General features: G+C 39.7%; 6 protein-coding genes, 4 long non-coding RNA genes, 1 other non-coding gene and 2 pseudogenes across 52 annotated transcripts, besides 26 other annotated features; 8 read left to right on the top strand and 5 right to left on the bottom strand.

The window, feature by feature from the left end:
- Positions 1-689: part of an enhancer, noted in NCBI's record as "P300/CBP strongly-dependent group 1 enhancer chr2:18228711-18229910 (GRCh37/hg19 assembly coordinates)", that runs on past the window's edge. NCBI's record gives its function as "activates an origin of replication core promoter dependent on BRD2, BRD4, P300/CBP, MED14 and CDK7 cofactors, with strong dependence on P300/CBP, by STARR-seq in HCT116 cells {active_cell/tissue: HCT116}" and the evidence as "EXISTENCE:reporter gene assay evidence [ECO:0000049][PMID:35650434]".
- On the top strand, positions 7,401-7,528 carry LOC124900534 (small nucleolar RNA SNORA40). Its single transcript, XR_007088727.1, has one exon. It is a non-coding gene; the product is annotated as a small nucleolar RNA SNORA40 (small nucleolar RNA).
- Positions 30,370-31,019: an enhancer, noted in NCBI's record as "H3K27ac-H3K4me1 hESC enhancer chr2:18198381-18199030 (GRCh37/hg19 assembly coordinates)". NCBI's record gives its function as "activates a minimal SCP1, AML or CMV promoter by ChIP-STARR-seq in naive and primed H9 embryonic stem cells {active_cell/tissue: H9 hESC(naive and primed)}" and the evidence as "EXISTENCE:reporter gene assay evidence [ECO:0000049][PMID:30033119]".
- KCNS3 (potassium voltage-gated channel modifier subfamily S member 3) lies at positions 115,176-170,287 on the bottom strand. 4 transcript variants are annotated; one of them, XM_011532825.2, is made up of 4 exons: positions 169,328-169,467; positions 130,263-130,454; positions 118,477-118,847; positions 115,176-117,184 (listed from the first exon to the last, which is right to left on the bottom strand). In XM_011532825.2, exon 4 carries the CDS (start codon positions 117,123-117,125, stop codon positions 115,650-115,652), a length of 1,476 nt encoding a protein of 491 aa, XP_011531127.1. In that variant the 5' UTR covers positions 117,126-117,184; positions 118,477-118,847; positions 130,263-130,454; positions 169,328-169,467; the 3' UTR covers positions 115,176-115,649. The 4 variants fall into 4 exon arrangements, with proteins under 4 accessions (XP_011531127.1, NP_001269357.1, NP_002243.3 ...); NM_001282428.2 differs by lacking the exons at positions 118,477-118,847; positions 169,328-169,467 and adding an exon at positions 170,088-170,287; NM_002252.5 differs by lacking the exon at positions 118,477-118,847.
- Positions 169,347-169,396: a silencer, noted in NCBI's record as "silent region_11194". NCBI's record gives its function as "represses an Ori minimal core promoter by ATAC-STARR-seq in GM12878 lymphoblastoid cells {active_cell/tissue: GM12878}" and the evidence as "EXISTENCE:reporter gene assay evidence [ECO:0000049][PMID:35858748]".
- Positions 169,487-169,686: a silencer, noted in NCBI's record as "silent region_11193". NCBI's record gives its function as "represses an Ori minimal core promoter by ATAC-STARR-seq in GM12878 lymphoblastoid cells {active_cell/tissue: GM12878}" and the evidence as "EXISTENCE:reporter gene assay evidence [ECO:0000049][PMID:35858748]".
- Positions 169,697-169,856: a silencer, noted in NCBI's record as "silent region_11192". NCBI's record gives its function as "represses an Ori minimal core promoter by ATAC-STARR-seq in GM12878 lymphoblastoid cells {active_cell/tissue: GM12878}" and the evidence as "EXISTENCE:reporter gene assay evidence [ECO:0000049][PMID:35858748]".
- Positions 171,572-180,542, top strand: LOC124907737 (uncharacterized). Its single transcript, XR_007086226.1, has 2 exons — positions 171,572-172,769; positions 179,393-180,542. It is a non-coding gene; the product is annotated as an uncharacterized LOC124907737 (long non-coding RNA).
- Positions 180,543-198,650: 18,108 nt separating this feature from the next.
- LOC112267888 (uncharacterized) lies at positions 198,651-213,441 on the top strand. Its single transcript, XR_939764.2, has 4 exons — positions 198,651-198,858; positions 199,308-199,419; positions 200,314-200,440; positions 213,247-213,441. It is a non-coding gene; the product is annotated as an uncharacterized LOC112267888 (long non-coding RNA).
- ZPAXP (zona pellucida glycoprotein AX, pseudogene) lies at positions 200,340-206,351 on the top strand (annotated as a pseudogene).
- Positions 217,546-217,675: a silencer, noted in NCBI's record as "silent region_11191". NCBI's record gives its function as "represses an Ori minimal core promoter by ATAC-STARR-seq in GM12878 lymphoblastoid cells {active_cell/tissue: GM12878}" and the evidence as "EXISTENCE:reporter gene assay evidence [ECO:0000049][PMID:35858748]".
- Positions 217,673-218,173: an enhancer, noted in NCBI's record as "H3K4me1 hESC enhancer chr2:18011228-18011728 (GRCh37/hg19 assembly coordinates)". NCBI's record gives its function as "activates a minimal SCP1, AML or CMV promoter by ChIP-STARR-seq in primed H9 embryonic stem cells {active_cell/tissue: H9 hESC(primed)}" and the evidence as "EXISTENCE:reporter gene assay evidence [ECO:0000049][PMID:30033119]".
- Positions 220,327-221,024: an enhancer, noted in NCBI's record as "OCT4-NANOG hESC enhancer chr2:18008377-18009074 (GRCh37/hg19 assembly coordinates)". NCBI's record gives its function as "activates a minimal SCP1, AML or CMV promoter by ChIP-STARR-seq in naive H9 embryonic stem cells {active_cell/tissue: H9 hESC(naive)}" and the evidence as "EXISTENCE:reporter gene assay evidence [ECO:0000049][PMID:30033119]".
- Positions 225,744-225,793: an enhancer, noted in NCBI's record as "active region_15356". NCBI's record gives its function as "activates an Ori minimal core promoter by ATAC-STARR-seq in GM12878 lymphoblastoid cells {active_cell/tissue: GM12878}" and the evidence as "EXISTENCE:reporter gene assay evidence [ECO:0000049][PMID:35858748]".
- Positions 225,844-225,893: an enhancer, noted in NCBI's record as "active region_15355". NCBI's record gives its function as "activates an Ori minimal core promoter by ATAC-STARR-seq in GM12878 lymphoblastoid cells {active_cell/tissue: GM12878}" and the evidence as "EXISTENCE:reporter gene assay evidence [ECO:0000049][PMID:35858748]".
- Positions 225,964-226,013: an enhancer, noted in NCBI's record as "active region_15354". NCBI's record gives its function as "activates an Ori minimal core promoter by ATAC-STARR-seq in GM12878 lymphoblastoid cells {active_cell/tissue: GM12878}" and the evidence as "EXISTENCE:reporter gene assay evidence [ECO:0000049][PMID:35858748]".
- Positions 230,336-231,674, bottom strand: MSGN1 (mesogenin 1). The gene has a single exon (NM_001105569.3). The coding sequence runs from the start codon at positions 231,613-231,615 to the stop codon at positions 231,034-231,036; it is 582 nt and encodes a 193-aa protein (NP_001099039.1). The 5' UTR covers positions 231,616-231,674; the 3' UTR covers positions 230,336-231,033.
- Positions 232,217-232,346: an enhancer, noted in NCBI's record as "active region_15353". NCBI's record gives its function as "activates an Ori minimal core promoter by ATAC-STARR-seq in GM12878 lymphoblastoid cells {active_cell/tissue: GM12878}" and the evidence as "EXISTENCE:reporter gene assay evidence [ECO:0000049][PMID:35858748]".
- LOC105373449 (uncharacterized) lies at positions 247,820-283,677 on the top strand. 3 transcript variants are annotated; one of them, XR_939762.3, is made up of 4 exons: positions 247,820-248,030; positions 248,374-248,495; positions 248,909-248,983; positions 283,487-283,677. It is a non-coding gene; the product is annotated as an uncharacterized LOC105373449 (long non-coding RNA). The 3 variants fall into 3 exon arrangements; XR_939761.3 differs by lacking the exon at positions 283,487-283,677 and adding an exon at positions 250,236-250,562 and having other exon boundaries at positions 248,410-248,495; XR_939760.3 differs by lacking the exon at positions 283,487-283,677 and adding an exon at positions 250,236-250,459.
- Positions 256,278-256,572: a silencer, noted in NCBI's record as "tiled region #14936; HepG2 Repressive non-DNase unmatched - State 22:ReprW, and K562 Repressive non-DNase unmatched - State 22:ReprW". NCBI's record gives its function as "represses a minimal TATA promoter and a strong SV40 promoter by Sharpr-MPRA in HepG2 and K562 cells {active_cell/tissue: HepG2 | K562}" and the evidence as "EXISTENCE:reporter gene assay evidence [ECO:0000049][PMID:27701403]".
- GEN1 (GEN1 Holliday junction 5' flap endonuclease) lies at positions 259,188-294,856 on the bottom strand. Of its 13 annotated transcripts, none has more exons than XM_011532822.3 (14): positions 294,365-294,856; positions 288,030-288,205; positions 286,552-286,738; positions 283,061-283,237; positions 281,445-281,555; positions 279,323-279,396; positions 276,847-276,938; positions 275,350-275,500; positions 275,002-275,038; positions 274,835-274,915; positions 273,733-273,863; positions 270,071-270,132; positions 268,013-268,156; positions 259,188-267,513 (listed from the first exon to the last, which is right to left on the bottom strand). In XM_011532822.3, exons 2-14 carry the CDS (start codon positions 288,188-288,190, stop codon positions 266,195-266,197), a joined length of 2,727 nt encoding a protein of 908 aa, XP_011531124.1. In that variant the 5' UTR covers positions 288,191-288,205; positions 294,365-294,856; the 3' UTR covers positions 259,188-266,194. The 13 variants fall into 13 exon arrangements, with proteins under 13 accessions (XP_011531124.1, XP_011531122.1, NP_872431.5 ...); XM_011532820.3 differs by lacking the exon at positions 294,365-294,856 and adding an exon at positions 294,167-294,265 and having other exon boundaries at positions 288,030-288,222; NM_182625.5 differs by lacking the exon at positions 294,365-294,856 and adding an exon at positions 294,167-294,265.
- Positions 294,209-294,348: a silencer, noted in NCBI's record as "silent region_11190". NCBI's record gives its function as "represses an Ori minimal core promoter by ATAC-STARR-seq in GM12878 lymphoblastoid cells {active_cell/tissue: GM12878}" and the evidence as "EXISTENCE:reporter gene assay evidence [ECO:0000049][PMID:35858748]".
- Positions 294,324-384,322, top strand: SMC6 (structural maintenance of chromosomes 6). Of its 16 annotated transcripts, XM_017004914.2 has the most exons (29): positions 294,324-294,508; positions 295,070-295,156; positions 302,183-302,307; positions 306,405-306,522; positions 309,808-309,913; positions 316,257-316,393; positions 316,995-317,056; positions 321,665-321,745; positions 322,776-322,877; positions 326,873-326,992; positions 327,096-327,194; positions 329,911-330,057; positions 330,958-331,046; positions 331,229-331,393; positions 331,870-332,048; positions 333,069-333,273; positions 339,381-339,495; positions 340,755-340,915; positions 344,842-344,977; positions 346,225-346,305; positions 347,756-347,926; positions 351,708-351,845; positions 352,837-352,982; positions 364,371-364,496; positions 366,035-366,091; positions 369,170-369,275; positions 377,559-377,711; positions 381,617-381,714; positions 382,521-384,322. In XM_017004914.2, exons 3-29 carry the CDS (start codon positions 302,188-302,190, stop codon positions 382,633-382,635), a joined length of 3,333 nt encoding a protein of 1,110 aa, XP_016860403.1. In that variant the 5' UTR covers positions 294,324-294,508; positions 295,070-295,156; positions 302,183-302,187; the 3' UTR covers positions 382,636-384,322. The 16 variants fall into 16 exon arrangements, with proteins under 16 accessions (XP_016860403.1, XP_016860402.1, XP_047301790.1 ...); XM_017004913.3 differs by lacking the exon at positions 295,070-295,156; XM_047445834.1 differs by lacking the exon at positions 321,665-321,745.
- Positions 294,489-294,848: a silencer, noted in NCBI's record as "silent region_11189". NCBI's record gives its function as "represses an Ori minimal core promoter by ATAC-STARR-seq in GM12878 lymphoblastoid cells {active_cell/tissue: GM12878}" and the evidence as "EXISTENCE:reporter gene assay evidence [ECO:0000049][PMID:35858748]".
- Positions 299,566-300,249: an enhancer, noted in NCBI's record as "OCT4-NANOG-H3K27ac hESC enhancer chr2:17929152-17929835 (GRCh37/hg19 assembly coordinates)". NCBI's record gives its function as "activates a minimal SCP1, AML or CMV promoter by ChIP-STARR-seq in primed H9 embryonic stem cells {active_cell/tissue: H9 hESC(primed)}" and the evidence as "EXISTENCE:reporter gene assay evidence [ECO:0000049][PMID:30033119]".
- Positions 389,792-389,881: an enhancer, noted in NCBI's record as "active region_15352". NCBI's record gives its function as "activates an Ori minimal core promoter by ATAC-STARR-seq in GM12878 lymphoblastoid cells {active_cell/tissue: GM12878}" and the evidence as "EXISTENCE:reporter gene assay evidence [ECO:0000049][PMID:35858748]".
- Positions 391,116-508,162, bottom strand: VSNL1 (visinin like 1). 5 transcript variants are annotated; one of them, NM_001366804.2, is made up of 5 exons: positions 507,216-507,438; positions 455,898-456,064; positions 398,509-398,724; positions 398,124-398,353; positions 391,116-392,937 (listed from the first exon to the last, which is right to left on the bottom strand). In NM_001366804.2, the coding sequence occupies exons 2-5, from the start codon at positions 456,057-456,059 to the stop codon at positions 392,919-392,921; spliced, it is 627 nt and encodes a 208-aa protein (NP_001353733.1). In that variant the 5' UTR covers positions 456,060-456,064; positions 507,216-507,438; the 3' UTR covers positions 391,116-392,918. The 5 variants fall into 5 exon arrangements, with proteins under 5 accessions (NP_001353733.1, NP_001353732.1, NP_003376.2 ...); NM_001366803.2 differs by lacking the exons at positions 398,124-398,353; positions 507,216-507,438 and adding an exon at positions 507,952-508,162; NM_003385.5 differs by lacking the exon at positions 398,124-398,353.
- LOC124908054 (uncharacterized) lies at positions 398,664-420,685 on the top strand. The gene is made up of 2 exons (XR_007088658.1): positions 398,664-405,045; positions 420,462-420,685. It is a non-coding gene; the product is annotated as an uncharacterized LOC124908054 (long non-coding RNA).
- Positions 403,150-403,937: an enhancer, noted in NCBI's record as "H3K27ac-H3K4me1 hESC enhancer chr2:17825464-17826251 (GRCh37/hg19 assembly coordinates)". NCBI's record gives its function as "activates a minimal SCP1, AML or CMV promoter by ChIP-STARR-seq in naive H9 embryonic stem cells {active_cell/tissue: H9 hESC(naive)}" and the evidence as "EXISTENCE:reporter gene assay evidence [ECO:0000049][PMID:30033119]".
- Positions 457,340-458,277: an enhancer, noted in NCBI's record as "OCT4-NANOG hESC enhancer chr2:17771124-17772061 (GRCh37/hg19 assembly coordinates)". NCBI's record gives its function as "activates a minimal SCP1, AML or CMV promoter by ChIP-STARR-seq in primed H9 embryonic stem cells {active_cell/tissue: H9 hESC(primed)}" and the evidence as "EXISTENCE:reporter gene assay evidence [ECO:0000049][PMID:30033119]".
- Positions 467,789-468,558: an enhancer, noted in NCBI's record as "OCT4-NANOG-H3K4me1 hESC enhancer chr2:17760843-17761612 (GRCh37/hg19 assembly coordinates)". NCBI's record gives its function as "activates a minimal SCP1, AML or CMV promoter by ChIP-STARR-seq in naive H9 embryonic stem cells {active_cell/tissue: H9 hESC(naive)}" and the evidence as "EXISTENCE:reporter gene assay evidence [ECO:0000049][PMID:30033119]".
- Positions 503,689-504,200: an enhancer, noted in NCBI's record as "OCT4-NANOG-H3K27ac hESC enhancer chr2:17725201-17725712 (GRCh37/hg19 assembly coordinates)". NCBI's record gives its function as "activates a minimal SCP1, AML or CMV promoter by ChIP-STARR-seq in primed H9 embryonic stem cells {active_cell/tissue: H9 hESC(primed)}" and the evidence as "EXISTENCE:reporter gene assay evidence [ECO:0000049][PMID:30033119]".
- Positions 504,201-504,712: an enhancer, noted in NCBI's record as "NANOG-H3K27ac hESC enhancer chr2:17724689-17725200 (GRCh37/hg19 assembly coordinates)". NCBI's record gives its function as "activates a minimal SCP1, AML or CMV promoter by ChIP-STARR-seq in primed H9 embryonic stem cells {active_cell/tissue: H9 hESC(primed)}" and the evidence as "EXISTENCE:reporter gene assay evidence [ECO:0000049][PMID:30033119]".
- Positions 509,014-509,133: an enhancer, noted in NCBI's record as "active region_15351". NCBI's record gives its function as "activates an Ori minimal core promoter by ATAC-STARR-seq in GM12878 lymphoblastoid cells {active_cell/tissue: GM12878}" and the evidence as "EXISTENCE:reporter gene assay evidence [ECO:0000049][PMID:35858748]".
- On the top strand, positions 510,275-537,555 carry RAD51AP2 (RAD51 associated protein 2). Of its 6 annotated transcripts, none has more exons than XM_024453116.2 (8): positions 510,275-510,511; positions 517,720-517,859; positions 527,554-527,635; positions 529,210-529,290; positions 529,392-529,485; positions 529,734-532,965; positions 534,042-534,122; positions 537,179-537,555. In XM_024453116.2, the coding sequence occupies exons 6-8, from the start codon at positions 529,746-529,748 to the stop codon at positions 537,328-537,330; spliced, it is 3,453 nt and encodes a 1,150-aa protein (XP_024308884.1). In that variant the 5' UTR covers positions 510,275-510,511; positions 517,720-517,859; positions 527,554-527,635; positions 529,210-529,290; positions 529,392-529,485; positions 529,734-529,745; the 3' UTR covers positions 537,331-537,555. The 6 variants fall into 6 exon arrangements, with proteins under 6 accessions (XP_024308884.1, XP_024308885.1, XP_047301686.1 ...); XM_024453117.2 differs by lacking the exon at positions 510,275-510,511 and adding an exon at positions 511,087-511,322; NM_001321233.1 differs by lacking the exon at positions 510,275-510,511 and having other exon boundaries at positions 537,179-537,550.
- Positions 528,967-530,166: an enhancer, noted in NCBI's record as "BRD4-independent group 4 enhancer chr2:17699235-17700434 (GRCh37/hg19 assembly coordinates)". NCBI's record gives its function as "activates an origin of replication core promoter dependent on BRD2, P300/CBP, MED14 and CDK7 cofactors, and independent of BRD4, by STARR-seq in HCT116 cells {active_cell/tissue: HCT116}" and the evidence as "EXISTENCE:reporter gene assay evidence [ECO:0000049][PMID:35650434]".
- Positions 529,422-529,671: a silencer, noted in NCBI's record as "silent region_11188". NCBI's record gives its function as "represses an Ori minimal core promoter by ATAC-STARR-seq in GM12878 lymphoblastoid cells {active_cell/tissue: GM12878}" and the evidence as "EXISTENCE:reporter gene assay evidence [ECO:0000049][PMID:35858748]".
- Positions 529,433-529,982: an enhancer, noted in NCBI's record as "OCT4-NANOG-H3K27ac hESC enhancer chr2:17699419-17699968 (GRCh37/hg19 assembly coordinates)". NCBI's record gives its function as "activates a minimal SCP1, AML or CMV promoter by ChIP-STARR-seq in naive H9 embryonic stem cells {active_cell/tissue: H9 hESC(naive)}" and the evidence as "EXISTENCE:reporter gene assay evidence [ECO:0000049][PMID:30033119]".
- On the bottom strand, positions 533,114-533,816 carry LOC101928149 (nascent polypeptide associated complex subunit alpha pseudogene; annotated as a pseudogene).
- Positions 537,556-576,716: the final 39,161 nt, after the last annotated feature.

Raw genomic sequence — 576,716 nt, 5'->3', positions numbered from 1 at the left:
AGTCTCAGAGAGGCCTGGCAGTCTGGGGGCAGGGAGTGGCTGGAATGTGCCCTGAGGCACATGACTTAATCTTGAGCCATAGTTTCCTCCGTTATGAAACAGTTCATAATCTCACCTGTCACACAAGGCTTTTGAGATGATCAAATGATGTAAATCCCCTGTGAACAAATCATTAGACTGTGAGTACAGTAGTCCCCCCTTATTCATGGGGGATATGTGTCAAGACCCCCGGTGGATATCTGAAACCACATAGAGTATGAGATCCTATATATACTATGTACAAATTTCTTTTTCCATCTTCACAATTTCTCAAATAGATTTGTTCTCACTGCAGTTCTTCACAACCTCAGCATATGATTTTGTTTCTTTATTAAGTTGAGAACTTTCACCTTTCACTTAAAGAAAGCACTTTATGGCTTCTCTTTGGCATATTCAAATTGCCAGCATCACTGCTTTTGCACCTTGGGCCATTATTAAATAAAATAAAGGTAACTTGAACACAAGCATTGCCATACTGTGACAGCTGATCTGACAACCTAGAGGGCTACAAAGTGACAGGTGGGGAGGGTAGAGAGCATGGAGACACTGGACAAAGAGAGGATTCATGTCCCCGGCAAGACAGAGCAGGATTACATGAGATTTCATCATGCTATTCACAATGGCAGACAATTTAAAACTTATGAATCGTTTATTTCTGGAATTTTCCACTTAAAATTTTCAGACTGCCATTGACCATGGGTAACTGAAACCTCAGAAAGCAAAACCAGAATGCGTTAACAGAGTAGGTCTATGTTAGGCACAGCTGCAAGCACAGCTGACTCCTTGGGCCACCATGAGGACAATCAGTTAATTAGCCCTGGGAATGACCTAACATAATATGACCTAATTTAGCCCTCTGTGTCGCCAAATGAAATCAGCTGCTTGCTTTTTGCTTTTATAAAACTGCTTGAAGCACTTTGAAATTATTTAGGATAAAGAAGGAAACAAGCTCTGAGTGGGCTTGCATTTGATAGAATTTCTCCTCCGGTTTAAAGCAGGATGGTCAAGTGATGCTCAGGCAAGAGACAACCCAGTGCTGTCAGCATTCCAGAGACACATGGACGTGCACACACACAGTGGCATTCACTCCCAGGCAGGATTACCTCCTCAGCTCCACCCCATCGCCTGGGCCACCCCAAAACTGCAGGTAAAAGGCAGAGTTGTTTGAAAGATAGAGCAGTGAGCCCAGGATAAGGGCCCAGTCCAGGGAGGGCAAGGAGAGCTCTTGTGAGAGCTCAAACCAGGAATCCAGAAGAGGCAGCCACCAGACCACTGAGCATCTGCACTTCTTGGAAGCAGCTCCCATTCTGCTCAGAAGGCTTAGCCAAGAGTGTAATTAACTTGCCAAGTGACCTTGAGTGAATCACTTCCCCTTCTTGGTCTCCTTTGTGGTGACAGAGGGCTACAACCCAGCCTCAGAATATCAGGACTTCCCACTCCATTGGTAGCTGTCCCTTGAGCCATATTCTATCTCCTCTGGGATTCCAGCCCTGGCCTCTGTATAAGGGACAAGCTCTGGTTTATTTTTCCCACAAACGTTATTTAAAGTTTCTAAGACATGGCCATGGCATGCCAGTCCAACCCATTCTGTCAATTTGACACTGAAAATGCCTCTCCATCTGTCTCTTCCTCTCCATCCCCCATACCCACTGCCACTTCCACGGGCTGGATAGCATTATCTCTCTCCTAGACTGTGGCCTCAACTCCCGAATGGCTTTTCTGCCTCCAAGCTCGCTCTCTCCGATCAATTCTCTGCATAAGCATCCAGAGGGATATTTCTGAAACAGAAATTTAATGCTATAATTTTCCTGCCTAAAAGTACCATATGAATAACTATTAACTACAGGATCAAGTCCAAGCATGTCATCCATAACCCTCCAAATTTTGCATAATTCTCCAGCCTTCCCTTCTATGTTGTACTCACTGCATCTTAGGCTCTGCCCAACTTCAACTTTTCACCATTTTCATACAAGAATAGGACTTATCTACTGATCCCTTTGACTCCAGTGAACCAATAAACAACGTTTTATTTGTTAAGCAGAGTAAACTTCCATTTTTCTGTACTCATTAGTTCCAGAATTTTAATGGCAAAGGCCATCTTACTGATGTTATCAAGACGGTCACCAGTCTGGGTCAATGGTTTGTCCCACTGCAGCACAAGACACATAATCAGAAGTTAATGAGCCCATCACTTCCTCATTAATTAATCACAGTACATGGTATAAATGCAGTTATATCAAAGTCCATTGTTTTGGGGCTCTTCTTTTGTGCATATATGAAATTTAATCTTTAGAGAACAAATCTGTAAGATTCAAAGTCCAAATGTTTCTTAATACCAGCTCTATATATTCAAAGAAAGGGAAGTCAGACCTCTTGCAATGAATTCTCACAATGTACAACTTGAATATCAAATTCCTCCTTGCACACCCCATAAATAATCTCCTTTCAAACCACCTTTTATTTAACAGACTTATCTTGAGATTTACTATGCAAAAGATTCCATCTTCAGTACAGTCTTTGTCTTGTATTATTCTTAGGAAGAGCAGTGAGCAATTGCAGAGATTGCACTTAACCTCTGTGAGATGCTGATCCGTGGGAGTGTCTGTCACATGGAAAGAAAAGCATTTGCCTCATTTTCAAGGAAATCATTTCCAATGAACTCCAGTGCCAATTTTGCCATCTTGTCCAAAGTCCCCTCAGCAAAGTGTCAGAGCAATGCAGACAAAGTTATGCAATCAGGCTGTCTTGAAGCCAAGCCACAGAGGCCAGGCCCTGAGCTTCAGAGAAAGATGGCAGAGCCTCACTGAGGCAAGAGGCCATCTCACCACAGGCTGCAGTGCAGATCTCCAGGAAGCCCAGACTGAAGCATCTCCAGCCAGACACAAGATTTGATGTAACACAGCTTACCTGGTACATAAATCACCAGTGTGTGAGAGGGTCTCAGGAAAGCAGACAACTTCAAGCTACATTCACAGAAAGACAAGCCTTTGAACCCAATTTACCTTTAATTTGGGGCCACTTAATGCCTTTCATCAACTCCCATTGTCTTAGTTTAACAAATGGAATCATAAATTATGCAATCAACAGCAATTGCACTTATTTGCAATTAGAATTTGTCAGTGCTCTGCCTATGAATAATTAATACTAGGATAACCTTGATGGAGCGAGTGCACTTTGGAGGGGTGTACTGAATATTTAGGAAGTCTCCATTTGTGATCTCCGTTTTGGGTTGAAATGATCAACTGGTAAATCTCTCCAAATAGCATTCAATCCAGCAAGTCTACAGTGTCTTGAGCTAGAAACAAGAGCCAAGGCACAAATAATTCCAAAAATTTGTGGCTGGAAAGATTGTCAATGGAACTATCGTGTTCTTGTGCATACCCACCGAATAAAACTCCCTATTTGATTCTGAACCAAGTTGAGGGAACTGTCTTTGGGAATCACATCTTCTTTCATCTGTAAAGTGAGAATGAAGAAATTTGTGACTCTTAAGTTCCATTCTGGATTTTAAATTTTTGAGACACCCAACTTTTTTTTTTTTTTTTTTTTTTTTTGAGACAGAGTCTCACTCTGTCACCAGGCTGGAGTGCAGTAGCGCAATCTCAGCTCACTGCAACCTCCGCCTCCCAGGTTCAAGCGATTCTCCTGCCTCAGCCTCCCAAGTAGCTGGGACTACAGGCATGCACCACCACACCCAGCTGATTTTTGTATTTTCACTAGAGATACGGTTTCACCACGTTGGCCAGGATGGTCTCAATCTCTTGACTTCGTGATCCTCCCACCTTGGCCTCCCAAAGTGCTGGGATTACAGGCATGAGCCACCACGCCTGGCAGAGACACCCAACATTTTTAACTGTAGTCCATGAGTCCCCAGTAGATCTATATATAGAACTATATTTCAATATAATTATTCTTGTTCAGCCTAATGTTTTATTTTATGTATTTATGTATTTAAAAACAGTATTCTGTGAAAGGACTGATCACCTTCACCAGAGTACCAAACAGACCCATGGTGCCAAAAAAGGTTGAGTCTTAGACAGGATGACAGATATATGCACATATGCAACAAACACATGAAATTTAATCTTAGTCCAACCAAAGAGAAAATGTGGGAGACAAATGATAAATCTACAAATAGCAGTGCTGGGAAGGACCTTTTCAATTGTCCATCCCAGGCCCCTAACCTCCTCATCTCCAGAGCGAGAATTCCTCTACAGCCCACCTGGCAGACCAAAAAGTCCATTCCCAACCACCTCACGTAATTCATCTGACAATCCTGTAAGGTGGGTGCATCACTATCCCAATTCTACCAGTGAAACTGACCCTTGGAGAGGGTAATTGACTTGCTCAAAGCCTAGAGTCAGCCTTCTGACTTCAAATATTTGCTATATTACTTTGCCATGTTAGTCACCAGACTTGGATACATTAAATAAAACTTTATCAACAAAATCCAGGAATGTGATTTATAATTATAGAAAAATTAAACTCAAATCTAAATATCTTATAGTGGGGGAAGTGGTGAATTCTTTCCTTCATAGGAAAATAACCAAAAATACCCATTTTCCAGGCAGATGACAGAAATTGCCAAAACCATTCCTATGTCCCCATCTGAGGTAAGAATGCATTGTCTGAGATCCTGGGGCCACAACAACAAAAGGTAGTGTAACAACTGAGTCACCATCTTCTATAGATGCAAAGAAATGCTTTAATTCTCAGCATTTCTGTGATACGTTTCTAAAATGAAGTCTTGGTCAGAAGTTCTAACTTATGAGAAAATGAATTTTAAACACTTGTTTCTTGCTGAACTCCGCCTGTGATACAAAGGGCTGACCTCTAAGGACTGAGGGGATCTTAGCCTCAGAATATTCCAACTCAAGCACACAGAAGAGTTCAATTCAACAACTTAGTGGCTGCCTACTACCGAACAGCAAGAATATGCCAAGCACTGAGCTCCGCACCCTGAAAGGGTAGTGAATAAGATATAAATTCATAGGCCAGGAAAGAAAGAAACACATAAAAAAATAATTGCAATACAAGACAGGATGTGCCGAGGCTAATGCAGGAACACACCAAGGAAAGAGAGATTCATTTTGACTGGTAAAATAGATGAAGGATTCATGGATTGGGGACCTAGGAAATAGCCCTCAAATATATCCCCTTCCCTCCATTTCCACCACCAAGTGAGGTATAACAAGACGGTAAAGGATACACTGCAAACATGCAGAGATGTCCTAGGGAAGAGGGGAGGTACAAAGTCAGGGAGGGAGTTGCAGGCAGGCCTAAACAGATGACCTCACTGTCACAAAGGACCAGATACAGCAAGAGAAGTTCACACCATACCTCATTGCTGACGAGGAACCAAATGACATTTTAAATAGAAGATTGACATTTTAAATAGAAGATTCACAAAATCTGATTTTTTAGAAAAGTCACTCTTGGGGATGAGTATTTGGGAAGGATGGTGGGGCTGAGGAATTAGAAGCATAGGGGCCACTTAGGAATGAAGACAGTTAGGAATGGACTTGCTAAGAGCCTGACATTCAGCAGCAGCTGGGAGACCGTTGCAGATTTATTATATTGAATCCAAAGCTGCCTCCAGGTAACTTTAATGAAGGTATTGTTCTGAAATTTTATTCAGCAAAAGAGAAGCTAATGTTTTATTGAGTTACACTTGATACTTCTTGGACAGGTCCTTAATATAGAAGAAAAATGCAAACCATAAAGTAGATACTTATGTTAATCATCTGGAAAGTTCAGCTCTCCAAATGTTTTTAACAATATGGCTGTTTCATGTGGAAAAATGGACTTTAGCGTGAAGTACCCATGGCATGTCTTAAAACTCAGTGAAGCCAATCCTGGGTCATTATTTTGTGGAAATACCTAACTTCAGTCATGCTACTCAGTCTTTAATTTCACACTGTACAAAACATGAAAGAGAGGGAGAGAGTGGGGGAATGGGAATGGAGGAGGAGAAGAAAAAAGAAGATAAAGAGGAAAAAAGAGGAGGAAAGAAAGAAACTAAGGGATAGAGACAGAGAGAGAGAAAGAGGGAGTGAGGAAGACAGAGAATGGACCGATGGACCAGGGAGCTAATATGAGAACAGAAGGCTTAGAAGAGCAAGGCAGAAGGTGAGGGTTTATGGGCTTGACATCAATGGCCATCTGAACACTTAAAAGTTTCCAATTGCTCAAATCGTCATCCAGCACATGCTACAGACTTGCCTGAAGAAGAAAAAGCTGATAAAGTGAGATTGTTTACCATGTTACTTGCCCTACTTCAGAGGATTTTATGTATGGCACAGTGTGGGGTCGGTGGCAATATGAACAGGTAAGATACCTTTACTCCACTACATAGAGTAAATTATTCTATTTTCCCCCCTTTCCATTCATACAGTAAGTACCCTACTGAGACATTTGTTACATTCCAGGGATAGTAGCAGTCTCTAGGAATAAAAATGAATGAATAAGGAAATGAAATAATGAATGAAGGAGCAAAAGAATGAATAAAATTACCCATTTTGCATGCCTCGCATTTGTTTTGCTTTGGTTCCATATCATTAGAAATGGAGTAAATCTCTGAAGAATCAGAATAGAACGAACTGACTGATCTTTGATTGTATGGCCTTATATAAGTAACCTAATGCCTTAGACTCTGCATTTTCTCATCTGTGAAATAGAGATAAGGAAACTTCCCTGCTCACCCCATAAGGTTATTGGGAAGACAAAAGGAGCCCATATGTAAGAAAATACTTTGTAATCACTAAAACACAGCATACGATACTATTATAATAAGGGAAACATCTCAAAGTTTAATTTGTGACCACTAAATGTAATTTAAATTAGAGGCTTGAAGTTCACCTTCTATTCTTTGAAGTGTCACTTTATTAAATTAATAATGTAAACAAGATGAGGGAGGGGAAGCAGGCATTTAAGCCACTTTACTTTTAACCACAATTGGTGTGCTAATTATGGATCTAATTTGGCTATTCACCAAAGCAAGGTCTTTAAGGACAATGCTATTCATCTTGTCCTAGGTAATTTGCATATTTGAAAGAAATGAAAATAAATTTCTTTTAAAAATAGACCAATTCAGATTTCTTTTATTTTAAGTTATCTTATTCACCAAAGATCCCTCATCCTCCACCCCCACCGGGGTAGCCTCATGAGGTTTGATAGGTAGGACTTCAGAAACAAAGATGGATGACCAGCAGTTCATTGACTCTACAATGAGAATTATCTGAGCACAGGAAGTTCAAGCGGGAAGTCTGGGGCATGAATCTTTGAGCAAGAATTCCCCTTGGGAGTAGAACAAGATGGCAAGGGTAAGAAAGCTGGCTCTCCTCTTAAGAAGACAGGGAGATTAGACTTGTGCATGTTTTTGCTTAACTTGTGGATAAAGTCTTACAGACAGGTGCAAAAAATAAATCCTCTTTTGCAACCCAGAACTCATTGTTCAGTATGAGTTTTGATACATATAAGAAAGGACATTTTCATACCTGAGACAGTTAACTAAGTGACGGGAGTTCTGATAACCATAAAGGTTGGTTCCAGGCCAGGCATAGTGGTTCACGCAAGCAATCCCCACACTTTGGGACACCAAGGTGGGAGGATTGCTTGAAGCTAGGAGTTCAAGACCAGCTTGGGCAAGAAAGCAACACCCCATCTCCATTAAAACTTAAAAATTAGGTGGGTGAATATTTTTCTTTATATATAAAATTTAAAAAATAAAATTTTAAGAAAAGAAGACAGGGAGAGAAAAAAACAGCATCTGGGGACCCATCACTGTGTACTCCCAGCATGAGAATGGTGACTAACTTTCTCCCACCAAGCCCACTTTCTAAGTGCTGTAACCCTGATACCCAGCCCTGGGGCCTGGCTGAAATTGCAGCCAGCAAGGCAGAAACAGCACAACCATGGGGCTGCAGATCTACCTGCTATGCCCCTTCCTGGACTGCTGGGTGCACTGGCTAATTCCATGTGAGTGGCATTTTCTAGGCTGTGAACCACTTGCCCTACATTATCTCATTTGATTCTTATCACAAGCCTCTTCTTCCTTGATGCACACATTGAACTTTGGTTAGAGTTGAAAGGAGATGTCTCAATTATGTAAGGGGAAGGATTTCTAGAGACCCTGTGTTCTTTCATTTTCTCTTATTGGGAGAGACATTTTATGAGAAACAGAGTGGTAGCATGGAAAAGGTCAAGAACCAAAAGTTGACTTGGGTTCTAGTAAAGCTGACCTCCAACTGACAGGCTTGAAAGCTTAGTTTCCCATTCTTCAAGACATTGATAAGAATGTATGACAGAGATATTTTAAGGGTTAAATGTGTATAAACCATGCAGAACAATTCCTAACAGAAAATCAACATTTAATAAAGGGGAGTTATGTCCCCTTTCTGTCTATCTTCAGGGAAAGTTTAAGGATCAAATAGTCATTCAACAAATGTTTATTGAATGCTTGCTGTCTGGCACACACTGCTCCAGGATTGGGGGATATAGCAGGAAAAATGCTTGAATCCCTATAGAAGTACCACATAAATGTGAGTCGTGTAATTAAGAGGAATCAATACTACGTGACTCTATCTGTCCCAAGAGCTGGTTAAGGTTAGGATCCAGAGGAAGTCCAGAATGAAATTGAAGAATGGTCTTATGGAAATGAAAAATTGTTCTGTTCAATCACATGGAAGTTATTATGGGAAATATCATCCTTAGAATTTCTCTATACTATGGTAACTGCTGAAATTGTCAGGCATGATAAATAGGGAATTTTTTTTAATCACACAACCCTACTGTGTCGTTTATGATGTAGGAAGCCACAAGTTTTTCTCTCACTCTAACAAACGAAACAAACCAGATAAGCTGCATCACTTTTTTTTCAAATATACCAGTTCAAGACATAAAGAAACAAAAATTAACTAAATTCCAGAAAAGGACAAGTGCTTTATAAGAGAGAAGAGACCTTAGCTGATCACATCCCTGGAAGAGTTCTGAGAGGACTTAAAAACAAAAACAAGAAAAAAACAAAGAAAAACACACCATAATTTTGGATAGGAAGAATCCAGCTGAAATTAAAAACATAAATAAGAGTATATATGGACTGGCAGATTAATATTCTGAAGAACCCCAGGTACAGAGTGAGATTGAATCCACCTGCCAAATCTTTCTAAGGGTCTTCACTGAGTGCTCAGAGATAGTGTGCCAACAGCTTGGGACAGGTCAGGAAGATCACCCATGAGGTATATGGTACCTCCTCAAGTTACAAAGCAGCCCACCTCCAGAGGTAAGGAGCATGACAAGAGAGCTAAAAGATATTCATCAGAGGCACCAAAGGTCAGAAGAAATGCCAGATATCTTGCACACATCTTAAAATATAAGTCATTTCAAGGCTTCAAAGAATAAAGTTGCCCTCAGAAGGCTTGGGCAGGCCAGCAGGGTTAAAAAAAACTCCTAAGCCATGAAAACTCAGGAGCTGTGCTGAAGAGCAAAGACAACCCTCTAGCAACTTATAAATCTGGCAGGCAGGCTAGAAAGCAGAGAGTTTTCACACAGTTTGGAAAGCCGTCAACTCTATTGAAATTCATAAAAAGATCTCCACAATATTGGCAATTCCAGAGCATAAATCCTGCAAAAAGGAGAATCCCAAACAATCCTGAAAATAACTAAAGCCTGCAGTAAGTGAAACAAACTAAAGCTGCAACAAAGCCCAGACCCAGTTCAATAACTGATCAGATTAATTTTGACCTTCATCTTAAAAAACTGATAGAAGAAAAGGGGTGCTTTTTCCTAGAAGTAATTATTGTTTGCCTCAGTCTTTACTATTCTTTTATACAAAATGTCTATGCTATGACCAAAAATTACAAGATACATATAGAAGCAAGAAAATGTGACTCACAGACAAGAGAAGAAACAGTTATTAAAAGCAGAACCGGAGATAGCCCAGATGATGAAATATCAGACTGGGTCTTGAAGGTATTTAGGATAAAAATGCTAAAGGATCCTGTGGAAAATGTATACAACATGCTTTAAGACAGAGACCAGTACTGGTATGTGGCCTGTTAGGAACCAGGCCACACAATAGGAGGTGAGTGGTAGGCAAGTGAACATTACTTCCTGAGCTCCACCTCCTGCCAGATCCACAGCATCATTAGATTCTCATAGAAGCACGAATCTTATTATGAACTGTGCATGCAAGGGATCTAGGCTGTATGTTCCTTGTGAGAATCTAATGCCTGATGATCTGAAGTGGAACAGTTTCATCCTGAAACAATCCCCTCCACCCCCATCCATGGAAAAATTGTCTTCCATGAAACCATTCCCTGATGTCAAAAAAGGTTTGGGACTGCTGCTTTAGGAGCTAAGTGATTACAGCAGGAAAATACACTATTTCTTAAACCAAATGAAAACACTAGAAATTAGAAACACTACATCAAAATAAAGAATCCAAGAGAAGACCTTAAATGCAAAATGCACACAGCAGAGGAAAGGACCAATGAACTTGAAGACGATCAATATAAAGTAACAAAAATGAAACTCAAAGACAAGAATTATTAAAAACAAAAAAAGCGAGCACCTGTGGCACAAGATGAAAAGCTGTAAGACAATATGGAAAGTTCCAAAACACATGTAATCAGAGTCCTAGGAGTAGAAGAAAAAGAATAGTGCAGAAGAAATATTTAAAAACAAAATAGCTGCAAACTTTTCAAAATTGATGAAGGACATTGACCCACAGATTAAAAACTCAACCCCAAGAAGTACAAATACAAAGAAAACTGTACCTAACACAAGTGTGAAAACATGCAAAGTCAAAGACAAAGAGAAAATCCTAAATGGAGCTAAAGCAACAAAAAGAACAACAATAACAGTTGTCTTCTCATCAGAAACAGTAGAGACCAAAATTAACAGAATAACAATACTGAAGAGTCGGAAAGAAGGCAGTCAACACATAATTCCATATACAATGAAAATATCCTTCAGAAATGAAGACTAAATAGGCTTTTTTATTCACACATATGGACTACCTTTTGTTCTGCTTTTATTAACTGTTTCTTTTCTTGTCTGTATGAGTCACATTTTCTTGCTTCTATATGTATCTTGTAATTTTTGGTCATAGCATAGACATTTTGTATAAAAGAATAGTAAAGACTGAGACAAACAATAATTACTTCTAGGAAAAAGCACATCTTTTCTTCTATTAGTTTTCTAGAATTAGTCTTGAAAAACTAATCTCAATTTAAAAAATAGTTGCCTACGACTGATGGAAAGTTAAACCAGATGAAATTCTAGAACTATAGGAAAGAATAATGAACCAAAAAGGGTAAATATCTAAGCAAATATAAAAGCGTTTTTTGTTAGCTTCTTGAAATGTTTTAATGGCTATTAACAGTTTAAAATATAAACAATAAAAATATAACTGGTGCACAGCACATGCAGAGAAAATATATAAGACAATAAGAGGATAAAAAGCAGAGGAGTGAATAGAAATATATAGTTTTAAGTTTCTTAAACATTTGTTTAAAAGTATAATTTTATTTGAAGGTTAACTGTGATAACTTAAATATCTATGTTGTGATATCTAAAACAACCAGTAAAATAAGTCAAAAAAGACACGTTTCTAAAAGATCAATACAGACTTGTGCTCCTGGCCAAAATTGGGCAATGAGATAGAATTTCCCTTCCCATCTGAAGTAGTAAAAAAAAGTGGGGGACAAAATATGTGGAATAAAAGTTCTCAGGCAATGCAGGAAAGCTATCACTGTGCCCAACAAAAAAAACAATGGAGCTCTACTATTGCTAAGCTTGAGATCTGGAGAGAATTTCTAGGCTGCTGTGCAGGAAAATGATCTGTAGAGGAGCTTGTCTCCAGAAGACAAAATAGAGGAGGGAGTCTGGAGAGATTTTTGTAACTGGAGTTCACAGGGCAGGCCTCCAAAGGGGAAAGATCTGCACAGATTGCTCTGGAGAACTACAGAAAAGAGAAATGATTTAAATATGTGTGTAAGGAAACTATAAGAGGAAGAATGATCTAGAAGAGCAGAAGGAAGAATCATAAGAAAGAGAGCTTACATAGGACTAGAAAAATTCATTTTTCCACCAAAGTAAAAAAACCTCAGTATTTCCAGAGCACTGGGTAAAATGCTTAGATGGGTATATCTTAGTAGTGGAACAAAATTGGCCCTAAACTGAAGGCTGCCCTGGCCCAGACTAATGAAACTTAAAAGCATGACTTGAAGGATTAAATGTTGCCAAATAACAAGTACATTACAGAACAAAATGCAAGATTATTCTTTAAACTAATGAATGCCCAGCACCCAACAAGGTCAAATTCACCATGTTTGACATTCAATATAAAATTGCTAGACATTCAAAGAAGCAAGACACTACAATCCATAAAGGTGGGAAAAGTCAATCAATTGAAAAATACCTTGAAATAACATATGTAATAGAATTAGTTGACAAGAACATTTTAAAAGCTAGTGTAGAAACAATGACCCAATTACAAAATGAGTTAAGGATTTGAATAGACATCTCTCCAAAGGAGATTTACAAATGTCCAATAAGCACATGAAAAAAGACGTTCAACATCATTAGTCATTAAGGAAATGCATATCAAAACTACAATCGGAACCACTTTACACCCACTAAAATGATTATAATAAATGAGGGAGGAAGGAAGGCAAATAACAATCAGAGGTGTAGAGAAACTGGAACCTTCATGCAAAAATACTGAAAACCATTGAATTTTATACTTTAAGAAGGTAAATTTTCTAGTAAGTGAAATTTGTCTCAAGTTTTTTTAAAAAATCATTCCCAATTTGAGTTCTTGAACCATGTGGCTTTTCAAGCGAGTTGCCTTCCTTCTAGAATTCACATTAGACTGGAAGATGAATCACTTACAAATAGCTTGAAAAAAGCATTGCATTATTAATATACCGAGCCAGAATTAGTTAAAATTGCCAATCATAATTCTGAAAATCAGAATCCCAAATGCCATAATCCAAATGTTGAAATCCCAAAAGATCAAAAGTCATCCATAAAGATCAAAATCCCTAAAGTCTAAAATACATAACGTCTAACTGAATCCCCAAACCATAATGACAGATTTGGAACTGAGTGTGATCAAGACCTCTAAAATAAATTTCAAGGTGTTACTAACAAAATTTGTTTTATCCATTCAGTCCAATGCATTTGACAGAAAATTCAGATGAGTGGATTGGCCATGCAATAGAGCAATAACAAAAACTTCAAGTTTAAAAATGTGTCATTTTTCTGCACTGGCATTCCTTCTAGCTGATGATATTCTAGGAGCTTTTGGTGAATTAAAGCCACATTTGCCTGGAGAAGCCAAGGCAGTTACTGACTAGTTCAAAAATGGTTACATGCATGGTAAAGTAAGAAGACACTAAATGGTGTTGCTGTTCCATCACCAGTATTGTTTCCTCTAAATTTACGGTTTGTATTTTAGTGCATGTGAAATGGATTTTTGCATAAGTAAAACAACATGAAAACAAGGCAGAGAAGATGCAAAATTTTGATAGGGAATGTTCATGTCACAATATATTAAATCATAGCAGAATTTCAAAAAGATCAACACCACATAGAAAATGAGTGTGAACATATTCCCTGAGGAAAGCCATGCCCTAAAAGAAAAAAAAACAACAACACAGCTATTCATTACTATGCAAGATGTCAAAATATAGTAAATGATCATGAAAGTTGGCCAGCTCTTATGGACTATCTCCATACGGTTGTCCATAATCTATCCCTGTAATACATCTTTTATTCATGTATCAAATTTTCTTTTAGGTTTTTCTTTTAGTTTTATTTTCCCCACTGTTTTAAATTGTCAGCATTATTTTTTACAATTTGCTATGTGTTGTATTTTATCTTTATATCATTTCCAATACTGGAGGTACAGATAAATTTAAGACTTTTAGAGAATTCTAATTTGTTTTATGCATTCTTTGCAAATTTGACTCCATAAAAATACATTATCACAATACTGACTTTGTGTGCAAGCATTATACATATACATAAAAATGTTGAAGCTTCCTCAATAAATGAAGAGATATCCTTTTTGTATCTCTACATATATGAAAGATAAAATTTCTCCAGGTCTCAGCTCTTCAGGTAACTGAATATGTGATAGTGACCCATTGCAGTTTTTTATCAGTCTCATCAAAACATTTAGGTTGTCCTTTATAGTATTTCAGATCACTGCAGGTACAAAGCTGGATGCACACAATTACCAATGATAGTGATATATGCCTATACATTTCCCATTTTGACCCATTTCTTTATCAATAAGTTTTATGTTCAAAACTGTGTGACTGTTGTTAGTATACTGGAGTGCCTATGCTTGCAAAAATGTGTAATTATTATCTATTTAATTGTGTAAAGTGTCCTATGAAGTATTCTGCCATGTTTTATATGTTTGTCAAATAAATCCCCTTTAAAAGTGTAAACGAATGTTTTTCAAAGTATTTTTTAAATTAGTCTTTTTCAGAATTATATTTTAGGGATATTGATTTTTCAAGATTATGATTTTTAGATTTTAGACATTAGGAATTTGGATCTTTCAGGAGTTCAACATTCATGATTATAGCATTAGGAATTGAATCTTTTAGGACTATGGCCCAAACCCAATTAAATCACCCATAGTTAATACTCAGATGTGAAAATGGCAAGACAAATAAGATTCAGTATTATAAACTGCAGACCAATTTCACATCTGTAATGTGGCTAGTCAAATGTTATGGTCATTGATACTTAGACTAATAAATAAATTTCAAGCATGCATTCAATTTTTAACCCAACTCTGGAAGTGTTAAGAGTATAGTAACACAGTCACTGCTAAATATGAATTAGAAGCACAGGGCACAGGGTTGGAGAATGTAGAAGAAAGACAGAAAAGCTGGGGACGCCAGATACCTTGGAGTAGAACTTCCAAGCCAGATCCCAATTTTTCTTCTCTAAATTAAGAAGGTGACAGTATTATAGTACTAATAAATATTTGTGTGATTAGCTCTAAAAAGGTAATTATAAATGTATTCCATATTTATAGAAAGTAGAGGAAACATTAGCATGTAGAGCAAAAACAAGCAAGTAGAGACATGAGAGAATGTTTTTAAGACACAAACGACGAGAGATGAAAAATAAAATAGCTGAAATGAAAAATACATTGACCAGAATTAACAGCAGAATAGACCTTGTAGAAGAAGAAAGCATGATCAAAGTTGAAGACAGCAGTAGAAATTATGCATATAAATCAGAGAGAAAACATTCAAAACAAAAAAAGAACGGGTCATCAGTGAGTTGTGAGACAATTTTAAGTAGCTGAATATACTTGTAATTGAAGTCCTCTAGAGTGGTAAGAGCAGATAAAAACAGTGGCACATATACACCATGGAATACTATGCAGCAATAGAAAAAGATGAGTTCATGTCCTTTGTAGGGACATGGATGAAGCTGGAAACCATCATTCTCAGCAAACTATCGCAAGGACAAAAAATCTAACACTGAATGTTCTCACTCATAGGTGGGAATTGAACAATGAGAACACTTGGACACAGGAAGGGGAACATCACACACCAGGGCCTGTTGTGGGGTGGGGGAAGGGGGGAGGGATAGCATTAGGAGATATACCTAATGTAAATGACGAGTTAATGGGTGCGGCCCACCAACATGGCACATGTATACATATGTAACAAACCTGCAAGTTGCACACGTGTACCCTAGAACTTAAAGTATAATAAAAAAAGACAAAGTTGTATCCAAACTTCATGAAAACTATAAAGTCATAGACCCAAGAAGCTCAATGAATACTAAGCAAAAGAAATATGAAAAAACACTACACCAAGGCATATAAAAATCAAATTACTTAGAACCAGTGATAAGTCTTGAAAGCTGCCAAAGACAAAAGACACACTAGGTACAGAGAACGAAAAATAAAATTGATGCAGACTTCTCATTAGGAACAATGTAATACAGAAGATAGTGAACCAACTCTAAAATACTAAAAAAAAAAAAAAACCTATCAACTATTAATTCTATATCAAGTAAAAGTACATTTTAAAATGAAAGCAAACTAGGGCTGTTTTTAGAAATACAAATAGTTAAGAGCTCATCAGTAGCAAATCTAAAGTACAGAAAGAAGAAAAATAATACCAAATAGAAATCTACACCCATACAAAGAAATGAAGGGTACTAGAAATGCCCAAAATGTGAGTAAATGCAAAATTTTTTGTAATTTCTGTAACTCTGTTAAACATAGCTGAATATTAAAAGTAATCACTATGTAGAGTGAGATTTATCTAAAATTAAAATGAATAACAACAATAACACGACGATCAGGAGGAAGGGATGAAAAGACATCTTTGTAAGGATCTTGTGCTATACCCAAAGAGGTATGACATCTGATAATGGTACAAGATATATGAGTCCCAAAGAAAAGAAAAGAAAGAGAGAGAGAGGGGTGGCAAGGGGAGGGAGAGAGGAGAAGGAAAAGAAAGAAAGGAAAAAAAAGAAAGGAAGGAAGGAAAAAGTGCAGAGAGGGAGAGAGGGAGGAGGGAGGGAGGGACAGAAAAAGAAAGACAAAGAAAAAGAGAAAAGAGGGAAGGGAAGGAGGAAAGAAAGGGACAAACCATAGCAAATAGCACAACAAGGAAAATTAAAATGGAATCATAGAGTATGTTCAATTATCCCAAAGATAGAAAAACAGGAAAGGTAAACAAGTAACAGAGGGAATAGATGTTTTGAAAAACAGATAGACTGATGATAAATTTAACTCCAATCATATCAATAATCACCTTTCATCTTTATGTGCTAAATGCCCTTAATTAATTGGCAGATTAAATAAAAAGGCAAGACCTAAGTATATGCTGCTAACAAGAAACACATTCTAAATATAATGACTCACATTTAAATATTTAATCCAAATTGAGTTGATTTTATATATGGTAAAAGGTAAAGACCAAGTTTCATTCTCCTGCATAAGAACATCCAATTTACCCAGCACCATTTACTGAAGAGTGTGTCCTTTCTCCCTGTGTATGTTCTTAGTGCCTTTGTCAAAAATCAGTTGACAGTAAATACATGGATTTATTTCTCAGTTCTCTATTATATTCCTTTGGTCTATATGCCTATTTTTATACCAATACCATGCTGTTTGGTTTACTATAGCCTTATAATATATTTTGAAGTCAAGTAGTGTAATGCTTCCTGCTTTATTCTTTTTGTTCATGATTGGGCTATTAGGATGCTTTCATGTTTCCATGTAAGTTTTAGAATTTTTTTTATTTTTCTGAAAAATGATATTTGTATTTTGATAGGGATTGCACTGAATCTGTATATTGTTTTGGGCAGTATAATCTTTTTTTCTTTTCTTTTTTTTTTTTTTTCTGAGACAGAGTCTTGCTCTGTCGCCCAGGCTGTGGTGCAGTGGCACGATCTCTGCTCATTGCAACCTGTGCCTCCTGGGTTCAAGCAATTCCCTGCCTCAGCCTTCCGAGTAGCTGGGATTACAGGTGCCCGCCACCATGCTCAGCTAATTTTTATATTTTTAGTAGAGACGGGGTTTCACCATCTTGGCCAGGCTGATCTTGAACTCCCAACCTCATGATCCACCCGCTTTGACCTCCCAAAGTGTTGGGATTACAGGCGTGAGCCACTGTGCCCAGGCAGTACAATCATTTTAACAGTAGAATCTTTAGGTTTTTCTAGATATAAGATCATATCATCTGCAGAGGGATAATTTCATAGTAGTCTCTGATGATCTTTTGTATTTCTGTCCTATCGTAATATCTTCTTTCTCATTTCTGATTTTGTTTATTTGGGTCTTCTCTTTTTTTCTTGGTTAGTGTAGCTAATAGTTTTCAATTTTGTTTATCTTATTTAAAAAAAACTTTTTGTTTTGTTGTTCTTTATAAAATTTTTTAGTCTCTATTTTGTTTAGTTCTGCTCTGAACTTCATCATTTTTTCCCTCTGGGGAAACACTTTAGGACATTGGTCTTGGCAAAGATTTTATGGCTAAGACCTCAAAAGCACAGGCAAGAAAAACAAAAATAGACAAAAGGAACCATATTAAAGTTAAAAGCTTCTGCATAGTAAAGGAAGCGATCGACAGAATGAAGAGACCACCTGTTAAATGGGAGAAAATATAGGCAGTCTATTTATCCAACAAGTGACTAATATTCAGACTATACAAGGAACTCAAATAACTCAAGAGTAAAAAAAGTAATAATAATCTCACTATAAAGTAGGCAAAGGACATGAATAGACATTTCTCAAAAGAAGACATACAAATGGCCAACAGGTATATGAAAAAAATCACTAATCAATCATCATGGAAATGCAAATCAAAACCACAATGAGATATCATCTTACCCCAGCTAGAAAGGCTATTATTAAAAAGACAACAGACTGGTCCCAGTGGCTCACTCCTGTAATCCCAGCACTATGGGAGGCCAAGGCAGGCACATTCCTCAAGCCCAGGAGTTTGAGGTCAGCCTGGGCAACATAGTGAAACCCTGTCTCTACAAAAAAAAAAAAAAAAAAAAAAAAAAAATTGCCAGGTGTGGTGACAGGCACCTGTAGCCCCAGCTGCTTGGGAAGCTGAGGCAGCAGGATTGTTTAAGTCCAGGGAGGTCAAGGCAACAGTGAGCCATGATCACACCACTGCACTCCAGCCTGAGGGACAGAGTGAGACTCTGTCTCAAAAAAAAAAAAAAAAAAAAAAAAAAAAAATAGTACAACCACTATGGAAAACAGTATGGAGATTTCTCAAAAACCTAAAAATAGAACTATCATGTAATCCAGCAATCCCCCACTGAATAGTTACTCAAAGGAAAAGAAATAAGTATATCAAAGTGATACCCGCACTTTCATATTTATTGCAGCACTATTCACAATTAAAGAAGATATAGATTCAACCCAAGTGTCCATCAACAAATGAATTAATAAAGAAAATGTGGTATATATACATGATGAAATACTATTCAGGCATAAAAAAGAATGAAATTATGTCATTTACAGAAACGAGGATGGAACTGGAAGTCATTCTATTAAGCGAAAAAAGCTAGGCACAGAAAGACAAATATCACATGTCCTCACTCATCTATAAAAGCTAAAAAGGTAATCTCATGGAAGTACAGAGTAGAATGATGGATACCAGAGATTGAGAAGGGTGTGTGGGTGGGGAAAGGGGGGTGATAAAAAGAGGTTGGTTAATGGGTACACACATACAGTTAGATAGAAGGAATAAGTTCTAATGTTTGATGGCAGAGTAAGGTGGCTATAGTTAACAACAATATATTGTATACTTCAAATGGCAAGAAGAGAGGACTCAAAATGTTCCCAAGACATAAAAATGATAAATACTTAAAATAATGAAGACCACAAATAGCCAGCCATAATCATTACATTGTCTATGTATCTAATAAAATATCATATGCAACTCACAGATATGTACAAATGTTATGTATCCATTTAAAAAACAAATAATGACTAAAATATTTAAAAAATGAAATGTTGAACAAATAAACCCTACAAATACTAATCAAAAGAAGGCTGAAGTGGCTATACTAAAATCAGTTAAAGGATATTTTGAAGCAGAAAACAATATATTTAAATTGTTAATTCTCCCTAACTAACCTTAGATTTAATTAAGTCCCAACTAAAATTCAAGGAGGCTTTTCTATAGAAAGTGACAAGCTGATTCTAAAATTCATATGGAAATTCAAAAGACATAGAATAGTCAAAATATTGGCAAAAGAACACAACAGGAAGGCTAAGACTACCTAATTTCATGACTTATTATAAACCTATAGTGATCAAGAGTAATTCACTGGCTTAAAGATAGACAAGCAGATCAGTAGAACAGAATAGGCTTCAGTAGTTAACCCACACATATATAGACAGCTGATTTCTGACGAAGACCCAAAGGCAATTAAGTGAAGAAAGGGTACACTTTTCAAAAAATGGGTGTTGAAAATATTGGCTTTCCATACATACACAAATAAAGGTCTTTGATCTATACCCCACACTATATGCAAAAATTAATTCAAACATGGATCTAAGAACAAAATTAGAACCCAAAACTAATAAACATCAAGAAAAGCATGGGATAAAAATCTTGTTACCTTTATGTACTTGTATAATCTCACTTATATGTGGAATCTAAAAGGGATGATCTCACAGAAACCGAATAGAAAAGTGGTTACCAACTCTACTACAAAGACATATGCACATGTATGTTTATGGCAGCACAATTTACAACAACAAAGACTTGGAACCAACCCAAATGCCCATAAATGATAGAGTGGATAAAGAAAATGTGGCATATATACACATGGGATACTAGGCAGCAATAAAAAAGAATGAGTTCATGTCCTTTGCAGGGACATGGATGAAGCTGGAAGCCATCATTCTCGGCAAACTAACACAGGAACAGAAAATCAAACACCACATGTTCTCACTCATAAGTGGGAGTTGAACAACTAGAACACATGGAAACAGGGAGGGGAACATCACACACCAGGGCCTGTCGGCGGGAGGGGGTGGGGCATGGGAAGGGAGAGCATTAGGACAAATACCTAATGCATGAGAGACTTAAAACCTAGATGACAGGTTGATAGGTGCAGCAAACCACCATGGCACATGTATACCTATGTAACAAACCTGCATGTTCTGCATGTGTATCCCAGAACTTAAAGTAAAATTTAAAAAAAAGAAAATTTAAAAATAATAACAATAATAATAATGGTTTATGCTCTTGGGTTGCAGATAATCCTCACAGAAACCAGACACAGGAAGTAAAAGTATGGCACAGAGATCAATATTAATTTAATGCAGTAAGATGGTAATTAAAAGCATTCCTTTATGGTCTTCCCCACTTCTGAGTCCATGATCCTTCAGTCTCTGATGGTTTTCTCCTTTAACCCAAACAGTTAGCCTTCAATGTCCACTTCTAAGCATAACATGACACAGAGGCTCAGATATAAACTTGCAGAGCAAGGCTTTCCTGCCCTTAGACTGAATAAAAGATACCACAACCATCTAGAAAGGAGTAGAGTAAGGACAAGAGGTCTCCATCCACCACAGGCACAAGCAGCAAATCAGTGTCCAGTTGCCCTTCTCTCTATGGTCCAGTGAGCAGCCTGTTTGTTGCCTTGAATTGTCAGCAGGAATGACAGTCATCTCTCCATCAACACATTGCTTAGCACCCCCATCTGACCCCCTCATGGAGGCAATCTCTCCATTCACCAGCCCTGAACATGAGGTGAAGGGGGGGTCCTGGAAACCTGGCTGGGAGTTGTAGCCTGGAAGGGAGACCCACCCCTCACACATCTGATCATGGTGAAGCTAGACAGAACCAGATGTCCTACCTCATCTGAATAGCCATGGAACCCCACTCCTGTTACATTAATGTAATAACTTAGACACTCTATGTAAGTATCTAACTGATGGGGTTCAAAAACATACTACCAAAAACATTGAAACTTGATATATTAAATATTTTAAACTGAAGGTATTTGAAAAACAGCCTGTGCAGGAAGGTTTCTCTGACCTTCTCCCCACCATCTATCCAAAAGAAGGTCAGTAAACAACAACAATAAAAAAAAAAAGAAAGAAAGAAAGGTGGTTACCAGAGGCTGGAGGGGAAGGGAAGGAGTGGAAAAAGGGGAAATGTTGATCAAAGGGTACTAACTTTCAGTTAAATCGGAGAAGTAAGTTTGGATTATTTATTTTACTGTATTTTGACCACAGTTAGTAATAATGTATTGTATATTTCAAAATTGCTAAAAGAATAGATTTTTAATGTCCTCACCACAAAAAAACTTGGTGAAGTAACAGATATGTTAATTAGATTGATTGAATCTTTCTACAATGTATATGTAGATCAAAACATCACAATGTACCCCATAAATATACACAATTATTGTTTGTCAATTAAATGTAAATCAATAAAAAATATAAAAACTATCAAAGACATGAAAAACAAGGAAAGACTGAGAAAGCATCACAGATTAGAGAGGATTGAAAAGCAAAACAATTAAATGTAGGTAGTATTCTACATTGATTCCTGGAACAGAAAAAAAAAAGACATTAATACAAAAATTGAATGTCATCTGAAATGTCAGAAGTCATCTGGTGACATCTGAATGTCTTTAATTAATAGTATCATACCAATGTTAATTTCCTAATTTCGAGAAATGTACTATGGTCATATATAAAAGTTTTTAAAAAGTAATAAAGAAACAAATAATCTTATGCAAATAAATTCAGTAACTTAGATAAAAGGGAAAATCCTTGACAATATATTTTTATTAAATCACAAAAATAAAAACATAAAATAACATATCTATTAACAAAATTAATAAGTAAATTTAGAAAAGTTACAGGTTAAAAAGCCTAAACACTAAACAACTGGAAATCAAAACTAAAAAATACAATTAACAACAGGTTGTAAAAACTTCAAAAACTTGAACTAAAACTAACTAAAAATATACAAGCACTTTTTACTGAAAACTACAATATATTGCTGAGAAAAACAAAAGAAGACTGAAATAAATGAATAATGTTTATCAATTAAAAGACTCAATATTGTTAAGATATGCAGTCTCTGTAAACTGGGCTACATGTTCAATGCAATCCCTATCAAAATTCTGCAGGCCTTTTTGGAGAAATTGATGATTTGATTAAATAATTTATATGAAACAAAAAAACCAAAACAGGTAACACAACTCTGAAATAAAAAGAACACAGAGAATTTATAGTTCTTGGTTTTAAGACCTGTAAAACTAAAATAATCAGGAAAATAGGGAGGGAGACAAGATGGTCAACTAGAAGTAGCCAAGAACTCCTCCCACCAGGACAAGCCAGAATATCAAGTAGACTGCCATACTCCAAACAGATCATCTGAGAGAATGCAATGAGAATGGCTAAAGAGATAACCCAGATGCTAGGGCTTAACCAAGAGGAAGCTAGGAAACCTGCACAGAGTTGTCAAGTGCTAGGACATGCTCTAGGCCCTAAATGACTGCTAAGAAAAAGGGGAGTAGTGAAATAAATGTGGAGCTGCCCACTCTTGCCACTGACCTCTGGGATTATAGCTGCAGGAAGCCCCAAAACCACATGGACATCTTAGTGGGCAGGGCGAACTGCCTGGAGAGTAGTCAGAGACAACCTGAATCTGCATAAAGCCTAGGTGGGCTGTGTGGGGATGGCTGCAGAGGAGCACAGCAGGTCCCCTGCATGTACTGTCTTGCCTGCCGCCATGTAAGATGTGCCTTTGCTCCTCCTTTGCCTTCCACCATGATTGTGAGGCCTCCCCAGCCATGTGGAACTGAGTCCATTAAGCCTCTTTTTCTTTATAAATTACCCAGTATTGGATGTTTCTTCATAGCTCATGAAAATGGACTAATACAGTAAATTGGTACCAGTAGAGTGGAGTACTGCTATTAAGATACCTGAAAATGTGGAAGCAGCTTTGGAACTGGGTAACAAGCAAAGATGGGAACCATTTGGAGGGCTCAGAAGAAGGTAACAAAATGTGGAAAAGTTTGGAACTTCCTAGAGACTTGGAGAGCTCAGAACACAGAAAAATGTGGGGAAGTTTGGAACTTCCTAGAGACTTATTGAATGGCTTTGACTAAAATGCTGATAGTGATATGGACAATGAAATGCAGGCTGAGGTGGTCTCAGAAGAAGATGAGGGACTCATTGGGAACTGAAGCAAAGGTGATTCTTGTTATGCTTTAGCAAAGAGACTGGTGGCATTTTGCTCCTGCCCTAGAGATCTGTGAAACTTTTAACTTGAGAGAGATGATTTAGGGTATCTGGCAGAAGAAATTTCTAAGCGGCAAAGCATTCAAGAGAAAGGAGAGCATAAAGGTTTGAAAAATTTGCAGCCTGACGATGCAATAGAAAATAAAAACCCGTTTTCTGGGGGAGAAATTCAAGCCTGCTGCAGAAATTTGCATAAGTAACAAGGAGCCAATTGTTAATCACAAAAACAATGGAAAAAATGTCTCCAGGCCATGTCAGAGATCTCACAGCAGCCCCTCCCATCACAGGCCTGGAGGCCAAGGAGGGAAAATTGTTTCCTGGGCCAGATCCAGGGTCCCCTGCTGTGTGCAGCCTAGGGACTTGGTGCCCTGCCTCTGAGCCACTCCAGCCATGGCTAAAAGGGACCAAGGTACAGCTTGGGCCATGGCTTCAAAGGGTGAAAGCCCTAGGCCTTGGTAGCTTCCACTTGCACAGAAGGTCAAGAATTGAGGTTTGGAAACCTCCGTATAGATTTCAGAGTATATATGGAAATGCCTGGATGTCCAGGCAGAAGTTTGCTTCAGGGGTGGGGCCCTCATAGCAAACCTCTGCTGGGGAAATGGAGAAAGGAAATGTAGGGTTGGGACCCCCACGCAGAATCCTCACTGGGGCACTGCCTTTGTGGAGCTGTGAGAAGAGGGCCATCATGCTCCAGACCCCAGAATGGTAGATTTCCTGACATCTTGCACCATGCCCGTGAAAAAGCTGCAGACACTCAATTTCAGCCCATGAGAGCTGCCAGGAAGGGGGCTCTACCCTGCAAAGCCACAGGGCCAGAGCTTCTCAAAGCCATGGGAGCCCATCTTTTGCATCAGCATGACCTAGACGCAAGATGTGGTGCCAAAGGCAATCATTTTAGAGCTTTAAGATTTGACTGCCCTGCTGGATTTTGGACTTGCATGGGGCCTGTAGCTTCTTCATTTTTGCCAATTTTCCCCATTTGGAATGGGTGTATTTACCCAATGCCTGTACCCCATTGTACCTTGGAAGTAACTAACTTGCTTTTAATTTTACAAGCTTATAGGTGAAAGGGATTTGCCTTGTCTCAGATAAGACTTTGGACTGTGGACTTTTCAGTTAATGCTGAAACGAGTTAAGATTTTGGGGGACTGTTGGGAAGGCAGGATTGGTTTTGAAGTGTGAGGATATGAGATTTGGGAGGGACCGGGGTGGAATAATACGGCTTGGCTGTGTCCCCACCCAAATCTCATCTTGAATTGTAGCTCCCATAATCCCCATGTGTCATGGGAGGGACCTGGTGGGAGGGAATTGAATCATGGGGATGGGTTTTTCCCATGCTGTTCTCATGATAGTGAAGAAGTCTTATGAGATCTGATGGTTTTATAAAAAGCAGTTCTCCTGCACATGGTTTCTTGCCTGCTGCCATGTAAGACATATTTTGCCCCTCCTTCATCTTCTGCCATGACTGTGAGGCCTCACCAGTCATATGGAACTCTGAGTCCATTAAACCTCTTTTTCTTCAAACATTACCCAGTTTCTGGTATTTCTTCATAGCAGTATGAAAATGGACTAATACACTACCAGAGTGTTCCCTACACACAGCACCCAAGCTGCCCATACCACAGCACTTCCTGCTGTGGAGCCCCTGCTGACCCTGCCAGAGCACTTTTGCTACCACCTTCTGCCAGAGCACATTTGCTTGAGACACTGCCATTGCCCCCTTGGGAAAGTGTTTCCCCATTGCACCCCCACTAGAGTGCTTCCCACCCTTAGCACGCCCACTGCCCCTACCACCACCAACAGAGTACTGTTTTCAGTGGTCTAGAAGTATACCTTGGCTCCTCCAGCCCAACCAAGGCTCAATTTTGAGAGACAAGAGGACAAAGCTATGGGCCCAGTCCCAGCCACCCAGGGTTAGAGCACATAGCCCAGAAGTGGAGTACTGAGCCTTAGCCATATGAAAGTATCCAGAAACAAAGCCATTCAACTATACCCAATTTGCACCACATTGAAACCTTCAAGGGCAATATAGAACATAGAAACAAAAAGCCCCATCCAAAGGACAGCAACTAAAAAGGATAAAAGAACATCAGCCCTCATGGATAGAAAGAACCAGCTCAAGAATTCTGGCAACTCTAAAAGTCAAAGTGTCTTCTTAACTTTAAAGGTAGTAGTGTGATCTTTAAAGATCACACTAGCTCCCCATCTATAGTTCTTAGCCAGATTTAAATGGCTGAAATGTCAGACATGGAATTCAGAATCTGGATGTCAAGGAAGCTCATTGCAATACAAGAGAAAGTTAAAATCCAATTCAAGGAAATAGTAAAACTATCTAGAGAAGACATTCCATTTTAAGATGAGACTAAACTGAACTTCTGAAAATGAAAAGTTCACTATGTAATTTCAAAATACAACTGGAATCATTAACAACAAAATAAGCTGAGGAAAGTATCTCAGAGCTTGAGTTCTGTTCCTTTGAAGCAATATAGGCATATAAAAGTAAAGAAAAAAGAATTTTAAAAAATTAGCAAAATCTCTGAGAAATAATGGATTATGTAAAGAGACCAAACCTACAACTCATTGGCATTCCTACAAGAGGAGAGAGATCAGGCAACTTAGAAAACGTATCTGAGCATACAATCCACTAAAATTTTCCCAATCCCACTAGCAATGTCAACATGCAAATTTAAGAAATTCAGAGAATCCTAGGAGTTACTATGCAAGACAACCATCCCCTAGACACACAGGTGTCAGATTCTCCAAGGCCAATGTGAAAGAAAAAATGTTAAAGGCAGCTAGTGAGAAGAGGCAGGTCATTTACAAAGGGAACTCCATAAGGCTAACTGTGGACCTTTCAGCTGAAATTCCACAAGCCAGAAGAGATTGTGGGCCTATTTTCAACAGCCTTAAAGAAAATAAATTCCAACCAAGAATTTCATATCCTGCCAAACTAAGTTTTATAAGTGAAGAAGAAATGAAATTATTTTCAGACAAGAAAATGCTAAGGGAATTTCTTACCACTGGGCCTGCCTTAAGAAGGTCCTAAAGTGAGTGCTAAACATGGAAATGAAAGAACAATACTTGCCACCACAAAAACACACTTAAGTACATAGCCCTTTGACACTATAAAGAAACTATACAATCAAGTTTACATAACAACCAGCTAACAGCATGATTACAGGATTGAGTCCCCACATATGAATATTGACCCTGAATGTAAATGGGCTAAATACCCCACTTAAAAGGAATATAGTAGAAAGTTGGATAAAGAATCAAGACCCAGCTGTCTGCTGTCTTCAAGAGACCTGTCTCACAAGTAATAACACACATAGACTCAAAATAAAGAAATGGAGAAAGAGCTATCAGGCAAACAGAAAACAAAACCAAAAAAAGAGCAGCAGTTGCTATTCTAACATCAGATAAAATAGACTTTAAACAAACAATGATCAAAAAAGACAAAGAAGGGCATTACATAATGATTTAAGCTTCAACAAGAAGACTTAGCTATCCTAAAGAAATATGCACCCAACATTGGAGCACCCAGATTCATAAAACCAGTTCTTACAGATCTATGAAGAGATTTAGACAACCACACAATAATGGTAGGGGACTTTAACACTCCACTGACAGCATTAGACATATCACTGAGGCAGAAAACTAACGAAGTATTGTGGACTTAACCTCAACACTATACCAATTGGACCTAATAGAGGTCTACAGAACACTACACTCAACAACAACAAAACATACATTCTTCTTATCTGCACATGGCACATACTCTAAGACTGACTGCATGCTCATCCATAAAGCAAGTCTCAACAGATTTTAAAAAGTCAAAATCATACCAAGCACACTCTCAGACCACAGCACAATAAAAATAGAAATCAATATCAAGAAGATCTATCAAAATGATAAAATTACATGGAAGTTAAACAACCTGCTCCTGAATGACTTTTGGGTAAAGAACAAAATTAAGGCAGAAATCAAAAACTTCTTTTAAACTAATGAAAACAAAGGTAAAACATGTAAGAATTTTTAGGATACAGCTAAAGCAGTGTTAAGAGTAAAGTTTATACTGCTAAACACGTACATCAAGAAGGTAGAAAGATCTCAAATTAACAACCTAATGTTACACCTAGAAAAACAAGAGCAAACCAACCCCAAAGCTAGTAGAAGAAAAGAGACAACCAAAATCAAAGCTGAACTGAATGAAATTGAGATGCAAATATTCATACAAAAGATCAACAAAACCAAAAGTTGGCTCTTTAAAAGATTAAATAAGATTGATAGACTGCTGTTAATCTAGACTGCTATCTAGAATAATAAATTTAAAAAGAGAGATGATCCTAATAAACACAATAAGAAACGACAATGGCAACATTACAACCAATCCCACAGAAATACAAAACAAAAACAAAAACAAAAGAAACAAAAAACAAAGTTCTCAGAGACTATTACAAACACCTCTATGCACACAAACTAGAAAATCTGGAAGAAATGAATAAATTCCTGGAAACATACAGCCTCCCAAGATTGAGAAAATTGAAATCCTGAGCAGATCAATAATGAGTTTCAAAATTGAATCAGTGATAAAAAGCCTACCAATCAAAAAAAGCCCTGGACCAGACAGATTCACAGTTGAATTCCACCAGATGTAAAGAAGAGCTAGTGCCAATCGTACTGAATTTATTCCAAAAAAAATCAAGGAGGAGGGACTCCTTCCTAACTCATTCCATGAAGCCAGCATCATTCTGATACTGAAATCTGGCAGAGACACAACAACAAAAGAAAACATCAACAAGTCAACAATAACAAATAATGGGGAAAGACTCCCTGTTCAATAAATTATGCTGGGATAACTGACTAGCCATATGCAGAAGATTGAAACTGGACTCCTTTCTTTCACCACATACAAAAATTAACTTAAGATGGATTAAAGACTTAAATGTAAAACCTAAAACTAAAAACTCTAGAAGAAAACCTAGGAAATACCATTCTGGACATCAGCCTTGGCAAAGAATTTATGACTAAGTCCTCAAAAGCAACTGCAACAAAAATAAAAATTGACACATGGGACCTAACTAAACTAAAGAACTTCTGCACAGCAAAAGCAACTTTCAGTAGAGTGAACAGACAATCTACAGAATGAGCAAAAATACAAGCTATGCATCTGAAAAAGATCTAATACTGAGAATCTATAAGTCACTTAAACAAATTAACAAGAAAAAAACCCATTTAAGGAACTGGGCAACAGATATGAACAGACTATTCTCAAAAGAAGATATATGTGCAGCCAGCAAATACATGAAAAAAAGTTCATCATCACAAATCATTAGTAAAATGAAATCAAAACCACAATGCAATACTATTTCATAAAAGTCAGAATGGCTATTATTTAAAAGTCAAAAAACAACAGATATTGGTGACCCTGCAGAGAAAATTTAACAGTTCTACACTGCTAGTGGGAATGTAAATTAATTCAGCCACTGTGGAAAGCAGTGTGGACATTTCTTAAAGAACTTAAAACATAGCTGCCATTTGACCCAGCAATCCCACTACTGGGTATATACTCAAAGGAAAATAAGTTGTTATACTGAAAAGTCACATGCGTTTACTTGTTTCTTACAGCACTATTCACAATAGAAAAGACAGAATCAACTATTATGCTCATTAACAGTGGACTAGATAAATAAAAATGTTCATCAATGGTGGACTGGTATACATATACACCATGGAATACTATGCAGCCATAAAAAGAATGAAATCATGCCCTTCGCAGCAACAGGGATGCAGCTGGAGGCCCTCATTTTAAGTGAACTAATATAGGAACAGAAAACCAAATACCGCACATTCTCACTTATAAGTAACAGCTAAATATCGAATACACATGGACACAAAGATAAGAACAATAGACACTGGGGACTGCTTGAGGAGGGAGGGTGGGAGGCGGATTTGTGGGTTGGAAGGCTACCTATCAGGTGCTATGCTCACTGCCTGGGTAATGGGATCATTTGTACACCAAGCCTCAGTGACACGCAATTTACCTATGTAACAAACCTGCATATATATCCCCAAACGTAAAATAAAAACAGATAAGAAAAATAATGTCATTTTGTTAAAAAATAAGAAAAAGAAAACAGATCTTCTGATTTTAACTATCCTTGATGAAAACTTTGCCATTGTCAAAAGAAAAGCATAAACGAACATTTTCTAGATGAAATCATTATGGATAACTACCTTGAGAGCCTTTCCCCACTTGCAAAAGGGTAGCAGTAAGGGAGAGCTGGGGGAGGAGCCAAGATGGCCGAATAGGAACAGCTCCGGTCTACAGCTCCCAGCGTGAGCAAAGCAGAAGACGGGTGATTTCTGCATTTCCATCTGAGGTACCGGGTTCATCTCACTAGGGAGTGCCAGACAGTGGGCGCAGGTCAGTGAGTGCGCGCACTGTGCGCGAGCCGAAGCAGGGCGAGGCATTGCCTCACTTGGGAAGCACAAGGGGTCAGGGAGTTCCCTTTCCGAGTCAAAGAAAGGGGTGACGGACGCACCTGGAAAATCAGGTCACTCCCTCCCGAATATTGCGCTTTTCTGACCGGCTTAAAAAACGGCGCACCACGAGATTATATCCTGCACCTGGCTCAGAGGGTCCTACGCCCACGGAGTCTCGCAGATTGCTAGCACAGCAGTCTGAGATCAAACTGCAAGGTGGCAGCGAGGCTGGGGGAGGGGCGCCCGCCATTGCCCGGGCTTGCTTAGGTAAACAAAGCAGCAGGGAAGCTCGAACTGGGTGGAGCCCACCACAGCTCAAGGAGGCCTGCCTGCCTCTGTAGGCTCCACCTCTGGGGGCAGGGCACAGGCCAACAAAAAGACAGCAGTAACCTCTGCAGACTTAAATGTCCCTGTCTGACAGCTTTGAAGAGAGCAGTGGTTCTCCCAGCACACAGCTGGAGATCTGAGAACGGGCAGACTGCCTCCTCAGGTGGGTCCCTGACCCCTGACCCCCGAGCAGCCTAACTGGGAGGCACCCCCCAGCAGGGGCACACTGACACCTCACACGGCAGGGTATTCCAACAGACCTGCAGCTGAGGGTCCTGTCTGTTAGAAGGAAAACTAACAAACAGAAAGGACATCCACACCAAAAACCCATCTGTACATCACCATCATCAAAGACCAAAAGTAGATAAAACCACAAAGATGGGGAAAAAACAGAGCAGAAAAACTGGAAACTCTAAAACGCAGAGTGCCTCTCCTCCTCCAAAGGAACGCAGTTCCTCACCAGCAACGGAACAAAGCTGGATGGAGAATGACTTTGACGAGCTGAGAGAAGAAGGCTTCAGACGATCAAATTACTCTGAGCTAAGGGACGACATTCAAATCAAAGGCAAAGAAGTTGAAAACTTTGGAAAAAATTTAGAAGAATGTATAACTAGAATAACCAATATAGAGAAGTGCTTAAAGGAGCTGATGGAGCTGAAAACCAAGGCTCGAGAACTAAGTGAAGAATGCAGAAGCCTCAGGAGCCGATGCGATCAACTGGAAGAAAGGGTATCAGCAATGGAAGATGAAGTGAATGAAATGAAGCGAGAAGGGAAGTTTAGAGAAAAAAGAATAAAAAGAAATGAGCAAAGCCTCCAAGAAGTATGGGACTATGTGAAAAGACCAAATCTACGTCTCATTGGTGTACCTGAAAGTGATGGGGAGAATGGAACCAAGTTGGAAAACACTCTGCAGGATATTATCCAGGAGAACTTCCCCAATCTAGCAAGGCAGCCCAACGTTCAGATTCAGGAAATACAGAGAACGCCACAAAGATACTCCTCAAGAAGAGCAACTCCAAGACACATAATTGTCAGATTCACCAAAGTTGAAATGAAGGAAAAAATGTTAAGGGCAGCCAGAGAGAAAGGTCGGGTTACCCTCAAAGGGAAGCCCATCAAACAGCGGATCTCTCGGCAGAAACCCTACAAGCCAGAAGAGAGTGGGGGCCAATATTCAACATTCTTAAATAAGAGAATTTTCAACCCAGAATTTCATATCCAGCCAAACTAAGCTTCATAAGTGAAGGAGAAATAAAATACTTTACAGACAAGCAAATGCTGAGAGATTTTGTCACCACCAGGCCTGCCCTAAAAGAGCTCCTGAAGGAAGCGCTAAACATGGAAAGGAACAACCGGTACCAGCCGCTGCAAAATCATGCCAAAATGTAAAGACCATCGAGACTAGGAAAAAACTGCATCAACTAACGAGCAAAATAACCAGCTAACATCATAATGACAGGATCAAATTCACACATAACAATATTAACTTTAAATGTAAATGGACTAAATGCTCCAATTAAAAGACACAGACTGGCAAATTGGATAAAGAGTCAAGACCCATCAGTGTGCTGTATTCAGGAAACCCATCTCACGTGCAGAGACACACATAGGCTCAAAATAAAAGGATGGAGGAAGATCTACCAAGCAAATGGAAAACAAAAAAAGGCAGGGGTTGCAATCCTAGCCTCTGATAAAACAGACTTTAAACCAACAAAGATCAAAAGAGACAAAGAAGGCCATTACATAATGGTAAAGGGATCAATTCAACAAGAAGAGCTAACTATCCTAAATATATATGCACCCAATACAGGAGCACCCAGATTCATAAAGCAAGTCCTGAGTGACCTACAAAGAGACTTAGACTCCCACACATTAATAATGGGAGACTTTAACACCCCACTGTCAACATTAGACAGATCAACGAGACAGAAAGTCGACAAGAATACCCAGGAATTGAACTCAGCTCTGCACCAAGCGGACCTAATTGACATCTACAGAACTCTCCACCCCAAATCAACAGAATATACATTTTTTTCAGCACCACACCACACCTATTCCAAAATTGACCACATACTTGGAAGTAAAGCTCTCCTCAGCAAATGTAAAAGAACAGAAATTATAACAAACTGTCTCTCAGACCACAGTGCAATCAAACTAGAACTCAGGATTAAGAATCTCACTCAAAACCGCTCAACTACATGGAAACTGCTCCTGAATGACTACTGGGTACATAACGAAATGAAGGCAGAAATAAAGATGTTCTTTGAAACCAACGAGAACAAAGACACAACATACCAGAATCTCTGGGATGCATTCAAAGCAGTGTGTAGAGGGAAATTTATAGCACTAAATGCCCACAAGGGAAAGCAGGAAAGATCCAAAACTGACACCCTAACATCACAATTAAAAGAACTAGAAAAGCAAGAGCAAACACATTCAAAAGCTAGCAGAAGGCAAGAAATAACTAAAATCAGAGCAGAACTGAAGGAAATAGAGACACAAAAAACCCTTCAAAAAATTAATGAATCCAGGAGCTGGTTTTTTGAAAGGATCAACAAAATAGACTGCTAGCAAGACTAATAAAGAAAAAAAGAGAGAAGAATCAAATAGACACAATAAAAAATGATAAAGGGGATATCACCACCCATCCCACAGAAATACAAACTACCATCAGAGAATACTACAAACACCTCTACGCAAATAAACTAGAAAATCTAGAAGAAATGGATAAATTCCTCGACACATACACTCTCCCAAGACTAAACCAGGAAGAAGTTGAATCTCTGAATAGACCAATAACAGGAGCTGAAATTGTGGCGATAATCAATAGTTTACCAACCAAAAAGAGTCCAGGACCAGATGGATTCACAGCCGAATTCTATCAGAGGTACAAGGAGGAACTGGTACCATTCCTTCTGAAACTATTCCAATCAATAGAAAAAGAGGGAATCCTCCCTAACTCATTTTATGAAGCCAGAATCATCCTGACACCAAAGCCTGGCAGAGACACAACAAAAATTGGTCTAAAAGAGAATTTTAGACCAATATCCCTAATGAACATCAATGAAAAAATCCTCAATAAAATACTGGCAAACCGAATCCAGCAGCACATCAAAACGCTTATCCACCATGATCAAGTGGGCTTCATCCCTGGGATGCAAGGCTGGTTCAACATACGCAAATCAATAAACGCAATCCAGCATATAAACAGAACCAAAGACAAAAACCACATGATTATCTCAATAGATACAGAAAAGGCCTTTGACAAAATTCAACAACCTTCATGCTAAAAACTCTCAATAAATTAGGTATTGATGGGACATATCTATGACAAACCCACAGCCAATATCATACTGAATGGGCAAAAACTGGAAGCATTCCCTTTGAAAACTGGCACAAGACAGGGATGCCCTTTCTCACCACTCCTATTCAACATAGTGTTGGAAGTTCTGGCCAGGGCAATCAGGCAGGAGAAGGAAATAAAGGGTATTCAATTAGGAAAAGAGGAAGTCAAATTGTCCCTGTTTGCAGATGACATGATTGCATATTTAGAAAACCCCATCATCTCAGCCCAAAATCTCCTTAAGCTGATAAGCAACTTCAGCAAAGTCTCAGGATACAAAATCAATGTGCAAAAATCACAAGCATTCTTATACAACAATAACAGACAAACAGAGAGCCAAATCATGAGTGAACTCCCATTCACAATTGCTTCAAAGAGAATAAAATACCTAGGAACCCAACTTACAAGGGATGTGAAGGACCTCTTCAAGGAGAACTACAAACCACTGCTCAAGGAAATAAAAGAGGATACAAACAAATGGAAGAACATTCCATGCTCATGGGTAGGAAGAATCAATATCGTGAAAATGGCCATACTGCCCAAGGTAATTTATAGATTCAATGCCATCCCCATCAAGCTACCAATGACTTTCTTCACAGAATTGGAAAAAACTACTTTAAAGTTCATATGGAATCAAAAAAGAGCCCACATTGCCAAGTCAATTCTAAGCCCGAAGAACAAAGCTGGAGGCATCACGCTACCTGACTTCAAACTATACTATAGGGCTACAGTAACCAAAACAGCATGGTACTGGTACCAAAACAGAGATATAGATCAATGGAACAGAACAGAGCCCTCAGAAATAATGCCACATATCTACAACTATCTGATCTTTGACAAACCTGAGAAAAACAAGCAATGGGGAAAGGATTCCCTATTTAATAAATGGTGCTGGGAAAACTGGCTAGCCATATGTAGAAAGCTGATCTGCATCAGGATCCCTTCCTTACACCTTATACAAAAATTAATTCAAGATGGATTAAAGACTTAAATGTTAGACCTAAAACCATAAAAACCCTAGAAGAAAACCTAGGCATTACCATTCAGGACATAGGCATGGGCAAGGACTTCCTGTCTAAAACACCAAAAGCAATGGCAACAAAAGCCAAAATTGACAAATGGGATCTAATTAAACTAAAGAGCTTCTGCACAGCAAAAGAAACTACCATCAGAGTGAACAGGCAACCTACAAAATGGGAGAAAATTTTCGCAACCTACTCATCTGACAAAGGGCTAATATCCAGAATCTACAATGAACTCAAACAGATTTACAAGAAAAAAACAAACAACCCCATCAAAAAGTGGGCGAAGGACATGAACAAACACTTCTCAAAAGAAGACATTTATGCAGCCAAAAAACACATGAAAAAATGCTCATCATCACTGGCCATCAGAGAAATGCAAATCAAAACCACAAGGAGATACCATCTCACACCAGTTAGAATGGCAATCATTAAAAAGTCAGGAAACAACAGGTGCTGGAGAGGATGTGGAGAAATAGGAACACTTTTACACTGTTGGTGGGACTGTAAACTAGTTCAACCATTGTGGAAGTCAGTGTGGCGATTCCTCAGGGATCTAGAACTAGAAATACCATTTGACCCAGCCATCCCATTACTGGGTATATGCCCAAAGGACTATAAATCATGCTGCTATAAAGACACATGCACACGTATGTTTATTGCGGCATTATTCACAATAGCAAAGACTTGGAACCAACCCAAATGTCCAACAATGATAGACTGGATTAAGAAAATGTGGCACATATACACCATGGAATACTATGCAGCCATAAAAAATGATGAGTTCATGTCCTTTTTAGGGACATGGATGAAATTGGAAATCATCATTCTCAGTAAACTATCGCAAGAACAAAAAACCAAACACCGCATATTCTCACTCATAGGTGGGAACTGAACAATGAGATCACATGGACCCAGGAAGGGGAATATCACACTCTGGGGACTGTGGTGGGGTGGGGGGAGGGGGGAGGGGTAGCATTGGGAGATATACCTAATGCTAGATGACGAGTTAGTGGGTGCAGCGCACCAGCATGGCACATGTATACATATGTAACTAACCTGCACAATGTGCACATATACCCTAAAACTTAAAGTATAATTAAAAAAAAAAAAAAAGGGAGAGCTGTGATGGAGGTAAGCACTAGATAGTCCCAAGATGCTAACTTTCTAGTTCATTCATTTAGAAAACCTTTATTGTATGCCTTTACTGAAAGATAGCCTTTTATATAAGACAAAATACAAGAAAGAGGAGGAGAATACTGGGGAATAATAAATAAATTAGGCATGTGGTTTCTTGTCCTGTATAAGACATTGTATACATATCATATGAAATATTACCATCCCCATTTCACAGAAGAGGATCCTGTAGTTTAGAGAGCTTAGGTAACTTAAAGCTACATAGGTAGTCATGTGAAATGGTAGAAATCAAATCTAGGTCTAATCTGACTTCTAAATTCTGTCTTTTTTCCCCCACACTACATTGCCTTCCAGGACAATATAGCAGGAGAGGTGGATAACAAGAAAATACAATGCAATGTGATGAGTGCTATAACCAAGATAAGTCTTACTGGAATTAACTCTCCCTGAAGGAGCTTTGGAAGTCTCAAGAAAGAGGTGACATTTGAGTTAGGTTTTATTAATGATTAGGGACTCACCAGGTGAAGCCCAGAAAAGGCATGCTTGGAAGCCTGTGAAATGGACTTGAGATTGTACAGAGTATGACAAGGAGTTAGGGTAGGCTGGAATACAGAATTGGTAGGGTTGTTCAATTTCCAGAGATAAAGGTGAACAGTGCATTTTGAGTCTAGATTGAGTAATGCTGTATACGTCAAACAAAGGAGTTTATATTTAATTTTACAGGCAATGGGGAGTCACTGGAATGCTTGAACAACGTTACTTTAAGATGATTTTGACAATGCGTGGAGACTAGATCAAAGGAAAGAGATGGTAAGTGGGAAGATCTGATAGACATATGGCAGTAGCCCACTTGAGAACTAGATTTCCAGAATTGGAAGAGCATCAGTAGAAATGCACTGATGCAATGGAGTGAATACAATGTAGGGCACGAACTTGGCAGGTCATAGTAAATATATGGATAAATATGAAGATGGAAGAACTTCTCTCAATGTGAGGCTTAGGTGACTGTGTGAATGTGAGACAATGTAGAAGAAAAAAGTTGCAGTGGGAGGACACTAATTAGGAAAGTCAGTCTTCCTCTTCTGTTTACTCACCATGGAATGCTCACACATTTTCTCAGTGTTCCATTTTCAGCTTGTAGCACCAAAAGAACAAAAAATTATCTCTGAATTGCAATAAGGGCACAGTTTTATTTTGGATGTCTCCCCTCAGCTCATCAGGCAGGAAATCTTACTTCCTAGTGCCACATCTGTGATATATTCCACCCAACAGAGGATCACATTTGCTTTCGACATCCACCTTCAATACTATGTAGTTTTTCTCTGCTTGTAGGTAAATCTAAATGTGGCAGACACTGGCTAGCTAGTCATCAAATTTGTTTTCCTTTCTTCCATGCCCACAGCTGGGCCATACTTCCTAGACTCCCTTGCTGTTAGATGCAGTGATATGACCAGATTCTAGCCAATAAAAACTGGAAAGACATGAGAGATGCTGTTGCCAGGCCTGACTGTGAAAACTTACTGCACAGTCCTCCACTCTTATTTTCCTCTGTGCCAGCTGGATGTCAGTGTCCAAAGTGTCCTTGGAAGCCACATGTTGAAGACACCAAAGCTTCTGAAAGCCTGAACGGCTGCATGGTGTGGATTCTTCTCTCCCCAGCCCCATCTCCCCAACACTGCTGCTGTTAGACTTAACAAAAGCTAGAAATAAACTTCTACTGAGTTAATACTCTGAGATTTCAGGTTTTATCTTTTAGCCACAGAGATTCCAGAGTTTATCTGCTAACTAAAAGACGAATGCTGCAACTCAGCTGATAATGGACTCTATCCCACTTGCGATACAAATCTGGGTTTCTAGCCAACAGCAGCTCTTAAATTCCATTTATTTGGAGACTATAAAATTGATTCACACACCAAACACCTGTTTAGCTTCCTACATAGGGAATCTATGTCCACAAGTGACTCATACTACAGAGTTTCAACATGCAGTCTCTTCTCAGGCTGAGTTTTAGACTGAGGCCAGTGTTCATGGGGACCCACCTTGGGCGTAGAAAGCCATGGAGGCCTGAACAGCTAACCAGATGGTTAGAAACATCACTCTGACTAAACCTTACATACTGTGCCCTCACACATATGTCTTCTCATTCTACTGGGGATGAGGGCCACCAAGGGCCCTCATAGCCACATAGGAAAGTTACCCAGCATAAGAAAATGACAGAACCAGGACTGAAGGCTGAACTCTCAGCAGCTGAAAGAGACGGAGAGCAGTGATCCATGTTCTTTACTTATCTTTGTAACTTTTATTGACATATATATTGAGAAAAGTCCACAGCTCTCTAGTGTGCCATACAAGGAATTTTCCCAAACTGAACACCATCACGTAAATCAGCATCCAGATTGAGAAAAAGAACATTACCAGTATCCCCGAAGCTCTCAGGGTTCCTTCCCATCACACTTCCCCAAGGGTATTCTCTCTCCTGACTTTTCACAACACAGCTTCATTCTGCCTGCTTTTGAACTTTATACAAGCGGAAGTATTCAGTCTATATTCTGTATCTGGCTTCTGGCTTTTTTTTAACCTTATGTTTGTAGGGTTCACTCATGGTGTTCCACATGGTTTGTTCATTATTAATGATGAATGGCATTTTATTGTATGAATAAGCCACAATGATGTACCCATTCTACAGTCTAGAGACACCTTGGATCATTTCCAGTTGGGAGGTATAACAAATAGTGTGGTATAAACATTCTTGTACATCTCTTCTGGTGAATATATGTAAGCAATTCTGTTGGCTATTTTGGGGTCATGTCCTGTGCATTCATTCAGCTTTAGTAGAAATGATTGAACAGCTTTCTAAAATGGTTGTACCAACTCCTTGTTCTTTGAGGTAGACACCCTACAAATAACCAAAGTACCAGGAAAATGATGAGTTAATTTGGGGAGATACTGAATCTGAGATGACTGTGGAACAGCCAAGGAGAATTAAGAGAAAATTATTGGCTCCAGGGATCTGAGGCTCAGGAGGAGGATCTAGGCTGGAACCTTCTATTGGATCCTCCTCCAATAGAAGGAGCCCAAGGAAAGACGTGGTCATCAGCAAAAAGATGACAGAGGAAGTCAGGTCAGATGGAATGCCCAAGTATAGTATGAGGCATAAGAAGGGAAGAGGACCTGGTATTCAAGAGGAAAGCAGGGGCAGAGAAACTGGAGTAGGAGGGAGGCTAACAAGCACCTTTCCCACTAACAGAGAGCGGGGTGTCATATGGGAGAATTGGGTTCACTCTGTGCTCTTTGGAAACTGACAGAGTATTTAAGGAAATTGATTATGTTACATTCTCTGAAATTTAGATTGAACAAAACTTTCTCCAGACTGTGCATTTACTCTGGCTTCATTACTAATTCCCCTGGTTCTTTCCTGTACATTTGGTATAGGAAAGCACAATCCACAGAGAAGAAATAGCTTCTGGCATTCTTCCTTTTAACAATAATTCAAACACCTCATTAGATTGGAGTTGGCTTTAGATAGTGTTCCCTGTGACAGCTTGACTTACTGCAATGGGGTTCAGCATCTTTATTATACAGGCAGCTCTGAAACCTACCACCCCAACATTTCAGGCTGGTTTCTTTCTAACCTTGGTAAATTTCTCTATCAGGTTGCTGATGGAATCCATTTGTTCAGGCACTTAAATGGTGCATATCCTTCTACCTCAAAAGGCAGGGTGGCTGCCACCCATAAGATTGTTGTCTTCTGCAGGCTGCAATAATCAGATACATTTTAAAGAAAACAGATGTGTAATTACTGGGGCTGGCTTTTAGGCACCATGATGAAATTCAGTTCGTTTGAAGATCGAAGATTAATGAAATATGGTCCCTTCTTTCATGGGCTTGACAACTGAATGTGAGCAAGAGGACAAACACAATTAGCTCTAGTACAATGCAGAATGGTATAAATACTAAAGCAGAGTACAAGCAGCATGTTGTGAAGGGAAACAAGAGTCAGTGCTCCCTCTTTAATACTGACTGAGTGATTAGTACGAGCTTCCTAAGAAAGTAAAATTAGTTTTAAAAATGAGAGGAATTCTACCAATAGAAGGAGCCCAAGGAAGGAGGAAAGAGCATCAGAAAAATGCTAAGATGAAAAAGTAGACACTAGATATATTCCAAAAGAACCAGCATTTGGTGTTGTTAGAGCAATGGTTCTCAATCTCTCTCCCTTTTTTTTTTTTTTTTTGATGGAGTCTCACTGTGTTGCTCAGTCTGGAGTGCAGTGGCATGATCTCGGCTCACTTCAGCCTCCACCTCCCCAGTTCAAGCAATTCTCCTGACTCAGCCTCCCGAGTAGCTGGGATTACAGGCGAGCGCCACAACATTCAGCTAATTTTTTGTATTTTTAGTAGAGACAGTTTTTCACCATGTTGGCCAGGCTGGTCTCGAACTTCTGACCTCAGGTGATCCCCCCGGCCTCGACCTCCCAAAGTGCTGGGATTACAGGTGTGAGCCACTGCGCCTGGCCAACAGTGGTTCTTAAAAGTGTAGTCCCTAGATAAGCAACATCAGTGTCAACTGGGAACTTATTAGAAATGCAAAATTTCAAGGCTCCCTCTTAGACTCACAGAATCAGAAATGCTGGGCATAACGCCCAGAAACATGTGTTTCAACAAGACATCCAGGTGACTCTGAAGCACACTTAGATTTGAGAACCCCTGAAATAGAGGGTAATGTGCATGCAGTGATATGATGTGAGATGAGGCTGGAAAGACATGGTGAATCTGAATCATGGTGAGCTTAGAATGCAAGCACAGGGGTGGAATTTTGTTGTGTAAGCAACAGGGAGCCAATGTAGAATTTTGAGCAGAGGAGTAGCATGATCAGAACTGTGCTTTAGAAAGAAAACTCCAACAGCAGGTGGATAATGCATTGGCAAAAGGGGTAATGGGGCATAGGGAAATGACACTTAGAAGCCTATACTTGTGAAATACTTGTCAAAGAAAACATATACTCCAGTCCAAGGTGGCAAACATAAGAGTCATCATTATCTTTATGAGAGAATAATTCTTTAGTTAAGCAAATATTCACAATTTGGCTAATAGAAGATCCCAGATCATTGTACTTTTATACTAGCAAGAAAACAAATTGACGTTCAAGAATTTACTCAGTATCATATATTAAGTGTCATATATATTAACTCATATAATGTATGCATCAACCTTAATCTAAAAGGATTAGACACTTTCCAACACCATCCAGATAGGAAATAAGAAAGGGAGACCACAGGGAGCTAATAATCGAGTTGGACAGAAAAATATCCAACCCAGGACTATCATAAAACATTTTTTTTCTGGTACACCATGCTGCTAACATTGAGCCTGGCTTCAATTTTACTAGAGCCCATATCTATGAGAGTATGGAGACATGGAAAAATAGATCCAGTTCTCAGCTGCAATTTCCTCAGAACTCTTCCACTTATCTGCCACCCAGTTTACCACGCTCCCTTCAAAAAGAATCATGAACACTCCTTCTCTATTATGCCAGCCACACAGCTTTCTCGGCCTGTTCGTCTATTAAACCTTAACATATTGTACTCTTCCCACATTGAAATTGCCTATGCAAAGTTTCCTTTTTTAGTCATCTGGTGGTACTTTGGTGGCAGAGACATATAGGAATTGGAGATCATGCGGTTCAATCCCACCACCCTCTTTTTACATACATACAGGATAGAGACCAGCGAGGACAAGAAGTTACCCAAGGCATTTATAGAACTAAAATCAGTTATTTTTTGTTCAGAGCTCTTTCTACCTCACCACAATCTCTTTCGTGAAAATCTTCTTGCATCATCATTCAGCAGTAAGCTTCTGAAACAGCGGCTAACACATAGTAGGTAATCAATAAATATTTTCTTATTGAATGAAGTCTGAGTCGATGAATTCTAGTAAGTACTCTCCAGTGATATACTTCATCCATCCTCAACTCTTCCTTTTTTCCCAGTCTTCAAAGCTTAACTGATTCCTCCTCCTTGCAGCACACAAAAAGACAGTCATATCACCTACCCTTTAACTGATGTGACACCAAAAAGGACATAATTTCATTCTTTAAATTGAAAAATCACATGCAATTATTTCTATATAAAAAAACTATCTTTGCTTTGAATAACTATGGAGAATGTGAAGGGATTTCTATTATTTTTTTAAAAAGCAATTTTATTATTTATAAATGCCTATAGCAAAATACAACATGCTGTGATAAACAAGTGCCCTGGGATGTACATTGAGAAATACTGTGTATATCAATTTGATTATTTGTAAATAGATGTTTCCGAAGGGACTAAAAATGAAGTTTCCTTCAGGGAGATTAAACTTCTTTGTTGGCAGCAGCTTAAACAAATGTTTACACAGCTGCATTATTTGACCTACCAACATTCATTACATTAATCCATTAACTGGAATGTGCAGAAATAGTCTCAGTTATTCTCTTTTCTGGGGAAAAAAAGTGAGTTCTTCTCTAAGTCTCTTCTACTTAGAAAGCCTGGAAATGAGTTTGGATATTTCAGTGTGATTAGCATCTAATAAACAATAAGTTAAATGAGTTTTTCTTCGATGATTCAGGACTTTGTGGGACCACCACATCTTAATTTTGAATATATCTTGGCGTTTTCCAACTTTGTTTCCTTCTGGTCGTTCAATCAAACAATATTCCTGAGCCAGTGCTATGTGCCAGACCCTGGGCTGGAGACTGGAGAGCCAGCTGTGCTTCCTCCACCTCCTACACCCATGCATTGATTAGGTTCCTGATGGTCAGGATTTTCAATATAGAGCAAATGGGAGGTTGCTACTCTGACCACACCCTAAACAAAAACCAGTAGGAAGCTGGACTTGTTGGGGTGTCCTCTATTTGAAAAGCACTCATTTTAGATCAGCTTGGTTCACATTTACTGAAGATCTGTTAGGTTCTAGACCCAAGGCTAAACCCTGAAGACACAGAATACTAGACTTGTCCTCAAGGGGTTTAGTGAGGGATACAGATGAGTAAGTAGATGATTAACCCTGAGAGTGATAGGCAGAGAAGATATTAGGTCCCAAGGAGGTGCACCTAATCTAGATCAGAGAAGTCTGCAGACTTCCAGTCTGGGAGAAGGTCAGAGAAAGCTTCCTGGATGATATGGCAGGGAGGAGTGAGTTAGCTAGGCGCAAAGGGGAAAGGATGCATTCAGACAAAGCAAACTGCACAAAGACCTGAAATCTATTAAAGTAATTCTCCTTGGCCTTGCAAAAATGATGTTAAGGGGAGCAGCAGCAAGAATGAAGGCATCTCAGGTGTTCCCAGTACGGAAGACCTCCTTGCCATCCTAGAATTGGTCTATGCCAGCACAGCAGAAAGGGAGGAGGGCACCCTCTCCCAGGGTGTCAACAGTACTCAGGCTATTTTTTGCCTTTTGAAAAGCATACAGCTGGGACTACAATAGGAACTCGCTTTTTATTTTATGAATTTTAATGCAGATTTTCTCAAAGTGTAGTTTGAGACCCACATGCACCAGAATCTCATAGGCTACTTTTTAAAAACTTTAAAAAGTGATTTCCAACTTTTAAAGTGGCTTTAAGGTTTAAAAACTTTAAATAGTGGTTTCCACGGGCCACTGTACACCTGCTCAGTCAAAGCTCTAGGAGGGGGTACAATAGTTTAAATTTTCTACACGCATCCAGATAAGCACTGGCACATGAGCATTGGGAATCACTTTTAATGAGATTAAAGCAGGAATTCTCAACCTTAGATGAACATTAGAATAACCTGGGGAGCTTCTAAAACAAAGGAATTCCCAGGGCCCAATCCCAGATTTTCTACCACATGTGGTCTTGGTTAGGGGTGAACATTGGCATTTTTTTTCAAGCACCACAGGTAATTCTAATGTTTGGCTAAAGGTGCTCTGATGACCATTTGAGAGTAACATCGGAGATACCACACATCAAAATGTGTGGAACTTACTAAAAGCAGAGCTTTGGAGGAAAGTTTTGACAATAAACGCTTATACTAAAAATGAAAAAGCGTTTCAAATTAGTAATCTAAAATTTTATCTTAAAAAACTAGGAAAGTAAGCAAGACAAATCCGAAACAAGCAGATGAAGGGAAATAATAAATAGGAGAAATGAAGCAGAAAATAGAGACAACAGACAAAAATAGTGAAACCAATAAATGGTGGTTTGGCAAAGCCAGCCAGCAAAATTGATAGACCTATAGCCAGACTGCCCAAGGGAAAGAGAAAAAAAAGAAAAATTTCAAATTTTAGGAATGAAAGAGAAAACATCATTACAGACTGTACAAACCATTAAAATATAAAAGAATACTACAAACAATTCTATACCTTAATCTCAAAATTTTTGATGATATAGACAAATCCCTTAAAAGACGCAAATTGCCAAAAATTCATGAGAGAAAGGAAAGAAAGAGGGAGAGGGTCTATTTAGTACTTATTCTTTTTTTAAATTATACTTTAAGTTCTGGGGTACATGTGCAGAACGGGTAGATTTGTTACATACATATACATGTGCCATGGTGGTTTGCTGCACCCATCAACTTGTCACCTACATTAGGTATTTCTCCTAATGCCATCTCTCCCCTAGCCCCCCATCCCCCAACAGGCCCCAGTGTGTGATGTTCACCTCCCTGTGTCCAAGTGTTCTCATTGTTCAACTCCCACTTATGAGAGAGAACCTGCAGTGTTTGGTTTTCTGTTCCTGTATTAGTGTGCTGAGAATGATGGTTTCCAGCTTCATCCATGTCCCTGCAAATGACATGAACTCATCCTTTTTTATCGCTGCATAGTATACCACGTGTATATGTGCCACGTTGTCTTCATCTATTCTATCATTGAAGGGCATTTGGGTTGGTTCCATGTCTTTGCTATTGTGAACAGTGCTGCAATAAACATATGCCTGCACGTGTCTTTATAGTAGAATGATTTATAATCCTGTGAGTGTATACCCAGTAATGGGATTGCTGGGTCAAATGGTATTTCTAGTTCTAGATCCTTGAGGAATTGCCACACTGTCTTCCACAATGGTTGAACTAATTTACACTCCTAACAACAGTGTAAAAGCGTTCCTATTTTTCCACATCCTCTCCAGCATCTGTTGTTTCCTGACTTTTTAATGATTGCTGTTCTAACTGGTGTGAGATGGTATCTCATTGTGGTTTTTTATTTGCATTTATCTAATGACCAGTGATGATGAGCTTTTTTTAATATGTTTGTTGGCCACATAAATGTCTTCTTTTAGGAAGTGTCTGTTCATATCCTTTGCCCAATTTTTGATGGGGTTGTTTTTTTCTTGTAAATTTGTTTAAGTTCCTTGTAGATTCTGGATATTAGCCCTTTGTCAGATGGATAGATTGCAAAAAATTTCTCCCATTCTGTAGGTTGCCTGTTCACTCTAATGATAGCTTTTTTTGCTGTAGCATTTATTCTTAAAGAAAATAAATTATAATTTAAAAAAACAAAACAAATAAACAAAAGCCTCCTGGCTCAGGGGGCTTTACTTGTAAATTCTGCCAAGTATTTAAATAAGAAATACTTCCAATTCTATACAACCTCTCCTAGAATTACAATAAGAGACAATACTTCTGAACACATTTAATTGATGCAGGATTTTGTACTCCTTAGCTCAGCTAGATCTGGATTCTTGTCTCACAACCAGGAAAAATTAGGCACACAGACATAAAAGGGTGAGTGGAGTAGAATTTATGAAGCGAAAGGAAAGTTCTCAGCAAAGAGCAGGGTCCTGAAAGCAGGTTCCTGGTTGCCCCCTTCACAGTTGAATACAAAGGCTTTTATATAAAAGCTGATGGGGCTGGGTTCCCTATTTGTATAAGGTGCAAATTCCTGTTGGCTCCACCCCCTCCCCCCAGGGCGCACATGGGCCCTTAGTCTGCTGTGGGCACATTCAGGCAAGACCAATGTGCAAGTTGCCTTTTCTGCAAAAGACATCTGGTGTAAGCACTTGTGGGACTGGTCAGGAGATTCTCTGGGGACCCGCCCTTATCTGCCTGGGAGAGTTCTCTGCCTCCTGCCTCTATCATTTCCCGAGGTGCCTTTAACAGCCATTAGAATAGAGAGGAAGGCCAGTCTTAACTACTTCCTGCTGACAGGGGGCGCTGTTTTGGGAAAACGGCAATTAGGACTCCCTCAGAGGCCTATCTAAGGGTCCCTGGTAAAAAGGAGCCATCATTTGAGGCTCCAGTTACATAACTGTTTGGAGTTTGACAGCCTGAAGGTGAGAAAAGAAAAACTGGGTTATTAGAAGACATGCATCAAAACAAAACAAGTGGGGCTAAGGACAGATCAAAAATCCCAAGGCTGCCAACATACCCAGATAACTGGTGGCTATAGTTATGCCTGCTAAGATTTGGGTGCCTGGGGCTTGGCTTTGATTAGCTCCCTTGGTCTTATTTTCCCAAACAAAGAAACCTCCAGGTTATGGGCACCCTATTTACTCCCATCACCCAGCAGGATTTGCAGGATAATTACTCAGCATTAAAATATTGATCCAGATTTTTACAATACTCAACCCTTTTGTTTCTTCTGAGATGCAGCCAGAGATCACTGGTAAGTTCACAGGAATAAGCAGGGTTAGTCTAAAATGTAGGCAAAAACTTAAAAACAATGAATGAGATTAGAATTTAATGACAAATGTATGATAAGTTTTGAAACATAATTTTTCTCTCTCCAGTCCTCATTTTTGTCAAAAACAAATTATGATAGGACTGAGTTGTTTGCAAAATAAACTTTAGTCTCTTGGTTTGATTATTTGCATAAAGTGCAGCAAGAATTATTTTTCACATTGGCTTTTCAGTTGGCTTTGATGGAACTCTGTTCCACAAGGAATCCCAGATAAGACCTGTTAAAGCTGAGCCCAGCCAGGGGTTTGTACCCTCAAATACCTATGAGTTGTGTAAATTCCTCTCTTCTTGAGGTCCCAAGAATATGGGGCTCCTGGGCCTGTTAGTGACATTTTTTATTCATGACAGGTTAGGAACCCTGTGCAGGGACTGTGTAGACAAGGTATGAGGCCAGTTTTCCCAAAGGGCTCTTATTGGCTCTGCAGGTCAAGCTTGATTCCTTAAAGGGAAGCACAACCTTCCATTCAAAGCCCGAGTGAAATAATCAGTTTCTCCAATTGTGTCCTGTTGCAACAGAAAATGGATTCTTATTGCACTGATGAAAATAACTCTATTGCCATAAGTTAAGAATATTCACAAGCAAATGATTTCCAAATTCTGGAGAAGCCAGGCAGAGAAAAACAAATACGTTCCAAATTTTATTCACAGGAGTATATCTTAATCAATTGTTAAAGACTGTTTTCCTTGACTCTGAAAAACAAAACAAGGATCAGCAACACTTTAGGCAAAAAGGTTAAAAAGATTACTTCAGTTTTCTGTCAGTTCAGTCCATTCTGTTAACTGTTGTTCTGCTTAATATTCATGAACATTTCAGTTCTTCATGAGTCTTATATGTTTTTCCTTTATTCCAGTGTCAAAATCTCCAAAGTTATCAGAAACCTGCATTGAGAGCACATGTCAAAGTCCTATAGCTGATTATAAACCATCTTTTGAAAAAGGGTCAAAGCAAGACAACAATTGTCTGTGAAGGACAAAATATCCAGGGTAGTTACAGTCAAAACACAATTGACAATGAAATTTGCTTATTTCTGTGGTTTACAATAGTTTAACATAATAACCTTAATTATGATTGATAGCATATACTCAGACATTAGAATTTTAGACATCCCATAGAATTTTGGGACATAATATTATTTACTAAAATATAACCTAAAGAGATTGAATGTCACTTTGACAATCCCACATAACTAAACACATCAAATAATTCTGTTTACCTCTCTTTTTGAATATTCCAGGGGCCCTCTGTAGCATCCACAAGGTGAGGGTCAGAAAAGACAATTTTTGAAGCTGAAGTTTGATTTGGGGAAGCCTATTAAATATGTTAGAGGTTCAAAGCACTTGATATTATGAAATAAAATTCCAAATTACCATAATTTATTTTAGCCAAAATAGTGACTCAAAAATTTTTTAAAAGGCAAAAACCTTTCATTATTGTTTACTATTACATGAAAATATTGTTCCAGGGAGAAAAAGCCAGATTTTATGCTTGTATTAGTCTATTAATGTCAACCTCAATTTTTTTATGGATCAATAATTTTTTTATTTATTTTTATTTTTATTTTTTAAAATTTTACTTTAAGTTCCAAGATATATGTGTAGAATGTTCAGGTTTGTTACATAGATATACATGTGCCATGGTGGTCTGCTACACCTATTGACCTGTCCTCTAAGTTCCCTCCCCTCACCTCCACCCCCCAACAGGCCCCAGTGTGTGATGTTCTCCTCCCTGTGTCCATGTGTTCTCATTGTTCAACTCCCACTTATTAGTGAGAACATGTGGTATTTGGTTTTCTGTTGCTGTGTTAGTTTGCTAAGGATGACAGCTTCCAGCTTCATCCATGTCCCTGCAAAGGACATGATCTCATTCCTTTTTATGGCTGCATAGTATTCCATGGTGTATATGTGCCACATTTTCTGTATCCAGTCTGTTGTTGATGGGCATTTGGGTTGGCCATGTCTTTGCTATTGGAAACAGCGCTGCAGTAAACATATGTGTGTATGTATCTTTATAGTAAAATGATTTATATTTCTTTGAGTATATACCCAGTAATGAGATTGCTGGGTCACATGGTATTTCTGCTTCTAGATCCTTGAGGAATCACCATACCATTTTCCACAATGGTTGAACTAATTTACATTCCCACCAACAGTGTAAAAGCATTCCTATTTTTCCACAACCTCACCAACATCTACTGTTTCTTTACTTTTTAATAATTGCTATTCTGACTGGCATCAGATGGTGTCTCATTGTACTTTTGATTTGCATTTCTCTAATGATCAGTGACATTGAGCTTTTTTTCATATGTTCATTGGCCATGTAAATGTCTTCTTTTGAGAAGTGTCTGTTCATATCTTTTGCCCACTTTTTGATGGGGTCAACCCCAATTTTTTTAATGAAACATTATAGATAATTCTATCCAATCTTAATCATTTGACCATGAGGTAAGATTTTTATTAAACCTTTTATAACCCTTTATAAATTTCGGTTAATATGTTCACACACAGAGTTTCTTTTACAAGATTATTTTTACAAACCTTCCACCATTTGTTTAAACCTCTAGCTTTATCGTATCTAATTCAAAACAATCCTTTAATCATTGGGAGAAATTTACATTCCCATGCTTTCTAATAATCTTTTACTAAAAATGCATTTTACTTTCCTTACACATTTTGCATATAAAATCTATTTCCAGTAGTCTCAATTACATGTATAATGGCAACTCTTAGCAATTTTTAATTTTAGTGTAAAACCTGGTAAGTTATATTTTAATTATGTACTATGCACAGATAAGGTGTGACTCTTTCGAGCATAGTTAAGGGTGTGGTTAATTCCATATGTCCCCAGGCTTTACCAGTTGTGAAGCAGGCAAGTCAAACAGTTCTCAAAAGCCAAAGAAGTAGTTTATAACCTTAAAACATTTAGCAAACCTAGTATCTGACCCACATAATTTAGACCACATATTTACATTTTGAAGACATTTGTATTTTACCAACTATCTTCAAAACTGTTTTTATTCCTTAAAGTCACATTTAACTAAAAGGCATTACAGCTTTTATTTTTCATTCAAAAAAATTTTTATCTAAGCACTTATTTTTCTTCAGGCCAATCAATTAGAGTTATTTTTTATAACCATCTGCACATAATACATACATGATGATTACACAGACAAACAGAGAAGACCCCGTAGTTGTGAGACTTTTCATTTGCCAATCTCCTAATTGGATTAGGGTGGAACCTTTTATTTTTCCTTCAAAAAAATTTGATCTAAGCACTTATTTTTCTTCAGGCCAATCAATTAGAGCTCTTTTTTATACAACCATCCACACATAATACATATATGATGATTACACAGACAGACAGAAGAAGACCCCATAGTTGTAAGATTTTTCATTTGCCAATCTCCTAATTGGATTATTGGCATCAGGGTGGAGCCTTCCAAGAAACAGGGCTAGGAAAGTATGTGGTCTAACAGAGCCTAATAAGCAGAAACAGCTGGAAGACAGAAACAGATTCTGAGAGGGATCTATCCACTTTTAATTCCTGGGGTTCCTTGAGGAAAACAGAGGGTTTTTTACCAAAATGGGGTTTGTGGCTCCTTCTCTGCTTTTTCCCAGAAGTCTCAGGCTATCAGAAGTTATCTTAGGGCCTCTCATGCATGCACTAAGAGTGGCAAGACAAAACGGAGAAAAATAATTCAGTTGGCTGAGAAAAAAACACGAAAAGTTCTTTCTTTTTCCAGAAAAACAAGATCCAAGGAGAGAAAAACGTAAAGGCCTTTTTAAAATACCTATAGCTTAGCTATCCACTTTTAATTAAGCTAAGTGCTCTTTAAGAAAATCTTTTCAAATCCCTTATTACTTGACTTTAGCCATGCCAAGTGGCCAATATTTCTGGCCTTTGAACTTTACCAAAGTAACCTCACAAGAAGCCTCAACTAAAGTTACGGCTTAACTGCAAGTATACGAGGTATTTTCAAAGAGGTGGTAAGCAGTTTTTACAAAATCTAGAATCTTTAAAGGTGGTTCAGAGAAAGGAATATTTAATAAAGGAAGCTAGAAGTTGTTCATGGAGTGAAAGAGAATCAGCAAATGGTAAAAGTCACACAGATATTAACCAGAAAGTACTCGTTCTCTATGCCAAGATTGAAACCAGGCCACCATTGTTAAATAGCAGAGACCAAAACCAAGTGGTGGTTATAGGTTGCCACGTGGTTACAGGTCACACTCCCAAAGACATAAAACAAGATGGAGACCTGCAACAAAGTTTGTTACTGACCAGTTTGCTGGGCTGGCTTTGAACACTGGGCTTATAGAGTCCTAGGTCTGCATTCTATCCTAATGTATGCTTTATGACAAAATCATACACAAAGACCCAAAGCACACCAGATTGGGTACACCTTAAGACTAGCCTCACAAGTCCTTTTTCCATTAATGAACACCTTACAGAGGATATAAACAGTGATTTTATCATTCATTCAACCAGTTTGCACAGGGAGAGGGAGGCCAGAAGTCTGACTGGTAAAAACTTTTACCCTTTGGCTTGCATGTCAGGCTTCTGGGTTCCCTTCCACGAAGCTCAATTTTAAGCCTAGCAGTTTAAGGTTTGGGGAAGTCAACTTGCTCCAGTTTGGGGAATGCATCCGAGGGGAGTATCCTGTGGTATGAGAACACCACCACATATTCTGTGGTGTGAGGACAGAGGAGGAAAAAGGAAAAAGAGGGCATTTTTTTCAAAGGCGTCCCAGTGATTCAGGAGGCATTCAAGAGAAGCAGAGATTGAACATGATTGTTTACCCATCTAGAAAGAGGGGAACAGGCATCTGTAGTTCCTTTTCCTTCCTAGTAAATACCTGGGGTATGTAAGGGAGAGAAAGAAGAGGCATCCCTCTCTCCTTCTTCCATCCTTACATGCCTAAGTTCTGGCAACCTTGACAGGGTGCCACCTCTGGGTGTCAATGCAACTTTCACCCATGTTAACAGGGGGCCTCAGGGATGGGAATTACCCACCCTTACCCTTGCGTAGCTTGTCCCCCTGTTGTTAGTAAACTTTGAGTTCCCCAGACCTTGTCTATCCCATGGATGCTAGCATGACCTCTATCCATGAAACAGGAAATGGACGAATCCACAGGAATTAGTCATGCTAAGGTGAAGCTGTGGAGCTGGGTCCTCCTTGAACAAGGGAGTGAAAAGATGTCTTGTGAATTGGGGTCCTGGCCTAATGCCTTTCAAAAGTGAAAAAAAAAAAAAGTCTCTCATAGAAGTTAACACTTGACAGGATAGAGACTAGGAAAAAAAAAAAAAAAACCAGCTTAAGCGCGTGGGTGGGGAAGATGCCTAGGGAAAAAACTTCTTATGCAAATGGGTTCCTCCAACTGGGAGAGAACCTTTTAATTGCTGTTTCCTCCCTCCTGGCTTGGCCAAGCCAGGAGGGAGGAAACACTCCAATGGGCACGTGACAGGAGGGGACAGTGAGCGGGAAATGCTGGCTAGCTGGCCATGTGGGGCCCTTGGTCCCTGAGACTGCCCTGAGGCCTGGGCCTGGGCAGTGGTCATGGCTCATTCCCACCCCACGTGGCCATTGCATGTAGCACACACATGTGGCAGACATATGGCCATGCACCCTAGCCGGGAGGGGATAGAGGCAGGCAGCTGCTGCTCACCCGTCCATCCCCTGAACCAACCTGTGGCCACTGAAGTGGGAGTAGGGGACATGCTTCTAACAACAGATGGAAATTACATTATTCTAAATTGCACATCTGATGGCTGGGGCAAGGGCTCATTCTACCCAGTAACAGTTTGCATCAGCCTTCCTAACATTGTAAAAGAGGAGATAGGTGCCATGACCATCCCAAAAGAAGAAGAAATATGCCACAGAAAAGACTAGACTGGAACAAAGTCGACATTCCCAACTCCTGAGAGCAATAGGTGTGGAGAGGAGCCTCCTCTGTAGCTGTGCCACCATTCATTCTTAATTGGCTAATCAGAGGTTCAGTTTTTCCTCTACCTTCAGAAAAAGTCTGAGGACAAGAAGGCTGTGAAATGAAAGTAAAAGAGGTTTTGGGGGTCTGCATTTTACTCACCCTTCTTCAGGTGCCCATATGGGCCACCAAAATGATGCAGGATTTTTTTACTCCTTAGCTCAGCTAGATCAGGTTCTTGTCTCACAACCAGCAAAAATTAAGCATGCAGACATTGAAGGGTGAGTGGAGTAGAATTTATTAAGCAAAAGGAAAGCTCTCAGCAAAGAGCAGGGTCCTGAAAGCAGGTTCCCAGTTGCCCCCTTCACAGCTAAATTCAAGGGCTGTTATATAAAGGTTGATGGGGCTGGGTTCCCTATTTGTATAAGGCACAAATTCCTGGTGGCTCCACTCCCTCCCCACAGTGCACATGTGGGCCCTTAGTCTGCTGCAGGCACATTCAGGTAAGCCCCCTGTGCAAGTTCTACACAAAATCATCTGGTGTAAGCACTTGTGAGGTAGATTGGAGATTCTCCAGGGACCCTCCCCTATCTGTCTAGGAGAGTTCTCTGCCTCCTGCCTCTATCACTATGAGGCAAGCATTAACCTGATACCAAAACCATACAAAGACATTACAAGAAAACAGGACTACAGAAAAATATCCCACAGAAACATAGACACAAATATCCTCCACAAACTTTAGCAAATTGAAACTAATATATACAAAAAGGATAATATGTCATAATCAAGTAGGATACATGCCAGGTATTCAACTGACTCAACTTTCAAAAACCAATCAATATAATTCACCATAGGAATAGATTAAAGAGGGAAAAGCATATCATCATCTCAATAGATGCAGAAAAAGCCTTTGACTAAATTCAATATTCATTCATAATAAAAATTCTCAGGAAATTAGGAATAGAAAGGAACTTCAATCTGATAAAAGGCATTGTATTAGTCCATTTTCATACTGTTATGAAGATACTACCTGAGACTTGGTAATTTATAAACAAAAGAGGTTTAATTGACTCAGTTATGCATGGCTGGGGAGGCCTCAGAATACTTCCAATCATGGCAGAAGGGGAAGCAGGAACCTTCTTCACAGGGCGGCAGGAGAGAGTGAAGTGAGAGCACAGGAAAACATTGCCACTTTTTAAAACCATCAGATCTTGTGAGAACTCACTCACTATCATGAGAACAGCATGAGGGAAACTACTCCCATGATCCAATCACCTTCCTCCCTAGACAGGTGGGGATTACAGGTCCCTGCCTCAACCCATGAGAATTACAATTCAAGATGAGATTTGGGTGGGGACACAGAGCTAAATCATATCATTCTGCCCCTGGCCCCTCCCAAATCTCATGTCTTTTTTACATTTCAAAACAAATCATGCCTTTCCAACAGTCCCCCAAAGTCAAAAGTCCAACTCCAAAGTCTCATCTGAGTCAAGGCAAGTCCTTTCTGTCTAAAGCCTGTAAAATCAAAAGGAAGTTAGTTACTTCCAAGACACAATGGGGGTACAGGCATTGGATATATGTTCCCATTCCAAATGGGAGACATTAGCCAAAACAAAGGAGCTACAGGTGCTATGCAAGTTCAAGATCCAGTGGTGGCAGTCATTAAATCTTAAAGTTCTGAAATGATCTCTTTTGACTCTATGTCTCATATCTGTGTCATGCTTATGCAAGAGGTGGGCTCCCATGATCTCAGGCAGCTCCACTCCTGTGGCTTTGCAGGGTACAGCCCCCCTAACACCCTCTCCCTGGCTGCTTTCATGGGCTGGCATTAAGTGTCTGCAGCTTTTCCAGGCACATTGTGCAAGCTGTTGGTGGATCTGCCATTCTGGGCACTGGAGGATTGTGGCCCTTGTCTCACTGATTTACTAGGCAGTGCCCCAGTGGGGACTCTGTATGGGAGCTTCAACCCCACATTTCCCCTTTGCACTGCCCTAGCAGAGTTTCTCCATGAGGGTTTCACCCCTGCAGTAGACATCTGCCTGGACAGCTAGGCATTTCCATACATCCTCTGAAATCTAGAGAAAGGTTCCCACACCTCAATTCTTGACTTCTGTGCACCCACAGGCCCAACACCACATGGAAGCTGCCAAGGCTTGGGGCTTCCACTCTCTGAAGCAATGGCCCATGCTGTACCTTGGCCCCTTTTAGCCATGGCTGGAGCTAGAGCAGCTAGGACACGGCACCAAGTCCCAAGGCTGAACAGAGCAGGGGAGCCCTGAGCCTGGCCCAGGAAACCATTTTTCCTCCTAGGCCCCTGGGCCTGTAATGGGAGTGGCTGCTATGAAGATCTCTGACATGCCCTGAAGACATTTCCCCATTGTCTTGGCTATTAACATTCGGCTCCTTATTACTTATGCAAATTTATGCAGCCAGCTTGAATTTCTCCCCAGAAAATGGTTTTTCTCTTTTCTACCACATGGTCAGGAGTTCCACATGGCTGGGGAGGCCTTAGGAAACATGCAATCATGGAGGAAGGGGAAGCAGGCATGAGAAAGCATGTGAACACTTATAAAACCATCAGATCTTGTGATAATTCAGTCACTATCATGGGAACAGCATGGGGGAACCACCCCCATGATCCAATCACCTCCTTCCCTTGACATGTGGCTATTACAGGTCCCTTCCTCAACAGGTGGGAATTACAATTCAGGATGAGATTTGGGTGGGGATACACAGCCAAACCGTATCAGGCATCCACATAAAACATACGCTAACATCACACTTAATTTTGAAAAACTGAATCTTGCTGCTAAGATTGGGAACAAGACCAGGATATATGCTCTCATGAATCCTATTCATCACCATCTTCAAGGTTGTAGTAGTATAACAAGGCAATAGCAGAAAAAAAAATGTTTGGACAAGAACAAATAAAACTGTTTTAATCACAGACAACAAAGAAACCCCTACAAACCCACACACAAAGAAAGCTACTACAATTAGTAAGGCCATGGGATATAAAGTAATATATAAAATCAGTTGTATCCCTACACACTGCAATGAAAATTAGAAATTGTGTTGTTTTTGAAAGTTTCATTTACATTACTACTAAAAGCATAAAATGTTTAGTTACAAATCTAACAGAATATTGCAAGATATACAGGCTGAAAACTACAAAGCATGAATGAAACCAAGTGAATCTAATTAAATAGAGTGATATACCATGCACATACATTGAAAGAGTCAATATTATTAAGATGTCAACTCCCCAAAATCAATCTCTAGATTCAGTGGAATGTCAATCAAAATCCCAGCAGGATTTCATGGACATGCTGATTCTAAAATTTGTATGGAAAGATGAGGCAACTAAAATAATCAAAACACTTTAAAAAACAATAAAGAACTAAGTTGGAGTTCTCACCATACCTGGTTTCCAGAATTACTATAAAGCACAGTAATCAAAATAGTGAGGTACCTGCACAAAGATGGACATATAGGTAAACAGAACAGAATAGTCAGTCCCGCATAAACCTGCACATATATGATCAACTGATTTTTGACAAAGGCGTAAAAGGTTATTCAATGGAGAAAGGATTGTATTTTCACCAAACACCACTGGAACAATTAGATACCCACTTGCAAATATATATATATATATATATATATATATATATATATATATATATATATATAGTTTCTGATGACTTTGACAGGTAGTAATAGAGGATATATATATTTATATATTATATATAAGTAATTATATATTCATATATTATAATTTTTGTATAGGTTTTTTGAGGTAGGAATAAAGGACATATATATATGCACATATATATATACACATATATATGAGGTAGGGATAGAGGACATACATATATGTGTATATGTATCCAGTAAGGGCAGTCATTAAATCTTAAAACTCCAAAATGATCTCCTTTGACTCCATGTCTCACATCTGGGTCACACTGATACAAGAGATGGGCTCCCACAGTTTTGGGCAGCTATGCCTCTGTGGCTTTGCAGAGTACAGCCCCCAGCCTCCACCCCCTGCACCCTGGCTGCTTTCACAGGCTGGCATTAAGTGTCTCATATATATGTATATGTGTGTGTGTGTGTGTATCCTCTCTTTCTACCTTACAAAACCTATACAAAAATTAACTCAATATGAATCATATACCTAAATGTAAAACCTAAATTATAAAACTTCTAGGAGAAAATCTTTTTGACTTTGGATTAGGTAAAGAGTCCTTAGATACACCATCGAAAGCACAATCCATAAAAGAAAAATTGATAAATTAGACTTCATAAAAATTAAGAATTTATACTCTTCAAAAGACTGTTAAGAGAATGAAAAAGTAAACCACCGATTGTGAGAAAAAGTTTCAAGCTGTATATAAAACAAATATATATTCAAAATATATTTTCCAAATTCTGTCGAACTTCAAGAAAACCAGCAACCCAATTAGAAAACCAGTAATGAGCAAAAGATGAGCAGAAACTTTACTGAGAAGATATAGTATTAATTATATACAATTACTAATAAAAATAAAATAAAATAAACTTACCATATCAAGTGCTACTGAGGATATAGAGCAAACAAAACATTCATACATTGTTGGAGGGGATGCAAAATGATATAACCATTTTGGAAAGCAGTTTTTCAGGATTTTTTAACTGATAAATTTTATTTTTTAGAATGGTTTTAGGTTTACAGGGAAACCGAGCAGATAGTAGAGAGTTCTATCTATCCCTGCAGTTAATTTCCCCTATTATTAATATATTACATTAGTAAGGTACAGTTGCTACAATTAATCAACCAACACTGACAGGTTATTATCAACTAAAGTCTATAGCTTATTCAGATTTGCTTATTTTGTACCTACTGATCTTTTCTGTCTCAAGATCCCATCTAGGATACCACGTAATGTAAAGCCATCATGTCTCCTTAAGCTCGTCTTGGCTAGGTCAGTTTCTCAGGCTTCCCTTGTTTCTGATGCTTGACAGCTTTGATGAGTACAGATTAGATATTTTGTAGGATATCTCTCTATTGCAGTTTGCCTCTTTGTTGGAGATGATTTGGTTATGGGTTTTTGCAGGGAAGATCAAAGAGGTAAAAGTGCCATTTTCATCACATCATATCAAGAGTACATATAATCAACATGATTTTTGGCTGTTGATGTTGACCTTGATCACCTGCCTATGGTAGTGTTTGTCAGATTTCTCACCTTTAAAGTTAATCTTCTGTCCACTTCCCACCCCTTTCCATACTGTACACTTTAGAAGGAAGTCACTATGTTAAACCTATACTGAAGGAGTGGGGAATTACGCTCCCCCTTTTTTGTGGTGAAATACTTAAATAATTTATTTGGAATTCCTATGCATGGGAGATTCATCTCTTCTTCACCATTCGTTAATTTATTCAATCATGTATTTATGTCAGTATGGACACATGGATAGCTCTTTTGTAATTCGGGTTACAATCCAATACCGCTTTCTTTTCTTTGTTTCTCAAATTGTTCCTGCTTTGGCCATTAGGAAGTCTTTCAGTGGCCCTTGTGGCCCTTTGATATGTCCCCATCAATGGGCTTTTTTGTTTTTATTTAATTTTTGATACTGCAAGATGCTCCAAGTTCATTTTATATATTTCCTGCCCTAGTCCTAGAATCAGCCATTTCTCCAAAAATCCCTGTTTCCTTTTATTGGAGAATGAGGTATTAGAAACTAAGATTTGAGCACTAGGTAGTAAGGTTTTGTATAAAGTTAAATACACATTTACCATACAACACAGCAATCCACTCTTGGGCATTTACCCGAGTGAAATGAATCAAATGTTCATATGAAAACGTGTACGTAAATGTTTACAGCAGCTTTTTTTGTAATTGTCCAAATATGATCAGATTTATACAAAACCCAAATCAAATGTACCTCATCTAGGGAATAAATATAGTTCATTTATACAATGGGATACTACTTAGCAATAACAATGAATAAACTGGTTATACACAGAACAACATGTATCAATCATAAATGCAATAGTGTAAGAAGCCAGAACCAAAAGTCTGCGTACTGTATGTATTAATCCATTCTCACACTGCTATAAAGAAATACATGAGACTGGGTAAATATCAAAGAAAAGAGGTTTAATTGGTTCACAGTTCTGCAGGCTGTGCAGGAATCACAATGCTGCCATCTGCTCAGCTTCTAGGGAGGCCTCAGGAAACTTACAATTATGACAGAAAGTGAAGGGAGAGCAGGCAAATCACATGGCCAGAGCAGGAGTAAGAGAGAGACAGAGGGAGGTGCCACACACTCTTAAACAACCAGATCTCAAGATGGCCGATTAGGAACATTTCCAGTCTACAGCTCTCAGCATGAGCCACGCAGAAGATGAATGATTTCTGCATTTCCAACTGAGGTACCGGGTTATTCTCATGGGGGAGTGCCAGATAGTGGATGCAGGACAGTGGGTGCAGTGCACTGAGCATGAGCCGAAGCAGGGTGAGGCATCGCCTCACCTGGGAAGAACAAGGGGTCAGGGAATTCCCCTTCCTAGCCAAAGAAAAGGGTGACGGACGGCACCTGGAAAAATCGGGCCATTGCTGAGGCTTGAGTAGGTAAACAAAGCAACCGGGAAGCTCGAACTGGGTGGAGCCCACCACAGCTCAAGGAGGCCTGCCTGCCTCTGTAGACTCCACCTCTGGGGGCAGGGCATAACCAAACAAAAGGCAGTAGAAACCTCTGCAGACTTAAATGTCCCTGTCTGACAGCTTTGAAGAGAGTAGTGGTTCTCCCAGCACGCAGCTTAAGGTCTGACAACGGACAGACTGCCTCCTCAGGTGGGTCTCTGATCCCTGAGTAGCCCAACTGGGAGGCACCCGCCAGTAGGGGCAGACTGACACCTCACACGGCCGGGTACTCCTCTGAGACAAAACTTCCAGAGGAATGATCAGGCAGCCACATTTGCTGTTCACCAACATTCACTGTTCTGCAGCCTTCGCTGCTGATACCCAGGCAAACAGGGTCTGGAGTGGACCTCTGGCAAACTCCAACAGACCTGCAGCTGAGGGTCCTGACTGTTAGATGGAAAACTAACAAACAGAAAGGACATCCACACCAAAACCCCATCTGTACGTCACCATCATCAAAGACCAAAGGTAGATAAAACCACAAAGATGGGGAAAAAACAGAGCAGAAAAACTGAAAATTCTAAAAATCAGAGCGCCTCTCCTCCTCCAAAGGAACGCAGCTCCTCACCAGCAACAGAACAAAGCAGGACAGAGAATGACTTTGATGACTTGAGAGAAGAAGGCTTCAAACAACCAAACTTCTCCAAGCTAAAGGAGGAAGTTTGAACCCATGGCGAAGAAGTAAGAAACCTTGAAAAAAGATTAGACGAATGGCTAACTAGAATAACCAATGCAGAGAAGTCCTCAAAGGACCTGATGGAGCTGAAAACCATGGCATGAGATCTACGTAATGAATGCACAAGCCTCAGTAGCCAATTTCATCAACGGGAAGAAAGGGTATAAGTGATGGAAGATCAAATGAATGAAGTGAGAAGAGAAGTTTAGAGAAAAAAGAATGAAAAGAAATGAACAAAGCCTCCAAGAAATATGGGACTATGTGAAAAGACCAAATCTACATCTGATTGGTGTACCTGAAAGTGACGGGGAGAATGGAACCAACTTGGAAACCACTCTGCGGGATATTATCCAGGAGAACTTCCCCAATCTAGCAAGGCAGGCCAACATTCAAATTCAGGAAATACAGACAATGCCACAAAGATACTCCTCAAGAAGAGCAACTCCAAGACACATAATTGTCAGATTCACCAAAATTTAAATGAAGGAAAAAATGTTAAGGGCAGCCAGAGAGAAAGGTTGAGTTACCTACAAAGGGAAGCCCATCAGACTAACAGCTGATCTCTCGGCAGAAACTCTACAAGCCAGAAGAGAATGGGGGCCAATATTCAACATTCTTAAACAAAAGAATTTTCAACCCAGAATTTCGTATCCAGCCAAACTAAGCTTCATAAGTGAAGGAGAGAAAAAAATCCTTTACAGACAAGCAAATGCTGAGAGATTTTGTCACCACCAGGCCTGCCCTACAAGAGCTCCTGAAGGAAGCACTAAACATGGAAAGGAACAACTAGTACCAGCCACTGCAAAAACATGCCAAATTGTAAAGACCATCAATTCTAGGAAGAAACTGCATCAACTAATGAGCAAAATAACCAGCTAACATCATAATGACAGGATCAAATTCACATATAACAATATTAACCTTAAATATAAATGGGCTAAATGCTCCAATTAAAAGACACAGACCGGCAAATCGGATAAAGAGTCAAGACCCATCAGTGTGCTGTATTCAGGAAACCCACCTCATGTGCAGAGACACACATAGGCTCAAAATAAAGGGATGGAGGAAGATCTACCAAGAAAATGGAAAACAAAAAAACACAGGGGTTGCAATCCTAGTCTCTGATAAAACAGACTTTAAAACAACAAAGATCAAAAGAGACAAAGAAGGCCATTAAATCATGGTAAAGGGATCAATTCAACAAGAAGAGCTAACTATCTTAAATATATATGCACCCAATACAGGAGCACCCATATTCATAAAGCAAGTCCTTGGAGACCTACAAAGAGACTTAGACTCCCACACAATAATAATGGGAGACTTTAACACCCCACTGTCAACATTAGACAGATCAACGACACAGAAAGTTAACAAGGATATCCAGGAATTGAACTCAGATCTGCACCAAGCGGACCTAATAGACATCTACAGAACTCGCCACCCCAAATCAACAGAATATACATTCTTCTCAGCACCACACCTCTTACAAAATTGACCACATAGTTGGAAGAAAAGCACTCCTCAGCAAATGTAAAAGAACAGAAATTATAACAAACTGTCTCTCAGACCACAGTGCAATCAAACTAGAACTCAGGATTAAGAAATTCACTCAAAACCACTCAACTACATGAAACTGAACAACCTGCTCCTGAATGACTACTGGGTACATAACGAAATGAAGGCAGAAATAAAGATGTTCTTTGAAACCAATGAGAACAAAGACAAAACATACCGGAATCTCTGGGACACATTTAAAGCAGTGTGTAGAGGGAAATTTACAGCACTAAATGCCCACAAGAGAAAGCAGGAAACATCTAAAACTGACATCCTAACATCACAATTAAAAGAACTAGAGAAGCAAAAGCAAACACATTCAAAAGCTAGCAGAAGGCAAGAAATAACTAAGATCAGAGAAGAACTGAAGGAGATAGAGACACAAAAAAAACCCTTCAAAAAATCAATGAATCCAGGAGCTGGTTTTTTGAAAAGATCAACAAAATTGATAGAAAGCTAGCAAGACTAATAAAGAAGAAAAGAGAGAAGAATCAAATAGACACAATAAAAAATGACAAAGGGGATATCACCACCCATCCCACAGAAATACAAACTACCATCAGAGAATACTATAAACACCTCTACGCAAATAAACTAGAAAATCTAGAAGAAATGCATAAATTCCCGGACACATACACCCTCCCAGGACTAAACCAAGAAGAAGCTGAATCCCTGAATAGACCAATAACAGGCTCTGAAATTGAGGCAATAATTAATAGCCTACCAACCAAAAAAAGTCCAGGACCAGATGGATTCACAGCCGAATTCTACCAGAGGTACAAAGAGGAGCTGGTACCGTTCCTTCTGAAACTATTCCAATCAATAGAAAAAGAGGGAATCCTCCCTAACTCATTTTATGAAGCCAGAATCATCCTGACACCAAAGCCTGGCAGAGACACAACAAAAATTGGTCTAAAAGAGAATTTTAGACCAATATCCCTAATGAACATCAATGAAAAAATCCTCAATAAAATACTGGCAAACCGAATCCAGCAGCACATCAAAAAGCTTATCCACCATGATCAAGTGGGCTTCATCCCTGGGATGCAAGGCTGGTTCAACATACGCAAATCAATAAACGCAATCCAGCATATAAACAGAACCAAAGACAAAAACCACATGATTATCTCAATAGATACAGAAAAGGCCTTTGACAAAATTCAACAACCTTCATGCTAAAAACTCTCAATAAATTAGGTATTGATGGGACATATCTATGACAAACCCACAGCCAATATCATACTGAATGGGCAAAAACTGGAAGCATTCCCTTTGAAAACTGGCACAAGACAGGGATGCCCTTTCTCACCACTCCTATTCAACATAGTGTTGGAAGTTCTGGCCAGGGCAATCAGGCAGGAGAAGGAAATAAAGGGTATTCAATTAGGAAAAGAGGAAGTCAAATTGTCCCTGTTTGCAGATGACATGATTGCATATTTAGAAAACCCCATCATCTCAGCCCAAAATCTCCTTAAGCTGATAAGCAACTTCAGCAAAGTCTCAGGATACAAAATCAATGTGCAAAAATCACAAGCATTCTTATACAACAATAACAGACAAACAGAGAGCCAAATCATGAGTGAACTCCCATTCACAATTGCTTCAAAGAGAATAAAATACCTAGGAACCCAACTTACAAGGGATGTGAAGGACCTCTTCAAGGAGAACTACAAACCACTGCTCAAGGAAATAAAAGAGGATACAAACAAATGGAAGAACATTCCATGCTCATGGGTAGGAAGAATCAATATCGTGAAAATGCCATACTGCCCAAGGTAATTTATAGATTCAATGCCATCCCCATCAAGCTACCAATGACTTTCTTCACAGAATTGGAAAAAACTACTTTAAAGTTCATATGGAATCAAAAAAGAGCCCACATTGCCAAGTCAATTCTAAGCCCGAAGAACAAAGCTGGAGGCATCACGCTACCTGACTTCAAACTATACTATAGGGCTACAGTAACCAAAACAGCATGGTACTGGTACCAAAACAGAGATATAGATCAATGGAACAGAACAGAGCCCTCAGAAATAATGCCACATATCTACAACTATCTGATCTTTGACAAACCTGAGAAAAACAAGCAATGGGGAAAGGATTCCCTATTTAATAAATGGTGCTGGGAAAACTGGCTAGCCATATGTAGAAAGCTGATCTGCATCAGGATCCCTTCCTTACACCTTATACAAAAATTAATTCAAGATGGATTAAAGACTTAAATGTTAGACCTAAAACCATAAAAACCCTAGAAGAAAACCTAGGCATTACCATTCAGGACATAGGCATGGGCAAGGACTTCCTGTCTAAAACACCAAAAGCAATGGCAACAAAAGCCAAAATTGACAAATGGGATCTAATTAAACTAAAGAGCTTCTGCACAGCAAAAGAAACTACCATCAGAGTGAACAGGCAACCTACAGAATGGGAGAACATTTTTGCAACCTACTCATCTGACAAAGGGCTAATATCTAGAATCTACAATGAACTCAAACAGATTTACAAGAAAAAAACAAACAACCCCATCAACAAGTGGGTGAAGGATATGAACAGACACTTCTCAAAAGAAGACATTTATGCAGCCAAAAGACACATGAAAAAATGCTCATCATCCCTGGCCATCAGAGAAATACAAATCAAAACCACAATGAGATACCATCTCACACCAGTTACAATGGCAATCATTAAAAAGTTCAGGAAACCATAGGTGCTGGAGACAATGTGGAGAAATAGGAACACTTTTACACTGTTGGTGGGACTGTAAACTAGTTCAACCATTGTGGAAGTCAGTGTGGTGATTCCTCAGGGATCTAGATCTAGAAATACCATTTGACCCAGCCATCCTATTACTGGGTATATACCCAAAGGACTAGAAGTCATGCTGCTATAAAGACACATGCACATGTATGTTTATTGCGGCACTATTCACAATAGCAAAGACTTGGAAACAACCCAAATGTCCAACAATGATAGACTGGATTAAGAAAATGTGGCACATATACACCATGGAATACTATGCAGCCATAAAAAGTGATGAGTTCATGTCCTTTGTAGGGACATGGATGAAGCTGGAAACCATCATTCTCAGCAAACTATCGCAAGGACAAAAAACCAAACAACACATGTTCTCACTCATAGGTGGGAATTGAACAATGAGAACACGTGGACACAGGAAGGGGAACATCACACGCCAGGGCCTGTTGTGGGGTTGGGGGAGGGGGGAGGGATAGCATTAGGAGATATACCTAATGTTAAATGACGAGTTAATGGGTGCAGCACATCAACATGGCACATGTATACATATGTAACAAACCCACACGTTGTGCACACGTACCCTAAAACTTAAAGTATAATTAAAAAGAAAAAAACAAAACAGATCTCAGGAGAACTCACTCAGTATCATGAGGACAGCACCAAGGGGGATGGTGCTAAACCATTCATGAGAAATCCTCCCCCATGAAAACAATCACCTCCTACCAAGTCCCACATGCAACATTGGGGATTAGGAGTGAACATGAGATTGGGTGGGGACACAGATCCAAACCACATCACTGTATAATTCCATTTATATGAAATTCTTGCAAAAACAAAACTTTAGGAACAGCCAACAGATCAGCAGTTTCCAGAATCTGGGATTTGAGGATGGTTGAATACAGAGGGCCGCAGGGGAGTTTGAGAGGATGATGAAATTGTTCTATATCTTGACCGTGGCAGAGGTTACTTGACTGTATACATTCGTCAAACTCATATTCATGAATCTCACAACCTTTTGTATACTGAAAAGGAGTGAATTTTACTGTATGTAAATTACATCTTAATTTAAAAGTGTAATAAAAACTGTAAAGCAACTATATATTAACATATAATGCTTGTGATACAAAGGCAAGTGGGGGAAAACATATAGTATGTTCCCAACTACTGAAATGTATAAAGGCACAGATGAAGGGGAAAAATTTTAACACAATTTTAACAATTATCTTTTTGTATAGAAATATGGATACAATTATTTCTTGTTATTAGCATTTTTCATATAATTTTATAAAGATAAAAGCTATCTTGCTTAAAGGAAAACTATAAAGTTGTATATAAATGTTAGGAACTTTTTTAAGTGACCATCTCTTTTCTTGTGGCTCCTTGTGTCTAATTCACCTGTGTGCCTCATGCCTTTCATACGCCATGCAGCATAGAGCAGACGTGTAGAAAGCAGTAAAAAGCCCTTATAATACAGGCAGTTTCACTCAGGAATGCCTGTCAGCTGAAAATCTCTTCATTGGGCTGAAACTGATGCTCTTCCCTTTCATTCTGTCCCTGACCTTCAGTGATCTTTCCTCTTCTGACTGGGCATACACCCATCTTCATTTAGCCACTGATGAAATCGGGCTATCTCCTGGTTGTGACCACAAGCATGGGGCAGCAGATGGAAGAGTGTGGTGTCCTCTTTTACAGCTTATTCATTAAATCATGGGAAACTGGCCCAAGCTTAATATTTCACCAGTAGAGATTAGTTGAGTATGAATTTGCATTTCTTCCTTGGGGATCAGTGTTTAATAGTACATGTATATATATATATATATATTTGAGATAAAGTCTTGCTCTGTCACCTAGGCTGGAGTGCAGCAGTGCCATCTTGGCTCACTGCAACCTCCACCTTCCAGGCTTAAGAGATTCTCCTGTCTCAGCCTCCCAAGTAGCTGGGACTACAGGTGCCCACCACCACTGCCGGCTAATTTTTGTATTTTTAGTAGAGACAGGGTTTCACCATGTTGGCCAGGCTGGTTTCGAACTCCTGACCTCAAGTGATTCCCCCCCACCTTCGCCTCCCAAAGTGCTGGGATTACAGGCATAAGCCACTGTGCCCAGTCTTCATAGTATATTTTAATATCCAACCTTGAGGTGATCCATATGTATCTGTTAAATGGAACTAAAAGAGAACTCATTTATTCTCATCACCCCCAGGCAGGTCCTGGTGGGAGCTTCTGAATGGGAGATCTGTATATTTCCTGATACATCACCAACCCCGGGCACCTTCTGCTCTACTCTACTTTTCCATTATTCACTGCCAGCAAATATGTGTTAGACATCTACTAGGAGAAGAAATAGGACTGGGTCCTAAGGAAGCTACAGAATGAATAAAGTAGTTGCTGGCCACCGAAGCTCATGGTTTGGTAGGGATATAGACACACAGCTATACACATATACACAAACACAAAATTAGCAACAAAATGTGTTGTATGGATGAGAACCACAGATAAATGCTATAGAAGTGCTGAGGGGTGGTAACCCCAAAGTTGGGCACTCAGAGTAGGAACTTATTAATAGGTCAAGGCACAGGAGAATGGAATTTGGAAAGCCTTAATGTGAGGCTAAGAAGTTCTGACTTGTCTTTTGGACTTAGAAAGGCACTGGAAATTTTTGAGCAGGCTCATGAGCAGAGTTATAATTTAGAAATGCTATTTCAGCAGCCAGGGCTGAATGGATTAGATAGATATAGAAATGAACATTTCAGTAGAAGGACTAAAAGATGAAATTGAAGAAATCTCTCAGAAAATAATACTTTAAAATTAAAAAAAAAAACAAAGGAGAGTGAGATCATAGCATGAAGAGAGAACTTCAGTAGCAAAGGGGAGACAAGATTCTGCCATTTTTTGGGAATTGCATGTACTCTGTGTTAGGCTGTTCTTCCATTGCTATAAGAAAACACTGGAGGTTGGGTAATTTATAAATAAAAGTCATTTAATTGGCTCACAGTTCTGCAGGCTGTACAAGCAGCACGGTGCTGGCATATGCTCGGCTTCTCAGGAGGCCTCAGGAAGCTTACAATCATGGTGGAATGTGAAGAGGGAGCAGACGTCTCACGTGGCAAGAGCGGGAGCAAGAGAGAGTGAAGGGGGTGGTGCTATATACTTTTAAACAACCAGATCTCACAAGAACTCATTCACTATTGCAAGTACAGCACCAAGGGGATGGTTCTAAACCATTCATAAGAAATCTGCCCCCGTGATTGAATCACCTTCCAGCAGGCCCCACCTCCAACCTTGAGGATTACGTTTCAACATGATATTTGAAGTGGACAACATCCTAACCACATCACACTCCTATATGGCTAGAGGGCAGAGTAAATTCAGGAGATATGGGACATAAGACCTGCTAAGTATTTGGAGGCTGGTTACAAAGGAATTCAGGTATCGCAAAAATAAATTTGGACAATTCAGTGAGTTAATAGGGAGCTATTAGAGGCTTTAGGGCCAGGACAGGGGTGGGCCACAGCTGGAACTGAGCTTTAGGAAGGTCAATTCTAAGCAGATGCAAGATGAACAGGAACATGACTGTGAACTTCTCACAACCTGGCAGATATTGTCATAGCCCTGAGAAGGATGATGGGCCTCCTGCATTTTCAGCCTGGCCCTAAGACTTTCTGCTTTCTGTAGTTGCCCATAAATCATGTTTGACTGGCAAAGCCAGCCCTCATCCCACATGCATATAGTCTGGCTCTTTATGAGACAGGGAGTCATATCTGACAACCATCAAGCTGGAAGGAGCTCATGGGCTCAGCAAAGCCCAATAATCTACCCATGGTGATCAAATCCAGCCTCTCTCCTCCCAGAGGCTGACTCTGCCTGACTCAGACTACTGAATTGAAAGAATGCAATTTTTTGCCTATGATGAACCCAAACAAATCCCCTTAAAAATAATTCATTGAGGAGTAAGGAAAATAGAATGCAGTCATCCTTTACTTTCTAAAGTCTTTGGGTTTGAGGAGAATGGCTAAAGGATGCAAATTCTCTTAATCACAGCAGGCATTCATTTGCCAGCAGTGTTTTGAGTACCTACTCTGCAATATATTCTTCCCAATGAAGGATTTGGGTGTATATAAGCTTTCGGTTGAATCCATCTAAAAAGCAAAGAATCTTCTCCCAATTTCTCTGTTTCCTAAGTTTGAGTTTTTGCATGTTCAAGTGTTAATTTTAAGTGACAAAATATGTGCAAGGCCTGCCTAATGTAAACTATAAAACATTACTGAGAGAATAAAAGGTGACCTAGATAAATGGAGAGATACACTGTGTTCCTGGATCAGAAGACTCAATATTATTAAGATGTCAACTCTCTCCATATTGACCTATAGGTTAAATGCAATCCCAATCAAAATCCCAACGAGGTTTTGTTTGTCAAAATTGACAAGCTGATTCTAAATGTATAGGATAATATAAAAGTTGTACATAGTCATATCAACCTTGAAAAAAAGAACAAAGTTGTGGCACTTATCCTATCTGCTTTCAAGAATTACTATAAAGCTACAGTTATTCAGACAGTAATAGTATCTTAAATAAAGTGTGATATTGGCATAAATACAGCCATATTTAGCAATAGAACAGAATAAAGGGTCCAAAAACAGAGCCACAAATGACACAGGCAAAGTCAAATAAGATACAGTTTCTACTTTCAAGAGGTTCAGAGTCTACATGGAGATTCTCAGCAAGTTAAAAATTACAATTCAGTGTGACACATACTACTAGAGCCCAGATACAGGGTCTCCAGCCCACCTGAGGAGATGGATCTACAAAGTTTCCCTAGGGGAGGTATTGTCTGGGCTGAATGCTGAAAGATTAATCAGAGTTTGCACGATGAAGAGGTGAGAGTCATTGGTAGAAACATATGGGGAGGAGCAGAGACACAGATGAGCATGAGACAGCCTGGTCTCCACACAGACCTGGAGAACGGTGCATGCCGGAGTGTGGAGAGGCAGGAGAACGGAGAGGAAAACCAGCAGCCACATTGTGACAAGCTTTATGTACTAAGACAAAGGGTTGGAATTCATTCCACAGGTGATCAAAAGCCATTGAAAACTTATACACAGGGCTGTGACATGGTCATTTTTGTGTTCTGAAATGTCATTCCACTAGAAGGATAAAAAAAACAACAAAGGTAAATTAGGATTGGAGGTAGCAAGACCAGTCAGGATGCTATTGAAATATTCCAGTTGGGACATAGTGGAGCCTTAACCTACCCTAAACCTTAACCTAAGTGAGCATATGATATATTAGAGGGATGTGTGAAAGGCATAATCAGGAGGAATTGATAACTTATTAGATGTGTGGTGGAGAAAACATAGGAAATGACTTACAGGGTTTTATTTTCTTGCCTCTTTTTTTCTATCATATGTAACCTAAATTATCTGGTTTACATTTAAAAGTGAAAACAAAGCCCTCTTTGAGTAGGTGACCCCATACAAGCACAGAAGCTAGTAAATCTACAGGGTACTACGCTCACCACCACCTGGGTGACTGATTGACTGATTCAATCATACTCCAAACCTCGACATCACTCAACATACCCATGTAACACATCTGTACATGTACCCTCTGATTCTAAAAGTTGAAAGAAAATAAAAGAATCTGGAACTGAGATTTAGGAAGGTCAATTCTAAGCAGATGCAAGATGAACAGTAACATGACTGTGAACTTCTCACAACCTGGCAGGTATTGGCACAGCCCTGAGAAAAACGTCGTGGTGCACTTCACTCACAGCACTGCAATATCTCCTACTGTGTCCAGTTCATATTCATTTGCCTGCAGGGAATTCTTAGATCCTGCCCACCAAGTGTGTAACGGAGTATTTACCCAGCAAAGGCGCAGAATGTGATTCTGGAATTGTGCTTGGCCTCAATGGGGGTTAAAATGAAAACACTCTGAGCCAGTAAAAGGAGACATCAGCACACCTCAATCCAAGCTTCCATTTTTTCCTTTCCTAGTAAAGCTGTAAGGCCCTTACTGGTCTGCAAATGATTTATCTGTTTCAAGTCCTGCCAAACTTTGGACCAGCTCTCTCCAGACACTAGACTATAAATGGCTGAAGAAATAACAGGAAAGAAGCAGAGTTGAAAGGCCAGTGGGCAACTGGTTTTCTTTAGCTCTGTCTGAACTGAATAATCAGCCAACTGGGGTCAGCCCAGTCATGTGAATCCCACCTTTTGTTACTCAGGGAGACAACTCATGTGACCTCATCTCAGAGCAGTCACTGGGACTGGCAACGTTCTCAAGAGTCTTAAGCCCCACCGCATATATTCCTAAGAGCCACCAAGACTACTGTTTATTTCTTCATAAGCCACAAAGAACATTCCACTGTACAAAGTCAGCTTATTACAAGTTTTTTTAAGAAAGGAAAAAAAAAGGAGGAAAACCTGGATAATCTCTCATTGGCCTGATCCCATTCTGTTGCAGAAGGAGGAAGGAATGCAGTGTGTGGCTGCTCAAGTGACCCCTGAGAAGCTGGATCCTGGCTGCTCCAGAGGAGGAGCCATCTGTTTATAGGACTGGGTGGTGCCATGGGTAGGGTCAGGCGACAAAACAAACAGCTACAGTAGTTTCTTTCCAAAATCACTGCCTCGCCTACTTTTTGCTATCTGATACTACTGAGATGCCTATTTTCGGAATCAAAAGCACAGACAGCCTTTCTGGAAGCACCTGTTTACCTACTCAAAATAGAACAGAAATAGCCTCAAAACCCCTCCTCTTGCTGTCCTGAAGGAACATGTGAGTCAGACAGAGTTGGGTTGGGACCAGTTCCCAGTGGGGACTGTGGGGAAGAGGCTCTATCGCAGTCATCTGGGCTTTTTCAAACTATACCTCCTATCCCAATTAAAGGGCTATGGCTACTTCCCTCACCACCTTTTGAGAACTCCTGCTGTTGTAAGCCACCAGTTGATGTTGGCATAACCTTCATGTATGCATAGTGGGTGAAGGGGCTCCGAATAGCACTCACTGGCAGGGCAGCAGTTGGAGAAGGCTGCCTGTAGGCTGAAGTCTGATACCCATCTTCTGTGGTCTGAATATAGTTTGTTTGCCCCTACCAAGACTCATGGTGAAGTCTGATCCCCAGTGTTAGAGATAGGGCTTGGTAGGAGGTGTTTGGGTCATGAGGATGGATCCCTCATGAATGGCTTGGTGCCATCCTCACAGTAGTCAATGAGTTCTTGCTCTATTAGTTTCCATAAGAACTGGTTGTTGAAAAGAGCAGGTAATGCCTACTTCTTTTTGCCTTCCCCCATGAGTGGAAGCTTCCTGAGGCCCTCACCAGAAACAGATGCTTATGCCATGACAGGCTGCAGAGCCACGAGCCAAATAAATCTCTATTATTTATGAATTACCCAGCCTCAGATATTCATTAATAGCAGAACAAATGAACTAAGATCCCATCCCTGAAAGAGGTGAGGCAAAATTATAAACCCGATGCGGAATACAAAGCAGAAAATTAAATCAGGACTCAGCAGGCTGTTGGCAAGTAAGAGCTCCAATCACCAAATTAAAACAGAGCAAGAACCAATTACAAAGCCCTATGTTGTTGTGTTAGTCAGTTTGGGCTGCTATTACAAAAATGGGTGGATTAAACAACAGAAATGTATTTCTCAAAGTTCTAGAGGCTGGGAAGTCCAAGATCAGGTGCCAGCATGGTCAGTTCTGGTGAGGGCCCTCTTCCTGGTTTGCAGATGGCCATCTTTTTGCTGAGTCCTCACATGGCAGAGAGCAGAGAGAGAAGCAGCAACCTTTCTCCTATCTCTTCTTATAAGGTCACTAATACTATTGTGAGGACTCCACCCTTATAACCTAATCACCTCCCAAAGGCTCCATCTCCTAATATCATCCCACTAGGGGTTAGGCCTTAAACATACAAATTTGAAAGGGACATAAACATGCAGTCCAAACAGTTACATAGTATACCAGAGATATTTATTGCTTAACAAAATCTATGTGCTTTCTTAAATTTCCAAAACCCCTTGCAGTTAGCAAAGGCCACGTAAACTAGTTCTAGCCAATGGGGAGTGAGCAGAAATGATGTGTGTCATTTCCAAGTGAAAGCACTTAAGAGATGAGGCTCACCCTCCAGCTCACTCTCCCTCTGCTAGGTAACCTGAAAGCCCACATGCTGTGGCTACAGGATGCACGAAACTGAGCTCTTTAAGTTACTGCTTGAAAGAAAATTATCCTACAGTGCTGCCAGACTCATGAGTGAGAAATAAACTTTATGTGTTAAGCCACTGATATTTGAGGGTTGGTTTGTTACTGCACTAAATCCTAGATTAGCCTGACTAACAGAGATAACAAGCAAGAAGTCAAGGCAGAGACTTAGGCCTGGAATTGTCACAAAATAGCTTCTGTCACTGAATCAAGGTAAAGCAAGAATCCAGCAAGAAACAGAGTGAGGTCAGAGCAGTACTGAAGCCAGCTTGCCTGAGAACAGAACCCCTGAGCCCCTCACTTTGCTTCCACCTTGGGACTGGGCTGCTCTGAGACCCTAGGACAGGTATGAGCTGGGGATGGGGCTGAGTGGCCTCTAGGACTATAAAATTAAAAATTTGGATTTGGTGAGCTCTAAAACACTTTACAGGTTAGACTATCTTGTATAGGACTTGTGTGAGAGCATAGGAAGAACCTGCAAGACCACTGAACAGACAGAATCTGCACTAGAAATAATATATGAGAAGTCTGAATACTCAAGTCAGAGAGTTTCCAAAAATTTTGACTGTGCTTATTTATCCAGTTATCAAAAGCGCAATAACACCACCGGTTCTTCAAAGGTATTATATACTCAAAATATTTCTCCCTTTTTATCTCTGGGTAAGATGTAGAAAATTCACCTGATAAGCTGGCCAACTTTGAAAACAATCATTCTTAACACATACTCAAAGGAAGACACCTTGAGGAAGCATGAGCTCTTATTATATCAGATAATTGGCTTCAGATATCAGCTTATCTGCACTGAATGAGAATTATGTCTCCAAGAGTTTCTATACTTATCAACTACTAAGCTCGTCTTCAGAGATGCTTAACTATAAAATATATCACCTCTGTAAACTATTATGCACTATTGATTTTTTTCTGCCTATGTAAAAGTTTCCCATTTCCCTGTCACTTGCTGATCATCCTGTTCGTTTTTATATACCTAATATCTGAGTAGTTCAAAGGCCTCACATTGAATTTGGTTTATGTTCCTCAAAAGGAACATTCTGCCTTTTATTAAAGGAGATTGCCTGTGAAAATATAGCAAGGATGGCTCTTCTAAATGATCTACTACCAAATTCAATTCACATTCTACCTTGTACCTTATCACTCTTTAAAATCATTGTACAATGCAGGATAGTGAAAAGAACGTGGGTTTTGTTTCAGACAAATCTAGTTATTAATTCTCAGCTCAGAAATTCCTTGGCTATATGAACCTCAACGTGATATTTAAGCACTTTCAGCCTCCAGAAAAATGGCATGCCAATGTCTTACAGAATTTTAATAAAAATTATGTGCCTACCATACATAAGGTGCTCAAAATAGTATTTATTATTATAGAATGTTAGAGCTGAAAGCACCTTAGAGCTTATCTAGTCTGACTCCTTATCTTACAGAGGTAGAAATAGGGACTTGCTTAGATTACTTGAGGGTTTAAGGATCTCTTCGAATTTCACTACAGTGTTGCAGTTGCCCCTTCTACTCCTCTGCCCCAGTTTTCATCAAAGACATCCTAATTTATAATTCCAGTGGAGGTGTTTTCCTTGATATTTTGCTAGACCTCGCTGCTGCATTCATTGGCTGAGTATTTCTAAAAACTCTGCTCTCAGGGCTCTCAGGACCTCTCACTTTATTGAAATGCCAGGTCTATCTGATAACATCTTTGTCTCCTTAATTCTGGTGTGCTACAGGGTTTTATCCTGGGCCACTGTCTTTCATACTCCTGTATAGTTACACTCCTGTTTTCTATAACTCCTATGATAATAACTGGCAAATTTGGACCTCCATCCCAGAGCTCTTACCCCAAGCTCTGGACAGTCAGCTCTGACTAGCTGCTCAACCATCTACCTGGAGCTCCCTCAGCCCCTTCATGTTCAACAGCACTGAAAGTTAATTCATTAGACTACCCCCAGGTCCATGTATTTTTCCTCTTATAGGCTCTTCTTCAGTAAAAGGCACCTCCAACCATCCAAACACTCAATCAAGAAACTTAGGACTCATTTTTTAATTCTCTCTTTCCATGCCCTGCTCCTGTACTAAGTATTTCCAAAATCCATTCCCTTTTGTGCACCAACACTACCCTTGCTCTAGTTTAGGTCTTCATTGTCTCTCCTTGGAATTGCTTCTGCATCCATCTTAAGTGGTCTCCCTGCTTCTGAATATATACCCCTCATACCCATCATCCACAGCAAGCAGAATAAATTGTCTAAAACAATGCTACTTAAAGTATGGGCGTTAGACAAGTGGATAGTTTCCAGACATAACAAAATAAGAAGCTTCTGCCAGAATGAAAAACCACATCACTTATCTTGCTCTTTAAGTTTAGTAGACTTTTGTTTTTTAATCTCAAGATTTACTCAAGGAAAGACGCAGAGCGTTGATTTACATTCTGGCACAAGCTTCTTACATCATCACACATCAGCATGTGGAATGGGACCCAACTCAAAAAGTCCAGGTCCCCAGCATGGCATTGTAAGACCCTCTGTCATCTGCCACCTGCCTCCCTCTCCAGCCCCTTCTGTACCCACGATCAACCTTATCCCTTCTGTTCCAGCCACACCAACCTTCTTATTGCCCTCTCCTTCTCCCTACCCACAACCACTTTCCCGCAGCCAAGCCCACATTTGCAAGAAACAGAAAATGATGCATTTCTCCAGGAAGCCTGTCACCATTAGCATCCCTTTCTTACTGCCTGCTCTACTTGCATTGCACATTATACATTTCATTTGCTATATTGATCATATTGTTTTATAATCATTTATTTAAATGTTTCTCTCACACAAAATAGTAACTCCTTAAAGACAGGATCTGTATCTTATTCATCTCTATTAGTCAGAGTACATAATGTAGTTGCTGAAGTCACAAATAAGTCCTGAAATCTCAGTAGCTTAACAAAATTAAAGCTCACTTCCTCATCACACAAAGTCCCATCCAGAAGTATCTCAGAAGATAGTTATCCCAGATGGCTCACTGCCATGTGAGAATTCAGGAGCCCAACTGTTTGATCTAATGATGGTGCTAACACGTAAGGCCTGAAACTCCTTTTCTGGATCTACTGCTTTCAGCTGGCCATGATGAACGAGGAAGAAAAGTTAAGGTCATGCAAGGAGTCAGACCTGAAAATGGCCCTTATTACAACTGCTCAAATCCATTAGCCAGAACCTAGTCTCATGGTCTCATCTGACTGCAGGTGAGCTAAGAAATATAGTTTAGCCATGTGCCCGAGAGGAAAAGGAAACTTCCATATGAGCAGCCAGCTGTGCCTAAGCCACATCATGCCTGAATTTCCAGCATTTATCACAGTATCAGACATAATGCTGCAGGTTCTCAATACATAACTTCTTTGGTGAATAAATGGCTGTGTTCTCACTTTTAGGCAAGTCTTTATTCCTCAATAGACTAGGTCCAGAATGGAAGATGGGTATTGATTGAATGAAGGAAAGAAGAAGTTTGGGAGAATGGGAGCTATGAGAGCCAGTGACAGGCAGAAAAGTGGAGAATGGCAAGTGAAACATCTTGAGGAGGGACTTCAGGAAGCCATGCTTGGTCTCAAGAGGCCTCCGCTCCACTTTCTTTGCCATTACAGGCAACAACTCAACTGCTTGATAAAGAACTTTCAAAATCCCTCCCTCATTAATCTTTCTATTTACATTTTTCATTTCTAGCAGCTTAAACTTGAAAAGTAAAGAGTCTTGCATTCCATTTCTAATGACCCCACATTTTTTTCTGTGTGCTTCAGTTCTCTGGGAAAATCTTTAAAGGTTACTCTTAAACTAAAGTAACTTTCCCACTTTTTCACTTAAACCATTCCCTCAAAATCTCTGGATCTCAACTTTATATGGCGCTCTTTAAACAAAACATAAATTCAGGGCTTGAACAGCTTAACAAGCGTCCCTTTAAAGGAGTAGCATTTAATAGTAAGAGCCATTTAAAAAAAATAGTAAGGGCCATTAAATAATCAATCCAAAGTTCAGGATGGTATTAATAGAACACGATGTGAGATGGATCAAAAACACCTCACACTCTTGGGGTATGAAACAACCCACTTTAAACACTTACATGGAAATACTCAAGTCCTGTTCTCAGAAGGTGGATCAAAGTGTTTCATTCAGCCTGACCCCTCTTTGAAGGGAATTATGACTTTAAGCTCTTTGTAACCTAATGAATGTAACATAATGAAACATCCAACCAAATAATGCCCATTAGATAGTTTTGTAGAAGCAGAGACATTTTAATTAAAAAACTCCTAGTTTTGTGGAAATCCAGGCTGTTAAAGCTACAGGGCATAGAATCTACTCTCTAGTTACAAAGTTCACCAGAGTTAAGCTAGTCCAGCCAGCCACCCCACACGCAAATCCCTATTCTTTCCCTAACCACTTTCACACTTCGGCTTCAGGCTTAGAGGACAGATCTTCATCTTTAACACTACATCTTGTCTGACTTTTTATTTCATCAGAGGCTTAGGAAACAAAGACTTGGACTACAATGTTTGCCTCCAGCCCATATGGCTCAGCCTACATGGCGCATCAGGGTGAGATCTCTCATGACACCTGAGGTCTGCTCTGCTCTCTGAGAGGCAACATTAAATAGTCATTTCTGCACACAATTCATTAATACATTGGCTTCTTTGGAAATTAGTTGAATACTGATTACGTGCAGGGGCACTGGCTAGCATCCCTGATTATTGCTAAAAAGCAGAAGGCACACGTTAATGAGCTTAGGATCTAATAAGTATAAAAGGCATAGACACCAATAATTGAATTTCAAAAATATTTACTGGACACCTGTTCATACCAAATAATGTACTAAGCCTTTGCAATGAAAGTTACATGAGAAAGAGTCAGGTTCACACAAATAATAATAACTGTGTGAATGAAATCTGTATAAATAAAAGCACTAGGGAGGTATATATGATGGTAATGGTAGTGGTAGTAATAAATGATAACAAAAATAATAAAAATTAACACTTACTGAGTTATTGTGTGCTTAAAGGAAACTTTCTTGATTACTTTATTGTCATAGTAAATAAGTATTCATATTATTATTATCTCTATTATACAACTGAGGGAATTAAAGCAGAGAGATTAAGTGACTTGCCCAAGTTTTCAGCATTAAGTGGTGGAGACAGGATCCACACTTGGCATTCTGACTCCAGAACTGTGTTATGAATGTTTGAGATGTAACTGGAAATGGAATCAGTGACATCTCCATGGGGGAGATGACATTTCATTAACTCTCAAAGATAAGTATAGAAAAATGAAAGAAGAAGAAAGTCAAGTTTCTCAGGGAGGGAAACAGTGTGTGCAAAGACACAGAGACATAAAAGAACATGTCACGTTCAGGCACTGGCCAGTTAGAGCTCCCTGGAGCACAGAGATAGGGTACCTGCAAGGGAAAAATGTAGAAAGATTAAGTGGAAGAAGAGGTGGGTAGAATTCCACGTGCTGCCATGTTTAGGAGCATGAACGTCACCTTGCAGGCAATGAGAAGGTTTGCCGATTATGGGGCCCGGGAAGGGATCTCTATCAGAAGCACTGGCCTCCCTGCCAAGCTTTTGCAGTCCCTTTCTCACTCCTGCCCAGCTGCTGATCATATTTGATTCAGCATTTGATCAGTTCCCTCCTCTCTGTACCATGGGACTCAACTCTCATTCTTTAAGAGTTTGTGGGAAACAGTCACCATCTCAAATATCTGCTCCTTTTAAGCAAGTTGAAAAAGTTTACTTTTAACTGAAATTCACCAGAATAATGAAAACAACTGCACTTGAAAAATTACTGTATAAAGCACCTTTAAAATAAAACAAATTCAGGGCCTAAGCTATCTGACTGAGCCTCTTGAAAGGAATGATATTTATCTTTTAAAAAAGGAAATAGTATTTAATGACTACAAGTACTTAGAAACACAATCCAAATTTCAGAATGTGAATACTACATATGCCAGGCAAAGTTAAAGTCCCACCTGCAGCTGATGAACAATTCATTGCCAGCTTTTTCCTGTCATGGGTGTCATGTTTTTCTGGACCCAGTATGCCATCTCCAGAGCCCAAGATATGGAATCACTCCACTGTTCTTACCATATGTGGATCTACAGTGCCTGGTTTCAGAGACTCTCATCAGTCCCTGCTGCCTCTGTATCGTGATTTTTACAGATCTGGGAGGCTGCCACTCAAATGGTCATCAGGCATTTCCATATCAGTCAGATCAAGCATGGGATACAATTGTTCTTCAATCTCTAGGAAAACAAGTGGGAGGGAGTGGCCGCTGTGTCATCGCCTGGTAAACTAAGGGGATGAAGAGGGGCAGTTTGCCACAGGGGAGCAGTCTGCCCCTGGTGCTAACAATATGGGGGTCCTTTGTTGTACAGAATTTAAAAACAATAATAAAATCAAGTATTCTCCTATGCTGCAAATTCTGAACAAAGACAGTGATGAAACCAGGCTCCCCATCAAAGTGGGCCACATGCACCGCTGGCCCTGATCCTTGGTGTGTCACAAATTCCTCCAGTGACTGGCTGGATTTCCCGTGGGACAAGGCTGCTGCTTTGGCCACTTTAGGTGGCATTCCATGTGGACTGAAGGCAGAGATTATCAAAGCATCCAGGAGAACATCCCTGTTCTCCACCTTCTCCTGAGAAATCTTCCCCTTAACTCCTCAAGTGAGAGTCAGTGTCCTTCACTGCATTACGAAAGAATGTAACAAAGTACTTCGGATGGGGAGTGGGGAGGTGTCATCTCATCATTCAGATGGGCAAATGGCCCAGACCCATTAGCCTGTGCATGTGTGTCAGACTCGAATAAAGGGGGGACGTGGTCCCTATCATTCCACAGGGTTTTAAACAAGGAAGTAGCATGATCACATTTGTGTTTCGCAGAAGTTGTTCTGCTGGTTGGTAGTAGAGGGTGCACTGAGCAAGAATCTGTAGGGATGTGATGCAAAATAAGATGAGATTATTTGGCTGGATAGACAAAAAAAATCACGTAAAATATTCCACGATGCTCTTCATCTGTAATCCCATTAAAGCTGTGAGCCACAAGGTCCAGTCCATGAAGAATGCTACCTGGAGGTCAACCTCCAAAAGACATTTTTAAAATAATTCCATTTGGTGTTTATGTCCTAACTCCCAAACTTTATTCTCTTCACAACTTTTTCATACTCTTCTCTCTCTAATGCTTTTCATTTGCAAATAGCCCCTAGAAAAATCTCCTCTTGCACCCCATTTATACTCTGCTCCAATTCCTGCCTCCACTCCTCATCCTCTGCCACAGATTTTTAGTGTGAAGAAAAACTTTTAGGAAGCAGACTGGTAGGCGGGTGGAACATTTGACTGCCAATTACAGATTCTCTTTAGCAGAGGAAAAGTCTGAACACTCCCAGGTTGATGATTTTTATTCTATCACACATCCTTAATTAAGTGCTGGCTAGCAGAAAAAGTAAGTGTCATAGGAATTCTGAGAAGTATCAATGCAAATGAAAATACTTAGCAACTTGCTCTTATTTCTACTTTAAGGAAATTCTTCTGAGCTAGAAACACTTCGTATTTATATTACACACACAATATAGAGTCACTTTATTTCTGCTGGTCTGAATGCTCAAATATTAAATAATTTCTTATTTTCTGTGCTAGACTATAATCATAAAAATGTCAAATTGTCTTAATAACAGCAAAAACAAATACAGTATTAAGACTAAATAAAAATATATTTGTATAATTTTGTCATACATTATTTTGTTTATTACAGAAGGTGACTGGAATCGTTCTTATTTACAGATAAAGAAAGTGAGGTATTAAGAAACTGGGTTAAGGTCACTGGACTGGAAAAGTGATAGAGCTGGAATAGCAACATAGGTCTTCAAAGCCAAATTTTCAGCTCTATGGACTCAGAGAACTTTACAGATGTGGTTTCCTATATGCCATTCATCTGGTCTTGATTCACACACTAGGAAAACGTTCATTAAGTACTGACCGCAAGACATCAGCAACAGCAGAGGGTTTCAATGGATGCTCTTTTCATTAAGGGGCCCAGATACCTAATCACGAGACTGGCTTCAGGTTGTTAATCCACTGTCATCCTTTACTCATCTTTTTGTCTTCTGTCTTGATGACACAAAAGGCCTTTGCAAATGTAAGTTTTTCTATGAAGAATAGAAAAAGGGGGCTATACAGCCTTCCTAAAACTTTACAAGGGAATTCCTGAGAAAAACAGAAAAATAAGCAATACTTAAACTGGCTACTCCTCTGAGGATTTACCGATAAATGATCCTACTGGCTCGAACACCCAGATGCAGCCCAGAACCACTAATGTCTATTCTTTAACTCAACACTTACAAAAGCTTGAGTAGTTTAAATAAAGAACAAAACATGCTGCATTTAAAACCTCACTTCAGGGGATGCAGAATGGAGAACAGGCTGCTTTAAATCTTTAGAACTGAGCTGGGACACAAAACCCACAACAAGAAGTTTGTCAGGTGCATCCTCATTTGTCTGTGGCAAGAAGCAGCCAACTGAGAACAGGAAGTAATTTTCAATTAGCCAGCCACACAAAACATGCCCGAGCCTTCTTAGCAATAATCACTCAAAAGTAAATACTATTTGCCTTAATGGGCAAGATGTCTTCAGAGCTTATTTGGAATCAAAGCTATTGTATAGCAATGCGACCACATCCCCATGGGTGAAAGTGCCCCTCACCCACCGGAGCACTCAGCTGCTGAGATCCAGGACCCTTGTGGCCTTGGTTCAGAAGAGTAAGGGCTTCAGTAGCTCACTGGCAGAGAAGATGCCAGGGTAAGCGAGGGAGAGATTAAGGGCAGGCAGAAATGGAAAGAAAGCAAATACATTCATTCCAAGAAAACCCCATTCCCCAGGCAACACTCAATAATGGATTAAAGGGGGCAAAGGAGTTACAGAGAGTTAGAAAGTCAACTCCAAATAGATCAAATATCAACACCATGCTCCCTCGGAGCTCCTCCTCTGCCTCAATCCCCAGAGCAAAGTAAACCATCATTCAAACCATCATCTGCCTCTGCTCACTGACTTCATCAGAGTATGTCTAAGCAGAACCACCTTTAAAAAGAAAAAATATATATAAACTCCCTGCAGGGTTGCCATGCCAAAACCAACAACTCCACGGTGAACATGGCTGGTCACACCACTGCAGGGTGTCAAATTGAGCAAAGTACTGCTTATGGACAAAACGAAGCAGCAGTTTCTTTCCTCTTGTCCCTTTTGAATCTCATCTCTGATTTCTGTTTCAGGAATATAGCTTGGCACTCTAAAAGAGGTGCTACTGTTGGAGCCTAGTCAGAATTCAAATAATTCGGGGAAAACTGTTCATCTTTATATGGTAACGTTACGGAGTTGATGTCATTGCTTTCATTCCACGACCTTAACATAAAGTTCTGTGTTTTATCTGGTCAATTTGGAATTGTTAAAAGTACATGTATTAGTTGATTTTCATGCTGCTGATAAAGACATACCCGAGACCGGGTGATTTACTTGAAAAAAAAGGAGGTTTAAGGGACTCAGAGTTCCACGTGGCTGGGGAGGCCTCACAATCATGGCATCATGGCTGAAGGCAAAGGCACGTCTTACATGGCAGCAGATAAGAGAGAATGTGGCCAGGCACAGTGGCTCACGCCTGTAATTCCAGCACTTTGGGAGGCAGAGGTGGTCAGATAACTCGAGGTCAGGAGTTCGAGACAAGCCTGACCAACATGGTGAAATGTTTTCTCTACTAAAAATACAAAAAATTAGCTGGGCGTGCTGGCACACGCCTCTAATCCCAGCTGCTCAGGAAGCTGAGACAGGAGAACTGCTTGAACCCAGGAGGCAGAGGTTGCAGTGAGCTGAGATCACACCATTGCACCCCAGACTGGGCGACAGAGAGAGACTCCATCTCAAAAAAAAAAAAAGAAGAACAAATAGAGAGAGAATGAGATGCAAGTGAAAGGATGTGCGCGCACACACACACACATATATACACACCCTCTACAGTCACCCCTCTGGGATGCACACACATACACACACACTCCCTCTGCAGTCAGCTCTCCTGGATGTACACACACATACAAACACACACACATGCCCTTTGTAGTCATCTCTCCTGGATGCACACACATGCACACATACACACACACACACACACACACACACACGTTGTAAAAACATCATGTCTTGTGAGACTTATTCACTACCACAAAAGCAGTATAGGGGAAACTGCCCATGATTCAATTATCTCCCACTGGGTCCCTCCCACAACACTTGGGAATTATAGGAGCTACAATTCAAAATGAGATTTGGGTAGGGACATAGCCAAACCCTATCAGTGCAATAGAGCAAAAGAAAACAGGGTAAGGAGACCAGAGCAGTCCCCTGCCCCATGTGACTCAGAGGCTGGCACTTTCCATTCCTAGCCAAATATATTTGAGATCAAACTTCTAAACAATATGCTTATCATGAATTCCTGATTATTTGTCATTTTTAGACATTATCTATTGAGTTTTTATAGAGAATGAAAACTTGATCTTAAACCAGACCAATACCAGATGGTCATTCATGTGCTCACACATGTGCACACGTGCACACACACTTTCCCCATCTTTTTAATGTTCGATCACATTTTCAGTTAAATTAACTACTGCCATTATTAGGACTATGAGAATGTTCTTTACAGCAGAGACATGGAGACACCATGGTCACATTCCTTTCTCACAGAAATGTACATATTTTCTGGAAATAATAACGGGTTTAATTTTTTAAATGCACCTATCATACAACTTTCCCCCAAGTGCTCCAACCATGAGGTAATATTTCTCTCAATGTCATATGCATCAGGTAGTCTATCAGTTTCCTTTCACACAAGCATGCACACACACACACACCCTCTGCAGTCATCTCTCCTGGATGCACACACACATGCACACACACACACCCTCTGCAGTCATCTCTCCTGGATGCACACACACACACACCCTCTGCAGTCATCTCTCCTGGATGCACGCACACACGCACACACACACACCCTCTGCAGTCATCTCTCTTGGATGCACACACACACACACACACACCCTCTGCAGTCATCTCTCCTGGATGCACACACACACGCACACACACACACCCTCTGCAGTCATCTCTCCTGGATGCACACACACACGCACACACACACACCCTCTGCAGTCATCTCTCCTGGATGCGCATGCACACACACACACCCACACCCTCTGCAGTCATCTCTCCTGGATGCGCATGCACACACACACACACACACCCTCTGCAGTCATCTCTCCTGGATGCGCATGCACACGCACACACACACACCCTCTGCAGTCATCTCTCCTGGATGCACACACACACACACACACACACCCTCTGCAGTCATCTCTCCTGGATGCACACACACACACACACACACACCCTCTGCAGTCATCTCTCCTGGATGCACACACACACACACACACACACCCTCTGCAGTCATCTCTCCTGGATGCACACACACACACCCTCTGCAGTCATCTCTCCTGGATGCACACACACACGCACACACACACACCCTCTGCAGTCATCTCTCCTGGATGCACACACACACACACACACACACCCTCTGCAGTCATCTCTCCTGGATGCACACACACACGCACACACACACACCCTCTGCAGTCATCTCTCCTGGATGCACACACACACGCACACACACACACCCTCTGCAGTCATCTCTCCTGGACGCGCGCGCGCGCGCACACACACACACACACACCCTCTGCAGTCATCTCTCCTGGATGCGCGTGCACACACACACACACACCCTCTGCAATCATCTCTCCTGGATGCGCGCGCACACACACACACACACACACCCTCTGCAGTCATCTCTCCTGGATGCACGCACACACGCACACACACACACCCTCTGCAGTCATCTCTCCTGGATGCACACACACACACACACACACCCCCTCTGCAGTCATCTCTCCTGGATGCGCACACACACACACACACACACACACACACACCCTCTGCAGTCATCTCTCCTGGATGTGCGCGCGCACACACACACACACACACACACACCCTCTGCAGTCATCTCTCCTGGATGCACACACACACATGCACACACACACACACCCTCTGCAGTCATCTCTCCTGGATGCACACACACACACCCACACCCTCTGCAGTCATCTCTCCTGGATGCACACACACACACGCACACACACACCCCCTCTGCAGTCATCTCTCCTGGATGTACACACACACCTTTCACAGTCATCTCTCCTGGTTGGTAACATACACACTCACACACACACCCTCTGCAATCATCTCTCCTGGTTGGTAACATACACACTCACACACACACCCTCTGCAGTCATCTCTGCTGGATGCCTATCTCCTGCTCCATTCGGGGCTGGCTGCTCTCTTGCCTGAATTGCAGCCTGGGATTTTACTACATCAGCACTCTGGGAATTCCCTTCCCCTTTCTTCCGGTAGAATCCTGTTTCCTGGATCCTGTGTCTTTCTGTCTCTTTTGTGGTTTACTCCCTCCTTTTTATGAGGCAGTAGGTTGGTGCAATTATGGCAAAAACCACAATTATCTTTGCACTAATGTATCTGTTAGTAGCTTCCTAATAAAGAGTGCACCAGAAAATTAAAGTTTAAGACATTTCATGTTTAAAATTATCTTTATTTTTATTTCGTACTTAATTGACATTTGGCTGGATATAGAATTATGGACTGGAAATTCTTTTTTCTCAAAATTTTGAAGTCATTACCATATCATCTTCCGGTTTCCCATTACTATTGAAGAAGTAACAGTCTTGATTCTTGTTTTGTATGTAAATTACTTTTTTATTTTTTGAAAACTTTTTAGATGTTTCCTTTATCCACAGTGCGGATAATAATTTGGCCTTATATGAGTCTTTTTAAATTCATCAGGCTAGGTGTTACGTGGTCTTTTCAATATGGAAACATGTCTTTCATTTTTTTAATCTATTTTCTTAAAATTTTTTCTGTAGTAATGTCTTCCTCTCTATTTTATCCTCTATTCTTTCTTTTTGGAAAGGCTACATTTTCAGTGTCAGAGATCATAGACTGGTCCCCTATTAGCTTTTCTCTTTTATTTTCCAACCTGTTGTTCTATTTCCCAGGACATTTCCTTGAGTTAATCTCCCAGACTTGCCACTGAATTGTTAAGAATTTGTCCACCACATTTTAAATTTCTTTTATCAGAAGACATTACATAAAATGCCTGAAAATTCTACCTAAGAGCTACAACTAAAAGCAATTGCCAAATTTTTGCTTTCAACTGAGAAAATGAATTATAAAGTTGTGTACTAAAATGTAAGGAGTGTTTCCAGTAGTAATTGATTAATCTATCATCATCAGAGAAGGTTTTAATGCAATAATTGATATTTCTAGATAATAACTAACTTTAAAAACCAACATAAAAGAAAGGACACAAATGTTGACCTAAAATGTATTTATTCAAAAAACAGTCATTTCTAAATGAAAGGTATTACGCAAGGTTTCATGAAGACAATAGACATGGCAACGAATTTACTTATATAAAGCACTTATATGAAGTGCCTTAGTAAATATGGAAATTAATACATGGTCTTTTCCTCACAGGAACTGAGAGTCCCTATTGATATAAGGGAACCATATTGTTTTTATTCTTGCTTAAACATACATCTGCTATGCCTGTCATTTCTCTAAATTTCCATTAGTTGTAGGAACGCTCCTATTTTTTTAGTACATCAAATCAGCCAGTCAGTCTGGTAAACAAACCTTTGTGTGCCAGGTTTGGCCAGGCTGTAAAAAATATAAAGTTGAGTAACAAGTGGAGGCTGCTTCTGGGGCTCTTGTGTCTTTTAGAGAGTAACAGGTTAGTGTAAAAAGAAAAAGAAAGATACATGCAGTTGCACACAAAGCCCCTAGGTTTAACCATGGACAAGGGGAGATTTAAGACAGAGGAAGCTTCACTTTATCTAGCCCATGCTCAAACTCTACCTAATTCAAAGTTTCTGTCATTTTGTTTATTTGTGTAGCCAGAGGTGGAAGAAGAGGTAGATAGCACTGCTATTTGAAAAGGCACCGTAAAGGGGCCAGGCGCCATGGCTCACGCCTGTAATCCCAACACTTTGGGAGGCCAAGGCAGGTGGATCACTTGAGCCTACGAGTTTGAGACCAGCCCGGTCAACATGGTGAAACCCCGTCTCTACTAAACTTACAAAAAATTAGCCAGGCATGGTGGCATGCGACTGTAATCCCAGCTGCTCAGGAGGCTGAGGCAGGAGAATCACTTGAACCCAGGAGACGGAAGTTGCAGTGAGCCAAGATCACGCCACTGTACTCCAGCCTGGGCAGAAGACCAAAACTCACTCTAAAAGAAGGTGGTGGGGGTGGTGCACTGTAAGGGACCTCCCACTTCTTAGGCACAGGGAAAAAAAAAAAAAGCAAAAAGCTTCCTGTGGGTGAACTTAAAAGCAGCAGGATGGGAAGAAAAAATATTGCAAATTATATCACCTTTAGGAAAACAGTTCTCATCCTTGACCTAGAGTTAGTTTGAACTGCCTGCAAATATCCGTGCATGTGCTTGGGGCAGGTGTGCGCGTGTCTGCATCCAGATATGGCTCTGCGTCAATGAGTTGTCCTCAGGTGGCTGGCAGGCCGCAGGAAGAGCACGCCCCAACTTCGTCTCGCACTAGTAAGGACCTCAAAGCAGAGTCAGTGAGCCAAGACCTTTTCCCCATCACACAACCACATTTGGACAATGAACTGTTAAAAAACATTTTGTCCATGGCTGGCCTGTGTCAGAGGAGCTCGCAAGGACAGATGCTTGGACAAAACCAACTTATATGAGCAAAGAAGGGTGGTTTCCTTCAAGGTGGTAGAGATTTATACTGTGAAGGATAGAAGAAAAGGCTTTCTCTAGGAGACAGAAAAAATAAGGCAACATCTGGGGTGCACCCATGAGGGGGTCTCTGTGAAAATATTAACCTTTCTCTTTTTCCTGTGGATAGAAGTGCAATATTTAAACTCCAGCTTCAATATTACAGTCTTGTTATCCTAAGTGTTTAGTAAAACCTATTACATTTTAGCTTTATGTTGGTGGTGTTGTGGGAAATACAAGGACAGGACAATAAAGAGAAGAGTGTCTTACCCATTGGGGCCATTAGGCCCAGCAAGGTATTCGGGAAGAAAAGTGATCCAAGAGGTCCTACAGGAGAAGCAAAAGGCTGACCACATGGAAGCATCTGGGAAACGCTCCCTGGAGTTGTGGACAACTGAGCTGTGTTTTGAAGGATGAATAAGAGTTAACCAGAAGAAGAATAAGGTAGGGCAGATGGTTTCTGTCATCCCAGGCAACCGACAGGTATTTATAGACTGATCATTTCTCCTTCATCATCAGTCACAGGCCCCTCTCAGTGACTCTAGAACAGATATGCCCTGACGTCGATCCGATGCATTTACCACCTGGCGCCATGTGGGAACTGAATTCTCTCAGTTATTCTCTGTTTGAGTAACTGTGCCAAAACATTACTGAAAACATTACTGGACCCTTGTTTGCATTCATTCATAACTCTGCCTCACATGAGGGCACTGAAATTTGGGAGCAAGCAACTCAGAATATCCTTTCATTAATTGTTTTAGATCATCAGAAATTAAACAATATCTTGTTTAATCTCATTTTATTGTTGCATAAGAGCTATAAGCTTAAAAATTTACAACAATTTTCATGTTTTATGTATTCAAGTAACTAAAATAAAAACAATGTAAGTGTCCTAGAGATCCTCAAGAATGATTTTTTTCTTTAAAAGTGGCTTGTACACTGCTGAAATTGAGAAACACCATGCAAACTGCTTTGGATATTGAAAAGTGATCTCTGCATTGTTCAAGAACTAAAGACTTCCGCAGAAGGCAGGAGCCTCCCTCCCACGACCCAGCTCCTCCCACTGTAGAGCCTCTGGGTCGGGATCATCTTCTCTTCTTCTGTCTCAGCTTACACTCCATGATTGTTAGTTCTGTGTGGTTCCACACAGAAGAAGAAGAAGAAAAAGAATGGCAGAGGAGGAAATGCAGAGGGCCCTGCCACACCCCCTGAGACTTTTACTGTCTGTGATGATGGAGGCTGAATCCCTAGAATGTACCCAGTTATCATCATTGTGCCAAATCCCCAGAGTAAAAACCTTAGGCTTTGGTGATTTACACAGTATTACATGACTGCCTAAAAAAAAAAAAAAAGAGCATCACTAATCCAAACTTGGATAATTATATTGTACCATAATAGGCATATAAATCTAGAGGGAAGATGAGTATTTTTAGAGTTGGGTGCCATGAATTCAACTCCAGACTCTGCCTTTTACCAGCTGTGTGTTTGGGACTTCTGAATCTCAGTTTCCTCATCTATAAGGTAGGATAATAACATTGGCCATATCTGTTTTCAAGGATTTTTAAGAGAGTTACATGAGACAAAAAGTGTAAAAAAAATGCTTGGCAGGTTGTCAAGTGCTCCACGCATTTGCATGTATAGGTAACAAAAGGCAGATCTAGGAGAGTGGCCAGGGCACTCAAGCTAGGTACCTCCTCAGGCCTGACCCACATCCTCTCACCATCCCCAGTACCCTGGCTGGGCAACACTGGGCTGATGCTGCTGACTCCTCGGTGTAACTCATCTGCACGTCTCAGTAGACTAGGATGATGCAGGAGCAGCTGAAGCATTTTCAAATGCACATCCCTCCTCAAATCCAATCTGAACTGGCCACCTAATTCTTTTGTTGTCTTTCAGCTTGGAGCACACTAGGAATGGCAATTATGAAATTTTAGAAGATTCTTTGGCATCATTAGAATGAAATTCATCTTCTGAACAAATAAGACTTGCTAGCTTTTGCATACAAATAAAACCCACACAAAAGCCTGGGATAACTTCCATTTTCCTCCTTGGCAGAGTTTCTGTCCTCTAGAAATAAAAGTGATTCTAAAAGGCAGCATGTTTTGCAACTCTGTTCTTCTTCGTTAGAAATAGACTGAGCCCTATAGAGGGGATATATGGGGAAAATGTTATGTTGAGAATTAGCAGTGCTTGTCAAAATAATAACAGCCACTTATTCAATGCCTACTACATGCTAGATGCTGTTTCTGTTATGTCATTAAATCCTCACAATAGTTCTAAGAAAGGTACGGCCATCCCCGCTTTCTTTATTAAAAAAAAAAAAACGCGGTATGAAGAGGTGAATCCTCTTATCCACAGAGACTCAGCAGTGAGACTGAATACACACTCTGGTGTGACTCCAAGACCGTGCTCTTTTCAAAACACAAATTGAAACTTCCCTCAAAAAAAAAAAGCGGGGAGGAAAATACTTGGCATTTCCCACCCTCAGGGTCATGGGGTTCTTAGTTGGAAAGGTGAGGAGGCTGGGTTTGCTGTGAGGCTACCTGCAGAGACCAAGCTTATAAGAGCTGGCAGATGAGGCTTTTTTTTTTTTTTTTTTTTTGAGACAGAGTCTCGCTCTGTCCCCCAGGCTAGAGTGCAGTGGCGCGATCTCGGCTCACTGCAACCTCTGCCTCCCGGGTTCACTCCATTCTCCTGCCTCAGCCTCCCTTGCAGCTGGAACTACAGGTGCCCGCCACTACGCCTGGCTATTTTTTTTGTATATTTTTAGTAGAGATGGGGTTTCACTGTGTTAGCCAGGATGGTCTCGATCTCCTGACCTCATGATCCGCTCGCCTCGGCCTCCCAAAGTGCTGGGATTTTACAGGCATGAGCCACTGCGCCCGGCTAGATGAGGTTTCTTTCACAATGATTTCTATGCATAGGAAAGCACTGTAGAGCTTGAGAGGGAATGACGGAAAGCAGCTCCAGCTTTTAGAGATGAGGTGCATGCACTGACAGAAAGGAGGGCACCTGCTATTGTCACCCCAAGCATAGGCAGAGCCCGGCCTCAGCAAAGTGTCAGAGTTGGCCGAAGTAGTCTCTCTCACCTGGGTAGTGTGCTCAGTAAAAGGTACTCTGGACTTGGAGCAAGGCAGACTCAAACTCCAGCTCCACTATTTATTAGCTTTGTGACTTGGGAAAGACACTGCATGTCTCTGAGCCTTAACAGGGTTACTGGGGCAATTAAGTGAATTATCAGCCTTATCATGGACTCCATCTCACGCAGGTGTTCGAGGCAGATGCACCACCACACTGCAAGGAGGAACTCCTTGACTGAACCCACCCTGCCCCTGAGTTGACCCCAGGAAGCTGTCAGTAGAGTGCACAGGACACTGCATGGTTAAAACATTCCCCAAACACCCATTAATTCATTCTATCTCCACTGGATCAAGGGTTTCATATTTTGGTGAGGTATCACTGAAACCCATGCTCTGGTAAAATAATTTAGAATGGCAAATAACAAGCAGCTAATCTGTGTTTTCCTATAAAGTGTAAATTAGAAACGATAAAACTGTTAGGAGACACCTAAGTCATTTTGACTAAGGACACTCTGATGCATTTGTCAACTTTACAATCTTTTAAAAATGGGAAACTTGCAATTTTGAGCAAGTCGTTTAGGAGACAGAACTGATTCCTCATCTTAAGCATTTCATAGCTTTTCTATTTGTAGAATTGAAAATACCACATAAAGAGAAAGGTCACATAGTTCAAGGTGTTTGAATATACAATCCAAATAACCAGTGATTTGGGAAAAGACAGTAAATCTCTCACACACATGAAATGAAACTTTAAAGTAATGGAACGGTTTCCAAGGACATCCTTCATAGACCCAATTTGAACAGTGGACACCAGCTGTCTGGACAAGTTTTCACATACAAGAATGCACTGCTCAGTGAAGTAAGGATGTAGCTGTGACTATCTGTACCCCTCCACTCCCTTTTCCCGTGGCTGAGATTTCTGACAATCCAGTGTTGGCCAGCCCTACCCCATTCTCCAGAATATGCTAGACCAAAGAGGACAGACTTGGGCAGTTGTGACCATTCACTGTTAATCCAGCCCAGTCTTCATGCCCCACATCAGGTGATGAGAAAATAGCTTTGTTAATTATGTCATTGTTTTTGTTTGAACTCTTAGCTCAACATAATTTAAACTTACAGAAAAGTGGTAAAATTCTACAAAATAGTACATTTTGCCCAGCTTGCGCTAATGTTAACATCTTACATAACCATATTAAAATTATAAACCCAGGAAATCAATGTTGCTACAATGCTGTTAACTGGACTACAGACTAATATTTTGCAATTGCAAACAATGTTGCAGTGAAGAAACTGGTGCATATGCATTTTCCTAATATTGAAATAGCTCAGGGTAGATTCCTAGAAGTGAGACTGCTGGATCAAAAGGTAACTGCATAGATAGTCTGAAGGGTTTATTGCCAGATTCTCCTCCAGATGAGTGAAACCAGTTTGTGCGCCCACTAGCAACTGTGTGATAGCACCTGTTTCTATACAGTCTTGCTAACAGGTTGTATTATTAGACTTTTAATCTTTGCTAATCTGATAGGTGAGAAATGGTATCTTGTGGTATTTTAATTTCCATTTCTCTCATGATGAGTGATCTTGAACATTTTCCATTTGTTTGAGGCCCATCCAATTTGCTTTATTAGCTATCCCAAGGAAAGGCACAAAAGACAACCTTGGTCAAAATGTCCATCCACTCAGCTAGGTGCAGGCAGAGAATGAAGGTCACAGAGTCTCTGGTACAAAGGCTACAGACATAGGCAGCCACTGTCCCTCTGCTGGCTCTTTCTCAGTGCCCTGGCAACATCCCACTCTGCTCACAGACACCAGGGGCTGTTCTCTACCCAGAAAACTGAACCTGTAGAAAGAGCATGGGCTGAAAATCAGATGAACCTGGTACTATTTCCTAGCTATATCTTTTTGGGCTAATTACTTCAACTCTCTGAGTCTCAGTTTCCTTATTTTTCAAATGGGCATAGATAAAATCTATTTCACAGACCCGTCATAATGATTAAATGAGTCAATGGACACAAAGCTTCTCCTTAGTGACTGACAAGCAAGAGATCCTCAGTAAATGTTAATTCTCCTGAGTTCCCTTCTCCTCTCACACAGCCATGGAATTGCCCTGCTTTCTGTAGTGTCCCTCACCTACAAATACCCGTATCTGGTGCAAAGGGTGCTCATCAAAGAGGCCCAAACCCAGACATTTCTCCTTTGACCCATGAAGCTGGCAAACAGGATGGCTCTTAGAGACTACAATTTAGATACCATGTCTGGATCAGAAAAACAACTGGAGTGGATAGAGGATATGGTTGCCAGATTCAGCAAATCAAAATACAGAAAGCCCAGTTAAATCTGAATTTTAGACTCTATGTATAAAAAATTACTCAGGGAAGATGCTCTCCTAAATTTAGGAACCTCACAATACTATTTTAAGTGCATTCTTAAAATATGGTTATTTGATGAGCCTAAATTAGATGAATAAATACAAGACACTTAAATTAGAATTTCAGATAAGCAATAAATTTTTTGGTATACATATGTCCCACATATTACATAGGACATAAAAATTATACTAAAATATTTTTAGTTATCTGAAATTCAACTTTAACTGGGAATTCTGTATTTTGTCTGGTGACCATGTTAGGAGACTTCCTCATCTCTCTGAAAATCACCTGCTTACTTCCCCCACATGCAAAGGAGGTATCCATTGTCCACTCTCTGCAGACCGCAGGACTAGCTGGTGTCAAAGGATACAGAAGTAAATTACACAGGTGATCAAACCAAATAAAGAGAAATTTTCATGGATAAAATGACTAGAAGTTATATCTCTCAGGACACTTTCAATTGCAAATGACAGAAACCCACCTCATGCTAGTGTATACAAAAGATGGAATGTATTTCCCACATAGCTGAAAATGCAAGGGATACAGCTGACTTACGTGTGTCAAGATGAAAGGGTTCAATGATGGCATTAAGAAAATCCCTATTCTCCACCTCTCAGCTTCGCTTTTCTGTCTTGATTTATTCTCAGGCACACTTTCCCCACATGGTGGCAACCAGCAATTTCAGCTTATGTCATCGTTACAACCAATGATCCTAGGAAGAAAAAGAACTCTGCCTCTCTCCTGTTTGTCTTTGCAAAAGGCTCGGAAAAGACTCTATCTTAGTCAATTTTCTGTTGCTGTAACAGCATACCACTGACTGGGTGATTTATTTAAAATATATGTATATATATTTTACAGCCCCGAAGACTAGGTAGGATATCCAAGGTCAAGGGGTCACATCTGGTGAGGGTCTTCTGACTGCATCTTAATATGGCAGAAGGCAACACATGGCGAGGGAGTAAGAGCATGTCAGCTCAAGTCTCTCTTCCTCTTCTTATAAAGCCACCAATCCCCATCATGGGGGCCTACCCTGATGACTTTATCTAATCCTAATTACCTCTCCAAAATCCCACCTCCATACACCATCAACATATGAATTTGGCGATTAAGTTTCCAACACATGAAACTGGGGGGACACATTCAAATCGTAGCAGACTCAAGAGCCTTGATCATTGCAGTCTCCTGTGACTGACAAGTGGAAGTATTAGCCCCAGCAGAGCCTATGAATTGGTTTTCCAAAAGAAAGATAAAAGAGACATGGTCTTGTCCACCAAAAGAACTGGCGAAAAGAAAACATGCATGGGGATGCAAAATCTACAATGACTGTATTGCTCAATAAAGTTTGTTAGTCAGTCAAATATTCAATAACAAAAGAGATTCTTACTGTTACTCAATCATGAATAGTAGAAGGAAGAAATCAAAGGAAGGATGTAATGGATGACTAACATGTGGCCTACAATTATCTAAATAAAATACTTAGTAAGTGTACGTATGGGGGCAAGGAAATAATGAAATAAAGTAACATTTACCACCCTTTATCAGTCTATCTGATATAGGGATAAAATTGACAGGGGAAACATCTCCAAAACTTATTGGGCATTAGTAGAAAACAAAGTAATCTCAAAGTTCCACCAAGGCTACTAACGATAACTAAACACATATAACTGTCAAACAGAATGAGGGGGCTGAAGTCAGATTCCTCACCAAGTGAGAAAGCATTTATATGCCTGTCTAAACTTTTTCATAAGATGGCCTGACTCCCACAAATGCATGGCTTTATAGATGTCAGCTTTTCTAAAGCTGCCTTCTCCTGATCTAATAGTTGTATCCTAGGGAGATTTTTCTGAATGGAAGAATTCAATAATTATTAAATGTTGCAAGCTTGAAATTACTTGCTTTAATGGAAACAACATTTCCGGTGACCAGTCAGCCCTGAAATCAAACAAATAGTTCAAAATGATGGCTAGACATGGAGGCCAGGAAGCTAGTGAAGGGAATCTTTTGTATCTCAAAGGACATACTAATGGGAATTCATGGTAGAATCCAGGTAAGTGATTGCCAAGGTTTGATCCACAGATACCTCTTTCAAAAGAGCAGAGAAAATGCCTTGTGGCTTTTGTGAAGGGAGCATTGCACAGAGAGAACATGTGGTGCAGAAGGCAGCAGTTAAGGGCACAGAAAAATGTGGGAACCCCGGGGTTCATTCCAGTTCTGTATCCTAAATCCTTCTCCCAAGTCTTACAGGGTTTCTCTGCCAATGAGAATAGATTTCCTTTAGTAGCATTTGGTATATGTGATCTCAAATACCAGGCCAACAGTAAGGAAATGTTTCTCAAGCTAACTGCTTATAAAAATACAGTACAGAAAATATTATACTTTATAATTAGAAGAAATAGTCATGTGTTTATAACACGGAATATAGGAAAAAACTGAGTGAAATCACATTTCAAGGTATCTCAGCATATTATTCAAGGAAACATTTTTCCCCCTTGTGAAACTTGAATTCCTATATAAAGAACAAAATTGCCTTCCTCTTGTTTGTATTTCTCTGAAGATCTCATTTCACTTTTCCTGGGTCCTAGAGAAGGATGACATTTTAGACATAAAATCACAAACTACCCTCACTCTTTTGTTTTGGGTTTTTGGTTTGTTTGTTTGTTTTGAGGCGGAGTCTTGCTCTGTCACCCAGGCTAGAGTACAGTGGCACAATCTCGGCTCACTGCAGCCTCCACCTCCAGGGTCCAAGCAATTCTTGAGCCTCAGCCTCATGAGTAGCTGGGAGGCACCACCACACCCAGCTAATTTTTGCCTTTTTTTAGTAGAGATGGGGTTTCACCATGGTGGCCAGGCTGGTCTTGAACTCCTGACCTCAAGCAATCTGCTCACCTCAGCCTCCCAAACTGCTGGGATTATAGGAATGAGCCACTGCACCCAGTCACAAACTACCTTCACTCTAAATCTAAGAGCAAAAACAAGAAACAACCAACAAAACTCAAACTAAGGAAATGTTGATCAAAGACAGGTAACCAAAGAATCAACATTGAACTTCAATAATCCCTGGAGAACCTCACGTGGACCAGCCTCTGCATGGAGTCACAGTCAAAGGAAATGTAAAGTGGATCACAGTGGCATTAAGGAAAAATGCAGGTCTTTAAGAGGGGAGAAGAGCATCTTCTTTACACATCTGAGCACCCACAAAACTTCCCAAAAATAGCTTCAGATACTGTTTCCTCTTCCCCCACCCCACATGCATGCAGGTCCCACACCCCAACACTCCCCTCTCCTAGTCCCTTCTTTCTTCATATGTATACAGCAAGTCATTCTGATGCCCAGCCCATGCACATTCCTGGGCCTGCCTTTCCTAACAATTGGTCACGTTTCTCCAATCCAAGAGAGCTGAAGGAGCCAGAAGTTTCATACCTCCCTTATCTACCTTGACTCCCCCACTCAGAAGCCACTAGGGCCTCCTTTGCTGAGTAGTTCTTCTGTTGCTCTGACTGTTTTCCTTATGAGAGAATCTTAGGCAGCTTTTCCCTTCATTACACACTCAGGATCCCGCTCGATTCCCCCAGAAGTGAACAAGGGGGAGAAAGTCGAGAAGCAAAACTCTGGGAAACAATTCACAGACTCCCCTTGAAAAAAATGGTGGTGAGTTGCAGGAAATGGGATAAACAGTGCAGGTGAAACTACATGGAATGTCCCTGTGGAACAGAAACTCCTCTGGTCCCTCTGGATGGAAATCTGTAGGGAAATCTACCATGATGTTGCTCCCTAGATGCAAGAAAGGTAGGGGTGAGCCCAGGAGATATGACTTAACGCAAAAAAATTACACTGTTGGCATGTACACTCATGTGAATAGCAGCATTATTCATAATAGCCAAAAATCAGAGGCAACCCAAGTCCATCGACAGATGATGGATAAACAAAATACGGCACATCCACACAACGGAATATTAGTGAGCCTTAAAAGAGAAGGAATTCATGACACATGCCATAACATATGCATCAACCTTGAAGACATTATGCTAAGTGAAAGAAGCCAATCACTAAAAGATAAATACTGTAGTCATTATTCCATTCCTATGAGGTACTGAGAGTAATCAAAATTAGAGAATGGAATGGTGATTGTCTGGAGCTGAAGGCAGAAGGAATTGGGAGTTGTTGAATGGTCACAGTTTCAGCTTCACAAGATGGAAACAGTTCTGGAGATTGGTTGCACAACAATGTGAATAGAGAAGTCCTCGCTTAACCTCATCAATAGGTTCTTGGGAACTGCAACTTTAAGGGAAACTATGTATAACAAAGCCATTTTTTCCTTATCCCTGTTTTAAGGATGTTGAAGGAAACGACATTATTTGAGGACCTTCTGTATGTCTTTTGCTTAAAGTCGCAGTGTCTAAGAGCCTGTCTTTTACTAAAGTCAGTTTCCAAGAACCTACCAAGGACATTAAGTAAGGACTTACTATATGCTCAACATCACTAAACTTATAACACTTAAAAATGATTAAGATGGCAAATGTTATGTTATCTCTATTTTACCACAATTAAAGTGTTTTTTTTTTAATTCTCACTTTAAAAAAACCCAACATGATCAGGAAGACATAAAGGATATGACAGTATTAACAATTGCATTGACTGGGGAGAAGCCAGAGGCAGATAGACAAATTATGAAGCTAATGTAGAAGTTCAGTGGAGAGTCTGTTTTTACACACTATATAAATATCAAAATATCACATGTAGCCCCAAAATATTTATATCTGTTAGGTATCAATAAAAAATTTAAAAAATATATTAAAAAGTTCAGGGGAATCATAGCAGAGGCACAGCCCCCAAGATGAAAGTGGGAAGGACTCCGTGCTGCACTGCCTGCCTCCTCTGTGGCCCAGCACCTGCAGGGAGGATCCAGCTGAGAAGCTTCTGTCCCTCTGAAGGGCTGATAGGTCGAGTGTAGACACACTGCACACTCGATCACACCTGCTGGCCCAACTGATCACAGAGACCAGAAAATCGACATCGTCCCCAGGTGTAAATTGTCGTCCTGCTGAGCAAGCAAGGAGTGAGCAAAACTCAGGTCAGAGAACTAGCAAGTCCCTCAGCCACTTGGATGAGAGCCTGAGTACTAGTTCCTTAACTCCCTTAGCATCAGTGGGCCTGCAGTTTAACCACTAAATTGACCAGAGTGCCCCTTTCACATAACCAATTTCAGAAATTTATTTCTCATAGTTCTGATCATTCCACCCACACCCATACTGCAGGCTGTGGGTGGATTCCTACTGATCATTCCACCCACAGCCTGCAATATCAGTGAAGCTCAGTGCCAATCCCAAAATCCCACCAGAAACACAGAGCAGTGAGGCAGTCCAGACACTGCCAATTATTTGTAAACTGAAATGTCTGGGTTCCCTTGAGGCTGCCTCTGCCCCTCCACTCATGTAATAAAGACACAAATCTAATCACAAGGACCTTGAAGAACAATGTAGGATTATAGTAGGCTTTTGAAGGAACTTAAAGAGAAATTACTCCCATAGGACCCATGGCAAGATTTCTTGAAAGTCTTTTTTGAAGATATCCCTTTTCCCCAAGAAGTCCAAGAACATGGTGCAGCACATTCTGTTCCTGATGAGAGCTTTCTTCCTTGTTACAGATGGCCACCTTCTCTCTGAGTCCTCTCACGGCACAGAGAAAGAAAGAGAATGCTCTCGGAAGTCTCTCTTCTTGTGAAGACACTAATGCGGTCATGAGGATCCCACCTTCGTGACCTTATTTAACCCTAATTCCCTCCCAAAGGCCTCATCTCCAACTACCATTGTATTGAGGGTTAGAGCTCCAACATATGAATTTTGGTGGGACACAAACATTTAGTCCATAAAGTTCTTAATATATTTAATCCACAAAGTGGCAAAAACTATCTTTGTCATCAAAAAAGTTCTGTTTTGAACAGATAAGAATCATTGTAGCATTTTCGATTCTTTAAAATGCTTCCAGTTGAAGATTTTAAAAAGGAGAAAAAACTATTTTTAAAGAACTGCATGATTACTATGAGTCCAAAAACCCAGCCACTGAAGGCAATCAGTGGGTGTACCCTGAGGAAAAGACCTCAACGTCTGCCTTGTCCTGTCCTCCCACAGCTTGGTGTTCTGCACTTCCTTGGATCTGTGAGTCTCTCCTGTGTTTTCTACTAAATCTTCCCTTTTTTTTAAGTTAGCTAGAAGCAGTTTTTGTTGTTTGCAACCAAAAGAGTCTTAACAGACACAGAGTTTCTTGTTCAACTCCATTAAGGCTATTAAACCGAAGTTGTGTGATATTATTAACATTCCATTGTGATCTCAACTTCTTCGTCTGTAAAATGCTAAGTGATTTCCAAGATGCCTTCCAATTCTGACAACCTATGATTTTTTGAGAGCTCAGAATGAGCCAATGTATATATTTGTTTAAAGTCACTCCACTGATCAATATTGATGAAGCTCAGTGCCAATCCCAAAATCCCACCAGAAACACAGAGCAGTGAGGCAGTCCAGACACTTCCAATTATTTGTAAACTGAAATGTCTGGGTTTCCTTGAGGCTGCCTCTGCCTCTTGATTCATGTAATAAAGACACAAATCTAACTCCAAGGACCTTGAAGGCCAATATAGAACTATAGTAGGTTTTTGAAGGAACTTAAAGAGAAGTTATTCCCATAGGACTCATGGCAAAATTTCTTGAAAGTCTTTTTTGGACATATCCCTTTTCCCCAAAATTTGATAAGATAAAGCAGCTATTCCACCTCTCACTCTCCATGCAGTGTCTTCATTGCCAAATACTCTCCAATTTTCTTCCCTTCTCTGTGTGATGCACCCCCCTTGCCCATGCACCCAAGCCATTTCCTCCAAATCCTTACATGTGATTAGGATTTTCCCCAGCATGCCCTAAGTCCATTGGTCATCTACTTGCTGCTCTGATTTTAGTGCAAAATGCAGCTTCCTAGAATTGTGGCAAATAGATTGCATAGTCGTTCAACAAATATTTACTGAGCTCTTACCATATCCCTATAACTGGGAGGAAGAGGGTGCCACTGGGAAAATGCAAGATGCATATCCCATTCCAATTCCAGCCTCATTCCATATTTTATTTCTAAAGCTTAATGAGTAGAAATACATACACACATACATATACACATACACTACTCCAGTTGGCAGTTAAAATGTCCTCATTTAACGTAAGCTGCACATGACCCCAGTGGGATGCTGGTGTCACAGCCTCAGCACAAATGCGACAGCTGTGTCATGCTAGACCAAAGAGGGAAAGGGCCACCACCATTTGCGTGTTGCTGGTGCTATCTGGAGTGCCTTCCTTGGCTGCCTGGAGGGAGATGCTGCTGTAACTTTTTCTAAACAGAGCTCTGGGGCACTGCTGATAGGTGACTTCAGCCTCCTGGCTTATGCAGTGCAACTGACCCATGTTTTGTTGGAAGAATAACTACAGAAATGGCCTTATGGGGCAGCAAAGACACTTCTTCAGGAGGACTCAAGTTAAATTATTTAATGAAATCTCTTGCACTTAGGAAGGAACAGAGCTCACATAATTGAACCTCAAGTCTGAACACTTACATTATTCTCCTCCGAGAGGCAAATTGAGTTATTCTAAATGAAACTGATAGACTTTTTGTAAAGTGACCTCTAGTTTTCTATCCTTGGCAGCCATACTAATAAGCCACCATCATCTCATGCCTCTTAACTAGCACCTACACAGCCATGCGTTCTCCCCTCTTCTCCATTCTCCACATTTTAAGACAAAATTAAAATTGATCATATCATCTTTATGCTTATAACCCTTGAACAACTGCCCTTATACATGTAGGATATAGACAAGAACTTGTCACGTGACCCACCAGTGCCTGCATAGTCTGCCTAGTCATCTCCCAGCCTCACTCAGGCCCCACTGTTGCCTGTAGAGCTACTCCAGCCTTGTCTCTGTTCCGTCAGTGCCCCAGCTTCCTCTTCCCAGGGCTTTTGGATGTGTTATTTCCTCTGCTGAGAACATACCATCATCTGTCCTTTAACTAGTTAACTCATATTCTTCCTTCAATCTCAATTTGAATCTCAGTTCCTATGGGAAGAATTCTTATTGCATATTCTTATACCAACCCTGATCATAAATAAAATGTTCCATTTATTTTTGCAGTTCTTTGATCAAAGTCAGTCTTTCCCATTACAGTATAAATTGATAAGAGCAAAGGCTGGGACTTTGTTTTATTACTTACTTTTATTTTCCCACTAACTGGTACAAGACAAGAGAAAGGAAGGGGAGGGAAGGGAAGGGAAGGGAAGGGAAGGGAAGGGAAGGGAAGGGAAGGGAAGGAGAGAGGGAAGGAGAGGGAGAGAGGGAGGGAAGGAAAGAGAGGGAGAGAGGGAGGGAAGGAAGGAGAGGGAGGGAGGAGGAAGGGAGGGAGGGAGGAAGGAAGGAAGGAAGGAAGGAAGGAAGGAAGGAAGGGAGGGAGGGAGGGAGGGAGGGAGGGAGGAAGGGAGGGAGGGAGGGAGGGAGGGAGGGAGGGAGGAAGGGAGGGAGGGAGGGAGGGAGGGAGGGAGGGAGGGAGGGAGGAAGGGAGGGAGGGAGGGAGGGAGGGAGGGAGGGAGGGAGGAAGGAAGGAAGGAAGGGAGGGAGGGAGGGAGGAAGGAAGGAAGGAAGGAAGGAAGGGAGGGAGGGAGGGAGGGAGGGAGGGAGGGAGGGAGGAAGGGAGGAAGGAAGGGAGGGAGGGGGAGGGAAGGGGGAAGGGGAGAGGAAGGGAGGGGAGGGGAGGGGAGAGGGGAAGGGGAGGGAAAGGGAAGGAAGGGAAGCAAGGGAAGGAAAACCCTGACTTGAGAAGTGGCTTCTGGGCATCTGACTGGAGTGACAGGGTGGATGTGCTGCCATCCCCTGAAACAGACAAGACCATAGGATCACCATCTCGGGAAGATGATGAGCTCAGTTTACGACTTGTTGTGGAACATCCCAGTGGTGGGGTTCCACAGGACTTTTTTGTCTATCTGAAGCTCAGGGGAACAGGCAAAAACTGAAATATAAATGCCCGTCTGCCACTGTTACATGAGTGGATACAATTGCACAATAACAACAAAAAAAAGAGCAGAGAAAGAAAAGCAGTAGACCAGAGGGAAGCTTGCAAAGAGCCCATACTTCCGTTCTGGGTGAAGACTGAACAAGCCTTTAGGAAGACAGAGACAGAATGTTCAGGATTACAAAGGTCCAGAGAATAAGGTCAAAGACACCAAGGAATCACTTCCAGAAGGAGGAAAGGGTCAATACTGTCCAAGGTGGCTGAGAGGCCCAGGATGGTGTGGATGCAGATGTGTTCAATGGAGTGACTTTGGTAAGGGCAGTTTCAGACTATGGGGATTGAGAGTGAATGTGCAGACAGGAAGGGGAAGCTGTAATTATAGGGAATTCTTTGGAAGCTTGGCTTAGAAGAGCAGAAGGAAGGTGATAAGAAGAAGGGAGTGGAAGAGGATGGAAATGATTTCGGCATTTTTATAGGCTGAGTTGGAACAAACCAGCAAAAGAGGGAGTGGGTACAAGTGACAGGAAAGGGGATGGTAGACACAAGGAAGATCTGAAGATGGTGGAAAGATTGGCATGAAAGGACAAACCACTGTTAATTTCCAGAGCCTGGCACTGCATCTGGCACCCAGGAGATGATCAATAAATATTGAGTGAATGAATGACAAATGAATAAACAATGGATAGAAATAAGTGATGAGGCTGGCTTTGAGAAAGACTTTCTTTTCCCAGGCTAGAAACAACGCAAAATAGGTGATGGTATAAGTAAATTGCTACGGATTATGACTAGTGTTGCAGCAAAAGCTTCCATTTTATTTGTTTTTTAATGCCATGCTCACGAGTTTAATCAGCTGTTTTGTTTTTGTTTTTCAGAACAAAGCTGATAGACTTACAAATGACTTTGTTAAGTGAATTGGTGGTGGTATGGGGTGATAACTAAGATTAAACAATTTGTTTACAAAAAGCTTCCATTTTGAATAAGGACTTACCTCATTAGCTATTTGGAGGTGAAAAGTGTTGAGAGATTGAGGTGTTTGTCACATGGTGACCCCAAATGAGATCCCCCTGATTTTTCCTGGCAGCTGTCCCTTGGCCATCATGGATGCCACTGAATAAACCAGAGGTAGCAGTGTGGGGAAATCTGGTCTTTGAAGTCAGGAAGACTCAGGTTTAATCCTACTTAACTTACTCATTTGACTTGGGGAAAATCACCTAAACTCTCTGTATCTGAATCTATTCTCTATAGAATGGTGCTAAAAATTGTTCTTTACTCATGGGATTTTTTGAGAATGAGCAAAGTGTCTACCACGGGAATGCTCAAAACTTGAAGATGATATGGTCGCTGTTATTGCTTGTGCCATTGATGTTGTTGTTATTTTACAGCTGAGAAGTAAACCCTCCTGCATTTAAATATTTTATTTATCAGAAAACTGAGACTATTTTATAAAATGACTGTCCCTGGGTGTGCTAGCACAGTGTCCTATCAACAAATTAAGAAGCCAGCTGGCAACTTCTTGAAACCATCAAACACGCATAAAGTAGTCCGATACACAGTCAGAGAAGACATGAAGGACAGAAAGCCCAGGCTCCACATTGACAGGTAGCCAATTGGGTGAAAAAGACACTTATGCAAAAGAAACAACCGAGCAAAGTAGTCAACTGCTGTGGGTGTGGGGCCAACAATTGGTGCAGTGTGTCCCATTAACCCAGACAGTACCTGTCCATATGGGGATTTGGGTTCCATGCACACAGGTTGTGGCAGTCAGGAAAAGCGCTAGAGCAGCCCTGAGCCAACATCCTGAGAAACGCTTTGCTGAGGTCACCATGGGAGGACAGTGTCCAATGCAGAAACCACAGCGCAGGAGCAGAACTAAAAAGAGGAGTCAAAGTTGAGAGTCAGGGCAGAGGCAGAAGAGGACCTGCTCATAAGCAAAGTAGGCAAAGCTGGGGTGATTGCAGAAGACTGTGCTCGGGTGTTTCAAGTTTGCCCTCAGTTTTCATGCATGTGAGACAAAGGGTCAAGACAGATCCCAGGATAGATCCTAAGGCCAGTCACTGTGCATGGAAACCACACATTTAGAATTTGGGGCTCTATCCAGTTTTTCTTCTGTGAATTCCTTTTTGGTTTTTTTGTTTGTTTGTTTGTTTGTTTTACTATTAATTTCCTGCCATTTGTTTTTCAATTCCTAAGTTTAACAAAGTCCTTTGGGGAAGCAGTCAGCACAAAAATGCCTATATTCCAGTTATTTTCATTTTGTCATGTTAGATGGACATATCTTTGAAATTACTTTAAAAACCCTCCTAAAACAAGTCAGAGCACAAGTAGTTAAATAATATATATTTTGAAATGGATAGCTATGCATATTTTCCAACTTATTTCACATTTGCCACATTTTTTCTCATCTTTTTTTTTTTTTTTTTTTTTTTTTTGAGATAGAGTCTCACTCTGTCACAAAGGCTGGAGTGCAGTGATGCAATCTCCAGCTCACTGCACCCTTCACCTCTCGAGTTCAAGTGATTCTTCCACCCCAGCCTCCTGAGTAGCTGGGATTACAGGCACGTGCCACCATTCCAAGCTAATTTTTGCTTTTTTGGTAGAGATGGGGTTTCACCATTTTGGTGAGGCTGGTCTCAAACTCCTGATCTCAAGTGATCCACCCGCCTTGGCCTCCCGAAGTGCTGGGATTACAGGCATGAGCTACCCTGCCCAGCCCTAATTCATTCTTATCTTCTTGTTTCTGTCACCTCTATTCCAGAGAGTCCTGATCAATTCTGTAACCACGCCAAATTTCTTTTGGAATGAGCTGGAAACTGAGGCTCAGAGAACAAGCATCAATGCCAATACTCTGGTTACTGCTGTTGCTGTAATGAAGTGCCTGTTGTTTATTACAACCCAGAAACCATGTGCCTTTCCCAGCTTCCATGAATCTGTAGCAGACTAACTTGCAACCATACAAGTAGGGAAAACTTCAGATCTTTCACAGTTCTTGACAAGATCATGTTTAATAATAATTCCCCACTCTTCTCACCAGTAGCCAAGAAAGTTCTTACCACAAAGCAGGGTCTCAGTAATAACAGGAATGTCAAGAAATAATGAGTAATCAATTCTCAGCTTACAAATTTGGGGCCATACTACTGGTAAACATCAAAAACTCAGCCTCTTGAGATAATCAAAATCTTTTCAATTGAATCTCTAAATGACCATTAGTCAATGACTTACATTAGTATTGAATATTCAATTATTATTTGTCAATTAAAAATAAAATAAAACTAGTTTTTAAAAAACTAGTATTGAGTTTGTATACTGTAGTACAGGTTGACAGCATGAATTCTGAGCTCAAACTGCCTGGGTTCAATTCCTAGCTCCCCAGTTCCTAGCTGCATGACTTTGGGCACGTTTTATAACCCCCTTGGTTCTTCAGTCTCCTTGTTGGGGGATGGTTTATAAACCCCTTGGTTCTTCAGTCTCCTTGGTAAAATGAGGACAATAACAGCACTTACCTCATGGTCTTGTTGCAAGAATTAAATAATTTAGATAAAGCACTTACAACAATGTCAAGCATATATGTAATATTATTATTGCACAGTGTCTATTCCAATGGGTCCAAACTACTTTTAAAACTCCAGCTTTATTAGATCTGCTGATTGCAGGCAGTTTCTTGAGATGGATTGAAACATTTAACCATCAGAAATGATGGGTGCTTGTCCGAGGACAAACCTGTGCAATTGCATTGTAGACATCTGGTGCTCAGTGAAGAAGGGAAACCCCTGCCAAAACTTTCATGGAATATGGTGATCACTTCAGCATTAAAATACTTGTTTGTGAGGCAGTTATTTGGGGCCTACATTGTTTTTAGAATCCTTCATTGTTTGATAAGGCAATATTAACTCATAAATGTCAGCAAGTCTGTAACTGCTCAAGGAAGCTTCCAAGGCTCAGGGGTCTCTTCCTGACTCATGACACACAGATCATGAGGGGAAGAGGGAAAAGGTCTAAACAAGCAACCTGTCAAGGATAGAGGATGCTCTTGACCTCAGAGCAGCAGTGGAACTTAATATCATACTGATATGCCAATATGAGTTTATCAGCAACGAATGAGAGGGGAGCAAGTGATTGTAAATCTGAATCATCAGCTATCTACTCTATTCAGATTCACTAAACTAATGTCAAGGTTTCAATTCATTTTATGTAATAAAACCTTAGCCAAGAATGCAATATTAGTCAACAAAAAAAGGAGGAGAGTAACCTTTTTTGAGCACCTACAATGTGTCCTTAATGTGCGTTATCTCAACCTCGTAAAATGGGCCTTAGTCCCCTTTGTACAGTTGAGAAAATGGAGGCTTCAGAGAGGTTAAGTAACTTGACCGTGGTCACAGAGCAAGTAAGTGGTGAAGCCAGACTCTGAACCAAGGTCTGACCTCCAAGGCCTGTGCTCCTTTTCTGCTACCCTTAAGCACCCCAGCCCTGGAGGTCCATCCCATCAGACTATGAGCATCTTATAAGCAAGAGCTGTTTTTTTTTTCACCACTATATCAGAGCATAAATTTATAATATAATGGAACCATAACATAGAGTAGCCTTTAATATATTTTTATTGAACAAATGAAATTGGATATGAGACAAAACCATAATAAATAATCTGATCCTCAAGGGCAATCAATCACTCACAATAAAAGCTATAGGGTCCTTCCCTATTCCTCTGGGAAGCTATCACAAATAACCATACGACTCTACAAAGTCCCTTATGGACAAACTACCAGAAGCCACTGGGGCTGGCTGATTAAAAGAGGGGCAATTATACTGGAGGTTACAGGAATATGCAAGTGAAACATGGTCCATTTAAAATCCTATTATATATCATGCAGTATTTTTATGTGGAAATGACCCCAAGCTTCCAGTGGGAGTTGATAACTCTTACTAAGAAACTTGGAATGGAGTCTGATCAGGCCTGTGTCAGTCACCTGAGGTCATGAACTCCAACAGCCTGAAACATCCAGGTCTCTCTGCGGGGCTTTCAAGAAGTTGGACTAAACCTCAGCTAGCTGAGGCTTAGGCATGTCCTTGAGGCTGTCTTGGGGTAGGCTTACATGAAAATGCTCTAAAATGCAGAAACACATAGACGGAGGGTATGAATGGTAACTGGGGTAATGAACAGAGAGATGATTTGCCAAGATGCAGAGGCAGATGGTGGATAAAAACCAAAGCTGAGAGTCAAGAACCAGATTACACCTGATCCAACGGAAGCAGAAAGGGCCAATGAAGAGAGCCTGGGTATACTGCTGTGAACCCTGTGGAGGGTTACGGCTCACTTCTATGGGCTGCTAGGCTGTCTGACTGGCCCGGAGACAAAGGTTGTAAGGAAGCATGAACCATTCCTGTACCCATCCCCAGCAAAGCCAACAGCAGAAGCCTGGAAAGGATTCTAAAGTTTTGGCTTGTGCAGACCCCAGAAATGGAGCAAGATGGTGTCTGCAATGGTTCTGAAATCTTTCTCTTGCTAGGCAGTGAAGGATGATGCTGAGGATTCTGAGTATGCTGACTTCCCATGTTTCATCTCCTCTATGACACCATGCACCTTGCACCATGACTCTTCCTTTGCATCTGTAATCTGTTGGAGTTGGCTCAGAAAAGAATGGGCTAAGTGTCTGACCCAGGGCCTTACAATGTATTCAGTCCATCATTAAAACTGCACGTGCTGGAGTCAACATCATCTATAGAGAGAATCCCTTGCAGCAGTAGATTTGCTGACAGAATTTATAAATCCATCATTAGCTCTTGAGGACAATGAGGCTATTTCTTGCCAGCACTCAGGGATGAATGCATGTGCTGTGCATGCTGACAAACAGCTTTTACAGTTTATAAATACCATAGCACGTGCTCCCTACTCCAATGGGAATATAGCTGGCTTGTCTGCTGCAACAAGGCACAATTTCATCAGATAATTGCTACTGGAAAAATAGCTCTGTGTGTGCTTCATACAGCTGGCCTTACAGCACCATGGAACTTTGCAGTAAAATGTATACCCATGCTGGTATCTGGCAGGATTCATTTGGAAAGAAAGCTATCTTCAAATAAAGCTACACAATGCTTCAAGAAACAAATGTTCTGCTCACTGATTTTTTTAATGATGTAATAAAGTCCATCGTGGACACACATGTAATTGCTTCTCCTCTTTATCTTTCTTATCAGGGACGAGGGACCCCTGATGGCTCCTTACTATGAAGTGTTTATGGGATATACTTGAATAATTTTTACATACTTACAGCCATGATCTTGTTCTTTCCTTTTCATACATTAAGACACTGAAGCTTAGAAAGCTAAAGTAAGTAGTTTCCCCAAGCCCATCTAGAGAGAAATAAACAGATCTGGAACACAAACAGGTATTCTCGGCTGGGTCCAGTGGCTCACATCTGTAATCTCAGCACTTTGGGAGGCTGAGGCAGGCAGATCACTTGAGGCCAGGAGTTCAAGACCAGCTTGGCCAACATGGTGAAACCCCATCTCTACTAAAAATACAAAAATTAGCCAGTGTGGTGGTGTGCACCTGTAATCTCAGCTACTTTGGGAGGCTGAGGCACAAGAATCACTTGAACCTGGGAGGCAGAGGTTGCAGTGAGCTGACATGGCGCCACTGCACTCCAGCCTAGGTGACAGAGCAAGACTCTGTCTCAAAGTATTCTGACTCCAGACCCAGTGCTCCATCTCATCTTCAAATCCCTTGCCAATCAGTGACATTTTTTGTTTTGCAAAAATCTTTACAAATTTCACTTAAAAGTTGCTCCAATATGTTCTGTGATTCTATTTTAGATTTTTATTTCTTAATTCAAAATGATCATCTTTGTCTTTTCACACAATAATACTTCATAAATTACCCTTCTATTGACTACTGTAAATGTCTTCACATCAAATTGTTTTTGGTTTCATTAATATATTGCAAACAGAAAATACCTGGTTCTGCATGGGTACCACATAAGATAAGCCAAAGGATTATCTTTATACCCATATGCATTATAATATCCATATGCATTATATCCATATGCATTATAATATGGGAGCTCATTTATGGAATGTGCACTATATGCCAGGCACTGCACCAGATACTTTATAGAGATTAGCCAATTTCATCCTTACACTAGCCTATGAGAAGGTTGATATCCCCATACACAGATGAGAAGACTGAGGCTCAGAGAGGTTAAAGTGCTTGCCCATGATCACAGACAAAACTAGGATTAGAACTTAAGTTTGATGCAAAACGGCATGTTTTTGTCCACTATCCCTTTTTCCCAAAGAGTAAGTTGTAATATATTAGTACACCATTAACATTAAACCTTGTAGTTGTGTAACTTTGGTGCAGTAGGCTGAATAATGGCCCCTGAAAACATCCATGTTGTAATCCCTGGAAACTGTGAATATTATATCAACAAAGGACTGTGAGGATGTGATTAAATTGAGGATCTTAATGTGGGAAGAGTACCCTGGATTATCCAGGTGGGCCTAAATGTAATCACAAGTGCCCTTATAAAAGAGGTGGAGGGAGGTGTGACACAGAAGAGAAGGAAATGAGACTGTGGAGGCAGAGATTGGAATGATGTGGCCACAAGCCAAGGAGTGCCAGCAGCCATGAGAAGCTAGCAGAGGCAAGGTCCAGATTCTATCCCCAATGCCTCCAGCCAGAACCAGCCCTGCCAACTCCTTAGGTTTAACCCCTAAGATTCAGTTCAAACTTCTGGCCTCCAGACTGGAAGAAGGTAAATTATTCATCCTTTCAGCCACCAAGTTTGTGATAACTTGTCACAGCAGCCATCTGAAACTAAGACTTTTGGGAAAGTCATTTAAGCTCTCTACTAAAACGCCTGTCACACTTGGATGTTGATTAAATTGGGTAGCACCTAAAAAATATTTTCTCTTTCTTCTCCTACTTTCCTGGAAAAAAAAATGAGTAAAAGTTTAAAAACAGGGATTCTTTACAGCAGAAGAAGGGAGCTCTAAATGGAAACCGAATAACTTGAAGAACTCAGACATTCATTATTCAGAGGGCAGTTAGTAGCTGGTTCTACCTTCAGCGAGTGTGAAATAAGGACAAGTGGACTTGCAACTGCCGTTAGCAACATTTAAGTCAAATGTCAGTGGTAAGGTGTGTTCTCTTGGCCTCTGGAGGTCTTGAAAAACTGAGAATAATTGAGACTCTAAGCAGACATCATTTCAATTACTTTTTGAGGCTCACTACATTCCTGTGACTCTTTAGCATAACATTTGTAGAAATTCTTACTCAAACCAGGTGTTCAGAAATGCCAAGTAACTAGAAAGTGATGGTTATGCAATACTAAGGCTGGCTATTTCATAGCATTAAGGAGTCATCATTAATTTTTAGTTTTACTAATGGCATTGTAATCATGTTTAGAAAAAGATTGCTCTTTTAAAGATACTTTCTGAAATATTTATGGATTAAATGATAGGATTGAGACTTGCTTCAAAATAAACTGGGGAGAAGAGGAAGTGAGTCAGAGAGATGAAACAAGTTTCTCAGGAGTTGGTAAAACGTTGAAGCTGGTGATGGTCACAGGGAAGTATATGATACTATTCTTGCAACTTCTGTATATATTTACACTCTTATAATAAAAGGAAGGAGGGGAGGGAGGGAGAAAGGAAAGGAGGGTATCAAGGAGGAGGGGAGCCAAGGGGAGGTGGGGAGGAAGGGGAGGGGAGGACAGGGAGAGAAGGAGGAAGGAAGGGATGGAGAGTGGGGAAGGCAAAAGGGAGGGGATAAGAAGGAGGCAGGGAGGGAGGAAGGGAGGGTGTTGTGTCTATTCTAGTCTGGATTTGGTCTCTGTTGCTATATGGCATACTGTATTAGGCCGTTCTTGCACTGCTATGAAGAAACGCCTGAGACTGGGTAATTTATAAAGAAAGGATGTTTAATTAGCTCATGGTTCTGCAGGCCTTACAGGAAGCATGGTCCTGGCATCTGCTTGGCTTCTAGGGAGGCCTCAGGAAGCTTACAGTCATGGCAGAAAGCAAAGCAGGAATAGACACGTCACATGGCAAAGGCAGGAGCAAGCAAGGCAGTGCAGGGGGTGGTGCCACACACTTTTAAATGACCAGATCTTGCAAGAACTATCACAAAGGCAGCACCAAGGCATGTGAGATCCAACCCCATGATCCAAACACCTCCCTCCAGGCCCTGCCTCCAGCATTGGGGATTACAATTAAACATGAGATTTGAGTGGAGACACAGATCCAAACTATATCACATGCCTTACTCAGGTAAGTCATTCCTTTTCCTCATCTATAAAATGGGAATGGGGCCAGACTGTCACATTCCATGGCTTTAAGCAGTGCTTAGCCATCAAGGACCTGTGAGTTTTCTCTCTCTCAGCTCACCCCTCCTCTTTTTCCTGTGTTCTTAAATGCTTTGGCATTCTTCCTCGGAAGGGCAAAGCAGCAGATGCTGAAAATGAACAAAGTTTAAGCCACCAGGTGATTTTAAAGCAAACCAAAATCATGCACTTTTTGAAGTTCAAGAGGTCTTTCACCCAATATCATTCCAGCATTTTAGGGGCCTTCACTCCTCACCACCAGACATAGGGAAGAAATAAATGATCCTTTGTAAATGTTTTTAATAACCTAAGTTTTAAGGTAGTCAATCCCTTGGGCCCTCAACAACAGGAAATAAAACCTCATTGGTTAGGATTCTACTGAGAAGATAAGAAAAATCAGAGAGTAGTTTAAAATCGGTTTTTGCTATGCACATTTATAATGTAAGCAAAGTTAGAAGGGAACTAGCCATTTTGCAGTAACAAAGCAAATTATACAAGTGTCAGGGATACAAAGAATTCCAGCAATTAATGTATTCATCTCAAATCTAAGAAAACAAGCTCAGAGAGGTTCTCCCCCATCTCCTACTCACCCAGCCAGCAAGCCTGGTGCTAGTCCTAAATCCCCAGGCATCCTGGTGCTCACTTCTTCCTTAAACCAGACATGTAGTAGGTAGGACCTGCCACAAGCTTGTCTAAGAACTTGAGAAATACCTTTGTGCTAACATGAGGCAAACCTTTAACAATAAATTGAACCATATTGAAACTGCTGTTATTCTCAATCAAAAAGTGACAGATATTGGCAGTTCCATATGGTACAAAATACCCATTTCTGAACATTAGTTACAGCTTCTCCGGTAACATTAATCAGCCTCTATAAAATAGAACAGCGGTCTCACAGCATAGAAGCCACAAGACAATGGCCCACCATAACCATCTAGACAGAAACAATAGCAAGTGCCCCTAAAACTCCGAGTTAAACATAAAATAAACGCTTGAGGAAGATTTCAGGCATGTACACAAGCAATTGAGAGACCAAAAGCAAACAATAAAAAAAAAAAACAGGAAGAGCAAGTAAAGTCACCAAGTTACCTATATCAGCATATTTAAACCTCCACAGGAAAAAATAAAATGAGATATCAGCATATCTAAAGGTGAAAGATCTTTTAACTAAAGTAGGGTGGTCAGCAAAATGGGAGAAAAGAGAAGCCACAGAGGCAGAGATTAGCAGTGTATATGGCTGGAAAGTGGGATCTGGGAGGCAACAGACTCCAACTGCTCAGTATCAGTGAAGGTTTTATCCCTAACATCAAACCGAACTCACCAGACTCAGAGACTGGAGCCCTGAACAGCTCAGGTGTCGCCTCCTCCAGGAAGCCTCTTCTCTCTTTGCTCTCTCTCTCCACACAGAGAGATAAAGAGGTGAGCCAATTGACCCCTGTTTCCTGTTGGCCTGAAGGCCCCCAGAGGATAAGGATGGAGTCTCAGTCTGCTATTCCCGGAGGCTGCCCTGAACATATATCAGAGCAAGCACTCAGGAAATGCTGAATGAAAACAAGCGGAAGTTGAATACAATCTCCAGGGCAGAGGGGATGGGAAAGAGAAAATCGACTCAGGTGGCACAGGTGCTTGGAGAGTCAATGGCCTTCCAAACCGCCATAAAGTACTGCTGTGGACGAAAACAAATCTGAGGAACTGGGAGGAGAAAAAGCAGTCACAGGACAAGAAGAAAGAACTGGAAAGAATTACAGGATAAAACTCCCTGAAGTGGTCGGGTCTCCCACAAATGAACCCTGATGCCCAGGACCAATCAACACAGAAACAGGCAGTGCCTCAGTCCCTGGCCAGCATCCCTGAGAGTGCGTGTTCAGCCACTGACTCAAGTCTTGGAGAAAGAAGGAACCCAGCATGTCACCATGTGGGAATGAGGAAGAGGAGCCCTGTGTGGATGGTGGGGAAGCTCAGAGAGGCTAAAATAAACACAAGGCACTGCAACTTGTGGCATGGAGGCCTAGGGATGTGGCAGGGATTCTAACTGAAGAGTATGGCAGGGACCGGGCTGAGAAGGGGCTGGGGGAAGGGTTTGCAGCCGGCCAAGCCCAGAGGGAAGCCACCACCACCACTCATGCCACACAGCAAGCCGCTCTCCAGCAATTAATATGAGACACAGGCAGAAACTCAGTTCCTACACAGGTCCAACTGTCAAAGCTCCCCTTACTCTACTTGGTCTCACCAGTGAAGGCATTTCTAGGCTCTTACAGAGCCACAGTTTCTGCTGTGTCTGCCATGCAGTGTCCTCAGGGACAGACCCTCAGAGCCTATTCCAGCTTCGAGGGGCATTCTAGAAAACTGTCTCTGTAAATAAGTGTATCTGATGTCTGGATTAGGAAAGGGAAGATACATAAGCCAGCATTTTCCCCTTTCAGCTCACATCCTTAAAAAGTCAAAGTCTGACAGTGTTTGTGGCTCTTTGTCCCTTCAGATGCACTGTGTTCTGATGTTTCCTTAAATCCACTCCCTAACACGGCAGAGCAGGGGCCAGTGAAAAGCACAGGCCCTGGAGTCAGCCTCCTGGGTCCAGAGCCCAACCCCACTACTGACTCTTGAACTTCCGCAAGCCACCTTCCCTGCAAACCTTAGTTTCCTCATCTTAAAATGGGAATAGTATCAAACTTTTGCTTCAAGGGATGTTGTAATAAATAAATGCAATTACACAGTTAGCGTATTATCATATGATTATTGCTGTTCTTGTTACTATTACTACTACTGTTACTATTATTACATAAGGAGTCTTCAGTTACTTCACCACTAATTAGAAAATCTTTGATAAAACAAGATCCCAAATTCTATTGCTGTGCCTCAAAACTATACTTATTCCAATATCAAAAATGCATTTTGGAGAAAAGATTTTTTTTTAATGAGCAGGGGGTAACACACATGCATGTAATAAACCTCCAGATTTAAAAGTGGCCATAAACCCTGTTTAGTTATATCCATCTCCGAAGCCATAGAAACATTAAGAGGAGTGATGAGTCAAAGAGTTACCTATATCTGATAATGCCCTTCTTTCAATGAAATGCATCTACAAACATAACAAATCCATGTGGCTCTTCCACTGGAAAGACTTCAGGTAAAGAATCCATAACCAGCCCCTGGTGGCGTGCGTGACAGTCTCCACACATCTCCAAAATTAACACTTTAGCTAAATTCTCTCCACATGGGATAGAATTGCTCTGCCACTGTCTGAAAATGCGTATGTATGTCTTCTTTCTTTGTGAGAAGTTTCTACATGAGATGCAGAAATTACCATCTCTACGGCTATTGGAAAATGTTGGCTCATTTTATAGCTGCTGGCATAGATTTTTCCAGAGATTTAAGTTTCACTCCTCCGGTCATAATGAATCACATCTGTGTATTTGTACAACATTTCTCCCTTCTTCCATTCACTGAAAGTATCCCTGCCTGTGAATGTGTAGGTTTACTCTGCTCTGCAATATTTTTTAGGTAGTGAGATTTTGTCCTAGCAGTATAAATTAGTATAAAATTCAAAAGATATACTGAAGAAATATTTGTAAGAGTACACGCTTCATTCATATATGCCAATTTTGAGTGTGTCCCAAACACCTACATGTTTAATCAGTTTATGCTGGACAGCGCAATTTAGTCATGGACATGTTCTTCTATCTGCCAACTACCATCAAGTCTACTGAAAAAAGAGCTAGCACATGCTTGGTACATACCTAAAATTCAAAAGCATAAAGAAAGGAAGGGCTCTTGGTACTCCAAAAAGAACATTTTTCTTCCAAACCAATCCTGAACATGCTAAAATGTAGTTACTCAACATAAAAACATACAACCAAGACATTCTCCATACTGAATTAGGAAGTTTATTAGGCTCCTAGTTTCCATGTTTAGAACATGAGCATGGATTTACATGCATTGTCTCATTTTGTGGATCTTACATGCATGTCGTCTCAGTCAGCTGCACCTTTGATTCTACTTGTCAGTAATTTAAAGTTAGCTCAATGTGAGTAAATGACAAACACAGAATGATGCATAAGCTGTAGCCACAAACCCCACCCAATACCATTTATCTTATATTCCAAACTATATCACAACTCTCTCTTGTAAAAAATAAATTTCAGAACAAGGCATTTAATTGACCTCACAGAGAAAAATAAAGACAATTCTATCATTTCAGAATTCAGCAATGAATGTCCAACTATGGCTGAAAGGTACACCCTGAGAATTAAATGATTTTAACGAACCCACTGAGGTTTATAAAGCTGTGTTAACCTAATGTCGGGAAAGGATAAGAGAAACAGGCACAAACACCCCCGCTCATTTTGCTGTGCAATTCTCCAAGGAGGTGGTGTTACAAATGTCCTCATTGTCTTCAATGCTTGAAGCATCTGTGGAGTCAGGATCGCTCACCACAATGCCTACAGAAGAGAGACTGGTAATGAAGGTGTGCATCCGCTGTGCATATATATCCCTAATGTTAAAGTAAGGTAGCTCATGACACTTCTCTGGTGCATCCTCACTGCACTGGTCCACATCAATGTCCTTTTGCTTCTGGTAGTACTTGGAAAACTTGTTGAAGATGATGGTGATGGGAAGGGCCACCACCAAGATGCCACAGATGATGCATGTGCTGGCGATGAGCTTTCCCGCCAAGGTGACCGGGTGGGTGTCTCCATAGCCCACAGTTGTCATGCTGATGGTGGCCCACCACCAGCAGATGGGGATGCTGGTGAGGCTGGATGTGTGGTCATCTTTCTCCACGGAGTAGATAAGCACAGAGAAAATGGAAATGCCCACAGAGAGGAAGAGAAGCAGAAGCCCAACTTCATGGTAGCTGTGTCTCAGTGTGGCACCTAGAGACCGAAGTCCTACCGAGTGCCGGGCAAGCTTTAGAATTCGGAAAATCCTCATAAGCCGTAGGATCTGGACCACCTTGCCCATGTTCTCAATATCCTCACTCTCTTCCTCCTTGGTGTCTACAGCCAACGTGGCATAGAAGGGAATAATAGAGACAAAGTCAATGATGTTCAGAGGGTTTTTCCAGAATTTCTTTTGACAAGGAGCGGCAGCCAGCCGGACGGCAAGCTCCCCGGTGAACCAGGCAATGCACGCGATCTCCACTCCTTCCAGCACCGGATCATCCACTTCTCCATCCTCATTCTGGAACTCCGACATGCTGTGAACGCACATGGCCACGATGGAGGCCAGCACCACGCTCAAGGAGGAGATAGCGATAAGCTTAGCGGACAGGCAGTACGCTGGATTCTCCATTCTAATCCAGATTTTCTTCCGGAGCTGACCAAATCGCAGTGTGTCAAACTTCTCCAGCTCTTTCTCAAACAGAGACGACTCTTCAAACGAGGAGTCGGTACTCACATCATGGCTTTTCTGGTCCCAGTCCTTCTCGTGGTTTTCCTCCTTGCGTTCCTGGTAGCGATTGCTGCAGCAAGAATCAATGAAGAGCTCGTTGATGCCCCAGTACTCGATCTCCTGGCAGAATGAGAATACGCACAGCTCCTCCATGACATGCAGCTTCCCCGTGTAATAAAAATTCAAAACATATCTGAACAAGGAGGGATTCCGATCAAAGTAGTACTCCTTATCGGCCACACTGTAATCATCACACAGCTCCAGAATGGCCTCTTCAGAATGGCAAGTAAGCAGCTTCCCCAGTCTGGTGTGAGGAAACCGCAGGAGGGTGCTTTGGTCAACAGACTGCTTAAAGCCCCCCACATTCAGGTTGACAAGTTCCTCGTCTTGTCCAGGGCGATGGAAAAACTCACCAAACACCATGGTGGATACAGAAGGCAGAGTGCTGGCTGGCAAGGGAGAAGAGGAAGATCAGGCTGCACCTGGAAAGAGCACAAGATGATATTAGCACTCTGTCCTGCCGTGCCCAGCCAAGCTTATTTTTAATCTGCCCTTTCCAGGAGGATGGGCTACATTAAAAGCAAAGCAGGAAATGCAATAAAAATGAATACATTATTATGCATTTTGTTCAGAAGAAAATCAACACAAAACAGATTTTTCCCAAAAAAACTTAGGATTTTGGGAACCCATTTTCTTTAGGAAAGAGGAAAGATGGCAATATAATTTGTATGAACCCTAATTGCCATTTCTCTGTGTGTTAAGCATTCAAACTGTACCTCCCAACCTTGCCCCCAAAAATACAATGCAATTTAGATCACTTACATAATACAAGCGTCTCCAGAGATTCAAGCACAAGCTCTTCATGTTTGGGAAAACTCAATTCAGACATGACAGGCTAGTTGCTGCCAGGCTTGAAGCTCATCCCTTCCAATCCCTAGGGCTTGGTCATGCCCCCAACACACTCATCACAGGGGGCTCAGCTCAGCTCTTACAAAGGATGTGAGTTTCCCTTTGCGTACCAATGTTTTACTCCTTTAAGAGAAAGCCCTACTCCCTGTGTTTGGATGTGGACAATCAAGAGGATATAATTATCTCCCTGTGCTTAAGTACCTTATATCTTAAAGATATCATTACACTTCATGGGATGGTGTTTCAGGAACATCCACATGAAAAGAACCTGACTTGGGAAAACCTCTTTATGGTAATTGCACTATCAGTTTCCTGACACAAACCCGCTCCACTCCCACCTCCTCCTTCCCATCACAGACAGTCCCCACGTGGCCCTAATCTATAATTATCTTTCCATAGATTGTCTATACTGGCTGAGCACGTGGCCTGTTTTTAGTTCTGACACTAATCAGGATACACCAGGTCGCTTTCTCAGAGAGAAAATAACAGCTTTTGATCCTCACCCAATGCAATGACGTTTCCTCAGAACAGATGATACAAATAAAAGGAGACTGTCATATACTGAGTCCCCACCTGATACTACTGGAGGCCTTTACACATTATGTCATTCAGTCCTTCCAACACTATATGGTAGCTGGATAGAAAAATGGGTACTGCTCTCAGCCTCTCTAGGTACATAATAGGTAAATGATGGAGCCAAGATTTAAACCCAGGTTGAATTAATTCCAAAGTCCATGTTCTCTCCACTACATAGACTTCCCCCACCTTCTTCCTTTTTATAATCTAATAATCCAATGTGAAGCATGCTATGCGAGAGGTCAGTCAAGCATCTTTGGGATTACTGAGAAAAAAGCAGTGACCTTACCTGGAGAAGCTTCATAGCAGAGGTTATATGCAGCTCAAAGGTTCAAGTGGAGTCCACCTAATATGGTTTGGCTCTGTGTCCCCACCTAAATCTCATGTTGAATTGTGATCCTGCGTGTTGCAGGTGGAGCCTGGTGGGAGGTGATTGGATCATGGGGGTGGTTTCTAATGGCTTAGCATCATCCCCCAAGCACTGTCTCGTGACAGAGTTCTCATGAGATCTGGCTCTTTCAAAGCGTGTAGCATCTCCCCCTTCACTCTCTCTCTCTCCTGCTCTGCCATGTAAGACATGCTGGCTTCCCTTTCACCTGCTGCCAGGACTGTAAATTTCCTGAGGCCTCCCCAGCCATGCCTCCTGTACAGCCTGCAGAACTGTAAGTCAATTAAATCTTTATAAATTACCCAGTCTCAGGTAGTTCTTTATAGCAGTGTGAGAACAGACTAACACACCACCAAACTGAAAGGAAAAGGACATTCCCACCAGAGGCATCGAAGGGTAGACAGAAGCCAGATTGTGGAGGACCCTGTATATCAGTCCAAAGAATCTGTCAGCAAGACCACTAAAGGGTCTTAATCAACAAGTAGACATAGCTAGGTTTGTGACTGTGACTTAGAAAGCCGCCAATGACAGCAGCGTGAAAGCTGCACGGGGCAAAAGCTGGGACCAAGAAGACAGGGCTGCAACAGAACAGGTTAGGGGTGGCAAGGACATGGACACACACAGTGGCAGTGCATATAAAGAGGAAGTGATAAACTCAGAAGAAGTTTATAAGACAGAATCTACAGGATTTGGTAACTGATTGGGAAAAAAAAAGGGACAAGGAAGCAGAAAGGCCAAAAGAGGATGTGTTTTCTAGTCTGTAAAAGTGGGCAGACAGTAACACCATTAAAGGGAGCAGAAAGGTCAGAAAGGAATCTCTTTCCCCTTATGTTTATGGAAAGGCAAGGTTGTCTGCAAGAGAACAAATTCCTCCTCTGAAAAAAAAAAAGGAAATAATAAAGATTAACATGCAAATAAACAAATGGAGAATAAAATTTAAAAAAAATTCAACAAAGCCATTGGTCATTTAAAACAATCAACGAAATTGACAAATCTTCAACTAGGCTAATCAAGAAAAAATGAAAGTACTTTGGGAGGCCAAGACAGATGGATCATTTGAGGCCAGGAGTTCAAGACCAGCCTGGTGAACATGGCAAAACCCCATCTCTACAAAAAATACAAAAATTAGCTGGGCATGGTGTCATGCACATCTAGTCTCAGCTACTCGAGAGGCTGAGGCATGAGAATCACTTGAACCCAGGAGGGGGAGGCTGCAGTGAGCCGAGATCGCACTACTGCACTCCATCCTCGGTGACAGAGTCAGACTCTGTCTCAAAACTTAAACAAAACAAAGGAAAATTAAAAAATGAGAGAAGATTCAAATTAGCAAAATCAGCAATGAAAGAACAATACCACTATTGACCTTACATAATGAAAAGAACTATAAAGGAATACTATGATCAATCATATGTCCACAAATTAGATAACCTAGATGAAGTGTACAAATTGCTAGTGTCAACAAAAAGGGTCAAACTCTAAAATATTTAAAGAGATTTATTTTGAGCCAAATATGAGTGACCAATGGCCTGTGACATAGCCCTCAGCATATCCTGAGAACATGTACTCAAGGTTGTTGGCCTACAACTTGGCTATATACATTTTAGGGAGACACAAGAAATCAATCAATATATGTAAAATGTACATTGGTTCTGTCCAGAAAGCCCAGAAAACTGGCAGCTGAGGTGGGGGGCTTCCAGGCCATAGGCAGATTCAAAGATTTTCTGATTGGCAATTGGTTGAAAGAGTTAAGTTATTATTGTCTGATATGGTTGGGCTTTGTATCTCCACCCAAATCTCATCTCCAATTGTGATGCCCAAGTGTCAAGAAAGAGAACTGGTGGGAGGTGATTGGATCATGGGGGTGGTTTCCCCATGCTGTTCTTGTAATAGTGAATGAGTTCTCACAAGATTTGATGGTTTTATTAGGGGCTCTTCCCCCTTTGCTCATCTCTCATCTGCCACCATGTAAGACATGCCTGTTCCCCTTCTATCAGGATTGTAAGTTTCCTGAGGCTTCCTCAGCTCTGCAGAACTGTGAGTCAATTAAACATATTTTCTTTATAAATTACACAGTCTTGTGTATGTCTTTATAGCAGTATGGAAATTGACTAATACTATAAATTGGCACCACAGAGAGTGGGGTACTGCTATAAAGATACCCCAAAATGTGGAAGCAACTTTGGAACTGGGTAACAGGCAGAGGCTGGAACAGTTTGGAGGATTCCAAAGAAGACAGGAAGATGTGGAAAAGTTTGGAACTTCCCAGAGACTTGTTGAGTGGTTTTGGCCAAAATGCTGGTAGTGATATGGACAATGAGCCCAGGCTGAAGTGGTCTCAGATGGAGATGAAAAACTGATTGGGACCTGGAACAAACACTCATTCTTGCTATGCTTTAGCAAAGAGACTGGTGGCATTTTCCCCCTGCTGTAGAGATCTGTAGAACTTTGAACTTGAGAGAGATGATTTAGGGTATCTGGTGGAAGAAATTTCTAAGCAACAAAGTGTCCAAGATGTGACCTAGGTGCTCTTAAAAGCATTCTGTTTTATGCATTCACAAAAGATCGTTTGAAATTGGAATTTTTGTTTAAAAGGGAAGCAGAGCATAAAGGTTTGGGAAATTTGGAGCCCGATGATGTGATAGAAAAGAAAAACCCATTTTCTGAGGAGAAATTCAAGCTGGCTGCAGAAATTTGCATAAGTAACCAGGAGCTGAATGTTAACTGCCAAGACAATGGGGAAAATTTCTCCAGGGCATATCAGAGGTCTTGGCAGCAGCCCCTTTCACCACAGGCCTAGAAGCCTGGAGGAAAAAAGTTTTTATGGGCTAGGCCTAGGGCCCCGCTGCTCTGTGCAGCCTTGCAACATGGCACCCAGCATCCCAGACATTTCAGCTCCAGTCATGGCTATAAGGGGCCATGGTACAGCTTGGGCCATGGCTTCAGATGGCGCAAGCCCCAATCCTTGATGACTTCCATGTGGTCTTGGGCCTGCAAGTGGACAGAAGAACTGAGGTTTGGGAACCTCTACCTAGATTTCAGAGGATGTATGGAAATGCCTGGAAGTCCAGGCAGAAGTTTGCTACAGGGGCAGAGCCCTCATGGAGAACCTCTGCTAGGGCAGTGCAGAAAGGAAATGTGGGGTTAGAATCCCACGCAGAGTCCCCATTGGGGCACTGCCAAGTGGAGCTGTGAGAAGAGACACCCACTGTCCTCCTGACCCCAGAATGGTAGATCCACTGACAGCTTGCACTGAGCACCTGGAAAAGCCACAGACACTCAACACCAGTCCATGAAAGCAGCTGGGAGGAGGGCTGTACCTTGCAAAGCCATAGGGGTGGAGCTGCCCAAGACCATGGGAGCCCACTTCTTGCATCACTGTGACCTGGATGTGAGGCATGGAGTAAAAGGAGATCATTTAGGAGCTTTAAGACTTAATGGCTCCCCTGATGGGTTTCAGACTTGCCCCTTTGGGGCCAATTTGTTTGGGGGCCAAAACAATCCTTTGCTTTGGCCTATTTCTCCCATTTGGAATGGAAGCATTTATCCAATGCCTGTACCCCCATTGTATCTTGGTAGTAACTAATTTGCTTTTGATTTTAGAGGCTCCTAGGTAGAAGGGACTTGCCTTGTCTCGGATGAAACTTTGGACTTGGACTTTTGAATTAATGTTGAAATGAGTTAAGACTTTGGGTGACTGTTGGGAAGGCATGATTGGTTTTAAAACATGAGGACATGAGATTTGGGAGGGGCCAGAGGTAGAATGATATGGTCTGGCTTTGTGTCCCCACCCAAATCTCATGTTGAATTGTAATCCCCACGTGTCAAGGGAGCGACCTGGTAAGAGGTAACTGGATCATGGGGGCAGTTTCCCCCACGCTGTTCTCATGATAGTGAGTGAGTTCTCACAAGGTCTGATGGTTGATAAAAAGCTCTTTTCCCTTCTCTCGCCACTCTCTCTTGCCTGCCACCATGTAAGACGTGCCTCTTCCCCTTCCACCATGATTGTAAGTTTCCTGAGACCCCCTAGCCCTGCGGAACTGTGAGTCAATTAAATCTCTTTTCTTTCTAAATTACCCAGTCGGGTATGTCTTTATAGCAGCGTGAAAACAGATTAATACATTGTCTAAAGACTTAGAATCAATAGGAATGTCTGGGTTAAGATAAGCAGTTGTGAAGACCAAGGTTTTATCATGCAGATGAAGCCTCCAGATAGCAACTTCAGAGAGAATAGACAGTAAATGTTTCTTATCAGAATTAAAGAGACTGCACTATCAGTCCTAAGGTTCATGTTGATGTTGACGCTGGTAAGCTTTTCCTGAATTCCAAAAAAGAGGAGGGTATAATGAAGCATGTCTTACCTCTCCTTCTCATCATGGTCTGAACTCATTTTTCAGGTTAATTTGGGAATGACGTTGGCCTAGAGGAGGGGTCCATTCAGATAGTCAAGAGGGCTTAGAATTTTATTTTTAGTTTACACTAGAAAGAGATGATCTACACAAACTAACTCAAGAAGAAAAAGGAAATCTGAATAAACCTATTTATTAACAAGTAAAGATACAGAATTTGCAATTTTAAAAATTTTCATATGGAAAGCTCATGTACAGATAGCTTTGCTGGTGAATTTTACCACAATCACCACCAATCTTCCACAAACCCTCCCAAAAATTAGAAGAGAAAGGCATACTTCCCAGCTCCTTCTATGAAGCTAGTATTCTCCTAATACCAAAACTAGAAAAAGACATCACAAGAAAACTACAGGGAGCATCCCTTATGAATACAGATGAATAAATCCTCAACAAAACATCAGCAAACCAAATCCAGCAACATATAAAAAGAATTATATTACCATGAGTAGTGGGATTTATCTCAGGAATTTAAGGTTAACTTAACGTGTAAATCAATCAAGGTAATATAAATACTAAAGAAATAATGAAAATGACATTATCATCTCAAAAGATGCAGAAAAAGCATTTGAAAAATCTAGCACTCTTTCATGATTAAAAACAAAAACTCAAAAACTAAGAATAGAACAGAATTTCTCCAATTTGATAAAGAGCATCTATGAAAAACCCACAGCTAAAAACATATTTAATGAAAAAAGACTAAAAGCATTTCTCTTAAGATCAGGAACAAAACATGAATGTCCAATCCCACCACTTTTATTCAACATTGTACTGGAAGTTCTAGTCAGGGAAATTAGGCAAAGAAAAGAAAGAAAATGCATCCAGACTGAAAAGGAAAAGTTAACCTACTTCTATTTGCAGATGACATGATCTTGTATATAGAAAATCCTATGGAATAGATATACAAAAAAATTAGAACTAATAAATAAGTTCAGCAATTTTGCAGGATACTAGATTGATATACAAAAAAACTGTATCTCTATATACTAGCAATAATACAAATATGAAATTAAGAAAACAATTATATTTTCAATAGCATCCAGAAAAATAAAATATTTAGAAATAAATTTAACAAAAGTGGCATAAACCTGTAAAATGAAAACTACACAATGTTGTTGAAAAAATTATGGAAGAAATAAATGAATAGAAAGACACCCAATGTTCACGGATTGAAAGATTTATTATTGTTAAATGGCAATACCCTCCAAATTAATTCATAGATTAAATACAATTCCTATAAAAATCCTAGCTGCCTTTTTTCAGAAATTGACAAATTGATTCCAAAATTCTAAAACTTCAGAAATTGACAAATTGATTCTTGACACACTTGTCAAAAATCAATCAATAAACTGAAAAATAAGCCCATATGGGCTTTTTGATTGATTTTTGACAAGTGTGTCAAGACAATTCAACAGGGGTAAGAAGAGTCTTTTCGATAAATAGTATTGGAACAGCTGGATAGCCACATGCAAAAAAATCTAAATTGGATATGTATCCCACACTATATACAAAAATTAACTTTAAATACATCAAAGGCCTGAATGTAGGTGTTAAAATTATAAAACTCTTAGAAAAAAAATTAACATAAATTTTCATGACCTTGAGTTAGGGAATGGCTTCTTAGCTATAACACTAAAATTACAGAAAAATAAAGAAAAAATAGTTAAATTGACTTTATCAAAATGTAAAATGCACTTCAAAGGACACTATCAATTCAAAGGACAAGTATCAAGAAAATGAAGACAACTCACAAAATAGAAGAAAATATTTGCAAATCATATATCTGATAAGGATATAGTATCCAGAATAAAGAACTCTTACAACTCAATAATAAAAAGACAAATAAACTCCTTTAAAATGGGCAAATAATTTTGATAGACATTTCTATGAAAACATATAAATGGCCAAAAGGTACTTGAAAAGATGCTCAACATCATTAGACATTAGGAAAATGCAAATCAAAATTACAATGAGACACCACTTCATACCAGTATGATGGCTATAGTCAAAAAGTAATAATAATGCAAATGTTGTATTATGATACATCAGGTGTTGGCAGGGATGTGGAGAAAGTGGAACCCTTGTGTGTCATTGTAAGCAATGTAAAATAGTACAGCCACTTGAGAAAGCAGTTTAAGCCCATTCCTCAAAAAGTTAAACAGGTTTACCATATGACCCAGCAATTCCATTCCTAGGTATAGTCCCAAGAGAACTGAAAACATATGTTCAAACAAAAACTGTATGTAATGTTCGTAGCAGCATTATTCATAATAGCGAAAAAGGGGAGATAATCTAAATGTCCATCAAGGAATGAAGTTCTGACAGACTACAACCTGGATCAACTTTGAAAACTTATGCTAATGAAAAAGGTCTACTTAAAAAAAGACAATAAAAGATCATATATTGTATTATTCCATTTATATGAAATATCCATAATAGTCAAAACTATAGAAACAGAAAGTAGATTAGTGGTTGCTGGGGGCTGGGGGGAGGGGAGATGGGTACTATTAATGGATTTGGGTTTCCTTTGAGGATGATAAATATGTCTTGGAATTAGAAAGTTGTACAGTCATGAATATACCAAGAACCACTGCATTAAACCCATTTTTAAAAAGGTAGATTTTGCTGTATTCAAAGCATATCTCAATAATACTGTCATTTAAAAAGGGATTCCATCCCAGCACTTTGGGTGGCCAAGGCAGGAGGATCACTTGAGCCCAGGAGTTTGAGACCAGCCTTGACAACACAGTGAGACTCTATTTCTATTTATCATTTTTTAAAATTATAATAAAAATAAGTGAATAAATAGGGATTCCAGCTAATAAGTAAAAAAAGAAATAATAGAACTCAAATCTCATAATAAAATAATAGATCTAGGCAATGATAATCAATGGCTGATAAAATCCGGATAAAAAGCTGATGGGGAATTTCATAACAGAGATCAGAGTTACAATATTTGAACCCACTAATCAAGCCTAATATAATAAAATAACTAGATTTTACTGAACAAAATAAATATTTTAGAGGAATATGGTCAATAACACCACAGGGGTGCAATCAGCAAAATCAAGACTGGGAAACCATACAGGACAAATGACACAGATCAAATAAGAGGCATATCAAACAAAGCCAGTGTACAGACTTTGTACAGATCCTGATTCTAACCAGCCAAATGCTTAATATATGTATATGTATTTATATATATATATATATATATATATATATATATATATATATATACACACACACACACATATATATGAAAATCAGGGACATTTGAAAACTGATATGGTCTGGCTCTGTGTCCCCACCCAAATCTCACGTCAAATTGTAATCCCCAAGTGTCAGGGGAGGGGCCTGGTGGGAGGTGATTGAATCATGGGGGCAGACTTCCCCTTGCTTTTTTCATGATTGTTAGTGAGCTCTCACAAGATCTGGTTGTTTGAAAATGTGTAGCATCTCCCACTTCACTCTCTCTCGCTCTCCTGCTTCACTATGGTAAGATGTGCTTGCTTCCCCTTTGCCTTCTGCCATGATTTTAAGTTTCCTGAGGCTTTCCCAGCCATGCGGAACTCTTAATCAATTAAACCTCTTTCCCTTATAAATTATTCAGTCTCACGTAGTTCTTTATAGCAATGTGAGAATGAACTAGTACAAAAACCAACTAGATACTTGATATTATAAAAAAAATCATTGTTAATTTTTCAGTGTCCCAATAGTAATATAATTATGTTCTTAAAAGAAAACCCTTATCTTTTGGAAATACATACTAAAATATTTATTGATAAAATTACACAACATTGGGGATTGATTTCATAATAATACATGGAAAGGCAGGAGCTCTGATCATACAAGATGGCTATGAGTTAATCACTGTTGCAGCGGGTCATGGATAGGCACAAAAGAGTTTAATGTATTATTTTATTTTTGTACATGTTAAAATTCTCCATTAAAAATGTTTTAAGAAAAATGTGCTAAGCATCTTTTTTCAGGCTATGCACTGTGGTAAGTGCTTTCATATACACTATTATTCACTCTTTTATTCTCAACAACTGGTGCAGTACATAGGCACTAGCAGGCAATGAGTACATGTAACTGAATGAATGAATCATTGTCTTTAATTCTCTAACAGCCCTAAGTCATAGACCTTAGACTCCCGTGTTGCAAATGGGGACATCTGAGGCTCAGAATTTGCCCAACGTTGTCCACCTTTTATGCGGCAGACTCTTTCCACAATGCCTCAAATATGAGTATTTAAAGTTTATTTTTTTAAGTGGGAGGAGGTAGAGACTGGCTGATGTTCTCATTTGCATATTATGTCAGCCATACTGTAAGGAGATTGACATTCACATGCTGAAGACACATGGGGTCTAAAATCAGGCACATCTGAGGGTACAGTGGCATTGGCCACAAAGTAGAAGACCCAACTGCTATTTTCATTCTCTTCTTAAAGCTAAACTTAGCTTCACTGTATTGATTCTCCTCCCTACTATCAACCCACATCACTCATGGTGAGAACACTATATATACAGTATTTGACCACCTTGTCCCTCTTGGTGTTTATAAGATTGAAAAGAAGAAGAATATGTCAAAAATCCAAGAAACTCCCTGGCAGCGTAAAATGAAAACTACCATTGATTCAGTTGTCTCCAACTGGCACCCTGTAAAGCTTTTTCAAAGCCATTAACCTTTTATTCGCCTCCTCTTGGTCCACTTCCTGCTCTTGTTGCTTCATGCTCTCAAACTCACCTAAGAAAATATTCTCAAAATTGTGTCTTTTCAAGGCTGACTCATACACATATACACAAGCTCATGGCTGTCTCTGATAATGCACCTGCTTTGCTCAGAAAAGTAATGAAAGTATTATAATACAAGCCAATTTGTCTTACTGGACAGAACTGCTTTTTGGTATCAATTTCATAAAAGTAAATAAAAACCCAGATTTGTTTTTCCTTCTTGTTTTGTAGATGTCCAAAAATCTACATTAATCCTTTTTCATCAAAGAAAAAAATACACCATTTTCAGCATTTAACACTGCCTTCTTTTTGGAACATTCTTCTAAGAGTTTTCTTTTATTCTATTAAATTTAAAAAGAAAGCTCATTTTGATTTTTTTAAAGAGTAGGTCATGCTAAATTCAATTTCTGGTCATGCCATGTGGGGATATACAAAATGGAAAAACCAAGCAAACGTAAACAGAATTGGAAACCTAAACTCAATCCATACCCATGTCTCCTCCTTACCAACCTCCTACCAGGTGCCTCCCTGGTAAGAGTCTTCTCTTACAGCATTGTCTGAGCATGGCGAGGATCCTACATGGAGCCAACACCTCCAGTAGCTTTCCAAGTGGTGCAGCCCAGTCCACTGAGGAAGGCTTGCTGTAAAGCGTGAATCCCACCGGCCAAACAGTCAGGCAAGAAAACTCCCTGCCAGGTCTGTTCTGCGCTGGACATGTTCTGACAGCATGGGCCACAGTTGGACAACACATGAATGACACAGGTCCATACAATTTGCAGGGTCCCAGGGTGCTCTATTCCAGAGCATTCATAAACTGAATGCAACGTTTCAATGTTGAACTTAACAAAACAAAAACAGCATGTCCTCTTATTCATGCTGAATTATCAGCATCAACTAGCAAAAAAGAGGGAAAGACTAGGATTCTGAAAACTTGTGTCTGAGCTGCCTCTTCTTATCTGCATGACCTTGGGCAGGTGAAGTCTTCATCTATAGAAGGAGTTTATAAACCCACCTTGAGGATAAAATAACAAATGTAAAAGTCTTTTGAAAACATAAAGCACAAGCCACATGTAAAACTGTGTTCCAAAAATAAAAGACTGATATAATGGTATTTCTACCTTCCCCCACTTCCTTCCCCTATTCCCTTCCCTTCTCTTACTCCCACCAACTAGTACAATCACATTAAAGTTGTACTCACTCCCTCTGGATCTGTATTTAGTGTGACTGCTACTCTCTGGAAACTCCAGGGATCTCTGTAATTCACACAGCTCATCTCCAAGCAGAGAGCTGCTCAGAAGGCTGAGTGATTTAGTGAGCCAAACAACCAGAAAGCTGTCCTCTTTGTAAAAAGCAAAGAATCGTAGATGATAGCTTTTCAAACAGAAACAGGAAAAACCTGGACTTTACCACAAGAGGGGCCCCTAGCCCTGCTGTAAATACTCCATCACATCTCCAGCTGAGCCAGGTTGCTTGGAATCAAGCACATACAGAGGTCTGTCATGGGAAAGCTCTGCTGCCCAGGGGAGGGAGTTTTGGAGAATTTGGGCCCAGGCCAAATTAATGGTTCTCTCTTCTCTACCCTCTCCCATAGCCCATTTGTGTACACCTTGATTTTAGCACATATCACAAGGCATTATGATGTTATCTACAATTCTCCTTATTCCCCACAAGTCTGATTGTTGCTCACTCTAGACTCCAAGCTTCGCTGTGGAAGGGACCATGTATTATCCTCTTACAGCTATAGCCCCTTATGCTAAGTGCTGCCCACAATCTAGTAAAAGATACTTGCTTTTATCTGGAGGAATTAACAAAGGCTATTACTACTTTTGTCAAAGAGCTAGCAGAATGATCTAGAACAGGCATGGCAAAATTAAATACCTCCGGTGACCAAACAAGTCAAACAAATGAGATGGTTGGGGATGGTGGTGAACTGTCCCCACTTGTCTAAGAGGCAGAGGCTACTCAGCACTAGAATCCTTTTTAGGAACAGAGGCCCAGTATAGACATATCATTCCGTCTTCCCAGGAGAACCTGGAAACCCTGATCCTTATGTGGAATATCTCAAGTTTAGTTAGAATTGATCCAACATGTTTGAAGCATGATGTGGCTCAAACAAAGATGTGCCTCTGGCCCAGGTACATCTGATGAGCTACCCAGTCTGTGACCTGAGCCAGACTCTGACCAATTCCAGTCCACAACACACATTTTAAGCCAGACTGGCTAACATGAACACAAATGGAACCTAGTTACAATAACAGTAGTGTCATTCTCTCAAGTCTGAACTATAAATGTCAAAAAAGGGAGAGGGAGAAAATGTGAACCACAGCATTTTCTAAAGTTGGCCAGTGGTGTCCCTTAATATAACTCCAATCTAATCCTTTGAGACCAACACTTTTCTTCCCATAGTCATCTGTCCCAACTGCCCAGTGGATTTGACCATCAGAAGTGTCTAACTTTCATCTTTCTCACTACACTGTAACGCTCATTCTCATCCTCCTTTGATAAATAATGGGTGCTTGAGAAAATAAGATAGAATGGCAACTCTTACCCTTGAGGTGGAGATGCCACACGCTCTGCCTTCATCCTGCCCGGTGGGACGTCCATCATCATCCAAGAAGCTCTGCCCTTCTCAGCACACTGGAATGTGTGGTGCACATAGGCATTTGGTGGCCAAAAAGAAGGGAAGAATCCTGTTCTCTGGTTGTACAGGCCAAAGCAATCACTGGAAAATCACTCTCACCTGCAGAAAAAACCATCAGCCAAGCTGTAACTGCAAGGAAGAAATACACCCAAGACATTCTACCTCAGGATCAACACTCTGGGCACTTTGCTGATGAGACTCAAATCTGAAAGCCCCACCTAATTCTCAGCAAGTGGGGGGTGGTCTCTTCCCCCTGTGGAACCATCACTGCCATTGGACATGTGCTAGGTTTAAGGATCCTCAGAACTCAACAGTAGTGAAAGTCTTAGGATTCCTCTACTGACAGAGGCCACTAAAACATCTAAAGATAAAACCAGGCACTAGAATTAGGGCTGCAGTTACCTACTCCCACATGGTTTCTTATAGAAGTGTTATTCTCCCAGCTAATTCATCGAGATATACTTGTAAGCTTCTAAATGAACGCATTCTAATCCATTTCAAAATCTACCTTCTGGGTATTACTGCTATAATAGAATTAACACTGCTGCTCTAATTTGAAATCAATAGATTTCAAAGGCTGGCCAAATTCAATTTTGCTTTATTTGCCCATTATTATATTTCACAGATCAGAAATGACACAGGTGCAATCACAGTTTATGTGTGTGGTTATGTATATGAAGTGTGTGTTGGGGGGATGTTTTAAGTTTCTGTCACAACAAATAAAAAGCCAAATTTCAGTTTCTCTCTCTGAATAAATTTTAAAAGGCAAAAAAAATCCAGTTTCCACCCAGGTAAGCCTTGCCTCATGCTGATGCATTCCCATACATTGGTACTAGCTTCTAAGCATCCATCCATTGATTTTCATGTTTTTCAATCCACACCAGGTCCAAAAGGGGGAGGGAAAAAAAAGAAGAAGAAGAAAATATTGATTCTGATAAAAAAAAAAAAAAGTGCCTCTGGCTAGGCCAGTGATTAAACAAACATTCACTGTGGTTTATGATCTGCTGGGCATTATCTTAGGCACTGGGATTATAAACCAGATGCAGTGCCTGCCCCCAGTCCCTCAAGAGCTCTCAGGCCCAAAACCAAATAAACAAGTGAATAGCATCCTAACAACATCAAGGGGCAATGGAGGGGGAATGAAGCAGGAACACAGTTTCCAAGTTGTCCCAGCAACAGCAGAGCAATCCTTCAGCACATCTGGACTTTGCAGAGGGGTAAATTCCCACCTCCAACAGAGATTATACTGAAGAAAGATCCAGAAGCCAAATGCAGCTCCACCCAAACTGAACTTATAAGATGGAACACTTAGCAGAGGAGGTAGAGAAATCTCAACAGGGTAAGTAAAATCAATTCAGGTGCTAAACTCCTCCTCCTTCCTCCTCCATGCTTTCCTCCTCCTCCCCTTCCTCCTCCTCCTTCTTTCTCCCTCTTCCTCCTTCATGGCCTCTCAGTGGCATGTCCTTGGGTCAGCCTCAGTTCTCTGCATTCCAATGAAACACAGAACTGCTGCTGCACCTTGGTAAAAGGATATAGCACACACATAGTTTTCCTTTCCCTATCAGATGCCTTTCCAACTGTAGCACACTTTAAGGGAAGGTAGGATTAATCTGGCTGAGAGGTAATTAATAAATCACTATATTAATTACTAAAGAAAAAATAACCAAATATTTAGGCTATGCAGCATTTCTAAGTATCCCCAAGCACCGCCTAAAGTTCATTGCACTGGCTTACCACAGAAAGGTCAGGGCTGGTCCACAGACAGACTGAGAGGTTAGCCAAGTGTATCCTTTTTATAGCACTGGTATGTAATGGGCCTTTAGTCTATGTCTAATGAATAAATGACATCCCAGGCTGTCCCTTTCTCTCTCCCTCCCCACAAAACTCAGAATTCCTGTGCCTTGCCCCATTTTCCATCACCATGATTCCTATCCAAAAAAACTGGATTTTCAGACAAGATGTAATACCAGACAATATCTCTTGTTATGAATTTATGTAAATTAGCACCTCTCTAAGAGCATTCACATTCTAAGTGTGACTTCTCAACATAAAATTATAACTAGCATCTTCTGAGACCCACAAGAAGCTAAGCACCTTTTTAGGATTTTTACACACATCTCCTCTGCCCTCAGCCATTATAAGTGGTATTATCCCCATTTTATATGGGGGACATTGAGGCTCAGAGAAGTGATTTGTCCAAAGTCCTACACCTAAGGTGCACCACAGCCAGGAGTTAAACTCAGGTAGATCTGCCTGAGTTCAATTAGTGTGGAAAATCAAGATCCCTCTTAGTTGTTGGGGAAGGTCAAGCAGGGATTGGGGGGAGTGAGCAGAACATGACCCAAGCCAGTAGGCTTTGGGGAAGAAAAATGTGTCCATTCAACATATCCTCCCATTCTCCCATTCCTGCCTAACAATCCCATCCAGCGTTTCCATTTCTCTATGTTCCTACCAGCCCGATCAGTGTTGGCCTGTTCAAAAGAAGAGAGCATTGTTTGTGACTTAGCACTTAACAGGTTTCTGACTTTGCTGAGTGATTCAGCCCGATCCTGGAAAACACATCAAGCTCACTCAAATATTGCCACCCTCTGCAGAATTCCCTCCTTTCTTCACAAAACTCTCTGCATCATCCTTTTACTTCCCTCCAGGCTGGCTGCATTTCCTGGTGGGTTGACTACAGCATTCAAAAGTGAACAAATGACTGCCTCCATTATTGAGAGGGAAAAGGTAATGACTAAGTGGCATATTGGACTCTTTCATCTTCCAGACTCCTGACACCCAATCTTGGAACAGAACCCAAGGAAAAGCAAATGGACAGCAGACAGTCCACATGAGTGAGAATGACTCCCTGCACCATTCTCCCAGGTCTCAGAATCATAGGAGTAAGGTTGCCCTCCAAAAACTACAAAATCAGTGCCTGATAGATCAAAGCAGACACTCCAAGTGACAGTGCACCGTAGGTCTGTGTCCTCTGTGCTTGCACAGAATCCTGTGTGGCCCCATCACTGTCCTGCCCACAATCTTCTGAAATGTTGTCACATCAGTGCCACCCTCTAGACTGAGAAAGCCTCCAGTTAGGGACAGTGTCCTAATATCAATCTTCATATTAATTATCGCTGTCACAGGGTAGTGCATGACACATTTTTTGAACCAATTCCTCTTCCCTGAGCCAACAAGACTAAAGAGTAAATTAATGAAAAGAATAAATGTGGATAATGAAAGGCAGCTGGTAAGTAGTAGCAGCAGAGAAGGAAAGTGTGAAAGACTGAGGCTGGTTCCCACGACCAATCCCAGCAGTGGTGAAAACAGAAGAGTCTTAACCTGAAGACTCAGCATGTCCAACCCAAATGGTGGGACATCTCAAGAGTGGGGTTTTGAATGTCAAGACCTCGGAGTTTCAGGTATCTGTATAATCCCCAAAGACTTCCCTTTGTTCTGACTCCAGGCTCCCTGAGGTGCCTCCTGCTGATCTGGGTTCCCACACACCTTGCTATGAGGAGCAAACGAGCTATGCGGCCAACACAAGTGTCTACTCTGTCTGCTAGTTCTGTCTATGACTGTAATGGAACTTAGTAAGACAGGAAGAGGTGTATTTATGCAATTTCCTGTGAGTTTCAATGCAAGTCAACCTCCTACAGTTTGATCAGCTCTGGGACACCTGAGGTGAAATTCTGTAGTTGCAAGGCTAAGAGATAGCTGACTCCGACCCAACCTGTGATAATCTTACCTGGGAAATGGGACCTGTGAGTACCCTCCTGGCAGCAGCTAGCTTATCTGGAGATATCCTAACCTTGAAAACTTCTACGGCAAGATGTCTCAGCCTCGGCACTATTGACATTGTGGGGTCAGGTAATTCTTTCTTGTGGAGGCTGTCCCATTCACAGTAGAGTGTTTAGCAGCACCCCTAGCCTTCATCTACTAGATGCCACTTGTACACCACCCACCCATCACAATACTGTGACAACCAAAAATGTCTCCAGATACTGCCAATATCCCTTGGAGATCAAAATCATCCCCACTTAAGAACCAATGCTCTATAAGTACAGGAAAAGAACCTCAGGCACCTGTTTGGGAGCTGGAAGGTCAGAAGACTGGGAATGACAAATTGTACTAATACTTCATCTGCTGACAGGGGCTGGGGATACCCTCCCAACACTTGTTCTTTTAGAATTCAGTCATGGCATTTACAGTGTCATACAACCAAAACTTTAAAAATGAAGAAAGATAAAAGCAAGTTTAACCTTTTGTGGAAACTCAAACCATGCTTCATGCAATTTGAGTCTAAAGGTTAGTGAGTCTGTCTTAAGTTTTCTAACATTTTAGTGCCAGAATGATATACTGTGCATATGCACTAATCTAGTTTCAGATCTATAGCCTGCTGCAGCTTTCTGCAGGTAGGCTATTCAGCCTGCTGAATACGCCCACTCCTGACCGAAGTTCCAACCTTGTGGAGACTAATTGGTGTCCCTGGAAAAAATGCAAATTCATGTCAGTTTTGTAGTCTTGCTACCATACATCAACGACAGACCTACTTTTAATAAAATCTGAGAGCAATAAAATTATATGAATAATAACAAAAGGTGAAATCCAACCCTACCTCTATCTGGCTTAACTATTGAAAACTGTCACCCAGTGTTTAATTAAATAAAATTAAAATATCATAATCATACTGCCATAATTGGATTTAGTGTGCTAGAAAAAAAATGTACTGATATTTAAATCCTATAATCCAAAGCAATCAGAATCAAACATCTTCCAGTTGATTCAGACAGGGCATGACTAAGAATATCCCTCCACTACTAACTCTGTCCAAATTTAACTGTCAAATTTCAAGAAGTACCTTAAGTTAATATGGCAAATCCTTGAATTAACATGATTTTTAAAAATCTGTCCCTAAAAGAAAATGAAAACTTCTCAGGGTCTAATATATTCAGGGACAAACCAGTAAGTGCTTTCTAAAGCAAAGTCTCTAAATTATTTTTGAAAGGTTAGTATAAATTATATTTTTCTTGGTCATTCAGAGTGAGTAAATGCCATACCAACTGCAGGAATCCCAAGACTTGATGCATGGGTAACTAAATACCACCTTCCTTTCCTCCTGCTCTATGTTTCTAGACAACCTCCCCCTGGGGAATGGAGGGGAGGCAGCAGGGACGCAGCTGTGTTGCCTTGGCAAGAAAATCTAGAGAAAGGAAAGGAGAGACAGGCAGACCAGGCGCTTCCCTGCGGAAGGGTGTGCACCTCATAGAAGGAAGTACAACACAGTCACTGAGTGTTGACAGGGCTCTAGGGTCACTCTGAGTGGTCCATGCAACTGCTCCTGGCCACAGAAAGGAACTGCACTGGCTCCATCCACCTTGTAGTCATCTCCCTACCGCATGGCTAGCTGGAGACAGAGGCTAGGGCTGTCCCATTTGAATGCATCAAACAACTGCACTAACACAGGCCGATAAAGAGGAACTGAAAGCAAGCAGCTTTGGAGTGAGCAGGAAAGTATCATACAATGATAGCAGTGAAAACTTCTTAAAGAAACCTTTCTGGAGGACATCATAGCAATGTGTATCACAAAATCCCAGGGTTTCACATTTTGGCATGTGTCCTGAAGAAATAAATCAGACAAGCGTTGAAAGATGCATGTACAAGGTTGTTCACTGCATCATTATTTGTAAGAGTGAAATGTCAAAGACAGCCTGCACGTCCATCAATAGAGGAATGATTAAATAGACTGGGGGTAGCCATGCAATGAATACTCTGTAGCCATTAAAAATGCTGAAATAATAAAAGTTACAGAAGTTACAGCTTCCTTATACTAAGTCTGGCCCTGTGCTTTTTACATGTCTAAATCCATTTAATCCTTGCAGCACTCAGACAAGTGGTGTTTTTATTGCATTCGTTTTGCAGATGGAGAAACTGGTAAATAGAGAAGTTAACTGATTTTAGGGAGTCAACAGCTATTAAGTGACAACTCCATGATTCGAATCCAAACAATAATTCTTCAAAGCCATTCTCTTAGCTACTACAGCTCTACTGCATGTAAAACCATTAAAAAGTCACAATATGCTAAGTACAAAAGAGAAATAATTATGACGCAATATATAGCATGATCCTATCTTTGTAAAATATGTCTTTTTAGAGTAAATGAGAATATATACCAAAATGTTAAATTCATTGTCTCTGGATAATGGAATTTGGAGTGATTTTGCTTTCTACTCTCTACATCTCAACATTGTGTACATTTCTTACTTTAAATAAATAGGTATTATAAAATATTTATGAAAATAGTTATTTCTACATAGAAAAATAAAAGGTCATAAGCAGCTCCAGTCAGCATCTGGGCAGAGGAAAAGGGGAATGAGATAGATATCAAATGAACTTATAGATTCACATGAGAAAGGATCCCCAGCCCCCAGCCAAAGCCCTCCACTATCCTGAGCTAATGCTATTCATTCATGGCTGCTTTATGACAGGCAGTATCCTGGGAACTACCAAGGACAAAAGATAACATGGATCTTGCCCTCAAAGCTTACAGGAGCTGAGAAGAACAAAAAGGAGGGTAAATGGGTAAATAAATAACGGCAATACAAGGTCCAGTAGTATGTCAGGCATGGGAAAAGGTACAGAGACGGTATTGAGGAAGTTCAGAAGAGGTAGAGTCCCTCGAGATAAGGAAGCGGGGACAGCTACATGAATAGGTAGTATTTGGAGATAATCCTTGAAGAGCGAGTCAGGTATGAACAAGTAAAGGAGCCAGGTAAGGGTAAGAAGGCTCTTCTCCAAGGAGAGAAAAGAACACATACAAAAGCATGGTGGCAGGAAAGCTCGTGGTATGGACAGAGAGCAGAAAATGGTAGACTTGGGCTATAGGAAGTAGCCTATGACCTAGAGCTATTTATACAGATTATTTCTTTTAAAATATGAAGAATTCTGCCTGTACTATCCACATCTTTGTGAATTAGGAATACCAAAGTAAGAGATGTCTATGGGAGAGGAGAATGGATTGATTGCCTGTGGCCACACAGAGAATCTGCGGCTACAAAAGGACCACACCTCGGGCCTCCTGAAAGATTTAGCCACAAGGAACCAATCAGAGACTATAAAGACCTCTTGGAGTTACTGCTCTTCCTAGAACATTTAAAAAAAAAAAAAGTAGACACTTCCACTGGGTGTGCCAATCCACCAAGAATCCCAGTGATCTGAAATGGCAAGCAGTGAATTCCAGTAGTGCCAACTGATATGCTGACAACAACAGAAACAGCAACATTTCATTACTTCATCCCTCTCCTCTTTTGTATTCCATTTAAACTGTTCACCTAAGAGTTAGAGTAGGGGGTCTGTGTTGAAATTCAGGAGGTCCTTGAATTTAGACAGAAAAAAATATTTATTTTCACCAATCTCTAACTAAAATTTTAGCAATTCCTTCCATTAAAAATGCAGGCATTGGCCCAGGGTAGTGTGTATTAGCAGTGCCAATGACTTCACACCAATAGAAGTATGAATAGCTTCATATCCTATCAGAGTTATTGAAGAGATCTCAAAATATCATTTATACTCATTATTACTTTGGAATCACAGTAGTTATAGACCTACTGCTAGATTTTATTTAAAGAATTAATAAGCAAATATATTGCTAACTCATAAATTGCTTTTACTATTTTGGTAATTGCATTTCAACATAACTGGATTCCTTTACATCCTGTAGGTTTCATCTTTTGTGTTTAAACACGCTATTCTGAAAAGGGGTCCATAGGGTTTCTCAGACTCCCAAAGGGGTTCATGGCAAAAGGAAGGATTAAGAATCCTTTAGCTAGAGATCCTGTTAAAATGTGCATCACATCATGTCCCTCCTATGTTCAACCCTCCAGTGGCTTCCATCCTACTCAGAGTCAAAGTGCCCACCATCCACCCTCCCCTAACTTCATTTGTCTGATCTTACCTCCTACTCCTCTCACCCTCTATCATTCCCATCTGTCATCCTGGTCTCCTTGCTAATGCTTATCATGCCAAGTGAGCCATATCCTAATTCAGGGCCTCTGCAGTGGCTGAACCCTCTGCCTGGAATGCTCTTTCTTCTGCATGGCTTGCCCTCTCACTTCCCTCAAGTCTTCACTCAAATGATATCTTCTCAACAAGAACATCCTCAGTTAGCCTATCTAAAATGTCAATAACCCGAGGTGGGGCAGTTCCAAGATGGCTGAATAGGAACAGCTCCGGTCTACAGCTCCCAGCATGAGCAACGCAGAAGACGAGTGATTTCTGCATTTCCAACTGAGGTACCGGGTTCATCTCACTGGGGCTCGTCAGACAGTGGGGGCAGGACAGTGGGTGCAGCCTACCGAGTGTGAGCCGAAGCAGGGCAAGGCATTGCCTCACCTGGGAAGAACAAAGGGTCAGGGAATTCCCTTTCCTAGCTAAGGTAAGGGGTGACAGATGGCACCTGGAAAATCAGGTCACTCCCACCCTAATACCGCACTTTTCCAACGGTCTTAGCAAACAGCACACCAGGAGATTATATCCCATGCATGGCTTGGAGGGTCCCACGCCCACGGAGCCTCACTCATTGCTAGCACAGCAGTCTGAGATAGAACTGCAAGGTGGCAGCGAGGCTGGGGGAGGGGCGCCCGCCATTGCTGAGGCTTGAGTAGGTAAACAAAGCAGCCCAGAAGCTCGAACTGGGTGGAGCCCACTGCAGCTCAAGGAGGCCTGCCTGCCTCTGTAGACTCCACCTCTGGGGCGGGCATAGCCAAACAAAAGGCAGCAGAAACCTCTGCAGACTTAAATGTCCCTGTCTGACAGCTTTGAAGGGAGTAGTGGTTCTCCCAGTACAGAGTTTGAGATCTGAGAATGGACAGACTGCCTCCTCAAGTGAGTCCCTGACCCCCGAGCAGCCTATCTGGGAGGCACCCCCCAGTAGGGGCAGACTGACACTTCACACGGCCGGGTACCCCTCTGAGACAAAGCTTCCAGAGGAACGATCAGGCAGCAACATTTGCTGTTCAGCAATATTCGCTGTTCTGCAGCCTCCACGGCTGATACCCAGGCAAATAGGGTCTGGAGTGGACCTCTAGCAAACTCCAACAGACCTGCAGCTGAGGGTCCTGACTGCTAGACGGAAAACTAACAAACAGAAAGGACATCCACACCAAAACCCCATCTGTACGTCACCATTATCAAAGACCAAAGGTAGATAAAACCACAAAGATGGGGAAAAAACAGAGCAGAAAAACTGAAAATTCTAAAAATCAGAGTACCTCTCCCCCTCCATAGGGATGCAGCTCCACGCCAGCAACGGAACAAAGCTGGATGGAGAATGTCTTTGACGAGTTGAGAAAAGAAGGCTTCAGACGATCAAACTTCTCCGAGCTAAAGGAGGAAGTTCGAACCCATGGCAAAGAAGCTAAAAACCTTGAAAAAAGATTAGAAGAATGGCTAACGAGAATAATCGGGGTAGAGAAGTCCTTAAATGACCTGACGGAGCTGAAAACCATGGCACGAGAACTACATGACGAATGCACAAGCTTCAGTAGCCGATTCAATCAACTGGAAGAAAGGGTATCAGTGATTGAAGATTAAATGAATGAAATGAAGTGAGAAGAGAAGTTTAGAGAAAAAAGAGTAAAGAGAAATGAACAAAGCCTCCAAGAAATATGGGACTATGTGAAAAGACCAAATCTACGTCTGATTGGTGTACCTAAAAGTGACGGGGAGAATGGAACCAAGTTCGAAAACACTCTGCAGGATATTATCCAGGAGAACATCCCCAACCCAGAAAGGTAGGCCAACATTCAAATTCAGGAAATACAGAGAATGCCACAAAGATACTCCTCGAGAAGAGCAACTCCAAGACACACAATTGTCAGATCCACCAAAGTTGAAATGAAGGAAAAAATGTTAAGGGCAGCCAGAGAGAAAGGTCGGGTTGCCCACAAAGGGAAACCCATCAGACTAACAGCGGATCTCTTAGCAGAAACTCTACAACCCAGAAGAGAGTGGGGGCCAATATTCAACATTCTTAAGGAAAAGAATTTTCAACCCAGAATTTCATATCCAGCCAAACTAAGCTTCTTAAGCGAAGGAGAAATAAAATCCTTTACAGACAAGCAAATGCTGAGAGATTTTGTCACCACCAGGCCTGCCTTACAAGAGCTCCTGAAGGAAGCACTAAACATGGAAAGGAACAACCAGTACCAGCCACTGCAAAAACATGACAAATTGTAAAGATCATCGATGCTAGGAATAAACTGCATCAACTAACGAGCAAAATAACCAGCTAACATCATAAGGAGTGGATCAAATTCACACATAACAATATTAACCTTAAATGTAAATGGGCTAAATGTTCCAATTAAAAGACACAGACTGGCAAATTGGACAAAGAGTCAAGACCCATCAGTGCGCTGTATTCAGGAGACCCATCTCACGTGCAGAGACACACATAGGCTCAAAATAAAGGGATGGAGGAAGATCTACCAAGCAAATGGAAAGCAAAAGAAACCAGTGGTTGCAATCCTAGTCTCTGATAAAACAGACTTTAAACCAACAAAGATCAAAAGAGACAAAGAAGGCCATTACATAATGGTAAAAGGATCAATTCAACAAGAAGAGCTAACTATCTTAAATATATATGCACCCAATATAGGAGCACCCAGATTCATAAAGCAAGTCCTTAGAGATCTACAAAGAGACTTAGACTCCCACACACTAATAATGGGAGACTTTAACACCCCACTGTCAACATTAGACAGATCAACGAGACAGAAAGTTAACAAGGATATCCAGGAATTGAACTCAGCTCTGCACCAAGCAGACCCAATAGACATCTACAGCACTCTACACCACATATCAACAGAACATACATTCTTCGCAGCACCACATCACACTTATTCCAAAATTGACCACATAGTTGGAAGTAAAGGACTCCTCAGCAAATGTAAGAGAACAGAAATTATAACAAACAGTCTCTCAGACCACAGTGCAATCAAACTAGAACTCAGGATTAAGAAACTCACTCAAAACCACTCAACTACATGGAAACTGAACAACCTGCTCCTGAATGACTACTGGGTACATAATGAAATGAAGGCAGAAATAAAGATGTTCTTTGAAACCAATGAGAACAACGACACAACATACCAGAATCTCTGGGACATTTAAAGCAGTGTGTAGAGGGAAATTTACAGCACTAAATGCCCACAAGAGAAAGCAGGAAACATCTAAAACTGACAACCTAACATCACAATTAAAAGAACTAGAGAAGCAAGAGCAAACACATTCAAAAGCTAGCAGAAGGCAAGAAATAACTAAGATCACAGAAGAACTGAAGGAGATAGAGACACAAAAAACCCTTCAAAAAATCAATGAATCCAGGAGCTGGTTTTTTGAAAAGATCAACAAAATAGATAGACCGCTAGCAAGACTAATAAAGAAGAAAAGAGAGAAGAATCAAATAGACACAATAAAAAGTGACAAAGGGGATATCACCACCGATCCCACAGAAATACAAACTAGTATCAGAGAATACTATAAACATCTCTATGCAAATAAACTAGAAAATCTAGAAGAAATGGATAAATTCCTGGACACATACACCCTCCCAAGATTAAACCACGAAGAAGTTGAATCCCTGAATAGACCAATAACAGGCTCTGAAATTGAGGCAATAATTAATAGCCTACCAACCAAAAAAAGTCCAGGACCAGACGGATTCACAGCCGAATTCATCAGAGGTACAAGGAGGAGCTGGTACCATTCCTTCTGAAACTATTCCAATCAATAGAAAAAGAGGGAATCCTCCCTAACTCATCTTATCAGGCCAGCATCATCATGATACCAAAGCCTGGCAGAGACACAACAAAAAAAGAGAATTTTAGACCAATATCCTTGATGAACATCGATGCAAAAATCCTCAATAAAATACGGGCAAACCAAATCCAGCAGCACATCAAAAAGCTTACCCACCATGATCAAGTGGGCTTCATCCCTGGGATGCAAGACTGGTTCAACATATGCAAATCAATAAACGTAATCCAGCATATAAACAGAACCAAAGACAAAAGCCACATGATTATCTCAATAGATGCAGAAAAGGCCTTTGACAAAATTCAACAGCCCTTCATGCTAAAAACTCTCAATAAATTAGGCATTGATGAGATGTATCTCAAAATAATAAGAGCTATTTATGACAAACCCACAGCCAATATCATACTGAATGGGCAAAAACTGGAAGCATTCCCTTTGAAAACTGGCACAAGACAGGGATGCCCTCTCTCACCACTCCTATTCAACATAGTGTTGGAAATTCTGGCCAGGGCAATCAGGCAGGAGAAAGAAATAAAGGGTATTCAATTAGGAAAAGAGGAAGTCAAATTGTCCCTGTTTGCAGATGACATGATTGTATATTTAGAAAACCCCATCATCTCAGCCCAAAATCTCCTTAAGCTGATAAGCAACTTCAGCAAAGTCTCAGGATACAAAATCAATGTGCAAAAATCGCAAGCATTCTTATACACCAATAACAGACAAACAGAGAGCCAAATCATGAGTGAAGTCCCATTCGCACTTGCTTCAAAGAGAATAAAATACCTAGGAATCCAACTTACAAGGGATGTGAAGGACCTCTTCAAGGAGAACTACAAACTACTGCTCAATGAAATAAAAGAGGATACAAACAAATGGAAGAACATTCCATGCTCATGGATAGGAAGAATCATTATTGTGAAAATGGCCACACTGCCCAAGGTAATTTATAGATTCAATGCCATCCCCATCAAGCTACCAATGACTTTCTTCACAGAATTGGAAAAAACTACTTTAAAGTTCATATGGAACCAAAAAAGAGCCCGCATTACCAAGACAATCCTAAGCCCAAAGAACAAAGCTGGAGGCATCACGCTACCTGACTTCAAACTATACTACAAGGCTACAGTAACCAAAACAGCATGGTACTGGTACCAAAACAGAGATATAGACCAATGGAACAGAACAGAGCCCTCAGAAATAATACCACACATCTACGACCATCTGATCTTTGACAAACCTGACAAAAAGAAGAAATGCGGAAAGGATTCCCTATTTAATAAATGGTGCTGGGAAAACTGGCTAGCCATATGTAGAAAGCTGGAACTGGATCCCTTCCTTACATCTTATACAAAAATTAATTCAAGATGGATTAAAGACTTAAATGTTAGACCTAAAACCATAAAAACCCTAGAGGAAAACCTAGGCAATACCATTCAGGACATAGGCATGGGCAAGGACTTCATGTCTAAAACACCAAAAGCAATGGCAACAAAAGCCAAAATTGACAAATGGGATCTAATTAAACTAAAGAGCTTCTGCACAGCAAAAGAAACTACCATCAGAGTGAACAGGCAACCTACAGAATGGGAGAACATTTTTGCAATCTACTCATCTGACAAAGGGCTAATATCCAGAATATACAAAGAACTCCAACAAATTTACAAGAAAAAAACAAACAACCCCATCAACAAGTGGGCGAAGGATATGAACAGACACTTCTCAAAAGAAGACATTTATGCAGCCAAAAGACACATGAAAAAATGCTCATCATCCCTGGCTATCAGAGAAATACAAATCAAAACCACAATGAGATACCATCTCACACCAGTTACAATGGCAATCATTAAAAAGTTCAGGAAACCACAGGTGCTGGAGAGGATGTGGAGAAATAGGAACACTTTTACACTGTTGGTGGGACTGTAAACTAGTTCAACCATTGTGGAAGTCAGTGTGGCGACTCCTCAGGGATCTAGAACTAGAAATACCATTTGACCCAGCCATCCCATTACTGGGTATATACCCAAAGGATTATAAATCATGCTGCTATAAAGGCACATGCACGCGTATGTTTATTGCAGCACTATTCACAATAGTAAAGACTTGGAACCAACCCAAATGTCCATCAATGATAGACTGGATTAAGAAAATGTGGCACATATACACCATGGAATACTATGCAGCCATAAAAAAGGATGAGTTCATGTCCTTTGTAGGGACATGGATGAAGCTGGAAACCATCATTCTCAGCAAAGTGTCACAAGGACAAAAAACCAAACACCGCATGTTCTCACTCATAGGTGGGAACTGAACAATGAGAACACTTGGACATAGGAAGGGGAACATCACACACTGGGGCCTGTTGTGGGGTGGGGGGAAGGGGGAAGGAAAGCATTAGGAGATATACCTAATGTTAAATGACAAGTTAATAGGTGCAGCACACCAACATGGCACATGTATACATATGTAACAAACCTGCACACTGTGCACATGTACCCTAGAACTTAAAGTATAATAAAAAATAAAATAAAATAAAATGTCAATAACCCCCTAAAACTTCAACCCCCTTCCTTGCTTTATTTTTAATCCACAGCATTTATCACTCTCAAAAATATACTTAGACATATACTTTTTAATTTCATTGTCTTATTTACTGTTTGCTTCTCCACTCCAATATGAGCTCCCTGAGTGCAGGGATTTGTGTCTGTCTTACATATCACTGCATTCCAGTCCCTAGAACTTCATGTGACACATGGTAAATTCTTAACAATTTATTTGCTGAATTAATGAATTAATGAGTTGGTTGACATTTGCCAATAGCTTAGCTACTGGCTGCTTCCATTCTGTATGAAATTTTAAAGTCTCTCTTGCCCACTGCATTAACTGGGAAAAAAGAAAAATCACAACAAACGTGCTTTTGAAATGGTGGTCACCACAGAAGACAAGTAGCTTATTTATCAACCACTGCAGATGGCAGGTACATGTTTTTCCTTAATTAGGAGAGTTTTTATTAAAGACAAGATAGATAAGTTCTAATATACATACACCTACAAGTTATTGGCTGGATCAAATTATATCATAAAACAAATACCAAAAAGTACATGGAAAAATTGGGGATGTGGCATAAAATCAATAAAAGCACACTAACCCAGATTGTAATAGAAGTGATGCTGGCTGATAAGATCATCATACAGATTCCACCTGGCTAATACTAAAAGGAAATGGACAATGCACACACTCATGAGTAAGTGTACGTGGCAAATCACCACATTAACACTGCTTGACTTAACCTACAGTTGTTAAAATGTAAAATTACCCATCTTAAGGCATGGCTGCTTACATATTAAACTAGTAAAAAATGCATTTAACACTAGTAAAGATCTAAAGGGGCAGGGCTGTCTTCGCATAGATGTATAAAAAGCACTTTATCCCATCCTATAAGCTGGAGGGCTTTGTTTTCATAAAAACCACCAGTTTTAGAATAATCTGTCAATCAAAGCTAAGACTAGACCTTTTGTAATTCTTATCAAATGTAAGTCAAGGACAAATAAAGTACTATTTTATGTCAAATACATCTTTATATAGACATACTCAAGTCACTCACATTAAAACACACACACACACACACACACACACACACACACACACACAGTCTCCCAACCTCAAATTCCTCTCTGTAACACAGCTTCTTGAAATTATTTTCTACATTCACCCTTCCTTTTATTCTACAATTCTTGACCTAATACCCCATTTTTAAGCGTTTTTGCTAAGGGCATCTCCAGGTGACCAAACCGAAAGGACACTTCCCAATCTGCATATCTGCATCTGTCCATAGCATTTGTCCTACTGACCTCCTCTGCTTCTGCAATTCACTAACACCATTTGCTGTGTTCTCTCCCACTTGTCTGACTACTCATGTTTAGTTTTCTGTGAAACTCTGTGTCCTCTTCCCAAATCTTAAATCTGGGGTCACAAAATATTAATAAAATGTCTGCAGGAGCAAGGCAGGGACCCAAAATGAGAGGAGGAGGACACCTGGCCACTGTAACTACTAGGGAACACCGGTCTTGCTGAAGGAGGGCACTGGCCAACTGTTGTCCCTTATCTGTGGGTATCACGTGGCCAGATCACCTAGTTTGTCAAGAACACCAACAAATTTTATTTTTATAAAAAACTTCCCCAATTTTTTAAATGTTGGCAACTATGGTTCTTCCTGTTTTAATATCATCAACCAAGCTGAAGACATCTGCAGCCTGGACACAATCTGCAGGCCTCCAGCTTTGTGTCATCTCCCCACCCAGCCTCACCCACCACCATGGCCTCCTCCTTGTGCCTCTGCTCTTCTCATCAGCCAATGTCATCTGACAGTGGAGCCCAGATGTGCATCTCCAGCCCAGTCTCCCTCTTGCATTCCAGACTCACAGAGCTGCCTACCAGATGTGTCCTTCTGAATGTCCCACTGGGGGCTTACAATAAGCACATCCACATTTTCCCTTCATCCTCTATTCCCTTCATACCCGCTTACTCAGGCCAGACACCTGGAGATCATCCTAGGCTCCTCCTTTTCCCTCGCCACGGAGGCCTGTTGGCAGCCAGCCAGCACTGAGGGCAAGCAAATACACATCCCCATTGCCTCTCAACTCGATTTTTTTTTCTATCCCTCCTGCATCTGCCTTAATCCAGATACTCGGTATTTTTCCACTGGTTCACCACAACAGACACCTAACTGTCCCCCATGCCTTAGGCCTATTTCCATTCCCTACCCTCAATTTCTTCCTTCACACTAAGCTGAAGTTACCCTTAACATGCACATTGGATTAAATTATACCCTACTCACCATACTTAAAGTCCCCACATGGCTCTTTCGGCCTTTAGGGTAAACTCTGGATCCAGAATGCTTGAGTTGGTATCCTGGATTCGGCACTCACTAGCTGTGTGACCTTGGGTCAGTCATTTAGGTTCTTTGAGCTTCAGTTTCCCTATTTATAAAGCATGGATACTAAATATCAGATACCACAGAGAAGTTATGAGGATTAAAAATGAGATAATACAAATAAAACACTCTGTGCTTGGGATATAAAAATGTTCAATTAAATGTTAGCTATTATAATTGTTATTATTATTATTCCTTATCCACTAGCCTTGCCTGTCACAAACCAACTGAAACTCTAGAACAATAAAGAATTAGTGAAAAACAGCCAGACGCGGTGGTTCATGCCTGTAATCCCAGCACTTTAGGAGGCCGAGACAGGCAGATCACCTGAAGTCAGGAGTTCGAAACCAGCCTGGCCAACATGGTGAAACCCTGTCTCTACTAAAAATACAAAAATTAGCCGGGTATGGTGGCACACGCCTGTAGTCCCAGCTATTCAGGAGGCTAAGGCAGGAAAATTGCTTGAACCTGGGAGGCAGAGGTTGCAGTGAGCCAAAATCACGTCACTGCACTCCAGCCTGGGCGACACAGCGAGACTCCATCCCCCACCAAAAATAAAATTAATGAAAATCTCCGAAAATGCTCCAACTTCTCACAACTCCAGGTCTCTGCACTTGTTTGGTCTGCTCAGAATGTCCTTCAAGACTCAGCTCTATCATATTCTCCAGAACCAACCCCAGACCCCAGACCTCTCCCTACCTCAAAACCAGGCTCCCTTCCACTGCATCCCACCTACCAGTACCTGCCTCCATCAGAGTACTTAACTTGCTGAAATGCAGTAGAACAGTTTACTCATTGTCTCCACACTGCACCGTGAGCTCTGCAAAGGTAGGCCTATTTTTTCTTAATTTTTGTATCCTTAATGCCCAGCCAAAAGTAATGAATAAGCAAACAATCTTTTTTAATCCCAAGATCAATGCAGAGAACCAGGCATTAAGATGATTCCCCACTTATGAATGAGGAAATTGAGGTTTCAAATAGTTAAATGGAAAGCAGAGGTGGCAGCCACAGAGACCACGCCCGCTCTCCAATGAGCCCCATACTGGGGAGGCACATCGTACTCTTTGCTTCTGTAGGGGGTGGTTGTTGTCTGTCCTGACACAGCAGGCTCATGCCCTTAAATTCAACTGTATTTTGGCTTTATCTCCCTAAATGAGTGTTTAAACAATACCAATTACTTATATCACCTCATGCCCTTTCTGTGAAGAGCTACAAAACATCTACAAAGCACTGGGATAAATAGAAGAGTCACAGTTTGTTATGGGCTTATCTCTATAAAGTATGTATGTTCAGTCTTCTTTGTAATGTCCATTACAAAATAACTTTTCTGGAAAACCTTTATATAGTGCTTACTTTGTGCCAGGCACTATTTGAAGCATTTTACTTTATGCTACCTAATGCTAGATAAATAGATACTATTATTAGTCCCACTCTGCAAACGAGGATACTGAGGCCTCAGGGGTTAAATAACTTGCCCAGCCAAAAAGAAGTGGAGCTAAGATTTGAATCCAGGAGTGAAAGCACAGATTCTGTAACTACCACTTTCTGTTTGTATAATGTAGCTAAATTATTAGAATTGTTCATTGAGGTTTCTTCATCTGTTGATAAATAGATGATAGATAGATAGATGACTGACAGCAAAAGATAGATGTAATATAATAATAATATAATAAGATAATAGTACCTACATCAAAATTTGATTATAAGAAATAAATGGGTTAATATGTGGATCACATTTATAACAGTGTCTCGCACATTATGTAAGTGCTATATCAATATTTACTATTGTGGTTTTTTTGTTTTGTTTTGTTTTGTCTTTTGTATTTTTGAGACAGAGTCTCACTCTGTCGCCAGGCTGGAGTGCAGTGGTGGGATCTCGGCTCACTGAAACCTCCACCTCCCGGGTTCAAGCGATGCTCCTGCCTCAGCCTCCTGAGCAGCTGGGAATACAGGTGTGCTCCATCACACCCAGCTAATTCTTGTATTTTTAGTGGTGACGGGGTTTCACCATGTTGGCCGGGATGGTCTCGATCTCTTGACCTTGTGATCCACCGGCCTCAGACTCCCAAAGTGCTGGGATTACAGGCCTCAGCCACCGCACCCAGTCTATTGTTATTTTTTCACTAAGTATTGCCAGAGCCCTGAGTGCCATCTGAGAAAGAACTGGAATTGAAAGTACACAGGAAATGCTGCCACCTATTTGATGCTAATTTGACCCACTCTAGGTAGACCTTGGAGCAAGACCAGCCTGCAGCAATACTGGGATGCCAGCAAAGTTGGTCTGCAGGGATTTAGTTTCCTCTGCCCCTTTGAGAACATCCTTGCTCCCTCTCTGAAAATAATGTCCTCGTGTTCTCTCCTTGCGCCCCTTTCAAACCAGTAGGAAAGGCTAGGAGATTAGTCTTTAAACTCTGGTGTGAAGTAAGACCTCTGGATGTTTCCTACATCTATTAGGGTTCTTTGGACACAAGCAGCAGCAACTGGTTGCAGCTAACTCAAACAAATGTAATTTTTTCAGATGGCTATGTGAAGCTCCTAGAACCAAAGAGAAGCCTGAAAAGCCACACCTGGAAACAGGCAGGAGTCAGGGCCCTTCTGAGGAACCTGAAAGTTGAAATTACAGGAATAATCAATATCATTAAAATGGTCATACAACTCAAAGCAATCTACAGATAGATTCAATGCTATTCCTATCAAACTATTAATGTCATTTTTAAAGAATTAGACAAAACTACTTTGAAATTCATATGGAACCAAAAAAAGAGCCTGAATAGCCAAAGCAATCTTAAGCAAAAAAAAAAAAAAAAACCTAGAGGCATCACATTACTGACTTTAAGCTATACTACAAGGCTACAGTAACTAAAACAGCATGGTACTGGTATAAAAACAGACACACAGACCAATGGAAGAGAACAGAGAACCCAGAATTGAAGCCACATACCCACAACCATCTGATCTTCAACAAAGTCAACAAAAATAAGCCATAGGGAAAGGACTCCCTAATCAATAAATGGTGCTGAGATAACTGGCTAACCATATGCAGAAGAACAAATTTGAACCCCTACTTATAACCATGTACAAAAATTAACTCAAGATGGATTAAAGTCTTAAATGTAAGACCTCAAACCATAAAAATCCTAGAAGAAAACCTGGGTTTTCTTTCTAGAAGTCATTTATTAAAGGAAATACCTTTCTCAACATCAGCCTTGGCAAAGAATTTGTGGCTAAGTCCTCAGAAGTAATTTTAACAAAAATAATTGACTAGTGGGACCTAATTAAACTAAGGAGATTCTGCACAGTAAAAGAAACAATCAAAGAGTAAACAGACAGCCTATAGAATGGGAGAAAAAAATTGCAAATTATGCATCTGACAGAAGACTAACATCCAGAATCTATAAGAAATTTAAATTGACAACAAAGAACAAATAACCCCATTAACAGACACTTCTCAAAAGAGGACATACAAGTGGCCAACAAACATATGAAAAAATGCTCATCATCACCGATGATCAGAGAAATGCTGGCAAGGTTGCTGAGTACACACTGTTGCTGGGAATTTAAGTTAGTTCAGCCATTGTGGAAAGCAGATTGGAGATTTCTCAAAGAACTTAAAACAGAACTACCATTCAACTCAGCAGTCTCATTACCGGTATATCCAAAGAAAATAAACATTCTACCAAAAAGACGCATGCATTTGTATGTTCTTCATGGTCTAATCACAATAGCAAAGACATGGAATCAACCTAGTTGCCCATCAACAGTGGATTGGATAAAGGAAATGTGCTACATATACACCATGGAATATTACACAACTGTAAAAAAGAACAAAATCATGTCCTTTGCAGCAACATGAATGCAGCTAAAGGCCATTATCCTAAGAGAATTAACACAGAAATAGAAAATCAAATACCACATGTTCTCACTTATGTGAGTGGGAGCTAAATATTGGGTAAAGATGGACATAAAGATGGGAACAATAAACAATGTGGACTACTGATGGGGGAGGTAGCAAGGGGGGCAAGGGTTGAAAAACTACCTATTTGGTATTATGCTCACTACCTGGGTAACTGGTCCCATCATACCCCAAACCTCAGCATCAAGCAATATACCCAGGTAAACAAACCTGCACACATACTCCCTGAACCTGAAATAAAAGTTGAAAAAATGAAAAAAAGAAACTATAGGAATAATTTATAGAGGAAGAGATCTCTTCAGAGAGCCAGCATAGGAAAGAACTCACTCTAGAGGTCTCTTCCATTCTCAAGTCACTCAACTGACAGTATCAGACTGGCTGAGCCCATACCACCTGTCCACCCAGTGGCTATACTGGGGCAGGGAGAAGAAGCTGGCAGAAGGAACCTCTTGGGAGATCTTCACAGTTACTTACAAAGTCAATATTCAACAGTGCAGTATAATTACCCAAAGGGAATTAGGGGGACCTCAGGAAGATGAAACAGACATGTGGCCAAAAATTCCACTCAATCTTCCCAGAATTCTCAATTCCAAAAAAAAAAAAGAGTCTAAGGAATTTCAGCCATCAAGGAACAAAACCAATTAACTATCTGGGTGACAGAGGCCCGTCTCCAATGCCCCCAAAGTCACACCAGTACATAAGCCAGTGACATCATTTTGCTTCTACTTGTAATGCCCTTTGCCCCTCCGTGGATGGCTAGAGGGACTTTTCTAAACTATAAGTCACAGGCCAGGCACAGTGGCTCACAACTGTAATCCCAGCACTTTAGGGGGGCTGAAGCAGAAGAATCATTGCTTGAGTCCAGGAGTTCAAGACCAGTCTGGGCAACACAGCAAGATCCCACCTCTACAAAAAAATAAAAATAAAAAATGAGTCAGATGTGGTGGTACCAGCCTATAGTCCCAGCTATTCAAGAGGCTGAGGTGGGAGGATCGCCTGAGCCCAGGAGTTGAAGGCTGTAGTGAACTATGATTGTGCCACTGCACTCCACTGGGCAACAGAGTGAGCCCATCTCTAAAAAATAAAAAGAAATAAACAAAAGAAATAAAAACATAGGTCAGAATATGCCAATACTCTATGTAAATCTTCAATAGCTTCCCAGCATCTTCAGGATGGAGTCTAAACTCTATCCTGTCTGTTTGGCCTCAGCATCCACCAATATACCTCATACCTCTGCCTTACTCCATCAAATTATTTACCATCCCCAGCTGCACCACACACTCTCCCTTCCAAACCTCATCGAAGCTGTTCTCTCTGATTGAAGTGTCCTTTTCCCTTCTTTTCCAGTTAACTCCAGTTCTGTCTTCAAGAAATCAGTCCAAATGTCGCCTCTTCCAGGAAACTTTCCCAGTGTACTCCCTTCCTTCCCTCATACACGCACCTAATGCTACACAAGCACCTCACCTTTGTGCCTGCAGAATGGTATTTCTTGGCAATATCACTGACATATGGTGGCATCAGTGCCTGCTACACAGTAAACACGTGGGAGATGTCCAGTGAAAGTTTACTAAATGAACATTCCACTTAAAGGAAAAAACAAGGGTTTTCCTGCTCAAAATGTTGTGGAGAGGGCTGCTTGGGAGGTACCTTCTCACCATATTGGCTTTCTTAGGGACTCCAGGACATGGTGATTCAATGTCTGACTAAGCTGTTGTTTTTCTATACCCCATCTGAGCACCTGACATGTTGTAGAATTTCCAAAGGATTTTAGAAAAGTGTTTATTGCTGCTAGAAGAAAACAGAGTGGTTTTTGCCAAGCTATATAAATCTTCAGCATATTTACAGCAAAACTCTCAGAGGGCGAAGTGTCTATTGCTGTAGTATGTTGCCAGAGTGACTATTTACTTCATGAGGTTAAAAAAAAAGCTTTACTTAACTTTTTAAAAGATATAATAAATATGATGGTTTATATAGCATCTAGACCATTCTTTGGAAGGTAGTGAAAATGTGTTTATGCTTCACAAACATCCGTATCCAGTCCCTGAAAACTATCCTGGGAGGATTTTTTAAACGCTTTGCCCAGAACTATCAATTATAACTAATCCTACACTTCATCAATATAAAAAAATTATAAAATAATGAGATCCCCAGGCAATGCAAGTCAAAAAAGTTTTAAATTTGACTTATTAAAATGAATTCTCACACCTATCCTTTCTCCAGCCCATTTTCTAAATTCACCCAGCTCTCTGAGTTTCCAAGTTCTCCATACAAGAAAGAACAAGGTAGAATTGAGCTGAGGAAGCAAAGGAGGTCTTTGGAAGAACACCCACACCCTCCAACAAGCCCAGCAGTGATGTTAGCCGGCTCAGGGCCAAGCCTCAGGAGATGGCTGTAGGCACCATCTCTGAACAGGTGCAGGCTTTCCTTCTGCCATGCAGAAAGTTCTCACTCCACAGCAAATACAAATGCACACTTGGGAAAAACAAACCCCAGGCAATCTGGAGTAAAACGTGGCTTTCTCTACCTGATGTTCACAATCAAAGTTTCTGTGAGTTTCCTACTGAAGTCAGTTTAACAAGGGAAATTTGAAATAGTTCCACACTCAATCTATTTGGTGGTATCTGAAGAAGGTCACAGTAGAATGGCCTGAACAGGGTTTGTGGAGGACTGTTATTGTCTGTTACACAAAAAAATATAATATGCTCTTTTGTGGTTTGTCTACTTACATCAAATTAGCTAAGCAGTCCACATTAGTGAGCACTGCCCCATCTAGGGTGTGTGTTTGCATGGATGGGTGTGTGGTGCAAGTGTGTGGCCCCCTTCCTAGGAGAGAAAACTCATCTCCTCCCTTCTACATCATATAGTGCTCCGGTCCTGGTACTCAAAACCATGTCACTGTGCACTCATTAGGGCTTATATCTGCTTTGGTGGGGCAGTCTGAAACCTAATCCTAGTGTCTAATGATGTCTGCATGGAAATTGTTTCTGAGTTGCTCACATAACATAAATGAAGGACTGTAAAACAGGGCTTGCTTATGTATTCTTAACTCCATTGATGTGGGTTATAGGGATGACTGGTAAAAAGCAACTAAAAGCAAATCTACTGGAATTCAGGGCCACATTAAACTGTCCATCCTGTACTCTTTACTTCAAACCCCCATACATAGATATATTAAAAAAAAAAAAAAAAAAAAAAAAAACTGGCTCCTGGGATCATGGCAGAGGGGAGGAAGGACTAGATTGCAGCTCCGGCATGTGGAGGCTCGCATTGTGAATTTTAGCTTCAGATTGGCTGCAAGAACAAATCAGAAATACTGAGAGGACCACAGACCCTCTGAAGGAAGCGGACTGCTCCTGCAGGACCCAGGAGACCCACAAATACTGTGAGTGCCCCAACTGCGGAAGTGGGAAAGGTAGACCCTCCTCCCCCAAACACACACCCCCAGTGGAGAAGCTGAAGGTCTGTTTGCAGGAGAAGTTTCCAACTTTACCTGGAGCTGAGTCAAGTTAGAGAGCCGAGCGAAATACAGAGGAAGCAGCAGAAAAGCCCTGGGAGCTCACTGGGTCCCCAAGCAGTCCATTCCTGCCTGGCACCACGGGGATCCATCATGAGGGTGCCCAGAGATGCAGGGGGTAAAATTCAACAAGGAGAAGGAATTCTCTAGGCAAACTCTGTAACAATTTGAACGGGGCGAGAAGCCCCCTGGCCAGAACTCAGGAGAGGTTGCGAATCCTAATCCGGCATGCAGACTTCACAGGCCAGGAAGAATTAAAGCCCTTTCTTTCTCAGCTGGGAGGCAGATGGCCTCGGGCAAGTTTTCAAGACCCTCTCACTCTCCACCTGGAAACAGACTCCAGGCTGTAGGAGGGGACAGGGTGGGAGTGGGACCGGCCCTTCAGTTTGCATGGGAACTGGGTGAGGCCAGTGACTGCCAGCTTTCCCCCACTTAACTGAAAACCTGCATGACTCAGCAGAGGCAGCCATAGGTACACAACTCCAGTGACCTGGGAATCTCACCTCCATCCCCCACAGCAGCCACAGCAAGACCCACCCAAGGAGAGTCTGAGCTCAGACACATGTGCCTGGCCCTACCCCCACCTGATGGTCCTTTCCTATCCACCTTGGTAATGGAAGACAAAGGGCATATAATCTTGAGAGTTCTAGGGCCCCACCCACTGCTGGTTCCTCCCCATACTAGCACAGCTGAAAGTGCCGCCTCCTGGCAGGCGGCCAACCAGTAAAAAAATAGAGCATTAAACCACCAAAGCTAAGGATCCTCATGGAGTCCATTGCACCCTCCGCTACCTCCACTGCAACAGGCACTGGTATCCACGGCTGAGAGACCCATAGACAGTTCATATCACAGAACTCTGTGCAGGCAACCCCCAGGACCAGCCCAGAGCTGGGCAGACTCGCTGGGTGGCTAGACCCAGAAAAGAGACAACAATCACTGCAGTTCAGCTCACAGGAAGCCACATTCATAGGAAAAGGGGGAGAGTACTACATCAAGGGAACACCCAGTGGGACAAAAGAATCTGAACAACAGCCTTCAGCCCTAGACCTTCCCTCTGACAGAGCCTACCCAAAGGAGAAGGAACCAGAAAATCAACTCTGGTACTATAACAAAACAAGGCTCTTCAACACCCCCCAAAAAATCACACTAGTTCACCAGCAATGGGTCCAAACCAAGACAAAATCCCTGAGTTACCTGAAAAAGAATTTGGGAAGTTAGTTATTAAGCTAAACAGGGAGGGACCAGAGAAAGGTGAGGCCCAATGCAAGGAGATCCAAAAAACAAATGATACAAGAAGTGAAGGAAGAAATATTCAAGGAAATAGATAGCTTAAAAAAAAAACAATAAAAATTTCAGGAAACTTCAGACCCACTTTTAGAAATGTGAAATGCTCTGGAAATTCTCAGCAATAGAATTGAACAAGCAGAAGAAAGAAATTCAGAGCTCGAAGACAAGGTCTTCGAATTAACCCAATCCAACAAAGACAAAGAAAAAAGAATAAGAAAATGTGAACAAAGCCTCTAAGAAGTATGGGATTATGTTACATGACCAAACCTAAGAATAATTAATGTTCCTGAGGAAGAAGAGAATTCTAAAAGCTTGGAAAACATATTTGGGGGAACAATAAAGGAAAACCTCCCCGGCCATGCTAGAGACCTAGACATCCAAATCCAAGAAGCACAAAGAACACCTGGAAAATTCATCATAAAAAGATCTTCACCTAGGTACACTGTCAACAGGTTACCCAAAGCTGAGACAAAGGAAATAATTTTAAGAGCTGTGAGACAGAAGCACCAGGTAACCTATAAAAGAAAATCTATCAGATTAACAGCAGATTTCTCAGCAGAAACCCTGCAAGCTAAAAGGGACTAGGGCCATATCCTCAGTCTCCTCAAACAAAACAATTATCAGCCAAGAATTTTGTATCCAGCAAAACTAAGCATCATATATAAAGAAAAGATAGTCTTTTTGAGACAAACAAATGCTGAGAGAATTCGCCATTACCAAGCCACCACTATAAGAACTGCTAAAAGGAGCTCTAAATCTTGAAACAAATCCTGGAAACACATCAAAACAGAACCTCTTTAAAGCAAAAATCACACAGGACCTGCAAAACAAAAATACAAGTTAAAAAGCAAAAACAAACAAACAAACAAAAAAACTACACAGGCAACAAAGAGCACGATGAATGCAATGGTACCTCACATTTCAATACTAACATTGAATGTAAATGACCTAAATGCTCCACTTAAAAGATACAGAACTGCAAACTGAATAAGAATTCACCAACTATCTGCTGCTTTCAGGAGACTCACCTAACACATAAGGAATCACAGAAACTTAAAGTAAAGGGGTGGAAAAAGACATTTCATGCAAATGGACACCAAAAGTGAGCAGGTGTAGCTATTCTTATATCAGACAAAACAAACTTTAACAGCAGTTAAAAGAGACAAAGAGGGACATTATAAAAGGCCTTGCCCCACAGGAAAATATCACAATCCTAAACATATATGCACCAAACACTGAAGCTCCCAAATTTATAAAACAATTACTAACAGATCTAAGAAGTGAGCTAGACAGCAACAATATCAGGGGACATCGATACTCTACTGACAACACTAGACAGGTCATCAAGACAGAAAGTCAACAAAGAAACAACGGATTTAAACTATACCTTGGAACAAATGGACTTAACAGATATATACAGAACATTTCATCCAACAACCACAGAATACACGTTCTATTCAATGCATGGAACTTTCTCCAAGATAGACCATATGATGGGCCATAAAATGAGCCTCAATAAGTTTAAGAAAATTAAAATTATGTGAAGCACTCTCTCAAACCACAGTGGAATTAAACTGGAAATCAACTCCAAAAGGAAACTTCAAAACCATGCAAATACATGGAAATTAAATAACCTGCTCCTAAATGAGCATTGGGTCAAAAATGAAATCAAGATGGAAATTTAAAAATTCTTCAAACTGAATGACAATGATGACACAAACTATCAAAACCTCTGGGATACAGCAAAGGCAGTGTTAAGAGGAAAGTTCATAGCCCTAAGTGCCTACCTCAAAAAGTCTGAAAGAGCACAAACAGACAATCTAAAGTCACACCTCAAAGAACTAGAGAATCTAGAACAAACCAAACCCAACCCCCGCAGAAGAAGGAAATAACCAAGATCAGAGTAGAACTAAATGAAATTGAAACAAAAAAAAAAAAATACAAAAGATAAATGAAACAAAAAGCTGGTTCTTTGAAAAGATAAATAAAATTGGTAGACCATTAGCAAGATTAACCTAGAAAAGAAGAGAGAAAATCCAAATAACCTCACTAAGAAACGAAGCAGGAAATATTACAACTGACACCACTGAAATACAAAAGATCATTCAGGGCTACTATGAACACCTTTACTCACATAAACTAGAAGACATAGAAGAGATGGATAAATTCCTGGAAAAATACAACATTCCTAGCTTAAATCAGGAAGAATTAGCTACCCTGAACAGACTAATAACAAGCAGTGAGATTGAAATGGTAATTTTTAAATTGCCAAAAAAACAGTCCAGGACCAGATGGATTCACAGCAGAATTCTACCAGACATTCAAAGAAGAATTGATACCAATCCTTTTGACACTATTCCACAAGATAGAGAAAGAAGGAATCCTCCCTAATTCATTCTATGAAGCAAGGATCACCCTAATACCAAAACCAGGAAAGGATATAACCAAAAAAGAAAACTACAGACCGATATCCTTGAAGAACATAGATGCTAAAATCCTTAACAAAATACAGCTACCTGAATCCAACAACATAAAAAAGATAATCCACCATGATCAACTGGATTTCATACCAGGGATGCCAGGATGGTTTAACATATGCAAGTCAATACATGAGATATACCACATAAACAGAATTAAAAAACAAAAATCACATGATCATCTCAATAGATGCAAAAAAAGCATTAGACAAAATCCAGCATCGTTTATGATTAAAACTCTCAGCAAAATCGGCATACAAGGGACATACCTTAATGTAATAAAAGCCATCTATGACAAACCCACAGCCAACATAATACTGAATGGGGAAAAGTTGAAAGCATTCTCTCTGAGAACGGGAACAAGACAAGGATGCCCACTCACACCACTCCTCTTCAACATAGTAGTGGAAGTCCTAGCCAGAGCAATCAGACAAGAGAAGGAAATAAAGGGCATCCAAATTGCTAAGAAAGAAGTCAAACTGTCACTGTTTGCTGGTGATATGATCGTTTACCTTGAAAATTCTAAGGACTCCTCCAGAAAGCTCCTAGAGCTGATAAAAGAATTCAGCAAAGTTTCTGGATACAAGATTAATGTACACAAATCAGTAGCTCTTCTATACACCAACAGCGACCAAGCGGAGAATCAAATCAAGAACTCAACCCCTTTTACAATAGCTGCAAAAAAAATAAAATACTTAGGAATATACCTAACAAAGGAGTCAAAAGACTTCTACAAGGAAAACTACAAAACACCGCTAAAAGGAATCATAGACAAGACAAACAAATGGAAACACATCCCATGCTCATGGATGGGTAGAATCAACATTCTGAAAATGACCATACTGCCAAAGGCAATCTACAAATTCAATGCAATCCCCATCAAAATACCACCATCATTCTTCACAGACTTAGAAAAAACAATTCTAAAATCCATATGGAACCAAAAAAGAGCCCATATAACCAAAGCAAGACTAAGCAAAAAGAACAAATCTGGAGGCATCACACTACCTGATTTCAAACTATACTATAAGGCCATAGTCACCAAACAGCATGGTACCGGTATAAAAACAGGCACATGGACCAATGGAACAGAATAGAGAACCCAGAAATAAACCCAAATACTTACAGCCAACTCATCTTTAACAAAGCAAACAAAAACATAAAGTGGGGAAAGAACACCCTTTTCTTTATATATATATATATATATATATATATATATATATATATATATACATTTTTTTTATTATACTTTAAGTTCTAGGGTACATGTGCACAACGTGCAGGTTTGTTACATATGTATACATGTGCCATGTTGGTGTGCTGCACCCATTAACTCATCATTTACATTAGGTATATCTCCTAATGCTATCCCTCCCCTCTCCCCCCACTCCACACCCTTTTCAATAAATGGTGCTGGGATAATTGGGTAGCCACCTGTAGGAGAATGAAATTGGATCCTCATCTCTCATCTTATACGAAAATCAACAAGATGTATTAAGGACTTAAACCTAAGACCTGAAATTATAAAAATTCTAGAAGATAGCATTGGAACAATAACAAAAATTCTAGAAGATAACAATGGAAAAACTCTTCTAGATATTGGCTTAGGCAAGGATTTCATGACCAAGAACCCAAAAGCAAATGCAATAAAAACAAAGATAAATAGCTGGGACCTAATTAAACTAAAGAGCTTTCACATGGCAAAAGGAACAGTCAGCAGAGTAAACAGACAACCCACAGAGTGGGAGAAAATCTTCACAATCTATATATCTGACAAAGGACTAATATCCAGAATCTACGACAAAAACAAACTCAAACAAATCAGCACAAAAAAAACAAAAAATCCCATCAAAAAGTGGGCTAAGGACATAAATAGACAATTCTCAAAAGAAGATATACAAATGGCCAACAAACATATGAAAAAATGCACAACATCGCTAATGATCAGGGAAATGAAATAAAAACCACAATGTGATACCACTTTACTCCTGCAAGAATGGCCATAATAAAAAAATCAAAAAACAGTAGATGTTGAAGTGGATGTGGTGAACAGGGGACACTTCTACACTGCTGGTGGGAATGTAAACTAGTACAACCACTATGGTAAACAGTGTGGAGATTCCTTAAAGAACTAAAAGTAGAACTACCATTTGATCCAGCAATCTCACTACTGGGTATCTACCCAGAGGAAAAGAAGTCATTATTCAAAAAAGATACTTGCACACATGTTTATAGCAGCACAATTCACAATTGCAAAATCGTGGAACCAACCCAAATGCCCATCAATCAATGAGTGGATAAAGAAACTGTGATATATATATAGATACAGAGATAGATAGATAGATAGATAGATAGATAGATAGATAGATAGATAGATCATATGATAGAATACAACGCAGCCATAAAAAGGAATGAATTAACAGTATTTAAAGTGACCTGAATGAGATTGGAGACTATCATTCTAAGTGAAGTAACTCAGGAATGGAAAAATCAAACATCGTATGTTCTCACTGATATGTGGGAGCTAAGCTATGAGGATGCAAAGGCATAAGAATGATACAATGGACTTTGGGGACTCAGGGGGAAGAGTGGGAGTGGGGGAGGGATTAAAAGAGTACAAATATTGTGCAGTGTATACTGTTCAGGTGATATGTGCACCAAAATCTCACGAATCACCACTAAAGAACTTACTCATGTAACCAAATACCACCTGCACCCAAATAACTTATGGAAAAATAAAAACAATAATAATAATAGAAGAGAAAAAATAATAAAATAAAAATTACATGAGAAAGCAACGTGTGCTGCTTTAAGTCTAGAGAGGCTGGGAGAAGAAAATTCGGTTCTCATCACCAAAAAGATGCACCATGCTGACATTCAATTTCTAATTACATCAACAAGTCTGGGGAACCTGCTTAAAAAACAAAGTTCTCAGGTTTTGCATAAACTTTCACAAGACTCCTATGTTCACATCTTAAAAGAGCCTACTTTGTAGGAATTGTGATTTAAGGAGAAGATGAGAGGGCATGGGGACCCTGATACCTTTTTACACTGTGGCAAAGGTGGGTAGGTGGGTGGGTGGATGGATGGATGGATGGATGGATGGATGGATGGATGGACATTTAAATGGGTGGTGGAAGAATGGGATGGATGGATGGATGGATGGATGGATGGATGGACGGACGGATGGATGGGGACACCCAGATGAACACTGCCATACATGGTACTTTCCTTTCTTTTTACCCTTTCATCCCAGAGGAGACAAGCTCTGTCATGGAAGCTCAAGCCTGAGCCTCAGGGCTGAATCTCATCTTCGTAACATCTGAGCACCAAGGGAAGACTGGGGTCTTACATCAGTGGCCTCACGAAGGTACCATACTTAGAAAACTCAGATCTTAAAAACCCACAAAAAAAATACTTCCAAGAAGTGTTTTGTCTGAACTCAAAGACAAGAATAATGAAATGCCTTTGCTACAACATCTCCACTCAATCCAAATCTACAAACAACAGTATTCAACCATGAAGTTCTCCCATCTCTTTGGCCAGTTACATTTTTATCTCAAGTAAATCATAGGAAATGCTTTTCGGTTCACCATGGCATGTCCATCAGGACTTAGGAAAGCCAATCCAGTGCATAGCAGAATAAAAGTAAAAAATATATAAGCATGTTGAAGCCCCAAATTTAGTCTGCTGGCATTCTTTTATCTCTATACACTAATTATTTGTCAGGATTTAAGCCAGCATTCCTAAAGTCCAGAGGCAGCAAATGACTTGACTGATTTTTGGAATAACTTTCCGTTCTATGGCCCTGTTTGTTTGTTTGTATTTGTTTTTTTGACATGGAGTCTCGCTCTGTTGCCCAGGCTCTATGGCCCTATTTATACTCTCATTCCCTACAACTACAAATTGATCACTGGATACTCTATCCTTCTTTAATGCCCCATCAGGTTATCTGTGACGGTCATTATTGATGTTTAGGCCAGTATATTCTGTTAAATGTGATGTGATGGCTAATTTTATGTGTTAACTTGGCTGGGTCACAGGGTGCCCAGACATTTGGTCAAACATTATTCTCAGTGTTTCTGTGAGGGTATTTTGGAAGAGACTGGCATATAAATTGGTAGACTTTGAGTAAAGCAGACTGCCCTCTATAATGCTGGTGGGCTTCATTAAATCAGCTGAAAGCCTGAACAGAACAAAAAGCCTGGACCCCCTCAAACAGGAAAGAATTTTCTAGCAGCCTGCCTTTGGACTTCATTGTAACATCAGCTCTTCCAGGCTGTATAGCAACTGCCTCCAAACTTGAAGTGGAGTGTTGGCTCTCCTGGGTTTCCAGCCTGCTGGCCCATCCGGCAAATTTTGGACTTGCCAGTCTCCATAATTGCGTGAACCAATTTCTTAGAATAAATCTCTTTCTACACATATGCACAGCCTATTGGTTCTGTTTGTCTAGAAAACTCTAACACAAATGGGTTCTCAGAAAACAGACCAGATGTACCTCTCTTATCATCTTTTTAACAGATATCCATGCGTACAGAGGAAGCGTCTCATGCAATGAAGAAGACCAGGTAAGGAGGAGTCCCACTGAAACACAAAAAGTGGCTCATAACCATGCCCAGGACTCTCCATCAGTCCTTATCCCATCTACATTGGAAGGGTTACTGTCTCCTCACCACTAGACTTTATTATTAGTGTCTCTCTATTTAAGCTAATTTGAAAGCAGCTTATCCATGATCAACAATGAGCAAATGCTTAGAATCCTACCACAAATGTTCCTACATCCCCATTCATAGTTCTGCTAATTCAATTTATAAAAAATAACCCACATTAACACATATAAATAATGCTATTAAAGAACATTGCAGGAAGACTGCATTTTTAAAAAAATTATAAAATCACCAGGCAGTGAGGAAAAAAAAAAAAAAAAAACAACAGGGAAGGACAAGCAATATGCTCAGTTACCCAGATTTGGCGACAGAACCAAAGCTAGGATTCAAATGTCTAATCTTCTAGAAGTACTCAAAGTGATATGCTTAAAGTTACCTAGATTTTGAGATAAAGCCAGAGATAGGATTCAAATGTCTAATGTTCTAGAAGTGCTATAACTCTATACACAGAGGTATATATCTGTTAATTTACCAACGAGCTGGACTCACATCCCTAACCTCAGCCAAGGTTGCCTTCCACATAGACACAAACCTGCCCCTACACCCATCCTGTCTCTCTGCTCCCTTTCACAACCAAGCTTTATGTGTATGGTCTGCACTTCCTCACCTCCATTCATCTTTCAACCCAGGCCAATCTCACTTTAGGTTCCACTTCTGCAACACACAACACACCTCCAAACGAGGCTTCTGCTTCCCATGCTTGTACCTCTTCAGTCTATTCTTCTATCTGTTCTTCACAGCCTTCCCAGGCAATCTTGTATAAATTTAAATTGGCTTGTGACACTCACCTTCTGCAAATCCATTTTTCACAGCCCTCAGAATAAACCATAAGACCTTGAACTTGACCTAAAGGGCACAGCTTGATCTGACCCCAGCCCTCTTCTTTTTAAATATATATATATATATATATATATATATATATATATTTTTTTTTTTTTAATTATACTTTAAGTTCTAGGGTACATGTGCACAACGTGCAGGTTTGTTACATATGTATACATGTGCCATGTTGGTGTGCTGCACCCACTAACTCGTTATTTACATTAGGTATATCTCCTAATGCTATCCCTCCCCCCTCCCCCCACCCCACAACAGGCCCTGGTGTGTGATGTTCCCCTTCCTGTGTCCAAGTGTTCTCATTGTTCAATTCCCACCTATGAGTGAGAACATGCAGTGTTTGGTTTTTTGTCCTTGCGATAGTTTGCTGAGAATGATGGTTTCCAGCTTCATCTATGTCCCTACAAAGGACATAAACTCATCCTTTTTTATGGCTGCATAGTATTCCACGGTGTATACGTGCCACATTTTCTTAATCCAGTCTATCATTGTTGGACATTTGGGTTGTTTCCAAGTCTTTGCTATTGTGAATAGTGCCGCAATAAACATACGTGTGCAGGTGTCTTTATAGCAGCATGATTTATAATCCTTTGGGTATATACCCAGTAATGGGATGACCCCAGCCCTCTTCTACAACCTCCTCCCAGCTGTTCCCACCCTTGTTCTCTTGAAGTTCCTGCATAGAACAAAAAGAGGCTCAATGCTCATTCCTGCCTTAGAATCCTCAGCCTGGAATTATCTTTCTCCCACTCTTCACTTAATGGACTCCTTTTATCACTCAAAATGAAATGTCTCTTCCTCAGAAAGGTCTTCTCTGACCCTCTCATCTAAACTAGTGCCTCCCTACCCTTGTTACTCTCTCCCATGAAGTCCTTTAGAGAACTTACCACTACTTAAATTTTGCATTGGTTTGTTTAATGCCTGTCTCCCTCCCACTTCTCACCCCACCCCACCCCACCCCAACCCCCCACCGTTTCCTTTACCACAGTATACCCAGCACCTAGCATAGTACATAACATCATGTAAGTACTCAAATACTTGTTGAATGAATGTATGCACGGATTTGAATATATAATGAGAATACATATATGTGACTATATAAGTTAATCATTATGTCACCTTTGGTGAGCATCTGGTAAGTCCTCGGATGGCTGATTAGTAGAATACTCAGCAAGATACTTCATTCATTTGGCACTTCACCAAACTCACTGAGGCTGGCTGCTGCCAACATTAACTGCTTAACTGTAACATTATTGGCTAAAAGCAGATCTTATGCCTTTATCGTTCAATACTTGTGCAACTGAAGACAATATTTATACAGTATCTCCTCAAAGCAAATCGTAGTGCAAGGCTGTGCAGGATTCCAAAGAGAATGAGACCTCTTGCCCACAAGAAAAATACCACAACCTAGCCTAGTAACTATTTTAGCTTATTAAAGAGTTTACTTTTATAATGTGTAGATTTTGATCCTCTTAACAACTGTGAAAAAAAAGTATAATGTGCAGATATGCTAAAAAGTTTCAAAAGATGATCTAGAGAAATGATAAAGAAAAACAGGGATGAAAATTCTAAATCAGTTTCTACATTTTGTTGTACATTTTAAGCCTTGTTATTATGTTCATGATAATTGAGTATTCACTCCAGGCTTCACAAAACAGCAGGCCCCTGAAACAATAAAACAACAACACTCTTCTCCTCTTTCTCCTCCTCCCCAGCTTGTACTTACTCCCCATCCCCTGCCTCCAATAAGCACCCACAGTAGTCAAGACCAGCAAGCAAAGGCCAGGTCCAGGATGAAATTCAAACTCAGTTCCCCACTCCCCAAGGACTCTCGATAGCTCACTCCCTCCTGTTCTGCTCTCTAGCTCCAGAGAGAAGTGAGGCAGAAAGATGCTGGACTTAAAGTCAGAAGACCCCTGACTGTGTCCAAGTTCAAGGCTCAGTTTGCCTTAATTTCTTCATCAGCAATATGGGCTTCCTAACTTCTGTCCCACCTATAGCTTATAACTCTCAGTTGCTCTGAGGACTGGAATGAGATATCCCATGTGAAAGTTCCTACAAACCACAATAGGTTATACAAATGTGACCGAGTCATTGTGATTTTTATCAGGACTTAAACATTTAGCATCTTGTATTGTTCTATCTTGTCTCACTGATCTGGAGTCTCCAGATCCACTATAAGTTCAAGCTCAGAGACCATGTCATAGATTCTGCCTACCTTCATTGCCTGTAGTACTGGGCACTTAGCACCCATACAATAAGCACTTGTGAATTGGTCACTGGTTGATTTACTTGACAAATTTGCGTCGGAGTACAAAGTGTTCTGTGGTTTTTCTGAATTTCTTATATTGATAAACACATTTTCTGAAACTCACCATAATGTTTCCCTGGCCCATGATCTTTATGGTTTATCTTCCTTTTTTCCTAACCAGCTGGGCAGAATTTCACCGAAAAGCAGACCATTTTGTCAAAGGCAAAAATAATATTTTGCTAACGCAGTCTTTGAGATTCCTTTTAAGGCTGAGACATGGGACCCAAAAGTCACTTGGTAACTGTAAGCCCCCTCTGTCACTGTTCAACAAATGTAGTCCGAGATCCCACTAAGCACAGGGAACAGTGTTGGAACTGTAGGAATAAATGAGGAAAACTGAATCTCACAGTGGCTCTGCAGTCAGACTGCAAGGGATAGAATCCTAGCTTCACCTTTTCCGGGCTGGGTGACCTTGTACAAGTTACTCAGTTTGTCTCTCTTTCCTCCTGTAAAATACGGTGATAATAGAACCTACCATCCTAAGATTGTCATCAGGATGAAGTGAGTTCATACATGTAAAAGCTTTTAGCTTTTAGTGCCTAGTACAGCGTAACAACAAATATTAGAGATCTAGGTCAGTGCAGCTAAACAGACCAAGACCCAGATTAGCAAAATGACATGTCAAGTCAAGGAGCCATAAAGAAATAGATATCACAGCTGGAAACTGGGTCCCCACATCCTATTCTCTTCTCTATGATGTTTCTTTGTGGGTATTTCACACAGGTGGCACTCTGGAAGATGCACTTTCCTGACACCTGATAAGCAGAGTCAATAAACACACCCACCTTCTCTGCTTCAACATACCCTGCAGAGTCGTCCTTCCTCCTAGTGAGACCTCAGGCCCACCATTTCCCACTGGCCTCCCATCTGACTCAACATGCACCTGGGGGGTTCCATCTACTGCTGGCTCCCACAGCAATACTGCAGTGAAGAAAGCAAGCATCACATCCTCATGCAGTTGTTATGGGAATTAAATGAGATAATGCCTGGAAAAGTGCCTAGCAGAGTATCTGATATATAGTATGCAGCTAATAAATGTTATCTATTAAAAAATAGAAGGAAAAGGAGGAGGAAAACCCTGTGGTGCCTACTCTCTCAAAGCTGACACACATTCCAATGGCAAATGCCAGACACAGGGCAGATTGAGATGGGTGGTAGAACAGAGGGATGCACGTCTGTGAAGAATTACAGTGAAGGGCAAAACCCACTGAAGACAGGAGGGAGCTGCAGTTCCCACTCTCCCCCTTCCTTCTTAAAAGAAGATGATGATACTCAGTTGGTGCTTTGCTGGCAAACTCAAGCTCCAGAGCTTTGGATTTTTAATATTATAATATTTCAGAACAGAACAAAGACTGCTTCTGACCTCCCAATTTGCCCTCATACACTTGACCAGCAAAACCTTAGCGTAGCTGCATTCATCAATGGCTCTATTCAGGCAATTATGGGTCAGACAAAAGATTCAATTAATACTGATCCCGCAAGTCTCCTTAGTATATTCACAACATGCTTTGGATTCAGAGTTCTATGGCACCTTCATATGACCTTCTCCGGATCCCAATATTGACAATTCCTAGTTCAGAAACGACAAACATAATATTAGAACAAGAGAAGAAGGGAAGCTGGTGAGAAAGAAAGAACAGACTAGACTGGGTGCAGAAATTATATCATCCATTTGCTGTCTGTCCCCGAGTGCATCCTGGGGCCTGGCCCATGGCGGGCTGGTTGGAAATGCATACTGAACGAGTCAATCTCCTCAAGAAGGTCACCACCCAGGTAAGAAGTGGAGCCTGCACATTACACCAAGTTCAGCTAGAGAATCAAAGCCACCTCTTCGGCTCCAGATATGCAGGGAAGACAAAGCACGAGGGCATATGCCTTCAGCTAAGAGATAGGTGCGTGCTTCCTGTTTACCTGGGCAGGTATTTGCAAATAGTCTAAGAAGGGGGGCAACTAGGAGTGACTTACACAGTTCCAAGTGAATGGTTACGCAAATCGCTTGAGTAAATACAGGGAAAGAAACAGGAAAGGCTTCTGAACTGTTTGTACTCATCTGCTCCAGTATTTTCAGAGGGTAGGGTGAAAGACAAAAAACCCGAACGAAGGCTCCGGGCCAACCACAAAGCTACTCTCCGGCAGGAACGTAAGGAACACCTACCGCCCCTCCCCCCACTTCACGCCTTGGCACCAAACCAGGGCCCCTGGGTCATTTTGGCAGGTGGAGGTAGCTCTTTGCTGTCCTCTGCCCCTGCTGCGGGCCACCCGAGTGAAGCTTTCGGCTCGGTCTCCCCAGACAAAACCGGGGGGAGACATCAAGAATGCAAAAGGTGCTCCTTTCTCCAAATGAACGAGAAGGGACAGAGCGGGGTTGGGGGTGCAGGACAAGCCCTGCAATGCGAAAGGCGCCCAGCCAGGCTCGCCGCGGCCCCTGCCGGCAAGACTGGCTCGCTTGCTAGCCAAGGTGCCTCAGGAGGTCGGGCAGCCACCCAGAAAGGCGCGAAAAAAAAAAGAGGAGTTCCTGACCCCGGGGTGACCCTTCCCCACCACTGCCACTGATCCAAACGCAGAGTCCGCAAGTGACTCCACACCTGCGCTGCAAGCCTCACGCCGTCCCCACCCAGGGCGCAGCGCTGCACGAGAGCAAGGGCCCTGGGTTCGCTCTTCCCTGCAACTGTCGCGGGGCGCCTAGCACAGCTGCAGGGCAAAGGGGAGGGGAGGAATGACAAAGAAGGCGGAGCAGACGGCCCGGGAAGCATTTACAAGCGCCAGGAAAGCGCCTCCTCTCGAGGAAGGGAAGGAACGGCTTCCCGGCCAAGGAAACGCCCCGGGGATGCCCCTACGCGAGGTGCCGCCTTTCTTCGGCTCATCGATTCTCCCGCCTCCAGGTGGTCCTCCCCCTGACCATAGCCCACCCCACTCCCCGAAAGCTGATCCTAAATACCTTCCCCGAGGCTTTCAAATCAACCCAGCCACCGCTTCAACAGCCCGCAGTTCACGCAACAGGCGGAGCCTTAGGGCTCCAGCGACGGCGGGCTCTGGGGACCAGAGGATGCGGGCGCCGCGGGCCAGACGCCCAGAAGGACGGAAAGTGCTCTGCGGCCGTAGACCCTCGGGGTCGTGCACCCGCGACCTGGACCACAGGAGACTGGGGCAGCAAAAGGTGGGGGAAGGCGCGGTAAAGTTGCAGGGTCGCCCGGAGAAGTCTCCGGAGCGCGCAGGGAGGTGGGGACGCCAGCCAGGTACCTGCAGGAGTCCGGACGCATCCAGCTAGCTCCGCTCTGCGACGCCGCCTGCCCGCGCTGCAGGGATCAGGCCTCGCGGCGCGGCCCCGCGCCTGCCGCCGCGGCGGCGAGGAGAGCGGGGTGGCCCGCGTCGGCCGGTCTGTCCGTCGGTCCCGCCCCGCTAGAGCGAGGCTCCCGGGAGCTGCGGGCGGGGCGGGGCCGGACGGGACGGGGCGGGGCCCGCCGCTCGGCCGCCGCCCCATTGGTCGCAGCTCCGCCAGCCCCTCGCTTCGGGCCCGCAGCCGGGCGCCCCGGGCCGAGGGCGCGGGCGGCTGAGGACTGCGGGGCTCCGACCGCCAGACAGGCGGACAGACCCATAGACCTAGATGCTGCCCTGCCGGCCGCGCGCCCCCGCCCAGGCCCAAGTGCAGAGTCACCCCGGAGCGGCAGGCGCTGTCCGGGTGGGACCAGGAGCGCGCCCCGCGCCTCCCACCTGCGCGCCCTCCTGGGCCGGAAGCGCCGTGGCCCTGCGGGAAAAAGATGACCTCCCCCGCGGCCCCGGCGGCTGGGGCAACCGCCTTTCTAAAGTCGCGGCCCAAGCGACACTTTGCTAATTTGCCTGGATTTCCTCAGGAAATCGCGAGGCCCAAACTTGTTTTAAAACAAAGTGCGAAGGAGAGTACATATAGCTCCAGTTCCTGCCAATGTTTGCCATCGGTCCCGCTGCCTGAAGACTCAGGCACAGTGCAGAACAAGATGCTTTGTCTTATTCCTCCACTCACCGAGTCAGAAGAGGTGCTTGGACATTTGCACCAAGCAGATGCGCCTCATATGTAGAAGAGGAACCAGTCGGGTCCCCTTTCGGAAGGACGAATGGAAGAGGAAGTCAGGGGACGATGCCTTCAGCCGACGTTGAGGAACAAACCAGGACCTCGGCGAGGACAGCGTGTGGTCCAGAAGGCATCGCTGGCCTCGCTGCACTGAGCGAGAGCGCTCAGTTAACAGCCAGGAGGAGAAATGGGACGCTTCGGGACCCACCCCCGCGCTCCCCCTCCCGCCCCCAAACTGCAGATTTTTAAGTTGTGCAGACGTGGAACAATTCCTCGGAGCCAGCTGCTCCAAGCTAAGGCGCCCAGTGTTCCCTGGGTTCCTACCCGCAGCATACGCCCTGCCAGCTGCCCCCAAGCCAGCACCCGCTGACCACTCACCTCAGGCAAGCACCTAGGAAGACGATGCAGATTCAAGCTCCAGACCTTGAGCCAAGCGCTGGGGAGGGAATGGGGGCAAAGAGATGGTGGAAAACACTTTCCTGAACTTACTGAATACCCTATGTTATGTGTGGGTTTTCTAATTGTTCTTTGCTTAATGAAAAACCCACGTTGGAAATCAGAAAAAGGCAGTAATCCTCACCGTATCTTGTGGGCTTCAAAGAGGAGGTTTTCCCCTTAAAGGGAGTTTTGGTCCAGAGGAGAGGCTAACAGCAGGCAGGAAGGGCAGAGGAAAAGATAAAGCCTAGGGTGGTCTTCCCCCTGAGGCCTGGAGCCCACCAAGCTCCAACAGTTTCATTTGGCTTCTGGGAAGCAAAGTACAGATGCATGTGTCTGCAGAGCACTGTTCTGAGCCATTTGTCCCTAATTCCATGGTTCTTTGGTTCCTCCAATCTTGTCTCCTCTCCTGTGGAAGAGGATCCAAAGCATTGGTCCACACTGCTATTTACAAGTGGCTGAAGAAGGTAACTTTCTTACATAGTTCATCTTTAGCATAAGCTCTAAGATTGTTCTAAAAATATATTTACATTTTATCAACACCTTAGAAGAATGCTTCCAGATCTCTCCCAGCAGTTACCTATTTAATCATTTTAAAATCACTAAGTTTATCCAAAAAGTCCAGCATGGTTTACTTGAGAAGGAAATATGTTCAGAATCTCTAAGCACTGCAGAAGGCACCTGCAGTGCAGAAGAGTTGGCAGTGAGGTCTTTCTCCTGGGGTCTGGGCGGAACATGTGAGCAGTCGGGAAGGCACACACAGTGGGAGCCAGTAAGGGCCCCTGTGCATCTGCAGGAGCTGAGGACAGAAGGGGTGGGCCTCCACGGTGGGCATGTAGGAGTGGGCACAGAGAAGGGCCACAGATCTGAGACAGAGACAGACAGGACTTCTTACCCTGCTGAGCCCTGCAGGGAGCCACTTCGTCTTTCAGCCCTGATTTTGTCATCTGTAAGGAAATTTCCTCTCTCCCAGGGTAATCATGTGAAGCCAATGAAATAATAAAAAGGACCACATCGGATGACCCCTGAGGCAGGTCTGCTCCCCAAAAGTTTACTCTTGAATGTTGACCAAGGTTGAGCTAGGCAAAGTGGTAAATTCACACACACGGTATGTAGCCCCTTCCCCAACCCCAGTCTCCATTACCGGGGGCATGCTGTGAACTAACTGCCTCCTTTTCCCCACACACCCACTTCCTGCCCAGTCTTTATGCCTCCCGATATGACATCCCGTTCCCTCTTAATTAACTGTGCCTATAGAGAAACATCTAGATAAACCATGCATTTAATCTGTGAGGGGTCAATCATTTAATCATCGTTGACAATAATGCTCACTCCTCTGTGGTTTCAGAGGACTCCTGGAGTGGATGGAGACACATGCCACTAATGTGGGATGCATTTCAGTCTGTCTTCCAGGCCTCGTTTGGAGGTCTCCCTCTCTTACCCACCTATCACACATCCATGTCTTCCCTTCCCTCCCCAGAGCCAAACCTGTCCCCGACTTTTTATTCTCACTAAAGTTCAAATGACAGAAATCAGCTAGATTAGTACTTGCCTTAGTCCTGAAGGAAAGGGAAGTGCTCATTAGCTTCTTAAATTGGAACAGGTCTGCAGGTGAAAATGAAGATGTGCTCATCTCTGGCAGGAAGGTTGGGAGTGAGGGGTATAGTCATAATGAGCAGCGTTTATTTGGTGTGTGCCTCTCACTTGCCACTTTCTACCCAGCTGCCTGAATATCACTCCAGTTAGTCTGAGCACATGAAACACCTGCAACTCCCCAGACCCACCATGCTTTTTCTTGACTCTCTGAATGCACAGCAGTGCCTCCTCAGCTAAGAACACAGTTCCCCATCACCAAGCTTTGCTTTGCCCAACAGACCCCTTCTCCCTTAGGATGAGATTCAGTGGATAATCACATCATAATCACGACCCTCTGGGAAGCCGCCTCTCTCATCCTGGGTTGTGTGTTGTGTGTTTCCTTTCCACACTCCCTCAGCAGCCTTTGCCTCCCACTTTCATAGAATCTACCATATGGGATTTTAACTGTTTGTCTTCCACTAGACAATAAGCTCCTTGAAGACTGAATTTCCAGGAACTTCTGTTGGATCTGCATGTTTGTGAAGTGAATTACTGAAGGCTGCCCAGTTTCATCTGATCCTAGTCAAAACCTAAATCCCTTATTTCTACGCTACCTTTTGCCAGGTAAAAATAAAACATGTAAACCATCATATCGCTGTCTTTGCTTGGCTGCCAGGAAGCTCAGAACTAAATTTACATTAAATTAAATTTAGTTCTCAATCAGCTAGAATGTTTTTATTTCAGATTATTGCTACAATGATCATGCTCTTTTCACAAAATTATTGTATGCTTACTCTAACTGCCCTGTGGTATTATTTTTATATCAAAAGTTTCTTAAGGCCGGGTGCAGTGGCTCACATCTGTAATCCTAGCACTTTGGAAGGCCAAGGCGGGTAGATTGCTTGAGTCCAGGAGTTCAAGACCAGCCTTGGCAATATGGCAAAACCCTGCCTATATAACAAATACAAAAATTATCCAGGCATGGTGGTGCATGCCTGTAGTCCCAGCTAGTTGGGAGGCTGAGGCAGGAGGATTATTTGAACCTGGGATGTGGAGGTTGCAGTGAGCAGAGATGGTGCCATTGCCCTCCAGCCTGGGTGACAGAGAGAGACCCTGTCTAAAAAAAAAAGAAAAAGAAAAGAAAAAGAAAAATTCCTTAAATCTTTATGATCTTCAAGTACAAAGACTTGAATTCTGATTCAGCTCTGTCCCTGATTACCTCAGTGATATTTCCTCTTGGGCCCTACATTTGGGTTGGGACTATATCATCTTTAAGGCCCTTGCCAGGTCTAAAAGCTTTATGTTTCTATAGATAAAAGGAGACACTTTATAAATTATTAAAGAAAGAAAAAACCCTGTGACAGGCTATGTCTCCAGGCACAAAGGAATGCTGTCCTCAGGTACTCAGAATCACCCTCTGAAGGCCCTTGAGTATTGCCCAAGGTGAGTGCCACAGAACACCTGTGCCTGACCCTAGGCACGGAAAGGAAGGTGTTTACTCCATCACACTGGCAGGTCCTCATAACACTCTAGTATAGGAAAGGCTCTGTCTGAGAAGTTAGCCCATGAAAATATTTCCAGGGATGGCCTTCCAGATTGCTCATACTCTGGTCACAACTTGATTTTTTACCACATTTCAAGCTCTTCACACCTTTCTCTCTGCCTTACTCATTCATCACCACCTCCCCTCCCCTCTCCTCTGCACTTTCCTCACATTCCAGCCCGACAGAAGTGGCCCATCTCTCCTCTATGCTCACTGCATGCCATCTGAGTCTTGCCTTTCTGGTGCCTCGTTCCTATAGTGTTTCCTTCTCCACCGGAAAATGCCTGCTTAATCTCCAGGATCCAGTATATGTCACCCATTCTCTGAGGCTTTCTCTGACTCGCAAAGCAAATTTAGTTGCTTGCTCTACTGGGTCCCATTATACTTTGTACAAAGCTCCGATTACAGTTAGACTCCTGTACTATCATTCATTGTCTATATGGATGGATTAAACTGTGAGTTCCTTGAGGGCAGGAACTAAGTGGTGTTGTTCATCTCAATATCTTAAGAGCACATTATAGATGCTCAACAAATACTTTAAGAATGAAAAGTGGCCAGGTGTGCTGGTTCATGCCTGTAATCCCAGCACTTTGGGAGGCCAAGGTGGGTGGATCACTTGAGGTCAGGAGTTCGAGACTAGCCTGGCCAACATGGTGAAACCCCATCTTTCTAAAAATACAAAAATTAGCCAGGCATGGTGGCGGGTGCCTATAGTCCCAGCTACTCGGGGGCCTGAGGCCTGAGAATCGCTTGAACCTTGGAGGCGGAGGTTGCAGTGAGCCAAGATTGCACCACTGCACTCCAGCCTGAGTGACAGAGTAACACTCTATCTCAAAAAAAAAAAAATGAATGAAAAGGGAGATGATTGGATGCCTGCATAGATAACTGGATGGATGGATGAACAAAGACAACAGGGGAAGGTATAGGAAAGCAAACCAAGAGGGAGCAAAGACCAGATATGTCATCCTCATGGTTGTTCCTCTGGGGGCATTTCGCACCTCTTTAGTAGCCCTTCATTTGTGGGGTGGAACTTAAGGCACAGCCTTCATTTCCAACTAGACAAATGAAGAGTATCCCCATGACAAAGAATCCTGGGCATACCCTCATGATCATTTCTGCTTTCTCAGTAATAATATCTCCAAGTATTACTGGGTACTAGAGTGACCAGCTCTTCCCAGTTTGTCTGAAACTGCCCCAGTTTTAAAATTCAAAGTCCAGCATTTCAGGAACCACTACATTCCAGGGCAAACCAGGACAGTTGGCCATCCTCCTAGCGATATTGCTGCCTAGGATAAAATCTACACATCCTAGCAGTGAGAGGACAGCATGTACCTGACTTATTTCCTATGGGACGTCAGTGGAAGTGGCACATTCAGCTTCTGGGCAGTGTCCTCACAGGAAGAGGGGAGTGCCCTTCCCCTTCCCTCTTTTGCCTTCATGCTCTCTGGAGCACAGAGAAGATCACTGGATCTGGATAGACATTTGAACCCACAGGTACAAGCCACATAATAAGGATGGTCAGATGAGTAGCTAGAAGGGGCCTAGGTCCTCTTAACAGCACTGGACTGCCCTCATTTATATGAAAGAAAGAAACTAGCATCTCATTTCAGCTGTTGTTATTTGTGGTTTCTGTCACTCACATCCATCTTCAAGGGTAGAGTTTCTGCCTGCTGAAAAGTGGGGATTCGGATGTCGCCCTCACACCTGGGTGCTGGCATCTGAAGATCCCTCTTTTTCATGTTCCCCAGTCCCTTGTATTATGAAAATACCCTATGTTGAAGGCGAGAGTAGCCCACACCTTCTGGCCCAGGTACCAGGTCCTAGTCTGTGTGTCTGGTGAGGTGACAATGGCAGTCAGTTCACTCCCTCCCACCTCCCATGTGCAGGCCACTGAGAGCTCCCAACTCTAAGCCAGAGGAGGTTCTGATAAGTGCTAGGCACAGCTGAAGTTTTATTCTAAAGCATGAGCAAACTGGGGGATTGTGTCAGAAGTATTCAACCTGTTGATGAGTTTCAGTGTGTTACAGTTTTGGCATAGCACTCTTGAGTCTTCATGATGGTTTTCATTAGTTCTTATAAGTTAAAATATTTATAAATGAGATTCAAATAAAATGTTTAAGGAATCCCACGAAGAATGGAAAGAAAGGAAGAAAGGAGGGAGGAAGGGAGAGAGAGAGAGACAGAAAGAGAGGAGTAGGCAAGAGAGGGAAGGAGGGAGAGAGGGAGAGAGAGGAAGGGAGGGAGGGAGGGAAGGAAGGAAGGAAGGAAGGAAGGAAGGAAGGAAGGAAAAGAAAGAAAGAAAGAAAGAAAGAAAGAAAGAAAGAAAGAAAGAAAGAAAGAAAGAAAGACCCTATGTTACCAGAATCAAGGCTGCTAGGACAGAGCCTTCCTTCAGCCCTGTGGGAAATAACTGGCAAACTCACTACCCGGCTCTTAGTGATATAAAGAGGAATGACAGGTCTAGTGTGACCCAGGGTTGGGGAAGGGAAGGAAATAGGAGTGTCCATCATCGTGAGACAAAGGGTTCTCTAAGTGCTCAAGTGGAAACCCATCACCCCACAACACAGGCACCCAGGTTCTCCCATGTGTTCCAGAAAGCCTGTGTTAAACTAAATATCATACACAAGAGGGCCACACGTGGCATCACTAGGCTGCATCTGTGAGGAAGTTGCCCCCTATCCTCTGAAAGAAAAGGGGCCTGGAGTCAGCTGTAACCACCCTGAATGTGCTCCTCAAGTGGAGGTGGGAGACGAGGTCAGGGCCTGAGGCCCGCCTGGGGCAAGGAAGGGAGCCCAAGGCCAGGCATCCAGGCACAGGCTCAGCCAGGAGCCTGGGGACTAGAATACTCATTCTTAGGGTTTAAAAAAAGAAAATGTGTGTTTAGACACTATTTTTCTGAATGTCTTTCTGTTCTACATATTTTGTCTTGTTTCATTTTCCATTAAAATTTCTTTTGAAAAAAAATCACCATTTCTTTTCACAATAATGAGAAGGAAATTCTTCCATTTCAAAATATGGTGGTGAGAAGGGTTCAAAAAGTCTTTCTGGATGAGCACAGTGGGCAGTGAACGCCCCACTCTCTGTAAGCAGTAACTCACAGGTCATTTCATCTTGAATGCACCTCACTCTTCCTCTTTATGAACAGCTGGAAATATTGAGGAGTGTTGGTCAGCTGCACTGACTTATTCATCTTTCTTTCCTTCTTTTATTTCCCTTGGATGCAGAGGGTTAACTTGACCATACTCTTCAGTTACGGCATATTGTCATCATTAGCATGTACAAGGCCTCTCTCCTGGTTTGTTTGTTAGTTTGTTTGTTCGTTTTGCTTATTCCCTCTTCCACACTTGCATGGCCAACCCACTATCCATAGGCAGCCATTTTTTTTTTTTTTTCCGTAGACGGAGTCTTGCTCTGTCACCCAGACTGGAGTGCAGTGGTACAATTTCGGCTCACTCCAACGTCCACCTCCCAGGTTCAAGCAATTCTCATACCTCAGCCTCCCAATTAACTGGGATTACAGCCGCCCACCACCACACCTGGCTAATTTTTTGTATTTTTAGTAGAGATGGGGTTTCACCATGTTGCCCAGGCTGTTCTCAAACTCCTGACCATCAGTGATCCACCTGCCTTGGCCTCCCAAAGTGCTGGGATTACAGGCGTGAGCCACCATGCCCAGCCATATAGGCAGCCATTCTAACATGCTTATTGATAGTCTCTTTTTCCATGTGTCCCTATAAAATGTATATGACTGTTTTGAATGCATACTGTTTTAATTTATGTAAATGGTAATTTGTCCTTTATCTCAGTCTTTTCTTGTGTTCCACTCCACACGGTGGGGTGTTTTTAGCTCCATCACTCTTGCTCTGGGTGCATCTGGCCTGTTTCTCATTATTATCATGTTATCCACATGCTGCCCAACACTCCCCAGGGACAGATGCCCAAACTACCCCAAATGCCCCCCAATACAAACAACACTGGGATGAACATCCTTGCATGTGCCACTTTATGCACATGGGGAGAATGTGAGGGGGATATATACACAGTGCAGGATTGCTGGTTAGAATACGAACAGAGCTGATATGAGAATATTGAAATGCTTCTGCATTGGCTGGTAAATAGCCACGCCCCCAAGCCCCATGAACATCCTTCCTGTTGCCCCAGCCCTGTCCCAGGGACACTTCAGATTTTCCACGCTCTCAAAAACTACAGAGTTAATGTCTGGGGCAGCTAGAACTGACAGTCTTTCTAGCAGTTGCTAAATATTTCAGTATCATCCCTGGATACAGTAAGATTGTCTCAATCCTTATTTCTCTACAGAACAGCTAAAAACAAAAACTTACCAGTCCAATCTCCAGTTCAACCTTTAAGAAATAGTAAACTGCAGGAACCCTGCTGATATTTCAGTCGGCATTACCAAAGTCACGTTCTACTCTGCCTGCCCAGAGATGTGGAAGCCAGCAGGCTGTGACTAGTCTTCTGGTGTCAGGACCAATGCAGCCAGAGGCAGTTGTCCCAGCAGGTGAAGAGCACTAGACTCCACACCTCGAGTTTTAACTTAACCCCGTCCCTCTCTAGCTGAGTGACTTTGAGCACATCATTTCTTTCTCTGATCCTCGGCCTCCTCATTTACAAGATGATTTGATACAGAGCAATAGAGAGGAAAGGAAAAGCTATATGGTGTCAGGCTCAGCATTATACTAGCTAAGTCACCTTGGCCCACCTGTGCCTCAGTTCCTCTCATGCAAAATGAGGATAATGATACTGTATTGTAAAGTCTGAAATTCCACGTGCCACTGACATCTTTGAGCCTCACAGTTCTCCAGAGGCTTAGCCATGAGTTCCCATGCTCTCGCTAGATATGCCCCCACACAGTGGTAAAGGCTCCCTGCCTGGCTATATCCCCTATCAGCTGGACCAGCTGCATCCCCTAACCCTAACTCAACCTAGTGGATTTTACCTCCCTGCCAGCCCATGAAACTACTCATAAAGCCAATCACATCCTCTCAAGGAAACCAAGAGGCACCTGACGCTGTTGTCATTACAAAGCCTGCCTCCCACAGTCCCTGTTGGTTCATTCTGCTCCTGAGTGCCACCCCATGTGGCCCTGCATAGCAGGCAGCATCCTCCACCCCAGGGCTGCGAGTATATGTGACTAATACACTGCCGTCAGAACCACGTGTCAAGTGTCACGTGTCCTGTGTGCAGTCATCCCATGCTATTTAGGGCAAAGGAGGCCTCCTTTACCAATGGAATGACTAGGAGGTGATCAGAACAAATGCCTATCTTAAAGAGTTGAGAAATTGAAGGGAATGATATACATAAAGCACCTAGCACCTTGCCTAGGTCTGGTAGAAGCTCATGCAAACAAAAATAAAAGCAAACAAGAACATAGCCAGGACAGGATGTTGGTAACAGCCAGAGGTTGAGGCACTGCCGGAACCTGGGTGGGAATCAAGCAGAATCTCTCTTATGTGCTTTTGAAAAGACCCTACCTTGTGCTGACTGACTTCATGTTTCATTGCCAAAAATGAAAAAACACATTAAAAAAAATACACTCCTAGGAACATGTTCTTTTTTGTAGGACAATGAGAAATGTCATTCAGAATTAAAATGGTGACTGCTTGGACAGGCTATATTTTTGCATTTCCAGGACCTGAAAGATAAGATTGTAATATAAGACTGCTTTCTTCTCCAAATCCCCCAGCACCTGAAAATGATGCCAGGTTTCTGGAATCCACGGCAGCAATGGGTGATAAGTCTCCAGCATCTGGGTGACAGCAGACTGACTCTGCTCTCAAGTCTCATTAATCCACATTGTAAGTCACACTATGTCCCTTTGGCTCCATTTTCTTACCTGTAAAATGGGGATTTTGAACTTACTAATATGCCAGACACAAAGCTAAAGAAAGGAGCTGAAGAGACAGGATAAAAAAGACGAATAATAGGTTCCTCCCTGTAAGAGCTCACAATTCAGTGGGCTGACATCATCGGCCTTATCCACCAGATAGAGTGTTAGAATAACAGGATAGCAGGATAGAGAGTTGAGAGATAAAAGCACCATATAATGTGACAGGAACTGCCACTTGTCACTCAATTTCCATTCTGCCCTGCTATCTTAGTAACAGAACTCCTGTTTTTATGGGGCAGACATGTCCCCAACTAAACACATTATATTTCCCAGCCTCTCTTGCAACTAGTGTAGAGAAACCAACTTTTAGAACCAGATGTAAGCCTATACATTCTCTTATGTTTCCAGGGAGTCTTTTTAAAAAGGGGAGCCATGCCCTTTTCCCTTTTGTCTTCCAACCTCCTCCCTAGAATGTGGATGAGGTGACTGGAGTTCTTGCAGCCATTTGGGGCCATGAGAACAATGGGTACACCTTAGGGATGGCAAAGAGTGAGCTAATTGGAATATGGGGCCCTCACCTCTTTGCAGGGCTATTTTATCCATGTTGTATACTGCAAATCACTGTACTTCTCTCACCTGAGAAACAAACAGCTAACTTGTGTATAGATGTGTGTGTATGTGTGTATTAATGCAACTGATTCCACTCTCAACTGATGAACGAAAATATTTAATATTAATAAGTATTACACATAATCCCTACTTTATTTAGCTCCTAAAGATCTCATGAGATTTATTTTAAAACTAACATGCTTCAAGAATTTTTTTAACTTCTGGAATATCAAGTGATATGGTGGTGCTGAGCAATGCAGGTATTTTCACAACTATCTTTAGGAGATTCAAATCAATGCTTGGGCTCAGGTCACTTTATGACTGAGAAGTCTGGAAAATTGTATTTTCTTTTGAAGTAGCAGGTGAACTTGTAGGACAATAAATCAGCTAGACATGACTTGAGCCCTCATGTACCCTCATTCACAAGCATATGCACACGCTTACCTGCATGGATGGACATGTACTTTCAGGAAGCCACACTATGCATCACACGCATGCATAGCCACACACAGGTACACTTTCACATCCATACTCAATAGCAGGCTCCAGTGGATTTCCTGCAATTTTGAAGGCCCTGGATTTTCCCTTCACCAGAACACTACGTTATTATGAGTTATTATTTTCAAGGACTTGGTTATACAAGGCTGGAAGTGGTGTGATGAGTCATAAAGAGCAAGAGCAAGAAAGCTTAGTAGTCAGTCCTTGATGGTGAAGGTGGATTCATGGAAAAGCAGAGAAAGGCAGATTCCCTACTACACATAAGTTCCAGGGTCAGAAGGAGAATCCTGATGAGCCAGGGGCAGTCTGAACATCCAGAGGCCTCACCTTCATGGAGGATACTGCATGAGAGTGTGAGTTAAGCTCCTCCCTGAGCTCCTGTCCTCCCCGCTCCAGGCCTGCTCCTCTAGACAAGCAATTTTCAATTGATTCGATCACTGCTTGTATATTTTGCTATCTCTTTGAGCTCAGCCTCTAGCTCTGATCCCAGTCCTTTGAGAACCTCCTCAGTGCTGTACACTATGCTCAGGATTTAAGAAAACACAAAGATGAAGAAGACACAGTCTCTGCTCTCAAGAAGTGACATTCTATCAAATAATTGAGAAATAAATATTGATAGCCAACTCCATAAAAATAGATAGATAATTACAGGAGTTGATACAAATCGTAGAACCTTGGCAAATTCTCAGTTGTCTCATCTGCAACTGAAGAATAATAACTTCTGCCATCAGCAACTTGTGAGCTTAGAGAAACTACCCTCATAAATTATTTAGGGATTCCCTCTGCTACTCAACAAACCTTTTACTCAACTCTAGTTTATTCAACATTTCCCAGAAAACCCCATCCAAGTCTTCCCCACTCTAAACCCTGGAAATCTTCATACCAATTCAATCCCCAGGTCTCATTCACAGCAGAGAATTTGTCTACCTACTTACTAAGAAAAAAGGCCAGAAGCAGTGGCTCACGCCTGTAATCCCAGCACTTTGGGAGGCTGAGGTGGGCAGATCATGAGGTCAGGAGTTTGAGACCAGCCTGGCCAATATGGTGAAACCCTATCTCTACTAAAACTACAAAAATTAGCCAGGCATGGTGGCACATGCCTGTAGTCCCAGCTACTCGGGAGGCTGAGGCAGAAGAATCACTTGAACCCAGGAGGCAGAGGTTGCAGTGAGCCAAGATAACACCACTGCACTCCAGCCTGGGTGACAGAGAGGGACTCGATCTCAAAAAAAAAAAAAAAAAAAAAGAAAGAAAGAAAGAAAGAAAATAGAGGCCACAGGAGTTATGGCCGCTCAGTTTCCATCTTGTCTATCTTGAAGTCTCCCTTTATCTCCTGCCTTGAAGAAAGATGCTTATATCCAAGTACTTTGGAGAGTCAAAACAATAATGACCAAGAAATCCAAGACCATAAAAAAATAGAGTTTTAGGCCGGGCGCGGTGGCTCACGCCTGTAATCCCAGCACTTTGGGAGGCTGAGGCAGGCGGATCACGAGGTCAGGAGATCGAGATCATCCTGGCTAACACGGTGAAACCCCGTCTCTGCTAAAAATACAAAAAATTAACCGGGCTTGGTGGCCGGCGCCTGTAGTCCCAGCTACTCCAGAGGCTGAGGCAGGAGAATGGCGTGAACCCGGGAGGCAGAGCTTGCAGTGAGCCGAGATCGCGCCACTGCACTCCAGCCTGGGCGACAGACAGAGACTCCGTCTCAAAAAAAAAAAAAAAAAAAAAAAATAGAGTTTTAACAAACAATCGCTGGTCTGAATGTGTTTCCCAAAATTCATGTGTTGAAACTTAATGGCCAATGTCACAGTATTAAGAGATGGGGCCTTTAGGAGGAGATCCCTCATGGATGGGATTAGAGCCCTTATAAAAGGGCTTAGGGGAGTGATTTTACTCTCCTCCTCTTCCACCATGTGAGGGGATAACGTACAAGGGCCTTCTTGGAAGCAAAGACCAAACCTACTGGTACCTTGATCTTGGATTTCCCAGCCTGAAAAACTATGAAAAATAAATTTATGTTATTTATAGTTTGCCCAGTCTCAGGTATTTTGTCATAGCAGCACAAATGGACTGAAACAATCACCAAGAAGCTAATTTACAACTGTAGCGTGAGCTTCACAGCCTCGTGGAAAGATACAGGCTTCCGAGTTGTTGCAGGACCACTTACGGCCTGCATAGCCTTGAGCATGTAGCTCAACTTTTATTCGTTAATTTATTCAACCAACATTTTAAGTTCTATTGAGTGCCAAGTGCACTAACCAAAGATACAATTTAATCATTCTAAAACGAGGATAATACTAACATTTACTTACAAGTTTGTCTTGAGGTTTCAGTGCCCCACCACGCACAATAGAGAATAATAAATGTGAATTATCTTTCACTGTTCTTCCTGGCCCTTAGTACCTATACTCCTTTTCTGTATATAAAGAGAAATTTCTCATAAACAAAATAAATTCCTAGTTGGATAATGAAGAGCATCAATATAAATCCTGAATAAACTTCAAGGCATACCCTTCCATTCTCACAATGAAGTACTGGGCTGTAAGTAATCTGGTTGAACTAAATTCTTGTTATATGTAAACTATCCGAGGGCAGAGTCAGCAAATACTGTCATATGATGACAAGCAGAATCCCTTAGGGTAAAGGGCTAGAAACATGGCTTCCAAATATGGTCTTCCTGGCAGTCAGAAGAGCTATGTTTCCATTCACTCTTTCCACCAGTCAACAAATGTTTTCTTAACATTCACATTGTACCAGGCTGGGTACAAAGAACTGATATTTTATTAAATGTGAATTTCAAGGGCACAGATTTAGAGGTACAAATTCTTAATTGTCTTTATTTCTCTATTGCTGAATTTATGGCAGCAGAAAACAATTTTAGCAATTCCAGGTAAATCTGGTAATTCCTAGAGTTAAATTCTGTTAATTCAGGCTCTTTCTCTGCCCCCTTCCTTCCCTTATCCCTTCAAGTATCTGTGATCAGGGAGGGCTGTGTACCACCCAGCAACAAGGTAAGTGGAGTAAAGTATCCACAGTGGGCCTCTGCCCACACTGGCCTCTGGTGGGATGGGCTCCCCACTGCTTGATGCTCATCCTATAACCATGACTCATCACTGATGTCCTCCTGCTCACTGGTCCCTCAGTTGCTTGTTGAATGCATTCTGTTCCCTCATGGCCCTGACCCCAGTGCTTCTGGTCCATCACTTACAGCATTTCCAAAGTACCTTTGCAGGGTTCAGAAACTCAGCCCCTTTCCTTTCACTCAAGGCACCTGTAAGGCACTTGGCCTCTCAATTCCAGATAGCTCACTCAGCTGTCACTACTCTGGTTCCATCGCCATGCTGGAAGCAGATATTGCTTGTGAAAGTGGCATTGGTATCCTTTGCCATGGGATTTTTCCAAATGTGCCTGGGATTTCCAGCTTTCTCCCCTTCATAGGGCCTCTACCAACTCTCTCAAGGCTAAATCCCAAAGGATTTCCCACCATCTCATGGCGAGCTCTGTGTAGAAAACTGGTTCTTCAACTATTGTCTTTTCCGTCTGTCGTTTGTGCCAGGATTTGACTCTTGAACTTCAATAATTAATCCTTTTCTCTCAAAGTCATTGTTTTGGGCTTCAAGAGCCTATTTTGCAAGTCCAAAGTGAAACTCTAACATTTCTTTCTTTTTGCGGATTCAACGGTAATCCTCCCTGAAGCAACAGTATGCCTCTGACTAAATAGAAGATTATGTACAAAAATCGTGGAAGGGGAAGCACTCTGGTTAATATTTTAAAACATTGTCTCACTACGTATTAACCACACACAGTCCCTGCCTTGAGAAGCTGACAGTCAGTGAGAAATTTTCACCAAGTGGTTAGTTAGGCCAATTGACCAGATCTGTAATTAGCAAAAGCTGATTTGTAAAGCAACCCATAGATTCAGCTCTATTCCAAACATTTGTGGGGCCATAACCAGAGCTCAGATAAAGGTCCCCAGCCCTTGAACCAACACTCTTGCTTTTCCATCTGGTTCCTTCCAATAGCCACAGGGAGCCCCACACTCATCCTGAAGGACACTTCAACCCACACAGCCAAGATGTCCATAAAGCATGGTTTCAGAATATGTTGTACTAGAAGGTTTTCATTTTCTCATATGTGTTACCATCTAGAGATCAAGTTTAAGCTAATATCTTGGCTTGGTAGTTCTGTGGACCATAAGAACTAGTATAAATACAAACCCCAAACCTGACCGTGAGAGTAGAAAAAAATTATTACATCCAGAATCCAAACTGGAATGGGCAAGGTTTCTTGTCAACTCCTTTCCCCTCAGTATTGTGTCCAGGCTTTATGTAAGGCTAGTAATTACTGTCCATATTCATTGAATTTAAAAGATTGATCAGAGCAAAAGATGGATGGGTCTTGAAGAATGGCAAGTCATTACTTTTTCTCAGGAAAAGGGAGCAATTTAACCTCCTAGAACCTGAGATCCACATTTGGCCAATTAGCCATTCCCTCCCATGGCTTTGTATAAAAACAGATGATGCAAACCTGGGGCACATGGTGGGCATGGTTTGTCAGAGTGGTGGTGGCAGTGCCTGTAGCAGCAGGTTTGATCAATTGGCAATGTTTCTGCTTTTTGCTTCTTAACCATCCAGACTGCATTTGATTCTTGACAATTCCCAATTATGATCTTCTCAACTCTCATGAACTCTGTGAATTCCCAAGAAATTACCCTTTGCTTAAATTTGTCGGTCATTTTTCAGTTACTTGCAACCGGAAATGTAATCAAATTTGCCACCAGAAAGGCCCGTTTCTTTCCCTCCACTGCTGTCTGCACTTCTGAATCTTATGAGCTCTTTGCCAAGCATTCTTTCTTCCCTATCTTGGGAAGATTTGAATGACATTATTTGTGAGTTCTGTGAGTCAGCCTCCTGCCTCAATGATCTCCCCAGGCCATCAGCCACACCAGCTTCTTTAGGAGACCAGATCCTTGGTCATTCCAGATGACCCATGGCCTCTCATTGCAGACCCATGGTCTCTCATTTTTTTGCTCATGCCAATGGTCTGAGGGTGGAACTAGGACAGAAGACCCACATCTCTGTACCTTTACACTGATTAATGGTAATGTTAAAACTAATGTTTACTAGAGCTGGAACCCGGGGCACATCACCTACACCTTTATTGCTTATAGTTCCACATTATAAATAGGATATTGGACCTTGCCTTTAGATGGATCCTACAAATTCCACAATTACTACAAATGTTTTTCCTCTTTTCTCCTGAGAGAACACCACCGCCAAGCCTTTGAAACAGGTGTTAGTACATCATATGAAAGGCTCATTAAGGTCAGCAAACACTGATGTGGAACCCTCGTCTAGCCATTTCATCAGAGTTCAGACTGCTTTTCACAGGCCTCAGTTTATCTCTCTCTAGAGCAAGTTCAGAGACTAATATTCCCATCCATCCATCCATCCATCTATCCATCCTTCCCTTCACCCATCCATCCATCCATCCGTCTATCCTTCCATCCACCTATCCATTCATTTCTTCATCCATTCATTCATCCATCCATGCATCCGTCCACCCATTCATCCATCCATCTCAGCCCTGCATGCACCTGACAGTCTGTTACCTGGTGAGAAACTTGTAATCCTAGTTTTCTAACTGTCCAAATTATCCTCTAAACACCTCTCCCAATTTATCCACCTCTCTTGATTGGTGATCCTCATTCACTCAAGGGAGGAAACCTTTCTAGATCAGGACTTACTCCTGGTGGGAAAAGTGTCTGCCACTTATTTCTCAGAGATGCCAGAGAATTCTCACTTGTCAGGGAAGTGATATTCCTATCTTCTTGGGGCAGACTAGCACTCAGAGAATCATGTCTAATAGCCCTCCAATTCCTTCTATAGAAAATAAAATGTACAGGCACCACCAAACCATTCATATTCCCAAGCATTCTCTCAACCAGCAGCTGGAAAAAGGCTGGCATGTTGGAGAGGACCAAAATGATAAAAGTCATCATCATCATCATCATCCTGAAAAAATTAAGCCTGTTTCTTTATTTTCTTCCTCAGCCATGGATTTATGTAGTAACACTCACAACTAAAATCAAATCTGAAAACCACTGGCCAACTACTAAACAGATTAAGGTATTCCAAATCTGGGACCACTGTTAATTCATTTAATTAGTGTCCCATAATTCACACATATTTTAATTTTTTCTGATTTTTTTATCTCAATACAAGTGGGAATACTTATGAATTTTAAAACTCACACATGTCATTTACTTAATATGCTCCCTAAATCATTGCTTTGACAGAACTATTTTTTCAAAAGATCTTACAAATGTTGCATTGGACACATTTATACAAAAAAATTCTGACTGTGTACCATATGTATACACACAAGCAGATATATATATATATTTCTAAACCTGGCAACCTGTCTCTTACTTGTGCTTCTCCTGCATGCCCCCTGCCGCACCCCACCCCCACATATGTACACAAATCCACAGCCTCAGGTAACCTGTAGCATCCAATACTGCTGTCCTGGAACCTGTCTAGGCTCCCTACATGACCACTGATTCTATTGGCTACTCATGTCCTCCCACCAATTCTGTCACATTGCTAATGATCTCTGCTCTCCCCTGAAGAAATCCAACTTTCTCAAAAAAGCCCATGTTGGAAGACACACATTTATAAAATTCTCTGCCTAGGTCACTTTCCCCTACAGGCGATTCCATGCAGGTAACGACCTGATAAATTCATGCAGGAAAGCAAAAAGTTTCAGGCTTCTGATTGAAAAGTTCATTCTCAACAAGGTGCCAGTGCTCAGACACAGAACCCTCTCCAGGTGAGCCCCTTACTTCTCAGACTCCTGGGCACCATTCTGCTCAGAGCTAAGATGCTACAATGAGACCTTCCTTAGCTCAGTTCTATGGAATGCTTTGATTCAGGGATGGCAGGATACTGCCTGCATTTCAACAATTACTAAGAAGCTTCTGTAATGTATACTCTTAGCTCTGGAAAGGTGGGGCAGTCCAATTCAGTAGAAAAAAAAATGCTTTCAATAAATCCAAGCGGCAGGATAGAGGGGAAGAGAGGGAGGAAACGGGAATACAAGCTAGATTCAGTACAGTTTCTATCCTTGGTGTGCTCTTGGTGAAGTAAGGAAACACATATTTTTAACGAGCAAGATGATTGACTTCCTTCTTCCTGAGTTCCCTTTTTTTGGATACCTTCTCTTTGGGTCAGGTCAGGCACATGTTAAGTTAGGATAACTGAAAGAAGCCTTTGTAATAATAACTAACTTTTTTCTTTTTTTTTTTTTTTTAAATGGAGTCTCACTCTGTAGCCCAGGCTGGAGTGCAGTGGCATGATCTTGGCTCACTGCAACCTCCGCCTCCCAGGTCCAAGCGATTCTCCTGCCTCAGCCTTCTGAGTAGCTGCGATTACAGGTGCCCACCACCACCCCTGGCTAATTTTTTTTATTTTTAGTAGAAACAGAGTTTCACCATGTTGGCCAGGCTGGTCTCAAACTCCTGACTTCAAGTGATCTGCCTGCCTCGGCCTTGAAAAGTGCTGGAATTACAGGCGTGAGCCACCGTGCCTGGCCAACCACCCCGCCAAGTGTCTGGTATCATACAGGGGGTTAGGATTTCAACAGATGAATTTTGGAGGGACACACAAACATTCAGACCATAGCGGGGCTGAGCTGCCTGTGATCCTGTGATTTGTTGTCAGGGGTGTGTGACTCCCCATAGGTCAAGTAGACGCCACGGGACATAGCTCAGGTTGGGCCACCTTGCAGGCACCTCACATGGGAGGACTGCCCATCTGGCACAAGGACCCTACCAACAAGAGGCCCTGCCTGGGCACTGGTGGCAGGAACTGAGGGGAAGTGGAAGAGTTGGGTCTCCCAAATGCAGAGACTAAGCAGGGGTGTTCTACGGTGAGCAGGTCTGTGCAAACACTCCACCAAAGGCCAAAGAAAGAGGCTGACAAATCCAGTTTCTCAGAAAGAAATCTTTATTAAGGATTTATGAACAGAAGCCATGTACCAGGTGCCACGAGATGGGATGGCAAGATGGGATGGTGGATCCCTGCACCATTATCTTTTAGACCCAGGGCTTCCGTACCATAAGGAAGGAATGTGTAGGACAATTGTAGTGGACCCCTCAGGGAAAGGCAAGAATGCTATGGAATCTGTCTAAAGGCAGGATTTACAGTAACAGTAGATAAAATAGAAATCTTAGAGGCATCCCCAGAACTGGGATTAATCGGAAGTCAACATGGCAGGTTAGCATCCAAGATGGAGTTGCTTTATCCTTCACAAAAAGGGAGGCCCTGGAAGCCCACTAAGGAGCTAGCCCACAGAGAACATCAAGAGCCCATTATTTAAAGAAAATGTGGTACATATATACCATAGAATTACTATACACCCATAAGAAAGAACAAAATCATGTCCTTTGCAGCAATATGGATGCAGCTAGAGGCCATTATCCTAAGTGAATTAACAAAAGAACAGAAAATAAAATTCCACATATTCTCACTTATAAGTGGTAGCTAAACATTGTGTATTCATGGACATAAAGAAGGCAATAAACTATAGGGGCTACTAGAGGAGGTAGTGGGTGGAAGTGTTGCAAACTAAGTATTGAGTACTATGCTCAGTACCTGGGTGATAGGATCAATTGTACCCCAAACCTAAGCATCACACAATATACCAAAGTAACAAATCTGCACATACTCCCCTGAATCTAAAATAAAAGTTGAAACTGTTTTTAAAGAAAAAGACATGAAAGAAAAAAAATGCATCCCCATCAGCCAGAGTAGCAGTGACAATCAGCAGAGAGAGGATTACCTGTGCTGACTTAGCTAGAGACTGACCTTTTGTCCCTCATCCAGCAGTGAGTTCACACCAGCACACACCAACTCATACCAACCTGTAAGAGTGTGTTATGCATATCTGTTCCCAATTCCATGTTCAGTAACACCACGCTGGGAGCTTGAAATCAGCTGTGATGGGACATTTACCCCACAGAAACCTGTAAACACTACAAATTAGGGCATTTTTCCAGAGAACCTGTTGTCAACCATTTACCAGAACACCACTGCCTCTCTGCCCCCACCTGTGCTCCCACCCATTACTGGAGTGACAGCTGACTAAGGGAGGAGGCAGGGGAGGAGAAAAAAGAAGGAAGAAAAGCAGACCATGCTCCAGTGGTCTCTCCAAGCCCTTGGAGCATGGAAATGGCTTAGGATAAGCAAGAACGGTTTTGAATGACATATGAGGTTGGCATTTTAAACTAGACTCAAATGATTTTAATAAATAAACAAACCAAAACCTATGAAATCTCCCCAAGAAGTGGGAGGGAGGAGTTGGTTGTATGCCAATTGAGGATAGTGATTATAAGAAATAGTCTGTGCCAGGCACAGTGGCTCACACCTGTAATCCTAACACTTTGGGAGGCTAAGTCAGGAGGATTGCTTGAGCCCAGGAGTTCAAGACCAGTCTGGGCAACGTAGGGAAATCCTATCTTTACAAAAAATAAAAAATTAGCTGGATGTGGTGGTGAGTGCCTGTGGTCCCAGCTACCTGAGAGGCTGAGGTGGGAGGATCTCTTGAGCACAGGGGGTCTAGGTTGTAGTGAGCCATGATTCTGCCACTGCACTCCAGTCTAGACAACAGAGTGAGAACCTAAGAAAAGAAAAGAAAAGAAAAGAAAAGAAGGAAAGAAGAAAGGATGGAAGGAAGGAAGGAGGAAAAGAAAGAAAGAGAAAGAGAAAGAAAGAAAAGAAGGAAGGAAGGAAGGAAAAGGAAAGGAAAGGAAGAAAGAAGGAAAGAAGGAAAAGAAAAGAAAGAAAAAGAGAAAGAGAAAGAAAGGAGGGAGGGAAGGAAGAGAGGGAGGGAGGGAGGGGGGAGGGGAAAAACGGAGGACAGAAGGAAAAGAGTCTGTGTTTACACTGAGTGATGTGTCCTCAGAAAGCCCTTCCATCTGTCTCCCTGCAGCACCTAAGGTGTTGAACCACAAATGGCTCTTAAACACGCACATTCTGAATACACACATAATTACACCCTACCCCTTGCCTGGCCACTGAGCTGCTGCATGGTCTTGGGTTAATTGCTTTCCTCTTGGAGCTCCCTCCTTCTCCTGGGGAAAGAGACATTTGGAGGAGATGAGCTCTCTCCTCCAACATGCAAAACCTCCTCCGTGAATTCTACACACACATACTCTGCAGGACACCACGTTAGTCATCACTGAGACTGACAGTCACTTTCCTCTGCGAATTTCATAACCAAGAGAGAAGAGGAGGAACAAAGCTGAGCTGGCCTGCCTAGGTGGGGGATGTGCAGCAGGAAAGCCCATGGATTTTGGCATTTGAGTCTGCAGTGAGCTAGAACATCCTCTGCAGTCTGCTTTCCCACATGCATGGTCTTTAAGATAAACTGTTTGCAGGGAGCACCCAAGGCTATATTTATTGATCAACATAATCTAGAACATAATCTAGGAAACAATCAAGAACAGGAGTTTATAAGCCACAGCCACAAGCTAAGAAAGGTTGAAAAAATCTAAAGAATATTGCTTTATAACCGTCATTATATGAAAAAACACTTGCACACACATTTATAGCAGCACAATTCACAACTGCAGAAATATGGAACCAGCCTAAATGTCAATCAACCAACGAATGCATAAAGAAAATGTGGTATATATACACCATGGAATACTACTCAGCCATAAAAAGGAATGAAATAATGTCACTCACAGCAACCTAGATAGAGTTAGAGACCATTATTCTAAGTGAAGCAACTCAGGAATGGAAAACCAAATATTGTATGTTCTCACTTATAAGTGGGAGCTAAACTATGGAGATGCAAAGGCGTAAGAAGGATATAATGGACTTTGGGGCTTGAGGGGAAGGGCAGGAGGGAGGTGAGGGATAAAAGACTACACACTGGGTACAGTGTACACTGTTTGGTTGACAGGTGCACCAAAATCTCTGAAATTACTGCTAAAGAACTTATCCATGTATGTTAGTCCATTCTCATGGTGTTATAAGGACATACCCAAGACTGGATAATTTATAAAGGAAAGAGGTTTAATTGACTCACAATTTTGCAGGGCTGGAGAGGCCCCAGGAAACTTACAATCATGGCAGAAAGGGAGGCAAACATGTCCTTCTTCACATGGCAGCAGCAAGAAGTGCTGAGCAAAAGAGAGAAAAGCCCCTTATAAAACCATGAGATCTCGTGAGAACTTACTCACTATCATGAGAACAGCATGAGGGTAACCAGCCCCATGATTGAATTACCTCCCACTGTGTCCCTCCCACCACACGTAGGGATTATGGGAACTATTAAGTTGGTGCAAAAGTAATATAATTCAAGATGAGATTTGGGTGGGGATACAGCCAAACCATATCACCATGAAACCAAAAGCTACCTGTTCCCCAAAAACTATTGAAATAAAAATTATGTATTACTTCATAACATATAAAAATTATATTGAATTCCAATGTTACTGTCATTAAATAAAGCTTTACTTGAAACATGGCCACACCCTTCCATGTGCATATTATCTATGTCTGCCTTATCAGCCACACTGGCAGAGTACGGTATTTGCAACAAAGACTGCGTGGCCCACAAAGCCTGAAATTTTTACTTTCTGTTTTTTATGGAAGTTTGGCCAACTCTCACTCTAAGACCACGGAAACCTTATTCTTCCATGACCTGCATCCTGTTTCTTCTCTGGTTAACTGAGGAACTACCTCTTCTGATCCCTCAAAGCCCAGATCAACAACACTGAAACATTATGGCTTCAAGTGCTCCTCAATGCTGGAGGAGTAAGGAAGAGCAGGACACTAAGATAGCAGGGCCTCATGCCATAAAGAAGAATGAAATCATGTCCTTTAGAGCCACAAGGATGCAACTGGCAGCCATTATCCTAAGCGAGTTACTCCAAGAACGAAAAACAAATATCATAAGTTTTCACTTATAAATGGAAGCTAAACATTGGTACTTGGGGACATATAAATGAGAACAATAGACACTGGCGACAACTAGAGGGGAGAAGAAAAGAGGGAGACAATAGTTGACAAACTAACTATTGGGTACTATGCTCACTACCTGGGTGATGAAATCATTTGCATCCCAAACCTCAGCATCACACAATATACCCATATAACAGACCTGCACACGTATCTCTGAATCTAAAATAATTGTTTAGTAAAACCCCAAACTTTAAGAATCCCAGAAGAAAACTTAGGAAACACCAATCTAGATATCAACCTTAGGAAATAATTTATGACTAGGTCCTCAAAAGCAATTGCAACAAAAACAAAAATTGACAAATGGGACCTAGTTAGACTAAGGAGCTTCTGCACAGCAAAAGAATCTATCAACAAAGTAAACAGACAACCTAAGAATGGGAGAAAATACAAACTATGCATCTGACAAAGGTCTAATACCCAAAATCTATCAGGAACTTAATTCAGCAAGCAAACAACAACCCCATTTTGAAAAGCGGTCAAAAGACATGAACAGACACTTCTAAAAAGAACACATACATGCGGCCAAGAAATATATGAAAAAGTGCCCAATATCACTAATAATTAGAGAAATACAAATCAAAACTGCAATGAGATACCATCTCACACCAGTCAGAATGATTATCATCAAAAAGTCAAAAAACAAGATGTTGACAAGGTTGCAGAGAAAAGGGGAATGCTTATACACCGTTGGTGGGAATGTGAGATAGTCCAGCCACTGTGGAAAGCAGTTTGGAGATTTTTTAAGGAACTTAAAACAGAACTGCCATTCAACCCAGAAATCTCATTACTGGATATATACCCAAAGGAAAATGAATCAATTTCCAAAAAGACACATGCATGCATATATTCATGGCAGCACTATTCACAATAGCAGAGACGTGGAATCAACCTAAGTGCCCATCAGTGGTGGATTGGATAAGGAAAATGTGGTACATATATACCATGGAATACTACATATCCATAAAAAAAGAACAAAATCATGTCCTTTGCAGCAACACAGATGTAGCTAGAGGTCATTATCCTTAAGTGAATTAACACAGAGAAAATCAAACACTGCATGATCTCACTTATAAGTGGGAGCTAAACACTGAGCACACATGGACATAAAGATGGCAACAGTGGACACTGGAGGCTACTAGAGGAGGAATCGTGGGAAGGGAGCAAGGCTTGAAAAACTACCTATCGGGTGGTCTTCTCACTACCTCAATGATGGGATCATTTGTACTCCAATCCTCAGCAATGCGCAATTTACCCATGTAACAAACCTACATATGCACCCTTGAAACTAAAATAAAGCGGGAAAAAAAACCAAAAACATAATAAAAGTTGAAATTACCTTAAAAAAAGAAAAAAAAACAGAAACGGGGATAGGGGCCTGGCTCAGCCTGGTAGCCCTCACCTCTGACTGCTCTGAGCCAGGTCCTTGCAACCCTCCGCCTCCCCTCCCCTCAGCAGTCTGCCCCTGTTGGAGGAGCGCTGACCAGCACTGCTTGCTTACTAAAGAGGAGAAAATTGAGATCCAGAGGGGCTTGTTAATCAGTCTTAATCTAAGAATAAACTAGGAACAGGATTGTTTTTCCAATCACTGACTTCACTGACTGTGAAATGGCTTTTTTTGTTCCTTAGTGATACACTGAGCAGATTAAACAACCTTTCAGGTCGTTTTGGTTGTTAAAAGTCCAGTTTGGTTTAAAATAAAATTTTATGTTGACAGTGATCTCCCAGCGGTCCACAACTGTCACTTGCCCCGTCACTTGCTGGTCTGTGGCTAAAGAAACCTAGCATGGGGGACAGGGGTGGTGTGTGGCCAAGGGGACCTGGAGAGGAGGACAGGTGTGGTCTGTGGCCGAGAAGACTTGGAGTGAAACACAGGTATGGTCTGTGTCTGAGGAAACCTAGAGTAGGGCATGGGTGTGGTCTGTGCCTGAGGAAACCTGGAGTGGGGGACAGGTGTGGTCTGCGACTGATGGGACCTGGATTGGGGTACAGGTGTGGTCTGTGGCTGAGGGGACCTGGATTGGGGGACAGGTGTGGTCTGTGACTGATGGGACCTGGAGTGGGGGACAGGTGTGGTCTGTGGCTGAGGGGACCTGCAGTGGGGGACAGGTGTGGTCTGTGACTGATGGGACCTGGAGTGGGGGACAGGTGTGGTCTGTGGCTGAGGGGACCTGGAGTGGGGGACAGGTGTGGTCTGTGACTGATGGGACCTGGAGTGGAGGACAGGTATGGTCTGTGGCTGAGGGGACGTGGAGTGGGGGACAGGTGTGGTCTGTGGCTGAGGGGACGTGGAGTGGGGGACAGGTGTGGTCTGTGGCTGAGGGGACCTGGAGTGGGGGACAGGTGTGGTCTGTGGCTGAGGGGACCTGGAGTGGGGGACAGGTGTGGTCTGTGGCTGAGGGGACGTGGAGTGGGGGACAGGTGTGGTCTGTAGCTGAGGGGACCTGGAGTGGGGGACAGATGTGGTCTAGGCCTCCCCTTGCTGCACATTGCTGTGGAGGGGACTTGTTCTTCCCCAGCCCCCTGCCCTTTCCTTCTTTAGGGTGAAGACCTCCAGGATATTGAGGCAGGAAGAAGGGACAGAGAGGAACAAGCCTTTTATGGTATGTGGGGGTGGGTATGTGTTATTTGGGGGCTGCTTCTTTGTTTTAACTGTATCAGCTACTGCTGTGGTCTTCTGTTAGCACTCGCGCCTTCTCTAGTTTCCACAAATGGCCCTCAATGTCATTGCATGGCAGGTGTATGCTGGGCTTGCTTTTGTTGGTGACATGAGGGGAACAAGCTCATGCTGGGACTCACCTCGGAGACCTGACAGCGCCTTCTCCCTGCCTTCCACTGAGCTTGGAGATTCTCTGTCTCCCACTTTCTCTTGCTCTCAGTGGTCTCCCCTTACAGAGGCTTTCTTAAGGGCAAACCTGCACTCCTGAGGGATCCAGCAGGGCCCGGGGAAAGTCACTATTCTGGCCACACCAAAGGGTAGGAGCAGAGCAGCGTCACTGCCTTCCTCCCCCCTGCCTTCCCTCCCAGTCCTCTTGCTTGCTGGGGTTGGCTGGGGCAGGTCTGCAAGACCCATGCTGGGCAGGTGTCCACGCAGGGAACCACACACTCACCTTCCTGCAATGTCCTGTGTTCATCTCCTGGAGCCTCCTACTCCTGGGCTTGTGGTGGGCACCTTTCCTCTGCTGAGCCATTCTGCCCTTTCGCTTATGCATGTCCCTAGTGATCCCTACTGGGCAAAGGAAAAGCCCCACTCAACCCAATAGCTAACCCAATAAAGCAGGTGAGATGGGCCTTGTCCCTGCCACTGAGCCACACTGCTAAGTGGAGGAAAATGTGACCTCCTTCAGGCCTGAGAATATCATTTGCCTTCTGCAAATAGGACCAGCTAATGTTATCAAGGAGGGCTTAGGGCAGGTTTTATTTCAGTAGGGGGCCTTTTCAGGGACTGGGACTAAAACAGGATCCCCTGAGCGCCGAAGCTGGGCACCAGTGGATTCCTGAGCGCCTCCCAAAAGCCATTAGAGGGCAACAGGCTCCCCTGTGTGGGCATCTTCTGCTATTGCATCTGCACAAAATCGCAGTGTCTGAAAATTAAAATGACTCATAATCCCACATGCAGAAATAATCCTGTTACCATGCTGTTGCATTTACTTCCAGGAGGCTTTTCATGAGCACGGTAAGTATGTGAGTCTACATCCCTCTTTGTTCACTTAATTGCCCAAGACAACTCAATTTTGCCACTCAGCCATTTTTAAAATATAAAGTAAATGTTGCACAAAACAGTGAAATCATTGCTGGAATACTGAGGAACGGTCACTTATTTTATACTCAATAGTTTCTCTTTCTCCTCTCCCTCTCACATGCACACACAATTTTTAGGGAATCTTTATTCTTCCAGGTAGGAGTTGGAGGTGGGAGGAGAGCAGGGAGTTTCCTCCATGCCCTCTTCAGTGTGTGCCCCAAATTTGCCAGATGCTTTTTACATGAGAAACTTGTGACGTAGAAACCTGCTAGGCCAGGCACAGTGGCTCACACCTGTAATCCGAGCACTTTGGGAGGCTGAGGCAAGCGGATCGCTTGAGCCCAGGAGTTCAAGACCAGCCTGGGTAACACAGTGAGACCCCTGTCTCTACACAAAATCCAAAAAATTAGCCAGGTGTGGTGGCATATGCCTGTAGTCCCAGCTACCCAGAAGGCTGAGGAGGGAAGATCACCTGAGCCTAGGAGTTCGAGGCTGCAGTGAGCCACGATAGCGCCACTGCACTCCAGCCTGGGTGACAGAGTGAGACCCTGTTTCAAAAAAAAAAAAAAGAAAGAAACTTGCTACTTTACAGATAAATAACCTCAGTTCAGAAGAATGAAATGACTTTCCAAGGTCACACAGCTAATGGTGTTAAGACCAAGAATTAAGCACAGTCTTTGATGACCCCAAAGCCGTTATCTCTGAGATACTAGACCTACAAGATAGAGCTCCCTCCCACCCCTGGAAATGGTGTCATCAACTGACATCAGTTGGGACAGTTTCCAAAGTTATTTTTGATCAATTTTACACATTCAGCCAGAATGGCTCCAGCTCACCCCCAGTTGTCTCCAGATAGGCACTCACATTGCCCTCTAAGAAATCACTCCTGGGGCCCCAGTTGGTGAAGGATGTTCTAGATCCTGGAAATTCTCCCCGCAGTTGTACTTTAGCACCTGTAACAAGAGATATGATGCTGTGTTGCCAGGAAGTCCCAAGCTGAGAGGAGATACCCCTCTGTGCCTCCTGTAGTCACCAACCCTGGCTCCAGCCAGACCCTCCCAGGCCTCTGCAAAAGCTGCAGCTCAGCGACCACAGCCCTTGTAGGAGGAAGATTTCTTTAACAAAAAAAGCATGGAGCACCCAGGCTAGCATGGCCCTCGGAGATCGTCCAGGCCAACACAGAAGCCCAGCCCAAAGAGGAGAGCACTCAGCAGGCTACAGACACAGGCCGCTCTGCAATGTTCGTGGTGGCTCCTTAAGAGAGCCTCTGGTACGTGAAATGGAGGAAGAAAACCTTCCAGCGTTTGGCCCATCACTGGCAGCAAATGAAAAACCAGACTCTGTGACACATTAATCATGGAGCCAGCTGCTCCTTCCTCATCCTTGTCAGGGCTGTGCTAAGTGCCCATCAGCCATAAGCTGCTTCATGAGCCTTCTCTGAGCACAGGTTACCCAACCAGGATTGGTGGCTGAGAATAAATAAATAAATAAATAAATAAGTAAATAAACAGACAGAGTTCCAATCAGCATGAATTTCCTGAATGCCTCTCATGCTGGGACTGGGGGCTGGAGTTACCGGGTGTGTAAGACACCGATTTGCGGACCCCAAACAGGCAAGGCATTCACTGTTTTATTCACTCATACAACACTAGTTGTATTTACAGTCCTTTGTAAATAGCAGGTCCTCTTTAAAAGTTTTTAAATAAATAACATATTCCTGCAATGGAAAAATTCCCATTCTAGTAAGAGAGAGATGATTTAATGTACACACATACATTCAGGTTTACTCACTCCCTAGCTGATTTTTAGTCTTGGCTGAACATTTTACAGGCCTTTTCCTGTTACCATTTAATTTGCACAGCTGATAAAAAGTGGTCAAAAAACATATTCTAATTGGAAATATATACATATATGTATGTATACATATATTCTTACTCATCGTAAGTTTTTCTTTTCTGCTTAGCAAAACCAGTAGAGTTGCCAAACTGAACAAATAAAAATACAAGATGTCAATTCAATTTGAATTCCAGATAAACAATGGGTATTTTTTAGTGTGTATGTTCCAACTATTGCATATATTCCAAAGATTGCAATACTCCAAGTATTATCTGAAATTCAAATTGAAGTGGGCAGCCTGTATTTGCACCAGGCAACTCTCTTTGGGACTCTACTCGAATGTTATGGAACATTCTGAGTGGGCTGGAAAGGGAAGCGTTCAGAAGTAATCAGCAGATGGCCAGGACCTCCTTGCAGGGCAGCTGTGTCCTGGATCCTGCTTTGCTTCTGGGTGAAGGAGAAGCAGCTGTAATAGATTCTCCTGAGGATCACAAATCCTATTGAGGCCAGTTCCATGCCGCTAGGCCAAGCAGAAAGCAGAGCTTCTCTGCAGAGATAAAAGGCAGAGAAGTGTCTTGCTGTGCCATGGCTCCGCATCGTACTGTGAGGTAAGTAATTCTGTGTGGCTCTTACTGTAGGCCTGGAGCTGAGCAGACCACAGGGCCTCAAGGATTCTGGCATTTTAGGCAATAGAGGTCAGGGAATTAGTCAGCGTCTCTGTCCGTATCTCTGTTCACCTGCCTCCCTGTCTTTCTCCCTGTCTCTGTATCTGTGCGCAGCCACCTCTCTCTCTTTCTCCTGTCTCTCTCTCTTTCTGAATGTTTGGTGAACTTCTTATACCTCTCAAAGCAGGAAGGAAAAAGGTATCCCTGTAGAGTCTTGACAGTACAGTTTGCTCTTTTATCAGATTAATTATTGTAGGAGCTTTTGGCTTTCAGACATGGGCCCCTGATGCAGGTTGGTGATAAGCTTTTTCTTGTCCACCTGGCAAGGAGGAGCTAGGAAAAGTGGCACCCAGAGGCTCACTGCCTCCTTCTGTTTGCTTCTGCACACACAGATGCAGACTTCATTATCCTTGAAAGTGTGGGGAGCCTCATGCAAATGAGCCTGGGGAGACAAGTATGTCTTTGCCCATGTCAGAGACAAGTATCTTGACTTTCATGTAGTTGGTGAGTACCACAGATTTTGCAGGTACAGTCTTAAACTGCTCTCAGTTCTCATGGGGTGTTGTGGTCACATGATCTCTTCTTAGTCTGGGTCACTTCCAAGGATTCCATCTTGTGTAGGGAGAGCTCCAAAGGGCCTCATGTTTCCCATAAATCTTTGGTAGCTTCTAGCTTTCATAGCATTAACACAGCCCCATGTGCCATCTGAAGAGTATTTTGCTGGGACCTAGAACTCTGGCGATGGCATAATTGGTGAATTTCACATTTTGGTGGATGTATGTATCTAAAGAATTGACTACCATGAAGAAACAGCTGTTTGGGTGGCTAATTCTTCAATAAGTCACCATGCATTTTCTAGAAACCACAAATGATTATGGAGAGAGCTTTGGACTTAGGCTTAACACCATATCATCTCTGTTCCTCAATAGCTGTGTGCCCCTGAAGCGCACTTAGCCTTTCTGACCCTCTGTTTTCCCATAAGTTGGGGACAATGCCATGTATTTTTGCAGAGGGCAGTGAGATGCATGGATGAAATGATAGTTGTCAAGTGCCCAGCATAGCCCCTGCCACATAGTATTATAGTAACTTATTTTTTAACAGACACCAGTTGAGCACCTTTGGGGTGCCAGGCACTTCCTGGAGGCTTAGGGGCATGGGTCAATAAGATGGGCACCAAAATTTCTGCTTTTATTAAAAATAACCTGAAACCCCAAAAAAGGGGTTGAGCATGCAGGCTCTGGGTCAGTTGCCTGGGTTTGCACCCTGGCTGCAGCTCTTCTCAGCTGTGTGAACTTAAAGTATTTTTTCTCCTCTATAAAGTAGGGGCTGGTGGATTAGCACCTGGAGGCTAAACAGGAAGAAGGGCATTTGGTAAGAAGCTGTCTGGGGCTCTTTCAGATCAGTTTGGCTCAGGAAGAAAGACAGATGAGGCCCTGGCTGCCCAGAGTGGCTACACCAACCTCTCTGACCACTGGGGAAACGTAGGCTCCAGGCATCTCTCCTCAGCTGCTACACCTATATACAGGTGAGTGTCCCATGCCCTCTGAATAGGACTTGTTTGGTTGTGTTAAAAGAAAAACTTCAGCCAAATCAAATTTGAAAAAGTTTAATTGAACAATGAAAAATTTGCGAATTGGGCAGCACCCAGAATCACAGCAGATTCAGAGGAACTCCAGTGCAGCCATGTAGTGGAAGAAGATTTGTAGACAAAAAAGGAAGTGACATACAGAAATCAGAAATGAGGCACAGAAACAACTTGGATGGGTTACAGCCCAGTGTTTGCTTTATTTGAACACAGTTTGAACACAAGAGTGTATGTATGAGTGGTTGAAGTATGGCTGCTGGGACTGGCCAAGACACAGTCACTGTTACAGACACATGCTCCCAAGTTAGGTTTTCAATCTTGTCTACCTATTAAGTTAGGTTGCAGTTCTTCCACAAGGACACAAATATAGAAGTGCACAGTCCTGTCTGGGCTCGGTGGCTCAGGCCTGTAATCCCAACACTTTGGGAGGCCAAGTCAGGCAGATCACGAAGTCAGGAGTTCAAGACCAGCCTGACCAACATGGTGAAACCCCATCTCTACTAAAAATACAAAAATTAGCCGGGCATGGTGGCGTGCACCTGTAATCCCAGCTATTCAGGAGGCTGAGGCAGGAGAATCACTTGAACCCAGGAGCCGGAGGTTGCAGTGAGCCAAGATTGAACCACTGCACTCCAGCCTTTGTGAGAGAGCGAGAGTCCAGCTCAAAAAAAAAAGAAGTACACAGTCTTTCACAGGCCATATTTAGTTTGCTTTAACAGTTGGTACACAGTCTGCCTTAAAAGAAGTGATAAGCTTGGAGTTTTGGATCTTCTCTGGGTTACTGATTATATTAAGACTCTTACTCTTGGCTTCCTCAAGCGCTTAGGAAAAGAAAAAAAGGCTGAGCTGAACACAAACACATCTCTCTTAAGGCTGGAGTAAAACCCCTATCCAAGGGATTCTCTGCAGCAAGTCCAATCCCATGGCTCATGAGGAGTGAGGTTGTATTCTCTTGCACTGCATCTTAGCAATGAGTATCACTTATTATAAGTGCACCACAGCATGGACAACCAACTTGTTGGGGGAGTGGTTCTCTTCACAATAGTATTCATGGAGAAGTGAGCTATGTGGTTTGGTTTGAATAAATGAAGTTAGTTTTATTGTATGAATGCTAACGTTTGGCATCTATCCAAGGATTTCCAAGCTAATTTGTTGCATTTATTTTTCTGAGATGTGCTGGCCCCTTCCAGAAGTCCCAAAGGCCCCATCAGTTTTAAGGCCTACAAAGTAAGTTACTTTCAAAACACCCAAATGTGGCTTCACAAGGAGGTCCCTAGAAAGAGTGGAATTTGGAGCTTATATAAGCAGGTTAAGGCCATATGGTAAGGTTTGTTTTGTTTCATGTGTTCAAATTGTGCTTGTTTTGCATCAGGTGCTGTCTTGGGTGCTGGCATTGAGCAGCTTATGTTCACAGGCTGCCTCTCATGTGGAGAGGGAAAAGCATTGCATACAATGAGACCATGTGACACAGAGCTCATCACATTTGGTTCAGTTGAAACTTCCACATGAGCTGTAGGTCCTCATGTGGAAAACAAGTATCCCATTCTGATAAGGTCAGAATTCTCTTCCCTGCAGAGAGATGTCGACTTTATCATAACTGTGCAACTTGATGTTGCCACGGATCCTGCCAGAGCTGACATTGCTTCTTATCAGAAAAGCGTGGGCTGCCCCTATACCTCATGGTTTTCCAGAGAGATCACGTGAGACAAACTACATGGAAGTAAGAGGAAGACTCGCTCCTGGCCCGGTAAAGAAGGCACCACAGTGCTCTGTGTCGGAAAGTGATCCAAGCTTAGTGTGGCTCTTGCTATTTCCACCCATTTCCTTTTGCCATCCAAAAGAGTCAATTAACTTCATAGACCCATAAACTAGTTATGTTGCCATATCAATGTCCATGTCAACCTTTTAGCTATTACCACATTAGTCCATGTCAGTAATAGAGAACTTTAAAATTTTCCAACAAGTAGATGACTTGTTAGACCAAGCATGAGGTGCTCAGGGAGGTTGTGAAAGTCAGTAAGACTTGTCTTCAAGGTACTTGGGCTAGTGGGGAGAAATTCAGGTATGCATTTACCAGCAGATTTTTCTAGTGTTTCACAGTTTTTCTAAGTGTAAAATTCAGCAATGGGGCTGTCTGTCTCCTGGAGCTCTTCATTTCGCACTGGAGTTCTACACTGTTATCCTCATGTGGCCAGTATGATACTCAGTCCCAGCAAATGGAGGAAATCAATAAGAGCTACCATCTACTGAGCCTTTAATACGTGCCCTGCACTGTAAGAACATCACAGGCATGAACCCAATCTCCCAATAGCCCTGTGAGGTGTCTTGCCCTTTTTGCAAATGAGGGAACTGAGCTTAGGAGCTAAGTAAATAAAATCTTACACAGAAAGCAGTAGAAGTAGGATTAAAGGCAATATCTTTCAGAGAGGACAGGCCCTTATCTTTAAACCTAATATTCTGCAGGTGCCAGAGAAAAGCATGGACATGTGGCTTTACTACCCTCCATTCTTACAAGAGAGAATTACTGTTATTATATATTTTGGCCAGTAAAAAAAATTCTAGAAGCCAGAAGTCAGCTCACGATTTATAAAGTTGAAGTAAATGCATTGTAGTTTCATGTTTTCTCTTAATTCTGCACAAAACTAGCTAAAAATCCTTTAAATCAGTTACCAGAGGCAATACCTGGGTTAATGTAAGCACTCAAAAGTTATGTAGAGTAGCTGTCTCTGAGTCACTTTTTTCTACTCTCATTGGCTTCACCAATGCTTCCACTGGATCAAGAAAGACTAGCTACCTCTTACTGGGTATCAGCTGCATGCCAGCTCTCTGCTAGTTATCTTATGCAGTCTATCCTCTTAAATGAATTCAAGGTACTCTAGAATTACCCTTGGCTTTCTTTGTAGGAGTTATGACATTGAAGATGCAGAAGCTCAGTCACCTATTAGATGATAGCTTCTAGGTAACTGACTGTGTATAGGAATGAGATCATAACCACATTGATTTGAAGTTAAAAGAAGATCAAATCTACCAAGACTAGGGAGCCTAAAGTGTTTTTAAATTTATAGGGTTAAGCAAATCTTCTTCCCAAAGATCTCTGTTAAGAAGGAAGTTCCATTAATCCCCGTGGACCTGCTCTAGGACAAGCCAGAGGACTGGGTGGCGGCGGCCTTCTCTGAGGCAAGTGTGTGGTAGGAAAGCCCAGGAGATTCTTCCATTGAGCCGCTGAATCTCACCTTTAACTAGGATGGGAACTTGAGGTCCCATTAAAAAGCATGGTCAGATGGAGTTTGGGAGTTCTCACTATGAAGTTTCAAGTGTCCTCACACCTGTGATTTTTAGCTCAGGTGACTTCAGGGGTGGCTTCCATCTGGCAGACGGTCTTTTATGCACCAGTCATGTGGTGTTTGATGCTGGTGCAGGATGCCCACAGGGCTGGCTACAGAATCAATGTGACTGACACGAGGATCCTGCTGCAAGCTGGCTTTAAAGTCTATCTCTATAGTAGTTAAGCTATACTTACCAATATAGCTTTAAAACAAATTGCCAGGATTCCAATCACTTGTGATTCCTGTCATATTCAAGGTATTACTTTTACTGCTGTAAGATCAAGTACTTTCTACAAGTAGTGCTGGATGATTCTGATGGTGGACACAGCTATGGCTTGCCCTGTGGGTAAAAGACATGGAGTTGAATTTTGGTAGCACTTACTTGAGAATATCTGGCTTTTTAACTTGTTGTACAAGGTAAGAACTATTCCTGCATTAGGGCTCTTAGTTGGAATCAACAGATCCCCAGTTCTAATCAGGTAAACAAAAGTTCTTCATCTAGAAAACTGAAAATTCCAGGGTTAGAGTTGACACAAGGCATGGCTACATTGGTTTTTCCTTCATCTTTATTCTCAGAAAGACCCTCTCTGTTGTAGCAAAGATAAACCTAGAACAGTTTGAGTCCATCTTTATTGCGAAAGATTTTGGGGCAAATGCTTCAGTCCCAACGGTTGAAGCAAAAGTACCCTATGGATCCCTTTCTAGCCCAGCCTCTATCACCTAACCATCCTTGAAACAACCATTATGGCCAAGTCTACCCTTCAAACTCCCATGGCAGTGTCTACAGTCATGTTATATCCCTGGCAAGCACAGCAGGGAAGGGGCAATTCAGAGACAACAGAAGTAGGAAACAGATGCCTACCCAGATACCCAAGTGAATAGGGTGAAAAATCTAAATGGGAGGCCTTTCACAATCTAGGGCTCCCCTCTCCCGTCTTCTTCTCATGCTTCCCCTCCATGTATCTTCCATGCTGGCTGATCTGTCACCTTACCTCTGCTGCACTTACTCCTATCTGTCAGAGTTTCCCATCCCTTTCTATCCTTAACACAATAAAATACAAAGTACTTTACCAACTCTATTTTTGGTAGTCCATTAGTTTCCTAAGTTTTTCCTTCAAGGCCTGGTCAATGTCCCTACTTATTCTAGGAAACAGTTCAGATCGTAGCTTTCTCATTGTGTCATAACCACATAAATGAGTTAGGACCTCATTTTTCTAGTTGTTTTAGTCTGTCTCTCAAATAATCCTCCTTCCCAATGTCCACACCCCATTGCTTGACACATTCTTTTTTTTTTCTTTGAGACCAGATCTCACTCTGTCACCCAGGCCAGAGTGCATTGATGCAATTATTGTTCACTATAGCCTCAACCTCCTGGGCTCAAGTGATCCTCCTACCTCAGTCTCCCACGTAGCTGGGACCACAGGCCTGTGCCACCACGCCCAGCTAATTTTTTTTTATTTTTTATTTTTTGTAGAGATGAGGTCTCACTTTGTTGTCCAGACTGATCTCAAACTCCTGGGCTCAAGTAATCCTCCCACTTCAGCCTCCCTATGTACTGGGATTACATGCTTGAGCCACCACGCTCAGCCCCTTTCTTCTTTCTACAACAACCAAATTCTGTTAACTTAAGTCTAATGTTCGTGTACAAAAAGTAGGGTACAATGTATCTTTAAGATAGCATGTATTACTCCACGGACACCATTACTTTGACCATCCCCAAGAACATCAGCCCCCTTCTCAATGGGGCTGGCCACTTCAAGGACCTCTCTAAAGAGATGGGAGTGAGTCTTCACAAACTGTCCACAGCTGACATTGTTTCTAGGCACTATGAATTGAAGAGTGATGGCAAGACAATTTCTATCAAGATTCCTCTTGGTGCAGAAGGTGGTTATTACAAGGTTGGTAACTTAATTGAAACTTAAAGATAGATATCAACCTATATATAGAAACATGTAGGTGAGATATAGATGGACTCCCATATGCTGGTACACCATCTAACATGGCCTGCCATAGCACAAGGATCAGTGGAATACCTACCTTTCATGGACTACTTATCTAAGAAAGTATAGTTAATGGTAGCATGAGACTTTATTACAACATGGACCCCAAGTATAGGATTTGAGATTCTAATCAGCAAAATATGAGTGTTTAGCAGCTTTCTAAAAGGAATTAGGTGTTTGTAGCACCACAGAAGAAAAACTTGGGTATTTCCTTGCATTATTACAGAAGTTAAGGACATGAAGGATACTTGGAATTTGTACAAAGTTGATAACTTGGTGGCAATTAACACTAGTGTCTATTTCCATGTTACTGACGAGTTTATCACCAATTTCAAAAATCACTGCCTAGTGAGGTAGAAATTGAGATTCTCATAAAGAACTGTGCCTTAGCATTGCAGTTATCTTGTCTCCACTGTTTCCTTTGAGACTCATGTGGGAGACAGGCACTACGGGGCCACCGATAGTATTAACTTGCTTCTGGAACATCAGTGGGAGGACGACAGCTGGGGCATAACAAAGCACACCGTGACCAGCTTCCCTAGATTTAGCTTCTATTTCTCTGATTTCCTTCTATTAAGTTCAATAATGAGTTTTAATCTCTAGAACGATTTGGCTTTTTCATATATGCCTCTTCTCATTTGATAATACTTTAGACTTATGTTTGATACTATTTATATAAATTTCTGAGATTACTGACTTCGTAAATTCTTACCGTTCTATTTGAAATTTCAATCCTATTTACTGATTTACACTCAAAGATTTCTTCGTGTGTTTTGTTACTTTGTATTTTGAACCTATCTTGAGTAGAGCTTTGCACATAGTCTGTGTGGCCTGGTTTGAAAAATGTGTTTCCATAGAAGCTTTGTTTTTCTGCAAGGTACCCCAAGTTATTCATAACTGGAAGACATTCTTGAAAATGGGTTTGGTTTTCTACATTACACTGATTGAGAAACCTAAAACCCTGAATTAAATTGTAAGGGCAGGCTTAGTGTTATAAATTCTAGGGAAACTATCCTCTTACTTTCCAGCCATAAGACCTCAATTGTAGATGGGGAAACTTATCTTTTCTTATGGCTATGTGGAAGCAAAAGGTTTCTAGGTTACCCTTTCAGTGGGAATATAATACCTAGAGCATCTAGACTTCCTGCAAGGGTCCTATTTTTAATTCAAGCCTCTTACAGGCTTGAGATGCTTCTGTCACTCTACAGGTACTAAAATACAAGTCCTTGGCTACTGGGATTGACACCATCTCTAACCCCCATTACCGTTCTAGCAGCTGCAGTGTCAGATCATCATTTATTGTTCCAGGTTTGGTTATTTCTTTCATGGTCTAAGATTTCCTTTATGGTCTTTGGAATCTCAACCTTGATCTTAAGTGTATTATATCTTAACATGTCTAGTTGTCATGCAGTGGTCATTTTCATGTTTCTCTGTTCACACTATTTCTGGACCTGAGTCTCTTCACCTATCTAAATGTCTGCCAGACTGCAAGTCCAAGGGCTCTGTGGTAGTTACTGCAATGAAGCTGAAAGGAGCGTCAGGCCTGGATCCACAGGAATTCACTTTAAGGGACAAATCTGCAGTTGTTACTAAAACAAGTGCAACATTTTTGTTCAGTGTGAATACTCGTAGAAAAGTAAGATTATTTTTTTACCACACCTATGTGTCTTCTCCACTTCCAGTGAGAACGATGCTATGTTCATAATTATCTTCACTGAACTAGTTTGAAAATGACATTTTAACTAATGAAAATGACGTCCTTTACTTCCAACCTGGAGCAACTGATCCTATGTACCAGTAAGATGGTGTGAAGGGAAGGGAGGATCAAAGCAGAAAAGGGATTTCTCCAGAAGTTTTAATTTTTGGTCCTGTTTGTTAGGCAGGAGACTTAAATACTTCCCTCCTTTTCTTCACCACCCGGAGTTTGTAGAAGGCAGCAGAAGTGGGTGGAAGTGGGGTAACTCCATTATAAGCTTTGCAGCTGGTGATGCCTGATGATTCAAGAACTGTTGTGTCTTTTCTAAGGGGATGCTGTTGTATTTTCCTCAGATTAAGATGTGCCTGCTGGTATCTTCTCCATGATGCAGTCACATTTCATTACCAACCAAAGAACAACCTGGTACCCAGTGTTGAGCCAGGACTTGGTCTTATCGCCCTGACCATGAAGGTGTCCAAAAATAGATTCTTCTTGGCAGTATGGGAAGGCAATTCAGTTCAAGGCAACAATAACAAAATAATTTGGCCTCATATAACACTTCCTATCAGTCTTACTTGTGTCTGTTGTCTCATTTATTCCTCAGCTACCTTAAGAGACAGGCAAGAACCGCTGTAGTTTCATCAATTAGAAAACTGAGGCTCAGTTCAATGAATATTACAACAAAGTACAAGAGGCAAATATCCTACATGAACAGATCTTATGAGTGAAAACTTACTAATATCAAATAGATATTAGTAATTGATATATAAAACTCACCGAAAAACACAGACTTTCTATATATTAAAAAGTCTATCACTAGAAACTGGAAATACAAATTAAAAATGAATTATAATTTCTTATCAAATTAAAATACTTGGCAACGTCTATTTTATGTCAGCAAGTGTGTGGTAAACAGCTGTCGCACTGCTGATGGTGAAAAAATTTGGTAGCATCTTTACAGAATGCAACTTGATACTGTGCTATAAACTATGCATGAGTTTATATTCCTTCTTCTAGAAATATGAGGAAATAAAATGTATTCAGACTTATAGACAAATGCTGTCACCTAGTATCTGTAAGAGCAAATATATATTTAACATAAATACATAGTATGTTCCCTGTATAGATAACTCTTAGAGGTTTAGGCTTTTCAGATTTATGGCACATCAGGTCATAGAAAGTTTTAGCTATTAAGTTAATTCAGATAATATCTTAATGACTAGTCAGTCATCAAAGTGGGGAAGCAGTGAGGAGATAATAGTATAAAATAAAATTGTAGGCAATAATAACAGAAAAGTTTAGAAAAACAATGTTCTCTGGTTGGTGTTAGGATTTCTCATCTGTGCATACATATTTAGAAAGAATCCTCAAACCTAAGTTTATCTCCTTTTTTTTTTTTTTTTTTTTTTTTTTTTTAAGACAAAGTCTTGCTCTGTCCCCCGGTCTGGATTGCAGCAGCACAATTTCGGCTCACTGCAACCTCTGCATCCAGGTTCAAACGATTCTTGTGCCTCAGCCTCCCAAGTAGCTGGGACTATAGGCCCACCACACCATGCCTGGCTAATTTTTTTATTTTTAGTGGAGAATGGGTTTCACCATGTTGGCCACACTGGTCTCAAACTCCTGACCTCAAGTGATCCTCCTGCCTCAGCCTCCCAAAGTGCTAGGATTACAGGCATGAGCCACTGTGCCCAGCCCTAAATATATTTCTAACTTAATTTTTATTATATCACAGTTACTATTTTTAAAGCTAAAACTTTCTATTAAATCTGTGAAGAAAAGAATTCCAAATAAGAACATTATTTGACTCATTGTATTCAGAATTCTACAAGAATGTAAAATACCCTGTCATAAAATATTTAAAAGAAGCAGTTTTCTTCAAAATTGAGCTTCTGTATTCTGAAGATCCACAACTAGAGTTATCTCTAGAGGATTGCTGATCTACCCTAGGCCTAGATCCCAAGAGCATCCCACAGTGAAACATTATTAACAGGCACTTCAAACTGATAACAGGTGTGTTTGTGTGATGTTTACAAGCGAGGAAATTGAGCCCTCAACTCATTAGAATGCTTAGGGTATAAGTCCTAATTTATTTTCTTAAACTACTTCTACATATTCTCTTTGTATTTAGCCTTTTTCTTCCCTCAAAGCTTATAGAAACTGAATCTGAAAAGTTTCATTTCTTTCTCATAGAGGGTGGTGAATAATATAAGTTGAGATTTTTTTGAGTCCAGTCTGAATAGATTTATTTTCAATGGAAGGTATCTTAGAGGTAAGAATGTATTCACTCAAAATCATTGAGCGCAGCATACCAAGTACCAGTCTACATATCAGGAAGACAGCAGTGAACAAGAGAGTTTCTGCTCTAAGCCTATATTTACTGGGGAAGATAAGCACAGACATATTATGCTCTGAAGAACATGAAGCTTTTTAAAAGGTTGCAGTGACTGGTGAGTCCCATGGTTGGAATAGTTACACTCTCTGTAACTATTTAGTGAAGAGTGAGGCATTATCACAAATCATCTATGCTATCTCAAATTCCTAGGAAATTAGTAAAAATATTCTAAGTGTTAACTTTTCTGCCTCAAATTCAGAAATGTGGCCACCTTAACTCATTGCCTATGGCTAATTTACTCTGAGAGTAAATTACGTTGTGTCCTTGGCTCATAATGAGAATCAATGTGAAACCATCACATCTCTGAATCTTCAAGGAAACTACTGCTGAAGATGGAGGAATAAAATGGACTGGCCCTTATTGTATCAGTTCTTTTTGATGCTTAATGCCAGGAACGTTTTCTTCTGTACTTTGTCTTCAGGAAATGAATCCCATGACACTGTCTCCTTTCCTGCCTTGGCTGATAGGAGGCTCAGAAATGAACATTTTATCTACCTGGGATTAAACTTTTCTCTCAGTAGCTTTCACTTTTCTATGTCAACAGTCTTTTTATCTATCTTTTCTCATCAATCATTGAAATGCAAATTTTTTAATTCTGCATAAAGACAGTACATAAAAGTCAACTTTCACAGAAGAATTAAGAGGTTTATATTATTCTGTTCCTATAGCATGCAAATGACCTAATATCTGGATAGTGAGGTATATTTTTGGAAAACTTCAAGCAAGAAGAAACATTAAGGCTGTGCTCTTCAGATTAAAATCTAGTCTTGCTACAAATGTTAACAGATGCCCTCTAGCACTGAATTCATAAAAATCTACACCTTTTTTTCACCCTTTTTGCTTCACTTTTTTTTTTTAGTGTACCTTAATTGACCTAAAAGGCTTCACTATGAGACGCATTCTCCATGTAGTTTCTTTTTCTTCCCATGTAATTTCTTAAACATTTGCCAAGCCTTGTGATACAAACATTAGAAGACCTTTAAGTTATTACAAAAGGCCTACAAATCAATATACTTATCAAATATATGAAGTAGAAATTCAAGATGCTGTCAATAATCATAGTAAATTGTCCTAACTTCCCTTTTGCTAAGGGAAAAAAAAAATAAGTAGATCCCAAAACTTCTAGGCTGGGCACAGTGGCTCATGTCTGTAATCCCAACATTTGGAAGGCTGAGGCAGGAAGATTTCTTGAAGCCAGGAGTTCTAGACCTGGAGGAGCAACACAGACCCCATCTCTACAAAAAATGCAAAAATTAGCAGGGTGTGGTGGCATGCACCTGTGGTCTCAGCTACTTGGGAGACTGAGTTGGGAGGATCTACTGAGCCTGGGAGGTTGAGGCTGCAGTCAGCCAGAATTGCACCACTGCACTCCAGCCTGGGTGACAAAGCAAGACCCTATCTGAAAAAAATTATTAAATGACTGAAATGTTTAGAAAATTATTACTCTCAAGTTGTAATGGATCTCTATAAAAAGTGGAAAACATGAACTTTTCAACAATCAGATAATAGCAATGGTAATACATCCAAATGAATTATTTTTGTTTTACTTATTCCTTGTCTTATTTCATGCCTAAAGTTATAAAAATGAAGAAACTGGCCAAACTATATACAAGTTTTATCTAGTAAATTATAGATGGTTTGTTACAAGTAGTTATTAATTTCATTACTAATTTAATCAGTCAGATGTGGTGGCTCATGCCCATAATCCCAGCACTTAGGGAGACAGAGGCGGGAGGATAGCTTGAGCTTAGGAGCTCAAGGCCTGCCTGGGCAATATAGCAAGACCCTGTTCTCCACAAAAAAGGAAAGAAAAGATAAAGGGTAACTAGTTTGATTTAAAAAATAGCTTGCATTTGCATGTTACATCTTTAATCTTTATTTTGCACACTTTAATGGCACTAGATTTTAACAAACTCTCTTAGATGCAGTTAATCTGTAAAATGGGAGTACTAATATTTATCAGATTGATATGGAGCTTAATGAAAATTGCTTAGTAGTAGGTGTTCGTAAATGTTTCTTCCTTCTTAATCTTTACAACTACTAAGCAAAAAACATATATTATCTCTTCCAAGTCAGACAAGTGAAATACCTGGGTTCCAGGCCTTCCTCACTGTGTTAACATGGACAAGACTCTTGTCCTGTCTTGTCCATGTTAACACAGTGAGGAAGGCCTGGAACCCAGGTATTCTATCCCTATTCCAATGTATTCACTCATTTCCATCCATATACTATAGATTCTGGCAATACAATACAGTAATAAACAAAGTTCCTGCTCTCATGAGGCTTCTGTTTTAATGGGAAGCAAATGTCATGTGGTAGTAAAATAAAATAAAACAGTTAAAGAGATGAAAGTCAATGTGAGTGAGTGAGAGATATTTTATGCAGGATCACAGGGGCAAGCCTCTGCAATGAAGTCACATTTGAGCAGACATCTGAAGGCAGGAAGGCATGCTGGTATATGGAACATTATTCCAAGCATGATCAGTATGTTCTAGAAACAGCAAGGGGGCCAATGGGTCTGGAATAGAATGAGGTGGGAAGATGAGATCAGATCCTGTACTGCCCCCTGGTTCCTTGTTCTTACCACACTGCTGTCCTGCTCCTCAGAGAATCTGTAGTTTTACTTTGTACTCCAGGAACTCTTTTCTAGTATTCTTCTCTTTTACCCTACCACTAACTCGTAGGCTTTGTCAGCGCTCCAATAATAATCTACAATGTGAGTTTACAATAGTCCTCCATTATATATTCTTGTCCACTGTCATAGTGAAGGTGTTGTCAGTAACATCTCATAGGCAAGGGCACAGAGGCACTAAAGCACTGCCTGGCTTGTCCAGACCCAGTACACGAGAAAGCAATAGTTTTTGTTTGTTTGTTTGTTTGTTTTTGTTTTTGTTTTTTTTTTTTGAGATAGACCCTCACTCTTGTCACCCAGGCTGGATGGAGTGCGGTGGCGTCATCTCGGCTCACCAAGCTTCGCCTCCTGGGTTCACGCCATTCTCCTGCCTCAGCCTCCCGAGTAGCTGGGAGTACAGGCGCCTGCCAACATGCCCGGCTAATTTTTTGTATTTTTAGTAGAGACAGGGTCTCGCCATGTTAGCCAGGACGGTCTCGATCTCCTGACCTCGTGACCCACCCGCCTCGGCCTCCCAAAGTGATGGGATTACAGGCGTGAGCCACCACGCCTGGCCAGTTTTAAAATTCCAATCTCATTGCACCCTGCAGCCTCTACTCAACCATCCTACCTCTTAATATATTCTTTGAATAAAAGCTCTATTTAGAGTCTCCTGTGACAGTGAGACTTAGTTCTTTTCTGGTGTTTTTTTTTAAAGCTATGCAAATGATGAGATTCCATGAAACTGTCTTCTACCCCGTGGATATAATTTCTTCATGGATGTGAGTTTCCTTCCCATGTGAAGAGATTTGAACTTAAAATGTTTACCTTCATGGAGAAAGAAAATGCATTATTGGAAGATGTGAGTAGGTTCTTCATCTATGACTGTGTTGACACTTGCTCAAATATGCCAATGGACAGGTTAAAGACCAAGTGAAAGCAATTTAATTTTAAAAAGTCAGATTTGTCTAGTTGTGGATATTTAGACAAGAGAAAAACTAGAATGAATTAGCAAATCTTAATTGAAAATGGCTGTAACACTCTTTCATAAAATGGCCTAGTCTAAAAAGCCATTGTCATTCATTCCAGCGATGAGATAGATAACAGTCATTCTATTTTAACTTATAATCTTTTTACTTCACATTTTTCATGATAGGTCTATCATACATATAGCACATAAAGTCTGTTATTTACAACTCCATATATATATATATATATATATATATATATTTGTATAGTGTGTGTGTGTGTGTGTGTGTGTGTGAGACAGGGTCTCACTCTATCGCCCACGCTGGAGTGCAGTGGCACCATCTCAGCTCACTGCATCCTCCGTCTCCCAGGTTCAAGCAATTCTCATGCCTCAGCCTCCTGAGTAGCTGGAACTACAAGTGTACATCACCATGTCCAGCTAATTTTTATATTTTCAGTAGAGACAGGTTTCACCATGTTGGCCAGGCTGGTCTCAAACTCCTCGCCTCACGTGATTCACCCACCTCAGGATCCCAAAGTGCTGGGACTACAGGCATGAGACATTGTGCCTGGCCTATAACTCCCTATATTTTAGAAGTACAATACAAACATTTGCATATTAAGCTATATAACCATTATATAAAACTGTTACCATATTCTAAAACTTTAGAATCACCAGACCTATAAATCAAATGAAATCACAAGAGATTGAAGAATTCAGACTCTTGACCTTGATCTATTTAGCTAATATTACCTAGGAATAGATCTAAGTTAATGAGCCCATACTATAGAGCAGGTTAAAATGGCAGCCTCTAGTTGAATATGGTTAGACCAAGCAAATTTAATTGGAAATGTTGGCCTACCAGGATAGTGCTTATAACCCTGGCCAACTTCACTAACAAATGCCTCTTAATTCCTGCAGCTGTACGTCCACTGCAGTATGGCAATATGTGATGCAAAGAAACCCATGTCAGACCTGCTATGCAAAACAAGTACATTTCTGGCAAGCAGAAACTTGGTGTGTTGCTTCATGATATTTCTCTATAACCAGATTTAGTACGACAGTCAAAAGTAGTTGGCCTATCTGACCAAAAGATCTAATACAGATAACTCTCTTTCCTGAGAAATTACAACAGATGATAAGTATAAAATAAGTTGGCCAGGTGCAGTGGCGTACACCTGTAATCATAGTGCTTTGGGAGGCTGAGGTGGGAGAATTGCTTGAGACTTGAAGTTTGAGACCAGCCTGAGCAAGAGTGAAAATGCATCTCCACAAAAAGTTAAAAAATTAGCCACACGTAGTGGCATGTACCTGTAATCCTAACTACTTGGGAGGCTGAGGCAGGAGGATCTTTGAGCCCAGGAGCTCATGACTGCATGAGCTATGATTGTACCACTGCACTTCAGCTTGAGCTCAGAGGGAGACCCTGACTCTAAAAAAAAATGTTATTGCTCAAGACAGGACATCAGATCTCCTACTTTCTTTTGGTTTAAAAGCTAGTTTCAAGGAAGGATCTGACTTTAGAAGGAGCAAGAAATTTAGGGATCTGAAAATGAATATTAAACTGTTTTTATAGAAAATTTTAAAATAGCAAATCCTGAAGCTAAGGTCCATAAAACTGAAGCAGTGTTTCCAAAGGTAGACTCTTTTTGTTAAACAGGCACCAGAACTTTAGCCAAAGACTAGGGTAGTTTGAGAAGAATTTCCCTGGAATGATAGGAATATTTCTTCCTCTGTTTATCTGCAGAAAAAAGTACTGGCTTACACCACTTAAGAGAACAAATTTCTTCCACAGCCATATCTTGGCCTCTTCAAATACAAGCTGAGCAACGTTTTACCCAGAAGACAGTGACAGTACTGTTAATTTAGTAATCTGAAAAAAAATTTAAATACTCATTTTAATTTTAGTTGTTATGATTTTAAAGCAAGAGTCATAATTATTTTCTGTCCTACTTCGGAGATAGTATCCACAGTCCTCTGTCTTCTGCGGCTGTTGACATCTGTCATTCCTTTGTAGAGTGTTATTCTTCCTGGTTATTAAGATCATCCTTTTTCCTTGATTTTATACCTTCTCTAGAATGTGTCTTCACTGTTTAACAGCTCTGAAAATTCATTTTCATCTGTTCTGAATGTTCTCCCCCATTATATTTGAATATTGCACCTTCTTTATTTTCTCAAGTCTCTCTTTATGGAAATCCATTAGATATGTTAAACATTTTTATTCTCCCTGCCTCTTAACCTCTCTTTCCTATTTCTTATCCTAAATCCCTTTGTGTTGAATTCTGGGTAAATTTCTCATATCTGTCATCCAGTTTCTCTCTCTTCAGTTGTAACCAACCTGAGGTTTAACCCATTTGTTGCCTTTTTAAAAGTGTCCATGACTATATTTTTCACAATTAATAGTTCTAATAGGTTTTTCAGATTTGTTCTATCACGTATTTCTTCTTAGTCTTCATTTTTTTAAACTAACTTTATGCTATGGAATAGGTTGTTCAGTTATTGAAATCTGAAGAGTTGTAATCCTATCTTCTAATTCTGTTGGTTGTGTTTGCTCTTTCTTGTTCATAGTGTGTGTGTTAATTTGTATTATTCTCTCCTCTTAAGACACTTGGAAGACCCGGATTGAAGCTTGTCTCTTTGTCAAGTTTATATCTGCTTCTGCCAAGCACCTAAGGGATATTAATTTTAATGGCCATTTCTACGCTTGGGTTTCCCCAGGCCATGCAGGTAGTATACATTCATACTCTAAACCTATACATGGTGCAGACTCATTGATACACTGCTTCCATAAGGTTCCAAATACACTATTTAGTTCTGCTATAACTAAGAATTCACAGTGCAAAAATTACTGAATAATATTGTAAATGCTGTTTATCAGTTTTCAGTTTTTAGACTTGACTGATAAATGTACAGAAAAAAGTGAATTGTAATTAGATTTATAATTTTTTCCAATGTAAAAATTAGGAATACTTAGGAGAAAGAAATTGACATTTATCCTTTTCAAACATTCTTTCTTTCATATATATCACTTTAAATCGTAAGGTAATCTCTGAAAGGAACCACAGTAGTTGTCTAGGCAAGGAGGAAAGCTAACTTCACTTTGCATTTTCAGTTCTTTCATATTCTTTGAACTTTATTTTTTGCTGTGTAGGTAATTGAAACATGTTTATAATAATTCTGTGATCTCTAGATTGGACTAAAGGCAACAGCTTCTTTAAGTGAGCTTGAGTCTTTGTCTCCAGGATGGACCCTTTATAGGACCGCAGTCTGTGACATCTTGACACACTCCTACCTGCCATAGTGGAAGGAAGAAGTTCATGTACTGCAAACTCTCCTCAGCTAAGCTTCCGACCTTTTTGAGGGGGGAAAAAAATTACCAGAAATCCTTAACTTGAGGGGAAGGAAACAGCATTGACTCCATCAGTCACTGCGGGGAGTTTAATTATCATCTAATCATCACATCTGGCCTGTGACACAAGCTTTTGTACCCCGATTTTGCAGATAAGGACACTTATCTGGCGTTTACGAACCATGTGATTTTGCTAAGTAACTACACAGATGAGCCCTTTTCACCAAAGCACCCGAGTTTCTCACTGTCCCTTTATGAAATTAGAGTCATCAAGCTGTTCCTCTCGCCTTGGTACCAGATCTGTTCAAAGCCGGGCTCAGAGGAAGGCACCTGTCCTTCCCTCCCAGCCCTCAGCAGAGTCCAGGAGCACCAGACTCCGAGGCTCAGCCTGGGCATCCTCGGCGTAACCCATCCGCTCTGCTCTTCCTTATCCACAGCCCAGTACTAGGTCTGCAGAGCGCCGCGTGCTGGCCTGGAAATAAAGTGCTCTGAAGGGATTCCTGGAGTTTTCCAAGCACTGGGGGCCTCCCTGCGAGCGCGATCGTTTGCAGTTAGCACGGAATCCTGGAGGGGGCGCCCGAGGCCTCCCACGAGCCAAGCGCGGACTGCGGGAGCGCCCGCACCACCCCGCGCACTTGAACACCCGAGGGTTGCGGGATCTGCAGCCAGTGACTGAACGCCTGGTGGCTGGGGAAACTTACAGGCAACTCCTCACAGAATATATAGCCTCTGTTCTCAAATAGGATGAGCAGGGGCTTCAAAAAGTTGGGGAACTAGCGTCTGCTTCGGGTACCTGTGTCCTCTGCAGGTGGGAGCAGAGACCTCGCGCTGCCCAATTGCTAAGGGTCCTCGAGTTTGTTAGACCAGCCCCCGCCTCAGAAGTGGAAGCTCAATTATTCCTTCCCAGTAATTAAAATGCACAACCAACAAACAAAAACAAGGCCCTAGTGTTTCTCTGGCACCTTTTGCCTCTTTTAACTAGAGCCCTTTATGACCCAGCCTCTGGCCCTCTGGCCCCCAGGGGCGCACTTTGGCGCCTCCAGCCTCATTAAAGGGTGAAAAGTGGGCTCCAGGAGGCCTCAGACGCTCACCTGCTAGGAGAGGGCTTGGCAGGGGAGCACCGGAGTAGGAAGGACTCAAAGGGCCTCTTTTGCAGTGGCTAAACTCCACAGAGGTAACTAGAGCATATTATTGGATATAAAATTGCTTTTATATCCATATTTGAACCTCTGGGATCTTTGAAAAGTTATTCCCCTATATGAGAAAACCAATCAAAATGCAGAGGCATCTGCACTGCCATACGTCCATTAGCCGTGAATGGGGAAATGAGTCTGTCTCTTCCCTCCCACTGGTGGAGTATATAATCTTTAAGTGTTAATCACAGATAGTACCTGTGCTCAAAAGCCTCCCAAGGAATCATTCCTCGTATGTACATCCTCCTTCTGTACCTTCTATGTTCGGGGTCTTTACCTGAATGAGGGCAGTGCCTCTGAGGGGTCTCGGAGAAGCTCTGAAACCAAATAGCCCTTTACTAGGCAGGAGCCCTGGGAAATTCACCTCACTTCTCTGTGCATCGTTGTTCCATCTGTAAAATGGAGATGGTGATGTCTACCTCGCAGCCTTGCTGGAGGTGTTAGGCTGTGCCGGTTATGCACTGAAGTGAACCTTCCAGAACAGAATGCTCGGGGGCTGATCAGAATCTGGAAATGCTGTCTTTTGCACTGGCTCTTCAAGAGCTTTTGAAGCAGGACCCAGCTTGCTTTCTCACGGCTTCTCCTGCCCTTTCACCCTACTCTATAGTTCCATTAGGAATTCCCTACCTTCTCTCTTCCCACCCTTCTAGCCTCAGTTTCTTTTGTAACCCCTAAATCCCTCCTTCTGCACTTCCAATCCCTGAGAACATTCCTCCATTCCCAAACTTTGGAGTGAACTCACTGTTGAAACCATACTCCTCTCTAATCAATTATAGAACTGAATCCTTCCATGCCTGTAGTATAAACCTCCAGAGGGCAGGGACCCTATATCTCTCTCAGGAACCAAGCACAGGCTAAGAAACATGCTATCAGTTTGTGAATTCCCATTCAGTGAATAAATTTGTCCTTCTCACAGAAGGAGCCGAACACAAAGATATTTGCTAAATTCATCCCCTTAGCTTCATGTTCCAGCCCTTGAGAATCTGTACCCAAACTCATTCTTCCCCTCTATGTCTCATTGCTCATCCCTACAGCATTGATATGGTTTGGCTGTGTCCCCACCCAAATCTCATTTTGAATTGTAGTTCCTATAATCCCCATGTGTGGTGGGAGGCACCAGGTGGAGATAATTGAATCATGGGGGTGGTTTCCCCCATCTTGTTCTCATGATAGATAGTTCTCATGAGATCTAATGGTTTTATAAGGGGCTTCCCCCTTTGCCAGGCTCTCATTCTTCTCTCTCCGGCTGCCATGTGAAGAGGGACATGTTTGCTTCCCCTTCTGCCGTGATTGTAAGTTTCCTGAGGCCTCCCCAGCCATGCTGAACTGTGAGTCAATTAAACCTCTCTCCTTTATAAATTACCCACTCTTTGGCATGAGAACAGACTAATATAAGCAGATTCCTGGCTTGTTCCTTTACTCTTGCTGCTCTGTAACTTGAAATGCCCCGTTCCTGTGTCAGGATCCGAGTTATCTATCTAGGTTCAGGTTCAATACCAGCTCCTCCCCAAAGCCAGGTGCCCCACTAAACAGAAAGCCTCTCTCCATCTGTCTTAGTTCATTCCTGCTGCAATAGAAAATACCTTAGACTGGGTAATTTATAAATAGCATAAATGTATTGCTCGTAGTTACAGAGGCTGAGAAGTCTAAGATCAAGGCACCAGCAGGTTCAGTGCCTGGGGAGGACCTCACCGCTGCTTCCAAGATGATACCTTAAATGTTATCCCCTTCACATGGTGGGAAGGACAAAAAAAGGCAAACAGCTCCCTTGAACCTCTTTGGTAAGGTCACAAATCCTATTCATGAGTGCCCCATTGTTATGATTTAATCACCTGCTAAAGGTCCCCACCTTTTAATACTATCACATTGGAGATTAAGGTTTAACATATGAATTTTGGAAGGACATATCCATACAAATCATAGAACCATCCCTGATTCCTAATGCATTTTAGATACCTTTTAAAAATTATTATTCCTTCTCTTTGTGCCTGTATTTTGATCATTATGTATAGGCCTAGCTCCCTCAACTACATTTTAAGCTTTTTGAGAACAGAAGCTGCACTTTGCCATCACAAGGTTATTAAGAGGATTAAACACAATCACATGGGTTAAAAAAGAAAACAATGCTGCTTGTGTTTAAATCTGCAGCATTGAAAAAGAAACAAAAACATAAAAAAAATAAATGGGCGGCATTGCTGGGCACAGTGGCTCATGCCTGTAATCTCAGCACTTTGGAAGGCTGAGGTGGGAGGATCGCTTGAGAGCAGGAGTTTGAGGATAGCCTGGGCAACAAAGTGAAACTCCTGTCTCTACAAAATAAAAATTTAAAAATTAACCAGACATGGTGGCATGTGTCTGTAGTCCCAGCTACTCAGGAGGCTGAGGCAGGAGAATCACTAGAGCCCAGGTGTCTGAGGCTGCAGTATGCTAAGATTGCACCACTGGACTGAAGTCTGGGTGATAGAGAAAGACCTTGTCTCTAAATAAAGAAATCTGCAGCATCTTAGTCACCCTCTGCCCCTTTGTTACTCCAAGGCCTAGCACTGAGCTAGCTACTCATATGGTTAATAATCTGCAATGTCTAGGTAATTAAAAGAACAAAAGGGCTCTTAAACGCATGCCGAGGCAGCACAGAGCTGCCGTGCTCCCAGCAAGCGTGATAGAATGGACATTGTTTGAGTAAACCTAGCCGACAAAAGAGAATTCTGGTTTTGTCTGCTTAGTTCCTCCACCTTCCCTCCCTCAAGGAGAGCTGTAGTCCTGGGCAGGTGCTATGGCCTGAATGTGTCCTCGAAAATTTATATGTTGAAACACAGTCACCAATATGATAGATGGGACATTTAGGAGATGATTAAGCCAGAGGACTCTGCCCTAGTGAATGGGATTAATGTCTTATAAAAGAGGTTCACACACCATTCATCCCTTTTTTACTTTCTGCCTTCCACCATGTAAGGACACAGCAAAAACACCCTCATCAGACACTGGATGTTAGTGTCTTAATCTTGGACTTCCCAGCCTCCAGAACTGTGAGAAATAAATGTCTATTATTTATAAAATTACCCAGTCATGGGTATTTTGTTGCAGCAGCAGGAAGGGCCTGAGACACCAGGTGTGGTGCAGAACAGGGCCAATGGGGTGCAGGTACCTAAGGAAAGGTGACGGGTGAATAATGAGAGTCATGAAGATAGAATGGGGAGAAATTGTTTGCAGAGCTCAGAAAAGAAGACATGAAGAAAAGGCTACTGCTAAAGACAGGGTTTCCTTTTATGAACATATAAAGAAGCACAGTGTAAAAAGTAAAACAAAAACTTGAGACAGGCACAGTGGCTCACACCTGTAATCCCAGCACTTTGGAAGGCCAAGGCAGATTACTTGGGGTCAGGAGTTTGAGACCAGCCTGGCCAACATGGTGAAAGCCTGTCTCTGCAAAAAATACAAAAATTAGCTGGGCTTGGTGGTGAGTGCCTATAATCTCAGCTGCTTGGGAGGCTGAGGCAGGAGAATCACTTGAATCCAGGAGGCAGAGGTTGTAGTGAACCAAGATTGAGTGATTGCACTCCAGCCTGGGCAATAGAGCAAGACTCTCTAAAAAAAAAAATTAGAAAGGAAAAACTTGAGTATTAATTGAGCCATGTGGATCACAATCTTAATTGCTCATTGCATGCATGTTATTTCCTACAGCAGGTGTGTTGATGGGGACCCAGACTGAGAAGCACCTGAGTTAGCCAGTGAGCGAGGGGCTTCTCTCAGGTTGAGAGTCAGCTTCTCCCCAGCTTGAAGGCTATTCAAGCCCCCAGCTTCACACTCCTCTTGCTCATAACCCTCCTTTCCCTGCTCCTCCAAACTCACTCTGTGCCAGCCAAACCAGCCCATGTGATGCCCCAAGCCCTGGAACCTTTTTGGACCTGCACACTCTTGCAAGTGCAGTTTCCTCAGCTGAGGATGCCTTTGGCTCCCTCAGGTGCCCAGAGGTCAACTTCGAGAGCCTCCTTCTGTGTGAGGCTTTCCCTGAGTCCTGCAGGGAGCATTGGTTCCTGTCATGTCTTTACCTGTGTCTCCCTCATTTGGCTGTGAGCATCTCATCTCTGCAACTCTTTATCCAGCACAGCACCATGCCAGGCCCACTGGAAGAGTCAAGGCTGAGATGTGACTCAATTTTCTTCCCTGTCCCCCTTTTCTGGTCTTGCAGCTCCTACCATCATCATGTTTCTTTATTCTTTGTTGCAGTGATTGGGTCCTCAGCCCACTGCCTGTCTCTCAGCACTCCACAGAACATATCAGGTCTTTTGATGTTGGCTAATATCCTTGGAACTTAAATTATTTAAATAGTATCACTTTCTCTTTTAGGAAGTAAATTAAACATGCAGTAAAAGTAGAGATAGGGGTCTCTTGGGGGATGCAAATTCTTGAATTGTGAAGGGGAATAAAATTCTGTTCAAGGGGTTTCTATTTCCACTACACTACACTACATGAAGACGTTGATTATTTAACCTGTGCATACTAACTAGATTCAAAATTCAGGAAGGTTCAATGCAAAGTCCTCCCTGAAGAACAGGCCCACGCTTGTAATCACAGCACTTTGTGAGGCTGAAGTGGGAGGACTGCTTGAGCCCAGGAGTTCAAGACCAGCCTGAGCAACATAGTGGGACCCCATCTCTACAAAAATACAATTAAAAAATTGGCTAGGCACAGTGGCTCATGCCTGTAATCCCAGCTCTTTGGGATGCCAAGGCAGGCAGATCCCTTGAGCCCAGGAGTTCGAGACCAGTCTAGGCAACATGGTAAAACCTCATCTCTACAAAAAATACAAAAATTAGCCAGGCATGGTGGCACTCACCTGTAGTCCCAGCTACTTGGGAGGCTGAGGTAGGAAGATCACTTGAGCCTGGGAAGTCAAGGCTGCAGTGAGCTGTGATCATGCCACTGCACTCCAGCATGGGCAACAGAGTGAGAACTTGTCTTGTGAGAAACAAAGTCACCTGTCCAAACCCAAAGAATGGACTTAGAGACCTGGAGAACAGCGAAAGTGAGACTTTTAATGATGGTCTTGCAAGATCAGGTGTCTGATGAGCAGGCACACCCAGCACAATTTCAACAAGCAATTTATCCCCTACTGCACAGGTCCCTCCCCTGGTTCCTCATAGGCTGAGTACTATGGGGTCACGATCTTCCCAGATGTCACCTATTGATTGTTGCATAGTGGCTTTAGGCGTGTTTGTTTGTTTGTTTGTTTGTTTTTAGGGTTGTCTTGCTGCATTTTGTTGCAGCCCACAATGCATTGCAATTCTAGTTAGCTTAGGGGCTTTTCAAGTATTTGACTTATGACCTAAGTAGCTGGGCAGGCTGATAGGAACAGACAAAATTAGCTATTTTGCAGGCTAGTAAACTTTTAAACTAAACTTTTTTTGGTTTGGGTAAGGGCAACTAATGGGGAGCAGAGAGGGGAAGAAGGGGAAAGCCAACAAGTAGGCATCGACTATCCAAGCAGGGGCCTTGTATATCCTGTTTCTTCTGTAGTTTGCTGACCTAAGCCGATTCAAGGCACTTTGTCTTGGAGATGGACCACTGTATACATTATTTCCTTCAGTCTCAAAAAGAAAGTAAAAAAAAATATATCTTTTAAATAAAAAAATTAACCAGGCGTGTTGGTGCACCTGTAGTCCCAGCTACTCAGGAGGCTGAGGTGGGAGGACCTCTTGAACCCAGGAGACCAAGGCTGCAGTGAGCCTTGATCGCATCACTGCATTCCAGTCGGAGACAGAGCGAGACCCTGTGTATTAGTCTTTTCTCACATTGCTAATAAAAACACACTCGAGGCCGGGCGCAGTGGCTCACGCCTGTAATCCCAGCACTTTGGGAGGCCAAGGTGGGCGGATCACGAGGTCAGGAGATCGAGACTATCCTGGCTAACAAGGTGAAACCCCATTTCTACTAAAAAATACAAAAAATTAGCCAGGCATGGTGGCAGGCGCCTTTAGTCCCAGCTGCTCAGGAGGCTGAGGCAGGAGAATGGCGTGAACCCAGGAGGCAGAGCTTGCAGTGAGCTGAGATCGCGCCACTGAACTCCAGCCTGGGTGACAGAGCAAGCCTCTGTCTCAGAAAAAAAAAAAAAAAAACACTGGAGACTGGGTAGTTTATAAAAGAAAGAGGTTTAATTGACTCACAGTTCCACATGGCTGGGGAGGCCTCACAATCATGGCAGAAGGTGAAGGGAAAGAAAGCAAGATATGTCTTACATGGCAGCAGGCAAGAGGGCACGTGCAGGGGAATTCCTCTTTATGAAACCATCAGAATTTGTGAGACTTATTCACTATCATAAGAACAGCACAGGAAAAACCCGCCCTTATGATTCAATTACCTCCCACCAGGTCCCTCCCAGGACATGTGGGAATTATGGGAGCTACAATTCAAGATGAGATTTAGGTGGGGACACAGCCAAGCCATATCACCCTGTCTTGAAAGAAAGAAAAAGAAATGTACCATGGAGCACATTTTGAGGATCCCTTTGGGGGCAGAGTTTAGAGCATTTTTACGTTTTCCCAGGAAAATCTTGGGAACCTGATTAGAAGTTTAAAAACTTGGATTCTGGTGCCAGCTCTAATAGTTATGATATTAGGTCATGCTAAACCTTAATCTCATTTGTAAAATGGTCATAGCAATCTCCATTTAACCTCATATATAGTGAAGTATAGGTAAGAATTAAATAGGATAACATATGGGAAATACTTTGTAATCTCTAAACCAACATAAAGACAGACCCAGTATAGACAGAGCCAGAGAGAATGAAAGAATATTCATGTTCCATACCATGTGGGAAGAAAGTGTAAAGGGTATCACAATGTAAAATATGCTCTCATTTATAGAAATCCTAATAAGATGTTTGGACACCAAATACAAAGCTTCTTCAGATGAGAGCATAGACGGGGGAAAGACAAACGTAGAAACTTTTCTGTTGTTTGTTCACCGCTGCATTTCTGTTCCATAGACTTAGTATTGTTAAAGAAATGGGTCAGGCATTATTCGAGCATGTTGGCATGTGCCTGTAGTCCCAGTTATTCAGGGGACTGAAGCAGGAGGATTGCTTGAGCCCAAAAGTTTGAGGCTGCAGTGAGCTTTGATTGTACCACTGCACTCCAGCCTGAGCAACAGAGTGAAACCCCATCTCAAAAAAAAAAAAAAAAAAGGCAGACCTGGGCTCTGGGCTCTGGGCTCTGGGCTCTGGGCTCTGCACCCAATTATGTGACCCTGGGCACATAATTACTTTTTTTCTTTCAGCCTATTTATTTATAAAATGGGCTAATATTAGCTATTGTGTAGCATTAGCTATCAAGATTAAAGCAGAAAACACATATAGAGGCCTTGGCACTGAGCCTTGACACCTCAGATGACAGTTCCACACTGCTGTTTACTGGACTGGAAACAGCCCATGGCTGTGCTTTCTAAATATACTTCTATCTCATCAGCGACCTGACCTCCAGCCCTGCCAGGCTTCCCCACTTAATTTAATGAAAAGAAACACGAGTCAGTAGCATTCATGTGGAGAAGAACGTAACTAATGGAGAGAAGGTCAATAGTTGGCAAACTCAAGAGACAAACAAATAATTGTCTTTTTTCTCCAGCCTTCTCAGAAGTTTTTCTGCTTTCTTCTTCCTCGGAATTCAAGGGTCTCTCTGGGACCAAAATATCAAGACCTTCCAGGCTGCTCTAAGAAGGACACTGCTTCAGCTTCACTGTTTTACTGGCAAGAGAGAGACTGTCTCAGGTTCCTAGCAGGAGGGCGAAAGGAGTGAACCAGGCTCTGGTTCCTGTCTGGCCAGCGTGGGCTGAGCCCACAGAGTCAAGGCTCCTCCTGCAGCCTGGAGTGTGTAGGAATTGTCAGAGGAATCTAATGACACCCTGGTGTAGGCACCTAGCATACTGAGCCATTGTAATAACCTTAGAAGCCCAAGTGCATTTGCTTACCCATCTTATTTTGCTGTTGCTTAAAAAAAGCAACGGTTTTAATGTAAGGGTAATTCTGTGGACTTGACAATTTGCAGAGAATCCCTCCACCCCTGATTTGGCCTCTCTCCCTTGCCTCTCTCCCAATTAGCTAATGTGGCAGAAACTACAAGCAGAACAAAAAAACCTCAGCCCGGTGTGAATTGTGGAACACTTTACTGAACACAAATGAACAGAAGACAGATTTCCTCTGCAGATTAAGAAAGACTCTAGGCGCCAGCAGAGGAAGTGAAGAGAATTTCTAAGAAAATATTCAGGGTGGAGGCAGGAGTTCAAAGGGAAATAATTTAAAGGTCAAGACAAATAGTCCCTTCTGAAATGCTTCAGATGGTGAAAGATGAGGGCCCAGAGGTAGGGAAGCAGAGAAAAAGTGGAGAGGCTCCAAGAGTGAGCATTTGTTTAGAATGCTCTCCCACTGCCAAGCCCTTTGCCTAGGCCATCATCAGAGTGAGCTAGAAAAGAAGGCGACATGACTGAGGGAAGTAACCTGAAGTTTGGAGTTAGAGCTGAACTCACTAGCTAACTAATTAGACATGTGCCCCTACCTGACCAAGTGGCTTTGCATAGCTTAACTGGCCTAAACTTATTTCCTGGTCCTCAAAATACAAATAATGCCCATCTCCTAGGGTTGTTAGGAGAGTTACATGAAATAATAAATGTAGAAGTACTGACCAGAGTAGGCATATGTGAACTGTGGTTCTGCAACCCTTTCCCTGTCCAAGCACCAGAAATAACTTATTCCTAATCTTGAGCTTTGCCCAGGCCAGATGCTTTGAAACACTCCCTGGAGGATTGAGGGACCTATTCCAGCTATCCTCCCGATAAGGGAGGCGACTCCACTGGGGACTGGCAGGAGTCAAACACTCATATACAGCTGCCTATCGTGTACAGCAGTTGTGGTTGCAGCCTGGCAATCTGGGAAGGACTCAGTGGGAAAAGAGAGTAGAATGATAGATAACAGAGGCTAGGAAGGGGGTGTGGGTGAGACAAGGCTCTGGGCCACAGGACCCCTCCCAGGAAGCTGCCATCTTCTCCTGGTTTTGCAGACACCTACCCTCTAGTGGGTCCCTTAGAAGTCCTGAGGGCATACCCAGCTAATAGGTGAGTCTGTGACATTAAGGGATATTTTGAAACTGAGGACAGGAAATACCTCCTAATTCATTCACAGTATTTGGTGCCCAGGACAACCAAAATTGCCCAAGCTATTTATAAACCATTGTTAATACTTGAGCTTGAAAAATCAAAGCCAAGAGCATTTGAGTCCCACTCATTTAAAAACGGTGAGGAAAATAGCATTTGAACCGAAAGTTGATTTTTAGAACAGCTGGTTCTCCCTTACCCCAATACCCTCCTCCTTCTCCAACACAAAAAACACAACCCACACATACACATGCATGAACACATACATAGGTGAACAAATACGTATATATGTGCACACACATACGCTCTCACATGAACACCTGTACATGTATGTGATAAAGTTCCTTGGAGAAAGTCTTCATATTGTTCAATGTTTTCTAGCTTTTTCTCTAAAACACCAAATATATGAGAAGCTGATGAAAGTTTATATACATAGAATGACATCTTAGCAACTGTGCCTCACCACCACCCACCAATCCTTGATGACAAGCTACACAGAAATAAAATTAGATTCCTTCCACACACTATAGACAAAAATGAATTAAAGGTATTTTGAAGACCCATAAATAAATAATAAAACTGTAAGAGTATTTACAAAACATCAAGAGAACACTTGGACAACCTTGGAACTGGGGAAAATTAAGCAAGGGAGAAAAACACATAAGCCATGAAACAAAAACCAAATTTGATCATATAAAAATGAAAAGCTTCAAAAAAAATGATGCCATAATCAAGATCATAAGACATCATCACCGGGCGCAGTGGCTCACGCCTGTAATCCCAGCACTTTGGGAAGCCAAGGTGGGCAGATCGCCTGAGGTCAGGAGTTGGAGACCAGCCTGACCAACAGGATGAAACCATCTCTACTAAAAATACAAAATTAGTTGGGCGTGATGGCACATCCCTGTAATCCCAGCTACTTGGGAGGCTGAGGCAGAAGAATTGCTTGAACCTGGGAAGCGGAGGTTGCAGTGAGCCAAGATCACGCCATTGCACTCCAGACTGGGCACCAAGAGTGAAACTCCGTCTCAGAAAAAAAGAAAAAAAGACATCATCAAAACAAATATGCTGGAGGTCAATATGTTAAGTAAAATAAGCCAGGCACAGAAGGATAAATATTGCACGTTCTCACTCATATGTGAGAGCTAAAAAAACTTGATCTTATGGAGGTAGAGAGTAGAATGATAGCCTGGGCAACATGCTCTACAAAAAATACAAAAATCAGCCAGGCATGGGGGCACATACCTATAGTTCCAGCTACTCAGGAGGCTGAGGCAAGAGGATCGCTTAAGCCCAGGAATTTGAGGCTGCAGTGAGCTATCATCGCACCACTGCACTTCAGCCTGGGCAACAGAGTGAAAAAAAGAAAGGAAAAAGAGAGTAGAATGATAGGAAACAGAGGCTGGGAAGGGAGTGTGGGTGGCGGGAGGGGTGGGTAGGGGATAAAGAGAGGTTGGTTAATGGATATAAGCATAGAGTTAGATAGATAAATAAATTCTAGTGTTAGATAGCAGAGTAGCGTGACTATAATTAACAACAATGAATTGTATATTTCAAAATAGCTAGAAGCAAGGACTTGAAATAGTCCTGAAATGATAAATATTCAAGGTGATGAATACCTAAATACCCTGACTAGATCATTACACCATTACACATTCTATGCATGTAACAAAATATCAAATGTACCCTATAAATATGAATAAATATTATGCATCAATAAAAAAGAAAAAAGAATACAATATAAAAAGATTGGAAGGAAATATTCCAGTACATAATATACAAAGAACTCTCTCAAATTAACAAGAAGATAAAGCAATAGAAAAATGGCAAATTTATAAACTAGCAAGTTTTAGAAGAGGAACCAAAATGAACAATGGTCACATAAAATAAAGACGCTCCACCTCAAATGACAGACAGGGAAGTTAAAATTAACACAACAATGAACAATTTTTATCCATTAAAAATTCATAAAATTGATAGTATCCAATGAAAATGTGGGGCAACTGGTTCTGTCACATAATACTAGGAGGAGTATACATAACTACAAACTTTTATAGAAGTGACATAACATTATTTATTAAAATTTAAAATGTGCATACTCTGATCCAATAATCCCATTTCTGGGAATTTTTCAAGCTAATGAACACATCAGTAGATAAAGCTAGTTGTCTATAACCTTTGTTATAGCATTTTTGTCATAAAAAACCTGAAAATAACTTAAAAATCATTGAAAAGGTGACTCGCTTAAGAAATTTTGCAGAATCTGTTCTATGGAACCTTGCTAGAACCTCTGTTTTCTGTTATACTTTTTGCATGTGTGACTCAGCAAGTCATGCATCTGTTTCCCCATCTATAAAATGAAGGTAATAATGGTATTTACACCACAGATTTATTTGTGCTAACTTGGAAGAACTTGTACTGTATATTGTTAAGTTAAAAAAGGAATTTTCAGGTTTTTTTCTTTAACATTTATGTATGCTTACATTTATTTGTATACGTTTGTATCAGCAAAAAAAATGGACAAGTTATATATATTTGTATATGTTTGTATCAGCAAAAAAAAAATGGAGAAGTAGAGAACACATCTACTGCTTTTGTAATTTATGTCACTAAAAAGAAAACAAAATCACCAATAGAAAAAAGATGATAGGAGACATGTACAACAAATACTAATGGTTAATAACCATAGGGAGAAAAATTCAGCCTTAAAAAATCTCACTAGTTTTCAGAACCTCCTTAATTCAAAGCCCCCTTTTCAATGTCCTGTGCCATTCAAATGAGCTAAACTGTGGGTGCTACAGATACCCACCCTAAGACAAGGCACCATGAAGAGTGGGTGTGTGTGTGATGGGTGCATGTGGGGGATCTGGAGTTGGGGGGAGGCAGATGGATAGGAGGGGAAGATGAAGAAGTAAATGCCTTTGGAGGGGTCAGAGATTGTTCAGTTCTAACACTGACCCTTTTAGTTATTCTTTATGGGATTCGAATCACTTTTTTTTTTTTTTTTTTCTGAGACTGTCTTTTTATTTGACAAACGGGTAAGTGAAAGGACTAAATAAGGTCCTGTTCATACCAGGCCCAGAACAAAGGACAGGGAGACCCTGCCCACCCAGCCTTGCTTCAGGTCCACCCTGAGGTGCTGTCTCCTCCTCCTCCTCCCCGTACCCTCCTTCCCTGTCACACAAGCTGTTTGCCTGTGAAGAGGAGGCTCTGGCTTTTGGAATCTTCACTGTCTTAACTTAGCCTGTCTGCCTGTGACTTTCCATTTATCATGACACCAGTGCCTTCCGCATTTAAGTGATTTTGGTCCCTGCAACAGCATGATTTCAGTCAAACACAAACACACACACATATACACACGAAATGAAAACAGGAGCACTAAAGCCCTTTACTTGGCACAAATCTTTCTAAATAAGAATCCAGATATCACACTGGATCCTATACAAAATACAGGTTTTGTTAGCAACAGAAGAAAAGGTCTCAACGCCAAAATGGCAAGAGATTAACACTTTTACATTATTGAAAAAAATGCATTTAAAATCACTGACCCTTTAAAATACCTTGAACAGACAGAGAAGGGCAAAATAATCTGTCTGTTTGCAAAGGATGAGCCTCCCAGATGGGTGGAAAAAACTGGAGGTGAAAGTCTCTGCTCATCTGGCAGGTAAGTGTTCTGGTGGGTCCAACAGGTTACATGTGAATTCCCTTAGGGTTTTTCAGATCACAAGATTATCAGGCTTACTACATAAAAATCACTCTACGCCGATCATTGTTCAATAAGATATCCAGGTCTTCAAAACTCCTCTACTCCTGCTCAGGAGGCTGGAACCGGTCAGTTTCCCCGGATGGAGCTCACGCGCTCTGGGCTCTGGGCTCTCTGCCGCGGTTAAGGAGGTCTGTGAGTTCCCCGATGTACTTGATGGTGTACTTGAGTGTCTGGATCTTGGTGAGAGGCTGGCCTCTCTGGCTGTAGACAGGTGGCAGGTAATTCCGGAGGGTGTGCAGGGCATCTGCCAAGGTCCTCATCCTGAGCTTCTCCCTCTCGCTGGCTTTCCGCCTCCGCTGGACAGACATCCTGACTTTGGTGCCCTTCTGGGCCTTGGGGCCACCACCGCCCTGAAGGTGGGTGGGCTGGAAAGCTAACATATTGTAGTCCACCTCTACCAGGCCACTGGCCCCACCGACACTGCAGCCTTCGCTGCCCCCACTGCTGGCCCCGCCGTGCTCACAGGGCAGCCCAGCCACAGCTGGACAGGGAGAAGAAGAATAGGATTCCAGCGATGGAGCCGGGGAAAGGCTCTGAGAGGGGGAGGCCTGATTCAGCTCAAAGGGCCCTGCCCTGTCCTTCCAGTCCCAGGAAGACAGCAGGCCAGGGCTGTCAGAGGAGCCCAAGCCATCCTCGAGGCTGAGGAAAGTCTCGCGCAGGTTGTCCATGCCTGCGAGACAGCTGCAGAAGGAATGGCTCCCTGGCAAGTGAGAAAGAAAATTCTGCCGCCTGGCCAGGGAAGAGCTCTCTTTTATGACGGTGGGGGAGAAGTGATGAAGTGGGAAAGAGGGCCGTGTAAAGAGAGTTCAAAGGAAAAACCAAAGACCAAGATGGAAAATGAACTCTTCAGGTGTCATTTTCTCCTCATTGATAATTAGCATCTTCCAGCTAAAATGTCTTTAAACAGAAAGGCCTCCAAGAGAAGAAAAAAGGAATTATCTTGTTGTAACTAAACCAATTAAGGCTGCATAACTAGACTTAGCATTGTGCTGTGGAACTCATTAATGAGGGAGCCAAAGAAAACAAACCTGGGGCATCCGCAGCAAGGAGGGGGTGGCCGAGGGCCCTGGTGGAGAGTAGCAAAGTGACCCGAGAGGGCCTCCATCCCCTCCACCAGGACCTGCTAGATATTTCAGCACAGTTGGGCTGTATTGTTGGAGAAGCAGCATGGTCTAGGGACAAGGTAACCCCTCTGGGCTTTGATTCCCTAATGTGTCCAACACAGAAAACAACAGCTCTTATTTCCTAGGGTTGCTGGGGGTGCCACACACATGAGGTACCCAGTGGATGCCACCTTAGTAAATTTCCCTGGGTCGTATAGAGTGCAGACATGCCCGGAACATGCCTACACTCAGAACGACAAAGGCCAGCAACTCCAGTAAGCCTAGAGCCTTAAAGAGCAGGAAACATCCTACCAGAGGCATAAAACCCTTGCTGTTACCGAGCAGATTTGGATTCCGCACAGCAAACAGATACTAGGAAACAGAAAACTCCCTTAAGCCAGGGACTTTGCAGAATACCTGGCATTTAGCCTAAGGAAAGTCTTTTTTAACAAACCCAGCTGCACCTTGTTTTTTGAAATGAGTCACACCTTGCTTTTTGAAATGTATGGAGGAAGTGTGAAATTAACTAGGGAGCCTCTTTTCCCCACCACAGCTCCAAATGCCACTGAATGTGTTAAGTTGGATGGTTGTGCTAGTTTGCTTCACTTCCTATATGCTCTGCTAGACCCTGGGTTTTGGAAAAGGGATCTCAGATTCCCCATTTGTCCCATGAACTTAATTTATTTTCCATGTAACTAATTCTACAAATTAGTATTAACATCAAGTCGCAGTGAGTTAAAGTGTAGAGTAATATTAACATGTCCTTTAACAGGTTATTTAAGTCCCCTTGCAATTATTGAAAATAAATGTCAATGGCCTAGTTAGAACATTTATGATATTTTTTAATTAGCAAGGCTCAAGGAAGAAAAATCTCAAGTAGGTAATCTGTAGAAGAATGCTCTTAATTTTACCATTTACTGAAGAACCCCAAGCCGGATTTTGAAAAATAATAATATTAATGACTGTAATAAATGTAACAAATGACTCTTGCTCCTTTTTCCTCTCTCTTCTCTCTTCCAATTCTTGTTGAGAAGCCCAGAATCTGCTGATACTATGCAAGGAATTTTATATATTTTTTAATTTTTCTTATTTCAATAGCTTTTGGGGTAAAATGTTTTTTTGTTACATGGGTGGGTTGTATAGTGGTGAAATCTGAGATTTTAGTGCTCATGTCAACTGAGTAGTGTACATTGTACCCAATATGTAGTTTTTTATATCCCTCACTCTCCTCCCACCCTCCCCCTTCTGAGTCTCCAAAATCCATTATACCACTCTGCATGCCTTTGCATGCCCATAGCTTAGCTCTCATTTATAAGTAAGAACATATGGTATTTGATTTTTCCATTCCAGAGTAACTTCACTTAGAATAATGGCCTCCAGCTTCATCCAAGTTGCTGTAAAAGACATTATTTCATTGGCTTTTTTTTATGGCTGAGTAGTATTCCATGGTGTATATATATCACATTTTCTTTATCCACTCGTTGGTTGATGGGCACTTAGTTGGTTCCGTATCTTTGCAATTGTGAATTGTGTTGAAGTAAACATATGCGTGTAGGTGTCTTTTTGATAGAATGACTTCTTTTCCTTTGGGTAGATACCCAGTAGTGGGATTGCTGGATCAAATAGTAGGTCTACTTTTAGTTCTTTAAGAAATCCCCATCCTGTTTTCCATAGAGGTTGTGCTACTTTTCATTCCCACCAGCAGTATGTAAGTGTTCCCTTTTTACCACATCCATGCCAACATTTGGGTTTTTTTTTTTACTTTGTTTATTACAAACCTATTCTGGCTGGGGCAAGGCAGTATCTCGTTGTGGTTTCAATTTGCATTTCCCTGATAACTAGTGAGGTTGAGCATTTTTTCATGTTTGTTGGACATTTGGATATCTTCTTTTGAGAAATGTCTATTCATGTCATGTGCCCACTTTTTGATGAAATTATTTGTTTGTTTCTTGCTGATTTGTGTGAGTTCAAGGAACTTATATGATTAAGCTTCTTTTTAAAAAAGACAAAAAACAAAAAGACCAACATGTTATGGATGAAAATACTGAGACTCTCAGATGTGAAGAAACTCAGTTAAGATTTCCCGGGTAGGAAGTGGTAGAGTCACTAGGGAGTGGTAGAGCAAAGATTCCTTGTCAGACCCCAAAGCTCACTTTCTTTTTTTAAAATCTATTTTCACTCTTTCATGGGTTGTGGTAGAGGCAGATGGCCTGAGTGTGACTCAGAGAGGGAACTCCCAGGGGACACAAGGCAGCTGTGGGGGCCGCTGCCATGGCAGACTCTCGATCCTTGTGTTCTAACTTCACAGTTTTCCACGTAACACTGCTTCTGCTCTCAGACTCCATAACTCTTTTTTCCCTTTCCCACAGCTTCTTTCTAAAACTGCTAATTTCTTGAACTTCCATTTTTAGAAATTTCGTTTCCTAAATGAGACAATATCTGTCAAATCCTTAGTGCACTGTAGACACTTAATAAATGTAGTTCTTGTCATTATTGTTATTGACTGAGTGTTGTCAAACCCACCAGCAACAGAATGACTTACCGAGCTGTGACTCTTCTGCTCCTGACCCCAGTTTCCCAGCCTTCTTGGCCCCTGAAACTATTCTTGGAGAAAGGAAGCTGCCTGGTTTTCATGTTTCTTGATGTGCACTCTCTCTTTGGTAAGAAATAAAGCAGAACCAGACTTGCATCTATCTGAGAAGCATTCTGTGCTCAATCTGAGGGAAATAAAAGTCAAGGACAATGTAACACTGCAGTACAGACATTCGAAGGCTATAGTTAGGCAGACACTAGCTGGTGCTTTTCTGTCTCCAGTTTGAACAAAGCAACAGAACACTGGATAAGGCTAGACCAGACAGGCAAAATTTACACTGGACCCAGTAAAATCTGGCTGAGAGCATGGTGTTGTGGAAGGATGAGACAGAACTTGCCTCCTTTAGAGCAAGTGACTCACCCCTCACAGCCTAAGTATTTTAGTGCGTAAAAGGAGGTAATAACACTTTTCCTGTGTTCTTCTTCTTCTTCTTTTTTTTTTTTTTTTTTGACGCAGGGCCCAGGCTGTAGTGAAGTGGCACCATCTAGGCTCACTGCAACCTCTGCCTCCTAGATTCAAGTGGTTCTCATGCCTCAGTCTCCCAAGTAGCTGGAACTACAGGTGTGTGCCACCATGCTCAGCTAACTTTTGTATTTTTAGTAGAGACAAGGTTTCACCACGTTGGCCAGGCTGGTCCTAAACTCATGGCCTCAAGTAATCCACCCGCCTCCACCTCCCAAAGTGCTGGGATTATAGTAAGCCATCGTGCCCAGCCTGCTCTGTCTTCTTTATCAAGAGCATTCATTACATGAGGAGGGTGTACCAAGGGATCATTAAACTCCCGTCTAGCTACAAAATGCCATGAAACATGTTACTACCATGTGAATATGCTTGGTTAAAAGAGCACTGTACCAGCATGAAGGCATTTGGGGATATCATTGAGTCCATCATTTCTTTAAATCTGCATTCTACACATGGTGAATGACTTGCTCAATGTCATACCCAAAGGCTGTGGCAGAGATGGAAAGAGAAAAGCCAAAGTTGCCTGCCTCCCATATCTGTCCTTTTTCTTCCTTTGAAACTAATAGGACTAATTGCAAAGTATTCACATCAGGCAGACTACGTATTTCCCACATTACTGATTTATTGGGATAAATATTTTACTTCAAATGTCATTCAAGCAACAGATATTTATAAGCTATTGTGACTATGACTGTGACAGATTGAAAAGAGGCCCCCAACCTTGAGGCCCACTCTCAAGAGACCTTGAAAAATGTTCAGGTCCTATTTTCCAAAGTATAAGACAAAGGTACAGGTTGTTTCATCTCTCAAATCCCAGGCCTTCATATTGACCTTTTTATTGTAGCTACACTCACTAAGGAGGATCCCAGATTTGCCATACATATTAATAAGTGGTCTGTGTCTAATTTTCAGAATGATGAGCTTCTGAGGGAATGCTGGTCATGTTCCTGACAACAGTCAGGACAACTGGGCATTTCACACTGGCCTCAGAGGATTGTAAACTCTACATTTAAGAGCCAGGAAGCTTTCTTGAGGCAGAGCCACTTCCAGGAAATTGGCAAATAGTGCTCAAAGGATAGACAGAAAACAGAAATCAAGAGGCTGATGGAATTCCTTAAGCTGTGGCCACCGGTGGTTCCATGCCATTACCAGCCCATACGGCTCCTTTGTGCAAATTACAAAACAACCAAGCTAAGGCTTATTTCAGCCCTGCTTGCCTCTTCAGCCCAGCACCTTTGTGCAGGGTGCACCCTCCTCAAGCAGTGGCCCTGGGAGCCCCTGTGATGTGCCTCCTCTGCAATGTTAGCATTTTTAGTACTTTGGTGGCTGTTTGAACATCGGTGAACAGATAGAACATGGGGGTAGTGGCAAGAGTGCAGGAATAGGAGCCAGGTCAAACCTGTCACATCTTACATTTCCTCCTCTGTTATTGTGACCTGGGACACATGAATCAATCTTTCTCAGCTTCAGCTTCATCTTCATCTGTGCAATTGAAATACTAATACTTGCCTTATAGAGTACACGCTTTTAGCAGGTTTACACATTGTAAACTGTAAGTGTGGTAACTAATGTTGCTGTAATTATTAATCTTGTGCTGGGGCAGGGTGCTGTAGCTCATGCTTGTAATCCCAGCACTTTGGGAGGCCAAGGTGGGTGGATCACGAGGTCAGGAGATCGAGAGCATCCTGGCCAACATGGTGAAACCCCGTCTCTACTAAAAATACAAAATTAGCTCGGTGTGGTGGCATGTGCCTGTAATCCCAGCTACTTGGGAGGCTGAGGCAGGAGAATCACTTGAACCTGGGAGGCGGAGATTGCAGTGAGCCGAGATCGTGCCACTGTACTCCAGCCTGGTGACAGAGCAAGACTCCATCTCAAAAAAACAAACAAACAAAAATCTTGTGCTGGGTACATTCTTGGTTCCTTGAGTCAAGAGAAGTTAGAGCCACAATACAAGTAGCCACAAATATATCACTCCCACTTTCTCTTGGCCTCAAGTCCCCCCTGCTTAGAAACCAAAATCCCTCCATTCAAATGTAATCTTTCTTTTTTAATGGAACCAGAGTAGTGGCGTACCCTGGATGGGTGGTGAGAACCTTCAGCCTCTGGTGTAGGCAATAAAGGGAGGTATTGTCTACATATAATTTTAAAACAGTGATAATGCTTGGCTAAAAGTTGGTCTTTATCTTATTATAACCATGTAGTGGCAATTCTAAACAATGACAATAATAAAATGACTCCTCTTTAGGGAAGCCCACTCCCACCAACACCCCCATCCTTGGTACACCACTGCCAAAGAGAACTTGGAATTCAGTCTAGAAATGTGGAACTGTCACTCAAGGCACCCAAATCCTCTACTTTACTATGGAAATTTGAGTGAGTCATTCAACCTTTGCGGACCTCAGTTTCCTTGTGTGAAAATTAGGAATCTTATATATTGTGTTGCTATGACATTTTTAAAAATTAAAAAATTGAGACTTGACTTTGGAAAGTATGAAAGAGTATAGGGATATGTTTTGATATTACCAAGATTAACAAAAATACTTTCACCAATGCAATTATCTGCTCCAAACCCAGCCATTTGCCATGATACATGACACCAGGTAAATCAGCATGGAAGGTGGTTCATGCTCCTTTAAAAGCCTGTCTCATGAGAAATAGGACCGTCTCAGACCTTTGAGAAGCATCAAGGTTGAGGGTCTATTTCTCTTGTGATCTCCTGGATCCCTGTTCTACATGAGGTAGTTTGTATGGGCCATTTGTTCGAGTCAGAGGGAGGACTCCAGTGAATTCCAACTCCTAATAATGCTTCAGAAAAGCCTTCCATAGATAAGAATTTGGTCAATAAACTAAGAAATCTAACCCTGGAGTCTAATTAAAATGAGGGTGAACCTTTATTGCATTCCTGCCATGTGCTGAGAACCAGACTTTTCTCTTTCAGGTTCATTAGTTAATCTTAATTTTCGCAGCAATTTTGAAAGATAGAGGTTCTAATCCACAACCTAAAGATGAAGAAATTTGTGTTCAGAAAGAGACCCAGCAGACACAGCAAGAGGATGGGAAAAGTAGAATGCGATCTAAGTCTGTGTGAATTCCAAATCCCCCCGTACTACATAATTATAATTTCAAATTCTACTCTACTACACTATTTCCCAAAAACAGCTTCATACATGTAATGTAATCACTGGGAATAGGTACAAGATGCAAGGCTTGGTTCCAATCTTGCCTCTTCCATGAAGCTTTCCCTGCCTGCCTCAGCCCTTGGAATTTCCCACTTTTCTGATCAGTAGCACTTAGATTTGGCACCATTCATTTGCCATTAATATTTACCACCTGATATTCTGGTTCTCTGTTCACATGGATATGACTTATTCCCATCAGCTACATTGAAACGTCTTTAAAGATATAGATGATGGCTTTTCTATCTCTTAGCATGGTGCCAGGAGCTCAGAAGATGACTAGTCCTTTGGTCTTTGGGCTTTTACTTGGCGCATGCTGGGTGCCAAATACTGTACTGGGTGCTGAGGACAGAAAGTCAAATTAAAAAGCGTTTGTCTTCAAGTTGCTCAGGGTATTGAAGGTGGTAATAGAGAAATAAACTACTTATGAAACAATGTCAAAAATGCTTTGATAAATTTAACCATAGGGCACAATCTGCACAACTGTATGTGACAGCCTTGGGAGCCCTCTGTAACTAACTTGTCTCTTTTACAATGTTAGCACTTTAGTACTTCACTTGTTGTCCAGACATTGGTGGATGGATAAAAAGTGATATTGGTGACAAGAGGACAACCTTGGGGGCAGACAAAACCTGGGTCAAATCTTACAAATATTTAACATACAAACCAGGCACTCAGTGGAAGGCCACAAAAGTAAATCTGGAAGGCTTTCTGAAAGACATGACTCCTACAGGCTTGTTTGTTTGTTTGTTTGTTTTGAGACAGAGTCTCGTTCTGTCACCCAGGCTAGAGTGCAGTGCAGTGGCATGCAGTGGCGTGATCACGAGTCACTGCAGCCTCAACCTCCTGGGCTCAAGTGATTTTCCCACCTCAGCCTCCTTATAGCTGGGACTACAGGTGCACACCACCATGCCTGGCTAACTTTTGTATTTTTTGTAGGGATGGAGTTTTGCCATGTTGCCCAGGCTGATCTTGAACTCCTTGGCTCAAGCAATTCTCTTGCCTCAGCCTCCCAAAGTGTTGGTATTACAGGTTGTTATAGACCTGTTTTTAAATTAACACTCCTATTTGTTCTTAAAGATGCTCCTTAAAAAGCAGGGCTTTTTTTTTTTCTAGGTGAAAGGTGGAGAGAACATTCTAGGCATTACTTGAAGGCTTGATAGAGCATGCACGATTTGTGCAAGAAATTGAGAGCTGTTCCATGTTCCACAAGGTCAAGTGAAGGCAAAGAGCAGACATTGGAGGTAAAGCTGAAAAGCAGAGCCTCGTCTGCAATGATAAGACACTTGGACTTTATCTTGGAGATGACAAGGAGCTTCTGGTGGGAGTTCGCAAGGGTGAGATTTGGTCAGCAGTGCACTGGAGCCTCACTCTGCTTGTTTGTGGGGAAGGTGTTTGAGTGTTCTATTGGTTCTCCAGGGTTCACAGGGAAACAGAACCAATAGGATGGATGGATGGATGGATGGATGGATGGATGGATGGATGGATGAATAGAGGTGAAGTCCCACAGTCTGCTGTCTGCAAGCTGTATACCCAGGAAAGTCTGTGGTATTGTTCAAAGGCCTGAGAGCCAGAGAGGCAACAGATGGTGTAGATTCCAGTCAAGATCTGAAGGCCGGAGAACTAGGAGCACTGAAAACCACTGAGGACAGGAGATTGATGTCCCAGCTTAAGGAGTCAGGCAGAGAGACCACTCAACTTTCCTCAGTCTTCTTGTTCTTTTCAAGCCCTGAGGGGATGATGCCCACCCACAGTATCTACTTTACACAGTCTACCAGTTCACATGCTAATCTCTCCTGAAAATACCCTTGCAAACACACCTGGAAATAATGTAGAACCAGCTACTTGGGCATCCTGTGGCCCAGGCAAGTTGGCACATAAAATTAATCATCACCCGTGGAGCACGACTAGAGGCAGAGTGCACCAGTAATATTCCAGGTGCTTAGCACAGATGAACCCACATTCATCCTCACAACAACCCTAAGGGGTAGGTGCTATTATCATCACCAATCCTGTTTTACTGATAAGAAATTGAGGCACAGAGGAGTTAAGTAACTTGCCCAAGGCCCCAGGATGAGAGCCTAGGCAGGCTGACTGGAGCCTAGGCTTTTACCCACCAGTTGGAGGCATCTGCACGATGGGCCCTGCAAAGCTGTTGAAGCTGGAACTCAGGCTTGACCTGAGACTTGGTAAATCCTAAAAGATTGATTGATTGATTCCTTGGCCCCATTCAGTCATGTATCCAGTGTGTACAGAGCACCTGAGATTAGCCAGAGTCCTGGGTCCTATAGGTACTAAAAAGATTAAGTAGGTTTAGACTTCTATCATCATTCCTAAATTAGATGGTTGGTTGGACATGACAGGCGTCCACATAACTACTTATTGCCCTGGTTAGCGAACAGGCCTGACTCTTATAGTTTTGAAGGAGTGCCGTGTGTGTATTTGTGTTTGTGTGTGCTCGTGTGTGTTGGGGGAAGGTGTTTGAGTGTTCTATTGGTTCTCCAGTGAAGCTGTATGTATGAAGCTGTTTCTGAGAAATAGTGTAATCTTTAGAGGCACCGCCTTCCTTGGCCATCCCCACAGTTATCTCAGCTATGATAGCAATAATAATAATAAATGTCTCTACTACTAAGTGCTACTAAGTGCTCCATTTAAATCTTATAAAAATATTATTTCTTTTCCTATCTTACTTTTTTTTTCCTTTTCTTTATTCATTTTTTTTTCTTTTTGAGACAAGGTCTGGTTCTATTGCCCAGGTTGGAGTGCAGTGGCACGATCTCGGCTCACTGCAACCTCCACCTCCTGGGGTCAAGCCATCCTCCCACCTCAACCTCCCAAGTAGCTGAAACTACAGGCATGTGACCCCATGCCCAGCTAATTTTTTTTCTTTTTCTTTTTTTTTTTTTTTTGTAGAGATGAGGTTTCACCATGTTGCCCAGGCTGGTCTCAAACTGATGAGCTCAAGTGATCCACCCACCTCAGCCTCCCAAAGTGTCGGGATTACAGGTGTGAACCACCATACCCAGCCTTCTGTTCCCACCTTAAATAAGAAAAAACTGAGGCTTATAGAAGTTAAAAAAAAAAAGTTACCCCAAGTGACCAGATTTGTAAGTGGAAGAGCACAATTTAGACCTAGGCAGTCTGACCCCAGGATCACAAGACTTCAGCGAGTGATGTTATGTTCCGAGAGAGGAGATAGGTGAACGAGGATTTTGGAAGGACCCCTCATTGTGAGGTTTGTAGTTGCTTTACATCTTTGGGTTTGCAGTTCCAGAATAGAAGGCAGCTGTCATTCCCTACCACTTCTAGTGCTTTCCCTGGCCTTAGGCCACATTATTATTATTATCAAGCAGCAGGTAAAGGTGATATTTAATTATATTTTCCTAGAATTAAACACTTTATATAGAACATTCTTTTAAAAATAAAATCCTTTTGTATATTAATATTGATAACAGTAATACACTTTCCATTTTTTGAGTACTTACAGCACGTACTCTATGCTAGGAGCTAAAAATAAGGGCCTTGCATACATTCACTCATGTCATCCTCCATACAGTCCAGTTAGGTAGGCATTATCATCATCTTACAAGGGAAGAAGCAAAGCTCAGATGCTAAGGACCTTGCCCAAGGTCATGGGACACAGCTTCTTTCCAAACCATAGCCACACCCATCGGCTCTGCAGCTGCCACACCGAGAGCCAGCTGCAGTACTCTCGCCCATCCCTGCCCTCACTGCTTGTCTCTGAGACACTCAGACCCTGCTGGCTCTGTGCACCCTGATTTCAGTAGCTGTATTTTGCTGTGGGGGCTCCTGCCCACCCTGAGCTCTACACACTCCCCTGACTTTTGTACACTCCATAGTACCTTCTTATAGCCACAGCCATACAGAACTCCACTGGCCAGCCCAGCCCTGGCCTTCCAGTCATGGGACAGAGCCTGTGTGTGTACAGTTAGACATAAGTTGGGCCAGGAGTGGTGGCTCATGCCTGTGATCCCAGCACTTTGGGAGGCCGAGATGCGTGGACCACTGAAGGTCAGGAGCTCAAGACCAGCCTGGCCAAGATGGTGAAATTCCGTCTCTACTAAAAATGCAAAAATTAGCCAGGGTGTAGTGGCCAGCGCCTGTAATCTCAGCTACTTGGGAGGCCGAGGCAGGAGAATCTCTTTAACATGGGAGGCGGAGGATGCAGTAAGCCGAGATCATGCCACTGCACTCTGCCTGGGCAACAGAGTGAGACTCTGTCTCAAAAAAAAAAAAAAAAAAAAAAAAGTTAAAAACCTGGGCCCTTTCACACTGCCACACAGTCTTGGCACTCAGCTAACATTCACCAGAAAATAGATAATTCTTGTGGGGCAAAGGGAATATAGGTGTGTGTGTATGTGTGAAGAAAACAACTAAGTGAAATGTGACATTTTCCTGTGTCCTTGAGTTAGCAAAGAGAACTGAAAGTGGTGCTCTCCTGCATGGATAGCGGCCTGGAGCTGCTGTGCTGTCAAGCCTGTGACAGTTTCAGCAAAGCCTGTGTGAGGCTCTTGGGACTGTGACTTTCATGTGACTGCCATTATGCTAAGGAAATAATAAAAGTAGTTGGGCCTCGTGATTTGACTTTATGGCTCATTGTAAAGCCAAAGAGTAACATTTTGGTTTTGATCCATTTAATAATAAATTGTAGAGCATCATGCAATGTGTGAACAGATGATTTTCACAGGCTGGGTATTTAACCCTTGGGCAGGACAAAGCAACAGACAAATAAACGGCAACAAAATAATTAAACTTAATTCACAGGAGAAGTGAGAAACAGAAGAGTTCTAAACTGTAGAAATCCTTTAGAACAGAGTCTTGTGGACTTCTCCAGCCTGACCAGAAGTTTTGTTTTTCTTCATCCCCTTCACTAGGTGGTCATGAGGAAAAGCAGCATTCTCCCTCCCAAACACCTGGGATGCTCCCTTTCTCAAGCACTTCCACTGTCTGGGCTCAGGACCCTGTCTCATCAGCTCGCTCCACAGTCAAATGCCTTGTGAATTTTCTTTGCCAAATGAATGTGCACAGAAGCCAAGGCAGCGTGGTTTACTCTAAAAAGAATCCATTTGGGGGCAGCCATGTCCCTGCGGGGTCCCTGGCACCTGAATATAAACCTCTTTCTCTTTTGAAAATATTACTAAATATGTTAATTTGGGAACAAAATGCAGTCACCATGTCCACCCACAATGGGCAGTTATGCAGAAGATAGGAGGGTGGCAGAGAGGGGACTGCAAAGTGTGGGTGAAGAAACATAAGAGAAGAGGAAGAGGGTAATAAAAAGAGGAACAGAAGCTCATTCTCCCTGGAGAGCATCAGGGCAGGATGCTGTGATTATTCTTATTGCAAGGAAATATGAGCAGCTTGTCTTGATTCGGCAATCTCAGAATGTCAACATTTATCCCCAAATAGCCAAGTTTTCTGTCACCAACTCGGGAGGGGTAGCAGCCTTGAGTGCTTCTCCATGGATTCTTCAGCAACTGGCCAGCAAGATTTAAATGAAATCTCATGTGTTACATTTACACCTACTCCCCCTTTTAAGTTGGATTCTTTATTACCACTGGTATTTGGGGTGGCATTTTAATACCCATGTCAAAAAGTTGAAAGCAATTTGCACGGAGTTTGTTCTCCAAGGATTCTCCCCTGTTCTTACCAGCCTGAGAAGAAGAAAAGTGCAACATTACTTCTTCATTTTTCTTCAGTGATGACAAAAGTCCTGTTATTAAAGTGAATACTAAAAATGGTTGTCTGCATAATGAACCTGCTTATTTTCACAAACTTTAGCCTTTGCTTTTGAGTGTTTTCAATTCAGATTTCCATACTTGCCAGTTAACTGACACCTAAAAAGCAGATATAAGGCAAAGAAGAAATTGGGGGAAATATTTTTCAGTTTTTTGATACGGGATAGTCAAACATGACAGGTAAAACATTATTGCTATGAAGAACTCACACAGATAAGAAAAATACAAGCTTGCCACTGGGAAAATGAACAAGGGCATAAATAAACAGCTCACAGAAAAAGAAATACAAGTGGCTCATAAACATAGAAGAAAATGTTCACCTCGGTAGTAATCAAAGACATGTAAATGGAAATGACAAGGCAAGGCCGTTTTTCACCTCCCAAATTGGCAAAGTTGGCAAGAGGATGAGGAAGTGGTCCTTCCCACACATTGCTTGTGGGAGAGTCAGTTGGTTCAATTTTTAAAGTAACTTAAAGTCCAAAATTCATCTTAGATTCAAAAGTACTTTTGACACAAGGACTTTATACAACTAAACAAAGTTACAGTCAAATATTTAGGATAAAAAATATTCGCCATAGTCTTACAGTAAAAAATTAGAAACAAATATCTAATAGCAAAGAGGTAATTGCATACATTATTTCCTATTCATATGATGAAATATTATATAGTTGATAAAGAAATCATTATGAATAACATTTAATATACAAAGCTTAATTTAATATTAAGGCTTTTAAGTAGGACATATAAAATTAATACTTTGATCCAATTGAAAATTCTTTCTCATAGAAATATGACTAAGTGTTAAGAGTGGTTACTTCTGGTAACAGGAATTGAGAGTATTTTTTTCTTCATTCATCTTACTTTCTTCTAGTGGTTAGGAGCCAGAGTTCCTAGGCTCCAACCTTGACTTCTCTGCTTACTTAACTAAGTGATTATAAGCAGGTAACTTCATTTCTTAATGTCTCAGTTCCTCTACTTGAAATAAAGGGATAATAACAACAGCTACTTTACAAGATTGTTGTAAAGATCAATATACATAAAGAAATGTCATACTACTGCCCTCAGACATTGTCAGTACTCAATTGTTGCTATCGTCTTGACAGTTGTCAGTATTTTCTAAATTAAAAAAGATTACTGATTTAAAAATTAGAATTTCAAAACCAGTGAATGGTCAAGGCTGGCCTGATTAGGTCCATGTGCAAATGAAAAAGATTCAGGAATCACAGGCGCTCTCAAGTTGAATCAAAGCATATGGGTAGTACACTTATTTAAATATTTAAAAAAAAAAAAAAAGCAGGCAGGAAGGAAGGGAGGGAGGGAGGAGCTTCAGGTGGAAGTGCTCCTGTAAAGATGACTGGGACATTGACAGGTAGGATATAAGGTTTGCTGAGACCTTGTTGGAGTTCCGTGTTTCATTTGCAAAGAGTAGAAAGAAGTGGAGAAGAGACTCAGAGGAGGACAACAAGAAAGATGAAAGAGAGGAAATGTTGTTTCATGAAAAAAAGTTCCAGTCTTTTCCATCCCAGAAGTGTAGCTACTGAGCAGTTGAAGAACTATGCTCAGCCCCTTGTGGACTGAGTGGTTACCCTCCATCTCCAGCAGGTATGAAGCCCACGGATAAGCCTCTCGCTGTAGGGAATCATAGAGTTCACATTCACAGCATTCCCACACTTCCCTGCTATCAAGAATCACCTGGGGAGAGGGAAAGCATATTTTTAAAAAGACGGTTCCGCCGGGTGCAGTGGCTCATGGCTGTAATTCCAGCACTTTGGGAGGCCGAGGCGTGTGGATCACGAGGTCAGGAGTTCAAGACCACCCTAGGCAAGATGGTGAAATCCCGTTTCTACTAAAAATAAAAAAAATAGCCAGGTGGGGTGGCGGGTGCCTATAATCCCAGCTACTCGGGAGGCTGAGGCAGAGAATTGCTTGAACCCAAGAGGCGGAGGTTGCAGTGAGCCGAGATATTGCCACTGCACTCCAGCCTGGGAGACAGAGCGAGACTCCATCTCAAAAAAAAAAAAAAGAGGATTCCTAGGCTCCTCTCCTGGAGATTCTGACTTGGTAAAGTCAGAGCTGGGGCCTGGTAGTGTAACCACCCAAGGGTTCACCTTGCCCACTGCCTAGACAGAGCCCATTTATCAAGACAGGGGAATTGCAATAGAGAAAGAGTAATGCACACAGAACCAGCAGTGCGGGAGACCAGAGTTTTATTATCACTCAAATCAGTCTCCTCAGAATTCAGGGATCAGAGTTGTTACGGATAATTTGGTGGGTAGGGGCCAGTGAGTCAGGAGTACTGATCGGTTGGGTGGGAGATGAAGTCAGAGAGAGTCGAAGCTGTCCTCTTGCGCTCAGTCAGTTCCTGGGTAGGGGCCACAGATCAGATGAGCCAGTTTATCAATCTGGGTGGTGCCAGCTGATCCATCAAGTGCAGGGTCTACAAAATATCTCAAGTACTAATTTTAGGTCTTACAATAGCGATATTATTCTCGGGACCAATTTGGGGAGGGTCGGAAACTTGTAGCCTCCAGCTGCATGACTCCTAAACCATAATTTCGAATCTTTTGGCTAACTTTTTGGTCCTACAAAGGCAGTCTAGTCCCCAGTCAAGAAAGGGATTTGTTTCAGGAAAGGAGTAGTATTGTCTTTGTTTCAAAGTTAAACTATAAACTAAGTTCCTCCCAAAGTTAGTTTGGCCTATGTCCAGGAATGAACAAGGACAGCTTGGAGATTAGAAGCAAGATGGAGTTGAGTTGGTTAGGTCAGATCTCTTTCACTGTAATAATTTTGCAACAGCAGTTTTAATAGTCTCTAGTGAAGAACTGATGACTTGGACAGAACAAAGGCCTCCCAGGATACAAGAGCACTGAGCTGGGTGGCAGGATGCCAACAGCACCCCCAGGGCTGGCCACTTTGTCTAGATTGTTAAACAGAGATAAAACCACAGATACAGGGAGCAGGACCAGGTGATTGTTACACTTTTATAACTCCTTGACTTTTCATACTACTAAAATCTCTCCTGATAAATTCTCTGCCTGCCATTTAAGACTATTTCTGGTCTGGCCTATCCCAACTCTTCCAACTTTATGTCTTCCTGGTCCCCAGGCCCATTCTCTGCCTGATTCCAGGATAATGCTACACTGTCCATATACCACATTTTCTTTTCTTGGCCTTTGCCTGGCTTGTGTCCCTCACTCAACTGTCCCTTCCTCTCCCTTGACCTCTCAGATTCTACCACTCCCGCTAAGCCAGGGCCAACTGTTTTCTCCAGAAACACTCTGCCTCCTCCAGTTCTCAGTGACCAATTATCTGGATGCCCACAGAAGCTTACTGTAGTGTCCTATATTTTCTAGCAATTTTTTCACTTTAAACATAGAAACAAGGACCTTAATAATTAATAGTACAAGAATGCTGTCATATAGTTTGTAAAAGATTATCATATCGATTACATCTTTGGAGCATCACAACAGTCTCATGAGGTGGGTAATGGTTGTTATCTCTGGAGAGTTCAGAAAACCAAAGTTCAAAGAGGGAGGTTTTTTGTGCTTGCTTATGGTAAAACTACCAGCAAGTGGCAGCATTAAAAGACCGTACCACTGGTAAAAGGCATAGGGGGTTCCCTAAAACTCGAAACAGAGGAGTTTAATGAATGGCTGTCTTTGTTGTCTAGACCCGAGGGAGGGACAAGACAGTGGACTTTAAAGAACAGCTGCACGTGGAGCTGTGACTGTCATCCACACACTCAGATAAATGGTTGGCTCATTATTGCAGCTGCTGCTGGCTTTAGGGAGCTGGACAGCTGTTGCCAGGAGATGGATTCAAACAGAACAGAGAAAACGGAATCCTGTGATAATGACTGTGCCTGTATGTATGGACACGATGTTCTTTCTTCTCATAGCTCAAAATGTTCTAAAGATAAAATCTAATGATTTCTTATAGGAAGGCTAGGCTTGGTGGGTACAAGTAAGAAAGCCAAGCAGAGAGAAGGTAAGTGTCTCAACTCGCCTTTCCAGGGCATTCTCAAAAATGAAGACTTTTGGGGGGCTACACGGCCCTTTCAATAATTTGTGAGAGCATTTGTGATAGGCTCTCCAGAAGCGTATTCCTGGCAGAGCTGGGCAACACTAGCAGTGTCTGTGCTAAGGACAGACGAAAGGATCAGAGACAATGCCCTCACTCCCCTCCCCTCCCTTCTCCTCTCCTCCCTTCCCTACAATACGTACCTCATGGAGCTTAGCATTTTGTTCTCATGCTGTAGGGACTGTGCCTGCTGATGACTCCTTGGCCTGTTTTCTCATTGATATGTTTGTTATTCATCTTGTCACTAAAGCTTCCTGGTCCTTCTCCACCTTTCCCTTTCCTCCAGTCTGGACTTTGCCTTCTCCACCTCCTTGGAAGACAGGCTGCTCATCCCATTGTGGTGTCTCGGCTGGTGTATGTTTTCTGCCTAGGGTGAGTGGTGCCATCCTACTGCCTTTCCAAATCCTAATTGTTTTTTCTGATCTACTCTGACTCCCAGCAGTCACCACTTCGTGGTCTTGATGGCCTCTGTTGTGCTTAGAGTTGGTGCTGCACAGCCCAACACAGGATTTCCTCCTATGGGAAAGTCCCCTCAATTAGACTAGAAGCAGGGACAGGAAGGAGGACCTGCCCTTCTGCTGATCACCCTCAGCTGCCCAGCACTGGCTCTGTATGTGTGTGTATTCAGCACCCACTTGCTTGAGAATCTTTCTTTCTCTACTTTTTTAAACTCACTTTTCTGATTTAAATTATCCTGTTTTATGATATGAACTTATAGTTATGAAATAGTTACGAAGTTACGTGGAGTACTTTCCATGCATTTTGATTAGTACTTTATCTCACAGCTTAATGGACAGCACGAGGAGGTAGGGACTGACGTTACCCATGTTTTACAGTGGAAGAACCTGAGGCTTAAAGAGGTAAGATAACTTGCTGCAGGTCACACGCTGGTGGTCCAAATGCCTTAACTGGTTGCTACAATGCCATGCATAAACCAAGTTAAGAGTTGTAGCATAATGAACGTTTCAAATGAATTGGTGGGCTGGCATTTGGGAAACAGAGTGTTCCTCTGCAAAGGCTGGGCTCCTGCCACCATATCCTGGGGCTTCATCTGGGAATGGATATGGTCCAACCCAGGGTTTGGTCCTCCTTAGGTGTTGAGGTGGAAAGCATTACACTGCTGGTGACAACCAGCTTGGGGGGTTCCAAACTCTAGTCCTTGCAGCTCTGTATGCTGATTATTTGACCTCAGAGGATCTAGGAAACAGGGCTGAAACTCAGGTTTTCTCAGGAGATGTCTGTTTCCCGAAAAGCTACCTCAGAGAAACTTACATCTGTGGGCACTATCTTGGAGGCAATTCTGTGTTGGCGAAAGTGATCGTCCTTTTTCCTAATTGAACCAATTATGGTTGAATGATGAGGTAAGCTAATCAATGAACTCTCCTGGGAACCCTCGGCCAGAGTGTGAAATGGCACAACTTGTTTTCAGAAGACATCTTTGCTGAAAATACATTCTGGCTGCAGCTGTTTTTTAGAGATTTAAGTGATCACATTACATCGTAATCAAATCCTTTGGCAGCCAGTATTCTCCAGGTGGCTCAAGGCAACCTGCATAAAGCAGGCAGAACATGTGGCTCAGAGCCACCATTACCTGTGCCTACAGCATCCAGTCCTGCCATGCAGGATGAAGGAGGTAGCAGGCACCTGCCTCTTTGGCCTGATTGGCATTTTCTGCTCCCCGCAGTGTCCTGTGCTGAACATCTTCCCACTCAACTCCTCTCATAGGAAGCCTGCTCTGGATGGCTTTGCCCTCCATTTTTTTATTATTATTATTTTGAGACAGAGTCTCGCTCTATCACCCAGGCTGTAGTGCAGTGGCATGGTCTCGGCTCACTGCAACCTCCGTCTCCCAGGTTCAAGCAGTTCTTGTGTCTCAGCCTCCTGAGTAGTTGGGACTACAGGCATGTGCCACCACCGCCCGGCTAATTTTTGTATTTTTAATAGAGACAGGCTTTCACCATGTTGGCCAGGCTGGTCTCGAACTCCTGACCTCAGGTGATCCATCCTCCTCAGCCTCCCAAAGTGCTGGGATTACAGGCATGAGCCACCATGCCCAGACAGCTTCACCCTCCTTAAAACTGATGTATCTCTTCCCTACTTTTATATCCTAAGATCCTGAGCTTTAAAATAGCTAGCCAAACGAAAACACCAATGGAGACTCTTTGGAAGGGACTGTGCTCAGTCTGAGGACCCAGAGCCAAGTCACAGACATGACCTCAAAAGCCAGTACTGTGCTCTTCCACATGGCATCCACTGGCCACGTGTGGTGATTTAACATGTGAAATGAAGTCTCAAGGCTGAGATGTGATGCGAGTGTATAATACACACTAGATCTCAAAAACTTAGTAGAAATAAAAAATGTAAAATATCATAAAAAGATTTTAAAACTACATAAAAAGAAAAAAAATTTCAAAAGAAATAAAGACAACAAAACAAAAACATAAAATATCTCACTCATGATTTTTGTATTGATTACATGTTGAAATAACATTTTGAAATATCGTGTTAAATCGAATATAGTATGAAATTAATTTCACCTGTTTATTTTTTTTTTAAAGTGTGGCTAACAGAAAAGTAAAGATATATGGTTGGCATTATATTTCTTTTTTTATTATACTTTAAGTTCTAGGGTACATGTGCACAACGTGCAGGTTTGTTACATATGTATACACGTGCCATGTTGGTGTGCTGCACCCATTAACTCATGATTTACATTAGGTATATCTCCTAATGCTATCCCTCCCCCTTTCCCCCACCCCACGACAGGCCCCGGTGTGTGATGTTCCCCTTCCTGTGTCCAAGTGTTCTCACTGTTCAATTCCCACCTATGAGTGAGAACATGCAGTGTTTGGTTTTTTGTCCTTGCGATAGTTTGCTGAGAATGATGGTTTCCAGCTTCATCCATGTCCCTACAAAGGACATGAACTCATCCTTTTTTTGTTAAATGGCTGCATAGTATTCCATGGTGTACATGTGCCACATTTTCTTAATCCAGTCTATCATTGATGGACATTTGGGTTGGTTCCAAGTCTTTGCTATTGTGAATAGTGCCACAATAAACATACGTGTGCATGTGTCTTTATAGCAGCATGATTTATAATCCTTTGGGTATATACTCAGTAATGGGATGGCTGGGTCAAATGGTATTTCTAGTTCTAGATCCTTGAGGAATCAGTTGGCATTATATTTCTATTCCACAATGGTGGTGGATAAATGTTATATGAGGAGAGGGGTGATGCTATAAAGTATTATAAAGACACTGAAAATATGCTGTGGGAGGAGAAAGAAAGGAGAAATAATTTCACATGGGAGACCCTGAAAAATTTCCTGGAAAAAATGGCATCAGAACTGGGTCTTGACATATAGGATTGTAGGAAAAAGGCCTGGAGGCCTTTTACCCGGATGTAGGATGGGGATTTTGACCTCAGCCGGCTGGAGGACCCAAACAGATTCTGTGATGCTATTGTCCTCCAATTGGATTTGGTTTCCAAATCCAATTGCCCATCATTACCTGGTATAGATTCCTGCGTTTGTCTCAGATCTCATGAGCCAAGAGTCACTGGGGTGAGGCCCAGACATCCTCGTCCAGAGTTCTTCAAGCAATTGTCTTATAGCTCATTTGATCCCAGTCTGGGAAACTGTGTTTGGAAATGCTGGGTGCAAATGGTCATCTTTGGGCCTTGAGAGGCCAGCCTCAGTGGGCTTTCCATAATCCACAGCTGCAGGTAGCCATGGTACCTCCTGTCCTTGTATGTTCTTTGAGGAGAAGCACTGAGCAGGAAGCACCTGAAATGCAGAGCTTGGGAAAAAACAGCTCATGCCGTGGGCTCCTAGGTGGGTCAGCCATTTCCCCTGTGGAGGCAGAACAAGAAGGACTTTGTAGGCTTGTAGTTTCCTCAGTTACCACCTAAGTTACTTGTTAAATGGCCCTTCCTGCATACAAAGTGACAGGCCTCTGCCAGGAGTACTGATTCCCCACCTCCAAAAAAAAAAAAAAAAAAAAAAGTGAAAGAAAAAATTCGCCATGGGCGAATATTTGATCACTCTGGACAGTGATCAAAAGCTTTTTATACTTTCAAAAGCTTTTTATAACTACAGTATTAAAAGGAGGAAGAAAGAATGACAGAGAGGGGGACAGACGGGGAGAGAGTTTGTTATCCTGACTGCGTGTGGTGAGTGAGTCTATACTCAAAAAACACCATTATTTTCTTCTCCTTTTCTTCTGCGGCTCTCTACATCTCTCTCCCATCTACAGCAGAGTTTCTGTAAGTGTGGTCCAAAGACCATTGAATCCGAATCCAGTGGGGTGGAACCCAGTAATTTGTTTTTATAACAGAGTCTTCAGATGAGTTCTAGGAAGGCTACATTTGAGAGCAGTTGCTTTAGAGGTTTATGATCCCCGGGATTACTTACCTGGCACCTGATCCAGTACAGGCTGTTCCTTCCCAAGGTGTTTCCCTTTTCAATGCTGGTCAAACTCATCGTCCTACCCTCTCTCATTTCTGCCCTGTGTGCAGCCTTGGAGCTCAATTTGAGTTGTGCAATCACTCAGTGCCATTCTTACTGCGGCAGAGGGTACCTAGCTTCTTCGCAGGAGCAGAAACCCCATTATGTGCTGGAGGCACACAGGGAACCAGACAAGGTCCCTGTGCCAGGGAGCTCACTGTCTAGAAGAGAAGTCAGCGTGAGAGAGACCAGGAATGAGCTTCAGGCATGCAACAAAAATGGTGTATGTGCCCACATAAATTTTACTGGTGAGAAGATATGGAGATACAGGTCTAGATCTATAGGTCTAGGATATATAGTTCTATAGATATAGGATCTATAGATATGGGAAGATTTAGAGATCTAGATCTAAAAAGGCTGAGCTACAGAAGGGATTAATAATGAAGATGAGTGCTTCCTAATAGGAGTGCTTGCTCCCCAATTGGCATGCTAGCAAAATTATGTCAGGTAAGCATCTTTAGTAACTGTCATTAGCAAGTAAACTATATGCTCCAGAATGGGGAATATCAGGATGCAGAAAAATTTCCTTAGGTAGGAGGTCAAGGTGTCCCCCAAGGCACAACTCAAATGCCATTCGGGAACAGTCTGGTCTCACAATAGTTATATGTGGGTATGTATCCTTTCAGAGAAGAATGAGGTTAGTATGGACAGACAGTCAAGAAAAATGCTATAATAGAAATGGATTGTGAGTTGTACCATAAAGAACAATTGGCCAGGGCTTGCTGGGTAAGATTTGAAGCCACAGGCCCAGCATTACCTCCCACCCCTGTTGTTCTGAATGCTGGAACCCCAGCTGCATGGTTGACAGAGAATCACTGAGAAAACAGCTTTCTTAGGAGCAGCCCAATCCACACCAAAATCTATGCTGGGTGCTAAGGAGGGAAGATTTCTGCATCCGTAGCCATTCTTCCTAGAGAGAAACTTTCCCAAGAGCTTCCTCTCTGAGGTTGGGGTCGATCTGGAGAGAGCAGAAAGGATGCCTTGAGCTCCCTGTATGACCCCCAGCTGAGCACAATCCAGAAGTTTTTACAAGAAATGATGGTGGGGGGTGGGAAGGACCATTCCTTCTCTGGACAAGAGGTGGGGTGGGGAGTGGGGGCGGGGAGACTGCGGCTGGAGCTTTGAACCTGATCTCTCAACCTCGACAGGACAACTCAGCAGCCAGCAGCGGCTTTCTTATGGCTCCCAATTTGGCACTTCTAATGCCCCCTCTTTGAGGGTGGGGGATGGACTTTCCAAGGAGGAAAGAAACTTGCAGAATCTTCTAACTGGTAACACACACTCAGAATGTTTTAGGAGAGGCTGTAGTCAGAGGCTGTAGCCCCCATTTTTCAGGGGCCCTCTTGGTCAAAGTATGTATGACTCAGGCTGTGAATGCCAGATGAATTTAGGTTACAGGCATGGCCTCACTAAGAGTGCAAAATGATTTGCTCTTCTGTGCAGGAGCAAATTTCACAGGCCAGTCAGTCACCAGCCAGCATATTGGTTGTGCGCCTTTTCATGCCCACCGCACGGTGTGGAAGAGGGTCTGTGCTCTCTGCGGTTACCTGAGGTCCTGGTCTTGCCAGCTATCACTGTAGAGTCAGTTATGTCTCTGAGTCAGGGCTCATCTGGAGCACAAGGATAGTAACTAATTTTACCTCACTGGGTTGTAGTGAAGATTAAATGAGATAAAGCACCCGGCACATTGAAATATTTGTTAATGTGACTTGTTTCCTTCTTTTACTTTAACATAGCAAAGCTGCAGTATTTTAGTAAATCTGATACCAGTTATTTTGCACTAGTCATTCTCTGAAACTCAGTTTTAGATGGCTTTCTGGGTTCCCTCCAGCTGCAAAAATATAAGTATCTGAGACTCTGAGTTTGTTTCCAATAGGCTTTCTCTGGGTTGGAGAGACTGTTCCACAAAGCCCAGGAGGCTGCAGATGACAGTACCAAACCAAGACATGCAGCTGTCCGGCTGCAGTAGTCTGTGTGAAAGATGAGTAGAAAGAGAGGAAAAAGTCAGAGCTCAAGAAGAGCTCTAAAAGAAAAGACAGCTGCAAGTTTGTCCTCGAGTAAATCAAATTGTGACGTTTATTGGGCTATTTCCAGAATAACACCTGCAAGAAAACTGGAGTGCAGGATTACCTTTCCAAGAAGGATTTAGTTACGATAGCCTACAATAACCAGTATTGTCTAATGGAGTCAGTGTGGCTTAATGAAAAGGTTATAGGTTTGGCGGTGCACAGACCTAGGTTTTAGTTCTGTCGCTCCTACTTTTTATTAGTGATTTGGAGCAGGTTATTTAACCTCCATGCCTCATTTTCCTCCTCACTTAAAAAAAGGTAAATAATATGAACCTTGCAGGGTGATTGTGCGGGTTAGGAAGAAAAGTACTTGATATACAGCTGATATTCAATAAATAGGAGCTATATGGCTAGGAGCACATTACACCAGGGCACATATCCTAGAGGCCTCTGGACCTGGGACCATCATTTCTGAAGCTTATAGCTTGTTCAGGGTAGAGAACTGAGGGGGGTTTGGGAGGAGGCAGCAAGTCTGGGGTGGGTAGGTAGAGAGCAGAAAAGAGATCAAAAGGCCTATAAAGATCTGTCAAACTTTAAAATGCAAATCCTGTTGTGGCTCAGTAGAGACCAAATCTTTCATTATCACCTCTCTGGGAAGGGCTTGAGGGGTGGGGGGGTGGGAAGGTTAATTAGTCTTTCCCTTCATGGAGTGTTTTGGTTTCGTGTGGTGTGGTTTTGTGGCCAAGCCTGGGTATGTGATAAATCTTTTATTCAACTCTGCCCTGGAAACATGGGTAGAGTTAAGAAACTAACAGCATATGGTTTTCTTTATGAGTAGACCATGAGTTCCTCAAGGAAAGGAAACTATCTAACCCTTGTGATAGCTCCTACAGTTTGCAAGATTCTTGGCATAGAGTATTTGCTTCCTGAATGGATGGATGGGGTGGTGGATGGATGAATGTTAATTCTGAGCATAGTAAGTCATCTTCACTGGCTGGCAATTTAGTTCTCAGGGGTCTCCTTGCTCTATCCTTCACTGGGAGCCATGATAGGAGCAATCCTCATGATGGTGGCCCTCTGGGAAACTCTGGGATGGTGCAGTCTCTTCCAATGGCCAAGGGTCTGTGCAGTCCAATCACTTGGGCAGATTATGCTGCATGGCAGCTTTGCCTTACTGCTGGCCCTAAAGAGGTAGCCTCCTAGGTCCCACAGTTGGCCATTTATTTCTGGAGAGAGCGTGGAATTCCAGGAAAGTCCCACAGAGGAGACCTTCAAGAGTAAGTGGGCCAATAATTATCTGGCACTCACTGTGTGCCAGTCTCGATCCATCTTGCCCCTACCACAACCATGGCCAGAGTGAGAAAGAAGAAACCTCACTGCCTTGCTTTCTCTTTCCTCCTTTCCTCTTCTCTTGCCCGCGTTTTCTCATAAAACTATACTTGTAAGTAAAGAGTGAGGCTTTTTTCCAGAAAAAAGTATCTAGCAAATGTCCCTCTCTGGAATGCCCTAAAACACATGTCATTGATGACTCTTTCCTGGATAAACTCACTGATTCTCTAAGTCTCATCCAAGACCTGACAGTCTTACCCTCCCCCTAACTGGCATCCACCACAAAAGGCTCCTATCAAGTTTCTCAGCTCTAGGAGGCCCTATAAGGACCACCTGTATCTTCACTGACCACTCTCTTCTACATTCTGGTGCCCTCTGATACATTTCCCTTCACTCAGCACTTACTGTATTTGTTATCTCAAGAATAAATGAGTCTGGCATCACAACTAACTTATAAACATCTTGAAGGGAGGAAGCAGATGTTTTCCCATGTACTTGGCAGTATGCCTGTCCCAGGACTGAATCCATCTTAAGAATTCAATAAAAAATTGCAGCATGTTCGTGGTCAAAGCCTGGGCTTTGTCTTTACATAGATTTGGGTTGAAAAGCTAACTTGATTTATTCATTGAACAAGTATGTATTAAATGCATACTGCATATTAGGCACTGTTCAAAGCTCTGGGAATACAACAAAGAGTAAAGCAAAGTTTATTCTCTTGTTATGTTACTCTAGTGATAGGAGACAAAGAAAAAAATCTAATAAGTTGTAAAGAAAATAATACAGGGTGAGAGGCAAGTGTGAAGGAGTGGTGGTAGGAGTGGGAGGTGGCTACTTAGCTAACGTGCTCACAAAAGTACTAGCCAAGAGGCTGAGACCTCGGTGGTGATAAACAGCTTACCATCCAGAGGTCTGTGGGAAGTCCACACAGAGTGGGCAGCAATGGCAAGAGCCAGAGTGTACAGTAAGCTTGGTATGTTTAAGGAAAGAAAGCAAGCCATGTGCCAAGGGCCAGGGGAGCAAGGGGAAGCGACGGAGGATGAGGTGAGGGAGACAGGTAGCCACAGCTGCTGAGGAGGCTGGGATTTACAGAGGGTGATAAGAAGCCATGGGACGCTTTTACACAGGGGGTGGTTAGTATGTGATTTGCGTTTTCAATAGATTAATCTTGCTGATATGTGCACAACAGAAAGGCACGAGCATTTTGAAGCAGGAAGATCAACTGGAAGGCTGTTTAGCAGTTCCTGCAAGAAAGATGGTACTTTGGAGTAGCAATGCTACCTCCAAAGGTAACTGGGAGATTTGTGTACTAAGTGTGACCTCAGGCATGTTGCTTTCCTTCCCTGGACTGCTTTCAAGAGAATAAAAAATGTACTTAACATGATCAGCACGGGGCCTGGCTCATTGCAGATACTGTGCAAAGGTGATTCAACTAAGACATGAACACTAAAAAGGAGACACTCTTAACTCATGCACCACTAAGAACTTGCAGAGGACTCATCCCTGTGGTTAGAGCTTTGGAGAGTAAGGAAATGACTGGAATTCTGCCTGTCCCCCTCATCTTCATTCTGGGGGTTTTCATATGAAAACCCCCCAGCCTCCTACAATGTTGACTTTAATAGTTATTTAATTAACTTATTTATTTATATATTTATTTATTTTTGAGACGGAGTTTCGCTCTTGTTGCCCAGGCTGGAGTGCAATGGCGCGATCTCGGCTCACCGCAACCTCTGCCTCCCGGGTTCAAGGGCTTCTCCTGCCTCAGCCTCCCAAGTAGCTGGGATTACAGGCATGTGCCACCATGCCCGGCTAATTTTTTGTATTTTTAGTAGAGACTGGGTTTCTCCATGTTGGTCAGGCTGGTTTGGAACTCCCAACCTCAGGTGATCCGCCTGCCTCAGCCTCCCAAAGTGGTGGGATTACAGGTGGGAGCCACCGCGCCTGGCCTAATAGTTATTTTTTTAATTCTGAAAATTAAAATAAATTCTGTGACAATTTCCTGAGTGTTCACAAGACAGTTTTTCTGGGATTCTGAACTACTCTTATTTAGTAGTCAGTTTTCTAGAAATCATATCAGTAGAGTTTATTGCATCTCTCTGATGAATGGGTTCTTTAAAAGTGCCACAGACTCAGAGAGATGTGGGGTTCACAGAAAAAGCCTTAACTGTTTCCAAAGAAACAAAGAGTGGGGAGAAAATGATGGATGGAGCTTTGGAGTTAGAGTAGCTCTGAGTTAAAATCTTGGTCCTGCTGTTTACTAGATGTTGACCTTGGATAAGTTCCTTAACTTCTCTTAGCCTCAGATGCAAATAGGGGATAACAGTGCCTGCCTCTCAGTATTTTTTTTTTTTTTTGAGACTGAGTCTCGTTCTATCACCCAGGCTAGAGTGCTGTGGCATGATCTTGGCTCACTGCAACCTTCACCTCCCAGGTTCAAGTGATTCTCCTGCCTCAGCCTCCCGAGTAGCTGGGATTACAGTCACCTGCCATCACGCCCAGCAAATTTTTGTATTTTCAGTAGAGACGGGGTTTCACCATTTTGGCCAGGCTGGTCTTGAACTCCTGACCTCAAGTGATCCGCCCGCCTCAGCCTCCCAAAGTCCTGAGATTACAGGCATGAGCCACCGCACTCGGCCCTCTCAGTTTTTGTGGGGCGTAGATGAGGAATTTTAAGAATTAGATGTGTGGCACATAAACATTTAACATATGTCATTTGTCTTTTCCCAAGATTCACTAATGCTTTGCATAACAGACTTTTGAAACTGTATAAGCTCACTTATATTCATTAGTGCCTAATGAACTTTGTCTCTTTTTTCTTCATATGTAGACAATTCCCTTCTCAAAAAATTATAGAGTATAATGGAACATATTTTAAAGACATCAGAAATGCTGAATTTATATATTGATACGTGTTTCATATATATTGATATGCGTCCTCAAATGGGATGGAGAGTGAAGACAGAAGGAAGTGAAGCCAGGGGAGGTTTGCCCAGTGTAGCTAGTCTCTATCAGAACCAAGACACTTCCTCAGACCAGTGCCTCTCAGGTTTAAGAAAATGTCCTTCGGTTTGTTTCAGAAGATGTAGACCTGATTGTACCCAGTCCTTTGACACCTCCCATAGAACTATCCCAGCTGTGAAGTTGTGGGGCCTTCACAGCGCCTGGCCTAGAGACGTCTGTGTTTGGACAATTATGTAAAATAAGGCTTCTGGCATCTGGCATCTGGCATTCACAGTTAGCATTTTCAGTTTAATAAAAACGTAAATGTTAGCAATAATTACATCAGAGCAGTTACTGCAACCAGTATTGCTTGAAAACTAAAAGGCAAAGGGACTTGTAGTCTCCCCTCACCTGGGTGTTTCATAAATCACTTTCTGACTTTCAGATTGAAAGCATTTATTAAAGAACAGCCGTTTCTGATTTCACTCACAGAAAGGCAGGTATCAGTTGGGTGGTAGATGAAGATTTAACTTATGATGACGCAAACACTATAGAATCTTTTCATTAGGTCTTTGATCAGAGAATTCTAAATATACAAGCAGTTTTTACCATTTGGGGAGGTTATTTTCCTTTTTGGGTCTTGGAATAGAATAATGCTAAGGAAGCTCAGACACTTAATCCTTATTAAAGTTCTTCTTTGATGCTTACAAAAGGAATTCTTCTAAACATTAGCAAAATATTCATTCTGCCCACAGAAGGGTCAGCCTACTTTGCTGATAACTCTGCCCTCCATTGCCAAACAGGCAACTTAGTGAATTTATCTGGCCTGGGGCTAACTAAACTATCCATTTTGAAATCATCAAAAAGAGTCCCACTGTTTTGGACTATTGCTGGGGCTGACTCTGCAGCATGTCAGTTTATAGGCAATGTGGCAAGTTCCTGAAAGAGGCTAATGCAAGCTGTTAGCTGAGCCTGATAAAAGCTTTGCTTGGTTAAGAAGGTGATAAACATTGCCACGTTAATATATAGATGAAAGGAGGCTGCCTTCAGTAATACTATTTAAGCTGTTTTACCCTAAGTGCTACCAGCAGAACAGGAACAGCAGTTGATTTAGACTCTTCACCTTCAGAAAGCAAGCATCTTGGCAGGGCGTCTTGAAGTGGCTAAAGGCGACTAGGTATCAAGCTAATCCACCCGGTTAGATTTGGTCTCTCTCCACAGAGAAATTTAGAACTAAGACCCTGACTGAAATCACCATCAGTCAATCAGCACCCATTCACTGAACACTTTCTTTTTTCTTTTGTTTAGATGGAGTTTCGCTCTTCTTGCCCAGGCTAGAGTGCAATGGCACGGTCTCAGCTCACTGCAACCTCCGCCTCCCGGGTTCAAGTGATTCTCTTGTCTCAGCCTCCCAAGTAGGTGGGATTACAGGTACCCATCACCACACCCGGCTAATTTTTGTATTTTTTGTAGAGATGGGATTTCACCATGTTGGCCAGGTTGGTCTCGAACTCCTGACCTCAGGCAATCTGCCCATCTCGGCCTCCCAAACTGCTGATGTGAGCCCCCACACCCGGCCTCACTGGACACTTTCTGTGCCAATCCCTCTGCCGGGTGCTATAAATTCAGAAGTACAATATAGTTTCTCTGCCCTGAGGATGTTCATAGTCTGGTGTGGGAAACAAAAAATGTAACCCAACACAAAACTATAGACAGATAATATTTTAGAAGTCTATGGGGACTAGCAGCGATCCAGAGAAGCAACAGAAGACTTTCTTAGAGAAGACCACGTTTACACTGAATCTCGATGGGTAAGAGTTGGTGAGGCAGAAGAGTCAAACCCTGTGTAGGCATCTGGGGGAAGTGAACAGAAATAAGACTTGATTCCTGTGCTCAGAGATCTTAGTCTTATCTGAGGGAGAGATAGAGGCATTTTTAAGTAAGGAATATTGTGCCTCCTACACGGCAGGCATCAGCTAATATTTGTGGAACGAATGAATGAATGTGATAAATACTCTGATGAATGTATGGGTAATTTCTTTGGGGACACGTATAGAGCAAATAATTCTGCTTGGGATTATAAAGTTATGACATGTGAGCTGGTCCTTAATAGATGAGGTTTATCTAGCCAATAAGGAAGCAGCAAGCATTTCAGGCAGAGACATCCGTGCAGGGAATAACAAATGGTCTTAGGTGGCTAGAGCCAAGGTTCATGACTATGAATGCATGAAGCTGAAGAGACAAGTTGGGGCCAGGCTGCCTCAGCCTTGTGAGCCATGCTGAAGTACTAAGGCCAGATTCCGCAAGGTTAAGTGCAGCCACTGCTGGTACAGGCTCCATGGGTGGGGCGTTGTGGAGAATTGTCATTCATGCATCTAGTAGTTACTGTGTCAAACACTGTTCTAGAATTCTGTGAACAGAAAGGACTTAGTCCCTGCCCTCATCAAGTCTGCATTCTAGTTTGGGAAACAATGAAAAAAAAAACCCTGAACTCAACATTTATAATGTCAGGAGATAAAAAGATTAGGACTCTCTGAGGTGATATTTGAGTCAAGAACTGAATGATGTATGGAAACATAAATACAGAGAATTGTTTTCACTCATGAATTAGGAGATCTGAGTTCTAGTCCCAGCTTTAACTTTTTCTAGTTGGGTGACCTGGAAAAATTTTAAACTCACTGGGCCTCCAGCTGGCTGTTGTACATAGAAAAGCCTAAGAACCTTGCTCAAAGTGGGTGCTCCAAAAATGTGGTAGGTGATTAGATGAATATTAGTTACCACATTATATTTAAGCAAGCACAATTTTTTTCCAGTAGCTCAAATGCCACGTTAGGATCCCTTGTGTGATGCTAATCTAGAGTTTCCTTCTTCTGAAAACACATCTCCCACCCTCACACTGCCCCCTACTAGTGTTACTGTGTCCACATTTTTACCAAAAGGCAGTGCTTGGCTGCATTCAGTTTGAATCCAAAATCTGATAGTGCTCTTTCCAAATGATGGTATCGGACACAGCTACAATTTACTGAGTCCCTAGAATGTGTCAATGGTGGCAGTGACTTCACAGATATCAAAACCTTATAGGATGCCATTGATCACTGTATCTCCAGGGCCCAGCACAATGCCTGTCACATAAACATTTGAATAAATGAGTCTCAGAAAAGTTAGAAAATGTCTCCAGGGTCACAGAGAAAATCTGTTAGCAGAAAAGAATCTGAAGCTAGGTATGCCTGACAAGATGGCTCAAGCCATGCTACCCAAAAGGAAAAAGTAGAGTCCTCATTATAAAATCTAGAAGACGGAGATTGTATATTTTTTTTTAATTTAAATTTTAATTTTTTTTAGACACTTTTTCGCCCATCCTGGAGTGAAGTGCAGTGGCACTATCTCAGCTCACTGCAACCTCTGCCTCCCAGGTTCAAGCGATTCTCCTGCCTCAGCTTCCCGAGTAGCTGGGATTACAGGTGCACGCCACCAGGCCCCACTGATTTTTGTATTTTTAGTAGAGATGGGGTTTCACCATGTTGGCCAGGCTGGTCTTGAACTCCTGGCCTCAAGCAATCCACCCGCCTCAGCCTCCCAGCGTGCTGGGATTACAGGCACGGCCACCATGTGTGGCCAGATAGAGATTTTATATGGAAAAAAATCTAAAAGAAAAACCGCCAAGGACTTAAGATTGATTACACAAAGCCCAAAGCAGTTAGGCCAGAGCAGGGCCTTAGCATGGAGCCATCAGAAAGAAACCAATTACAGGATCCTAGCAGCTGGAGGCAGATCTTTGGCAGAGTATTTCAAAGGGAAGCAAGGCATCCTCAACAAGACAATGAAGTGATGAGCAAATACGTAAGCAGCAACTTAAAAGATTTGATTTACAAGTGATAACATGACCACATCAAGGAACAAGAACATGGAATGCTTTAAAAAGAATTGGTATAACCTGGACAATGAAAACAGAGAAATCCTTGAGGAGGAGGAACTATAATTTTACACTTATGCCTATATTAGGTATATCAGCAGTCCCCAACCTTTCTGGCACCGAGGACCACTTTCGTGGAAAACAGTTTTTCCACGGATGATGAGGGGGAGATGGCTGTGGGATGAAGCTGTTCCACCTTATATCATCAGGCATTAGATTCTCAGTAGGAGTGCACAAACTAGATCCTCGCATGCGTAGTTCACAATAGGGTTCATGCTCCTATGAGACTCTAATGCCACCGCTGATCTGACAGGAGGCAGAGCTCAGGCGGTAATTCTCGCTTGCATGCCGCTCAACACCTGCTGTGCAGGCCGGTTCCTGACAGGTGATGGACTGGTACCTGTCCATAGCCCAGGGGTTGGGGACTCCTGAGCTATATAGCAAAATGAACTCAGACTGGCCACTCCCAACTAATTTTGTTATTTTCATCTCATACAATCTCAAGAATGCCTCTAGATATTTTATTTACCTGGTCTAGATGGTCCTGAACTATCACAGCCACGACTGAACAAATCAGAATAAGCAGAACCTTGGAAAATGTTTTAGCAACGACTTTTTTCTCTCTGAATATTCAAAACATTGCAATACAGTCCTTAAAGAGTTGAGATGATACAAGGTTTGTAAATAATCTAGTTGAATGCTTAGCACACAATAGCTAATACACATTAGTTTCTCCCCTTCCTCATTCTGGAACTGGGATTGTTTCCACTTTTAGGCTATTATGAATAACGCTGCTATGGACATTTGTGCACAGGTTTTTATGTGGATATAAGTTTTCATTTATCTTGGGTATATACCTGGGAGAGGAATTGCTGGATCATATCGTAACTCTACATTTAACCATTTGAAGAACTACCAGACTTTTTCCAAAGTGGCTGCCCCATTTTACATTCCTACCAGCATGTTATGAGAATTTCAATTTCTCCACATCCTCATCAATACTAGTTATTATCTTTTTGATTGTAGACATTGGGTGTCTTGTGGTTTTGATTTGCATTTTCCTGATGAGTAATAGTACTGAAAATTTTTAAATGTGCTTCTTGGTCATTTGTATTTCTTCTTTGCAGAAAAGCCTGTTGAGCTATTTTGCCCATTTCAAAGTTGTCTTTTTATAATTGAGTTACGAGTTCTTTATATACCACCAAGATACAAGTCCCTTATCACATTTATGATTTGCAAATATTTTCTCCCATTCTGTAAGCTGTCTTTTCACTTTCTTGATGGTGTCATTTCAAACAACAGTTTTTAGTTTTGATGAAGTCCAGTTTGTGTATTCTCTTTTGTTGCCTATGCTTTGGGTATATTTAAGAAATCCTTGCCTAATCCAAAGTCACAAAGATTTACGTCTATGTTTTCTTCTAAGAGTTTTATAGCTTTAGCTTACATTTAGGTATTTGATCCATCTTAAGTTACTTCTTAAATATCATGTGAAGTAGGAATCAAATGTCACTCTTTTTTACATAGATATCCAATAGATCCAGAAGACAGTTGGTTCAAAGACTGTTTCCTTTTCCCATTGAATTGTCTTGGCACTCTGGTTTAAAATCAACTGACCATAAACGTGAAGGCTTTTTTTCTGAATTCTCAATTCTATGCCATTGATCTATATTGACCTATATGTCTACCTTTATACCAGTACAACACATTCATTACTGTAGTTCTGTATACTTAAAATCAGGAAGGGTGGGTCATTCAAACTCTTTCAAGATTCTTCCTAATATTCTGTGTTCCTGAAATTTCCATATGAATTTTAGAATCAGCAAAGAAACCAGCTGGAATTAATGGGAATTACATTTAACCTGTAGATCAGTTTGGGGAGTATGGTCATCTTATGTCTTCTGATTCATGAACATGGAATGTATTTCCATTTATTTAGAGGTGTACAGAAATACAATTGAGGCTGAGTATGGTGATTCACACCTGTAATCCCAGCACTCTGGGAGGCCAAGATGGGTGGATCGCTTGAGGCCAGGAGTTCATGACTAGCCTGACCAACAAGGGAAAATCCCATCTCTACTAAAAATACTAAAAATTAGCCAGGCATGGTGGCACACACCTGTAATCCCTGCTACTCAGGTGGCTGAGGCATGTGAATTGCGTGAACCTGGGAGGCAGAGGTTGCAGTGAGCCAAGATGGCGCCACTACACCCCAGTCTCGACAAGAGTGAGACTCTGTCTCAAAAAAAAACAAACAAACAAAAACAAAATGCAATGATCATTGCACATTGGTCTTGTATTCTACGACCTGGATGAACTCGCTTTATCAGTTTTAATAGTTTTCTAGTGGATTTCTTAGAATTTTTGATGCATACAATCTTGTCATCTGCAGACACCATTTTCCTTTTCAATCTGGATGCCTCTCTAGAATTTTTGAGTGCGACCTAAATTAATGCATGACTTAATATTTGGTGGTATTAAAGTCAATATTGCATAGATTCAAAACAAAAGGGGGAAAAGTGCTATAGAAGGAAAAAATAGAAAAATAAAAAAATTAGCAGGCAAGAAAACTGATTCCCACAGGATTATTAGTTAGCTACGTGATCCTGGGCTAGTTTCTAATCCTTTTGGTTATACATTTGATTTTCCAAATCTTTTTCCACCCGATATACCTGTGAACTTCTGGGGATACATAAGGAGTTACTTTGCTCAGTTTATTCAGCCATTACGAGCATGATTTTTACTAAACATACTGACATCTTCTCTCCTTTTCTATTTTTGCCCCTCAAAAGAGACTAAGACACCAAAAGTGGAAGAGCACACTAAAGGTATCTTCAAACTGAGGGAGAATATAACTCTTAGGAAAAAGAGTTATAATGGAACACCTTGCATGGCCTTCCAAAGTGGAAGAGCACACTAAAGGTATCTTCACACTGAGGGAGAAAATAGCTTTTAGGAAAGCGAGTTATAACGGAAGACCTTGCAAGGCCTTAAAAGAATGAAGAGAAGTATAAAGAATTATCCTCTTGGGAACAAGCTGGAATATAAATACTTTAGAGGCTTGTGGAAGAAAAAGTAAAAATGAACAATCAGATGAAGTATTTACTCTGTCAAGTACTATACCAATATTTTAAAACTACAATTAAGGAATAGTAAGGACATAATGACATACATTATCAGAAGTTTTCAATACAGAGGATCTTTTAAAACCAGAGTTTTAGGTGACTTTTTAAAAATTACAACTTTGATTAAAATGGCAAGTGTTTCATGACACAGAGAACATTAAAATTTTTACCACACATGAACTAGATACCTTCCCTCTGTCTCTGCTATTGCTGATAGTACTAAAATAGTTAAGTTATACCTAAGTGTTTTAAATTTCAAGTGCTTTGGAATCTTAGTTTTAATCTCTGGCGTAAAGGAAGAGGGCTATCCAAACAAGTACCAGAGTTGTTTTCTTTCTTATGACATTGTAGAGAACTCAGAGAACTTTTTGTTGAATCTGGGAAACAGCTTTCTTCATTTTCAGCTGTTTCATAAGATCTGACACACTGTTCAGTTTCTTTAATATGTATCTTAGGGCTACTCAACTTGTTATGGCCACTTTCTTTGAAATGGGATGAATTATGCTTTTGAGAACTGTGCTTCATTCTTTGAGTTGTGTACTTAGCTTTCCCAAACACTGGGGCACTTTGTTCATCAGAGGAATGTCTGTCAAGGCAAACACTCTTCTTCATTAAAATTTTCCGAGTGGTTTGCATATCAACTTTTCTACTATGATCTAAAGCAGTATTTGGTGGTCTAACATTGCAGGTCTTTACCACTGTGTTACTGACAGAATAAGGGACAGAAGTATTGACTTTATAGTCTTCTTGAAGCAGCTGGTCTCCTTTTAGAATTTTAGAGTCTCTGGATTCATTTTGCAAGGGAATTCCTGGAAGATCCTTTGAAAGATGTGATGTACAATCAGAACCACTGTTAGCAATACAAGATTCTTTTACACTAAGTATGGACAAAGTTTTCAGGTTGACATCTGGTTGTAGATTATCCTGAGGATATGATAATTTTGTAAATATTCGTTCCTTTAAAGGCAAATCCTGAAGACATAAATCAGTAATGCCAGAAAGTAGATGCTCTTCAGGACTAATCCCATCAGAATCCTCATCCAACACTTTCTTTATGTTTGCAGTGTACCTTTCTGATTCACAGGACAGTTGTTCTGGGATATTTTCAAAGCCATCAGGGATGGCTGATAGCTCTGATTCAACTTCTGATTTTAAATCATGAGAAAAAGTATTCCTTTGAATAGCTGGAGAATTACTAAAAGAAGTACCTTCCCAGTCAATAGTGCTCAAGTGTAGATCAGCAATCACGGATATATTATGAGATGAGGTATTGGGTTGACTAGATTCTGAAATTAGAGACTTACTGACAGCTTTAATTTGCTGTATAGCCAAAGGTCTTAGAGAAGACATGAACTGTTCTTGTGCATTCAAACATGGAGTATTTTTAGGTAAAAGCAAGCTATTCAATGAGGCAGAAATAGATTCCTGTGGTAATGTAGGATCAGGGGAAATCCCCGAATTTAACTTGGAATTCTGCTTATGAAAGATTTCACATGTGGGTTTTAAAGTCATGTGTGACTGAAAGCTCATTACTTCATCTGGTTCTGGCAAATTGTTTTCTTTAGGCTTAATACCTGAAAAGAAAAAAAATACATATAATCAACATTTATTTTCTTTGCTTTAACTTGGGTAAAAAATAAAAAAATAAACAGTTCAGAGAGAAATCTCTATGAATAGTTTCTGCCTTTTTTTGATCTCAGTGCATTGCTAGATTATAAAATATTTCCCTCTGAAAACAATGTTATAATTGAGTTGTTTTCCTCACTGAGTTCTGGGAAATAAAGAAAACATTTAAAATCCGAATATGCTATAAACAGTAGCTGCTGAACAACTAGTCAGTATAACTATTATTATTAACACGTGTCTAAGTTAGTAGACAGAACAGAATGATTTATTCCTGGCTTTTCAGCTTTAAAAGAAAGTATGTGAAGACAAAGAAGGAAGAATACAATTCTTGACTTTTGAGTTTATAGATTTTTCAGTAAAATTTAGACACAGCAGATTCAAACAGAAGAGGTGGCTCTTCTATAACATTTGCATGTGGCATAAATAGCTATCAAACCCAAAACTTACGTTTTTGTTTCTTCCCTTTAATTTCTAACTTTTGTTTTTGGTAAACAGCAACGATCTCAGGATATGCTGCTTCAAACAATGATTCTTCCTCAATTGTTAATAAAGCAAATTCTCCATGTTGTTTATCTTCCATAGCATAATGTTCTAAAAGATTAAAAATACAGCAAAGTGTCCTTAATTAGGCATTTAAAAAAATTCAATCGGTCAGGCTTGATGGCTCACACCTGTAATCCCAGCATTTTGGGAGGCCAAGGCGGGCGGATCATGAGGTCAGGAGTTCGAGACCAGCCTGACCAACACCAGACCAGCCCGATCAACATGGTGAAACCATGTCTCTATAAAAAATACAAAAATTAGCCGGGCATGCTGGTGCGTGCCTATAATCCCAGCTACTCAGGAGGCTGAGGCAGAAGAATCACTTGAACCTGGGAGGTAGAGGTTGCAGTGAGCCGAGATCGCACCACTACACTCCAGCCTGGGCAACAAGAGCAAAACTCCATCTCAAAAAAAAAAAAATCAATCTTTCCAGGTAACTAGCTTTATCAGGTAAAATAAATCATTCACAAATGAACTATTCATTGCAAATCTTGCTTTATAACACTATATTCTAACAATCTGTTGATAGCAGTACATAATTTATTTTCTTTTTGCCTGGCAATGGCCGGATGGAGATTCTTTCTAAATTAGAACTTTAAATCCTCTTATTTCAGAGATGGTAGCAGTAGCTGAAAGGACAGAAAACTTTGTTTAGGTAAGGTTGGTTGGTTTAATTCAGTTAAGTGTTAAAATTCCAGGTAAGAAATGAAACAGTTTCCTAAAACTCAACATCAGCTTTCTTTAGTGATAGCTTCTGAAAAGAACACAATTGAAAGGGCCATCAAAAGTATTACTACTTTCCAGGCTGGGCGCAGTGGCTCACGCCTGTAATCCCAGCACTTTGGGAGGCCGAAGTGGGTGGAACACCTGAGGTCAGGGGTTCGAGACCAGCCTGGCCAAAATAACGAAACTCCATCTCTACTAAAAATATGAAAATTAGCCAGGCATGATGGCAGGTGCCTGTAACCCCAGCTACTTGGGAGGCTGAGGCAGGAGAATCACTTGAACCAGGAGGCAGAGGTTGCTGTAAGCCAAGGTGGTGCCACTGCACTCTCCAGCCTGGGCAACAGAGCAAGACTCCGTCTCAAAAAAAAAGTATTATTACTTTCATTTTAAATTATCTGTTTTTCACTATCTCCAGTTTGGGAGCTAATTCAGAGTTCACTGTATTTCTGTCTGGAGCAAAAATAAGAATAATTTGACAATAAAAAATTCCCACTGAAAACTAAGCAGGGTTAAAAAAAAAAAGGAAAGGAAGTGTACCCCAGGAGTATTTTAACAATCTCAATTTTTTCAGATGCAACTATACATGACATTGAATGACCACAGCATTTGTAAAAGCATGTATTTGAGAAATATAAATAAAAATTATTTCGGTATTACTTCCTTAAACATTACAAAAGAAATGTCAAATTGAGACATTAAAATAAAATCAAAGTTTATCATATTTACTATTAGTCAAAACCTATCTAAAATAACACAGGCAAACTATGAAATCAACCTGTGGTGCATGTGATGGGTTTCATCTTTATTTTTCACACACATGCTGTGTGTGTATATACATATATGTACACACATATATGTGTGTGTATATACATATATGTACACACATATATGTGTGTATATACATATATGTACACACATATATGTGTGTGTATATACATATATGTACACACATGTGTGTGTATACATATATGTACACGTGTGTGTGTATATACATATATGTACACACACATGTGTGTGTATATACATATATGTACACACATATGTGTGTATACATATATGTACACACATATATGTGTGTGTATACATATATATACACATATATGTGTGTGTGTATATATATATATACACATATCTATGTGTGTGTGTATATATATATATATACACATATACAATATTTACTAGACATACATGGTCAAATATTATAAATGGAATATTTTGCTTAAAGTGAATACATACCAGGCTTTTCCCATTCTATTTCAAAACAATGAACTCCATTTCTGATTCGAGTCTTAACAATTCTGAAAAACAAATTCATTTAATGAAGTCTAATTGCATAAGATATTTGGAAATTTTCCATTTCTAACCTGAATAATTTCCATAGATTTTTTTTTCCCAGGTAAAAACATTTTAAGGAATTACTGCCTATTCCTTTGACTAGTTTATTCAAAAGATAATATTGTTAGGTACATAGAGTTTATTACTGTTAGTTCTTCTAAGTAAGTTGTTTCTTACCTTATTATGCAGTGTTCCTCATCTTCACAATAATGATTTTTGTTTTAAAATTTGTTATATTACTTTGGTAAGTACAGTATTTGTCTACTAAGTCTTCTTAAATCTCTTTATTTTCAAACTCTGTGTAGTATTATTCTACATGTACCTTGTAAGCTGAATATTGCTGAATTTTATTTACTTATCCAATATAATCTGTCTTTTAATAGGTGAGTTTAATCTGCTTACATTTTTGGTGATTACTGATAAAGCTGCTGGATTCATTCATGCACCTTATTTTGTTTGCTGTCACCAGCTTTTTCTTTGTTACTTCCATCTTCCTTCTGCCTGTATTATTTTGGTTTGATAGTTTTACTTTCTTATTTTAATTGTACTGGTTTGGAAGACAGAGATTATATTTCTAGCAGGTACTCTTAAGTGTTTGAATGCATACTTTGGGAGTTTTGGCTTATCATCATCATCATCATGTATTAATCATTAAATATTATACAAATATTTATATACATAATTTTTTCTAGTCAGTTTATTAAATTATCCAAATACGTTTTAATCAATTCCTGGGCTGACCACTGTTTCTTGTAATTCACATCTTCCCTCTGTGTTCATTTTTTTTCTTGCTGAAGTATATCCTTTAACAACACTTTAAAAAATAAATTATCCTTTTTTTTTTGAGTCTTGCTCTGTTTGCTCAGGCTGGAGTGCAGTGGCACCATCTCAGCTCACTGTAACCTCTGCCTCCTGGGTTCAAGAGATTCTCGTGCCTCAGCATCCCAAGTAAATGGGATTACAGGCATGTACCACCAGGTCCAGCTAATGTTTTGTATTTGTAGTAGACAGGTGTTTTCGCTATGTTGGCCAGAATGGTCTAGAATCCCTGGCCTCAACTGATCCGCCTGCTTTGGTCTCCCAAAGTGCTAATCCAGGCATAAACCACCACGCCCAGCCCTTTAACTGCACTTTTAAGGAAGGTTTGAGTGGTAAACTCTCTTACTCTTCATATGTTTAAAAACGCTTTTCCTATGAATAATGTTTTAATGATTTCAAGGTTGTAAATTATTTTTACTCGGTACTTTGAAACATCACTCCAGCATCTTCTGGCATCTATTACGGTTATGAAAGATGTGTGCTATCAGATAGCTGATCTTTTTTCTTTTATACTTCCCAGCAAACTGTTTATTCTGAAAAATTTCAAACCTTTATAAAAGTTGCAAAAATAGTACAATGAATACTCACATACTTTTACTGAGATTCATCAATTGTTAACATTTTATCACATTTGCTTTCTCCATTTGCAAGTTAGTTGCAAACATGTCTCATGGCACATCACCCCTAAATACTGCAGCCTGTCTATGTAGAGTATTTTCCTACATTGCCACAAAAAACTTTCACACTCTGGAAGTTTAACAATGATACAATATAGACCATATTCAAATTTCCCCAATTGTCCTAAAAAAAAGGTCCTTTATGACTTAAAAACAATTCAGAATTCAATCAGGATCATTTTTCTTGAATTGTGTTGTCTCTTTATTTTAATCCAGAAAACTACCTAGATATTTTTTATTTTTGAAGAGTCCAGGATAATAGCTCCACAGAACGTTTTTCACTTGGATTCATTAGATTGTTTCCTCATGATTAGATACAGATTAAACTTTCCTTTTTTTTTTTTTTTTTTTTTGAGACAGGGTCTCACTCTGTCACCAAGTTTGGAGTGCAGTGGTATGAACTCAGCTCACTGCAACCTCCACCTCCCAGGCTCAAGCAATCCTCCCAACTCAGCCTTCCAAGTAGCTGGGATCACAGGTGCTCTCCACCACGCCTGGCTAATTTTTTGTATTTTTGGAAGAGATGGGTCTTGAACTCCTGAGCTCAGTCGATCCACCGGCCTCAGTCTCCCAAAATGCTGCTGGGATTACAGGTGCGAGCCACCACGCCCCACCTAGCTCAAGCTTTTTTGGCAAAAATATTATATGATAATGTAGTATCTTTCTCAGTTTAACGTATTAGAAAGCATATGAAAGCAGTCTATTGTTCTTTTATTGGTAATTAATCACTGAGTTAAACTGATGTCCACTGGATTTCTCCACTTTTGAAGATACCATTTTTCCTTTGTAATTAATCTGTAGAGCGGTACTTGAGACTGTGACTATCCTTTCTCTGCAGCAATCTTTCATCTAATGGTTTTAACATCCATTGATGATTGTTGCCTGATTGGTTTGGTACTTTTTAAAATATTCCTTTTATCGTTGATGTCTACAATATGCCTTGGGTATTTCATGTATTGCGACTATAATTTGTAGTATAACTATCTGTCTTAAATTTTGGAAAACTCTCAGACATCATCTCTTCAAAAATTACTTTTCAACCTTTTCTTTTATTAGCTTCTAGGAACTAATCCAAAACTACTCTTAAGCATTTTTTATATGAGAGTCTTTGAGATCATTTCTGTGTGACTTGATTTGTCTTCCAAATCACTAATTTTTTTGGACCAAGTTTAGCCTAGAGACCCCTTGATTGCTTTTTATTTCAACAACTATTTTTAAGCTAATAGTTCACTTTTTATATCCATCCATTTACACACATTTTTATAATTTTGCCTTCTGTTGCTTACAGACATATGTCTTCATCTTTTTGAGGATTCTAGCATTCTGAAAGGCCAACCACACCCACCCCTTGCATAAAACCTGTCAGACTGTTTTAAAACTTAATTTAATCCGAAGTGAATTCATGACGCAATTGTTGATTTTAAAAATATTATATTTCTTTATATGTTAAGCTTTCTTCTTCAATTCTTTTATATTTTATCTGTCTTCACTTCTATCTCTCTAGTCTCTTTGAGTAATTTCCAGTGGGCTTTCTGGGCTTCAGGCAGCATTTGGTTAGTTTTTTATTATCTACCCCAGCCTCTAATCTCCTGATAGGAACAGAGAAATTCCACCCTAGCTACTGGGTTTCAAGAAATAAGCCTGACTCCATCAACATCTTGCACTTTTGGTCCCCATTTTTTTTTTTTTCTCTGAAGCGATTTACCTCCTGGATGATACGGCTGCTTCTAGATTTAAGGCTCTGCAAAACCAGTTTTAGTTCCCACATTCCCTTAACACGTTTGTTCCTTTTCTGGTCCACTGAAATAGTTGTCTTATAAAGCCTGGCTATATCCTTTTATGCTTGTTTCTTTTTATAATCTATTATTACTATGTGTTTGAAGTAGAAAAGTATGATAAAGCATGACTTACTATGTTGTTCTGATTATAAGCCCTGAATAAGCTTTTAATATTCCAGGAGGCCTTTCCTCCACCTTTACAAAAACGAGCTTAAAGATATTAGGAATATTTTAATTATAAAATACTCAAGTAAAAACACCACCTTCACCATACAGTTCTTTACATTACCGAATTGGCTGTAGTTGATTAGAGTTTCTGCTACCAAGCTTTCTTTCTATCATGTCATAATGGGTCAAAAGTACCAGCAATTTCTCACATGCATAGTGATTGGGCCACTCCATTTTTTCAAGAGTAAATCTCTATAAATATAATAAAAATAAAACAAGATTTTGTTATCTCTTGGAGACAAATAGCACTCCTAGGTGATATTAATATTTTTTCCTTTAGAATTAACGTAAGTTAAAGTAGTATCAATGAGAATATTCTAGAAACAATGAGCCTCCTAAGGAAGAATCATTATTGCATAATGATTAAGAGTGAAGGCTCTCGGTTTGAACGCCAGGATGATATTTCTTAGATGTTGGGTAACTTACTTAAACTCTCTTAGCCTCAGTTTTACCATCTGTAATGTGAAAATATTACAACCCACTTCACAGATTACAAAGATTGAGATTACATGCAATGCATTAAACATAACAGCAAATTTAAATGTCTAACAAATGTTGGCTGTCATTATTAATGTGGCTGTCGTTCTTAATGTGGCTGTCATTACTTACAGCTGGTACTTGTAAGTACCCAGTTGTTGCAATTTATTGAGCCACTCCGTGTCCCTAGCCACTATATTAGGAGTTAATATAAATAATCTCATTTAATCCTCATGGTGACTTTATGAGATAAGTAATATTATTTCTGTTTTGAGAATAACACACATCCAGGGTCACACAGTAGGTGGAATACGGTCCAAATTTAAATTTAGGTCATTAATTTCAGATATCAATGTTTTTGTAAATGATACTACCTTCCATAATTATATACTTGATCTTAACATTCTCTTGTTATTAAACCCTCTTCCCCCAAAATATCCATGGATGCAATATATCCACATATGCTAATTAAGGCATCTTCTAAAACAGCATAACTATACTTTGTCTTATAGTGTGCAAAGATGGCCACTGTATGGCAAATGAGAGAGTAGAAATAAATGCTGAAAAAATATAAGAGCTGCCTGTTTTAATTTTAAACCTCCTCTAAGACCAATCAGAGTGAATATCTGTTCCTATCTTTCCAGCATATAACTTCATACAGTAAAGAAGAATTTATTTTCAGATACCTGAAACAATAACAAATCAGGTCTTTGGTACCTGATAACCTTCACCAATTTATCCTTGTTTAAAAGGAATTCTTGAATAACCTAGCAAGAAAAAAGAAAATAGAAACTGAGATTTAAACTTTTAAGAAAGTTTCTAAAATTAATAGAGTTGAATTACTGGATATTACCTCATGGAATGGGAATCCCTCACAACAGCAAGCTTTCCTGAAAAAAAAATTATATACATGTTATTACTATAATCAGACAATTTTAGACTCTGAAATCATCTCAGCCAATCTCCTCCCATTTAATAAGAAATGTGAATTTACAGTATCCCAAACAGTCAAGCTTCCCTTTGAATAACTATTACATTACTATCTCCTAGGTTAGCTAAATTTTTGAACAGAAATGAAAAAAAAATTTAGTTAAACATGTGACTAATCTAGATATGGGGAAAGATTATATGGAAATAATTCAACCAAAGGTATGTGTATAGGTCATGCCAGGAAAAATCATGAGTTTTTAAAAAAACTTACTTCTTAATATTGTTCTCTACTTCACTGAGTTGCCTATCATGTTCTGTACGGTGCCACTCACAAGGACAGCAGTATTCATAGTCATGTGGCTCACAATATTTATCACTTTTACATAATCTGCATCCATTACGTTCATGATCCTTAGGTGAACCTTTATGGAGACCCAAAAAAAGTATAATATTTTTTGCCTTTTATAATTACTTTCTACATACATTCTTTTTGCCAGTATCTAAATTTTCCAAAATTAATATTGCCTAGCACACTACCTAGCATATAGAAAGGTTTCAATACATTTAGGATGAATAGAGTAATAGACACCATAGTAATTCTTGGGCTCAAGTAGATCTTGAGCTATTACTATCACATGACACTTTAGAAAAAATTATTCTTCTATCTGAAAGTGTTAATTAGACACTTGAAATTATACATTTACAATAATCAACAACAGAAAACTTTCTGGTTTAGGTGGAAGCTACATGCATAAAAAGTAGGATGTAATTACTAGCAAAAAAGATTATTTACTTAATAGAATAGCTCTAATAGAATAGTTTCTTTAACGAGTGTATTAAAAGAATATAGCAGTTAATTACCTCTGCTAGTGTCTAGCTCTCAGTTACAGTTATTTTTAAACTATCCTTGGAACATGAACAAATGATGACTGTGGCACGGGTGTGGAAATTTAATTCCCTTTAAAAGCAAAGTGTGATTACTTTCAACATTGTCTTGAGAATATGTAAGAGCACATATACTTGATATGACCTAAAATTGTCATTTATAAGTTATCAAAAAACTATACAATAGCATCTTATTTATAAAAACATTGATTTTCTTCCATGATTTTATCTATAATTTAATAATGTTAATAAAAATATATTAAGACAACTAGATATAGCAGAATTTCTTTTAAAAGATGAGTTAACATGATATCCTAATCTCTTTTGGGAATGAAAGGCCTTTCTGATCCAGTACGTGTTCCGTAGTGTCTTTTTTTTTTTTAAACCAAGACTAATGAAGAAGATCCAAGCTATTTTCAAGAATAGTGAACATGTATTAGAAATTAGTTTTAAGTCACTGTCTTCACACACAAAATGCATTACAGGACAATGAAGAATCATTTAAGTAGATAAATATAAATCACCAATATATTAACAAATGGTTTCAGTTCCATTTTCCCTAAGACTTATTAGTATATATTTTTTTCTTAAAATGGATTTCTATATTGAAAACATAGTTTTAAGATCTAAGTAATTTGGTATCATAGTTTGAAACTGTACTTATATTTATCATCTACATCACATTATTGGTTTCAATAAACATTTACTGAGTGACTACTATGTGTATATAACAAAACTGACTGCAAGGAATTCCTAATCTAGTGGAGAAGACAATGTAAAACCCTTCAAAGTATTATTAATATTGGCATGTAAAAAGTACTATGTGAACAAGAATTAAAACATGGGTATGAGATACTAATAACCATTCCCTATGTCTCCTTACCTGGATGGGAACATACGGAACAATGAGCCAGTTTTTTAGTGACTAGCAGTTGTGGACTAGAGTTACAAGATGTTTCATTCCACCGATTAAACCTTTAATAGAAAGTGGTTTTTAAAAAAAGGAAAAAAAATGAGGTCACAAAAACGGTATGTTCTCAAATATCAGGCTGATCTATTCCCTTTCACCTACCTAATTATTTTCCCTTTGGTGGCTGATAAAGTTGCTGGCCTAGTGTGGGAAAACCCTCAGTCACAAGCTTTAAATGTGGCCCCAAGGCCCAAGGACAGCAGAACTGCAAGACAGGAGAGAGAGTATATGTGTGTGTGTATCTATATATCGGTATCTCTATTAAAAAAAATTGTATATATATATATGTATGTATATATATATCCAATCAGTCTTTTTTTTTTGAAGAATCTTAAGTTAGGCAGCAGTATGTGAGCAGACTGACTCTGTGTGCCAGAGTACAAAACAGAATCATGAACATTTCTCTATATCAGAAAGAAGAGTAAAGAGTAATATATAAAATTAAATAAAACATTAATCTTCTGGGTGAAAACTGTATCAAAAAGCTAAATCATGTAAAATAATCATTTCTTAATCTCTTGTGCAAAGAGCAAAACATTACCTGCTTCATAAAAGATTTTAAGAAAAATGTATAGTACTATAAAGATTTCTACTAATTAAAAGTTAATTTCGTTTTTGGCTAAAGTTCCAGGTTAACATAAAGCCACAAAGGGTATGGTTAGGTATTAATCATAAAACGTATGTGTTCTGAATTATGTTCCTCTACTTAAACAAGTTGAAGTTTTTATAAAAGCTAAATTATCTCTTCAGGTCATTGTGCAGTATCTGGTACTTAAGAGTTACTATTTAGCTTCTGGAATTTCTAATTCATTTACTACAAAGACCAAGTACAAGCCTGTTAAAAATTAGCATTAATTGCTTCCAGATAAAGAATAGCACGGCAAAAATTAAAAATAACTGAGAGGAAAAGTCAGTATATAAAACAGAATAATAGATAATTATAAAATAAATGTAATTTTATTATTTTCAAGTGTCAACAGTGCTTATTTGCTGAAACTGTTTCAATAAGAATGGTTTGGAGTTAGCCAGGTGTTATATTCACTTGCTTTTCCTTCTTTATATTATTTTTTACAATTCCCAAATGATTCCTTAACTCACACCCAGGCCAAATTATACCTTTCCTTTCTTGCTTGGGCACAGTAATAACTGATGTCAATAATGGATTTACTGAAGTCTTACATTTATCAACAGTTTTACAGCTAAAAGAGAAGTATCATAGGAAAGAATACAGTGATTTGATGTATTTTTTATGGTCATTCCTTTTTCATTTTTACCTCTTAACATTTTTTTCAGGCACTTGCCATCTCGAACCTGCTGGAGGCCAAGACTGTTTTAAGTTTCCCAGTGTCCTAGTTCCTTTCTTATTGATTCTATACCTATCATCATTAATATTAATTTTTATAAAACATTGCTTTCATCAGCAAATATAATTCATGTGTTTTTGAGATAGTAAATAGCATAGTTTGTTAACTTCTATATAATCTGCATCTTGTTCTGAATCCTCCAACTATAGAGACTAAACGAATTAATGTTATTATTAAATATGTAGCTATAAAGCAAAGGCCAGTCGAGTAAGATTTCAATTAATGTTGCTTATTATTAAATATTTACAACACGCCACAGACATTTCATTTATAGAAAGAAAATACAATATCAAAGTATTAAATACAAAATTATTTTAATGTCATGTTTATCTTTACCTTTTGGTAAAAGGGTTTAAAATAGCTAGTGGCAAAATGCCCATGGTCATACATAAATGCACTTGACATTGTACTAAATGTGTTTAGTGAGCTAATAATAGATTTTTTAAAATGCAGTATGGTGGCTGGGCACCGTGGCTCATGCCTGTAATCCTAACACTTTGGGAAACCAAGGCAGGGGGATCACTTGAGCCCAGGAGTTCAAGACCAACCTGGGCAACATAGGGAGACCCTATCTCTACAAAAAAAAAAATTAAAAATTAATATATTAACATGTTTAATATAAATAATATGTATATTTTAAATGTAGTATGGTGGCTGGGCACAGTGGTGCATATCTGTTGTCCCAGTTACTCAGGAGGCTGAAGTAGGAGGATCACTTGACTCCGGCAGGTTGAGATTGCAGTGAGCAGTGATTGCGCCACTGCACTGCAGCCTAGGCGACACAGTGAGACCTTGTCTCCAAAAAAAGAAAAAAAAATGCAATACGGCTTGGAACATGTATTCTCATCCTTCCTTTGGAAAATTTCAAAATAAATAAAAATAAATTATCTTAAATCAAACAAAATATAGGTCAGTTTAAAAATACAAAACCCTTTTTTGGAAAACAATTGTTTCCTGTACTATTCGTTATTAAGTTCAGCAAGAATAAAGGTTCAATGTCACAAGAGAAAGTAATTATTAGTTACCTCTGAAGTAAACTTTGCCCTTTCAAAATCTGTATAAGTTTTAATGCTTGCTCTTTTCCAACTCCAGGGACTCCCTTTCAGAAAGTGGGAAAAAAAATAATTCCAATGTTAATCACTAGGAATGGTTAAAAGTATATTAATTGAACGGAAGAGTCAGCAGCTGAAAGAATGAGGTAACTCTTCAATAAAGATAGGAAAAGATATGCAAGATACACTGCTATGCATAAAACAAAAACTTCACAATAGTGTATATGATCAGGATTTGTAAAGTAAATGACAATTACACTGTTATCTATGTAAACAAAAATTTCAGCGAGTTATATACCAAACCACTGATGGTGTTTATTTTAGGGAAGGGAGGGTCATAATTTTAGAGGGCTTTCATTTACTATGTTAATTATTTGGATAATATTTTAATTTAACCTAACTTTATGTTTGTAATCAGGAAAAAGCAAGTTCATTTAATTACATGAACATTTAATATTCCAAAACCCAGACATAAACAGAGAACGAAGGAACGTTTTAAGTTAACTCTTGAAATTAAAAACTTAAGAAAATTTAAAGTGTGAATTTCCAATATACGAAAATGATATGCCTTAATGTATATTCCTGTCACAATTTCTGATTTAAACTGAGTCTTCCAGCCCCTATAAGTGTATGAATATGTCCTTATAAGCAGAGCTGTTATTTAACCAGTACACACTAGGATTTACACACTCGTGTTAACTGGTTAGTAAATAGCTACTGCCCAAGCATTCTGAGTATCTGCCTGCACAGGAATGTCCCATCTAACCTGAATACTTCCCAATCCACCTATACCCAGAATCCAGCTACTAAAAAGAGAGTCTATGGCACAGCAGGGATACCCAGAAGTCTCTTCCATCTCTATTGCCTATGTCTTTGGCATACACGTTATTAGATATCTTGAATATCATTCTTCTTGTATTAGCATTAGCTTTAAGTTTTTGAAGGCAAATCAAGTTAGTACATAGTCTTAAAAGTCTTTAAGTAGAACAATGTAAATACATAGCAGTTTTGGTTTTAAAAAACACAAAAGGTCAATATAGCTATGGCTAATGCATAATTTAAATACCACTGTAGCTAAAGTTGGTTTCTGTGAGTTCAAGTCAGCAAATTTTTTCTTAAATTAAACATTGGGCTGTTTATAGATTTTAATTATGATATAATTTTATTTAGGAAATCGTCTTTTACTTTAGAAGGAGAATTACAAAATAATGGTTTGTGGTATTTAAAAGTTTCTTTCCTCCTGCTTTCTTTTCCTCACAGTTTAAAAAAAGTTCTTTGATGATATAAATTACAAATTAGGCTTAATAATTTTATTACCCTGCTATATTTTCCTTTCTCCTGAGCTCAGATGGAAAAAAAATTACATGTCATTCTTCTTTATACTTCTCTTGGGAATAGAGGTAAAATGACGGATTGTAAGGATACAGAAATAATCAGTAGGAACATAATAAGGGAACTACATAGTAAGACCTACAATACCAGTCATTTTCTATTTTTAAACACTACATTTAAAAAAATGGGATTATTCTCATAATACTTAACTCATCACTCACCTGTTATACCTATTTGTTACAGAGCACTAGATTGTGCATCTTAAGATACAAATATTTCCATGAACAAAACCCAGCACAACGCTGAGAGGCATGGAAATATGAATGGCTTATCCCAATGATCACGTGACTTAGCAACAGTAATAGCATTGAGCATGTGCACAAAGAATACTGAAAACTAAAAAACAGAAAAAAGAGTGAAAGAAACAATGGCATAATACAAGAAAAGAATAACTCCTATATTTATTTAAAAAGATAGTCAAACATAAATGTGAATCTCTTAATCTAGAGTAACAGTTTACTGAGATTCAAGCTGTGGTACTACATTATTCTATTCTTGCTTATAATATTAAGTGTCACAAGTCAGCTTTTTAGTGCCATCTGAAATGCCGATTATTTTAGTCACTGAATAGCTTATTATGCCTGAAATTATATTTTAAATTCGATTTTTAATCATATAGCCATATTATATTCATATTTATACAGCACATAAAGTACGAAAAAGACTTTATGAATAGCAAATAAATATGACAATTTCAGCTTACCTTTGGGAGATAATCACAGCCAAGAAGTATTGCTAATCCAACCAGAGCATCTCTATCCAAACCTAGTTTACTCTTGATAGATGACATTGTGTAACAGTCAACATGTGGGTCCTAAAGAAAGAACAGATTTAGTTTAATCCTCAAAAAGTACATATTTATACATTAAACCACATTACAAAAATAATTTGTCAATGTTATCTTTAAATGTTTAATTATTCCAGGCTGGGCATGGTGGCTCATGCCTGTAATCCCAGCACTCTGAGAGGCCAAGGTGGGTGTATCACTTGAGGTCAGGAGTTTGAGACCAGCCTGGCCAACATGGTGAAACCCCATCTCTACTAAAAATACAAAAAAATTAGCCAGGCGTGGTGGCATGTGCCTGTAGTCCCAGTTACTTGGGAGGCTGAGGCACAAGAATTACTTGAAGCCAGGAGGAGGAGGTTGCAGTGAGCTGAGATCACACCACTGCATTTCAGATTGGGTGACACAGTGAGACTACGTCTCAAAAAAAGAAAAAAAGTTTAATTATTCCAAAAACTTTATATAAGAAAATTATCCTGATCAGCAGAATCTTTATAGAATCTGACATTTCAATATATGAAAATAAAGTTGTAGTTTCAAAAATGGCTTAAAAATAACTATGCTAGCCAATTTTTTCCATTTTATTGCTTTCTGGTGTCTAAAAAATGTAGATTTCCATCTTACAAAATAAAACACTGTAACATATATATATATATATATTATAGAAAGTAAACATTCCCCGTAACTGCACTGCCTGAGCTATCATTAATAGCTTGGTGCATATTCTTCCAAAAAACCATCTCCTTTGATACATATATATGAATATTTATTGTTAATTACGTTTTTTAAGTAAAAGTAGGATTATATAAAAATACTATTTTGAGAAATTTTCCACCATTAATATGTCTGGATATCTTTTATGTCAATAATAGCCTTTTCAATGACTGCACTGTATTACATCATATGGACTCTGAAACAGTGTTTCTCAATGGGGGTGCTAATATTAGCATTTCGGGAGGGATAGCAGAAATGTCTGGCAGAAGGTTTAGTTTGGTTGGCACCAAGCCATCACATATCTATACTCTCCTTTGCCCAAGCCTGAACTGTTGCAACCAAAATGTCTCCCAGCAGTATCTCTCCAACTGGGAACCAGTAAGTGTGAAGGATTTAACCATGTCCCTATCAATGAGCACTCGGGCTGCTTGCCAAATTTTTGTAATTATTAACAATGCTACATTGAACATCTTTATATCTCTCTCTTTGCATATTTGGAGGTATTTCTGAGGATGAAACACTAAACTGGAAATTCAGGATCAAAGCAACACATTTTCATATGCAATTCGTGATGTATTTTTGAAAATGATTTAGAATCAAACCATGTGAAACAAACAAGTCAAGTTCTTATGAGATAAATCCACATTTTGAAGAGAATGAACTATGTGGCAATGATTTTTAATAACAGTAAGCATTTTAATTAGCAATTGCTACGTGCAAGGCATTACAGTAAGCATTTTATATCTACTATTTCATTTAATCAGCCCTTTAAAAAAGGTAGTTCGTAAACAAATGCTGAAAAAGAGAAAGAAAATAAACACCTTTGTATTCATAGTGAAATTCCTGTAAACAGTCTGGGCCCCATAAAGGAAAGTATCTCCATCATTGGTGAGGCAGCCATCGACATGACCACCAGCATTGAGATAAGCACACATGGCTTCAGCTTCCCCAGCAGCCTGAACCCAGGGGATTCCTAAGCATTCGAGCATATGGAGGCACTGAAAACAAAAAGCAGGTGCAAGATGTTAAAGAATGTTTTCACTGCTCATTTATTTACTATTAAACCTATTTCTGTATTACAAATATTAATAGTAGCTATTTTGGTGTTTTAAAAATTACGATATTTAAGAAACACTTGGAAATTTGAACAATGACTGAATATTTGAGGGCTTTAAGGAATGAACTGCCAAACTTTTACGTGTGCTAATAAAAATTATATTGTGGTTATGTTTCTTTTTATTTTTTAGGAATCATCTTTTAGAAAACATGAAATACAGGGAATGATACAATATTATGTCTACGATTTGCTTCAAAATGATGTGTGGATAGGGGAATAGATGAAACAAGATGAGCCAAGATAATGGTTTAAGATTAGTGATGGGTTACTTTTGTGTTGATTTAAATTTTCTGTAATAAAAAATTAAGATTTTAATGTTAATTACAAAGTAATCCATATTCACATTTCATTGCTATTATAGTCAGATTCTGAAAATATCTTTAAATAATAATTAATCATATTAAGATTTACATCTAGAAGACTTCAATAATTTTTCTCACATGATGGTCAACCCAATACGCGTACTTCCAAAGAAGATGCTATCATACAGTTTTGGCTTGAATTTTAATGTTTGCATTTTTTTCTCATCTTGCCTTCCCTGTACAATGAAACTCTCGTATTGTGGGAAACTGCGGAGAAGTCAGCTGTCAGTGTCCTCCTAGGAAATCAAATGTTTGTGCAGAATGATTACATCATTTTGCTGATGCACAAATAATTTGCTGTGACTTTCCTCTGGTTTATGAATTTAACCCCGCTGGGTAGCTTGTAGTCTGGCCTTATAGCCTAGTTCATTCTTTCTTGTAATACGCCATTCTTTTTTGTCATGTATCATTCTCTATCAGGGACTACTGAGTATGGTGGGGAGAAAAGGCTACTTACTTGTAGTTTCTAGAGACTGACAGAATAAATACCATTTCTTGCTTTGATTAATCACTTCCACGCCACATTACATAATAACTACCACTGTCAGATGTTGCCCAAGGCAGACAAGGTTCAAAAAGTCAAAGTACTATGTTGAAAAATATCACTTTTCAGGACGCTGGCCCCGTGATTTTAGAGAGACAGTTTTGTGACAGTGTTGCTTCGACCTTACCCCTAGGTAAAAAATAGCCTTTCATAATACAGTTATTTCAACTTCTTGTACTATTTGCCACTTCAAATTTTTTCAAAGAACCAGCACAGAATTTCCTATAAGGCTGTTGCAATTTTTCCCACTCTATGTCTCTACCATGTGGGGTGGAGGTGGTATTGGAGGACTACTAATTTGTGCTTTTCATGCGAATACCTAAAAGATAGCAGTGGATTAGGAGGAAGCAGGGCCTAGTAACTGAAGAGTACAGAAATATAAAAATGACTAACAGGCAATACTGAACTGACACAAAATGCCTAAGAACACCATAATTACTGCAGCAATAAAGAAACAGGAATGGAGCAATTTTCTTAAGAAGAGATGGACATCTCTTTTTTTGTTTTATGCTGGTTCTTTAACACTCTAAGATTGAGGACCATGAATATTTCCAGGAATTGATTATACAAGAAGTAATTAGAACTTAGCACAGATATTTTCTTCAACTGCTGATAGTCATTAGGGTGGAATATTCACTAATTGAAAACTATTTTTAAAAGTGAGTAGAAAATAAAATTTCAGAAGAGGAGAAAAATGGCATAATTTTTTAACTAAAATTAAAAAGAAAAACAAATTCAAAGCAAATATGATAGAAGCTTATATCCTTAATACATAAAGAACTTGCACAAAAGAAAAATTAAAACCTCAAGAGGTAAGTAGGTAAAGGACATGATGATAGCCATTACCCAAAGGGAGACTAAAAATAGATGAAATGTTTAACATTACTATTAAAAGACAAATGCATATTAAATATCTTTGTTGTTGCACACTAAATATTACAAAGACAAGCCTCCTAACATCCAATGTTCTTGTGAGTGCACCGACACTGCTTCTCTGACATCTGCATTAGCAGAAATTAATCAGCAAGAGCAATAAAATCATTCCAAAACTTTGACCCATCAATCCAACATTGGGTAATTTTATCTAAAATTTCAAATCACAAGAAAACATTATATACACAAAAAATGTTAATCACACTTCCATGTATAGTAGAGAAAAACTAAAAAAGTAAATAACATATACAATCAGGGGTATGATTCATAGCTTCATACATGTTGCACAACCACTACAAGTTATGATTTTGATTAGAATGTGACAAAAGGGAAATATGACAACATGAAGCATTAAGTGAAAAGGCTAGGTTAAAAATCATGTGTACTACTACAACTCTTTAAAAATACACACATTTGAAAACAGACAAAAAAGGCCAGGCACAGGGGCTCACACCTGTAATCCCAGCACTTCAGGAGGCCGAGGCAGGCGGATCACGAAGTCAGGAGATCGAGACCATTCTGGCTAACACAGTGAAACCCTGTCTCTACTAAAAAAAAAACAAAAAAAACTTAGCCAGGTGTGGTGGCGGGCGCCTGTAGTCCCAGCTACTCGGGAGGCTGAGGCAGGAAAATGGTGAGAACCCAGGAGGCGGAGCTTGCAGTGAGCCGAGATTGCGCCACTGCACTCCAGCCTGGGTGACAGAGCGAGACTCCATCTCAAAAAAAAAAAAAAAACAACCAAAAAAAGAAAACAGAAAAAAAAAAGCTTCCTATTGTTTTAATTATATACTATAGATGATTTCTTTCTTAAGTTTCATACAAATATAAAATATAGCAATATTAAAGTAACATATAAATAATATATTATAATGTAACGACAGTTTTTAAAATTACAAGCCCTAAGGGAAGCCAAATATATATTCTGTATATGAACTATCATGAATTCTGAATGAGTGAAGTACGAATTAATGAGATCTCATGTATTCTGGGACTTCTTTAAGTCCTGAAGGTGTTATAAAAGGTAATATGATCAAGTTCCTACCATGTACTAGTTGCTTTAGATATACTTTCTCTTATTTTTATCACATCCCTGCTGAGTATTACTGTTGTCATTTCACAAGGTAACATACAAGGTAGAGATAGGTTACAAATTTTGCTCAGTGTCTCAGAGTTTCTACATACCAGTGCCAAGAATGAAACTCAGGTCAATTTCACTCTAAAAAATAAACTCTTTTCTCTAGGCACATCCCTGCTAGTCACAATAAAATTAATAAGTATTAAAGATGACAAACTATTAAGAGTAAAATGCACCCTTTAATTCAAATCGGAATTACTGAATCAAATCTGAATGCTCACCTCTCTTAAGACTGATTTAAAATGTGATCTCCCTGTTTTCTGAGACCACGATTTTCCAGAAGACCCATACCGAGACTGATTCCTCTTGCTTATGACATCAGCTTTCAGCTTTGGTGGTTCCCCTTCCATAACAAATACCAGTTTTACATCCATTTGTGTTAAATATGAGATACGAAAAAATAAGTTCCTGAAATATATAAATTAGTAATACATTAATCATCAAACACTGATAGTAAAAGTCAAAATAGTATAACACAAAGGCAAGAACATTAGACTAGTATCAAAAACGTTAATGTAATAACATTTTACTTAAGCTTTAATTAGAGTGGAAAACCACTGAATTTTCTTTTTCTTTGACAGAGTCTCACTCTGTCACCCAGGCTGGAGTGCAGTGGCATGATCTTGTCTCAGTGCAGCCTCAATCTCCTGGCTCAAGTGATCTTCCTGCCTCAGTCCCCAAGCAGCTGGGACTACAGGTGTGTGCCACCATGCCCGGCTAATTTTCTGTATTTTTTGTAGAGATGGGGTTTCACCATGTTGCCCAGGCTGGTCTTGAACTCCTGAGCTCAAATAATCCGCCCATCTCAGCCTCGCAAAGTGCTAGGAATACAAGTGTGAGCCACTGTGCCCGGCCAAAACCACTGATTTTTTTTTTTTTTTTGAGGTGGAGTCTCACTCTGTTGCCCAGGCTGGAGTGCAGTGGTGTGATCTCGGCTCACTGCAACCTCCACCTCCCAGGTTCAAGTGATTTTCCTGCCTCAGCATCCCAAGTAGCTGGGATTACAGGCATCTGCCACCACACCCAGCTAATTTTTTTTTATTTTTAGTAGAGATGGGGTTTCTCCATCTTGGCCAGGCTGGTCTCAAACTCCTGACTTTGTGATCCACCTGCCTCGGCCTCCCAAAGTGCTGGGATTACAGGCGTGAGCCACTGCACGCGGCCAAACCACTGAATATTTTTAAGCAAGAAAGATTTATGATTATTCTAATTGCTATGTGGAAAATAGTCTGGGGTAGGGGAGGCCAAGAGCAAGAAACTAGTGAAGATGGCACTTCAGGAGTATAGATGAGAGATGAGGTTGGCATAGACTGAGGTGGTGCCTCTGGACACTGAGATAAGTTTGTGAACACAAAGTATATTTTGGAGGTAGAACTGGCAAGACTTACTGACGGATTAGATGTGGAGAGAAGTAAAATAGGGAGAAAATGTCTCCCAAATCTCCGGCTTTTAGTATCTGAAGCATCCTAGTGGATACGTTAAGTAGGAGATAGCTATGTGAGTCTGGAGCTCAAAGGGTAAGAGGTACGAATGTGAGTCCTTAATATAAAGATGGTGAATCTAGACATGTTAAATAGATCTTAAAACCTCAAAATGTAAAAGAATAACAACAACAAAAGAAAAAAAAAGGTGAAACAAAATCAAGATACCAAGACTGTTTATACATCATACATTTATACTGTAAGAGCTTTTACTATACCTGAGGTGGGGCTTCATGACGCTGCCCATCATTTTTTTGACTGTCTGTGCCTCACACACCCAGAGACTCAGATCAACTGCAATGGTTTTCCCACCAAGATTACGCAAGGGGATGTGTTGCTTAACAGGCTCCAAAATTTGCCACAAGTCATTCACTCCCATTCTGGTGATTATCTGCTGTTATGTGAAACACACTTTACAAAATATTGTTAAAGAAACAGAAGCTCATAACAGGAATTCAAACAATATATTATAAGCCAGTTCAGGATAATTCATAGAGGATATTCCTTATTTTTTTCATCAGTCAGCGTTTCAAAATGAATTAAGAACACCTGAAACGTTAAAATGGCGGTAATTGGCTTTTTCCCAGCTAAAAACAAGAGCTAACAAAAGCAGAGATCGGTAGCGAATGCAAGGATGCTGTAAATCATTTTTGTCTACTTGAAAATTCACTCCTTGATTTACATACTTAGAGAATGGGACTAATTCTCTATCATACCCAGGAAAAAAAAAAAGAAAAGCAAGGAAGCATGCAAACAAACTAAAGAAAAATGGGGTTAATAAAGGAAAACTTAGAAAAGTGAGGGAAGAAGAAACGAGAGAAAATGAAGTTAGAGGAATACTGATGGACATAACTTTCTTAAAAGGGCGTTGGCTTTTTAAATTGCAAGGTCACATAATGTTCATTGTAGAAAAAGAAAAAAACTTTTAATCACTTATAACTTTTAACCACCACCCAAAGAAAACTAAAGTTAAACCTTTTTCCACGTACATGACATTTTAAAAACAAAATTGGCTTAAACTTTGCTACTATTATCTGGTTTGGTATTTTCTATAGGCCAGCTTTTCCTTATTATACATCTATATTTGGTTTTCTTTCCCTTTGTTATTATTTGGTAAAGACATTAAGTAGCATGTGCAATGAAAATTCAATCTGACGACACAAATACAACCCAGATTATCCTCTAAATAATGACCTTCATTCATTCCAGAAACACAAGGCAGGAGACAATAATATATTAAGTCAAAAGACTATCACCTTTATGCAGAAACCTTCTGAATAAAAAGTACTGTATTGTCTGTACCTTTAACAGAGTTCGTTCTAAAGGTAAATTTTCTCAAATTGCCCATGGGTGCAAAGAAAATAAATGCTGGAAGCGTTGCTGTCTGTGACTTACCCTGTTTTTCTGAACCTGAATTTTATAGTGTGGCCAGTGCTGCCATAAGTATTATTCCTTTTTTTTTTTTTTTTGAGACAGGGTCTCGCTCTGTCACGCTGGCTGGAGCGCAGTGGCGAGATCTCAGCTCAGTGCAACCTCTGCCTCCCAGGTTCAAGTGATCTGCCTGCCTCAGCCTCCCAAAGTGCTGGGATTACAGGCATGAGCCACCACACCCAGCCCTGCCATGAGTATTATTCTGTGTACTCATTTCTATGAAGTGTACAGTGACATCTATGGATGTCACTTTACAGATAAAAATATACAGACTTAAAGGTAAAGAAAGTATTTGGTAGTAACAGTGGCCCAGAATATTGTCTATTTCACATCCTGAAGCCCCACTGGTTGAATGTACCATTGTGGCATTAATTCAGTTACTGTGAAAAGTTGTGGTTAATTCTGGAAAAAGAGTGCAGTACAAATATTCTCAAAGTCATTATTATGAAGAGAAATGAGACAAATTATTAACCCATCAGAACACATTAAACCAAAAGTCTGAGAAGAAAGTTATTGACAGTTTTGCTTTCCTTTGTGACTCACGGTGCACACTGGAATAGATTGCTATCGAAGACAATTATGCAATTCCTTTGTTCTAATTTAATTTAAATGTGACCCTGACCCTAGCAGTCAAAATTTTAAATGCAGGTTATCTTCTGGTTTAGCAATATCTCTTCCAGGAACTTAAGATATGTTACGTGGTGTGTATGGATTTATACAACAATATTCACTGTAGCATTGTTTATAATAGTAGACACTGAGAAGAGCTAGGTCTCCATACAGGACTAATTAAGTAAATTATGGAATATTCAAACTAAATTAGATGATATAGCAAATAAATCAGTAGGATAGAAATACATGTACTAATAAAAAAACTGACCCAACTTTTAAAATGAAAACAGGTATGAATATGTTAGGGATGATTACAGTTCAGGGATGGCAAGAACCACTTTTCAAAACATATCCCTTTGTGTTGTTTCATTTTTAAAATACCATATGCCTGTATTACTTTTCAAATTAGAAAAAAGTTAAAAAATATGTGACCCTATTTATTAGGAGTTGGAGAAATAAACCAGAAATCTTTTTAGATGGTTTGCTTCTTGGCTAAATATTAAGTGACAAATTTAAATAGAATTCATGGGTCAAATTAAAAAGTACTGTTCTGCAAATTTACAAGTACTTGAATATTAAATACTACTTCAGTATAGCTTTTTGAGGGAAGAGAAATTCACATTTTCTGGTTTCCTTCAGATTGCCTAGAACTAGTCCTGTGGAGTTGGCCAGGGCACATATTTTCTCTGGCAACTTCCGGTTCTAAGGTTCAACATTCCTACCCTGTTTCTAATGATTCCTTTCGTAGGTTGACTACACATACACAAATGAATAGTAGTGAAGATTGCCACCTAGTGCAGTGATGTTTATGATGGCACACATAAACACACATTTATATATAGGACTGTGATGTTAACTGTATTCCTTCTGAGGGTTATGGTAAAAAAAAAAATAAAACAGCAATAAGGTAGACTCTTGATTTTATAAACTGCAGTCCTCTAAGTATTTCAAGTATATTAAGATCATTGTGTAAAGCTGTTAATTAAATATATTATTAACAGGGGGCAGCCATGCCTAAAAAAAAAAAAAAAAAGTCCAGCACTGATTCGATTATTGGAAACCCCTAAGCAAGATAAAGAGGGCTTTTAACCCCATAAATAATATCTTTAATATCACATGATTACTACAGTTAGAATTTAGTTTTTATTATTTCATTTCTTTTGTCGGAAACAAACCTGGTTTAAAGAATGATTAACCATGGTTAGTTCTGAAAGAGGAAAATTATGTGAAATGTACATTTTATTAGAAAGAACATCATAATATTTTAAGAACGCAATTAACTCCAAATCTCTGTTTCCATCATCAATTGTTTTCCATTCCTTATCACATGTTCTTTGCACCAGCTGTTCCGCGGAAGTGATATTAAGAAGCAATGGTTAAGACTGTAAAAGCATAAAACATTCCAAAAAAGGACAGAATGCAATAGCTTCTAAGATATTAAAGTACAACTACACTGAAAGATAGAACAGATGGTTCTTGCATGAGGTCATAATCAATGTGATGAGGTTATTTGAAAATGGCTCAGCATTAAGTAAAATTTAAAAATACTACACTAGCCGGGCATGGTAGCTCATGCCTATAATCCTGGCTCTTTGGGAGGTCGAGGCAGGCGGATCACCTGAGGCCAGGAGTTTGAGAACAGCCTGGCAAAATGGTGAGACCCCATTTCTATAAAAATAAATAATAAAAATTAAAAATACTACACCAAGAACTATGTATAATTTCATCTTGCTTTTTAGTTTTTTTTACTATGGTAAAATTTTAAATTTTTTTGGTGTGGGATTTGGTGAGTTCCCACTCAAATCTTTTATAATGAATAAGTATATTGATGTCAATCTGTTCATACAATCAACATATATATATCAAAAGAAGTCTAACATCTTCATAATTTTTTAAGAATTAGCTGTCACACAAGTCTACTTACATGAATCAATGATGTAAGAACAACACATAGCAAATAACTTTATAAACCTATTAATGGCTTAAATTGATTTAGCTTACTTATTTGAATCAACAAAGTCAGAACACATAGCAAACCACTTCATAAGCAATGGACTTCAGATAGGAAGCCTAGGATTTGGGTTTTGAATATACCACTGATTAGGTGTATGACCTTGGGAAGACATTTAACCGTTCTACAAAATGACAGGTATTAAACCAGATGCATTACAAGATTCTAATATCTGTAATCTAGTATTTAATATTTGAATTGCATGACCAACTGGTAGCATGGAATAAAAAAAAATCACTCTATTTCAGAAAGTATTGCTTGGTATAATAGAAAGAACATAAATTTCCATCTTAAAGGACTTAAGAATCCACTTCCAGTTAAAACAAAAACAAGTCCTTTGATGTAACCATATGGTGCCCATAAATCAATTTAAGTTCCTAAAACTTCCTTAAAAGCTAATAAGCTTTTATTGGTTAATTATAAAACTGAATGAGGTGAGAAAAACACAGAACCTTGTTAATTTCACTAATGAATCAAATTTAAAGAACATAAAGAGGTCAGGGGCTTAACTGATGCAAAAATACACACTTTATTAAAGCAAGTTTTGCAATTTAGTTCAGCTTTAAGAAAAACATTAGAAAATTTACTTCGGAAAAGCAGAAAATGCTTAAATTTCCCAATTTCCATTTAGATGAGTATATATTCATATAAAGACTGGTAAATGGTGAAAACTATTTCAATGCAAGATTATATTTTAAGGGATTTACCACATAATCTCAGTAACTAATGCTGTTCTTTAAAATTATTTTTTCAATTTTATTTTCATATGAATTTAGCCTAAACGTTGAGGCATACTTCACGTTTATCAATAAATACTTATTAAATGTCTACTATTTAACAGGAAAGCTTTATAGGTGCTGGAGATACAATAATGGAAGATCAAGCCCTGCATTTAAAGACCTTAGTAGGGTAAGTGAGACTGCAGATAAAAAGGGCTTAAGAGGTAAGAAAGCAAGCTATAGTTGTATTTAGGAAAAAAGGTCCCCCACTTAGGAATCAAGGAACGGTTCCTGAAGCAAGTGACATGTAAGTAGGGACCTCCCAACCGTGTTTCCCATTGGTTACAACAAGGCCAGATGTTTTGGTCTATTTTGACTATGTCATATTTTTCGTTGATCCATGGCAAGGGCCACAGTAGGAATATAATATATATGTGATTACTTTTAGAAATAAAAAGTGACTTTGATGTAAAGAATTCCATTACCGGAGGCCAGAATTTCAACATCAATTTATTTGGAGGTGGAGTGAGGTGGCAGTCAATGCATTATTTTCCCCACACAGAAGAGAAGATTTTGGAGTATGAAAAGTAGGTTACTTGTTAGGTCAGCATATTCATGGGAAGGGTTGTGTAAAGACTGAAGCGGGAGTGTGGGGTTGAGAAGGGCGCTGAAACCTAAGCCAAGGAAGTTAAGACTTCATTACTTCTGACGTTTATTTAGGGGGTTTACACTCTAGGTTACCGTGGGGGAAAGACTGATTGTAAATAACTACAATACCTTAAAGTAATTACTATAACAGAACTATATCCGAAATACAAGGTTAACACGGAAAAGGGAACACCCAACTGTGCCTATGGGGACCAGGGAGGGCTCTCCCGGGATGGCTTTGAGCGAGGCGTGGGAATTATCCCCATCGCATGCCCGGGGGAAGCACAGCGGGACCCAGCAGCTTCGGCCAAGCGCAAGCGGCCGGAGAACGCGCAGCTTTCCCGAGGCGGGGTGACGCAGGGCCCTCGCGAGTGGAAAACAGGGGCCAAGTCGCGGCCTGGCGGCTCGGTTCGGACTTCCTACTTTATTCAAAGGGAGTCATTGAAGGCGTTTTCGGAGGAGCAGCGAACAAAGAGCTCGTCCGTAAGCCAGATGGTCAAAGGAATCAGTGGGAGGACCCGGGCGGCGCCGTCTCTCCACGTCCCGCGGGACTTACCCGGACAACCCTTCCTCCTTGGCTCTGGAAGAAGCCCCTTCGTCATTTACCAGTTTGGCCTGAATCCTAACTACTGTGCCTCCAAATTTCTGAATTTTCTCAAAAGGAAAAAAAAAAAGGAAAGTCCTCTTTCTTTACCCAAGCAAAGACTAGCTCCCCGGGCTCAACCGCCAGGCCCAGGAGCACCAGGAAGCGTTTCGAATCCAGCGCCGGGCCCGCGCGGCCCCGCCTCTTCCGGGAAGTGACTGACCCCTTTCCCCCAATGGGGCCCGCTCGGCTTTCCCTTGCCGGCTCCCAGCCGGCCTAGCGGACGCATGCGTAGACCAGCTGCCGGGGGCGCTCAATTATCTTTCCCTTTTACTTAGGCAAATCACTCACCTCCCCCGAGTCCGGTCACTGCGGAGCCGCCCGTGCCTACCAGCTTCCCCCACCCGCTAAGGGGCACTTCCGGCCTCTCAGACTCCGGCGGCGCGAAACCCCGCAACTGCGCAGGCGCGGGCGGAGCCCGAAGGGAGGGAGGGCGGGGCGCAGGCGCGGTTAGTACCGCGGTGGGCGCCGGGGCTCCCGGGAATCTACCTTCTCCTGCGGCCGGCACGCGGTTCCCAGGGGGCCAGCGGCGGTCAGCCGAGGTCGAGACGCCCGCAGGGTGGCCTTAGCGGCCGGTCGTACCACGGCAGCCCCGCCGATCAGGTTCCTTTGGGAGACTTCGACTTGTTGGCGGTAGGGTGAAGGCGCGCGCTGTCGCTTTCCCTTGCTCCGGGGTTCATCCTCCGCCCGCTGCCCCCTTGGCTGGCGACCCCCAGCCACCCGGGAGAGGCAGGGTCAGCTGAGCTGCGGCGGTGTTCATGGTCGTCCTTGCGGGCCCGGGCGGGAGATGTCCGTTCCTCGGGCGGGTCGGGCGGCCGGCGGCACCTTCGCGCGCTCTCCGAGGCGGCACCGGTCTCCTGAGCCGCGGGAAACCTGGCGTCTGCTCCGGGCCGTCCCCTCCCAGGCGGCCGTCCCCTCCCAGGCGGCCGTCCCCAGACTCTCCCGGGCTGTGGCGAATAACTGTAAAGCGGGGAGAGGTCTGGGGAAAGCTGGGGTAGGGAGTGGCTCTTAGCATGAGTCTGATGATATCTCGCAGGCGGCAACTGGTGTGTTTAAAGGGTGTATGCAAAGATCACTGAAATCGGATTTGTCATTAAAGCCCAGTTTTACGAAAATGCAAATTGTATTACCTAGAAAAATTAACATGTGTTCAAAGGTTTACTGATGGCATTTCTCTGCCCTCATTTCTTACAGAAATGAACCGGAGAAGAATCCCAATTGGGAATTGCGGAAAACAGGACTCTAGGGTAGAGAAAGGTTGTAGAACCAATAGGGTTTGAGGTAATACTGTGAAAATTCTTAGAGCAATCATTTGGTGTTTGAGCCCTCAAGACAGAAGTTTTGTGAGCGCTTATTACTCTGCATATGTCACGAGTAGTAGATTAAAAGCCAGTGTTTTAAAGGCAAACTTCTCAGTAATATATATTCAAAGGAAAAAAGAAAAACCCAAATCTCCTGACTTTTATATGGTTGCAGTGTGATCTTTTAACATGTACAATAGTATATACAGTGGCATGCAGTTTGTTCCATGGGTGTGTGGGTAGAGAGGGAACATATTAGAACTTCTATTTAGATTTATTTCATTTGATTTCTACGTGAAACATAGGGTATTAATTTTATGTTGGAACATGTATTTCAAATTTCTTTTGCTTAATGGGTGCAAGTACAAAACGTTTGGAGGCCACTAGTATATTGCCTAAAAGCGTGTATTTATATCACAAAAAGCCAGAATTGTGTGACTCTGAGCAGGTTGGTACCACCTCTTTAAGTTTCAGTTCTTCTTATGCAAGTTGGAAGAAATAATACAGTTATCAGTGCATCCTCTGTATCCGTGGACTCAATCAAGGGACTGAAAATATTTCAGAGGAAAAAAAGTGGATGGTTGCACAGACTTTTTTTTGTTCTTGTCATTATTCCCTAAACAGTACAGTATAACAACTATTCACATAGCATTTGCATTGTGTTAGGTTATATAAGTAATCTAGAGATAACTTTTAAGTATGTGGGGAGGTTATATGCAAATATGACACCATTTCATATAAGGGACTTGAGCATCTGTGGATTTTGGTATCTGAGTGAGAGAGAGGGGCTGTCATTTTGGAACCAATTCTTAGGGATTGACTGTACCTAGCTGACAGGATTCTTAAATATGTGGACACAGAGAGGAAGAGAAAGTTATGTAGTTATATATCGACATCTGTCTGCAATCCGTATAAACCAGTTAGTATTGAGCCTGGCAAAAAGTACACAAGTCATGTTAAAGGTATTACAGTGAAAAACAAGTTTTATTCCCCAAAGGTTTATTTTACTGAGTGTATTTTACTGAATCTGTAGAATTTTATGTAAAACCTACCTAAATCTTGACTGTCATTTTTAGACCAAAGTTAGGAAAAATAATTAAAGCTGTACTTGGCTTACTTTTAGGAATTAGTAAGTAACTCAAAATTTTACCGTGATAGCTTGCATTATATTTAAGACACAATTAAATGCCATAGTTCTTTATACACAACGATAAGTCCAGCTGACTGAGGGTCAAGCGTAGTTGCTTAGGTTAATGTTAGCATTTTTGATTCACTATTTAAACAAGTTAACATCTTTTCTCTCTGAGCATGCTTTTCTTGGTCACCAAATTCAAACTACTTCCAGTAGCTTCCTTAGCTCCACCCACAAATCTTTCTCCATTGCAGAGTATCCTTTACTACTGACTGGCCTCTATCTCAAAATACCTTAGGAGCACTTGAAACTCAGTGTTTTCTTTCTTTCTTTTTTTTCCTCTTTTTTTTTTTTTTTTGTTTGAGACAGAGTTTTACTCTTGTCGCCGAGGTTGGAGTGCAGTGGTGCAATCCTGCCTCCCGGGTTCAAGCGATTCTCCTGCCTCAGCCTCCGGAGTAGCTGGGATTACAGGCATGCACCACCACACTTGGCTAATTTTGTATTTTTAGTAGAGATGGGGTTTCACCACGTTGGGCTGGCTGGTCTTGAGCGCCTTACCTCAAGTGATCCATCCATCTCGGCCTCCCAAAGTGCTGGGATGACAAGGCGTGAGCTACTGAGCCCAGCCCAAACTCAGTGTTTTCAAATAAAATAAATTTCATTCTCCCTACTTGCCAAACCTGTTCCATGAACTTATAATGGCATTTAGTATTAAGTGTGAAGATGAAACACAAAATGAAGTTTTATAAAGCACACCCAAAGTTTTGATTGACTTTAATAGTAACATTAGAGAATCTTTTTTTTTTTTTTTTTTTTTTTTGAGACAGCTGTTCACTCTTGTTGTCCAGGCTGGAGGGCAGTGACATGATTTCGGCTCACTGCAACCTCTGCCTCTCAGGTTCAAGTGATTCTCCTGCCTCAACCTCCTGAGTAGCTGGGATTACAGGCATGCGCCACCAAGCCCAGCTAATTTTTTTTTGTATTTTTAGTAGAGATGGGGTTTCACCATGTTGGCCAGGCTGGTCTCGAACTCCTGACCTCAGGTGATCCGCCTGCCTTGGCCTTCCAAAGTACTGAGATTGCAGGCATGAGCCACCCGCCCAGCCAATAATAGAATCTTTTTTTTAAGTTTAATGAAGGATAGACGAGATGAAGGACAGATTAATAGCCAATTTCACTCTCTATGAATAATTAACTGTCAAACTTCAGTTTATGCCAGTAGGAACCTGGGCGTTAAAGAGGTTTAACTGGGTTTTGACAAACCTGGATTTGGATCTGAGCTCTGCTATGTTAGAGCTATAGAAGCCTTTGTATGTTAGAACTAAGTTGTAGCTACATAAATTCAAGTCATTTACTTGTGCCTCAGTCTCTCCTTTTGTAAAAATAAGGGCAATATTTATCTCATAAAGATGTTGGGGATCAAAGGAAATAGAAAGTGTTCATCTCAAAAGCTAAGTATGTAGTTATTCAGCAGATGTTAATTCTACTCACCCATTTGTACTCACCAATTCTACTAATTCAGTCTTTTAAATCTCTTGTTTTATCTCTTCCCTTTGTCCCTGATATTACCACTGCTTTTGTTTAGCAACTCATCTCTTCTGCTACTATTCTTACTTTCTGTTTCATCTATCTTCTATATTGAGCCACAGGATGTTTTCAGTACAGAAATCTAAGTGTTCAGATTTTATTAACTGAAATGCTGTGCTTTATACTTCCCGGTTTTGCTGATCCTGAAATTTTAGATGGGTGGACTTAATGAATAAGTCTCATATAATTTCGTGATATATTCCAAGCAGTGTACTTAATTAAGCACATTCAAAATGAAGTTGTTTACCATAGAATAAATGTCTGTTGTGATAGGCAGAGTAGAATTGAGGATGTGGTAAACACAGGCCAGGGCAGATTCAGAAGTAGTAGTAATTTGCCTTTTTAAAAAAATGATAACACTTTTTTATTAAATTCTAATTCTGTTATGTGTGTCACTACTCTTAGTTCCTAATTTGGTATTAATAGGAAATATGAATTATTATATACTTAATAAAATTTAGAATTCTGTTAAAATGCATGATCTCTATCAAATTTCCTATGCATCTACATGCAATAATGAACTCTTGGTTATTAATTTTTTTTTTCTTTTTGAGACGGAGTATCGCTCTGTCACCCAGGCTGGAGTGCAGTGGCACAGTCTCGGCTCACTGCAACCTCCGCCTCCTGGGTTTAAGCCATTCTTCTGCCTCAGCCTCCTGAGTAGCTGGGACTATAGGCGCGCGCCACCACGCCTGACTAATTTTTGTATTTTTAGTAGAGACGGGGTTTCACCATATTGGCCAGTCTGGTCTCAAACTCCTGACCTCGTGATCCGCCTGCCTTGGCCTCCCAAAGTGCTGGGATTACAGGCGTGAACCACCGCGCCCGGCCATTAATTTTTCTTCTTGAACTTATTATTTTATTGATAATCTTCATTGTTCCTGCTTGTATCCTGTAAGGGAGAAATGAGGTGTTCTTTAATTCTGTTTTTTTTAAATTATAAATAAGTAAAGAAATATTAAAAACTATGACGAGCTTTATGGATAAATTGAAAATCCCAGAGGAGGCTTTTTTCTCCTTTTTTTATTCCAGCATAATTAAAATATTTTTCTTTGCATCTGTAAATATGTTTCTTTAGCCTTTTGGAAACAATTTTACTATTTTAATCTGTATCTGATGCTCTAGACATTCGAATCTGTGTTTGAAAATCCATCATCATTAAATTACAAAGTGATTCCTATTTTAAAAGGTAGGATCCTTCAGTGTCTGTTAGATGCAAGTTACCGTGGCAACCTAATAGCAAACTGCAAATCCCAGGTCATGCTCAGCAAATAAAAAACATTCTCAGCAAATAAAAAACATCGTCATCACGTAGTGTTTGGGTGTACTGTCTTCTATATAGAATCTCACATTCCTTGTGAGAAGCGTATCACATTTTCCCTAGTGCGTTATCCATTAGCTTATGTCTGAGTGCTTGCTAACTGCATGATCATGTGTTAGGCATTAATAAAAACAGTTTCTAAAAGGGCATTAAATGTTGGGGACACCAAAAAGTAATGCTTTCTGTTTGCTCTTCTATAATAAATAAATTACTGCTCAGTAACTGAGAAGGGAATAGAGGGTGGTTAGCAGAGAAGAAAGTGTTGGAAAAATAATGGCCTGGTAGTATCTCAGGGAATTTAAATTAATAATAAACTGAAACCGATCTATGTTGATTCTTATTAAATATTTTGAAAAATATTTTTGATTTTAATAACAGTTTCAAAACATTAAATAATTTGTAAAAATGAAGCTGAATATTATGTAGCTGTAACTGTAATGGTAATATTGTCTTAAAAGGCATTTGTTTAGGTTAAATATCCTTCTTTGGATGGTAAGTAATGTACCCTTTAAATGGTATTCGACTTCATAATATATAAGGTTCTTCATTGACTTCAGGATAGGATAAAGTCCCAGTTATTTTCCATGGTTTACATAACAATTCAACTCTAATGTGCATGTGAATCACCTTAAGTCTTGTTAAAGTGAAGATTCTGATTCACTTGCTCTAGGGTGGGGCCTGAGATTCTGGATATCTGATAGGTGGATATCTTCCCAGGAGATGTAGATCTTGCTTGCCAGTCCTTGGACCACACTTTAAATATGAGGAGTCTACAAGTCCTTTTGTGGTCTGTTTCTTCCCTAATGCTCTAACTTTATTGCTTCCTAGCTGTGCCTTATAATTTATGACACTGTATCATGGACTTGCTTTTAGTATCCCCCTGTAGCTGCACTTTGCAAAATGTGGTGCAGGAATCCATGAGACTCTTGCAAGGGATCTACAAGGCCAAAACTGTTTTAATGATAATAGTAAGATGTTATTTGCCCTTTTCACTCTCATTCACTTATGAGTGTACAGTGGAGTTTTCCAGAGGTTACATGGCTTGTGAGATGTCATTGCTGTGACTGATGGAATATATACTGTGTGTCCCTTGTTTTAAAAGTTGCTCAGTTTTGGCCAGCCGTGATGACTCACACCTATAATCCCAGCACTTTGGGAGGCCGAGGTGGGCAGATCACTTGAGGTCAGAAGTTCGAGATCAGCCTGGCCAACATGGCAAAACCCCATGTCTACTAAAAATAAAAAATTAGCTGGGCATGGTGGCACGCACCTTAATCCCAGCTACGTGGGAGGCTGAGGCAAGAGAATCGCTTGAACCCAGGAGGTGGAGGTTGCAGTGAGCTGAGATTGTGCCACTGCACTCTAGCCTGGGAGACAGAGCAAGACTCCATCTCAAAAAAAAAAAAAAAAGAAAGAAAAAGAAAAAAAGTTGTTTAGTTTTAATTTCTAATATAATAAATATTGATAGACATAAGCAAAAGCTCTTTGAAGTCCTTTGTAAAAGAGATTACAACCTTTGAGAACTGCTTCCCTCCATATTGGACTGCGGACAAAGAGACTCAGATCTGGAACTTGGAGCTATTTCCTTAGCCACAGCAACTGCTAGGCTAGGGTGGCAGTTTCAGTTTCCCATATGGTCTCCAGTGACACTGCAGTGGGAGTGGTCTTCTCACCTCTGGGCAATGGGAAAAGTCCCGACTTTCCACTAGGCCTCCTTTGATACTAGCCAACTAGGAGAAGGAGTAAGTAACACCGTATTACTTCCTGTATGGGTGGAAATCTAGGCTCTCTAGGTGGTCTCCGCTGACACCATTATCATGGCTCCCTACTTGTCTACATAGCCTTTGACTCTACCCCAGTTAGGGTGTTGAGATGCCACCTTGTAGCCTCACTAGGGTGGAAGTCCAGACTACCCACTTGGATTTTGCTTGCATGGGTAGGGGAGCCAGGTATATACATGGTATGGAGAGGGTTGCTGTGGTCTAATATTTGGGGGATTTCAGTACATTGAGCCTAGAACTGTTCCTCATATTCTTATATCTTAGAAATTTTTGATTATGTTAGAGATTTTTGTCTCCTTTTAGCAAACAATTAAATTAGATACCTATCATTTTAGGTCTTAAATGTACTCTAAAGGAAAAAATGAAAGCAGCAGTCAAAGAGGTCATAAAGTTTAATTTTAATCATAAACTATCAGCTTTGACTGGAGATCCAGTATTCATATGTTTAGCAAAATCATGTGTAATTTAAAAGATGTTAATTTTCTAGGTTTAAATTTTGTAGTATATTGGCAAAAAATAGACAATCAACCTGGACTTTTTTTTTAGGGAAGAGTTAAAGGAAACCACTGGTGCTAAGCAATGTGCTTCAAAATATGATTCTTTGGGAAAACAACTTAAAAATTAAAAGTTTTATCTGATTACTTTATAACTTGTGAAAATTGTGCATTGCTTTGGAATAATTTCAGGAGTCACCATGCCATCTCTATGAATAGATTTAGAAAACTAGAAACCACAATTTCACAAAATCTTTTACCTTTTGTGAGTTTAGTAGTCACAACATTTAGGTAGGCTTATACTGATAAAATCTTGGCTATGAATACCTCTGAAGTAAAATCAACTAGTATAGAATATGCAGATGTTAAAGCAATACAAACTTACTATCTTACGCTTCTGTGGATTAGAAGTCCAACACAGATCTCACTGGGCTAAAATCCAGATGTCAGTAGGGCTATGTTCTGTTTTAGGGCCTCTAGGGGAAAATCTATTTCCTTGCCTTTTCCAGCATTTTTTGACTCATGTCCCTCTTCCTTAGTGCAAGATGCAAGACTAATTTACTTTAATTTTTAAGGTAAAAATGGATGGACATAGTACCTAAAGTTTAATTAGCCTTGTTAGATTTATTTTGTTGAGTTTAATATATATGGAACTTGATTTACCTCATTGTTACTATAAATATTTGTTCAGACCTGATGGCCAAAAGAAAGGAAGAAAATTTTTCCTCTCCTAAAAATGCCAAAAGGCCAAGACAAGAAGAATTGGAGGATTTTGATAAAGATGGTGACGAAGACGAATGTAAAGGTACTACTTTGGTAAGCGAAAAATTACAAAATTATGCTTTTTGATATGTTTTTCTTGTAACATTCATCATATCACATTCTGTGATAACTTAAAATCAAGAAAAAGTAATATGATTTTTTAAAAGTTGAGGTAAAATCTGTTCTGGGTAATTTTGAAGCTTATGTTAATTATTAGAAAAATTAATAGAGAAAATAAAGAACTGAATGTATAGAAATGTGAATAAAATTGACAAACTTTTAGTAAGACCAAGAAATGCAAAAAGAGAAAAGACACAAATTACCAATATCGGGAATAAAATAAGGGCTATCCACAGACCCTGCAGACATCCAAAGGGTAAGGAAATACAGTTAGCAACTCTACACACATAAATTTGACAACTTAGGTGAAGTGGACCAATCCTCAAAAAGGAAAAATTACCACAAGTCACCCAGTACGAAATAGATCATCTGAATAGCCCTATAACTACTAAGGAGATTTAATTCATATTTTTAAATTCCTATAAAAGAAATCTACAGGCCCAGTTGGTTTCACTGGAGAATTATACCAAACATTTAAAGAAGAATTAACATGAATCTACACAGTCTTTTCCAAAAATCATAAGAGAACACTTTTCAATGTATTATCTTGATGCCAAAACCAGACAATGAGGGACCCCCAAAAAAGCAAACTGTAAAACCAGTATACCTAATAGATATGGTTGCAGAAATGCTGAACAAAATATTTGCAAGGAGAATTCAGCAATGTAGTTGTTACTTGGTATTCAAGCAGGATTGGTTCACAGGACTCCGCTTCAGACCAAAATCCACTGATGCTGAAGTCCCTTATAATCTGCCCTGAGTATTCACATCTGCAGAACCCGCAGATAGGAAAAGCCAACTATATGTAAAAAGAATTATACGTCATAATTAATGGGTTTATTTTAGGTATACAAGCCTGATTTGGTATCCAAAAATCAATCATTGTGATTCACCATGTTACAGGCTAAAGAAGAAAAATCACATGATTATATCACTCAGTGCAGCAAAAGTGTTTGATAAAATTCAACACCTGTTCATGACTAAAACTCTCAGAAAAATAAGAATAGACTGGAACTTCCTCAACCTGTTAAAGAGCACTCACAAAAAAACTGACAGCTAACATTATACTTAATGGTAAAACATTGGATACTTTTCCCCAAAGATCAGGAAGAAGACAAAGGTGTTTGCTTCTGTCACTTATTCAACATAGTGCTAGAAAATCTAGCATTGCAAATAAATCAAGGAAACAGAAGGTATAGAGTTTGGAAAGGAAAAACACACACAAAAACTGTCTCTGTTTGCAGATTATGTAGATAATCCATTTGTTCATTATCTACATAAAAAATCTCAAGGAATCTACAAAAAACTCTTAAAATGAATAAATACATTCAGCAAAGTTATAGGATAAGGTATTTTTAAAATGCTTTACTTTTATATACTGGCGTTGAACACATGGACGTTAAAATTCAAAATACCATTTTCAATCACTCAAAAAAAATGAACCACTTTGGGACGATGCAAATTAAAACAACATTGAGATACCAACACACCTGATAAAATGGCAATAGTTCAAACCACTGAGAGCACCAAATGCTGACAAGAATGTGGAGCAACAGGAACTCTCATTCATTACTGGTGAGAATGTCCAGCCACTTTGGAACACACTTTGGCAGTTTCTTACAAAACCAAACATCCTCTTACCATACAGTCCAGCAGTTGAATTCCTTAGTATTTACCCAAAGGAGTTGAAAACTTACGTCCACATGAAAACCTGTGCATTCATGTTTATAACAGCTTTATTCATAATTACCAAAACTTGGAGGCAACCAAAATGTCCTTCAGTAGATAAATGGATAAATAAACTCTGGTATATCCAGACGATGCACTATTAGTATTAAGCTATTAAGCCATGAAAAGACATAGAGGAACCTTAAACGTATATTACTAAGTGACAGAAGCCAGTCAGAAAAGGCTACATGCTGTATGATTCCAACTATATGACGTTCTGAAAAAGGCATAACTATGGAGAGTTAAAAATCAGTGGTTGGTTGCTAGGGGTTGAGGAAAGGGAGGGATGAATAGGTTGAGCACCGGATTTTTAGCGCAGTAAAAATAACTGTACTATACTAAAATGGTGGAAACATGTCATTATAAATTTGTTCAAATCTGTAGAATGTACAATAATATCGAGTGAACCCTAGTACAGACTGTGGACTTGGGTTGATAATGATATGTTAGTGTGGGTTCATCATCTGTAACACATGTACCACGCTGATAGTGGATGTTGATAATGAGGGAGACTATGCATGTGTGGGGGTAGGGGGTATATAGGATATTTTTGTATCTTCCTCTCAATTTTGCTGTGAACCTAAAACTACTCTTAAAAAATTAAGTATTAAAAAATGAAATAGTTAGGTCTAAAGCTAGCAAAATATGTACAGGACTAATATGGTGAAAATTATACTGTGCTGATGAAGGGAATCAAAGAATACCTGAATAAATGGAGACACATACTTACTCACGGATTAGACAGCTCAATATAGAAATTATGTCAGTTCTCCCCCAAAATGATATGTAAATTTAAATGCAGTTCTATTAAAACCTCAGCAAGATATTTTGTAGGTATATATTTTATTCTAAAATTTAGGTGAAAAGGCAAAGGAACTAGTAAATATACCTTGGTACATCCATACCATAAAATATAGCTTAACAATAAAAAGGAGCGAACTACCGATATAGGCAACAACAGAGAATTAGGCTGAGTGGAAAAAGCCAGTCCCAAGAGGCTACATTTTGTCTGTTTCCATTTATTTAACATTTTAGAAAGTGCAAAGTTAATAGAAATGAACAGATTGTGGGTCAGGGTTAAGGTGGGATGTGGATGTGACTATAAAAGGGCAACATGTGGGATCCTGGTGATGATGGAAATATTCTGTATTTTGACTATGTCAATGTCAGTATCTTGGTTGTGATATTGTACTTTAGCTCTGCAAGATGTTACAATGGGCGGAAACTGAGTAAAGGGTACACAGGATCTCATTAAGGATTGCACGTGAATCTGTTATTATTTAAAAATAAAAATATTTTAAAAATTCGTCAACCATGATTTCCAGTGTTCTACTCATACAAGGATGTAAATGTTTTCTACTGTTTAGTAAGACGTATGTCCAGAAGAAGAGAGCCGGGGAGTTTTTAAAGAAATCTTTAAAATACCTGGAGACTTGAAAATGGTCTTCAAAAAAATTAGAAGACCTGATAAAATAAGGCTGATTTGTTCTGGTACTTAGATAACTACAAAGTGCAAGTGACTACCATTTGCCAAACTCTTGGTTAAACCATTTGTAAACCTTATCTAACTTAATGCTGATATAATATTTATAGTATAGGAAATATTATTCCTGTTTTACGGACTTGGAAACTGTATATGCTTTATACATTGCCAAAAGTCACACAGTTGCCATAATAAGTGACAAAGTCACAAGAAGAGCAGGCTTTACTTTTTAAGAACATGTACTCTGCTCTCTGAATTGAAATAGTGAATGTCAGATAGTGAATTCAGTGTTGAATGCATGGCTGGATCGTCATCTTTCAGAGGTATTCTAAATAAAGTATATAGGAAGTTTTACTATGCCAATTGGATAGCAGTTCTCAACAAAGGGGATTCTTCTCTCTCCCTTTTGCGCCCCCCAGGGACATTTAGCAATGTCTGGACATATTTTTGGTTGTCACAACTTAGGGGCAGGTGTGTGTTGCCGGCATCTAGTGGGTAGAGGCTGGGGATGCCACTAAACATTCTGCAATGCACAAGACAAACCCCCTCCACTAACAAAAAATTATCAGACCCAAAGTGTCATTGCCAATATTAAGAAACCTGGTGATATACTTTTAAATCCTTTAAAGATTTTAGAATGAGTACTGACTCATAGAAGGTTCCCATTTAATTTCATCTTATTCATTGAAGTTACCATTATTCACTTTCTGTAAATTTTTTCATTGGTGATGGTGCTAGTCTTTCTGATGCCAACAATGCTTGAATGGTTATAATGAGTGAATTAGATTGACCATTTTCTCCCATTGTTTTTTATTAATAGACTGCAGCAGAAGTTGGAATAATTGAGAGTATTCACCTAAAAAACTTCATGTGTCATTCAATGCTTGGACCTTTTAAGTTTGGTTCTAATGTCAACTTTGTTGTTGGCAACAATGGAAGTAAGTGTTTTTTCCCTTCTCGTTTGACTTTGAGCAGTACTTTGAGATTAGAGTACGTTAACTTTTTGAAATAGGTGACTATTAGTGCTAATAAGTATTTTTTCTATAGATGTATAACTTGTGGTTATGAATATTCTTGGTATTTGCTGCCAGTGTACACTTAAAGAAAATACTGAGTTAACTCTAGGTACATTACTTAAGCAATAGGGATAAACATTTCCTGCTTATGTTTTTAATCTATTTATCTTGGAATCTGTACCATAGAAGGGTAGACAAGCGATCCTCATTGCAATTGAGGCAGCCTTGTGTCTTGCCTTACTAAACATTGTAAGAGCACAAATGAAGTGACTTGGCAATCCAAACATAAAAGTAGTTCTCACCAGGTGGCCAATAAATGCTTTAAGAGGAGGTGGTATTTGTGCCAGTTCTTGAATGAAAATTATCGATTATTTAGGTCTTATTGGCAAGAAGAAGCTGAGATGTTCCAGGCAAAGATTGCTCATTAGCTAAGGTTTGGAGGAGTAGAGGTAGATGTGTATAGGAACTGGTGAATAACCTTATATGGTTTATTGTATGGTGGACAGTGGAGAGAGGCAGAAGCTGACTGTGGAGAGTCATGCTCTAGGCAATATTGTTGAGGATCTTGAATGTCATGTTAAAGAGTTTGAAGTTTTATTTTGAAGACAGTGGGGAACCAATTAGAGTTTTGTTTGTTGTTTGGTGGTTTGGGGTTTTTTTTGTTTTTTTGTTTTTTGTTTTTTTGAGACAGAGTCTCCCTCTATCGCCCAGGTTGGAGTGCAGTGGTGCGATCTCGGCTCAATGCAACCTCTGCCTCCCAGGTTCAAGCGATTCTCCTGTTTCAGCCTTGTGAGTAACTGGGATTAGCGTGCCTTCAAGCCTGGCTAATTTTTGTATTTTTAGTAGAGACGGGGTTTCACCATGTTGGCCAGGCTGATCTCAAACTCCTGAGCTCAAGTGATCCGCCCACCTCGGCTTCGCAGAGTGCTGGGATTAACAGGTGTGAGCCACTGCGCCCGGCCACAATTAAAGTTTTTGAGTAAAGGAATGGCATGGCCACAATTCTTGAAACAAACTGACCACATTGTGGACAATGGATTAGAAGGGGAAAAATACAGAAGGCAGAAAGTTTCTGGGCAGTTCTGTGGTAGGCCTGCCAAGAATGAGGTGTTGGCTGCTGGGCTGAGAAGGTACACAGGGAGAGGAGGCTTGCCAGAGTCTACCAACTGGTGACAATGCTAGAATAGGAAGCTAGGTTATGTGTAGCTCTGCAGTCCCTTTTGTTGTTTTTCTTACTTTATCATTCAGTCAGGAAGAAAGTGTCTCTAGGAGAAACAGATGGACAAGGGGATCACTGTTTTAGAGGGGTCACATGGGACAAGAAATAAATACTGATGGGTTCTGAAGTTAGGTCTTTTAACTTTTGAAACAATGATTTTTATTAATAAAACCTAATAGAAGAGGAAATAATGCAAATAGTGGAGGCAGTGCATTTGGTAATGAAGAAAAGAGAGTTAGAATAGGAACTTTACAGGCATTCCAGGAAATAAATTGGGTTAATCAGTGGTGTGCGTTAGTTACTTTGTGTTACTTTGCGGAAGATAATGGGCTAATAATAGTTGATTGGATTGGTTGAATGGAGTTCAGAAAATGGTTACCATATTCTGTGTGTGTGTGTGTGTGTGTGTGTGTGTGTGTGTGTGTGTGTGTGTGTTTACCATATTCTCTGTGTGTGTGTGTGTGTGTGTCTGTGTGTGTGTGTGTGTGTGTGTTTAAAGAGAAAGGATCTCTCTCTCCGGGTCACCCAGGCTGGACTACACTGGTGTGATCATAGCTCATTGCAGCCTTGAACTCCTGGGCTCAAGCTATCCTCTCGCCTCAGCTTTGAAGGTAGCTAGGACCACAGGCACATGCCACTATGCCTTCCTAATTTATTTATTTATTTTTTTGAGACAGAGTCTTGCTTTATTGCCCAGGCTGGAGTGCAGTGGTGCTATCTTGGCTCACTATAACCTCTACCTCCCAGGTTCAAGTAATCCTCCCACCTTAGCCTCCCAAATAGCTGGGATTACAAGTGTGCACCACCACTCCCAGCTACTTTTTGTATTTTTAGTAGAAATGGGGTTTCACTATGTTGGCCAGACTGGTCTCGAACCCCTGGCCTCAAGTGATCCACCTGCCTTGGCCTTCCGAAGTGCTGTGATTACAGGCGTGAACCACTGTGCCCGGCCAGCCTGCTTAATTTTATTTTTTGTAGTGACCAGGTGTTTCTCTGTTGCTCAGGCTGGTCTCTCTGGTCTCAGATGAGCCTCCCATCTCAGCCTCCCAAAACGCTGGGATTACAGGTATGAGCCACCATACCTAGCCCTCAGCTTGTAATATTTTAGATCTGTTAGGGTATAAAGAAGTACACTTCTCAAAGAGCTAGAAAATGAATAATATTCAAGTTACAAATAATAATTGTCAAAATATTATATAAAAACATGTATATGACTTTGCTGATTTTTTTCTACTTAAGTTCATTCATTCAACAAATAATGCAAGTACTTATTATGTGCTAATATTAGGGATACAGTATTGAATGAAAGAGACAATATTCCTGTCCACATGGAGCTTACTTTTGAGGGATGTTAACAGTGGTTTCTGGCTGGGCCCAGTGGCTCACATCTATAATCACAGCGCTTTGAGAGGCTAAGGCAGGAGGATCGCTTGAGAACCAGGAATTTGAGACCACCCTGGGCAACATACCAACACTGTGTCTCTACAAAAAAAAATTAGCCGGGCATAGTGATGTGTGCCTGTAATCCCGGCTACTGAGGAGGCTGAGGCAGGAGGATAGCTTGAGCCCAGGAGTCCGAGGTTACAGTGAGCAATGATTGTGCCAATAGAATGTCATAAAAATTAGATGAATTAATAATATATGTGTAAATAGAGGGATGATTCATTTATTAGGTTGATAGGCCAAGGTGGTACAATGAAAAGGTTGGAAAGGTGTCACAACAATTTTTACCATTTTCTTTTTAGTGGCAACAATTTGATTCCTGAAATGTACTATTTTTTTTGCTAATAATGGCAGTTCAATTTTTCCTTACATATATAACTTTTTTTTTAAGTTGTTGCTTTGCACGGGAAGAAAATTAGAGTTGAATTTTAACATTTTATTTTAAAGTGAGTCTCATTCATAAATCTTTTTGCATTACATGGTAGGAGTCAGCTTTTTCCTTTTTCTTTTAATGAATGTGATTTCTTCAACATCTGTTTCTTTAGGTGGGAAGAGTGCAGTACTCACAGCTCTCATAGTCGGTCTTGGTGGAAGAGCAGTTGCTACTAATAGAGGATCCTCTTTAAAAGGTTTTGTGAAAGATGGACAGAAGTAAGTGTTTGCTTTCTACCATCTATTTTCAATTCTTTAGTAAGAAAACAGTTACTTTAGATTCCCAGTTCACATAGACATGACTGGAAATGAAGTGCCTTCCCAGAACAGGAGCAGAGGTGTCCTATTTTTTCATTCCTTTCTTTTACCCCTTGTTGCTGGCATGGCTCACTGTTGCCTGTTACCCTCTCAAGACAGATAGCTTGTGTAACCTATTGCCCTGTGCCTGGCCATCTTGCTTCTGTTACTTGCTGAAAGAAATGGCTGTGATAAATCTATGTACCCTGTTTAACAAGTGTTTATAAACCTTGCTAATTCCTGACTATTGACCCAAACCCAGCATCAGTGAGTCCACATTGATACGATAGTAGGGAGAGCAAAATCAGTGACCAGCCAAAGTGTCCCTGCACAAAACTTCTGTCTTTAGCTCTCTAAGAAGTCCCAAAATAAGAATTCTACTTTTTGACTCTGATTTTATACCCTTTAACCAAGTAGGTTGCCAGTGAGTTTAATTTGAGGACCACAATGACAGATCTGTTTTTAGTCTATCCCAGACCCTTGGTGAATAGTCATATCACTACTCTCTTTGGCTTTACATTTATATTTCTTTTTGTCATAGGTTGCCATCACATAGCTATATGTGAATTGTCCAGTTTGCATCATCATGGACTCACTGCTTTTTGTCCACTAGCTGTTCTGTCTTCAGGCTTATCTCTTCATTCTTTTCCATACTGCCCCAGATACCTCTGAAGGGATCTTTGTTTTTCATAACAGCAAAATGCCCCAAATGCTGTCATACATCTTCTAGCATGAGGCTACTCCCATTCCTTCTTCTCATGCCCAGTGCGGAGAACTTTTGAAACTTTCATAATTAACACTAATATCTTTTTTCTCATTCAGTAGACTTTTCCTTCTGCTCAGTGTTATATCCATTTACCTTCTATTTTATTACTAAAGAATAGAACAAAGACAGGATGTGAATCAGGCCTGCAAATTTCTTATGTATTCCTCAGAAACCTTAGGAATCTTAACCTTAAGCCAAGATTCCAAATTGACTCAAAAAAAAGGAGAAAAGATACACAGAAGATTATTTCCCATGCCCTATGGCCTTGGGAAAAAACTATTTGATAACAATTTCCAGCATAGTTTCTGTCTCCACTTCATGGGGCCCCAGTCCAGCAAAGTCTTCCTCTCACCACCAACCAAAATGATGTCTGTAGCAAAAAATTAGTTATTTTAACACCTTTAAGTTAATAGTATCAACTCTATTTCAGTTCATTATATTTAAAAATTTTTTTTAATTATTATTATTTACTAGTCAATAGAATCCATGAGAAATTCTTTTTTTTGAGACAGAGTCTCACTCTGTCACCCAGGCTGAAGTGCAGTAGTACAGTCTTGGCTCACTACAACCTCTACCTCCCGGGTTCAAGTGATTCTCATGCCTCACCCTCCCAAGTAGCTGGGACTACAGCCATGCCACAACGCCTGGCTAATTTTTTTTTTTTTTTTTAGTAGCGAAGGGGCCTGGCCTCGAACTCCTGGGCTCAACTCCTGGGCTCAAGTGATCTACCTGCTTTGGCCTCCCAAAGTGCTGGAATTACAGGTGTGAGCCACCACACTCAGCCACAGTTCATTATACTTAACTATCCATTTCTTAGCTGTCCAAACAATCACCCAGTCTACTTGGCCAGATAGCACGTTGAATTTTCAGATACAGTCTTTAAGAAGAAATTATTTTTTATACACTGTTAAATGTTTTCTCAGTTAAATACTTTTTTTTCCCCCATTTGAGAAGTACTTAGACCAGGGTAGAAGCTTCTCTCTGAGACCTGTCCTCTGAATACTATTTAATAAAAAAAGACTAGCTTAAACAAATCACCGACTTCTAAGGACATGGCTGCCTGTAGAGTGAAATAGTTATATTTTATTTTTTCTTTTCCAGTACAAAATTGGGGGAAATATATTTTAAAACACAGTTAGTGACAGCTAGAAACTCTAACCTTAGCTCAGTCTTCTGTCTAAAAAACTAACGAAAAGCAGAGTTTTTCCACATCTTTATTGTTCTTATCTATCCCCTTCCTCATTGAAAACATTTGGCATTTATAAAATTTCCCTTGTTTTTATAGTCTCTGATTCTGTCATCACTTTTTTGCAGAATCAGCTTGTTGAGGTTTTTAGTTCTGCTCTTACTCTATTGCACATCTAAAGTCTATGAAGGAGTCTCACTTTGCCTGAAGAATGGTTGTCAGTGTGGTCCAGCACAAGTTTGAGGTAGTTCTAAGGACTCTATCCCTCCCTTCCCCCATCTCTAACATTATACTCGCCATTTGTGACTCTTGGGCTGTGGGCCTCCTTTCTTGGGATATTTCAACTCTCCTTGGAGATGCTTGCCTAATACTGTTAGAAGAAGCCAGAGAACTGAACCTTGAGACATTGCCTGGGACTCATCCTTCTAATTATCCACCAAGCCTTTGCAGTGACACAGGGACTGAATGAATCCTCCTAATATATCTCTTCACATGAAAACCTTTCTCAGTGACCCAAGGCCTCATGCCCTTTGCTATTTAGATTCTCTTTAAACATATACAGTTTACTGTTCCCTCCCTTGGCCTTCCTAATACCAACCCTGGTAGCCTTGGGGTCTTTGCAGTAGTCTAATTTTTGACATCAGCTGTGGCACAAGGGTTATAGAGGGACAAAAACTCATTCTCCTGTTTTATGTTCCTGATTTATTTAGTCAGGGATACAGAACTTATTACAGATGAGCTGGTGACCCAGAGAAGGAGCAGTTGTATCATCTTTTTATATGACTTTTCTTATTCCTTGTTCTCATTGATGTGCACTGCTGCCAGTTACTTCCGTGTAGATAGATTGTTCCTGAGTTGAGAAAGAAGCCAAATTCTTACTGTGGCACTGCTTGTTTGTGTTGTCATTCTGAAAAAAATCTCATAGATAGTCTCTCTTTTCACTCATTGGGCTCTATGGCTGTTGACCCAAATTGAGCATCAGCACAGACCATATCAGTGTAAAGGGGAAGACTGCAGAGCTAGTACCCAGCTCAGTTGTCTCTGTCTTCCTGCAGAAGTGGTTTTTTTTTTGTTTGTTTAGCAGTAATTATGAGGCTTTTTTATAAATGTTATTTTTTAGAAGTATTTTGCTTTCTTGTATTTATTAGATTCATATAGCAGGCCAGGCACTGTGGCTCACACTTGTAATCCTGGCACTTTCGAGCCCGAGTTGGGCGGATCACTTGAGGTCAGGAGTTCAAGACTAGCCTGGCCAACATGGCGAAACCCCGTCTCTACTAAAAATACAAAAATTAGCTGGATGTGGTGGTGGGTGCCTGTAATCTCAGCTATTGGGGAGGCTGAGGCAGGAGAATCATTTGAACCTGGGAGGCGGAGATTGCAGTGAGCCGAGATCATGCCACTGCACTCCAGCCTGGGCGACAGAGTGAGACTCTGTCTCAAAAAGAAAAAAAGAAAAGAAAATTTATATAGCAGTAGGATATCAGTGCTTCTGAAGTTCTCACTGTACTAAAGATAGTTTAAATACAAGGAGTAGCTAGGAATGAAGATAATAAAGTAGGTGTTTGGTAATCAAGAGAGGTGTTTGATAATTCAGAGAGCAAATATATGTAGTCATTTAAGAAATGTTTTCATGAGGTACTGTAACTTAATGCCAAGTAATCATACTAGCTAATGAAATAAAATATTCATTAGCTACATTATCAGAGGCCAGCCGCCCTTCCCCTCATACTTCAGTGGTTCTCAACCTTAACCGTTCATTAGAATCAACTTGGGGAGCTTTTAAAAAATCCCATTAATTGATTTTTCTGAGGCATAATCTGTCTTAATTAGGTAATATTGTTTTTATAGAAAAACCACACCAATTTATTCAAGGTAGCTCTAGGAAAGGATATTTACCATAAAGATGCAGGGATATATATTCATGAAACTGCAGAGAGGAAATACTGCGGGGTCTCTTGAGGGACCAGACTGAGACCCTGTAAGAACTGAGTCACTTCTCTCTCTGGGGCTTTCTTTTAATTGCATCTCTGGCTGTCTCTGTGTGTCTTGTCTCTGGACCTCTGTCTTCCTCTCCCTCCCATTGGTTTGTTCTGCAACTCTCCTCTGTGCACCTCCCTCACAATCCTAACTTAATTGGCTGTACTTCTGTGTGTGTGCACTATGCTCTCCTGTCTCTCCTTGTGAAAAGTGTACAGGTAAGTGAGTGTGTTTCTCTCCATCACTGTCTCAAGTATGTGTACTTCCTTATTTTTTGCTAATCTTTGTTGCTGTGTGTCTTTGCATGTGCAGGCATTTATAAGTCTTACTGTCCTAGTCTGTAGGTGTATGTGTATAAGGAAGTGATCTTATGTTTTCTGTCCCTCTGGTTCACTGCCAGTATCTGTGAGTATGTTATGTCTTTTTATTAGCCTGCCTAAGTGGTTTCCAAAGAGCTTATCTGTTCTATTCAGACTTTTCTATTTTCTTATCAGACTATAATGCCCCAAATTGGTTTCTCTAGGTCTAGAGGCTCCATAACTTTGTAGCTCCCAGGATTCACCATCTCTCGACTTCATCATGTCTTAATTTGATTTTTTAAAACCTTTTTATTTTGAAATAATTGTAGATTTACAGAAATGTTGCAAAGATAGTACAATTTTCTGTATATCCTTCACCCAATTTTCCTTAATGTAGATATCTTACGTAACTAAGATGCATTTATCAAAGCTATACAATTACCATTGGTACAATATCAACTAAACTACAGAATTCTGAAATTTTTTTAACCACATTTTCTTAGTTTGATTTTTTAAAGAAGAAAATCTGATTGCTTAGTTGGTAAAAAATTTCTATATTTAGCTCAATCCCAAGAGGATGGGATGGAAAATTATATCGTTGCTAAGCCCTTTCTGCTAGGGCACTTGTACAGAAAAGGATGGTGGAGCAACAGAGCAAACACTTCACTGTGTCTACTGTCTTAGCAGTAATTCACAATGAAGCTCATCTGGAGTATTTCTTCCTGCATTTCCCACAAATGGGAACAGTTTTAGAGTATGATTACAAATTCACAAAAGCAAGTTTGTTCTGTTAAAGGTTTCATTTAATTACCAATTAAAACACTTTTATATTAAGGGACTTTAGCATTTTGACAGATGCTCATATGAACCAGGTAAAATATCTGCTTTTATGTGTAAGAAAATTATATCTTTATTAATGTCCTTCATCAGCATCTTTGTTTTTCTACCAAGTCTTATTTTAACACAAGTTGGAGTACACAAATAAAGATTTTTTTTTTTACTCCTATAGATCTTAAAATATGCGTGGCTGTAAGTCCCTAAAACATCTTTAAAACTTTAAAAACTATAACAGAGCCTATTGGTTAGGCAGATTTATACTCATCATTTTATATGTGTGTTTAGCTGCATTGTACTATTTTAAAATATGTCTTTTTAATGCCAGTAAAGCTTTAAGAAATTTTGGGCTTTAGTTTCTTTTTTCTTTTTTTTTTTTGAGACCGAGTCTCTCTCTGTCGCCCAGGCTGGAGTGCAATGGCACGATCTCAGCTCACTGCAACCTCTGCCTCCTGGGTTCAAGCGATTCTCCTGGCTCAGCCTCCCGAGTAGCTGGGATTACAGGCATGCACTACCATGCCCGGCTAATTTTTGTATTTTTTGTAGAGATGGGGTTTCACCGTGTTGGCCAGGCTGGTGTCGAACTCCTGACCTCAAGTGATCCATCCACCTTGGCCTCGCAGAGTGCTGGGATTACAGGTGTGAGCCACTGTACCCTGCCTAGTTACACTTCTTGATATCAAATGGTTTTATTTTTTATTGCCAAGTAATTGAAAAATTAAAATTACCTTTTTTAATTCTAATCCCCTTTGAAAATGTTAACTACTTTACCATAATTCTTACTTCATCATTCTTTAAAGGCCTACTGTCAAGCATGATGCTTTATATAACTTACAGTAGTCAGGCAGTATAATTTTGATTACATGATTTTTATAGGAAAATGTATAACTTATCTACATGTCTTGAAACAACCGAAACTTAATGGTTTTTGTGCAGATGTGCTATTTCTATGATGGATAGAATAGTCAGTCAATTATTTTTTTGAAGCTTCACTTATTCTCAACTTTATTTTTTTGTTAGGCACAGTATCGTTAACGTTATGCTGTAGTGAACAATCAGTGTCAGCTGTTGATGTAAATCTAATTTGCAAATGAATTGGCCAAATTATTTGGTGGTTTTGAAAAATTTGAAAACTGTGGCAACCTAGTATTGTAATTACACTGTATCTTCATGTAACTTAGCTCAACCTCATTCTTTCAGCTCTGCAGATATCTCAATAACATTGAGGAACAGAGGAGATGATGCCTTTAAAGCCAGTGTGTATGGTAACTCTATACTTATACAGCAACACATCAGCATAGATGGAAGTCGATCTTATAAACTTAAAAGTGCAACAGGTTTGTTTTGATTCTCTTTTCATTTCTTATAAAATATTAGGAAATACTCAAAAAGAATTAGATGACTGCTGGTATTGATTGAACTATCTTCCTTGTAACATGATTGGTTGTGTGCATATATATATACACACACACACACACACGTGCATATGTTACACATGGTTGTTTTACCCCAGGATATTATAGCACCAAAAGCATGATTAGCAGAATTGGGGATTATTTGAAACAAGTTGTGCTATTTTGTTTTCACCTACAGACTTCCTATCACACCAGGGTTTTTATAGCATGTGGAAATAAATGGTTAGCAAAAGGTGCAAAATGACATAAAAGAAGAGGTGAGCATTTAGTTTTTAAAAAGAGATAGATAAGGAGCAAAATATGTTTAGCTGTGGGAACAAGATAAGCACCATTATTGCATGTGGGTACTTTTTCTTCCTCTGTACTTGTGCCATGTTCATTCATATTTGTACGTATTCAATGGTACCTTTCTTGATGATGCAATGAAAGCTAACTAATATTTATATTTTGTAAGTAACTATACATTTTTTCTGTGTTATGCCCTAGAAACAGTTTGGTTATTTCATATGTTTCTTATAACTAGGCTCCGTGGTTTCCACGAGGAAAGAAGAGCTGATTGCAATTCTTGATCATTTTAACATCCAGGTAATTGGTGAATTTGTGTTTCAGATTAATTCATACACCTTGTCATTTTTTTAGTGCGATTTCACTTGTGTAGAAAAAATTTAAATGGCCTCATATGAGTAAACTGACCACAGGAAGCATATGTGTAACTATTATCAATGAAGTTGTTTAAAATTTACTAATTCGGCCGGGTATGGTGGCTCACACCTGTAATCCCACCACTTTGGGAGACCAAGGCGGGTGGATCACCTGAGGTCAGGAGTTCAAGGCCAGCCTGGCCAACATGGTGAAACCCCATCTCTACTAAAAATACAAAAAAAAAAAAAAAATTAGCTGGGTGTGGTGGCGGGCGCCTGTAATCCTAGCTACTTGGGAGGCTGAGGCAGGAGAATCACTTGAACCCAGGAGGCAGAGGTTGCGGTGAGCCAAGATTGTGCCACTGCACTCCAGCCTGGGCAACAAGAGTGAAACTCCATCTCAAAAAAAAAAAAAAAAGAATTTATTAATTCAACACAGGACTGTCAATACATAATATAACACCTTTAATTTGATAGACCAGTCAAGAGCATTTAGTCTATACTGCTCTAGGCTAAAATTTATCTTAATAAGGATGTCAGGTTTCTTTGCTTTTTGCTGTCCTAGTCAAAATAGCATCATTGTTCCCTAAACTCAGTTGCTAAACTCCTTTTTTTTTTTTTTTCTGGATGAGTGTTTAGTTTCTAAAGTTGCTAAATTCTTAAAGAAAATTTATTCTAGAAAGATAAAGCATTTCTCTATTTTGGAGCTATTGATCACACTTGTAGGGGCCAAGGCTTAGTCCTTTCTGCTGAGATACTTTGGCTGAATTAATTGATAATAGGGTACATGTAGTTCTATAAACATTTACACAAGAATTACCTTTAGAAGACACCTAATCCAGGCTGTTTGTTTTGTAGATGAGAAACTGGGAGCCACAAAAAATAAATTTATACTTAAGGCTGTCTAGACGTGGTTACTGGTAGAACCTGGATTTGGGATCCAGGCATCCTGTTTCATTCTACTGTTCTATCCATTGTGCAATACTGCCTCGTTACAGAATTAAGAACACCAAGACTTGCCATCAAATAAAAAGAACAATTAGGGGTCTGGGTCTCTTTTCCAGTTTGGTTTAGAACAGAGGGTACAGAACTTTCTGTGATGGTGGAAGTGTCCTGTATCTATGCTATTCAGTGGGGTAACCACTAGCCACATGTGGTTCTTGACTAACTTGAAATTGTGACTAAGAAATTGAATTTTTAATGGTTTTTTTGTAAGTAGAAAAAGCCACACGTAGCAAATGTGCCTGCTGCATATCAGACAGTACAAGTTTAGGAAAAATAATTCTTAAAATCTAGAGAAAAGCAGGTACAGCAAATAAATTTCAGACTAGAATGCAGGACAATTTATTAGAATCAGGAAAACCAAAAGTTAGAGTTGAGGAATCATGGGTGTTGGGAGAATCTTGAGGGGCATTCAGTATACTGTATAAGTACTCTGTATTTACCCTGTGTAGAATCTCCACCAGGTTTTCTTGTGCAAGTGCTTGAAAGGATAATGGTGGGGTAATCACCTCTGTCCAAGGCTTCTTCCTTCTTCTGTGGACAGCTGTATTTATTAGAAAGTTTTCATTATGAGGAAAATTGAAAAAAGCCTATTTCTGTAAGCTCTCACTTCCTTGGGGAATGTAAAACATGTTATTCTCTGTTGAAATATTTAAAGATTCCTAGTCCTTTTCTTGCATGGTTTACTTAATGCATAACAAAAGATTCAGGTTCATTGTTTAAAATGCAGAAAGTCTAGAGCTGTGTGGAGCACTTGAAGAGTGGGTAGCTCAAATTGAGATATGCAGTAATGTGAAATACCCAGCAGATTTTGAAAACTTAATATAAAGGAATAACTTAGTTTTTTATATTGATTACATGTTACAATGATAATATTTTGGTTATATTTGATTAAAAATATGTTATTAAATTTCACCTATTTCTCTATATTTTTAGTGTGGCTACTAGTACATTTAAAATTGTTTGTGTGGGCTGGGTGCAGTGGCTCACATCTGTTATCCCCACACTTTGGGAGGCTGAGACGGGTGGATCACATGAGGTCAGGAGTTCAAGACCAGGCTGGCCAACATGGTGAAACCCTGTCTCTACAAAAAAACACAAAAATTAGGCAGGCATGGTGGCACATGCCTTTAGCCCCAGCTACTCAGGAGGCTGATGTGAGAGAATTGTTTGAACCCAGGAGGCAGAGGTTGCAGTGAGCTGAGATCACGCCACTGCACTCCAGCCTGGGTGACACAGCGAGACCCTGTTTCAAAAAAAAAAAAATTGTGTGTGACTTGGCGTATATTTTTCTTGGACATTGTTGGTCTAGCATAACCAGGAGGGAAGGGGATATTTAATATCTTTAAGTGTCTGATCATATTTGTCTTCTGTGCCTCCGTTTCTTATCCTCTTGCTGAAGTTTACCAGTTTTTGCTTTTTGCTTTTCTTAGGATTCTGACAGATAAAGCTACAACATTCTTTTTTTTTTTGGTTTGATTTTAGAGACTGGGTTTTGCCATGTTGCCCAGGCTAGTCTTGAACTCCTGGCCTCAAGTGATCCTCACACCTCGGCCTTGGCCTCCCAAAGTGCTGGCATGAGCCTTGGGACAGGGTCTCACTCTGTCGCCCAGGCTGGAATGCAGCAGCATGATCACGACTCCCTGCAACCTCCACCTCTCAGGCTCAAGTGATCCTCCACCTCAGCCTCCTGAGAGCTGGTACTACAGGCGGGTACCATTACACCCGGCTAATTTTTGTACTTTTTGTAGAGACGGGGTTTCACCATGTTGCCTAGGCTGGTCTTGAACTCCTGGACTCAAGCAGTCCACCTGCCTCAGCCTCCCAAAGTGCTGAGATTATAGGTATGAACCACTGTGCCTGGCCAAGATTCTTAAATAATCCCAAGAGGAGTATAACAAGTAGGAACTCCATTTCAAAAACAATGAAAAAGGTATAGAGAAATGAATATAAACTTCGGTGAAGCTTTTAATTGAAAGTTGATGTTAAGATGTTTGTTATTAGAGCTACTACTGCATTAGGTCTATTAAGAAGTCAGATGCAGTATGAAATGAAGAGCTGGGGGGGCTTTGTGAAAAAATATATGGCAGATGGAGTCTGGTCTATATAATAAGAAACATGTCACATGTAAAGTTTTGTTTATAACTACATAAATGTTTTTTATTATCTTGAAGAGAGGCCCAACATCGTACTTGAGAGAAATGTTTTAACCATTGGTATACCAACAAATTACACAATATTTATTTTGTAGACAGTGAACATGAAGGGTTTAAAGTGTTTTTCATTTATACAATAACCTTATGAAGATTATTTTTAACATGTAAACTGATTTGTTAGTAATTGAGTAATGACCCTGAATCTTTTTGAAAAAAGTTGTATTTTTTCTATACTTTTCCAATTGTACTTTGATATCTTAACTTGTTAGGTGTATTAGTCAGGGTTCTCTAGAGGAACAGAATTAATAGGAGATTTTACATATATGTGTGTGTGTGTATATATATATATATATATATAAAGAGGAGTTTTAAATATTAACTCACATGATCACAAGGTCCCACAATAGGCTGTCTGTAAGCTGAGGAGCAAGGAGAGCCAGTCCAAGTCCCAAAACTTGAAGAACTTGGAGTCTAATGTTTGAGAGCAGGAAGCATACAGTTTTGGAGAAAGATGTAGGTTGGGAGGCTAGGCCAGTCTAGTCTTTTCACGTTTTTTCCGCCTGCTTTATATTCCAACCACACTGGCAGCCAATTAGATGGTGCCCATCCAGATTAAGGATGGATCTGCCTTTCCCAGCCCACTGACTGAAATGTTAGTCTCCTTTGGCAATACCCTCGGGAACACACCCAGAATCAATACTTTGCATCCTTCAATCCAATCAGGTTTACACTCAGTAATAACCATCACGTTAGGCAAAGGTAGTTTCATTCAAGCAATGACTAGTTTCCAAAAGATAGAAATGACTTCATTATTTTCATTTGTTTTACAATATCCTCATGAAGGAATAATATGAAGAACTTCTGTAAGAAAAATAGACAATACTTGTTGTCATGATTCTCATTAGAAATAACTGAGTTGGACTGTGTTTAGTTGGAGTAACTGACTTATCCAAGGCTACATAGGAAGTTAGCAACAGAGCTCAAACAAGAACCCGAGGTGACTGACTCCTTACCATGCTAGGACTCTTCCCATTCTGCTGTCCCATGATTAACCAGTGGCATGAGGGTGATATTCTATACAGCAGGTAAGAAGTGAAAAACTTTATAATAAAAACACTTTTTCACAGGGTTCTTATGCTTGTGCCCTCATGTACTGGTAGAATATTGAATGTTAACTATACCATATATGTTGGTATAATGAAATTTTAAATTATTTTTCCTGCATTATACATTTCTAACTTTTTTTTAGTATTTTTATCCTAACGTTATAACCTTTGGCTATTGCTTGGCCTTCCTGATGGCACCATAGGTCACTTGTAATGTATGTTTCAGTTTTTACCTATCTTTAAAGCATTAAAGTAAAATATTCAAAAATGACTTTTTGTTTGTTTGAGGTGGATAATCCAGTTTCTGTTTTAACACAAGAAATGAGCAAGCAGTTCTTACAGTCTAAAAATGAAGGAGACAAATACAAAGTAAGTGGCACCAAAGTAAATATAAACCCATTTAAAAAGAATACCTTTAGGCATATTGTAAACAATATTATTGCTCACATAATGGAGGCTGAGTTTTTTTTTTCCTTAAAGCCATCTATTTAAAGTAATTCAATTTCCTAGATTAGGAAATTGTTAAGTAAGATGGGAGTATAATTTTTTTAAATCTTTGTTTTTACTTTTTGGCTTTTAATTCTTAATCTTTAAGGAAATACAGGGTAACAGTTGCTCCTACATACATAATAACTTGTAAATCTTTTTTTTTTTTTTTTTTTTTTTTTTTAAGACAGAGCCTTGCTCTGTCTTCCAGGATAGAGTGCAGTGGTGCAATCTCGGCTCACTGCAGCCTCCACCCCTCAGGTTTAAGTGATTTTCGTGCCTCAGCCTCCCAAGGAGCTGGGGTTACAAGCATGTGACAGCATGTCTAGCTAATTTTTGTATTTTTAGTAGAGATGGGGTTTCACCAGTTTGGCCAGGCTGGTCTCAAAATCCTGGCCTCAAGTGATCCACCTGCTTTGGCCTACCAAAGTGCTGGGATTACCGGTGTGAGCCACTGTGCTGTAAATCTTAAACTATTAAAAATTTTAAAAACTAACAAAATACTTGACTATACTGCTAAATATTCTGTGTAGCCTTTTGAGTGAGTTTTGGTATTTCTTACTCTAAAAATTTAAGATGTACTAAGACCAACGATGCCAGTCTTTTCAGCTGTTTTTGCTTAAAGAATGGAATTAGTGAAAATGAGCTTATTACCACACCCTGAAGTGTTTTCTTTCATGGGGTTTTAAGAGCTTTTGCAAATGAACATGTGGATGTGAGCATAGTAGGTTCAGTCAATTTGAATCTGAAATATGATGTATTCTTTTGTGTTTGTGTGATTGCTTACGTTTTTAATGTCTTTTTACATCATTGATCTAAAAGTTTTCAGAAACTAAATTTTTCTTTTTCTTTTTAACAGTTCTATGGAAGTTTACAAACTCCTAATTGCGTTTTTTTTTGTTATTGATAATAGTTCTTCATGAAAGCAACGCAACTTGAACAGATGAAGGAAGATTATTCATACATTATGGAAACGAAAGAAAGAACAAAGGAGCAGATACATCAAGGAGAAGAGGTTTGTAAACAGTTAATGTAAATCTTTTTGAGATCAGCCAAATTCTTATAGTACTTACAGTAAATGATATTGTAAAACTATGTGTCTGTATATTTATATAAAACTAGTAATATTTTTATAGCACTCTGAAGTATATGCAATGTAGTGTTTATATTCCGGGTATTAATTAGCTATTACTTTTTTATTTTGTAATAATGACTGTGTACATGTCTTACTTTCTCTATTAGATTATAAGATAGAGAACAGGGCAGTATCTTACATACTTATCCTCTGATAGTATGACTAATGGGTTCCACAATAAGGTATGGTAGTTTAAGTAGTTTAAAACCTATAAGTAGTTTAAAAACTGCAATATTTCTTCTGCTGGGATAATAAGCACAAGCTTCAAGCTGTTTTTAAACATAGTATGCATTTATAATTATATACCGTAATCTACAAATCATAGTAATTATAACTCTAGTAAAATGTTAACATTCCTTAAGCAACTGGTAGGTTAGTAGCAGCTATGACATCCTTACTCACCAGGCTTGGCAGCTTGCAAATTTGCTTGCGCTTTAAATCACTCATGCCAGCCATGACTTACTTCAATTTGTTTTTAAATCTGTTATATTTTGTTCTTATACTTTCTTCAGATTCCTGAAGATCCAACTTTCTGTGTGATAATCAGAGACCTCAAAATTTTAAGGCTTACATTATAGCTGTTTATCCAGCATATTAAGTCCCACCAACTTTATGTAATTCCATATCTTGTTCATTTGTTAGTTTTATATAACCAATTGAGTTTTCATCAACTTTGTAGCTTGTCCTTTTGAGGCAGGATTATACTAATGATTAAAGTCAAATTCATTATGTTATACTGACCTTTTTACTTCACATTTTTGAGGAATACATATTTTAAGTTAGGTCTATAGTTAGGTGGTTCATTAAATGAAAACTCAAAAATCAAGGATGAGTATATTTATTTTTATTTCCCACATTATCCTTTCAAACCTGGGTTATGTGGTGGTGTTTAAGGAGTTACTATAAACCACAAAAATACTAAAGCACACTTTCTTGGAATGTCAGTGTTGTTATTGGGGAAGGGAAATATTTGTATATTCAAACAAACTGTACCTACTATATATTACATTTATTATTTTTAATATAATTAATCAGGACTTGAAATAAATTTGTTTGTTTCAGACACTTGGGATTAAACACTTATTTTCTCCATGGTATACAAAGTATACCAGTAACAATTAAAGATATTGTAATTATGAAGTATAAGGAGCACTTCCCTAAATTATGTAGGAGAATTCCTGATGCATAATATGCACTCAATAAGAACTTTTCTCTTAATTGGTGAAATACCCTGTATTCTCAAAATAAACTCTGGGTTTGAATAATTAAATCTTTAAGAAATAGCATGTAAAGGCTAGAAACTAGAATAATCATTCAGTCAATATTAAGTTCTTATCATGTGCCTTGTAGCATTGTGCTTTGGCCATGGTCATATAGTGACAGATAAATAGGATTCTTGGGATCATAGACCTAATTATTCAGCAGAAAACATAGATGGTAAATAATTTGAGTATCGTGAGGACTACTAAAAGAGATGTAGACTAGACAACAGCACTTAATAGGGTACTGGCAGTGTCAGGGACAGTCATGATGGGGGAGTTATTAAGGAAGTGATGCCTAAGAAGAAAACTGAAGGATACCAGGCAAAGGATGGTGAAAGCAAGGAAGGATGTTCTAAGAGATAGCATGGTTAAAGCCTCAGGGGCAAGAAAGCATGTGTGCTTTTAAAAAACTGGAAGAATTCCAGATTGGCTAGAGTGTAAAACACAGGTGTGAGAGATGAGAGGCCAGGTTGTGGAGGACCTTATAAAATTTAGGGGGCAGTAGAAGACATGAAAATGGATGACTTCATTAATTGTGTATTTTCGGTAGATTACTCTGCTGTACAAGAGAATGAACTGCTATAAGGAGAGAAGAGATGTGGAAAGATTGATTAAGAAGGCATTATCATTGTCCAAAGAGATGATGATGGCTTAAGTTAAGGATATTGGTAGTAGTAAGAGAGAGAACTTTGAAATGATCTAGGCAGATGTTGTAGTGGACATGGAGAAGTAAAGTTAAGACAGAGGCATCAAAGGTGACTGAATGACCTCCAGATTAATTACTTTAGTAGTACAGTAAGTTTATTGAGATAGGAAGTTTGGGAAGAAAAGCCAGTTTTTCTTTTTTTTTCCTTTCTTTTCTTTTTTTTTTTTTTAAGAAAGCTGAATTATATTTTGAACACATTAATTTTGAGGTGCTTATAATAAAAGCATCCAAGTGGAAATGTGAAGTGGGAAGTTGGATATGTAAATTAAGAATACAGAAGTAAGTCTGGTCTCAATAAAAATTTGGGAGTTGTCAGTGTGCTATTAGTATATAAGCCAAAATAATAATTTAGATTGCTGAGATAGGGGAAAAGTGGGCCCAGGCCTGAACCGTGAGAAATTCTCATAGAAGCCATGAGAAGCCAAGGGCAGAGAGATTTTGAGAAGGAACCAGTCATGACTGTGAGATATACCATGTGGTCCGACACTACATGAATTGACAAAACTCACTGTATTTAATGACATAATCTTCATAGATGACTATGGCAAGGTGGGTTTCAGTAGCAGTGAAAACAGCCAGATATGTGGAACTGGAAAATGTGAGGAGATGGAGGAGATAGAGACAATTTTCATGAAACCTGGATAGAAAGGGAAGAAGAATTTTAGAGGAGGAGGTGGTGCCAAGGGATGGGTATTGGTGGTTTTGTTTGTTAAGTTGGAAAGATGAGCAAGTAGGGATGAACATGAGTCATGAAGAGGGTAAAGTGGAAACAAAGATGAAAAGATGTGATGGAAAATCAGTGGATTTAGACCTTTGAGAAGATAGAAAAGGGGTAGAATCCAAGATATAGGTAGAGGATGGTATGGGTCTTAAATATGAGGCCACCTCTCTTGTTGCAAAAGGAAGGGATGGCTGCTTTAGATTTGTAGATTGTTGAGGGAGTTTCTGTCTGATGGCTTCTAATTGTCTAAGCTGGAGAGAGGGAATGAATGAGGGAATATGGTGGCAGGGTGTATGAGGTGTATGAGGTTTGAAGAGAATGATAATAGATTGAAAGAATTTTGAAAATGGGAAAGTGCATTAGATAGGGAAACAAAGTAAGGTCTACAGTGTTCAGGCCCAAGTTGAATTTGGTAAGCATGGATGAAGGGTAGAGGCTGTCTACCCAGGTGGACAGAATATGAAGTCCATAAGCTACAGAAATTGTTTGAATATCACAGTATTTGATATTTTTAATTAATTATTAAACGTGAACTCAGTTCCTGGCTAACATGATGAAACCCCGTCTCTACCAAAAATACAAAAATTAGCTGGGTGTGGTGGTGCATGCCTGTAGTCCCAGCTACTTGGGAGGCTGAGGCAGGAGAATCGCTTGAACCTGGGAGGTGGAGGTTGCAGTGAGCCGAGATTGTGCCACTGCACTCCAGCCTGGTAACAGAGTGAGACTCTGTCTCAAAAAAAAAAAAAAAGTGAACTTAGTTAAGAAAATTATAACTTGTTTGATTTTCAGAAATAAATTTCTTCTCATCCTTACATTCTCTTTGGAATGCCTATTGACTCTGCTTTGAGGAACAGACCATCATGTCTATCAGATAGGGAATAAAGAGGGAAAATGGGAAAGTGAGTTTTGGGATTTCTCTATATTTGTGTAGTCTTGAACCTTTAATTCCTTTGCTCTTCATCTGAAGAGTATTTGGCCATTTTTATAGTGCAGAAATTCACAAAATTATTGGACTTACTAAAAGTATACCAAAGAATCAAGAATAATTTTAAAAAATAGAAGTTATTTTTAAACGAATATTTATGTAGTACTTGTTTAGGCATTGTTTTTAAAAGAAATAGATTTGCAAAAATGTGTTTTTTCAACATTAATAAAAAATACGTCCGTTCTGTTTTCTTTTTTTAAGCGGCTTACTGAACTAAAGCGCCAGTGTGTAGAGAAAGAGGAACGTTTTCAAAGTATTGCTGGTTTAAGTACAATGAAGACTAATTTAGAGTCCTTGAAACATGAAATGGCTTGGGCAGTGGTAATTATCACTTAATTACTTGTTCACGTATCTATGTGATATGCAGAATGTATTTGGTTATTATTGTTAATCTGATCAATTTGCTATATAATTTCTTTCTTAGGTCAATGAAATTGAAAAACAATTGAATGCCATCAGAGATAATATCAAAATTGGAGAAGATCGTGCTGCTAGACTTGACAGGAAAATGGAAGAACAGCAGGTAATTACAGTTTTTAAATGCAGATTTAATAGGTTGAATCATATGAAATTACAGATATTAGACTATTTATGACCCACCAAACCATCAGTTTCAGACAGTATATTTGTCTATATTTGAATTGATTGCTTAGGTGAAATAGACCTAAGCTTGTTTTCAAGGCCTGTTGTGGTGACTCTCTTTTGAAAAGAGTACTCTATCCTTGATAAACCTGTCAGAGGCTAGGGCTCTAGAACTCATGCATATTGTCAGTGGAACTTTGTTACTGACAAGACATAGAAGAAGAGCATGAAGCTTTTACTCTTTGGTTCATTAAGGAGTTGAAACACAAAAAGACCTGAGAAATAAAGGGGTGCTAGAATAATATAAATTAGAACCACATTAAAGGTAAGTATCAGAAAGTATGAGAACTCAGAACTGAAAACAATGCCCAGAGATTGCTAAGGGAACTGAGATTTATGGTCCAGAACCAAGATGGCATGTCAGAGGATTTCATATAGATGGAAGGCAAGTAGGATTCATTGTTAGGTCTGTTAAGGTTAATTTCAGCCTGACATCTAAGAGTGCAGGTAGAAACTACCCTATCTAAAATTCAAGAAAGTCATAAAAGTCTTCCACACGGGCCTAGAGGTTACAGAAGTTGAGTGTTGAGTAAAGGCAGTCATTCTCTGTTGAGGCTTTCCATGTGGACCCTTTAACATTCAGCAGATCCACTCTTTATACTCACTCTTTCTGTTTTGAACAGCTTTATTGAGATATCATTCATATACCACATAATTCACCCATTTAAAGTGTATAATTCACTGGGTTTTAGTATACTCACAAGGTTGAGCAGCCAGAACTGTGGGGCTCCTCATGCTGTAATGCCAGAAGTAGAACTCCTAGTTTTTTCCTTCTTTACTCCCCTTCCCCCGCAAATGTACTCAATGTGCCAGTGTAGCTTACTTACCTCTTAGCATTTTCTCTACTTTGCTTAGGAAATTTCTTTCTGGCCCCCAAGCTTGGCTGTGGTATAGAATGTAATCTTTCCTAGCTTGCTTTTTCCTGTCTGCCTCCAAGATAAGCAGATTGATCTTTTTTTTCTTTTAAGGGTTATGACATTAATTCATCAGAGGTAATATATGAGTATGTAAAAATAGGTAAAGATAGGACACTTAGCGATTTCTGGGCTAAGTTTCTTACTCCCTCTTCAGGCAGTAAGTGGAATTTCAACCCTTTCCACCTCTCACCTTAAATTTTCATTTCTGAAAGAATATTCTGAAATTTTCACCAAGTATTTTTCTCTTCTCACCCTCAATTCTCAGCTTATCATCAGGTAAGGCCTTAAATACTTTCCTCCTCAAGCATTTCCCAGTCTAAAATGGAATCCAGTCTGCGTAATAGATGCTCACCTCTTTTTTAAATGGGAAAGGAGGATCATAAGGCTAGGTTATGTTTACTTTTGTAGGCCTTTTTCTCCGTTTAAGCATTTGCATACTCTATGTTGTAATTGGCAAATTTCTGGAGGGTAAAGACTATCTTATTTTATCTTTATATCCTTACCACCTTGTCTTACATAAAGCCTTTCACATTGTGTGTGCTTGATTATTGCTTGTAGAATGACTGTTAAATGGAAGGTTTCTGAAGAAACAGTGTCTAAAGCAGACTTTAAACTTTTGTTAATTTAAAACTGAAAAATAATATGAATTATGTTTAGTTTATATAAAACCTGGATCCAGCTTTCATTTTTATTAAAAAAACAATTCCTCTACTCATTGTCCTTGGGTGCTTTCATGTTTTAATGGCAGAGTTGAATTGTTTTAGGAGAGACCATGTGGCCCACAAAGCCTGAAGTGTGCACTATCTAGCTCCTTGTAGAAAGGTTTGCTGACCCCGATCGAAATAGTTCTCATATTTGTTCCTTCTAATCAGTCCCTATTGCCAGCATCCCAGTTTGGTCCCTAATTGTCTTTGTTCCATAATATATTAACTTCTTACTGAAATCTTTTCCTTTGATTTTTCTGTCTACCCTGTGTTCCAAGTGCTTCCAGAGTAATCTAACATGCAGACTTAGGAGATAAGAGACAGACTTAGGTCGTCTTCCTGTTGTCAAGAAGATTAAGTTGTAAGCTGTTCATTGTAGAATGCGAGGCCCTTCTACCCCTTCATCTCGTCTCCTGCCATTATCCTTTCAATTTAAGCTCTAGCAATATTTAATTTCTAAAGTATTAATACCTTTGTACATGCTCTTTCATCTGCCTCTAACACCTTCCTCAACTTATTTCCTGGTACACTTAGATTAATTTTTAAAATCTCAGCTCAAAATACTACTTGCTCTTTGAAGGCATTCCTGACTTTTTCTGGCCAACCTCTGGTTTGTTTCTCTGTGCTACCACAATTAAAAATAAATGTACCCTACTTTAGTATTATTGTATACAGAATGTATCATCAGTTTGTGTTCTGTTTTTCTGCTAAATTATATCTCTCTCTTTTGTGTTATCTGAGGACATTTGTTATCATGTCTTTGTATCCCAAGAGGATAACACATTTGTTGGATAACTAACTGTGGGTTAAGATCAAATTATATTATAGTATTTTATATAATGTTATGTTATGTTTATTTGCCTGATGTCTTGAGTGAAGTTAAATTTATTATTGGTATATGAACTATAGATAATTATTTTTTAAAATTCTCTCTATTGAAGAAAAAATATACTTCAATAATGTTATTTTCTTAAAGGTCAGACTTAATGAGGCAGAACAAAAGTACAAGGATATTCAAGACAAACTAGAAAAGATTAGTGAAGAGACAAATGCACGAGCACCAGAATGTATGGCATTGAAAGCAGATGTTGTTGCTAAGAAAAGGGCCTATAATGAAGCTGAGGTGAGATAAATTTTCTAAACTGGAATTTTAAAAGCCACACAGCAAATATAAAGGCTGTTCTTCTATCCTTTTTTATTATATTTTATTTTTTTTGAAATAGTCTTGCTCTGTCACCCAGGCTGGAGTGCTATGGCGCCATCACGGCTCACTGTAGCCTCTTATCTCCTGGGCACACGCTATCCTCCCACCTCGGCCACCTGAGTAGCTGGGACTACAGACATCTGTCACCACAGCTGGCTAAATTTTTTTGTATTTCTTGTAGAGACAGGATTTCACCACAATATCCAGGCTGGTCTTGAACTCTTGGCCTCAAGTGATTTACCTGCCTCAGCCTCCCAAAGTGCTGGGATTACATGTGTGAACCTCTGCACCCAGCCTCTTCTATTTTTTTAATTATTATTTTTCTGAGACAGAGTCTCACCCTGTCACCCAGGCTGGAGTGCAGTGGCGCAATCTCAGCTCACTGCAACCTCTGCCTCCTGGGTTTAAGCGATTTTCCTGCCTCAGTCTCCTGAGTACCTGGGACTATAGGGGCGTGCCACCACGCCCAGCTAATTTTTCGTATTTTTAGTAGAGACGGGGTTTCACCATGTTAGCCAGGGTGGTCTAGATCTCCTGACCTCGTGATCCGCCCACCTTGGCCTCCCAAAGTGCTGGGATTACAGGCGTGAGCCACAGCACCTGGCCTTCTATTTTTTAAAGTAGAGATTTTGTACCTGAGTTGAAATTAGTGATGCTTTGAGATTTTAAAAAATGTAATGGTTTCAAATGGCCATTTTGTGCTTCATTTAAAAAATATATTCCTGTATATATTCAGCCTCTGAAGATTTGACAAAAGTGGACGTGAATGGGATATTTGTGTTTTCATTTTTGTAAAGTGTGTCTAATTTTTTTGGTTAGGTTTTATATAACCGATCCTTAAACGAATATAAAGCATTAAAGAAAGATGATGAGCAGCTTTGTAAACGAATTGAAGAGCTGAAAAAAAGGTAGGGTAGTTACTTTGAAATTTTCATGGCTATCCCATTTTGTAATAAAGTAAGGTAGATGCATTGGAGTATTATATTTTATGTATTGTTGTTAATGGAATTTTATTACATCGGTTTGTGTTCTTTAAATGTTAGGCTGTTCATTGAACTAACATTTTTCACTTTGGGTTATTTACTGTTAGTACTGACCAATCTTTGGAACCTGAACGGTTGGAAAGACAAAAAAAAATATCTTGGTTAAAAGAGAGAGTAAAGGCCTTTCAAAATCAAGAAAATTCAGTCAATCAAGAGATCGAACAGTTTCAGCAAGCCATAGAAAAGGACAAAGAAGAACATGGCAAAATTAAGTAAGTTGCAACATCCTTAGAATGATTTTTTTCAATTACTTTTACATCATATAGTTTTGTTCTTGTATGAAGAGAGCAAATATGGTTGTTTCTTCTACATAATAAGGGATCTTTTTAAAAAGATTTTATTTTTATGTTAAATACTTTGCAGAGCAGGGCTAACTCATTGGCAGTGCACCTACAGCCAGCTGGATCTTTTAAAATCACTTTTCAAGACTTTTCTTATAGTTGTAGAGTTGAACAATTTCTGGGATTCCTAGCCCATCATTGTTGCATTACTTTTTTTATGCCAAGTTTTGAGGACTCCAGACTGTTTTTCTCTGGTAACACAATTATTTTCAAATAAATAATTCTGCTTTTGGTTTTTAGGGTAGCTAGCTGGGTCGTTCACTGGGATGTAGGTGTTATGGGCAAAGGTTAAATGTTTCTGTAAAACTATCACATATATGTTCTGTTTTTCTGCTTTTGTTTTTTAGGAGAGAAGAATTAGATGTGAAGCATGCACTGAGCTACAATCAGAGGCAACTGAAAGAATTGAAAGATAGTAAAACTGATCGACTCAAAAGATTTGGCCCTAATGTTCCAGCTCTTCTTGAAGCCATAGATGATGCTTATAGACAAGGACATTTTACCTATAAACCTGTAGGCCCTTTAGGTATTTGTCTTAATTTAGCGAGGTTATAATAAACTTTAGAAATAAGTTTTTATTTTCAGAACGATTGAATGAAGTTTTCGAAATAAAATGATTTCATTTAAAATAATGAAATTATATAAAGCTTTGTAGCTTTCGTTTTATATTTTTAAAGCATAAAATATCCGAAAGAAAGAGAACTTTGGAAAAGGAAAAGTAATCATAGAGTTGAATGATTTGATTCTTGTTTTTCTGAATAAATGAATGAATAAGTAAATGAACTAATGTAATATAATTGATTATTCAGAAAAAACCAGTAACATCAAGATATAGTTGAAGGAGCAGTTAACTGAATTTTGGTAATCTTTTTAAAATGACTTTTCTTTCTTAGTTTCTATTTTGGTTGGGCAGCATGATTTCTAAGTTCTCTTCCAACTGTAAAATCTGTGGTTACTTCACTCTTACATATACATGGTACTTAAAAAATTTTTTTTAGTCACGTGTTCTTGGGGGGTTATCTTTAATTCTGAAAATCATTAGGTGAAAATGCTTATAAATATATTTTGTTAGTAAAGTATTGCATTTAAGTATTGTAGTAATATCTCTTTTAAATGATACATACCTTTATACCAGGATCCATTTCAAAGGATGAGGCTTTTTTTTTTCGCATCCCATTAAGGACTTTGAAAATCGTTTGATTTTCAGAACCCCATTGGAAGGCTAGAATAGTATAAACTGAACATAGAAAAGCCACCGTTGATTTACATTAGAGTGGGACAATTTTTTTCACAGGATTTGGTGGATTTTCTCTCCATTGTATCCTATGGGTATAGGGGATTTCCCATTCAGTTAAAATATTATTTAAACTGCTTTATATAAAAGTATGTTAAATCATTTATAAACTATGATTAAATGATCTGTAAAGTCATTTAAACTGCTTTATATAAAAATATAAGTCATTTATATGCTATAATTAAAGAGGAGGATGTTAATATTTCAAAATAAGTATTTATGAGCCCTTCTGTAATTTTCTCTCACTTTTAGGAGCTTGCATTCATCTTCGGGACCCAGAACTTGCTTTGGCTATTGAATCTTGCTTAAAAGGGCTTCTGCAGGCCTATTGTTGCCATAATCATGCTGATGAAAGGGTCCTTCAGGCACTCATGAAAAGGTTTTATTTACCAGGGACCTCACGGCCACCGATAATAGTTTCTGAGTTTCGGAATGAGATATATGATGTAAGACACAGGTAAGGCATTAGTAATTGAATATGTTTCTGGCTTTGCTTAATCATATGCAAGATTGGAAAGAGTTAAAACACTTTTAATGTTAATCATATCTTTACCACTGATTTGTAAAATTTCATCAAGCCACTTTAATTTCTGTCTAGGTATTAGTTCTGGGCATTAGAGAAACATAGATAAATACTCCCTACCATTGAAGTTCTTATATGTGGGAGACATTACAGGGAAACAGATGTAGTATGGCTTAGAAATTACACCAGTGAGGAAAATGATATGACCAATTTAAGAGGGAGGGGCCTGAGGAAGAACATTGGCACCCATTACACACAGTTAAATTCTGAAGGTGTTTCACAGAATCCGTGAAGAGCAGTAATTGTGTTCTTTGATGACCTTAACAAGTCTTTTCAAGGGAGCTCAGTACCCAAACTGGCTTCTTTGCTAACTACTGGCTAATACTTTAAAAATGAATGTAGGCCAGGCACAGGGGCTCATGCCTGTAATCCCAGCACTTTGGTAGGCCAAGGCGGGCAGATTGCTTGAGCTCAGGAGTTCAAGACGAGCCTGGGCAACTTGGGGAGACCTGTCTACCAAAAATACAAAAAAATAGCCAGGCTTGGTCGTGTGTGCCTGTGGTCCCAGCTACTTGGAAGGCTGAGGTGGGAGAATCGCTTGAGCCTAGGAGGTGGAGGTTGTAGTGATACAGCGAGCCAAGGTCATGCCACTGCACTCCAGCTTGGGTGAAGAATGAGACTGTGTCTCAAAAAAAAAAAAAACAAAAAAAACAAAAAATGAATGTATATATCTATTCCCAGATGACATTTTAAAATTTCTTTTCTCTCCCATCTCCACTTTTTAAAATAAACCTTCTTTTTAATTAAGTCTAGTGCTATGTCTCTCATATTTGGTAAATTAGTGTGTGTAATTAACTCATGTTAATAGGTAGATCAAGGAAGAATTCAGAGAGGAGTTGAGAAATCATCAGTCTTTTAACTGATGAGTTTGTCAAGTGATAGAAAAAGTTAATTGCCTTGTAGGCAAATAGAATTCTGTGTGCAAAATGCGTGGAAGCATGACATTGGGAGTTATTCTGCAAAAAATAGCATTTGCATTTTTGATAGGAAGAAACAGATAGCACAGAGATTTGGGCAAAATCAATAAAATTTGTTAATTGAATGCAAGAGAAGGAAAAATCAGGATGACTCCTAGGTTTCTGGTTAGAGTGACTAGCTGAAGGATGCCATCAGTTGTGAGGAATGTCCTTCTTGAATCTGAACTGTCATTTTAGGACCAAAGAGAATAGTCCTGGCCATTCTGGTGGGGCCTGCTCTGTGAACTGACACAAAGACTCTGAAGAAGAGTGCCTGGCACTGCCTTGCTGGCACATTGTGTGTCCCAGCCTGTGCTTCTAATCACTTAGCCACGAAACACATGTGACAAAGGATCCAGTGTATGTGTCATAATGCCAGTTTTCTTGGAAGTAGGTGAGTTTATGTGCTGAGAACAAGGGCCTCAGGAGTTGCTAGGAGGTACCTTCTTTAAGGGTTTAGATTGGCTACCAAGGAGAATGAGAGAGGAAGCTGACTCGAAGTCTGCTTAAGATACAAAAGCCTAGTGGCTGCAGGATTTTTCACTAATAATGTTTCTTTAGAGATGTGAGTGGAGGGAGAGTCTGTACTGTTAGATAAACATTAGAGTTTTTTAGAGTGGGTAGGTACTGCAGAAAGGGAAAAGGGAAGCAGTTGAGTGTTTTGTTGACAAACTAGTTTAAAGAAAGAGAGGCCTACGAGAAAGTGTTTAGACCCACCTCAGTGAAGTTAGAGAATATGCTTAAATGCATGATAAGTCTGGAAGGATAGGAGGTTGTGGTAAGAGTGAGAAATTCAAGTTGAATGGAACAGGTCTAGGGGATGACAAAGTCCATGTTTTGGCTTCAGGAGCAGGTAGCTGAAACACAAGTTGTTGGAGTTGTGGAAGAAACTAGATTCTAATCCTTTTGGGTGTTGACAGGATATTGACAAGAGTCTTGAGTATGTCTAACATTCTGTTAACTTTACCTGCCTTGTAAACATTTTGAAGGGGTGATTTTTTTCTGTGTTTGAAGAAATTTTTCGGTATGAATTATGGTTCAAATGCTAAATTTAAAAACTGGCTATATTATTTTAATGTGGAAAATAATAGTAAAATATTATTAGGGTATTATAATGCATCAGATACATAGGACTCATTTCAGTCATTTAGGCTTACGCTAGATAACCTTAACAGAGGTACCTAGGAAGATGCCTAGCTCGTAAGGAGTATTCAGAAAATGTGCTTTCCTTTCCTGTAAAGATGGTCTTGTTTCTTCTTTTCAGAAGGACATAGAAGCTACTAAACTACTACTCCTGCTATTATGCCTGCATTTGTACATCTTGCCCCCATCTCAAGAGAGATTCTTTCTGTCTGAGGCTAGTCTACTTGTGCCTTGAATCACATACTTTCTTGCCTGACTCTATTAACCATTTAAAAAAATTATTTCAGCCCTCTCCTGAGCCTTAAACTTTCCTGTTAAATTTTCTCTCTGTTTTAAACATGATAGGTCTCTGATTTGCGTTTCTTTTAAAAATACACCTCTCCTAGGGGAGACTGCATTCACTCATAGACTTACCACTCTTGGTTCCTAAATGTTAATTGCATTCTCCAGTTATTTCCTTGTTGCCGAATCCGGTTGATATTTACCTTCTCTCAAGCATTAGATACTATTAAATACACCTTCCTTCAAACTTCATATTCCTTTTGTTACTATGACACCATTTTCTTGGTTCTCATACTCTTTAGGTGTTTCTCAGCCTATTTTATGGGCTTTTCTTCATCTCCTTCTGGTGCTCCGCACAGCTCTCTTCATAGTCTGTTATAACTTCTCACTTTATATCTTCTTATATTTGGAGAAATTAAAAATACACCAAATTTAGACCAGTCACGGTGGCTCACACCTGTAATCCCAGCACTTTGGGAGGCCGAATCGCGTGGATCATTTGATCCCAGGCATTTAAGACCAGCCTGGGTAATGTGGTGAAACGCCGTTTCTACCTAAGATACAAAAATAAACTGAGCATGGTGCTATGTGCCTGTGGTCCCAGCTACTCAGGAGCCTGAGGTGGGAGGATCACTGGAGCCCTGGAAGTCAAGGCTGCAGTGGGCTGTGATCGTGCCACTGCACTCCAGGTGACAGAGGGAGGTCCTGTCTCAAAAAAATAAAATAAAAATACACCAAATTTTAATCATGTTTTTTTCCTATATTTTAACTTAGTGGTGTTTTTCCTTTTACTTGACTTTAGAAATCACATCTTTTTATCAAATGATTTAAGTATAATTAGGATGAAAAAAAATCATTTTGTCCTGTAACTCCGCTTACCAGTGAGGCCTATTATACTTGACTAGATTTTCTGTGCACTTTTTCCTTTGTCAGTATGTTTTGTTTAGACTTTCTGCTTAACATTGTTTGTGAACCTGTGTCCTATTATCTTCTCCTTGTCCCCTGTCACCAACATCTCATTACTTATATTCCTTTCTACTTTTGGCTCTGCTAGACTAATATTGTATCCTCCCTCAACATACTATTAATTGTAATATAAGCCAGTATGAGGTAAATCCCAGGGACGAATAGCAAAAGGAAGAGGTAGTTGTGACTTGGCGCTTTAGAGGAAACTGGTAGTAACAGCTTCATGTAATGATGGCCTTTGGCTGCCCGAAAATGGTGACTCCTTCCTAGTGTCAAAACCTGTGCTCTCAACAGGCTAGCGAGAGTCTACATTTCACCAGAACTGCCTACCACGTCCTCCCCTCTTAGACTCCTACTCCCTTTCTTTATCTCCTTGTTCCGTACTTTGTTTCATTGACTGCCTGACGTTTCTAGAGCACCCATACCCTATTCTTTCTTATCCTTGTTTTTTTTCCACCTGAACTCTGTCCTAAAAAGCCATTTACCTGCTACTGTCACTTTTCTCTGCTTCCCTTTTCAGGAAAAACTCAAAGGAGTTGTCTGTTTCTCTAATTTCTTTCTACCTTCTTTCTTGAACCTTCTCCAGTTAGACTTTATAATTTCACCACATACCAAAACAGCTCTTATCAAGGCATCAGCAAGCCTCACTTCGCTTAACTCAATTGACTCAAAGTCATTACTCTTCACTAATTTTACTTACTGGCAGTATTTGCCCTTGATCCTTTCATTCTTCCTGAAACACTTTTTCACTTGGCCCAAGGACCTCACTCTTCTCATTTTCCTAATTCTCTAGGTGTTCGTTTTTGGTATCTTTTGCTTCTTCCTCCTCACAGCTGACTGTACCAGTGCTCCAGAACTCTTCTTGGTATGCACTTCTCCCTAGGTGAACTCATCTGATTGCATGGCTTTACAGATCATACATTGATGACTGAAACTGTGTTTGTAGGTTGCCTTTTTCTTCTGAACTCTATAATATAATATACTTAATATATATTTTTCACTTAGATGCCCAATAAGCATTTCAAACTTACCATGTCTGAAAGCCATACTCCCGATTTCCACCCCAAAACCTGCACTTTCAGTAATCTTCTCCATCTTCATTTCTCTATTGCAGAGTCATTCTTGACTCCTTTCTGCTACCCCACATCCTACTGGCTGTACTTCAGAAATATATCCAAGATCTGACCACTTGTGTGGTGACTCTACTGGCTCACGCCATCATCATGTTTCCCTTGAGAATTGCACAGGCTGATCTCCCTGCTTCTGGTTACTTGGCACCACAGTCTCAGTACAGCAGCCAACGTAAAGTCAGGTCATGTTGTGCCTCTGCTCAAAGGACTCTAAACTTTGCTGTTTTCCTTATCACAGGGCTGACTGTGACCTCTAGGCCTGGATGATCTGTCCTCTCACCATCTTTCTTATCCTGTCTCTGGAAACACTTCCCTCCCTGATCTGCCTACTGTGGCAATCTGTCTCCTTGCTTCTCTGACACACCTTTTAGGGTCTTTGCGATTGCTCTTCCCTCTGTCTGAAATGGTCTTCTAAGGTTACTTATGTGACTATATCATTTCCTCAGGTATCTGCCCAGTGTTACCTTAGTGAGGCTTTTTCTCGTCTTTTTTTGTGTGTGTAAAAAAGCACCATAAGCTGCCTTCCCTTCTTTTTCTTTATTCTCTGTCTTCCTTCAAAAAAATGTAAGCTCCATGAACAGGGTGTAGTCTGTTTTGTATACTGCTCCCTTTATCCTCTGGAACAGCACCTGGCACAGAGTAGGTGCTCACTAAATATGTGTTGAATTAATGGATGAATAGGTATAAAACATGTATGCAAAGATACTTTGTTTTGGAATTCTAGGACTAGGAAAGCACTAAGAATGCTACCACCATCTTTTCCTCCTCAGCCATTCATTGCTCCTGTACCTCCTATTCTTAGTATGTTCATTTTTCAGTGCTATTGATAGCTCACATGTTTACATTTTAGTTGAAAGATTGTCTCTTTCATGAGCCCAAATTACAATTCATAAGAATATCTTTTCTTTCATATTTCCTCTGTGTTGGTAATAAACTTTACTTCAGTTTTTCTTTTCTCATATCAGGGAAAAGATTGTTTAGCTATTTATAATGAATTTTAAATAATTGACTTATGTATGATAACTGTATGAGATTTAAGGAAATTGTAATTATTAATTATAGTAGGCAGCAGGGCATATTGATTAAGAATCTGGACTCTAGAGCTGAGCTGCCTGGGTTAAATCCTAGCCCAGTTACATAAGTAGCTTCATGACGTTGGGGAACATACTCAACTCTCTGAAGCATCCTTATCTGAAAAAAATGTGGAGAGAATAATACTATTTATCTTATGTGGTTGTTATGAGGATTGAATGAGCTAATATTTGTAACATGCTTATAACAGTGCCTAGCACATAGTATTATATAAATGCTAAATAAATAAACCTATACAGCTATGTTTTCAAATGTTACCAGATATTTGATATTGTCTTGTTATTTATAATTTCCCCCATTACAAATATATATGGAAATATATATACTCTTATATATATATACACAATTTTCATATGTATATATTTATAATTAAAATTTGCTAAGTTAATCCTTCTGTATTTTTGTCTCCTAGAGCTGCTTATCATCCAGACTTTCCAACAGTTCTGACAGCTTTAGAAATAGATAATGCGGTTGTGGCAAATAGCCTAATTGACATGAGAGGCATAGAGACAGTGCTACTAATCAAAGTAAGACCTCCAGATCTTTGCTGTATTTGATGTTATTGTTAAATTTTTAAAACTGAAGATAATTATATAAATTCCTATTCCCCTTTTATCATAGAGTTGCTGATGTGTTTCACTATTGTACTTTTACCTGATAGGAAAATCTGTAGGATAATATAGAAACTGGTTGATTTGTACGTTTTCTGCCCCATGGAACTTTATAATTTTCAGCTGTTCTTTATAAAATCATTTCACAAATGCATATTATTCTTTTGGTGCATGGTGCTATAACTTTTTTTGTTCATTTTTGTTTGGCTGCCAAATTTATTTTTTATTTGCCCTTACAGATATCTGTATTATTCTACTTAAATGAAATATTTTGCTTGATATCTTATGACTTCTTTTTCATATAACTTTGTACTCTGTTAGATAAATCAATATTTACTATTTATCTGTGTAGGTGTTTTTATGTGCTTGTTAGATTAGATCACCATATTTTGTTTCCTCTGTTGGCATAAATTTGCTGAGAAGGGACAAGGTGATTTATATTGTCTCGTTATTTAAAACAAATCTGTAATCAAGACAAAAGTCTTTTTTCTCATTGATAGATGCTAAGAAGGGTCTAGATAACTCAAATGTGTGTGTGTGTGTGTGTGTGTGTGTGTATATATATACATATACATATGTTCATATTGTAATTATTTGTGGGTTCTACTCATATTTTAGAATGGTACTTGAAAAAAAATAATGAAGCGTTGTTGTAAAGGTCTGTCCCCAGAGAGGTTGATTAGGCCTTAATTAATCTAATCTTCTTTTACTTCCTCCAGGGCTTAAATATTTCCAGACTTTCCCTACATATTTCAGTATGTTAATCTTTTATTGGAATTTGCTATTCATTCATATCTTTTCTAGGGTATAAAAGTCATTTAGAAAAAATAATTACTATGAACTGGTCTAAAGTCTATATTTTCACATTAAAAAGCACTTAGAATAGTTTTAACTTTTAAATAGATAGCAATATGTGAATTTAAAAATAAATATACACCAATTTGTCATGAAGCATTGTTTACTAAACTGTTTTAAGACTTTTTAAATAGTTTTCATTCTTCTAACCTTGAAAGTTTTTAAAATTCTTATATTTAACTTTATGAAATTATTTGAATGTTTTAAAAAGAATACTTGAATCATATTAAAATAATAAGGACGAGTAACATTTTGAAATTCTGTACATCAGAAAAATTTTCACATCGTCTTAAAAAATTTATTTTCTTCTATTCTTTTAGAATAATTCTGTAGCTCGTGCAGTAATGCAGTCCCAAAAGCCACCCAAAAATTGTAGAGAAGCTTTTACTGCTGATGGTGATCAAGTTTTTGCAGGACGTTATTATTCATCTGAAAATACAAGACCTAAGTTCCTAAGCAGAGATGTGGATTCTGAAATAAGGTTAGAGTCAAGTTTAGCTTTACTGTATCATTCCCACTGCTTCCTTGGGGGTTCATTTTCTTTCATATTACTCTTTTAGTGGTTGTTTCAGTGAGGACGTGAGTAATCTATCTCAGTGCTTGGTCTTAAAACATCACTTAGCTAGTCATAGAATTCGAGGTTGACAGTTATCTTGCATCATCACTTTAACAACGTCATTCAGGACTGATAATCCAGAACGTATTCCCTCAACTGGATCATTTGTACACTATTTGTTACTTGTCCTCAAGGAGATAGGAGCTTGACTCAATGTAAATCAGCTACATCACTGTGCTCACTGTTTAGTTTTGCCTATTTGTCTCAGAGAGGATACAGCAGACTGGTTTACATTCTGGCTCAAGCTCCTTATAATGTCCCTGATTGGTACTTTGAGGTGCACAGTTCTAGAAAGAAGATCAACTGACATGATTAGAACACATGCCTAGGAAAATACAGCTACTAGAATAGACAAATTGAGAAGTTAAACGAAAAACTATTAAGAGATTCATGAGCATGCAAAAAGAAATTTTGGTATCAAAAAACAACCCCATGATTTCTTAACTGAATTCATTCAGTTGATGAATTGATGGTTTGGGCCTGAATTAATGACTTAGAAGATCTTCAGTAGAAGAACTTAGGACTTAAGTAAAAGAAATATCTAAGACAACTGAGCAGGAAAAAAAAAAAAGAATTATAAATGACTTGTATGTGTAGGGGAAATGAGAGTTTTGTTGAAATAGATTTCTTCTAGTCATTTTTATGTGATTATGAGAGCAGAATAAAGGAAAATAACCATAATGGATGTTGGAAAGTTTAGTAAAACAATTAGCAATAGAAAAAGTTGAATGACTAGCACCTTGGTGTTCTGGCACTTGCTTTTGTTTATTATCTCAATGCAGTTTTCAGTTACAAAAGTATACATAATGTGGAAGCAAACCCTTAGAATGATTACCAGCGTGGTTCATAAAAAAAATTACCTGTGAATTTTTGAATTGTTAAAATGCTATAACATTTTAATCTAATCTTCAGAAGTATGCTCTTTAAAATTTTATTCTTTTATTTGTTCTTTCAAACAACAAATACTTAATGGGTATCTAATACTCCAGGCACTAATCAAGGCACAAGACACATCAGGAAACAAAGTATTAATATACAAAATTTCTCTACTGGATCTTAAATTTAGGGGAAGATAGACTATAAATGAATACTAGGTTAGGTGGTGATCAGTGCTGTGGAGACAAATAAAGCATAGTGTGGGGCAAGAGAGTGACGAGTATACTATTTTAGATAGGCTGTCAGGAAAGATGTATTCATCCCACACAAACAACTCACATACTCAGCTCAGGCTTAATATATTTTTCATTAGGTAACATGTTCTCTATGTAAAAACTCAGTAAAAAAAACTAAGGAGGAACACTGTATGAAAATGTATAGGAATTAGTTTTACCCAGTAAAAACAAAGTTGTAAAATTTATTAGTTTTATTAAAGTTACATTGATTGCTTAAATTTATTCTATATGTTCAGAAAAATTGTATAATGACAATATTGTCTTGCTTATTTTGTTGGTTTTCATTTTTGGCTTAGGCTGTAGTTTCCGAAGTTTGTTTACTTGGCAATTTTTTTTGTTTTTTTGAGACAGGGTCTCACTCTGTCACCTAGGCTAGAGTGCAGTGGCAGGATCTTGGCTCACTGCAGCCTCTGCCTCCGGTGTTCAAGTGATTCCTGTGCCTCAGCCACCTGAGTACCTGGGAGTACAGGCAAGTGCCACCATGCCCAACTAATGTTTGTGGAGACAGGGTTTCACCATATTGACAAGGCTGGTCTCAAACTCCTGGCTTCAAGTGGTCTACCCACCTCCACCTCCTAAAGTGCTGAGATTACAGGGGTAAGCCACCGCACCCAGCCTGGCAATTTATTTTTTTAATTTTAATTTTATTTTTTTGAGACAGGGTCTCACTCTGTCGATCAGGCTGGAGTGCAGTGGTGCAATCTTGGCTCACTGCAACCTCCACCTCCTGGGTTCAAGCTATTTTCCTGCCTCAGCCTCCCGAGAAGCTGGGACTACAGGCACGTGCCACCACACCCGGCTAATTTCTGCACTTTTTGGTAGAGACAAGGTTTCACCATATTGATCAGGCTGGTCTCGAACTCCTGACCTCAAGTGATCTGCCCACCTCAGCCTCCCAAAGTGCTGAGATTAGAGGCGTGAGCCACCGTGCCCAGCTGCAATTTTTTTTTTTTTAGCAAAATTACTATTTGTTAATAAAAGTTTAGGTTTATATATGATAAAATAAATATTTCCTATTAAATCCTGAGGACCCATATTAAATTTTTGCACCTGGCCCCATTTTTATCAGAAATTGCGCTATTCTCTTCCTTTCCACATTTTTATCATTTATTCAGCTAACATTTATTGAGCCTTTTTTTGTAATTTAAAAATTCTAGCAAGGTAGCACAGTTGTTTTACATACCAGTAAATGTTGTATATACTATTATTTTATGTACCAGTAAAAAGGAAATAAATGCTAATTGAACCACAAACTGCAAAATGGTTTCAGATTTCAGAGATGTTAAAATGTGGAGAAATATTCATCTTAGTGGAATATGGCCAGCTCCAGGGAATATCCCCCAGACCAGGGAAAAGTTGTTCTTAACTGCAAAGGTAGTTCTCTTCCACCAAGCACAAAGCTTTGGAAGACAGATACTTGGATTAGTGAGGAAAAGATCAGTTCTGAAGCCAGTTGACTCTGCTGTATGGAGACTCATTTTTATGAATTTGGAATCTGGTACTTTATTTATTCTCCATATCTTCTTATTGTCGTCCTCTTCTTCCCCTTCACTACTCACACATTTGTTGCGTTTATTCACCAACAGAAGTATTAAGCTATTAGTTTTATCTGTTTTAATCACTCTCTGTGCCTTTTTGTATTTCTTTTTATCTTCTCCCCTAGTTGGTCCAGCTGATGAAAAATTTAGAGAATACGATTCAGTTATCTCTTCTCCCAGATTAACTCTTATGCTCCTGTAGTACTATGGATATATAATCTAGTGTCCTGTTCACATTTTAATGTGATAGTTTATTTCCTGGTTTTTTTTTTTTGGAGTTACATCTTAATTCTGTTTCTACTTCTGTCTACCACTATGCATAATACTGGCACACATAAGTCATAAGTATATTTGACCCTTGAACAGTGCAGAGGTTAGGGGCACTGACCCCCAATGCAGTCAAAGTCTATATAACTTTTAACTCCCCAAAAACTTAATAGCCTACTGTTGACTGGAAGCCTTACTGATAATATAAATAGCCGATTAATATATATTTTAGATGTTATAGGTATTATGTACTGTATTCTTATAATACAGTATATACAGTACAGTATATTATACAATATACTACAAATACAGTATATGATACCATACAGTATGTCATATATTCTTACAATACAGTTAGCTACAGAAAAGAGTATGTTAAAATCATAAGGAAGAGAAAATATATTTACTATTAATTAAATAAAAGTAGATCATCATTAAGGTCTTTATCCTTATTGTCTTCACATTGAATAAGCTGAGGAAAAGGAGTGGTTGGTCTTACTGTCTCAGGGGCGGCAGAGGCAGAAGAAAATCTGTGTATAAGTGGACCCACATATTTCAAACCCTGCATTGTTCAAGAGTCAACTCTACTTGTTAAGGAAATAAGTAAAACTTGATTCCTGTTTAGAATGTTTTTTGAAATGTCTGCAATAGATTTTCATGATTAATAGCTTGGTAGGATTATAGAACTGGTTTAACTGAAAAGGATTTTGCACATAACTTACTATAAATAAGGCTTTCTTTGTAAAGGTCTAAAGTATTTGTAATATTGAGAAAAAGATTTAAAGTATTTTCTATCTTCTCCTTTCCTATCAAGTGACTTGGAGAATGAGGTTGAAAATAAGACGGCCCAGATATTAAATCTTCAGCAACATTTATCTGCCCTTGAAAAAGATATTAAACACAATGAGGAACTTCTTAAAAGGTGCCAACTACATTATAAAGAACTAAAGGTAAAAAAATAATAATAATAAACCTTCTTTTGTTTTTTTCAACTTACTACTACGAAGTTGATTTTAAGATCCCATTATTGACTCCAAGCAATTCTCAAACCTTTTGGCCTCAAGCCCCTTTACACTCATCAAAGAGCTTTCATTTATGTGGGTATATCTGTCAACGTTTACATTTTTAAAAATTAAAACAAAATTTAAGAATATTTATTAATTCATGTATTAGTCTGTTTTCACACTGCTGATAAAGACGTACCCAAGACTGGGTAATTAATAAAGAAAAAGAGGTTTAATGGACTGAGAGTTTCACATGGTTGGGGAGGCCTCACAATCATGGCGGAAGGCAAAAGGCACATCTTACGTGGCGGCAGCCATGAGAGAAAGAGAGCCAAGCAAAAGGGGAAACGCCTTATAAAACCATCAAATCTCATGAGACTTACTCACTACCACAAGAACAGTAGGGGGGAAGCTGCCTCCATGGTTCAATTATCTCCCATCAGGTCCCTCCCACAACACATGGGATTATGGGAACTTAAATTCAAGGTGAGATCTGGGTAGGGACACAGCCAAACCATATCAATTCATTTAAAAATAGTAATAAACTTAGTTAACAGAAATATTTTTTATTTAAAAAAACAAAGCTTTGAAACCAAAAAGATTTTGTGAGAAGATTGGAATATTTTTTAAGTATCTGATGTCCAAGTTTAATAAAATTCAATTAAATAGTTATATCAGTTTTTGCATTCAGTCTGTTGTGGTATTACAAATCATATATTTATAAACTTTATATATACTCATGAGAAAATGCTAATAAAAGTGGCAAATAATGTCTAATTGTTTTTATGAAAATAGTTTTGGCTTCACAGACCATCTGAAGGATATCAGAAACCCCCACAGCTTACTTGGATCATATTTTGAAAACCACTGGATTAGAATAATCATTCCATAACTTGAGACTTTGGATGTTTCAGAAAAATTTTTCTCGTTGGACTCAACAGTGCCATCATTTAAAATGCTAAGATGGATTACTTACATCTCTTTTGCATGGGAATGGATTAGTATATAAGAATGATATGGCAGAATTTATACGTAATTTCCTTTGGTTGATTTAATACTAATGTACCCCTTTCATTAATTATGGAATCCTTCTGTATCATCATTATAGAGCTTTGTAGATTAATGAATCCTTTCCAAGGTTTTCGGTTTAAATTTTTTTTTATGTTACTAAAATCCAAATACTTTTCTTTTAGATGAAAATAAGAAAAAATATTTCTGAAATTCGGGAACTTGAGAACATAGAAGAACACCAGTCTGTAGATATTGCAACTTTGGTAAAATACTTTTTTTCAATTTAAATGTAATATTAAAGGGTAAAGCCACCATTTAGGTTAATGGCATCAACTCAGCTTTTTTAGAAAGTTCTTTTAATTGAAGCTACTCTTTATGATTGCTGTCTCCATTCACCAAGAAGGTAAAAACTACCTGGTATACAGCCTTCATATTTTTTAATGTTTTGTGTATATATAACTTTCATGCATAATAATTGATTTTGTCTCCTATCACATGGAAAAAAACTTTACCAAAACTTAATTGTATTTCTAAACAAGGGCCCATCAAACCCTGCTGTTGAGCATAGTGTTTTTCACATAGGCACTCTCAGAGTTCAGCAGTATCAATATGAATGGGCACAGATGTCAGGATCATCTTTTAGTCAGTTCTAGTTGGTGTCTTGTTTTTTTTCTTTTTTTCAAATCAGTATTTTTCATTTTAAATCAACGCATTTTTTACTGTAATCTTTTTTTCGGGAATCTGTTTATGACACTTAGCTTTTTCTGAGTTGCAGTAAACAGTGAATTAGATAAATGGCACAGTTGTGTTAAAGTGAATAAATATTTATCGAGTGTCTGCTCTGTATCAGGAAGCATATTAACTGCTAAGGAATACAGCAGTGCGCAAAATGGAATAAGTCTCAGTGCTAGTGAAGCTTTACCCTGATTAGAATTTGTCTCCATTTTTTACTAGTAGTCTTTTCACTTTCTGCTTTTTATTTTTCTGCTTTAATTCCTTTTTTTGATAGACTAAATTTTTGTATTATTATTATTATTATTATTATTATTATTATTATTTTGAGACGGAGTATCACTCTTGTTGCCCAGGCTGAAGTGCAGTGGTGCAATCTTGGCTCACTGCAACCTCTGCCTCCTGGGTTCAAGCAATTCTCCTGCCTCAACCTCCCAAGTAGCTGGGATTACACAGGCATGTACCACCACACCCGGCTAATTTTTTATTTAGTAAAGACAGGCTTTCACCCTGTTGGTCAGGCTGGTCTCAAACTCCTGTCCTTAGGTGATCCACCCGTGTCGGCCTCCCAAAGTGCTGGGATTACACGCATGAGCCACTGCACCTGGCCAACTAAATTTCTTAAACATATGGATAATATCTTATTTATGTTTGTTTACTTAGCATCTAACATATTCTCTGGCACAAGATATATATTGTATAGTTTGGAAAAAATGAATAGAATGAAAGTCATTCTTTTTGATTATGATCTTAAGCAGAATATTGTCTCCTAAATATCATCCCTTCTGATTTTTCAGCTTGTTTTCCTCTACTTCCTAATTTACCATTAAGAGTATAAAAATATTCTAGTGTTCTATTTGTATTTGATCTGATTTGCATATAGCCTATAGTTTCTCCTCTCTCAGAATTATTTTTATGTTTCTTCTATTTGAAAACTTAAAGTATTTTAATTAACCTTATATGCTGTTTAAATTTTATCAGGAAGATGAAGCTCAGGAAAATAAAAGCAAAATGAAAATGGTTGAGGAACATATGGAGCAACAAAAAGAAAATATGGAGCATCTTAAAAGTCTGAAAATAGAAGCAGAAAATAAGTATGATGCAATTAAATTCAAAATTAATCAACTATCGGAGCTAGCAGACCCACTTAAGGTATATATTTTTGGTACTGTGTTACGTATGTATTTTATGTTTTAGTTTTATATCCACATGTACTCTATGGATATTGGCCTAAAAGAATTTTTGGTTAAATGTAAATAGCATAAAAATTGAATATAAAGAATGGTGGGAACCAAACTTTCATCATTAGATCAATTAGTATTAAACACTTCTGTTCATGGCTTTAGGAGAATAAATCACCAAATTTCCATTTCTCCTAGAGGATTATAGCTTTTTTTTTTCACCTTTTTATGATTTTTAAAAATCAGAACCAGGAGCAGAGACGTCTCGTACGTGTACAATGTCTCTGTGCTTGCTTGTTGTCCCAGCTTTGCTTCAATAACTCAAAGATTAGTTGCTGTAAAAGCCAACTTGAAATAAAGTACTACTCATCTCTTGTTTGTCAGCTATCTCAGTTATGTTTCAGGCTGAATTCAATTGACTTTATTTTTAGCACATACTTTTTGAGACAAAATTGACCATGAAGTTTTTCATAATATTCACTTGTTATTCCTCATAAATCTGATCAACAGAGAAAAAATAAACTAAAGAAAAACAAATAGACTGAAACAAACAAACAGCATCTTAGGGACCTGTGAAACTATAACAGAATAGCTGACATTTGTATTGTTGGAGTCTTAGAAAGTGAAGGAAAAGAGGGCATGACTGAAAAAGTACTTAAAAAAGTAATGGCTAAACACTTCCCAAATTTGGCAAAAAGCATAAACTTACAGATTAAAGAATGTACGTAAACCAAAAACAAGATAAACCCAAAGTAATCTGCAATAAGACACATTACAGTGAAACTTCTGGAAATTAAAGAAAAGGTCTTACAGATAGCAAGAGAAAACCTTATATAGAAAAGGATTTTTGTGTGACAGCATATTTCTCATCAGAAACCATGGAGACCAGATGGAAGTGGCACATTTTTCAAGTGCGAAATGACCTGTCAACCCTGTGTCCACCAAAAATATTTCCAAGCAATAAAGGAAAAATTCAAGATATTCTCAGATAAAGGCAAACTTAGAGAATTTGTTAGGAAAAATAAAAGGGGGAATCTTGGAACATCAGGAAGGAAAAAAAATGAGATAAAAATAGGAAAAAATGCAATAGACTTTACTTCTTGAGTTTTAAAAATTATGTTTAGAAGGCTAGCAAAAATTATAATATCTGAGATAATTCTAAATGTATGTAGAGGAGGTATTTAGGACCATTATATTTAAAATGGGGAAAAGAAAAGGGATACAAAAGGGAGGTAAGATTTCTATCCTTCTCAAACTGGTAAAATAATTATGCCAGGAGACTGTGATGTTTGGTGTATATAATGTAATACCTACAGCAGCTACTAAAAAAGCTATACAAGGAGATGCACTAAAACGTACTACAGATAAATCGAGATGGAATCCTTAATGTATGTTGGAGTAACCACATGGGGCAGGAAAGAGAAGACAGATGAACAACAGAATACAACAAATAAAATGACAGACTTAAATTTAGACTTACTTGTCTAAATAAACAAAAGACAGATATGGACAGAGTAGATTAAAACATGACTATATGCTCTCTATAAATAGCTCACTTCAAATACAGCCATATAGGCAGGTTGAAAGTAAAAGGATGGAAAATGGTATATCTTGCAAATAATAATCAATGGAAAACAAGAGTAGCTATATTAAAATCAGATGAAGTGGACTTCAAAATAAAATTACCAGAGACAAAAAAGGACATTACGTAATGACAAAAGGTTCAGTCCACCAAAAATACATAGCAATTCTAAATATGTGTGCAACAAATATTAGAGCTGTAACATAAGGGAAGCAAAATCTTATAGAACTTCCTCAATAATTGATAGAGCAACTATACCAAAAATGAACAAGGATATAGAAAAACTCAACAGGATCTAATCATTATTTATATATTGTTCAGTAAAATTTATCCATTTAAAGTGTATAATTCAATGATTTTTCATGTATTCAGAGTTGTGTAACCATTTCCACCATTTTAGAACATTTTCATCGCCTAATAAAGAAACCCGTACTGATTAACAGACACTCCCAATTCTCTCCTGTTCCCATCCCCTGGCAAAAACAAATCTACTTTCTATCTCTATAGATTGCCTATTCCAGATATTTCATATGAGTAGAATCATATAGTATGTGGTCTTTTGTTACTGGCTCCTTCAACTTAGCATAATGTTTTCAAGTTTCATCCAGGTTGTAGCATGTGTCAGAACTTTATTACTTTTTATTGCCTAGTCATGTTCACATTTATGCATTCATCAATTGATGGACATTTGGGTGCTGCTGCTGCGAACATTCATGTACAAGTTTTTGTATAGATATGTATTATCATTTGTCTCAGATACCTAGGAATGGAATTACTAAGCTATGTGCTTACACTTCATTTTGAAGAACTTTGAAACTTTTCCAAAGTGACTGTACCATTTAATGTTCTCACCAACAGTGTTTGAATGTCCCAATTTCTCCACATCCTTATCAACACTGGTTATTTTCTGCCTTTTTAATTTTAACCATGCTAGTGAGTGAGAAGTGGTATCTCATTGTGATTTTGATTTGCATTTTCCTTATGGCTAATACTCTTGGTAGTTTTCATGTTCTTATTGGCCATTTGTTTATCTTTGGGGAAATGTCTTTTTAAATCTTTGCCCGTTTTACAGTTGGGTTCTGAGTCTTTTATTTTTGAGTTGTAAGAGTTCTTTATATATTCTGGATATGTGTTGGCTGTTTTTCATGGTATAGTAAATGTTTTAATTCATTTTTCAATTATTCCTAGTATATAGATAGATGACTGAATTTTGTATTGACCTGTATCCAGTGACCTTTCTAAACTCACTTATAGTTTTGAAGTTCTTCTTTTGGAATTTATGTGCCATCATCTGTTTTTGTATAAATACAGTATTACCCTTTTTTTTTTCTAATTGTTATGCTTTCTATTTCCTTTTATTTTAACTGAACTATCCAGAACCTCCAACAACTGTTGACCTTTAGTACATTGTTGAATAGACGCCATGAGACTGGAAGTCCTTACCTTGCTCTTGTTCTTAGAAAGAAAGCATTCTATATTTCATCATGAAGTAATAGCTACTATTTGTGTTTTAATTGTCCTGTTTTTGTTGTTCTTCATACTTTCCCTCTTTATGTCCTTCCTTTGAGATTACCAAGTAATTATGAGTGTTCCTTTATCTCTTCTCCCAGTTTTTTAGCCATACCTCTTGTTTTATTTTTCCAGTGGTGGCCGTGCATTATAGTATGCATCTTTACCTTATATCTACTACTGTTTGTTTTTAAAGTGATCTTGGGATAGCTTCTTTCCAGTTGTATTTTATGCTCAAAATTGTGAAGTTATACCAGATGTGACTAAATAAATCAGCGTTAAATTTTTTCACATCCTTGCTTTTTCCCGAACCCACCCTTTTTAAAACCAGGTATCCTTTTTCAGGTGTCCTCTGTAAATACCTAACACTTGCATTGTTTTAAGTTTTTAAAGGCTAATGTGGATTCCCCCAAAAACACCTAGTTTATTAGAATAAAACTGAAAGTACCATAATATATGGGGAATTCAGATAAGAATTTGAATTTAATGTGACTTCCTAATTTGGGAAACTCCTCACTTCTATTCAGACACATATGGATATAATAACACTTGCCTCTTCAAACAGCATAATCCTAGCCACTTTACCGAGTTGTTTATTATCTTTATACCTATGCTGGAAATTTTTTTAAAACAATCTTTTATTCTGGCTTTGTTCAAACAGGATGAATTAAACCTTGCTGATTCTGAAGTGGATAACCAAAAACGAGGGAAACGACATTATGAAGAAAAACAAAAAGAACACTTGGATACCTTAAATAAAAAGAAACGAGAACTGGATATGAAAGAGAAAGAACTAGAGGTTTTTCACCATTTTTTTCAAGTTATTTTGTTTTCAGCCTTAGCCATGATTATTAAAGTGTGTTTTCCCTAATGTCATGTTTCTAAAAACAGAAAAGTTGTCTGAATTTCTGTTTCATATAGAGTAATAGGTGTTTGGGTGAATCAACAGAAGAGGCTTAGGGACCCTCAGAGTGTGAGGACTTAAATAGGCAAGACTCTGACAGTCCTGTATTATGCCTCTGAGTGCTTTAGAAAGTAGCGCTGTCTTTCAGCTAACATAGCTCCTTAGATGCCCACCTTGGCAAGCGGATAGCCCTTGAGTGTCCGGAAAAGGCACCCCTTCCAGTGAGTAGTTGGGCTGTGGGCCGGGCTAGATTTTAGCTCCTACGAGACATGTCTATTGGCAATTCTAAGCAGTGACCCGGTGTTTAGAGGAGAATAAATTGAAGGCAACCTTGTCCTAACCAGAACAGATGGATTCCAATTTTGCATTTATATCTTAAGGAAAATGATCTAAACTCTGTAATTCATTTTCTTACTTGTTTTCCTCATTTGTTTAAGAATAATACAGAAAGTTGTGAATATAAAAAAGTACTATGTGTAAAAGTGCCTTGTATTCTTTACCCCATGAGGGTCTTTGTTTGTGTTTTTAATACCATTGGTGCTCAGAGTCAACCCTAAAGGATGTGGAAACCTACATCTCACCTCGATGCCCTGGGTAGCAAGCTTTTCGTAACTGCTGCATTAAATTTGTTTCACTAGGAAGTTGTGGAGATCTTGCACCTTATTAGTTACACACAGCAATGCAGTTTTCTCTTGAGGTCATTACTCTGGACTTTATCTTCAATATAAAACTTAGATAAATATAAATAACATTGATATTAAATGTAATTAAAATACATTTCTTAAAAATGAGTTCAGAATTTTACTTTGCAGATTTTGGCACAAGTAGTATAATGAATTGTTATATCAAAGAAGAGTTTTAAAGATATAAACATCTACTTTCTTAGGAGAAAATGTCACAAGCAAGACAAATCTGCCCAGAGCGTATAGAAGTAGAAAAATCTGCATCAATTCTGGACAAAGAAATTAATCGATTAAGGCAGAAGATACAGGCAGAACATGCTAGTCATGGAGATCGAGAGGAAATAATGAGGTAAGTAGCTGGTAGCTTTTCTGCTTTACCACATTATTCATGCATATCATCAAGACAAAAAATGAAAAACATATACATGTCTTAAATTTGAATGAAGTGTTACTATAGCAAATAGTTATAGCTGAAGTAGTCCTTTATATGTGTATTATTCTCAATAAATAGTAACCTTTTTTCTTCTGAACTATTACAAAACTCATTATGGAATTTCATTTTAACATAAATGCTTTCGTGTATCTATAAGGTTCATATAGACATGAAAATGTTCAACTTCATAAGCAATGAAAGAAATGGAAATCAAAACAGAAGCCATTTTTCAAATACATCAAATTGAATAGGATGAAAATAACACTAATATTCTAGGTCAGTAAGGTTCAATGAAATGGATATTTTCATATTACTGATAAAAACAGATGCTCTTGATAATTAGAGCACAGGTTCTGAAGAAAGAGTATCTTGATTTAAATTGCATTTCCACCACCTATTTATGTGACTTTGGCAAATTAGCTATCTCTCTGAACTTTAATTTTCTCATTCACAAAATGGGGATTGTTCTGAAGATTAAATGAAATGATCCATAAACAATATGTGGGAAATATAGTATATTAGTTGTTACCATTAATGTCTTTCTGAAAAGCATTTAGTGGTATGTCAACATATTTTGTCAAAATTTTAATTGACCACCTAATTTGTTGTTATTACATACTCCAGTGGGGTACATATGGCATTTTGATACATACATACGATGTGTAATGATCAAATCAGAGTATTTAGGATCTTCATCACCTCGAACATTTATTATGTCTTTATGTTGGGAACATTTCAAATCTCCTTACATTGTTGTTAACTAAAGTCACCCTACTGTGCTATCAAACAGCAGAACTTATTCTATCTAACTGCGTGGTTGTACCCATTAACCAATCTCTTTTAATTACCCCTCCCATCCCACTGACACACACCCTTTGCAGCCTCTGGTGCCTCATTCAACTCTACCTCCATGAAGTCAACTCTTTTAGCTCCCACATATGAATGAGAATATGCAAGATTTGTTGTTCTGTGCCTGGCTTATTTCACTTAATACAATGACCTCCAGTTCCATCTGTGTTGCTGTAAATGACAGGATTTCATTCTTTTTTTTTTTTTTTTTTTTTTTTGAGATGGAGTTTTGCTCCTCTTGCCCAGGCTGGAGTGCAATGGCGTGATCTCGGCTCACTGCAGCCTCTGTCCCCCGGGTTCAAGCGATTCTCCTGTCTCAGCCTCCTGAGTAGCTGGGATTACAGACAGGCACATGCCACGACGCCCATCTAATTTTTGTATTTTTAGTGGAGACCGGGTTTCATCATATTGGTCAGGCTGATCTTGAACTGCTGATCTCAGATGATCTGTCTGCCTCTGACTCCCAAAGTGCTGAGATTACAGGCATGAGCCACCACGCCTGGCCTCATTCTTTTTTTTTATTTTTTATTTTTATTATTATACTTTTAGGGTACATGTGCACAACATGCAGGTTTGTTACATATGTATACATGTGCCATGTTGGTGTGCTGCACCCATTACCTCGTCATTTAACATTAGGTATATCTCCTAATGCTGTCCCTCCCCCCACCACACAGCCGGCCCCGGTGTGTGATGTTCCCCTTCCTGTGTCCATGTGTTCTCGTTGTTCAATTCCCACCTATGAGTGAGAACATGCAGTGTTTGGTTTTTTGTCCTTGTGATAGTTTGCTGAGAATGATGGTTTCCAGCTTCATCCATGTCCCTACAAAGGACATGAACTCGTCATTTTTTATGGCTGCATAGTATTCCATGGTGTATGTGTGCCACATTTTCCAGTCTATCATTGATGGACATTTGGGTTGGTTCCAGGTCTTTGCTATTGTGAATAGTGCCGCAATAAACATACATGTGCATGTGTCTTTATAGCAGCATGTTTTATAATCCTTTGAGTATACACCCAGTAATGGGATGGCTGGGTCAAATGGTATTTCTAGATCCCTTAGCAATCGCCACACTGACTTCCACAGTGGTTGAACTAGTTTACAGTCCCCATCAACAGTGTAAAAGTGTTCCTATTTCTCTACATCCTCTCCAGCACCTGATGTTTCCTGACTTGTTAATGATCGCCATTCTAACTGGTGTGAGATGGTGTCTCATTGTGGTTTTGATTTGCATTTCTCTGATGGCCAGTGATGATGAGCATTTTTTCATGCGTCTTTTGGCTGCATAAATGTCTTCTTTTGAGAAGTGTCTGTTCATATCCTTCGCCCACTTGTTGATGGGGTTGTTTGTTTTTTTCTTGTAAATTTGTTTGAGTTCATTGTAGATTCTGGATATTAGCCCTTTGTCAGATGAGTAGATTGCAAAAACGTTCTCCCATTCTGTAGGTTGCCTGTTCACTCTGATGGTAGTTTCTTTTGCTGTGCAGAAGCTCTTTAGTTTAATTAGATCCCATTTGTGAATTTTGGCTTTTGTTGCCATTGCTTTTGGTGTTTTAGACATGAAGTCCTTGCCCATGCCTATGTCCTGAATGGTTTGCCTAGGGTTTCCTCTAGGGTTTTTATGGTTTTAGGTCTAACATGTAAGTCTTTAATCCATCTTGAATTAATTTTTGTGTAAGGTATAAGGAAGGGATCCAGTTTCAGCTTTCTACATATGGCTAGCCAGTTTTCCCAGCACCATTTATTAAATAGGGAATCCTTCGCCCATTTCTTGTTTTCGTGAGGTTTGTCAAAAATCAGATAGTTGTAGATATGCGGCATTATTTCTGAGGGCTCTATTCTGTTCCATTGGTCTATATCTCTGTTTTGGTACCAGTACCATGCTGTTTTGGTTACTGTAGCCTTGTAGTATAGTTTGAAGTCAGGTAGCATGATGCCTCCAGCTTTGTTCTTTTGGCTTAGGATTGACTTGGCAACGCGGGCTCTTTTTTGGTTCCATATGAACTTTAAAGTAGCTTTTTCCAATTCTGTGAAGAAAGTCATTGGTAGCTTGATGGGGATGGCAGTGAATCTATAAATTACCTTGGGCAGTGTGGCCATTTTCACGATATTGATTCTTCCTACCCATGAGCATGGAATGTTCTTCTATTTGTTTGTATCCTCTTTTATTTCATTGAGCAGTGGTTTGTGGTTCTCCTTGAAGAGGTCCTTCACGTCCCTTGTAAGTTGGATTCCTAGGTATTTTATTCTCTTTGAAGCAATTGTGAATGGGAGTTCACTCATGATTTGTCTCTCTGTTACTGGTGTATAAGAATGCTTGTGATTTTTGCATATTGATTTTGTATCCTGAGACTTTGCTGAAGTTGCCTATCAGCTTAAGGAGATTTTGGGCTGAGAGGATGGGGTTTTCTAGATATACAATCATGTCATCTGCAAACGGACAATTTGACTTCCTCTTTTCCTAATTGAATACCCTTTATTTCCTTCTCCTGCCTGATTGCCCTGGCCAGAACTTCCAACACTATGTGGAATAGGAGTGGTGAGAGAGGGCATCCCTGTCTTGTGCCAGTTTTCAAAGGGAATGCTTCCAGTTTTTGCCCATTCAGTATGATATTGGCTGTGGGTTTGTCATAGATAGCTCTTATTATTTTGAGATACGTCCCATCAATACCTAATTTATTGAGAGTTTTTAGCATGAAATGTTGTTGAATTTTGTCAAAGGCCTTTTCTGCGTCTATTGAGAGTCATGTGTTTTTTGTCGTTGGTTCAAAACGGCAACTATTCACAATAGCCAAGATATGTAATCAACCCACATGTCCATTAATGAATGAAGAAAGAAAAATGTGTATACACACACACACACACAGACACACACACACAGAGACACACACACACACACACACCAGAATACTATTCAGCTTTTTTATAGCTTTTTTGTAGCTGAATAGTATTCTGGTGTGTGTGTGTGTGTGTGTGTGTGTGTATACACATTTTTCTCTCTTCATTCATTAATGGACATGTGGGTTGATTACATATCTTGGCTATTGTGAATAGTTGCTGTTTTGGTTTAGTGATATATCTTGAAGATCTTCTTATGTTGGTACATAGATATTTCCTCATTGTCTTTTATAATTTCACTGTATTTAATAATCTCCTTTTCATGGATAGCTGCGTTTTAATCTAATCTTTTGTTGTTGCAAATGGTGGAACACAATAAGTGAATGCGCATTATTTTATATGTACTCAGCGTTTTTTTTTTAGTAGTATAAACTCCATATGGTCAGATTTCCCTTTATAGGGATTGTACCAATTTTGCATTCCCATTAGCGATGTGTTAGAGTGCCTGTTTTCCTACAGCCTAAACAGCGTGTGGCCTTCTTAGATTCTTTTTTCTGATAGATTTCCCAAGAAAAAGAATTAACCGTAATTTTAATGTACGTTTCTCTTACATTGAGTGAAGTTGAACATCTTTTCATTTATTTATATTTATTTTTCTATGACCTTTTCATGTACTTTTTTGTCTATTCGGTACATTATGCAGATTTTAAAAATTAAATTAATTTTGTGATAATATATTCACAGGGAGTTTTTTTTTGTTTTTTTGGTTTTTTTGTTTGTTTGATTTTTTGAAATGGAGTCTTCCTCTGCAGGCTGGAGTGCAGTGGTGCAATCTTGGCTCACTGCAACCTCTGCCTCCTGGGTTCAAGCAATTATCCTGCCTCAGTCTCCTGAGTAGCTGGGATTACAGGCGTGCACCACCACGTGCAGCTAATTTTTTGTACTTTTAGTAGAGCTGGAGTTTCGCCATGTTGACCAGGCAGGTCTCGAACTCCTCACCTCAAGTGATCACCTGCCTCAGCCTCCCAAAGTGCTGGGATTACAGGCATGAGCCACCACACCTGGCCACAGGCAGTTGTTTAAAAACCATACTGTTTTAGTTATTGTGGCTTTATGATGTTCTTTCTGATTTTCATTGTTAATTTATTCAGTGAATTTAGTAACCTGAGCAAAAGCTATTTATTTTTCTGTGCAAAATCAATTTTAATTCCATGGTCTGCTAGTCACTCACATATTACATTTCTCTATTAGTTATAAAGTAAAATAATTGCAGTAATGATTTAAGAAGCAACTGGAGCTCAAACGAAATTTTAATCCTAGTGGATTTTCCCATTTGGAATTAATAATGTATTGAATAGAGAAATTGCCTAGATCCAATTGCCATAGACATGCATCCATTATTGTAAATACAGCTGGCTCTCTGTATCCACTGATTCCATATCCACAGGTTCAACCAACCACAGATTGAAAAGACTGGGGGAAAAAACTCAAAAACAACAAAAAAAGAACACAATAGTAAAAACTAATACAAATTTTTTAAAAAATACAGAATACAGTGTAACAACTATTTACATAGCATTTACATTGTCTTAGGTATTATAAGTAATCTCTAGAGATGATTTAAAGTATACAGGAAGATGTATATAGGTTATATGCAAATACTATGACATTTATAAAAGGGATTCATGGATTTTGGTATCTGCCCAGGGGGCCCTGGATCTAGTTCCTTTGCAGATACTGAGGGACAGCTCTATCAAAAATCATAAAACTTCAAACATTATTGAAAGGCCATATATATTTAGCATGTATACATGCACACATATACATACACTCACATTACTTTACTTTTTTTTCTGTACCATTCAAAAGTAGGTTTCATAAATCATGACCCTTTACCTCTTAGTACTTCAATATATTCCCTAAGAATAAGAGTATTATCTTACATAACCACAATACTGTTATAAAGTACAGGAAACTTAACATTGATACCTGTAGTCCAGTTCCAATGTTGACGGTTCTCCACGTCTTTCCTACGATATCAGATGCAGTCTAGGGTCGTGTATTTCATTTGTCATGCTCTTTTACAGAATGCTCTTTGTTTTGATTTTATACGATATTTTTTCTTATAATTAGGTTCATATGTGTTCTTGGCCAGGATGCTACAGAAATGATGATGTATCGTTTTCTGGGTATCACATCCAGAGGCACATAATCTGTCTATCTATTTCTCTCTCTCTCTCTTACTGATGATGTTAATTTTGATCACCCAGTAAAGGTGTTAATTGGTTTTTCCATTATATGCTTTACTATTTTTTCCCTTGCAACTAATAAACATTCTGCAGACAGACACTTTGCAACCCTGCCAGTATCCTGCTTTTCATCATATTTTCATCCCTAGATTTATCCTCTGCTAATGATTCTTACCTGAACGAATCTTTACTATACTGCTTGCAAAATGAGGAGTTTTCAATTCTGTTGCATCCTTCATATTTATCAGTCACTTGTAAGGAAGAGCCTATGTTATCTCCAATTTATCTATTTGTTAATTTATTTACTTGCCTTTGCAATATGGACTTTGCAATTATTGCCAAATCCCCTCTGCAAGATATGTTTACAATTATTTTTTTTCTGGTATTTAGTAAATTTACTGTGTTGTAAAGTTACTTGGATTAGGTTTTTCTCTCTACTGTTACAGTTATTAATTGACTTGATTTGGAAATGTTTCTATTTGCATTCAGTTTCCACAGATTTCTGTTTTACTCAATGGACTATAGTCATTTACGGTCCATGTTTATCTTAAGATTTTCTTTTTCTGAGACAGGGTCTCGCTCTGTTGTCCAGGCTGGAGTTCAGTGGCAGGATCTCGGCTCACTGCAACCTCTCCCTCCCGGGCTCAAGTGATCCTCCCACCTCAGCCTCCCAAAGTGCTGGGATTACAGGCATGAGCCACTGCATGGCCTATTTTAAGATTTAAATTGTTCCATCTTTGGTCAAATGGAGGCTCTTCAAGCTGGTTCCTGCATTTTCTTAACATGCTTTCCTTCTTGTTTTTTTTTTTTTTTTAATAGCATTTTTAAACTTTGTGACATAACAAAATATTTCAAGCTCATTCTATACCTGACCCAGCCTTGGAGTCAGTAACTTCTCCAAAGAGCCCTGGTTCCTTTTTTTAAGGAATGATACCTAAAAACAAAATTTGGATTTTAGGGATGCTAATTGTTGCTGGGGTAGCATTTCTTCCAGTACCTTTCAGTTAACAGAATTAAAAACGTGAGTTTGTATTGGTGTCTCCAGTGGCAGTCCAGTCCCACAAAGGGCTTTTTAACCTTAACCTATTCCTTGTTTCTGTCTTTTTTTCCTCCACAGGAGGAATTCTGGCTCTCAACAACGTTAATATTTACTCAGTTCCACAATATATATCTACAGAAAGAAAATTATTGAAAAACATTCAAGATGTGTTTGCAATTATTTTTTCTCTACTATTTAGTAAATTTACTCTGTTCTAAAGTTATTTGGATTAGGTTTTTCTTTATTGTTGTAGTTATTAATTGACTTGATTTAGAAATGCTTTTATTTGTTTTTGTTTACATTCAATTTTTCTCTGATCCTTGTTTATTTAATTTCTCTTTGAGGGGAATATGTAGAAATTAACATGGTTTCACAAGTCAAAGCCATAAACAAAAGTATATTCAGGGAAATGTTCTCCCTCTTTCATCCCTTCCACACCATTTCCCCTGGCCCACTCCCTATAGGCAACAGTTCTTTTTTATTTTCTATCTTTCATGTTTTTTATTTGTTTGTGAAAGTAAGCAGGTTCATATGTGTTTTCTTTTTTCCATGGTTCCTCTACTTTTTTTCACAAAAGGTAGTCAACCATCTTGCTTTTGTCATTCACCAATGTACCTGAAGATCACTCCATATCAGTTCATTGAGATCTTCCTCATTCTTTTTACAGCTTCATTGTACTCTGTTTTGTGAGTCTGCACACACACATTGATCTGTACCATAGTTTATTCAGTCATTCTGTGTGTGTGCATTTTGGTTATTTCCAGTATTTTGCAGTTACAGATAATGCTGCAGTGAATTATCTTGCACATGCACGCACACATGTATATGTGTGCTATTGGATACACTTGTGGCATCATATAAGTGCTCGAATCTGTATCTTCATAGTAATTTTCCAGAAGTGACTTTACTAGTTTGAAGCATAAATGTGTAAGTGGTTTTGTTAGATATTTTCAAACCTTCTCTATAGGGTGTGTATCATTTTTGCATTTGCGCCAACATTGTACAGGTTGAGTATTCCTTATCCAAAATGCCTAGAACCAGAAGTATTTTGGATTTTGGAATATTGGCATATAGATGAGATATCTTGGAGATAGGACCCAAATCTAAACACAAAAATTCATTTATGTTTTATATACACCTTATACACATAGCCTGAAGGTAATTTTATGCAATTTTTAAATAATTTTGTTCACGGAACAAAGTTTGTATACATTGAATCATCAGAAAGTGAAGACGTTACTATCTTAGCCATCCATGTAAACAATCTGTGGTTGTTTGACATCACTGTCATTCCTGATTCTGAATTTATATAAGCAATCGTTTTCTTACACTAATTCACACATAAGTACTTAGTAAAAAATGTAACATACATATCCATGTATGTATGTCATACATGTACAGAAAAGATACATCACAGCTGAAGGGGGCTAGGAAGGTCTCTTTTCCCTTGGGGGCACTGAATAAATAAACTGCATTGTGTACCTGCGTTTTTACTGCAACCTGTCCCATGAGGTCAGGTGTGGAATTTTTCACTTTTGGCATCATATCAATGCTCGAAATGTTTCAGATTTTGAAGTATTTTGAATTTCAGATTTTTGCCTTGCTTTTTGGGACGGAGTCTCACTCTGTTGCCCATGCTGGAGAGCTGCGGCACAATCTTGGCTCACTGCAACCTCTGCCTCCTGGATTCAAGCAATTCTCCTGCCTCACCCTCCCAAGAAGCTGGGATTACCAGCACCTGCCACCATGCCCAGCTAATTTTTGTATTTTTAGTAGAGACAGGGTTTTACCATGTTGGCCAGGGTGGTCTCGAACTCTTGACCTCAAGTGATCCTCCTGCCTTTGCCTCCCAAAGTGCTGGGATTATAGGCAGCAAAGTGAGATACCGTACCTGGCCAAATTTCAAATTTTTGGATTAGGAATGCTCAACCTGTATGAGAAAGGATACTTTTTCCCCAACTTTGCCAACAAAGTGTATAGTGTATAGTTACGCTTTGTAATTTGTGCCTGTCTGATGGCTGAGAAATTGTATATTAATGTAACTTTAATTACATTCCATCATTATGAATAAAACTCAACATTTTTTCATATATTTAAGAATCATTTTTATACCTTGTGAATTATCTATTCTTTTTTAAAATTATTTTTCTATGGTGTTTTTCCCCTCAAAGTTTAAGTTTTTAACATATATATATATAGATATATATGGAGTATTAGCCAAATATTGCAGATTTTTCTCTTGATTTCTTTGTTGAATTTGCATTTATATTTTTTGCCATGAAAAGATTATTTTTATTTAGTTCAATTTGTCATTCTTTGATTACATCTGGATTTTGGGTCATAGTTAAAATGCTTTTCTCTACATCTAGGTTATGGAGGTATTCACCTATGATTTTTTTTTCTTATTCCTTTTTCCACATGTTCTAATTACCTATGATTTTTTAGTACTTCTATATGTCCATTTTTGTATATCTGTGATTTATTTGGAGTTTATTTTTATGTATGGTGTGAGGAATAGATTTTGTCTTTTTCCACATGACTATGCAGCCATTTGAAAAGTTGTTTGTTCTTTTTTGCTTGAGAATGGTGTGTATGAATATTTTCTATGTTTTACAAGTTGATAAGAATTTGTCTTTAGCTTTTATGTTTGAAGGATAGTTTCACCTAATATAAAATCCTTAGCTCATACTTTTTCTCCTGATGAGCATCTTGTTTATGTTGGTGTTTGTCTATTATGTCCTGTAACTTATCCAGAATGTTAGAATTCAGTGATTTTTTTCATTGCTAAACATTGCTTTTTCAATATTTAGATTTAAGTCTTTTAGTTCTTAAAAAATTTGTTGAATTTTACTTTAAAATATTTTGTTTCATTGTTTTGGTTTTTTTTTGAGGTCTTTAGTTATGTTGAATATCTATATCTTCTCTAGTTATCATTTTGTCTAACCATTTTGTCTTTTTTTTTCATTTTGCTTGATTTTCTCATTTATGTTCTTTATTTCCATCTATGTGTTTTCCACATTTCTCTTTTCTCCTATGCATCTTCTCATTTTGTCTTCATATCTGTGTGTGTTCTTTTTAGGAGGAGGTTCTAGCCCTCCTACCTTCCCGTCTGTGGGTTCTCTTGCTTTACCTACTCCTCTTGTTTGATTATTACCTTCTTTTGTGTATCTATTCTTTCAGTTCTTTTATGTCTGCTTTGAGGTATTCCTTCCTGGTAGCACTTGTCTAATGTTCGTGTTTGTTTGTTTGTTTGTTTTTATTCTTTAAGACAGGCTCTTGCTCTGTCACCCAGGCTGGAGTGCAGTGGTACAATCATGGCTCACTGCAGCCTTGAACTTCTGGGTTCAAGTGATCCTGTGCCTCACCCTCCTGAGTAGCTGGGACCACAGGCACATGCCACCATACCTGGCTAATTTTTATTTTATTATTTGTAGAAACAGAATCTTGCTATATTGTCCAAGCTGGTCTCTAATTCCTGGACTCAAACGATCCTCTCATCTTGGCCTCCCAAAGTGCTGGGATTATAGGTGTGAGCCAATACAACTGGCCTCTTGTTTTGTTTTAATTTATGGTGTTCAATTATAATTTTCATCTGCTTTGTGGCAACACTGTTCTAATAAGTTTTCTTTGTCTGTAGGAGAGTTTTGCTGTTCTTTTTCATATTTTCCCCATAAATATCTGGATGCTGTGCCAGCGCGTTTTTTGTTACTTATTTTTTTAATTAGTTGAATTTTCCTGGGCCAGTTATTTGAAGGAGAATGGGAAGGGTAGCTGTGGGAGCCTCGACCAGGGTTGCCTTTCATGCTAATTCAGTTATAGGCTTGCCACAGTAATAGGCTGTTGCCTTTTGTAATAGCACTCTGAGTAGCCATGCCATCTCTGCCTCTTTGATCTTATCTTGTTTAGGACAGGGGAGGGTGGATTCTAATGCTGGCTTGAGTTCTTTTTTTCTTTTATTGGCATCTGTCACTGAAGGAAACCTTTCTTCCAGTGTGACCCCTTCCCTTTTTGAAGGTGTGTATTTGCTAGTATTCTCTAAGATCTGCCACCTCTAGGCCGTACCAGGGCATTTGTTCACACACTGTCTCTGCCTCCTCTAGGGCTTGGACCTTGTTCCTTCCCTGTCAGGATAGCACTTTCTTATTCCGTACCACCCTTTCATTCTGGGAGTGTAATTTGCCTGGAAATTTATGAAATTGACTGCTACTAGGCCCCCTTAGTACTCTCTGCCCCTCCCTGTTCTTCCCAGTTAAATCTGTTTGAGATTCTACTGTTATGTTTTTTACGTGTGGTGTATTTTTTACGTAATATTTTGTTTATATAATAGGCAGTACCAAGAAGCAAGAGAGACCTATCTTGATCTGGATAGTAAAGTGAGGACTTTAAAAAAGTTTATTAAATTACTGGGAGAAATCATGGAGCACAGATTCAAGACATATCAACAATTTAGAAGGTAAGTACATTGAAAAATGTTACTATATATTATACATTTTTGTGTTTCTCTGTTTTCATATTATTTATATAATTCTGTTATAGCAGAGACTATTAATGCTTGCTTTGTTATTCAGTTCTTAGGATTCTCTAATTTAATCAGACAATTCCGAATCTGAAGGGCTCTTTATGGTGAGCTTATCCAACTTTTCCACTCTGTTAGATATTCTTTATGCTTAATAGGTCTTTTATGCTTAAATAGGTCCTTTGAAAGGGAACTCATTGGTTCTAAAATAGCTTATTTTACCCTTGACTATTGCATGTTTTTAATGGATACAAGCATTTGGTAGGAACTATAAAGGTAATACCTCAGTTGATTTACCATAATCTACTAGAATGACGTAGCTCCATGAATGTAGAAACTCTGTTTTGTTTACTGCTGTATCTCTAGTTTCTATAATCATACCTGATACATACCAATATACATTGGTTGGATAAATGAATACAGAATTAGGGAAACTGGATATTAACATATCCAGAGATGTACAGACTCACAGAGATAGATTGACTCCAACTGATCACAAGTGACAGAAATAAACAGAGGATAATTGATAGGGAGGGACGGTCCTTTAATATACATGAATCCGAGACAGCCCTAGTCCTTCCATTTGCCTCTGTTTTTCTCCAGGCAAATTCCCTCAGTAATACACTTTTTAAAACTGTCTTTACACCAAAAATTCTACCATCTTAAGCTTGTACAAATTAAAAAAAAAAAAGGTACCTAGCTCTTATATTCCTTAGTGAAACTACAGGTTAGTTTTTGAAATTCCTGTTTCAGTTTTACAGGCATATTAGTAGGGCTTGAATTAAATAGGACCCATTTTTACCCTTTTGAGGCTACTTTTAGCCTTGTTAGATGAGATTAGAGCAGCCGTTGGTTGTGGGCTAATTTTTTCCTACCTCTGAGGCAGTGCTATTTTGAGTACTCTACCGATACCTTGTAAATCACAAGGTTTTCACTCTGGCCAATAAGAACATGAACTATTCCTGGTCGTGTGTGAGCTGTCGGAATTACTTCTATTTCCTTTGGATATTTCTTTTCCCAGCCTCAAATGGTGTCCTCACACCTATGCACTGACCAGTACTCAGCTCAAGACTGGAGCAGAACCCTTTATAGATCCTCTGGAGTTTATTTTGCCTCCCCAGATTCCCAGCTCCAGCTCCTGAAACAAGAGCAACAGCTCCACTTTGATTTCTACTCCTTTGTCCTCTGTCGGTGAAGAGCAGTGTGGGGCATTGGTGGGGTTCAATTTGTTTCCTAGAACTAGCAGGCAGTTCTAGTCAAATGACCTGATAGTCACTATCTGATAGCCAGAGTGTGAAAACCCTCAGAGTTTGGAAGAAGTTAATTTCAACCCCCTTGGATGTCCTTGAGGGATTCAGTGGAGGAAGTGACTGCAGATATGGTGGAAGTGGCAAGAGAACTAGAATTAGATGTGGAGCCTGAAGATAGCCAGAGTCTGAAAATGCTTGTTTTATATATTTTGTCTCGTTTTTTAGTTTCAGGCAGAAGAATAAACCCAATCTCTATTACTACATAAATCTGTTCCAGATGCAGTAAGATTTATTTTTATATCATTACTCAGAAATTTGTATTTAAAAGGTTTTTTTAAAGTACTGATCTTACAGTTTACAGGCATACCTCATTTTACTGCAGTTCACTTTACTGCACTTTACAAATATTTCATTTTTTACAAATTGAAGGTTTATGGCAAGCCTGCTTCAACCAAGTCTGTCAGCACCATTTATCCAACAGCATATGATCCCTTTATGTCTCTGTGTCATATTTTGTTTAATTTTTGCAATATTTCAGACTTTTTCATTATTATTAATCTGTTGTAGTGATCTGTCATCAGTGATCTTTGTTACTGTTCAAATTGTTTTCGGGTGCCACAGACTGCCCATATAAGACAGCAGACTTCATCAACAAATGTTGTGTGTGTTCTTCCTGCTCCACTGACTGGCTATTGATTCCCTCATCTCTCTGTCCCCTTGGGTCTCCCTATTCCCTGAGACACAGCAATATTGAAATTAGGCTAGTTAATAGCCTTACAGTGACCTCTGAGTGTCCAAGTGAAAGGAAGAGTAGGATTTCTATCACTTTAAATCAAAAGCTAGAAATGATTAAGCTTAGTGAGGAAGGTATGTCAAAAGCCAAGATAAGCCAAAAGCTAGACCTCTTGTGCCAGTTAGCCAAGTTGTAAATGCAAAGGAAAAGTTCTTGAAGGAAATTAAAAGTGCTATTCCAGTGAATACACTAATGATAAGAAAATTAAACAGCCTTATTGTTGATATGAAGAAAGTTCCAATGGTCTGGATAGAAGATCAAAGCAGCTACAACATTCCCTTAAGTCAAAACCTAATCCAGAGCAATGCCTTAACTCTCCAATTCGATGAAGGCTGAGAAAGGTGAGGAAGCTGCAGAAGAAAAGTATGACGCTAGCAGAGGTTTGTTCATGAGGTTGAAGGAAAGAGGCCGTCTTTGTAATATAAAAGTGCAAGGTGAAACAGCAAGCGCTGATGTAGAAGCTGCACATTATCCAGAAGAACTGACTAAGATAACTGATGAAAGTGGCTACACTAAACAATGGATTTTCAACACAGACAAAACAGCCTTGTATTAGAAGATACGATCTACGGCTTTCATAGCTGGAAAGGAGAAGTCAATTCCTGGCTTTGTAGGACAGGCCAAATCTCTTATTAGAGGCAAATGAAGCTAGTGACTTTAAGTTTAAGCCAATGTTTATTTACCATTCTGAAAATCCTAGGACCCTTAAGAATTGTGCTAAATCTACTTTGTATGTGCTCTACAAATGGAAAAACAAAGCCTGATGAGAGCACATCTGTTTATAGTATCATGGATTACTGAATATTTTAAGCCCACTATTGAGTCCTACGGCTCAGAAGAAAATATTTCTTTGAAAATGTTACTGCTCATTGACAGTACACCTGGTCACCCAAGAGCTGATATGATATACAAGGAGATTAATGTTGTTTTCTTGCCTACTAACATCTATTCGTAACCCATAGATCAAGGAGTAATTTTAACTTTCAAGTCTTTTATTTGAGAAATATATTTTGTAAGACCATAGCTGCTGTACGTAGTGATACCTTTAATCGATCTGAGCAAAGTAAATTGAAAACCTTCTGGAAAGGACTCATCATTCTAGATAGCATTAAGAACATTTATGATTCATGGGAGGAAGTCAAAATATCAACAACAGTGTAAACAAAACTTTTGTATGCAGTGGGAAACCAAAAAATGTGTGTGACTCACTTTATTGCAATATTCGCCTTTTTTGTGGTAGTCTGGAACTGAACCTGCAGTATTTCTGAAGTATGCTGTATTACCTTCATATGATTCTTCACCACTGACATATTTCATATTGTTTACCCAGTCTTAGAAGGGGAGTAAAAATGACCTAATTTTTAAAATTGTTTATGTCTTTACTCTGGAGAACTTTGCCATTTTATGACAACAGTCTCTTTTAGACATCCCATGAATGGAAGCAATGAATGAATACATATCTGTATTGAAAGAAAAGTTAACAGAAAACTCTGAAAACCAGCTAGCAGTGGTTGCTGTGGCAGCAGAAGGAAACTCAGGCTATCAGTGATTTCTAGTGTGGGAATTTAATGCAGTTCAGGGAGGGAAATAGGAAGGAAAAGAGTACCAGAGAAATGAGCCTTAGGTTTACTAGGGAGCAAAGATGTTATGAAACCACAGCCAGTGACTTACCATGCAGATTTTATTTTCTAAATACCATTCCCCACTAAAAGGAACCAGGGCTCCATGGAGAAATGGCGATTCCAGAGCTGGGCAGGGAAGGTACAGATGAGCCTCATACTATGGCAGAGAGGAAGGAAGGGCTGAGAAAAAAAAGGGGGGACACATCCAGCTTGAAGGGGTGCCCATTGGAAAAATCTAGGACAGTCTGAGGATCTCAATAAGGATAGTAATAGATGGTGTGAATAATGTAAAAATAAAGCCAATGAATATCAGACTCCCTAATCTATTCTGATAAATAGAAAGTTAGATAAGGAAATAAAGAACTGAGGAAGAAGGGAAAGTTCCTTACAGTAAAATGCCATCTAATATATAGAGAAGGAAAGATAGAGTTTGCATTGTGCCAAGCAAAGTGTAAGGCATTAGAGGTACCCAGTGCTTAAGAGAGTGCCCTTAGCTTTTTTGCTACTGTGAAGTTAGAAGGAGGCAAATAAATAGATACTTTGTCCATTTATCTTGTCACCATTACAGTTAATCCTCTCAAGGACAAGATACCTTTATAATGTATTAGGGTAATGCCTTAGATTATTAATTAGTTGAATGACTGATGCATTCCTAAGCACTGACTGTGGTATAATGGGTTATATTAAATGTGAGATGACTCTTTAATTCATTTCATTAATTTTTTTGTTATAAAAGTAAATGAACTGGTGAAAGTGTAGGGACATAAATGAATATAAAGACACAAGGCAAAAAATACTACCTAAAACTCAACTATTAAATGAGTAACCAATGTTTACATTTTGGCATATTTCCATCTGGTTTTCTCACATGCTTAGATCATGCTGAATATAGTTTTTAAAAAACCTTTGCCCTCTTTTTAATGTGCCTAATTTTTAAATTTCAAGGTGTTTGACTTTACGATGCAAATTATACTTTGACAACTTACTATCTCAGCGGGCCTATTGTGGAAAAATGAATTTTGACCACAAGAATGAAACTCTAAGTATATCAGTAAGTATCCTAATTCTTTTCATCCTAATCATTAGAAAAACTAGTTGTTTCTTTTCTTTTCTATTTTTGTTGGGTTTTTTTTAGAGGCAGAGTCTTACTCTGTTGCCCAGGCTGGAGTGCAGTGGTACAATCATAGCTCACTGTAACCTTGAACTCATAGGCTCAAGCGACCCTCCTGCCTCAGCCTCCCAAGTAGCTAGGAGTATAGGTGCATGCCACCATGCCCAGCTAATTTTTTTTTTTTTTTTTTTTCCGTATAGACAAGGTCTCACTATGTTGCCCAAGCTGGTCTTAAACTCCTGGCCTCAAGCAATTCTCCTGCCTTGGCCTCCCAAAGTGCTGGGATTATCGGTGTGAGCCACCATGCCCAGCCTGCTGCTTTTCTTTTGATAAAACATTGATAAACTTTAACCTGTTGTCTTTGATTTTTAAGTTAAGGATGGTCTTTGCCAAGGTGTTGAATTTAAATCGATCTTACTAAATAAAGCTGCTAGCGTAGATTTTATTTTTAGACAAACACATTATTTTCTTAGGGTGATAATTGGGAAGTTTTTTTCAGTGACAAGTATTTACCTTGTCTTTCTACTCCACTAGTTCCCTTTTAAAATTTACACAGCATTTTAAATTATTTGGGACTTTATGGAAAGTACATAGTCTCCAGTCTCCTAAAAGGAAGCAAAGATGGTTCTTCCCCACTTAATTGTGTTTATACTATTTACTTCTGAAGTTGTCCCTAGATCTGGCCACTTTTGAGTAAAAAAAACTGCCGTGTTCAACTTGATTTGATGGGTTCTTTCATAGTCATGTGTTAAAAGAGGGCATATGGAGATATGGCATTAAAAAAAATGTGTAGCCAGGAGGTCAGGAACAACTATCCACTCTAAATATTCTGGGGCAGAATTTTCAAATAATTACCTACTACTCTTAGTTACCATAAATCTTATCCTTTCATTTTAATACTTACAATAAATGTTAAATTTTTGGAACATCTTTTTTGTTTAAAAGCTCTGCATTTTAACCATATTAGAAAGTTAACTTTTACTCTCTCTTTAATTTCTACTGGTAGATCATGGGTAACTCCTCTTTACCTGCCTTTGGTTTTTAAAAGACCCATTTATTAAAGATACAATTTTGAAAGTATTGGGAGGAATTGTGCTTATTGATAGGGAAGGTAGTATGTCATGGTAGTCTATTGTTCTCACTGCAGACTATAAAAAAGCCAGGGAAATTACAAAACTTTTATTTTTAAAGACATTGGAAAGCTGTCTAAGCAATAATGAGTAGACAAATTGGAATTCCAAGGGATAGGGGAGCCTGTCCAAGGTAAGCTGACAATTGCTGGACGTTTTCTTTCCTGGGAGTGTTTGCTGATTCTGGACTTTGAGTAGTCTAGTAGTAGTAGGAGGGCTGACAAGACAGAGTAGAAACTTGGGAAGGGAACTGCTAGGCACCTAACTAATATTTCAGTTAGTCAATTCCTGAGTTCTGATGTTGTGCACAGTTGGCCCAAGGAACAGTTATGAATGATAAATGGACTAAGTCTTAGGAAAGTTGCAATTTAAGCCCAACCCAGCTTTCTCCCTTATTGACTGTGAGCCCTATCATACCTCAAGCCTAATATAAGGAAAGGGGGCCCCTCTTTAGTGAAATATTGTACGTTTGGAGACGCCATTGTTCTTTTACACAAAATATCAAGCATAAGGTAATAAAGACTGCGTGCTTACCCCTAAGATCAGGAAGAAAGCAGTTCTGTCCACGCTCACCATTTATATTCAGAAGTAGAACTAAAGGTTCTAGCCAGTGCAGTTAGCCCAGAAAAAGAACTAAAGGCATGTATATTGGAACAGAAGAAGTAAAATTCTTCTGATCCACAAATAATATGGTTATCTCTGCAGAAAATCTGATGGAATCTACAAAAAGAGCTACTAGAACTAGTTGAAGTCATAACTAGCAAGGTTGCAGACACAATCAGTATGCAAAAATTAATTACATTTCTATGTACTTGCACCAAATGATTAGAAATTGAAATTTTAAAAAATACTATTTATATTAGCATCAAAAATATAAACTACCTAGGGAAAAATCTGCCAGAGATATTTAAGACCTGTACACTGAAAACTACTAAAATAGATGCTGAGAAGCTAAAGAAGACCTAAATAAGTGGAGAGATATAGGGTGTTGTTAGATCAGAAGACTCAGTATTATTAAGAAGTAAGTTCTTCCCAAATTGATATACAGACTGCCTCAACTCAATTTTCATTAAAATGCCAGCAGACGTTTTTGTAGAAATTGACAAGCTGATCCTAAAATTCATATAGAAATGCAAAGGGCCTAAAATAGCCAAAACAACTTTGAAAATGAAGAATAAAATTGGAAGACTTATCAAATTGTACACTTTAAATATATGCAGCTTATTATATTTCATTTATATTTAAAGCTGTAAAAATTGCCACATATATGAAGAAGCATGGAAAGGTGATTGATAATTTTTTTTAAAGTAGGAAATAGAACCAGACTACCAGATGATAATTACAAGAGAAAGCAGACTAGTATTTTTAACCATGATTAATTTGTTAAAGAACATAGAGTTAATCATAAACAAAATGGACAAAACAGATCCAGAGTTTCAACATAGAATTGGAATCCACAATTTCAATACAGAATTGGAAGCTACAAGAATATTCTAAAACTGAAAAGTGCAGCATCTGAAATTAAGAACTCATTGGATGGATTTAACAGCCAACTGGACACAACAGAAGACACAATTAACAAATCAAGGCAGGTCGAAAGGAAATATCTAAATTGAACAGCATAAAAACAGAAAACACTGAACAGAGTTTGAGATATGAGGAGCACAACCAGCAAGTTTAACATAATTGGAGTCCCGATAGGATAGAACAAAGAATGAGCAGAAAGAATATTTGAAGAGAGAATGTTTGAGAATTTTCAAAACTGAAATACATCAATCTAGATTCAGAAACCTCAGCAACCTACAAGTGAGGTAAATATAAAGAAAACCATACCTGAAATTTATATGATAGTCAAATAGCTGAAAACCAAAAACAAAGAGGTAACCTTACCTTTTTGTAAGTAGCAAGAGAAAAAATATGCATTAGTTTCGAAAGAGCAACAATAAAACCAAAGGCAGAGTTTTTAACAGAAATTGTGAAGGTAAATGTTACCTGACAGACTTTAAAGTGCTAGCAGAATTGGTTTTAAAAACTGATATCTAGAATTCAATAACTAGCAAAACTACCTTTCAAAAATGAGGATGAAACATCTTAGTTTTCAGACAAACAAAAGCTGAAATAATTATTCTTCAGTATGCTTGGCCTACAAGAAATACTAAAGAACATCTTCAGATGAAAGAAAAATGGTCACAGATGGAAACATGGAAATGCAGAAGGAACAGAGAGGAATGCAAAAGGTAAATCTATGGGTAAATACAAAACAGTTTCAGCCGTCTAAATCAACAATAATAATATTGCTGAATAGACACCCAAGTCTTGAGGGGCTTAGAAGCTGTAAAAGTCAAATATATGACAATAGCACAAAAAGGGAATAGAAGTACATGGAGTTCTAAACTGTTGTAAGGTTCTTATACTTTTCAGGAAGTAATACCAATACTAATTTAAGATAAACTAATACATCAGCAATACATATTGCAATCTCTAGAGTAACCACTGAATTTTAAAAGGATGTATAATTTTAAAGCTAACAGAGACCAAATAAAAGGAATGGAAAACAAAAATACTCAATTATATGAAGGCAAAAAGGGAAGAGAAATAAAGAACATATGGAACAAATTGAAAGGAGATGCATGGCTCAGATCTAGATATATCAGCAATTACATTAAGTGTAAGTGCACTAAATTATTAAATTAAAAACAGGCTGAAAAGAAAAATACAAAAACTAACTGTATGCTGTTTATCAAAATACACCTTAAATATTAACATAAGGACAGAGAAGATCCTAAGTAAAATATGGTAAAAGATACACCATGAAAACATTAGCCAAAGGGAAGCTGGTTAAGCTGTAATAATAACAAAATAGACTTTATGCAAGAAATATTACTAGAGGCCAAAAGGGCCATTTCATGGTTATAAAAGTTATTTTAAAAAATTTTTAATTTGTATATACCTAATAACATAGCTTCAAAATACATAAAAATTGGGAGAACTAAAAGGCAAAGTAAAAGAATTGACAATTACAGTTGGAAATTTTAATAAACTTTTCTCAATAATGGATAGAACAATCAGATTAAAAGTCAGTAAGGCAATATAAGATTTAAATTACACAACCAAATTAATTGGCAGAACTATAGAACATTGTGCCAAACTACCACAGAGTGTATATTGTTTTGAAGTACATGTGGAACATTTACCAAAATAGACCATTTCCTGGCTATAATGCAAATGTCAACAAATTTCAAAGGATTGATGTCATACAGAATATATTGTAAAGTGGAATTAAATTAGAAATAACAGATAACCTTAAAACTTAATGAATGTTAGAAAATTAGGCAGCACATTTCTATGTAATCTGTAGGTCAAAAAAGAAATCAAATAGAAATTAGAAGATAATTTTGAATCAAACAACAATAAAAAGAAAACATCAAAACTTGTATGATACAGCCATAGGATTTCTCAGAAGGGAATTTATAGCTCTAAATATATACATTAGTAAAAATGGAGGGCTGAACATTAATGATCTAAGTTCTATCTCAGGATGCTAAAAGGAAAAAAGCCTATTATAAATTCAAGTAGAGAGAAGGATACAGTGATATAAGAGCAGAAATTGGAGAGTAGAAAGCAAATGTACAATAGCAATGAAACAATAGACACCTGAGGAGGACCTTACCTGTGTGCATAAATCATACATATATGTAATGACAGGACTCCACTGCAAGCCTGTGGAAGAGGGTGGTCTTCTCATGAATGGTGTTAGGTTCAAATTGTTGGATATCCTTTTGGTAAAATAAACAGTAAGCGGCCGGGCGTGGTGGCTCATGCCTATAATCCCGGCACTTTGGGAGGCTGAGGTGGGTGGATCATCTGAGGTGGGGAGTTTGAGACTAGCCTGACCAACATGGAGAAACCCCATCTCTACTAAAAATACAAAATTAGCTGGGCATGGTGGCACATGCCTGTAATCCCAGCTACTCGGGAGGCTGAGGCAGGAGAATCGCTTAAACCCGGGAGGCGGAGGTTGCAGCGAACCGAGATCACACCATTACACTCCAGCCTGGGCAATAAGAGCGAAACTCTGTCTCAAAAAAAAAATTTAAAAAAAAAAATTTTTTTTTAAATAATAAACAGTAAGCAAAGTTTGACCCCCTAACTTTATATACAAAAAGTAATTTAGAAGTTGATCATAGACCTAAATTTAAAACAAGCTTCTAGAGGAAGAGAATGTCTTCATGTTTTTTTGAATGGGACACAAAAAGCAACCTACTCAAAAGAAAAGATTGATAATTTGGACTTTATTAAAATTAAGAACTTCATCAAAAAGTAACATTAAGTGATAAAAGAAGCTACAGACTAGGAAAAGATATTTGTGATGCATACATGCAACAAAAGACTTACCTAGAATTAAAAAATAGTAAGAAAGAGACTGACATCACATTTAAAATAGTCAAAAGGCTTAAATAGAAACCACTTTAAAGTATCTAAATGGTGAGTAAACACATGAAAAAGCGCTGTTAGTCATCAGAGAAATATTATTTATACCACAGTAAGTTACTGTCACACCGTTATGATGATGATGAAAATGAACAAGACTGGCAATATTTTGTGCTGGTGAGGATGTGGAATTGCAACTCTCATATATTGCTTGTGGGAGTGTAACTTGGTCAAACTAATTTGGAAACCTCTCTGTCGATGTCTGTTAAAGCAGCTCCATTCTTGGGCATAAACCCAAGAAAAAATTAGTGCTTATTTTCTCAAACAGATATATTTGAAAATGTTCAAAGAAGTTTTATTTATCATAGCCCAAAACTGAGAAACCCAGTGTCTACCTAGAGTCAAATGGATAAATTCGGGTATATTCAAACAGCGACATACTGTTCCGTAATGAAAATAACAAACTGCTGTTGCACACAACATAGATGATCTGACAATGGCGAGTGAGAGAAGCCAGTTACAAGGATGTACATAGTGTATATAAATCTGAAGTATATGTACAAAAGAGTATGTGTAACCTCTACATATGAAGTTCAGAAACTGTTAAGAGTGATTTTGGGTGATTAAAATCAGAATAATAGTTACCTTTTCAGGGATGGTAATATACAAATAGTTTGCTTAGATGCTGGGGATATTCTTGTGTCTTGATCTCAGTAGTGGTTACCCAGGTGTGTGTATGTATTCATGTAAAAATTGAGTTGTACACTTTTGTGTTCTTTATAAAAACTATTACTGTAATAAAAAAATGGAGAAAAAAAAGTATTAGAAGTGCTTGAATAATTTATCTCCACAGCTAACTATACAAAACAACTCAAGCTAGACTTTCTGATGTTGTCATCTCTGTTTTTCAAAAGAATACCAGAAGAATCTTTAATTTATGTGGCCTTCATTTTACTAATAAGGAAAGTGACACTGAAGTTCCATGATATGTTAGTAATAGATGAGAGGGTAAAAGCTAGATCCCCCAGATTTACTTGGGGCTTCATTTATTAAATTGGTGCAAAATACAGTGTGGGGGCAAGATTGCATCTTGGTATTTAGTTCTTGCTTTTTTATATGGGAATTTTTATTTGCTTGATTGTTGGTTTGGTTTGTTTAGACTTATGATAGGTGTAAAATTTTAGAGTATGTTTAGAATTGGAATATTTACCTTAGAATATTAATAATGTTAATATTAAAAAATAAATGAATGCTCACTTGAGAGCAGTATCACTTTTCAAACAGTGAATTGAAAAGTATTGGAAGCTATATGTCTGCTATTGATATGAAACTAGTTGTTGCTCTTTTTTCACCTTGTATGCATATATGTATATCTGGAATTTTGTCAAAAAAATAGAACCCTTCCTAATGTTATTGTATATTCTCAGGAAATTGTGTGAATGATTTGCTGTTAATTTTATTAGTTGCTTTCTTATTGTTTCCATGGACCTTTATTTAGTAAATAATTTTTTAAAGATTTTATTTAGCTTTTAAAAGAAATTTAAAATTATTTAAATTTTAAAAGATTTTATTTAGAATTCAAAATAAATACAATACAAAAGAAATTTTTTTTTTTTTTTTTTTTTTTTTGAGACGGGGTCTCGCTCTGTCGACCAGGCTGGAGTGCAATGGCATGATCTTGGCTCACTGCAACCTCTGTCTCCCAGGCTCAAGCAATCCTCCCACCTCAGCCTCCCAAGTAGTTGGGACCACAGGAGTATGCCACCATGGCCAGCTAGTTTTTGTATTTTTGTGTGTGTGTGTGTGGAGATGAGGTTTCCCCATGTTGCCCAGGCTGGTCTCGAACTTCTAGGGTTCCTTTAAAGGATTCCTAAAGCAATCCTTTAAATCTTTTAAAAGATATATTTCAATGCATTTCTTTGGCCAGTGTAAGCTTTTTAAAGTTGATTTCTGTCCTTTTGACGTTCAGTAATCACTTTTAATGCAGCTTAACCACTAGGTGTCACTATAATTCAAGTAACAAAAAATCTCAGCACTTTTAAATGTTTGAAGCTTAAGTTTCAGGGTTAGGTGTGGTGGCTTACACCTGTAATCCCAGCACTTTGGGAAGCTGAGATGGGAGGATTGCTTGAACCGAGGAGTTCAAGACCAGCCTGGGCAACATGGAGAAACCTCAACTCCACCCAGAAAAAAAAAAAAAACACAAAAATTAGCTGGCCGTGGTGGCATACTCCTGTGGTCCCAACTACTTGGGAGGCTGAGGTGGGAGGATTGCTTGAGCCTGGGAGACAGAGGTTGCAGTGAGCCAAGATCACACCATTGCACTCCAGCCTGGTTCAACAGAGCGAGACCCTGTTTCAGAAAAAAAATTGTTTTATTAACATTTTTTAAATTAGCCTTTGGAATTTTGGTCTGTTAGATTCAGTTATGGTGAAAAAGGTTTTCAGTTTTATTCTCTTGCAGTAGAGCAAGAAGTACCATTATACGTATAACTGTTTTACTGTAAAATTTTTTGAAAGGAATGGGTATTTCCAAATCACTAAGTCATTTTATTCCCATCTCCTTTTTACTGTAAATCTATTATTTATCTGTCTTGTAAAGAATTTAATCTGGCCTTTCATTTACTTAGTTTTTTGTTCCTTGTCAACTCATTCTCTTCAAGGTTCAGCCTGGAGAAGGAAATAAAGCTGCTTTCAATGACATGAGAGCCTTGTCTGGAGGTGAACGTTCTTTCTCCACAGTGTGTTTTATTCTTTCCCTGTGGTCCATCGCAGAATCTCCTTTCAGATGCCTGGATGAATTTGATGTCTACATGGTATTGTTAAATTTTAAATTCTCTTTTTCATTTTTTTGTTTGTTTGAAACATGTATTTCTAAAGGAAGGAAATCTTTCTTTAGTTTTACCCCTAACAGGAAAGATCCTGCCCTGACTCTTTAGTCTGTGACCAGTAGTGGGGAAGAACTAAAGAACTAGAGTTCTCTCCCTTGCTTCTAGGCACACAGTAACCCTAGAGACCCTGGAGGGGTCCTCCTCTTCTCGCCCAGCATGGATATCCGTGCCTTCCATCATATCTGCGTTTTCTCCCTCACCCTCTCTCCCAGCTTATTTTCATCAACCCATAAATATGTTCAGACTTTTTGTTTTAATACAAAATTATAACCTGTTCACCACCCTGGCTTTGACTCACCCTAGCCACTGTTTACTGTTCCTTCATACCCACACATTTCAGAACAATGTACAGAACATAAGCGAGCAAGAACTTTTGAATTTCCAGTTAAAAAGCATAGGATTTGAGACCTACCTCTGACAGGCAAAATATCTCTACTTATTGGGTCTCAATTTCTTCATCTACAAAACAATATTATTACCAATTCCTACCTCTCATGGTTAGAGTGAGGCTCAAATGGTGTCTTTCATACATTATACTTACTGTGGTTCAGGCATATAGTAAGTTCTCATAAATTAGCAATTATTTTCTTCTTCATATCTCATTGTTTGCTCAATCTACTGTAATCTGGATGTAGATGACACTACTCTAGCAAAACTTGTTTAGCAAAGGTTATAAATGAGCTTTAATCTTACCTTATTTTTTGAAGTATTTGACACCACAGACCTATCCTCCATCCCTTAAAATGTCTTCTTACCAGCTGCCACCCTCTCTTTCCTGGTTTTCCTGTTTTTCTATTATTTGTTCTTAATCTGCCAAGCTGCCTCCCCTAATTCTGTTGCCCTTAAACGTTTGAGATCTTTGTTTGCTTGTTATAGTGTTGTTGATTTTCCTGAATTCCATATCCTACTTCCCCCTACAAATATACACATATCACAGTCCCCAAAACTACTACCTGCGTATGGACAGATACCTATCAACTCATAGCACCACATCCTGACATCTCTCCTGTACTCTAGACCCAGATGCCCTACTACCTATTAGACATCACCTGGTAAACCACCAATATCTGAAATTCAGCAGCCCCGAGGTTGAAAGTGCCTTCATCTCAAAGCCTCTTTCTTTTCCTGAATTCCCTACCTTGATTAATGCAAACTGTCATTTCCAGCGCAGTCACCTACCTTTGACATCTGTGATTTACCTTTGATTCTTCCTTGTTCAAGTCTGACCTCTGTCCGCTTCTCCTTTAAGACCGCTCTTTGGTCTCTGCCCTCTTCTCCTTTCTCACTGATATTCTTCCTCTCATCCCCTTATCTTCGCCTCATACCTGTGGTGATAGCCTCTTCTCCGGACTCCCAGGCTTGCATGTGGCTCCTTCTTCGGTCCGTCCTCCACCATTTTGGCAGGTTTACATTTCTACAGTTGATCTGATGGTGGTCATTCACCTATGTAAAACCCTTTGGAGGTTATTATATATGGAATAAATGTTTAATTCTGTAGGGTAGCTTTGAGACCCTTCATGATATCGTACCTGCCTGCTTTTTTCAGCTGTTCTAAGCTATTTGTAATTCTCCAAACATGGTGCCTCTGCCTGGTATGCCCTCCTTAATCACATGTCACTCTACTCATCTTTCAGGACATTGTTCAAATGCCACTTTTATGAGACTTCTGTGACCACCATACCCTATCAGGCAGGATGAGGAACTTCTCAGAACTTCCTTTGCACCACCTTACATCAACTCATAATATATATTACTTTTATACTTTTATTTAAGATAAAAATATAAAAATGCTTTATATTATTATATAATATTTTATACTGTTTTTTATTCTGTTGCAGTTGCCCATTTTTATATCTGAATCCCCTACCAGATTGTAACCATTTTGAGGTTATCAGCTATGTCTGAGATGTTTATGTCTCCTAATGCCTAGTCTATAATGACCGTTTAGTAAGTGTGTATTCGTGAATCAGAATTTATACCTGTGAGTGCTGTATAATAGTTCAGTGTCAATTTTTTTCTATGATACTATTGCTGAAAATGGGTTAGATATTCCTCCAAGAATTGTCTTCAGAGCTAATCACGAGTCATAGAAGATGATTATTCTTTCCATGCAGTGTTTTTGTCCAGAATGGTGCTGTGCAGTCTTATCACTCATCTTGTATGTCAGATTTAATTCTAAGCAGCTCCTTTCTCTTTCAGAAACTTAGAGCTTCTTAATCAGAGTGGCACTTTGCCCCAATGAAATTATTCAGAAGAATGTATCCAAGTTCTGTGAGCTAATCCAAGGAAAACAAATTTTTTTTTGGTACTTTGGCAGTTTTGTTATAAAATAATAGGCCTCTCACAGCAGATATGCCTGATGGAATTGTTATAATCAGAGCCATTGAGCAATATAGCCAGGATGTGTATCCCATTTTGACTCCACAGCCCTTGTTCTAAATCACCATGCTGTATTGCCACATACAGTTTTATTTTTTATTTATTTACTTATTTTTTTCAGGACACAGTCTCGTTCTGTTACCCAGGCTGGAGTGCAGTGGCGTGATTTCAGCTCACTGCGACCTCCGCCTCCTGGATTCAATTGATCCTTGTGACTCAGCCACCTGAGTAGCTGGGATTACAGGTGTGCACCACCATGCCCGGCTAATTTTTGTATTTTTTGTAGAGACTGGGTTTTGCCATATTGGCCAGGCTGATCTCGAGCTCCTGGCCTCAAGTGATCCACCTGCCTCAATCTCCCAAAGTGCTGGGATTAAAGGCATGAGCTGCTGCGCCCGGCACCACATATAGTATTAAATTAAGACCTTTAAAATATACATGTTCATATGTCAATGATTTCAACTTTTAGGAATTTTCAAGGGAATTGAGGAACACTTTGATTTTCTTTTACTGTTACTTAACTCAGAAAATGTAGCCACAGGTCTAGACCATTTAATCCCAAAACCTATTATAACGAAGCATTATTCTTTGTCTATACCCTGATGTGCTATTTAACTTATTTAAAGATATAATTGAGAAATTGGTCTGTAAGTTCAAATTGGTTTATATTGTACAAATGGTAGAGGTAATGGGGAGAGGCAGACTTTTTAAAACTTAACCTTTATCATTGAGGGAAAATTTGAGAGACTTAATGAATTTGAGACTAGCCACTTTTGTTACCATTACCCTGACTCATTAACCATTACTGTACAAATTAGATTTATTCTCTAACATTTAGTTGTGTCAGGAGAATATTTTCTGATTATTTCAATTGCTACACGTATTTGAGGGAGGGGGCTGTGTATACAAATATTTTGACTATAGAAATTACCTGAAAGACATATTTATTCAGTTATTGTCCCCGAAGAGTTTCTCTTTTTTCCCTTAGAGATGGGCTTTCACTCTGTCATTCAGGCTAGAGTACAATGGTGCGATCATAGCTTACTATACCCTTGAGTTCCTGGGCTCAAGTGATCCTCCTGCCTCGGCCTCCCGAGTAGCTAGGATGACAGGCATGCACCACCATGCCCAACTTTTTTTTTTTTTTTGGTAGAGACAGGGTCTCGCTATTATACACAGGCTGGTCTCGAACTCCTGACCTCAATTGATCCTGTGACCTCCACCTCTCAAAGCATTGGGATTACAAACATGAGCCACTGCACCCAGCCAATTTTCTCCTAATAGTTTCTGGTATTTCTTTTCCAGTATAATAGATTTCTTGGACATCATAGATAATGTAATGACTGATCCCTGGATGAAAATCCAGGAGCTTGTATCAGCCCACAGAATGCTGCTTTTACAGAAATGTGACTTACACAATAGCAATCCTAACTTTTGCCTTTGTTTTTCAGGATATGGTTAATAGGAGAATTGCCATGGACTTGATACTGAAGATGGCAGATTCCCAGCGTTTTAGACAGTTTATCTTGCTCACACCTCAAAGCATGAGGTAACTTTTTAAAACTTTCTAGATACATATCAAGTATATAAAAGGGGGAAAGAAATCTTTTACAATTTTAATTTTTAAAATACAAATACATACAAGACCAATGAAAATAAAAATTAGCTCCCCTACTGGTTCAGGAGATTTGGGATGTTTTTCTCTTTTTGAGATATTTAAAATTTTACTTGTATTACTTCCCTTTCATAACTGAAGCAAGTTGTTACTATTCTGTTTTGAGTCTGCTTCTTTGTAGTTATCATGACAAACTAAAGTAATATAATTTTAGTAATTCTGTTTGGACTAAAATGATTTATGATTTCCCTAATCTTGCCTCTTTTCTCTTGGTGACTTACAAATGTCAATCTTTCTAAACAAAGAGCTCTACTCTGCTGTCAGTCAGTATTTATTGGGTGCCTACAATTGTCAAGCACTATGTCACTTAGAGTTAATATTCTGTCTCTAAAGTGGCCATGTGATTATATGGGGATCTAAATTTGTGATTGGGAATATCCAGGTAACTCCTTCCTTGCTAGACAATAACAGAAATTTAAAATAGTTGATATATAAATCTCTTTCATTTTCTTTTCCTCCAAACTGAAAACCCATGGGATCTAGCAGGAATTAATTTTTAAAATGGAAAACAAATTATTTCCTTATTGCAAATGATGTTTCTCCTAGAACTCTAGATATTAGATATATCCCAGATAAAAGCCAAATATTTAGCTTTATATTTTCATGAGGTAATATTAGAATTTTTTTTAATTGGTAAAAGGTTTCTTGGAAATTTGAGTAATTGATTTTGCTTCTTCTAGTTCACTTCCATCCAGTAAACTGATAAGAATTCTCCGAATGTCTGATCCTGAAAGAGGACAAACTACATTGCCTTTCAGACCTGTGACTCAAGAAGAAGATGATGACCAAAGGTGATTTGTAACTTAACATGCCTTGTCCTGATGTTGAAGGATTTGTGAAGGGAAAAAAAATTCTGGACTCTTTGATATAATAAAATGAGACTGGAGGCATTCTGAAATGAAAGAAACTCCTTTATATATCCAACCACAATCAAACATATAAATAAGCCTGGAAAACCAACTACAACCTGCAATTTAAGATTACTATTACTTTAAGAAAATCAATTTCATAGTATTGGTTTTAAATCTTTTTAAGTTTTTTTAATACGATCTATTTTTATAGGTTCTTTTTCAGAAGTAAAATTTTGTACATATATACATGTACATATCTGTTTAGTTTGGGTTCATTTCTATAACATTTTGTAAGAAAATAAAAGTTTGAGCACCTGATTATATTTAGTTTTGCTTTTCCAGATATTACATTCTATAGTTACCAAAAATGGTTGAAGGGAGGGATTTCTCATTGCAGAGGGTGGGGTGCAAGGGAATAAGACACTTGTACGGAACACTGAAGCTTTGCCAACTTCTACACATGCCTTTTTTGCAGTCCTTTAACTGTCCACCCTACCAAGAGCTTATAACCAGTATCAGAACTGGATAATGACGCAGTTTTTCACTCTGACCTCCATCATGCTTGCCTGATTTAAAAGCCCTCAGTTTGCAGTCCAGGGACTGTTCAGGCTTGTCCTCAGCTGAGAGGACACAGGCTAGAGGGACTGTGCAGAACCAGGCTGGGAGAAGGGCTGGGAAAACTGGGAGTGGAGGGTGGATCCTCATGGAGCAGGAGAGTAGCTCATGGCTCCAGGAGCCTGAGGCCATGCAGTTGATGGTGAGCTGACATCAATTCTAAGACTCATCCTAATTGAGGGGTGTTAAAAAGTGTGCTGCTTAGAATGACCAAATATAGTTATTGTAAAAAATGATATTTATGAACTTTTTATTTTAGAAAACATGAATTTTATTGCTCCCTGTATTATTTGTTTGATACTAGGATTCATGCTAAACTTTTTAAGAATGTATTGGATATCAAGAAGCATTCCTTACATTAGTAGCAATAAATATTAGAATAAATATGAAATTGAACTATTTTCAGAAAAAGGGCAGTATATTAAGAGCAGGGACTGTTCTCTAGTTATTGAGGAAAACTGGACTTTGTTTGTGTTTTTGGTGGAGGAAGAAGTTTAAGATACTTTAGTCTTAAATTGAGGTTTGCCAAATGAGAAGTTCAAAAACTTGGGCTTTCTAATCAGAATTTCCAGGAGGAGGAAAGTGTGTGCTGAATATTTTAAACATTTCCCACTGATCATACAAAGTCTGATTTTTAAATTTACACTTATAATGCCTTTGTATTAAAATTATTTTTAACATGTGCTTTTCCAAATTAAAAATGAAGTAGAGTATACCAAATGCATAAACTTTCATTAGCTAAGGAACTCATGTCTGAATTTTGTTGTAGTTTTGAATGTTGTGCTCTTTCATACAGAATGGGAAACATAATCCTCAGGTATCCCAGCATCTCTTGTTGAATTGAAGATTATTCATTGCTTTGGCCTCACAAAGTTTTGATTTCAACTATCATAAGTGAAAATATCTTCCTTTAATGTTCTAAGTAGTGATAATATTACTAGAATGAAAGAATAAAAAGAAATTGTTCTTTTAAAATATGTGTAACTTCTAAAAATAAAACTTAAAATTTATATGTATTAAGGTCATGCTTTTGTGAATTGGGGAAAGTAATTGACTAAATTGATCCTCCATGAATCGTGACCTAAATACATCACACAGGTGACTCTTCAACCCCTAGTTTGTCATCAATGCAGCTATCACTGAATGAAGTTCCAGAAAATAATAAAGGCTTACTTGGATCTTAAATCTTAACCTTCTGAAATCTTTGGGAGTAGAAATGATTAAAATCATTCTTAAAGTGACAAATGTGATGAGTTTTCATAAACCAAAGTGTAAATAATATAGTTATTCAAATTAGTGATCAACACTAAAGATTCAGTAATTGCCTTCTTAAATATTTTCCAAGTTTTCGTGTCTCATTTCTTCCATTTCCTAGTGCTTTTTTGTTTTGCGGGGGCAGGGGGGCATGTCTTCCTCATGTCTGGGCTGTTTATGAGACCAAAATGTTTAAATTCTGTGTAGAAAGCTGTTGGCTGGTAGTCATGAATTGGATTAGAAATGTTGCCGACTCTGATGAAAACCAAGTGGTCTAGAATATCTGATTAAAAGTTCTCCTGAGTGCAAACTAGATGCAGGGTGTGGGGGAGAAAATGTTTATAAACTTTGTGCTGGGGCAATACTTTTTTGGTTACATTTATGACTTAGCTATGCATCTACATGTATGCCTTCTACTTTGACCAGTTCAGATTTTCAGGAGAACTTGGTTTGAAATTTGCAGTCCTAAAAGTGTAGTTACCAGTGTTTCATGGCTTGAACTGAATGCCCATGGACTTGAAGATATATCAAAATATTTATAGGAACAGGTTTTGTTACTTAAGGGTTGGCAAAGTAATAATGTGGATATAAATAAGCTGTTTCTTTGAGTCAGCAAATAAAGTTTTCTAAAGCATATATAATATTGATAGTTAGCATGCTAATTTTGGCATTGGCGTCTGGATAGAATCCATGCAAACAGGAGTGGCCTGAGTGTACTCACTAATTATAGCAAGCTTAACAGGGCTTTTTCTGCCTAATTTTTCTCCAGTTTGAAAATGTAGAGATTAATTCATTAAAAAATGATTAAGTTCCTGCCATGAGCTAGGGACTTTTTTAATTACTGGGAAGACTGTAGTACTTAAAATGCTACACACATATTTAAAAATACTAAATCTGTCCTCATGGAGTTTGAAATCTAGTTAGACAAGCAATACCGTACATAATCTCAGTGACTGGTAATTCTTATGAATAATAATAAAGCAGTGTAAGGATTTGAAAGGGCAGAGAGGACTGAGTTTTGTTTGTTTGTTTGTTTGTTTGTTTGTTTTTGAGACAGAGTCTTGCTTTGTCGCCCAGGCTGGAGTGCAGTGGTACGATCTTGGCTCACTGCAGCCTCTGCCTCCCAGGTTCCAGTGATTCTCCTGCCTCAGCCTCCTGAGCAGCTGGGATTACAGGCGCACGCCACCACACCCAGCTAATTTTTGTATTTTTAGTAGATACAGGGTTTCACCATGTTGGCCAGGCTGGTCTCAAACTCCTGACCTCAGGTGATCTGCTTGCCCTGGCCTCCCAAAGTGCTGGGATTACAGGCATGAACCACCGCACCCGGCCAGTATTTTGAATGGAGTGTCAAGGCTACAGAAGGCAATATTTGAGCAGAGGCCTGAAACAAGTGATAGAACAAGCCATGAGGAGGAAAATGTGCAAGGCAAAGCTTCCAGGCAGAAGAAATGAGTGCGTGGGGCTTGAGATAAGAATGAACTTCATGTCTAGGAATTGTAAGGCCAGTGTTGATAGAGCTTAGTGAGGAAGGAGGATTGGTAGGGGGTGAACTTCAGAGGTAGGCAGACCGAGATCATTGGAGGCCCTAAAATTATGGTAAGTAACAGACCTGGTGTATGCATTTTAAAAGAATCCTTTGGCTGCTGTGTGAATAGATTAAAGTGGAGCAAACATGGAAAGAGTATGAGCAATTTGGAGACTTGCAGTGGTCCAGGTAAGGGGTCATGGTGACTTGGACTAAGGTGGTGGAGACAGAAACATTCAGATTTGAAATAGAGAGGCAGCAAGACTTCCCGATGAGAATACTGGAGTTGTGAGAGAGGAATCAAGGATAATTTTCTTGGGGCCTGAGGCCTAAATAGCTGGATGAATAATGATTCATTCACAGAGGCAGGAACAATGCAGAAGTGGAGGGAGTAACAGACTGCCCTGTGGAGAGATGAAAGCTCTGGGCTGAGTATGCAACCTTGAGGTAACTGTGTGAATACTAACCAGCTAGTTAATCACCTACTTGATGGGTAACTTTACATTGGTAAATGTAAGAACTTGGAAAATAATAATATAACTTAGGATACTGAAGACCTGCAAAATGCTGGGAAAAAATTCAAATTGCATGCCCAAACTATGTGGGAAACTTAATTGTTTTCGAAAAAGAAGCTCAGGAAACAGTTTCTCATTTTACTTAGAAGCTCTGATTGACCATTTCTTGCTAGACCCCTGTACATCCTTTGCCGTGAGGCTCTCTGAAGATGTCTTTTTAAGCCTGTGCTTTACTTCTTGATGTGATTTCCAACCGTGTGGAAGAAATAAGCATCTGGACTCTAAGAAACTAGTTTATATTCATCCAGAGACTGTAACCCTGAATGAATGAATTACAGGAAAAATGAGGCCTTAAAGCAGTATGATTTCCCTTTTAAAATAGTTAAGAGTTATTTACAGAATGAGAGGAAATATGGAAACTTAGGACTTCTAAATGCAGAAAGAGTTGAGGCTAGACAAAGTATAGAAAATCAGACACTTGGGGGGTTGGCCAGGCATGGTGGCTCACGCCTGTAATCCCAGCACTTTCGGAGGCTGAGGTGGGCAGATCACCTGAGGTCAGGAGTTTGAGACCAGCCTGGCCAACATGTGAAACCCTGTTTCTACTAAAAATACAAAAATTAGCCAGGCGTGGTGGCATATGCCTGTAATCCCAGCTACTCGGGAGGTTGAGGTGGGAGAATCTCTTGAACCAGGAGGTGGAGGTTGCAGCGAGCTGAGATTGTGCCACTGCACTCCAGCCTGGGTGACAGAGCAAGACTCTGTGAAAAAAATAAAAAAGACACCTGGGAGCCTTTTCCCTTCAGAACAGCAGCAGGGCTTAAACAGCTAATTAACATGGTAATTAAAATGGCAGTTGAGTGTAAGCTAGAACCAGTAGAACCCAGGCCCAGTTGATTAAAGGAAGCCCGCAGTTAGTCCTTTCTGAAGGAACCGCAGTAGCTGGTTAGGATATCAAGGTCAGCGAGGATTCAGGTTGCTGAGATACAATGTGTGTTTAAATGGAACTCAGTCGCAGAGGGTTTAGTTAAATGTGCACATCAGCTAATGGCTACCTTCAGCACTGGGGCATGCAGCAATCACTTATTTCCTTTTATCTTCATTCTTTATCCACTGTAACAGGTTGTATTTTCCAAAGATGGCCACAAGGATAAATCCCGCCCATGTTCTCCCAGAACCTTGCCTTACAGAGTCTAATTCTCTTCTTAATCTGGTTAGATTTGTAACTCTCTTATAACCAACAGAATGCAGTGAAAATGATACTTTGTAATTCCCAAGGCTGGGCCAGAAAGGCAATGAAAAGGAATGAAAGTCCCGCCTTGAGCTGTGGAATACCCATGCTGGAGCCCTGTGCTGGCGTGGAGGCAGTCCGACTTCCCTGAGGCGGCCACAATGAGAAAGCCTAAACTAGCCCATTTGAAGAAAGCCTGAGGCTGCATGGACAGCGAGAGATGCCCTGCCAGCCCTCGGTTGCTCCAGACCCTCTGTTTCACCATCTCCCTATAACTACCTGAGAGGTCCCAAGCCAGGCTGCCCAAGTGAATCATTTGAGAATTCATGGCCCACAAAAACTCAGAGATAATTCAGTCATCATTTTAGGTCACTAAACTTTGTAGTGATTTGTTATACAGTGATAGTAACTGGTATCTGGAAGTATAAGTACCAAAATAAAAATAAGCTATGTGGCACTCGGTGGAAGGGCCTCGAGACTGTGCATGAATCTAAAGGGCCTTGCAGAAGCTGTTAGCAGAGGCCTGAAGTCTCAAGGATATTTTTGGGGAGAGCTGAAGGAATTGAGAGTGGGAGAAAAGGTGTTTGGCAATACTGATGCCATGGTAACATGGAAAATAGGAGATGTACCCAATAAGTAAGGTGATCTAGCCAAGCAGATGTCTAGACACAGTATGAAAAGGACCCCTTGGCTGCTCTTTGCTGCCTGTGACACAATGTGAGAAGAGAGATGAATGAAGAAAAGCAATTGCATATAAAGGAGGTGAGACTATTTCTCATTCCCAGACTCTCTTCAAGGGGAAAACTGATTTTCAAATACAAAATGGCTTCAGTGCAAAAGTCCAATCCAGGATGGGACTGTAAGATCCTCTGTGAGGACCTCAGAAAGATGTAAGGCAGTATTTTTAGACCTTTTCAGACAGGCAGCAGTCTGCCTTCTAAAGATGTGCCTTTCAGGTTCCCTCCATTAAACAGTAGGGCTTCTCTGATTATTAGGGGTGTTCTCACAATGAGCCTCTGCTAATGGAGTGGATTTCATAAACTGACACTTGAGAAACCCATAAGGTTTTTAAAAGAATGTCAGCTTAGACCGAAAGACAAAGAGACAGTGCAAAATGAAGAGTCTTTCTACTCCTGGAATTGTATAGGCAGGCAGTAGACTGAGAAAACTACTCAGCTGTAAACACAATTTTTTTTTTTTTTAATGAAAAAGAAAGGATGGCCCAGAGGGTAGAAACAAACACAGAAAGCAGAGCGAAGAATCATGGAGAAAAAACCCCAGAGAGTAGGACCAAACCCTAGTCAAGGACCTTACAGGGTGTACCTGGCTGGAATTTCAGAACTGCCATAGACCAGAGATTGCCATGTGCTTTCCCTTTCCCCGTTTTTGGATAGTGTGTCTATTGCGGTTATTCTAAGCCTGTACCACCATTGCATATTGCATGTGGAAGGGAAGAGAGGAGATAATTCTCTCTCTCTTTCACAAGCCTTTGGATCATGAAGAATGTGACTCAGTGTGCTATAATTGAAGAACCACATCTGAGGAGCTTTATATGATGAGATCTTGGGCCTCAAGCCTGACCCTGAAGTCGTAATGGTATGAGACTTTTGTGGTTTCTTGGGAGGGGATGAACAATCTTGCATGGGAAAGGATGTGAACTGTGGCCACAAGGTAGACTGTAGCAGATTGTTTTCCAAAGATGATGGCAACAGTATCTTTTATGCCACATAATTCGTCTAGAACCTTGCCTCACCCCATCAAGAGATGGAGTCTGATTCCCTTCTTGAATGTGGATGGGCTAGCGGCTTTCTTGTTACCAGTAGAATACTGTGGAAGTGATACTTCGTGACTTCAGAGGCTAGGTCAGAAAAGGTGATGAAACTTCCGACTTTGCATGAATACTTGTGCTGGAGACCAGAGTCCCTTTGTAAGTAGTATGACTCCTCCTGAGACTGCAAGCGCAGAAATCCCCAATCAGCCCCCAGCTGCTCCAGGCCCATTTCAGCTCCAGCTGCCACCTGACTGCAACTGCATGAGAGACCATGAGGCAGAATCATCCATTTGAGCCCTTCCTTTTCAATTTTCTGGCCCACAGAAGCCAGGAAGAATAATAAAATGATTGTTTTCATTTTAAGCCACTAGGTTTGGGGGTAGGTTGTTATGGAGCAGTAATAACTGAACCCACTCCCATCACCACCCAATCCTATAGAAACCATTATAATATGGTATTTCCTTTTATTTTATGTGACCTTAGAGTTCTTTTGTGAGAATGCATCTTTTCATTTATGTATGATTATAACACTGGGAAATATATTTTGCTCTTTTTCCCCCCATTCAGCATTTTTTAAATGTCCCTGTCCCTGTGTCCATCAGTCTGTTGTTTCCAGCTGCTGTGTAGTATGCCATAGGGTGTATCCACCGTATTTTCCTTACCTGTTTCTCTAGCAACAAACCGCTAGATTGCCTCCGATACCCACCTCGCAACCATCCTTGGATATGTCCTCTTATAGCCCTCAGTGGGAGTTTCTTGGGATAATACACCTGGAGTGGGAATGCTGGGACAGAGGGAATAGTATACTTCTAGCTACCCGCTGCTGGCCATCTCTCCAGGATCACTGCACCAGTCCACACTCTTACAACAGCAGGGACTTAGGCAAATAACAAGATGCTTGCTTGCTGGCCCAGCTTCTACATTTTATTTATAAAAACAACCAGTGAGTCTGCTAGAGGGTTTGTTTTCCATAAGCGCCCCAGATACAGTTCACTTCGTTTCACGAAGTTCTTTCTTCAGATGTCACCTCACCAGCCTATAGGGAAGGGCCACCAAAGTATCCCATCCCTCTCCTCCCTGTTATCCTGCCCTGCTCTTCTTCATAGGTATTATAATTCGCCATTTGTCTGTGTGTGTATTTAGTGTGTATCCCTCTCCACACAAGAATGATGTTAGGTGCACAGTAGGTGACCAGTGAAGAATTGTTATGAATGAATTACTCAGGGCCTGGTTTAACCGGGTGCCATTCTGAAGCAGTCCACATCTCCTCACCTACCCGTCCTCACTTAGTGAGGAAGGAGTCTTGAGATGTACTGAGCCTCCCTGATCTCTCCCTGCCTACAGTTTGGGCTCAACATGCACAAGGGTGAAGGGTATTAGGACATTCTATTCACTTGTAGGACTATCTTGTCAGGGCAGAATTTTGGTTCTATCAGTGTTTCAGGACCACTGGTGTCCTAAGTGTTTGTAATGAGGTCACCATTTCTTGTTAAATGAATGAATAGAATCATTAGACCCTAGTTTAGTGTTATGTAATGATCCTAAGACAAATAAAGAATGGTAAAAAACGAATTCGGTAAAAAACGAATTTGATAAAAAGTACTTGAATAAATAATATAGCACTAAACTGTCTGTTACTAAAGCCACTAGCTATATGTGGCAAATTACACTTAATTACAGTATAAAATTCAGTTCCTTAGTCACGCTAGCCATACTTGAAGTGCTCAGTAGCCATATGTGCAGTTATAGCTAGCGTGCTGTGCAGATGTAGACCTTCCCATCATCAGAGAAAGTACTACCGGGTAGTGCTGTGTAAAAAACTCAACTCTCTAGGGGGGCATGTTCTGAAAATGCAAACCTGCTTTTAGAGGTTTTGATGGAATCTCTTCTGCCTCCTTCAAGATCAAAAGAGTCAGAGTTCTGTTCTGTTATTAAAAATAGCTACTTCTGTTATTTTTTGCCTACTTTAGATTTGGGAAGACAGATGTCTTCTTTCCTACTGACTTATGTTGGGGGACACCTGCAGCCTACCTGCTGTGTGTGCACAGCTCCACGTAGTTGCACTGAACATACGTTGTTAGCACCAAAGTCACACTGAGATAAAATTTATTGTCATAGAATGAACATTTTTTTTTCGGAATGAACAAATCTGTTTTACTTTTCACATGCCATGTTCGTTGTCCCTCTTTTGGGAGCCTGGATGAAAAGTTGGAAAGTTGCTTTTTTCCCTTTTGTTGTCATTAATTCTTCAAATTCCAAAGTTGTATATTTAAGAGTAGATTTAGTAAGTTGTTGCTAGCAACTGCTGCAATTTTAAAATTATAAAATAAGAATTAGGGGGAAAATCAATTGTTATAAATTTATTTGGGACATTTATTGCCACCACATTGGAAGCCTTTGAAAATTCAAACAGAAACCAATACACTTCCATCTTTTTTACTTTCGATAAATAATATCTTTGTGTATATGTATATATAGATAGATATACTTAATCAATAAGTCATTTAGCAGGGTTTTTACATTTTATACTGCATTCATCCAAAACAGCTCTTTCCAGATCGATAGGATGCAAATGAGGTAAGAATTAAGGCAAACCCAAAAGGCATGCAAATGTAGTACATTTATATTCACTGATAATACAAGCTTCTGTGGTGTGTGGACCAGACACAGGAGCCAAGGGTCCCTCTGTGTCTGTCCAATAGTATTTTACAGGAGGGTAGTGACATAGCTTATAATTAAGTTACATTACCATGGGGGTCTCAGTGCTACTAACATTATGTAATCAAGGAGATACGAGCATTAGCAAAACATGAACAAGAAGTCATATAACTCTTTGCAGCACATTTCTGCCCAGGCTTTGGAGGAAGAGGGATTTTTATGAAATGATATTACACATATCACATTGTGGCAGGTTGTTTGTTTTGTTTTATATATGCTTTTAAAATTCATTAGCAAATGACATTCTCATGCACACGAGTGTTTCAAACACAAGAAGCAAGTCCATTTATAGGTAGTCCAAGCAATATTTGTGTGTGTGTGTGTGTGTGTGTGTGTGTGTGTGTGTGTGTGTGTGAATAGCTGCAGACTGAATGGAACATTGAGACTTTTGTGCAGTCCATAGCATTGACATCAGCTCATTTCTGGATGTCGCACTGCAGAAGTAATACAATGGAAGGGTCGCTCTTTGCAGCTTCTTTGAATTCATCCAGTGTAATCTGGTCATCTTTGTTCTTATCCATCTTGCTGAAAATCTTGTCTACTCGCTGCTCAGGCGTCAGGCCATCCTCATTCATTTTCATCATGATCACAGTGCCTACCATTTTGTAGATAGCCTTGGGGAAAAAAGCATTGTAGGTGATATTACCAGAAACCCAGGAGGACAGAGAGCTCTTCTTGCCTCCCTTTCACCTGACGGGATCCCACCCATCCTCCAAGCCTCAGCTTCCCTTTCCCCAGAGGAGTTTCACTCCTTGTGCTGCAAGTTTCTGTGACAACCCATACCATTTCCCCCAACAGAATACATCTCACCTTTATTAAAATAACTGCTTTGTCTTCCCCACTAAAGAGTATGTTCTATGGAGCTAGGAAGCACGTGCTCCTGTAAGTCCAGGGCTTGGTATGATGCCTGGCACATCACAGGTCTCAATAAATACTGATCAAATGAAAAAGCTTTAGCTGCTGGAGCGTGGGATGTGGGGCAAGGGGCAGTAGGAGGGAGGGCCAGGTGAAGTGTTGAAAGATGAAGCTGGAGAGAGGGAAATGAGAAGCAGATCACCGAGTTTTCCTAGGATAAGATAAAGAATTTAACTTTATTTCAAATAAGTCCTTAAATGCTATTGAATAAGAGATGACATAATCAAATATGGGTGAGCCTTGTGACCAACTGGATATAGAAGAATTTGGGGTGGCTTCCAGGTTTTTGGCTGGAGGAAGTGGTTAGAAAGGGTGGCTCAATGGTGAGATTAGAAATAATGGATTAGGAATAGGTTCAGGGAGGAACATGATGGGCTCAGTTTTAAACATTCTGCATCTAGGTGCAGGAAACAGTCAAAAAGCACTAGCCTTGGGGATTTAGGAAAAGAAGAATTGTGGGGCCAACTGATTAGAAACTTAGAATCTAGTAAGACAACCAAGCCAGTTGTACCATTAAAATTGAACTCTGCAAGAAGTTAGTTTAGGGAGAGTTGTGGAGCAGGGACTCTGTTTATAAGTTAAAGAATAGAGTGAGAAGATTTCAATTATCCAGACCAACTAACTGTATACAATTAATTCTTGATATGAAATTTCCAAAGTATAAATTATTTCCTTTCTTAGAAAAGTGCTTTAAAAATAAATGCCCATCTATACAAAGACTTGCATGAGAACATTCATAGCAGTATTATTAATAGCCAAAATGTGGAAATGACACAAGTGCTCATCAACTGTAAACAAATAGGATACAGCTATACGGTAAAAAAATATATACTATTTTAGCAACAAAAGAGAATGAATATGCTACAGCATGGATAAATCTCAAAAATATAAAGAAGCCAGACATGTAAGGCCACATGTTATGTGATTCCATTTGTGTCAAATGCCCAGAAAGGGAGCCAAATCCATGGAGACACAGTGATGTGTTGGTTGCCTGAGCCTGGGGTGGGAGCGGGCCTTTGGGCATGAGGGATCTAACTGGGGGAATAAAAATGTTTTAAATTTACATTATGGTGATGGTTGCATATCTCTGTACACTTAGTAAAAATCATTTAATTTGTACACTTAACATGGGTGAATTTATGGTCTGTAAGTTATAACTCATAAAGTTGTTTTTAGAAATGCCAATCAGAGCAAACCACTAACTAGAAAGTGCTTTATTTAACAAGTTAAAATGTCCACTGAGATAAAATATTTTGTGCGTATTTACTTTTGTAGCTAGATGGTATTGATGTATCATGGAACACTTTAAGAAAGTTGTCTCTAAAAGAGGCAGACTTTCCGAAATTTCATTTTGTGGATAATTGGTAGACAAGGTCCTGATTAGTCTAGTAGCCAGAGTGGTGCACAAAGGAAAAGCACGGAATGTGTACTGTCTGGAATTTAAAAAGAGACAAATGGCCCGTACACATGTAAGCTGCCACTCTCACCCTGGCCTTTAAAAGGCGAAATCAAAAGCCCTTACATGAGGCAGTGGGTATGAAGGCAGCAAAACAAGTGCACTATTAATAAAGTCAGGGTAATAAGAAATGTAAACACAAGAAGTCCCTCCTGGACCTCAGGAAGCAACTCTGAAAATGGCAGGATCTCATTAATCGTATCCATGACACAGCCCTACAATTGGGACTGTGAACACGACAACCAAGAAGGGCCGTTTCAGATGCAGACTTTTACATATCACAAAGGCCGGGCATGCCAGACTCGGAACTCCGTGTGAAACTGCCCCTGTGGTCCCCAGCCCTGATGGACCTGTACTGACTTGCCTTTCACTGTAAACTAGAAAACTGGATAAAAATAAAAGAAATAGCTGTTTTCAGACTTTACAACTGACAGTGCAAGACTGTAATTCCTAAGAGGTGGGAAACAAAGTAGATGAACCCTATGATCTCAGCCCAGAGTCCTTCCTGGACCGCAGCACAAGGAGAAGGGTCCCAAGCAGGGCTGACTCACCAACTGGAGGAGACAACAATTGGAGGAGGAAGGTGAAGATAGCCAGAAATTTCGGGGCAGAGGACCAGAGAGGGAGCCAGGCAGAAAGAAAGCCTCAGAAATCTGCCTAGGAGGACTCCTCAATGTTTATCTGGAAACTAGGCTGCACACAGAGGATAAAAGTTCACAAAGAAGTTTCTGAACAATAAGCTGAACAACTCTTGGTGCTCACACAGGCTTGCAGAGCATTCTAGTTCTTAATGCAAAGAGCTTGCTAAATACCTTGGCATTCAGGAAGCCTGTTGTCCATTCTTCTTCTTTTTAAAGCAAAGCTTCTGGCAAGAGTTTTCTGCAGTCACTGTCTTTACTTCTTCCTCTCCCATTCTCCTGGGCTGCTCTATTTAGGATTTTGCCACCAACTCCTCTGAAACTATTCTCAGCTGGTTCACCTATGGCCTCCAGGTTTCCAATTCCAATTGTCAGTGATTACTTTTCTCCTTTTACTTCTTTTATCAATAGCATTTGACATGATTGCACATTCCATTCCTTCCCCACAAAACAGTGTGTTTCCCTTCCAGGACTTCTCACTTTTCCTTTTTTACTTTGACCTTTCTGGCAATTCTTTCTCCATCTCCTTTACTGATTGTGCCTCATGTTCCTCACCTCTAAACATCAGGTTGCCCCAGGACCTCAGTCCTCTGGAAACCTCTTTTCTATTTATATTCTCTGTCTAGTTATACTCTGATATGTCCTCTTTCACTTAAATACCTGAATAAGTATCACAACACATGGGGCTGGTTCCCACCAGCCAGAGTAGAGAAACCTCACTAAATGTATGAGAAAATCAGTAAGAACCCCAAAATGGTCACAAATTGGGCACTGGGCTAACTTACTACAGAAAACCTACTCTCCATCTGCTCTAAAAGCTTAAAATTATAAAACTGCCTCGAAAAGATCACGCTAATTTACATATAACTTACCTGCCTGTCAAAACTAATCTCAGCACTCTATAAATGAAGACAACAAAATACAGACACTCTAATGCAACATTCATAATGTCCAGGAACCAATAAAAATTATTACACGTGTCACGAAGCAGGAAAATGTGACCCATAATCAGGTGAGAAATCAATCCATAAAAGCTCTGAATAGAAGAAAGGAAGAGCTAGAAGTGATGGGGAGAAACGTGGAAGAACTAAGAGAAAGAAAAGCAGCCGCTGACAGCCAGGAAATGGCCCGGACTGCCCACCGGGCCTTGGTGCTGCCGGGAGCTGGCCCAGCCCTCACAGTCAGGTCTCACACCAAACATAACCAATGTCACAAAATGCCAGTGACCATGATGGAGCAAGGCAAAAACAAGACCACTCTGTCATTAAGTCTGAACACAGACACAAAACACCAAGCATCCCTGCTTCCTGCTATGGTGAGTGACCACTGCTTCTTCACCCGTTAAGAGCATTGCATTGGTCTGTGTGCCCTCCTCCTAGGTATCTAATCATAGAAGTGTCCCCACTCCCTGACAGTAACCAATCCACAGTAAACCTCTGCTTCTCCGAACCCTCCCCAAATCACCCTCCCAAAGTCCAGATCCTAGAAGTCCTTTCTAACACCCTCCTGCTGAATTGCCCCAAGATTCCCTCACTGCAAGCAGTAATAAAGTCAACTTGTGTAAGTGTGGGTATGTCCTTGGGGACTTTGGCTGAAGGGCATTGACAAGGATTAGAGAGAAAAGTTTTGGAGAGGAAGGGTTTTGGTGGCCAATGAGGGGAAATGACAAGAAGTCAAAGAGGAGAAAAAACTTGGAAAAACCTACTCTGTAGGGAGCTTATAGAGAGACCTTGGAGGGAGCCAAGTTAAGTGTGGAAGATGGACAAAAGATTAAAGAGTGAGAAAGATGAGAAAATCAAGCCACATGTTCAGAATTATTGTGCTGTATCTTTTCTGATAACCTGCTGGAAAAAATATATATTCAATTGAATGAAGGGAACACAAGTAAAGAACTAAGATGTTAGTTTGCTGGGTATATTTGAAAGGGAGTGGGCATTGAAGATAGAAGGGGAGAAGCCAACGGAGAAGAAGAGACTGAAGATGTGGAATGAGAGGGTGTGCAAGTGAACGAGGCCAGCTTCCCAGGCAGGGAGTTGATGGGTGACTTCTCTCTGAGGCTGGGAGGAGAGTGAGAGTCCTGAGGGGAACTTGGGGCTTTGGCTTCTGTTTCTTGCAATCATCCCATTTTCTTGTGGGGATCCACCCTGCCTGATCTCAGCTCTTGGTGTCTGGATGGGGCATCCCCCCAGCTCCAGGATGGAGCACCTGGCTCTACCTTCAGCAAGTGATACCTTTCTCTCCTTGGTCAGAGTGGCTGGTGCAGGGGTGGGAACCCATGCTAAGACAGTCAATCAAAGGAAAGCTACCGAACCATGCATCTGCTATTGCATGCCTGCCAGGCTCCAGGCTGGGTCTGGGTTCTGGGCATGCAGCCGTGAGGGCAGAGCCTCCTCAGAGAGCTTGCATTCTGCCATATATTCCACTCAACAAGTTAATCTGGGGCAGGGACAGATGTTGGGACAAAACCCCTCTTGGTAAGGGTTAGATTGCTTTGGTGTGAGGGTGGAGTGGGCATATTTGGGAAGGTATGCAGGAAGGAAGACCTCTCTGGGAGATGGGATAAGACCAGAGATGGGAGCAAAGTGAGGGAGGAGCCCCCAGAGGCCAGGGGAGGGCATGCTGGGCAGAGAGAGAGGAAGTGGAAGGCCCTGAAGTGGAACCGGGCATTAGAAGAAAACCAAGAAGACCTTCACATTGGGAATGCAGTACGCAGTGGGTGGCGTGGCAGAGGAATCCTGGGTTACTCACAAACACAATGGGCAAAGCCTGCTTGCTGTGGAATGACCAGAACCTGGAAGGATGTCCCGGGAGCCCCTGACAGCCTCGGGTCCCCACTAGGCGCAGCTGGAGTGAGGCAGAGCAGAGATACACCAAGTGCCAGAGAAACAGCCCATGACATCCTGTGTGCACAGTAAGACAGGTTCGTGGGAGATCCAGTAGTGAGTGAATGGCAGATGACAATGCCACCGTCACGACAGTACGGGCCCCATGGCTTGGTTCTGGGACCTCCCCAGCACTGTGCTGCAGCGGGGACAGAAGCAGGAGAAGTCCAGGCGTGGTGTGCAGCTGGCAGGGCTCGAGCAGAGAGAGAAGAAGCCACTAAGGCCTGCACCTAGGAGGCTGCCGTGGGGTCTCCTTCTGTGCCCACCACCCGCCAACCACACCCCGGGCCTCACCTCGATGATCTCCAGCATCTCCACTCGGGTGATCTTGCCATCACCATCCAGGTCATACATATTGAAGGCCCAGTTCAGCTTCTGCTCAAAGCTGCCCCTGGAGGTGATGGACAGAGCGCAGATGAACTCTCGGAAGTCAATGGTGCCGTCCCCATTCTTGTCGAAGGTTCGGAAGGCATGCTGGGCAAACTTGGAGGCGTCTCCATAAGGAAAGAACTGCAAAGGAGAACACGCGCAGTCAGGTGTCGGGAGGGGATGGAATCGGGGCGACGAGGTAGGTTCCTAATGACGGCATCACAGGTGCTCCTGGGCGTTGTCGGAGCCTCACCCATTGGAGAGCAGTTTGGCCTGACTGTCAAGGGCAAGGGCAGGCATTAGGGGAGGCTTTCTCACAGCAGGTGCTCAGGTACAGGCATCTCATTGTTTCCTGTGGGTGAGGCTGGTGACATGTGGCTTTCAGTTGATGGGGCTTGGAATCGGTCAACAAGCACCACCTGATGCTAGTGTTGCAGCATCTCAGCTCACTCCCCCCAGGAACAGGACTGAGGCAGACAGCAGTTTCTCTCCCCACACAGGTGGTGCTACACGAACTTCAATGTTCCTCTAGATATGAGAATCTGGCTTCATCGCTGCCCAGTAGGGCCAGAGGGAGGGTGCCCAGACCTGGTTTCTCCTGCCACCAGCCCTCGTCCTGGGCCCACACTTATCCCCTCCCTGGGTGAGGTTCCAGTTTCTAACTTCTTTTTGCAGGGACTTTTCTTTTGCAGAACAGACATTTAAAACTCATTAAAAATAGAACATGACTGGGCTTATTTTTGAGAGACATAAAGAGGTTTCTTCACAGAGCCAACTGTCACCAGGGGTGTGTGGGAGGCAGAGAATGGACACAAGGAGGAAAGGGAAGCATAGACCACAAGGAGGGAAGGCCATGGGGAATCAGTAGGTGGTGGCCTCAGTCCCCTTGGACATAAGCCTAGGCCAGTCACAAACAGCAGGTAGTTCTGATAATTAACAAGGAAGAACTGCAAAGCCCCAAATACAACCAAAAACAAACCATGTGCTATTTTAAAGCAGAGAAGTTACGTATGTATTTCTGGATGAATAAATCTGGGTTCTGGGCTCTATAGGCAAGCACTACAAGGTCTATAGAAGATTACTGAGGTTGCTCATTGATATCCCTTTTCCTTCGTAAGTTTTGCACCTGCTAAGTGGACCAGGTGAGCAGCCTTCATACAGATGGCCTCTTTGCCCACTCTGGGCTATCTACCTCGAGGAGCCCTCGGTCCGTCTTTCTCACTGTGCATCCTGACCTGGGTCCTGCAGAGCTCTGCTGCCCACTCCTCCTGCACCTAGAAGCACATTGGAAGGTAGAAAATTTCCCTCCAGACATAAGATATGCTTTAACACAGAAGGATTCTATACATGGGGCCCAGGGAACAGCCAAGCATTCCAGGAGAAGGAAAGTACCCATTACTTATATTTTGGTAGTACCCATTGCTAGGCACAATGATCTGTTCCAGAGACTATTCCTATATAACAAATCACCCCAAAAGCTAGTGGCTTAAAATGACAACAATCATTTTATTATCTCACGAAATAAACATTTGAGACCCATTTCTTTTTTTCATCAAACATATCTTTTCCTGGTTACAAAGGACAATGTTCTCTTATGTTCCCTCATTCCCTAAACATATCTTTCACTTCTCTTATCCTTCATTTTTCATTATTCGTCAGAATTCACTGCGTTCTTATTCATGTCGGGCCTCGTCTTGGGTGCTATGGACTCAGAGAGCAATACCTCGAGGTCTCTGTGTTCCGAGACTGCACAGTTAATGGGGGGACTTTACTCAAAATTGACTTGGTCATGTTACTTGATAAGAACTAGAACAGAGGAGAGGGCAAAGTATTACTAAAGCTCAGTAAATGAGCTGTTAGTTTCAAGGAGGGAGTTGTAGAGGGAAGGACTTTCCTTCTTCTTTGAACAGCTCAGCATGACCCCAGCCCCTCACCCCCCAATGCTACTTAGGTGCTTGGTACCTGAGGACAGGCTGCCAGGCGCTGAGTTTTGAACTAAACAATGTTGAATCTGAAAACTTCTAAATAGGCAAGTTTGCTCCTCCTGTGCCTTATGCATGAGTGGTCCTGGTCCCTTTCTAGAGGGTACTTTGGCTGATGTGTTCATCTGCCTTGTGATTAGGGGCCTGGGTGGGGCTGGCACCTGTGAACTGACTTGGAGTGGAGCAGAGCGAGCCCCTGGACAGGTTCCCAAGTCCCCTTAGTGCTGTTTACCCGCCAGCATTTCTATGTGCAGTTGGCATGAGACCAGTGGGCACGAAACCTCCATTCGTGTAGGTTTCTGGCACTGTAATGCTTTAACTATCTTATGTCTCACAGCCTACTTTTAGGTTAAGGGATAGTTGACAGTTTTATCTAAAAATAACTGGGCACCTTGGGTCAGTATATTAAAAATTAATTTAGGTCTAAAAAACCTTGAGAGAAAAATCAATTGTAAATTTTGAGCTATAAAAGTTACATGTGTCTTGCAGAAGGTCTATATACTGACTTTTACAACCAACATGTTTACTTTAGAACTGAGTGTGTGCTCAAGAGCCTTCAAATTTCTGGAGGGGTTGTTTCCTTTAGGAAATTTATCCTATCATGTTCTGAGTGCTTTGAGTTTTTCTAACTAGGGACATGCTCCTTATTTTGACAAAATAATTCAACTCTAGATGGATCATCACAGAGAAATGAAGCTGCATTCCCTTCAATTTCTTAGGAAGAATTCAGGGTCTTGAACTCAGATTTACTTCTCCTGGAGGACAACAGGGCCTGAAAAGCACAGTATTTTTCTTTTTTTGCGTACTCTTGTTCAATTTCTTTTTAACTCAATGTATTTTGTTTCAATTCTTGTATTAAATTTTGACATGGAAGTAATATTCGATGGCAGTAATAATCTATAAATAATATGACAGATACAAAGAACTTTGAGGTTGAAAAATTAAAAATGTATATACACACTCATATGTATATGTATATGTGTGTGTGTATGTGTATTAGTGTTCTCTCACTTAATTTTCATAACAAAATCTGACATTGTACTTTCCATTTTGTGGATGAGGAAGTGGAAGCCTAGAAAGGTCAAAGGCATTTGCCTAAGATTCCTGGCTGTCTGCAGCAGAGGCTGGATTTGAATGCAAATCTGTCTGACCGTTTCTGCCACACCTTGAGATTTATCTTAATCAAGTGTTAGCCGAGGAAATAAACTTAACTCCACATTTGATGAAGCAACCAAATGTGTTGCATTATGTAATTCTTAGCATCCATTGCCTCTGAAGCTTGAAATTCTCTGCTCTGAGTATTTTCGCCACCTTCTGGCAGCACATATGTACTGCAAGGAAATTACTGAGATTCTAACTGAGTTATTTTCTGACTCATTCTTTAACTCAACATTGAGAGCAGCTGCTATGTGTCAAGGACAGTGTTAGGTGCTGGCAATAAAATAGAAGAAAGACATAGAGCATTAAGGAGTGGGGGAAAATAGGCATTAATCAAACCACCATATAAAGAAGTATAAAATTTTACTGTGATAAATTACAAGTGTATGGAGCTGCAAACAAAAGTAATGGACATGATATTGTCAGTTTGAAGCTTTAAAATATTCGCATGTGGTCCTTTCCCCCCATCCTAATATACAGGCTGCTGACAATTCATTGTTCTTCATCATAGCCTAGAGTTTCAGAGTCTGAGACTTCTTGGGATTACACAGACCTTGACTGCTCCCGGTTGTACTCCATACCCTGTCCCTGAACCGAACAACCTGCAGAAGAAAACCCCAGGAAACACTTGAGGTCTTTTCTTTCCCCAGGCAGACAACAGGAGTCTTTGCATGGTTTAACCAGCTTCCTCCTGGCCAGGGCAGGAGCTTTTTCTACAGACAGTGGGCCCCACTCTGCATTTCTTTCTTTTCAGTAATCTATCTAGTTGTGAATATCAAAATGTTTGTTTCCTCTAAGAGGTGGTGCATGAGAACCAGACACATTAGCCTCTGGGCCTCCAGGGCCCCACCCAGCGTGGGCACAGAAAGGCTGAGTGATGATCTACAAACACTGTGCCTCTCTCCAGTGACACATTTCCTCTGCACCCCTATCCCAGCCCTCCCCAGCACCATTGCTGCCTGGATAGCTTATCCTTCCAGAGAAAATATTGCAGCATTTCCCACATGAATCTCTCCCCTCCAAAGATCCCTGGTTCACTGCCTCAATGTGATGGAGGAGGCAGCTCCCCAAGAAGTTCTCCAGCCCAACCTTTGGGTGGGGGTGGGGTGGGCACAAGCAAGGCCTTGGCCAGGACTCACCCCTGCCCATGCAACAGCTGATGTGCTGTGTCAGGAGGGGTGGCAGCAAGGCTACTTCGGAGGATGCCTCTCTCCAGGGCTCTGCCCAAGGCCCAGCTCCTGGCTAACACTGGGCAGCCCTCAGACCTCAGAATAGATTTCTGCCCATTAGTCTGCTGGAAATAGAGCTCTTGATAGGAAATAGGGCTTCAAAAAACCAGAAGAGTATTCTTGGACTGCTCCGCTGCTCACAGTCTTGGAGAGGTCTGCCATCCAATCCCGCAGAAGACATAGTTGCTTTTAAAACACCCTCACTTGGGTCAGTTTTGTTTCTTTTGTTCTCAAATTTCAAAGGCCTATTTTGCCTGGCCTATGAATATACAAATACAATCACCCTGAAATACAGTTGCTCAACCTCCAAGGTTATCTCCCCTTACCCTGCTGGAATTAGCTAGTGGCTTCTAGCCTGTTCTGGATGACCTGGTCTTGTACCTACCTCTTCAGGCCCTGCTACTGAGACAGTAGTTATTGTTTCATGAGTGTGTCTCGTGGAACAAGGCTCTAAGCAGGTCCTTCTCACAGGCCACCCCAGCTGATTCTTTCAGCAAGGGTAGGACTTGCAGGAGGGTCATTTTTCTGGGGTAAGTAACTGGCATGAGGTCACATCACTAAGGGGTGCAGGAGGATCAAACTCAGTGCCATCTGAGTCAAAGCCTTGGCTCTTCCCAGCACCAACTGCAGTCTCCTTCTCCTCCCACACCAGCCCTGCAGACAGACCCTCGGCCTGTCTCTTCCGGGGTCTTGACCTTCCTTGGCTACACTGTATCTCAGAGGCTCCCTAAGGGGCCCCTCGTGCACTGTCAGGCTGCTCTTTGCTTTAGGCCTACTGGGCTTGTCTACCTTCTGTGGGAACCACCAAGGACAGGAGCTGTTCAGATGAGCTCACCTCTAACTCCTTGTCCTGGGGGCTGAGGCCTTCACGTGGGGTGGTCGGGCCTTTCCAGCAGACCTCCTGCCGATGGGCAGAAGGTTAGTGTTGGGGTCTCATGTGCCCTTAGATGCTGACCATATGCCTTTGAGAGGTCATTTGATATTTGGTTTTGGCTTTCAGCTCTTCACATCCATGAGGCCTCCCCCAGGAATAGGACCCCATTGTAGTGGTACATTCATTGCTTCCTAACTTTCCCTACACTGAGGCCCTTCCATCCATCGTCACCACAGCTCCAGGGGAAATTTGCACACCCATGTTTGGTCAAGTTTCCTTCCCACACCCGACAATAGCATCTAATTGTTCTCAGAAGAAGGAACGAGACTGTTTCCAGGCCTCAGAGACCTTTCTGTGTCTGGTCCCCACCTCTGTGTCCAGCTTCTGGTCCCCCGGCTCCCTTGTCCCGGGGCCGCTTTCACTCCCTGGGGCCTTGCTGGCTCTCCCTCCCCTGCCACAGTCATGGGACCATTGCCGTGCTGCTGCTGTGGTCTGAAAGTTCCTTTGCTGACCTTGGCCCAGTGAACCCCTGTTCCTTCTTTAAACCTTGATTTGGTCTGGGTCAGACCCCTGTTACACACATGCATGTCACTGTAGGGAACATTTGTTACAATTGTGAAGAAATGTTCACAGGATTGTGGATTCGTGCCCTTTTTCCCTAGTAGACTGTAAGCTAAACGGGGCCGAGAATGACCTGGTTTTGCCATTGCTGTAATCTCTGGTGCCTGGTACAGGGCCAGGCACACAGTAGGTGCTCAGTAAATGTCTGCTAAATGAACAAGTGACTCAGCAAACAGATCGTTTCGAGGCCTTGAGAGACAGGGCAAATCTACCCACTGACCAGTAGAAGGGTTGAAATGTGCTCTGGAAGCTGCCTGAAGCCGGCTGTGCTGCAGAAGGCTCACCACTTGGCCTGCAAGCCCATTCGCATTACTACTTAAGCAGATGACTCATGAGGAGATGAATCAGCCCAGAGCAGCACTTGCACTTTAGTCACATGGATGGGAAGACGAGAGACATTTTCCCTTAATTAGAAATGGTGAGTCCAAAAACTGTTTTCTGCCAAAGTTTTCATTCAACAGATACTCACAGAAGCCCAACTGGTGCTGGGCTCCATGCTGAGCTTTGTGAGGGCAGGAGGGAGAGTGAGGAGAGGCAACCACGCATAAGAAGATAGAAGGTCTGGTCTCTGCCCTCAAGCAGATGTGATAAGCCAAAGGTAGGTGCAGCCTGACACATGAGCTCCTTCCACATGTAGGCTCTCCAGAAGGAGGTTAAGGACACCCTCGCCCACCCCCACCCTCAAAGGGTTCTCACAGATCCTAAGGTTGCTTCTCAGAGCTGCCCCATCCCTTGTCCTCTGGGTGACAACTTCCATTTTCTATCATCACTGCTTCTTCAACATTACAGTCTTTATTACAAAAGGTAGCCATTATTAGCCTGTGATTCTCGTATAATTACATCTATTTGAGAATAAAATTACTCTTGAACTAAATTTCTAGAGAAGGGGCTTTCGCCTCCCGGGACAAGATAAGCAATTTTCACTTATGTCTTAGGCCAGATCTCTCTGTTTACACAGACTGCCCCAGAAAGGTCATGAACTCCCAGAGAAGTTCTGCTTTTTTATAAAAAATGAGAATGAGGCAGTAGAAATCCAACCTCCTTACCTTCCAGATCTCCTTCACATTAGAATGCTCACCGGCTGGGCGCAGTGGCTCATGCCTGTAATCCCAGCACTTTGGGAGGCTGAGGCGGGCAGATCACAAGGTCAAGAGATCGAGACCATCCTGGCTAACACGGTGAAACCCTGTCTCTACTAAATATACAAAAAATTAGCTGGGCATGGTGGCGGGTACCTGTAGTCCCAGCTACTCTGGAGGCTGAGGCAGGAGGATGGTGTGAAGCTGGGAGGCGGAGCTTGCAGTGAGCCAAGATAGCGCCACTGCACTCCAGCCTGGGCAACAGAGCTAGACTCTGTCTCAAAAAAAAAAAAAAAAAGGAATGCTCACCATGGGAAAAGCCAGAATCATCTCTATGTTAAGGATGAAATTATATTTTGTTCTTCATTGTATCCTTACTGCTCTCGAATAAGGCTCTGGTATGCTGTAGGTGCTTTATAAGTGCTACTATATTCGGATGGGTAAAGGAAGCAATTTACTGCAGAGGAAAAGATGCTGGTTGAGTGACAGAGTATCTGGGTGTGACTAAGGTCACGTCATCTTGTCTCTTGGGACTTTCGTTTCCCTGGATATAAAATGACGGATAAATCAGATAAGCTTCAACATTTCATTTAGCTATAATATTTTATTTAGTTTTTCTGATTCTGGAAGTAAAATTTTTAAAAAAGAAGGGATGTTACTTTCATGACTTTGGATTTGTCATTGACCAAAGCACCTACCATTCCCTTTGTATCTAATGTCCTAATTACAGGATCAAACTTCGAAGGGTGAATCTCTCTCTTCTCTTTCTCCCTTTCTCATATTTCTATCTCTATCCCTATGTCTATGCATAAGTCTATGTCTATACAACTACATCTAGATCATATCTGTTTCTCTATTTCCATCTCTGTACCTATAAGTAAGTTTAAGTATCTATCTCTGGTCTCTCTATCCCTATTTCTATCTCCATTGGAAATGTCACAGACCCTGAAGGGTACTTACTGATTACTCAGACTTTAAAATCAAATGAAGTCTCTTTTTATTTCTGTCTAATACACCATTTGCACTATAAATCGGGTCAATGGCATTTTGATTTTGGGTAGGGGATTATTCTAGTACTTCTCTTCCTGGTAAATATTGAACCACCAACCTATTACTCTTTGTTATGAAACTAGGATGTCAATAACAAATTACACTTTGGAAATTGTGGTGAGTTTCCATTTAGAGCCAGTCTGCTAGACTGGAAAGATTGTTTTTATTAATTTTAAATGGCACTGAATTTGAAACTAGGCAAGTGGTGAGGATCTTTGAAGGTGCTTGGTAGTAGCTTGGTTGCTGTGGGGAAAGCTAGAATGAGACCACTCCCTTCGTACTGTCTTCACTCGCTCCAACTGAAGTGGGTAGAACAGCAGATTTCACAACTGGTTCTAAAACTTATTTGATCTCCCTACCTCCTCCAGAATAAAGTGGTCTATCCAAGATCGATTCTCATTTCACCCTGCACCCAACTCATTTCACAGCGTCATGGTGACAATGATGAGAACACTGAGCCTGGCTGCATCTCAATTAGAACCCTACTGGAATGCCATTGGCCACCAGGTCTGGAATCGTGGGGAGAGAGCTATTATAGCACAGCTGGTGACAGCAATGGCAGCCAGAGCCAGGCATGTTCTATCTGCAGAAGTTGAACACATTTGATACAAAATTACAGCTAGATAGGAGGAATAAGTTCTAGTGTTCTATGGCACTGGAGGGTGAGTATTGTTAACCATAATTTATTGTATATTTCAAATAGCTAAAAGAGAGGATTTTGAATGTTCCCAACACAGGGATAAATGAGGAAATGAATATGCTAATTACCCTGATTTGATCATTACACATTATTTACAGGTATCAAAATATCATCTGTATCCCACAAATACGTACAATTGTTATGTGTCAATAAAAATAAAAGAAAAAAAAAGAAGTGGAACACATTTGTCAGAAATGAACAAGTTCAGGATCATTGCCTAAGAAGGTGGGGCTTCTGTTTTCTGGAGGAGAGGAAGCTTCCTACCAACTCTAACATGTTCTCCTAAATGTATTCCTGTCCTGCGTTACTGCAATATCTTTAACTTCTCCCCAAATTATATGAGCCCCACATGATCCCATCTCTGCCACCACAGTTATAGGATAAGATCTGGTTGCAGACTAAGAAACAAACAAAGGAAATGCATCATGTAGAGAAGTAAGGATGCTATGCTGTGGTGGAGAGTGTGAGCTTTGGGGTTGGATGGGTCTGGGATTGAATATCAGTTCTGCAGTTCACTACATGTGGGACCTGGTCTCGGGCAAAGGATTTTTAATCTTTTCAAAGCTTTAGTTTCTTTTCTTTTCTTTCTTTTTTTTTTTTTTTTTGAAACAGAGTCTCGCTCTGTTGCCCAGGCCAGAGTGCAATGGCACGATCTTGGCTCACTGTAACTTCCTCTGCCTCCCAGGTTCAAGCGATTCTCCTCCCTCAGCCTCCTGAGTAGCTGGGATTACAGGCATGTGCCACTGCGCCCAGCTAATTTTTGTATTTTTAGTAGAGACCGGGTTTCACCGTGTTTACCAGGCTGGTCTCAAACTCCTGACCTCAAGTGATCTTCCCGCCTTGGCCTCCCAAAAGTGCTGGGATTACAGGTGCAAGCCAACACACCCAGCCTTAGTTTCTTCATACAAAAAATGGGACAGGATAGAGGAGAATTGGCTGCTGGGCTGGGACCTTTGGGATTTAATGGGGAGGACATTGGAACAGAGTCAGAATGCCCGGTATTGGGTTCCAGTTCTTCCACTATTGAACAGTAGTGTGCCTAGGGGCATTGGGCTTCCCTTCTTTGGATGACCCTGGTAGCAAAGCTGTGAGGATTAGGATGATGTGTGTAAAGCACACACATGATGTGCACACAGTGTTGGGCTCATAATAGGTATTCAGCCGATGAAAGATGCTATTATTATTGTTGTTATTATTTTAGTTTCAGCAAGGCTGTGTTCTGTGTATGAGCCAATAATACGAAAACTAAGGAACATTTAAAGAGTACATATATTCTTTAAAGGAAATGACCAGAAGAGGAAATGATCTTCTTTCATTCTTTTATAGAAAACAATATATTGAGTGATCAGTCAATCATCATCCACTATGTGCACCATATGTGGCAGATACTAGGCAAGGTGCTCAGAGAGATGCAGAAAGGCAGACACTGAGGCCAGGATCTGCATGTGGTTAGGGAGGCAGAGAGAGGCACACCCAATGTTAATGAGCAGTGCAAACCCAGCCAAGGCGGCTGAGACAACCAGTGAGAGGAAGGTGGATTTCACCTTGCAGGATGTGTAGGATGCATCCTGGTATACCTGTATCTTCCTTTTATTACCGTCAAACCCAAACAGAACCTTGGTCATCTGGAGTCCAAATTTGCTCAAAACCAATATTTCCATCGAAGCAATGCATTTTGCAACATGAGATGTTATGAGGAGTTAAAGGCCTCCCTCTCCCCTGAAGGGCAACTGGGGCAATAGATCCCTTCACCCCACCAGCCCCTTAGCAAAAGAATAGAAAGACTAGATCCCTGCGGGAATCTGGGAGGGCTTATTTGGAATTGCCACAAGATGCAACAAGAGTCAGAACTCATGGGCACAAAGAGCAAGAACATAAAACCCACACAAAAGGATGGCCACACCAGGGCATCAGAGACCTCTCACTTCCTTATCCTCACTGCAGAGCATTTGAGGGATAACGGGGAGCTGGCAAAATACTCCCCTGGGAAGGGGCCCTCCTATGCTGCTCTCTCCTCCCAAACCCCAACTCCTTGATTATTCCTTTCCCTAAGGAGTAACTGCAGCTAATGTGACCTGATTCTTGCCTCAGCGGTCAAGAAGGACCAACTTAGAGACTAGATCTCAGGGCAGAGGGGAAATCTCTGGAGAGTTTGCTAGTAGGTTCCTCCCATCCTACTGAGAATGAAGAGCAGGCGCTCACACCTGTGTGGGCAGCTTGGACTCCAGCGCCAGGTCTGGAACTCGCTCTACTTTCTAATCGTGTCCTGTAGGGCGTGGGAAGGAGGAGCAGGCTCAGTGTGCATGAGTCCAGGTTCCAATCATGCCACTTACTGGCTGTGAGATGCTGGGAGAGGGATTCAACCATCTGGGCCTGTTTCCTCTTGTGTGCAACGAGGGAGTTGGCTCCCTCTGAGCCCTAGGAGTTCTACCAACTCCTGTGGTTCTAAATCTGCAAAGTCTTCAACATTACACTTGAAAAAAGACACTGGTTTAATTAAACTTTGTAACACTTACTATGTGTCAGGCACTATGTAAGCACATTACCCATATTGAATTGTGTAATCCGCCAACAATCCTATGAAGTAGGTTCCACTGCTGTCCCTATTACATGGATGAGTACACAGAGGCATATGGATATTATGTAACCTGCCCAGGGTCACATACTTAGTTAGTGGCAGAATTTGAACTCAGGCAATTTGGCCTTGGGGCTGTATAGACTCTACATACCTCTCATCTACCTAATACAGGAACACAGACCCCCAAGAGGGCAACATCTCAATTCTACTACTAGTATCACATCTGCATGCATTCTAGTGAGACAGAGGCAGCAAAGAAACTGAGCACGTGGGGCCAGCACCTCTTCCAAAACCCCCATAGTCCAAGTTGCTTAGAGAGTCTTGACTTGACCGCTCAGCATTATCCAGGGCCGTGGGGGAGTTATGTGAGACCACGTCCGGGAAAGTGCTGCGTCAACCTCAAGGACTCAGCAAAGGTCATTCTGTCTGTGGTTGGAATATTTACCAGGAGCCCAGTGCTGTGCAAGGCACTGCAGTGGGCACAGTATAAACCAGACACAGTGCCCTGCTCTCACTGGTGTGGGCCAGAGCAGATCTCCTGGGGATCTCATGAAAATGCAAATTCTGCTTCAGCAGGTTTGGGTTGAGGCTGGGGTTTGCATAGCGCACACTCTCTGATGCAGAAGCTGCTAATGGGTCCTCAGAAAGCAAGAGTGTAGCCTCCAGGCACTTGGGATTTGAAGGAGGAAGCCCAGGCAGGTTGGAGAAGTCAGGGGAGGCATCCTGGGGTGGGGTTGGGGGCTGGATGGTAGCTGGAGATGGGCCAGCACCTGTGCAGTTTTGTGGTGTTGTGGGGGCAGCGTACAGGAGGTGCTGTGGGAAACAGAAACAAAGCCCAGCCTGGGCAGATGTCCAGGGGTCAGCCAAGCCTGCCTAAGGGGGAGCAAGGGCCCAGCTGGGGCTGAGGAGACTCTGCCGGCTGCAGCCCTGGAGCTGCCTCCTCCACCCCTCCTGGTGTATGTATTAGATGTCATAGCAGCCCTTAGTCTTGATGGGGAAGCTCTTCTCGCACATTTCCATATTTATCTCTCTGAGTCTGCAGGGAAAGCACAGAGCAGCCTTCAGACAGGCTCTCCGGGCTCCCCTGGGCCAGGTTCATGAATAAAGATGCCTCCACTGGGAGAGTTCTCCCAGCCTTCCCTGTGGGAAGGGGAAGGGAGGGGAAGAGCTGGGCAAGAGGGGCCGGAAGGAACCGGACAGCCAGCTCTAGAGGGTGGAGGCAGCAAGGACTAGATCCGGGTGGGCGACAGCCTATGGATGGCACCTGGAACACTGGAATCATTTCTCCTCTCAATGCCTCAGTTTCTCTGCCTGTAAATCAGGAGATTGAACAAAACAGCTTAAGGGTACTTGTTCCAGGTCTGGCTTTCTGTGATTCTGTCATAAAGAGAGGCCAATGTTTTGTGACTGCTAAAGCACTCTCCAAACACAAAGCCTACTGTGAGTACCTTTGAGAGCAGCCCTGTCCAATAAAAAGATATCATGAGCCACAAATGCCAATCACATAAGGAATTGGAATTTTTCTAATAGCCATATTACAAAGGTAAAAAAAAAAAATAGTTTTTAATAATAGATTCCATTGAACCCATTATATTCAAAACACATCGAAATTACATCATTCATTCAACATGTAATCACTATTAAAGTTATCAGTGAGATATTTGACTTTTTGGACTAAGTCTTTGAAGCAGGTACATGTGTCATTACTCACAGCACATCTCAATTCCTGCTAGCCATATTCTAAGTGCTCAAAACCACATGCAGCCCGTGGCTACCATACTGAACCCTGCAGCTCTCAGCAGTGCAGACAGTGTGAAAGGGCGTGTATGAGCTGTTGCCATAAAAGATCTTCGGGAATATGTGCATGTCATGGTGTGAGCATCCACTGGTCAAGGAAGCAGGGGTTTGTGTGTTATCCTGGAAAACCATAAGCCTCTGAGCACAGGCTGCAGCCTTTTCCTGCCCTTGGACTCCCCAGTCTTCTAGGCCAGTGAGTGTGGCCAGAGAGATGAGGCCTTCTGCTTGCTTGGAGCTTGGTGGAATCCATGTTTTCACTCCAAATCTAGGTGTCTATTGCCTTTGTACCTTGATGACATCTTTCATTTTCCCAAGACCCTGGCTTACTATTTCCCCATCTCAGGTACCATATGCCAGGGAGTGCTATGGTAATTATACTGGCTTCATATCATAATTCTAAAATGTTACTCTGGGGAAGAGCTCTTTCCACCAAATCCTGACACCCGCCCCCACCCCATGCCAGATAAATTAGTAATTTTTCCCCTTTCTCTGAAAAGCAATAGTGGAGGCAGTTTGGCTTGAGGAATGAGTGAGGGCTACAGAGCCACAGTGACCATGTCAAACTCTGGCCCATTGCTGAAGCATGGCCTTGAGTAGGGCACTTTGCTTGTAAGCCTCAGTTTCCATGGGTGTGAAAAGATAAATCCCATGAGTAAATGGCATTTTGTACAGTGTCAGGCACATGGGAGACACTTTTAAAAAGGTAGCTTACTTTGCTTCCTTCTGTCCTCAGCATTGTGGATGTCTGTTTTGGAGATGACATTACAAAAAGTCCTTTTACCTGTTTTAATGTAATTCTCACAACAGTCCTCTGAGGTGGGGCTCATAGATGAGAAAACTGTGGCACAGACCTTCAAAATAACTTTCTCAAGATCACAAAGTCAACGGCAGGAGCTAAATTGTGAACCTAGAAAATCCAACTGCAGAATCCTGGTGCTAATATTCTTTGCCTCGACGCTACATGAGAGGTAGAACTCCTAGGAGAAGGAGCTTTTGAGCTTAAACTCCAAAAGCAAGAACCACAAGCCAGGATGGAAGATTTTAGGGTGGCCACGATGATGACCTGAACCCAGATCTTGCTAAGGCAAGTCCCCTCAGCAGAGATTTAGGAATTCTTACATTTTGCCTTCCACCTGTCATCAGCCATCCCTGCAGATTCCCCACCGCCCACAGCTTGCTGTCAGGATTCTATTTTCTGGAGCACCATTCCCAGCAGGCCTCTGAGATTCCTGGCACAGGACCAGAGCCCTGAGTGTTCCATCTCCGAGCATTCGTCTAGGAGACACACACCCCTGTCCTTCAGCCCAGTCCCTCTGGCGGACCCTTCTCCTCCTCCTTTTTGGCACCTGTGTTTGCAGCAACCAGGGAGATATTTAATTCCCACTTCTGCCCAACAGCTTGTTGCTAAGCAGCTGGTGCACCCTGAGATGTGTGGAAGGAAAACCTCATGGTGACAAAAACAAACCCTCATGTGCCCTGAGCCAAGTGTGTATGTATGTATGTGCACATGTATGTGTGTGTACGTGTGTATGTGTGTTCAAACGAGCTAGGGGTCGAGCTGCCAGTTAGAGCCTGACCGTGAGTCAGAACCAAGCAGGAGCAGTAACTCCCTGCAGCGGGACCCATGGGACAAGGAGGCTCTGGCTGGGGTTTGAGGGGTTCCAGGAGAAAGTGGAAGCAGCACCAGAGCACGAAGTGGGTGGGATGGAACTGTGTGACTATGGGAATGAGCTAACCATTTTCTCTTCTTTGGCAGTTGTGATCTCAGCAAAACAAAAAACGAACATACAAAAATACCTGTTTTCCTCCTCACCCTACTACGACCTGAGAGGCTCATTCTTACTTTGCTGATCTCAGAGGAGAGATGAGGGTGTCAGGGGACGGGAAGGGGCACAGCTAAGCTTTGCCTCAGCCTCATTTGTACAACAAACACATCGCAGGGCATTGTCTGCACCTTGGGAAATGTCACACATTGCCTTTTTATTTCTTGCTTCTTCCCTGGACACGTGTTGAGAAGACCGCTAAATGCAAAGGCTGAGATGGAAAGGGACAGAAGTTCCTATTGCCTTCTCTCCTGGTCAACTGCATAACAAACTTTGCCTCAAGTCTTGCCAGGACCTCTTACATAATTTGCAGGGCTCAGTGCAAAAGGAAAATGTAGGGCTTCCTCTTTAAAAATTATTAAGAATCAAGATGGCAGCAGCAGAGCAGTAAGCCAAGTGTGGGGTCCTTCTGAGCACAGGGCCCTGGGCACCTGCCAGCCCTGATTCTCGCCTGCACACTGCTGTTACAATGAGTGAGCGCATCTGCAAGTCTAGGCCTTAACCTCTCTACTGCACGCTCTTTGATGCCCTCCTCCACCTTCTCCCCCACACTCCAGGATGAAAGCCACTCTGCTTAGTCCAGTCCCACAAGGCCCTTTTCGACTTGGGTCCTGCAAACCTCTCCAGCTTCATTTCTCCACCACCCTCACCTCCTCAGACACTCCAAGCTGGTGCCGATCCATGGGAAATCTTTCCAGAGTGCTTTTGCATGCTTTGCCCATGCTTTTCTCTTGCCCCTTCACTTCTTGCTAGCTCCTGTTAGTCCTTTATCACTCAGCTCAAGGGGCACTTCTCTGAGCCCCTTGTCTTCTCAGCCTGCTCTTTCCTTTCCACCCCATATTCCAACTCTCTCCCCTGCCTAAGCTGAGTTAAGGGCTTCCCCTCTGAGCAATGACAATACCCTGTATCGATGCACAGGGTCACTTGGGCCTTGTCTTGTCACGAGCTGTTTTATGCCTGCCCCCAACTCTGCTCTGACATCCTCCAGGGAAGGGTCACTCCTGACTCATGTCTGTATTCTTAGTGCCTGGAACACAATGGATATTCAATAAGTATTTCCTGACTAACTCGATAGGTGAAGGTGGCCTCTGCTAGATCCATCACATTCGGCTCTTACTTTTAATTTTTTTTTTTTCTTTCTGAGACAGAGTCTCACTCTGTCACCCAGGCTGGAGTGCAGTGGTGTAATCTCGGCTCCCTGCAACCTCTGCCTCTCAGGTTCAAGCAATTCTTGTGCCTCAGCCTCCAGAGTAGCTAGGATTACAGGCACTCACCACCATGCCCAGCTTTTTTTTTTTTTTTTTTTTTTTTGTATTTTTAGTAAAGATGGGGTGATATGGTTTGGCTGTGTCTCCACCCAGATCTCATCTTGAATTGTAGCTCCCATAATTCCTATGTGTCCTGGGAGGGACCCAGTGGGAGGGTCATTCCCACACTGTTCTCATGATAGTGAATAAGCCTCACGAGATCTGATGGTTTTATAAAGGGGAGTTCCCCTGTACAAGCTCTCTCACCTGATGCCATGTAAGACATGACTTTGCTCCTCATTCGCCTTCAGCCACGATTGTGAGACCTCCTTAGCCATGTGGCACTGTGAGTCAATTAAACCTCTTTCATTTGTAAATTACCCAGCCTCAGGTATGTCTTTATTAACATCATGAGAACAGACTAAGAAACAGGGTTTCACCATATTGGTCAGAGTGGTCTTGAACTCCCAGCTTCAAGTGATCTGCCTGCCTTGGCTTCCCAAAGGGCTAGAATTATAGGCATGAGTCACTGCACCCGGTGCTTTTCTTACTTTTAATACCAAATCATCCAAGAAGTATTTTTAATGCTTATTTCTGCATTTCATAGTTCTTCTCCAAAGGGTGATTTATTCAATGTATAACTGAAGGAAATATGCTGTGTCTATTTTTTAAGGCACTTTAATGAAAATAGCAATGCTTTTTTCTTACTCTATAGATAGTACACATTTACGAAGAAAAAATTTAAAACACAAATAAAGGAATAATTAGCCGAAAACCTACCACTCAGAGTTATTATTAAGAGTGATCATTGTTTGGCCAGGCACAGTGGCTCATGCCTGTAATCCCAGCACTTTTGGAGGCCAAGGTGGGCAGATCACGAGGTCAGAAGTTCGAAACCAGCCTAACCAACATGGTGAAACTCCATCTCTACTAAAAATACAAAAATTAGCTGGGTGTGGTGATGCATGCCTGTAATCCCAGCTACTTGGGAGGCTGAGTCAGGAGAATCACTTGAACCCGGGAGGCAGAGGTTGCACTGAGCTGAGATTGCGCCACTGCACTCCAGCCTGGGCGACAGCAAGACTCCATCTCAAAGCAAACAAACAAACAAAATCAAAAACAAAAACAAAAAAAAACAATGACCATTGTTCTAGGAGTTCATTGATTCAATGTGTATTTATTGAACACTGACAAAGTTTCTCACACTGGGGATACAGCAGTGAATCATACAAAAAACCTTACCTGGCCAGGTGTGGTGGCTCACGCCTGTAATCCCTGTGGGTGGAACAGTTAAGGTGAGGAGTTCGAGACCAGCCTGGCCAACATGGTGAAAAACCGTCTCTACTAAAAATACAAAAATTAGCCAGGCATGGTGGCATGGGCCTGTAGTCCCAGCTACGTGGGAGGCTGAGGAAGGAGAATTACTTGAACCCGGGAGGCGGAGGCTGTAGAGAGCTGAGATCATGCCACTGCACTCCAGCCTCAGTGACAGAGCGAGACTACATCTCGGAAAACAACAACAACAACAACAACAAACCTTACCTTCATTCTAGTCATTAAGTATGTACCTGTGTATGGTTCTGCATTCTTCATGTTTACACATACACGCATGTATATTTATAACTCTAGATTTATTCATTTGGTGCTACGTCATGAAAACCTTTTAGGTCACTGGCTTTAAATATATGACCCCCTTTTTAGTGGCTGATTAATATTCCATTATATGAATGTTCTATAATTTATTTAATCAAATCTAGAGACTCTGACAATGGTTTAAAACGTCTTCACTGTTATTAATACCTTAAAGTGTTTTATTTATAAAATTGATCTGGTTATCTCCTAAACATGGACTATGGGTGAAGGAATACACAAATCTTACTTGTGACCCATATTGTCAAACCACCATCCAATAGTTAACCAGAGTGCTAATGTGTGATGCACCCTTTACATTGCCTCTGATACCAGAACAATGATACAATATTATCCAACCATTTTTGCATTTCTCTGATTTCTAGTGAGGTTCACTATCTTTTTTATATCCTTTGGAAAAATCATATACAAGTTGCTTTTTTTTTCCTGTGCAAAAGTTTAGATTTTTATATGATCAAGGCATCAGAATTTTCCTAAATGGTGTTTGGTTTTGGTGTCATTTTGAAAGTCCATCCCCACACCGAGATTCAGAATATTTCCCTATGTTTTCTTCTAATACTTTCCTCTCTCTCTCATTTACCTTTGAATATTCACATTTAATTTGTGAATATAATGGCTAGACAATTGTTATAAGATTTAATGAAAAGTCCATTTTTTCCTTTCTGATTTAAAATGCCATTTTGGGCTGCGCACAGTGGCTCACGCCTGTAATCCCAGCACTTTGGGAGGCCAAGTCGGGCAGATCACGAGGTCAAGAGTTCGAGATCAGCCTGGCCAACATGGTGAAACTCCGTTTCTACTAAGAATACAAAAATTAGCCAGGCGTGGTGTTGTGTGCCTATAATCCCAGCTACTCAGGAGGCTGAGGCAGGAGAATTGCTTGAACCCAGGAGGCGGAGGTTGCAGTGAGCCAAGATCGTGCCACTGCACTCCAGCCTGGGCAACAGAGCAAGGCTCTGTCTTGAAAAAAATAAATTAAAAAAAAATAAAATGCCGTTTTGCCCCATATATGCGGGTGTATGTTTGATATGTTTGAACTAGTTATTATTTCTTTATTTGGTTGTCAATTTATTCCTCTGTTAACGGCATAGTATCTTAATTATTGCAAGCTTATAAAATATTTTAATATGTGGAAGTTATCATCTTCTCTCTTCTTCTTTTATTATTGAAAATATACTCTTCCAGAGGAACTTTAAAATAATTAGATCAAGTGGCAAAACAATGAAACAAAGCAAACTGTGATGAGATTTTGATTGAGATAGCTTTGAGCTGCTACATTCATTAGGGAGAGCTGGCATCTTTGCAGCACTGAGTCTTCCTATTCAAGAACAAGGAACATCCACTTGCTTATTTATGTCTCTCAACTGATGAGGCTTCTGCAGTGTGAACTGCCACCTCCCTTTCTCACAGAGCTGCAAGCCCTGCAGCTTTGGAGTAAGGGCATTGAGCCTGAGGGAATGACTCAAGAGGGCACTCTGGGCTAAAATTCCAGTGACAGTGGCAGGAGGCAGCCAAATGCCTAGGCAGATGAGGTGGGTCCATGGTGAAACCCTACCTCCAAGGTACATACTTAATTACTAGAAGACAAGGCAAAGACAGTTGAAAGCCCGAAATCCAAGCTACAAGTAAAATACACGGACGAGATTGAGAATCTATTTTCTCGTTTGGCTTGCTTGCTTGTGATTAAGCCCCACCCTTCACCTATTTTACATTTACCTATCCTTTCCTAATTGTTTTTCTACACTATCGTGCCCACCTTTGGGTGTTGTCTTCACTTTAACCTGTTTTTGCATACTCACAAACCAATCTGCATGCACTCGCCATTCCGAGTCCATAAAAAGCCTGGGACCCAGCCACACTGAGAGAGAAATCACCTGACTGTGGGGGTGGGGGACCACCCCACCGTGTCCCCTCTCAGCTGAGAGCTGTTTCATTGCTCAATAAAATTCTTCTCTGCCCATCCTTACCCTTCTAATTGTCAGTGTAACCTTATTCTTCTTGGATGAGGGACAAGAGCTCAGGAATTGTTGAATGCGGGTACAATCTATAACACAGCAGGCCGAGTGGACGAGGTGCCTCCAGCAGGCCTGGGGCCAAGCAAGGCCCAGGCATGGCAGGGGGTATTGCTGGCCATGGAGTTCCCTGGTTGGCAAAGTGGCTGAGAAAAATTCTGCATCACCAGTGGCAGTTGGAAACCATTGCCAAGTAAGTCAAGTCCACTGAACTCAGAAGGGCTTACACAGAGAGGGGATTTAGAACAATCCTGCCCCAGGAACAAAACTGTCTTTCTCTGGAGAAATTGCTATAGCTTAGATCTCAGTAGGGGTGGCAGGAAAGACCTTTCATGAGTTAAGTGAAGGACTGCTGATATGGGGGCACCTCCTAGGATAGTTGCTTCATAGAAGCTTCTCATTGCATTTTCTCACCAACCCTGTGAAGTGGCTAGTGTTGCCCTACGTAACACGGAAGGGGCATATGGTTTGGTCACCTGCCTCAAGGTCTTGGAGCTAATGCTCTGGGATTGGATCTCAGATGTGTCTGCCTTTGAGCCCTTCAACTAAACAACCCTGAGCCTTAAGGGACCTTATAACAGCCCTGAAAACTCAGTCTGGGTGTGGGTGGAGACAGCTCCAGAGCCCCAGGCTGGGTGCCCAGAAGGGCCAGGTGGGACAGACACCCAAGGAAGATGCAGAGACAGGCGATTTAGCTGTGGCTGGGCTTCTGAAGCTTTGCCTTGGCTCTGAGCCCTGTGTTGAAGGCAGGCATTCTCTTTGTGCCACTAGAGTGAGGAGTTTTGAAGCACAGAGAGACCTAAGGCTTGGTAACTATGTGGGAGGCAGGAATCAAAGCAGGTGGGGCAGAGGAGAGAATGAGATCACCTCAGAGAAGAGCTGTGCTCTTCAGCAACTAAATGCAGAGAGCAGAGCCTCCTTGGAGCCCTGCCTCCCTGAAGATCCCAGCAGGGGCTACAGAACAGGCAGGTGGCTGAGCTCAGGCCAGGACCCAGCCTCCCTGTGGCCCTTTTAAACTCAAGGACTTACATGTACAGAGTAAGACCTCCCTTATATCTCAGATGTGGGCAGCCTGCCTAAGGTGCTGTGGGACTTTGAATTTCTCTAACACCATTTAGAGGGAGGTATTCTAACAACTTGGAAACCACATCTGAATGCTCAGATTACTGCAGTCCTCACAAATCTTTCTCCCTGGTACAAAATAACTCACCCACAACTCTGGACTTAAACCACAATCCAGTGGCCTAATAAGGCCTTAAAAAAACCACAATGTCACTCTTCTCTGTTTCCTGCCCCTCGGTACCTAGTGGAAACAGTGTAGACTCCTCAGCTGGGCATTCAAGGACCTTCAAAATTAGGTCCTGAGCTTTTATCATGCACTCCCTCCTCCCTACACTATATATCAGACAGAAAAAATTATTTGTTTTTATTCAAATTCTTCACACTCCTCTGCCTCCAATGCTAGGTCAATTTAACAACTGTTAGATATCCAATATGTGCCAGACCCAGGTGAATCCAGAAAGAGCCAAGATGGACTGCTGTCCTCAATAACTCACACTCTATTATGCCTTTGCTCCTGCTGGCTACAATCTCCAGCCTGGATTTGAGCTTCTTAACCTTTTATTTGTACTTCTATTAAGATACTTACACTATTGTGTTATTTTTTCTGGCCATGTGTCTGTGTCTACCTTGCTAGATGTGAAGCTGCCTTTGCAAAAATCGTAACTGAGAAAATTATAACAGTGAAAGATATCAGACCTAACTGACCCCATCTTGCTTCTAACCTCTATACTGTCCTTGTTCATTCCTGGGCATAGGCCGAACTAGCTTTGGAAAGGAATTTAGTGTATAGTTATATAATAGCCCTTCCCAAAAAGCTATTCTTGTAAAGCAAATGAAAGGTCACCAGCCACCAAATCAAGATGAGAGGGGCTGGAATTTGAAATATTACCAATCATTATTTTGGAGGTCATAAAATTTGCAACTTCCTCAATCACTCTTGAAGGTAACATCACTATTGTGAACCTAAGATCTGCTTTTTGAGATGTCTTTTCAGATTTTTGCATTTCTAACAACAGATGGCCCCACCTGGACCTGCCAACCAGTTCTGTGGCCCCAACACAGGAACTGACTCAGCACAAGACAACGGCTTCAACTCCCTGTGACTTCATCCCTGAGCTAACCAATCAACATTCCCGATTCACTGGACCCCTACCCACCAAATTATCCTTAAAAACTCTGATCCCCAGGTTTTCAGAGAGACTGATTTGAGTAATAATAAAACTCATCTCCTGCATAGACACCTCTGTGTGTATTACACTTTTGCTATTGCAATTCCCGTGTCTTGATAAATCGCCTCTGTCTAGGCAGTGGGCAAGGTGAACCCCTTGGGCGGTTACAGATTGGGCAAACTACCAAGGTGAAAAGGTCATCTTTTATCTATCTTTGTGTACCTGAAAACACAGAGGGGGCACAAGATAGGTGCTTCATTGAAAGGATGAATAAATGAGTAAGCCCTAGAAGCAATGACAGATTGCTATGCATGCAAATGAACTAGGATTGTTTGAGGGTTGCTTATCTTACCTCCTCCAGGGCCCTGAGGCAGCCACGGGCTGTGATGTGGTGAGATGGGGGTATGTGGTGTCTCCTTGGCGTGGATTTGCATTTAGGTCCTGAAGCTGTTTGGATGTGGTGTTGAAATGAGGGTGAAACTGCTGGGATAGTCCAGGAACAGATTTTAGACAAAATAGTCCTTTATTGCTTTGATTGCTGTTAAAAAGCCTTCTTGGGGCAACCCCACCCAGAGTCTGTGCAGCAGACAAGCTGCACCCAGCAGGCTATGGCCATGGTCAGGCCAGGCTGGAGTGGGGCTGGCATCTGAGAGCCGCAGTTCTTCATCATTGAATATTCCCAGAGCCTCTTCTGAGTATCTTAGTGAGGCTTCTACCCAGTGACAGATTTTTCCTTTGTCCTAGAATTGTGGACAATGCTCCAAACTGAAAATAAAAGGTAGTAAGCACTTCATTCTAACTTCAGAGAGCTGCTGGCAGTTGGGGTCAGCCATAAGTTGATAGGGTCTAATAAAGGTGTACCTTTAAGAATCACTCTTGCATCCAACCATCATCTCCCAGGCCAGCTTAGAGACAATGTTCTCTTTGCTCCTCTGCAGACACAGGGGCAGGGTGGGTGGGAAGGGTTGGGGAGTGCTTCCCCTGGTGGTTCCAAAAGAGTTCATCTATGAGAATGGCAGGAAATGGGCATTTTGCTCCCTGACTGGCTGTCGCTTAGGACTTCGCTTAGTGGCCCCTGTGCACCGAGGCTCTGGGCACTGAGGCCAGATGCTCCCTACTCCTGTCACCTTTTCCAGTTCCCAGTTCCTAAGACTTCCACATGTGCTCACTGGCCTGTAGTTGGCTCAGGCCCCAAGGGGTACTACACAAGTCCTCAGGGGAACGTGGCCTGTGATTCGCTAGCTACGGCCAGAACTCCCAACAGTCTGCCAATACTTAGGGGTGCTGCAGAGACATGATAGTGCTGCAAGGGCACCAGTTTTTGCAGGTGGGGCATATTGGGGTCATGGCTAGCCCTCAAGGAGCCCAGAGATAGTGAGGAGATTAGAAGATCAGCCAAGGGGCTGGGCCTGGTGGCTCATGCCTGTAATCCCAGTCTTTTGCGAAGCTGAGGCGGGCGGATCACTTGAGATCAGGAGTTCGAGACCAGCCTGGCCAACAAGGCGAAACCCCATCTCTACTAAAAATACAAAAAAATTAGCCAGGCATGGTGGTGCATGCCTGCCTGTAATCCTAATCCCAACGACTTGCTTAGGAGGCTGAGGCAGGAGAATCACTTGAACCGGGAAGGCGGAGGTTGTAGTGCGCTGAGATCTCAAAAAAAAAAAAAAAAAAAAAAATCAGCTAAGGAGATGCTGTAACCTGGCCTAGTTCCGTAAGGAACTTACTGAAATTCCCTTTTCTCTATATCTTCCCTGCCTCAATACATGAAGGAGTGGAGGAGCTGCTTAGTAGTAGAGGAAGGGGTGGGTGCCAAGTGCTGATCCTTGACACATTGTCCCGCCCCCAGCCCCTGCCTCCTAACTGCAGCCACAGACAAGGCAGCCTGTGCTGGGGAGGGAAGGAGAGCACTGAACTGAGCTGGAGGTGGAATTTTTTAAAATGAGTAAGACTGTCTTAAATACCTGAAATGAGTCTGTTCTGATAACCAATAACAGAGAGTGTCGCTAATTTAGGGAATCTTGCCAAGATGCTGTCAAAGCAACTATTACAAAGGAGATAATAGTTCATCATAGCACAATTGCTATATGGAATTATAAGGAAAAAATAATTTCACATTTGTATGTTCAGGAGTAGAGATTTCAGGAAACCTGGTTTCCAATATCAAGCCCACGCCAGCTGCTACTGGCATGGTAACCAGGGTACTTTGAACTGAGCCCTGTATTAGTCTGTTTTCACACTGCTGATAAAGACATACTCGAGACTGGGCAATTTACAAAAGAGGTTTAATTGGAGTTAGAGTTCCACGTGGCTGGGGAAGCCTCACAATTATGGTGGAAGGCAAGGAGGAACAAGTCCTGTCTTACATGGATGGCAGCAGGCAAAGAGAGAATGAGGAAGATGCAAAAGCGGAAACCCCTGATAAAACCATCAGAGCTCGTGAGACTTATTCACCACCACAAGAACAGTATGGGGGAGACTGCCCCCATGATTCAGTTATCTCCCACCAGGTCCCCCAAAACACGTGGGAATTATGGGAGTATAATTCAAGATGTGATTTGGGTGGGGACACAGAGCCAAACCATATCGAGCCCCATAGTAGACATTTCACACAGGCGTTTTCTCATTTAATTATCTTAATTATTTGAATATTACCTGTTGCTGCTGTAACACATTACCTCGACCATTTTGGTTTAAAGCAATACATTCATTATCTTATAGTTCTGGGAGTTGGAAGTCTGACATGGGTCTTCTCTGGGTTACCATCAAAGTGTTGGCAGAGCTACATTCCCTTCTGGAGGCTTCAGGGGAGTGGATTCCACCCCCTCTCCTTCTCTGGCTCTAAGAGGCTGCCTGCATTCCTTCACTTGTGGCCCCTTCCTCCTTCTTCAAAAGCAGTGGTGGCAGACGGAATCCTCACATTGAGTCACTCCAACCTTCCCTTCTGCCTCCCTCTTTCACTTTAAGGACGCTTGTGATTACATTGAGCCCACCTGGATAATACAGAATGCTCTCCCTATATTCAGGTTAGCTGATTAGTAACCTTAGTTCTATCTACTACCATAAATGACCTTTGCCATGTAACATAATATTTTCACAAATTCTAGGGGTTAGGACATGTATACCTTGGGGTGAAGGGGGGACACATTTTTCTGCCTATTACATTTGTTCCTTTTCACATTTTATGCATGAGACAAAAGGCACAGAGAGATGAGGTGACGAATCCATGGTTTCCCAGCGAGTGAGCCTCAGACCTGGAGATAATCACACACTGGCCCCAGCTGTCCACACAGGCATTGTTCCCTAAAAGCACTGCTGAAATTGATCAGCCAAAATCAACCCTGGCTTTTAACACAGAAACAAGTGTAGGAGACTGTGCTCTGTGTCTTCCTTGAAGTTTCCTTGCAGAAATTAGAGTTCCTGATCTGCTCCTTTAGTCCTCATGATAATTCACCATAATGTGTTTCTATCACAGAATTCCAGTTGGTTCTTGGACTTGAATTTGGCCTGTGGCACGTTTGGACCTACACTACCTTAAGTTGTAGCTAGCGACACTATGAATCTAACAGATATTTCCCATCACGTTTACTCTTAGAAGCCATCCTCACCAGGGAATCAATTAACAGTCACTTCTGTTTCCTTATTATTTAATGTAAGCTATTAATTCTTTAATTTATCTGGAATTTATTTGGTGTCTGGTGGAAGGAGAGGATCTGAATTTATGTTCCACTCTCCACAAAAATTCAACTGGATATCCCAGCAGCCTTTAGTCTATGATAGCATTTGAGCATATTTTCCATTCTTATATATGCTAGGGGTTGCTCTGATTTTTTTTTTTTTTTTTTTTTTTGAGATGGAGTCTCACTCTGTCGCCCAGGCTGCAGTGCAGTGGCATGATCTTGGCTCACTGCAAGCTCCGCCTCCCAGGTTCACGCCATTCTCCTGCCTCAGCCTCCCGAGTAGCTGGGACTACAGGCACCTGCCACCACTCCCTGCTAATTTTTTTGTATTTTTAGTAGAGACGGGGTTTCGCCGTGTTAGCCAGGATGGTCTCGATCTCCTGACCTTGTGATCTGCCCACATTGGTCTCCCAAAGTGCTGGGATTACAGACGTGAGCCACCGTGCCCAGCCGGGGTTGCTCTGATTTAACTGTTCTTGCCATTTTTCTGTTGTGGCATCAATACCGTACTGTTTTAATTACTGAAGTTGTAAAGCATGTTTTCATTTATGACAGAACAAGTATCCTACTTACTTACAAGTCAGCTGGTCTCTCTCAGCTCTTTACTCTTCGAAGTGGACTTTAGAATGATTTTAAATTCATATTTAATTACATCTATTCAATTTTTTTTAAGATATTGATATAATTATGAAGTATTTATAGCATTTGTAATGTTAAACTGTCCTTAAACTCCTGGCCAACTAACAAGCTTATCTCATTGTGGTGGATGATTGCTTTAATATGCACTAGCTATGGATTACTGAGACAGATAAAAAAGGATCCCTGGAGAATCTCTAACCCACCCCACAAGTGTTTATACCAGATGCTTTTGTGTAGATGAGGGAACCTGCCCAGGGTGGTTTGGACATGGCCACAGTGGATTGGAGCCCTCCTGTGCACTGGGAGGACCAGCTGGAAGTTCACGCCGTTTGCAGCAGGGAGGAGCCTGGCCTCTCCTGTTCCTGTGTGGGGACCTGGGATTTGATCTGTGAGGCAGGAAGTTGTTGGCAAGGCCCCCTGTTGCTTTGCTGAGTTTTTATGTCTTTTTCCTTTTCACCCAGTGAATTCCATTTTCCTCACACTTCTATGTGTCCATGAGCCTAATCTTTCCTGGTCATATGACAAGAGCCTGGTTTTAGCTGAGCTAAGGAGAAAGTGCTGCAACATTACTAGGATTCATTGAAGATCTTTCTTTCTTTTCTTTCTTTCTTTCTTTCTTTCTTTCTTTCTTTCTTTCTTTCTTTCTTTCTTTCTTTCTTTCTTTCTTTTCTTTCTTTCTTTTCTTTCTTTCTTTTTTTTTTTTGAGATGTAGCCTGGCTCTGTTGCCCAGGCTGGAGTGTAGTGGCGCGATCTTGGCTCACTGCGACCTCCGCCTCCTGGGTTTAAGTGATTCTCCTGCCTCAGCCTCCCAAGTAGCTGGGATTACAGGCACCCGCCACCATGCCTGGCTAATTTTTGTATTTTTAGTACAGACAGGGTTTCACCATGTTGGCCAGGCTGGTCTCGAGCTCCTGACCTCAAGGGCTCCCAAAGTGCTGGGATTACACGCGTGAGGCACCATGCCCAGCCTGATTTTTTTTTTTTTTTTGAGATAGAGTCTGAAGATTTTTATGTTCATGTTCAGAGGTAAAATTTGTAGGATGAGCTAGTAGAAGGCTGCCTGCTTTGGAATACCTCTGGATTTGATGTCTGTGATAGATGAGTGGAAAAGGAAGGCAAGGAGAGGGACTCAGAAAAATTGAGGAGAATGAGGACATGAGGCAAACTTCACTATCAGCCCAGCCTCTCTCATTATGACTCACCAGGATCTTCCCAGCAGCCCAGAAGAATCCAGTCTAAAAATCAGGACGCTCCCCTGGAACTGTTAGTTTTGGCTGGGTGCGGTGGCTCATTCCTATAATCTCATTGCTTTGGGAGGCTGAGGCTGGAGGATCAGAGTACCATACCAGCTTGGTCAACATAGCAAGACCCTGTCTCTACAAATATTTGAAACAACAACAAAAAAATTAGCCAAGTGTGGTGGCAAGTGCCTATAATCCCAGCTACCCAGAAGGCAGAGACAAGAGGGTTGCTTGAGCCCAGGGGTTCGAGGCTGTACTGAGCTATGATTGTGCCATTGCACTCCAGCCTGGGTGACAAAATGACATCTCCTCTCTATTAAAAAATAAAACAAAAGAGTAGAGGCACGGTGGCTCATGCCTATAATCCCAGCACTTTAGGAAGCTGAGGCGGGCAGATAACTTGAGGTCAGGAGTTCGAGACCAGCCTGGCCAACATGGTGAAACACTGTTTATACCAATAAATACAAAAATTATCTGGGTGTGGTGTTGTGCGCCTGTAGACCCAGCTACTCGGGAGGCTGAGGTGGGAGAATTGCTTGAACCCGGGAGGTAGAGGTTGCAGTGAGATGAGATTGTGTCATTGCACTCTAGTCTGGGTGACAGAGTGAGACTGTGTCTCAGAAAGAAAAGAAAAGAGAAAAGAAAAGGAGAAAGAAAGAAAAAGAGAGAGAGAAAAAAAGAAAGAGGAAGAAAGAAAGAAAAGAAAGAAAGAAAAAGAAGGAAAGAAAGAAAGAGAGAGAGAAAGGAAGGAAGGAAGAAACTGTTGATTTTTAGAGAAAGAAACTGCTGATTTTTATAGGGCTGCCTGGTGAGATTCCCTGTTAAGTGATATGCTAGGTATTGTTTTTAAAGTAGCTTTCCTTCATCAAGTTCATTCTTGTATATAAAAATGACCATACTGCTCATGACTCACCATTATGTAACCATAAGTCTATTATAGTTTTCCTATTAACTTGCTTTATTCTACTCATCAGCATTTGATTACACAAATATTCTCTTAAGGTTTTATTATGCTTGGATGTGAGAGGAAGAAGTAGCATTCCTTTGAAACAATGTAAAATTCAAATTAGCCCTCCCCAGTGAGTTTAAATTGAGAGGTTTCATTCTACTTTTTTTCTGAATTTATCGGGGTTAGTCTGTACTGTTTTACACTAGCAGATGAAGGTTGTATGATCTTTGCAATTTTTTTTTGTACTATATTATACCCTCTTTTATTTCTGAGGCTTAGAATCAATTTGTAGCGTCACTCGATAAAAGACAATAGTGGGTGTGGAATTCTTTTTCTCAAAAGATAATATCATGAATAGCATAATGCTCACCTTCCCACCCACTTTCTCAGGGGAAGAGTGATGACTGCATTCTACTGTGGCCCCTTTGTTTTAATTAGAGGCTTCGTCTGTGGGTGAGGAATCCTGGGCTGGAGGCAGCTCGAGTCCCCCATCCAGAAGCCTTCCACGTGGGAGGCGCACTGAAAGCACAGCAGATCTTCCCTGAGAATGAGGAGGCGGGGCCCCTGCACCTCCCATCTGGATACCCTCCAGGTTCCTGCTGGTATTTCTGCCTCTAGCCTGCCCTTCTCGCTTTGCCAATCCCTTGTCCAGACTGCTTCCAGAATGAACCACTTAGAAAATTCCATGAAGCCATCCTACCCATGCTACTTAAAACCCTTCACTGGTTTTTCATCACTTTCTGGAGTTGGATCCCCATGAGAAGGGCCTGGCTCACGTCTCCAGGGTTTTGCCCGTTCATACAGTGGTACCCTCTCTGCCTGACGGACACATTAGGCATGAGCAAAATGAACTTCTGTGTTTCCCAATGTGCCTTCCAGGATATGACCTGTAATTTCTTACCTCCATGCTTTCCCCATTGCAGGAAGGCCTCCCTCTCAAATGCTTTCTATCTCCTGGCATTTTCTTACAGATGCTCTAGCACTCAGTTCATATAGAAAGATTGAACTCCAAGCTAGGGCAAGTGCCCTTCCCCTATGCCCTCTCAAGACCCTGGGCATGACTCCACCACACATTATTGTAATCACTTAGAATGGCCCTGTAACATTGCTGGGGGCCTTTTGGGGGGGGATTGCATTTTTTTTTTTTTAAGACTGTAACAAACAAATTATTTGAATCCCCGGTGTCTAGTACCATTCCTGATCATAGTATATGCCCAATAAATCTTTATTCAGTGAATGAATACGTTACCCTCATTCCTCAGGTGAGGAAATGCATAAGGAGGGAGGCAAATGATGGAGCACAAGGAGGGAGCCCTGGATGGGGAGTCAGGACCATGAGTTCTAATACTGTTTGTGACCTGGTTTCTCTACTTTCCTGCCTAGAAGCTGCCTTTTCTAAAAAGGCAAATAAGGGAAAATTGAACAAGTTGAGGTCCAGTGCCCAAACTTTCCACCAAAGCACCCTTAAGAGTAGAAAATACCTGAGACCTCAGAAGGCTCGGGGGCTGCTGAGTCTGAAGTTTCGCATTTGAGTTAATATTCATGTAAAATATGTGTTATGTGCCCTAAAATGTCTCCTTTTAAAAACTGAAATGTGTTTGCAAAACCCATCAGTTAGTTAACTTAAAAAACCACCCCTCAATCTCCAAGAAAAATTAGCCTGCTGAGAAGATGGACCAAGATTGCCCGCTCTCTACCTATACCCAGGCCTCCACCATGTGGGTAACTTGGTTAAAGACAGATAAAAGAAGGAAGAATGCTGATTCTGGATTCAGAGAAGACCAGATCCAATTTCAGTTGTGTTACTTATTAGCTGTATTACTTCAAATAAGCTGCATAACCTCTTTGGGCACTGGTGGTATCCTCTGTAAAACTGGGGAGATGGCAGCCTCTTGGACCTTGTGAGGAGCTTGTGAAGCATCCTGGGAGAGCCCCTGCCGTGTGGCACACAGTGGTTATTCAGTATTGGCTCTCTTCCTTCGCCCCTGACTGTCAGATTCTCTTTGGAAGCTTCTCTTCCCAACCCCGACCCCACCACTGATTCACTGGATCATGAGAGAATGATTACAAGCAGCAGTAGGACCAAAGTGCTGGGGGAATTTTCTGGTGACATATGGAAAAAACATATGCCTGGAGCCATTCCCTCCTCTGCCTTCCTTACCTAAGCCCACTGGCCCAATTCACTGAACTCCTCATGTCTAATTTCTTCATGTGTAAATGTGGATAATTAAGGCATCCTTGTAGAGCTTTAGTGAGGATTAAATCAGTTAATATGTGTAAAAATCTAGCAGAGTGCTTATCACATGTTAGGTGCTCAGTCTGTCGGAAATATTATTATTACTCTTACAATAATGGTTATTGAGGGCCCATATTCACAGAACCTGGGCAGAGGAGGCAGAATGATGCTCTCCCCTCAGAGATGTCTACATTCGAACCCCTGAAGTCTGTGAATATGTTACCTTACATGGCAAAAGGGACTTTGCAGATGTGATTAAGTTAATGACCTGCAAATGTGGAAATTATTTCTGGATTATCCAGATGAACCCAGTGTAATCACAGAGTCCTTACAAGAGTCAGAGAAGGGGACGTGACAGTGTAAGCAAAGCAGGCAGAGATTTGAAGATGCTAAGCAGCAGAATTTAAAGATGGAGGAGGGGTCTCAAGCCTCCAAATGAGAACAGCCTTGAGGAGGTGAGAAAGGTAAGGGAATGGATTCTCTCCTAGAACCTCCAAAAGAAACCCAAGCCTAATGAAATCTGTTTCAGATTTCTGGCCCCCAAAAGTGTAAGATAATACATTTGTGTTGTTTTAAGCCATCAGTTTGTAGTAACTTGTTACAGCAGCAGTAGGAAACTGATACACCAGGTGACTACATCCTTGAGCACAGACAGCAACATTGACCACCAAACTCCTCCTCTGCTTAGCAGGTACCAGGACAAGAGCTGGTCCTCTCACACTTCCCTTATCCCCCTCCCCATATTCTTTCCCCGGGTACTGCTGCTTTCTGGGGTAAGAAAGGTGCTGCCATGCTTGAACTGTGCCACTGGAAACCACACCTATTCTTCCCTGGAGAAAGGTAGAGGAAAAAGTGTAAGGTGGGGTGTGTGTGTGTGTGTGTGTGCGCGTGCATGTGCATGTGCATGTATGCAGGTGAAGGCATCTCAAAATTGGAAAAGTGCCACATGATGGGGGCAACAATTCAGCCCTGTTCAATTCCAGCATGCCCAGCCTGACAAGCTGAGGATGAACGGCAGTTGCCATGGAGACAGCATCCCTTACTTCCACTTGCTGCCTCCTTAGTGTTGCTCCTCACTGTGTGATGCGGTCACCACCCAGCTCTCGGCAGCACCACACCCTGGCAGGGTCCCACCCTGGCTGGGGCACTTCTGCTGTTTCACCTCTTTTTAACTTAACTGAATGAACTCTACAAGCCAGGAAATAGGTTTGGGAACAAGGATGAGAGGCTTAAGGTACAGTGGACAGAGTACTAGTCTCAAGACCTCTTTTTTTTTTTTAAGACAGAGTCTTGCTCTGTTGCCAAGGCTAAAGTGCAGTGGCATGATCATGGCTCACTACAACCTCTGCTTCCCAGGTTCAAGGGATTCTCCTGCCTTAGCCTCCAAAGTAGCTGGGACTACAGACACATGCCACCATGCCTGGCTAATTTTTGTATTTTTTAGTAAAGACAGGGTTTTTCCAAGTTGGCCAGGCTGATCTTGAACTCCTGACCTCAGGGGATCTGCCCACCTTGGGCTCTCAAAGTGCTCAATTACAGGTATGAGCCACCTCGCCTGGGACCTCTCAAGCTCTCCTGCTGAAGGTCTTTCCCTCCGCTGAGCTCCAGGTTCCTCTTCTGTCTGATGGACAGGAAGTTGGCCAGAATGACCTGTAAGAGCCTCTCTCACAGCTATGAGATTAAGTTCATGGAGAGATCATAAATTTAGACTAAGGAACAGGGGGGAGCTCAAAAATGGTCAGGTTGATGGCTGTTTCTCAGTGACAACCAGATTTTTCACTGTACGGCCAACCCCCCAAGGGACGAGTGGGTGTCAAAGGAGGCCATTCTCTGTGTTACACTCCCCATCTTTCTCAGAATAGTGTCCATTCTGAAATGAGTAAAGGGAGAATGGATGACCAGCTCACCCCCTGAGGCCTGTTCATCAGGACTCACTGCTGTTGAGCTTTGAGGGCCTTTCTTCCTTTACCATTCTTCTGGGGCTGTATAGCTCTGAAATTCTGCCACTGGGCAGGAGGGACTCTGGGGTCCAGATGGCATAAAGCCAAGGGAAATCCTCAAACCAACCTTATTCACCAGTTAACTTTTCAAGAATACTCAGCTAGCCCCTGACCTACAGGAAGTGGAGACATACACACAAGTAACTGCAATCCAGGGTGACACTGAGCTCACTGTGGGTGGCCAAGCTTGGCTGTTTAGGAAGCAAATTCATTTCCCTCCATCAGCTCACACCACCTACCATTGTGCCATCCATCAGTGTTTGGAGAAGTACACTCTATTCTACCTCTTCTTTGTAGGACTCGTCACAGTGCTGCAGAGAAGTGTCACTGGATCAAGGCTACACTATGCCATTTCATAACCCTTCATGATAAAGAAAGTCACCGATTGGAGCTCATCAATTAGATATGAGAGCCCGACAGGAGCCACAGAGCTGGCTGTGGGGCCACGCAGAGTCAAGAAGCCACATGGAACCTGCTGGGCTTCACTCTTGTGATGATGTTCACAGTATGTGAGTGCCTTGTTCCTGTCACCACAGCCTCCCAAGGGAGAATGTCACAGGCCAAGGGAACAGCTTGAGTACAAGGCTGGAGGTGCAATGTTGCAGAATGTCTGGGGACTGTGAGCCACCCATGTGAGCTAGTGCACAGACCACAGCAGTGAGGAAGGAAAGTTAGTGGGCCCTTTGGCAGACAGTCTTAGTCACCTTTCTACTCCACCTTCCCAGTTTTTCCTTTCTGTAACAACTGTGCTTTTGTTCAAGTCCCAAGCCCTGCAGGGGAGGATCCATTCCCTTGCCTTTTCCAGGAAATAGATGATAATTGGACTAAAATGAATCATGATGATCTTGTTTCTTGCTTTTCATTATTATTTCCTGTCCAAGTGGTATAGTTTAGGCCAAAGAGACAGATGAGTCAGTCTTCTGAAGGTGGGTGGGTAGAAGGCACTTTTTGGAAATCTTTTGATTTCCTGATTAAAAAGGACTGATGCAGCTGGAACCTTTTCCCTATCTCTGGCAGACTTGAATGGTAATGTGAAGCCTGGAACTGCAGCAATCATCTTGTATTCACGAGGGAGAGACCAAGAGAATCTCAGAGATGTTCAGAAGTCATGATCCAATGCTAAACAAATGTCCAGCTCCAAACTTCTTTGTATGTGACAAAAATAAACTCCTGTCTATTTAAACCACTGTTTGCTGGATTCAGTTAATTGTAGCCAAATATCTGAGACAGGCCCAGTGCAAGGAAATGGAATTTTTACCTTTTCCAGAGGCAAAGGGAGTTAGAGGAGGTTTCTTTTGTTATTCTTTAGAATTTAGTTTTACATGAATAGTGATGGGAGCTGCCCTGATTTGATCACTCTACAACATATGCATATACAGCTCAAAACATCAAATTACACCTCATGAATACAATTACCATGTGTCAGCAAAATATTTTTAAAAAATGATACTCCATACATGTTGTGAAAACTTTAAGTGACAAAAAAATAAAAAAATAAGGCATGAGGGGCACCCTCACTCTCACCAATCCCACTTCCTGGAAGTAAACGCTATGAAGAGAGAGGGGGCAGGGAGCTATGTGTGTATATTTTACAAAAATCAGATTATTCTGCACATCTTTCTATTAATATATAGGGTTTTGCAATTGGCTTTTCTTATTTAATGACATGTCATGGATACAGGAGGTTTTTGAGGAAAGGTAGGATATCATGGGAGCTGTAGTTAAGAAAGGTGAAGATATTTATTCAGTAGTCTAGAAACTGGCCCAAAACTGTATTACATAAAACTTCCGCTCTCTCTGGAAAGAAGCGGAGGGAAACAGAAGTATTGGTAACTTCCTAAGTGCAGGCATATGCTAGGCATTTTAATTTAATTCAGACTCCTCTGTGAGATTATTCTCATCTTACAAATGAGGAAACAGAGGCTCACTGAAACTTGGAACCCAGCTCTATCTGACCCAAAGCTTCTGGTCTCTCTATTTCATCCATGAGTGGTTTTGCATTTTTCCACAGGGCAGCCACCATAACTGCCCATGGTTTCCTACTGCTAAATGCAAATATTTGAATTGCCTTAGGAAAGGCATAATGCAGAGTGATTGCTTAGAGAGTCTCTTCCTGGTGGGCCCTGCTAAGAAGACAAAATGCCCTGGATCTGACCCTGAGGGGATAAATGCCCTCCTTGGGGTTGGCCACAGCTGAGTGAGTGAGGCAGGGACAAACTGGAATGGGTTTGGAGGAAAATGGGGACAGGACAAGAAAACCAAAGGAAGTGCCATGTGGAGCCCAATGGGCTGGCTTCCCTGTGACTGCTAAGCAAAGGCGGAGTCGGCTCCAAAGTGCTTGGGAAAATGACAACTGGCAAAACTCATACTGAGGGGTAATGATGCTGTCAGATGCACTGCCTGGTGCTAAGGGCTTGGAAGTTCTGCCAACAGGATTCATTATGAATGTGTAATTTGCTGAACATTGTTAAGCCAATGTTTCCCCCAACTGGGGATGACAGGCAAGTGTGCCTTCAGTGCCCCCTCCTAAGAGCTGCCAGGTCTACGTTGCCATGCAAGCAACAGTGGTAAGAGGGGCCCCCGAGTCTTACAGTGCCCTCAGCTATACCTCAGAGGGCCTTGCCCACACTGAAGGACTTCCTGGTGTGATGCCCTCCCCACTAGGGCCCATCTCCTGGAATTCTATCCCAGTTCAGAGCCCCACTCAAATCTGATTTCTTCCAGAAAGCCTTTTCCGACCAGCCACCTCCCCATGCGTGTTTCCAGCCCTCAGCTCATTTCCCCAACCTTCCTGGACTTCCCTTTCAAAGGGAGCTGAGCACAATTTGCCTAATACAGCGAACTGTCTATCTCTCTCCTCTTGACTTGGGGGCTCTTCTGGAGCAAGATCTGTCTGATTGCTTTCTCATTATTGATCTCCCTACATGCAACCATTTAAATGGAAGAAGCTATTTACATTTCTATGGGATGAATAGATGAACAACTGTGTCATTTGCTTATGGACAACAGGATGAAACGTGGAAAGATGGGTGAATGAGGTCTGGACCAGTGGGTCTGTGCAGCACAGGGAACAGCTGAGCATTCCCCTGTGTATGGCTCCACTCCCCACTCCAGGAAGAAATCTGGGCGTAATGATGAGTGAAGAGGGCTCAGCACAAAGAAGACACTGGACTGACTGTCCCAACAAGAGTCCTTAGAGATTATTTAGCTCTTACATCTTTTGTGATGAGGAAACAGGCCCAGAGAAGGGAAACATCTGTTATGAGGATGCATCACAGGGGCCAGTGGTGGGGCTAGAACTGAGGTCCAGCCCAGGGCTAACTTCTGTTTGCTGTCCTGTGGCCATAATTTGAATTTGGCCATGACGGTCTCAGGGGTGTAGGTACATGTATAATTCATCAAATATTTTTCCAGGAATTTCACTGTACTTTTTCCAAGTAACTTAAAAAATTGCTTTCAACAATTCCTGTTTCCTATCTCAATTAGTATTTTCCATGCACTTGCTAAATAATCCCTTGCTGAAGATTTGAGAAATCACTCCTGCCAATGGTACCTTCACACAGCCATAGACCTTCTTGTTCCACTGAAATTGGCCTTCCTGGCTATTGGTGGATGGTGATGAATTGTGGGGCAAGATGCTGCAGTATGAAGTCTGAGCTCCAAAAAAAAGAGAGGGGAAGATGGGAACAGTGATGGGGTGGATTTGGGAGTGAGGACAAAGAAGGATGAGGATGGCCTAGGGAGTTAAGGGAATGAAGAGGAGATGGGGTGAGGAGGAGCTGAGGAGAGGAAAGTTGCCTCACTGCACTGCACTGCACTGCACTGGAAGCACCTTCACCCAAGGTTGGGTATCTTATTCATCTCTGTATCCCTAGAACTGGGGACTGAGCCCTGGGCCTGACTCAGACAAGGGCTTTGGAAACTCTTCCTTGAGGGAGTGAATGTACTGTAGAATGGGCACATCCACCGTCTGGGAAACGAAGGAATTGCTGTTACTCAGAGCTGCCTGTCCCCTTCCAGCAACATGTTAAAGCCCAGAGGCAACCTGGGATGCATTTCAGAGTCATCTTGGAGCTTTTTCAAAGTATAGATGTTGGTCTCACCTCCTTTACACTGAATCAGAAGAGGGAGGGATGGGCCCCATCAGGTGAATCAAAAATGCATACTCCTGTGGTTGGGGACCATTCTGTCACAGTCTTCCTCCTTCCCTGGCCTCTTCTGTAGATGACCTTGCATTGACTGCAGGTTCATCTCTTTGTCATAGCTGGGATCATCCATTTAGTAAGGTTTGATGGAACTGAATGTCTATGTGTATTTTCCTAACCATAAGAACCATTACCCAGCATCCCACAGTCAGCCCCAACCTCAGCCTCTGATGGAGAACTGATGGATGTACATGGAGGCGGAAGGGGCCTTTACACTGTGGAGCACTTAGGGAGGGGGGCTCCCTGCTCAGCAGCTTTGCTGGCCAGTCCCCGAGACAAGCCACAGAAATCACATGGCTATCAGGCAGCCTCTGGGGCCACCTCTGCTTCCCTTCTTGGGGTTGAGAGGCTTCAGCCTCCAAAAAGGACCATGCGGCAAAGAGATTATTTTCCTGAAGGGGGTCAAAATCAAGGACAGCCAGAACTTCAAAACACATCTATCCCTCTCCTCATTCTCACGGTATGCATAGGCACGTGCATGTGTGTGAGTGAGAGCACACACACACAGAGTGCATGAAGAACATGGTTTGTCAAAGTCCTCTCCCTGACAAATGACAAAGTCTTGCCTTGCATTGCCCACCTCTGTGTGTATCATATATTCTGATATTAATCTGAGAACATAAAGAAAGTCCCCTGAACAGGCCCTAAAACCTCATCACTATTACTTTGGTTTTCCTGATAAACTATAAATCCCTTAGCAGGATGTACGCATTAAATATAATCAGTCACTGACATGTTAATATTAATAAATTGATGAGAGACATTTGGGGGAGCAGGTTTGGGTGAGGGCAGGACAAGAGTATAGCAGTGGGGCATGGGGTGGGGATTACAGAGCAGAGAGCAAGGCATGGAGCAGTGGAAGTGGGGGTGCTGGAGACGGAGCTGGCTCCTTTCGCACCTTGAGCCACCACTGTCCTCTTCAGAGAGTTCTGGAGTTGGCCCAGTCTGGGGAGTTTGGGAAAATCCTCCAAACCTCCTCTTAGTCTACTCTTTGACCAAGTTCAAGGCCCCCTTCCTGGATGGAGCCTATCCCCACAGCAGTCATATGTGAGTGCACTACCCCACATTTAGTGATGTGGCATGATCATCCTTCATCTTATCTCTATTCAAGCTTTGTCTTTCAGCATAATCACTGACACCCTCACCACAGAGCTGGGTGTAAGGCATTGCTGTCTCCATCATTCAGATGAAGTAACTGAGGCTCAAATGGTTTATGTCATTTGTCACACAGCAAGAGTCAGAGCTGGGAAATGTGAAGTTAGAACCTATGCGCAGCTTAGTCATTCACTAGTTGTGTGTCCTTAGACATGTTACTTCCTCTCCTTGTGCCTCGATTGCCTCATCTGTAAAATGGGGATAATAATGGTATCTAGGGCAGAAGGCTGTTGTATGAATTAAACAGATAACACAGAGAACATGTATAGCATAGTACCCAGGTACACAGCGAATGCTACATAAGCATTTGCTGTAATTATTGCTCTTGTTTTTGTTCAATACTGTTTCCAAGGGATCCTATCTCCTTCTCTGTTTCTCTCATAGCATCTATTTAACACATAGTAGGGTCTCAATAAACATTAGCTCCCTTCTTTTTCCCTTTCCTTTATTTTTCTGAAAACTACCAGCAGGATCAGAAAATGCCACAACTGCTTGATCTATCAAGCAAAGATTTTCTTCTTCCTTGGGAAAAGGAGCCAACCCTGGCACTACTGGATCAAAGCATGCAGAGTTCAGGGCCTTGAACTGTGGCCCTTGCCTGGCTAGAGTTCAGAGGAAGGTTCCCTGGAGATGGAGAGCCAAGCCCCTGTCATCTGGATGCTTCCAGTCCCATGTCACTGACACATCGCAATCCGCATCATGTTCTCTGTCCTCAACAGGGCTGTTCTGATAAAAGGCTGACTAATGGGCAGGAAGGGGAATGTCTTGCCAGTGTGCTTGTTTCCATTAGATTATGGATGTATTTTTAGAGTGGCTGAGAAATATCTAGGATCTTGCCTTGCAAGATGATTTTGCGGACTAGGACTGGGAAGAAATAAATCTTAGCAAGAAAAAAAAAAGATTGCAAGTGCTTCCTGCTGCTGGGAGTTCCTTCTTTTCATCACCACCTGGTTCACTATATTCAGATATGGCTTGAGTGTTATTTCTTCTGAGAGGCCTTCCTGGAGCCTCTTCCAGCACCACCCATTTTTCACAGCCTCTTGGGCCACATTTGTCTCACTGTATTATTATTGCCAGTCCACTTGGTGGACTCCCTCATTGATTGAGCTCTTTGAGGGCAGGAGTCATGGCTGTTGGTTCATTCCAGAATCCTAATTTGAGGCTTTTATAGAGTAGATGCTCAATAATGTTCAACAAATACATGGATGGATGAAGTACAAAGATCAAACAGTCATTCTGTATCAGTAAATCTGACTATGAGTGTGACTGCAGGCCCAAGCCCCTGTGTTTCAGCATCTCTCACGCTAGGTGTTTGTCCCTTACCCTATGTGGCACTGCCTGATGCCCCTGCTGGCCTGCTCATTATGTGATATTCAAGTAATGCGATTAAATAAAGACCTCTGTTGCCAGACTGACACACAGCAAGAAACAAAAGTAGTAGTTACAGTCAACCAGTCCAGTGGCACAGCCTGCCGGGCTCCATGTGGGGATAAAGGCTGGGGAGTGGGTGCAGGAAAAGGGTAGAGATGATGGCAGTGGGGGGTTGTGTAAGCTATCAACTTATGGATAACAGTTTCTCTTGTTTTCAAAATGAACCCCATCACCTACAGCATATGAAGTGATCAATTGGTGGGACCTTTATGGTCACAGTATAATTCTCTCTATTTGGATGAAGTTTCTCTCAGTCCTCAGTGCCTCAGACAGAGCAAAGCCCTGGGGAAGCTGTCAGGTCCAGCCCAGGCAGCAGAACAGGGTATTTTAGCACTAACCACTCTTGATAATGCAGAAGCATACAGAGTGAGTCCATTCCTGCTTGTTAGGGCCTCAAATCCCATCTGCAAGGAAGAAAGCTGACATAGCTGCACATCTTGCACTTGACCTTCAGAAGAGAGGCTGATGACAGAAAGAAGCCCTCCAAAAATGTACCCACTGAGCAGAGACTGCTAGCTATCCCCATTATCTAGTCTTCTTTTCTTCCATAGTAACTGACTTTTAACTGAACATGTGGCCAACCAAAATGAAGGCTACTTTTCCAGTGTTCTCTGCGGCTAGCTATTGCCCTGAGATTAGGTCTTGGACATAGGCTGAAGTGATGTACACTCTTTCTGGGTCTTGACCCTGAGGGGAAGGACATGCTCCCCTACTCCTCTGTCTTCTCCTTCCTACCAGCTTATGTGACACTGTGGTGAGCCAGGTAAGGTCATGAATCACAGCAACACCCTAGGAAGGAGCACGAAAAGAGAAAGAGACCGAGGCCTTGAGGACTCACAGAGCACAGCTACCAAACCGGCTTGGACTTTCCCCATGAGAAAATTAATCTTCAGTCATGTCGACACCATGTGAGTCTCTGTCACAGTTAAACTTAGATCCTAACTAAGGCACCCACATCAATGAACTGAATATATATATGTGCATGTGTGTATGTATGTATGTAGAAAATCAGACACACACGCACACACACACAGTCAGCAGGTTCTTTATATCTCCTCCATTGCAAGTTATGAATTTAATAGAATTTTAGTCCTTTAAGGGAGTCATTCATCCCTTCAAATGATAAACACATATTAACATACATCCCTAACACAAAATAATGGGACATCTATGACAGCTTGGAAATCGTAAAACTAAATGGTGAGATTGATTCTTGGGGAAATGGTCATTCCTGCCTGATATGTATTATTATTATTCTCTGTCAACCAGAATCCCCATTTTCCCAATGTTTTCATCATCAGTCTCGCCATGAAGACTTTTGTATTGAGATAGGTGCTCCAGGTGTCTAATGCTACCCACTTCCAAATGTCACCACCATTCCCTTATCCTGAAAGCTGAACAGACAACAGCCACAACTCTGTTCACCCCCAGGATACCCCTTGACTCTTCCTGGTTGGTCTGGTCTTATGTAATCTTTCCCAAAGCCAGCTAGAGCTTCATCCAGTGGGTTACCCTGGCAACCCAGCTGTGTCATCTTGAAAGATGTCTCCGGGCACCAGCTTTGAAGTCTGCAAGAGATTTGACTGGGGCTGAGCTGTGAAGCCACGACATATTAGCTTTAACACGATGTCATCATTTATCGTGCTCCTGGTAGACATGTCACATTTTTTAAAAGAACATGGATAAAAATAAGTACTACCTTGACTATGCAGTGAGATTTACTTAGAAAGCAGACACAGCTATCTATTTTCAGAGACCAACTTTGTCTTTTATGGTCTTCCTTGCATTTCTTCTAAAAGAAAATCATTTCAGTGTTCACATTTTTCTCTGAATATCTCGTTACAAACTCCAACATAAGCAGCCTAATTTCAAGTCATCAGATAGCCTTTTCATACTGGGCATGTCAAGTTTTACAGTTTATCTTTTCATTTCCTCTTTGGGAAAATAGTATTTAAGGAAGTTCATTGACAACTCTCTTTTGCTGGTAAGTACCTCCCGTAGTCATAAGAAAATTAGCTAGCTACTTGACTCTCAGAATGGGGGATGTTATGTTATTCTGTTATGTTATGTTGCATATTACTTATTTAAACATTCTGTATTGAAAAGGTTCATTGAGAATCTCTGTAGCTCATTATTCTGGATAACACTCTTTAAATGTTTCATTTCTTTCACTTATTCTTTCAACTGAGTTTCAGTTAAGCTATGAAACAGAGTCCTTTATTCATTTGTTAATTTATTATTTCATCCAACTAATTTTTGTTATTGATTGCTGGGGATACAGAGATGACTAAGACACAGTCCCTGACCTTGTGGGTAGCTGGACAAAAAAATAGCCACAATGTCAAGGGACCTGTGCTATAGGGACAGGCATGCCTAGCAGAGATTGAGTGACAGCTGCACGTGATTTCTAGAATCTTGCTGTTGGAAGGGAACTTAAGAAGTGACATGGTTCAACTCCCTCTCTTTACAAAGGAAGACATTGAGGTCACACCTGCCTCTCCTACTCACTGACCACTCTTCTCACTCATATTGAACTTCATTCTGTCCCTTGAACAGGGTGTTCACTCCCATCTCTGCCTTTGTACCACATTTTATTCATTTTTGTATCTCCAGATCAAAGTAGGAGGTGGAGACAAAAAAAATGTTTCATTTCGCCTCACAAATACTCTTTGAAGGTGGTAGAGCAGGGATTACTAGCCCTCTTTAATAAATTGAGACTCTATAACCCAGACAGGTTTGTAACTGGCCCAGATCAACTCGCTAGCAACAGTCCTCACCAAGTTCAGGGCCTCCTGGCTCAGCCCCATTCTCCTTCATATTAAGTAGGATGCTTTCTCTTGCAAGGAACATAAGACCCCACTAAGACAGGCCTTGACACAAAGGGTTAATTATCCCACACAGCATGTGGCCCAGGTCCTGTTTCAGGACTAATTCTGCAGCTCAGGGATGTTCCCAGTCCCTTTCTACTCTGCCATGTTCAGCTTGGAGGCCTTATCTCCCCTCACCATTGAAAGTTAGCTGTGGCAACTCCAGGCATCACACAGACACGATAAAATCCAGCAGGCTTGTCTGGATGAAAGAAAAACCTTTTCCAGAATCCTTCCCACCCCAGAAGACCTTTTCTCAGATCCCTTTTGACCAGGATTGGGTAACTTACATATGTCTTTCATGCAAAGTAGACCAGTAAAGCATGTAACTGGATTTTTAGCCTCTATTTTGAGAGGTAGGCCACTACTAGAGAGGAAGGGATAGGGACCATCTGGTAGGTAACCAACAGTGTCTGGTGTCTCATTTAATCAAGCCCCCTCTCTCTGGCTCCTCAGTGCCAGGCATGAGGACCTATGATCCCAGTTTATGGTCATGAAGTCTGCTAGAGAGGGAAGTTGTAATTCCTCATGGTGGGCTTCTCCAACCTCACAGTCATAGCCCACCTTGGTTTTCTTCTGACTCAACTCCAGTGCTGTCAACAAGGAACCTAAGCTAGAAGTGTAGGCACTGTCAGACCCTCAGCCTCCTGGCCCTCACCACTGCTCTGGGAAGCAGGTGAAGCAGGTCATCATCCCATTTGTTTGATGAGAAAACTCGGACTTGGAGGATGAAGGACTTGCCTACAGCCAAACAGCTGGACAGTGCAGAGCCAGGACTTGGACTCATTTCTGTCTGACTCCAGCCCCCGACTCTTCACTTCTCTGCATTTCATCCTAGGAGCCACTTGGAACCATATCAGACGTTTATGTCAATGTTTTAAATCTGAAGACTATAGGAAAGGAAAGCACACAAACCACTCTTATTAGTGGGGATGAGGATCACCTGAGATCTCCATCAAGGCTCTCTCTACCAGGTAAAGAGCATTGGCAATGGAGTCCAACTGCTGGGTTTCAATGCTGTGTGACCTTGGGATAGTTACTTAACTACTTTGTGCCTTAGTTTCCTCATTTGTAAAATGGGGCAAATAATAATAGCACCAACCTCAAATACCCTTATGAGGATGAAATGAGTTAATATATGCAGAGTGCTTGGAACAATGCCTGACGCACACTGAGCATTCAACGAATGTTGGCTAGTATTCTCTGTCTATTATTCATCTATGCATCTAGTCATCCTTTGATTTACTTTAGAAAGGACGTAAAGTATCTGGTTTTCTATGGTGTTTTATGTGGTAAAGCCAACCAGACTCCCTGCCTGCATTCCCAGGGTATGGCAGCCTGCCTGGAGCCAACAGTAAATTTGATGGCTGCACGGGGATAACAGACACCTTTCCTGCCACCTACACTCCAATATTTCCAAGTTTCAGGATGCTTGGTGTCAAATGTGATCCTGTCCCTCTGGGTCAGCCCTGAGAGGGGGCTCTGCACATGCCCCTAACACTCTGCCTGGGTTGTTTTGTTGAGGGAAAATTGTATTCTCCGAGAGCCTTTCTCTTGCATCAGTGTAATACCTTCAAGGCTGTTACCAGCTGCTGCGGAGGGGCTCAAGGAGCAGAAGGTTTCCTCCTCTGCTGGCTTACCCGCCGAGTCGCTGGGAGGATTCCCTGGTGCCTGCACCAGGGACAGCCTTTTCACTTCCTCCTTAAACTTTTTTTCACATAGAAGCAGTGGTGACTGGGTCAGCCTTGTAGGGGTTCTGGGGAAGGCTGGGAAGGCTGGTTCACATGGATTGGAGGCCAAGACAGTTTCCATACCACCAAGGGGGCATAGTCCCCTGGAGCAGATCCTAACTTGATGCTGTGCAGAGAAGGATCTTTGCTGCATAATCAGACAGCAGTGCCAGCTTCCTCAACCCCATACTCTATCCCCAGTCATAATTAGAGTGACCTTTACCATTTATTGAGCAGTTGAATAGCAGACACTTGTAAAGTAGATATGAAGAGCCATTGGGCAGCTGCAGAATCTAAAATGAGGGAAGTGAAGGCCATTGCCCTAAAACTCACAGCTCCCAAGGGGCAGAACCTGGATTCAAACCCTGTAAGAACCCTGTGTCTTACTCCAGGGCTACTCTCTCCACAGAGCAGCTGCCTTTTCAGCTATTACTTAACACGTATTCCAAGCTGTTGTCTCTGCCTCGGATAGAGAGAACCAAGCCCAAAATGATAGTATGTATAGCTTCACCACACATCTTTGTGCCATTTAGTAATAAAAAATATACAGGAGAAAAAAAGAAACCACCCAAATGAACAAACATAGGACAACAACCATCTTGCACTGGTCCCTAAAAACACTGTGAGCCACACTGATAAAACAACCCATTTGTCTTTGCTTTCAGACCAAAATGTTTTGAGTATGCTTCTTTATTTCAGACTGAAGGTATTTCACCTACAATATTGGGGATCTGACCCCAGGGGCCACCTGTAGCAGCCAGGCCCAGCTGGTTCTCACGGGAACACCGTGTTACTGTTTTTACCCGGAAAGTTGGTCAATCCACTTTTTACTCAGCAAGTCATCACCAGCTTCTCTCTGCGGAAAGTGGCAGAAACAAAGGCCAAGGAAGGGCCTCCTCCCTAAGCAAGTGGAGGGCTCAGGGCAGGCAGCTCTGGCTGGGATCTGTACTGCCAGCTCTGGCTGGGATGACACCACAAGACTAGGCTGGTGGGCTGGGGTCGGCCTCTGCCGATAAAGGCTGACTAAGCAGACAGACCACATGAGGGAAATCCCAACATGCCCCTGAGCAGGGAGGGGCCTGGCATTCCAGGATCAAGGCCCTGCCCACCGCCTGCTCCTCTGCTCCCCTGCTCATCACCTGCTCAGTGCAAGGAGTGTTTTTACCCTCCCTGTTTGTCTAAGTCCTTTCTGGATGTCAGCTTCAGCTCCTGCACCACACCCTCTGCCCTGCTGGACGCCCTCAACCTGCTCTCTCCCTTCCTGTTCTTTGAGCTCCCAAGGCCGCAGCTCACCTACACCCACACTTAGCTCTTGGGCTGTTGCTGCAGTTGCCAGTTTTGAAGGCTTTATCTTCCCAGATGGCCTGGGATATCCATGGATGTCCTACCTGCTGACCCCCCTGGTGTTGAGTCTAGTACTGTACACACAAGGTACAGACAATAAATTCTTCATGAGTAACTTGAGTCATCTTGGGCTCTAAGTCATTCTCCTGAAGGCACAATGCAAGCTCCTGTATCTTCATCCCTTGAGTCACTGGGACATTTATGAGGAAAAATGAAAATTAACTTTTCCTTCTTGGTATTGTCCATCATGTTGTTTTAAGAATACAACCCCAGGCCACCAGAATTTCCATTGTCCTCTAACACGTTTGGCAGTTTGTGGATTAGTTGTCTATGCAGAAAACCATCTGATCGCCTTGTATACCACATTCAGGACCTTAGGACTTTTGTGACATTTGATGCCCTCTGTGACCTGGCTCTACCCATATCTTCATCTCACTTTCCCCCTGATACTTCTTTGGTTACCTGACATTTCAGCCAACAGAACTCCTTGCTATTTCCCACATCATCCCCCTGTCTTCCTGCCTGATAGAGTCTGAATGTTTGTGTCCCCTGCAACATTCACATGTTGAAACCTAATCCCCAAGGTGATGTTCTTAGGAGATAGGTTCTTTGGGAGGGGACTAGGTGCAACCCTCATGAATGGGATTAGTGCCCTTATAAAAGAGGCCTCGGAGAGCTCACTGGCCTCTTTCACCATGTGAGGACACAGCAAGAAAGAGTCATTTATGAACCAGAGAGGGGGCCCTCAGCAGACACTGAATCTGCCCTGGTCTTGGACTTGCCAGCATCAAGAACTGTGAGAAGTGTATTTCTGTTGTTTATCACTACTTGGTTTATGGTGTTTTGTTACAGCAGCTCAAATGAACTGAGACTCTGCCCTTGTGCCCTTTCTTAGGTTGTCTCTCTGTTAGGAATGACATCCTTGCAGCTACAAATCTACCTAAATTTCAAGGTGTCTTGAAATCTTCAGTGAAGTTATTTATACAGAAACTTCTTAGGCTAGAAAATCTGCACCTATGTTGGGGCAAACGTTACTTTGTATCTCTTCTAGCTATTTACACAGATTGTTAAGAGTTTCTCCTAGGCTGTGAGGCCCTTAGAGTAGGGTAAGAGTCTGACTCAAATTCCACACACTCCATAGCTCTTGGCTACAGACTCCTTTTAGACGCCATTCTATAGTTGTTTGTTGAAGGTGGACGACAACTAATAGCTTCTCTATTACTACAAAGGGATTCCTCCCTTTGACATTTTATTTTATTTTATTTTATTTTTTTATTTTATTTTATTTTATATTTATGTTTTTGAGATGGAGTCTTACTCTGTCTTCCAGCTTGGGGTGCAATGGCGTGATCTTGGCTCAATGCAACTGCCGCCTCCTAGGTTTAAGCAATTCTCCTGCCTCAGCCTCCCCAGTAGCTGGGATTACAGGCATGCACCATACCTGGCTAATTTTTATATCTTTAGTAGAGACAGAGTTTCGCCGTGTTGGCCAGGCTGGTCTCAAACTCCTGGCCTCAGGTGATCCACCCGCCTCGGCATCCCAAAGTGCTGGGATTACAGGCGTGAGCCACCACACCCGGCTGCTTTGACATTTTAGACAGGGAAAGTTGGTCGTAAAATAGCCCAAAATCTGTCTATCACTCCCCCAGTTATAATAGGACTGGATTTCACCTGTGAGGGGAGAAGCTGACCTGGAGTTCAGGGCAGGGTCAGATTCACAGAAATATCACAGTAGTCATGAGAATGGAGCCACAAGCTTCATAACAACCCTCAGAGAGAAACAGTCAATGGCCCAGGAATCCTTCCAATTGGACACCAAAGATGGAAGAATCAGTAAGACAGAAAGCCTTCTTCCCGCAGGTGCTCCATGGGCCACTGGAGGGCAGGGGTAACTGACTCCCACCTAGGTGAGTTGGTCATTCACAGACCCAAGGTGGGTCAGTGATAGCCAGATCCCAAATCCAGATCACCATTTCAAAATGTTAGAAGAGTCCACTAACGTAAAACAGCTTTTCACTGAGAAATCCAGACATGATTTTGCATGTTCAAGTCCAATTCTGTAATAGAAATGTGCTAATTCTTCCTCTTTTTTTTCTTTTACTTTTTTTAGGTGGAGTCTCGCTCTGTCATTCAGGCTGGAGTGCGGTGGCACAATCTCGGCTCACTGCAACCTCTGCCTCCCGGGTTCAAGCAATTCTTGTGCCCTCAGCCTCCCGAGTAGCTGGGACTACAGGTGCATGCCACCACACCCAGCTAATTTTTGTATTTCTAGTAGAGACGGGGTTTCTCCATGTTGGCCAGGCTGGTCTCGAACTCCAGACCTCATGTGATTCGCCCATCTCGGCCTCCCAAAGTGCTGGGATTACAGGCATGAGCCACCATGCCTGGCCTATTTATTTATTTTTTTGAGATGGAGTCTCACTCTGTCGTACAGGCTGGAGTGCAATGGCGTGATCTTGGCTCACTGCAACTGCTGCCTCCTAGGTTTAAGCAATTCTTCTGCCTCAGCCTCCCCAGTAGTTGGGATTACAGACATGCACCATGATACCTGGCTGATTTTTGTGTTTTTAATAGAGACAGAGTTTCACCATGTTGGCCAGGCTGGTCTCAAACTCCTGACTTCAGGTGATCCACCCACCTAGGCCTCCCAAAGTGCTGGGATTACAGGTGTGAGCCACCATGCCTGGCTGCTTTGACATTTCTTCTATTGCAATTAGAAATGGAGTGTCCTTGAGCAATCTGCTGCAGAGAATTACTAACGGGACAGCACATCCTTCTAGCTTTAAACCCTCATTCAAGGGCTTCAATGTCCTTATTTGTAAAATGGGGGAGGGAGTGGACTGAGAGACTTCTAAAGGGCTCTTTCCAACCTTATCCTGAGGGCAGAGAGGTTGAGGTGCCATCTAAGAGCAATTCCTTCAGGATGCCACAGTCACAATAACCACTGATATCTCTCTAAATGACACCTGCCCTACCATGGGAAAGCAAAATCCCAAGGTGTGGAAGCCATCCAAAATAACTTCACACCCTTGGAGACAGGGGAAGGTTATCATTTTGACCCCTGTGGGGTAATTGCTGTCTCTAATGCTGGTAGCTAGCTATTCCCTGAGACAATATCACCATAATAAAATACTGTTGGAGCCTCACATGGGACCTTGTTTTCTCAGAACTCTAGATTATTATTGTCTTTTCCTTGAGATTTCAGACCCCAGCTCTTGTCTTCCCCATTAATTCAAGTTGAATGCAGCCTCAATCATATTGGCAAACATTCCAAGTGGAAATACATGCTAAAAATTGCAACATCCTCACTAGCCCTGTCTGGATGACATTATGTATTTCATGTAATGTCTATTCCTTAAGGAATTAAAACCCTTCTATATACAGCTCTGCCCAATGAATTTTTAATAAAGTCTGCTCCTAACCACATCTTAGTAACAAACAGAATCTGAATCCCTAAAAACTGGTCATCCCCAAATCTTTTTTGAAATGTTTTATATTCAAAATTATTTGAATCAGATGTTGAGAAGAGGCAGTAGTCATCTCTGTCACATTTTCTTTTGATAAAATATCTGATGAGAGAAAATTCTTGATGCCACAGCCCAATAAACTGGACTATTTGGCATCTGGATATCCTCCCATGCTGAGGTACCTAACACCAAGTCACTGATAAGCCTCACCTGTGCAAGATGATTCAATGCTTATGAAGCACTTTTGCTCTCACCACCCTCCTATCTCAACAAGAGCCCACGAAATAAGCAAGGCCCAGAGTGTTATTCTCATTTGACAGGTGAGAAAACTGAGGGGCAGAGTGGTCTGTGGATTTATTTAACAAACCTTAAGCATAAAGGACTTTCCCATATTCACACTGCTAGTGTATGGCAGAACCAGGTGCACATCCAGGCTTCTAATTAAAATCACACTGCATTTACCTGTATTCAGGTTGCAGAACAGAATGTCCTTGCTAAAAGTTGGGACAGATGCACACCAAAGTCTTGGGAACACAGAGGGAAGAGACTCTTTTGGCTTTGGGAATTGGAGAGGTCAAGAAATGATTTCCCAGGGAGAAGCTTTTGAACTGATCCTGGAAAGATGGCTAGGATGGAGCAACATGATGTGCATTCTGCTCTACCACAAGATAAACTGGAGAACCTCCCAGATGCCTGCTCCTGAATGTGACTCCCAGGACACAGGAAGCATGAAAAGGTGGCAAGAAGGCTGGGCTGAGTGACTCAGGTGTTTGTCTCCACTCACCACTTTGTAACCTCAGCCAAGTCTCCTGACTTCCCAACCTCTATGGCTTAAAGTGAAGGAAATGCTATCTCTAAGATCGATTTCATAGGCCTTGGTGAAATCAAGTAAGCCACTGGTCAGACTGACAGGGGTTAGAATAATTGGAAAGGAAGGGAATAAAGAAGACAAGAGAGAGAGAACAAGAGAGAAAAGAGGGAGTGAGAAACAAGGGAGAGACCTATGGCAGAAGCCCCAGAAGTATTCAAGCTTTTTCTTCCACAGATTGTTTTCAGGTTGTTGATCTCAGCAAGGCTGCCAAGACGTTTTTGATTATTTTTGATTTTTGAATTTTTGTTTCAACCTAACATACTTGACCCAGTGGGCCTCCAGCCAACACAATAGGAACAGGGGCTCAAAAACACAATAATCATTTTTAAATTCAAATTTTTATTGTCTTAGTCAATGAGATTTTTTAGTTTCTAGACAGACTGATGGGTCCTCATGTTCAAATTCACCTTCTTTTGTGGATTAGCTTGAATGTCACCTTCCTAACCAGCCCTCTCTGACCCTCCAGGCCCTTCCTTGTCTTTCCTGTTCCTGATCACAATCAACCCAGTGTGATAGCTGTTCATATATGTATTTTTTTACCCTATCTTCACTATAGGTTTCTGGATGGCACCAGACCATAGTCACCTAGGCAGGGATTTGTGGTGTTTTCCTCTGCAGACCCAGGGCCTACACAGCCCCTGGCACATAGAAGTGCTCAGGAGGACTGCAAAGCAGGGGCTGCGTTTTATCCCACTGGAGACTCCCTCTGCATTAGCGTGGAGCTATAGACAAAATAAAGCTTGATTGGTGGGCCATAAATGAATCAGTCAAACATCATCTACATAGTAAAAACCAATTTAACAAAACAAAGCCTGGAAGCTTTTATTTGTATTCTTATGCCAGTGAAGTTTGTTTGAAAGTATAACTTAGAAGGGGATTTTGCTGCATTTGTCTTAGTGCCAATTAAGACTCAATAACCACTGTTATGGAACCTAGAATGTTACGTCTGCCAATGGTTAGAAACACTTTTAGTGACTCTTATCCTTTCTTGGGACTACAGAATCCTCAATGAATCTGATTAAAGCTACCCCAAGAGAGTTTATATATAAAATTTTACTTGCGACTTCAGTGTGGGCAGAACTCCTGAAGCCTATTTAAACATACTTCCAGGTTAAGACCTAGATTAGTGTTTTTCAAAATGTCACTTATAGATTTTGTCCTTTAGAACCACCTGGCAGGTCTTACTAAGAATACAGATATTGGGTCTCTAATTCCAGTGAACTAGCAACCTGAGGAAGGGGCCTAGCAATCTGCCAACTGAGCAGTCAACCCAAGTGATTCTGAGATGCGTTACAGTTTGAAAGCCACCTACATAGACCAATGTTTTCATTTGCACAGATGCTGAACTTAGAACCAGAAAAACAAAGGCACTTGTTCAAATCCCACAGCAAACAGTGCAGACCTTGATTATATATTTTATTTCATATTCTATAAGACAGAGGTTATGCACCTAAAATCCTATAATTATTATATGTTTGTGTACAACTTTAGGAAGAATGCCTTTTATTCCACGTAGTAGGTTTTTAAGCCCAGGGGCACAATTTAGAAGTAGAATTCTAAAACCACACAGAGAATTACAGAATGTTTTCATAATATCTATTAACTAGAAAAATATTTCTTATTCTATTAAAAGATTTTTACCATCAAATATTTAGGTGCTGGTCCTATAATAACATTTATTCTTATTTTGTTTTAGTACATATTCCTGGGTAGTTGTATCAACAAAATTTTGGTGAGTAAATTTGTATTTTCAATGCCTTAGGCCTGGAAAATTTCTCATTGAAGGGAATTCCACCAGTATATTTTGTTGTAAAAATAAAGATGGTTTGGTGAAGTGAAAAGCATTACTCAAAAATAAGATGATACACCAATTCCTCCAGGCTCTGAGCTTGCTCAGGGCAATTGAAGGCAATGCCCAATAAACTGTCTGTCCCACAGAAAGCACAGAGAAAATGGGTCTCAAGTGAATGAATGAACCAATGGATAAGCCTGCTCTTAGCTAGAAAAGCTGGAAGCATGTTTTCTAATGAGCAAAATACAGAAACTCCTCAGGAAATGACCACCTAGAGGGACAGGGAATGACTTGGTAGGAACTCTTGTTATATGCAAATATATTTTATTAAAATTCAAACTGTTAAATCAATGATGATCAAATTGGACTCTAGGGCTCTCTCACCTGTCTCAGGTGCACCTGTCAGTGGCCTAAGACTTTTCTAAGAAGAAAATTTGGAGCAATGGCACAAGCTGAGGCTCAGGAGAGGTGGGCCAGAGCCCAATAGAACAACCCTTGGGTACTCAGTGGCCTCTGAGGACCTCTCCCCTCATCTGCAAAATAATAAGCAGTAGAATTGAGGAAGGAAGTCTCCTTTCTGGAGGAGGGGCATGAGGGTCAGGACATTGAGAGATTGGTAGGAAATGGTAAAGAAGGCCTTAAGTGCCATCTTCATCCTATCTGGCAGCGGGAGCTGGGGAAGGGTTTGTGCTTAGGGGACACAGAGTTCGGTGTCTAAGAATCCAGGATGGGAATAGGGATGACACTGCCTCATAGTATGTCCTGCCATGACCACTGCCCCCAAACCCACAAGAATACACGGTAGACATCACTATTTGACTAGGGCACATTTTCCTGTTGAAATTTCATAGAGTCTCTCACCCTCCTCTGTGCACCATTTGGTGCTGCCATCGTACGTGGCCTGTGAAATGAAACTTATTTTCATCCTGGCTGTGTAAGTGTAAATGAGAGGATCGTCAATCAGGACAGCAAACACAACTTTTGATATGTCATAAATAGTTTTCATTTCCCTTCTTTCCTTTAAGACTCCGCTATGTGAGGTGATAAAACGGGTCTTATTATTTCCACCTTATAGACAGGGAAACAAATTCAAACTGGCAGAGATTTGGTAAATGTAACACAGCTAGGAATGACTCTCACATCTGTCAGATTCCAAATCCCATTTTTTTTAAACAACTCTGTGACTGCCTTTTCAACTGAACCTAAACCAACCCAAATGTTTCCTGATGAAAATAATCTTGAAAGTCAAACTCTAAACATAAATTAAAATCCACTTAGGGCTCTTTGCAGGATTCCTCTAGGTTTGTTTCTTGATTTCTTTGGCTTTGATGTCACAGTGGCTAAGCAAAATAGCAATGGCACCAACTCTCCAAGGTAGAGGACCCTGGGATGGAGACACTTCTTCCCTACACACTTGCTTGCTCTTCCCCTGGGTTGATTTTCTCATTAAACCGTGGCCAATTCTGTGAAAATACAGTTAAAATTGCAAACTGCCCATCTTAATTTGTGATGGATTGGCAATCAAAATGATTGTTGAAAATAGGAAATTCCCTTGGGGGGTGATCAGGTACTTGGTTCTTGGTGACAAAATTCAAACGCTTTCTTCCCAACCTATCAGCAGCAGTGCTGTGGTGGGGATGATGAAACATCTGCTATGACTTCTGTGGCCAGACACACAGAAATCCCTACGTGTCCAGGGAGTTCCAGACATCTGGGACAGAAGGCATCTTTCTATCAGATGTAGAGGGCACAGAGAACGCATGTGACAACAGAGAAGGAATAAGAATTATATTCATTTGCTCAGGCTGCCATAACAAAGCACCACAGACTGGGGGGCTTAAATCAAGATATTTATTTTCTCACAGTTCTGGAAGCTGGAAGTCCAAGAGAATGTGTTGACAACCCAAGTAGTGCCCATCAAAGGGAAAGTGGAAAATAAACAGTGGTATATTTGAACAATATAACGTTATACAGCAGTCAAAATACTTGAACTGTAGCAACAATAAGACATTAAAAAAGCAAGTCTCAAAAGATTCTAAAGTAAATACAAATTTTAAAGAATGCACTTTATAGGATTACCAATAAATGTAGCTTCTCTCCCTGGCTGGTAGATGACAGCCATCTTCTCCCTGTGCCTTCCCGTGGCCTTTCCTATGTATGTCTCTGTGTCCAAATTTCCTCTCCTAAAGACACGTCACACTGGATTAGGGCCCACTCTCATGACCTCATTTAACTTTATTACCTCTGTAAAGGATCTGTCTGCAAATACAGTCCCATTCTGAGGTACTGGGTGTTAGGACTTCAACATATGAATTTGGGGGAATATTATTCAGCTGATAACAGGCAGCAAGCTTGAAAAGGGAAAGAGCTATCTGCTAGGGGACAATTTTGTTTTCTAAAAGGTTAATAGAAAAGTCTTCCTCTCATCACTGCATTAATTAACTTCTTGTTTTAATATTCCATTTTGAAATCAACCTCTCTGCTTTCTACTCTTGCCCTACCACCAAACATTTCTGTCATTACACATTACATTGTGGTGAATCACATCTTCCCAACTTGCCTGTGAAATTCGGGAGGGCAGGCAGGACTGTCCCATAGTCACTTTTATATGCCTCCATCACAAGGCTGCCTAAGAAGGAGATGTACAGCCAGCACTTATTACATTCAGGCAAGAAATGCTTACCCACACTTGCTCCGTGGCAGGCCCTGTGCTAGCCGCTGGGTCTTAACATTGATTGAAATGAGGTGACTGTGTCTTCATGACTAAAGAGTGAAGCCTGCATCTAGCTGGGAGGGACCATGTTCAGATCTGTGTTTTACAAATCTCACTCCAGCAGCTGTATGGTGGATGGGCTGGAGGGTGTTAATGAGGAGCTGCCCTGGGAGTTTGGCTGAGAGGCAGAGCTATGTGCTGCAGTGGGAGTCAGCATTCCTGTCTTTGAAGTCTGTTCCACATTCAGTTTGTGTTGCTGGGCAAATTGCCTCATTTCTCTAAACCTCAGTTTTAAATGCTTTTAAAAATATATCTGCTGAAGGAGTTCCTTCACATTTGGAATGCAAGGGCTTTTAAAGTTGGGAGACTGTGGCCCCTGGCCTTGCAGCGGAGCCACTCCCATTATCCTGCTCCTCCTTAAACACTCATCAGAACTTGTTTTTTAGCAACCGAGTTGACTTCCTCCTGGAAAGGGAAACGGGTCTGGTAGCAAGAGGGGATGTGCCAGGTTGACTGCACACACAGGAGGGCAGAGGCTGCAGTCAGCTTTGCTCCCTCAGTTGCATCCCAAGATGCCTCAATCTCTGCACCAAAGATAGAAGGAATCACTGAATGTGCCCATTCACCAGGATAATGACCGTGTCTTGCTGAATATTTGCATTTTTTTCCAGAAACATTAAAAGAAGCTTTTTCTCATCAGCCCATCTTCTGGGCCTATTACATAATCCACATCTTTTTCCAGGCTTCTCCTTTCCAGCTTATCAGATCCGCCTTTCTTTTTTCTGTGTACGTGGCATATTTCTGCTGCGGTTTTTTTCTGTCCTTGGACAACTCTAGAAGGAGAAAAAGACTGCCTGCTTTCTATTTGATATAAGAGTACAGGCAGAGTTGGAATAAGAGTTTGCCAAAAATATAGACCTAAGTTCAGAAAGTCATATATTCCCCTCCTGGAATAAAAAACCCACTCTAGGAGTGAGATGGGGAGGTGGGAGATGATTTTGGTGCATATATATCAGTTGTACCATAAAACGCCAAGGCATGCTTAATGTTTACATGACCCCTCACCTTGAGGCTGGTGCTTTTTCAGTGCTACATACTTCCAGTGTGTAAATAAAATACCTCATTTCCTGCATTTCAACTATTTCTTCAAAGGCAATACCCCTCTCATTTTAAACAAATAGTGAGGAACGTGGCACACGGTGCTCTCTTAATCATAGGGTGACAGCTTGCATGGCCTTTAGTGATATGAAAGTGACTTTGAAAAACCTTGTTTGTCTGTACTTTCTTTGTGGTTGAGAATAGAGAGAGTTCCAAGGCATGGACTAGCCCCTAGGTGATAAAATAGAAGACATGACATTGAAAACTAGGGAGAGTAGTATGGTTATCTAGGAAATACATACTATCCCACTTCTCTGCAAAAGCAATAGACATCAATTGAGTAATAGATGCACTTTCTCAGCACTTCTATAGAAAAGATCTTGGCATGCTAATAATTGATTACCCAGATCTTCTTAGAAATGTCACAGTGATCGTATAAAATGCACACTACTTATTCTGTTGATTAGTGAGCTTTTAATGATGCAATAAACACTTGCAACAGTTATGACTTTGAACACAATATATATCTAACCACATGGCCATACCCCCAATTTCATCCCTTGGTCTTCCCCACTTGAAGTAACTTTTCGTTTGAATCTTGGGTTCATCACTTCCCTGCTTTTCTTTTTATATGATTTTATTGCATTTATTGGTAATCCTATAAAACACATTTTTAAAAATTTCTATTTCCTTTAGAATCTTTTGAGACTTGCTTTTTTAATATCTTAGTGTTGTTACAGTTCAAGTATTTTGACTGCTATATAATGTTATATTGTTCAAATATACCACTGTTTATTTTCCACTTTCCCTTTGATGGGCACTTGGGTTGTTTCCCAGTTTTACCATTGTGAATAGTGCAGCTATGAGTATTCTTACACATGCCCCTTCTTGTACAGTACAAGAATGGAATTGCTGGATCATAGGTTATAGAAAATGTTCAGCTTCAGCACATAATGATAATGCTTAATATTTTATTCAATCATTTCACATACACATATATACATCTGGGTGATTCAATATTGCTCAAATCAACATTTGCTAATTAAATGATATAAAGCAATATTTTTCTATTTGGTATTTTAATCAGAAAAAGTTTTAAAAATGTATTTCTTTCACTTGTGTAACATTACATAAGTATACACGAAGTGGAATGTCTTAGATCAGCCCAATCTAGAACCAATACAACTTGTAGACTCAGACAAGCCAAAACAATACCACTGCAGTAGAAATTGTACCTTTTATGGGACTGTTCTGTGTAATGTTCAGGGAAAGTTTAGCTTCTGAGTAGTGTACAGTGTTGAGTTATTGTCTATGTTGTAGACATTGCTGACCAGAGATACGCTACACTCCCCCACCCCTTTTCTAAATGTTCTGTTGTGGGAATCTGGGTTCTTATCTGGATACAGGAGTATCTTTTCTGGTAAAAAAAAAAAAAAAAAAAAAAAAAAAAAAAAAAAAAAAGAGAGAGAGAGAGAAAAAGCCCTCTTGTGTACTTTTTCTTTAACTGGGAGAAGTACATATACCTTTAACAGGCCAAATAATGCTGTAATTAGCAAACTGTCAATAATTATCAGCAAACACTCTTCTCTGAGCTTTTTATGGTTCTTTCACCAGATGCTGTCATTCCTTGAGCTCTATTCAGTGCTTTGATTTAACAATTACTCTTTTTGTTCAGAAATTGCTTATTTTGGGAACAACATATATACATTTGCATTTTTAAATGTTAATTTTTCTTTCTGGATGGAAAACAGCCAGAGTTGAAACAAACTAGCTACTTAGAGTTATAATTCCATGTGAGGGTACAATTTCATGAAGGCCATAGTTTCTGGCCTAAGGAATAAAAACAAGGTTGAAAAACAACTTACCTTCACATAGAGCTGCTGAAATTCCTCGAGATTTAGCCTCCCACTTGGACAGTCCTTGAGAAATCCTTTGTACCACTGCTTGAGTTCATGCTCATTAAACTCTGTGCTCTTCACCAGGTCCTCCATCACTTCAGGGGCCAGTTTGCTATTCTGCTTCCCCATCCTGCCTGAAGAAAAGCAAATTAATTCAATTAGCGCTGTGGCTGTGATCATTTCAAACTTGGTTAGGAGCCAAGCTAGAGTTCTGAGCAGTCCCATGGTCGGAACTCCCTCCAGTGTGGCTGATGCATATCTTCCCAAGTCTGCCTCCTTCTACTTGGTATTCTAGAAAAATATATGAGTGAAATAGACTCTTCTGACAGTTCCAAGGGCTGTAGCATTCACTCTTTACCTCATTGTGTCATCTTTCATATGGTGTTGACTCCCAAATGGAAGGCAACCATCCCTTTTTATGCTATTCATAGTAAGCATATAGAAGTTGTTTTTCTTTTCCTTCTACAAATTACACTTTATTAACACTTGCCTCCCAGGTGTTTAACTCTACATTTAGTTTAATGGGATACTCAGTGGGATTACTGACAAGAACAATGAGAAGACTTTATAACTAAATGATCAGTAAGTGGCTTGGAATATCCAATCAGCAATATTAAGGAGTCTCAGTTGGTCTGGTTCAAGTTGGAGCTTTTTTCCCCAATAAAAACAGCTATTTCTATTAGTCACACTAATTCTCTATTTCTCCTCTCATAATTAGAAAGTTCGTACAACATTGTCTTCAGAGTTGACAAAATCTTAATGGTTTTCTTCTAGGGATTGGTTGGGGAGTTTTTGTTGATATTATTCCAGACTGCTATTATTTCTGATTTTGAGTTAAAGTAATAGTGCATAAGATAATGTTACCTATATCCATTAAGCACCAGGTTGTGTGGCCAACATCACAGCAGGGAGTAGGGAGACAGAGCAGGCTTGAGATAATTCCTGATTTTTCTTCCTGATTTGGCCAATTACTACATGTGTTACTTAGGGCAACGTTAATTAACTGCATTATCTTCAACTTATTCATTAATAAAGCAGACATAATAATGAAGCTCTTTCAGATTCATTGTGATGGCTGATTAACAAGTAAGTAGGTAAACAAAGGCCAAAAAAAATTCCAAAATTAAAATAACTGCAGGAAAATTAAAGATAATTTTAAAATTTTCCCTTTAAAGTTGCTTTATAATAAATAATAATAAGACTATTGCTAATAATAATAATAAAAGAATTAACACATAAATTAACCCCAGATTGATTTAAAAAGTCAAGTTAAACTTGAAAATTGGAAAATTTCCAGAATCTGGAAAGTGCCAGATGATCTTTCAAATTCAGTTAAAAGATACTGAGTTAGGGTTGAAGAATTAACCAAGTGAACCTAGTCCTTCACTGTGCTTGAGACAAACTCTCTTTCAAGCTGCAGGCATGTCTACACTTGCAATAGCCTGGAAGGGGTAATCTCATCACATACTTTATTGTCATGATTTTTTAACTTCTCCTAAAACAGATTCCACACCCATTGTCAGTAACCTGCCCCAACATTGGCCAATTCTTTCACTGTAATGAAACTAAGCCACTCTTGCTACTTCCAGGGAAATTTCCACTCAGCACAATCTCGGCAGCACAAAATGCAGTCAGATGATACCATTAAGATGGCCATTTACCCTCCAAACTCGTCAGCATGAGAAAAGGGCCCAGTATCAGCAACTCTTCCCTTTGTCATGGGGCTTCTCTACTTATTTTTGCTCTGAATTCAAGTTCCAAATCTCTTATAAGCAACTGTCTATTAATTATAAGTTACTGTGGAATTCCACAGCTGGGTGTGGAAATCAAGTGGGTACTCAGGTGTCAGGTTTAATTAATGTGAGTAAGAAAACTCTAATTCATGGTTATCCTGAAAATCAAAAGATGTATTATTGTGAAACCTTTCAGTACTTTACTTTGGTTTTTTGGTAGAGAATTACAAACCTTCATTCTTAAACTAGAATCTCACCTAAGAAAAATAGCTATTTAATATTGAGTGCTGGCGATGGAGAAGGCACTTAATGGAACACCTCACAAATTTCATCTCCTGCTCAGCAATCACCGAGCAATCAGGATTAGGGGAGCTCCCTGGGGCTCAGAACGCTTATGGTAACTTGTATAAGAGCATACAATTAATGCATGGCGGAGCTAGAATTTGAACCTGGATCTATAGGACTCCAATGTCCAATCATAGACTGGTGGATGAAAGACATTTCAGGAGAAGGAACAGGAAGAGCGAAAGCAGGGAGGCTTCAGAGAACTGAATCAGTGCCTAGAGGGGATGAAAAAGGATCACTTTGCCAGCCTGGCTGCCTTGTTTGGAAAAGACTTAAATTTACCAAACCACAAGCTCAGAAGTGACTTTGTATTAAAAACCACCTCCCCCAAGTGCCTTTAGAAGTTCAACAACGTATCAGCTTCTTTGTTAGGCAAGGAAGCTTGGCTTCTCCATGGGTCACTTGTGATGTCTTAAACTGTTCCAGTTGACTTTGGAGAGGGTGGTCTCTTACACACACAGGAAATATTGTCAGGACTGTGAATCACAGTTTGGAGACTCAAGTGCATAACTTCATGCTTCTTGTATGGGTCTGCACCATCACTCAGGTGTGTTGGGCAATGGTTGAATCACACAGAAAGTCAGGTTCTGGCCTGGCTCAGAATGGCATTGCCACTGCCCTCATAGGCCTCATCAGATCTTGCCTTGATTAAAGATTGGCCTCCCCACTGGGCTACCTGACTCCAACCACTCTCCTTCTGCACAGCTGCCTGAGTGAATTTCCAGAATACAAACCTCATTGATCTACTCTCTAAAAGCCTCTGTACTTCTCCTTAGTCTCCATGATGCAACCTCATCTCCTTAGCGTGGCTCAGGTCCTGCCTACTTATATCCTCGTTTTCTGCCAATCTGTCTTTTCTCATGTGTCAGTGATTATAAACTATTATAGATTCCAGGATTGCATGCTTCCACACTTCCATGGCTCTGCATATGCTGTTCTCTTCTCCTAGAATGACTTCCCCCCATTTTCTGCTCAACAGACTTCTTCCCCTTCTTTAAATAGTCTCAATTTACACACCACCTCCTCCATGAAACCTTCGTGGACTCTCCATGGCAAACTTAGGCACCCATTCTCTTAGGTATCTCCCTTTCCTTGTAAAAGCTTCCATGATCATTATGTATTTCTCTACTGGATTGTTATTATGGTTTCTTGAGAGAGAGGACTATTATTTATTTATTTTTGCCTCTTGGTAACTCCTATTAGGTGCTCAAATAATATTTCTTGAGGACATGAATAAATAAGGGGTCTGAGATATTTGGTATTTTTTTTCTGAGAAAATGTCTCATAATCTATATATAAGGAGAGTCAATGCATTCACAAGTATAAATATAAAATGCAGTTGGCAGATGGGAGAAATATTTCATTTAACTGCATGGAAAATATTCAGCCCTCCTGGAGATTGTCTTCATCATTAAAATTGAATACCTTGCAGGTGGGACCCATGTCTTTTATCTCAGTATCTTCAGTAACTGACATAAAGGTGGTGTTTAGTAATGTGTGATAAATGAATGAAAGTGTAGTTAGATTAATACTCTCCACCTATAGTCCTTTTGCTCTGGGCTGCAGTGATATGGGCCAAGCAGTATCTTTCATTATGGGACCAGCATAACAGAAAGAGTACAAACAGTACATTTTATCACATTCCCAATAAAGAGATTCCGCTACACCATATGAGGGGGAAGCAGGCTGGCTCTGTCTCTAACTTACTCTGTGATCTTGGCCAAGATCCTTTCCTTCCTAGTTACTCCATTTCCCCATTTAAAAAATGAGGAGTTGGACCAGATGATCTTTAAGGCCTTTCCAACTCTACCATTCACTGATTTCCCACATAGGTTTTGTAAATATGAAAATATGAGTCAGACCTCCTATTGGCTTGTCTCAACACATGCAGGCTCTGTGGATTCTTGACCTGAGAACCCATCAGCATTTAAGTGTTTATTACCGAAGAAGGGAGGGGACAGAAACCGGAGTGTATTACTTTTAAGCTGGGATTTCAAGCTATAATATTAAAGCCAGCCCATCCCCAAACCAAAAGAATTTCTCACTGCTTGTGTTGTCATACAGAGAAGTTCAGTGCTAGGCACAAAACAGGACTGGTGGAAGGGCTTTGATGGACAAGAGAACTTCAAATGATAGAGCCCTTGTGGAGGAAAGCACAGTTTCACTTAATGGCAAATGATGTCCAGAGAAGATGGCACTTTTGTACACTAATTTACAAAAGGCTTTTGTGCAACAACATTGACCCATATAAACTATTGACCCCTTTTTTACAGCATTAAAAACAGTATTTTTAAAAACTGTAAAAAAGAGATTATGATTGTTTCCTTTTTACTGATGAGAACTTTGAAGGCCAGAGAGATTAAGTAATTTACCCTAGCTAAACCAGCTAGTAAGGGCTTAGTAAAGAATGCATGCAGTTCTCTCGCACCCCACTGCTTTCCTAATAGAGGCCATCATCTTCTCTCACCTGCAGGATCATCTCAAAGATACTGCAACTACCTCCCAACTGGTCTTCCTGTCTTGAGTTTCGCTCATCTCTCATCCATTTCCTACCCTGTCTTGATAGCAGGTTCCAGAGCAGAAGAGGCAGAGGATTTAAGAATGCTCCTAGAAGAGGACCAGGAGAACTTCGTGGATGTGGAAAGGGCCTACAAGGGAGCCAAGAAGCACCCATGAGCATCTTTTTTCCATAAGCCCTTTGGGTATTAAAGAGGATTGAAACAAAATATATGTGTGTGTGTGTGTGTGTGTGTGTGTGTGTGTGTGTGTGTGTGTGTTGCCCTCAGCCTGTCTCTTACCTACTGTATCTAAATCCAGTCTTCCAGAACATACCAGGGTCTGCTGAGTATGAAGAGGCACACAGAACTGCATATCCAGCTCCTCCCAGGTAATCTAGCAATCAGCCTAGCTGAATCTTAGCAAGATTCATTTAAATAAAAACTGAGTGGCTGAAATGGAGCAGTCCCACCACATGTGCAAATACATAGCAGGATAAACACAGCAGTGGGAAAACAACCTTGGAAATAGGGCTGAGAGCAAAGGAAGAAAGGGCTTTAGGGGCTCAGGTTGGAGACCTGCATGTAATGCAAGTATGGAAAGAGGCTGCAATGGGCTGGTCAGTGACAGATTACTTAGGTCAGTCTTGAATAAATCTTTTCTTTGAGCCCTAGGCTCTTCACTCATATCCTGAAACAATTGCCTTTGTAGAGACTGGCCTTCTCATGCTTAGACTTCTGCCTGGAATGCCCCTTGTGCTTTTTTCCTCCATCTATCTAAACCTTACTCCTGCTGCAAGACTCCATTCCAATCCTGTTTTCTCCATGATACTTCTCTGCCAACTGTTACTACTCCTCTCTTTTCCTTGTATTTGATATTGTGGTTAATAATGACCCATGGCATAATTAACTTGACGGAATCAGGCAGAAAACTCTCTGCACAACTAAGTTTGGCAGATGTTTGTAAGAATCTTCCAGGAGAAAAGCTCTGTGCTAGGTAAGGTGGGATATAAACAGAAAGCATGGTACCAATCTTAAAGGGCTCAGACCTGGATGCAGGAGACATTTACAAGTCTTGGAATATGAAGCATGATGAAATGAATACTCATAGTAGAGAGCTACATAACACAGAGGATAGACAAACAGACAAATACTGACCAAATCAGGCACCTTCACCTGTCACCGGTCCCCAGGTGAAACCTCTTAAGCAGTCTTTCCTAAACTTGTCTGAATACAAGAATCACCCTTGGTTCTTCCTTAAAAATACAGCTTAGTGGGTTGATCCCTTGCAGGGAAATCTGTACATTTAAAAAGCAACTCAGGGGAATATGATCATGAGTCAACTTGGGAAATGCTGCTGGAAAGCATAAATAAAAATCGAAGTACATGATCTAAGAAGCACACCCCAAACCAGCACAGACATAACCCAAGGTCTCCCTGATTCCTCACTAACCCCATCTGGCATTCCTGATGTGCTTTCAAGATCCTTGTACTGGGGACTAGCATTAAGAATTCCAAAATTGGCCGGGTGCAGTGGCTTATGCCTGTAATCCCAGCGCTTTGGGAGGCTGAGGTGGGCAGATCACCTGAGGTCAGGAGTTTGAGACCAGCCTGGCCAACATGGTGAAACCCTGTCTCTACTGAAAATATAAAAATTAGCCAGGTGTGGTGGTGGGCACCTGTAATCCCAGCTACTCGGGAGGCTGAGACAGGAGAATTGCTTGAACCAGGGAGGTGGAGAAGGTTGCAGTGAGCCAAGATCGCACCATTGTACTCCAGCCTGGGTGACAAGAGTGAAACTCTGCCTCAAAAAAAAAAAAAAGAAAAAAAGAATTCCAAGATCACACAAGGGAAGACCAAAGCTTGAAAAGATTTGCCTGTAGGCTCCTCTGCTTTAAGCCCTTTGGTTTTAGGTTGGAGAGTTTGAGGCTCAGGAAGGTGATGAATTTTCCCAGATCACATGGGCAGCTGATGGCAGAGCTGGGATGAGAAGCCCATCCCCCCACCTGGATGGGTGTCCCCCACTCCCCACCCCCACAGCATGCTGTCCCTGTGTCTAACACTCAAAGCTTGTAAGCCACTACCCATGTTTCTCTCTGTGCAAGGATGTTGAAACAACCCCCAGCACCACCCCCTTGGATCCTATAAACAACTGACACCGGATTGCTGGTTTCCAGAGACTGTTAAAAACAGCCTTGAAAACCATGCCTTAAAATTGCCCAGCATATTGTATGTTTTTTTTTTTTTTATAATGAAGGCAAATATCTGACACTATGCCTCTTTCTGTTCCCCTCTTCTTTGTCCTCCAGAAGCCAAGTACTCACAAGCCCCCAGCAGCATTTCCCAGCGGGCAGGGAGGGTGTGGACCACAAGCTGGCATTTCATGATGTGTCTGGGGACAAAAGCAGCTTCTGGAAAGAACAGAAATCCCTTCTTACAGCATCCTCTGATGACATTACCTCAAAACCTGAATCTCCTGGAATTATAGTTGAGGTTTCACCCCATAAGCATGAAACAGGAGGGGGCACAGACTGAATCCCTGGGGACTCAAGATAAGGCAAACATATTTTTTTAATCTATAATAAGTGAGGGAAAATATTTTGACAGCAGTGGCAGTGGCAATGTTAGGGCGAGTAACAAGAGTTCTGTTTGCCAAAGTATAGTAAACACCTGAAGGTGAAAGCAGAAGTGGGCCCCAGGGATCAATCATCTGATCCAACCCCTTTGTTTTCTAGAGGAGGCCCAAGGAGGCTAGGGGACTTATGCCAGAAAACATAGCGAGTTAGTATGTTAGGGCCTAGCCATGCCCTAGCTACCAAGTCTCAACGATAAGACTGATGCCTGCTGCAGTGCCCAGGCCTGTGATCCTTGGGTACTGAGACAGGCTGAAGGTCCTAAGCCCTTCAGAATCATGTCTTCTCATGTGAGTAGGGTGTGACGAGTGGACTCCCTCCTTAGGCCTGCCCCAGCTGCTCCCAGTGAAGTTTCCACCTGAGCTGTCTTTTTACAGGGCAGGTGCTGAGAGCCTGAAGTGGCTCTGGAGCCTTGGCCAAATGGTATATCCCTGACTCTGGGCTGGGTGCTGGCAGCGGACATTGGTCTTTGGCTTTCACTAGGTGGTCTCAAGCTAAAACCCACTTAGAAACTTGGGGGCCAGATGTCCAGGGGCTCTGATCTGCAAAGGGTCAAAATGGCATAATCAAATGGCATCTGACCCTTGGGGGTCAGATGCAACTGCCATCTGCCTCCTTTCCAAGGCACAAAGAACATTTCCTGAGTGCCTGGGAAACATGACTTAGACCCAAGCCATACTTGATACCCAGGTGCTATTCTATGACTTTGGAAAAGTTTCTACTCAGACTCAGTTTCCCTTGTATCCCTTTTTGTGGGTTTCCTTCTTTTTGTCAGGTTCTGATGTCTCTTTTATTTTCATCTGGACTTAGCGTAGTAGGGAAAAAAAGTGTGTGCTGGAGTCAGTCTTAGGGTCAAATGATGCTCCTGCTTAATACAAGGTGCGTGAATTTTGATAAGTTACTTAGCCCACTGGAACCCCAATCTCCCCATTTTTCAAATAAAATAATGTTATTTGCTCAAAGGGTTGTTGTGAGGATAAATGAGATAATGCTGACTTTTTTCCAACAGTGCCTTCCATGAGGCAGGTGTCCAAAAAACAGTAACTATTATTATCCTCATCACAGGACCCAGCCAACTGGGCTGCTCCAAATGATGGAGAGGGGGACTGTTCAAGATTCAGGCCTAGACAGCAGGAGTCATCCTAACCTCAATACATGGCACCGAGCCTGGCACATGTAAACAGACGTACACAAATTGTGAAACATAGGGAATTTTGCTGTGGCCTTGTTGACTCTCCTTCCTTTACATAAAAGTGCATCATATCCGACCTGACTGAGGAAAGTCATCTGAGGACCTCACAGCCCCAACTAAGCATCAACCATTGAGTGAAGTTTCCATCCAATTTCTTGCTCACCCACTGAACAGAAGTGTGAGCTGATTAATAGCTGGTAACCTTTCATCTGGGAGTGTTTCAAGCAGCCACCCACTTTTCTGCACCTTATTTTTACTTCCCTATGTGTACTGTCTCTGACCATCCTATGTGTTTCTGAGAATTGGTTTCTATGAAAGGAAATGGGCCATCTTTGGCAGTGTTAGAACCTCACTTAGTTCTGTGAGGTAACAGAGGAAATGCTTTCATTAATAATCACAGCCTTCTGTCCAACAGATTGTGTTCTAGGTTGTGCTGCCAAGTCCCAGTGGGGAGGGACTGTGGCCCTTATCTGAGAACAGCAGGGAGCTGCCGAGAGAGAAGAGCAGACCTGGAGTGTCCCGCTTCACCTGCACATTCCCTGTCACAGGGTTAGGCATTGATCATCAGGAATGCAACCCCTGTCTTTGCATTCAGAGAACTTGAATATTTGGTGGAGGGGGTGAGTGGCATGTACCAGTGTCCACCAATAGTAGACAAGTTCCAACTCACTCATCTTCTGACTCTTAGGCTGGTACTCTTTCCTCTCTGAGAGCCATTTGCACTCACCATGTTCCTAAGTTGTTATCTCTACAGTAATTCTAAAAAGATACTTTAATTCATGTTGGTTAGTCTTAAAAACAACTTTGAAATTCTCGTATGAAGGTGGCTTTATAGAAGTAAAATGTTCTAGTTGAAGGAAACATGATGCTGAAAATGAGTCAATTCATTCATTTATTCAGCAAACTTTTACTCAGTATTATCATATGATTCCCAAATTTTTCTTTAGGACAGGTCTTTCCAGGTCTTTAGGGGAGGTCCTAAAGAAAAATTTGGGAATACTAGATAATGTATTCATCTGCCTGCTAGACATTTCCACCATTGTATTCTACCACCACATCAAACTCAACATACTATGCAAACATGAATTTGTCCTCCTTTTTCCCCTAAAACATCCTTTTATTCTTTGTTCCTCTCCGAGTAAGTGGCCCGCCATCTTCACAAGGTTCCATGCAGAGTCTGGGCATCATTCTGAACTTCTCTATTTCGTGTTTCTGTATGTAAACCTATCAACAAGTTAAGAAGTTGGTAGATTCTACTTTCTAACTCTTGATTCCATCTACTTTTCTCTGTTGCCACTACTTTGGTTCAAGCCATTATCCTATCACTTTGAGTAGTACAATAGCTTCCTAACTTGCTTCTCCATCTAAAGTCTTACCCTCCTGAATTCCATCTTCCATACTATCATAGCTGGAATGACCTTTCTAAAACACAAAACCCAATCATGTCACTGCCCTGCTTAAACCCTTCAGTGGTCTCTCATTATCCTCACTCTGAATTCCAACTGTGAGCATGGCTTCCCAGACCTGCTCACTTGGGCCTACACTTTCCCTCCAGCCTCCCACCTTCCTCCTTCCCCTCACCCCTCCTGGCACCTCTTTAGTTTCCTCTCTCCCCATGTTCTCACCTATGCTACAACTTCCTAATATCATGCCAAACCTCTCTGTGTTTCCTTTTGCTGCTCCTTTTGCTCTGAGGGCAGTTCTCATTAGCTACACGTTGGTTCTCTAGTGAACTCCCACTGATATTTCAAGATGTAGAGGAGGTACCTCATTTTCAGTGACTTCACTGTACGGCTACTTCTTCTTTTGCAAATTACACAACTGCTGTTGCTGCATCACCTGCCACAGTAGTATCTGTAATCCATGTCTCCCATCTCACAGATGGGGGTTCCTCAAGGGTGGGTGATTGTCCACTTCACCTCAGCACTAGTTCAGAGCCCACTGCTGAACAGATACCCAGGAAATGTTGTTGAATTAATTAATTACTATGTAATCCCTCCCATTAACAGCAAGAGCTTATCAGTTGAGCGATAAGAGAGAACGTATGAAACGAAGCTTAAAGATGACTGTACTAAGTGCTGTTAGGGAGAGAAAAGCAGTGTCATGAGGAAGAGAGAGAGAACACGCTTCTTTCTAGGAAACCAGCAACAAAGCTTCTTTGAGAGATTGGGTAAGGAATATTTTATAAAGTGGTCTCTCGAAATTATCTCAAGGAAATAATGACACAAGCCTGTTAAGACATATATACAAAGGGTGTTTACTTCAGCATTGTTTAAAATCATTTTTAAAAACCTCTTTTAAAAACTACCTAAAGGTCCATCACAGGAAACTGGCTAAATAAATTTCTTTAGAGCAATGAATGGAAATTATGAAGCCATTAAAAGTGATAATGTATATCTACATTGATGGATATGGGTGGGTATTGACTCAATGTCATTTATTTAAGTGAAAACACACAAATGTACAAATAAACTCTGTATATTTTCAAGGATAAACCCTTACCTGAGGACATATATTAAATACAATATAATGGAGGAAGGGAATGGGAGCATAGCAAATAAAGGGAAATTAAAACTATATGAGAAAACACAAGAAGGGCTTTATATAAAAAATGTTGATATTGAACCATGATCTGAGGAATACGATTAACATAAGCAGCACTTTAGGAATAAAAATGAAAGAAAAAAGGAGAGATAATATTGTAATAAATTGTTAAGTCAAAAATGCAGGTCACAAAACAGTAAGTGTAGCACCACTTACTTTTGCTTTATACACACACTTGCTTGAGCTTGTGTGCACAGGAAGTTTGGTCAGTTCATAATTTATATCAAAATCTTAACAGTGATTATAACTGCTGGTGGTATAATGGTGGCATTTCACTCTCTCCTTAATATCTTTCTGAACTCTTTATAATGAGCATATAACATTTATAAGCAGAACAATGTGCAAATGTTTTTATTTCAGCAAACAAATAAATGCACAAAATGTATTTCATTCACCAAACTAATAAAATCCTAACAAAGCTCACTTCTTTCTATAAAGTCTGAGTTTCGTTTTCTTTCCTGACACGGCCTGGAAAATGCACTAGATTAATAGTGAGAAACACTTTTACAATTTGCAAACTGCCTCCAGGGTTTGTTCTTACAATGAACTGGTGAATTAGGTGAGGCAGAAACTTTCATAGAACTTGTATAGATGAGAAAACTGAAGTTCAAAGAGGACACAGACTTTTGCAAAAGTCACACGGGAAAACACTGGCAGAGTTTGGACTGAAACCTAGCTCTGATGCTTTAGGGAAAGGTGTGGTCCCATGAACCTGTCAAAGCACAGAAAACTCACACAGGCCTTTGGGAGGCTTGGAAAACTTCCTGAGGATATTAGCTGGTTTTGTGGTCAACAGTTTCAGGTTGAGGTCCCAGAATGGTGGGTTTTACCTTCAGAGAAATCATTTCCTTATTTCCTGGAAACGCAGCAGATAAGGTTGACCAGAGATGTTAATGTTCCCCAAGGCTTCTCGGATCTTTACTTTGTCCTTTGGGTAGATTCCTTTCTGGACTTCACTGGACAACTCTAGACCCAACCATAGGCACCCAGAAGTGGTGATCTATGGAAGCTCTGAATTTTCTATTTTTTGAATTTGAATATGAGTCATTGTAATGAACAGTGGATAGTGCTTTAGCATTTACAAAGCTCTCTCCTATCTCACATCTTACATAAACCTTGGCATTGTTAGCATCAATCTTACAGAAGACAAAACTGAGCCTCAGAGAGGTTTGGTGACATAGCAGATTCTGATGGTCAGGGACTCTGACTCCCAGCACTGTGTCTCCCGATCACAACTTCTCCAAGGTGCTGAGATGTCACCTCAGGGTTCTCCTGAGCTTCTCCTCCATATTCATCACCCAGAGCTAAATAGAATGAGCCTAAGAACTAAAGGTCTTTGATCTACCTGTGAATCCTAAAAGACTGCTGTTAATTCATTGTTTGTAAAGGGAGTGGCTCTAACTGAAAGCACCACAGGAGGTCCTTTTCCAGGATTCTTTCATCCCAGGGCCCTCCCAAATGCCTGTGTGGGTTTTCGGTGCTTTGATAAGTTCATTGGACCACACCTTTCCTAAAGCACCAGAGCTAGGTTTCAGTTTCAGCTTTGCCAGTGTTTTCCTGTGTGACCTTTGCAAAAGTCTGTGTCCTCTTTGCACTTCAGTTTTCTCATCTATACAAGTTCTGTGAAAGTTTCTGCCTCAACGAATTTGCCAGGTCATTGTAAGAACAAACCCTGGAGCCAGTTTGCAAATTGTAAAATTGTTTCTCACTCTTAATCTAGTGCACTTTCCAGGCAATGTCAGAAAAGAAAACAAGACCTAGACTATATAGAAAGAAGTGGGCTTTGTGGCCAGGCGCGGTGGCTCACGCCTGTAATCCCAGCACTTTGGGAGGCCGAGGCGGGCGGATCACGAGGTCAGGAGATCGACACTATCCTGGATAACACAGTGAAACCCCGTCCCTACTAAAAACACAAAAAATTAGCCGGGCGTGGTGGCGGGCACCTGTAGTCCCAGCTACTCAGGAGGCTGAGGCAGGAGAATGGCATGAACCCGGGAGGCGGAGCTTGCAGTGAGCCAAGATTGCACCACTGCACTCCAGCTTGGGCGACAGAGCGAGACTCCGTCTCAAAAAAAAAAATAAAAAAAAAGAAAGAAAGAAAGAAGGGGGCTTTGTTAGGCAGGGACAAAAAGAGGGAGTAGGTTTTCAAATCCCTGGCATGAAGGAGAAAACACACTTGTTGATGAGGAGCCAACAGAAGATTCACAAAAAAGAAGCTGGAGGAAGAGGAGTTGCGTAGAAGGAGAAGCACAACCAAGTGTTCCTTCTTAGGGTTTTGGAAGCTGGATGGAAAGAACGTATTTACCAAAGGTTACGAGAGGAATGCTGACCCTCTTCTGTGAGGTCCCTGTGTTTGATGTGTTTCCAGCTCTGATTTAGGCTTATGCTGTCCTTGCTGGGCCTTTGTGAAGTATCCAGCAAGGCTGGAACAAAGCACTTTATTGTAGTGCATGAAAAATATCTTTGCTGAAAGAGACAATGCCAAGGCTAGGGGGACTAAAATTAGACCTTCCGGTGTGTTTGACTTGGCAAGTTGTATGGCCTCCTCCACCTGCCTCCCTCCCAGCCGTGGGCCTTCTGAGAGCACAGGTAGCATGTGCTGAAGGAGAGGAAGTGCCGCTTCCTCTGGCACCCTGTGGGGATGACAAATGCTTCTGGGCCTGTGTCACTTTCACTTGGAGTAGTTATGTGAAGTGATACTCAGTTTGAAGGGACATGTTTCCACATCAGCTAATCTGCAAATAAGGATGAAACCATATTGAGTCTCCCCATTAACCTAATGTCCCTCCATGTTGAAACCAAAAGAAAACCTCAAAACAATCCTATGTTTGAACCTCACATTTACCTTTGTCTAAGAATTTAGAGCTTCACCTAGTAACCATGGCAGAATCCAAAGAGCCAGTTATCAGTGCCTTCCATCACACAGTGGAGTTGTGTTGTCTACAGCAAAGACCCGGGCCTTCTCATTAGACAAACAAGGTGAGATACTTGCTGAAGCACATCTACTAGCTGGGAAGGGAAATTTACTGAGTTTTTCTTATCCTGTTCATTCAACATTAAATTGTGTATATTAATAACTACCTCAAAATGTTAAATAAAATAATAAATCTATATGACCGATATTTTAGCAGTAATAACAACAGCTTATATGATCAAGTGCTCACTATGTGTTCATGGATTACCTCACTTCTTCTTTACAACCGTTTTATGAAGTAGATACCATTATATAGTCATATTACAGTTGAGGTGAATGAGGCTTACCGAGAAGGTTACACAACAAGAAAATGGTAGAGTTGGGATTTGAACCCTGACAGACCCTTAGCCATTGTAAACTATTCTGTCAGATTAGAGATGAGAAACAAAAAAGTACTTTTCTGTGACAAAAACCGTTATTTCCACATAAGAGCTCATCAGTCTCCCTTTTTCACCTGGGTGCTGCCTTTATGTAACATTTTTTTCCCCAAGTGAGGGAACTCTGGGGTCCCCTGAGGCTTGGTCAGTTATCTCACAGTTGCCTGCCCCTGGTCCCCAGGGCAGATGGGAGAGGACTTGGATGCTAAATAGAAGGGTAGCCATTGAAAGAACAGGGAATGTTTAGCCTGGAGAAACAAAGACTCAAGAGAGGACATTTGAGGTCTCCTCAAATACATGCAGAATTTATGGGCACAAAAATAGACATATAGATCAGCATAACAGAATGGAGAGTCTAGAAATAGATCCAGCTATACAGACTCACTTAATATATGATCAAGGAAGCTTTTCAGAACAAGGGGGAAATAGAGGAAATATAATTTATAAGTGACATAATCACCTCTTGATAGCAGTTCAATAAAAAAAGTAAGAACCATACCATATGCCATCTTTTAAAAAATCATTAACATTTGGAATCAAAAGTTCAATACAAAAACTATCAAAGAAAACTATCAGAAACTGAAAATATAGACAAAAGGTTAATAGCTATGTATGTGTATATAATGTCATGTGCCTCAGAGTGACGGTTCACTCAACAATGGACTATATATATGATGGTGGTCCCATAAAAGTATAATATATTTTTACTGTACATTTTCCATGTTTAGATATATTTAAATATACAAATACTATTGTGTTACAATTGCCTACAGTACTCAGTACAGTAACCTGCTGTACAGGCTTGTAGCCTATAGGCAGGTGTGTAGTAGGCTATGCCGTCTAGGTATGTGTAAGGACTCTCTATGATGTTTGCACAATGATACATTTCTCAGAACATGTTTCTGTCATTAAGTGATGCATGACTGTATTTGTATCTAAAGCAAATACCAGTTATTAAGGAAACCATCAGAGACAGAAGACAGAAATGATTAAAGAGTATGAATAGAAAAGAGTAAACACAAATAGTAAACTGATAGAAGTATGTTTAACCTGATTATTAAGGTCAAGATGGACTCTCTAAATAAAAGCAAAGACAGAAACTATAAAAGATAAGACTGATAGATATAACTACATAAAGATTCACAGTTTAGGGAATCTAAAAAAACAGAAAAAGTAAAAATAACAACATGGGACTATATATTCAACATACGTGTCTTTTAAGTATTAACATTGCTTAAAAATAAATGGGAAGAGGATTATGCTGGCAGGCTGAGCAATGAACATCAATAGAATATGAACAAAATATTAAATATCAATGGCCAAGTTTACACCTACAAATAATCAAATACAGCAAAACTGCATGTTAATATAACCCACCAGAAAACACTAGAAATAAATAATTAAATATAAACTTTTGATTCCAGGGGAAGGTATCTTAAAGAAATAACCCAAGAGGAAAAAGTTACATACAGACACATATTTATTGCATTTTCATTTTAATAATAGTAGAAACTCTAGCACTATAACCATTTCCCACTAGGGAAATGGATAGTAAATCATGGCACATTAACTGAGTGGAACATAAAATTGTGAATGCAATGTTGAAACATGGCAAATTACTTATGATACGCTAAGTGGAGAAAGCAGAGATGCAAAATTAAACACACTCTATAATTACAACTAGTTACTGCAAAAAATGAAGACAATTGTTTTCCTCTCTTGCTGCTTACAAATGAATAAAAAGTGTGGACTATATGCAGAAACCATGTTAAGTATCAGGATATGGAGATGAAAAAGAAATGGCTTATTTCCTATACAAACCAATGACCCAATGAGAGGGACAAATAATATGCAAAAAAATTTATTTTTAAGTTATAATAATGGAATGATAAGCATATTCCTATAATTTACAAGTTTCTATGGTAACAAGTGAATGTTAAATAGAGATCTCTTATAGGTTATCATATTAACTTATATATTAACATATGAGAACTTGTAAAGATATTTGTGAAATCGGGCCGGGCGCAGTGGCTCATGCCTATAATCCCAGCACTTTGGGAGGCCGAGGCAGGCAGATCACAAGGTCAGGAGTTCGAGACCAGCCTGGCCAACATGGTGAAACCCCGTCTCTACTAAAAATACAAAAAATTAGCCGGGCATGGTGGCGCATGCCTCTAATTCCAGCTACTCGGGAGTCTGAGGCAGGAGAATCGCTTGAACCTGGGAGGCGGAGGTTGCAGTGAGCAGAAATCATGCCACTGCACTCCAGCCTGGGCGACAGTGTGAGACTCCATCTCAAAAAAAAATAAAAAAAATAAAAAAAAAGATATTTGTGAAATCTACTTAATTTTCCCTATATAAGGTTGAGAAGGTTGAGGTCCAAAGAGAGTAAGTAGTCTAGAGTGACAAAGGTCGAACTACACTTAGAAAAACAACCAGGTTTCCTAACTCCCACTATTGTGTTATTTCAATTATTTTATGGACTGTCTTCAATGATTTAACCTTCAAATTATTCAGAGGTAGGTAGTCCCTTGTATTTTAAGCTAATGATGGATGCCCTTTTATTCTTATTTTCTCCTGACTTTAGGAATCTGAATTCCTCCTCTGCTTCCCTCCCGGGTTGGGAGGTGACCAGCAACCAGCCTGCATTTCTACCTTCCCAGTACCTGCAATCCAGAAGGAAGAGGTTCAGCTCTTGGCCATCTCCTACAAAAAGTTTAATAGGCTGGGCATGGTGGCTCATGCCTGTAATCCCAGCACTTTGGGAGGCAGGGCAGGTGGATTGCTTGAGTCCAGAAGCTTGAGACCAGCCTGGGTAACATGGTGAAACCCTGTCTCTACAAAAAATACATAGAAAAGAAGAGAAAAGAAAAGAGAGGAAGGAAGGAAAGAAGGGTAAGAAAGCAAGAAGGAAAGATTAGCTGGGCATGGTGGTGTGTGCCTGTAGTTCCAGCTACTTGGGAGGCTGAGGAAGGAGGATTGCTTGAGCCCAGGAGGTGGAGGCTGCAGTGAGCCGTGATCACAGCACTACACTCCAGGCTGGGGGACAGAGTGAGACCCTATCTCAAAAAACAAAGTTTGATAGCTTAGTTTTCATGAAATAACGAAGTCTTCCATAAGTGGCAAGGCTCTTTTCCACATCCAACCCAAAGATTACAGCATGGAAAATGAATGGGCAGAAGAGAAACAAACAAAGGAAAATCCCTGAGTATTCAGCTGGAGCCAGTGACTGGCAAGGATCCCAGGGTGTATGGACACCTTTATTAAACTACTTGTAAAATTCTATGGACTGTATTTGATTGCTTTTTTGAAAGGACTAACTTGAATACGCTCAAAGAATTTTCAGCTGGAATATTAGCTAAAATCTGAATAAGAAAGATGAAGGCAAGAGTTAAATTGGTGACTCATCTGAGAAAGCACAGTTTAAAATATTAGGGGGCAGACACTTCTGAAACCATGGTGCAGAAAGGAGCTTAGCTTTTGTGAAAGAACACAGTGGGTCAGGAAGGAGTGTTTCATGTGATGATAGGGCTAAAAGTGCTGTATTTTGGCCCATATATAATCATTCTCAGGGGTAGAGAAAAAGTTATCTGTTAACTGAACTCTGCTGACTTTTTGATAGAAATATAAAGATCAGGGTGGGGGGGGATCAAAGAAAGACATAGGATAGGATTTACCCAGAACCTACGGGTCAGTTATGACTTGCAGGAGAATAGAATGGGTGTCAGGACAAGCTTCGAAACTTGAAGTCAATGGAAATTACCAGATGCATGAGAAGTACAAAGAAAATGTGAAGTCAAATCCCAGTAAATGGCTTCCTTGCTGCTAAAGTTAGGTTGCTTGTACAAAACGCATGTTTGGCTTTTGAGAACTGCATTCAACCACAAAGCAACTGCTGCCAAGCAGAATCCTAGAATCACTGAACTGAGAGGGAACCAAAATATCCTAGCTTAGATAAACTCTTTCCTTTTCCAGATGAGAAACAGGTCTAGGGAAGACACAAGCTTTCTCTAAGTGTGTAGAAAATATCTGTGGCAGATCTTGTTCCAAAGCCTCATCTCCTGATTCCAAATCCAATATTCTCTTCAGTTGCCACTTTTACCCAAAGTCAATCAACAAAAACACCAAGTAGGTGTCAGAAGAAATGAGCTTACTCATCTTGCAGAGAAGCATAAGGCAATGGAGGATACAATGGGCAGGACCTCATCTCTGTCTCAGTAATTCAGCAAAGCGTCATGAGTTTGAAATCCACAGTCTGAAATTTATGAGTCAGCCTATGTTGCTCCATTTCTTCCCCTAGTTCTAATTAATCAGAAATTCTAATTTCTAACCATGAATTCCTCTTCTGTTCTCCATTTCATTTATTCCACCTCACTTCAGAAACTTTTTTTTTTTTTGCAAAAACTAAGTAGTCTTCCTGTTTGTAGCCTGTACCCTTCAAATTTAGTCTTGACATTGCCTCCATAGTAATTTTACTAGAATAAATATCTGACCATTTCAGGCATTCAATGCCTTACTGATGCCTGAAGAGAAAGTCCCAGTTCTTTTGTAAGACCCATAGGGGTCACCATGATCTTGTTTATGCCTTTCTCTTCAGTTTCATCTCTTACTTCTCCCACTTCATGCTCCCAGACTTAAAACATGAGTAAATTTGCATTTTCCAAAATGTGTCAATAGTTTATCAGGCCTCTGTCAGCATAGTACGCACTTGTCGAATGGCCAAATGAATGAACAAATGAGTCAAAAGAGATTTAATAAAGAAATTTCTTAAAGATATTGGTTACTTTGCTAATTAATCCTCTCTAGTCATAATCTCCTCTGAGGATGAGTACTATGTCTGTCCTGTAGGCTTTTATATGTCCAGTATTTAACAGTTGAATAGATGAATGAATGGATGATGAATGAATAAAACATTGCAGCAGAGATTCATGTGGCTATTATGGAAGGACAGAGAAGACAATCAAACACATTTGTGGGAATTGAGAGAAGCTTCACATGAGAAGCAACCTTTGCAGTGGATGAATAGGGACTGCCAGGCAGGAATGATAGATACAAAGAGATGTGAAAGAGCATGTTATGTTCAGAGATTAAGTAGTAAGAGAATACCACTGGAAAGCCTGAGGTGGGCAGGATAACCTGAGGGAAAGGGTGAGACAGAGTTAGATTTAAATCCCAGCCTTAATTCTCACTACCTGTATGACTCCAATCAAGCTATAGAACCTCTCTTACATGAAGATTAAACATGGAGTAATAGAAATGAATAATGGTTATTGTATGGCATGAAACAAGAGGCTGTCTCCCTTTGCCTCCTTCTTCTTTTTCTTCCTCCTCTTCTTTTTTAGTGTTAATTACTTGTTTTGGCATAAGTATCCTGGGCTGCTCCAGTCACAGTGTAAGACTAGAGACCCCTAGTCTTACACAGATCTAAACCCCAAAACCTCTGCCCTGGATGTTCTCTGTGGAAAACCGGGTCTTATTTACATATCTGTATCTCATTTATCCTACTGCATGCGCCAGACAAATGTAAAATAAAAACAAGTGCCTCCAACTCAGATGAAAATAGGAAGGACCAATGGAAGAAGAAGAAATCCACTTGCTATCTAGTTTCTAAAGTTTTTATTCATCTGCTATCTATATCCAAATAATTTGGCTCCTCCATATCTCTCCACAGAAAGATTGTATAATTTATTGTCCAAAAAGCATACTTTGAGAGTGAAAGGAGGTGCTATTATTTACACCAGGACAACAGGCATTGTTCAGGACTACCTTAAGAAAATCAGGGTGCACGTTCTTTCTACCTCTCCAGCTTTATCTCTTATTACCCTCTCTGTTATTTACTGTGCTTCAGTCATACTCACTTTGTGGTCTTCTCTAACATATTGAGTTCCTTCTCATATTACAGCCTTTATGTGAACTTTTCTCTCTCTCCTTAGAATTCTCTTTTCCTAAGATTCTTTATGGCTGGCTTCTTGCCAGTCAGATCACTGCTCAAATGTGACCTGTCAGGTCTTTCTGGCCTATTTCAACTAGTCTCTCCCATGACACACTCCTAGTGACTATATAATTACCTTGCTTTATATTCTTTGTAGCTCTTAAAATGATCTGAACTTATCTAGTGTATTTGTTAATTTACATGAGTATTTATTGACTGTCTACTTTCACTAGAATGTAAGCTCCAAGAGGGCAGGAACCTGGTCTGTCTTGTTAGCACTCTTTGTACCTAGAATTGTCCCTGGTGCTGAGTAGGTGCTTAATAAATATTTGTTCTATGAATATCTTAATTTTTGATCATTTTTAAAAATAGGCTATCTTGATAGTGATGACTTTTGGTATTAATATATAAATGTGTTCATTTCATATATTAATACAAAGAGGTTGTCTCTGTCAACTTGGTTGAAAGAAACGTCAACTTTAAATTCCTATAGCTACCTTGCCTGCTCATGAGCTCAGTAGGGTTATGCATCACTAGGTAGGGTTCTTAATTATTAGCAACCTCAAGGAAGAACTGAAAAAACAACCTTAAATCAGATTAAAGGCTACAATGTTGTTTAAAAAATTATTATTAGTTGTGTTAGGTTCCGGCTAGATAGCATCCTAGTACCTAAAGGAAAGTGTGGTTGAGGGTTACAAAACACCTAGGGAGGTTGCCTGACCCAAACCATAGCTAAAACATAAGCTCTTGGTATTTTGCATATTTTTAGATCATAAGTCTATTTCTTTCCCTCCTATTTTAAAGTGCTTTGGAGGTTTTTAATCAACCAAGTTTGAAAAAGGGAAATATTACCAGTTTATTTTGGGTAAATTAGTTTTGCCTATTTTTTTTTTGAGATGGAGTCTTGCTCTGTTCCCCAGGCTACAGTGCAGTGGCGCAATCTCGGCTTACTGCAATCTTCGCCTCCTGGGTTCAAGCGACTCCAGCCTCCCACATAGCCAGGATTACAGGCGCCACCACCGCACCTGGTATTTTTAGTAGAATTGGGGTTTCACCATCATGGCCAGGTTGGCCTCGAACTCCTGACCTCATGATCCACCCACCTCGGCCTCCCAAAGTGCTGGGATTACAGGTGTGAGCCACTGCACCTAGCCTAATCTTGCCATTTTTGACAATCAATTAGCCTTTCTAAGGCTCAGTTTCCTCATCTATAAAATTATGATACTACCACCTGACTGAAAGGGCATTTGTAAAATTAGAAATAATGTAGGTAATAAACCTAATGCAGTGGCTGATATAGGAGATGCTTAATAAATAGTATCTACTTTTATGGTTTATTTTCTCAGATTGTATTAATCTGTGTATTCCATTTGCATTTGGAAATAAGTTTTCAAATAATACCAATCCATAGATACTCACACTCAGAAAAATCCTGATGCCAAATACTATAAACCTTTGGTGTTAATAGATTTAATATTTAAATTTTCAGGTATTTCATAATGGGCCTAAATAGCTCATTAAGTCAAGTGGTTTATAAGTTTCTTGGAGCACACGTTCAAAACATGATTGGTATAGGGCTGGTGTGTAGCCCTAATAAGTGATTCTCCCAAGCATCTGCATTTAAGTACAGTTTTGTTAATCTTTATTCTACCCTACGCATGTAGGGAGTCTCATAAATGATTTAAAAACACAGCAAAAACTAAAAAGCTTTGTTTATTTTGTGAACAATGTCCCCCTTAAAAAACACATCTCCTCCTGCTGATAATGGAAGTGAAAAGAGAAGAGGTCAATCTCTTCACTGTATTTCATGAAGAAAACTACCAGTCAGACACTCAATTTGGAGATTTGCAAGATTTCAAAATGTCTCCTTTACATTATGCCAGGTATATAGACTGAGCGGAAAAGATCCTTCATCGAATATTCCAAAATAAAAACTTTAAAACAAGAAATTGGAATCCTGAATTGGAATGCTTACCTAGTTATAGTCTGAGTTTGTACTATTTCCCCAAAGTAAGAACCCTAAGCCAAGAAACATCACGGAACTATTATGGAGCTCTGGCAATTACAAATTCTAAAATGGTCTTAAAGGGATGTTTTCATTACCTGTTTTCAGTAATTTCTTGTTAAAGAATTAAAAATAGAGACTTGAAGATCAGAATAATTAATTATGAGGGATAATGGAATAGAAATTCTAAAAATATAAACTTAATACATTTTTAAATAGAGTTTAAATAATAGTTGAGACACAGATGAAGAGGAAAGAGTAAATTGGAAGTTAGTTCTAATGAAATTATCTGGAATGGAGCACAGTGAGGTAACGGATGAAAAATATGGAAGAGACATTAAGAGATAATGAAGCTAGAATGAGAAGCTCCAATTAATAGCTTCTAATAATGAGAAGCTATTAATAGCTCCAAAGCGAGATAAGACAGAGAGTAGGAGAGAAATTAAACCATGGAGTTTTTCAGATTTGAAAAATTCAGAATAAAACATTTTACAAATTTCAGAGTAGGAGAAATAAAACAAGTCCACATGTGGGCACATGACAATATTTTTTTTAATTTTTAATTTATTTTATTTAATTTATTTATTTTTATTTTTATTTTTTTTTTGAGACAGGGTCTCGCTCTGTTGCCCAGGCTGGAGTACAGTTGTATGATCTCCACTCCCTGCAACCTCAGCCTCCTGAGTTCAAGCAATCCTCCTGCCTCAGCCACCCGAGTAGCTGGGATTACAGGTGCCTGCCACCATGCCCAGCTAATTTTTGTATTTTTAGTAGAGACAGGGTTTCGCCATGTTGGCCAGACAGGTCTCAAACTCCTGACCTCAGTGATCTGCCCATTTCGGCCTCCCAAAGTGCTGTGATTACAGGAGTGAGCCACCATACCTGGCGACAATGAAATTTAAGAACATAAAAGTTGAAGAAAATTATCTTAAAATCTATCAGAAAGAAAATTTTGGTTAACTTACAGGAAGAGCCATTAGTCTAAAGTCAGCCTTCTCATCAGCCACATTTAATGCCAGAAATCAACAGAATAGTTTCAAAATGCTAAAGGAAAAAAAATCAACTAATAATTATATACCCAGTTAAAGTTTATTCAAAATGAGAGTGAGATAAAGACATTTTCAACTGGATAAAAATTAGAGAAAATACTAATTATGGACCCTATTATTAAAGGATGTACTTCAGGACGAAGGACACTGAAACCAGAATGAAGTAGTTGTAAGAAGCAACGATGAGTAAAGAAATAGATGAAAAAAGTTGGTAAACAACAACAAGGGATGTTTTGGGATTAAAAACTAAGGTGCAACAAACATACTAGGATGCAATGACATGAATGATGGGGGTTGTGTTTTGGAGTTAAAACATGCAAGGTCCTTCACTTGTTTAAAGACAACTAAAGATACTGACTGACCTTAAAATTTGTTAAGTAGCCTAGGCAACATAGCAAAACCCCGTCTCTACTAAAAAAATATGTATATACTTGTCTGGCATAGTGGCATGTACCTATAGTCCTAGCTACTGGGGAGGCTGAGGTGGGAAAATCACCAGAGGCTGGAAGGTTGAGGTTGCAGTGAGCCAAGATTGCACCACTGCACTCCAGCCTGGGCAACAAAGTAAGACCCTGTCAAAACAAACAAACAAACAAACAAAGCCGAATTGTTAAGTATACATATTAAAAAGGTAACAAAATAGGTATCAAAACAGTGGTAATTATAACTTCTAGGTAAATAGAAGAAAGGAAGGAAAATAAATAAAACTTAATTCAATAGAAAACAGAAAATGAGGGGAGAGGCCAAAAAATAAGCCTAGCATATATTAAAAATATAATATAAGAAGATAGATGGAATTCTAAATACATTCGTCATCTCAGTAAAATCCAGCTATATGCCATTTGTAAGGAATCATCTAAAAAAAGAATAGACTAATTTAACTTTTGAAAAGAGAGGTAAAATACCTACAAATTATCAAATAGAATCCAGCAATGTATTTAAAATATCACTATCAAGCAGGGGTTATTCCTGGAATGCAAAATGATACATATTAGAAAATCTATTACAGGTATTGACCTTATTAGTAAAGAAGTAAAAAAGCTTTTTATTAGAAAAGCATTCAATAAAATCAGCACACATTAATGATTATTTTAAAAAGAAAAAGAAAACTCTCAATAAATTAAGACTAGAACGAATATCCTTAACCTGATAAAGGTTCATACCAAAAAACCTATAGCAAAGTGACGTTAAAAAAGTGAGACTTGGGCCGGTCATGGTGGCTCACGCCTGTAATCCCAGCACTTTGGGAGGCCGAGGCAGGCGGATCACGAGGTCAGGAGAGCGAGACCATCCTGGCTAACACAGTGAAACCCCGTCTCTACTAAAAATACAAAAAAAATTAGCCTGGCGTAGTGGCGGCCGCCTGTAGTCCCAGCTACTCCGGAGGCTGAGGCAGGAGAATGGAGTGAACTCGGGAGGCGGAGCTTGCAGGGGGCCGAGATCGCGCCACCGCACTCCAGCCTGGGCGACAGAGGCAGACTCCTTCTAAAAAAAAAAAAAAAAAAAAAAAAGTGAGACTCTATGAGACTCTCTTTACATCAAGACCAAAATCATGTAAGATGCCTAGGAATACACCTCATAAAACTGTGGCAAAATTTTATGGAGAAAACTATAGAACTTTATTTTTAAAAATTTGAATAAATTTTAAATATACCTGGAAACCAAATCATCTTATAATGCATCAGTTCTGTTATCATTAGTATAAACACTCAATTCAATTCTAATAAAAATCCCAAGTATATTTTTTATGAAGTTTAACCAAATGAAAAAGCAAAAGGTCAGTAATATTTAAGACAACTTTGAGGAAGACCACGGATAGTGTTCTACTCCATTAAATATCTAAGCTTATTATAAAGCCACACTATTTAATACAGTTTGGTACTGATAAAATAATGGAAAAATACAAAATGGCAATAGAACAGAGAGCTAAACATTTGGGACTTTACATGTGATAGTGGGTGCCTAATACAACAACAGAGAAAGAAAAATATATTCAATAAAACTGTGTTAGGATAACTGAATGTCTACAGGGCAAAAATAAAATTAGATTTCAACCTCACACCAATCTCAAAAATACGTTTCAGTTAGATTAAAACCCAAACTTAACACAGTATTTTAAATCATGGTAAGAGGTTGATAAATCCAACTATCTCAAAATTTAAAATTTTGTTTTTAAGACAAAAGCAACCATAAACAAAGTTAAATAAGTGACAGACAAAGAGATAATATCTGCAATGTATATAACAAATAGTTTGCATTCAGAATTTATAAGGAATTCCAAATGATGGATAAGAAAAAGACAAACAATCCTATTAAAAAATAGGCAAGGCCTGTGAATAAGTAATTTACAGAGAAGAAAACCTAAATGGCCACTAAAGATTAAGAAAATGAAAAATTATGAAGGACCATTTTATATAATCAGTTTGATTTAAAAATTTAATATTATGATACCAAATGACTGCAAAGATGTAGAGCAATATGAATTCTTCTAATATACTGCTGGTGGGAATATAAATTGGTATATTTTCTGTAGAGAACAATTTGGCAGTATTTAATACAGCAGAAGATGCATATAGAGCATGATCTGGCAATTCCATTTCACTATATATCTCACATATATATACAAGAAGCCATGTGAAAAAGATGTACACTCTAACTTTGTAATAGCAAAAAAAGAAAAGATAACTAAATGTTCATCAAAAAGGGAATAAATAACAAGATATAGTTGCATGATGAAATACTGCTGTATAAGTCTGTTCTCACGCTGCTAATAAAAACATACTAGGGACTGGATAATTTATTAAAAAAAAGAGGTTTATTTGACTCACAGTTCAGCATGGCTGGGGAGGCCTCAGGAAACTTACAATCACAGCAGAAGGGGAAGCAAACACATCCTTCTTCACATGGTGGCGGGAGAGAGAAGAATCAGTGCCCATTGAAGCAAGGAAGACCCTTATAAAACCAGCAGATCTCATGAGAACTGACTCACTATCACTAGAACAGCATGCAGGAACTGCTGATTCAATTAAGTCCACCTGGTCCCTCCCATGACGTGGGAATTATGGGAACTACAATTCAAGATGAGATTTGGGTGGGGACACAGCCAAACCATCTCAGCTGTATAGTAGTTATAATAAATGAATAATATTACATGAACTCTAATTTTATTTTTGCCCTGTAGACATTCAGTTATCCTAACACAGTTTTATTGAATATATTTTTCTTTCTCTGTTGTTGTATTAGGCACTAACTATCACATGTAAATTGATAATAGCATATAATATTATCATAATAAACATGATCTAAAAGTACTTTTGAGAGAAGCAATTTGGTGAATGATACATTAAGTATGATGTCAGCTACTTAAATATCAAAAATGATACTGTATAGATCTACATATTAAGTAAAAATAAAAGTGTTCATGAAGAAAATACATACCAAATTAAATAGAATGATTGCTTTGAGGAAGAAGGTAGGTGAGTGAGATTGAGAATAGAAATGAAAATAATTTCAAAATATGAGAAGGCATTAATATTCATAACTTCTGGGTAGATCAATGGATATTTATTATATAATTCTCCGAATTTTTCTGTATGTTTGAAATTTCTCCCAATAAAAAAGTATTTTCTTTTAAAGTATTTTGTAATTCAGACTTCTCCCTAATCCAGACTAACATTGTCCTAGGTACTTTACAATGTTGAAGATTAATCAAACGGCCATCTATGATTTTAGATAATCTTTTTTCTTCTAGCTCTTACCATAGACAGTAATCATGTTCATCTCAAAGGAAACATGGTAGAATACTAAAAAGAAAATTGTCCCATAACTCTAAAAATTTTGCTAATTTAAAGCATGTCCATTTTAAGTTTAGGAAAAAATACATTTCTCTGATACTCCATTGCTAATTCTGAAGTGATTTCATTTTCATGACATACAAATTTGGTATAGAAATTCAACTAAATTGAAATTCAGGTTAATTTCCGTAATCTTACGACTACTTTGTTGATACTACAATTGCATCTGCGATACTTTCAAGCTAGTTTTTTGTTCATTGCAACTATTTGTTTACTTGTCCGACTCCATTAGACCCTGACTGCTTTGAAGGTGGGAGTCTGTCTTGCTCATCAATAATTATACCATGTGGGCATTCAGCAAGTGTTTTAAAAAATAATTTTATAAAGTTTCTATTTTCATCTGTGAATTCAGATACTAGGCACAGCCGTTTAACACAAATTTGTAAAGCAACTTGAGAAATTCTTATCTTTAGAGGTTCTAAAATAGAAAAAAAAACAAAGTTGGAAGGGGAGTAACACTTTGAGTCATCTGGTTTTCTGCCATTGTACTAAGAACACACAATGAGGATATAATCATTTGTAGTTGCTGCTGTTGTTGTTTTTACAGAATCCTAAGCATAAGTATTGGAATAATTTCTTAAAAACCACTCTGAACAGCCTAATGAGATGGTGTAATAAAGGTACATTTAATGATAAATATGCATCTCATTACAAAAATGAAACACAATCTTTGGCCATCTATCCAGACATAGTTCCTTTCAGCTTATAGGCTCTGAAAATGCATTTTAGATTGGAAAGACTCAAGGAAGGCACAAAGTGGTTGCCAGACCACATAGAAAAACTTCTACTTAATGATCAGAAGTGTGGGCCAATCAACACTTGTGAAAAAAATGGGGGTGAAAAAAAGAAATTTAGGCCAGAACAAATAAAAGAAAGCCTTGTTTTCCTTTTTGAAACCTCTCCTTTCTAATTCATTTTTTCTGTTTTATTTTATTTTACGATGCTTGACACATTTCCTAAACCTAACTGAAATCCTTTCTGAAACAAGGAAAGAGACAAAGAAAGGTGTGACTCTGAAAAAACCTTCATGTAATTAAAGGAATTGATTTTTAAGAAGACTATTTAGAAGTAAGAAGGTAAATTTTATCTATGTCACCACTATGTAAAACAAAACAAAAAAAGAACATAGATAAGAAACCAGAAAGAAAAACACCAAATAATCACAATACCTACCTTTGAATATTAGGATGATAATTTTTATTTTTCTACTTTAATTTTTTTCTAGATTCATGATCATTATCTAATATTAACTTTATAATAAAACTGTATTTTTCTTTTTTTTGAGACAGAGTCTCACTCTGTCGCCAGGCTGGAGTGCAGTGGTGCGATCTCGGCTCACTGCAACCTCCGCCTCCTGAGTTCAAGTGATTATCCTGCCTCAGCCTCCCAAATAGCTGGGACTACAGGTGCGTGCCACCACGCCCAGCTAAAACTGTATTTTTTTTTTCAAAAGGACTTACACATTCAGATAGCAGACAGGCAATTCTCAAATATTCAGCAATTACCTATTTACTTAATATCTGAAGAGCTGTCTTGACTGACATAAACTGAACAAGGTGACTGACCAATATTTTCCATATTCTGTATTCTCTCCATACAGTACTGACTGATGCCACACATAGCTAAACACCCCCAGCTACAATGAATTTGCAAACAAGCCATGCTGTGGAGTCCAACAGGCCTGAATCTGCTGGATAATGAAGCACATTAATGAGCTCTCAAAGCCTCACTATCCTCTTCTGTTAAATGGAGATAATTTTATAACCCTGCTGGGTTTTGCTCTGAGGATAATGCATTATGTAACACATGTAAGTGGTGCTTGATTTATTTTTGGGATGAAGTAATTTCCCTTCTCCCTTTATCTCACCTTTCTGGTGGTTTCTTGTCAAATATATTGAGCATATTGGTTATTAATATGTCCTATCCCTTTTTTTGTTGTTGTTGTTAGCAGAAATGGCTCTATTCATACTTCAAGTTCAAGGAGGTAGTGTTAAGCTGTTTTTAGGCAGAGATGGCAATCAAGGTTGAGTCACCGACCCAAGAGTGGCACAGTACAGGCCAGGTGATAAGACTAGTAGGGTTGGATAGTTGGAAGAACTCTGCAAATAGAGGTAAAAATAATCAGCCTTGCCCCTTCATGGATTTGGAATGGAAGACAGATGGCACCAGATCATTCATCAATAGTGAACGCAAAGCTAAACTGCAGAGAGAAAAGCTGAAATGCTATCTATAGTTAGAGGAACATCTTGAATCTCACAAGACAATAAATCCCTAGAGATCTGCTGGTTCCTGATGGCTCTGGAGGGCTAGTTCTGATGTTTATCCTTAAAATAACTCCTCTTTTAATCACGACGTTTAGAGGTAGGTACATCTGCCTTAGTGCAATGTATGCCCTCATTATGGATAGACTCTAGTTTTTAAACCTAAGGGCATACTTATAGGGGAGCAGAAAGAACACATGCTTATATAATCTCATTGCCCTGTCTTAATGCCATCATTAGGGACCAAATGCTTTTTGCTTTGGTTTCTAAAGAATGTGAAATTCTTAAAAAGATCATGTTAATATTAGCTTTGTTTCTTATTTCAAACAAAATGTTCATCTTGAAAAATAAAATTTGGTCTGTCGATTGCTGGGGTGAAGTCTGAAGGTGGGGGAATCCAACAAATTATTGCCAAGAGTCTGTGAATGCAAATGAACACTAAGCTTTGGAAACTGAATAGGGTTTCTTTCACATATTGCATTATTTTTCAAATTCATGTCAATTCTATCACTATTAATAAAATATGAATTAATTTTAACATTTCTAAATTTATAGTAGCTATTTGTCACTATGTGTTCTTTCGATCAACTACTAACCTTGGGAGCTTGAAAAAGTTGTTGGCATTACTAAGTCTTAGAAGTATAAAGCAGTGCTGCTGAAAAAGATTGGGAACACTTGACAAAAACTGTAGCCCTGAGGAAACCTCAGTGGAATTGAATGGTAATTCAGTAGTCTGGGGGCATTGCAGACCCTGTTGGCTGGTGAGAGTTTGATGTGAGTCACATTTTTATTCCGAAAAGTTCTTTTTTAGAACAATGTAAAGGGAGTGTCATTTTTTGGATTAACTTCTTGGCTATTGTTAAGAGTCACCAAAAAAAAGAATAGATACTTGGTGTGGATTCTCTGTCTGAAGAATTATACCACCATTTACCCAATCATTCATAAACAGTCTCTCTCTCCTCTTTTTCTTTCCTTACAAACACAGCCACGCTCCCCGATGATCTACCTCCTAAATTCTCTCAGATTTATACAAGTCTCTGAATTTGTGCCATATCAAAAGGAACATCATCTGTCATCTGGGCAACTGCAATAGCCTCCAAACTGGTCTGCTTCCATCTAGCATCTTCTTAATCCATTCTCCAAAAGTATCTTTTGAAAATGCAAGTCCGATCAAATCACTTCCTTTCTAAAGCTTCCAATAGATTCTTACTGCTCTTAAGATGGAGTAAAATTGCTTAATACTGCTTGGAAGATTCATCACAATCTGGAACCTGGCAGCTTGCTACCTAACTCTTCAGCCTCATCCTAGTATCTAGTGCCATTCACCCAAGTCCCTTTTTAAGAAGCTCCAGTTTTTCAACAGGTTCACTATCAAATCCAGCCCTTGTACATGCTAGGGCTTCTGTGGGGAGCACTCTTTCTGTGCCTCTCTTCACCTGGCTGACTCCTATTCCTACTTAGGATGTCAACACAAATGCCACTTTGTCTCTGTCCTAGATTCCATAGGCTGTTATTCTCTTTGTTATATATGTCCACAGGAGCATATTCTTCACCCCATTTTTCAGACTGATCAATTTTTAATCATCTGTTTATTGTCCCTTCCCTACCATAAGCTCTATCAAGAAGTCTATCTCTTTTTGTTTCTATCTTTTTTCCAGTAGAGGGCTTGACACATAATAGGCACTCAATTAATGTTTGAACTGTTGAGTTGGATTAACTGTCATACTCTTACTGAAAAAAGTTTTGAGGACCAAAGAAGCAACTTAAGAAATCTATTGAAAACAGATTTGTTCTCCCATGTCTAAAATGTCTCAGTACATAGTCTATCCTGTTTGTAGTAGCTCTTACCCTGTTCTACCTCATATGTTGCAATCTGAATCTCAGTTATGGACCAGGCATTATGGTACAGAGGATACAGAGATCTATCTTCTAAAGCATACTAAAATATATGGCAAATTTCTATGTTAATGACATCTTTTGACATAATGAAAGTTTACAATTCTATGGAGTCAAATATCCCTATTATTTTATAGCTTCTTGATTGCTTATTTCCCACTATATCTAGATTATCCAAATGTCGCTTAGATTTTCTTCTGAGGCTTTAAAAAATTGAAGTCTTTAATATGCCCGAAATTCATTTTATGTAATGTGAGATAGGGGTTCAGATTCACTTGTTTCTAAATGGTTAATCAGTTGTGCCAGTAGTACCATCTGTTAAATAAGCTACATTCTTCCTGCTGAATTGAAATGCCACCTTTGTTGATAATTCATAAAATCTTATAACAATGAAATACCTTTGTGAATACTCTATTTTGTTCCATTGGTCTACTTGTCTATTCATATGCCTATTCCATATTATTTGATTATAATGCTTGTGTGTTCTGGCACCTGGTAATGCAAGCTTACCCTCACTCTTTTTTTAAATACCTCTAATCTTGAGAATGCAGCCTTCCAGACAAACTTGAAAACCATGTAAAACAACTTAAAAATGCATGCCTAAAATAAAAACCCTTGTGTCATTATAATTATTATATATATATGTATATATATATGATGTTTTCCTATTGTCTTTTAATTTTTAACTGTATTTTCTGTTCTTCAATAAGATTTACAGTTACATATAAGCACTTTGTCTTTCTTTCATTTTTTAATCCTAAATATTACCTTGGTTGCTACTGAACATAGAACATTTTTTCTAATTTTAATTTCTGAATATTTTTTGATAAGCTAAAAGAAAAGGCTACTTTTTTTGTAATTTATCTGATAGCTAGTCTCCTTATCCAGTTTTTACTAATTTTTGTTGTTACTTGAATCTTTGGATTTTCAATATATATAATCAGCAAAAGATGTCAGTTTAATCTCTTTTCTGATGTTTATTTTTTCTGATGTTTATTCTGCTTATTTCATTTTTTATTATAGTGTTTTTCAGGGATAGATAGAAGTCTTTTTCTTTTCTATGATGAGGAAGGATATAAATATACAAAGATAAATCTGTATCTACTCCTGAGAAAACTGGCTCATTGCTAGATTTTTGCCCTATAACACTTAAATTACTTTAAAATTCTTGTAAGTAAATGAATGTGATTTACCTATGTCATTCAGTAATAATAGGTAGAACTGGAAGGATATTAGATAAATTCTAGTTTACCCCTACTCATTTTACATATGATGAAACTAAAGCCCAACAAAAGAAAGTGATTTGAATAAGATGAAAAGCTAGAAGCGAAGCCCAGCCAAGAATACCAAGGTTGTATGACCTCTTTGACAATGTTTTTTGTAAAAGACATAGTTGATTAGAACCTTAGGCATGAATTTAAAAAGCTGTTGTTGTTTTTTTTTTTGCTGGTTTTTAAATATCACATTTTAAAGAACAAATTGAACATCTACATTAAATATTTATTGTATCTTAAAATTTTATTACTAGTACGGCAGAAGCTTCTAGTTTTCTCCAAGACTATTTTCCTCTTCTTCTTTAGTAATAAAACCCCTAATTTTTAGCAAGGATTATATTAAATGTGACTAAATTCTGGCCAATGGCATGTATGCCAATTTTCAGGTGTGACTTAGGGAAGTGTCCTTAACAGGGAAGGGTATGACCTGACCTTCATCTCCCTTTTCTCCTTCCTACTGGTTAGAAAGCCGATATGTGGCTGCCGCCACACTAGATCATGAGGTGCAAGCCACCTGCTAAGGACGGCTAGCCAAGCAAAAAGGCTGAAGGAGTCTGGGTCCCTGAGAAGTCTAGGTTCTGGGTCCCTGAAACCACCCTGTCAGGGATTGCCTACCTCTGAGTTTCTTTATATGAGTGAGAAATAAATTTCTCTCTTATTTAAGCCATTGTTATCTGGGATCATCTATCATTTTAAGCTGAATTTAACTCTGATCTGCCATGTAAATTATGAGGTATAACAACAAAAGTGGAAATACCTTAAAGATAATCTGCAAACTCTTGCTCCAGAAAAAAAAGCATATCATAGATGTTTGATATCAGAATTCTGGTTATGACCTCAAGACCTTTGAATTTTAAATAATGATCATAATAATGACAATGATAACAATAATAATAGCTGTGTATTGACTATTACAGGGAGACAGTGGAGAGCAGTTAAGAAATGGGGCTTAGGTCAGACTACCAGATGTGCCACTTTTTGGCTATGTGACTGTGGGCATGTCACTTACTGTTTCTAAGTCTCAATTATCTTTATAATGGGGATAATGAAAATTCTTAGCATGAAGTTGTAATCATTAGATAAACACATGTAATGAAGTCAGTAAAAATTAGCTCCATGCAATATTATTGATCTTATCATTAAAACCCACCAGATTTCTACTACTTTAAAGGCCAGGCATCAAATGACACCTATGTGGCAACATTTATAATTTAATTACCACAATAATACTGTCACATAGGTATCATTATCTACATTTCACAGATAAAATGATTTATAAGGCTCAAAATATTTTGTGACTGAGCTGGAATGGAATGTTGGCTTGATTATAAAACCATATTTCTTTCCATGATACTATGCTCATTTGATTAAGATTTTATAACCCTTTAAAACCTTATGTCAGGACATAAGCATTTCAAAGTATTCTCCTGCTCTCATTATATACTTTGGTTGCTGCTTCCTCTTAATAAGAGCATTCCTACTCCCTCTGCCCTTTGTCTATCTAATTCCTAGTCTTGACATCTCCAAAATTCATCTCACCTCCAATCCTCATCCTAGGAAAGTTTGGTTCTGTGTGCCCCAGAAATGCTCCTGCAGCACCCTCTGCTTCTTTCATGGACTTGTAGAAGCACATAGAGTTGTAGGAGCACTTGGGCGTATCTAATGACCTATACATCTACACCACAGGAAAGCAACCACGGGTTTGGGAAGAGCACGTAACACACAGGTGCTTGTAAATTTCTTTATCTGGAAACCGTCCCAGGGAACTTTGCATCAGAGGGTAAGCTTCCCTTGGAGATTTACCAACATCAAAAGCTCTATTGTCCTCTGTTACTGGAGCCTTGTGAGTGAGGAATAAAATGGGAGATGGTAAATCCTGGGAGGAAGACCCATAATCCTCTTTTCAAAAAGAAATGCAGTAATAAGCCTCCTTTGTCAGGCCCAGCAATGGTAAACGAGTGTTAGTAGCAATCTCAGGAGGCAAAACTGGAAATCCAGACCTCAGTGGATTTTCCTGGAGTCTATTATTTCAAGCAGCCCCAAATATAGGTCTCCTTGTTACACTTTCTTACAGCATTACTATTTTCGTCTATAGCACTTAATTAATTGTAAGTGGTGCCATTTTGTGATTATTTGTTTAATATCCATTCCTCCAGCTAGACTCTAATCTCCATGAAGGCAGGGATTATGGTTGTTTTAGTTCACTTAGTGCTAGGCAAATGATGTCCAATAAATATTTGTTGAAAGAACAAATGAATTGGTGAAACAGAGATAGTACCTCATACAAAAGCTACATAGTGAATATAAAAACAAGGTGAAGTGAGTAAAAAGAGCATCGATCCAATTTGGATTTTAGAGACCACAAATTTTCTGATTTTAGGCAAGTTCCTACATTTCTGTATCAATTTCTTCACCTCAAATAGGGATAATATCTATTTCATTGGATTGTTGTGAAAATGAGTGAGGTAGTATGCATGTAAAGCGCTTGGCAGAGTCCTTGGCAAAGAGATGATATGTGCTAATGATTGTTTACAAACATGGCATCCTTAAAAAAAAAGCCATCTCTTCCTCTTTCTCCTTTGCTGGATTAACTGAGGAGACTTTTGGAACACCTGAATGTTCTAAGGTGTAATAATCTGTGAAAAGTGAAAAGACCTTGAATGACTAAACTCAGGCAGATGTAAGCTCCTTTTGCCCCTGAAATATCTTTCTCCTTTGGCCAGAAATTCTCACCTTCCTATTCCATCTCTTAGAGACCATTTGGTGTCCTTTGATTCATGCAATGCATATATATTGAGAATCTATAGAATGGTAAGCACAGAACTGGGCTCTGAAAATAATACCCTGGTGAACTACACAAGAAATGTTCAGCCTAAGAGCTTCATTTAAATGTGAATAAGTCCTGGAAAGAACTGTGGGACTTAGTTATACATATGCCACTGTGAACAATGATAACTATCTGGTTTTACACATCTACCCTATCCCCCGCTCTGTCCTAAGTATGTTACATGCACAATCCTATCTAATCTGTACAAGGACTATGTGAAATAGACTTAACAGTTTCTGTTTCACAGGCAAGGAATCAGAAGCCATGCAGCTTCTGATGTAGGGGTTTGAATTAAGGTCTGTGTGACACTACAGCCACAATTTTCCTTCTATCATGATGTCTGCCTACCAATGACTTTTAATGATCCAATTGATTTAAGAAGTGATGAACTGGCATATTTAATAATTTACTTCCTTTTATTAGATTCTACCAATATATGGTTGTTCAGTTGAATAAACATGGTTCTTATAATAACTGATGTAAAAGCAGGGGTTCATAAACGTTACATTTTCACTGGCATATGGACTCTGCCTGCATTTGTTACAAAGATCTTTTAAAAACTACCCTTAAAATGGAAGTAAAAGTCAGGGTCCAAGAGTTCTTCTTTTAGTTCTGGGGTGTAAAACTCATGGATCCTGAACCACATAAAACCATAGATGTGTTCGTATTGGTTATTTTGTTTGATGCCATGTTTTAAAAGGCAAAGAAATGAGGCAGGTATTCTGCTTGGTCAAAATACCATCATTTTAACACTCGTGTAACACCTGGCCCATTTCATTTAGCTCCTGCTTTAGACCATTAGCTTCTTGAAAAAAGATATTTGTCTTAAGGATCTTTATGTCTCTGGGGCTAAATTCAATTTCTGGCATATAGCAGAAGCAAAAGAAATGTTTTTCATATGAGTGAGAAAAAATCCTATGGTTAAGAGTTTCCTCCAAGTGTCACAGTAGGGTTGGGGCTGGTAAGAGACAGGACAAACTAAGCAAATGAAATTTGTCATTCACTACCTCCTGGGAACCCAAGAGCCTTCTACTTACTTTATTTTAACAATACTCTCTTTGGAGAAAAAATGATTAGAAATTTATTTAAACTAAAACATAAATGAGTGAATTCTGTTTTAAAGCACCTAACAATGTTCCCTGAGGACTATTTAGGTATAGAGAATTTTGAGAAATTCAAAGATTAATGAGGCCCTGAGTCTACGTTGTAGGAATTCACAGACTGTTCAGGAAGACTACCACTGGATATGATGAAGATGATATTTATGAAGGTGATAATGATGATGGTGGTAGCAGTAGTAGCAATGATCATACAGGCAAAGCATGGCATAAAAACTGTATTAATCAGTGCTCCAGGATCTCAGCCTAGACTTGGCTCTCTTTTCTGTTTCCTGCTCCAAAACAAAGTGACAAAAATAATGGACTTTTGGGCAATTGCAGGTAGGTTTTGATTAGAATAGGCTTTTCAGTTCGGAAAGGAATGCAGCCATCTGCTCATAATGCTGGCCCTGAGAATTAGTAACTAGTTTAGGTGAATTTTCCTCAATCTTCTAAGTGTTATGACCTCTCAGGCCTACTACTTTCTAGGGCCCAAGCCTCTGCCATAAAAAGCAGCAAACTTACATTCAAATTTCACACTCTGCCAGAGATGGGCAGAAATCTATGCTGAGGACACTATGCAGCCTGTAGTCAGAGTTATGTGCACAAAGATTTTCCTTTAAGTGGTATTTTAAAAGTTAAAATGTAAAACAATAAGAGAACAGTGAGCTAAACCTTGTTCATATATACGATGGAGTGTAATCCAAGTATTTAAAATATACATTTGCAAAGAATTTTAATTGAAAAGATCATGTTTCTGCTATAATGTTATTAAAAATGTAGAATATAAATTTTAAAGAAATGAGCAGTCTCTATTAGAAAACAATATTGAAAATGGAGGAAAATATAACTTAGTAATAGATTGCAGGTGATTTTTATTCTTTTTTCTGTTTTGTTTTCCAAATTTTCACAATGAGCGAATATTACTCTTTTTACTTAAAAAAGGCAAATTCCCAACCCTCACTGAGTCTCACTTAAGAGCTGTTATATAGAGTAGTGACTTGAAGGACCAGGTATCTGATTAATGAATTACCTGGAATGTCAATCGCAGCCCTCTTTAGTTCTGGTTGTTAGAGTTTTGTTAAATGAGTTTAAAAAACTAGAAAAAAAAGTGTTCTGAAAGAAAAAGTAATGTCTTCTTCATTTAATTATAAAAAAAAGAGTTCTGTACTTCTATCTAATCCTAGACAATGACAAAATGAATATTCTCACTGTTACAATGAGGTGATCTCAGTCACCATGATAACAATCGGTGGTATCCAAGCTAGAAACAAATTCAAATAAATGACTTTATTCCTAATTATCTACCATAGGAACCAATAATCACAATCCAGAGAAGATAGCTGGAATACTGTGTAGATTTTTAGCCTTCCCTCTATTATTCACCTCTCATTGAGTTTCCATTTACAGATGTATAAACTTATAGACCTATTATGAAGATTTGGGTACTCCTTACCAGCAACCTCCAGTTGGCATTTGAGGAGGTGATTCTCAGATAACATAGAAGCTGCTCACTTTACATTCTCTAAATAAGTAGTCATAAGCAGTATACTGTCATTGCATTATGAGCCCTTATAAATACTGTGTGTTGAATTCATCTACCCATTGTTCTACATAAAGTGTCCATTAACTTCATACATGGTTTTAGATCTACCCAGTGCAAAAGATGGTCTGTTGGCTATGCTCAGTTCCCTACTTCTTTATTATGAATTTATTTAACTTCTCAATTTAAATTAAGAGCTCTTGAATTGAGGACAGCAAATACTACTACTTCTTTATTAAAAACAAACTAATAATAACCACCAATGAGTTTCAAATAAAAGAGAGGGTTCCGCTAAGCATTTAATGGATATTATTTCTAGTCCTCACAACAATTTCGTGAGATACGTTATAATTTGCATTTAACAAATAAGACTGGGGCTCAAAGAGATTAAATTATTTGGCTAAGGCCAAGAAGACATTAAGTAGTGGAATTAGAATTCAAATTTGGTTCTGACATATAGTCCATTATTTTTCCATTTTCCCATGTTGCTGATGTCTGATATTTAGATTTTTTTTTCAAAACTTCCCTTTTACACCCTAAGAACCAGACTTTGAGGAGTGAAGTAACTTGCTCAAGTTCATATGAAAACAAAGCAAACTCAAATCTGAATCAAATTAATTGCCCTTATTTGTTTTTTAAAACTATGTTACCTCTGTAACATAACAGCAATCACTGCTAATACAATGTATGCCATATTTTAATTTTTCTATTAGTTTTAATCGGTATGAAGTTAAAGATATTTTATAATACTGTCATTTTTCTGAATTTGAGATAATTTCAAAGTTACAGATTTTCTGCCTTTTCATATGGGAAACAGCAGAACTATAAACATGTCAGTGGGGAAGATTCAGAGCCATTAGACATTAGCTACTTTGGCACAACTGTGGTCAAATATCCATCCAGGAACAAAATGGGAGTGCTCTCAAAAGATCAGTTGCCAAAGCACTTCAAGAAGTTTCCTCTTAATAAGAAGGCCACGCTTTTTGGCCTACTATTCCATTTTTCCTTTTTCTTTCCTCCCTCCCTCTTGTTCTCTCTTTCTCTCTTTCCCCCTCCCCCTCTTTTTATAGGAGACTTAACATTCACTGAAGATCTTGTATATGCGAGAGACTGTTCTAAGCACTTTCAAAGACATTATGTTTATCCTTACAATTAATCTCAGGAGTACAATTTTCATTTTCCAAAATTTAGACAACTTGTTCAGAGTGATAAGGCCTATCTTTAGTTTAAAGCCACATCTCTTTAATCCACAATATACTTCTCTCCAGTGAGATGCAGTCATGTCTCATATAAACAGGGTGCTATCTTTTCAACAACTGGGATGTATAGACTTAATTGGCACCCTGATTCAAATAAACTATAAAAATCCTTAGGAGATTAAAAAAAATACTTAGGAGATTTGAACACTGGCTTTATATTTGATGATATTAAGTGATTTTTTTTGCTGTGCTAATACTATTGTGGATATATGTAAACTATTACACACAAAATGATATGTCTTAATTCGTTCAAATTAACCCATTAGAGAGAGGAAGGATGGGGACGGCAGTGAAACAAAGTGGACTTAATACTGATTAACATTGGGTGATGGGTACATGGGGGCTTATTATATTATTCTCTCCAAATATGTACGCTTTCCCTAATAAAAAAATTAAAAAATAAAAAGACGTGTGTAGATTGGTTGTAGTTTGGTAGAACAAGAGGGTTTTGGGTTTGAACAACACATTTATCACTTAATATCTATGTGACCTTGGGCAAATTACTTTCATCTCAGAGACACAATTTCTCAGTCATAAAATGAAGCTAACCTTGCAGACACTTACCTCTAAAAGCTGTAAGTAATGAAGTAACGCGTGTAAGTATCCAACACAGAGCACTGTACGTGCTAAGTTTTTTTTTGTTTTTTTTTTTTTGAGATGGAATCTCGCTCTGTCGCCCAGGCTGGAGTGCAGTGGCGCAATCTCGACTCACTGCAAGCTCCGCCTCCCGGGTTCACGCCATTCTCCTGCCTCAGCCTCCCGAGTAGCTGGGACTACAGGCACCCGCCACCACGCCCTGCTAATTTTTTTGTATTTTTTAGGAGAGACGGGGTTTCACCGTGTTAGCCAGGATGGTCTCGATCTCCTGACCTCGTGATCCACCCGCCTCGGCCTCCCAAAGTGCTGGGATTACAGGGGTGAGCCACCACGCCTGGGCTTTTTTTTTTTTTTTTTTTTAACAAAATTGCTAGCTATTATTATTAGAAGGCATAAATGATTTCTGCTTTCATTTACTTGCTCTTGAGACCTAGCCTAGAGATAACTTTCAATATTCAGATTAATTCAATTTTGGCTAACAGCCAAAGATGAATGATATAGGTAAGCCTTCTAAGTACATGGTCTTCTACTGAGCACCTCTTTGGAAGAATGTCAGCTTTCCCAGTTTCTCCTATGCCATTGGTGACTTGGATCTAGATCACTTTCCCCTGTCCTCTTCCAGTTCTCATGGATTTCTTCTAATACCCATACCAGCAATTCTGGCCAAGGCCTCTTGTTTTAAGAATGAATCATATGCCATTTTTTATTATTCCTTGTATAGCCACTTTATCAAAGTATTGGCTACATTATTCTCTCATCACTGCTGCAAACATGCTCTATCATGCCTCCCTTCCCCATTCCAAGATGATATCTTGGGCTGATTTATATTTTTTCTGTCACTTGTAGGTACCAGAAAAGTGGTTGTTTCTAGATATTAAAAAGTTTAGTCTAATTTAAATATAAATTTCCACTATACCAATTCAGTCTTTCCTTAACTAGGATTTCAATCTAGCAGTGGGGAGAGGGGGTAATACGTTCTTTTGTCCTGCTGGCTTCCCTCTTGTATTACTTGCTCTGCTGTTTCTAGGGAGGGGGCAGAGAAGGGGACTATATAGGAAATGGACAAGGTCTTATTTGACTGGTGCCTGTGTAATCTGGCACTCTGTGAGTCAGATGCCCAAATGCTTTGCCATTATCCTGGGGTGTGTGAGGACTCTTTAACAACTCCTGACTGGGAAGTTCCAAACTCCACAATTTATTGATGGGTCAATGCACAGTTGACTTACTGCTCCACCTATTCTGCTGGCCTCAGTGGTACAGCTCTCCAAAGGGGACTTAGACATGTATCAGACATGATTTCTTCCCTCAAGAAATTTCCAGTTTTATGCGAGAGTTGGCATGTATACAGTGATTATGTGTTCAGATGTGCTAAGAGGACTGAGAAGCAACTTTTTGTTGCATTCCCTTAGGATGACTGGGTTAGGATATCTAAGTAAGGTTCAGATTTTCATAATCAGAACAGCTCTTGCAAAGTGATTTCCATAGTCCTTGAAGAGAACTCATCTCTGTTCATGAGTTCAAGAGCTTATCCAAGACAGAGTACCTGTGTTTGCATGCATATGTGGGTCTCTTTAGTTTCTCCTGTTGGTCTTACTGTCCTTACTCACATTATTTGGGTCTGTATATGCATGCTGATTCCTGGAAGGGAAGTCCCAGTTACTCTCATGGGCTTCTCTTAACCCCAGTAGGATGAAAATCTTATTTCCAAAGCTTCTTTGCTAGAGCAAACACGTGAGCTTGACTGTGGTTGCTTTTCTTTCCACAAGGGTCTCTTTGGAAGCCAAGACATGTTCACACCACTGAGAAATGGCTGTGGGCTCAAGTTCTACAACCAGAGCATGAGAAATCCAGAGGCAAATTTAAACGATACAGATGTGTCTCAAACCTTCCATAATTTAGGCTTTTCCTTCCAGATTATTTTACTTCAAAATCATTTTTTCAATTTAACTGTGAAGACCTAGTTATCATAGATCTATCATTCTTTCCCAGGACCTAGAGTAGGGGTGGGGAGAAGACAGGGGACATATTTTAGCAGATATAACCATAATATAATAATTTGCAGAAGATCAATAATTTGATTATAAATCACCTTTTTAAAATCTAAAATTCTAAAGTTGAATGATATGAACAATAAATTTTTTATTGTCACATGCTATTATGCAGTCTGTGAAGTATGCTCACAATATCTCGTAACTACAAAGGGTAGGTAATATCATAGTTATTCTCACATGAGGAAACTAAAACTCAGAGAAGTAAGTCTTCCACAGCTACACACTATGATGCCTAAAGCACAGGTGTGATGCCTAAAACACACATTTAATGACTACTAAGTTTGTGTACTTTCTATTACATAGTTCAGCTTTTGTCTTTCTAAAGCAGTTTTTCTAACTGAGTTCTTCAGAACAACAATGAAATGTTGATAAGTATATTTTCACATAAGTTTCCTGTACAAACAGGTTTGGAAATATACAATTAATCAAAGCTAAACAGATTCAGTGGTCTTTACCACAGGACCACTCAGACTTATTATTAACATGAAAATGAGCACTGGGAATATCGAAGAGTGGGATTTAGTAAGCATTTTTCCCCAAAGAAGTGTTTCAAAAAACTCTTTGTTTCTGTAAAGATATATTTCCAAAACGCTGATAGGTATTCTTACCACCAAATTTAAACCATCCTCCCTTTCAATTATGCACTTGATCTAGAATGAAGAAATTTCAATAGGCCTTCCTTTTTAATGCTGTCTTGTAAGTAATGATTTGTTATGAAGCTATTACTCTTAAATATTTTGCTTAAAACTATACAAAACAATCTATTACAGTACATTGAACATACTGTGTATATATCATGTATGTGTGTATGTATGTATCTATCTATCTGGATGTATGTGCATCTCTACCTCAGCCCTACCTTGAGTACCATTCTCTGCACTTGGTCAATCTGCATTAGTGCACACTTCTACAAACACTCAGCAAATGAAGGTTCTGATAGGCTAAACCTGATCTGAACATGTTCTGCAACATGTGTTGTGTGTATGGCCTCCCTCTTCTGCCATTTATTTGGTGTTATTTGAGAACCATTTATGTGATAAACAAAAGATATGCAAGTGATATCACCAGATCCTGCATAAGAGTTGAGGCATAGGCGTCTCCTGAAGTGTTTAACAGGTGCTCAGGGCACCTTGGGGGAAAAGGTAATGGAAAAAAGAGGATAAAAATCAGAAGATAATTAAGCACTGTCAGATGTCCTCTGACATTATTTATGAAGAGCACCACAGAATCACTGGAGTGGGAGAGGACTGTTCATCAACTGAACATTAGTCACTAGAGGCTCTGAAAAGTTTAGCAGAAGACATGTCTTAAACAAATGAAAGAGGTTTTCTAAACAGATGCAGGAACACAGGCCTAAGCTAGGGCATTGATTCAGTTAGCACACGCTTTCTAGGACTGCGCTCACCATGCTACCTGGGATATGTGTTATGTTACCTATTATTTAACTATGAGCCAATTAGGAAGATATACTTGGAAAAAATGCAGCAGGACACCTAGAACACTAGCCAAGGAGAAATGGTGAAATGTAACTGAGAAGGTGGTCAGAAAAGATAAGATGTGGGCAGGAAAGAAGATTGGGGTGTGCAGGGGGAGAAGGAATTATTTATATTCCAAGCTCTTTCAGGTGCTATATACACATCACTATATTAGGACTTCAACATTCATATAAGATAACTACATTATCCCTATTTTCACCAGTGAGAAAATAAACTCAAAAGATTAATTAGAACAATAACCCTACTCAATTCTATGAATCATCCAGGAGTTGTCCTATTATACAAAGAAACCTCAGAATTTAGGTGCAAGTTTTGTAGACTTCAAAAAGAGAAAAAGATGTCCTTTTTTATCTACAGATTAGAAATATGCCTGAAATTTCCTAGGAAATTGGGCAGGAAATAGAGGAAGAAGGGGGGAAAACCTGAAGGAAATTGAAAATGCTCTTTGAGGAGTTAAAAACAATAAGGTCACTTTGGATTTGATGTGTGTGGGGGTGGGGGAAATGTGGAGAGGGGCTAGAAACATTGTTTTTGGTTCAGTAGGAAAGAGCAGTTGGAAGGTATCTTTTCTTTATTGTAAAAGCCTGGGAGAAAAGAATGAAAGAGTAGCTCATAGGAGACTCTTCCCACAGACACACATTGAATGATTAGTCGCGAAATGGGTTGGAAAAATAGAGGAGGTGTGGGGAGAGTATCAGATAGAAATCCTGTTTTGGGAAAGTATTAAAAGATAGAAGTATCACAGTGTAATATTTAACCAAAAAAGCGGAGCTCCTGAAACGTTTTTTATTGAAGTTCAGTGATCAACTGTGAGTGCAGGTTGGGGGAGAAGGGAAACGTGTTATTTAGCTACACTGAACAGTAATTCATAGATAATAAAATATATCCAATAAGGAAATAAACTCAAAAATTTCCTTTCACTTCCATATTCTGGACTCAATTATATGCTGGCATTATATAGTAGGGTGATGATGATAAAGTAAAGGCATAATGGAAAGGGGATGCATTTAAAGAAGGAATAAGAGAAAATCTGAAGTCTTAGTGCAGGGATTTATTTCATTCTGAAATAATTCTGTGCATCCATACCACCTTTTCATTTCACTTGACTTAAAATTGCATTTATCTGTCTTCTCCATTAGGCATAAATTCTTGAAGGCTGGGATTGTATCTTACTTAATTTTGTTCTGCAGTGACTACACAGAGCTTGGCACACTTTCTCAATAAATCTAAGTTTTATAAGGTAGGGTAAGCACCGTAAACTGTTCACTATTTGATTCCTTATTTAGAAGTTGTGCAATGAACGGAGATTGCTTCAACTCAGTGACCAAAGTGGTTTATGAGCTATTGATTTCTGATTAAAGTGATGCTAATGATAAGGATAACTATTATTTATTGTACATTTTCAATAATAAGCCATTATATTCTTTACATATATAATCTTCTATTTTCTGTTCAAGAATCCTGTGAATTACTATTAGAAACTGAGGCTGAGAGTTTAAACAATTTATTCAAGGTCACAGAACTAATAAACTATGGCCCTGGGAATTTTTGTCTAAGTATTAATATACCTAGCTGAAGAACTTTATACTTCCTCTCATAATTTTCTCTGAGCCAACTGAAATCATGGTTAGAAGTTTCCCATTCACAAACTAAAAATGAGGAAAGACTAATAGTTTAGTGGTTTTCATCTCACTCAAGAATGAATACCTTTATAATCATTTAAAAGAATAACAATTTTATACATAGGATTTAAGTTTACTTCACAATTTCCTTTCATTTTTCATAAAATTTTTCATAAGAACAAGAAAGCAAAAAACATCAAGCACTTTATATAAAGTTACAGAAACTCTTGAACTTCTGGAATTAACAAAATTGATAGTCTTCCATTAACTCGTAACATCAAATGCCAAGAATTTCAGCAAACAGAACTTGCTAATTGAAAGTGAGCCTTGTGCAGCACTACTTGATACATTAAAAGCAAAATATTATATTAATAAGCATTTCAACTTTATTAATAATGCTTGATGGGTCTCCAACGGGACATTTTACTCAAAATTTAAAATTGGACTTCAAGAAATCAGAAATAAACACGCCAATCACAAATTACTAAAACCAATGCAAAATATAAAACACTAGTCTCCTGTAACACCAGCGTTTACTATTTCAAGAACTCTTGAACTGCAAAAAGATTCTAAAATATAAGATAACAGAAATATTAGGATCTGTTGATTTACATTAGAAAAAATTCACCCAGGTTTCAAAGTACGTTTAACATGTTAATGATTTGCCAAAAAAAACAAAAAACTATTTACATAAAGCTCCTCAAAAGTTCATAGTCTTTCAGAGCCTAAGAAATAATAAACAAAATCCAAAAAAAGGAGGAAAAAGTATACTTAAAAAGTGAGAGATTTCTATTTTCAGAAAAGTATTATATGGGCAGCAATGAATAGGATTCATTCTATGCATCGATAATAATTGCAGATAAATTTAACTGATTTGTTAACACTTTGCCTTTTATAAGCAATGCCTCATAAAAATAAAATCGTTTTTAAGTAAAAGAGATCTACTTTCTACAAAAAGTTCAGTAATTATTGTATTAGGTACATTGAGCTTGAAGACCACTTGGTGAATGAGAGTACTCCAAGTCTTAATTGTAATTTAGAACAAAAGGAAATAGAATGCTCACCTGGAAATAATCCAGTAAGTCCTTGGAATTACCATGCATTAAAAAAAAGAATAAACAATTGATGGTTACACAGCAGGTCGTCTGTGTTAGGACTGCAGTAAATTAAGTAAAGAGGTGGAGAAATCCAGAGAAAGTGTAAGAATTGTGAAAATTACCCAATCTGCATACTTTAAGTTAGCTGATAGGGGTATAGAACAGCTCTTGAACATATTCACAGGCACCTTATGATTAAAGTGTCAAACCTCTTTGAAGATTCCTCAGTAATTTACTATTCCATTTCTGTTTCATTCATTAAATAGTTTCTAAAGCATCCCCAAGACCCTTCCATTAGTAAAAGTTCTCAATGATTTAAGCTGGGAGCAACGCAAACTATTTTGATTCACTTAAGAGTGCATAAGTTACCTTTAGAAACAAACTGTAAATGAGAAATGCAATGATGTGGTCCCCTCACAGGGTGAACATGTTAAAATAATTCCATAGCTCAAGAGAGCATGATCTAAGTGGAGCACATAGCTACCACAGTCTAGATTTATATTCCCTCTTTTACTTATCAATATTCTTATTCTTGTAAATAGGTAAAAATACTTTATCTTTTTACTTATTAAGAGACAAAAAGGATAAACATGTAAATAGATTTTAAAGCACTCTTAGAGGTATTAATATAATGCTTTAATATCTTTACAAAAAATAAATCATAAAATAATTTTTTTGAGATAGGGTCTCTCTCTGTCATTCAAGTATAAAATAATTTTTAATCTAGTTTTTTTCGTTACTAACAAAGATACTTAAAGAAATGTTAATTGTGCACATGGTTTCAGTAGAAATTTAATTTTTGATATAATTAACAAGGTACATGCAACTGATTCTTATTAGAACAAATATTTAATTGACAAATATTGAGTTTCCACTATAAAAGACATTGTACAGATATTGTGGAAATATTTTAAAAGGTCATTAAAATCATTGCTTTTCCAGACAACGAATTCATATTGTAGGGGTGTCTTTAAGATAAAAAAATTTCCTGAAGATACTATTTTAAAAATGGATTGGAGGGATGGATTAGGTGACTTATATGGATCTTGTCCAGCTCATATGTTCTATTAGTCATATGAATTAACCATTGGGATAGTAAAACTATCAATCATTCTTTAATATATCTCTGTACCATTTGATACTTTAGGAAAATTAATGTTTATATTCACTATGCATAATGAAGATGGACACTGTCAGTTTAGATTAATTAAATGTGATCATTTCTGTGGAGAGAGCCTTCCTATTTTCCTAAATAATCACTAATTTTAGGAGCATAGAAATCACTCAAAACAAAGAAAAAGACCTTGAGAACAGTGAAAATATATTGCTGTTATCAATTAGGAAACCATATGTTTGATACTGATGCTGAACTGTTATTCTGTGAAACTCCCTAGGGAGCCTCTCCACAATGTTTGGAATTCATAACTACATGCAACCCAAATAGAAAATCTATAGCTTGCCCAAGACAATATTCCTGATGCTGTAATCCTATCACATGTGACTCACATGTAATGGGGAGGTGATTCACAGTGTAGTAAACCAAAGCGGGGCACTTAGCAACTACAAATCTCCGCATCTCTGCAAAGGCTATCTATCTGGTGTTCAGAATACCCTGGAATGGGTATTCTGCAAGGGTATATGAATGGGTATATCAGCAAGATCAGGTAACATCTAACTAACCCGAGAGCATTTGTTAGAAACAGACTCCATCCAAGACAGAGCTCATCCCAATTCTGTAAAGATTTACCAACAGAGGAGGGGTTAAATTAAATTGTTAATTGGTAAAGGTGTTGAGAAACTCACCACTTTGCTTCTTAAAAGCTTCAACAACTTCCAAGAGTAGTTACCTACTCTTTGAAATGAGAAAGAGATCCCAAGTGGGACTTCCTCTGGCCTTGCATTCCAATCATCAAGCTCCTCCTTTCCTAATGCCTCAGCTTTTTTCATGTAAGAATCCTTAGCATTTCCCCATTTGTGGTAGTTGTGAGTATCTTTCTGAGTGCCTGGGAGATTACATTTTTGGAGAAGAAACAGGAAGGCCCAGACTATATTTAGGAGGCATAGAATGTTATTGTATAGGCACTCAGAGAATTTTTATGGAAGAAAGGGAGAAAATGAGGAAGAAATGGAGAAAGCAAAAGAGGAAAAAAAGGAGAAAAAACAGGAGGAAGGTAGGAAGGCCAGTTAGGCGGGTCACCTTGTCTGCTTTGCAGCCCTCATCCAGCAAGATGAGAGCAGAAACTGCGAAAGAATAAAACAAAAGATCTGCCTGAGGAAAAGCTATGCAAATGCTTTAAAAGCTTTAAAGGATGAAAAAGCTGCACTACTCTCCTCTATAGCACAACTTCAGGTTAAACCAGTCAAGCCTTCTTCGGTCTTTCTGTCCCTTCCCTTTCCCTTCTCCGCAGGTGGCTTTATCTGGAGGATTTCCAGGAAGGCTGGAGACAGGCATCTCTAATTTGGGTTCTGCCTCCTAGGAGCCAGAGGTGAGCTGGCAAAGTCCACTCTGGAAACCCTGCAGCTTCCTCACTCCACGAAGTCCTAATCTCTGCAGCTGCAGTGGTTTTGGAGGAGGACAGATGGGGAGAAAAGTGGGAATGTAACTGCAGTGTCTTTGAAGGCTGGATTCCCTGAAGGATTTTGGGGAACACAGCAGGGAAAGATGGAAATGGGCCCTGGGCAGTTCTCAAACAGGAACTGCAGATTCTGATACGCTAGTGCTCCCGGCAAACGCCAAGGATTCCAAAGAAATTGTCTGAGATGCAGAGGAGGCCAGAAAAGCCAGACTAAACATCCAAAGAGGTGGGGATATTAGAGGTGAGGGGCAATAAAAAAGAGAGAGAAAGAGACCTTACAAGACAAAGAGAGGCAAGGAAGAGAAATGAGGTGGTATAAAAGGGACCCCTAGAGACAATTTCAAAAGATGTGCTGGAGAGCAGACAGTTATTTATTTGAAGTCTGCAGCAATGTCACTGAGACTGCTGAAAATGAAAGAGAGAAGGAAACATTTCCACTCAACATTACTTTTTAATTGTTTATTCCATAGACTAGAAGTTAATTGACTTTTCTCTACATCCATGGTTCTGGGCCTCAGTTTCCTCATCTACAAAGCAAGGGGTTTGGACTAGATACCTTACAGGGTCTCTGCCTAACTTGATCCTCTCTGTCAACCTATGAGCCAGGGACTCCAAGACCAAGCATTTATCAGTTTTGATACCTAATTCCCCCCTTTTTCCTCTACCACCCCTCTTTATCAATGCAGTGTCAACACCTGCACCATTCATCGAACTGATGCCAATGCTCAATGATGACAGGGAGTATGGCTCAATTATGACAAATGATTAGTCCTTCTGCCCTGGAGTAAGGAAAGAAGGAATAGACAAGGCAGTATGATTTATACTGTGGATTTCCAATGAGAGGTTCTTCTCGAATTTTCAATTACAAATTTCATCCATTTAAATAAATTATAAATTCCTTTGAGGGGTTCCAAATGGTTGGACTGATCAAAGGGCCAAAGAGCCCTATTTGATGGCCCCCACACCCGATTTGAGGGAAAATTTATTTCATTTCATCCCCAAAATTGGATTTGCTTATTTCGTGGAAATCCAGCACGCACTAGCCATGCTTTTTTCTCATCTTTCTGCCTCATGCCCATTCTGCCAACCTGCTTCAGTGCAGCATTTTCTGGGGTTATTAAATACCCAAGGCTTAATGAGAGTGCATTCAAAAGTAAGTTGTTCAATGATGTAGGATCACCCCCTACTCCCCCCCACCACACACACACAAACACACGTAGGCAGTTTAAATGATAGTGGGGGTAAAATGTGTTTTCACAAGAGTTTCATTTTAAATTTGTCTCAACCTGAAATTCCTTTAGAAATTAAAATAAATATTAATATGTAGAAATAAAACTCCCCAGCTTTTCTTGCCTTCAACTGGAAAGTGATACACAAATAGTATGTACTTAGTGTTCTCCACAACCACCAACAATTCTATTTTATTTTAGTTTCCAAAATACGGACAGGAGGGCAACTCTAGAAAAATGGATTCCCACTCTGGCATCTCACAGGGCACTGATCAGGCAATGCGGAGCACTCATCATTTCCACCATGCAGGGAGCATCAGCCTCTCCTCGCTCCTTCCACGTACACATTCTTGTACCCCTGAGGGTATTCATCATTCTGATTTCCACCCGGGGTTTGACCTTGCAAAGACCCTTCTTCCAGTTTCTGGGCAAGGAACAACCCATTTTAACTCAAAACACAAAACGACCTTTTATCCTTTAAAGAAATACTACCAAATGTAACACACCTTGATTTACATTTTTTAACCCCAGATTCCGGATGGCGAACACGGAATGCAAAGGCAGGTAACTAGTTTGGGTCTGACAGTCCCCATTCAGCGACCGAGCCTGTGACTCCGTTCAAAATCGACAGTGCAGTAGAGCATCTTTCCCTTTTCTGCCCATTCACCATTGTGACAAAAATCAAAGACGAAAAAAATTATCTACTCATTTCTGAATACTGAGAGAAATGTGCTCATTTTGCGCCTGACTCCGTGGATCTTAAACACTAACATCCCGCTCAGAGATCAACCATGATTTCCATACCAATCTCATCCACTCAGTTTTACTTAGCAAACACCTTTGCTGCCCTTCCACAGTGAGAAAAATGGTGCACCAATCCCACGGATGACAGGTTGCTACTCGACTGTACCCGCTCAATAGTTTTATCAGCAACCGGAAAACTTCACAATCGGTCAATTAGCTACTTAAATCTGTCTAAGACAAACTAAGAAAGCATCTCAGTTTCACCTGTCTTAAATCTAGTCTAAGACAATCCCCCAAACACGCCGCATATAAACACTCCCCCTTCCCCCACCCCCAATATTCCAAAAGATCCCCCATGGACTAAGAGCACATTCAGATCGCCAGCATTAAGCAAGGAAATTGTCCCCATGCATTTAGACGCATCTATGCAAAGCAAAGTATGTGACAATAGCCAAAGCATTTCTCTGACAGTTGGTTGCACTACACATGCAGAAATGCAACGAAGATTGTATTTTCCACTTACAGTTACAGCGCTGCGCACGGTCACTTAACGAAAATGATAAAACTCAACAGTTCTTTTTAAAAATATATATTTAATTCGGGTAAACGCTTAAGCCGTCTCTGTGTGTGGTTCTCTCTCGCTCTCTTTTTCTCTGGAGCTCTGGGCTGCTTAAATCCCTCTTGGATCGCGCCTTGCAAGCCCAGCCGCTGCCGCAACACGCTCGGGTAAATCTCTGCTGCAGATTGGGAATCCCATAGAAAACCTAGGGTCCCTGGAGCTGGATGCGCAGGCGCGCGAGCCTCCGCCTCTCCAGGCACCCCCTCCCCTTTCCTCTCTTCCCTCCCCCCAGCTCCGCAGCCCCAGCTAGGAGAACTCGGGAGCCTGTGACCAAAAGCCGCCTGGCGATGGCGCATGCTCAGTCGGAGGGGCTCGGAGTTTCCGCGGGTGGATTCCACGTCTCCAGATTTTAGCAAAAGCTCAAAAGGAAAGTATATAGGAAAAGGGAGTCCGGCTACCGGAGCAACCCGCACCTGGACGGGCGCGAGGGACTGCGGGTTACCCGGACTCGCCACGCCCAGTGGTTACCGAACCTGGGGGCTGAAGGCCGAGGCCAGAGATGGAACACGTGGAGCCGCTTTTCCCGCTGCTTTCTGTCCTAGCCGACCCCCGGCCCACCCTTTGTTAGGCTGTAAGGTGAAGGAGAAAACTGCAGAAATCTCCGAAAGAAGACTTCCCAGCAAGCTGTGAGCACGTCTACCTGGCTTACTGAAGGAACGGTTATGGTGGTCATTTTGTCATGGGCCATTTCATCAGAGGGTCTTCTGCTAGGAGTACTGGGAGCCGGGTCCTGCAGCACCCAGTGCCCCGGACAGTCTCGGTCCAGAACGGCGTTGAAAAAATGTGTGTTAAAGGGAGCTGGGATCCGAGGCTTCTTGCCCTGTGTACCCTGAGCCAAGCGCCTTCTGTATGCACTTAAGTGTTTTTAACATATGCTTTGCGTCTGGGGTGGGAGGGGGTGGGTGAAAGGGCGGGAATGAACCATTTTGCGAACCCACGTTTAAGGGCTCTGATTAGGCCATCTTATAAAGCCCCCTTTGTGTCCTTGAACAACTAACAGGTTTGCCAGCCCTCCCCCCGGCTCCCCATTGGCCTGCCAAAGCCTAGAAGGCTTGGCAAGGAGTAGTGCCCAATAAATGTTTGGTCGGTCGCTTCCCTACCAGAAAAGCAAGGAGAATTCCCAGATGTTCCCAACCAGACCAGTTTTCCTCAAGTGTGTATGTTGTACATGAACTCATTCAACAATTATTCATGGAAGCATTTGCAAAACTATTAGACATTCCTTTATGCTTTGGGAATAAGTGCGGTTAACAAAACCCCCTCCTGGGCTTTACATTCAGGTGGGAGTTTTATTTTCAAGGGAGGGAAGTTCTGGGGGCGAGATGAAGATCGAGGTTCTCCTTAAGCAGAGCGCTGTACAATTTGCACAGCGTCTTCACACACCTTATCATGTTCAGGAAAACTGTAGAGTTGACCTACCCTTCGGTGCTGGGGACACCAAGAGCGTCTCCCGTGGCAAATGAGCTCTAAATTGACAAATCTCCAGCTGCTCCTGGTTCCAAGTCGAGGAGTCCAGCTTTGAACAAACTTGAGACTACTTAAGTGGGCACCAGGAGAAACTCCGCCAGACAAGTCTGTGGCTGTCGACATGCTAAGTGAGGGCCTCAGGCAGTGATGCCTAAGCCTCATTCGCTGCCAACCTAGCCAGCCCAGAACCCAGGAACTGGCTTCCCGGGCAGGACGCCTCGGGAAGGTTGCGCAAAGGGGGAGCGCGCTCTCGGGACTCCCGGGACACCGCCCGCGGCTGTCCCCTCTCGGCAGGGCTCTTCCGCCAGTGCTGGTGACCGCGGAAACCCGGAGCGCGGAGTCGCGCGGACCACGGCGCGCGGCCCCGGCGGGCTGCGGCAGCCGAGCACGTTTAGAATCTGGCGGGCGCCAGCCCTTCGCTCTGGAGCCGCAGTGCGCACTGCGCTGCGGGGCTCCCGGGCGCGCCGGGCTGCTCCTGTTTCCTGGGACTGGCAGGGGGAGTCAGTCCTGAATAAGTCACTTTTTCTTTTTAGCTAGAAAAACGACTTTCAAAAGGCTTTCAAAATCTCGTCTTTGGTCGATTTCCCCTACTACAGCATTTTACGCTGAGTTCTAGTTTCTCTCTCGAGAACAGCCTCCGCACTGTAATCTGCATCAACCCAAAGGGTCATGATGCCATTTCTCCACTTCAACGAGATATACCTATTTATTGCACCCTGGAGGTCTCTTTCGTGGCGGTGTTCGATTTTAGATAACTTACTTGCAACTTGTGTTTAGGAAAAAATGTACACTGATACTTTAAACCATGCTCTGTTGTAGGGTACGATTGATATCGACGCGTGCGCTTTTGTAAAGTAGCTTTGTCTACGTGGGCGGGCAGATTTTTTAAAGTTCCATTTGCACTGCAGCGCTGTTTGCGTCCTAAATGCGATATTGTAATGTTTAATATCCAGCTATTATGTAGCTTTATCTTTTTCAGCTTCTAATATTTTGTTGCTGTTTAATTTTTTTGGCATGCCTTTTAGTCGAGTTGTATATACGAAGTCACAGTAAGAAAGCCAATTCTAAGACTCCTAAGGAATATTATCGTTTAAATTACAGAAGGCAAATCCCCTCTTTAGGATGGGAGAATGTACTTGAAGGGAGGAATGTGGCAGGGTCCCTCAGAAGTGAGGGAGCCCGCTGTTCCTCCTTCAGGCATTTGCGGATGGCACTGGTGATCACAAAAAAGCGGAGATTACGCTGCCGGGCGCTCCTGTGGTAGAGGGACTGGAACACTGTCCCATGTTGAGTGAAGAATGCCATCAGCTTTACCAGTTGTCCCGTTACCTAAAGCCACGTCCCCAACTCTACAACTTTCACACCCTGGATTTTTTTTGGGGGGTGGGGGGGTATAGAGGAGGAGGAGGAAGGTGCTGTAGGTAGGGGCTTGTTTCTTCCTTCCTGTGTATCTGGTAGAATCCTCAATTAACCAGAAACAACTGAAGAGCTATTTTTCTTCCTTCAGTTGCAAATTATGTTCTTTATAGAAATTTCTAGCCTTACTTCCACCTTATTTCTTCCCAGATTCAAACAAACAAACAATACCAACAGTAGATTTTCAGGTGTAAAATACTCCATGTAATATTCTCACTCGCTTTGTGACGTGGACGAATTGAAAACGGAGAATGACAGTAAAAGTGTGAAATTCCAGTAGTGTAACAGGTCTAAGCTCATAGTCCTGGGAACTCCTGGTAATATTATTTATTAGAAAATTTGTGTGTAAAATATATGAGCCAAGAAGGGTGGAACTTAAGGCATGGGGATATTTTTTAAAAATTGGAAGAAAACTTGAAAGTCATTATTAGAAAATGAAAAGAGACCGGAATTGAAGAATGGATTTATACTCGTTTATTCTTAAAGAATAATGATAGTAATTTACTTCTATGGATAGCATACCTTTATTCCAAAAGCAAAGGGTATTAATCATTACAGAAAAGGTGTGTTACGTAAGATAATTATATTACGTAAGATTTTTTTTTGTTTTTCTGAGAGAGACAGGGGTCTCGCTCTGTTGCCCAGGCTGGAGTGCAGTGGCAGGATCATAGCTTATTGTGGCCTCAAACTCCTGGGCTCAAGTGATCCTCCCGCCTCAGCTTCCCAAGTGGCTGGTACTACAGACACACACCACCACGCTTGGCTAATTTTATTATATTTTTGTAGAAACAGGTGTCTTGCCATGTTGCCCAGGCTGGTCTGAAACTCCTGGTCTTAAGCAATCCTCCTGCTTTGGCCTCCCAAAGTGCTGAGATTATAGGCATGAGCCATCTTTTCCAGTCCTATTCTGACTTTTTAAATCTTTTTTTAAAAGATGCAGATAGACCAACAAAATAAAATAACTTCCCTATAGTCAAATAGGAAGTATCTCTTAGAATACAGCCCTACAACAGTTTTTCTGACTCATAGACTGTCTCATTGTATATGTCTGTGCCCCTTCTACATGTTTTTCTAAAATACTGAAAAAAATGCAAGACCATGAAGCAGTGATTCCCATGCAGTTAATGGGTGAGTTTTAGGCCTCCTTCTGCAGAGAAGGGAATAAAAATTCTAGTTTTAATGAACTTGATTGATCATGTCTCCCAGTCCTCCTCTGATTTCACTCTGTAATCCATGACTGGATCTAAATTCAGTCTGAAAGATCACTCTGTCTGTAGACACTAATTTCCTCAAAATTTGAACAATCCACAATAAAAGTTTCATAAGGCCCTGCCAGATGAATCACCGTGAAAGATTTGAGTTTCCTGGAAGTTTCTTGGGGCCTCAGAAATAGTCATAGCAAATACAGGTAGTGTGCAGCCTCAAGAATAGAGAATACTTTATTCCATTTTCTCTTCTACTATTTGGCCTGACATATAGATTCATAGCAGTGCTCTGAAGCTGGAAATTTTTACCATTATCGTTAGTGGCAACACTCCATAAATGATGATAACAGAATTGCACTGTGCATGGCCCTGTTTCTTTTCATTCATGACTTTGTAGGTGTCTTTATTGCTAGGCTGTACTCTTTTTCAGTTGTGTGAATCGCCATTGCAGATAATATCACGGATCCATTTTGGGGGACCTCGGTAGTTGGAAATCATTGAGTCCAGAAGGGTCTTCAAAAACCCTTCTTGCCTAAAGCAGATCTTACTGACTTGTTTCTCCCTTTAATCTGTGTTTTCTTTAATCTAGAGTTTTTAATTAAACTCTCAACCTCAACAGAGATTCTTAGCATAGAAGTTAAGAGAAAATACGAACAGTGATTTCTATGCCCCCTCAGAGACAACCAACTAAAACAAAACCCACTTTTTTTTTTTTAACCAAACAGTTTAAAAATTTTATCCTGCCTGAAGGAGGAAAGAAACAGTGGGATCCCTCTTTTTTTTTTTTTTTTTTTTTTTTGGTGTTCTTACCACATATATCCTTTAGAGTTCATCTTATCATTCCTAAGGGGGTGTTCAAGAAGAGAAAGAATGATCACTGGTGTTCTTAAATCCAAACATTCACCTTACTCTCGACTTCCTCCTTTTAAAACTACCTATAGAGCATCTTCATGTTAATTTGTTACAGATGGCTCAAACTCAACATCTCCAAATGATTTTCTCCCCTGCCCCTCTGCCTCCTTGGATCTGTTCTTCCCCCTGTGCTGCCTAGCACTTTGACGATGCCCACTATCAACCCAGTCCTCTAAATTAGAAGCTTGGATGTTATCTTCAGCTTCTCCATTTCTCTAATTCCTCATCACGTCGTTAACTGAATCCCGTGAATTCCATTTTCTGAATGTCTTGCAAATTCATTCCTCACTGCCACTGTATTAGTTCAGCCTCTCATCATCTCACTCTTGGAACACGTGTTCTTTCTCATTCTCCTAACTGTTGCAAGTAAAATCGCGTCACTTCCTTGAATAAAATCATTAACTGGTTTCTCACTTTAAACAACATAAATTAAAATTCCTTAGCACAGCATGCAAGATCATTTTCTGGCTCTTGAGAGCCCCATCTCTTGCCATGTCTTTTTAGTGCTCTATGCTCAACCGTTCTGTGTTACCTGCAGTATACCAAATAGGTAATAATGTTTCACTTCTCCGCACTTATCCATATACTCTTTCCCTTTTCCTGGAAACTCATCCTTCCCTTGTCTTGCCTTTAAGGGTCTTATTAATCCTTCAAATTCAGCCAAAAAATTATTTCCCAGCAGAAGAATCTTTTCCTACCACATAGCAGACAGTTTACAGAATTGTTTTGAAGATTAACTGAGATAGTATATATGAAAATACTTAACTAGGAAGCTCTATTTAAACATAAGATACTATATAATGACAATACATCTATTAATTATTAAATAAAAGCCAAAGTCTGCTTTTCATTTCAAAAGGCAAAATGAATGCTACGTTGATATGAGAAAAAACTCTCGAATCATTTTGATTGAATTTAAGGTTCTTTGATATGAAGAAACTTTATAACTTTTAAGCATGAGTGTCTTCCACCTTGATTAAATTATTATCATGCAAATAATCCACAAAGTATTTAAAAGCATTTATTAACTGATTTTTCAAGGACTTTTACTCAATTATTCTTGTTTGTTTATTTTTCTGGACATTAGGCATAAATTACAAGTGTAGAACTATATTAAAGTATCTTCTGTTTTATAGCTTTTAAATGATTTTACTATTCTTATGTTATTTGATTCACAAACAGAGAGCATTACCCCCATTTCATAGGTGAGATCAACTCCTTAGGAAGGCCATATTACTGAACATTATGAACTTGATTAAAAAAAAAAGAAGAAGAAGAGAAAGGCCATATTGTAATGCTTTCTAAAAGTAAAGTGGTATAATGTGACAAAACTAGGTAGGGGCAACCCAGTAATGTAATACTAGTTATTCAGCAACTGCTACTCTCCGATGCTGAAAAAAAATGAGCTACTAGTTTCTATCTTTCCGAGTTTCAGGTTCTTGCTTGGGATGACAAGAATATGCAGTAATAGATTATAATTTAGGAAGAAGATGAATTACCATTACATACACTACTAGAAGAGAAAACCAAAAATATTTGGCTCACTTTGTTTTTCTTGATTAGGAAACCAGAGTATATAAAAACAAAAAGTCAAAGAGTATTGGGTATTCCACTAATAGTTCATAGTCTAAAATACCATGGAAAATTTTGCACTAAAATTAAAAATTATATACTTACTAAAGCATTTTTAAAATTTATACATTTTGCCTCAAAACTCAGAGGCATCAAGGAATTCATTTTTATTCAAGTTGCTTGAAATATAACAAAGAAGGAAGAAATTCTATTGGAAAATCCTATGGAGTAATAGTTCTGAGGCTATCTACTCATATTTGGTGATAGAGATGTAGTTTACTGTGTCATTTCAGACTGGTTTGTTGTATTTTTGATTTTAATGAAAGAAAATTAAAACGAAATCAGTAAAACATCATCCAGATGGCTGGAGTGCAATGGTACAATCATAGCTCACTGCAGCCTCAAACTTCTGGCCTCAAGTGATCCTCCTGCTTCAGCCTCCCAAGTAGCTAGCACTACAGGCATGCACCCCTATGCCTAACTAATTTTTTAAATTTTTTGTAGAGATGGAATCTGGCCAGGTTGACCAGGTTATTCTTGAACTCCTGGCCTCAAGCAATCCTCCTGCTTTCACCTCCCAGTGTGCTTGGATTACACATATATGATTTTATTTGAAAACAAAATTTCACTGCTAATTTTTAATGTTTAAATCACGGAGGGACTAGAAGAGTCATAACTAGAGGTAAAGAGAATTGGAAGAAAAGTTTTTACAATCACATTAGAAGAAATAAACACTTGAACCAGAAAAGTGGCAGTGGAAATGGAAAGTGTATGAATTTGATATTGTTAGAGTAGAATCAACAAAATTTGATACTTGATTATGTATATTGGAGAAGGTAAAGTCAAATGCAATCATAAGATTTGGAACTGGATCATTGGGACAATGGTATTGATTTTAGTAAAAACAGAAATGCAAGTTTGGAGAAGAGGAGAGCAAGAGGATTGACTTAACTGCTGGACATGTTTCTTGCATTTGAAAGGCTATTGGCACATATAGGTGGAGAGGTCCAGCAGACATCAAGAAATTGCAGGGATGGAACTTGGGTGGGAAGTCTGTGCTAGAAATATAGAATTGGTGGTTATTCATGTACAGGTAATGGCTGTAGCCAGAGAATAGGTTTGATTGACAAAGGAGGAGTATAAAGAGAAGAGACAAGAAGAGTAAAACTTAACCACCAAAGTTTAGAAAAAAGGAATTTGGAAGAGTTGCTTTTGCACTTGTTATTCTCCCTACATATTTGTTTGCAAATTCCTAGAAAGTAGTAACAGTTTTACTGATTTTAGTATTGTCAAACAGCACTTGGAATATTGTCTGTAAGAAAGTATTTGCAGGATTAAAATGACGATGTGTATTTAACCCAGCTAAAGTAGAACATGGTCTGTTAATAACAAAAATAATAATTTGTTTCAAATATATGCATGCTGGCTAAATTGTTTTAGAAAAATGTTAATATTTAATTAACTTGATTAATAACTTTTCATATGCACATGCATGCATATGAACATATATGTGTTTATCATCTATCTATCTATCCATCTATCTATCTAGTTTTTTGTTTTCATATTTGGAGTCTGTAGTAGATATTTTTGGAGGAGTATGCCTAGCCCACAAGTCAATGGTTCCCTTGCCTCCAAAAGGGTCTAAAGAAACAGGTTCCTGACTGCTGTTTGTTCTGGACACTAAAACCTCGCTAGACCAATTGGATTTTTTTCTTATAATTTTTTTTTCTTTTTTGAGGTGGGGGTCTCGTTATGTTGCCCAGGCTAGTCTCAAACTCATACAAAATTCCTGATATCCTTATAAGAGAAAAAACACAGACACAGAAAGACACAGGCAGGGAGAATGCTGCGTGACTACAGGGGCAAAGATTGGAATTATGCACAAGCCAGAGAACACCAGAGATTTCCAGCAACAACAAGAAGCTAGAAGTGGCATGGAACAGATTCTCTCTCAGAACCCCCTAAAGAAATCTCCTGATGATACTTTGATTTTAGATTTCCAGCCCCCAGAACTGTGGGAGAATACATTTTTGTTGTTTTAAGCTTCCAAGACTGTGGTATTTGTTACAGCAGCCCTAGGAAACTGGTGTAGAGGACAACTGCATTTAAATACAGCATGTGGGTGTTAGGTTTATGATAAAGAATATTCTGGCAGTGCGATAATAGAAAGAGTTTTCTTTTCTGCAAATATGCTTCCCCCCCCACCCCGGCTTTTTTTACTGTGAAAATTGCCGAGGTTTGAATTAAGAGATGTGGATTCAAAAACCAACTCTGCTTCTTATTAGATGTGGTCTTGGGCAAATTACTTAAGTTCCCTTCATGCCCTGATTTCCTTATTTATAAATTGGGAAAGAATAAAAAGTAGAGATCTATGGTTCACAAATTCAAGATATTGGGCATCTAAGAAATTCTGGATAATAAGTTAATAGTGCTAATTTGCATCTAAGATGATATTGAGCCAGTTTCTTCCAATGCAAAGCTAAATTAAATTCACAGTTTTAGTTTTATTTAAAATAACTTCCTTAGAGACCTTTCATTATTGTTGCTCATGGAAATCGGATTAGGTATACTGATCACAGTACCACTGCTGGAAGTAATTCAAATTCTGCTTAAGATTTGCTAGGCTAGTTTATGGATATTTGAATAAAATTCAGTATTAATAGCACTGTAATGTTAAACAATATTCTGAAATTAGACTTATATAACACCTTGCCAATGATCCATATAATGTCATTTTTAATAGACTATTTTTTAGAGCAGGTTTAGGTTCACAGCACATATGATGTTTTTAGAAACATTCATTGACTGAATTCTGGTTGTGTAGATTGTAGTACAGTATTAGAAGTTCAAACATGTTGATTGTGGATTGGTTGAAAAATAAGACTAAATAACATTATTTAATATGTTATATATCTTAATATTCATAAGGGACATGTCCTAAGGCTTTCCCGACTCCCCAGTATGTGAATATTACTCTAGGAAAAAATTACTTTGTTGGTAAATGGCCATATTATTGCCTATGAGTATAAAATGAGATGATAAATAACAACAGCAAAGCTACATTCAGCTGCACATACCACATGATCAGCTGACTAAACTTACTAATTTAATTAACTGCAAGCAACAGCTTTATAGTTCCATAAAATTCACATTTGTGCTTTAGCAAAATGACATATTACTACCTGTCATGATAACCTTCAGGGTCATTTACAAATAGATACAGCCCAAAGATTAAATCTGTAATGGTTACATTCTATGAAAATCCTGCTACCTGAAAACTTTATGAAAATTTTCATACATCATTGTACAATTTGAAAAATAAGTAGTTGAAACTTGAGAGCATGAGCATTTTGAAAGCAGTTTGAATCTGATGGATTAAGGACCATTTTAAATGAACTAAAATTTACTCTTTGGTTTTTATGCCTTCAACACTCACTTTTAAAAATAGGCCTTTATTAAGACTTCTAAATAGATTGAAGTTCTTTCTCCCGTTATTGAAGATAACAGATCTATCAATCTAAGAGAATGGACCATTAATATTATTATTTATGCTTGTATTATTTTTATCTTAAAAGATATGTGGATAATTTCCCACTTTGGTCTAGAGGAAAGAATACAGTAACTCAATATATGTCTTTTTTTTTTTTTTTTTTTTTTTTTTTTTTTGAGACAGGGCCTGACTCTATTTCCCAGGCTGGATCCAGTGCAGTGGCACAATCTTGGCTCAAAGCAGCCTCAACCTCTTGGGCTCAAGTAATCTTCCCACCTCAGCCTCCCGAATAGCTGGGACCACAGGCATGCGCCACCACACCTGGCTAATCTGTTTATGTCTTTAGGGACACCAGTATTCATCTGAGGAGTCAGTGCCTCTCGAAAGCTGCCAAAATAACTTGTAGGATCATTTAAAAACTAATTACAGAAAGCTTTACCCAGGAACATTAAGGGAGTTAAGATAAAATGTTCCTGATGCTGTCAGGTGAGTGTGCTTTTTATTTCCTTCTCTGAATATTTCTTTTTGGTCCCTGCTATAGCAAGGCTTATGCTGTTACTTGGTGACACATTTTATTCAAATAGTATGAATAAGCGGAAAGGTGCCAAAGATGAATCTCCTGAGATTTATGATAGAATCTTCTCCAGAGAGAAGAGAATTTTACTCTTTGGTAGTTATGGTGACACTCTTGTTCTGTGAGAAGAACTGGGAATGGGGCAAGAAACAGGCAGTATCAGTCAGTGATTTCTGATCAGATCCTATGCCTGAAGTTAGATGAATCTGAGCAGGGCAAGATCCTCTGAAAGATCTGACTCACTAAGAGCATGTCCAGACAAAAGTGATCCCCCAACCTGTAGTTTATAGTGTTCCTAGAGCTCCACTCAAATTTGTACCCCCAAAGGACGAATTGTACAATGGAATTCCACAGGAAGATTCAGATTACAATGTGATGCTTAATTTGTATAACTGTGAATTTTCTACTTATTCTTTAAGGTCTTGTTTAAATCCCATGAATACTTCCCTGCTAATCTATCCCAGGGTGATATTTTCTTCATTTCAATTTTTAGTAGTCTTAATATGAATGGAATATTCAATGAAATATCACCAGGACACATAGTTCTTCTTTTAGATTTTAGTATCTAATGATATCATAAAGCTACTTATTGCAGAAGCTGCATCTTATATATTTACTTTGTATCATTCAGAATGCTAAGTTCCTGATTCATAATAGAGCTCAACATTATTTGGTTGATTAATTACTCTTTCTTTTTAGCTTTCATTCTCAGTGGGTTATTTTTCTATGATTTTACTATCTAGAAGAATTAACATTCCATTGGAAATTTTGATAATTGGGAAGATTATTTTTATAACTTGATAATTTTATTTATAATTCATACTATGATACATAATTCTGCACTTACAGAACCAAAAACAGTAGAAAACAGTTGTTTTTTAGTAATTCTAAAGAGAAAAAAAATTTTAAGTAATTTATTTATTTATTTTTTATTATTAGTTGACAAATTATGAATGTGATGTTATAGTAAATGTATACAGAGGAAAGTTGACATGTCCCAACAAGTGATTATATTTCTTAATATATAAGATATTTTATAATATGTTAGAATATACTATGAAAGTATTTAAGAAAAAGTGACTGTGTGTTTAAGTTAATTTTCATGAATATAACATGATTAGATTGATGAAAGAAAACACATAAGACTTGACAGGGAATTTCTAGATTTGTATGACTGGGAACAGTTTTTACAATTGGCAACAGACACTGGAACCATCTTTTGGCAACTAGTATAATCATTTGAAAGCCAAGAAATATGTTTATATTCTTTCTTAGGTACTGGTCCTCCTTTTTTGCTACTGACAAATGAAGTTTGTGCTAGACTTTATTTTATTTTATTCTTTGAGACATGGAATTGTTCTGTTGCCCAGGCTGGGGAGCAGTGGTACAATCACGGCTCACTACATCCTCCGACCTCTCCCGGCCCAAGCAATCCTCCCCTTCAGCCTCCTGAGTAGCTAGGACCACAGCTGCGTGCCACCATGCCAGGCTAATTTTTAAAATTTTTTGTAGAGATGGGTGTTCCTATGTTGCTCAGGCTGGTCGTGAACTCCTGGCCTCAAGTGATCCTCCTTCCTTGACTTCCCAAAGTACTGGTATTAGAGGCGTGAACCACCGTGCCTATCTGACTTTATTTTTTCTCTAACTGTTCATTAGGTAGCTTCCCTGAAACTGATCATAGCTTTCCAAGGTCGTGGTAAAAATTTAAATAGTTTTTCCCTCTCATTCTTTTTAAGGAAAATGCCATATATATTTTTATGTTTTAAGAGTGATTGTCTATATGCAGATAATATTAAAATCTACATGCTACTGATTTAATGATTATTTGTCGCCTACCCATACTTAAACTAATTTTTGTGAAATTAGTTCCAAAAATCACAAAATAAACACTTACCATATTAATCAATCAATAAAATATCTTCAAGGAGTTTCTGATTAAAAGTATTTAGATGACAACAAACCTGAGTAAAAATTTTGCCACCTTGCAATATAGTCAAAATGAGACTACATTAAAGCAGGGATCAAAATTTGAAATCATTTTTTAAAACCAAGCCAACCACACTAGTAGAAAGAGGTAAGAGGTTTATTTTTCATCAAGTGTTAAGAGGTTTCTATCCTCACAAAGAATTTATAGGTATCATCTGATAGTATATATAAGTAGAACAGAGTATAAATTATATCATTTTTCCCATGATGATATATAGTTAGAACAATATTAATAGTGGCAAAAAGAAGCTGGGAGAATGCAGTTCTGATGTTTCTGCCCTTCATAACCATGCCAAATCATTTTAATATGCATATGAACATGAAATCATCTGCATTTATAATCCTTATCTGCTGTTGAACTCCATTTATGCTTTTCCAACTAGCAGTCTAGAGCAATAGCACTTTCTTCAATACAATATGTTTAAATTCAGATGCCTCACCCTCATCCTTATGATATACTTTCACACAAGTTCAACCTCTCTACTCCCCTCTGCCATTAATAATATGTTTATTTTTCTAGTCAACTGGGCTTGAAACCTTGAAATAATCACTGATTTCTTACCCTCAAAGCAGCTGTAACAAAGTTCTAATGATTATTTCTAAAATATATTATTCCTGTGGCCGATACTACAATACAGGTTCTTAACATTTCTGGTTATATTATTTCAATGTCTTCTAAACTAGACCAATTTCTCCTAGAGACAGTATTCTCTTGCTTCTGGTTCATGCTAAATTGGCTACTATATAAATTTTTCTAAAATGCTATTTACATATATCATTTTCCTGAAACACACAAATATTGTCTTGTCTGTGGCATAAAGTCCACCTTTCCTTAGCTTTGGCATGCAAGGTTCTGAACACCCTGGCCTCAGCCTCTTTCCCTCCTCTCATCCTTTTTTTCTCTCCATTCCCTCCCTTCCCTTGTTCCTCCCTTCTTCCTTTCCTCTCTTTTTCTTTCATTCTAAAAATAGGAAACACAGACAGAAAAGGATATCATTCATAAATGTACAACATAATGAATTATCACAAAATGAACACACCACTCAGGTAAAGAAATAGAAGGCTGAAGCATGATAATTTTCGGGGTGCGGAGCCCATATTTCTTATGTTCTTTACTACTCTATATTGGCTGTCAATAGATTTCTGGCCTTCTTAAAATTCTTACTATGATTTCAGTGTAAATTGATACAAGTTTATAGTGTTCATTCCTCAAAGCAACAGAAAAAAATCAAAATAAAACAAAAAGCCTGAATTTTGAGCTTGTTTTCTTGCCAGAGTTTGAAAACCTTTTTCATTAAAAAAAGTGCAAAATAGTTTTGTAATTCTACTGAACCTCTGGCAAATTCAGTTAAGGCACATTTTTTGAGCAGTGCAGTGAGTGTAGTTTTGACTGTTGTATATCCAAACTCTTATCCTTTTCTTGTATGCCTTTCTTGTAGAGGGTTTAGGGTTACAGAAAGGGTTAGTGGTGAATGATGCTACATTTCTGTTTCTTGTCTTCTATTTCTCAATCCCCAATACCAAAGTCTCCTGCAGACATCTGGGATACTTCTTTTGGAGTTTAAACTGGCATATTTTGGTTCCACATTGAAGTTCCTGACAAAGTTTGACCTCGTATTAGTACTTCAACAATGGATAATTATGGTCTGAGGCACTTCGTCTATAAATCAAACTCGGTAGAAGGAGTATTCCCTGCAATGACATGCAGCAATTGAAATAGTCATCTTTTTATTTTTTGGTAATTATTCTACCAGTTTGGAGTGTAAAAGTAGAAAATATGATGCTGCTATTACATTGCTAAGCAAGCAGAAGGATATCCAACAAGGAACCACATATAAATTTAAGTGTTCATGACTACAAGCCTATACCTATTGAAAGACGAGCCTTGTGTCCAGAACAGTGATGAGCACATATTCTGTGCTAAGTATCATTTGAATGAATTTTTTTATATGTGTTTGCACCCGACAGAGATTTTATATGCAAAAATAAAAAAAAGAAAATCCTCTGTCTTTTTATGCTTTACTTTTTAAAAAAAATACAACACCTGGATTGTTGTAGAGCATATTAACTTAAAATTCTATTTATAATCCCTTGATTCATTATATTACTTATACATTACATATATAATATATAATATCATAATTAGCATGGCTTGGAAATATATGTTCATTTTGCTGCTGCTTCTCTTTCTTACCTTTTTGTTTTCCACATACGAGAAGAAGGGTCATATATGTATGTTATCTCTTTACTCCAATCATGATTACTGTGGTTCTGTTCCTGCTTAGCTACACATTATATTCCAAGCCCAGCTGCTGCCTTGTTTGAATGTTTCTTGAAGAAGGCATTGTAACTTTAACCAAGCAGCCCGTATTCTATATCTATGGTTTTCTAGGTTATTGTCCAAGGTGCAGGCCAGATAACTTTTAAGAAAGTCATTTCTAGAGTCCCTCTGAGTGGTCTCCAGAAATTGTGGGATTAGCTTGTGGAAGTTGATATGAAACTACAGTTAAGTGGGTGATGAGCATGAATGACCTCAGGCAAAAATTGCAAAGCAACTTTCTTCTCTATTCATAAGTACTATGTAAAACAAATATTACATATATAATGAGTATGTATCAGATTGCATTTCAAAATTAAACATGTTGATCCTATTTTTTCCCCATATAGGGCATAATTATCTTTGAGAAACTATTAAAAATTAGGGAAAAGGTTATCCTTTAACAGAATTGTGTGACAGCACATTGCAGTACGCACTAATGCCTCTCCCCAATTCCCAGTGTTACATTTCCTTGTCTACTTTCTGTGATTCTTGGCTCTTTTTCTGCTAGACCCCTTCAAATATCTGCTCAAGGGTATCATGGCCTTGGTCACATTTTCTTTCATTAATTCTCCTCTTAAAAGGTCCACTGATGCTAAATTCAGTTATGTGGAATATACCAAACCCATTCATTATAATTAGAGAAATCCTGGGATACATACTACATTCAGGATAGGCAAGTTACTATATCATAATGTCTATTTAGATTTAGTTTTTTAAAATATTGCTCAGTGTCTTCCAGGCCCTTGTTGCTTTTCACCCTGATTGGCCAAGCCTTCTTGTAACCAGATTCCTTGAGTCAGTGGCTTTCAGATTAATTCATCTTTATTCCTACCTCTCAGTTTAATGTTAGAGCTATTTCCCCACTTTCTTTGTCTCTGACAAAACAGAGCTCTATTTTTTGGACCTTAGGTTAAATTTTGTTTCTGGTTGAAACTACTCTCCTGAGGCTTCCTAGATCCTGTTTTACAGGAATTTTTCAATCCTTTCCTCTGTGAAGCCTTCCTTGCCTATTTTGTATAGAATTTATGTAATCCCTCCCCGAATTTTCACAGCATTTATTTTTTACAGTACTTATTTTCTATATCATTCACTTGGTATATTTTCAAGCTGACAGTTTAAAAAATGTCTATCATATGGTAGGTCCCATGCTAAATATTGGAAATATGAAGATAACCAAATTAACTATCCCAAGTCTTAAAGAGCTAATAATTTAGTGTAAGAGATAGTATGTTACAACTAATCTCTATATAATTTTATAAGTATGCAATAGATGTCTGAAATGTTATGGGAACATGGATGAATAATTGATTAGTATGGAAATAAAAGGAAGTTTTACAGAAAACTATAGGCTTATAGGAATTAAATGAATGAATATAACCTTTAAGACTCAGCTTTTGGACACCATTTCTTCCTGAAAGTCTCCCCTAAGTCTCCAGACTACATTTGATCCCCTTTCTTCAGTGGCTAGATATAACTTTACTGTAGCGCTTATCCTATTATACTGAAATAAACTATAAGTCTGTCTCCCTACTGTACTCTAAATTTCTGGGAAAAAGACTGTGTATTATTTTGGATTCCTGATACTTAACGCAATGCTTGCTGAATAATAGATGCTCAATAAATGTCTTTTGAACTGAACAACAAAACAACAAAACACATGAATGTTTGGAAATTGCAAGTAGTTTTGTGTGGCAAATTGTGAGAGGCACAGGAGAGGAGAGTGAAGTGGCTGAAGATAAGGCTGAAAAATAGCTAGGACAAAGTTGTGAACAGCCTGATTCGGCAATGTATTGTTGGTTATCCTTTTATATGCATATTTCTTGTTAGAATGCATTCTTTAGAGACAAGGATTAAATCTTACATGTCAAAATATTTCATTCAGCATCAGGCACAGATCCTTGCACATAATAGATGTTCAGCAAATCAAAGGAGAGTTAAATCATCACATGACAGCATCCACTTAAAAGTACTTTGAAGATTATATTATGATTCAATGATTATTCATTGATAGTAGGCAGTGGCTATACTCTGTCCTAGATAATGATAGAGGGAGTATTCTTTTGATCCATTGTTTTCCTGTGAACAGAACCTATGTGCATTCTGAAATCACGAAACTATAAACAAACTTAAAATATTAAATAGCTACTTTTTTGTATATGTTAAGTTTTGGACTTTCCACTCATAAAGAACTATCAAATGAGATGAAAACTAACTACAACGAGCTTCTTTTATTTTTAAATGAGGTTTTTGCATATGTCCTGGCATCAAATATAGAGTCTATTGAATTGCTTGACTTTGATATTAGCTAGACAAACTGCCTGGCTCACTACAGCTATAAGCTTGTAGTAAGAATTGACTTAGATAGTATGAATAATATAAATTACTATTGAAACATAAGACAGAGTTTGATGCTGTACTATGCTGGTAACTGTTAACAACTGGTTTTCTAGAAAAAAAAGCTCTGATCTGTAGCATATGCTGATTTCAGTGATATAAATACTTCCATTATGAGCCATTTACAGTGATGTAAATACTTCCAAACTACCCACGTGAAGTTACTGAAATACACAGTTGGGAAGAGATGCTAACAATCAACTCTTCTGAATCTGTAAGAGCCAGCTCAGCACACTATGAGTTTGATAATAATTATTGTAATTAAAAATGTTTTTAAATGGACATTGACTGGGTGCCCAGGACTCTTCTAAATGCTTTATATACTGTATTTCATTTACTTTACCCAGCAATCTATGAGGTAGGTTCTATTTTTTAATTCCCATTTATGGGAAGCTGTGTCTCAGAAAAACTAAATAATTTGCTCATATTACACATCAAGGAATGAGTGGACTATAGATTCAAAAACTTAGTTTGATTCGACTCTACTCCTCCAACTACTATTCAATATTTCTTTCAGGATATAAAATTAAATTATGTTCAGCATAGTTTTCATGTTAAATGTATTTTTTATTTAATGTCAATATATGTAATTCCTTGAAAATTTTAAGTAAAAGATAGCTATATAAATTTGCCATGTCCAACTAAATATTTATGTGACTAAACTCAGGAAAAAACTACAAAAGGAGGAAGTAATCTAAGTATTTTAAGTTTATATGATTAAAAAAAGACATTTTGTCCTCTCAAAACCTTGAAAAGATTTTTACAAAAGTCTAATTGGAAAGAACTCGTAATTGTTTTTAAAAAAGGTGTTATTTGCAATTGCACGGATTCTAATAAAAAACAAACTCTTGCTTTATTTCAGCGACAGGGTTCTTAAATTGTTACTGAAATTTATTAGAGTATCAAATGGATGTTGTAAATAGTGGAACATTCCACCTGTTTTTCCAATACTTAGAGCTCAGGAAAAAGGTTATTTCTAATTAGCTAAGTAAGCAGAAAATATAATAACATAATAATGCGGAGAAATTTAGAAGTTAAAAAAAAGGTTAGCAAATAAAACTGTAGGGGTCTAAAGATGACTGTAAACTTTGGATCACTGCAGAAAACTTTCCTAAGTAAGACCTGCCACTATGCTTTAAGCAAACGAAGCAGCATATGGCCTAGACTGAAACTGCGAAGGGCTTTATACATTTAAGGGATGGCAAGAAGTTAAGTGCTGCAGGAAAGTAAGTTGTGTTGTGGGAGTAGATGTGGAAGCTGAAAAAAACAGTTTAGAACTGAACTATGAGGAACTTTCTATGTCAAATTAAAGTTTGTATTTTATTCTGAAGGGCATCAAAGGTTAAAAGAAGTTCTTAAGAAAGTAACAAAATGATTAATATTCTATTAAGAAAAAAACTTTTGTAATGGTATTGGGCAGAAGTTGAGAAGAGACTAGTAAAATGAAGACTGGTTTATTACAATATTCTCAGAAAGAGATAACGAGAGATTGAAATAAAGATGATACATTATGGATAAAAGGGGGATTAATTTCAGGGTCATATTTGATGTAAAATCAACAAGATTTGATGAATGTCTATGTAGGGGATGCATTTTGGGAAGTAGTAAAACAAAAAAAGAGAAAAAGTTAAGGATAATATAAGAGTTTTAGTTTAGGAGACTGGATAGATTATGATGTCATTAATGAACATTGAGGACAAAAAGGTGGTTTATAGTTTAAAGCATTTGCACATATGTTATCACATTTAAGATGTTATTTATGTTACAAATTACCATTATTGCGCTGATAAAAACTTAATCTTATATGCAAATAAATGTACACAGTATCCTGATTTTCTTATTTTCCCCTAGTGCTTATCATTGACTTGATGAAAAGTGCTATTTGTGTTATTTATAGCCATATTTATTTTAAATATTTTTAGTAAGTGATGATGTTTTCCTTTCTAACTGCTGTATTTAAATATTTTTGTTAGTGGTTCTTTTAACTGTTTGAAATATATTTTATTATCTTTCAGTTTGAAACAAACTTTTAGATTTAGCATATTTATTCACTTCTTACATGATTTATTAAAAGAAGTAAAAGGGAAAAACTGTCTTGTCATATTTCTGGTTCTACCATGAAACACAAATGATGCTAAAACCACTAATATTTGAAGTCCATTTTGAACTCCTATGGTGTTATAGCTCAGCATAGTTTTCATGTTAAATGTATTTCAACATGATTATAAAAGCAAGTCTCTAATGTATAAAACTAAAGCAAAATAACACAAAAACAAGAAACTTAAGGCACTTTCAAGACACCATGAATCCATTTGAGTTGGTAAATGAGTATTAACCATGGAGTCATTTCATTTCTTCTAATTAACTGAGGTACTTAGAGGCACTGGGGATACAAAAATTAATAAATCCTTGTCCTGATTAATGGAGCCTAGTGGAGGGGACATATAAACAACTCAATACAATAAAGACATTTTAAGTGTTCTACAGTTAGAAATAAATTGCTATAGGAAACAGATGACGATGCAAGTAATTCTGCCCAGGGATTGGCTACAGCAGGGAGGAGGAAGAGAAGCTTTCACCGTAGAGGTAACTTTTGAGTAGGGCCATTTAAGGCTTAATAAGAATTTGCCAGGAGGAGAAATGAAGGGCTTTGAGAACATACATAAAAGAGCAAGAAAATAAACATTCTGGTGTAGGCAGCATGGGGGCAAATTGTTTAAAAAAAAAAAAAGAAGCTGAAAGAGTTAAGTAGGACCTAGTAGTGAGGATGTGACATACTATGCTTAAGGACATTAGACTTGATATTGATATTGAGTAAATTTCTGATTTAACTCTAATAGGAGATTGTGTCATATCTTCAGTATGGGGTTTATCTCATGAACTCATTAATCCTTTTATTCATTCAGAGTTGAACTATAAGAAGACACCACGCTAAAAGAAATCAGATAGATGCTGTCTTTAAAGCTCAGTTTACTGTTACTAAGGAAGGTAAGAACTTCAAAGGAAGGGTTGGGTAAAGTGATATAGAAAAATATGACATTTGAAATGGGCTTTGAGGCATCAGTAAGATTCAGACAAGTCTTATTTATATTTTGATTATGATGAGTTGAAGACATAATTTTTTGCATTTCTCACTTATAACTGGTTCATTTTCTAGGTGGCATTTAAAAAAACAAAGGAAAAAACCCACATAAATAGTGGTTTCAATAGCCATTGTTTGAAATGGCAGTGGCCATTAGTATAATGTTTAAATAAGTAAATGCAAGAAAAGACTCTTTTTTTGGTCTTTATGGCTGTAAGTTTCTTCAGGATGGAGAAAATAACTATACATTTCTGTATCTTGGAGTCAAACAATTGTTGAGTTACATGTAATACTTCTGGGTTTTATTTGAATTTTAATCCTTAAACAATGTAGAGTTGTTAAATAATGATGTGATGGAGATATAAAAAATAATGTGCTCTTGGGCAAACTAGCAAGATGAAGAAATAATCAAATATCAAGTTACAGATCAATCTAGACTAGAAATCACAATCAATGGCATTTACTTTACAGATTTAAAAAGTCTTGGTCCTAATATCACACTAGCGCACCAATTATATACACCTTAGCTATACAAGTCACCCCTTATGGGCTAAAACAGAATGGATTAGAAAAGAATATAGATTTGTGGAAAATCTGGGATAGAAAAGCAATAGAACATAAGATACACAGAAGTAGAACTTGGAGAATTCACTGATGTGGAATCTGAACCACTGCCACATTCTTATTTATAGTGTTAATGAAGTGCTTCTGCTGCAAGGCTTTCTACAAACTTAAGTAAACATTTCTCTAGAGGAATTTACACTGAAGTAATCACAATGTATCTAAGAGTATTTAAAAAACATGAAACTGGTGAACATCTTATTACCTAAAGTAGAAGGCTAGTTATATATTGCCATCTATGCCATGGGAGGGTTCTGAAGTTAGGATTCTGGTTGCATGTTATTGTAGTTATTATAAATTTTAGCATAAAATGTAATATAAAACATACCAAGCTTGAAACAACCACCAAGGGAATCGAGGTGTTTATTACTGAGCACCAGTTACATGTTTCTTAAGAAACATGTATATAATAATAATAAACATTTTGAAAAACATTTTCTTCTTAATGATTATAGAATTCACAAAAACCAGAATTGACTGGAAATCATAAATGATTCTCAAAGCAGGAAAAAAAAAAACAAGAAATAGCGTCTAAAAATTTGTTAGTAGGTATGAGTCAGACCTGTATTATTATGTTTACACTAAATGGGGTAGTTCAAACATATAATATTTTATCTCTAAATAATTTTATCCACAATATTTGAGAAGAAATCCCCACAGCACATAGTAAACTATTTTTTTTTTAGTCTTAAGTGAAGAATAATAATTATCCGGATAATAATTTCCACACATTTTTTCCTCAGATAGACTGGTAAGTACTGGTGGCTTTTTTCCCCCAAACACACTTTATTAGTGAAGTGGAAATATTAATATGATCTTAAGTGACGCTGGAAGGATTAAAAAGTTTTTCCATACACAGAGAGATTTGGTCTGGTGCTGACAGAACTACACGATTTTACTGGAGAGTCACTCGAGCCGTTGTGGAGATGCCGTTTCTGAGGTAAACAAAATTTTAGAATTTAGAAAATAAAGTTGTTACCATTCACAAATTTTTTTTTTTTAAGTGAGAGGTTCTAACTTTTCCCCTTCGTTCTACCACAGGGAAAAAAGCATTTAGACTCTCTACAGTCGTGGCATTAGAAAAAGGCGCTAAAAATAGACAATGTAACGGCCCAGGGTGCTCCGACCTTCAGTGGTGAGACAACCGGGGCGCGTGGGTGGGGGCAGGGAGAGGAGGGACTGAGGGAGGCGGGGCGGGGCTGAGGCTGGGGCTGTGGAGGGGCGGATTCGGGGTGGGGCAAACCCTGAGATTAGGCTAAGGCCAGGTCTTGAGGGGCGGGTCAGGGGCGTGACCAGAGCGGCCCGGAACCGCCTATTAAGGGATTGGAGCCCCGCCGGGACTCGGACAGATCCTTTCCATTCGCTGTCATGTCTCTCCCTCAGCCCACGCCGCGGATGGCCGAGCTCAGAAAGCCTACCTCCTCTTTAACGCCTCCTGAGGACCCGGATTCCCAACCACCTAGTAGCAAGCGGCTCTGTCTTGAGGAGCCTGGAGGTGTCTTTAAGGCGGGCTGGCGACTGCCTCTGGTGCCTCGCTTGTCTGAGGCGGAAAAAGTCTGGGAGTTGTCCCCTAGACCCTTCAAGGGACTCCTTGTTTCAACGAATGCTATTTTCGATAACTCCACAGACTCGTGTGTGGAGAAATCAGTCAGTGGGAAGCAGATATGTAATCTGAAATGCTCAAATCTCAAATTCCAAATGAGTAGCTGTTTGCAGTCTCCCCCCTCACAAAGTCCTGATTCTGATTTGAGGGCTTCAGGAAGGTCTGAGGCAGGCCTGCATGACAGAGAGGCTTTCAGTGTGCACCGCAGTAATAGCTCCAAAGCAGGGGTTAGTCAACTTCTGCCCAGCACCTCTATACACGATATACATGGAATTAGAAATGAGAATCGAAAACAACAGTTTGTCCAAGGAAGAGACAATGTTCACAAAGAAAATCCATTTTTAGATGTTACCTTTTACAAGGAAACTAAATCACCATTTCATGAAATTAAGAACAGATGTAAAGCTAACAGTGTTGTGCCATCAAATAAAAGAGAAAATAACATTTCATCATCTGTACTAAAAATATCAAAATCTCAAAACCAGCCCAGCTTGGAAATTGCCAAACCTAGCTATTTTAGAGATAGCGGCACAATAAGTGTCCCTCAGTTTCCAATGGACTTAAATAGCAAAATGTCCTCTGTCTATTTAAAGGAAATAGCGAAGAAAAAGAATGACAAAAAAGAGGCATATGTTAGGGATTTCACAAACATTTACTGGTCCCAAAATAGACCTGATGTTAAGAAGCAAAAGTTACAGAATGATAAAAAAACTGTAGAAGCGGAAAACATTTTTTCCAAATGTTATGAAAATGACTACCCATCACTCAGTAGCCAAAATACTTGTAAGAGAAAAGACTTGATCAGTTCAAACTACTGTAACTGCAGTAGTATCCAGTGTAATGTAAGAGACTCTAGAAAGAATTTCGCTATACTAGAAAATGCAAATTGGGAGGAAGCAGAATGTCTGGACAGTTACGTACTTACCAGGCTGGAAAAATCTCAAAACTGGGACTGTAACGTTAGACATATTTTGAGAAGAAATAGAGGAAATTGTTGGATTATAAATAATTGCAAGACTAAATGTGAAAATATGAAAAAAACTGAAGAAAAATGGAATTGGCTATTATTATTAGAAATAGACCTTTTAAGCAAGGAAGATTACCACTGTGCAAAAGTCATCAATGCATATGAAGAACAATCAAAGCTTCTCGTAAGAGAAATATTAGGTAGTCAGACAGCTTTAATAACGACTGTTTGGCTAAATGGTAAAGGAGAAAATGATAATACTCTACAGTTGAGATACAATACTACACAAAAAGTCTTTCATGTGAACAACCCTTTTGAAAGTTTCATTATAGAAATTTTTTATTTCCATAAAAGTATTTCAGGAAATAAAAAAGATAATAGTATTTTAACCTGCTGTAACATTTTGAAGTGTAAAAAGCAAATTGGTATAATTGGTATTCAAAATCTAATAACCAGAAACATGAATACAAATATAAAGAATGGAATTTTAAGCATATATTTACAAGATAGTGTTTCAGAACCTTTAGATATTCTATTGAAAACTAACATAGCTTTTTTGCTCAATAACTTTGACTCTTTAACAAGAATTGAAAATGATTTTGAATTAGAAGAGGAATGCATTTTCAAGTGCATGCTTTATTTGAAGTATCCAAAAAATATAGTGGAAAATCATACTGCATATCTAGTAAAGATTTTAACTTCTTCAAGACTATTAGAAGATAATATGAAACCTATGTTAAAGAAAAGGAAGTTATTTAGAACTGAACAAGTTTTTGAAAAGTCTAAGAAAAAACTCATTAATTCCTTCAGTATGACAACTCAAAATACAGGTTTTCCGATTTTTGAAACATATGAAAAAATTCCCCTTTTAATGGACTTTGATGACATGGATGAAATTTCTTTAATAAGAGAAATTACTTGTCAGAATATGAGTTGTCCTCAACAAGTTGTGAATGTGGAAAATTGGGCTCACTATAATTCTAGTACTGTTAAAGCACATGGTAATTCTTGTCCTCAATTTATACAGAACAACCGAGGATACATTAATGAAAATTTTTATGAAGTAAATATGCACAGCCAAGATTTAAATATGGAAAGAAAACAGGGACATAATAAGATCAGTAACTTTGACTGTGAGCACATATTTGAAGATCTCTGCAATGTTAGGCAACAGGCCATACCAGCAAGCCACAACATAATACATAATGAAGAGACCCATACCACTTCTATAACTCAAGTACTAAATTTTTGGAACTTGCTAAGTGAAATAGAAGAAAAAAAATATGACTTAATTTTGAAAGAGGAAGTAAAAGTCACAGCTGAAAGTTTAACAAATAGTTGCCAAGTTCACAAAGATACTAAGATAGAAAAGGAAGAGAAAGATAGTTTTTTTCCAATGGATGACATGTTTTCTGTACAGTCAGTTTCATTAATAAGTAAGGAAGTAAATGTGGAAGAAAATAAATATGTTAATCAAAATTATGTAACAAATACAAATGAATATGAGAGTATTTTGCCAGAAAGGGAGATAGCTAATTCAAAGGATTTTCACAGAAAGAATGACTCTGCATTATATATTAATCATCAATTTGAAACTGGTCTGAGTGAAGGGAATGATGAATGTTTTCAGGACTTAGCTGCTAAATATTTATCAACAGAAGCTCTGACAATAGTAAAAGATTTTGAGATGAAGAGAAAATTTGACTTAGTACTTGAAGAACTTCGTATGTTTCATGAAATTAGTAGGGAAAATGAACTTCTAAGCACTGTGGAAACAAACAATGGGCAAGAAAATTACTTTGGAGAAAATGATGCTGAGAAGGTAAAAATGGAGATAGAAAAAGATTTGAAAATGGTTGTGGTCAACAAAATACGTGCATCTTCCTCGTTCCATGATACTATAGCAGGTCCTAATATGGGCAAAAGTCACCAAAGTTTATTTAAATGGAAAACTGTACCCAATAATGGAGAACAGGAAGTTCCTAATGAGAGTTGTTATCCAAGTAGATCAGAGGAAGAATTACTTTACTCTACTTCTGAGAAAGGTATGAAATTCATTTTAGAACATTATTTCTCATGCTAGAAAAATTACTGCTTTTTTCTGTGTAGGCCAAATGTATAATTTTGACAACAAAGAAGGAAGGTAGAGATAAAATGCAAGACAATGTTTATTGATGCACACTATTTTCTTTCTTTTTTTTTTTTTCCAGCAAGAAGCCATAGCTTTATTTATGATAGAAACAATACAAATTTCAAAGCAAGCTGCAGTTACTCCTTGGAAACACCAAGAAAAAAAAAAAAGGTGTTTTCATACAGTTACATTGTTAATTCCACAATAGCATTTACCACATATCATTACTTGTACTTCAGGGCTCAGACTGCCTTTGCTCTCGACACATTTGCTTCTGGCATGACCAATTCTATGTCCTTAACTTCTTTTTTTTGAGACAGAGTCGAGCTCTGTGGCCCAGGCTGGAGTGCAGTGGCACAATCTCGGCTCACTGTAACCTCTGCCTCCTGGGTTCAAGTGATTCTCCTGCCTTAGCCTCCAGAGTAGCTGGGATTACAGGCGACTGCCACGACACCCAGCTAATTTTTGTGTTTTTAGTAGAGATGGGGGCTTCACTGTGTTGGCCTGGCTGGTCTCGAACTCCTGACCTTGTGATCCACCCCCCCCGCCGCCCTCGGCCTCCCAAAATGCTAGGATTACAAGCGTGAGCCACCACGCCAGGCCTTATGTCCTTAACTTCTACACCTGTTTCATCAACCTCTTCCTCTTCACTCTCCTCTTGTACAGTTGGAGTCTGTGTGTTTTCTTGAATGTTTGAGACAGCTTCACCTTGAACTTTGACACAGCTTCACCTTGAAATTTGAATTTCTCAGCAGCTGCTAGCTGGGTGCACACTATTTTCTCATAAAGATGTATTCAAATGTTCAATAATATACTGAAGTTGAAGGAAACAAGTTAATTTTAAAAAGGAGCTTTGAAGAGTCCTACTTCATTTTTCTAAATATTAGGAGCCAACTGAAGGAAATATTTCTGAAAATATAATTTGTTTATACCATTAATATTTTATATAAAAGTTACTTTTTGCTGTAACATATCACTCTTTATTTTCAGATTGTGAAACACCTTTACCTAAAAGACCTGCTTTTCTCCCTGATGAATGTAAAGAAGAATTTAATTATTTATTGAGAGGAGGTAACATTGTGGTTACTTTTTAGGATAACTTCTAAGATGATTATTGCATTATGGTATTTTTAGTATGAGGAAAGTATAGATATTCATGTTGTTCAAAATAAATACAAAGTTTTAGCACCTTTTAAGAGCATTAATATTATACTGATAAATTCTAATAATTAAAAATTTGGTAACAGTTAAAATGCTATTTAGAATATTATTGGGAAATGCACTCTGCAAAACTACGTTCAGATATTTGTATTGATGTATTAAAGTGACTATATGTTAAGTGTTGCATATGCCTAGTTTACACATCTAATAGAGATGTGTAATAGGGACCATGCTCTCTGATAGAGAGCATGCTCTATGCTTCTCATTGTTATGAAGCTTTTATGTGGACATTTTATTATGTGAATAAAAAATATTTGCCATTTAGTCATGTCAACATGATTTTTGACTGATGTTTATACTTTCGATTACATTAAAAATACAACTAGGCCAGGCACGGTGGCTCACGCCTGTAACCCCAGCAATTTGGGAGGCTGAGGTGGGCGGATCACGAGGTCAGGAGATCAAGACCATCCTGGCTAACACGGTGAAAACCCATTTCTACTAAAAATAATAAAAATTAGCCAGGCATGGTGGTGGGCACCTGTAGTCCCAGCTACATGGGAGGCTGAGGCAGGAGAATGGAGTGAACCCGGGAGGCGGGGCTTGCAGTGAGCCTAGATTGAGCCACTGCACTCCAGCCTGGGCGACAGAGTGAGATTCTGTCAAAAAAAAAAAAAAAAAAAAGCACACACTAAAGAAAAATTAAACAACTAACCTTATCTTTTGCCCAACAGATCTACAATATCAGAATAAAACACAGTATGTCTAACATTCATTCCACCTTGTGGTACCAAGGGTGTAGGGTAGGGGTAGGATTGAAATTATGGAACTAGGCAAAGTTATAATCCGGTCAGAAATTTCTGGTATTATACAACAAGGTTAGATCTAAAAAGAGTAACATTGTAGGTTAAATATATTTACTAAAACATCTTAAGTCATGCATCATGTCTCAAAACATTTTTTCTGCATTCTCGTAATCAGTAGAATGTTACCTCTGATACTTTTATTGTCACCTCAGAATTGTATCTTTTCCTCTTTTCTTAGCTTACAATGAAATAGTTTTAAAAATTAATCAAAACATTGGAAGATCAAAGCCCACAGGTAGTCTCTTCTCCCCGGGATGAAGGAAGTAACTGATGGAACAATACTCCATGAGTCAAAAAGTAGTATGGCAAGAATTAGCCTGAAAAGGATAGGGTTTGCTTCTTCTAGGGCAGAAAGAAAGGAAGAAATTGGCTTAGCAATATATTTTGATATAGAATAAAGGAAGATTAGGAGTATATCCTCATGCTGTCATTGTGATTATAATTGTGATAATAAAATGGATATAGGAGGAAGATAAAGTATGTGTGCACATTGGAAAAGCAATCATTACATTTGTTTGAAATATCTAAACCCATATAACAATGTGATTCTGCCTTCACAAGTTAAAATGACATGTTGTGAAATGTCAAAAATAATGTATGAATTCAGCCAGAATTATTTAATACTATGTTAGGAAGTAGATTCACTTTCAAAGGGTACAAAAGTTGAATGATCATCCTGAGGCTTGTTAAAATCCACAGTGTAAGAGAAAAGTTGGAAGATACTGGGGAATGGGGTTAATATGAATGGATTTTACTGATCTGCCTAGTTAGAGTGGTTGCCTGCTTATACACTGTCATTTTAAAGGCATCAGAAAGATCCCAGTTATCCTGAAAAGTTTTGATACCCACCCACCTGCCATCATGATGCCTCTTCTCTTAACGTTTCCGTTGACTACTAAATGTCTTCAATGAATCCCTTCTCTCTTTCCATCTCTCTCTTCTCTCTGTGGTGTGAAGGCAAGTACAGTATTGAAATTATTTTGAGCACATGTTGTATGCCAACCAGCCAGTTCACTGGCGCTTTATATATCATTTAGACCAATGGAGGAGGATCTTGTGATCCAACAATGTTGTCTTATTTAAACAATCCCTTTGTGTTTCAAAGTTTTTAAAAGATCTAGCAATAATGTATTTTTCTTTAACCTTTAATAATTAATTTTCTAATTTTAATATTGAATAGAGTATAATAAACTGATTTTATCTATTTTGTGTTGTTTTTCTCCCTGTTTATTATACATGTAGCTTAATTCTGTATTCTACTTCATTAAAGTTTACATAGATACATACAGATTCTTTTTGGTTCAGGTTAGTAAAAATCATACTGCTAACCTTTTGTCAGATTTAACATTTGATTACACTGTTTTTAGTATAACAGGCTATTATATTGAGGTCATACTGATTCAATAAAGTTTGATTTACATTTTTGGTTTTATATATGTACCCCACAGTTTGGTTTTACATATGTACCCCACAGTTTATTTAAAAAACCCTGAAAGTTAGAGATATTGTATTTTATTATCAGAGGTAGTTGATTTTACATAACTGATTTAGTAACAGATGTATGTATCTCCATGAACTGTTTTGGACATCTTCGAAAATGATATAGTATAATGTTAAATAACAACTTCCAACTCAGAGCCCTCTATTGATGCATAATAGATGGAGTGCATTTGTGTTCTATTATTGACAATAACCTCCATTAGAAACCAAACATAACCATTAACCATACAGCATAGTTGTTTAGCTACCAATAGAAAAAATGACCTGGTGTTTAAAGCCACAACATCAAGTTGGCTTTAAAACCTATATGGTTTTGTTGTGATGGTTGTTAAGTTAGACTGCCTGATTGGAATGCTGACTTTATTTAGTTGCTATATTTTATGGGGCAAGTTACTTAACTTTTTGTGCTTATGTTTTTCATATTTTAAAACTGGAGCTAGAAATAAGTAAAATAATGCATTTAAAGTATAGTGTCTGGCACATAAATAATAAGTGCTCAGTAAATATTCAGTAAAAGTTGCTAATATCATGATTAGAAGTAAAGATTTTTAGGCATAGAAACTATTGATAATTTTTACTTTTATTGTCTTATATTTTTAGGTAGTCACTTTCCACATGGCATTTCAAGAGTACGACCGCTTAAGACATGCAGTAGGCCAATCAGGATTGGTTTGTCAAGAAAAGCAAGGATTAAACAACTTCATCCTTATCTGAAACAAATGTGTTACGGAAACTTAAAAGAAAATTTTTGACTTTCATATTTCAAAACATTTTACAACATCTAGAAATGTTTTGTTTTCTTTGGATATATGTTCTTCCAGCTTGGGGGTTTGGGGCTTGCTTTATTATAAAGTGGAGAAGTTTTTTTTTTTGAGTGTATAAATTATGGTATTACCTTTCAAAGTTATAAAATATTTTATGGATTTTTATATGATATAAAAATGTACACATTAAAGCCGTTTCATTATTGGATAAAACATGTTGACTTATTATTTTTCATGATATATGCATACAATCCTTTTGTGGAGAAAATTGATAGCCTTTATTTTCTTGAAAGGATCTGTGGCTCATAATGAACTACAGTTCTAATCCACTTCCCCCGTTTTTCAGGTGAAAAAATGGAGGCACAGAGAGGATGAATAAGCTTTTCAAGATCACAGCATTTGTATTAAGATTGGAATAAAGGCTCTCTCCTCTGTAACATTCTTTCCTACTTTTTTCTGCACTCACTTTCTAATCTTTATTTTTCCTTCCAGAGTCTATCTTTGACCCCAGAGCAGAGTTATGATTATGTAGTTAATACTTACTATTAATTTGTTCATTCATGGAACAAATCTACTGTAATACTCCTACTATTGTCTTAGGCTTAGTGATAGAATAAAGAAGACATGTGTAAGACTTTGCCTTATGGAGCTTACTTTCTATGCTTGACATTGGTAGAAAAATGTAGGATATACATAATTTATTTATTTATTTATTTATTTTATTTATTTTAAGACGGAGTTTTGCTCTTATTTGCCCAGGCTAGAGTGCAGTGGGGCAATCTCAGCTCACTGCAACCTCCACCTTCCGGGTTCAAGAGATTTTCCTGCCTCAGCCTCCCAAGTCGCTGGGATTACAGGTGCCCACCACCACTCCCAGCTAATTTTTTTGTATTTTTAGTAGAGACAGGGTTTCACTGTGTTGGTCAGGCTGGTCTCGAACTGCTGACCTCGTGATCCACCTGCTTCGGCCTCCCAAAGTGCTGGGATTACAGGTGTGAGCCACCGCGCCCGGCTGGATATACATAATTTAAAGGTAACTATCAGTAGAGTAAAATATACTTTAGCCAGAGAAATAACAAAAAATGGGCTAGTTAGCAAAACGTAAGGAAAGAAAGAAGCATCAAGAAAGCATAAAAAACAGAAAGCATCTGATGGCATAAGGAGGACTAAATGTATTGATTCACAAAATAGATGTGACTGGATGAAATTATCTTATTACAAGCAAACATTCTCAGACTTACTGAAACCACCTCAAATTTGGCTCTGTTCATTAATTTCCATCCCCCACCATACACTTTCCAACTTCAATATCTTAGACTAATTTTTCTTCTGCCCTCACAGAACTCATTACCTTCTTACATGGTAATATATACCTTGCTAGAACATAAGCTCCTTGAAGGCAGAATTCTTTTCTTTTCCCCACTGATATATCCCAAGTGTCTAGAACAGTACCTGCCCCCTAGTCAATACTCCTATTATTTATCTGACTGAAGAAATAAATTTCTACTCCAATCTCATACTAGCTATGTTTTTTTGAATTCTTAATAGCTTTATGGCCCTGGGCAAGCTCCTCATTTCTAAAAAGAGGATAATATTATCTTCTGGGATTATTGTGAGGATTAAATAAACTAATACATACCACATATTGTAACAGCTCTGATACATAGTAACTACTCAATAGGGAGTACTTACTGATACATAGCAACTACTCAATAATTAATAACTACTTAGAATGTTTGACTTTTCTTGAAATTTTGTTCTGGATTTTGCATTAGATTATTTTCAGAAGTATGCTATTCTTATGAGTTTTATAAAAATGTTTCTTTTTTTCCTACAAACGTCCTCCCTTCCCTCTTCCGTCTTTTTATTATTATTAGCCCCATGTTGGATTTTTCTGTAATCATACAAGGTAAATCTCCTCACAATCAAGATCTGTCTTCACAACCTTAGTCCTTTGCCCTGTTCTCTGTCACTCTGTGTGAATATTTAATTTTGTTCTCAGCTCTGTATCTCTAGGACTGGTTTATATGCTTCTATTCTTATTCCTAGTACCATGAAGGCTTTTATGGATACTTTTGTCTTTTCTCTAATAAATAGTATATTCACTTAGAACCACTCAATGCTGGTTCTTTCATATTCTGAACTGATTGAACATGTGATAAGTTTAAACTCCTAGCACATATTGTGCTGCTTACAACGGTTTTCCATGCCACTGCCCTATTACTAGCTTTGATCGCTAGAACTTTTCTTCTAGGGATGACACCTCCCCAAATGCAAAACTTGCTCCTGCTAGTGTAATTCCTCAAGCACTCCTTCCCTAACTACCTCCAACCAAATACACAACATAAGCACACAGGACCTTCCCTTTCCTGCCTAGGTCTGTGAGTTATTTTCTCCGGAAATAGTAAGTTGGAGGATAGGAGGAAGGCAACATTTTAGCTCTTCTTGTGTTTTTGTGTCTTCATAGCCAGGTTTGGAAAGGCTGCATGGGATCCGTGGTGGAAGACATTTTAAACTGATACCCATCCTCTCTCCACCTTTTTCTTTTTTATCTTTGCTCTTAAAATGTAAAAGTTGAATGCTTTCAGATCAGAGGAAATATTTAAAGGATAAAAAGCCACTTTAAAAAGTACTTGCTTTTATTCAACTTCAGAGTGAATCTCTGCGTTACTTCAGTTTAAAGTTACAAGCCTCTGGATGCATAACTGTGAGCATGAGAAGAGAAGCAGAGCCTTATATTAAATCATCTTGAAAAAGTGATGTGGATAGTCTGTACCTTAAGTATGCAAATCTCTGAGTTACCTGTTTAACCTTATTTAGTTAAGCAAAATGGAAAACAAAATATGCAATGAAATTGATCTTTAGTTCCATCTAAATTGCCACATAAAAGAATGTTTATAGAGTCAGTCATCATTTTGGGAAATCTTTTTAATAATGCAGGCATTACACATTTACATTGACACATAATAGATTGTGGCAGAGTTTATCCTGCTAAAAATAATCTTTTAGATTAAAGAGAATAAGATATCAAGAGGATCTGAAATTATATTTTTCCCATTTTGTTGTAACACATATCATTGTTTGAAACTATCCTTGCTAGATAAGCCTATTTAACATATTCTTTTAAAAACACAGCATATTCAGAAAGGAACAGTCACTAAACCATACCACCTATCCAGGCAATGGGCAAAAAATAAACTCAAGATCTAAAGGTCTCTGTAATTTCTTCTGTAATTTCATAATTTGGAGAAACTCATAATTAAAAAAAAAAAAAAAAGAAGTCTGTGGATCTCTTTCTTGAATTCAAGACTCATGACTTTTACTCAGTCTCTCTACTGTGATGACTAATAGGCATTGCAAAGCTACCATGGCCCAAACTGAGCTTCTGATATTTGTTCCCAAACTCTTCCTTCCACAGTGTTTCTTATTTCAGTAAATGGCAATTCTATTCTTTTAGAGACGAAATGCTGGAGTCATCCTTGACACTTATTTTTTTTCTCATAACCCATGGCTGGCCTGTCAACCAATCCTATTGCCTTTGGCTTCTCTTGTCTGGATTATTGCAATTGAGTCCTAACTGATCTCTCTGCTTCAGTTCTTGCTCCCCTTCAGTCTATTCTGAACACAGTAGCCAGAATGATTCTTTAAAATATAAGTTGTAGCATATCCCAGTTCAGCTCAAAACCTTCCAAAGCCTTTCCTTCTCACTCGGAATACAAGCCAAAATTCTTACTTGGATGTATGAGGGCTATAATGATCTGACCTTCTCTTGCCTCCTTAAACTCTTCTCTGTATTTTCCCCTTGTTTATTCCTCTGAAACCACAATGGCCTTCCTGTTTCTTAGACACATTAGGTGTGTCCCTGACTCATGGCTTTTGCACTTACTTTCTTTTCCTGGAATGCTTATTCCTAGGATATCTGTATAGCTTGCCTTGTACCACCTTCCTAATAGCTTTATTCAAATGTCACCTTCAAAGTGTGGCCTTTCCTTCCTGCTAACATTCATATTCCCTTTCCCTGCTTTCAGTTTTTCCTCCTTAATAATTTACTATGGACATACTACATATTTTACTTTTTATTTTGTTTATTGCCTGTCTTTGCCACTAGGTTTTAAACTCTGTGAGGGCAAAAGTCTTTTGTGTTATATTTATTACTCTATCCCCAGTGCCTAGGACAGTGCTTGACGTAAGTATTCAATAAATGTTATTGACAAAAAATTGAATAATGAGACCAACAGCGAGTATGTCTTAAACATATCATGCTGAATAAACTTCTTGAATCATATACCTTTGTGCCCTCCTGGAATTTAAAGGTCTCTTCCCTCTTCTTTGCTATTCTCTTTTGTATTTTCTCCTTGAACCAGAGAAGTGAAAACAAAGCTTCGATCTAGATCATTTACTATGTGATCTTCTTCAGGCATTTAGCTGCCTAACGTGTCTGAATTTAAAATTAGTCTTTTTTAATGAAGAAAAAAATAAGGCAAACCATAGTAAAATTTGGTACATATTTAAAATTCAATGTCGTATCTCTTATGCCACTTAAAATCTTTGTAAACAACATCCGTATTTAAATTTTCTAATGGCCTTTTCCTTTTGAGTTAGTAAAAAACATCTATTAGAGTTTTCCAAATTTTAATTTTTGCCTTTTTACTTTTATAATTCCCCTTTAAACAGTCTTTTAAATTTTATTTACTGATTCATTTTTGAAAAGTTAATACCTAGACATGGTACAAAATACAGAGGATAAAGAACAAAAAAAGAAAGAGTGAGTATAAGTCCTTTTCTTTTTTTCCACACTCAACTTTTCAGTTTCTGTTGATGGAGGAAACAATTGTCAACAGCTACTTGCTCCTATGAAAAAATAATATTTTATTATTAATAAGCATAGAGGGTATTTTTAGTTATTATCTGTTTTATACCTATACTTTAAAATATGCATGATTGTCTTTGTATCTTACTTTTTCCTTAAATATATATTTCTATAAAGAAATTTGGTCATTATGGTATACTTAACAAATTTAATAATTTATGCATTTTAACGTGTTACAATTTTAAGGTTATAAAACTTTTTTTCAATGTTAAGAAACAGAAACTTGAAAAGTAAACTGGGCTTAGTGAATCTGACATTTCCATTAAAATTACCTTAATTTCTGAAGCAATTTTAGAAATTCTGATTTTTAACTATTTCAAATATCTTTAACACTATCTTAACAAAGTATTCATATTCCAACAAATTCAATTTTATCTGTACGCTTAATTACACAGTCCATGTCTTCGTTTTTTTTAAAAAAAAACTTTGTAATTGATTTTGCTGCCTGTCTAATTATGATTGCAATTTCTCTCCTTTATTTCACTACTATACATCCACTAGCTCAAATTGCTACTCAATTCTTTATTAAGCTTTCATCTGTATGTGCACACATTCTTTCTCCTCTCTCCTCAGAGTTTTTATCTCTTTGCCTGCCCTGCCTTCTCTCATCAGAAAGAATACTCTTAAAATGCAGAGGACTTTGGCCTTTTTTCAGTTTGCATTTTCTTTTATTTCTTTGCATCGTTAGCTGCTTTCTATTCTTGAAACTTTCACTTTATGATGATACACTACCTTTTATTTTCCTAACAATTGTATCTCTTTTGCTTTCTAATCCTCAGATATAAGGAAACTTCAAAGTATAGTCCATGGACTTTTGCTCTTTATTTCTGTGTTTTACGCTTAGAAATCTCATTCATTTTTCATGGGATCACTTACGGCCTCCACATTTACCAACTCTACAGTTTTGGAAACAAATTATGTCTATTATATCTCTCTATATATCAATTACAACTACATCAACAAACTCTATGCTTTGGAAACAAATTATACCTTTCAAATTCTAATTTTGGCAGCATAACAATAATTAAAAAAACTAATGTTTATGAAATACATGCCACGGTTCAGGAGCTATTCTAAAATCTGTATATATAAAATACTAATTTAATCTTTAAATAACCTCACAGTCAGATACCATTACTATCTCCATTTTACATTGTGAGTTAAATAACTTGTCTAAGGTCACAAAGTATTATGTTTTCAGAATTCAAACCCATGCAGTCTGCCCTATGGCCAAAGCTCTTAACTGCTGTTATATTGCTCTGATTTCCACATTGCTATAGGTCAACAACTTCAACTCAGTTGTCTAATATCTCATCAGTCATCATTCACTCTACCACCTGACATTTATTTTATACTGTCAAGTTCTGTTACTTCTTCCTTCTAAGGAACCCTTAACCAATGCATCCTTCTTCATTCTTTAGAGCCTCTATAAAGTGGCCTTACCTAATAGAACTTTCCAACTGGCCGCCCCTCAACTTCCCTACAATTTGGCTAGTCTATTAATGCACCACTTTCTCCCAACTAATATTTTCCCATTTTGCTAATTTTTTCCTCTACTGAGATGCACTTTCTTTCACCTGTTTAAATCACACCTGTCCTTAAACTACCACCTTTATACTGCTTTTCCCAACTACTTGAACATTTTATGATTGCTAAGTCCCCTGAATAATGATAGTGCTTTCTTTTTAATGCATCATCAAGCATTTATTACACCTGCTTTGTATTTTATCTTTGCCTATCTAAGCTTGGGCATAGAGATCATTTTAGAAACTTTGCAGTCTCTAAAGCAGTGTATCAGAGCTTTATACTAAAAATGTTTGTTAATTATATTTGAATGTTAATATTGCATTTATTTCATGGCATCTTATATTTGGCTTTATATTCTTATTGATAAATCTAGTAAGCTTATAGCTTTTTTTTTTTTTTTTTTTGGTTTCCAGAAGAAAATGTAACTAAATACAAAAGGCATTTTTGGCATATTTTTGTCTTTGGCCTTTTCTTGTTGACCCTGTCTTCCTCTACTTCTTAGGTCAGCTTCAAAGCACAATCCCACTTTTTCCTCACATAGTTTGTATAAATGCCTTTTAATATGCCTAACACCTACTCAAATTGAGTTGCACACATTTTTTATCCATCAATAGTACTGATTTTAGACAAAATATTATGAAAATATTTGTGTATTTTCATCAATAGGCAAAAAAGAATGTTTCACAAAACAATTTTCCTGTCTTAAAATTTGGTGTACAAAAATAATATCTTGCAAATCTGCTACTCTAACTGCTACCCTTTGAATAAATATCCTTGTTATTACTGCCACCATTATCAGTTATTAAGTGCCTTCATGAAAAAGGGCAACTTGCTGCAAGATATATAGATATAGTGCCAATAATCAACATTTGGAGGCCACTTATTTGTAGGAACAAAGGGTTTCAGCTTGCAAGAACCAAAAGCAGGACCAAGGGATTCTTTTATAGCCCGCTGGGTGGATCAGTCTTCCAGCTGGTACTTCATTTTAAAATTACTTTATTTGCTTTTAAATTTTTTATTTACTTCTAATTTAGTGGCATGTTGCTCAAATATCTTAGTATACTTTCACAAAATTTCTCTACACATCTCAAATTCCTTTTTTCTTGCAAATGACAAACTACATGCTTATTGACAGAGAAATTTAATTTGTATGTGGCAGAGTAGTATAAAATTAGCTCAATGTATAATTTTGAGATATATATGGACTTATTTCTCTAAAAACTGATTTAACTTACATATAGTTTAAAAACTTTTATTTAACAATAAACTATTTTTAACAGGAAATAAGTTTATTGAGATATAGCTATATTGATCAGAATACCATAAAGTAAGTTGAGTCTAGGAATATTTTTGAGATATAACATTCTTATTTAGATTAAAACTCTTGTTAAAAAATGGCAGAGCACAGTTTTATAAACCATTAACATTTTTATAATACTATCTTTAAAAAATTAATAGGCTTTGTTTATTAGAGTACTTTTACGTTTACAAAACTATTAAACAGAAAATACAGAGTTCCCATATAATTTCCCCCAACTCTCTCTACCCTCCAGTTTCTCCTATTATTAACATTTTGCATTGGTGTTACCACTGATAAATCAATATTGATTTATACATCATTATTAACTGAAGTTTATGGTTTACATTAAGATTTGCTCTTTGTGTTGTAAAGTTCTATGGATTTTGCCAAATGAATAATTTAATGCAACAACCATTATAGCACCACACCAAATAGTTTCAGTGCTCTAAAAATTTCCTCTGCTCCACATTCCTTCCCATTCCTATCCTAAACCTCTGCAACCCCTGACCTTTTTAATATCTCTATAGTTTTGTCTTTTCCAGAATGTCATATAGTTGGAAGCATACAGTATGTAGCCTTTTAGACCACCTTCTTCCACTTAGCAATATGCATTTAAGGCTCCCATAATGTTAACTTTTCTTATGGTGGATCTTCTCTTAGTAGAAGACTTACATCTTAAATGCTGTAGGCCTTAGCCTTTCATTATTACATTTTTTTTTCAGGAATAAAGCAAATATAGTTCAAATTGTGGCTATATCCATTCATAAACTTCTGAAAATGTTTTTTCATAGATTTTCCTTATAGGGATTCTGAGCTTCAAGGAAACTATGCTGTTAACATTGACTGGCATTTCAAAGCATGTTAAGCCTTGATAAAATGGCTCTAAAGGAGGTTTTATCTTCTTTCTGTTTGCAGAAACAGTACTTAAGAGCCAAATGTACGATAGAGTAAAATGGTCCATGGTAAGATGTTGCTGTAAAAGTCTAGGCTAGGCTTGAAAAATTCTAGTAAATGGAAATCCAATGTGCTAACCAATATAAAGGGATGTTTTAATGTGTTACTTTTGTGATGTCTTGCATAATGAATGCCTTACATGTGCTACACGAGCATCAGAATATTATTACTAATCCCAATTCTATGACTACAGGAATAATAATAATCATTAAGTATTTTTTTTAGACCCAGTAACTATCTAGCAGTTGGCCCTATGTGGGATATTCATGTGTATATCATGGCCCCTACTTTTAAATAGTATGACATTTTAGTTGACAGACTCTAAGAGGCAATATCCATGAAACACCTAGAAGAATTGTTAGGAGATTTGAGCCTTCAATTGGACTCTCTTTCATGACTTTGAATATGTCATGTAGCCTCATTTGGCTTTTAGATGTTTCCTCATTTGGCATACTGTAATCACTGAATTAACTTCTGATATTCTGCTCTGCAAATAAAATACATTGTGGGTTACTAATTGTAAATGGAAGGAGAAACTAATTGTAAATGGAAGGAGAAATACCAAGATGGAAATACAGTAAATGTAAAAAAAAAAGAATGTGTAATACTTTTAGGTATTTTAGCAACTTTTATTTTCTATTAAATGAAGATAAAAAAATAAAAATTAGGGTAGTTGCTATTATTTTTCATTTATTTCAAATAGGAAGTATCTGATTTCTTTCCCAACTCATTCATTTATTCATTTAATATTTATGTCCTCAACAAACATTTACTGAGGACATAACAGGAGTCTGGAACTGAACAAATGACTTAATTTCTATAAATTCTCTCATTTATGAAGCTCAGGTCACTTTACTTATCATTCTTTATGTACTATAGCTTTTGACAGGAATCTATTCAAGGAATGGTTTGGTCCTAACTATTAAGGAACTTGTTTTTAAATCAATTCCTGTTCTATACAAATAATAGAAAATGAACCTCAATAATGATTGCTGGATTTTCTGAAGGCTGTTGTGAAGACAGTCCCGCAGATGTGACCTATTTTCCCTATCTGGATAAAATGAAGTTTCAATTGCTTTAATGTTCATTATTATGGAGATTTGGGGGATGGAGTAGGAATTACCTGACTGACTTCCATGGAACCAACATTAGAGATAATACACATGAGATGTCTAGCATAGCTTCTGGCACATAGCAAGCATGTGGCTACTAGTAGCTAAGATTATTTACATTTTAGAAAAGAGTTTTCTCATCCTTTATAGGTTATAAATAACAAGATTACCAAAAGTTCTCTAGTCTTAATGGGTTCCACATATAAAGCATGGGTTGAGGAATATTTACCTTTATGCTGAGAAGTGTTTATTATGTATTTTGAATTTTTACTTTTCAGAATACTTGTTCAAGACACAATTCACACATTATACATGTTGGGTCAATTTATTTTAACAAGTATAGTGTATTGTGCCAGGTTCCATGGAAGACCCTTTACTATAAATAAATTAACCATTAAAAAGAATACAGCAGTTTTTTATCATAATAAAATATAAATACATAACATACAATTTATTATTTTAATCATTTTTAGGTGTGGTATATAGTTGAGTGACAATTTTGAACTTTGCCTTACTTAAAAAATATATTTTGTTCAGTTTTCCTATTTTTACCATAAGAGTGACATCATAACTTTATAACAACAGAGGGGGAAAACTCATTTTTGCATCTCTGGTTTTTGACTCAAACTGATTTTGTGGTATAATTCTTAGCTATAGTTAACACATTCCTATGTGTCTTTGAAAACTGCTTGGGAATTTGTTAGAACTTGGATGCAAAGTTCCTTTGCTTAATGGCTTTTTCTTGCAAAGACATTACACCAGGGAGAAAAGTTTTAAATTGGGATCAAATTATGAAAGTTATTGAGACTGTACTTGAAATGCAAATTAAATTGACAAAATAGTAATATTTACACATAGAAAAATACTGCGTATTAGTAAATTTGAAAGAAAGCATGAGATCTTGTTAGATTAAGATAGATGAAACACTATTCAGTTGAATAAACATCCTTGAGGATTTGTTATATACAAGGCATATCGCTAAGTACTGTGGGAGTTGGAAGGATATACAAGATAAGGAGTTTAAATCTTATTGGAGAGAAAAACGCATTCACAGGTAATACAGAACAGAGTGAACCAACAGAGTGCTATGGAGGTGCAGAAATTCTAGGGAGTGATTCTGATTGGAAAGAAGGATTTATATGAAATCTGGTATTTAAACTATCTTAAAAAATTTTTTAAAATTTTAGATTAGGTAGAGTAAGAAGATTCTATTCAGAATAGCATGAAGGTAAGCAATTTAGCTAGAGACTTATAAACGTTAGTGGTGTATTTTTTATTTTATTACTCTTTACACAAAATCATGAGAGATTATAGATTAAAAATAAAACATGTTAAAAGACTGAATTCTCTTTTTATGGTGAAAAAATATTTTTCCTTATTTTATATTTTGAAATCCTCTTTAATTTTGAGAATTTGATTTGTGTTCAATAAATCAAATTAAAAGAGGCTTTCTAGGATAGGAAGCAGTAGACTGAAATCCTAGAATTTAGAACAAATTAATTTTTAGTACTTCACACATTACAGTCTCAATAAAGAATAATGAATGCCTCATTTTCTAGTGATTCATATGCCTTTAGAGAAATTCTTTCTCTTAGCCTTCTGTGCTGAAGTATAATCCAAAAGTAAGGCATGCTACTCAAGTTTTCTTCCTTCTTACTAGTATTCAACCCAGCAATCCCATTACCAGGTATATACCTAAAGGCATACAAATTATTCTACCATAAGACGCATGCATGTGAATGTTTATTGCAGCACTATTCATAATAGCAAAGACAGGGAATCAACCTAAATGCCCAACAGTGACAGATTGGATAAAGAAAATATTATATATATGTGTGTGTGTGTGTGTGTGTGTGTGTGTGTGTATAGGTGTGTGTGTACACACACACACACACACACACACACACACACACATATATACCCTGGAATACTGTGCAGCCATGAAGAAGAACAAGATCATTGTCTTTTGCAGGAAAATGAATGGAGCTAGAGGTCATTATCCTTAGCAAACTAACACAGAAACAGAAAACCAAATACCACATCTTATCACTTATAAGTGGAGCTAAATGATAAGAACTCATGGACACAAAGAGGGGAACAACAGACACTGGGACCTACTTGAAGGTGAAGAGTGGGAGGAAGGAGAGGATCAGAAAAAATAATGATTGGGTACAAGGCTTAGTACCTGGGTGATGAAATAATCTTTACAACAAACTCCCATGACACAAGTTTACCTACATAGCAAAACTTCCACATGTACCCCTAATCTAAAAGTTAAAAAAAAAGTAGACTGTAAAGAAACCAGATATTAATAAATTTTTAAATATATGAATATTCATTTCAGGCATATAATTATGTGATAGTTAAAATGTTTCACAAAGCAATCTATTTATGCCTATGTTTATATATATATATATGTACAGACCTATATTTTAATGCTAGTTTTATTTATCCTGAAGCCCAGATTGCTAAATTAGTAGAAAAATTTCTATGTTAATTACATAGAAAATATTTTAAAAATTAAAACACAACCTTCTCAAGTTATTTTTCAAGTTGTCACTGGACAAGATTAGAATAATGAGGTAAGATATGACAAGGTTCACCACTATGTGAAAAGGGATTTTATCCAACATTCATCCCTAAAATTGAGTTCAAAATGAATGATTATCTCACTGCATTCCTAACTGCAGACTGTAAGAGGTAAAATTTATTTAATAATGGGGATTAAACATTTTTAAAGAAATATTTGACACATGGATTCAATATGATTTAAAACTTTAAGTTTTGTAACATTGCTGGGCCTTCAGCCATGAGACTTCCCAGCTTTGAAAATTATAGAACTTGACAAAAATATGCCTGTCCCCTTTTTCTATTCTGAAGCAAGATAGAGAAATAAAAATCTTTCTCCCAAAAAGTGTGTGCTACTTTTCAGCCTCACTAATGAGAGTTTATGTTGGATATTCATTTTTCTGACCTAATAATTTAGTTATTTCAATATTTCCTTCTGACCTGAGCACTATGGAAAAACGTAGACCAGTACCTCTTTCTCTGACATATGGAGACATAGTCAGCAGATTGAGTTGTGGTTTTTATAGTAGAAAAGGAACCAGGCAAGAAATAAAATAAATGCATCATCATGACTTTTGGTTGCATTGTACCCAGCATTTCCAAATAGCATGTGAAATAAACTGAAAGCAGAAGCAGAGTGTTGTAGGAGAAAGGACATGGATTTTTGGAGATAGAGAGATCTGATTCTCACCCATAGCAACCTGTTAGATTTTCTGTGTCTTCATCTGCAAATTGTTGACAGTAAAATATATCTTTCAGTGTTTCTATCAGAATTACAGATAATTCTTACAAGTTGTCCAATAGGGTGACTGGTACATGATAAACATTTAATAAATGGTAGCAATTAATATTTAACTGAGCTTGTCATAAAACAGTTGCTCAAATGTTTATTATTTTTACATAATATTATTATCATTTTAAATAATATTAAATAATGTAATGTTTATTGTAATAATAATTGTGATATCTAGTGCTTAGATACTTAGCTAATCACTGTTTAATAATTATTCAAAAATCTTTGTTGAATAACTACTATGTATAAGACTGGTTGTAGGTACTTGGGATACGTCAGTGAAAAAAACAGACAAAATTTTCTGCTCTTGTGGACCCTACATGCTAGTGGAGGCAGGGACAATAAACAAGAAATGTAAAAAATAAAGTAAATTATACAATATGTTAGCAGGTGGTAAGCCGATGCAGAATGGGGTAAGGATTAGGGTGGTATGTTGGGGATGAGATATAATATTAAATAGAGTCGTCTGGGTAGAGTTCACTGAAAAAATAAGATTGAAGCAAAGACTTGAAGGAAGTGAGACAGTAAGATCTGACATGATTTGAAAGGATCACTTTGAGTGTTTGTTGTGAAACAGGTGGGAAACACCACTTGTTAGAAGGTGAAATAGAGCAGAAGACCGGGAGAAGATGGCCATAGAGTTGGTGAGAATTGATTGCATTCTGGATATATTTTGAAGATAGAAGCAAAATAATTTTCTGACATTGGGTGTGTGGTATAAGAAAAAAACAAAGTCAGGGATAACTAAGATGTTTGGCCCCAGCAACTTAATGGATACTGTTGCTCTTAAATTAGAAGCAGTAGGCTGACAGTGGAGAAGGTTTAGGGGGTTGATATCAGGAAGTTTGGCTTTAGACATTAAGTTTGAGATGTTTATTAGATATCCAAGTGGAGAGGTTGTTGAAGATGCAATAGGATATATAAGTCTGGAGCTTTAGAAAGACGTACATGTTAGAGATACAAAGCTGGGAGTCATCTGCTCATAGAAGGTGTTTAAATTTGCAAGAATACTGTGATCACCAAGGAAGTGAATGTTCACAGAGAAGAGGACTAAGGATTGGGATGCTCCAATACTAAATGGATAGTGAAAAGAAGATAAATCAAAGGAGAAAAATAAGATTATAGAAAAACCAAGGGAGTGTAATAGTTTGACAGCCAACTGAAGAAAGTGTATCACTCTCTTCTTAATCCAGATTAATGACAGAATTTAGCAATGTGGAGGTCATTGATGCCCTTGAGCAGAATGGTTTCAGTACAGTGATGAGGCAAAGCCTGACTAGCATTAGATTAAGAAAGAATGGTAGAGAAATAGGCCATGGAGAGTGCCAACAACTTTCTCTATTCCCTGCAAACAGAATAGAGAAATGAGAAAGACAATAGAGAAATGGAGTTGAGGTAACTATGGGGAAAGGGGGGAAGAGGATTTTTTTTAAAAACATGGAGTAAATAATAGCTTGTTTGTATGATGATGGGAAATTTGTATGGTCATGGGAACTTGACGTGGGAGACAAAGAAAAGACTTTTTAGAAACTGGTCAATGAGTAGGCAGAAGGGATGGTATCTAGAGAACTTGAGGAATAATTGGCTTTAGGTAGGAGCCTGAAAATTTATTATCTTTGGTAACAGGCGAGAAGGTAAGTGGGTATAGATGTGATTGTGAAAGTCTCTGGATGTTCTCTTTTGATTATTTTAAATCCTTCATAATGTAGGAAGTTGTTTTTTTCTGCTGAGATTTATGTTGAGGAAGGAACTGTTGATAGGATTTCCAAACGGAGCAGAAAATATGAAATAGTTGTCAAGGAGAGTAGGAGATGAAATTGACTCAGGCTCTGTGGTATGTTTGCCTGGCATTGTTAAGTTCCCATTTAAGGTTGATTGTCTTGAATTTAAAGTGAGAGTAGTCATGTATGGGCTTGCATTTTTCTCCAGTCATGTTCAACTTCATGTATTCAGGGTCAGAGTGGGTAGAGGATTGGCTATAACCAGTGGTATGACTTTGCCAGGCAAATTTAAAACAGAAAAAGAGAGTAAAGGAAATAGAGAATATATGCAAAGCATGATTTTCAGCTTTATTATATAATCTAAATTGGGTGAGGAACAGAGTAAGGACATCAAGGGAGAATTAGGGATGATAAAAGAGCGGTAGGATTAATGACTTGGAAGTTCCAGAGGGACCCCAGGATTACTGGGTTTGGAAGACTATAGGAAATGAGCTGATAAGATAGGAGATTGTGGTCAGAAAGTGAGATGCATGAAACTGAAATTATGGAGAAGTTTCTATATAGGATATGTCAATGTGGAAGAGTGACTGAGGTAGTGCAGGAAGATTATTATTATAAGAAATCAAGTAACTAAGAGGCTAGAATGCTATAAGAATTATTTGTATATACATAGAAATCACCAAGAATTAAGAAAGGTATAGTACTAAAGGGTGACAGAGAGCCAGGCAAAATTGTTGAGAAGTGAGGTGGGTGACTTGGGGATGTACAGACAGCAACAATGATGGGGTAGAGGGTGATATAACTTGATAACCTGAGATTCAAAGCTATGCATTTTTAGGAAGGAGAGAGGGAGAAGACTTGAATGCTGCAAAGAGAAACACGAAGAGCATTTACCCCACTGCAGGCTCAGTTGCAGAGGTGCTGTGGGAGAAAAACCATCCTCTTTTTGAGAAAGTTGCAAGAGGAGCAGTGTTCTTAGGAGACAGCTAAGTTTCCTTTGGTCTAGTAAGGGAAAGGGTAATGTTCAGCAGAAGGCTGACAACTTAAGAGATTCATGGGGCAGAAATACAAAGACTGAGGACAACAGGTCATGGGGGCTGTTGGAGACGATACTCAGATAACTGAGTATACAGATGGAGAAGAGCGGACCTAGGAGAAGCTGAGACCAGCTTATTTAGGCTTGGTGCTATCAGCAGCTTCGCAGAATCTGTCGCAGTCTGTACCTTCTACCTCATGCCTGTTCCCACTTTGTCCCGTACTTGAAGTCACCTAGTAAATTAATAAATAAGTTATATGTCATTTTCTCATCAATAATGTCATACACAGAATGGTAGACATTCTTAGAATGACCTGCATAATGCCCAGTTTCCTTGAGAAATTTATGTTAGGAATTACCCTGACTACTCTTCCCACTAGCTTTTGGGGCAGTGCATCTGCACCTCACAGGAGTGAGACTCTCCATGTTCAAGAATTCTTTGCTCCATCTCATATCCCATATTCACACTTTCTTCTTTCTGAAGACCCCATAAATATCAAGAATAGGGTGTCAGGCATGAAAAAATGGTCATCATCACTGGCCATCAGAGAAATGCAAATCAAAACCACAATGAGATACTATCTCACACCAGTTAGAATGGCAATCATTAAAAAGTCAGGAAACAACAGGTGCTGGAGAGGATGTGGAGAAATAGGACCACTTTTACACTGTTGGTGGAACTGTAAACTAGTTCAACCATTGTGGAAGTCAGTGTGGCGATTCCTCAGGGATCTAGAACTAGAAATACCATTTGACCCAGCCATCCCATTACTGGGTATATACCCAAAGGACTATAAATCATGCTGCTATAAAGACACATGCACATGTATGTTTATTGCGGCATTATTCACAATAGCAAAGACTTGGAACCAACCCAAATGTCCAACAATGATAGACTGGATTAAGAAAATGTGGCACATATACACCATGGAATGCTATGCAGCCATAAAAACTGATGAGTTCATGTCCTTTGTAGGGACATGGATGAAGCTGGAAACCATCATTCTCAGTAAACTATCGCAAGGACAAAAAACCAAATGCCGCATGTTCTCACTCATAGATGGGAATTGAACAATGAGAACACATCGACACAGGAAGGGGAACATCACACTCTGGGGACTGTTGTGGGGTGGGGGGAGGGGGGAGGGATAGCATTAGGAGATATACCTAATGCTAAATGACGAGTTAATGGGTGCAGCACACCAACACGGCACATGTATACATATGTAACCAACTGGCACATTGTGCACATGTACCCTAAAACTTAAAGTATAATAAATAAATAAATAAAAAGAATAGGGTGTCAGGGCCTGGTGGGGTGCTGGAGGAGCATATCTTCTCACTAATCTTAGGTGTTGTTGCTGAGCTTGCAAGCTTGGAAAGAGGTTAATGGCATTCCTGTTATGTTAATTTACAGATGTATTGCTTCATGGACAGACAATGTGGCCTATACTATCACTACATTTTATAATACATTGAGATATACTTTGTGGGCTATTACATGATTAATCTTTGTAAATATGTCATAGACATTTGGAAATAATGTATTATTTTAGACATTGGGTATAAAGTTGTGTCTAATAATAAATCTAGCATGGTCATTATAGAATTACATTTCTCTTTATTTTAGTTTCTAAAAGAGGTATAATAAAATTTCCACATGATCCAATCTTTGTTAAACCTCCTTGGATCAAACTTTTTTTTCCATTATATATTTTGCTCATGTGTTGTTTGGTGAATAAAGGTTTATGGCTGTTAAAATTTATTTGTGTGTTTATCTTTTTTCAATATAAAATTTTCTTTTTTGTTACATTGATGATTTTGCCCTTCATTCTGTTTTGATATTAACATTGCCACTCTTGATATAAATGTGATATTATTTGACAGAAATATCTTGATATTTCTATTATTTTCAATCCCATTCTATCATTTCTTAAAAAATGTTTTTAGGATAAAAAGAATAATAAAAAAGTGAACTTCTATATTTATTTTTAAAAATCATATGTGAGGATCTTTTTAGAATAGGGGAAATTCAGTTGTATTTACTGTATTCACTTATACGCTTTCTCTTTTTTGTGATCTTATCTCTTCCTTATATTATGATTTTTGATTTGCCTATATTTAACCCATTTTCTGACTTGTCCTGGATGATAATTTTTCCAATTTTCTTTCCCTTCTAGTATTTTAGAAATTCTAAATGTTACTTCTATTAGTACAGTGGTTCTCAATTGTAGTAACCCATCAGAATCACATGTAGACTTTAAAAAAAATGCTTCTTCTGAGCTCAAAGACCAAATTTACTGAATTAAAATCTTTCTGGTTGGGGCCCAAGCATTTGCATTTTAATAAAACATCATAGATGATTAAGATGTACAGCCAGTGTTGAGGATCACTATTTTAGTGCTAACCCAAATCCCTAATTAGGTTTTAAATAATTGGATGCATTTAAAATTTCAACATATATTTTATTAACATAGATAATTAAACAGTATATATAAAACTTCCTCTCTCTTATCCACTCAAATAAGATGAGACTGTTAGGACATCTTTTTTTTTTGCTCTTGATATTCTTCTTCCCCCTCTACTACAGTCTTGAATCATCTGAAATTCTTCAGAGTTTAAAAAAATGCCTCTTTTGTTTTTAGAACTCATTTCTTAACAACTAAGTAAATATACACATTTCATTATACTTCATGTGCATTGTCGATACTTTTTTTGAATGGAACTGTACATTTTGCTTGTTCCTTTTCTCACCATTGTGTTTTTTTTTCTCTCAATATTTATTCTGCTTCTGCTTTTTCATTATGAAGAAATATATTCTCTAAATTTTTTTCCAGAAAAAAATAAAAAAGTGATAATGCATTACTGCTATCTTAGCTCCTAGTATTTCTTCTACCTTCTCTCAGTAACACACTTTCCTTTAGAAAATTTCTTCTTCAACACTATTCCTTTGAAATGACCCCAGTAGAGCTGGTAGTTACAGTATCCTATGCCTGTGACCACAGATATGGGTAGCTGATCTATGTCTGGCCAATCATAGTACAACATCACTCTGATCACAAGGATTTCTTTCTTTTTTCTTTTTTTTCAATAATTAGATGTATGATTCAAGTTATATCAGAATCTTTTCAGGGGACTTATATGTACTGATATAATTCTTCTGTTTTTATTAGTGGAATGTGTTAAATCAGAGTAGTTTGAACCAAGTTTTCCCTATCTCCTGTGATAAGGATGAAAGATACTCATTGGGAAAGAGAAAAATTCTGAAAGAGAGAGAGTTGATGATAATTGTTGAGACCCTGGTGCGATCATGCCTGAGGCCCACCCATCTTTTCCTTCCCTGTTTTATGAGCCAATAGAGTCTCTCTTTTGTTTAAACTTGTTTGAATTAGATTTATTTCACTTGCACCTAAAATAATCCTAAGCAGGGCAGGTAGAATATTTTCTTTGTCTTTGCATGTTGGAAATCATCTTAATTTTCTCTTCATACTTGAAAGATAGTTTCTTTGGGCAAAGAATTTTATGTTTAGAATCCTTTTCCTTTAGTCCCCTATAGATATTTGTCCATTCCTCTCTCCCCACCAAATATTGATATTTGTTCTACTCTATTGCCTTTTCTTCTCCAAAGCAAGCATAATTTTTGTTTTTTTTTTTTTAGAGTTCAAAGATTTCCCTAAGATGTATCCAGGTGTGTTTTTTTTTTAATACTAGCTTCTAGCACTTGCACAGTTCTTCAAAATCAAAATAGTGCTCAATGCCAGTACCATGTTCAACTATTAATAGGAACTTAGGAAGAAATTGAATCCCTGAATAGACCAATAACATGTTCTGAAATTGAGGCAGTAATTAATACCCTACCAACCAAAAAAAGGCCAGGACTGGACAGATTCATAGCCGAATTCTACCAGAGGTATAAAGAGGAGCTGATACCATTCCTTCTGAAACTATTCCAAACAACAGAAAAAGAGGGATTCCTCCCCAACTCATTTTATGAGGCCAGCATCATCCTGATACCAAAACCTGGCAGAAACATAACAAAAAAAATTCAGGTCAATATCCATGATGAACATCGATATGAAAATCCTCAATAAAATACTGGCAAACTGAATCCAGCAGCACATCAAGACGCTTATCCACCATGATCAAGTCGGCTTCATCCCTGGGATGTAAGGTTGGTTCAACATATGCAAATCAATAAACATAATCCATCACATAAACAGAGCCAACGACAAAAAACACATGATATCTCAATAGATGCAGAAAAGGCCTTCAATAAAATTGAACACCCCTTCATGCTAAAAGCTCTCAATAAACTAGGTATCGATGGAACATATCTCAAAATAATAAGAGCTATTTATGACAAACCCACAGCCAATATCATACTGAATGGGCAAAAGCTGAAAGCACTCCCTTTGAAAACCTGCACAAGACAAGTATGCCCTCTCTCAACACTCCTATTCAACATAGTATTGGCCATAGTTCTGGCCAGGGCAATCAGGCAAGAGAAAGAAATAAAGGGTATTCAAATAGGAAAAGAGGAAGTCACATTTTCTCTGTTTGCAGATGACATGATTGTATATTTAGAAAACCCTATTGTCTCAGGCCAAAAATCTCCTTAAGCTGATAAGCACCTTCAGTAAAGTCTCACAATATAAAATCAATTTGCAGAAATCACAAGCAGTCCTGTACTCCAATATTAGACAGAGAGCCAAATCATGAGTGAACTCCCATTCACAACTGCTACAAAGAGAATAAAATACTTAGGAATACAACTTGGACATCTTCAGGGAGAACTACAAACCACTGCTCCAGGAAACAAGAGAGGAAAAAAACAAATGGAAAAACATTCCATGCTCATGGATAGGAAGAATCGATATCGTGAAAATTGACATAGTGCCCAAAGTAATTTATAGATTCAATGCTAACCCCATCAAGCTACCATTGACTTTCTTCACAGAATTAGAAAAAACTACTTTAAATTTCATATGGAACCAAAAAAAGAGCCAGTATAGCCAAGACAATCCTAAGCAAAAAGAACAAAGCGGGAGGCATTACACTACCTAACTTCAAACTATACCAAAAGGTTACAGTAACAATAACAGCATGGTACTGGTACCAAAACAGATAGACCACTGGAACAGAACAGAGGCCTCAGAAATAACACCACACATCTACAACCATCTGATCTTTGACAAACCTGACAAAAACAAGCAATGGAGAAAGGATTCCCTATTTAATAAATGGTGTTGGGAAAACTAGCCATATGCAGAAAACTGAAACTGGACCCCTTCCTTACACCTTATACAAAAATTAACTCAAGATGGATTAAAGACTTATACATAAGACCTAAAACAATAAAAACCCTAGAAGAAAACCTAGGCAACACCATTCAGGACATAGGCATGGGCAAAGACTTCAAGATTAAAACACCAAAAGTAATGGCAACAGAAGCCAAAATTGACAAACGAGCAAAAGAAACTATCCTCAGAGGGAACAGGCCACCTACAGAATGGGAGAAAATGTTTGCAGTCTATCCATGTGAGAAAGGGCTAATATCCAGATTCTACAAGGAACTTAAACAAATTTACAAGAAAAAAAAGCAACTCTATCAAAAAGTGGGTGAAGGATATAAATAGACACTTCTCAAAATGAGACATTTATGCGGCCAACAAACATATGAAAAGAAGCTCATCATCACTGGTCATTACAGAAATGCAAATAACAACCACAGTGAGATACCATCTCATGCCAGTTAGAATGGCAGTCATAAAACAACAGATGCTGGAAAGGATGTGGAGAAATAGGAATGCTTTTACACTGTTGGTGGGAGTGTAAACTAGTTCAACCATTGTGGAAGACAGTGTGGCGATTCCTCAAGGATCTAGAACCAGAAATACCATTTGACCCAGCAATTCCATTACTGGGTATATACCCAAAGGATTGTAAATCATTCTACTATAGATACACATGCACACGTATGTTTATTGAAGCACTATTCACAATAGCAAAGACTTGGAACCAACCCAAATGCCCATCAAGATAGACTGGATAAAGAAAATGTGGCACATAAACACCATGGAATACTATGCAGCCATAAAAAAGGATGAGTTCATGGATGAAGTTGGAAACCATCATTCTTAGCAAACTAACACAAAAACAGAAAACCAAACACCGCAAGTTCTCACTCGTAGATGACAGGTTTTGGGTGCAGCAAACCACCATGGCATGTGTATACCCGTGTAACAAACCTGCACATTCTGCACATGTATCCCAGAACTGAAAGTATAATTAAAAAAATAGAAACAATAAATTTTTTGAGGTACAAATAACCAACTTGAGTTTATCTTCAGCTCAAATTTTCTTCTATTATACATTTATTTTTCTATTTTCCAATTTCTATTAAATAGATGTTGAATTTCCTAATTGCATTATATCTTAACCTTTCTCAGAAAATTTCCTTTTGCTTTGATGTTTTGCAATATGTTCTGGAAGCATTCTGTGGCTTTCCAAATTCCTAATTAGGTTTTAAATAATGGGGGCATTTTACCATTCAGTTCTGCTGTAAACTTTTTCTTGTTTTACCATGTTTTATCTTCCTAAAATCCTTTTTTCATGCCATTTTTAATAGGTCCCTGTTTTTATTTAATGCTTGTAATATTCTCTAGAATTCTTCAGATAATATTTATTTTTTCAAGGTTTAATTCTGTTTTCTCTATTTCCATGATGGTTATTTGTCTTGCTTCTCTAAATGAGTAGTTAGTACAGTTCTGCCTTTTCAGACTGTTGTCTTTCCCCAAATGTCTGATAATTCATGGTGGTATAATCCTATTTGTAAGTAAAAGACTGGTTTGGTGAGTACTGACAGCCACTGTGGGATTTCTTAGCCATTATGATAGTTGGTTTGGATTTTCCTTAGTAGGAAAATCCTAATCCTGACTGACGAATGCAGAGCTCTGTGGCTACAAATGAAGTCTTGCCAATATTCAGGCTTCCATTAAGGTTGTGTGGGAAGGAAACAAATTGACACACTGGTGAATTCCCGAGATGGAGCATATAGACAATTCCATAACTTGAAGGTAAAGTGCTTTAGGAAATTTCATTACTATGCTGAGCCAAGCCTACTGACTTTTGTTTATTTTCTTTAATATCTGTTGAGGACACCAAGTGTTCTTGAGAACACTGCCCCACTTCTCTGCTTGGCCCAATTTTCAAATTAAGAGCACTCTTTTTTCCAGCCCAGCAGTTCTCCAATTTACTTTGAAAGTAATTCCAAAGGTTGTTCAATGTACAAACTTTGGGAAATGTGCCTATTTTATCTTTCTATCATCTTCATAGGATTTTCAGAGAAAGGAGAAGGAAAGAGTATGGGCTCAGTGTACCATATGGAATTGAAAGTTGTATATAGTTGTTTTTCTTCTTATTGTTTGTTTCCACTGCATAAAACACTGAAAATAAACTAATTGAGTTTGCAATTCAGCTTTCCCAGGCAGAAGGTTCTACTTCTTTTTCAAAATGCTGAATATTTGTATCTGCCATTGTGTCCAAGTTATTTTTTATCTTCACTAAACAATACTACTAGTAATGTTGGTGATGGTCGGGCAAAAACTAAAAGGGGTCTTTTAAATTTAAATAGTCTTGTGATATGGTTTGGGTCTGTGTTCCCACCCAAATTTCATCTCGAACTGTAATCCCCATGTATTGAGGGAGGGACCTGGTGGGAGGTGATTGGATCATGGGGGGCGGTCTCCCCCATGCTTTTCTCAGGACAGTGAATGAGTTCTTATGAGATCTGATGGTTTAAAAGTGCATGGAAGTCCCCTCCACCTCCCCTGGCTTCTTTTTCCTGCCATCATGTAAGACGTGCCTTGCTTTCCCTTCACTTTCTCATGATTGGTAAGTTTCCTGAGGCTTCCCCAGCCATAAGGAATTGTGAGACAATTAAACTTCTTTTCCTCATAAATTACCCAGTCTCAGGTAGTTCTTTATAGAAATGTGAAAATGAACTAACACGCCTTGTCAGATAGAGTGAAACCTTGCCTTCAAATTCAAATGTCCTGTCAAAAGCTAGAAGCCCACTGGCTGCTATTAGGAATATAACTTCATGGACCTGCTCTTTAAGTTTTCATAGGCTCCAGATAGTCCTGCTCTATTACCTCTGACCCTTAGACCCTGTCCTTATCTTCAACTTTCCTGACCCCACTGTTTTTTCTTTGGATTAGGAGGATATGCTTCTTTGCTCAATGATGAATTCAGAATTTCTAAAAACGTTATTACCTTGCCTACTTTATTTTAATTCTTCGAGATAAATCATTATTTTTGTCTTCATCTGTTAAATGGGACAAATAATATTGCACTAGACACCCTTGATGGGCTAGCCCAAGTGTATTTTCCAACTCCATCTTCCTTTGTTGTCTTAACAATAGAAGTTGAAAAAGTTAAATGCTCATTTCCCCATCCCCTGCCCCTAGCTTTCTTGCAGTTGGGAGTAGGAGAGCACATGATTGTTCTGGCCAGATAAAGTAAGAATTCTGCTGATGTCTTCTAAGAAAGCTTTTGATTTCCTGATAAAAGAAACAATATCTCTAGCATTCCTTGAAATTTCCCTGTTGTTCCTTCTGTGGGCATAGCCTGGAACTACGACAGCCACCTGGGACCATGGGACAATAAAGCAACACACAAAGGATGGAAGCTTAGAAAGACATTATTGAGGTGCTGTGCCACATTGGGTGATAATTATCATTAGTATATATTATTCAAATCTATTATTTATGTCAAGGATGGTGCTTCCTAATGTTGCTGTATCTGTGACATTCAATTGTATTTAAAATGAACAGCTTTAAGTGATGTAAATGGCCATTATCTAGATATCTAGTAGAGACTGGAAAAAATATTTAATTCTATTTGTAATACTTAAAATCTATGTGAGTAATTGTTTCACTTTGATTCTAAACTGTATGTTAGAATTCATCAATCGCAAATATTTAATACGCCTAGCTTAATGTTTGTGGACTAGACACTCTTAACATATTTACCTAAAATTTTATAGTTTATGTGTCATTTATTGACTGGAATTGTTTGTATATGAAATACAACATTTTATAAGTTCAAGCCAATGGTCAAATATGGCTGGTGGAAAGGACTCCTGATTCGGAGTTTGAATATGGGTCTAAATCAGGAATTAGTTATTAAGATTTGTTGTTCTGAGCAATGACTTCAAATATTTGAATTAGAATTTTTCTCATCTGAAAATTTGAGACAATACTTATTTAACAGGGTTGGTGTGAGTATTAATTTAGATAATATAGGCATACATTCAAACCACAGTGCTTGCCAGACAAAAACTTAGACTTTGTTTATTTAAAAAGTGAAAACCTATAAAAAACATAGTGCAACATCTTTCTGAATAAATTTTATCCTTTTAAGGCAACAAATCTCAGAATGGACACATTAAGCAATATGAAGTATAAGGTAAAGTTAATACATTATAGCTTGCTATTAGCTTTATTTTCTCAAATAGTACTCAGATATTATCCATATATTCTTCTGACTATTAACAAAATAAGATATCTTATGTAAAACAAAGCAAACAGTCTGAATTATGCAGAAAATTGAGCCCAGAAAATGTTAGGCTGTATAGAATCACCTATAAGTAAATATATACTAGTTCTACAGTACTTAAACTGTATCAGTGAATTGAATCTACATCAGGGTAACATAGCATTTAACATAGAATCTCCATGATGTTAGGTGTTTAGTAATTATAAAAACAAAAGAAAAAAGAGTTCTATTTGTTTTACTTGCTTTAAGTATATTTAGCTGGGCAAATCTTTTTTTTTCTTCTTTTTTTCTTCTTTTTTTTTGTTTTTGAGACAGGGTCTCGCTCTGCTGTGTAGGTTGGAGTGCAGTGGACATGCTCGTGGTTCACTGCAGCCTCAATCTCCTAGGCTCAAGCGATCCTCCTCCCTCTGCCTCCTTAGTAGCTGGGACTACAGGTGTGTGCCACCATGCCTGGCTAATTTTTGTATTTTTTGTAGAGATGGGTTTTTGCCATGTTGCCCAGGCTAGTCTCAAACTCCTAGGCTTAAGCAATCCACCTGCCTAAGCCTTCCAAAGTGTTGGGACTATAGGCATGAGCCATAGATAGCACTTGGCCTTTCTTCTATTTTTCTTTGTTGTTTAAAATATATGTTTGAAATACCAGAAGCAACCCATGGAAGAAAAAAATAAGATGAAAAGTGGTGGAGTTTTGAAAGAAATAATGTAGTATAACTTGGTTGTGACAAGGTTAACACTATCTTCTATGGGAAACTCTTGAATATGAAATAACTTCATAGAGAAAATGATCATAAATTAATATATTGAAGCAGTGTTAGACTATGTTTGGCTCTTCAACATTTTAAATTTCTCTAAGAACCATATACAACTCTTTTAGAAATAGTTTGATATGTGAATGTGACAGCTAGTTGATTCTCTGATTCTATGGTATAAAATAAAGAACTTCATTTATAAAGCAATAATAAATGAATGACTTTGCCTTGATAACAAAGTCTTGGTCTCCTTTAATCTAAGATAGTATATTTCTCTTTTGCTTAATCATTTTTTTTCATGTCACTTTCCACGAGAAATTGAGATTAATAGGGACTAAGAGTAGACTCACACAGTGTAGTGATTGAAAGCACAGTCTCCGGAGCTAAGTGGCCTGGGTTTGAATCCTGGCTCCACTGCTATATATGTGATCTTATTCATATTACTGAAACTTTCTTTAGCTTGGTTTCTCCATCTGCAAAATAGAAATAATTAGAGAATTTTTTGTATAGCAGGGGTGTCCAATCTTTTGACTTCCGTGGGCCACACTGGAAGAAGAATTGTCTTGGGCCACACATACAATACACTAACACTGACAACAGCTGATGAGCTAGAAAAAAAAAAATCCTCATAATGTAATGTTTTAAGAAAGTTTATGAATTTGTGTTGAGCTGCATTCAAAACTGTCCTGGGCCATATGCGGCCTGTGGGCCAAGGGTTGGACAAGCTTGTTGTAGGGATTACACTAATTGTACTTACAAAGTTCCTAGCACATTGTAAGAGTGTTTTAATAAATAGTTGATATGCATAGTGGTTAAAGATTATCACCCTGGTGGAGCCTGGAAGGCTCTCCCCGTGCTCTCTTTTCCCTCTACCTTAGCCAGTGAGTTTCATTAATAGTGCTGACAGGACAAAGATGGATATCATGATGTAAACAACATGGTGCCAGTAGATTTTAGAGATGAAATGTAAAGCTTGAATAAAAACTATTTTTAGCCCTAAATATGTACACAGAGTTCCATCATGGCTAGAGTTCTGCTATGTGAGATACACATGGGAGTAATGCAATCCTAATAATAGAAGGTTCTTACTTTTAAAAAAGTAAAATTTGTTTTAGCCTTGCATTTAGATTTGCCAGATATTTCTCAGAAATAGTTATGTTCCTAAAATGATATTACAGATACTAGATAAATCAGCTGACCCTTTCAGGCCCTGGATATCTAGTGATACCAAAATATGGCATGTTAGGGAGTTATTCATGCAAATTCATGAATTTGGAGAGCTTAAAATGAATTATGACATATAATAGCCTCTTTTATCCTAGTCTTATACTAATTTAGGTGATTAACGATATGGGCTTAATTTCCCTGAATGGCCACTATTTAGGAGGAAGCCACTCACTCAGGCCTCTATTTGCCTCATGACAGCGGGAAACACAATGTAAAATAATGGAACTGTGACTCTGTAGGAATTGACTAATTTAGTACTATGTAGGCCCTTGAGTTGTGATTTTGCTCCTCCCCCAGTCTAATAGCAAAAAAGTTAATGGATTCTGGTTTCTTCTCTGGTCCCTCAAATTTTAAGCTTTGTGTGTTACATCAACCACCAAACTCTGGACTGCTAAAATTTAGAGAAGCACAAGGGAGCTATGTCTACTTACATGTATACTTACTTTCTGACTTTTGCCCACTTGTTTGCTGGTTTGGCAGTTAGCCATAGTGAAATCAACTTTAAACAATTCTGAGTTATCATTCTCTTCATCATTTGAATCAGATCAGCCCTTTGTGGTTTGACCCCGCTCAGCCTTGTAATGGAAATGTAGTGAGTTAGGCACTCTTGGGTAACATATGCTAAATCAGTACTGCATATCGAAAAATCAATTCCAACTTATAAAACTAGCCCAAAGAAGCATAACTTAAAATAAAAAGAAATTAATTTTGAGCCAGGAAGAAATACACACTGTTCTGCCCACGACACTTTAACAAGGCTGGCAAATTGATACTTCCATGCCCTCCACACATGAAAATATGCCCTGAAAACAGGAAGCAGAATCTGCCTAACGCATTTTCCTTATCTCTACTTCATATTTTCAGCTACTCAGGCCAAAGTTCTTGCAATCATTTTTACCTCCCCTTCTGTTCTTTCTTCTCATCTCCAAATCTTTTGGCAAATCATATTGGCTCTACCTTCAAAATCAATCCTCACTAGGCCTTGTCACCTCCGTTGCCACCATTGTCTCCCTGGATCAATGCAATAGCCTCCTTATTGACCTCTCTTTTTAACCTTTTGTTACTCCTCCTACCTATTATCAACAGAACAGCAATAATGATCCTGGTAAGGCACATGAGAATATGCCACTCATTTGCTAAAACCCCTTCAATGGCTCCGACCTGCCTTACTGACCATCATGATCCTATATTATCCGGCTCCTGGAAGACTTTTTGACCTCATCTGTTAGTATTGTTCTGCTTTGCTCAATCTGGTTCAGCCACACTAGCCTCCTTGCTAGTCCTCAAACAATCAAGCATTTTCCCATCATAGGCATTTCTTCTGTTGATCCTGCTGGATGGAAGAATTTTCCCAGATATCCTCATGACTTGCTCCCTCCCTTCCTTCAGGCCTCCGCTCAATTATCACCGTCCTATTGACATCTGTCCTCTTCACCCCATTTAGAACTGACATCATGCCCCAATTGCTTTATCTTCTTTCTAGTTTTATTCTTTTTCAAGGACTTACTGCTATCTAAAATATTTCATTTACTTATTTATTATGTTTGATGTCTGACTTTCCTCACTAGAATATGAGTTCTGTGAAGCCAGGGGTTTTTGCCTGTTTTATTAACTGCTATCGTCTCAGCATCTAAAATAATACCTGATACATAACTGCTCAAGAAATGTTTGTTGAATGAAGGCATCAGAAATTTATTTCAGATTCTAGTTCTATATCATGTATCATGGGTTGGTATATATAAATATGTCCAAGTTAGCAGGAAAAAATTACATGTAACTCTTATTCCTTTATGTGAATTTGTTCTGAATTCTGTTAGTGTTTTTGTAAAGATCTAGGTTAAAAAAGATCCCTTAAATTGTTATATAGAATTTTTAGTTAAACAATATTCTAATGCTTAGAGGGCAAACAAGATAAAATTACACCTTACAGATTTTTGCTTTAACAAGACATATATTCCTGGTTATACATGAGATAGGTTCACTTTTTTCTCTTTTTGCTAGTTAAGGTGACTTAAAATAAGTATTTTCTAAGCCTATACTCAGGTTTTAGCCCTCTGAATTTTTAAAAATAAATTTGTCACATATTTCTATGAATTTTAGAACTACAGAATTGGATCCAATATTTGTGTATCTGGTACTGAATATATTAGGGAGATTATTTTATAATTTTTAAGTCTGGTACCTTGTTTATGAATTTCAGTTGTGCCTACTTTAAAAAGCAACTAATATTTTGTTAATTCTTATTCATCTTTTATCCTTCGTGATTTATCGTTCATATCCTCTTATTCCTATACAGAGCCTGTCCTTCTCTACTGTGTGTTAGCCTACAACAAAAAGTGACACTTGATGTTTTTTGCTTCTCTAGTATTAGCTAAGAAATTTAGAAGCCCGAAAAGTTGTAAATCGTTGATATAGAAGGTTTCAACCTACCTCCTAATATACTTTGGTGAAAATTTAAGTAAAGGAAGTACAATGAGTCCTCTTTTGTTTTTGTTTAAGGAATACTATAGTAATAAGGAAAGATGGCTTTTTAAATGAAACTCAGTATCATTCCATTCAGCTCTTGGTAGCTAATAATTGAATTCATTTGTAAAATATTGCTGATACTAAGTATTTTAAGCTATTGGGGAAGTTATTCCATTAAACTTGGGGCTTTGGGAAGACTATAGTGAAGAAAGGGACCAGGAAATTTGGACCTTAGTTACCTTTTACTAATTATTGAGAAAAACAACCTCTTTGAATAAGGTGAGTGGGTCAGTGTTCCTTGAATAGTTACTATTCGCAGGCATGAGCTTTCTTCAGTGCCAGGTGTCTTGGTAATCATAGCCCAGACCAGTGATTTTCGAATTTGGGTGCATGTAAGAATGATGTGTACTTCTTGAAAATGCATAATCCTGAACTTAACTTCAGAGGTTTTTTTATTCATTAGGTTTGGGGAAAACACCAGGAATTTGTGCATTTGTGTATGTGTGTGTGTGTTTGAGAAATATCTGAGGTAGTTCTGACGCTTGTCTTAGAAAGACCATAGTTTGAAACTTAGGTTGTTAGCACCATGTGGATTTTCCTATATATCACAAACATAAACTTGTCTGCTTATAATAATAAGCTTCAAACACTAGCTGGTGTTCAAGGCAATTCTGACACTGTCAGCTTTCATCTCTTGACATTGGACCACTAACCTTAATTCTTAATCGCTGACACCTGGTGTTCATAGGCGCTTTTTTTGATGTTATTCATATGAGCCTTTGGTGTTCATATAAGCTTTTTCCAGGAGTTAGGTTTTTGCCTCTTCTCTAATGACTATGCTTGAGTTAACTAGTAATCTTAGTCAGGGTCATCAATTACCAAATGTAGATACTTTGTACTTCACAAGAGCAAATATGTACCCTGGGCCACTGAGCTGGGCTGTTTCTCTTACAGAGTGGTGAGTCAGACAGCAATAATGTCTTTATAAAGTCTAGTGAGATTATGCAAGATTATTATTATTATTTATGTACCTCTTTACACCAGTACTTTACAAATGAACATATATTACTTTTATAGGAATTCTAAAAACAAACAACAACAACAAAAGGAAATCATATGTTCACATCCTAAAATATTACAAGAAGACCTTTTTTGAAGATTTTTAACATTCCTGGTACAATTGGTTGGGTTATTTTTCTCATGTGCCTTCTCTATTTCGAGTATCTCCTGTCCTTCAGTGCTACACAAAATTTCTTAGGGTACATAATAAACCCAAAATAGTTATCGTACTTTGCTCAATTTCACTTGGCCCTGAAAATGATCCTTCTTCCCACTTACTGGCTCTTCTCTTTAACCCTAAGACCACACCACTGACCTTTATATCTTATGCTACAGTTTCTGAGGTGCCAGTTTGGTCATATCACTTCCCACCTCCATTTCTCTTCTCAGCTTCAAATTAAGCCACTCCAGTGGCTTCTCCTTTTTCTTAAAGACTGAAGTCTTAACATGGTCTTAAACATGTATATTCTCATTTTTACTTACTTCTCTGGCCTTTATTTTGCACTACCTCATTTTTCTTCTTTCTCAACAGAAATTATGCATGTTCTTCCTTTTGCTTGGAAGTCTTCCCCTCTCCCCTTCTTTCTTATTTAATTTCTACTCATCTCTTCAGTTCTCATCATTTCTTGGGGCACATGTTCCTAGAATAAGTAAATCCTTCCTATTTTAATTCTTATATTACCCCGTGTCTTTACTTTATGAGGCTGTAACTTCATATTTGTGGACTTTTTATGGCTGTCCACCAATCCATCTGGCAGTCTGATATTCATGAGGACACTGATTATGTCCATTTATGCTCAAGAATGAACCCCAGCTTCTAACGTGATGCCTGGCATGCAGAAGGTGCTCTTTTGTATTTGTTGAATGAATGATTACACTTTTTGAATTAAATAATTAAATTAGATTAAATTGAAAAATGTACAATCATTTTCTATATTGTCAGGAGTGTGCTGGAATCCTATATCTTGTTTTAGGATTCTTATTACCAACTCTCTGTCCCTACCTTTGCATTTATTTAAACATAATAATTAAGAATTGATTTTTAAAAAACTATTTGATTGTTATAGATTTTTGATTCTCTTAAAACAGATGGTTGGATTAATCTGAGGCAGTAAGAAGGATTCTTCTTCCTTTGTGCTTCAAGTGAATTTTAGAGTCAATCATTTCTGGTTTCAAATTGCATTTATGCCATTTATTACAATTGTGACTTTAGGCCAGGAATTCCTAATTGGGAGTGATTTTGCCTGCTAGGAGATATTTGGCAGATATCTTTGATTCTCATGACTGGAGGAGTACTACTGGTATCTTGTGGGTGGAGGACAAGGATGCTGCTAAGCATCCCATAATGCACAGGACAGTCCCCCTCATTCCCAACAAATAATTCTCTGACCCAAATATTAAATGTGTGAAGGCTGAGAAACCCCACCTTAGGTAAATTACTTAACCTTTCTAGATTTAGTTTCCTCATTACAAAATGCATATAACAAAATATACTCAAAGGACTGTGGCACAACATAAATTAGATAACGTAATTGCCTAATGATATAAATAGTACGAAATACTATTAGAGTTAGAGGTTTTCTTTGACTTTAAAAATCTTTCTTTTCCTTTCTTTCTTTCTTTCTTTCCCTCCCTCCCTTCCTCCCTTCCTTTCTTTCTTTTCTTTTCTTTTCCTTTCTTTCTTTCTTTTCTTTCTTTCTCTTTCTTTCTTTTCTTTCTTTCTTTCTTTCTTTCTTTCTTTCTTTCTTTCTTTCTTTCTCTTTCTTTCTTTTCTTTCCTTCCCTCCCTCCCTTCCTCCCTTCCTCCCTCCCTCCTTTCTTTTCTTTTCTTTTCTTTTTTCTTTCTTTCTTTCTTTCTTTCTTTCTTTCTTTCTTTCTTTATTTCTTTCTTCTTTCTTTCTTTCTTTCTTTCTTTCTTTCTTTCTTTCTTTCTTTCTTTTTCTTCTTTCTTTTTCATTTCAATAGCTTTAGGGGCACAAGTGGTTTCTAGATACATGGATGAATTGTATAGTGGTGAAGTCTGGGCTTTTAGTATACCTGTCACCCAAATAGTGTACATTGTACCAAATTGATAATTTTCAGTCCTTATCCCCCTTCCATCCTCCTCACTTCTGTGTCTCCAATGTCCATTATGCCACGCTGTATGTCATTAGAGCTGGAAGGTTTTTGAGAGCATGTTGTTCTGAATCATGCAACTGCTTTGCTCCATTTCACATTTACAGGGCTTTCCTTTCATTCTAGTCACTGCCAAGGAGATCACTTCTGTGCAGGCTTTTCCCTGCTTCTCTGCAGGGCAACCTAAGAGCACTTTGTTTTAGTCTTCTTTCCGTACCTGTCACTTCCTGATCCAGGGCTTCTCTGACATTTCTGAGTGGACCCTGTGAGATCCTGCTCCACACTCACGCAAGTGCAAACCATTAAGTTTGGGGGCTTCAGCACCCTTAAGGGCCGCCATTGACTGATGAAGCACTAAATCGATGCTTGCCCCTTTCTTCTTCTGGACAGACTACTCTGAGACACACTTCATGGGACTCCCCAAAGACTCTGAGTACCAGGAGCCCAGAGCTGTTGTCAGCTCAATGCCATCCATATACTTCTATTGGCTTCTCCTTTTGCCCTGCTTTATTCCTCTTGTTCTTCAGTTCTGCTCACTGGGATCATTTCTGAAATAAACTGCATGCATGTAGGCCTTTTTCCTAGGTTCTGCTTTCAGGAAACCTTAGTGCTGATACTTCTTATCTGAGAAATAGGGTATAGAGGCTCAGAAAGATGAGGCAATTTGTCAAAGGTTATGCAGTCAGTGCAGATGCCAAGACTAGAAACAACACATCCTGACACGTTTTCAGCGCTCTTGCCACTGCACCACAGTTTCTCTCCACATTATGGTTTGGCTCAGCTTATCAATGCTATTTATGTACTAAGTGTTTTGGTTATTATTAGGGACTGTTAAAATATGACAGGGAGGCATATGCTAATAAAATGTGTGGGTTTTTGGAATGCCAGCAAAAACTGTTTATGCCATGGTTTAAAAAATTATTTAAAGAATTTTAGGTGTTTTACCATCTGGAATGTCTACAAAAATATAAAACTATATCCCAAGTTTACATGATACTTAAATATGCTCATACATATAATTGTATTTCTCTAAGATTTGTATAACAATAAGTATTGTTAACAATTCACCAAATTTCTGTGTTATTTGATATTTCACAAAATCGATATGGCATCTTAACATGAAAAAGCCACTGACTCTAGTGTAAATAAAATTACACATAATAGTGCTCAAAATTGTCGATCAAATGTGTTGAGAAAAGGCTTTGGAGGTCATTTTAAAGCATCTATAATAAATCTGATGAATTAAGAGTAGGCAGAAAGATATTGCTACATTATGTGCTATTTATGTTAGTCTGTCTCTAGCATTACATTTCCCAGAAGTTGGAGAGAGCATGGCGTTCTTCACACAGACAGATCTTCTGTCACAATCTAATTCACAATTGCTCTTAATGAATTGTAAACTCATGCCAAGAGGGAGGTGATGCATTAATCCATATTAATATTTGTGAAAATGCATGTGAACACAGCCAGTGAGTCATCCTAAAATCTGGATTACCTTGCTCAAGAACAAAAGTATCAGCAGGGTTTCTGCATTTGTGAGCTCAGAAAAGCATTAAGCCTCAGCTTACCTACCTCAGAATGTGCTGAATTTATCCCAGTACTGCTGGATCAGGATTCATTTTCCAGCAAAATGGTGGTTCTGTTCTAAGCATAGACGAGAAGTAGGAGTGTTTGGGAGGCAGATAATAGGATAATCAATTCTAGGGAATGGGAACTGGACTGTGGAATGTTAGAAAGTATTAACATTTCCCACTCAAACTGCTCAAACAAAGAGCAATTAATGGTATGTTCTTCCTGTCCCTCCACTCACCACCCCGCCTACAAAAAAGGCCTTGCAAGACCAGGATTATATCAATGGAAAGTTAAAGTGATGCTATTGGCTAGGTTGAAAACTTGCCTCGCAGTGGAGATTTTCTTGGTGATACTGGACCACCCAATTTCTCAGCTTACTTACCTTGTCTTCAGGGTCCATTTAATATGTGACAGAGTCTTGTGTATCATGCTAAGTAACTTGGGCTTTGTCTTAAGAATACTGGCTAGATAGAGGCAGTTTTAAAGCAAAGGAACAACTTCAGGTATTTATTTTATTAATGAGCAGAAGTTGGAGAAAACTGAACACAGAAAAGTCAGTTTAGATGCTACTGATGTAATACAATTAAAGATGACAGGAAATTTCTTAGAAAGTATAAGTGGGAGTGGTGAGCACACAGTCAATGTAGGTGTAAGAGGAAGTGACTTACTTCGCCTGTTGCTTAAAGAGATGTTGAATAATTTCACATACATGTGTTGTGTAAGATCTTTCCCACATTGTTGGCTTTTCCTCAGATACACATTCTGCTTTTAATATTTATTGACATTCATTCATTCATTCACTTATTTACATATTTATCTTGCAACAAACATCTGCTAGATTCTATAACAGCAAGGGAAGGAAAGATAAAGATGACATAAAATTGTACCAAGTGTAGTGACAGACACAGATCTTCATTCCTGCTTATAGGAAGTTATAATCTGCTGAAAGACTTTTTAAATAATATGGTTATGTTTTTAAATAATATGATTTTTAAAATATTAAACCATAAACATATAAAGTAATATGGTTATATTTTTTGATTTCTAGAAAAAAAAGCACTAAAGAGCCAAAACATGGATATTATGTTTTTGCCACTAAATTTCTGAATTTTTTTACATAAATCACTTCGCTGTCCATCTCCGAATTTGTGAAGTAAGGAGTTTGCAACTTCGAAATGCTATGAGCTGCTCAACATCGTTAGTTATTAGGGAAATGCAAACCTCAGATATCTTAGATAATCTGCATAATAAGATATCATTTCACTTCCACTAGAATGGCTGTAATAAATAAGGAAGACAATAAAAAATTTTATTGAAGATGTGGAAAATGTGAACTCTCATACATTGCTGATAGGAATGTAAAATGGCAAAGCCACTTTGGAAAATAGTTTGGCAGTTTCTCAAAAAGTTAATAACCAAACTATCATGATCTAGCCACCCAACTCTACATATTTATTCAAGGTAATGACAACATAAGTCCACACAAAGACTTTTGAGTGAATTTTTATAGCAGCATCACTATTCCTAGAGTCAGAAACTGGAAAACCCCAAATGTCCATCAGTTTGTGAATGGGTAGACAAAATGTGGTAGATCTATACAATGGAATATTATCCAGTAATAAAAAGGAACAAACTACTGAATATTACTTTATAGATGAACTTTAGAAATGTGTAAAGTGAAAGCATCCAGATATGAGGCTACGTATTGTATGATTTTTATTTACAGAGACAGAAAGTAGATTAGGAGTTTCCTGGGGCTACTGGTAGGATAAGAGTTTAACTCTAAATGGACATAAGAAATCTTACTGAGGAGATAAATATGTTCTACGACTGATTTATGATTATGGTTGATTATTAAGAATAACTAAGTTATAAACTCATGAAAATGGGTGAATTTTGTGATTTGTAAAATGTACGTCAATAAAGCTGTTTGAAATATGCTATAAGCAATAAATGATGACCTGTCTTTAGAGACACGCAGAAAAAAGACAAGGTATGGCCAGAGTCAGCACATTTTCTGAATGTGATTTCCACATTCTCGCACAGAACCATTACTTGAAGTTTAATACTTTTCCTTCAGTGCTTTCACAATGTAATTTAATTTGTTTTGCCTGAGACTTTAATATTTCATATTCATCAAGCATTTGCCAAAGAGGCACTGTGTTCCTCTCACTTTCCTAGAAGAATAAAGGGGGTGTGGCACATAGAAGTTGGCTAGGTGTACTCTATGGGGATGTCTCTACTTTGAGTCTGAGCTTCACTCCATTGTGCTATAGCTGGCTGCTTGATTAGCTAAGGAAATGCAAACATAATGAGTTAGTGCCTGCCAACTCAGGAATTGTGCAGGTTGCCTTTAATTGTTATTCTCTGTAAACTAATTAATAAATTAATAATTTCAGAGAGATATTTTCATTTTTATTCTCCTTATTTCTTCTTTTAAATGTTTTTACTAATTTCTCTTCATTCACAAAAGACTGACATGTTAACCCTTCTTTTCTAAGTATGTTTAATTCCTTTTTTCATTTTCTTTTTCATTTTATCTGTTCTCCTGTAAATGTTCTTTACTTTTTTGGTTTCTTGATTTCTTCTTTGTGGCAGTTGTGTCTGGCTATGAAAACTCTTGGAAAATGTAAACTTTCATCAAAAATTATGAAAATAAATTGAATCTCAGGAAATTAATTGGCTTTTCCTTCTCAAATATTTATAGATATATGACTCAAGTGAAATCACAAAGCTGCAAAGTCACTTCTTGAATGCCTTTCCTATAATAATTTTAAAAAAACAATTTTCTTCCCCATTGAGCTTCTTGCTTGCTGCTCTTAGTGACACAAAATACCAAAGTATTTATTAAGTTGGGACAGTCAACATTTAGTTTTTTCTTCTTCAAAACCAATTATAATTTATCCTGGATTCTTTAAAGAAGGAGAATGGAAGCCAAAATAGAATCATGAAGAGCTAAGAGTAAAATTTTTCCAATTAGCACAACAGGTTGTCTATACAGACTGGCCCTAGCAATCCTCCCTACTTATCTTAGCATTATTGCTATCTGGTTTGGATTATAATTCCACTGGACAGGTTATTATAGCCTGAAAGCCACCTAGTATTTTGTCGATATTAAATAATCCTTAAGTAGGCATTAGCCCTTTGATTTTACTGTACATTACCATAAATAATGAATCTTTATCGTTACGTATTCACTTAGGTGAAATTACCATGAAGTCCCACTTAGTAATTCACTGTATCCTAGAATTCTAGGGTCACTAAAGAGTTGATTTTTTTGGACTCACTGAAAATATTTTGCATTAGTTTGTCTCAGGCAAGTTTAGTATCATACTGAAACCAATAACATAGTGAACTCTAACTGAAACAAACCCATCCTACAAGCAGAAGTGGTTTATTAAAGCATACTTGAGCAAAGTCTGACTATCTAAAGATTTCTTACTTGATAACACATGCAAAATAGAACCTTAATGATAATAGAAAACACTTATTTCATGCAAACTACATGCTAGCACATCAAGGAATAACTCATTTAATCTTCTCAATTTTACAAGTGAGAAAACTGACGCAGAGAGGTAAAACAACTTGTACAAGTTCCCATACTAGAAAGGAGCAAAATTGAGACTTAAACCCAGAAAGCCTATCTTCAGTCTATGTGCTTAATTACTATATAGAGCCTTTCTGGGTAGATAAGATTCTATATGTGGTACATAGTAGCTTCAGTATATACTTAAAGAATGAAAAGAAAACACCATACCAGATAAAACTAGGCTTACTGGTAGTACCCTATTACAATCTGGGGAGAGAAAGCTAGGGGAACAATGTCTTAAAAATTTGAGAGAAAAACATTTACTGTTCAGAAACTTTTAACAAGCCAAATTTTTAATCAAATTTGAGATTATAGTAAAAACAATTTCATTTTCTTTTTAATTATTTTTTTTCTTTTTTAAATTCAGAGTTCATTTTCAGCCAGGTCAGCATTACCCTGATACCAAAGCCAGACCAAGGACACTACAAGAAAATTACATGCCAATATCCCTGATGAACATAGATGCAAAAATTATCAACAACATACTAGCAAACTAAATTTAACAGCACATTAAAAGGATCATTCAATATGATCAAGCAGAATTTATCACATGGATACAAGAATGGTTCAACATATACAAATTTATAAATGCTGTATATGACATTAACCAAATGAAGCCCAAAAACCATATGATCATCTCAATCGATGCAGAAAAAGAATTTAACAAAATTTAACATCCTTTCATAATAAAAATTCTCAACAAAGTAGGTATAGAGGGAATGTACCACAATACAATGAAGGTCATATATAACAAATCCACAGATAACAACATACTCAATAGTGAAAAGTTGGTCAGGAGCAAGACAAGGGTGCCCACTGTCACTTCTTATATTCAGCAAAGTACTAGAAGTCCTAACCAGAGCAATTAGGCAAGCAAAAGAAAGAAAATGCATAACAATTGCTAAAGAAGCTGACCTGTTCAGACTTTTGTTTCCATTATGATTGTGTAGAAGCAAACTGGCTTCACTACTGCCATAAAAAAAAAAATAAATATACAGTGCTTAGGTTATTACCAGCAATATCCCAGAACTCAAATATGAGGATGAGTCATTTCCTGGGGCCACAGAAAACTTAAAATCTGTGAGCAGATGATCGGAGAATCAGATTTCCAAATCCACAATGCTCCTCTTCCCACTCTGCTTAACAGCAAGCATGGGGA

Source organism: Homo sapiens, chromosome 2, assembly GCF_000001405.40.
Source record: "Homo sapiens chromosome 2, GRCh38.p14 Primary Assembly".
Taxonomy (NCBI): domain Eukaryota; kingdom Metazoa; phylum Chordata; class Mammalia; order Primates; family Hominidae; genus Homo; species Homo sapiens.
Note: the sequence above shows the minus strand (reverse complement) of the source record. Positions and strands in the feature narration are given on the sequence as shown.

Bases quoted from the DNA above. Each gene is read 5' to 3' on its own strand.
- KCNS3 (NM_001282428.2), bottom strand. From the start codon at position 117,125: ATGGTGTTTGGTGAGTTTTTCCATCGCCCTGGACAAGACGAGGAACTT.
- MSGN1 (NM_001105569.3), bottom strand. From the start codon at position 231,615: ATGGACAACCTGCGCGAGACTTTCCTCAGCCTCGAGGATGGCTTGGGC.
- GEN1 (XM_011532822.3), bottom strand. From the start codon at position 288,190: ATGGGAGTGAATGACTTGTGGCAAATTTTGGAGCCTGTTAAGCAACAC. The intron at 279,397-281,444 runs GTAAGCTGAAAT...ACTTTCTGAAAG, and splicing joins GCTGTGATTATCTCCCAAAG to GGAGTCCCTGGAGTTGGAAA. The intron at 275,501-276,846 runs GTAAGGAGACAT...GTCTCCATAAAG, and splicing joins TTCCGTATGTTCCCATCCAG to GTTCACCTAAGGATCATGAA.
- SMC6 (XM_017004913.3), top strand. From the start codon at position 302,188: ATGGCCAAAAGAAAGGAAGAAAATTTTTCCTCTCCTAAAAATGCCAAA. The intron at 309,914-316,256 runs GTAAGTGTTTGC...TCATTCTTTCAG, and splicing joins TTTGTGAAAGATGGACAGAA to CTCTGCAGATATCTCAATAA. The intron at 346,306-347,755 runs GTAAAATACTTT...AAATTTTATCAG, and splicing joins CTGTAGATATTGCAACTTTG to GAAGATGAAGCTCAGGAAAA.
- VSNL1 (NM_001366804.2), bottom strand. From the start codon at position 456,059: ATGGGGAAGCAGAATAGCAAACTGGCCCCTGAAGTGATGGAGGACCTG. The intron at 398,725-455,897 runs GTAAGTTGTTTT...TCTCCTTTGCAG, and splicing joins TTCAGCAGCTCTATGTGAAG to TTCTTTCCTTATGGAGACGC. The intron at 398,354-398,508 runs GTGAGGCCCGGG...TCCCCGCTGCAG, and splicing joins AGATGCTGGAGATCATCGAG to CACAGTGCTGGGGAGGTCCC.
- RAD51AP2 (NM_001099218.3), top strand. From the start codon at position 529,719: ATGTCTCTCCCTCAGCCCACGCCGCGGATGGCCGAGCTCAGAAAGCCT. The intron at 532,966-534,041 runs GTATGAAATTCA...CTTTATTTTCAG, and splicing joins TTACTCTACTTCTGAGAAAG to ATTGTGAAACACCTTTACCT. The intron at 534,123-537,178 runs GTAACATTGTGG...TTATATTTTTAG, and splicing joins TAATTATTTATTGAGAGGAG to GTAGTCACTTTCCACATGGC.